The 576,716-nt window shown below is 45.2% G+C and overlaps 7 protein-coding genes and 4 long non-coding RNA genes across 27 annotated transcripts; 5 read left to right on the plus strand and 6 right to left on the minus strand.

Annotated features, from left to right (window-relative positions):
• Window positions 1-19,836: 19,836 nt before the first annotated feature.
• LOC309332542 lies at window positions 19,837-58,853 on the minus strand. 2 transcript variants are annotated; one of them, XR_014152142.1, is made up of 3 exons: window positions 58,770-58,853; window positions 24,644-24,836; window positions 19,837-20,181 (listed from the first exon to the last, which is right to left on the minus strand). It is a non-coding gene; the product is annotated as an uncharacterized lncRNA (long non-coding RNA). The 2 variants fall into 2 exon arrangements; XR_014152143.1 differs by lacking the exon at window positions 19,837-20,181 and having other exon boundaries at window positions 24,603-24,836.
• A 30,926-nt stretch (window positions 58,854-89,779) lies between these two features.
• Window positions 89,780-346,616, plus strand: NFIX (nuclear factor I X). 7 transcript variants are annotated; one of them, XM_081845283.1, is made up of 12 exons: window positions 89,780-89,921; window positions 140,514-140,730; window positions 204,317-204,848; window positions 303,490-303,552; window positions 304,000-304,074; window positions 306,725-306,845; window positions 307,183-307,319; window positions 314,947-315,069; window positions 320,679-320,854; window positions 324,423-324,570; window positions 327,820-327,914; window positions 336,963-346,616. In XM_081845283.1, the coding sequence occupies exons 2-12, from the start codon at window positions 140,704-140,706 to the stop codon at window positions 336,975-336,977; spliced, it is 1,512 nt and encodes a 503-aa protein (XP_081701409.1). In that variant the 5' UTR covers window positions 89,780-89,921; window positions 140,514-140,703; the 3' UTR covers window positions 336,978-346,616. The 7 variants fall into 7 exon arrangements, with proteins under 7 accessions (XP_081701409.1, XP_081701411.1, XP_081701408.1 ...); XM_081845282.1 differs by lacking the exon at window positions 89,780-89,921 and adding an exon at window positions 100,071-100,189; XM_081845285.1 differs by lacking the exons at window positions 89,780-89,921; window positions 314,947-315,069 and adding an exon at window positions 100,070-100,189.
• Window positions 166,234-168,343, minus strand: LOC309332641. Its single transcript, XR_014152275.1, has 2 exons — window positions 168,233-168,343; window positions 166,234-166,863 (listed from the first exon to the last, which is right to left on the minus strand). It is a non-coding gene; the product is annotated as an uncharacterized lncRNA (long non-coding RNA).
• LOC309332602 lies at window positions 185,719-193,139 on the minus strand. Its single transcript, XR_014152228.1, has 3 exons — window positions 192,257-193,139; window positions 188,330-188,406; window positions 185,719-186,022 (listed from the first exon to the last, which is right to left on the minus strand). It is a non-coding gene; the product is annotated as an uncharacterized lncRNA (long non-coding RNA).
• A 2,992-nt stretch (window positions 346,617-349,608) lies between the features above and the next one.
• Window positions 349,609-370,652, minus strand: LYL1 (LYL1 basic helix-loop-helix family member). Of its 2 annotated transcripts, none has more exons than XM_081845553.1 (4): window positions 370,108-370,652; window positions 357,402-357,847; window positions 353,884-353,975; window positions 349,609-353,669 (listed from the first exon to the last, which is right to left on the minus strand). In XM_081845553.1, the coding sequence occupies exons 2-4, from the start codon at window positions 357,845-357,847 to the stop codon at window positions 353,323-353,325; spliced, it is 885 nt and encodes a 294-aa protein (XP_081701679.1). In that variant the 5' UTR covers window positions 370,108-370,652; the 3' UTR covers window positions 349,609-353,322. The 2 variants fall into 2 exon arrangements, with proteins under 2 accessions (XP_081701679.1, XP_081701680.1); XM_081845554.1 differs by lacking the exon at window positions 370,108-370,652 and adding an exon at window positions 366,380-366,683.
• Window positions 370,653-420,707: 50,055 nt separating this feature from the next.
• Window positions 420,708-431,972, plus strand: ACP5 (acid phosphatase 5, tartrate resistant). Its single transcript, XM_081845510.1, has 5 exons — window positions 420,708-421,027; window positions 423,655-423,909; window positions 425,413-425,540; window positions 427,920-428,265; window positions 430,120-431,972. The coding sequence occupies exons 2-5, from the start codon at window positions 423,655-423,657 to the stop codon at window positions 430,360-430,362; spliced, it is 972 nt and encodes a 323-aa protein (XP_081701636.1). The 5' UTR covers window positions 420,708-421,027; the 3' UTR covers window positions 430,363-431,972.
• A 6,547-nt stretch (window positions 431,973-438,519) lies between these two features.
• Window positions 438,520-447,275, plus strand: ELOF1 (elongation factor 1). Of its 2 annotated transcripts, none has more exons than XM_081845735.1 (4): window positions 438,520-438,635; window positions 443,633-443,754; window positions 445,115-445,185; window positions 445,602-447,275. In XM_081845735.1, the coding sequence occupies exons 2-4, from the start codon at window positions 443,639-443,641 to the stop codon at window positions 445,664-445,666; spliced, it is 252 nt and encodes an 83-aa protein (XP_081701861.1). In that variant the 5' UTR covers window positions 438,520-438,635; window positions 443,633-443,638; the 3' UTR covers window positions 445,667-447,275. The 2 variants fall into 2 exon arrangements, with proteins under 2 accessions (XP_081701861.1, XP_081701862.1); XM_081845736.1 differs by lacking the exon at window positions 438,520-438,635 and adding an exon at window positions 439,307-439,444.
• A 3,126-nt stretch (window positions 447,276-450,401) lies between these two features.
• CNN1 (calponin 1) lies at window positions 450,402-484,939 on the minus strand. Its single transcript, XM_081845548.1, has 7 exons — window positions 484,783-484,939; window positions 464,197-464,318; window positions 461,639-461,705; window positions 460,979-461,116; window positions 459,090-459,200; window positions 456,179-456,325; window positions 450,402-453,874 (listed from the first exon to the last, which is right to left on the minus strand). The coding sequence occupies exons 1-7, from the start codon at window positions 484,843-484,845 to the stop codon at window positions 453,623-453,625; spliced, it is 900 nt and encodes a 299-aa protein (XP_081701674.1). The 5' UTR covers window positions 484,846-484,939; the 3' UTR covers window positions 450,402-453,622.
• A 21,851-nt stretch (window positions 484,940-506,790) lies between these two features.
• On the minus strand, window positions 506,791-531,877 carry LOC309332407 (TLC domain-containing protein 4-like). 2 transcript variants are annotated; one of them, XM_081845591.1, is made up of 7 exons: window positions 531,711-531,877; window positions 518,296-518,466; window positions 516,978-517,067; window positions 514,659-514,717; window positions 512,236-512,330; window positions 509,286-509,359; window positions 506,791-508,330 (listed from the first exon to the last, which is right to left on the minus strand). In XM_081845591.1, the coding sequence occupies exons 2-7, from the start codon at window positions 518,448-518,450 to the stop codon at window positions 508,039-508,041; spliced, it is 765 nt and encodes a 254-aa protein (XP_081701717.1). In that variant the 5' UTR covers window positions 518,451-518,466; window positions 531,711-531,877; the 3' UTR covers window positions 506,791-508,038. The 2 variants fall into 2 exon arrangements, with proteins under 2 accessions (XP_081701717.1, XP_081701718.1); XM_081845592.1 differs by lacking the exon at window positions 531,711-531,877 and adding an exon at window positions 520,134-520,214.
• Window positions 531,878-537,214: 5,337 nt separating this feature from the next.
• ECSIT (ECSIT signaling integrator) lies at window positions 537,215-554,024 on the plus strand. 4 transcript variants are annotated; one of them, XM_081845332.1, is made up of 8 exons: window positions 537,215-537,284; window positions 538,927-539,145; window positions 541,287-541,696; window positions 544,938-545,161; window positions 546,619-546,676; window positions 550,043-550,191; window positions 551,382-551,484; window positions 553,127-554,024. In XM_081845332.1, the coding sequence occupies exons 2-8, from the start codon at window positions 538,940-538,942 to the stop codon at window positions 553,348-553,350; spliced, it is 1,374 nt and encodes a 457-aa protein (XP_081701458.1). In that variant the 5' UTR covers window positions 537,215-537,284; window positions 538,927-538,939; the 3' UTR covers window positions 553,351-554,024. The 4 variants fall into 4 exon arrangements, with proteins under 4 accessions (XP_081701458.1, XP_081701459.1, XP_081701460.1 ...); XM_081845333.1 differs by having other exon boundaries at window positions 537,251-537,275; XM_081845334.1 differs by having other exon boundaries at window positions 537,267-537,284; window positions 538,889-539,137; window positions 541,282-541,696.
• A 4,188-nt stretch (window positions 554,025-558,212) lies between these two features.
• LOC309332607 lies at window positions 558,213-567,792 on the plus strand. Of its 4 annotated transcripts, none has more exons than XR_014152233.1 (4): window positions 558,213-558,257; window positions 559,495-559,561; window positions 563,138-563,355; window positions 567,559-567,792. It is a non-coding gene; the product is annotated as an uncharacterized lncRNA (long non-coding RNA). The 4 variants fall into 4 exon arrangements; XR_014152234.1 differs by having other exon boundaries at window positions 563,142-563,355; XR_014152235.1 differs by lacking the exon at window positions 563,138-563,355.
• The last annotated feature ends 8,924 nt before the right edge of the window (window positions 567,793-576,716 follow it).

Raw genomic sequence — 576,716 nt, forward strand, 5'->3', positions numbered from 1 at the left:
CAGCTATGGCGTGCTCCCTGGAGGCTGAATCTGCCTCTTCCTCCGGAGACCCCCAGTGCCACCTCTACCTTAGCCTCTTGGCAAATAGGAAGTGAAGAAGAAGAAGAAGAAGAAGAGTTTGGATTTAATATCCTGCTTTATCACTATCCTAAAGAGTCTCAAAGCGGCTAACAATCTCCTTTTCCCTTCCTCCCCCACAACAAACACTCTGTGAGGTGAGTGAGGCTGAGAGAAGTGTGACTAGCCCAAGGTCACCCAGCAGCTGCATGTGGAGGAGCGGGGAAGCGAACCCGGTTCACCAGGTTGTGAGTCCACCGCTCTTAACCACTACATTACCCTGGAGGAAATGGCGGGGGCTGCCCTCTGGGGTCTCCTGGGCCCATTTCCCCACCCCCTGACTTGACAGCCTTTGATTCCCACTTCAGCCATCAGCTAAGACTAATTTGATTCCCCGTTTGTTCCTGAGATAGGTCTTTATTTCCCCTTGTTCCTGATATACATCTTCACTCAACTCTTCTTCCCTGGCACGAGGAGACGCCATTTTGTGCCAAAATGTTTTGCACTGACCCTGCACCTGGATGAGGTGGTACTCTCTGTGCTTCTCAAACTGCCCCAAATCCACAGTTGGCCAAGAATTCACCCAGTGCATGTCCCCAGCTTAGTCAAGTAGTGCAAGAAAACCAGCACATTTAAAATAACAAAAGAAATGCAACTTTCAGCTGTTGCCCCCCTGCTTCTTGTCAATGGGTTGAAATGGGCCTTACACTGTGATAGGTGTTTTAGTTTGGGGACCAAAGGAGGCAAAGAGAACTCACCTAACAAGCACACACAGAGAGAGTAATTGAGGGTGTCTCCAGGTGACCTGTTTATTGAGCATTCATCTTGATTTATTTCCAGGGATATTAGATGGCATTGGCTATTTAATGAGTGTTCACTCATATGTTTGTGAGGAGGTTAAGAGGCATTGCATCAAAGCAAGGGTTATCTCACACTTTCTAGTGCATTTCTCCTCACTTTCCTTACTGCAAAAAGTCCAATTGTGCAAGACCTGAATTTGTTGAAATAGCGGCAGTCTGGAAGCACTCCTATTATTACTGAAACAGAAGGTATAGTACTATAATATGACAATGCTATAAACATTATTATAATATAGTGCTGTAGCATTATAGGTCCATAATAAATTAACACTACGGTCATACCTTGGGTTAAATGTGCTTCAGGTTAAGTGTTTTCAGGTTATTCTCCGCAGTGACCCGGAAGTAACGGAGCATGTTACTTCCGGGTTTCGCCGCTCGCGCATGTGCAGATGCTCAAAATGACGGCACACGCATGCACGGAAGCGGCGAATCACAACCTCTGCAGACGCACAGACTTGGGTTGCATTCGCTTCAGGATGTGAACGGGGCTCCGGAACAATCCCATTCACATCCAGAGGTACCACTGTATAGCAGAATGACGTTATAGAACTATACATCTCTTTGAATTAAAAAAAAAAATAGCCAAAAAAGAGTATTAGCCAGAGCTCACCATGAACTCATCCCCTGTTCCCTTGTTCTCTTAGAATGGCAATGGTGCTTACTTGAGAGGTGCTGGAGCCGAGCTCTGGTGAGCTCCAACTGGAAAATAAAAGGCCCTGGTGTTAGCAATAATTAAATGATTGATTAAAATAAATATAAAAACAGGGTTATAGAACAGCACCCACCACCAGAGTGATTGTGAAAGTCTGCTGAGCTTTAAATAGATCCAGTCACAGCAGCTATGTCATACCCACTGTTGTGGGCAAACCATAGCAGGATAGATGCATAGAAAAAACCACAATACCCCTGATAGTGTGGAAAGTTAATTGCAATACTGCTTGTAGTTTACAACAGAGAAGATTGGGTAGCAGTACGAGCTACTCACCTGGAAGCAGCCCCAATGTTATTTATGTCCAAGGCGGTTTTGTAGTGCACCACAAGAACTTGCTATCTAGAGACAATAGTGGGATGAATGCGCTGCAGGCAAAAATGTCTCTTTCATACTCCTTTCATCACTTCGAATTATCTGTCATTTGTCTTCAGTCACGAATGTCAGTGCCCAGAGTTCGAGATGCAGGCAGCCTGATTAATGACACAGAATGAAGGACTGCTCTAGTCCTGCAGAGACCATATACCAGAACGACATCTATCTGAACACTTTGGTGAAGAAGAAAATTCTGGTGGGTGGGTGTACCAGATCACTGCCCTCAACATCACGTGTCATTGGTTGTGGCATGGAGGGAGTTAGGCTACGCATGCCTTCGGCCACTGCTGCACACACAATGGGTTTTGTTTTCCGTTGTGTAAACTGAACAAAAGACCTCAGTGAAATCTCCAAACACGAATCACCAGAAGTGGCAGCTGCAAGGCCAACAACTACATTGCAGACTTGGGATACTTTTTGTTGTGTTGTTGTTGCTAAAGGAAGAATATGGAACTTATTAAAGTTTAATTTGGAACTTACGGGGAGGCTGGTTTCACCTGAACAGCAAGCTCTGTAGAGGTTGCTTGAAATTCGGTCTGTGCAACAGCTGCTCTTTCTGCGCAACAGGCCTCCCGAGTGCAGCAACGCACCACGTAGATCTGCTGCCACCATGCCATTTTTCTCTCCAGGCTGCCACAAAACATTCTTGTCGGCAATCTGTGGCACTCTGCAGAAAGCCACGTGGTAGCAGCTGATCCACACTGCAAGCCAGCATTGGGATACGTTAGCATATTCTTGCACTAAGACTTGGGAGACCAACCTTCAGATCCATGAAGTTCCTTGCTGGGTGGCCTGGGAAGAAGGGAGAACTACGTATACACTGCCTTGTGCTCCTTGAGAAAGACATGCATGTAATAATATGTGCAGTGTTGGCAAATTTGGCTTCAGGTAACTTCTATGCAGGGACGCGGGTGGCGCTGTGGGTTAAACCACAGAGCCTAGGACTTGCCGATCAGAAGGTCGGCAGTTCGAATCCCTGCGATGGGGTGAGCTCCCGTTGCTTGGTCCCTGCTCTTGCCAACCTAGCAGTTCGAAAGCACGTCAAAATGCAAGTAGATAAATACTGTAGGTACCGCTCTGGTGGGAAGGTAAAAGGCGTTTCCGTGAGCAGCTCTGGTTTGCCAGAAGTGGCTTAGTCATGCTGGCCACATGACCCAGAAGCTGTACGCTGGCTCCCTCGGCCAATAAAGTGAGATGAGCGCTGCAACCCCAGAGCCGGTCACGACTGGACCTAATGGTCAGGGGTCCCTTTACCTTTTACCTAACTTCTATGCCTCTTGTTGTTTGTGTGGAAGGGCAGTTGTGCTCCCAGGTTTGAAGGGGACCTGGGGTAGGATACCCTCTGGGCCCCCTCCCCAGTATTGCACCCCCCCACCCACTTCCATGCTCCTCGCACACTCTCCCCTTGCCTATCAGGTGGCAGAAAGAAAACAGAAACAAACCAGCTAGACTGGTAAAGAAAAAGCGATTTATATGTGTTGTACATGCAATATAACGTTGTGCCACCAGAAGGCAACGTGGAGTCCCGTTTTTCTCTACCTGTTTTCCCTGTTTAAATTTACAACACTTTAAACTGAAACGCTTCTCTGATGTGTCTAGATCCAGCCCCTTTTCTTCTGTTTGCAGGGTTGGGGTGGAAAAAAAAGGGGCCTGTTTGTTCCCTTCCCTGCCAGGTAAGCAGCAGCAGCAGGCGGGAACAAACAGGACCGTTTTTATTTCTTTCAATAAATAAAACGAGAAAGGGCATTGTCAGGCAGTGGGAAACGAAGAAGTTCCCTTTTTCATTCTTCAGACCTTTTGACAGAGGTTGCCTCAGGTACACTTTCTAGGAAGGGAGGGAGGGAGGGAGGGAGGGAGGGAGTGCTCTATCCCTGGCTGGCCTCACCTGTCCTGGCCCCTGACCAGATGGTGGTTTGCTTTCCTCTTTTACAAAGCTTTCACAGAGGAGATGTGCTGCCACAGGGTAAAACACCTGAAAGTTGTGTCTGCCATTTTCATTGGGGCCCAGGGAGGCAGAGCACTCTGGGAAAATTAAGATGGTGGGCATGTCTGCCTGGGGCTTTGCGCCACAGCAGCACACCTGCTTTGTAAAGAGAAAGAAAAAGGTGGGGTGAGGGGAGATGTTGCAGTACGTGTTACCGATGTGGTGCTGGGATGACCAGTGACCCGTCTCAGACAGAGGTTGTATCCAGGCCTGTACTATTAAGATATTTTGATTGGAGACACCAGGGGCCTATCTTGGAACCTTCTGCAGACAACGTGTATTTTCTACCCCAGGGAAACACCTTCCTTGAAGGGTTGTCTGCTTCTGCTACTTTGCAACTTTAACACCTAGCCTCTAGATCAGTGTTTCCCAAACTTGGGCCTCCAGCTGTTTTTGGACGACATCATGGATGATGGGAATTGTAGTCTGAAAGCAGCTGGAGACCAAATGTTGGGAAACACTGCAGATGTTTCAGCCTACAACTCCCATTAGCTCCAGCCAGCATGGCTAATGGTCAGGGATAGAGTAGAAGACGCCTGGAGGGCAAAAGCGTAGGGACAGTGAAATATACTCGGAGTCGAGAGTGGATTTCATGCTCTTTATTCAGCTCATAGTGGTGAGGAGGAATAGAAATACCCCCAGAATGTCTGCTTTATATACATTATTTACACAGTGGGCCCCACGTGATTGGCTATTTCCGGGATTCACCTGTAGGCCAATCAGGTTGTGAATTCACTTCCACCTAGAGCTGGATTGGGTGGCTCCTGTGGACCAATCAGACTGCTGCATTCGGGACCCTATTGTTCTAGGACCAGTCAGACTACTGCATTCTGAATCCTATTGTTCTAGGACCAATCAGACTGCTGCCTTTTGGATCCTGTTCAACTCAGTACATAACAGACAGCCTGTGTGGAACACACCCTGCTGACTAGCTCAGTTGGTTAGTGTGTGGAGCTGATAACAGCAAGGCTGCAGGTTCGATCCCCATAAGAGACAGCTGCATGTTTCTGCATTGCAGGAGTTGGACTCGATGTTCCTCAAGGTCCCTTCAAATTCTATGACTCTATGACTATGCACTGTCTCTCCCAACAGTGTTCTGAACAAAGGAAGCAAGTGCACATGAATGCACATCTACCACCCACCACAGCCATGTTCAAATATATAAAAGGATGTCACATAGAGGAGGGAGAAAGGTTGTTTTCTGCTGCTCCAGAGAAGCGGACACGGAGCAATGGATCCAAACTACAAGAAAGAAGATTCCACCTAAACACTAGGAAGAACTTCCTGACAGTGAGAGCTGTTCGACAGTGGAATTTGCTGCCAAGGAGTGTGGTGGAGTCTCCTTCTTTGGAAGTCTTTAAGCAGAGGCTTGACAACCATATGTCAGGAGTGCTCTGATGGTGTTTCCTGCTTGGCAGGGGGTTGGACTCGATGGCCCTTGTGGTCTCTTCCAACTCTACAATTCTATGACATAAATAGTCAATCACGGTGGCACAGGCCAGGTGCAAGGGAAAAAAGGTGTCTGGTGCCTTTGTTGTAAAGCAGAGAGGTTTTCAGCAACTACAGCTTTTTTCTTTTTTATATATTTTTATTTGATTTTCAAAAATAAAGAAAAAGAACAAATAAGAGAAGAAATAAAGTTACAGCAAAATATCATTAAAAATTCCACATGTCAAGATTACTCTGAATCTCCTGTCTTTCCCCATCCCATCCATGGGTCCTATTGATTCTATTTTCAACTGCATGTCAATACTTCTCTAATTTTTCATATTCCTAAATTATCTATACTTTCTGTTACATTACAAGTGTATTTAGAATCCTGCTAATGTTTTGACCTATTTACAATGATTTTGTAAAGGTAAAGGTAAAGGGACCCCTGACCATTAGGTCCAGTCTCGACCGACTCTGGGGTTGCGGCGCTCATCTCGCTTTATTGGCCGAGGGAGCCGGCGTTTGTCCACAGAAAGCTTCTGGGTCATGTGGCCAGCATGACTAAGCTGCTTCTGGCAAACCAGAGCAGTGCACGGAAACGCCGTTTACCCTCCTGCTGGAGCGGTACCTATTTATCTACTTGCACTTTGACATGCTTTCTTTTTAAAAAATTTTTAATTCAAAATTATAACAAAACATATTTTCCAAAAACATATCCCTATTCCCCCCATTTTTCCTCCCCCACCCCCCACCCCCCACAACCCACCCCACCCCACCACCCCGACTTCCCTCAGTTCCAGTCTTTGGTTTCTCCAATAATGCTATTTTCTGCATGTTACAGAGTTGTATAGATCCTCCAACTGTTTAGCTAATTATTATCAGTAAAAAATTGTGGATGTTTATTCAAAACCTGCCAAGGAGTTCAGTTCACTTTGTTGCATCTTCAAATACTTTGTGAAAGGTTCCCATTCATCCTTAAAGTCACAGTTATCCTTGTCCTGTAGCTTATGTGTCAATTTTGCCAGTTCTGCATAATCCATCAATTTTTCTTGCCATGATTCTTTAGTTGGGATTTCTTCAGTCTTCCATCCTTCAGCCACTACAGCTTTTCTGATCCCTACATGACAAGTGGCACGAGCCCAAATTTCCCCTTATGTACAAATATTAAAGTTACAGGAGCCCTGCCGAGTCCTCCTTTGCATCTGGTCACGACAGCCCAGGAGCATGTCTGCTTATCAGAACTATAAATGTATTTAATAGCTAATTTTATTTGCTATGCATGTTTAATTCTTAAAATCTTCTGTAACTGGGGGCTCCCTGGGGTTTGCGGATAAGAGCCAAGATGTACTGTTCAGTCTCTTGAATATCATTCACATACATTGACATTTACATGCTATTGCTGTAAGTGATAATTCATAACCATTGTTTAGAATTTTGTGTCACTTTTTCACATAATAGTTATCTGTCGTGAGGTTGTTTTGTAGGCTCTTCATTCTCTGTTAACAGTTCTAATAATGTTTCAGATATTTGGCGAATATCGGGTCATATTTGTGCCAAACGACAAAATTGCATGATTTACTTTAGTTTGAAAAAAGTAAATAGCAGCCATAAATAATCAAATCATAGAATTGTAGAGTTGGAAGGGATTCCAAGGGTTAAGTAGTCCAAACTCCTGCAAAACAGAAATCTCAGCTAAAGCTTCCAAGACCGATGGCCATCCAACCGCTGCTTAAAAACCTCCAAGGAAAGAGAGTCCACAACGTCCTGATGGATGGAGACACTTCCACTCTCCAACAGCTTGTACCATCAGAAAGTTCTTCCTGATGTTTAGTCAAAATCTCCTTTCTTGTAACTTGAATCCATTGTTTCAAGTCCTAGCCGGCGCAGGAGAAAACAAGCTTGCTGCATCTCCCAGGTGACAGCCCTTTATATATTAAAAGATGGCTCTGATGTTTTTGATCTGTTTTATATTTGTTTTTTGGTTCTCTTTTGTAGGCTATCTTGGAAATCACTACACCAGCCAATGTGGTGTAGTGGTTAAGAGCGGTAGTCACGTAATCTGGGGAACCAGGTTCGTGTCTCCACTCCTCCACTTGCAGCTGCTGGGTGACCTTGGGCCAGTCACACTTCTTTGAAGTCTCTCAGCCCCACTCACCTCACCTTGTTGTGGGGGAGGAAGGGAAAGAAGAATGTTAGCCGCTTTGAGACTCCTTAAAGGGAGTGAAAGGCGGGATATCAAATCTTTTAGGGACGCGGGTGGCGCTGTGGGTAAAAGCCTCAGTGCCTAGGACTTGCCGATCGAAAGGTCGGCGGTTCGAATCCCCGCGGCGGGGTGCGCTCCCGTCGTTCGGTCCCAGCGCCTGCCAACCTAGCAGTTCGAAAGCACCTCTGGGTGCAAGTAGATAAATAGGGACCACTTACCAGCGGGAAGGTAAACGGTGTTCCGTGTGCTGCGCTGGCTCGCCAGATGCAGCTTGTCACGCTGGCCACGTGACCCGGAAGTGTCTGTGGACAGCGCTGGCTCCCGGCCTATAGAGTGAGATGAGCGCACAACCCTAGAGTCTGGCAAGACTGGCCGGTACGGGCAGGGGTACCTTTACCTTTACCTTTACCTTGGAAATCTAGATTAATAAAACTGTGTTGTTGTTTTTTAAAAAGATGGTTCTCATATCTCCTCTCAAGTATCCTCTTTTCTAGGCTAAACAAACATGGGGTCCCCACTTTGGATCAGGACCATGGCAAAAGAGGAAGGACTTTAACCCTTTGTCTCCACTCCAATCATGAGTGGAGCTGAGCAGCCAATTTACAGTTGATCAAGGGCTTTTTTTCTGATTAAATACTTTAAAGCTGAGGTGGAAAACCTGTAGCCTTCCAGGTGTTATCATACTCCAACTTCCATCAGCCCCAACCAACATTATCAGCAGTAAAACATGATGGGAATTGTGGTCCAACAGTAGCTGGAGACAGGGCCAGCCCATTTATGAGGCAAGGTAAGGCAATCGCCTCAGGCAGCAGGAACCACAGGAGCATTAGATCCTGATGAAGATCCTTAATCCCCACTTGTTCCTGATGTAGATCTTCATTTCGTGGTTCGCCTCAGGTGCCAAAATATCTTGGGCCAGCCCTAGCTGGGGGGGGGGCACAGGCCCCTCACCCCTGATTTAAAGGTTAATCCTTGTGCATTGAAATGCGCTCAGAAACAAATTGGCAGCACAGCAGAGATCCATTCCATTGCTTTGTCCCCCTGTGATTCCTCCACAGTCCTGTTGCCCAGTCTCCCGCTGCAGCCAGTTTAACAAGTTTAACACCACAGCAGTAAGGTTGGCGGGTCTCAAGATTTTAACACTCTTGTCAGAGCCTCTGTCAGAAGACTCATAATCTCAGGGTGTGGAGCCAGAATAAATAGAGATGGGCAGGCTATTTATTGCTTGGCTTTAGGGCAGCCTCCCCCAACATGGTGCCCCCAAAAGCCTTTGCTGGCTGTGGCCGATGGAAGTTATCCAAGGTCCCTGGAGAGCACCAGGCCAGGGAGGCAGCTTTATAGTTCTCCCTCTGCCATCTGCCTCAGGCTGCACCCTGAGGCACCACACATAGGCAAGCGTGGCCCCTTAACCCAGCAGGTCTCAATGTACCACACAAACCTTTAGGCTCCATTGCTAAGAGAAATGTACACAGAAGGAACTGCTTAGTAGAGGAAAGGCCTGAGTGGTATAACAACTACTTCTCTTGTACCAAGGGTGCAGGTGGCACAGTGGTCTAAACCACTGAATCCCTTGGGCTTGCCGATCGGAAGGTTGGCAGTTGAAGTCCATGTGACGGGGTGAGCTCACAGCTCCTGCCAAGCTAGCAGTTCGAAAGCACACCAGCGCAAGTAGATAAATAGGTACCACTGCGGTGGGGAGGTAAATGGAGTTTCCATGCGCTCTGGCACTCGTCCCGGTGTCCCGTTACACCAGAAGCAGTTTAGTCATGTTGGCCACGTGACCCGGAAAGCTGTCTGCAGGCAAATGCCGGCTCCCTCAGCCTGAAAGCGAGATGAGTGCCGCGTCCCGCTGTCAAGTTTGACTGGACTTAACCATCTGGGGGTCCTTTACATTTACCTTACCATTACTTTTCTTGTTGCTTCAGAGCTTTCAAAGCTAGTTTATTCACATGACCAGTAAGACATTACTGAGCTTGCATCAAGAAGCTGAGCTGAGTAGCCTACAATACAGGGCCTACAATACAGGATGCTAAAAAAAAAAAAAGGACTTCAAGGGATACATGTGAGAGAAGAAAGCAAAGGGGCACATATCAGGGCCAGCTCAAGACATTTTGCTGCCCGAGGCAAGGATACGATGGCACCCTCCCCCAAGAGAGATACAGAAACCAATAGGGCTGCAATCTTAAGTCCAATAGTGGTGAAAGGGCCATGTCCTTCATTACACTTGAGGGCAGCAGACTAGCATAGTGGGTTCTGAGCAGATCATGTGGCACTCACAGCTCCGTCCTCTCCCTGTACTTCAGCATCTGCTGCCTGAGGCAGCTGCCTCACTCTGCCTCATTGTAGGGCCAGCCCTGGCACATATGCAGTAGGTAAGTCCACCTTGTTACAAATCCCCATTGAGGAGTCTAGACCATCTGCTTTTCAAACCAAACCAGAAAAATGTGGTGAAATGTGAGTGGTAGAATGAGAGCAGAGGGAACATGTATCTAAAATTGGTCTACTACCTCTATTTTAATCAAGTAGGATGAAATATTTGGATAAAGAAGTGGGCTGCACATTTAGTAAATTTACAGGAGAAACGGAATTGTGAAGAGCTGCATAAACTTTAGAACATGTGTCCTTCAGGTGTTATTGGACCCCAACTCCCATAATCCCCAGCTAGCATGGCCAAAGATCAGGGATGGTGGGAGGTAAAATCTAGGAATTTCTGGAGGACTACAGGCTAGCCATCCCTGCTCTACAAGATAGCTGAATTTTTTTATTTAAAAAATCTTAATTAAACTGGGCAGTAAACAATAGAATGGACTTTCACAAGCAAAATATGAAATGTTTTGCCTAGCAATGAAAAACCAAATGCAAAAGTGCCATGCAGTTAACAATTTGTAGCTTGTTATTTCTTAACGTATTTTCATACTCAGATGGGAGTGACTCATCAGCCTGCATTCTTAAACTGTAATGCGAGAAAAGTCTGTTCTGCCTGCCACAGAAGTATAGATCAGAGGCCAAGACCTGCTTTTCTGCCAGGTTGGGTATGATCTCAGGAATGCCAGCCATTGTGTTTGCTTTTTTGGTGACCCTGTTCATAGAAAACTGCCCTGGGCATGGGATATGATAGGAGACCATCTTATCTCTGCACAAAGAATGGTTGAAACTGGTTCTGTGTTCCAAGGATGCAATTGCCACATGCAGTTGGTGCTGCCACAGTCACTGACCCCGTTCTCAGACAGAAGTAGAAGGCAATGTGTCCTGCCCAAGGCAACATTGGAAGTCCGTGGCAGAGCCAGGAATTGCATCCAGATTTCCCAGTTCAGCAGTACAATCTTACAGTGAGGGGGGGGGGAGTATTTGATCCCCTGCTAAATTTGCCCTTTTGCCCTCTGACGAAGAAACGACTTTTCTGTCAGACAATCACTGACTTTTGTCTTCTGGGTTTCTGGAGCTTTTCCTGTTGTTATTCTGTCTCTCACGGCTACAATAAACCTACCATTAAAATTATAGACTGGTCATTTCTTCGTCTGGGGGCAAACGGGCAAATTTAGCAGAAGATCAAATACTTCCCCGCCCCCCTCACTGTACTATTCTCCCATGTAAACAATGGAAATCCACTGAATCGTTTGATTGGCCTTCTCTGTGCGGACCGAGTTGGACACAAATGCCTGGATCAGTCCCTACCGAGTGTTTATCCTTCATTAGCTAGTTCTTCAGAAGCAAGAATGAGGAGGAGCACTACTGCTTACATGCTGCAGAAAAAAACTCTTAATGCTTTTAATTGCCTCTGCAAATCCTGAGCGGATGGCATCCAAAATGCCCTGAAATGCTTTTCTATTCAGCGGTGGGGGGATCGAGGGCGGATGCAAAAGGGAATATTTCCCCAACCTGCGCAGACGCTGCAGATTTCTTGCCTCGGAGCCCAGTGTGGTTGGAATGATATTTTCGCTCATGAGTGTGTGTGTGTGTGTGTGTGTGTGTGTGTGTGTTAATTCATTTCCCAAAGAAGATGTAATGTCTTCACAGAGCACTTGACTCCTACATCTGTGTCTGCAATATGGCGTCCTGGCACATCTGTTGGAGCTGAGGCTTGTACTACAAATACAGCCGGCTCTGGCCATCTGGAGTGTGGTTTCCTCCCCCCTCACACACACACACACCTCCTCTTCTTGCCCGGTGGGTCTCAGGGAGAAGAGATAGATCCATCCCAGGGATAACTGGAGGCATATGGATGTTACTTAAGATGAGCGCCTGGCGCCAGCAGCCACGGCTCTCGCAAGAAGCTTTCGGCAGGTTGGTTGCGTCTATGCCCAGCAGAGCCCTTGCACAAAACACAGCAAACACATGTGCCTGCATGAAAGCACATGGACTTAGATGGCAGGCTTACAGCCATATGCATGTGAGCCATCTGAAATTGTGAGTGCACCTGCGTGCAGGGACAGACGTTGCATCAGTAAGCCAATTCACTTTTTAAGTTGTCTGCCACAGTATACTGGGTCGTCTCTCTGCCCCAGATTCACATTGCTGCTCTCCTGGAGCACCCTTAATTGTACATGCAATTAAAACTAACGCATCATGTAGCAGAATGCATGGTGATGTTAAGGAAGGTAGGAGAGGCTATCTTGTTTGGATATTATCCCTCCTCACTCAAGCTAGTGAGTAAACAGCAGAGCACATTCCCTTTGCTACTTATTGGAAGCAAGTTGGTGATTCATTAGAATCCTTTAATTAAGCAATCCAGTCTGGCTTTTCCAGTCTGGATTGTTCCTGGTAAGTTTTCCCTTTATTTCCCTCTTAAAATAATAATAAGACAACACGGTCTTATTTAAAAGTAAGTATCAAGTTTTACTTACATTCAGTTCACAGCGATAATCTGAAGGCAGGCTTTATCTTGTGTTTACAGTGAAGCGAAGTCTGAGCTACATCCCAGACGTTCTGCTTGTGGTCTCCACCCTATGTGAAGGTTGACCCATGTGCTAGCTAAGAGCCAGGAGAGCGAGAGTCCAAGAGTGAGAGCAAGTAAGAGAGTAAGAGTCCAAGAGAGAGGTGGTTGCGTGGCCAACCCTTTTATCTGGTCAGTTAGGGTCATGGACATCTACCTGGTCACACACTCAGGGGGAGGAAGCTCCGGAGCAGGTATGACAGGAAGTCCTCCCTGTCTGGAGCCACATTCCCCTGTGTGTCCATTCTAGGCAACAGGAAAATGTTGTACAGTCATACCTTGGGTTACAGACACTTCAGGTTATGCATTTTTGGGTTGCGCACCGCGCCGACCCTGGAGGTACCAGAACGGGTTACTTCCAGGTTTCAGCGCTCGCACATGCTCAGAAGCACTAAATCGTGCTTGGCACATGCACAGAAGCGCCAGATCGTGACCTGCGCATGCACAGACGTGGCGCTGCAGGTTGCGAACATTGTGGGTTGCGAACGTGCCTCCCGCATGGATCACGTTCACAACCCAAGCATTCACTGTACTAGTAATAATACATCCCACAGAATGCAGATTTGCATAAATGAGGGGCTGCATACACATAGTTAAAAGGGCTCACATATATACACATAGGCAAATGTGTAGATCCCACCTGCTGGGATAGTTCAGTCGGTAGAGCACGAAACTCTTAATCTCATAGTTGTGGGTTTGAGCCCCATGTTGGGCAAAAGATTCCTGCATGGCAGGGGGTTGGACTAGATGACCCTCAGGGTCCCCTTCAAACTCTACAAGTCTTTGAATACATTCACATCTCTACAGGTCTCACATTGGGGCTGCAGGCAGCATAGGAGGACTCAAGTACCTTAGTCACTGCACGAACATGGTGCCTTGTCAGATGGGCCCTGCTGCCTTAGTCTCCACAGTACTTCCACTTCACTCTCTGCTGAGGGTGCTATATAGCAGCTACCTGCTCAGCAAGGGTCACATGACACAAGGAGGCCAGTTGGACCTGGACTTTCAAAAGCTTCTGACTCTGGCCTAACTTCTTTGAGTGAATTGTCTGTCAGATCTTCCTTGTAACTGATGCCAGGTGGGTGGGGACTGTTTAATGGGCTCCCCAACATCGTTGCCCTGCCTCCCCAAGCAGGCTTACCATCAGTTGGCAGCAGCAGCTTGTCACCGTCTGGAGGGCCAAAAACACCCTATAACTGTTTTTGCGTTTTGCTTTTTTAGCCTGGGGTTATTGCCTATCTACTCATCATAGGCTAAACCTAAGAAGCAGTGCTAAGCCATGAAGGTGATTAAACGTTTGGCACCATGGCAGGTGATGCTATGGAAGAAGCCATGTGTGTGTTTTAGTGCAGATCAAGGAAGAATGTGAGGCAAGACATTTGCCTTGCCTTAGGTAGGACTTGTTTGAACTCCCTTTGACCAGAGATGGAACATATTGTTCTCTCATATTGTTCACAGGTCGTCCTGTTCTCTCAGAGAGAGGTTTTGCCCCATTGCAACAGATGTTGCAACAGATCCCTTCCAGGTTACATGCAGCTTTGAAACTTGTTGCCATCCTAAGCAATTGCCTAGGTTGCTCTTCCACTCAGGCTGGATCCCACAGCTGACGCAACGGGGTTGGCGCACGTTTCCGAGCACAATTCAAAGTGTTGGTGCTGAACTTTAAAGCCCTAAACAGCCTCGGTCCAGTATACCTGAAGGAGTGTCTCCACCTCCATCATTCAGCCTGGACACTGAGGTCCAGTGCTGAGGGCCTTCTGGCAGTTCCCTCGCTGCAAGAAGCCAAGTTACAAGGAACCAGGCAGAGGGCCTTCTTGGTAGTGGCGCCCTCCCTGTGGAACGCCCTCCCACCAGTTGTCAAAGAGAAAAATCATTACCAAACTTTTAGAAGACATCTAAAGGCAGCCCTGTTTAGCTTTTAATGTTTAATAGGTTATTGTATTTTAGTATTTTGTTGGAAGCCGCTCAGAGTGGCTGGGGGGACCCAGCCAGATGGGCGGGATAAAAATAAATAATAATAATAATAATAATAATAATAATAATAATAATAATAATAATAATTGCAAAGGATAACTTCCCAAATGATCATTCCACTTGGGTGAAGAAGAAGAGGAGGAGGAGGAGGAGTTTGGATTTGATATCCTGCTTTATCACTACCCTAAGGAGTCTCAAGGGGACGCGGGTGGAGCTGTGGGTTAAACCACTGAGCCTAGGACTTGCCAATCAGAAGGTCGGCGGTTCAAATCCCTGTGACAGGTGAGCTCCCGTTGCTCGGTCCCTGCTCCTGCCAACCTAGCAGTTCGAAAGCACGTCAAAGTGCAAGTAGATAAATACGTACCGCTCTGGTGGGAAGGTAAACGGCGTTTCCGTGCGCTGCTCTGGTTCGCCAGAAGCAGCTTAGCCATGTTGGCCACATGACCCGGAAGCTGTACGCCGGCTACCTTGGCCAATAAAGCGAGATGAGCATTGCAACCCCAGAGTCGGTCACGTCTGGACCTAATGGTCAGGGGTCCCTTTACCTTTTCCTTTAAGGAGTCTCAAAGCGGCTAACAATCTCCTTTCCTTTCCTCCCCCACAACAAACAATCTGTGAAGTGAGTGAGACTGAGAGACTTCAGAGAACTGTGACCAGCCCAAGGTCACCCAGCAGCATAGCTGTCAACGTTTCCCTTTTTTAAAGGGAAATTCCCTTATTCCGAATAGGATTCCTTGCAAGAAAAGGGAAAAGTTGACAGCTATGGCCAGCAGCTGCATGTGGAGGAGCGGGGACGCGAACCTGGTTCACTGGATTACGAGTCCACCGCTCTTAACCACTATGCCACACTGGTGAGATTTGTCTGTCTTTTATTCTGCCACCTTTAAAGGCCCCCAAATCCATATTACCTTGCTTTGTGATATTGTTGTCTTTGTGATGCAGAAATGGCACCTCTAACATAACTATTGCCTCCACAACTGTACTTATGGTGTTTTCACTGCTCCTTGTGCACAGAGATCAGGCAGAGCGTCTGGAATATGTAACTTGCAACTCGTAATTCAAGGAAGCTCACACAAAGAGCTGAGCAGATGAGATATGGGAGATCCATTATTAGATTTCCTGACACCTTTTTCTAAGCTTAAAAGCAGCTTGATGGGAATGGAACCACAGTGCAGGGTTTTCCCAATATAAACCCCTCCACCTGACATATAGTTGCCTGTGGTTATATAATCCAGTTCCTGTACCTGCTGTAGTGTCTAATGGTGTAAGAAACCATTAAGTTCTGCTCTGTCACTCTTGGCTCTTCCAAGAGTGATGGAAGCATGAACATTGTACTTTGTGTGTCTACACACACACACACACACACACGATGGATAGATCAATATCATACATGTATGTAGTGGCATTAATGTGTATCAGGAACAGCTAATCTGGTGTCATCCAGACATTATTAGGCTACATCTCCCATCATTCCTAACCATTGGTCATGCTGGTCATTGCTGATGTGTGTCCAGCAACATTTGGGGGTCACCATTTTGGCTACCCCTGATGTGACTTGGTAAAAAAAATCTAAGCCATTCAAACAAATACTGACTCTTGCCCGACGAGGGGCTTAAAAACTTATTCTGAACAATGAGAGAAACAACTCAAGAATAAAGTGGGAGAGGCAAGGTTTAGCAAAGGATAAATTTGAGCAAATGCAGTTGTAAGATTTTAAGAAGTTAGGCTTTGTTTCAGCCAGGGGGGTGAGGACTAAGGCTGTAATTAGATATTACAGCACATGTGAGCCTTCCACCAAGAGCAACAGCACCACTTCTCCTCTTTCTTTCCTAATGTGTAGTAATAAAATAATAAAAAAGGGACATGATGAAATTATATTATGAGTTCCACTGCTCCCTTCCAGCTCACTGGCCCATTAGAGGGGCACTGAACAGGGAAATGTGCAGTGTGATGACATCACATCACATCTTTTGTACTACTAAACATTGGGGAGGGGATGCAATGCTACTGGTTATAGAGGCACACATGTGCGTGTGCCATAATGTCTGCTTTTGGACTCTGGATTAAGCCAGACAGGATCATCTGGGATAGCTCTGTCAGTAGAACATGAGACTCTTAAACTCAGGGTTTCGGGGTTGTGGGTTCAAGCCCCACGATGGGCAAAAGATTCCTGCGTTGCAGAAAGTTGTACTAGATGACCCCCACGGTCCCTTACAAGTCTACAGTTCTATGATTCTGTGCTGCAAATAGGTTTTGACACAGGACCCCACAGAGGTGAGATATAGCAGTGGAACTTGAAGCAAGATCCGCAAAGCAGTTGTGTTCTAGGAATGAAATAGCCAGCATTTGCTTCTGCTGTAAAAAAAATGTGGGAATGTTCAGGGTGGCAGGAGAGGATATATTGTTTATTAATATCCTTTTAAACTTGCGCTAGCAAGTTCCTTTACTTAGCAGAGTGCATTCCCCTTTACACAGCAGAAAACTTGTTGCAAACTCGTGTGAGTTTCTTAAAACAATACGCAATTCAATCTGGCTTTTCCAGATTGAAATTTGTTCTAATATTTTCCTGGTAAGACCCCTTGAATCCCTCCTAAAAGATTAAAGACGCCACAGTCTTATTCGTAAGCAATAAAAAGAAAGTTTACTCACGATCAGGCAGAGCATAGTTTGATTCCCTGAAGGCAGGCTTAAAGTTACAAACATGTACAAACAGGTTTACCCCATATGTGGGTTGATCTAATGACTGCAGTTAGCAGTCTGGGAAGTTCTCAGGATGAAGGGAAGATGGAAAAGAGAGAGAGTGGCCAGTGGCGCAGTTAGCTGCATGGGTGCCCAGAGTGGCAGCCATGATGTGCACCCCCGTGGTGTGCCTTTTTGTCACACACCCACACCCACACACCCCAGGATGACACCCGGGGAGGCCCACCACCACCGCCCCCCCTTCCTACGCCCCTGAGAGTGGCAGCATGCCATGGCCTTTTACCAGGTCTGGAAAGGTCCTGCCCACCCACTAGTCACATGCAAGGAAGGATGCTCCAAGCCAGGAGGAACAGGAAGTTTGACTGGCTGGACCAAACATTCCCCTGCATGTCCACTCTAGCAAAATAAGGAATGTTGTACTTGACTGCTCCCAGTGGATTACATCCCACAAAAATTAACAAATGCTCTAGATGAATGAGTGCACGGGTGCAACTCGCCATTGAAAAGTAAGAGAGAAACTAAAGTAAAGGGCTTCAGTAATGAAGGCGTTAAAGCTGGTTGGTTCTTTCCAGGCTGTTGCAGGCGAGTTTCTGCCTCTTGTATTAGGGATGAGCTTTTGCATGAGAAAACCAGGAAGGTGGAGGGCAAATGCAGATCATGGATCGCAGTGCAGACTGCATCTTTTCCTTCTTTTCCTCCCGGTTCAGCAGAGAGGGGAGAGCGATTCTACTTGGTTGGGCATTTAACGTAGTATTAGCCTTATGTGCCTCAGCATCACACTGTTGGCTCATACTCAATTTCTTACTCTCCATAGCTCCTATATCTTTTATGGAAGCAATGTAGCCGCTTCTGACAGTATATTTGCTTCATTTTCCCTGCATATGCCTTTTACATTTGTCCTCGTTGATTCATTCTGCTGCTGCCTACCCAACTAACCCATTTGTTACGACCATTCTGAATGCTTCAGGTTTTAATCCTTTCCAATTCTGAATCTACTGCAGATCTGAGAGGTGTCCTTTCTCATCCAAATCCATTATGGGGATATTAAATTACAATTGCAAAGTTACACCCAAACTGTGCATGTAGCTGTTTTGGTGGTGGTGTGCTTTGCTGCTGAGGCTGTTATGGGGAAATGGAAGTAGAGCAATGGGAGAAATGTAGAAAAAGTTAAAAGGGGAAATTGCAATTCCACTTTTGATGGATCAGTCAGGGCTAAACATCAATTCATGTTTTCTTTTGCTCTGTTATTGGCAGGGGAGCAACGTGGGGAGGAAAAACAAACCAGTAAAACAGGTATTTTGGGGGAGGCAATAGTCAAATTCCTATTCGGTTGTTTCAAAAATTCTTTACCACCGATTAAGGCACCTGTCCTATCCACTAACAATTCAGTTTTTGGGGATTAAATGGCACATCCTGATATGCTGAAGAGAATCATCATAACAAGAAATGGGTGGGTCAGTCAAGATCAGCCTCCCAGTCCCTGACCTGTTCTGGATGAGACTGGCTTATAAATCAGCACTCACCCCAGTACCGATTCAGGGCAAGGCTGTACGCCACAATCCAGCATGTCATTCTGGATCCCAGTGAAATAAACTCTGGGCTTGGTTGTAGCCATGATGTACAGAAACACTTGGACAGTACAGTGGTGCCCCGCAAGACGAACGCCTCGCAAGACGGAAAACTCGCTAGACGAAAGGGTTTTCCGTTTTGGAGGCGCTTCGCAAAACGAATTTCCTATGGGCTTGCTTTGCAAGACAAAAATGTCTTGCGAGTTCTTGCGGGTTTTTCCCCCTCCCCCCCCTTTTTCTAAGCCGCTAAGCCGCTTATCTGCTAAGCCGCTAAGCCGCTAAAAGCCGCTAAACCGCTAATAGCGCTAATCCGCTAAGCCGCCAATGGGCTTGTTTCGCAAGACGAAAAAACCGCTAGACGAAGAGACTCGCGGAACGGATTCTTTTCGTCTTGCGAGGCACCACTGTAGCTGAATCTGAAGCTGGTTTGAAGGGCAGAAGATAGGCCTGGTGAGTATAGGCAGTGAAGACAGCTTCACTAAATAGGAGCTGGGAGGGGTTGAAGTTATATGGCTTTAGTAGAAATGTTATAAGGAATTAAGGATAAATAGATTAAATAGAGTATTAAAGGAAAAATAAGGTTAGAATGTGATAAGATAATTATAGAATTAGAAACAGAGGAAGATGGAAAGGAATTGCTGGAAAAATTAATAGAAGTGGAATGCAAAAAGGGAGGTGTGAGGAGGTCGCGGAAATAAGTGAATGAAAGATAAGATATGGAAATTATTTGATGTGTTTTGAAATTGTGTTTGGTTTGGTTTGTTAGTTTAATGTTAGTGTTTTGTTAGTGTAATGTAGTGTTTTTTGTATTGTATTGTATTGTATTGTATTGTATTGTATTGTATTGTATTGTATTGTATTGTATTGTATTGTATGGTTTTTCTTTTTTGTTGTGTTTAAATTGTTGAAAAAGGTAATAAATATTATTTAAAAAAATAAAAAAATAAATAGGAGCTGGGAGGGGAAGGGTTGCGGACACGGGGGAAGCAAATCAGGTAAGACACCCCCTTATTCCCTCTGGTGTGTACAGCAACGAGGGGGGGAGCAACTTGAAATACAGCAAGGGGAAATGACCTCTCTGCATTTTAAGCCACTAATGTGTATGTACATACTCAAAATTCAGCATTAGAGAGCATTCTTTGCATCCATGTCTTGCATCCATTCTCTCTCTCTCTCTCTCTCTCTCTCTCACACACACACACACACACACACACACACACCTCAAACGAGGCCACCAGGGGTTATTTGTTTTGGAGGGCCAACCACAAAAGTAAGAATTCTGATGTACAAATATCCCTGTGTGTCTTCTGAACCAGTGGATCAATTCCTGGAAACTCCGGATGGTGTGCTGGTGATGTAGATTTTGGAAAGAATCTAGGATCTGCATCTGGATGCATAAATTTACACAGAGAAAATTAATAACGTTGTACTGGAGCAAAACCAACACTTTTCTCTTTTCATTAATGCAACAGAGCATAAGGTTTGCCAGTGATCCCTTAAGTCATAGAAGAACCCATTATATTAACATTAGGATTCACTAAGCAAGCCATGGACCATAATCTTGAGCCACAAGTAGGTCCATTGTTTTAAAGGTGACACCCCTGTAGGTCCTAGGAAGCATCTCATACTCTGCAGCCCTTCAAAAGCCTATGCAGATCAGATGTCTGTAAGGTAAAGGTAAATGTAAAGGTAACCCCTGACCATTAGGTCCAGTCGTGGCTGACTCTGGGGTTGCGGTGCTCATCTCGCGTTATTGGTCAAGGGAGCTTCCAGGCCAGCATGACTAAGCTGCTTCTAGTGAACCAGAGCAGCACACAGAAACACCTTTTACCTTCCCGCCGGAGCGGTACCTATTTATCAACTTGCACTTTGACGTGCTTTCGAACTGCTAGGTTGGCAGGAGCAGGGACCGAGCAACGGGAGCTCACCCTGTCGTGGGGATTCGAACCGCTGACCTTCTGATAAGCAAGCCCTAGGCTCTGTGGTTTAACCCACAGCGCCACCCGCGTCCCAGATATCTGTAAGTGGTAATAATAACCCCTTTTCTCACTTTCCCCCAGTTCTTTCTCCACCATAGGAAGACGACATTAATATTTGCTTTGCGAGACTTCCCACTGCTTCAGAGCTCAGCAATTCTGGAGGCACCTATGAAGGCACCTTCATTCATTGTCTGAAGATGCAAAAGATTCCTGGAGAACAGGCAGAAATGGGAAGAAGGTGGAATTGGGGAAGGAGATTTTGCCCATCTACTTTGACTAAGGGCTTGTCCACATTTCTGCTTGTCCTGTGCCTAGAACGCACAGATCGGAGCAGTTTTCCCCTTGCTCTGCTCCTTTGTGCTAAATCGGAGCAAACATCAATCCAGAGAAAAACCCAAATTGCCATTTTTTCCCAGTTAAGTGTGATTTTTCCTGGATTTAAGTAGCAGGACATGAAGAAATGTAGATAAGCCCTAATAAGTCACTCCCTGGCTCGAAGCTCTGATAACCCGTAAGCGACGTTTTCACTGATCATTTTGTTTCTAGATTCATAGACTTGGAAGGGTTCTTGACAACCATCTCTAGTCTGACCCTCTGCTTGATACAGGGGGAAGGAATTCAATATTAAGTGGACACAGTACTACAGATGCAGTCCAGACAGCGCAGAACAACGTGAAACTATTACTTCTCGTGACCTGGACACTATGCATTTGCATGCATTGGCTAGGACTGATGGGAGTTGTAGTCCAATTCACCAGGAGCACATCAGATTGGTGAAAGCTGCCCTGGTGCAAAAAATAAATAAATCCATTTTAACAAAGCCTAACATTTTGCAGTTAGGAAAGTGATTGGGAAATGCATTGAAAAGGACAGAGTGGATGAGTGGTTAATGGGAACACCCCACAAGCAAATCAAGATGACTCCTCGGTGAATGTTCATTGTTGTATAACCGCTCCATAAAGAAATCAGAATTAAGAAAGACTGGGTTTAATCTAACCTCTGCCTTAGCATTCTGCAAGCAAATCAGGATAAATAGGTCACCTGCAGGAGCCTCAGGTTGGAACTTCTCATAAAACCAGATGGTGCTCCAGAACTTCTAAGGTCTTAGGGAACAGGGGCCAGTGGGCTAGCAAGGAAAATGGATACTCTGTCTGCTCTCACACTCCTTAAAGTAAAGGTAAAGGGACCCCTGACCATTAGGTCCAGTCGTGACTGACTCTGGGCTTGCAGCGCTCATCTCGCTTTATTGGCCGAGGGAGCTGGCGTACAGCTTCCGGCTCATGTGGCCAGCATGACTAAGCCACTTCTGGCGAACCAGAGCAGCACACGAAAACGCCGTTTACCTTCCCGCCGGAGCGGTACCTATTTATCTACTTGCACTTTGACGTGCTTTCGAACTGCTAGGTTGGCAGGAGCAGGGACCAAGCAACGGGAGCTCACACCGTCGCAGGGATTCGAACCGCCGACCTTCTAATCAACAAGTCCTAGGCTCTGTGGTTTAACCCACAGCGCCACCTGCGTCCTTACCATTGTTCATAGCAGTGTCATTCTTTCGAGATTCCATATATATTAACCAGAAAAGAAACGGGTTCCATGCTGCAGTCTTTACACCAATGGCTTACACCATTCTGCGATGAGAATCTGTCCCCGTTGGAAGCACTTAATAATAAATTTCGCGCCAAACATATGGCCCATCACGATTGTTCAGTCATTAACTGCCCTCGTAGCTGGACACAATTTCTGCTAATGAAGCACTAATAAATGAGTGTGCTGATTGTTTTACCTGTTACTGCCACTATTATGAAAATGAAAAGGCCCTAGTGATTTTGAGAGCGAATTTGTACATCAGGTAAAAGTTGTTGCGATAGAAAGAGCTCAAGCTTAGGCAAAGCTGAAGGGTGTTTTGCACCACTGAGCCGCAGAATGGGGTGCGTTTTCTTCACCATGTGGTCACTATCCATTCCAGAGTGCAACTAGAAGTACTCAGCATTTCTGCAAAGCAAAGACATCTCTAATTTTCTTCTCATTTGGCAGATGACCATTTACACGAGGAATGTGGAAATAAAAGATTGCTATCCGGTTCAGTGCAGTGCAGGCAAAAATTCAAAGATAAAATTGCTTGCATGTATGGGGATAATAGGGACATGGGTGGCGCTGTGGGTTAAACCACAGAGCCTAGGACTTGCCGATCAGAAGGTTGGCGGTTCGAATCTCCGTGATGGGGTGAGCTCCCGTTGCTCGGTCCCTGCTCCTGCCAACCTAGCAGTTCGAAAGCACGTCAAAGTGCAAGTAGATAAATAGATACCGCTCCGGCAGGAAGGTAAACGGCGTTTCCGTGCGCTGCTCTGGTTCACCAGAAGCGGCTTAGTCATGCTGGCCACATGACCCGGAAGCTGTACGGCGGCTCCCTCAGCCAGTAAAGCGAGATGAGCGCCGCAACCCCAGAGTCGTCCACAACTGGACCTAATGGTCAGGGGTACCTTTACCTTTATGGGGATAATAGATGGGCAGCAGTAGCTTGACCCTAACAACAAAAACAACAACAAAATGGCAAACTGGAGCAGAGCTGGCCAAAGATCTTTTTGGTGCAAGAGGCAGAAACCTCAAATTTCTCCTATTAATGAACCTGGGTTCACAATCTGCTGGAGAGTTCTCCTGTGCCAGCCCTACTGAAATGAAGAGGGCCTGTGCAATAATGTGCTCTTATTTCTTTCCATGGGGTTTGCTGAGTGAAAAACAACAACTCCGTGGGTCAGAACTGCCTGGCTCTCACACAGCTGTCTTTACTGTCATTCAAGTTAGTGATGCCCTTGATTTGCAATGTTATGGAAAGGGGATCCATGTTCTTCCTGGATCCCTGGTCCCATGGGACTCCCGTGGTCCCATAAGAGAGGAGAAGCTATGTGAAGAGAGTTGTGGGGCGCGGTATTTGTTACAGCAGCTGTTTGGGGTGGTGGCCGCAATGGTGGTGGCATCTGCAGTGCTGCTGCGAGGCGAGATTCTCGTTTCGCATAGCCAGCTCCGGGAAGGACTTGATGTGGCCTTCTCTATTTACAGATGTTTAGAAGCCTCAGACTGAAGCAACGCAAAGGCTGTTTGCAGACCAGCAGATGTTTTTTTGAGGAATGAAAAGGGACAGATTCTTATCTCGGCCACGTTTTGGATCAATGCAGGTCAGGCATCCCCTCGACATCCTGCCTTGTTTCTGGCCGGGTCTTGATGCACGACCTGGGGGTGGGTGCAGGAATGAAGCAGGCCTTTACGCGCGCGTGTGTGTATACACACACACACACACACACTTCAGTGAACAGCCACAGATTGGGGGGGAGCAAGGGGGGTTAGAACTGGAAGCAGATGGTCACTTTGGCAGGGCGCCGAAAAAAAGGATCTGTTCCATACATCGCACACAGCAGTCTCGGCAGAGGCCTCTGCCAGGAAAAACAGAATTACCTCTCTGATTACAGCAAGCGGGCGCAAGCGCTCTTCCTGTAACACTGGGCTTTGTGAGCCAGCCAGGCCAAATATGGGCTGCTTTGGTGTGTTTTTTTTAAAGTGCAAAATAAAGCAATAGTGCTGCACAGCTCAGGCATGGCCTGTAGAAGAGAGATGGATTTTTCTTGTCCTCAGCTTCAGTACAGACCCCTTTTTTAAAAGAAAAAGAGAAAGTTTCAGTACAAAGGGGTGAGCGTGATCCGTCGTCACCCCTCTTCCCTTTGCTTCAGTATTACCCTCCCCCCTCCCCCCACATACTTTTGTCCTTGGAGCAACAAGTTCCAATTTTCAGAAATAAAAATCTCTCTCAATCAAAGAACACTTGATGTTACAAAAATACATTCAAGAGATTATTTATTATTAAATCCAGCTAACCACCATTTATGTGGGGCTTTGGGTCTGGCTTTGGAATGGAAAGTTCCTTTGTTGATCTGATGGATGACCTATTCCAAGAGCGAGTCACGGAGAGTGTGCTTCTGTTGGTTCTTTTGCACTTCTCAGCACATGGTATCCTTCTGGATAGTCTCTCTGGGTTGGGTTCTAGAGCCACAGTATTGCAGTGGTTCGGCTCCTGCAAAGAAGGCCAATTTTAGAAGGTGGTGCAGAGTTACCTCCCTGCAGTTAGGCTATGCAGTTTCTCAGGGAACTGCAGGTTTTATCCCCTACTATTTAATACCGTTTAATACCGTGTTTTTCTGTGTATAGGACAAGGGGTTTTCATTATTAAAAAATGTTAAAAATCTGGGGTCATCTTATACACGGATAGTGCAGAGGGGGGACGGGCGATTGGCGGCGGCTGGGGGCAAGCAGGCAGACGATTGGTGGCTTCGTCGATGCGTGCAATTGTCATTGGCAGTGGCGGTCAGCTCAACAACTCTGCACATCCCCCCCCAAAAAAGCTTAACAGCTTTGGGCACTCTCCCCCCATTTCCTTAATTTGGAGTCCCCAAAAATAGGTGTCTTATACACTGAAAAATACGGTATCTATAGGAAAAGACTGAGAGAGATTAACCAGAGATGTAGACTTTACTGTCACCAATATGCAGATGGTACCCAACTCCATCCCTCAATTAAATACAATCGTGTAATGACTGTATATGCAATGTATTTGTACAGTCGTACCTTGGAAGCTGAACACCTTGGGAGTCTAACATTTTGGCTCCTGAACGCCGCAAACCTGGAAGTGAGTGTTCCGGTTTGCGAACGCCTTTGGAAGCTGAACGTCTGACGCTGCTTACGCGGCTTCCGATTGTGTGCAGGAAGCTCCTGCAGCCTATCAAAAGCCGTGCCTTGGTTGTTGAACGTTTTTGGAAGTCAAACGGACTTCCAGAACAGATTCCGTTCAACAACCAAGGTACGACTGTATTGCTAAAGGGGTTTGGGAAATTGCATGGACACTAAGAAGAGCTCTCTGAGTACCTGCTGGGTTGATAATTAACTGTGCATGTGTCTCTGCTATCTGTCACGTGGTATCTAACCTAGATCACATGACATTCAGTTGCAAATCTCCATATTGGGTGTGTGAGTTGCTCTTTGTCTCTCAAGCCACTGAAGGTGCACATACATGTGTCCCCTGGAGACATGTATTTGGGCATTCCACTTTGGGCTGGAATGCAGGCTAATGAACTTAGTGGGAGATACAGCTCTGATTATAAATAATACTTTACATTGGTAATAAGATGTACAACTGGGAGACGCCATGGATTCCCCATTTCTACAAAAAGGCCTTATGTGTCTTCCATCAGGAAAAAAGATATTGAGTGAGGCCAGAGGTGCCAGCTTCTCCAGACGATTGAGGGGGCCTGGCCCTCTTAAAAAAAAAAGATTGGGAGCCATTGTGCCTCAGCCACCAGGAGCCGGCATCTTTGAGTGAGGCTCAGCCCTTGCTTAATACAATTGAGAAGCTTCGCTAGTGGAGGGTGGCTCTGCTGGAGAGGAGACCCAAGTAGGCTCTATGCTATCATACCCTCCAAGTGTCCCTATTTTCCAGGGACAGTCCCGGAATTATGGGGAAAAAACAACCCTCCCCTCAACTTCTGATTTTGTCCTGGAATGTCCCCATTTTCCCTGCCACTGCTGAGCTCAGGGACAATGATGAGCCGGCACTTGTCCCAGGCAGCAACTGTGAAGGAGCATCCTATTGCCTCTCTGTAGCCTCTCCATGGCCGCTGCTGCAGGCCTGCTCCCTTGGGCAGCTCATAGCACTTGCTGGAGAGCAGGTGATGAGGGAAAAGAGGTTGCCACCACCCAGGGGCAGTCAGAAGGCAGGGCTGCCCTGGGCAGGATGAAAGGAGGAGCAGAGCGGAGTGCAAGGAGTCTTTGATTTATTTATTTGTAAAACTGTGTGTCTTGCCCCTTTATAAAATTTATGGGTGTGTGTTTTTCTTTTTGTAAATCAGAATTAAGGGATACTCTCAGGACAGTGGAAGTTATATGTATTGTGTCCCATTGGTGTATAGTGTTTAGTGGCAATCACCCTTCTTCTGATAGGAAATGCTTGGGGTGGGGGCAAGAAATGGGGGTTGAGGAGGGTCAGTTGTTTGGGAGTGAGAAATGGCCCTTTTTTCATCAGAGGGATGTTGGCGGGGGGGTTATGCGCTATCACAAGTGGTCCTCCCTGGAGTTCCAGCCAGTTTGCGATATGTTTGTCTGGCAGGACATTAGGATTTACTTTTCTGGAACGCTTTGCTTACAGACATTTTGGAGGGCAATATAATCAGAGACCCTTTTGTATTCTCTGGATCGTGTGTTGATGTTTAGGGAGTTTGTCCTGAGCAGGACCCAGCAGCTGAGGAGGAGGAGGAAATATGCTAAGGATGTGAACAGGGCCGTCTTACCCATAGGCACTAGGGGTGAGGGGCACCCTGGCGCCGGACTCTCAGGGGCACCAGGCCAAGAGTCCAGGGCCTGAGAGTTGAGTCCGGGGAAGAACCTGCCCATTGGCTCTGCGCCGTGAGTTCGGGGGTGACCGAGCCAGCGAGATGCTGAGGCGGCTGGCTTGCTCCTCCCTCCTGCGCGCCTGGGACTGCTCCCTGGTGCTGCATATGTTTAAGACAGCCCTGGATGTGAATGAATTTTATGAATAAAGGTCTCCTTAAGCATTATTTGAATCCATTCTTCACGAACAAAGGGGAAATACAGAACACACTTTGGAGTATCTTCCTTCAAGGGACTAACAAAGCTACTACAAAACAGGTAGCATTATATCTGAGTGTTGCAAAACCACTTAGACCTGCTGCGATTGTTAGCTACTAACTTGTCAGCTTTGTTCTCCTGAGGCTGTAGGTTTCTATTTGTTTTTTAATACTACTTTTTTTAATGGCTGGTTGGCCATAATAAATATTTGGTTTATATTGATGGGTCTGAAATGGGACTATATTCAAACAAGCCATCTGGAAATTACCTTCGTTTATTAAGTTGCAAGCAACTTGCATCATACAACGAAATTTCGGTTCCAAGGGTTACATGTATACACGGAAATTGCATAGAACCAAAATTACCTTTGGAGCAACCCTGCAGCTAGCTAGCCCGCTATCTATATGGCAGCCCATAATGGGGAGAATCCAGTGGCGTAGCGTGGGGGGTGCAGGGGGGGCCGGCCGCACTGGGCGCAACATCTGGGGGTTAGGGTTAGGGGGCACAAATCCACGGGTTAGGGGGCGCAAATCCATGGGTTAGGGGGCGCAAATTACTTGCCTTGCCCCGGGTGCTGACAACCCACGCTACGCCACTGGGAGAATCAGAGATGGGAGGAAGCTGGAAGGCCCAAGTTGACCTGGCATGAAAACAGCTTTAAATATCTTGGCCTTTCTTTCTAGACCAGTCCTACTTCAGTGTCTGTGCAGAGTGCAATGGCTCTGGGAATGGTGGGGTGGTTCTTGTGAGATCTTGCGGGAAGTTGGATTTCCCGGTGGGATCTCATAAGAGCACCCACACCATTCCCAGATCCACTACGCCACTGGCTAAAGGTGCCCTGCACTCAAGGTGCTCCACGTGGGATTTGCCCAGGGAAATAGGCTGAGAGTGTAAGCTCTTTTTTGTGCCAGGTTTACTTGGGGTTTCCACCTTGCACCCACCCCTAATCCTTGCCCTCACTAGCCTGCCTTCAGCCGCTGTGGCTGAAATCACAACATCAGACTCTCCAAGTGTCCCTATTTTCCAAGGGCAGTCCCAGATTTACAGAAGCCATCCTAGTTTCTGATTTGATCCCGGAATGTCCCGCTTTTCCTTAGGGTGTCCCTATTTTCATATGGGGGATATGGAGTTCTGTGACCCCTGAGCCAAGGAGATAAGTAACTAGACAACCTTTAGAAGAGACCTGAAGGCAGTCCTGTATAGGGAAGTTTTTAAATGTTTAATGTTTTATTATGTTTTTCTATTTGTTGAAAGGTGCCCAGAGTCAGATGGGCGGGGTATTATTTTTATTTATTTATTTATTTATTTATTTATTTATTTATTTATTTACATCCCTGTTTTCATCAGAGAAATGTTGGTGGGTATGTCACATACAGTCAATGCACATAAAATGCAAGTTTGCTGTACGTGATATTTGTAACTACTTTCCTTCTTATTTGTTCATTTAGCTTAGTTTATGGCTAAGGTTCTATTTTATTTTTCTTTGGTCTATTTGATCTTTGTTAATACACGATTGTTTACATCAATTAGAACAGGAAGGGCAATATAAGTCTGCATCCCACAAAGCTGCAATACGTGAATGTGAAGTTGTTCTCGCCACGTTTGCGAAGACCCCATTAGAATAACACAAAGGGGTTTTGTTATATTTCTCTTTGTTCTTTTATAGCTTTGCACTTTGTAATCTGTGACTTTGCCGTTTTAACCTGTTACTCTGACATTTAAATTGAAAAGCTGTCAGCCTTTATAGCAGGCATAGCTGTGTGGAAGTTTCAAAATAACACATTGCTAAGTCACACATTACAAACTGCAGAGTCATGAATAATGAACTGAGAAATCTTGACTAATCAACCTCAAAAATGAACCGAACTGCCAAATAAAGAAGAAAGATGTTCTGTGAAAAGGAAACTCCCAAATACTTTTAAGGTTAATACAACTAAAAATGGTGCATTATTATTGCTGCTTCTGTTGTTGTTATTGTTGTTATTTAATAATAACGTTATTAAAGGATATATTGGCTGTGAGCCCCGGAAGACCTGTTCCCTGCTTTGCAGCCTTTTCCACCTGGCTTGGGAGTGTGGGGCCCAGACTGACTCCAGCTACAAAAGCTGAGGCTGTTGAACAGACACTTGGGCTGGGGTATCATTTGGGGGGTTTTGTCGGGGGTGGGGGATGTTGCTGTCGGCTTTTTGTATATTTTAGATCTTGTGATTTATGCAGAAATCGTTCCATTTGCCTGTGTATATTCTGATGTTTTATTTATTGCTTACGACTACTTTTGTAACTTGCAGTTATGCTTTTTTGCACGTTGTAAGCAGCCTTGAGCAAGTTTTGAACTGTGGAAAGGCAGCATAGAAATAAAATTATGTATGTATGTATATTTATTTATATACCACTTAATTGCCAATATGGTTTCTGTGTACACAATGAACCAATTTCATCAAAACATTAAATTTAACATTCACAAATAAAATGTACCATAAAACTAGCCATTAAAAAACAATTTAAAGGTTTAAAATAGCAGATTAAAGCATTTTAAAACAGTAGGTTCAAGTCAAGAGATCAGGGGAACCCTTGTGTAAGCAGAAACGTCTTCAAGAGATGGTGCGATGCCAATAAGGTTAGCCTTGCATGGGCTTCCGCTCGTGGGAACAGTTAATTGAATAAAAACACCAACAATGTTATTCATTTATTTTAAAATATGTGTATGCCACCTGTCATGTGATCATATCTAGGCATCTACAAATAAATTATTATTAAGCATTATTATTATTTGTTCTATCCCAGTATTCTTCTGGGATATTCATTTTTAGAATTACTTTGATATTAAAGTTCCTAAGGACTACTTCCACTTGGTCAAAATGAACCTTGATTCGCTATAATGCCTACGGGGGGGGGGGGGCAAAGGGATTCTGATTCCCCTTTATAATGGCCCCTTTACTTACCACTGTTTACAGTACTGGGTTTGGCTAGAACAGAGCAATTGGGGTGGCTTTCATTAAAGAGCCCCCCCCCCTACTCCCCCAACTCCCATGATTCACATGCTGACTCAGTTGTTTCACGAATATAAATGGACCTTGATAGATGGAAGCCATGGGTGTTCAGGCTCTTCAGGGAAGTAAATATAATTAAAATTAATATTCACCCCCTCACACTTCATCTGCACCCTCAGGGATGTACGGCATCGCATACTGCATTCAAACTAAATACCATCCTTCCCAGCTTCTCATTGAGTGGGACCAATAATATTCCCTGAAGAAACTGCACCTTTCGCATGAAGGAGGTTTTTAATTTTCTTTGCCTTGCCTCATACTATATTGTTTCCCTAGTATCCCATGTCCTAAAGGGGAAACTTCACCCTACTGAGCAACTGCTACAAGGGCAGCAAGGCTGGCTCTGCCTGAGGTTAGGCAAGGCTAGCTCTGCCAGAAGCTGACAGATCCGTGTGGAGCTCCTCGTGAGGTGGGGCATGCAACTTATGGGTGGAAGCTTCACAGTAAAACACCTTCAGGCCCTGGACTAACTCTGCCCACACAGAGTGAGATCCTTGGATCTTTCTGTGTAGGAAAGAGCATAAAGGGTTTCTTGTTCCAGCTGAGCCTTGCTTAAGTAAAGCCACTTCCACCCTACGGAGGAGGTGGGGTTGTGGGCGTCACGGCCGACACGCACGCAGGGGCTGGAACCAGCCCCTGCGTGATTGGCCGCACCATCCCCTGGCCAGCCAATCGGCTGGCTCAGGGAGCATGGCCTGCCCTATTTAAGGCAGCATGCAGCCGGGAATCTCCTTCTTTTGCCACCTGCCAGCTATTCGCATGGCATCAATTCACGTGTGTTATATGAAGGGCGATTGCTGCCTGTGGTCTCCCCTCAGCTGAATTCGCGGTTCACTCCTTTCGTATTGGGGCCGCCAGCACGCAGTGCATTTGGGACTCTCAGCTGAAAGGATAAAGGACTTGGGACGGTGGAAGTCTGATGCATTTAAGGGGTATATTCACAAGACCTTATGACTGATCACGTCATCACCTGTAACCAATAAAGTTGTGGCCTTATTTATCCCATTAACCTTAATAATTGTGTCATTATTTCCACTGGTGGGGGCGGGAACTCGCCACGCAACAAGGTTTTCCTGAGCTTCAGTGCATTCTTTGGCCCTAACTTCTGGCTTGCTCTTTTACTCAGCCTCCTTGCTCTGGCTTCTTCTTCCGTCTCGACTACAGGCTGCTCTTAGCTCCCACCTCACCAATGACTGCTACTCACTGCCACCCAGTCATAACTTTGTCTCGTGCAGCTGATCTTGGGTGTCATGAAAGGGCAAAAGATATATATTATTGCTATTATTATTGCTATTACTGCCAGAGAAAGGCACCTGTGGGGTTTTCTCCCCTGGGTACCAAAACTGTCAATTAAAGTCTACTCAATACTGATCCAGAGTAGATTCCAATGTATAGTTAGCAGAGTAAAAACTTTTACATGTTGCAGGATTCCCAAAAATAGACCAGAGGCAATATTTCATCCAGTAGAGCTTTGCTGCTACTGAAGGCAAATGAGCATAATGGTCATAAATCCAATACATTCAAGATTGGCACTGTGCATAAGAAATCCAGTTGCAGCAGACTTAACAAACTTACAACTTAACTAAAACTTAACACTATATACCATGGGTAGGCAAACTAAGGCCCAGGAGCCGGATCTGGCCCAATTGCCTTCTAAATCCAGCTCGCGGACAGTCTGGGAATCAGCGTGTTTTTACATGAGTAGAATGTGTGCTTTTATTTAAAATGCATCTCTGGGTTATTTGTGGGCATAGGAATTTGTTCTTTTCTCTCTCCAAAATACAGTCCAGCCCCCCACAAGGTCTGAGGGACAGTGGACCAGCCACCTGCTGAAAACGTTTGTTGACCCCTGCTATATACAGTACACCAGGACGAAAGAGAGACAGAAAGAGAAAGTGAGTGAACCTCGAGTGAACTTGAGCAACCTCTTGGGTATTATGCACCTTTACTGGGGAATGAGATACTGACATTTGCTGCTCCATCTTAGGCAACAATACATTGTAGGCTGACCCTGATGCGTGCTGCTGGAGACTCATTAACAATACTTGCATTGTGGGTGGATAGCTCTTTGTTCCACTCATATAACATTCACCGAAAACAGGGCCAGCCCTATCATTAGGCAGTTGCTTCAGGTGACAGACACCGCAGGGAGATACTGGAGAACAGAGCTGTATTGTGCCACACGACCTCTCCTGCACCTCCGAAGATAACCTGTTACCTGTAGGAGGTGTTCTCTTGCCAGCATAAGTCCATTTCAGCTCCCAGTCCAGTTGGCTTCTGTGGAGCCATATGTGGAATATGAGTGTGGAGGCACAACCTGGTCTTTCACCTCAGGCAATGAAATAGGTCAGCCCTGTCAACTAATAATCTGATCACAATTGTGGGAGCCAGAGAGGCCCCCCTCCAATTTCCTTCCACTTTTTCTTATCATGTTATTGCTACTCGGTTGCTGAAGACTTCACTCTTTATGTTAAAAATTACTTTATGTTAAAATTACTGGATTCTTCCTATATTAATCTGTTTAAGGGTGGGGTGAGGAATAAATAAAGAAGTTCCTTTTTAAAGTGTCAGCCAGCATGTTTCCAGTAAAAGTGCCATGTTGGCATAGCTGTCAACTGTTCCCTTTTTTAAAGGGAAATTCCCTTATTCTGAATAGGATTCCTCGCAAGAAAAGGGAAAAGTTGACAGCTATGCATGTTGGCCAGTTTGATACTTCTCTTCCTGCTTCTATTATGAGGGTGTCACATCTTTACTAGATAGGCTGTGCGTTTTGGGATAGGAACACTTTGATCTGGTGCTCCTGTGACTGCTAGTCATAGCCATGTTGCCGTCATTATACAACTCAATGTCGCAGCATATTTCTTTTAAATAAAAAATTGTACAGTTAACATCCTAGGTGGCTATCTACCTCCTTGCTTTTCATCTCGATTGTGAGATGATGAGGACGATTATTTTCTGTACAAAAAGCAGCAGCACTCCCTCCCACTCTCTAACCTGCCCTCCTGTCATTTTAGGAGCCTTTACATTTTTATTTTTAAACATCCTTCTTGGCTATGTGCTTCCCATTTTTAAAAATAACCGTTAAAGGAAAGAAGTAAAGAAGTAAAGAAAACTGGGAGCTAGAGGACATAAAAACAGTGAACAGACAAGCTGGAGACAGTCACTGTACTTCCTATTTTTAAACAAGAACATTTGTGAATAGCCGCGTGGTTTAGCGGTGGTTGGGGCAACCCTTTCTCTCCCCCCCCCCCCGAAAACACAGAGAGAGGCTCTCAAATCTCTTATTTCGGGACAGACCTCACTATGACCTCACCATTCATCAGTGCATTCTGGCTATATATGAAACATCTTTTCCGACTTCCGGTCGGCGCCAGCGTTTGATGGCGGTCCTAGCCTCAAGCTCCGAGGCAGGACTGCTCCGTAAGTTCGGGTCTTACCCGCTACGGCAAGCGGGGGACCCCTAAAATCACAGGCGCTGAAGCCTGTGAGCAAGGAGATTCGGTGGGCACCTTTGCGCCCCCCCGGCATCGTGAAAGAGCCTTTTTAAAGGCTCCGGAGCGGCATCGGGGTGAGCGCGGTGCTGAGGATCGCTACCCAGCTTGCGGAGTGAAGCCGCGTCGCCATTAACGGAGAGCGCCGATTCCTTTCTGAAATCAACGATTGGCAACAACAATACCCGTGAGTAAGACTGCAAAAGTAAGACGGGACTTAAAAAATTTAGAAGATTTGGCTGAAAACGGGAAGGCAAAATTAAGGAAGTCAGCCTCCCGGAACTGCATGATTAGTGGAGCAATGAAAAGACTAAGCTGTGTTTAAATGGACTTTCCTTTTAACTCTTATTAAACCAGACATCGAAAGGATCTCCCCCCTGTTGTGCAGGAGAAGGGGGGGAGGAAACAGAATTAATTTAACCTGCAAAAGAAAGGGATAAGGAATAAAAAACCTCTGCTGCTGATACTTCTGGCCAGGCTGCCGGAGCAGCGATCGCCTGAAAAAAGGAACTGTCAAGTGAGCTGTCAAAGGACAGCGGCTACAAAATAAGACTTATTTTGAAACATACTCGGGACTTTGGTGGATTACAATTTTAACAGTAAAGTGCTACAAACTAAAGACTTTTAATGGGACTTTTGCCTTTGGACTTTCTGTTTCTTTGTTCTGGGTGCCTTTGGACGGTTACAATTTCCTCCTCTAGAGGGCTTTAGTTACATTACGGAGTATCCAGTGGGATTTTCCACTTGCAACTTTCCTGTGTGAATGACCTTGAGTTATGAGCAACCCGCCAGAAGAGATTTCAACAAGAAGTAAAACAAAGCAGGCTCAAAAACAAGCACAAAAAAGAGGCTCCTTATCAGGAGCAGCAGCTGCACAAGAAAAAATAACAGCAGCATCAATGGAGTCAATGACACAGGCCCTGCTTAAAATAAATCAGTCACTAGAAGTACTTACCAAGCAATCTGCAGAACTCACTAAACAGTCTACAGAGAACTCAAAGAAATTGACGGAGTTGACAACAAGACTAGACCTGAATACAACAACAATTTCATCTAATACAGATTCTATAAACCGTTTGGTTCAAGAATCTACGGAAACAAGGAGAATAGCTGAGAGTGCTAGGTCCACTGCTGAAGAAACCAAAGGAAAGTTTGCGCCTATTGTAAAAAAAGTACATGAACATGATTCAGCATTAGCCCTACTAGAACTGGAAAGGAAAAGTAAGAATCTGAAATTAAGATTGGTTCCAGAAGAGGAAGAGGACAAGCTCGGGGAATTCCTTACAGACAAATTTCAAGACTTCTGGAATGATGAGCTAGATGGAGAGGAAGATGAATTTATGATAACCTCAGCCTTTCGGATTGGCAGGAAGCAAGGGAAGAAGCCAAGAGATTGTTTAATTACCTTAGGATCAAAGGAACAAAGAGACAAAATATTGAACCTACATTTCCAGAAGGCCTTGGTCATTAAAAATTCTCAGATTCAAATCTTCAAGGATATTCCTAAATACTTTTTGGAGGTTAGATCTCAATTTAAAGAACTAGTTGATCTACTTAAGAATTCAGGTGGGAATTTCCACAAGGGCTGTCCTTCAGCTACAAAGGGAAGAAAATTAAAATAAAAACAAACCAGGATAAAGAGTTCTTTTTGGAAAGAAATCAAGAGGATCTTCAGAAAGGAACTGTCAACGAGGAGGAAGTACCGGACATCTCAAATCTATCATTTGGACTGAACCGAGCACCGACCGAGGAGGAACAACAACTTGGTGCAGTCGGTGGAAGGTCTACCCAGTAACCAAAATGTCTCTGCAACTCTTCAGTTGGAACTGCAATGGTTTGAACCACCCTCGAAAAAGGGGCCAAGTATTTCATTTATTAAAGAAGGAACATCTAGACGTAATCTGTTTACAAGAAACTCACATTGCCAGGATACATAGAAAACTTTTAACAAACAAGAGACTAGGACAAGAATTTATATCATCAGATAGAGTCAAGAAAAGAGGAGTTGTGATTTATGTCAAGGAAAAATTTGAACCAAAATTGATCTTTAAGGATGACCAAGGAAGATACCTGGCAGTGGAAATCCAAATTTATGGAGAAAAAATATTGATTGTTGGAGTTTATGCACCAAATGAGGGGAAGGCTGAATTCTTCAAGAAGTTGCATGAGACTTTAATGGACTTTTTGGACTTTAAAATTATAATGATGGGTGACATGAATGGAGTCGTCTCTACAAACATGGATAAGGCCCAAAGACAAACAATATCTAATGACGGAAGACTACCAAAGACTTTTTTTGACCTGACTGACACTATGGATCTGATCGATATTTGGAGAACTAGGAACCCTCTGGAAAGGGAGGGGACTTTCTTCTCTGAAGCAAAAATGACATGGACTAGAATTGATCAAATATGGATTTCTAGTAATCTGGCATTAAAGGTTAAAAAAACAGAAATCTGCCCAAAGACCTGCTCTGACCACAATGCTGTCAAGATGGAAATGAAACTGACAACAGCTGGAACCTTTAGATGGAGAATGAATGACACTCTCTTTGGAGATGGGGAAATTTGCAAAAAGGCCCAAGAAACACTTAAAGACTACTTTGAGATCAATTTGAGATCAGACACAGAAAAAAGAATCATTTGGGACGCAAGTAAAGCCGTGATGCGTGGCTTCCTAATACAACAGAATTCAATAAAGAGGAAAAAGCAGAATGAGAAGAAAGAGAAAATTTGGAATCTAATAAAAGAAGGGGAGAAGAAATTGAGATCTAAGCCTAAATCCCAGGAGATATTAAGAGAAATAAAATTCTATCAAACACAATATATGGAATTGACGAACCAGGAAATAGAATGGAAAATTAAACAAATGAGACAAAAGACTTTTGAATCTGCAGATAAATGTGGGAAGCTACTGTCTTGGCAACTGAAAAAGAGACAAAAATTGAATACAGTGACATCACTCGAAGTAGATGGGAAGTCTATTAATAAACCAAATGAGATAAGTAATTGTTTTCAAAGTTTCTTTAAGAAATTATATAAACAAGGGCCAAAAAATGAACAGGAGATAGAAGAATTTATTGGAAAATACGGACTATCAAAAATCTCTGAAAACAACAGAAGGAGTTTAAATGAGAAAATTACAGATCAAGAAATAGAGAGTGCCATCCAGGATATGAAGCTGGGAAAATCACCAGGACCAGATGGATTAACTGCGAGATATTATAAAGTATTGAAGGATTGGTTAATACAACCATTGAAAGAAGTCTGCAATCAAATTTTGGAGGGGAAAAAGGCTCCCGAATCGTGGAAGGAAGCATTCATCTCACTTATACCAAAGACAGAAACTGAGAAACATCAAGTCAAGAATTACCGCCCTATATCACTTTTGAACGTGGATTATAAAATTTTTGCAGACATTCTAGCAAAAAGATTCAAAAAAGTGCTGTTAGAGGAGATTCACAGGGACCAAACAGGCTTTCTACCAGGCAGGCATTTGTCAGACAATGTGAGGAATATTATAGATATTCTAGAACTTTTGGAAACTGACATAAATAGAAAAGCTGTTTTGATTTTTGTGGATGCAGAGAAAGCCTTTGACAATATTTGTTGGAGCTTTATGAAGAGGAATCTCCAAGGAATGGGGGTAGGCAAGAACTTTGAAAATGGTATAAGTGCAATTTATTCTGAGCAAAAGGCCAAACTTATTGTAAATGGTATGGTTATGGATGAAATTCCAATAGAGAAAGGGACACGACAGGGATGCCCAATTTCCCCTCTATTGTTTATATCGGTACTGGAGGTTTTCCTTAACATGATTAGAAGAGACCAGCTGGTTAAAGGTATACAGGTCGGAACTAAACATTATAAGTTAAGAGCATTTGCAGATGACCTAGTTTTGACACTACAACAGCCAGAAACTAGTACAAAAAGAGTTTTGGAACTTATTGAAATATTTGGTCAGGTAGCAGGTTTTAAATTGAATAAACACAAGACAAAGGTGTTGGAAAAAAATCTCACGGTGGGGGAAAAAGATAGTTTTCAAAGAGAAACTGGTTTGGAAATTACTAAAAAGGTAAAATATCTGGGGGTGAACTTAACATCTAAGAATGTGAATTTATTTAAAGATAATTATGAGAAATGCTGGGCTGAAGTGAAGAAAGATTTCGATATATGGTCAAGACTGAGACTTTCCTTGTTAGGCCGAATTGCTGTAATTAAGATGAATGTATTGCCGAGATTGTTGTTTTTGTTCCAGACATTGCAAATTTTAGATAAGATGGACTGTTTCAAGAAGTGGCAGAAAGATATATCTAAATTTGTCTGGCAGGGCAAAAAACCCAGAATTAAATTTAAGATTTTGACTGATGCAAAGGATAGAGGGGGCTTTGCCCTGCCGGACTTAAAACTTTATTATGAAGCAGCAGCTTTTTGCTGGCTGAAACCATGGCTACTTCTTGAGAATACAGACATTCTGGACTTGGAAGGTTATGATAATAGTTTTGGTTGGCATGCATATTTATGGTATGACAAGGTAAAGGTACATAGAAATTTTAAAAATCATATTATTAGGAAAGCATTGTATAATGTATGGAATCGATATAAAGATTTGTTTGAAAGTAAAACCCCCAGGTGGCTGTCACCAATGGAAGCTAAGGCGGTAAAAAGATTGAACATGGATACAGACTGGCCAAAATATTGTGAAATTGTAGAATATGATGGTGAAAAGCTGAAACTACAGAGTTTTGAGAAATTGAAACCTAAAGTCCGAGACTGGTTACATTATTACCAGATTAATGAAACTTTTAAGCAGGACAGAAAACTAGGATTTCAGAAGGAGAGGTCAAAGTTAGAAACAGAATTGCTAGAACCCAATACTAAGAATTTGTCTAGAATGTATAATCTGCTGCTAAAATGGAATACACAAGATGAAACGGTTAAATCAGCCATGATTAAGTGGGCACAAGATATTGGTCATGATATCATGTTTGCTGACTGGGAGCAGTTATGGACCACAGGTATTAAATTTACGGCATGTAGTGCCCTGAAAGAGAACATAATGAAAATGATCTATAGGTGGTACATGACCCCAGTCAAGCTTGCAAAGATATATCATTTGCCCAATAACAATTGCTGGAAGTGTAATGAATGTGAAGGAACTTTTTATCACCTTTGGTGGACCTGCCCAAAGATTAAGGCCTACTGGGAAATGATCTATAATGAAATTAAGAAAATCCTTAAGTGGACATTTGTAAAGAAACCGGAGGCTTTTCTCTTGGGCATGGTCGGCCAATTGGTACCAAAGAAAGATAGGACCTTTTTTATGTACGCAACAACAGCAGCAAGAATCCTTTTGGCGAAGTATTGGAAGACTAAAGAACTACCTACTCTGGAAGAATGGCAGACCAAGGTGACTGAATTTATGGGACTGGCAGAGATGACCGGCAGAATCCGTGACCAGAAGAAAGAGACAGTGGAGGAGGACTGGAAAAAATTTAAAATCTATCTTAAAAATTGTTGTAAAATTTCGGAATGTTAAGATGTCAGGGGATTGGACACTAAGAATTACAGCTATAAATCGAAATTTATAAAGCAGAAACTCTTTTTAAAGAGAATTAAATATAAAAATGGGATGAAGAATTGCTAAAAATTTTGAAATTTGGATGCAGTGAAGGGGAGGTTTGGGGAAGTCGCATTATGTTTGTTTTGTTTTTTCTTTATGTTGTAAAATCAATAAAAATTATTATAAAAAAAAAATGAAACATCTTTTCCGTATTGTGAACGCAATGTCACACTTTGCTTTACGAACAGAGTGGTTTCCTTTCACCTACAGCCCTGTTCACCCTGTTCCCCACTCTCCTTTTAATAATATTTTTTAAAGCATTATATACAGGAAGACTGGGACACACTGTCAAACGGAGTGCCAAGGATACCCCCGTCACCCACGATTTTAATTTGCCCAGGTGTAGGCAGATTGATGCCATGGGCCTGTGCCCCTGAGTCCTTTAAGCAGCTCGCAATGTGTCTGCTTTATTTCACACCAGCACTGTGCCCCACAGAACCTAATATTGACTAACAAACAAGCAAAAGGGAAGATTCCCTGCTCCCACAAGCTTACAGTCTACTGTATTTTTCGCTCTATAAGACGCACCAGACCACCAGACGCACCTAGTTTTCAGAGGAGGAAAACAAGAAAAAAAAAATTCTGAATCTCAGAAGCCAGAACAGCAAGAGGGATCGCTGTGCAGTGAAAGCAGCAATCCCTCTTGCTGTTCTGGCTTCTGGGATAGCTGCACAGCCTGAATTCGCTCCATAAGACGCACACACATTTCCCCTTACTTTTTAGGAGGGAAAAAGTGAGTCTTATAGAGCAAAAAATACGGTAACCTTTGCCATGGGGGAGACAAAGGGAACCAAGGAGAGACAAGGAAGAGGCTTCTGTAGGTAACTATGGATAAATACAGGCATTAAAGGCTGAGCTGTCCGCTCTCAGTTCTAGCACAGCTCTTGCTAGCCCACTAAGTATTGCACGCCAAAGTGTGTAACTGAACAGCCACAGCTCCCCTTTCCCCGCCGCACTGATAAAGCTGCTTTCGGAGAAGCCAGTGTGAAATGGAGAAGCAGCAGGTGGAAAGGGTTAAGCATCCCCTCCTAATGTGGTTTTCCATGAATGGGGGGTGGGAGTGCTGAAGGCCACAAGGCTTTGGTCACATATGTTTACATGTAGGCATCGCCTCGGGGGCCAAAGTAGTGTAACCTAAGCCTTATCTTTGGCTCCTGCAATGGAGGTTCTCTCCTATTTAGATGAACAATATGTGGGTGCACCTAATGAGGACTAGGACCATGCGGCGTCCGGATTAATTAAAAAACATTTCTCCTCTGCCATTTTCCTGCTGAAAATCACCTCCCTCGCAACCTGCACCCACACACACCTTAAAACAGCTAATTGCTCCTGAAGCTCAGACCAGGGGGACAGTCATGGAGGACCCAAGAAAGGAAGGGAAACATTGCAGGCAACATTTTATATCCTCAGACCTTCCCTGGTAGCAGAAGCAGCTTCAAGGTGCTATAACCAGTGCTTTTTTTTCCTTAAAAAAATGTTTAGGGGTACTCTCATTTTCCTACTTATATTGAAATACTGCCCCTCAATGAGGCCCAACTTAGTTTCACAAAATGTTTAGGGGTATGCGTCCCCCAGAAAAAGGCACTGGCTATAATAATCTGCACCCCTTAACTCTGTAGACAGCTGTTCCTCAAAGAATGGATATGATTATTGCAGAAGCAAGAATATCAGCATTTTTTCCTCAAAAGTGTCAAAAGGGTATATTTAGATTCAAATATTGCTTTCCATCTTTGCTCGCATGTGAATTGCCAGTATTCTTCTAATTTTTTTTTCTAATTTACTCATTTTTTAAAAAATAATAATTAGTATACCACTGATTGGTTTAACACATGTAATTTTATATTCCTCATTAATTTTCCACTCTGTATATGATACATTGTAAATGTTGATATTTTAAATTCAACAATTGTGTAGCTTTTGAATTGATAGCCTAAATTTTTCTACAGAGCATAATTTTTGACTGGGTGAATGCCTTTTAATTACGGCGACATTCCAATTAGCTTAGTGTATTTAAAATAATTTCACAAAACCTGTTTTTTCTTTTAAAACAATCAAATGACAGAAGATAAGCATCTTTATATATATGTAAAGCTAAAGCAGCTTCAAGCCTCATTTTCTATTGTAAAAGAATAATATATAATTGAATATGTTTACAAGGAAACTTGTCTCTTGTTTTTATATATACAGATATTTAGAAAGATAATAACAGTGATAAAAAACCACTATGATTTGAGGGGGGGAAGCAATGGCTAAGCTATGGGAAAACTAAAGGCTAATTTAATTTTCCTTCAGGAAACCTCATATAAAAATAAGATAATGAAAATTATCTACAATTGTGAGACATGTTTCTAGCATTGGGGCTGAACTTTTCCGAGGGTGTAGCCTCTACTGTGAAATAAATACTACTATTATTTTTCTACTTAAGATCTGTGATGATAAGATGATGATAAATCCTTAGGGAATAAAATTTTGAATAAAAATGTTTTCGTTGTATCTGTGCTCTTCTAAAGGACAAAATACCTTCTGTATAAAAAACTTTAAAGTCATGGGTGAGTTCACACTAGAAATACTCAGTAGGGACCTTAAAAGGGCCATTGATATGAGCTATTTTTATTAAATTAAATTAAATTTATATACACCCTTCATCTGAGGATCACAGGGCAGTTTATAATATAAAGTTGGAGAACTTTCAAACCCCGTCTTTTAAAATATTGATAAATACTGACATATGGCTATTTGGAGATACTGTAGTCCAAAGGACTCGGATTCATATTCATGAAAAATTGTTTAGCAACACCAGTCTTTGCTCAATAGGCTCTACAGGTAAAATGTACTCTTATGATTATTGTTGATCACAGAGTACTGCTGATAGTAATTGCATATGGACAACTATTCCAAAGTACTCAAGTTACACACGTTTGGCCGTTTCAAATGTAGCACTATGCCATAGTTCGACATTATGAGAGCTTGTACTCTCCCCTTTTTCTTCTGGTGTAGCTGCAAAGAGGCTTTGGAAGGTTTCACTCCCATTTTAGATTAACCACAGCTTTTCATACCATCTAAACCCAGACAAACCAAGGTTAATCTTAACTAGGTATTGCTGGAATCAAGCTCTTTTTCAAACCATAGTTTATGAAGCGGGCTTGTTTTTGTTATCCATAGTTAAGATTAGCCACTGTTTAGAGTCCAGAGAACACACAAAAGCAAAGAACACAAAAAACCACGGGACGACACCACCACAACCCTGTATTTGTACTTGAGAAACTAATGGTGAGTCTAGACCTTTCGTTACAAATCGGAAAGCGGTAGCCTACACAAATCATGAATTAGGCTCCTATTTTGAAAGCAGAGAAAGAAAATATGAGAGGGGTTTTTGTTAACAAAGCATCATTTTGCTGGCTGCTGATAAACAGGTAATGTTGAGTGTGGGGAAGGGGTTGTTTTAGGAAATTGTGAGTGGGTGAGGGATCTTGATGGGAGTTATTTCTCTGTATTAAAAAAACTAAATCTTTACATTTAAAAAGTATGTCTCACATGGCCCTTTCCCTACACAGAACTAACCTTAATGTAAAGAAAAATGCACGTGCTTGTACGCAGCAACGTATCTGATGCTGCCATGAATATCTCTTTTGCTATATATAGATATTTTTTTTAATGTCCAGTAGCACCTTAGAGACCGACTAAGTTTGGAGGATTGGGAAAGACTTTGGAAAGATGGTTTAAGATTCACTGAATGCACAGTTATAAAAGAAAATGTTATGAAAATGATGTACCGATGGTATGTAACACCTGTGAAGTTAGCAAAAATGTATAAGATAAGTAACAAATGTTGGAAATGTAAGAAAAAGAAGGTAGCTTTTTTCATATGTGGTGGGAATGTAAGAAGGTAAAATGCTTTTGGGAAATGATTTATAATGAATTGAAGAAAATGTTGAAATATACATTTGTTAAGAAACCAGAAGCATTTTTACTAGGCATTACAGGTAGTGAGATAAATAAGAAAGAAAAGAAGTTGTTTTCATATACAGTGACAGCAGCAAGAATATTGATGGCCCAGAAATGGAAACAGGAGGAATTACCTACGATAGAAGAATGGAGAACTAAAATGATGGATTATGCAGAACTGGACAGAATGACAGAAAGGATCCGGAATCGACGAGATCAAAGATTTACAGAAGATTGGGAAAAGCTTATCCAATATATGCAAAAACTGAGTGATAATAAAATTACGTTTGTAAGCTTTAAGGAAGCTCTGTGAGGGGAAAGGGTTAAAAGGGCAGAAATGTGTAAAAAGTAACAATAGGAAGGAATGGCAGACAAATTGAGGGAAGTCAAAAAAGAGAAGTAAGATGCAATTAAGATGTATGGAATGTATAAATTTGTTTTGTGTTTGAAAACTAATAAAAATATAATATATGTAAAAAATAGAGACCGACTAAGTTTGTTCTTGGTATAAGCTTTTGTGCGCATGCACACGAAAGTTTATGCCAAGAACAAACTTAGTCGGTCTCTGAGGTGCTACTGGACAATTTTTTAATTTTTTTTAATATACTTTGACTGCGTCAGACCAACACGCCTACCTACCTTAATCTCTTTGGCTGCAATTGCAGAGGCCAAAAGCTGAGGCAGCATAATCGTAGCCAAAGAGATACTTGTATGATTTTCATACCTGATGACGAACGTGGTTATATACTACTTTTCATTCCTAGCAGTTGTCTTCATGAAGAATTTTTTTTTATACATGAAGCAGTCCGAAAAACCACTCCTTGTCGGACACCATGGAGCTCCTTTGTTGATTAAGGAAAGTAAAACTTGACTTTACTTCAGTGCAAAGGGAGGTTGGTGAGCAGATTGCTTTATGTTTGGTCTGGGCTGGAAGGGGCTACAATAACCTTACAGCTCTTTTATTCATTATCCTGTGGAGATAATGTGGGGGGAACCTCGTGCTTCAAGCAGGCACCTCTATCTAGCCCCTGGGCAATGGCGCCGGCTTGCACCCCACAACTGCAGGTGCCTGGGGCTGCCCGCTGTCTCCAGGGTGCACATGCATGCTGCGAGGCGCACGTACTATGTCATTACACCCTTTGTGGTGTGCGCACTACTACGTCAATCAAGCCCCCAGCGAGATGACGTCACTTGCTCACATAGCAGGGCACAGTGACATAGCGTTGCGCGCTCCAGGGGGTGGGTGGGTGTGATGATGTCGTCTCACTGCACTTTATGGGTGCCCTGCACCCTCGTTCAACATTTTGTGGGAGCCATGGCACCCAGGGCCCCTGGGACCTGGAACCTACGCCCCCAGGCCTACCTCTTGTCCACACTCTGCATAAGCCAGCCTTTGTGTCTTTCCCAAGGGCTTTTGCCTGGCTGAAATGTGCCTTCGATCTGCAATAAAGCATCTTGCTGGCCTGGATGTAGTATGGAGACATATGTGTGTGTAGAAACCACTGGGGGGGGGTGTGGCTGGAATTCAGCCTATTGTGCAAAAATAAGAGCCACGTCCTTTACCCTCCCCAGTTTTGCCTGTGGCCCCACCCACTATTGGCATATGGCAGGGGTCAGCAAACTTTTTCAGCAGGGGGCCGGTCCACTGTCCCTCAGACCTTGTGGGGGGCCGGACTAAATTTTTTTTGGGGGGGGGCGCACGGATGAATGAATTCCTATGCCCCACAAATAACCCAGAGATGCACTTTAAATAAAAGCACACATTCTACTCACGTAAAAACACCAGGCAGGCCCCCAAAATAATCCAGGGATGCCTTTTAAATAAAAGGACACATTCTACTCATGTAAAAACACACAGATTCCCGGACCATCCACAGGCTGGATTTAGAAGGCGACTGGGCCGGATCCGGCCCCTGGGCCTTGGTTTGCCTACCCATGGCATATGGCCCCCAGAATGTTGCTCCCTAGACAATGTGGCTCTCCAGACTCAAAAAGCGCTTCCCCACCCCTGCTAAACAGAGTTGGGTTTTCGAGATGCTTCTGTGGCCTCTGCTCCAGCAGGCAGCCATTTATACCTCTGGACTCTTCTGCGATGTGCCAAGAGGCACCCTCTTTTCTCAGATTAGTAGGCCTCCCTTTCCTCTCTCTGCACTGGGGTTGCCTGTTCTGTTCTGAGGCAGCCACAGGTGAAAGAGAGGACAAGGCTCCTCTGTCACCATGAATAATTGTGGAGAAGAGGGGAAGTTCAGCAGACCTGGCTTGTCCTATAAGCGTACCCTCCTTCCCCTCTCTGAAAAATGGTCACTCTTCCTATGCAATACCCCATCCTGATACCACAACCACCAACATTTCTCAAATAAATATAGGGACATTCTCTTCTACATCAGGAAGCTTCTCCCGTGTTTAATCTTGCCCCACACATCTGTCACCTTGAGCCAATTACAACCTCTCAGTCTAACCTACCTCACAGGAATGTTGTAAAGAAAAAATGTACAAGCAAATGTACAACGCTTTCAACAGAGAAATCCAACAGGAATGAAATAAAATGCTAGCTGTAAGCTGCTTTGAGTCCTTGTCAGAGAAAAAGGTGGGTAATCAAAGGTGGGTTTTATATCTTGATTTTATTCTGTGAACTGCCCTGAGAGCCCCAGGTATAGGGCGGTATATAAATTAAACAAACAAACAAACAACCCAAATAGATAAAACAATAAATACATACCAGAGAGTAAATCCTATTGAATTCAGCGAGAGTTAGTTCTGAGTAAAAATGCTTAGGATTGCAGTCTAAGGCCGCCCAGTCTTTACCCAGATACCTGGGAGTAAGTTCCATTGAATACAATAGGACTTACTTCTGAGTAGACAGGGTCAGGCTCCATTTTCCAATAAAGGAATAAACACTCTACATGTTTCCTTAAAAAAAAATGGCTGGCTCAGGAAGCATTGCAATTGAAGAATTTAAAGTGGATAAGTTACCTTTGCCTTCAAAATTATAGGAAGGACTTTGTATGCCAGCTTCGCTGTTTCCTTCATTTGGTGCAGGTATTTTATTTTCAGTATAAACAGGACTCCATTTTTCACACACACACCCCACACCACTTTTAATTGTTCTCAAAAGTTGTGGACGGGGCAATCGGGCATCAGAGCAGAAATGGGGATGGCTTCTGCAATTCTGGGACTGTCCCTGGAAAACTGGGATCCGTAAGCAACACCTGCACACTATTCAAGGTGCAAGCACCTGCCCCACTGTAACCCAGGCCCCTTACTGCTTTGGCACAAACACAGACACTGCCAGTGAATGATGCCTCTGTGGTCCCTGTGGCAATGGGAAATTTGAGGGAGAAATCTTCAGGAAAGGGCTGAGCGGCAAGTCTCGTTGCAGTTAGACCGTGGCTCCATTCAGCAGCAGATTTTGGGGTGCCATTAAAGTGCAGGGAATTGTGGGTTAGATTTTATTATTATTATTAATTTTTGCCATTGCTGGGAAGGGGTAGAGGAGGCACATTGTTCTGCCCAAATGTCTCTGAGTGTCTCTTTGCTGAGGAGGCTATTGAGCGGGGACAGAGCTAGGCCTTTGGAGCAGAAAGAGTGTCTGACAGACTGGAGATATTGGCAGGCGGGCAGGCGGGGGGGTTGGATGTCTGGAGTCCTGGTAGGGGTGGGGGCTATATTGGGCTCAGGGATCTCCCCTCAGCCGCCTCTCATGTCCTGAAATTCCAGTTTCAAGGGGTAGAACTTTGAACAAAGCCTCGATTGACGAGGTGCCCGCTGGTGCCATGGCAACGCCGGCTCTGTCTTGCATGGGCAGAGTGTGCCAAGAAGGTGCCATGGTGACGCCCGAGAGGCGCGCGTAAACCTGTGAAATCCCCGCAGCCGAGGAGGAGGGCAATTGTCTGCCCTGGGCACTCTCCTTAAAGAAGGCACATCCCCTTCCCCACCCCATGCCCCTGGGTAGGGATGGCTTGGCAGCGGTTTCCTCTCCTAAGCCGTCTCTGTGCAGCTGTTATTTGGGGAGAGGCAAGCTCAATAGGGTGCCCCCCTCAGTTGGCACAGGCTGTGTGCTGGGCCATTGTTGTGCTCTATACCAGCCTGCTGAATAGGAGGTGGCATCTGTTTTCTTCCAGCGATGGGAACTTCATCTCCAAAGCCCTGGCATCAGATTAGGGGGCGATTGGGTTGGGGGAGAGAACACTTTTATTGTCCGAAGGGGGCATTGCGTTTCTATCACTAATGCAGCTCACACAGAGAAGGCAGAGACTCGGTGCCAACAGCCATGACCCAGTCTGCCCCTGGCTGGCAGCTTTGCCAGTCTCCTTGTGCCACCCCCTTCCCTTCTACCCATGCCAACATGCCCACCCCCACCCCCTCCTGGATAGGCTTTCTGTGGGGAACGGGGCGAGTGCTAGCAGGCAGCAGAGCAGACGAAACAAGAAAAGCCGATCTTCAGAGTGAAAGCAAGTGATAGAGAAAGGGCAGGTGGGGGGGGGGGAGTGCAGTGGAATGAGGCGAAGCTGACACCAGGACTCCTGGGTTCTCTCCCATATTCTGGAAAAGCAGAGAAGGGGGTCTAAGTGGGCTGTCCAAAGTCTATTTCTGGGGCCTAATCTGGCCCGCCGGTCGGTTTAATCTCTGGCCTCTGTGGCAGTTTTATTTCCTGGGGTAAAATCCTTTAAAAAAAACCTCAACAACTTAAATCTTAAAAAAAAAGCTCAATAACTTCGACCATTAAAAAAAGCTCCTAAAAAAAGGTCAACAGCTTTGGTCGGCCCTCACGGGCCCCCACTTCATCAAATCTGGCCCTCTTAGAAAAAAGTTTGGACACCACTTTAAGCAGTGGGGCAGGAGCTGGTGTCCCCATTCCATTATTAAGGAAAACACTATCCCTGATTTCTGCACCCATTTCTGTTTCTCTGTATATTAACAGGACAATCAGTGCCACAATTACAAGGTTTTAAATAAGCGAAATATATAGCTCAGGTACTACTGCGTCCATGGTTTGTTCACAATATATCATATAATGGTGTCACCTTATGCTAGATTGTAAAATGACATAATATACCAAATCCTGCCACACAATCTTTCTGCTACACAATCACCTATTTCATTTTGGAAACTAGTGTTAACAGGCGATTAATAAATGTAAGTTATAATCAAATTAATAAGCAGCCTAGTCCTGAAGTTTCTCTAATACTGGTTGGGGACAACTTTTGCTTGGCAGGCTCTACATTTGGTGTTCGGCTCCGCAGTGGTCAAGGAAATTTTTGGATTTCCCCCAAAATTAAAGAAATAACTCCTTTTCCAAATTTGAGGAGGACGTTTTAGTTATTATTATTAGGGGCACTGTTGTAGTTATTGTTATTATTGTTGTTATTAGCCTTTATTGGCATAAGTTTAAACAACAAAATCATAAAATCACACAAAGTCATCCAAATACATTAATAAACCAAACATATACAATATGTAAAAGACTAGATAGCTACCACTGAGAAAAGCTGGCAACTTTAAATTTTGCTTTAAAAATCTTAGCACTGGATATGCATCAACAAGATGTCTGATTTATCAAAAATGGTGGGATAGCATCATCAGCAAAGCCCCAAACATAGGAGGCTTGTCTCTGGAAGACAGAAAGAAGATTACTGTACCAGTATCAGACAAATAAAGGTGATATGTATGGATTATAATCTAAACAATTGAGCAGGATAGAACTTTCCATGTTATTCATCCTTTTCAGGTAGCAAAAGGGAACTGGAAATCTCTATGCCTTGCTATATGACATATCAAGCATGATTCCACATCCATCGCCTGCTCTGGGATCCTTTAGAAATGGCATTAACTCGAGCGCACCCCCAGTGTCCCTCCCTAACAAGTGGGAAGGCTTTTGTGATAAAGCCGTACAGAAGTGGGAACTGTCTTTGTAACGTGAAATTTCCTTCCAAATGTTGTTATTATTAATGCCTTATAAAACCACCGCTAGTTTTATTTGGTCAGCCCTTTTTTGGGTATTAAGAAAATAGATTAAAATCATTACACGGATCCTATTTATGACTTTTTAATTGGATATTGTACGGTGTACTTTTATGTGTTAACACTGTGCTTCGGGAAAGGAGTCAGCATGGAATATGAGTAAGTTAAACTATTTAGATCAGTGAGTGAAACGCTGGCTCCATCCCCTCCCAAACCACCTACACAAGAGCAAACAGTTGTGTGTGTGTGTGTGCATGTGCGTGTGTGAGAGGGTTTTCTCCATCTTTCACCTCCCTTCTTTTCTGCCCACCCCATGCCCACTTAGCTCCTTGACCCTCCATCTCCATTCAGACTTCCCTTCCCACCTCTTCTTGCCCCCCAAATTTGTCTTTTCCTGCTGCCCCTTGCAGCACATGTCTTCTCCTGCCCCTCTTTGTGTTCTGCCTCCCCAACCTTTCAAGTGAAGAAGGATTGAACTCTTATTCCTGACAACCAGTTTTCTATGTACAGTGCTATATCTACACGGATAGTTCATTTATGTGACACACACCCCATGAGACAGCCCAAACAGAGGTTCACTACCTCATCTGCTTGTGAGAGCAGATCTATGTACACACCAAACATTGAAAGCGTGTTATTTCCCTCTAGAAACTCTGGAAACTGTAGTTTACCATGCAAAGAGCTATAATTCCCAGCATCCTTAACTATTTGATGGTGCAACCGTGCTTGTTCACATGTCTGCCTCCAGCTGTATGTTTAAAAGTGGAAGATTGTGAACTGACATACATATAATGGCTGTTAAAGGGTGGGAAGTGTGTAATGTTAACTTCAAAAGAGGCCATAAATTGGGGGGGGGATCCCACCCCTCCAATTGCTTGGGGTATTTTTCCTCCCTTGGCTGGTGGTTCGCTTCCAATTTTGGAGGTGGGGAGAGTAGTGCCTGAGGCAACTGAAGCCTCCCACACCACTTTCTGCATTATCAGGGAAGATACATTAACAGCCAATGCACGCCCTCTAACATTTCTCTGATGAAAATAGGGACGTCCCATTCCATAGTAATAATTTTACTATTTTTACCCCACACATCTTACTGGGTTGCTCCAGCCACTCTGGAGCACTTCCAACATATATTAAAACATAATAAAACATAAAACTTTTTTAAAAAAAAAAAAAACTATAAAGGATTGCTTTCAGACAGTTCGGGGGTCGGATAACATACCCTCCAACTTTTCTCCAATGAAAATAGGGACATCCTAAGGAAAAGTGGGACATTCCTAGATGAAATCAGGACTCAGCTATACTGCTGCAAATAAAATGATTTAAATGTGTTGTAAAGTGCAATATACAAATGTGACACTAGATGGCAATGGTGAGCTATGGCAAATTCAGTATATATTTTTCAGATTTTTTTTTTTTTAAAGCATTTTCACAGCGTTTTTTATATGTGTGTAGATGCCACCTCAGAAACTGGGACGGCTTCTCCAAATCAGGGATGACCCTAGAAAATAGGGACACTTGGAGGATCTGCTAATGAAGATTCTCCTCAATCCTGAGGAGGCCTGTACTTCTATATCTCTTTGATATACTTGCCATACAGTATTTGCCATACATATTCAGAAAAGTGAAAATGCTACCTATTTACCCATGTGCACATACACACAGACGTGAATTGTGAGAGTGAGAAAAATCTCTCTTCCTCCAAGCACCGTCATTTGAGTCACATTTGTAAGGAGCATAACTGCACCTGAACATCTGCAAATTCTGACACCCCTTCCAGACAGCTGCTTCCTCTAGCAATGTTTTATCAGTGACAGGTTGCTGAATTAATATACCTGACATACTTTAGCCACATTTGGACTGTGCCAATCTTTATGTGCATCACTGTTAGTCAAAAATGACTTGCGGGATAATTGCGGGTGGCACAGAATAGATAGCAGCACCAAACAAGCAGACCATCGCCCTTGGAGTTTGGTTGTCAGCTTTTGAAAGCTGCTACCTCAGCGCTGTTTTGATCTCCGTGCCACACATTTGCAGGTGAACATGCTTATCTCCATGCCATGAAATGTTTTATGGGCTGATCTCTGCAGATAAATCCCTGTTAAAGGCGCAAGAGAAGGCTGGGCCAGCTTTCTTCAAAGCGCTCCCTGTCAAACTCCTTGTGCCGGCAACTACATTTGCAAATAGCATTGCGTGCTAAAGCAATACCTTGCTTAGAGTGCAATCTCAAACAGAAAGGAAGGAAATTCATGTTCTGAAAGTTGCTCAGTTTAGAATTAATTTATCAAGAATTTAAAATACTTATTAAATAAAGGGACCTGCAAATGTTCAAATTCTCTGAAAACAGCATGAAAACATTCTATTTTAAAAGCATTTTTATTTTATCTATCTGCAAACAGTTAATATTTACTCTGGCATCTCTGTAATTTTTTTAAATTGTGTGTACACAGCGGTGCTTTATATGTGTATGCGGATAATGGTTCGGTGTGGTGCTACAAGTAATACCTACTTGGTTTTTTTGCACCGAACGATGATCACGTCATATTTTTCATCTCCAGTTCCCATTGCTAACTATTTCAATACTTTGGGCCTTTTCACCCAACAGGTGGCTTCTCTTCCTTTTGGTGCAGCTGGCTCCAATTGTTTACAATTTACTTGATCATCTATATTTTGTCTGCTCCCTAATACACTCCATGTGGGTTTACATACATCCACAGTGTCCACGTACCTTTGAATTAAACTGGAGAAACTGGGCTGCCCTGTGAATGCACCGACAAGTTATGCACACCTGCCACCCTAGGGTTTCAGAGGGTCTTTTGCTGCATATGGGGGGGGGATTTTTTTTAAAAATGATTTAAGAGAATAGCAATGGTGCAATGTCACCACACTTGCGGTGAAATTATGCTGCAGTTTTGCACAGATGCACAAGAGATTGTTATGAAGTAAAAGGAGGTAAATGGCACTATCTATGTCACCTTTTGTGCCAGAGAGTGTATAGCCACAGGAAGAACAAACAGGTACACAGTCAGCCCCTAGGTTTTCAGCATGGATGTAGATCAGCTGTCCAAACTACCTGTTAGAGGTACGCCTGGCATTTCCACTGTACAGTTTTTGGCGAATGCTGAAGGCTCGCTTCTCTACCCAGGCTTTGACATCTGAGATGTATGCTTTCAAGACCCACCCTATTCCTGTGACTGTAATTTGTTTTATCCTTCTTAATACTGAATTTTAAATGGTTGTAAACAGGGTCGTCTTTAGCATATGCGCCGCTGGGGTGCAAAGATCTGCCCAGCGTCCCCAAATTTGGTTTAGCCAACCCCCAAATTAACTTTAATTGAGGGTTTTTTTTAGGGAGGCAAACTCAAAGTTGTTGAGGAGGGGGGGCAAGGACTTTCGATCCATTGCTTTTCACTGCCGCCAATCAAGAGGGACCAGTATACAGTAGGTATACATTTGGCCTCCCCCCAAATTTGGCGCCCGGGTGTCCCGCACCCCTTGCACGCCTGGGTAAAGATGGCCCTGGCTGTAAACCACCCTCAATTCTGCTGGTGAAGGGCTGGTAATTTATTGTTAAAATTACTACTACTACTACTGTTACTCTTAATTTACTGAGCATATTGTTTAATATTTCATGTATCTATTTCTCACTGCAAACAGCAGCTGCTGGGCTCCCTGTTCAGGACTGGGGCTGCAGCATGTGGGGAGAGAAGGGTTTGACATTTTCCATCGGGGCACCGATCCTAATGGAGCCCCACCCCCACAGCAGCAAACTGCTATTTGGCATGGGAGCTGACGCTCTGTTTCGGTTTGGCACTGGCTCAAAGAAAGTCCAACGTTTGACAACAAGCGTAAGTTTCACAATGAGTCCTGTAGCGGGGAGAACTTTCACAGACTGTACGTTCGCACCAGCCTAAGACAATTTGATGCCTGAGGCTGTGTACACATTACCATTTTCTCTAGCTCCAGTGCACACCCAGCACTGGCTTTTGAATCTGTGTGCACACAACACTGCCCACGATGCATAGCTATCTTGTAGCTTCTTGGGAAATACCTTAAGAAATACCGCATTGCGCATGCGCAGGTGGCGGCTTCACGAATAGGAGCCTGGGTGCGGGGAGACCAAGCAGGTAATGTGCATCAGGTAAAGGCATCTCTGCTCCCTTTCTGGTGTGTACATCAATGTGCAACTGCACTGACCTTGTTGTGTTTTATGCAGCTAATACGTACGTAACGTCAGACTGGGAATCCAAATGGTATTCCTGCTAACTCGCCCCGACTTGGTGGAACGCTCTGTCACAAGAAACTAGGGCCCTGTGGGACTTGACATCTTTCCACAGAGCCTGCAAGACAGAGCTGTTCCGCCTGGCCTTTGGTTTGGACTCAGTCTGACCCTTATGTTTTCCCTCACCTTACAGTTTTGATCCATGGGCTACTTTTAAAATGAGGCTGCATTTTAAATTGCATGTTAACCTGTATTTTAAATTGTTTTTATTCCCCCTTATTATGTTTTTATTGTAATTTTACTGGTGTTAGCCGCCCTGAGCCTGGCTCTGGCCGGGGAGGGCGGGGTATAAATAAAAATTATTATTATTATTATTATTATTATTATTATTATTATTATTATTATCTAACATAGGGCACAATCCCTCTGAGAAGCCACCCTGTGCTAGCCTCATCACATAGAAGAAGAAGAAGAAGAAGAAGAAGAAGAAGAAGAAGAAGAAGAGGAGTAGGAGTAGGAGTAGGAGTAGGAGTAGGAGTAGTTTGGATTTGATATCCCACTTTATCACTACCCTAAGGAATCTCAAAGCGGCTAACATTCTCCTTTCCCTTCCTCCCCCACAACAAACACTCTGTGAGGTGAGTGGGGCTGAGAGACTTCAAAGAAGTGTGACTAGCCCAAGATCACCCAGCAGCTGCATGTGGAGGAGCGGAGACACGAACCCGGTTCACCAGATTACGAGTCCACCGCTCTTAACCACTACACCACACTGGCAATAGGAATTTCCAGGACCAGTTCCAGGTCCAAGCTCCCACTCAGCCTGGCAGTTTCCATTCGTTCCAATGCAGCTTAGCCAGAAGTGGGTGACTCCCCTTATCTCATGGTCAAGGCACCTCTGAATCTAGAATATAAACTGCCCATGTCATCCCATATTAGGTTAAACCAGTGGTTTTCAACCAGTGTGCCATGGCACCCTGGGTTGCCTTGAATGATGGTCAGGGGTGCCAGGGGCAACACTGGCCTCTGTCCCTCTTTCCTTCCCTCCCTCCTCTGATGCCCTCTCGTGTCTCTGCCTCCCAAAGGCTTGCACAGGTGTTTGTTGGCCCTGGCTACAAGCCGTGCAGGTGGATGGTGCCCCTGGGGCTGGTCAGGGGGCAGCTCAGAGACCAGGGGCAGCAGTAGCGGCTGCCCAGAGGACTCCCAAGGAGAGGGGAGAGGGGAGGAGGCCGAGGGAACACTCCACAAGGGAGGGTGTTCAGAGAAGTGTGAGAGGTTTGCCAGTTCTGCAGGCTCCTGAGCCCCAAAGGTGCAACCTAGGAAGAAGGTAGTTGGTCAAGGGAGCCGTGGAGATAAAAAGGTTGAAAACATCTGCGTTAAACTATTGTGAGATGGTACTCAAGAATTCTGAAGTGCTATGGGCTACTTTAAAATGAGGGAGACACACACTGAAATTTGACATTCGTGGGTTTCTGAAGCAGAGGTACTTATGTGGCCATGAACAGAAATCAGTTGCCGTTCAGCCTTTAGTTTTGTCTGTCCCTAGCACCTGTCTGGGCAACTTGTATCGGTGGTAAAGGCAACCTATGGCAAGAACACAGCTGGCAATGTATGCGGTAGGTTATCTCACCTGGGTTGCCGCATGGCAATGTGTGTGGAAGATATGGCAGCATTTGTGTTGATGCCACATGGTTTCCTAGATTATGTTAGGGAAGTCACTGTCTCTGGTTACTGACTTACAAAATGTGGGAGAGTGGAAGTGTCCTACTGCACCGGGTGGTGAACGAAGACAGAATGCAAAGCACTTTACTGTAGAAAAACACACACACCCAATAATCATCGTATTTTTTGTTTGACTTGAAATTATCTCATGGACAAACCAGAGTGACAAAGTAGGAGTTGTCAAATTGATGTGCGACTCAAATGCTATGGGAGTAGTGCTCAAGAACAGCGATGAGTTAGTAGCTGGAAGAATGGTGATGTAGATTATCATCATGATAAAGGCATCAAACACCAGCTATTACTTCCCCTACTTCTAATATTTTTATATTATTGTTATTATTGTTATTATTAATCATTTTTCTGAAAAAATATAAGGCAGTGTACAAAATTTAAAACACAAAAATGAAGAATCAATATAGTTACTTTTCAATAGATTTGCTGTAATTGATAGCAAGTCTAATAAAAGTCTAATAAAATAACAGAATCTCAATCAGAAAATACAAAACCTATAAAAAATAGCAGATTTAAAATCACAGTAGCCAACCAAGCCTGCTGAAACCAAAATGTCCTTATAAGATACCTGAAGACCTACAGCAGATTACTAGTGAGCGCAGAAAATGACGTCAAGATACTGAATCAATAAAATATATTTCTGTACCAGATATATATATATATATATATATATATATATATAATACTAAAAATGACTTTACAAGGATAAACTTGTTGGCCACACGAGACATACAAAAATAAGCCATAATATTAACATTATGGTTTATATTTGTACATCTCATTGGCCAATTAGATTATCCTTGTAAAGTCATTTTTAAACACACACACACACAGAGTAAAGGAATATATTTTAATTACTGAGTATCTTGGCTTCATTTTGAGTACCTCTTCTATGGTCAGGAAATATGTCCTCTAGGTTTGTTAGAATTCTAATGAGAACACTTCATAAATTGGTACCCACTACCATGGAGAATACACACACCAATGTGATTTCACATATCTACAAGATTTCCATCCTTGACCTTAATTGCTAGGCAGGTTCATAAGGAAGTAGATAGACAGTCCCTAATGTAGATGAGTTCTGGTCCATTTAGGACTCTTAATACTAACATCAACACTATAAAGTTGGTATAAACGAGGTCCAGAAACAAATAGGAAACCAACGACGGTAGAAGTAATATGTCACCAATGCAAAATACCACCAAAAATTTCCTTCCTTGATGTAGAGAAACAAGGTTTAGAACAGTGGGGGGTGGGATTTCCTTTAACCCACTGACTTATAGAACTGTTGTAGGCAGCGTACAGCCTAACTAGCAGCTGGCAAGTTCCTAATAGTTATTTTAAAAAACAAAACAAACCTCAGCACAGCCACATACTCACTGGTTGGATTTAAGTGAGCCAGTACTATTCAACCTGAGCCCCACATCTGCAATAATAATAATAATAATACTGGCCTACTTTACATGGTTGTTGCAATGATTATTGAGAGTATGTATGCAGAGCACTGAGAACACATAAAATTACTTGTGCAAATTCTACCTATTTTAGTGGTATTATTGATATTAAAGCTCACACAACGTTCAGCATCTGAGGTCCTGCTCTGTGTGCCCCTGCTGACTGAAGGTGCATAATAGGAGCAGGGCCTTTTCAGTGGTGATACCAAATTTATGGAATGCCCTCCCCATAGAGTCTAGCTTGGCCCAACACCAAGCACTTTCAGCATCAGGCAAAAGAACCAGTTTTTCAAGAAGTCCTTCAGAAGCAGCTTTAATATTAATATATATATATATATATATTGCAGGGTTGGGGAAGGAAAATTTTGCATGCAAAAGTTCCAAAGTTCAATCAGTCTCTGAACACAATTGTCTGACTCAGTATGACAGCTTCCTGTGTTCCTGTGGTGGATTAAGCAGCATTTACTGTTGTTTTGCTGCTGGAATGAGGTTTGTTTCCCTGTTTTAATGATGGTTTCTGTTTTTTTATTGTTCTGGGACTTTTTATTTTCATTCGATTTTTCTCTTTTGCTGTTGTTTGTCTTTTAGTTTATCGGTTTGCAGTTTGATGTTTACTATTTAAATAGCTGGTTGTAAGTCACATTGACTTCGCTTTTTTAAAAAACAAAACCCTGAATGAGTCAATGAATGGATGGATTTTCTGACCAGGTTTTGAGCCTTAAAGCCCCACAATGCATCTGATGGGGCTGGTGTTAGGAATTCTTCATTTGAACAGCAGAAAGCAGGAGAAAGGAGGACTTTGGGATCATTATGCACACCATTAGGAAGAGTAGGTAGAAAATTTGGGAGTACCACTTAAAGGCAACAACTTTTCAATGATTCTTATGATGGGGAGTTTGGATTTTAAGCCACCAGCACCAACACTTTTTGCTGATTGCCTCTGCTATCATTATTTCTACAAAGGAATTGGCATGCTCAACATCACTTGAGATGAAAATACATGCAGCCTTTTCACCACATGTGCACACTGTTCAGCATGGCAAACATGTACATGGGAGTACATGCAGATTTCCTATATTTCTGTCATATGTGAGGGAGCCCTCACACCACCCAAATACATTTCAGGGTGGACCAGAATGTGTCAGGGATGACCCATTGCGGCTGACACTATTGGGCTTGGAGTCATTGTTCCCAAATTTATAAAAAGAGAAAGACAGAGAGAGAGAGAGTTGGGAGAGGGGAGTTATGACTCTCTCAAGCTAGCATGTCACCTAAAAAAAATATTTCTGTTCAATGATTTTCATAGTTAACAAGGGTACCTACAACATCTTTGTTTTCAATTCATAGAGTCCTTTCTACAAGTCAGTTGCATTCAGTGTGAGGCACTGCTGTCATAGACCTTGTGAGGTTGTAGGGGAGCAAATTGGGGAGGGGGGAAGAGAAAGAAGGCGGGTAATGATCTTTCATTCTTTTGCTTAGTAGGATGTGACTTTTTGGACAGCCTTCTCACAGAGACCACTTTTTCGTGCTCTCTCTGCATGCTGTGGGAGAGTCAAACTTCAAAGCACCAGCCATTTCCCCTCCCCTCCTTCTCAGAGGTATGTCACTGGAGTAAATAAACAGTAGGGCTAGGCTTGAGCATCTCAAGCAATCCCTTCCCAGGCATGACAACGCCCACCTGTGCCCCGCATTGCCTGTGTTGTGCTGACACCAGCAAAGTGGTGCCTTTAACATTACAGAATTGTTTTAATTTTTGTGTGTGACAGTGAATTGCCTTTGGTCATTCAGAAGTGAGACAGAAAGTTGGGAATGAAATATATATCTATATATTTAAAACACAAATAAAATACCCGTCCCAAACCACCCCGTCCCCCTGGCACTGCCCCTTCTACCTACCTAGCTACAGCGTTGGCACAGGTGGTCCCCTCCTGCCCTTGCAAACGTCTGCAGCAGTCAGGAGCCAGACAATTCTGCCTGCAGGAGGACTGCCAACAAGCCAACACCAGTTATAGCAGCCCTCCCCTTGTCCCACCCTGCTGCTGCCAGTGCCAGCCCCCTCTCCTCCCTTGACAGGGCAGCACAGTGGAATTCTTCTTCGCTGGACAAAAAAAACAACACCCCTTGTAGTGCTCCATAATCCCTATTCCCCCTCCTGGTGCCCCTCTCTTCCCAAAGCTGCTGTTGTTTCTCAGAGGCTGCTGGGGACCAGGGACCGCACTCTTTCCCCTCACTTTGCAAACTAGTGTCGTCTCTTAAGTGGCTGTTTGTCCTGAAGCCATCGCATCTGCCACACCAGGGAGGCCTCTCTCTCTTGCCAGTTGCTTTCGCTCTCCCAAGCTGTGCTGGGCTCGCCTTTCCCTCTGCCACAACTGTCCTGGAATCCACAGGTGCCCTTCCACACCACCCTTGTTCTTTAAACCAGGACAGATTTCCGGGCTCGTCATCCTTCACGCTCACTGCTCGGCGGCAGTAAAGCACTTGTTTTGCACTCCCAAGGAGGGCCATACGCTCAACACCCCACCCTGCCCGCCTGTGCCTGTAGTTTAAAGGGGATGTCAGAAAGTATGGCAGTCTAGAAAATATCCTTTCTTGCCTGAGGCCTTGGAGAGCCACTTCTGGCCAAGGCTGACACAAGCGGGCTAGGTGGACCCGTGGTATAAGGTAGGACTATACCTCCATCAATAGTCATCAAGGAAAGCCAAATGGCACCTCCAAAACAGATGGTGCAACCTTTTGCTGGTTTACTTGGTTTTTTTGTTTTTTTGTGTGTTGTTTTTTTTTGTAAATGCTGCCCTTACTTACCTGAGCAATCTTGCAGGGCTCTAAGGAAGGACCTGTGCCTCTTGCCTCTTAACTCACACTGGTATCTGAAGAAGTGTGCATGCACACGAAAGCTCATACCAATAACAAACTTAGTTGGTCTCTAAGGCGCTACTGGAAGAATTTTTTTTTTTCTCTCGACTGGATGAAGAGTTGGGGTTGCTCAGCCCCAACATTTGAAACACAGCAGACCCCCTACCACTTGAGGCAAGCTGGTGGCTCCTTGCTAGGGTTGCTATATTTCAAAAAGTAAAAACCAGGACACCCCGGTTGAGCTTTTTTTAAATAATTTGTTTACGATAATGCAATTTTTCACCCGCCTTTCGGAACCCCCCCCCCCAGACATCACTTCTGCCTTTGAAATCCCAGGTGTATGGCAGTCCTTTCCTTGACTCACGCAACAAGTTCTGAGTCCTATTGCAGGGCAGCAAACCATCAGTTACCTACTTTATTTCGTTATTTGTTCTGTTATCAAGTGTGTCATTTGGAGAGAGGGCCACGTTACATGTGATGTGATGGATCTACAATCAGATCCTCTGGTGCCATTATTATTATTATTATTATTATTATTATTATTATTATTATTATGTTTGTTTGTTTGTTTAAAAAGAGCTGTCAAGAGGCAACTGGCTCAAAGAAGCTGTACTGGCCTGGGAGCATTTGCCCCCTCCTTTCCGTCCCACTTTCCAGATCAACTTGGGCCTTCCTCCAAGCAGACAATAACCACTTTGGAAAGGTGGGGGGAGCACAATGGGGGCACCTGTCTTTTTCCCTCAGTGGGGCTGATATCTGCTGGTGAAGACCATCAAAGGAGCCGACTCCTAGGAGCCGAGGTCCCTTTGCCCTCCTCCCCCCAATAAAATATTTGAGGGGGCAGGGGGGCCCCCTAAGTTGATGAACATTGCCATTCATATGCTGTGTGCATATGCGCATATCCGCCATGTCATGTGATGGATTATGCTGGGCGGGGCTTATCTGCTATCCCAATAATTTATTCAAGTTGGCAGCCCTGAAGACCATTAAGCAGGTAAATGGTGCTTTGAGAAGGAGGTGGAATCAGCAGAAGGAGGAGTGGAAAAAACACCAGAACCAAAAGTGGGCTGGCACCCCTTCTCCCTCCCTCCCTCTGTCACCCCCCCCCTGCTGTTTCCCCCCTTCTTGCTACCTGCATGAAATCGGGCTGAGCCTAAGATCTCAGGCTGATCACCTCTGGGTTAGGTACAGCTGCTGTCTGGGCCAATTCATCCAACCCCCACAGCTACTTTTGAATTTCTCTGAACAGGGACCTCCTATGACAGGCTTCCTCAACCTCGGCCCTCCAGATGTCTTGAGACTACAATTCCCACCATCCCTGACCACTGCTCCTGCTAGCTAGGGATCATGGGAGTTGTAGGCCAAAAACATCTGGAGGGCCAAGGTTGAGGAAGCCTGTCCTATGACATCTGCAGGGCAAATTGCCTTGGTTGTTGTACCTTCTCTGCCCCAAACATAATGCATGAATCACGCAGCTTCCACAGCAGCTGCCCTGCCACCACCGTCACCACACGCACATGAGGCTCCAAATCTGTTCTAGGGAGGGCCCCTTTATCAGCTGTGTTATGCCCACCACCAACAAGAGACTTGTTTTCTGTCTCCGAGCGCAGCAAGGGAACCCAAGAGGAAATAGCCACTCCTCCTCCTGCCCCGCCTTTGCCCCATGCCTGGGGAAGGGGGGGTTGTCTTCCAATGCTGGGCGAAGTAATTTCGCTTCCTTAACCTCATTGAACAAAAGGTTCTTGAGGAAAGGAAGCTATTTTGGTCTCTCTGAGGTTTATTTATAGGCCCTTTCAATGCCTGAAAGGGAAAGTGATTCATCCCCCAACACAGTGTATTTGCTGAGCTGCTCCCCTCCCCCCACTTCCACCAAATCCCTCCTGACCTGGCCTTTACGCTCTGTGGATAATAACATGGTTTCTAACCTCGGTGCTGTGTGATCATCACAGCACCTTTTTGCCTCATTATCAGGGAGTGGGTCCCATTGGAGAGTTAGTCCCCCTGCCAACTGCCAGCTTGTTAGTACATTACGCCCTACCCTCCTCACAGTGACATCCATTGAGGCAGATGTGGGAGATGGAGGGAATAACACAAACTCACACCCAGTCGGCTGGCGCCCTGAGGCAGATACTTTGAGGGGGGCCAAGTCGACTCCAGCATGAGGCAAGTTGAGGAAGATGCTTCAAGAGGCAGATAGACTTTGCAGAATACAAAAGGATAGATCCTTTCCATCAAGTAAAAAAAATTAAAAAAAGGTAAAGGACCCCGAACAGTTAAATCCAGTCACAAACAACTCTGGGGTTGCAGCGCTCATCTCGCTTTACTGGCCAAGGGAGCCGGCATTTGTCCGCAGACAGTTTTTCCGGGTCATGTGGCCATCATGACTAAGCCGCTTCTGACGAAACCAGAGCAGCACAAGGAAACGCTGTTTACCTTCCCGCCGGAGCAGTACCTATTTATCTACTTGCACTGGTGTGCTTACAAACTGCTAGGTTGGCAGGAGCTGGGATTGAGCAATGGGAGCTCACCTCATTGCGGGGATTCGAACCACTGACCTTCCGATTGGCAAGCCCAAGGCTCAGTGGTTTACACCACAGAGCCACCTGCGTCCCCTTCCATCAAGTAACCTCCATCTAAAATTCAGTGTGAGAAAGTCACAAAAACAGGGGGCGGAGTGCAGAGAGTGGCCAACCCGCTCCCCTGCCAACCCCCTGCTGCCAAGCAGGGCCATGCCATGCTGTGTCCCTGCCTGCCCACAGCCCTTGGTGGGCACAACAGGTATTCACCTGAAGGGCACATTCACGCTGCCTTCCAGCCCCGAGTTACATTGTGGTGTTGCAAGGCTGCATGAGGAGGATGCAGCAGGCATGGGCCCTGAACAAGATGGGTGCATGTCTGTTGTGTCCTCCTTACTCAGCCCTGCATGGGGCTGGCAGGGTGACAAAGAGTAAAATGTGTCTCCCCAATGCACTTGGGGCCACCACCCCTGGCTCTCCCCACACAATGCCACTGACAGAAGCAGAGGAGGAAGCTGCTGGCAAGAGTAAACAGGGAAGGAATGTGGAAGGCAAACCATCAGGAAGTTCTCCTGCACAAGGAGGCGTTGTGCGAGAGCACGGCAGTGAACTTTGCAGTTGGTGCCGGAACTCAGCATAAACCCTCGTTCTCTTAGGGTGGCAATGGCATCCACCTAAGAAGGGCTGGAACTGATTTCTAGTGGGGGGGGAAACCCTGGTTGCACCCCATTTTAAGAAGTGGGAAAGGTGTCATTTGTTTTTTCCATTTGAAGGCCAGCTGTTCCAGCACTTGCCATTTCTGTTCCCCCTTCACACAAGAGTTGCTCCCAGGGCTGTTGCATGGACTTTCTCACACTGAGAACAGCTCTTTGGATATCTTCATGGGGTGTGGGGAGCGGGTGGAGCAGGGGTGCTAATATATGAGTAAAATTGAATCATGTTCAGTTTGTCCCTGACTTTTCTGTTTGACAACGTTCAACTTTGGAGGCTCAGACTGTGAGATATTCTGCAGCATGGCTGTGCAATTTTTCTTTGTATTTGTATTTGTTTTTGTTTTGACAAGCTAATGCTGTTCTTGGCTGCATCAGCCGAAGTATAATGTCCAGATCAAGGGAAGTAATTGTTGTTGTTGTTTAGTCGTTTAGTCGTGTCCGACTCTTCGTGACCCCATGGACCAGAGCATGCCTGGTACTCCTGTCTTCCACTGCCTCCCGCAGTTTGGTCAAACTCATGCTGGTAGCTTCAAGAACACCATCCAACCATCTCGTCCTCTGTCGTCCCCTTCTCCTTGTGCCCTCCATCTTTCCCAGCATCAGGGTCTTTTCCAGGGAGTCTTCTCTTCTCATGAGGTGGCCAAAGTATTGGAGCCTCAGCTTCAGGATCTGTCCTTCCAGTGAGCACTCAGGGCTTATTTCCTTCAGAATGGAGAGGTCTGATCTTCTTGCAGTCCATGGGACTCTCAAGAGTCTCTTTCAGCACCATAATTCAAAAGGGAAGTAACAGTCCCACTCTATTCTGCCACATCTCAAGTACTGTGTCCAGTTCTGGGTACCACAATTTAAGAAGGATGTTGACTAGCTGGGAGATGTGCAGAGGAGACCGACTGAGGGCTTCTAGCTTTAGCTTTCCTGTGGATTCAGCTTCCTTGATGGCTGGTGGCTGTCCCCAAGTTCTGCTCCATGGCTGAGGTTACGGAGCCTTGGAAGTCCCTCCTGCTTCAGGTGCCTGGTGGTGACAGATCCAACATCCAAAAAACCAAAGTACTGCACCAACAAGTACAAAATAACCTCTCTGCAGCACCACAAATCCAACTCAATGGTGTAATGTTGGAAAATGACAATCACTTCTCCTACCTAGGCAGTTATCTTTCCACAAGGATCAACATTGATGCCAAAATCCAGCATCACCTGAGCTCTCCGAGTGTGGCTTTCTCCTGAATGAAGTACAGAGTGTTTGAGGACTGGGGCATTCGCAGGGAACCCAAAATGCTTGTTTACAAAGCTATTGTACTACCAACCATACTGTATGCTTGTGAAACATGGACCACTTACAAACACCATCTCCAACTTCTCGAAAGATTCCATCAGTGGTGTCTCTGAAAAATCTTACACATCACTTGGGAAGACAGGTGAACTAATATCAGTGTACTGGATGAAGCAAAGCTCAGCAATGATTCTTCGACATCAATTTCGTTGGACTGGTCATGTTGTGCAGATGTCTGATGATCGTCTTCAAAAGCAACTACTCTATTCTGAACTTAAAAATGGAAAACATAATGTTGGTGGTCAACAAAAGAGGTTTAAAGACTGTCTTGACAAATCTTAAAAAAATGTAGTATAAACACCGACAACTGGGAAACACTGGCCTGTGAGTGCTCCAGTTGGAGAACAGCCTTTACCAAAGGTGTCATGGACTTTGAAGACACTCAAACTCAGAACGCAAGGGAGAAATGTGCTAAGAGGAAGGCATGCTTGGCAAATCTACACTGTGCTCCCACCCAGGACTCCCACCCGGGAACCAACATCCCCACTGTGGAAGGACGTGTGGGTCCAGAATTGGCCTCCACACTCACTTATGTTAAAACCGTGTTTATGGAAGACAATCTTACTCGGCTACGAGTGATCGCCAAAGAATAAAGAGGTGACAGATCCCAACACAACTTGGCGAGACCCCTCAAAATGGTGAGACCCTCCTTCCACTGGTGAGGGAACCTGCTGGGAAGTGGGACCCACAAGGATCCCCAGTGAGATCTTCTCAGTTTCTGGCACCAGAAATCCTGCTTCACTTTCAGGCAGATGCCTGACTGCACCTGGTAGCTCTAAGGCAAAGGCAGGAATGGTTTTTTCTTTAGGAGAACCCTGTTCAAGATTCTCCTGCCTTATAGAAGTGCCTTGGTGTAGCTCAGGCAGGGCCAGCGCCAGACTTGGGAGCCTTGGCATGGTGCCACTGATTGTCCTCCACCTCACAAAGTATAGTTCCTTGCTCTAACTATAGACCAAGGCATTGCAATATGAGCTGGCTGGAAGCCGCAGGTGAGAACTGAGCTTTGCTCTTGTTCAAAAGCAGTGTTGCTGCCAGCCCACTACTGAAATGGCCATCAAGGGGAGACCAGTGAGTGGCGGCATGGCCAGATCAGGCTGATAAGAGGCTCTTCTGTCTGCTGGCACTGGGCTTGTGTGGCTGCCATTCATGGAATTCCTCTGCCCACATGAGGTGGTGATGGCTAATGAATTGATCATTGCCACAGAATATCATTCCTGTCCTTTGGATTCGCATGAGAGCCATTAGAGCCTAAGGCAGTGGTTCTCAACCTGTGGGTCCCCAGATATTGTTGGACTACAACTCCCATCATCCCTAAGCCGAAGCTGGCTAAGAATGATGGGAGTTGTAGTCCAACAACATCTAGGGACCCACAGGTTGAGAACCACTGGCCTAAGGCTTAGACAATGAGTGGAGCCGTACCTCTCTGCTGGAGCCTACACCTTGCATGCAGAAAGATTGAAGTTCAGTCCTTGGCACCTCCTCTTGGGATGATCTGGGTAGTAGCAGGTGATAGGAGAGACCCTTCTCTTCCTGAAAACTTGGAGAGCTCCTCCCAGCCAGAGAATATGATATTGGATTAAAATAGATAACTAAGGCCGTTTCCTATGTTCCTGCAGTCTCCACTGAAATGAGTGAGGCAGATGAACAAACCAGTCAATTCAGTCATCTGTTGTGCATTTTGCAGCGTTGACAACTTTTCTGACGTAGCCAAGATAGTTTTAATAGATGAAGAGATGCATTTTGAAGCAAAAAAAGGTTTGTCATGAAATCTCAAAAGCCTTGTTTTCCATCAGGAGGATGGGTGCTCTTTCGTTCCAGCTCGAATGGGTGCAAATACGATTGGAGACCAGATCCAACGTAGGCTCAGAACAAGAGGGAAGCAAATGGGTCCGTTGGCTCTTTTCAGAGTCTCTCATGACTGTCGGACGGTCTCACACTGCTCGATTTGCCGACACTTGGGACTGGCCGCTCAGTCCTTTTGTGGAAGAATCAGTAGAGGGCAGCACAGGTACAGCAGTGGGGCTGGCCTGGTGCCTTGAAATGCAGTCAGCACAGCTGCAGGGAACTTGGCCCTGGAGGTGGGACACTGCGGGGCTGAGGAAAGGAGAAGGCAGGCGTGGCCTGCAGCTGCCCTAGGGCTTGCCAGAAAAGAGCTGGCTAGCCCAGCCCAGGCCCAGATCTTCTGAATTGCTTTCCAGTCATCTGGTGGTTGGTTGGTGGGCATTCCTGAAAGCAACAAGAGGTGCTCCCTTTGCCCCCTTCACCCCAGAGTAGCAGAGCCATGCAAGGTGTTCGTTGCATGTCAAGATCCAGGAGACATTTTGGCGTGAACTCTCTTTCTCTTAATTCATTGGAACTTCCTCTATCACCAGAGTTAGGAGCAGGGTAGTGGGTGCAGGGAAGAGGAGAATCTAACCATTCTCTCCATCTGTAAGCTCCCCGAGACTGTAAAAAATGCAGCCAGAATGTCCCAACTGTTAAGCTTCCACAGACACATCTCTTCCACTTGCTCCCAGCCATGCCCCAGCTCCAGCTAATCACTTTGCGATCGGGGAATTTATTTTTAAAATGGATTTAACCATTATCCTGAGATTGTCTTGGGGTTTGAAATATACTCGGAGTCGAGAGTGGATTTCATGCTCTTTATTCAGCTCATAGTGGTGAGGAGGAATGAAAGTTCCCCCAAAATATCTGCTTTATATACATTATTTACACAATGGGCTGCACGTGATTGGCTAATTCCGGGATTCTTCTGTAGGCCAATCATGCTATGGATTCACTTCCACCTGGAGCTGGATTGGGTGGCTCCTGCGGACCAATCATACTGCTGCATTATTCTAGGACCAATCAGACTGCTGCATTCTGAATCCTATTGTTCTAGGACCAATCAGACTGCTGCATTTTGGATCCTATTGTTCTAGGACCAATCAGACTGCTGCATTTTGGATCCTATTCAACTCAGTACATAACACCGTTGTATATGTTGCGACCTGACTTGTGCTGCAGCTGTAAGAATGCAAGAGCCTCGGAAGAGCCTGTTGGATTGGGTGGACAGGGGCCCATCTGGTCCTGCATACAGATTTCACAGTGGCCATCCAGATGCCTCTGGAACTCCCTGCAACTGTTATTCAGAGATATATTGCCTCCAACACTGGAGGTTGTACACAGGGATCACGGCTAGAGGCCACTGATAGCCTTATCCTCCACACACACACACACACACACACACCCCAGGTTGGTGGCCCAGTATACCCGAAGGAGCGTTTCCACCCCCATTGTTCAGCCCGGACACTGAGGTCCAGCTCTGAGGGCCTTCTGTGGAACAGATCAGATGTCCCATCAGATGTCAAGTAAATAAACAACTACCTGATTTTTAGAATACATCTGAAGGCAGCCCTGTTTAGGGAAGTTTTTAATGTTTGATGTTTTATCGTGTTTTAAATATTCTGTTGGGAGCTGGGGAAACCTAGCTAGATGGGCGGAGTATAAATAAATTTTTATCATCATCATCATCATCATTACTACAGCTTGTGGTAATGAACTCCATGCTGCACTGTTTGAAGAAGTGTTTGCTTTTGTCTGCCTTGAATATTCCAGTTGGGTGGCCCCAGATTCCATGAAAGGATAGTAAGGCACAATGGAGACCCAGAGAAGTGAATAAAAGCCATGTTTCCTCCAAGAATGGAATCCATCCCTTTCTATTTCCTGCCCCTTTGAACTGTGTGTCCAGGAAGTCCTGGGCCAGCTGGAGTGACAGTGCAAGCAGCCCTTGGATTCAGGTGAATCCGGGAAGAATAACAGCCATCCATGGTGCATCCCCACTTATTGTTCTGAATTATTAGGAGATAAGGTCAGTTGTGAGAAGTGAGAGCTGGACCATAAAGAAGGCAGATCCCCGAAGAATTTATGCTTTTGAATTATGGTGCTGGAGGAGACTCTTGAGAGTCCCATGGACTGCAAGAAGATCAAACGTATCCATTCTTAAGGAAATCAGCCCTGAGTGCTCACTGGAAGGACCTCATGAGAAGAGAAGACTTCCTAGAAAAGACCCTGATGTTGGGAAAGATGGAGGGCACAATGAGAAGGGGACGACAGAGGACGAGATGGTTGGACAGTGTTCTCGAAGCTACAAACATGAGTCTGACCAAACTGCGGGAGGCAGTGGAAGACAGGAGTGCCTGGCGTGCTCTGGTCCATGGAGTCACGAAGAGTCGGACACGACTAAACGACTAAACAACAACAACAACAAGGTCAGTTGTAGCTGGGGCAACTTTGAGCAGCTGTGTCCACATGTATAGAGGCAAGGGTACCCAGGTAACCTAAAAAAGAGCTATAGTCAGTTGCACATGGGGGACATCTTGGCAAGGATTTAATGTGAGGGGGATGTGGGTACAGCTAGGCACATAAGGGTTGTAGGGGAGGATGTAATTGTTGGACATTTGAGTGCAACTCAGCATGCAAAAGAAGGATTAGAATGGAGTTCAGACAGAGTTAGGAACCTCCAGATCCCAAGCTATGCCTGTACTTTTATCTCTAGGCTGACTTCTCTCTCTTTGTTCTTTAGACTGATACATCTTAGGTTACATTCTATTTACAATTTCTTCCTCCTCCTCATTGTCTCTTGGACCTCAAGATGAGAAGTCACCTTTCAGCTATCCTTTGAGAGAGTAAAGGATTGAGCACGGCTGCCATGTCCTTCTCGTTAGACTAGAACTATAAGCCTTTTCTGTCCAAGTTATATATTTCCTACAATATACAACTTTGTTATTTCTTACCTACAAGCATCTCTCTCTGTGTGTAATTGCAACAGGTCAAGTCTGCTCTCTAACCAAAGTTCACAAGCCAGGCACTGCTTACTGTGCAGACTAATGGACTTCAGTAGATAATTGGCCCAGTTAGCCCAATAGTGACAACGTGATAATTAAAGATGCAAAGCACCTCTTAATTGCCGGAGTGCTAGATGTATGTGGCATATCCAGGCTCTGATGCCTAAAACCCAAGTCAATCAAAATTTTATATTTAGAACTTCTAACCAAGCCCAACCAGACTCCACAAGCGACCAAAGCAGTTGCTTCAGTTGGCTATATTTTAAAGGGTATAAACAAACAATGTGCAGTTTGAGAGGTGTGTCCCAATCAGGATCTTGTTTGCATTTAAGAGGATGCTTGCATGTGGATTGTTGGATAATGTGCAGCTTGTGGAGCTGTAGAGTAGACTTAAGAGTCATATCCAAGCAGTCTGAAGTGTTACAAAGGATCATGGGACTACATTTGTGCAACCATGCTTGAGAGTCTTGCGGCACTGGATTTCTCAGCCTCTAAACAATTTTTAAGGAACCCTATAAACATTGCAACATGGCACATGCATTGATGCAATGGGTTGAGCTGCTATTGCCTGCTGATTTTATAGCCATTATCCAAGGATAGTTGTGCAACTGCATTCCACTGTGCAATGACAATTAGAATTACATGGCTCGAGGAAGAAGACATTTCCCCAGAAACTTTCTAAAACTTAGTCATTTCATGCCATGAAGATCCAACCATCTGCTCTCGAGGATGAACTTCTGTTATGGGAAGCCTGAATTTTTAAAGCACTCAGACTGCAATATTTTGTCACTGGGATGAATACTATTGCCCCCGCCCCCAATCTCAGCCTCGAGGATTCCCCACAGCAAATGAGTAACAAACTGCTCATTTATTACACTATAAATGGATCATCTGACAAAGTAAAGAGGGGGTATTGGGCTGGGACAGGACTCTGCAGGCTGCTACCTGTCAGGGGTGTGAGAGTTGTGGAGTGGGGTGGAGTTATGGGGAGCCATAGGCTGAAATCATTCAGAAGCTGTGCATGGCTCTCTCTGCATCCTGCACTCCCTTGTCTGCAGAAGGTTAATCTTCTGCATTTTCTGAGTAAATAAGGCTGTTGGTGGTCCAGCACTGAAATCAGTACAGTGGTACCTTGGGTTACACTGATTACAGACGCTTCAGGTTACAGACTCCGCTAACCCAGAAATAGTACCTCGGGTTAAGAACTTTGCTTCAGGATGAGAACAGAAATCATGCAGTGGTGGCACAGTGGCAGCGGGAGGCCCCACTAGCTAAAGTGGTGCTTCAGGTTAAGAACAGTTTCAGGTTAAGAACGGACCTCCAGAACAAATTAAGTTCTTATCCCGAGGTACCACTGTACCTGCAAAACAACATGTCAGTGTTCTTTGGGGTTTTGTGGACAAACAGCTGCCTGAAGCTTCTCTTTGTTGAATCCTGGAAGCCAAGACCCAATTTGGGGCAAGTACTCTGGCGCTGTGGGTTAAACCACAGAGCCTAGGACTTGCTGATCAGAAGGTCGGCGGTTCGAATCCCTGAGATGGGGTGAGCTCCCGTTGCTCGGTCCCTGCTCCTGCCAACCTAGCAGTTCAAAAGTATGTCAAAGTGCAAGTAGATAAATAGGTACCGCTCCGGCGGGAAGGTAAACAGCGTTTCTGTGTGCTGCTCTGCTTCACCAGAAGCGGCTTAGTCATGCTGGCCACATGACCTGGAAGCTGTCTGCGGACAAACACAAGCTCCCTCGGCCTATAGAGCGAGATGAGCGCGCAACCCCAGAGTCGGTCACGACTGGACCTAATGGTCAGGGGTCCTTTACCTTTACTCTTCAACAAGAGCCTCAATACACCCTTCTGCCCAGTCCAAATGGATCAGAAATTGTTTCCTGTTGGATAGTGCAAAGGGGAGGAAACCACCTGCAGGCTGCAGGCTGACAACCTTGGAAACAGGCCACCTTGACCGTGCTTTCCCAAGTGCCTCCATTGTGAAAGAAATAAAGGGCATATATTTTTTAAATTGCATTCATTCAAATAATATACTGCAAGATGTGCTGCAATCAGTGACATCAAGATGCTTCCGACTGCTGGCTTGAAAGCACAAGCATCAGTTCTACTCTTTGTTATTTATTTAGGCATCTAAGAACCTTGCATCTAAGCTAATTGGCAGCTTAGGTTTAGCAACATTCATTTAAATTAACTGATAGAGGACATAGTTATGAAGACTGATGCTTTGATCTAGCTCATGAATCAAAAATTGTCTCAACGGCCAATAACAATGTTTGGGAAACCTCAGTGATGGTGGATCTGGTGCAGAACATCTGCAAAGCTGAGAAGCAACCTGACGAGGTCACACTGGATCCAGGTTTAAATTCCTGCTCTGTCATGAAGCTTCTTGGTTAACCTGTCGGGTCAGTTAGGTTCCAACAGTTGATGTGAGGATAAAATGGGAGCTTCCTGGATGAAGAATGGATAGGCAACTCATGTGATAAAACTAAAGATCAGATTGCCACTCTTGTTGGCGTGAGAAGTGAAGGTAAGCTTCAACTTAACAAGGAGATATAGGCCAGATAATATTGTTATGAGTTGCGGGGGAGGAAGTAGTCTGCATATGAGGTCATTCTAACTCCTAGATCCAGTAAGTTTTGATGCTGTGAATCCTTCCATCATAGGCTCCAGTTGTGTAGATATGTGTAAATAAACGATGTATCAGAAACACCACAGTCTCTGCTGTGCCTCATTCCCAAAAGGAAACGCAAACCCCTGGAATCTCATACCACTTGGAGTGGCATGCAACAATATTAATATATTTATAGTAATGAATCGGGGCCTCTCTTTTTTTAATCAGGAGAGGAATAGAACACTCACTTGCTATCTCGTGCTGTGGCTGAGGGTTGCAGCAGTCTCTAGGGCATGCGGCTTGCAGTAACACATTGGTTGCCACAGCAGAGTAACATGGAAGCCCTGGAAATTGGCCCAGGACTCTTTCCTCAAGAGTTTATCTGATGCCAAGGAGGGAGAGGAGAGCCATTAACAGTAAATGACTGTTCTTGATGAAAGCAGAGCCCTCGCACGGTGTGTTCTTTCTCGGGGCCCCAGGCCTCTTCCCCCACAGTCCTCCTGTATAATCCACAAAACAGGGACTTGGCAAGCGTTTGCTACTTGCAAAGGTTACATGATTTCTTGAGTCATCCCCATACCTTTTTCCTGAGCCACCAGAAATCTCCCTGCAGCTGCTTTTCTGCACACCCGGCTCTGCCTCATTCTCTGTTTTTTTTTATATATATATAATATTTATTAACACTTTTTTTTTAATACAATACACAAAATTAAACAATATAGCATATATCTCAACATAGTTTCACAGCTTCTTTGGACTCCCTCACACCTCCCGCTCCTACCTTCATCACAATAAAATTTTTCCAGCAATTTATCACCTTGTTTCCATTCTTGTTCTCTATCTTTCCCATGTTGCTTCTCTAATTTCAGATACCCTATGTTCAAATCCTAAAAATTTCAATATAATCTGGTAATTATCCAAAAATTTATATTTTCCTAAGTCTTACTTATCTTCATAACTCCGTCTAATTTAATGGTGCCAAATTATTTATGATCTAGCATCCTTCTTAACATTCAACCAAATTACAATGTTTTTGTAAATAAGTCTTGAATTTCTTCCAGTCTTCTTCCACCCTCTCCTCTCCCAGGTCTCGGATTCTGCCAGTCATCTCGGCCAGTTCCATATAGTCTATCAGTTGCGTCTGCCATTCTTCCAGTGTGGGTAAATCTTGGGTTTTCCAGTGCTTTGCGACGAGTATCCTTGCTGCTGTTGTTGCATACAGAAAAAAAGTTCGGTCCTTCTTTACCACCCTCTGACCGACAATACCCAGGAGGAAGGCCTCTGGTTTCTTAGGGAAGGTATACTTAAATACCTTTTTCAGCTCATTATATATCATTTCCCAAAAGGCCTTCACTTTAGGGCAGGTCCACCAGAGGTGAAAGAATGTTCCTTCATTTTCTTTGCATTTCCAACATTTATTATCAGACAAATGGTATATTTTTGCAAGTTTGACTGGGGTCATGTACCATCTATATATCATTTTCATAACATTTTCTTTCAAAGCATTACATGCAGTAAAGTTCAGCCCAGTAGTCCACAACCTTTCCCAGTCCTCAAACATAATATTATGCCCAATATCCTGTGCCCATTTTATCATAGCTGATTTGACCGTTTCATCTTGTGTGTTCCATTTTAACAGCAACTTTTTGTCATTTTTAAAAACTTCTTTAATCTGAGCGTAGTGTAACCAGTCTCGCACTTTATCTTTCATTTTCTCCAAACTCTGCAATTTCCAATTGTCTCCATCTTTTTCTAGTATTTCCCAATACTTTGGCCATTTGGCCTCCATATTGAGTCTTTTTCGGGCCTTGGCTTCCAATGGTGAAAGGCACCTTGGAGTTTTATTTTCCAATAAGTCTTTGTATTTTGTCCAGACATTAAATACCGCTTTCCTGACAATATGGTTCTTGAAAACCTTATTAATCTTTACCTTGTCATACCATAGATATGCATGCCAACCAAAAGCATTGTCAAAACCTTCCAAATCCAATACATCAGTGTCTTCGAGAAGTAGCCACTCTTTTAACCAGCAGAAAGCTGCTGATTCATAATACAGCCTTAAGTCTGGCAGGGCAAAGCCCCCTCTTTCTTTCGCATCAGTTAGTATCTTGAACTTAATTCTGGGCTTTTTGCCCTGCCAGACAAATTTTGAAATGTCTCTCTGCCACTTCCGGAAGCACTCTGTTTTATCCACAATCTGTAATGTTTGAAACAAAAACAGCATTTTTGGCAATACATTCATCTTAATAGCAGTGATTCGGCCTAACAAGGAAAGTTTCAATCTTGTCCAACTATCCAAATCTCTCTTAATTTCTGACCAGCATTTCTCATAGTTGTCCTTAGGCTCTGCCTCATTCTGTGGAAGCAGCCCGGCATCCCTCTGTGACGACGGCAAGTGTGCTGAGGACCAGCAAAACCATCTTTTGGTTTCTGGGAAATGGTGTGTGACTGGTTTTTACAACACAAAGTGAGAAGCAGGCCTGTGTGGAATTCATTGCTACGTTGTGCAAGTTCAGAAACTGGCATTGAGCACAGAGAGTGCTATTGTAAGAACCTCAGCAATTTTGTTTCTAGCCCTTTTGAAAGTGGAGGTGGAGTGGAAATGACATGGGTCATGCCTGATGACTTCTCAGCTTCCAGAGAGTGGTGAGCTGATCAGAGAGTGTAGGGTTACGATCAGTGTCAGATTTACGTATAAGCTAAACAAGCTATAGCTTAGGGCCCCACTCTCTTGGGTCCCCCAAAAAAATTTAAAGGGAAAAAAACCTGGATGTACATTTCCAAAATATAAGATAAAAAACAAATAAAATAAAACCTGCATACAGTTAGAGCTTAATAATTATTTCACTATTAATATACTTCTTCTTAATTGTATTTCACTATTAAAATACTTCTTCTTAATTGTATTTCAGTTCAACAATTACTTTGATAAAATACATATTTATTATGTGCAAATGGCTTTAGATATCTATTAGGTCCATCACTGACCATATAGCATATATTCAACACAAAAAACAGCAACAATTTGTTGTTGACAAAGGAGAACTGGACATATAAAGGGCCCCATTACCTTGAGTAGCTTAGGGCCTCATCAGACCTAAATCTGGCCCTAGTTTCAATACCGTAACATTACTCTTTGCCCTTTACCAATACTAGAAGAAGCAGAAAAAAATGTGGAAAATAAGCAGAAGTACACACATTTGCTGTTTTATATAACACAGCATTCTGTTTTTCTTGGTGCAGAATTTGTTTTACCTTGGCATGAAGTTACAATGGTTTCATTATAGTTCCATGGCATTTACAGTATTAACTTTTGTGTGTGGACAAAGTACCTTACAGTTTTATCTTCACAACAGCTCCGTGAAGTAAGCCAACAATGATTGATTGATTGATTGATTGATTGATTGATTGATTTTGCCATATTTGATGATGATGATCAGCAGCTGCTATTGTTCACGATGTGTGAGGTGGCCTGAACATTTTTCAGTTGCATTATTTCCATGAAGGCTCATTTGCACAAGCAACTTGTCACTTGATATTGCAGTCATCAGTGAGAAGCATGCATCTCTGTATATCAGCCAAAGGTTTAGTGTGAATCGGAAGCTTACATGTGGGGAGAGGCCTGGCTGTAGCCATTTCCATGACTGCAAAGAGCAAAATAATTGCAGTTTGTGCACACCAGTCCCATTTCTGCTGCAGATGTTAGATTCCACATTCACACTTACATAGTGAATCTGTGGCTAAATGAAATTTCCTCTGCTCTGGCTGTACCTTTTTTTTGCCATATTGATTTTAGATTATGAGAGATACAAATAGCTACAGTGCAAAATTGAAATGTATGGCCCCAACAAAAGCCAAAAGTCATGACTGGAATAGAGATTTCAGCATCTTCTTTTTGGACCAGAAAAACATTTCCAAGCAACTCTTTGATGTCCCAATGTTTTTGTGATTAAGGCACTGCTTTTCTCCATTTCAGGAATTCTCCAGAACTGTAAATCATGAGATTCCTGGTGAAATAATAGTTAACTTTTGAAATATTTAATAACTTCTAGTCTTTGTGGTTGCTCAATAACAACCATCTCCCAATGTGCTAAAGGAAACTCACTCTCTCATTTAAATAGGTTATTTCTTAAGTCTTACCATATTGCAGATTTAGGGGCATAACTTGCATCATTTAGACATTAAAGCATAATCTTATGACTTGCCATTCTAACAAATAAGTGCTTGGAAGCAGGATGTCTCTCTGAGCAAATATTACAGGGCGAATGTTTAAGATCAAGTGCCCAAATATTTGTGGAACCAAATAAATGGGCCACATTCTTATGCCTCGTGCATATTCTTCATGACCAGAATTTGCTCTGTTTCGCCTTCTCTCTTCTAAAAGTACCCTTACCTCATTTTCTATTTTACAGATATCAGGAGCAAAACTGATCCTCATGACTGAGGCTGAAATCAATTGCCCACCAGAGGTAGTGGTATCACCGAATCGCATCCCTAAAACTCCACCTAAGCCCAACCCACCTACCCCAGGTGCCCTCCTCCATTGATCATTCACTGAGACAATGCAGTCCATTCCAGAGCATCATGAGTGGAGAGCAATTCACTTCTCAGCGCTTGAGTTGTTCTCTTGAAGTAAGCCCAGTCACACACACTACAAGGGAGACTGGAGGAGGACTTGGGGTCACAAGATAATATGGCTTGAAATAAATTTTCTTCCCAGTCCCAGATACGGTGTACAGTTGAGACATGGATATGAAGGAATGCCACAAACCAAGTCATCAAAGGGAAAGTTAATCAGGCCCACTCTGATCTCAGCAAATGTCTTTCTTGTGGCATTTATTGAGGTGTACCCCCTGCTCCCTGGAAGTGGGACAAAGTCCAGAATATGAGGGCAGAGGGGAGAACTCCTTCCTGTCCCTGCTGAGTGAGTTCACCCAGCCTTCCAAACCTGGTGTCTTCCAGATGTTGTTGGACTCCAATTCTCATCACCCCAGCCAGCCTGGCCAATGATCAGAGCTGATGGGAGTTGTAAGATATCAGGTTGGGGAAGGCTGTGCAACACAATTGAAACCCAGTGAGACCCCTCTTCCTGGAACAGGTCAGACACAGCCCTGGAAAGACTGCTTCTGTCAGGCTACTAACGGAAGTGGGGTCTCTGAAGACTCCCAATGGGCAGTCAAGTAGTGCATGTAACAGGAGTTCATTCTTGAAATTCAGGTAGCTTGAGTAGCCTGCAATGATAGCCTTTTGTTCAAGCAAAGGGGAAAATCCCTGCAACTCACATACTTGTCTATTGGGACACCTGCTGGGAGCCCAGAGATGGCCACCAGAATTTATATAAAGAATGTCTCCTTTGACAATGGTTTCCAGTTCTGAAGCTTCCCCAAAGGAAGACTGCCCCTTCAATCCATCTGATAAAGGAAGGAAGGAAGGAAGGAAGGAAGGAAGGAGAAAGAAAGAAAGAAAGAAAGAAAGAAAGAAAGAAAGAAAGAAGAGTTAAATTTATTATACACACTCAGGACTGATCACACAGTCAGAATCTGTTGCATATCACTTCAGATCAGTCACACAAAAATAGATTTCATCTCACAAATTTTTGTTCAAACCCACACGTTTTCTTTCCAAGGAAACAAATGATCTTTGTGAAGTTTGATTTGGCTAAATGCCCAGCTACCTGATTGCAATTTTTAATTACAAAATTTATGTAGAAGAACTCCTGGTCCAGAAATGCCAACATGCAATTAAAAATGAACTATGGGATGCCCATGAGCACAGCCTACACAGGCAGCTCCAGCAAATTCCAGAAATTGCATCATGGTTTTGGATTTCTCAATAGCTTGCCTGGTTCAAATGTTATTAAACGCTTCCCCCTTCCTCTATCTGGTATGCCTATCTTCAGATTTAATTGTAGTAATGCTCATGTGAGACTTGGAATACTTAGACTTGTGTCTGGTATTGGATATCGTACAGAGTCCTGACTGAAAATTTAGCATGATACAGTATCTGCAAAACACTTCAGGGGGAGGATTAAAGATGGCATAACTTATAAATCTCAACAAGTAGCTGTAAATGCCAAATTATAACTCAGATTATCATGTACAGGGAAAAACCTCCAGAGGTCAAGGAGCTGGAGTTCCTTTTCTAGGAGGAAAGGCTAAAACATTGATGACATTTTAGTTTATATAAAGGACGGCTGCGTAGGTGTATTGGAGAGACCTGGCAGAGCTTACACCATTACAATTGATGTGGAAAGAGGAGACTCTCTCCCTGTCTCTAATACTGGCATTCAGGATCACCCAGTGAAATTGATTGATAGTAGATTCAGGACAAACCAAACCATTGTGAGAACAAAATGTTGAAACAGATACTCCTTTGGTCTGACCGCATATCCTCTTCTGCATATCTTCACACAACCATCTTTTATAGGATTTGCTGCCACAAAGTACTGTGATTAGTTTAGGGGAATAAGGTCATGGGAAGGTATCTACAGCTGTGATGGAGCCTCCATATTCAAGGGTAGTGTACCTCTTCATCCTTGGTGCTGGGGACAAACAACAGAGGAGGGCTTCACACCCTTCTTGCACCTGGCTGGTCACTGCCAGGAACTGGAAATAGGACACCAGAAGAGAGAAGGAAATAATTAAATGGTTTTGTTTGTTGAACCCACCGACTCCATGCTCTGTAGCCTCGACCAGCTGCTTTTTTGAAAAATGATTGCACTGAAACAGAGTATACTGGAAAAACGCATCACATGCAGTTGTGGTTTGAAGTAAATGTAGCTCAAGGTGTTATGCTGCCTGAGGCCAAGAGAAAGATGGTGCCCTCGCCTCATTCCATATACAGACACCAACTGGACAGGTTAGCTTAGGGGGCACAGGGTGGGCTACATGGAACACAGCTCTGTCTTCCAATCCCTTCCTATCATTCGCTCACCACTCTGCCTGGCTCCTGTTTAATAATAATAATAATAATAATAATAATAATAATAATAATAATAATAATAATAATTTTATTATTTATACCCCACCCATCTGGCTGGGTTTCCCCAGCTATTCTGGGCAGCTTACAGCACATAAAAATTTGTAAAACATTAGACATTAAAGACTTCCCTAAACAAGGCTGCCTTCAGATGTCTTCTAAAAGTTAGATAATTGTTTATTTCCTTGACATCTTATGGGAGGGTGTTCCACAGGGCGGGCACCACCACCAAGAAGGCCCTCTGCCTGGTTCCCTGTAACCTCGCAGTGAGGGAACCACCAGAAGGCCCTCGGAGCTGGACCTCAGTGTCAGGGCTGAATGATAGCGGTGGAGACGCTCCTTCAGGTATACTGGGCGGAGGCCATATAGGGCTTTAAAGGTCAGCACCAACACTTTGAATTGTACTCGGAAACGTACTGAGAGCCAATGTAGGTTTTACAGGACTAGTGTTATATGATCTCAGCGGCAGCTCCAGTCACCAGTCTAGCTGCTGCATTCTGGATTAGTTGTAAATTCCGAGTCACCTTCAAAGGTAGCCCCATGTAGAGCGCATTGCAGTAGTCCAAGCGGGAGATAACCACTCTGGCAAGACAGTCCGTGGGGAGGTAGGGTCTCAGCCTGCATACCAGATAGAGCTGGTAGACAGCTGCCCTGGACATAGAATTGACCTGAATGGACAGCTGTGGGTCCATTCAGACAAAGGCTTCAGTGCAGCATCAACAGAACCACCAGGGTTAGTGTCAGACAGACAGACAGCCAAGACTAGCAACAAGCCGGGTGTTGTGAGCTGCTTTTGGGGGGGTTAGGCTGTATGCCTGCATCCCTTCTAATTCCTGGATCCAGCAAGAGTTAAAACCAACGGAGGACCCCATTAGGAGGCTTGCAAGGTTGGTGTCAGCAGCAGCATTCACTATCAATAATTTGGCAAAGGTTGCCACTTAGGCAACCTAAGCCATATGAAGCAGGGTTTTTTGGTTTTTTTTGCCTTTTGAATAAACTAGAATCCAAAGAACCCTAGTGGTGATGGTCTCATCCCATCATAGCTGTCAGCTTTTCCCTTTTCTTGCGAGGAATCCTATTCAGAATAAGGGAATTTCCCTTTAAAAAAGGGAAAACGTTGACAGCTATGCATCCCATGTGCCAAGGCAACACTGGCAATGATGGGTTACTACTCTCTTTTTACTTTTTTAAAAAATAATATTTATTAACATTTTAAAGACTACAAAAGAAAGAAAAAGAATTAAACAATACAAAAACAAAAACACCACACAACACGAACCCCAAAACATTAAATTAACAAAACCAAACAAACACAATTCAAAACACATCTAATAAGTTCAGTATCTTAACTTTCATTTACTTGTTTCAACGACCTCCTCACACCTCCCTTTTTGTATTCCACTTTAATTAACTGTTTCAGCAATTCCTTTCCATCTTCCTCTGTTTTCTGTCCTGTAATTTATCTTAACATATTGTACCCTTATTTTTCCCTTTAATATATAATTATCTTAACATATTTTAACCTTATTTTCCCTTTAATACTCTAATAATCTATTTGTACTTAATTCCTTGTAACATTTCTACTAAAGCCATATAACTCCTTTCCAACATTTTTCTAACACTCATTAATTTTACAATATTTTTATAAATTGTCTTTAAACTTTTTCCAATCTTCTTCCACCGACTCTTCTCCCTGGTCCCGGATTCTGCCAGTCAAATCCGCCAATTCCCTATAGTCCATCAACCTGTTGATCTTCTGTCCGATGCTCTTAACTCTTTTCCAAGTCCCTTCTGCGAGTCTTCTTCATATTTATACATGAACTTTACTTTGTCTTCCACTGATCTTATTTTCATTTTCCTTCAATGGGTTACTACTCTCTTGACCACCAGTCAAATCTTTGTAAGAGCTGACAATTCAGAGGCTTCAGACTGCCTGCAGCAGCATTTGGCCTGAAGGCCCCTGACGAAACACAGTCCCATGTAACTCAGCAGGTGAGGCCCCTCCTCCAGGCCAAAAGCTTCATGGATTGAGCTCAAACGTCCCTAATACCATGGGAGTCTTTGTGGTGTTTCAGAACTCTGAATGCTGCCCGCTTTTGACTTTGGCCATGCTCGTTATTGACTTCTACTAGCTGTTTTACACAACAGAGACAAACATGGTGGTAGAATTTTGGGCTGTGCCTCTTCAGACTGCAGTAGTGTCGCTCACTGGAAGGACAGATCGTGAAACTGAGGCTCCAATACTTTGACCACCTCATGAGAAGAGAAGACTCCCTGGAAAAGGCCCTGATGTTGGGAAAGATGGAGGGCACAAGGAGAAGGTGACGACAGAGGACGAGATGGCGGGACAGTGTTCTCGAAGCTATGAACATGAGTTTGACCAAACTATGGGAGGCAGTGGAAGCCAGGAGTGCCTGGCGTGCTCTGGTCCATGGGGTCATGAAGAGTCGGACACGACTAAATGACTAAACAACAAGAAGTCCCATGTTTGTCTGTTTTCAAAAGGCTACATGTAGCCTTTAAAACCAAAACATGAGAGAGATTTACAATGGCCACCTCCCGCTACAGTCTAAAATGGTACCGTCCAGAATTTCCCCACCTCATTTGGCATGATAGAATGACATCAATACACTGGATTTTTGGGGGTTGGGGGAAGAGAGTGTGGAATTAGAATAATAGAATCTTAGAACTGTAGAATTTGAAAGGGACCTCAAGGTTCATCTAGAATTCCGGACTGTACTGTTTTAGACTGCAACGGGAGGTAGCCATTCTAAGTCTAGAATAATGTCTTAAGGAAGAGGTCCTACTAATTAGTATAGGGTGGTGGCAGTTATGCTGATTTTTGTCATGATTTGGAACTATGCTGTCCACAATAATCATGGTAACCATCACTGGCGCCAGGTTCTGCCCAACTTTGTGGGGGCCTATCATGCGAGTGTGACATCACGCGTCGGGAGGAGACCTGGAGGGGTCTGGTGTGGACCCTCAGCCCCGCCCCCATGGCACCCCTGGTAGCCATGAAAAATATTAGGGACCAACACAGTCTGTTTTCAGCAGCACAGAGGCACCCGTAGCACAGAGGCACTGTACAAGGGGCAATAATTGCACCAATCCTTGCACATGCTTAAAAGAAGCAAATTAAATATCAAGGAAATAGTTTCAGCCATATGGTTAGGATTGACGGGGGACTGAGACACACACAGAGAAACTGACCTGACCCTGTGTCTTGCACAAGACCTTGATCCACAGAGATAAAAGGTGAAGTTTGTTTTGCATTCTGGAGGTAAATGTCATTGTTTTTAATTCCTGAATTTCAAGAGCCATGGCCCAGCTGGAAAATTGCCACTATATATGGGAATAACAAATATTTTGGCAATTGGCATTCCGCAATCCAGCTGACCGTGGGGGAAAGAAGATCAAGGGAGAGAACGCAGGGCAAGGCCCACAGTGTGCTTGGAATTCCCTGAGGACAAACACCCCAGAGAAGCATGAAAGTTGGGAGTGGTACCACACCCTCATTGCTCATGCAAGCTGTGCCCTCTTCACTTATTGTAGGGTTGGAAGGGAGAATTCCCTGCCCAACCAACAGCCACAACCATAAGTGGGAAGGGGACAGAGGGTGATTTGGGCCTTTGCCAGCAACTGTGCCTCCTTAGAGGCACTGCAGACTGAGGATTTGTGGCTTCAGAGGAAGGATGCAAAGATCTCCCCACCTCACATTGCCCCACAGAGAGCCTTAATCATGCCGCAACTAGTAATTTCTACTCAGTCTAGTGTCACTGAGGATAACTACCTATGGTGATGAGTTTCCAGTTGCCTGGATGGACACAGTCTCTTATGTTTAGTGTGCCTTACTGCTTTCCAATATGCCTCATGGCGGGCAGACCCACCAGGTGACTTCTTCCTTGTCATTGTGTCCTGGGCCAACAATGAAGACACTTGTAGACCTAGAATGCTTCTAAGGACTGGACAGGATGTTGGGCTGGGGCTGGAGAGAATTGGGTTCTAGCCCTTCCTTTCCCCCAAACTCACAAAATAGCTTTGGACCAGTCACACTCAGCTTAATGCAGTCCGCCTCACAAGAGTGTTGTGATGTTATTATAAAGGTAACTGGAACTCATTGGAGAGTGGACAGGACACACATTTGACTGATAATTTTGTTTCTACTCAGAGACTTCTCTGTGTGTGCATCTCTTATTAAAATGTTGACAAGGTTTTAAGAAGTAATTATGTGACCTCCCCCCCCCACTCATTCAAGGGTGCTTCTCAGCCAAAAGAACACACCTGGCAGATATTTAACTATTTATTGTTAAAAATAGCACAGTTGCTTCTATAGCTCTGGATATCTATGCAAAACAATCTAATGGCTAGGCAGCTATTCCCACGTCCACATTTCATGGAACAGTTGCAGGAACGGGGGGGGGCATTCCCCCTCCACTACTTTTGGTACCTTCCCCTGCTGGGCTGTGCACAAACAGCCAGAGACTGGGCCTGTGTGGAAACTTCCTTTGCTCATCCCTTTTCAATCCCCTCCTGGTTCTGGGAGGCAGGAGAGGGTGAAGATATACACTCACCTGGCCTTCCTCTTTCTTTTCTTCTTACCCATCTTGCGCTCCACCTTCTAGCTCTGAAGCTTGGCCTGCCTCTGATTCTTACCTCCTGGCCAGAACAGTTCCTCACAAATCACGGACCCCCTCTCCCAAGTCAGACTCCAGTCCCTCATCAGCATCCTGCCAGTCCCTGGCACCCTCTTCATCTCTCCCTGTCCCTCACCAGTGCAATAAACCCCGCGCAGCAGCAGCAGCATCCTTGATCCTGAATGGCCTCCTCTCATGGGTGCTGTAAAAAGCGGCTTTCGTTCATCAGCAGGGGGGTTGGACTAGAGGACCTTTTGAGCTTCCTTTCCAACCCTATGGTTTTATATTTTAGCTCTGCAGTTGGGGGCTCGGAGCCCAAAGGAGACCTCCTGACTCACAGCTCTCCGCACATTCCCTGTTATACGCATTCCGTTTCCAAACCACAACTAGAGGCCCGGGGAGCGACTGACTCGTGGCTGGCAAAGACCTGTACCAGACTGAGGCTATCTGCAAGGGTGGGCGGCGTGTTCCCATGATATGCAGAAAGGAAGCGGCAAGCTCAGCCGGGCCTGTGGGGAATATTCTCTCCCCCCCCCCCCGTCCCTTAGAGGAGAGGCCCTTTGGCCGCTGGGCAGAGCTGCGAACAACATTGCGCGTGTGTTTTTAACAAAACAACAAAATTAGGAGACATCATTGCATGGCGTTCAGCATCTGCTGAACGGGGGCACTGCCAGCTTTGGCCGTGGTGGGGGAAGACTCCCTTGGTAGTCCAGAGAGAGAGAGAGGGACCAGCTGGCTAAAGTACTGCTGAGAGTGACCCAGCTGGGTCCGTCCTCTTGGCCTCCAGCCCCTCAGGGAGATCATCTTGCTGCCTTGCCCTATATAAGCAGCCACAGAATGCGCGCAGGGCGGGGAGTCGGGTTGCGCTGCGGAGCCGCTGCGCGCGCGCTGGGGTGGGGGAGACGCGCTTCCATTGACTCCCCTGCCTCAGTATTCCCATCCAACAGCGGCAATGGGTCACTTGGCAATCGCTGTGCAAAATACGCGCAGGACTCCGTTGTTTCCTTAGGCAATGGCGGAGAGACAGGCGGACAGACACTGCCACTCAAAAGACAGTATCGGTTCAAACAGGCTGATAGCAAGGAGGCTTAGCTGGATGAGTCACTTTCTCCACTTTCCACGCGCATTATGCATTTCACAATTTGTTTTTCTAGCCGTGGCTCTATGGCTTTTTCTTCTCTCCTCTTTCCCCTCTTTTTGCTATTCAAATGGCAAATGCGGATCAGATATTTCTTCTGGGACGACTCCTTTCCCTGGCACTTTCGAAAATCAACCAGGCACAGCAAATCCAAGCCCACAACAGGTCTCTGCGCAAACGGGCTGCCGTCCCTGCATTGTGACCCTGCTGAGATTTGGAGGGTGGTTGTTTTTCGCCCCCTCAGAAGTGGGGGACACACACACACGAAAGTCACACATCCAAAGTGTTATTTCGCTGCGTTTATTGGTGCAGAGAGGCGCACCTTCCGAAATAAATAAAATCTGCTTTCCTGCGTGCAAGTCCCGCTGAGATCACTGGGACTTACTCCCAGGTAGGCGTCCCGAAGACGGCCCCCACCCCCTGTCCCACCACGCCGCCCTCGCATCCGAAATGTTTAGATTTACCCTGGAAAGCAGGAAAATGTCTATTTCGTTGTAGAAAGAAATGGGAATGCTCAAGTGAAAAGTGTGACGCGCTGCTTTAAAACAAACACCTGGACAAAAAGCAAAGGCCGTGATGAAACTGGCCAGCAAAGATACTGTTTTAAATTAAAACTTACTTTGATTTCAATTTAATACTTCCGTGTGTGTGTAAATCTATGCACTGTTTAGTTTTTGCTTTGGTAGGGGTCGGGGGAAGGAAATTTCCGTGATTTGACTTAGTTTCGATGGTTTGAGGATTCCTAAATTCTAACTAGTGCTGGAAGATCTGTTTCCTTTAATAATTTTTATTTTTTTAGAAATTGGTTTTTCACCCTCAGGGAAAGGGGGGAAATGTAATTAAAGCACACCAGCCAACAAAACCACGTTAAGTCTTGTCTTAGGAAGTTGCGAATACTTGGGAAACAAACAAACAAACAGATAAAAATGTCATAGATTTATGGGGGACCGCCGGCTTTTTAATTAGGGAGGTTTGGAGGAAACAAACGCAGCATCTAAAGGCTCACTTTCCCCAATTCGTACAAAACGTTGAACTCTTCCTTATATGAAAGAAAGGCTGGAGCTAATTGCCCAGCGCCTTTTTCTTGTGCAACGTTAAAATCGTGAAGAATAAGAATGTAATTATTGTTGGCTCTGATTCACTATTATTTTTTGAATTCCCGACTGCCAGATCTCCGTTTAAATGCTGCAACTGACCAACTTCGAGTGGAAGTTCTTTTCGGCTAAATATATCATGGAAACAGAACACGGGTCTCAGTCCAGCAAGGTCTGCTGCGCAAGCCCCACTGAAATGAACGCGAACTCTGCGAGAGCCGCCTCTCTCCCAGGCTGCAAGTTGCATCGCGTTAGAAACGGATCCCTGCTGCGCTCCTTACCAAAGTTACTTTTGGGGAAACGTTTCTTTTCCGAACCGCTTTCAGTCTTATTTTTGCTCTTCCTGAAAAGTGTGGGGCATGGAGAATAAAGAGCAGGATGCAGACAGACAAACCGAAATCCCTTCAAGTCTCAGGGATTTCAGTGAGATGGGTAAAGAGTGGCAACTACTCGGCTCTCCCCTTTGAAAGGGCTTCACTCAGAGTGGGCCGCTCCCAGGGCATTTTCGTGCTCCCCACAGCCCTGTCCCTGCCTGAATCACCCAGGGAAATTGCGCGGAAGCTCCCAGGAAATGAAACGGGACCCAAGCGGCTGCTTTGCAAATTCTGCGGAGGCTGAACTGGTCAGTGGGGTGGGCGCCCAAAGAGGCAAAGGTAAAGAAGGCAACTCTTGGCCCAGCAGCGCCCTTCTCTGCTGGGTGCGCAGTGCCTCCAGCGTAAGGTGTTGGTGTTGTTAATACAGTATTATTATTATTATTATTATTATTATTATGCGCATCAAATACGTTAGCGTTCCCCACAACTCGCTTAAACCAAGGAAAGAAAGGCGAGAGGTTGGAGATGGGGACGCGGGGGGCGCTTGCTCTCCTTAGAGACTGAAAGAGAGAGCGATCCCCCAAAACGCGCTTCCTTGAAACGGGTGGGACTTGCGCGCAGAGTGATCCTAGGCGGGATGGCGACTAAGCCAGCCATCCCCACTTAATGCCAGGAGGCGTAACTTCCCCAGTAAGGCTGCTTAGGAGGAGGGTGTGCAACGTGGCTAGGATCGGGGCCTAAGAGGCAACTCGGGCTGCCGGAGCTCCGAAGGGAGATGCGGGTTGCCAAGCGCAAAGGTGGTTCCTCGCGGCCTTGCGCGGCCCTCCCAGCAGCAGCGGCCCCGGACGGAAAGGCTGAAAGGCCAGGGACTAACCGGGAATCGCCGCCCGCCGTCCCTCCTTCTCCAAGCTAGGCGCACCGCTTTGCAGCCGGGCGGTCTGCACGGACTGGTTCCTTCGGAGCTATTTCAGCTGGAAATCCCAACCAAGTAGAGGGGGAAACAAAAGAGCCACTTGGAACCTGTTGCCGAAAGTAACTCCGGATCGAGCCGCGTCTTCAGAGCAGCTGGCCAATAGCACCGCATAAAACCCAAAGGTCTAGAACCAGATTAACCAGGTTGATTAATCTAAGGTTGGGGGCGCGAAGATTAGATTAGATTAGATTAATCTAAAGTTGGATGGGCCCGAAGAAAATACGGATTTAGCAGCCTGTGGAATTCATCCTATTCACCTGGGACTTGACGACGACGACGTTAAGAATTGTAATAACAACAACAATAAATTGGGTTTCTGATTTTTATTTAATCGACTATTTTATTTTAGGGTAAGGAGAATGAAAGGGGGCCGCGTGTGTGCGACGCGCGCAGGGAGCAAAACACAGAAACAACCACCCCCAAAAGCTTTTTCCAAAAAAGACGCTTGGAAGTTTCTCTTTTATTTCTCTTTTTCTCTCCACCCGCGCGGGGGTACGAAAACGGACTCGAGCCGAAGCCCTCCCCGCTCCTCCTCTCTCTAAAGCTGACGCCGTGGTCCATATTATTCGGGAAGCAAATTCGCGCTGGGTTCAACAGGCTCCCAAGATGACCGCCTCTCTCGGACAGCGAAGGGCGCGGAACTTCCCGGCGACCCGCACTTGAGCGGCCATTCCCACGAGACGGGGCATTTCCCGGGTTGGGGAAGCTCGCGGCGAGCCCCGCAGGGAGCCCCTCTGTCCCTCCCCCCTCCCCCTCCTATGAGTCACCTGCCTTGATTAGCATATTAGTCCCCACGTGACGGCGTTCGGCGCAGAGGCCGAAAGGCAAGCTTGGCGGCGCAGCGCCGCTCACAACGCCCCTGCGCTGGCGGCGGCGAGAGGCCAGGCGCGAAGGAGGACGCCGGAGCGCGGGACGCCAGTGGAGCCGCCGCTCGGAGCAACCGCGCCTCAGCCAGTTCCACGGCGAGCGGGGAGGCGGCCACAAGGCAGCACGTACACACGCCACACACAAGGGTCCAGCTCCGTCCCTCTCCGCCTGAGGCGCGCAAGCCGCGTCGGCAACCCCCACCCCGCAGCCCGGTCCCGCTGAAGGGGGAGGCTGGAGCTGGGCCCCAGCCAGCTGCCCGCGCCCCCGGCCCTGGGAGAAGAGCCAGGCCGGCGAAAGGCTCCCCCGCCCGCTTGACCCCGCCAGGCTCGCGCCTGAACTTTTCCCTCAGCGCTTGCTCGCTCGCTCGCTGGCCGGCGGGCGGGCGGGCGAGCCGAGGCGGAAGGGGCGCGGGCGCGGACTTGGCGCGGAGAGGTTCGGCGCGTTTGGTTCTGCCGCTTCCCTCCCGCCAAAAGAAAAGGGGGGAAAAAATCCCGAAAGCTTGGCTCTTCTCTGGCTTCTGAAGGGAGGGGAGGTCTAAGCTATTGTTTCTGAAGAGAGGGAAATGGGGGCAGGACGTCTTTGTCCAGGCGCCCCCCACCTCCGGAAGAGAGGGGTCCGTGCGAAAGGAGCTGCGGGGTCGGGGCCGCCGCTCGTTAAAACAAGACTCGCGCACGTTACGGAGGATCCCCGGAGCCATGCCTGTCTTGGGGGCGGGGGAAGTGCCAAACGGGAGTCAGGCGGCGGCGGCGGCGGCGTCAAAGCAGGGCCGGCCTAGATTTCCAGGGCAGCAAACGTGGCGGGTGGGGCGTTTCTCTCCTCCCCCCCCCCTTCCTCGGCCGCATCCGTTACCTAGTTTTGCTTTGGCTCAAACTCTTTTTCGATATAAAGGATGAAATCCCACCCTCCCTCCCACGGGGGCGGGAGGAAACACAAGAAACCAGAGCGAAGTTTTTGTGCGTGCGCGCGCAGTGCTCGTCGCACAAGGCAAGGCCGGGAATCGGGGGGGGGGGTGTCCTCCTCCTTCCCCCTCCTCTCTTGAGATTTTCAGATCCCGGCGGGTCTCCCCGGGATCGATCCTTTGCTGCAGCAGCAGCAGCAGCAGCCGAACTCCTCGGGCAATTTCCTCTCCACGTCCCCCGATTTCTGGCCACTCGGGGAAGACGCCCCTCTTCCACTCCAATTCCACCCCCCCCCGCCCCAGATCATTGGTTTCCTTCTCCCCCCGGCGCACACTCCCTAGGGGCCACCTTTGCTCCACGATGTTTGATCTCTTTCTAGCTTTCCATCCGCTTCTCGGAACCCCCAGATTTCGTTGCCTGTTTTCCTCTCCCCCCCCCCCGCGCGCCTCCTTTCATTTGGCTCAGGAGCGGCCTCGACTGAACTCCGAAGGCGGCGGCGGCGGCGGGCGCGATTTCGCCCAGTCACTCGGGAGCGCGCGGTTCCTTCGCGCTCTCTAACTCACACGCCCTCTCTCCCCACACCCAGAAATAGAGCAGTGGTGGGGCTGTAGGTCGGGGCAGAAAAAGGGAGGGAGGGAAGGAGCGGGGAGCCGAGCCCCCGAAAGAGTGGAAAGCCCACGGGAGCTCCTAACACACGGCGCGGCTCCGCTTGCTCGATCTCTATCTCTCTCTCTCCCCCCCCCCCACTTCTGCCTCCCCCCCCCGCCCGGTTTCTCTCCCTCGCTCTGCCACCCTCCCTTCCGCTAAAGTGCACCGCTCCAGCTTGGAAGTGTTGCAAATCGGGCGGCACAGAAAGTGGCATTTCTCCAGTCTTTGGGAGGCCAATTTCCTTCCGACTCAAGCAGCCGCGCGAGTAAAACACGATCCAAGCGGGGTTGGGAAGATCGGCGAGCCCAGGCGCGGCCAGCGCGGTTTCCTCGCTTGCCCGGGGCCGGGCGAACGCTCGTCCCCTTCGGGCGGGTCGCGCCCCGCCTGCGCCGCGCCGGACTTTGCAGCCGCCGCTCGTCCCCTTCGGGCCTTCGCCGAAGAGCCACACTTTGCGCCTCCTCCTCCTCCTCCGCCTGCTCCACTGCAGCAGCAGCAGCAGCAGCAAGAAGTCGAAGGGTTTGTGGAGAGAGATTGCGCTGTCCTCCTGCCTGCTCTTGGTGGTGCTTGGCTTTTTCCTTTTTTTAATTTTTGTCTGAGGATAAAAAATAGATATGGGATTCTGATGTTGGGCCAAATTCTCTCCACCGTCATGGTACGTGCCGTGGAAATCAATAATTTCCTCTCTGATTAATACTTTCCCTCCGAAGCAGCGGCGGACAATCCCGCCTTTGTGCTCGGCCTGCCAGAGCCCGGCCGCCGCCGCCGCCGCCGCCCCTACCCGGGGGCTTCGACTTTGCAAAGTAACCGGCGAAATCCAAGCCTCCTTCGGGTCGGGGTGTGGCTAGTCCTGGAGGCGCGCGAAGAGGGAGGTGGCGGCCGGGTAGTCAGGATGGGCGAAGGTCACGACCGGGTCGAAGGCGCTGCTGCTTTCTATGCGAACAAAGAACAAAGTGGGGTGGGGTGGGGGGTCCCGGAGGGTCCCCCTTCCTCTCCCTGGACTCATGTTCCCCAATGGCGACAGAAAAGACGCAGAGAGAACCAAACCTAGAGGTCCCCCTCCCCAAATACCCGCGCCTTTTCATTTGAAGCGGTGTCCGGTCAAGCAAGTCCACAGGTGCCCCTCGGGCTTTTCCTTTCCTCTCCTCCCCCCGTTCTGTACAAATCGTGTCTTTAACAATGGTCCGCTTTGCGCAAGGGATCCGCGCCGGTTATCTTGCCCCCAGAGCGAGAGAGGCCAAAAGCCCTCTCCTTCACTGGTAGGAAGATCTCGGAGAAAAGCCGCTCGGAGAAAAGTCCTTGCGGGAGCTTACTTAGGTTGGCGTTGTCGTCGCCGTTCTATTTATTTCTTGCTATTATTTCTTGCTATTATTGCGCGGGGCTTTTGCGAGCGGCATAAAGAGGTCGCTGCCCGGAGGAGCTTACAGTCGATACTTCGGCCGTCGGGGAAAGAGAGGGTGAGGGAGAGACGGGAGAGGAGAGGAGCAGCAGCAGCGGGGCACCGGGGGATGAGCGTGAGCGCAGGTACCACCGCCAACCCGCCAGGGCTCCCTTCGGTGTGCGCGCACGTGTGAACGAGGCTCCAGCGCAGACCGTGTTCCCTCAACTTGTTGGTGGAACTGCTTAGCCATCTTAAATGCCCCCAGCCCATTTAAACTAGGCAGTGACGTGCTTGTAGCCACCAAGACTCCGCGAACTTCGGTACTGGCCCTTGCTTCCGAACTTGGTGCTGTGGCGGGACAAAGCGATCTTTGGGGATCTTCTTCGAAGCCGATCGCGCGCTCTCTCTCTCTCGTCCCCACCTCCCCTCCCCCCGCGCGACCTGTCCTCTGTGCCAAAACAGAAAAGCTCCAAGCAGCGCAAGAGGCCTCACGAAGCGGTGAGGAGATAAAGTCCAGAACCGTCTCTTGGGGCGATTCCAGGGTTTTATTTCAGACTTTTTGCGCCTGTCTCTACCCCGAGAGAAAAAGTAACGGCGCCTTGAAAATGGAAGCGGGGGAGGAGAGGGACCCCCGCGGCGTTGTGTGGGGGCGCTGCGCGGGCAGCCCTTCGGAGTGCGCCCGTCGGCAGGCCCCGGGTAGCGGGGAGGACCGCCCAGGACCCGGTCTGCTGGGAAGTTTTCCTGCGCAAGGAAGAGGAGCCATCGCAAAAGCTGGCGCAGGAGAACTTCCCGGCGCGGCAAGTCCCGCGCAAAGGTCCGGAGAGCGCCGCGCTTTCCCTTTCTTTGCGCAACCGCAAGAAGTTTGGCTTTGTTCTGCTGGTTGAATGCCAGCGCCTTCGGATCTGCAGAAATGAATTTTATTTTTATTGCACAAGGTGTTTTAAAAAACTATTGGGGGGGCTGTATTTGAGTGGAGGAAGAAGGAATCTGGCTCTAAAAACAGCTGCTTGAGGTTCTTTTTAGACTCTCTTTAAAGCAACTTTTTGGGGTAACTTTTTGGCTGCACCTCCTTTTTTTATTTCCCTTCTGCTTTAACGTTTTTTATTCCGGTACGGCAGTCAGGACTACGGAGGAGATGCAGCCGAAAGCGTTTGATCATCGCAGCAGCTGAATATTGCTCTTTCCTTCCTGGGAAGGGGAGATTTCCACGAGACAGTGTAGGCCGGGGCAGCTTTTGCACGGGAGGCTCTGCAGTGTTTGCGTGTGAAGGGGATTGTACCAACAAGGCCTGACAGCTGAACTGCAGTTATTTCAGTTTTACTTTATTTTTAAAAGGTGATTAATAATAATAATAATAATAATAATTCCAAGAGGTTTGCTAAATTATTGAGAGATCAAAGTCAGTGATACCTCCAGGACAGGGCTTTGCGGGTGGGCAAGTCCAGGATTCTCACACAGCAGAAAGAGCAGGAGGGCTCTTTTTTTCTGAAGTAAGGCAAGTTATACACTGAATAGCCTTCCCCCCCATACTATTATATCGAAAATATAATATCTACCAAACTGCACTGCTGGAGGATTCCTCTCCCCTCCCCATTACACAGTAACAATTGGGCCAGCTTTGGAGATGGCTGACTTTGTGGCAGTGACTTTCTGTGCCATCTTGCAAGTGTGCACTTCTGTCACATTAACAAATGTAGGACCAATGCATTCTTTAGTTTTTGGGTAGTGCTTTGTTAGGTTGTAGGACAAACTGAAGGGGAAATGTACCTTACGATGGTGATTTTTACAGTGCAATTGTCTACATGTCTACTCAGAAGGAAGCCCCTTTGAGCTTATTCCTAGGTAAGTAGGGTTGCAGCCTTCATCATGCTTGGTTGGGAGTATAAACCCTACTGAAACTCCTTGGGTTTTTGTTCTTAGGGAGCAGGTCTGCAGGATTGTTGCTTGTCAGGGATGATGGCTGATGTGTCCATCCATCCCACAAAAATCGGCCTCCATTTTGCAAACGAGAGAAATGTTGTGGCAAAATGTCCAGTTTCACCCAAAGGAGAAGGATTGTAAGGCTGTGGACACTTTCTTCATTCTAAGCAATTAATATTTTAGGAAGGGGGTTTAAAGGCACTTCACAGAAACCAAGCAGTCCGGGAGTAGAGAGATGGTCATCTGAATGACAAAGAAAACATGGCACCTCTAATTCTACCTGTGGAACAAAGCTTGTGGCTTCCTGCTGGGAACATTTTGTTTGTACTTGGGCAAGAGACTCATTAGGCCACCTTTCTCTCCCAGCCTCCTAGGAATCTTAGCTACCCGAGGAACCAGTTGGTGTGTGGGCGTCACTCTAGGTGTGGACATAATGATTATTATTAATAACAACCACATTGCAATGACCTGACCTTTTGCATGTATCTGCTTGGGACAGCAGAATCCTCGTCATTATCACCATCACCATTTATTAATTAGTGTTTGTTGGTGGAAGTAGATAGATAGTTAAGTCACACAGGCCTATCTGCTAGCAAATGCGTTGCCACATCTGCTGTTGACTTTGGTGGTAGAAAGCCAGCAAAACACAGTACAACTGGCCTACAATGTGTGAATTGCAGAAGGGCTTGTTTGAAGCTCCACACCAGTTGGTGCAAAAATGGTAGACACTGAGTCATCTTGATTGGTGTCAGTGAATGCGAAACGACAGCAGACTCACAGTTTGGTTGGATTTCTAATTTTGGAATAAACTACTTATATGAAATCTGCAATGTGTCCTACAACCCTTTAACCTCAAGGAAACAGCTCTTTGGTTTAACAGAATGTCAGAAAAAAAATCAGATGTCACTCCGGCTAATCAGTTTTTATTATGCATGTGTGTCCTGTCCCATCATCATCTCTAAGCCAATGCCAAAGGGGGGGGGGGAGAGAGAAGAGCAACCCTCATGTCCTTAAGTTTCCCATCTGTGCTCCAAATTCATTCACCAAAGGCATGAATAAGGTTTGGATGCAACTCTCAAAGAATTCTAGGGTGGCATTCACATTACCACCTTAGAGCTCAGTGAAGCTCTCACCCTCATGTTTCACAACCCTCTCTCCCCAGATGTTCACATCAGCACAGCTTCATTTGTGTCAGAGGATGCTGACAGAGTGGGGATGTCTTTACCTCATGCAAAGGTGTTCATACCTTGGTTAGAAATGAATTAGGCATGGTGTGAGGACTACAATCGATGTGAAGCTGGTTTGAGAAACAATGCCTCAAACAGTAGCATTTGATAGCAAATTATAGGATACATATGCATTGTGGCTAATGTTGTGTGGATGCAGATTTGAAAGCCAGCACTGGAAAGTAAAATTCGAGCAGCAGTTGTAGCATACAAAAATAATTTAACATCTTTCTTGGGCAATTCCAAGCCTGTTATTCCAAGAAGAAAGGCCTCTGGTTTCTTTATAAATGTATACTTCAACATTCCCCCCCCCCAATTCATTATAAATCCTTTCCCAGAAGTCTTTCACCTTGGGACAGGTCCACCACATATGATAAAAGGTTCCTTCCTTTTCTTTACATTTCCAACATAGATTGTCACAGTTATGATATATCTTTGCTAATTTTACAGGGGTCAAATACCATCTGTACATCATTTTCATTATATTTTCCTATAACACAGTACATGCAGTGAACTTGATCCCTTTCTTCCACAATCTTTCCCAATCCTCCAACATTATATTATGTCCTACATCTCTTGCCCAGTCTATCATCACAGATGCAGCGAGTTCTCAGTAAACACAGCCCTAGAAGGAATTTCAGCTGACTTCCATCTCACTCAGAATTGGGGGAGTGGTGGGGGTAAGATATAATGATTGTTTAGATGTATGTATGTTACAAGGGCTGTTAGCTTTATGAGCCCTTAGAAAGTTTCGGAGAGGCTAGCCATACACACGCACAAAACCCCAAACCCTTCTGTGCCATTGAAGAGGATCCTGGAGGGCACTTTTTGGTATTATGCAGTGCCACTCCTTAGGAGACAAATGTCTTGGGCTGACACATGTGTGCTACGCTATAGGTTGCATGTTTGTTCTCTACAGGATGAAATATATGAGGAGATGACTCTGTGGCACTGCTAAGTTGACACCAAGCTTAGGTTTGCATAGCCATTCTGTTCATTTGTCAATTGCATGCCACTGTAGGCCAAGGCATACTTGGGTTGGAAAGTAAGTTGCACTGAAATCAGTGGAGTGTGCTTTCTAGGAAGGGCCAAAATGGACACTATGCAGCAGTCACAGACATATTCTCCCGATCGTTTCTTAAACTGGAAAACAGCTCTGGAGGCTGCTGTCATGAGCAGAAGAGCAGCAGCCGCTTAACGCTACCCCTTTCTGCAAGTTCCCCCTGGTGTTTGCTTCCTCCAGCTGCTTTTCCACCCACAGGGAAAAGATTTGGGACCCCCATATCCTTTTCTCTGCTGGAATAAAGCATCTTAGGGAGGGCAATTCTGAGCAGAAGAATGACAGAAGGGGAAGAGAGTTAAGTTCCTCCATTTGAACTGATAGACTCCAGTAGTTGCCTTTTAGTTAAAGAAAACAACACCCCTTTCCCTCAGAAATGGAGGCAGTTCACACCTCTCCAGCATAGTATCTACTGTGGCCCTGTGTATGATTAGGACTGAGATACCAAGGTCCTATTTCAGGCTGTGTCCTGATTCCTGAAACCCTCAAATGAGCATTCTTTCACTGAGGTCCTGACTAGCTTCTCTGTTAGAAGTAGCCCCTATATATGCTCTCCAGTGGAACCTACTTGTAGTGAAACAGAAGCGGAACAGCAGAGGCTGGTCTGAGTTGTTGACAGTTTTCTGATCTTTATCCTGCACCTGGTTACTTTTCTCTGTAGGGTACTTGTTTCAGCCTGATGCCATGTTTGTTTGTTGGTTTGGTCCCCGTGGTGCTGAGGGCAAGCAAATGGGTGAACGTTGCTCAGGGCTCAGAGTTGTGGCTAAGGATCATTTTCCCTAGGAGTGGCCCACAAGGTCCTGTCCGCAGCCCTGACTCCTCCTGAGTAAGTGTGCAGTCAGCTACAGCTGTTCAACATCACTCTTCTGCATGCATACTCAGAACTAAATCCTATGATATTTCATGGGGCTTTCTCTTGAGTCAAGGTGCCTAGGATTGCAGCCCGAATGACACATGTGTGCTGAGAATGGGTGTGCAGAGTTTGACTTGGAAAGGAGTAAATTGCATGGCGAGTTCCGGGAAAAGGTGGGCCTGAGTCAGTGGATAATCTCTCTTAAGCCAAAATTTTTCATTCTAAAATTGGAAACTTTGAATTCAGTTCTGCCTTGAACAAATCTCGCTCCACTTCAGATACATGCATGCGTGTGTGTGTTTGTGTGTATCCATGTGGATCTGGGCTGTTTGACAAAATGGGAGTGGAATCCAAATCTAAAGAAAGGACAGGCCAAATATTTTGCTCCCCCCCTTCCTCAGCTTTCCCTTACCCATTTCCAGGGACCCCCAATTAATTTTGACAGGAGCCTTCTCAGCGAGGCGCCTAAAGCCAAACAAGCAAAACATGACACCTTTCTCCCCCCTTCACCCTTGGGCAAGAATTAGTGCTTTTGAATAGAGCAAAGTTTAAGAGTGTTGCCATAGTCTGAATTGAACTACAAAAAGTGTGCAGCTAAGAGGACATTTCAAAGTAGATCAGGGGCTTTAAATGAAATTCCAAAGACGAAAAAGAAAAGCTACTGGTTTGATTTTATTTCATTTTTTAAAAGTGGTGGGACTGCGGGAGAATTCAAGCCTTGCCCTTGGAAACTCAGTTGAGCATTGGCAGTCCAGGATATGCAGGGAAAGAGAGACAGGCTAACTTTACCTGATCCAGCCAAGCCATCTGATCCAATATACTGTATTTTTTGCTCTATAAGATGCACCAGACCACAAGACGCACCTAGTTTTGGGAGGAGGAAAACAAGAAAAAAAAATATTCTGAATCTCAGAAGCCAGAACAGCAAGAGGGATTGCTGCGCAGTGAAAGCAGCAATCCCTCTCGCTGTTCTGGCTTCTGGGATAGCTGCGCAGCCTGCATTCACTCCATAAGATGCACACACACACTTCCCCTTACTTTTTAGGAGGGAAAAAGTGAGTCTTATAGAGCAAAAAATACGGTACTCACAACTTGCAATAAGTGGGCCTGCAATAAGGGGACCTAAGTTTATGGCCCTGGCAAATGATCACCTCTTCACATAAAGTGTTTAGGGCAACAGTCTGTATGTGTGTGTATTCGCGCGCACACACGCACACCCACACACCCACAGAGAGCTTTGAATCATATTAGTTCAAATAAGAAAGTTGAGAACAAAAGATTTGCATTATGACAAGTGAGAAGGCAAGAGCTTGGGTTTAATGAAGAGTCAGAAGAATATAGCATCATTGTTGTGGAGTTTAATGCTATGAAATGAAATGACACAGACTCTCCTGTTAATCAAACCATTAATCTACCTGTAGTTTAAAGTTTGAGTGCAGGCACTCCTCTGTGCCCCCCCCACCAAATCACAATGAGATAAGCAGTATTTTATGATTTCCCCCAAGAAAAATTTGTCCAGGGTGGTTGGGGCAGGAACCATAATATTTCCTGTGTCTGGTGAAATTCTAAGGGATTTTTTCAAAAAAATGTTTTCCCGCAAATTAAGACGTTGAGGGCTAATTGTTTGTGTCCTGCATCTAATGAAGCAGACCATTGCCCATGAAAGTTCATGCTGCAATAATCAAGTAACCAAACAGATGCAAAATCACAGTCTTGTACACAGAACTGAATGTTTATAGGCTGTGACCCACATGAACATGAACAAGACTAGGACAGAGGTCCAGTGTCCCACTCAGCAGAATGAGCAGGAGGGAACCCCTAAATGCAGCAGGGCTTGCTTAGCACATTTCGTAGGAGGAAAAGAAGTGATAAACAGGACCTTCTAAAGAAGAGGGGCACTATGACCATTAAATCCAGTCTTAAAAATGACAAAGTCCCTACCAGAGAAGAATGTCAAACCAAGCTGATGAACTATGCCGAAATGGCAAAACTGACTGGAAAACTCAGACACCAACAGGACAAAAACTTAATTAAAGAATGTGTGTGTGTGGGGGGGGGGAATTATAAGTTATTTAGGTGACCACTGTAAGCAGATGGAAACAAGAGCAGGATTTTGATTCACTTGTAGTGTAAAAATTATTATGGATGGTAAGGTTCAATATAAAATTTGGAGTACGGATGAATATGCAGTTGTAGATGTTTAAACTGAGACTCCATGGGGGGGGGGACGTCCCAAGATTTGGAGAATCGTTTGTTCACACTTTGTAAAAGCAATAAAAAGTATTTCATTAAAAATATATATCCAGTCTTACAATTACCCCCCCCCCCACAACTGTTTTGGTCACTGATCACCACTGGTGTTGCTAGGAAAACCCAGGGCCCATAATCTGCCCATTATGTCAGTGTGTGAGGAACAGGAGCTTTTTCCTTGTGGGGTCCCTGTAGACGCTTCAAAGAGGAGTAGCTGGCACACAGTACTTTTTCTGGACATCAGTGCCCACCCCCCCTTTTAAAGGCCCCATGTTTCTTGAATTCTGCCTTGGAGACCTGGTGTCTGCCAGAAAGATAAGGTATAAATATTTTAAATGGCATAGATTTTTTTTTAAAAAAACACCTAAATGTTATGAAAAATAAAGTAAAGGGGAAGCCATCCAGAAAACTGTACTCTCGGTCACTGAAGTGAATTTGAATCTCCACGTTACCCGTATGGTTGCCTTGAAAGGGAGAGGGAGAAAGAGCAATGCCTTATACTATTCATTTATTTATCTTTTGCTATTATGCATTTGGATTTTTATCCCTCTCAGCCTTAAATAACAATAAAACATGACATATACAGCAGCAGCAACAACAACAGCAACTTCCCAAAAATAAAGGTCGGCATTTGTTAAAACCTTTACGCCGTCTACTTCCACCTATTCGTTTGAGTCCTCCTTTCCTTTATTCCAATTCGGATATAGTATAGCCGACTCTCCCAGTAGCGTTCCTGCCAAATTCCAACCACAAAAGCCCTCCTATCATTTTGGCTTTTGAGCGTCCACACTCCAAATCACGTTTCCCCACTTAGATGGCATAATATAGCACCCTTTTCCATGCCTTCCTTAATACCTAGCATTCCAGCCGCCAAACACCATATCAAATTTTGCCCGTTTGAAGGACTGGATAGTTCCTGCAAGTTGAGGGGGCAACGAATTGATGCAAGTGAATCCACATTTGCTTTTTTTGCCCTTCTGCTGTTTGAGGCCAGCACGGTTATTTTCCCAGTTCTTCTGCTCCCCATTTTCCCCTTTGTATGATCACTGCCTTCCTGCCTGCAGTTTTATCTGCTCCTAATCTGAGGCCTGGATATGTGGGAATGGGGAGGAGGAAACCAAGAGCAGAGAAAAGACAAATTGGTCAACAAGCAAATTGATTAGTAAGGCTTATTACATGGGTAGGCAAACTAAGGCCTGAGGGCCGAATCTGGCCCAATCGCCTTCTAAATCCGGCCCATGGACGCTTCGGGAATCAGCGTGATTTTACATGAGTAGAATGTGTCCTTTTATTTAAAATGCATCTCTGGGTTATTTGTGGGGCATAGGAATTCATTAACCCCCCCCCCAAAATATAGTCCGCCCCCCCCACAAGGTCTAAGGGACAGTGGACTGGCCCCCTGCTGAAAAAGTTTGCTGACCCCTGGCTTATTAGGTCTACAAAATATTATTTTCGCTGATATGAAGTTACATGTCATTGTACATCACCAGCTTTCTGAGAATTCTTGCTATCTCTTTGAATAACCCCATGAATGGTTTTTAATCAGACTAGTAGAAGGGGTTTTTTTGTGGGGGAGGTGGGAATTGTTCCCTGGCAATATCCTTACTTACTGCCCCTATTTGTTACGTGTTTTATTTTTGAGCCCTAAGCGCTATTTTCGACTTTTATATTTGCAGATTTGAATTAACTAACAAGTGGAAATAAAAATAAAATGATGCACTTTTTTTTTTTTTTTTTTTTGATGAGAGAAATCAAGCTAACCTCCAATTCCAAACCTAGTATGGAGGATTGATATTTAGTTAGATTCAACAAAAGGGCTGTACCAGGATGCTAGGGTTGGGGGGTGGGAGGAAGGTTGCACAAGAAGGAAACCAGTTGTTCTGGAGTGAAAATTATGTCTGAAATATTTGTTTGGCTCCTATAAAACTATCCAGCTTGTGTGTTTGCCTATGCATTTTCAGAGCAGAATTTCATGAGGTTTCTGCTTTTGCTTGCTGCATATAAGACACCTCAAAGGACTTTTCAGAGACTGGGACATTTAGCATTGTGAAAAATTACCCCCCCTCCCCACCACTTGGCAATATTTTAGCAACCAGCAGTTTGGAGAATACCAGCGACTTTTTGCGTAGCAGCTTCTGGGTAGAAACAGCTTCCAGCAGATCCAGTCTTTGTTTTTGAACCAGAACAGTGTGTTGTTGGAGTCTGCCCGGGAAAGAGGACTCTCTTGTCTCTGGTAAGAAAAGGTGGTAGATTTTGTATTTCCTTTTTTAACTAAATCCAAGTTATGAATCATAGGGTCTGATTCATGGGCAGGTGCAAGTTTGTAGATCTGCTTTGCAGGAGAGAAAATGCCAGTATCTGAGACAAGTCTTACCTGGCTAATAATTTTTTGTGAATGTGAATAAAGTGCAGGATTTAGCCTTTTCATAGATGCCAGATATACAACTGAAACATGCATGTGTAAAATATTTTAATGCTTGACAACTGTATTTTTAATCATAGTTGGCTTATAAAGTTGTACTTGATTACCTGTAACAATTTCTCCACCTTTTTAATTTTCGCATTTAAAATGATGCAAATGGATTTCCCTTGTTTTCAGTAACTGGTTCCCCATCCCCCCCCCCAGTAGAATTTCAAGTTTTATGCAGAGGTTTTTTGTTTGCTTTTACAGCTAATACCATAGCTTTGACACCCTCGGTTCTCACCCTTTCATTTCCATCTTATACGGATTATTATCAGTTGCCAAGCATTTTCTGTTTGGAATTATCATGTCCAAAAAACAAAAGAAAAGTTTTGCAGTCACAGAGAAAATAAGTGCCTGTGCTCAGGGCTTCTAAAAGACCCAAGGACCAGAAAAAGATGACAAAGACTCTAAGAGTGCCGTCCACCAGGAAGTTCTCTTGCGCCAGCCTTGTGCAAATGATTGGGAGCTTGGCAAGAGCATATTATGCTCTTTCCACAGTTTGCATTCATTTCAAGCGGGAACGGGGGAACATCCCAGGGAATGGTATGGTAAGATTTTTATTGTTTAAAACACTTTACACCTTTTTCCCCTTAAGAAAACTCATTTAATAATTTTGGAAGTGAAGGCAAGCGGAAAGCCAACAAATCACAACCAGGAAATTAACCACAAGGTTGAAATGCTGAAAAGCCCATAATAAAAGAAATATCTCAGCCGAATTCTGTAGTAGTGGCAGGAGGCTTTCTTGATAAAGAATTTGAAGAGGACAAAATGTTTGCATTTTATTTTTGTGGCAGAAGACGGGTAAAGCAATCCTGCTGCAATGAGAGCAGCAAAGTCCCAAATAGCCAGAGAAACAAGCTAGTTAGCAGTTGTGCATAGCAGAGTATTGTCTGAGATGGGCAACTATTGTGCAAACTCCAGAGAAAAGCGCTGTTTATTTTGTGTGAACTTCTAGTAAGATGGGGGGGGGGGTTTCCTAAGTAGGGTCTTGAGTTCCCCTGTCTGTAAGGCTTGTGCTGGGGCTAAAAATATGTAACCACCATAATATGAGTGAAAAGCCCTTAACCTGTCCCACGGACCTGGCATTGTTCGAACTCTCCTCCCCCCGTCTTGCTTGTTGAGAATGGAATTTAATGTCCAGTGCAAAAGCGCTGAGCTATTTCCAAACCCTGCTTGTAAATATCAGCTCGAAGATGAAGCCCTTGGTTGTTCCTTTTAAAATATTTTTGGAACTAGGAAATAGGAACTGCTGGTTGTGAGCTGGGACTGAGGTAGAGCGGAGGAAAGAGAGCCGTTTCAACAGACCAGTTCTTTCAAAGACAATTGGCAAGTATTGTTCGGAAAGTTGTGTGGATGAGAAGGGCCTTAAAGAGGTCAATTGCCACATAGCGAATGAAACTCAGTAATAGCTGAATTTCTCACTTTTGAGAGCGCTGTAGTTTTGCTGGTTGTGGATGGGCTGTTGCTTCTGTTGTGTCTTGCAAGTCAGAAGCAGGTGAATGGGAGATGCTGGCCTGAGGTGCAAGGAGAGGAAAGGAATTGGATTTCCACAGGGTTCAGCCACGAGGGCCCCTTAGCAATGGGAGGTCATGCTTGCAAATCTAGGCCATAAATAAAGAAGGTACAATGTTGGGTCAGGGCTGAAGTTTTCACATGCAAGTGGCTTTACAAAATCTGATTTTCTGATCCTCAGAAAACTAGCAGACACTAGGGGGGGGGGAGGTGTTTCAGAAGCTAGTATGCTAACTAATTATCATTTAATTAGAAATATGCAGTTTAATTATACAACCAAAGTAACACCACTTCCAAACCACCTGAGACCTTATTAGCATTTTTTAAAAAAAATAAATAAATCAGTGTTTCATAAAATAAAACTAAATGTTTCTTTTAAAAATTGGGTTTTATCACTTATTAGGCTGAAAACAAAAAAGAAAAATATATTGGGCACAATTCAGTCAAACTTCACTGCTTTTAGGTCTCATGGGCTTCTATAGGGGGTTTAATTAAGTGCTGATAACTTTCCTATTGAAACTGGCAAGTCTTAAAAATGTTCAACTGGCTGGATCATGACTGCTCAACATCTTAAAAATCAGAATCCAAATACCTGGCTTTAACTCTTCTAGAAAGTGAATTATACAAATTGTAACTTTAGCGCCTTTTAAAATTAATTTAATTAATTCACAGCAAGTAAGCAGCTTTGCAAATCATGTGCATGAATTTATAGTCATATAAAGTTTACTTAACCTGTATGTTATTATTTAGAAGTAAGTGTTCCAGGGTCACTTCTCGGGAAACCCAGTTATTTATGATTGCATTGAAATGGGGTTCTGCTTTGCACAGAGCTCCATATAACCACAACCCTAAACAGTTCAAAAATATTCAAACCAAGGCAATCCAAATCTTACCCTCCAGAAAAAAATCTGAATCAATATATTATCTCCTGTCTTGCTTGGGATAGCAGCGAGTGGGAATGTCTCTAGGAATTAATTTGCAGGTCTCGGCTTTAAGGCCAGTGATATTTGTCCCACAAATAAAATAATTAAGCTTGTATAAATATACTCATTTTTGCATAAGCATTTCTAATTTGCATGCCTGACTTTCTGCCTAGTATTTGAAGTTTGTGCCCTTGCTAGGTTTCCCCCAAGAAGAAATAGTACAATGGCAGAAGTAACATCCAGGCAGGCAGTTTTAGAGGGAGAGGGTACCCTGACTGGCATGGAAGATCCACCCACCAGGTCCTGTTGAATTCAGCAGGCATGGCCTGCATGTTTTTTGCCGTATATCCATAGCCACAGGGACTAGAAACTTTTTTTAAAAACGACCAGGCAAACACAGATCAAGGAATCAAAATTTTGTACCAGACCTATGCAAAATTTTGCATATGTGGAATCACAGAAGACTAACCAGCAGAGTCAAAGATGCCATTAGAGGTAAGAAAGCTTCCTTCAAAAAAATAGAAGTGGAGTCCAGTGGCATAGTGGGGGGGGGAGGGCCAGAGGGGCAGTGGCCTCGGGTGCAAAATTCTGAAAGGGGCACAACCAGGAGCAACAGCCACCTGCCCCGCCCCTGGGCTTGCTGAGCTGGGAGGTGATAGAGCTGCCAAGCTGGGAAGGCACACGGCTACCAGCAGCAGCAGCGCTGGCAGCCATGTGCCTTGTGGACTCCGCATGCCCCCCCCCCCAGCACTCATTTCCACCCCATCTGCCCAATCCGCCAGGGGGGGCTTGCCCTGCCCCGGGTACCAGCAACCCACGCTATGCCACTGGCTGTGTCCAAAGGAGGAGAACAAAAAGGAACACAAACTGTGGCAAAAGAAGAGCAAGCAGGTAATAAGAGATACAAAAAAATAATTTGAGGAGCACATTACTAAAACATAAAGACCACCACCACCAACAAAAAATCCTTAAATATATTAGTAGCAGGAGGTGGTGTGTGGAGGTGGTTGGACCCTTAGATGACAAGGAAGTCAAAGTTATGCTAAAGGAGGGTAAGGGGGTTGCAGGGAGCCTGAATGAATTATTTGCATCTGTCTTCACAGATACCTGTGCCTGAACTAACTTTTGAAGGAAGGGAGTCTGAGGAACTAAGGCGGAGAGTGGTGACTCTAAACCTACTAGAGTAAACAGACAAAATAAAAACTGAGAAGTCGCCAGGTCTGGATGGCACCCATCCAAGAGTTCTCAAATAATTCAAAGGCGAAATTGCTGATTGTCTAACAAAAACATGTAATTTGTCCCTCAGATCAGCCTCTGTACCTGAGGACTGGAAAGTAGCCCGTGTAGCACCAATTTATAAAAAGGAAGCCAAGAGGTATCCTGGAAATTACAGGCGGGTTAGCTTAAAGTCTGTCCCAGGAAACCCTGTGGAAAGTATGATGAAAGATAAACTAAGTATAGCATATAGAAGAACAAGCCTTGGTGAAGCTGAGCCAGCACGGCTTCTGTACGGGAAAGTCTTGTCTCACTAACTTATTAGAGTTCTTTGAGACTGTCAACAAGCATATAGATAGAGGAGATCCAGTTGACATAGTAGTCGGACTTTCAAAAAGCTTTTGACACGATACCTCACCAAACCCCTCGTAAGGTTAGCAGTCATGGAATAAGAGGAGAGGTCTTCTTGTGGATCAGGAACTGGTTAAGTAGCAGGAAGTAATGGACAGGTTTCTGAATGGAGGGATGTAGAAAGCAGAGTTGCCCTGCGATAGGTATTGGGACTTGTGCTTTAAAACTTCTACATCAACAATCTAGAGTTATGGGTGAGAAGTGAGGTGGACCATATTTGCTGATGATACTCAATTTTTCAGGGTTGTTAAAACAAAAATAGATTGTGAAGAGCTCCAAAAATACCAGAGTGAATGAATAGGGCAGTAAAATGGCAAACACCCCAAAGGGCAGTAAAAATGAGAAACGCAATTCAATATAAACAAGTGTAAAATGATACATGTGGGGGTGGGGATTGTTTTCATATATACGATGAACTGGCAGTGAATGACTAGGAATGAGACATTGGGATTGTAGTGGATAGCTTGATGATGATGTTGACCCAGTGTGTGGCTGCCGTGAAAAAGGCAAATTCTATGTAGAGACCATTAGGAAAGCAATTGAAAAGAAAACTGCCGACATAATAATGTCATTATACAAATCTATCATTTGACTGCATTTGGAATACTGTGTACAGTTCTGGTTGCCATACTCAGAAAGGATATTGTAGAGCAGGAAAAGGTTCATAAAAGGCCAACCAAGATGATCAAGGGGATGGAGAAAGTTTGCAGCATTTTGGGTACTTTTTAGCTATGAGAAAAGGAGTGTAAGAGGTGACACTACGGAAATCTATAAAGTTATGCATGTCTGGAAAAAGTGGAAAAGTCCCACCTTCCTTAATCCTATAACTTGTTGATATGATGAGCTTCAGGGCAGATAAAAGCTTTTTCCTCCATGAATTCATCTAACCCTCTTTTAAAACCATCCAAGTTGGTGGCGATCACGACCTCCTCTGGGACTGAGTTCCATAGCTCACTGTTTTTTCTGACAGTTTGTCTCATCCTTCGTCTCAGATCAGGGATCCTGGCAGTCAGAACCTAGTCCTTGGTGCATGTGGCTTTGGGATAGTTGGCCAAACAAAGTAGCATGTCTTAAGCCTGGTATCCATTGCTCTCGGGCACTGCTGCAGAGTCAGAAAGAGGGATTGAGTCCTGCTGTCTGACAGCCTCAGGAGTGTGTTGGGTGACACAAAGAACCAACGATGTTTTCCTCTTGCCCTATGAATATTCAGAGTCCACCTTTGCTCTTTAGTCTGAACGACACACAATACCATAGGGACGTCCAATTCCCAAGAGACTGTGATCTACTCCCAGAAAAAAAATATGGCAGTGATCTACCCATTTTCGGGGGAGGGGAGAATTATAAGTTGTTGACCTTTTTTTAGGGGGCCAGGTCAAAGCTTTTTTGGGGGGCAACACCAAGGCTATAAAGCTTTGGGGGGGGGATTTGGATGGGCACGCCAAAAATTGCTCACCAAATATAAAGCCGGACCGTGCCAACTCCGTCTTCCATTTTAGCAATCCTGCACAAATCAAGAAAACAGCGAGGGCAAGCGATAGACCACTATCACCCGGGGATTAACCTGTCGATCGTGGTTGGCCGGTTGGACAGCCCACACCTATCCATGGTTCTTTTTGCCTGACAGCTCTTCAGCTCTCTTTGGACCAGCCTTCGACAACTTGGTTCCCCCTCCCTGATGGTTTGGACTGCAACTCTCATCAGACCCAACCAGCACTGCTGATGGGAGCTGTAATCCTAAATATCAGGAGGGCACTAGATTGGCGAGGGCTGCCCTGGACCGTCTACTTCATTTTGATGGTACCACCCTTGCAGTTTGCACTCTAGTAGCAGTAGCAATGGATAAAAAAATAATTATGAAAAGTTGTGGATGCTTTTAGAAATTTGCATTTCTAAATTTTGAAAGCAAAAGCAAAACAGGCACCGAGCAGCAGGATGCTTGAAAAATAACAATCTGGAGGTCCTTTAGAAATAACTCATGGCTGTCCAGTGAGGACACACAGCTAACCTGCGACCATAAGCCAGGAACTCATCACAATGTAACCAAAACTGTGCACCCCACTACCTGCCCCTGATCTCCTCCACCTTCTGGAGTATATAGTGTTTATGACAAATGGCACAACACAAGGGAGCTCCCTAGCCCACTCCCCACCCATGGACCACCTGCTTGCTTATCTTTCGCTTATACTCAGGGATAGTATTGAATGGTCACTTCCAGATGATCTGTTTATTGAGGATTCATTCTTTTTTTTTAACAAAAAAATTTTTTTTGACTAGTATCCTCTTTATTACCTCCATTACCATTCAGACTTCTTTGCTTTCATTATAGTGTGTCATGCAAACCAGATTAATATCTAAGACAGAACAGTAATTTTGTGTTGGCACACCAATTCATACTCTTCCGAGCTAAGATCTGCATGGCATTTGTTTTGTTTGTTTGTTTTTAATATATTTTTTAATTAAAAAGAATTTTTAATACACATATATTACAAATATATAAACATACATTTCATACAATCCTTAAAAGTGTTCAAACATACCTACACTCAATCCCACGAATAATTCCTTTTCCCATCACCATCCACCACACCTCACCCCACCTTTGTGTTTGACTTCCAATCTACTCAATTGAGGATTAATTCGAATTTGTTTGCACAGGGTTTTGGGGGTGGTTGTTTGATGTCCACCATTTATTGGTTAGGAGATGACATGATGGTGAGGAAGTTATATGACGTAACATCAAGAAGTTGTCACGCCACACTTTCTAGTGCATCAATTCCCCATCACTTTCCCACAAAGTCCCTTTTTTGGGTGGGGGGTGTGTGTTTGCTGTTTTGAGATGGCTTGTTGTGCGAGAGTCCCAAATGCGAATTTGCTGACACGGGGCTGAATCCCATCCACAAAAATAGTCTGGAGGTGCCCCATCTCTTCGCACTCCGACACAGAGGTGTCCCAATACATTTTGCTGTACCTATTGCCTGTCCTTTGCAATCTGAAACACCAGCCATTAGACAGAGGATGCAACTTTCTAGAACAACAAGCCTCATAAATCTCTCACATTCCCCTGGATGCATCTCTCTCACATTCTGTACCACCAGGTCTGCTTGTGTGGTTCAGTTGGTTACCACCCGTTGCAGACCCTCCAAGTGTCCCTGTTTTCCAGGGACGTCCCTGATTTAGAGAAGCCGTCCCGGTTTCTGATTTGATCCCGGAATGTCCCGCTTGTCCTTAGGACATCTCTAATTTCATTGGAGAAATGTTGGAGGGTATGGAGTAATCCAGCCCCCAAGCCAATTGAAGGCAATCCTATACTGTATAGGGAAGGTTTTTTTGATGTTTAATGTTTTCCTATGTTTTTATATATGTTGGAAGCTGCCCAGAGTGGCTGGGGCAACCCAGTAAGATGTGTTGGGTATAAATAGTAAAATTATCATTATGGAATGGGACGTCCCTGTTTTCATTGGAGAAATGTTGGAGGGTATGCTTTTGGGCTGGCTTCTTAGTGTGGTTTCACTCAAACTTTTGCCCTTAGCCTGAGAGCAGTAGGCCTCAACCTTCCGTTAAGCCACTGGAGGAGGCCCATTTGCAAAATCTGGTTTGGCTTTCTTTGTCTGGCCATTCCACACCATATCCTGGGATTATTCCCCCACATCCCCTGTCTTGCACGTAAAAGCCTTCTTTCTTTTTCTTTTTAAACATATATATTTGGAAAGGGGTGCAGAGGGAGAGAGGAGGGCTGAAATATTTTCCATATGTTGGCCGTGGGATGAGTCTGATTTCAGGTTCCCTTTTCACTCCCGTATAGAATCTGGCAGGCACACAATCCTCTCTCGGTGCCAAGTGATATACTATAAACTTGTGAATTGATGCCGTCTTTTAACATTTGAAACAGCAGTGATGTGTTCCATAATGCAGGAGGCGTCCACGTATGCGTATGTGGGAGATGGAGCTTTTCTCCCCCTCTCTTCAGCAGAATATCACCAGCCCTGTGGTGTTCGCTTTTTGCGTCACACAGAGGGATCTGTTGCATCACCCCATCACTATCTTCCTGACAGGTGATGTCAAAGTGTGTGGGGTGTGTGTGTGTGTGTGCTCAGGATGTGGCACAATTGAGTTTCAGACTGTGGAGGAAGACATAACTGCTCACATACACAGTGGCGTAGCGTGGGTTGTCAGCACCCGGGGCAGGGCAAGTAATTTGCGCCCCTTAACCCATGGATTTTAGCACTCGAGTGCGAGCGCACCCCCCCCAGATGTTGCGCCCGGTGCGGCCGGCCCCCCCTGCACCCCCCACGCTACGCCACTGCACATACATCAAAGCTCAAGCCTATCTTCAGCCCTTTGGCTACATCAGGAGTAGTAGTAGCAGCAGCAGTGTTAGAAATTCAGATATATAAGCTAGGCACCAAATTGCTCCTTAAACCAGGGTTACAATTGCCCAAAATGCAATGCCTCCTTGCCATTTTGGGGCCAGACAAAAATACAGTCGTAGTTTTCAATACATTCCTGTATTCAATACATTCCCGAAATTCATTCCGATTGTGCAAATAAAATATAATGGATGGAATTCTATGGGATGTGTTGCTAATGTGTGAAAACAGTCAAGATCCAGGGATCTTCAAGCATGCACCTCCAGATGGTGGAGACATCAGGCACCGTCCTGGTGCCTGGGCATCTTCACTTGGTCACAAGTGGGCAAATTTCAAACGCTGAGTAGTAGATGTGGGCTTTATGAGCCACCCCCCACCACCCCGCTTTATGGGGCGGGGAATCTAGTTTTAATGTGACTCCACGGCTGTCTTGAGATTTTGGACAAAATGCAAACTTTTATCATGTTCAGTGTCAGAGTTGCACCTTCAGATACTTTGTGGGATGCCACAATGTCCAAAGAATAGAAAGTTTGCTGCAGGGAGGCGACAAATATGTAACTCTTTTTCTCTCTAGACTCATAATGTCTCATCCTAAACATTTTCCAGAATGAAACATTTATGTATGATCTTTCTTTTTGGTGGCAACAACCAAGATAAGCTAGTGCAGAGATGCTGTGTTCCATCACTATCATGTTTCAATCAGATTGGGTCAGTCAGTTTGGTTTTTTCTGGATTATTATGTGTCTAAGAGTCTTTGGAACCAGTCAAGCAAAGAAGAAGAAGAAGAAAGATAAATCTCAAATGTTCCTATTAGCATTTGGACCAGTTTCTAGTTTTGCACTGAAAATAGGATTTATTATTACTATTTCTTTATTAAATTTGTACACCATCCTACAGCCAAAGATCACAGTTCACAGTTCACAACCTAAAACTACCAAATGTGAGCACAAAACAAAACCAATAACCCTTCTCCCACAAAAACATTTTAAAGGCCGTTGAATAACCAGGCTAAAAGCCTGGTTATAGAGAAAAATTTTTGCCTTGTGTCTAAGACATGTAATGAAGAGGCCCTGGGGAAAGCATTCCACAAACGGGGCCACTGCAGAGAAGGCCCTGTTCTCATGTTGCCACCCTTCGGACGTCTCGAGGAGGAAGCACAAGAAGAAGGGCCTCAGAAGATGATCTCAGAGTTCGGGTAGGTTCATATGGAAAGAGACAGTCCTTGAGATATTGCAGTCCTGAGCCATTTAAGGCTTTATAGTTCAAAACCAGCATTTTTAATTGGGCCCAGAAACGAATTGGCAGTCGGGCCAGGTTTGGTGTAATATGCTCAAACTGTCTTTGCCCTTGGGAGCAACCTGGCTGCCGAATTCTGCACCAGCTGAAGTTGACGAACCGCCTTCAGAGGCAGCCCTGCATATGACGCGTTGCAGATTGGCACAGTGGTGAAGAGGCCTATGCTATGGGTGGCTGCTATCCAGAATAGCCAAAAAGTGTGAGCCCTGTATTATGATAATATAGAGCTGAAACACATTTGCTTCTCGAAATTCTCCGTTGCAACTTTTTCTGTCAAGCGCTTACTAGCTATTCTCTGGCTGTTATTATAATATTTGCTGAATATTCCTTCAGTCTTTGAGCTATATCAGACATCCATCCAAGTGGGGAAGGGAAACGAGACAAGACAAATGCAAGAGCAAGGGATATTTCATCACAGTAGCGTAAGAATGTAGGAAGCGCCCTTGAGAAGAAACCTGGAGACCCCTGGAATTAGTAAAATTAACTGCTTTAATGGGGAAGCCCTATAAGAATGGGGCTGTGGAAAGTAGGGATCAGGTTGAGAAGGATATAGTGGAAAAGAATTGATGATGATGTAAAGTCAGGAAGTAGATACAGCTTAAAGTCTATTCTTCCTTTGTTTCATTGAGTAGTAAATTTGGGTATAACATTGTGTGGAACATTGTAAATATATCTCGTAATATCTTTTAAATTGCACAATTTCCCCTTTTGTAAACACGAACATTTTCAGTTTTCCAAATTCACAATATACTGACAATGGTGTTTGCAAATATGGGAACTGGTTGTACTCTATATACTCATCATGACTTTGGACTTTGATGGGAGGTAGAAACAGGTGAGGTGGATTATCTCCCGCAATGCATTAGCATTAAGCTTCAGAAGGGACTGTACTGTACTGGATATAAGAAGGTGAAATGTACTCGGAGTCCTGTAGTGATTTCATGCTCGTTATTGCAGCTTGTAAAACAGTGATTGAATTGCTCCCCAAACCTCAGGCTTTTATATACATTATTTACACAATGAGTCCCGTCTGATTGGCTGATTCTGCTTCCCTCCTGGAGCCTGATTGGTCTTTTCCTGCAAGCCAATCAGTTGCTGCATTCTAGGATCCTACTTGCCTATTGTTCTAGGTTCCAAGCTTAGTACACAACACCCCTCCCCTCTAAGTTCGCGTTGTGCCCAGAAGGTTAGCATTTGTAGTGTTGAGGTATGCTGGTCGCCTACGGATGTGTTGTGGTCTCGGGTGTCTCTCAGTAGGGGTTCCTGGTTCTGGTTCTTGTTCCAGGGCTGCTGGATTGGGCGCTGCTGGTCCACTCAGTCATTGTTCTGGTTCCTGTGGCTGCTCAGCCTCGGGGGTCACTTCTGGACTTCCTAGTTCTGCCTCCCTTACCCGCTCCTCCTGCTCTATGGGCCTCACCCTTCTGCTATTAGTTTGGCCTAGATAGGTAAAGGTAAAGGGACCCCTGACCATTAGAGTTGCCTTTATTACTATAGCAAGTTTGTAAATCTTTTTCTCCTTAATGGAAGTGGCAAAGGCAGTGGATATTTTGGAGCAGTGGAATCTCTTCTATCTATACAGTAGAACTCGCTGGATGTGACCTGAAATAATAATAAAAATAGTCGTCAAAAGGACTGACCTGTGACACAATCCCTGCACCAGAATTTGCATTTCATTGTTTCTTTCCCTTTATTTGGTTGCTTTGCTGCTACTTCAGCTGCTCAGTTTGGTTTATTCATTTGTTGCTTTCAGCTTATGCCCATTAAGGCATTGCCTGGAAAGCCCACAGAATCAATGAGAACATTGTCTCCAGATTCTGACTGTTCAAATTTAGCACATTTGATGGTTATTTGAATTCCGTTGTGGTTATGCTTGCATTGTGCTTTGAATATTTTTACCAGTGTAGGAAGCTACCTAAGATAGGGTTGCCATATGTCTGAAATTTCCTGAAATCACTGAAATGTCCAGGAAAATCTGGACATAGATAGGTCACTGCACACAGCCATGTTGAAGGGTTTCTTTTCCCAGATTGGTGTGCTGTGTGTGTGTGTGAATTTCATACGTTCCTCTTTTGCACACTGTCACTTCTGCACTAGGCTGTGCAACAGTCCTCTGCCACAAAGCCATGCCATAAGGATTCGGACTGGGTTACCACATAAAACGAACACAAAGTGTTATTTGTTTCTGAATGGTGGAAGTTGGGGTTCTGTGGAACACCGCCCAAGAGCAGTATCCTTTCAAGGATAATGGATTACTCTAACCAGTTTGAGAAGCAAGATTAGGAAGAGAAGCCAGTTTTGCTTTGCTTTCTGAGACGGTGGGGAGACTGAGCGAGAAGATGCTGGGTGGCAGTAGAGCCTAAGAGGCAGAGCACACAGAGGCACCATAGAGAACTAACAGAATGGGCAGAGAGGAGGCAGTGGACTGGGAAGCAGAGAGGGATTGGGGGGAGGCCAGGACATGGAGCTAGGAAAGAAGAAGCAAAGGCAAAAGGCTCACACAGCGATCTCGGGAAAACAGGTAGGCCTCTGCGCTGCTGAGGGGAATGAAGTAGGCAGGGATGTGAAATGTGGAGGATGTTTGTGGGGAGGGGGAAGAACTGAACTCTGAACTTCATGTATCAATTTGAACTAACCAGGCAAATCTTTGGTAGCAGCAGGCTTTCTTCTTTTTCAGGAATTAATTATATTTTGGGCAAAGAAATATTTCCTTTTGTCTGTTTCTAATTTACTACTAATCAGTTGCATTGGATGATCCCAAGTTCTAACATTAAGAGGAGGAGGAGGAGAAATTCTTTCTACGAGTGGCAGCCCAGGGCATTTTGCTGCCTGAAGCAAGGCCCTGTGTCCCACCTGCTCCAAGCACATATAAATGAATAAAGCTTGCAGCAGCATTCCCGCCCCCCCATCTATTTGCCACCTGAAGCAGGTCACTTCATTCTACTACATGGTCAGCTCTCTTTCCACTTTCTCTTCAACAAGCCTAAGTTTGTACATTTTTAATTTAATTTAATTTTTTATTTTGTACATTTCTATTGTATTTCTCCCTTTCTCACCCTACCCCCCCCCCAACTAAAAAGCCCCAAATGCTGCAGCCAGGTGTGAAAGTGCCCTTTCCATTACCCACCCACCCCAATCAAATTGGTTTCTCTTTTCTGCACCTTTTCCCATTCTACAGTATCAGTTTTGAGATGTGGCACCTAGAACTGTGCATGGTATTGCAAGTGTGATTGCACCATAGATTGGTATATGAAAGGCTGCACAACGCTGGCAGTTTTGTTTTCGGTCCTTTCCCTAATTATTCCTAACATGGAGTTGTCTTTTCAGCCTGTAACTGCTGCACACTGAATTGATGCTTTTATTGAACTCTCTAACATGCGCCCAAGAGCTGTTTCCAAGTTAGTCACTTCGATTTCAGACTTTATCAGTGTATATCTGGTGTGTGCAAGGCAGTGGCGTAGCGTGGGTTGTCAGCACCCGGGGCAAGGCAAGTAATTTGCAACCCCTAACCCGTGGATTTGCGCCCCCTAACCCGTGGATTTGCGCCCCCTAACCCTAACCCCCAGATGTTGCGCCCAGTGCGGCCGGCCCCCCCTGCACCCCCCACGCTATGCCACTGGTGCAAGGCGTCTGATCCCGTCGCCTGTACTGTGCAAAATATAAATGAAGCTGCGGGGAGATTTTATATTGGGTGATACTCAGTTACACCTTTCTCTCCAAATTCTGGTGAGGCAACCTAGTCTTTCTATGGCTTTCTACATATGGGCTGTTGATAAGGCCCAGATAAAACTGAGGTAATGATGATTGGCAGGTTGATGTACCTGGATATGGGTGCTTATCCTACTTTGAACAGGGGTCCACTCCCCCTGAAGGAAAAGATTCACCAGCTATGTGTAGGGGGCTCCTAGAACTGCTAAATGTTTCTGGTTGGGGAAATGGCCCGGTGCACAGTTGTGCTTTTTCCTAGGGGACAGAGACCTGGCTGCTGTGATCGACACCTTGGTAACCTCAGTTGCAGATAGTCTTTGAAGGCTGATTGTCTTTGAAGAGTGTTCAGAAACTGCAACAGGTGCGGGATACAGTGTCTAGCTGTTGAGCAGGGTTGGTTTCAAAGGCCATCCACGTTACAATTATCCTTAAAGAATGGCATTGGTTACCGGTACCTTTGCCAGCACGATTCAGTGTCCTGGTTTAATTTCCCAAATGATCCGGGCCTTGAATGTCTTAGGTAACACTTTCTCATCTATGCCTCCAAAGGCTGGGCAATCATCCTATTTCTGATATGTGTCATTATCACATGTGTCTCTTCATAAGCCTTTTTCTTTCCATTTCCTCATTGATCTGCAAAACTTTTTTTTTAAGCTGCCCAGAATTTGTATTTAAATTGTGCATACACACACACACACACACGCACACCATATTTTTTGCTCTACAAGTCTCATCTTTTCCCTCCTAAAAAGTAAGGGGAAATGTGTGTGCGTCTTATGGAGCGAATGCAGGCTGCGCAGCTATCCCAGAAGCCAGAACAGCAAGAGGGATTGCTGCTTTCACTGCGCAGCAATTCCTCTTGCTGTTCTGGCTTCTGAGATTCAGATTTTTTTTTTCTTGTTTTCCTCCTCCAAAAACTAGGTGCGTCTTATGGTCTGGTGTGTCTTATAGAGCGAAAAATATGATATATGTGTGTGTGTGTGTGTATATATATATATATATATATATATATATATATATATATAACAAAACATATGCATTTTTCTAATGCATGCTTTCTAAATGTGTTTTATCATAAAATACACATTTTCAAAGTAACTGAGAACCGCATTTCAAAGCTTGATGTGAAGTGCAAAATCTGAAGGATAATTCTCTTCTGATCCATACATCAGTTCAGGAGGTGCAGATCATGTCCGTTCACATCAGAAGTCACAAAGATCAAATTTCTTAAGCATCCCAGGTGCATTTCAAAACTACTGGTGAAGCCTTACTCTGAGTGTTCCCACCTAGCGACAGGGAGTCAATTTAATTAAGTTAAAACCAAACCTGCCAAATCCACAATTTCCAAAACAACATGAGAACCAAAATACAGCTGTGCTTCGAAATTTGCACTTCTTTGAATGCAGTTCTCCAACCCACCAGGGCTTACAAAATTGTACATATTAGGAGAAAATGTGTATAAAAAGGAACATATTAATGAAAACAATGTACAAAGATGCATCATCTTAGAGGAAATTGCTTGCTTAAGTGTGTACATTAGTCAAAACGGCATGCAAAAATAAGCTTATTAGGAGAAATTCCCACTAAAAAGCTGATTAACTTTCATGAGGATTTTTTTTAATTAAAAAAAAGATTGCAAATTGCAGAAATGTGGAGATGATCATGATGATAATAATAATAGTTGTTGTTGTTGTTGTTGTTGTTGTTATTACTATTACTACTACTACTACTATTAATACCCTGCCCATCTGGCTGGGTTTCCCCAGACACTTTGGGCAGCTTCCAACAGAATGTTAAAAACATGATAAAACATCAAACATCAAAAGCTTCCCTAAATAGGGCTGCCTTCAGATGTCTTCTAAAAGTCAGATAGTGGTTTATTTCCTTGACATCTGATGGGAGGGTGATCCACAGGGCAGGCGCCACTACTTAGAAGGCCCTCTGCCTGGTTCCCGGTAACCTCACTTCTCACAGTGATGGAACCGCCAGAAGGCCCTCGGAGCTGGACCTCAGTGTCTGGGCCAAACGATGGGGGTGGAGACGCTTCTTCAGGTATACTGGGCTGAGGCCGTTTAGGGCTTTAAAGGTCGGAACGAACACTTTGAAATGTGCTCGGAAATGTACTGGGAGCCAATGCAGGTCTTTCAGGACCAGTGTTATATGGTCTCGGCAGCCACTCTCAGTCACCAGTCTAGCTGCCGCATTCTGGAGAACTGAATTTAAGATTGAAAAAAGTACCGAAAAACTGGAAATGGGAAACAGGAAATGGACAGAACATTCCACCCCTGTCCCCACCTACAGAAGTGAATATAGGAAGCTGTATTACTCCAAGTCAGACCACTGGTGCATCTTGCTGACACTGACTTGAAAGTTTTCAGGCATCAGGTCTTTCTCTGCCCCACCTAGAGATGCTGGCGATTCAACCCCAGTCCTTTAATATCCAAATCATATGTTTTTAGCACTGAGTAATGGCCTTTCCCCAAAATGCAGTTAAGTCAAGGACCTTCTTGGTAGTGGCACCCTTACTGTGGAATCGCATACTGTGGAGTAACTTCACCAGGCCAGTTCATTTTTTTGGCACTTAAAATAATAGTAAAGACCTTTTTTAATTTAGGAGAAGGCTTTGCTGGTCTGACAGATTCGTAGTTTTCATTGGGCGTGGGTGCCAGTTTTAGTTATGTTTGCTAGAACGTTACTGTTTGTTAGGCTGTGTGCACATTACCAGTTTAAAACTCTGCAGGGTCGTTTTGTTCCATTGCACTTCAAGCTGCATTGGCATGCTGTTGTATGCATTGACGTGGCTTGATGTGCACATCTAAGTCGCCAGTGGGTGGAAGAGGGATGTCTTCACCCCATGAGAAGCTCTCGATTTGGAAGCTGGTTTGAGGGGGGAAATACATCAAACCACAGAATTCATCAGAACCTGCAAAACAGATGTGGATGGCGGCTAACTTCTTGTGCACATGGCTTCTGAAAGCAGCATTAAGAGTGCACTGGGTGCAGAGTACATGGGAATGTGTCTGCAGCCTTAGAGTTTATGTGTGAAGTATTAATTTCCTCATCTTATTAACTTTGAATTGTTGGTGCACAGTAGGGTTGCCATATTTTGACAAGCCAAAAAGGAGGACGCATTTGCTGATTTCTACTTCCCTCTTTAGTTTGTTTTATTCATTTTCACTTTTGCCAATTAACATCATACATAAATCATAATCATTTTTCAGATAGGGTTCTCATCCCTCCACCCCTCCACGGTTTCCCCTAGATATTCTTTTCAAACTGCATCATATAATATTCTCCATATTTTCTTAAAACTCAACTTTTATCATAATTCTCACTTCATTGCAAGTTTGTTTTTAAATCCTGCCAATGTTTTCAATTGTTTACAGTGTTCTTTCAAGTACCTTAAAAAATTTCCTCATTCTTTATTAAATTTATTGTCCTCTTGATCTCTGATTTTCCCAGACATTTTCACTAATTCGGCATAGTCTGTCATCTTAACCAGCCATTCTTCTTTTGTAGGTAGATTTTTATCCTTCCATCTTTGGGCAAGTAGCATCCGTGCAGCTGTTGTGGCATACATAAATAGTCTCTTCTGATCCTTAGGTATTTCTGGACTTAAAATTCCTAGTAAGAAAGCCTCAGGTTTTTTTTACAAAAGTTATTTTAAACATTTTCTTCAACTCATTATAAATCATTTCCCAATATACTTTTGTTTTTTTTGCACGTCCACCACATGTGGTAAAAAGTGCCTTCCTTCTCTTTACACATCCAACATGTATCTGTAGCAGTTCTATACATTTTTGATAGTTTCGTAGGAGTTAGGTACCAGTGATACATCATTTTCTTGTGATTCTCTTTCAACATACAACATGCTGTAAATTTTACAGCTGACTTCTGCTTTCAGTTGTGGATCTCTGTGACAACTCTAATCATGAAAAAGAGGACGTGTCCTGGGGGGGTGGGATGACATATGGTTTATATTTTATTGTTTTATATTTTTCATAGTAAGTTGGGTTTGGGCATTTTGGTTGGGAAATATGGTGGAAATTTAAGAAATAATAATATAATGGTAAGCAGGAACTTTGACGGACATGCTTGTGCCCTCCATCTTTCCCAACATCAGGGTCTTTTCCAGGGAGTCGTCTCTTCTCATGAGGTGGCCAAAGTATTGGAGCCTCAGCTTCACGATCTGTCCTTCCAGTGAGCACTCAGGGCTGATTTCCTTCAGAATGGAGAGGTTTGATCTTCTTGCAGTCCATGGGACTCTCAAGAGTCTCCTCCAGCACCGTAATTCAAAAGCATCAATTCTTCAGCGATCAGCCTTCTTTATGGTCCAGCTCTCACTTCCATACATCACTACTGGGAAAACCATAGCTTTAACTATACGGACCTTTGTTGGCAAGGTGTTGTCTCTGCTTTTTTAAGCAGAGACTGCTTAAAAAGGGGGACTGGCTGCACTGCCCTAAATCCAGCTCTGTCGTAAACACTACTGATCTTAATGGGCCAATGGTGTCTCACTCAGTTTGAGGCAGATTGCTCTGTTCCTTAGCTGCCTGTAGAGTTGGACCATCCCTGCCTTGCCACTGGGATCGTTTGTCTAAGGTTTTGATCAGGGACTCTGCACATACTGGGAGACTGCAAGATAAAACCGAGGCTGCGATAAAAGTTACATGAAGGAAAATGAACAGAGCTCCAGGGTGCCTCATTATCACCGTGAATTTACTTTCATTTGGCTGTTGGCTAGATCCTGTAAGTGTTTGCATCACAGAAGGGCTCCTGGGTGCGTTAGCCCTGTGTGTTGAAACCATTTGAAGCTATTGTGGGGCTAGAAGCATGGTGGGTGGGTGTATCCGCAGTATCCCAAGCATCCAGGATAGTCCTTGTTCAATTTGTGTTTTGCATAATCATAGTACTGAAAGCCGACCTCTGACCAGTGAACACTTTTGCTCAGATATCCCCCCAGCTTCTGAGACTTCAGGAGGTCCACATTTTTGAGCACATCTTCCCAATGCTAAAGGCTAGGATCTTGCCCTTTAACCAGAAAAGGCTGAGGTTTTCAGGGACCTGAGCTCTGCACCCAGCACTGCATTCAGCTCTTTCTTCCTGTGCTCCCACAGAATCAAAGCATCCATTTGGCTTTGACCATCTTTGGCCAAAGGTTGTGCTTGCACCAGAGCAGGGATTGGGAGAACCTCTTGCTGCTCCGTTTCCTCCTGGGTGCCTCTGTGCTATTCCCTATGTTACAAAATAGATAGATACTTAGGTGGAATTGGCTTGGGATATTAACATTCTGGATTTATAAGCTTCAGATGTGGCACCGTTTAGATTCTCTGAGCACTTGTGTTCTGTGAAAGGCATGGTGAGGTAGTGTGCATAGATGTGACAGAAGCCAATGGAGCTGAACCAGAAGTAGTTACTCCAGAAATAAAGTGCTTTGTACCATGGCCTGATTTGATAAACACAGGGCCAAGCCCCAACAAGTAAGAGAGAGGAAGGGCAGGAAAAGATGACGTGGGAGTTGGCAGGAAACCACGCATGAACATGGGGCAGTTAAGAGCTTCGCCAGGGGCTTCAGTGGTTTTGGTTTCATTCTAATAATTATAAGATATAAATCTTATTGCAAGCATTTTGCTGCCAGAAAAGAAATGAAGGAAAGGGACATGAAATTCGCATACCTATACCAGTTCTTCAGCGGATTGACTGCATGAATGTTTACTTTGACTATTGGTTAAACCTGGTTGGAAGATGTGGGGAGAAGCAGAGGAGGTATTTATCATTCCCCAGAGAGGGATGCTGCAAATTTGGATACCCCTCTGAAAACTGGTGGCAGGTAAGTGGAAGTGTTTGGATGAATCTTGTAACTGAATTTTGGAATTTCCTTTATATGAAAATTTTACTTTGTCTTTGGGGGGCTTAAAGATATTATGGGATGTTTCATTTGTATGGTTTTGGGGTGGTTGTTTTATATCAAGACCTGTTGCATCTCTTGGCAGGATAAAAATACTGAATATTATTATTGCTTGTACTAGTCACAGCAAAGGATGTCAGATCCCTCCTTTGAACAAGCACGGGAAAGAATAATAAAAATAATTTCTATTTTTATTTGTTAATTGTGCCACAAGCTAGATGTTTGTGAAAAGCACAATAAAAGTTTTTTAAAAGTCTAAAAGACGACAAAAATGCAGACTGCAATAAAAGTCCAAAACAGGCGCAAACTGAAAAGTCTAATGACTATTGAAGTCAGAGTCACCTGTTCACATGGAGAGCTGGCATCGTTTCATAAGAGATAAAAATGTAAGAGCAACACCACCATGATAAAACAGAGACAAAATATTAATATCAGTCTTACGTCATGCTAATTAAGAATGAGAAGATGGGAAAAGAATGTTAAAACACCCTGAAAAGTCTGTGCCTGTTGCCGAAAAGCCTTCAAAGTGTGAGGTGAACCTTTCTAGCATGAGCATTCTGTAGCTGGGGTGGGACCAGTGAGGAGAAGGCCCTCACCCTCCATGCTTCAGAATGAGGTGGCACTTGATCTTAGGGGAAAGTCCCTTTAGATGCTGAAGTCCCAGGCTGCATGGTCAATTTCAGCACTTTAATTATTTTTATTTATTTATTTATTTATTTGTTTATTTATTTATTTATTCCCTGCCCATCTGGCTGAGTTTCCCCAGCCACTCTGGGCGGCTCCCAATCAAGTGTTAAAAACAATACAGCATTAAATATTAAAAACTTCCCTAAACAGGGCTGCCTTCAGATGTCTTTTAAAGATAAGATAGCTGCTTATTTCCTTCACATCTGAAGGGAGGGCGTTCCACAGGGCGGGCACCACTACCGAGAAGGCCCTCTGTCGGGTACCCTGTAACCTCAATTCTCTCAATGAGGGAACCGCCAGAAGGCCCTTGGAGCCGGACCTCAGTGTCCGGGCTGAATGATGGGGGTGGAGACGCTCCTTCAGGTATACTGGGCTGAGGCCATATAGGGCTTTAAAAGTCAGCACCAACAATTTGAATTGTGCTTGGAAATGTACTGGGAGTCAATGCAGATCTCTCAGGACCGGTGTTATGTTGTCCCTGTGGCCACTCCCAGTCACCAATCTAGCGGTTGCATTCTGGATTAATTGCAGTTTCTGGGTCACCTTCAAAGGTAGCCCCAAATAGAGCGCATTGCAGTAGTCCAAGTGGGAGATAACTAGAGCATGCCCCACTCTGGCGAGACAGTCTGCAGGTAGAGTCTTAGCCTGCGTACCAGGTGGAGCTGGTAGGCAGCTGCCCTGGACACAGAATTAATCTGTGCCTCCATGGACATCTGTGAGTCCAAAATGACTCACAGGCTGCGCACCTGGTCCTTCAGGGGCACAGTTACCTCATTCAGGACCAGGGAGTCCCCCACACCCGCCTGCCCCCTGTCCCCCCAAAACAGTACTTCTGTCTTGAATTGGGCTCAGATATTAATCAGAAACCAGTGAAGACAAGAAAGAACCAGTGATACATGTTTATATAGCCTGGTCTCATACTGCCATGTTTTATACTATCCAAAGTTTCCAGACCGTCTTCAAAAGCAGACCCAAATATGATGCATTACAGTAATCCAGATGAGAATTTATGGATAAGTGAAGCCAGATTATCCACATCCAGGTAGGGTCATAGCTGGGATATCAGCCTCAGGTGTGCCAAAAAAGCCACTTGCATCACTCGACAGTAATGGTCCCAAGAGATGCTCCACACAACAAGCTATGGACCTGACCCTTTAGAGTACAACAGGACACTCCTCTATGGTGAACAGCAATAATGGAAACAATATGGGGGGGGGGAGCTAAAAAGTTAGACTCTTGCAACAGTTATCGTTCATTGTTGGCAAAGGGAAACATTTTATCCCCTCTTTTAAGAAAATCAATAATACTGTAATAATGTGAGAGTGAGGATGAAACACAATGTGTCAAGTTTGCCCTCCTTCCTCACCTCCCCAAAGAATCTTCAGAATTTTTCATCAGACATCAGTGAATGCAAATCTGAGAGAAGATTCTGGATTTCCCAGATATTGGCAATTACATTTCCAATTCAGGCATACTGGTGTGCGCAAGGAGAGGCAGGCTGCCAAGATATCTCAGGGGTGCTCCCCAGGAGTCCTTTGCAGTGCTCTAGAGAGGACACCCAGGTGTCATTCTCAATCTGCACTGAAGGGACCCTCGGCACACAGGATGCGTCACGGTTGTCCCTGAAAGTCATCAGAGCCACAAGCTGCCTTTGATGTTGGTGTCACGAGTCCCATGGAGACATTGTGGCGGGATCACAAAGAGAAATGGGAGTTGCTCAGAGAACTAGCAGAGGCCAACCCAGGGGAAGGTCTTAGCAGGTTGTGGGTGAGAACATGGGACCCCAAGATGCATCTGGCCCAGGGAAGAGTTCCAGCAAATTGGGAGGTAGAGATCTGGATTCAGGGCAAAGGGCCTAGTGGCTGTCAGAGGTGCACCCCTGTGATGGCCTGGGATTCCGATTCAGAGGCTGAACCAGAGGAATCCCAGCCTGCACAGGAGTCCCTGCCTCCAGGGCCGGCTGATCTGGGACAGGGCCTTGATTCTGAAGCACCTGCACCTGTGCCGGATCCTCAGGAGCAGGCACCAGGTGATTCCACTCTGGCTCCAGAGGTGGTTGAGGACTCAGTGCCTGCAGGTGAGTCTCCCCCTGGGCCCAGTAACCCTTCAGCCTCTCCTGAACTGCAGAGGCTCAGGGCAGAGAGGCGAAGGGAACTGGTTTCTCTCAGGAGGAGTGCTCTCCTTAAGGCCAGGAGAGGCGGGTCTCCTGGGGGCCGGGACCGCCCCTGGCCTCAGAGCAGATAAAGGCCAGTCGGCCCGGCCCCAGGTTGTGGGAGCAACGTCGTTGTTGAGTGCCTGTTCCTGCCCGGACCCAGACCTGACTCTCCAGTGTTCCTGTTCCCGCCTGGCTTCCTGCTTCGGACCTCGCCCCGCTCCTTGTGGACTGTTTCCAGGCTAGTGACCCAGGACCGGACTTTGACTACGCCAACGGTAACCCTTTCCCCGGGACCAGCACAACCCCGCTTCTGCGATGCCAGACACCCCAGCACTATGTCACCAACTGTGAAGGTGGCTCTGGGGCATTCCCCTGCCACCTGACTGTGACATGCCAACTCTGTTGCCTCTTCTTCCATCTCCAAGGACATGGAGGCCACAGTGATGATGTCAGCAGACCACACATGTCCAACCTCTAGGGAGGAGCTCTCATTTACTTGCCCACTCCAGAGGCTCAGGACATTGAAGGTGTGAACAAGCTGCACCCACCTCACTCTTCAAAAGGAGAGCACAAGGGAGCATGTCAAGATTTTGCTCAATGTCTTAGCTAAGCCTAGCCATGTGTTTTAGTCCTCTGCCACACTTCACCTGCTTATAACGTGTAGACCTCATGTTGGGACACTGCACTGATTTTATCAATAAAACTCTGAAAGCCTCCAGTCGTGGCAACGTTTTGACTGCTGAGGCCAAGGCGGAGAGCCGGAACAGTTGGGACACAATCACCCTGGTGCAAATGACAAAGAACTGAAACCGGTTGAACACTGTTCTGAGCCCTGTCCTCATCCCGTCTGCCTGGCCCCTAAGCCCCCTGCCCCCTGCCTGGTTGCACCCAAAAAGGCACAAGGACAGGAAACAGCATTTCTCTGTCACGAAATCTTCCATGGCACGACAGGCGCAGCCATTCCGCTCTCAGCCTGGGCAGGCTGCCTCGGCGTGGTTTTAAATTTCCCCGTAAGTGGGATCATGGCGGCTGGCTTCTTCTTTCTCCTGCCGTCTGGTGTGGGAACAGCGGCCATGTTCTGCGCTGTGGGGAATGTCGAGAGGAGCCCAGCACCGGAGCAGAATGAGCTGTCTCTCTCCACACCCTCTGCTGCTTGCCAGCAATTCTGCTGTGGCAGGGCCCCCAATTTGGCTCAGGCCCTCTCTGGTTTCTAACATGTGGCCAGCCTTTGCTAAAATGGCTTCCCTTTTCATGAGGCTCACTTTGTGCTGTGAGTGGTGGAGACGGGGGGGGGGGAAGGGTCAAGGACTGGAACAGCGCAGGAAGGGGTGTGCGTATGGGTGGGCAGGCGGGGGTGTTATGGCTCAGGATTGAGGAGAGTTGGCAAAGACGTGTGTGCGTCTGACTACACCGACTCCAGCCCTTGCCAGATTTGCTTTCACGTGAGCTTTCGATTCATCCACCAAACCGAAAAAAGATTAAATAAATAAAAGGCCCCAGGCCCCTCCTGCTGCAGTGAAGCTGTGCTCAGGGAGCGGGGCGGAGATATGGCTCCGGCAATGTCTGAGAGTACAGCTTGGAGCTGGCAGGTCCAGGGACAATGAAGCAGACCTTGGCATCAGAGGTTTGGCAGAGAAGTGAGATCGGGTGGGGAAGGGGGGGCGGCTTGCACAGATGGTCTTGCCTTTATTTCACCCCAAAGGGAAAGAGGATGTGGAAGGGGGGATTTGGAAAGGGGTTCTCAGACTCCAGATGCACCCCATGTTATATGGGGGAGGCTGCTCCTTAGTGACCCTTCTGTTTGCAAGCCAGGGTGTCAGTGGAGAGAAAGGGTGGCTGCGTAGCCTAGGAGAGGCTGGGGGGAGGCAGCAGGCACCCACCTTGGCATTTGGGAGTGCTGGCTTCAGAAGCTTCCTGGCATCACTGGGTGCGAGGGTCCCAGGGGCTCTGGGACAGCTGCCCTGTTTAGGGGAGCCAGGCAGCTGTGACAACCAGGGACTTTGGTTAGGAAGGTCTGTGCAAGGGAAAACATCAGAAGCAACACCCCCCCCCCATTTCTTTCTCTTTTTCTTTGGCTGGCTGATTTGGTGTTTTTTTGGAGGGGGAGTCCCAGACAGAGGGGAGTGTGTGTCTGTGTGTGTGTTGCAGACCTATTGTAGCCAGGAACGAGGAGAGCAGCATTTTCTGGAAACACCCCTATTTCTCAACCCACAGATCTTTTGCAAAGGATTTTTGCCCAGTCGAGAATCTGTGATGCTTGCAGATACATGGTATGATTCCTCGCCAAAAATATCTTTTATTAGACATACTTGTGTACAAAAATGCATATATTAGGGGAAATGCACCCAAAAGAACATGCCATTTTGTGCTGACTTGAATAAACGCAAACAAAAAGGAAGTGAACTGAACTGAAGATTGGAAACTAAGAAACAGACACTTGACCATCCCAAGTCTCAATATGTTGTTGGTTTGACGGACATGGCAGGTCTTGCTTTGGATCTGGTGTTCTCCGCTGCACCAGAAGTTGGTGATCTGGAGAGTGGGGCTTTTATGCTGGCTCTCCTGTCATGGCAGGTCACTTCCTCATCACTTCTGTCACTTCTCTGCCAGGATGATGGGTCTGTTAGAATGGTTGTCCCTGGCTGCTGCTGTTGCCACCGCCATAGATTGTGCTCCTGTTGAAGCCCAGCTTGCTTTGTGATCATGTGCCCCCTCCTACTGAATGGACCCTGCTCAGCTCCTTGGTTTACCAGTGATCTGGGATGCAATGAAGCAGTTAGGGAGAACTCAGGTGGCAGAAAACCTGCCGTGAATCCAACCCGTGTCTTGTGAACACAAGACCAAGTGCAACAGAGTTTCAAGGGCTCTCTAACCTTTTGCCTGCACTTGGGAGGAAGGGAGAGCTGTGACACAACAGGGGGTAGGAGCAAAGAAGAAGAGTTTGGATTTGATATCCCGCTTTATCACTACTCTAAGGAGTCTGAAAGCGGCTAACATTCTCCTTTCCCTTCCTCCCCCACAACAAACACTCTGTGGGGTGAGTGAGGCTGAGAGACTTCAGAGAAGTGTGACTGGCCCAAGGTCACCCAGCAGCTGCATGTGGAGGAGCGGGGAATCGAACCCGGTTCACCAGATTACAAGTCCACTGCTCTTAACCACTGCACCACACTGGCTCCTTACTGTAGGCAAGTCCTTCCTAACCTGATTCCCCCCAGATGTGTTTGGACTCCAACTTATCTCAGCCAGTGGTGTAGGAAGGGGGGTGCAGGCCACCCCAGGTGTCATCACTGAGGGGGGTGACAAAATGGCAAAAATATGTGTTGTTTTTTAAAAAAATAAAAAATAAATATTGGGCTCATGACCCTTTTTTTGAAAAAATAACTCCTGCACCCACCACACCCAGCTTCCTACGCCACTGGCAGCTAGGTGAGGTGGGGAGCACTGGGTGCCACACTGTGCGGCCTGCAGTGTGCCTGAGCCATGCGTCTCTCCTGAGGGGAGGCAGCGGGCGGACCGCCTGCAAGCTCTGCGCTGCTTTTTTGAGCAGCGTGGGGCTTGTGTCTGCCCACCGCCTCAGCCGCCCTACAGCTGAGGGGGAGGCTGCAGAGAGGCTCCACGCAGCGCACCCAGCCTTGTCTTGCCCTGCCCCCATGGGCAGCTCACCCCGCCCCCAGCTGCAGGACACACACGCCGCACCGGGCATCCGAGCGGCTACCTACGCCACTGCTCTCAGCCCTGGCCAACATGGCCACAAATGGTCACATACAATGGGAGGTGTCACCCGGCAACTTTAGGAGGGTACCAGCTTGGGCTCTAGGGCTTTTACACCCTTAACAGGTGTTAAGACACAGGGAGGTAAAGAACAGAAGGCAAAGCACAAGTACTTAAATTCTCAGATTGGGGCTGGGCGACTTCTTTTCAAACAAGTCTCCTTAGCGCTAGTTAGGACTGACACTTACAGATCACCACTGTAGGCATGACTGAAAACTTCATCATACTAAAAATAAAAATTCTTGCACACACAAATTGTTCTTTCAGGAAGAAGGTTAGTCTACAATCCTTTTCTCTGATGTCTCATTTCCTAGGTATGGGGCATTTTTAATTTTTAAATTTTGGTTATGGGGGAGCTTTCAATCATGTCAGCCCCAACCTGAAGTGGCTTTACCGTCCCACTGAGAAATAGGCCTTAGCTTCCTGTTTGGAAGGATAATAAGAATATACGAGGCGTTGGGATGCTTGGGTGTGCTCGTCTTCTTCCTTTTCCCTTTTCTCTCTTCTTGTGGGAGGCAAGAAGCTTTTGTAGCCTAAGAGTGCCTACTTTTAAAAAAGAAAAGAAAAAGAAAGAAACTGCTTTGATTGTGAAGGGGCGTCTCCACCCCCATCATTCAGCCCGGGCACCGAGGTCCAGCACCGAGGGCCTTCTGGCAGTTCCCTCACTGTGAGGTTGCAGGGAACAAGGCAGAGGGCCTTCTCAGTAGTGGCACCCTCCCTGTGGAACACCCTCTCATCAGATGTTAAGGAAATAAACAACTATCTGACTTTTGGAAGACATCTGAAGGCAGCCCTGTTTAGGGAAGTTTGTAATGTTTGATGTTTTATCACGTTTTTCATATTCTGTTGGGAGCCACCCAGAGTGTCTGTGGAAACCCAGTCAGATGGGCAGGGTATAAATCATCATCATCATCATCATCATCATCATCATCATCATCAGGCTGATGCAACCTGAGGTGATCTCAGCCTTTTGCATGTGACATTTGCACCTGTGGGTGAGTGGGAGCAGGGAGCAGGGAGGAACGCTGTCCATAGGAGCTCAAGCTGGTGGCTGCTCTTGTTCAGGGAACTGTCTCTTGGAGTTAAGTGCTGAAAACACCTGAGTGACAGTGATGTGTGTTAACCATGCATGAGCAATTGCAGTTTTTGGGTTAGTCAGCCTCCAACTGTGGAGCCCTGGGCTTGTATCTCACCTTTTTCCTGGACAGGACATCTGTAGTGGCTACCCATTTTCTACCAAGCCAGGTTCAAGGTTATGTTAATTGACAAAGCCATGGACAACTTAAGTCCTGGGCAGGTTAGGGACCACCTGAATCCTTATTTCCCAGTTTGATCACTGAGATCTTTTGTAGGATTGTCTGCTGGTCCTCCCCTATTTGACATCACCAACCGTAAGTGTGGACTGCTCTTCCAGTAGAGATCCAGCAGACATCTTCTATAATAACCTTTAAAGCTTTGCTGTAAATTCTTCTGTGCTGCAAGGCTTATGCAGACAAGCATTTTCTGGAATCGTTAACTGGTTATCTGTTTTAATTTTGGTGTGGCTTTTAGTCGTATTACATGGTTGTAAACTACTTTGATGTTTTTCGTAAAATTGCAGTGCTGAAGTATTCAAATGAATAAATACTGTTTGGGGCTCCAGTGCAGGAAAATTGAAATCTGAGAGGTGCATCTCAGGATCTCTTGCAATTTTCTGGAGGGAGTCAGGCAGCAACATTTGAATTGCTCAGCATCCCCTGTGACCACAGTGCAGTAAGGCCAGATTCCACTTCTCAGAATCCAGATTGCAGTGCTGGACAGAGGAGTGAAAAATGAGCCGAGCTGCTCTAAGGCGCTCTGCTTTGATCAGACATCTCTGTTCTTATGAAAGCTTCATTTGCTTATATTTGATTAATAGTAATGTTAGAATTTTAGGGATGCGGGTGGTGGGCGCGGTGGGTTAAACCACAGAGCCTAGGGCTTGCTGATCAGAAAGTCTGCCAATAAAGCGAAATGAGCACCGCAACCCCAGAGTTGGTCACGACTGGACCTAATGGTCAGGGGTCCCTTTACCTTTACCTAATTTTAGAATACAATAGCAAGCCAAATACTGTACATAGAACTCTGTGTGTGTGTGTGTGTGTGTGTGTGTGTGTGTGTGTGTGGTGTTCCCTCTTTCACTGATGTTCAGGCTGTGCCATAGTTTTCGTAACCATCCATCCATGCAAAAACGGGAGGGATTGGAAGGGAAGCCTGAATGTTTACAGAGGTACAATTAAACCAAAACCCTAAGTTGGGGTGGGGGGGGGAGGGGAAAACTCAAGGACAGCCCAATGAGGATTAAGCGTGCTGAGTAGCAACAGATTGTCACAGGGAAAGTGAATAAAAAAACCAGTTAGGAGAGGGATTAGAATGATGTGTCTAGAAGCCTGTATGGCAGCACTGCAACATCGTGTGGCAGGTCCCACTTGTATATACAGGCAATGACCAATTTATGCACGTCCAATTGACGTGTGACCATGACCGCATGCATTGCGGCAACGATCGCAAGCAATGACTTGGAACACAACCCCCATGCAAATTGAGGCTTGCCTGTATTTAAAACCCTGCCTGAGACAGAAATCATCACTGGTGACTTGGTGCAGGTAGCAGGCCCCTTATGCCAATGGATACCATGGAGCTCCCCTACTGTTGACATAGGTGGGACAAAAGTCATTATTATTATATCTATATCCCACTTCCTCCCCCGGAACCAGGAGTCAAGACAACTCACAAAATTAGAACAAACATGAATAAAACACAGAAAGTTGAAAACACATAAAAGACAATAGTTAATAAGTTATTAAACCATAATGATATTAAAACGATAGAAAAGAAATCTATAAAACCTGATAAAGAAACTTAGTAAAAAAAAAAAAAAAAAGGCACAGCATATTTTTAAATGACCCTTTCCTTAGAAACAATGAGTTCTCAAAAGAATAAAGCAGACAAGAAGACAAAAGAACAGCAAGGAGGGATCTACTCTATCATCTCTAGGAAGGAATTTCCAAAGTTGACTGCTATACTTTACAAGTGTGCATCTTGCCCTGTTTAGGGAAGTTTTTAATGTTTGATATTTTACTGTGTTTTTAATAACCTGTTGGAAGCTGCCCAGAGTGGTTGGGGGTGGGGGGCAGCCAGATGGGCAAGGTATAAGTAATAAATTATTAATATTATTTCTCACTTTTGCTCTTCCTGGGAATTAGGTAACCATTAGGATGGCAGGAAGGGCAGGCAGAGTATGAGAGAAATTAGCTTTTGCCCAAAGCCAGAGAGCAAATTCATGACAATAAAGAGATTCAGGCCCAGGTCTCCCTGTCTACTCACACAGTTAACAAAGCGTATCACTAAATGCTCTGACGCTTGCCACAAATTGCCACTCACACGTGAGACACTGGAAGTCCAGAGCAAAAGCAAATTGCTGGGTGGCTGATAAGGCCCCTGAGTGGTGGTGGGGGAAGGACTGGCCCTCATTGTGGCAGTCTATAGCTCAGAGAGGCAGAATTGGCCCACCTGCCCTCTTTCTGGCAGCAGGTCCTTGAGTAGTTATTATTCACTGGATCATCTCATTGTGAGGTGAGGGAGGGAAGGATTGTTCGCAGCCCATTCTTTGGTGAGTGGGGAAGAGATATCAGTGGAGCCTTGAATAGGAAGCTGTGCATTTCATAGACCAGCTTGGAGCTGAGCCCTGGCGTGGGTCTGCTACATCCCATTTGGTGGTGATTGATGGCTCCCGGTAATGGAGTGGTTGATGCTTAGAGGTTGTGTGGGGCTGGAGCTAAGGCTGCCATCCACCTGGCAAGAGGAGAATTCAGAGCACTCTGTGGCCCCCTGTGTCTTCCTAGGGTCTTTGGAAGTTACTGAGAATGCATACTGGTGCGAATGAGATCTCCCAGCCCTTGCCTGCTTGATGGCTTTTTGAGAGACTGGACGGTCCAACATTTTGCTGCCTGAAGCTTTATTCTCCTAGCTTGGATCCTGAGGCTTTCAAGGGCTAATTGAGGAGGGTGGAGAGGGGCAGAGGGCATGTCTCTCCCTGTGATATCCATCATTGCACACTACAGCCAGTACAAAATTTTAAGGGAAGGTGCAAGAGACATTGGATTTGCCTTACTGATCACAGTGGATGCTCATAGCTGACTTTTCTGCACCATTGGGGTGTGGAGAGTCCCATGGATTATTGCCTTGTGAATTATTTAATTTATCTGCAAATCTTAGGCTGACACAAGTTTGTTTAAGAAAAAAAAAAAGAGGAAGCTCTGCCCACTTACCCATTTTTTCATTTATTTATTAATTACTTTTATACCGCCCCTTTTCCATAAAATATGCCCAAGGCAGCTAAAAACTATCCAATGGACAAAAGAAAATAATTAATGCACATACCAAATAAGCATTATCACAATAAAACAATATGAATCAGACCAGAGCAGATAAATGGCTAAAAAGGCATCCGTGTCAAGCCATTCACAAGACAATCAGCATCTGTGAGATCTACACTATGAGATGGCTGCAGAAAACCACTTTGTGCAGGTGGAACTGGCCCCACTGTTCCGCCCTAAAGGTTTACCTGAGCCACTCAGTGCTGCTGATTCATTGCTGTTGAAGAATGAGAGACCAACTAATTCATCCCTTGCTGGCATGTAGCCTTGCCAACCCAGTTCTAATCATGTGGGGTCACTTCTCTTTTGGTCTGCAGGTGGAGTATCACATAATTGATTCCCCCCCACACACCCAAAAATTATTCTGCATATAGTTGAGAAACCCTCCCCTCCCCATGAGATACATTGGCTGCCAGTTTTTGACCAAAAAGCAGGCTAAAAAAATTCACAAATGAGCATCGCATCATGTGATTTCCCACCTGCGGTTTGAAGTGGTACAGCCCAGGCATAGATTTGCCACTTCAGTAAGAGCTGGCTTATTGCTTCTTGAATATATTTTGTTTTGTTTTGTTTTCTGTTATTATCTGAAGTGTGAGTGTGACAAACATGTGTTTGCTTGCATGTGTTTCATACAGGTGCTCTAATCAGAGCACCAGGGTTGGCTACAGCTCCCTGTGGACTCTGCATTCTATTGCAAATCTGGGTTTGCTGCTGCCAAGTCTGTGAACTGACCACGAGTGGAAATTTGTTGAGGGATCCTGTTGTTCTCCTTTGATCTGGATTCCTCACATTGACCGGCATGGCCTCCAATGCATGATTCTGTGGTGCTCTGATATGGGCTTTTCCTGGAAAGCTGAGCCATGAAATTGATGTATAGCTTCAATTTCTGTAAAGTTGAAAAGTTATGTATCTCTGTGAGAGAACCAATTGTATTTAACAGAGTGTTTACTATGACTTCCATAACCAGCTGTTTCAAACCACATATATCTAGGGTACTTTGAGCACTGCAGGGTTCAGATTCCAGATCCCAATCTTGTTTGGGCTTTCGGTTCCACCATTCTATTTCCTCCTTTAATGGGCAGCATTCCCCACCCTCAATATTAATGAAGTACGCTAGAAGTGCCATGCAATCCAATCAATTGCCTGTGTGGGAAATAAGAGCATGAAGCTGTGTGCACTGGGATGAGAGCCCAGCCAGTCCAGTCTCCACCTTCAGCCCTAGGAGAAGCTGCTTCGAAAGCAGAGGTGGCAGTCATAGCCCTTCTGGGCAGGACTGGGATCAGGGCTTGTTTGGACACCCTGTGAGTGATACTTGTTTGTTACCTGTTTCTCCCATCCTCATCTGCTGGTATGGCTTTGTTGAATCCAGAGAAGAGAGTAGTTTGCCCACTCTTCCATGGCAAAGTCTAGATAAGTAACTGGGAGCATGAGGGCCAAATCCAGCCCCTAGCGTAGCCTCTGACTGACCCTGTGGATTCAGTCCTAGAATCCTAGAAGAGAATAATAGAACTGTCGCGTTGGAAGGGACCCCAAGATCTGTTCATCTAGTCCAATGCAAGAATCACAACTAAAGCACCCATGACAGATGCCCATTAACCTCTGCTTAATAACCTCCAAGGAAGGAGAGTCTACAACCTCCCAGGGGAGACCATTCCACTGTCAAGCAGCTCTTACTGTCAGAAAGTTCTTCCTGATGTTTAGTCGGAATCTCCATTCTTGTAACTAGAAGCCGTTGGTTCGAGTCCTACCCTCCAGAGCAGGAGAAAACAAGCTTCTTCCCTCTTCCATGTGACAGCAGTAGAGATATTTGAAGATGGCTATCATATCTCCTCTCAGTCTCCTCTTTTCCAGGCTAAACATAAATCAGTCCTCAAAGGCTTGGCTTCCAGACCCTTGATCATCTTGGTCACCCTCTTCTGCATACATTCCAGCTTGTCAACACTCTACTTAAATTGTGGTGCCCAGAATTGGACACAGTATTCTGAGTGTGGTCTAAGGCAGAATAGTGGTACTATTATTTCCCTCAATCTGGACACTATACTTCTGTTGATGCAGCCCAGAATACCATTAGATTTTTCTGCTGCTGCATCACACTGTTGACTCATGTTAAGCTTGTGGTCCACCAAGATCCCCTAGATCCTTTTCACATGTATTGCTAGTAAACCAGGTGTCCCCATCTTGTATTTGTGCATCTGATTCTTCCTGCCTAAGTGCAGAACCTTACATTTGTCCCCATTGGAATTAATTTTGTTAGCTTGGGCCCAGTTCTCCAATCTGTTGAAGTCATTTTGAATTCTGATTCTGTCTTCTGCGGCATTAGTGGCACATCCCAATTTGATGCTAGATGCAAATTTGACCCTGTTCCCACTGTTACTGCTCTTCAGTCGCTTTCACCCAAGACACTGTCAAAAGGGTTTCTTAAGCCTATTTCCTGCAGAGCAAAAGAGGCTATGGCAAAGCCCGCCCCCCGCCTTTGATGCACCTAATACCTCAGTCCCATGCACAAGCTAAGACACATGGAGAGATGGTAGTGATCAGCTGAAGTGACCAAAGGAAAGATTCCTGTTCACACAGGGGGAGAAGCGGCAAAAGAGCAGGCTGCCCCTGTCCTCTTGGCTTGTATAGAAGTGGGTGGGGCTTATGCTACTCTTCCCCGAGGAAGTTTCTTCATGGGAAACAAAGTTACCCATCTCCTGCTCCACAATATTTGTAGATCTCCTTGTTAAGCTACTGGAGCAAAACTGAAGTTAATAAATAGCACTCCAGAGAAATAACCACCTATGTTAAGCCTGAGGAGAGAGCCAGTGTGGTGTAGTGGTTAAGAGCGGTGGACTCGTAATCTGGTGAACCGGGTTTGATTCCCCGCTCCTCCACATGCAGCTGCTGGGTGACCTTTTGCCAGTCACACTTCTCTGAAGTCTCACAGCCCCTCTCACCTCACAGAGTGTTTGTTGTGCGGGAGGAAGGGAAAAGGAGATTGTGAGCTGCTTTGAGACTCCTTAGGGTAGTGATAAAGCGGGATGTAAAATCTAAACTCTTCTTCTTCTTCCCTTTCTTCCTCTTCTTTTTCTTCTTCTTGCACTTTGACGTGCTTTCACGATCATCTCAGTTTTAGAGGTGGTTCATAAAATAGCAAAAGCAACTAACAGATGTATGGCATCTTAAAGACGAACTGCTTTATTGTGGTAGGACTCGAACCAACGGCTTTATTGTGGCACACGCTAGTCCACAAAATCTGATGCCATAATAAAGCAGTTTGCCTTTAAAGTGCCAGCGGGCTGCTTTTTTTGCGGCAACGGACAAATGTAATGGTTACTCTCTGCAAAGGTTTATTCTCATAGGCAACCCCCTAATACATATCTGTGGCTAGCTCGCTTTGCCCCACCCTGCCTCTTATTGTAAGGTAATTGGACCCAGCTTCTATAAAGAGTGTGTGGCAGTCTCCCAAGGGTATTTAGTCAGGCCAGATGACTCACACAGCCACTGGCATTCACACTTCATGAGTGTCTAAAGGTCACTTGGGCAACTTAGGTAAGAGGTAGATCAGAAGTCTGACCTACTTCAAACTCAGTTTGTTCTGCAATGTATGCTCAAACTATATGAGATATGCAACTCTATGCACCCTCCAAAAAACACCCCCTGCCCCACATTTAAAATGAAAAGTGGTTTGGGGAGGTTGAGTGGAAGAGCAGCCAGTGGGAAGGAGGTGCTTAAGCCTTTTCTCATGGGATTTTGTTGTTGTTCCTATTTGATTATGGTGGTTATATAATGTCTTTGGGGTGTATGCCCCGCCAAAGTGAGTTACAACAAATCAAGAAAAGACAACATTCAGATAGTTAACAGTAAAACAATTCTTTTAAAAAACACATAAAACAACTGGAATACGGCTTGCAATATAAAAATCTATAGGCTTTTCATAGAGTACAACCCAGAGAGAGACATATGAAGGCACTCTAGAAGTATGGGGCCACCACAGGGAAGGCCCTGTCCCTGGTACTACCCAGCCTGGTACTCGAGCCAGAGAGCAGAACCTTGGGTGCTGGTCTTCAAGCTTGGGCAGATACATAAGGATGGAGGCTGTCCTTCAAAAGCACCATTCAACTTTTCTCTCTATGAGGGAAAAGTTTTAGGGACTGAGGGAGAAAAGGGTTAAGCACCTCCTTCCCATTGGCAAATATTTTACTCAAGACTGCAGTCTCCTGCTGTGGCTTTCATTAAAACAAATATCAGTGAAAAGTTAAAAAAAACACACAACAAAACAAAACCCCTGCATGTCATGTATGGTTTGTCCTTTGTCCTAGAAATTGACTTAGCTTTTGACCATCCTCAGGGCTCCTTGATATGTGACCTCTGGCATACAGCAGCAGAGTATTGTTTAGCATGGGGGCCTCATGTGATTGGTGGCTTCGTCGGAGTATAGATCTCCACACTGGATTCTGAGGTGGCGTATGTGACTTTGGGGGGGCGGGGGGGGGTGTCAGGGGAGCCTGGCCATTGCTGACTCAAGTGGAATTATGAGCTCCTGTTTCTTGGATACAAAGCTTCTGTTCCAGCATCCAAAATTTTACTTGCCTTTTTGGTTTATTTCCCTTTATTTTATTGTGGAAGAGCATCAGACTTCTGGCTCGTATTTAGCTTTATGGTGGATTTTTCCCCACTCTCGGATCCTTCTAATAGTGAGATCACTTAACTGCCTTTTACCCACCGCTTTCTATTTTTACCGTGTTCCGGCCAAGTTCCCCGTGTTTACCACGGCCACTTTGAATTCTAATCCCTTCCTCAAAAGAGCATGCAATTCTTCTCGATTTTGTTTATCTACACTGCCTGTGTATCATGATGGAATGGTAATAAGCATTTCCACAGGTAAGCCGTCTATATTGGAGTGGGGAATCTGGGACCTTCCCGACGTTGCTGCACTACCGTCATAGGCTATGATAGCTGGGACTGATGGGAGTTTGAATCCAGCAACATCTGAAGGGCTACTGCCTCCCCATCCACAATCAATGAATGCATCACTGGTCGAGATGCTTATTAGCATGAACATTAGAATAGTGAGAGTGCTTACCTGTTACTTCTGCCCACTCTAACATCAAACCATAACAGATGTTATCTGAATATCTGTCAAACTGTGTACCCATCAACTGGTCATTTACTCTGCCATTTTAAGGTTTAGAGAAGCCACGCTTTTGCTGTGGTTAATATTTCAGCTTTACGATAACCAGAAATAGAGGTGATCTGGAGACAGAATAGCAAGGAGTCCGTAAAGGGCACCCCTTCCCTGTTGGAAATGTCAATTACCTTTCTAGTTGCGGTTTTTAGTCAATCCTGAATAGAAGTGGATTGGAAACAGTGCCCCCTAGAGGTAGATGGGAAACCATGTATCTCATTCCCTTGTCCAAATCACCAGCAGCTCCTAGGGATGCTGTGGAACTGGCACTATTTAGCAGAGGCCCTGTCACTTCCACATGACCTGTTGATTGAGCGTTCATCTAGATTTGTCTGCACAAAGTTTGCAGGGAGGTGATACAATGCTCATTATTTATTGAGCAATCCCTCCAATTTGTTGGTGGGGAGGTAAGACGATGTTGTGCCAAGCAATTGCCATCCCATTCTCTTTGCACTGTCTTTACTGCAAAAAGTCCTCTAGACTTTTTTTTGTGGGAAGCCCATTTATTGTGTGAGAAGCCCAGATCCACTTTGTGCAACCTGAATTTGCTGATGTGTGGTTAAACCCACCTGCAAAGACAGCAATGGCACAGAAGGGCCCTGTCTCTTCACTCTCCTGCCCAGAGGTGTCCCAAGACATTTTGCTGTGTCAGCTGTCAGCCGTTAAGTCCCTTACAGTAGAGGATGCCGAGGTTCAATGTGCTCTCACAACAAACCTCATAAACCTCACACATTGTACAGTGGTACCTCAGGTTGCATACGCTTCAGGTTACAGACTCCGCTAACCCAGAAATAGTGCTTCAGGTTAAGAACTTTGCTTCAGGATGAGAACAGAAATCGTGCTCTGGCAGCGCGGTGGCAGCAGGAGGCCCCATTAGCTAAAGTGGTGCCTCAGGTTAAGAACAGTTTCAGGTTAAGTACGGACCTCCGGAACAAATTAAGTACTTAACCTGAGGAACCACTGTATTTGGAAGTGACTTCTTGTCCCTTGTTAACTGCACAATCAGAATCTGCTGGTATATGACTGGATCTATCCCACTTGCAAATTATAAGTTATCTGGCATTACCTTCTTGACCATCTATAGTCCAAAGGCTAGTTACAGATAGGTAGCCGTGTTGGTCTGCCATGGTCAAAACAAAATAAAAAAAATATCCTTCCAGTAGCACCTTAAAGACCAACTGAGTTAGTTCTAGGTATGAGCTTTCGTGTGCATGCACACTTCCAAAGGCTAGTTCACAAGCCAAGTCAGCCAGGGATCTAGAGTACACATAACCAATGGTCTGGACCAATTATAACCCTAGCTGCTCTCCAGCTGCCTTGCTTAGGCAGAAATGGTGGAAGAGGCACAATAATGTCAGACAAGGCTGAGCATTTCGCTGCTGCTGCTGCTGCTGCCGCAGCTGCTGCAGCACCATCAGAAATAAGAGCTACATTGAAGGTGGCAATTGAATGCAATGTGTGTGTGTGTATGTGTGTGTGAGAGAGGGGGGGGGGAGGAATGACAGGGGGGAATTTTATAATTTGCCCCTCCCTTACACTGTGGGAAAGTTTTTTCTGTTTTGTTTTTAATTATTTACTTGTTTTTATCCTGTCTTTTATTCTGTGAACTGCCCTGTGATCTCATGATGAAGGGTGGTATAATAATAATAATAATAATAATAATAATAATAATAATAATAATAATAATAATAATTATTATTATTATTATTATTATTATTATTGCACTCCCACCAGAAGAGAGACTTGGGGAGAATCCCCATTAAGATTATGATAACTTTATGCTATAATGAATTCATTTTATGAAACTTTATGCTATAATGAATTCATCAGCTTTTAAGGGTTTTGTTGAAATAAGAGGGTTAATTCCTCCCCGTTTCCACCACTGCAGGAAACTCGATCATCCGCGCAAAGCAGCCCGTTGCTAATGCCTTTTGGACTGCCGCATGCTCTTGCGACAGCCTCAGTTTAGGAGCTCACACTTGTTATTTGGGGCCCTGGGCCCTTCCATTTGCACCCACGTTGGGCTGCAAGCTGGGCAGACCTGGATTCGGTTCAAATCCTGCCTCTGCCGTGGATACAGGGGCACATCTACACTGCAGACCCACACGCGATTAGGCGTCATACCTCCTTTCCCCATGAAAGCTTAGGCTGTGTGTGTTGGGGGGGGGGGTAGGTGAGTTAGGCAACTCTGGAAGAATTATTAGCCTTTCTGGAAAACACAATTCCCAGTTATTACTTGGGGGAAGTCGTGGCCCTGACAGTGCAGTCCTCAGAAATCAGTCACATTGACTTCAATGGGGTTTACTTCCAGGTAATGGGGTCCAGAATGGCAGCCGGCACTGGGGATAAAAGGCAGGGTTCCCCTGTCCCTCAGACTTGCCATGTGTACAGTGGTACCTCGGGTTACAGACGCTTCAGGTTACAGTCTCCGCTAACCCAGAAATAGTACCTCGGGTTAAGAAATCGTGTGGCAGCAGCAGCGGGAGGCCCCATTAGCTAAAGTGGTGCTTCAGGTTAAGAACAGTTTCAGGTTAAGAACGGACCTCCGGAAGGAATTAAGTACTTAACCGGAGGTACCACTGTATATGCATTCCTTGTGTCTCAGTTTCCTAAAGTGAAATGCTGAATGTGGGAATATGTAAAATTACGCGTGCGTGTAACTTTTTTTTTACTTTTCTTTTTTTTCTGGAGAAAACTCTTGGTTATTTTCCTCTTGTGCGTCCCTTCGGAGGCCAAATAGCTCGTGTAAAAGCAGGCCGGTTTGCTCCTGGCAGTCCGAAAGACCAAAGGGAAGGCATTCTTTGCCTGGCCTGGGACTACCGGAGGCGCCCGGTCATCACCCCCCCCCCCCGAAAGCAGCAGCAGACTCGGGCGGGAAAGGATGCGCGAGAAGCGGGGAAGGGCGCAGGGCTTGAGGATGGCACCGAAAACCACCGACGGCGCGGGACGGGGATGTTGCTCTCCTGGAGCGCTTTCGACAGCGGAGCGTCGCCTCCCTCATCTTCTTCCCTACGCATAGAAAGAGGGGACCCCCCCGAACCCCCCCCCCCACCGATCCAGGTCCTGGCCTTTTGAACCTGGATCGGCGGCGCACGCCCCTGGCCTTGGCAGCCTGGCCGGCGGACAAAGGAGGTCTTTCACGGCGGCTTTGCTCAGGTGAAACTTCCCTCCGTCTTCGCAGGGACTTGAACCGCCCTCCTTCCCTCGGCCGGCAGCGGCCTGCGCCTGCAACTGGAGCAGCGGGGCTCGGGGTCCCGCCGGCCGGAGAAGGCGGCCTTGCTCGACGGGAGCTCGACGGCCGCAGCAGGCCAAGTCAGGCCTGCTCGGCTTCCTTCCTGCCGCACCCAGAAAGTATTCTGCGGCCCCCTCCTCTTTCCACAAGCCGGGTGCACATCATTTTTTGGTGGGGGGTTTAGTGGCAGAAGATCCCCATTAACCAAACGGCTCCCCGTCGGGGCCACACTTCAGTTTCAAGTGCAATTCCTCCCGCCCTGGGATCTAGGGTCCCGCCGTGGCCCCCCGCCTTCTTTTCTCTCAGGAGGCTACATGTGTATGAAGGCCCTGAACCCCCCACCCCCTCCAGGCCCACGGGCACCCCCCCAAACCCCGAGCCCCTGTTCAATCCATCGCGGGGCCGTGTGCTTGTGCGTGTGCGCGCGCGACGGTTCAGCCGTCGGAAGAGCAGATCTTTCTCTCTCTGCTCGGGGGCTCCCTGCGACGCTCGGCTCCGCTTCTGCCCCAAGTGGGTCTCTGGCAGCGCTGGCAGCTTGTGGTTCCCAACTAGCAAGGATGAGGGCAACTGGAGGGCACCCCACGGCGAAGCAGAAACCTCGCAGGCAGACCTCCCTGAAACTGCAGAAAACCGATTTCCCTCAGCCAGGCTGCGGGGTGGGCTGAGGGGGTTCACTCTCCGACTGCCCGTCCCTTCGGATGTCGCCGAGGGGAGAGGGAGACCCAAGCCCCAACAACGGGCATCACCCACCCGCCTCGCCCCCACTTTAATTTCTTGCTTGGTACCAACGGGAGACCCGCACCTTAGAGAAGGTCTCTCTCTTTCTCTCTTTTTTAAATCTTGTGCCCACGATCTTCCTCCTGCCTGCCTCCTCCTTCTTCTTTTAAAAAAGCCTCTCTTTCTGCGTCCGTTAGCCATTCCCGCTCCCCCGCACACCTCTGTACCAAAAGCAAAAAATCTCCCCAAACGGACGAGGGGGGGGGGTTAGAGACGAGACGAGAGAGACCCTGACTAAGATGGCATTCATCTTTCTGTGGTTTGGAGATCACCATTAATATCTGCTCTTCAAAGGAATCCGAAACTTCCTAACGAGCCAGGGAGTGTTTCTGAGTGCAAAGTGTGCGTGTGGTTCTCCCCCCCCCCCCCGCGCGCGCGCGCCTCCGGTGTGCGGTGTGTGTGTGTGTGTGTTGTGTATGGGCGGGTGGGGGGGGGCGGCGAGTGGGAGGGAGGGAGCTCTCAAAGGCTGGACTCGTTTTTTTTTCCCTTCCTCCCTCCTCGCGCTCTCTCTCTCTCTCCCAAGGCAAAAGTGTTCTCCGTTCCAAACTTTGTCTAAACTTTCACTTTCAGAGCTCCGAGGCGGGGTTACAGACCAGCATGGAGTAGAGCGAGAGGCAGCGCCAGAAGCCGCCGCCGCCGCCGCCACAGCTACAGAGAGCGAGAGACGCGAGAGCACCCAGCGCCGCCGCCGCCGCCCGAGCTATGCCGCTGCTCGCCTTGTGAACACCCAGTCCCGCAAAAGCAAAGCCCCCAAGTAACCATGTACTCCCCATACTGCCTGACCCAGGTAACCAGACAGCCCAGCTCGCGGTGGAGGGAGGGGGGAGAGGGGGGCGGGTGGGGAGGGGGGGAAAGAAGAGAGCGCCCCTTTCTCGCTCCCTTGCTGGGACAGGCGAGCCAGAGGAGCCGGGGGTTGCTTCTGTCCGCGGTTTGCGCCTTGTGTTGTTGTTGTTGTTGTTGTCTGCCCTCCTCCCCTCCCCCCTTTCCTCCCCCTTTCCCCTCTCCCCCCCCCTCGCAGCCTCGGCTTCCCGGCTGCCTCGCTCGCTCGCTCGCTCTGCCGCGGCGTTTGTTGTCGCTGGCGCCGCCGGTGCGAGGCTTGATTTCTGCCTCCTTTTGCGCGCTTTCGCTGCGGAAGAAAGGGACCCTCGCGCCTTCCCTCCCTCTCCCCCTCCCTCCCTCTCTAAGTCCTCCTTGCAAAAGGAGAAGGGGGGGGAGAGGGGGTTGGAGAGAGCCGAGAGGGGAGCGGTGGCATCTTTCCAAGCTCTTTGTTATATTCGCTGCACATGGAGTTTAGGAGTTCAGAAAATGGCGCTTCTCCCAAATTTATTTCAAGAAATGTAAAGAGAGAGAGGGGGGGAGACCATGGGGTGCGGGTGGGGGGGGCAGGGAGGAGGAGACCTGGAAACCGGGCTGGGTGGCCAAGTGGCGGCTTGAGACCCTGGTTGCATTAGGGGTGGGGGCGTCGGAAAAAGAATGTGCGGGAGAAATGCGAGGTTGTCGCTCGAAACGGGGGGGGGGTGCAGGAGAAAAAGAAGTTTCTAAAGTTGAGGAGCGATTTTGAAGATATGCCCGTGCTCTCCGCCCGCGGAGAAGTGCCGTCGCACGTCGGAGGTTGCCCTGGGTGGGCAACGGAGGAGTTGCTGGGGAGAGGGAGGGGAGAGAGAGGGGGGCGCTGGGAGGGGATTCCAGGCAAAGGCGGCGCGCGCGGGGGAGGGGGGGGGAGAGAATCTTTATTATTTCGGCGGCGGCTGCGTTTAGTCCCAACCTTGACTTGGGTCTCTCCTTCCTCTCCCCCCCATCCCCCCGCCTCCCTCTCTCTCCCGCCGCTTGGAGAAAAGGAGCTTAGGCGAAAATCAGAAACTCCTTATTTTATAGCGGGGTGTGTGTGTGTGTGGGGGGGTACTTTTAATATTTCATTTCCCAAGCTACGCTTGCCTCCCGCTCCTTTCTTGAACGGGGACAGGTAGATGACCCGGTTCCCCCACCCCCCGTCCATTTCGGCCCCCTCCGTCGCTTTCCTTAAATCAATAAGCCAACGCTCCAACGGCCCTTCCGGGAAGGCAGGTCGGGCGCGCTTGGGCTGCGGGAGAGAGAAGAGGACTTTTGCGCTCATATTTTTCCGCGAGCGAGAAAATTGGCGCCATTGGGGGGGGGAATGCGGTTCCGTAGCGGGAGCGGCCAAACACCCTTCCCCCCCCCATACCCGAGGAAGCGCTCTTGGCACATTTCTGCTTTGCTCCGTCTTGGGGGGGGGGAGAAGAGAGGGGAAGAGAAATGTTCCCCCCCCCACTTTTTTAATGAAGCTCCAAGCAAGGCGCCCAACCCGACCCCGCTTGACTTGCTTGGCTCGCCCGCTCAAGTTCTCTCCCCTCGTCCCGGGGGGAGGAAGGAGAGGCGCGCAGAGAGGAGCCCAGGCAAGCGCGGAGACTGGCGCGCGCGCGCAGGGGCAGAGGGAGAAATTGCTTCGGCAATATATGTAGCGAGGAGCCGAGAAGAGCCGGAGACTTACCCAAACACCCCCCAACCCCACCCCGCTTAGGCCGAATCAGGCATCTGGAGGGGGGGGGAGAGAGTTTTGTCTCTTGCCATCGCGTGATAAGTGGTGTGTGGACGTCAAGAAGCGCCATAAGTGGACGGGGAGGGCAAAGCGCAGCCTGGAGAGAAAGGGGTGGGGTGGGGGGCAGAGAGGAGAGTCCAGCAGAATAGGAGTGATGATGATGAATGATGATAATAATAATAATAATAATAATAATAATAATAATAATAGTAATTACGACGAAGGGCTGAAGGAGCAGCCTGGACGTGGCCGCCTTTCGCCTGCCAGACCCGGGTGCCAGCCTGTTGAGTCTCGCTCTGCGCCCCCCCCCCCCGTTTCCAATCACTGGCCCGCCTGAGTTGCGTCGAGTCCGATTGCACAGGTTGCTGGCGAAGCAGCAGCAGCTCGCTCTCCCCGCGCAGCCCGCGGCGCCTTCTTCCCCGCCGGCCGGCGGGGCTCTCCTTCTCCCCGCCGGCCGCCCCAGCTCCTTTTCGCCGTCCAGCAAGGGCAAGAATAGTGTGCGCGGGAGCCGAGGATCGGGGCTGGAGAGCGAGGGCTCCGGGGTCTCTCTCCGCGCGATTCCTCCAGCTCGAAGCGGGAAAAGGCGAGCCGAGCCGGAGCGAGCGCGGCCTCCCTTCGCTTCCAGAGCCGGAGGGAAGTCGAAAGTTGAGAGAAGCCAGTTGCAGCTCCTGGCGTTTACACGAACGCGCGCACACCCCCCGAATTCCCTCCGCTGCCCCTCTTAACGCGGGAATCCAAAGTAAAAAGAGAAAAAAGCCCCGCCACTTACTTTTGCGGCTCCCCAAATTATATTTATCTGGAAACCCCCAGACTTATTTGAAAGGTCGCCTCGGGTAGACACACAGACGCCCATACTTAGGGGAAGGGTAGAACTGCCGTGCGCCCCTTCCGCGCGCTGGGCTTGTTTTGAGCAAAAGCAGCTCGAGGTGCGTGGAACTCGGAAGCCCCGTCCGGGTTTTCCTGCCCGTCGGGCGTCCGGATGCCCCCGAAGCGGCTCGGCCGGCCTCCCCAGGTCGCGTCCCGCGCGGAGATGCGTGGCAAACTTTCTGCCGCCTCCTCGGGGGTCCAAGTGGGAGACGCCGTCGCGGCGAAGCCCATCTTCCTACACTATTCTCTGAAATATTGGTGACTAGGAGATAGTTTTCATGGTTGGATTTGGGGCGCAGAGCAGGGAAAGGAAAGCTATATTCGCGTGCGAGGAGAAGTGTTATTTTTTAACTCTTACAGACGAGTGGCAAGCAGAGTATCTATTCTGAAATACATTTTTTCTTACCCCAACCAAGTTACAATTTTAGCAGCGCGTTGCTTCTCGCTGTTCTGAAAAGATCTTTTCCATGTGTAGCAAATATATATATTATCATCTATGATGATGAATATAGTTTGAGGGATTGAGCTAGGCTCTGGAAGCGCGTTCCTGTGCTTATATGCTTGTCAGAATTGGTGGCTCTAAAACGTTGTGCACAGAATATGTTTACAATTAAATATATTTATATATTACCTCTCTTTTTTTAGCTTAGTGCACATATGCATATGTTGTTGTATGAAATGCAGAACAGCTCAGGCATATTCCATTTTATAAATGTTTACACTCTCTGCAATATATTCCATATTATAAACAATTCCTCCTTTATTTTGCTTTACCCAAACATTCTTCCAGTGGTCCCTCTAAGGGTGTCATGCCCATTCCCACTTGCAAACTCCTCCAAAAGTAGTGCATGGAAAATCCAAATAGAAATATTAATAAAACATAGCAATAATCACATTTGAAACATACACAAAAGCAAAGTTGATACCTAAAAATCTTACCAGCAGAGAATTCAATTTAAAATGCCTTTATTGGCATATAGTTATTTCTCTGCCTTTTGGAGGCTAAAAATAAATATTTATTGAGGTAACTAAGAGAACAATGCTAAACATATGATTTGAGGTTTATGGACTACATCCTAAGGTTGGTTCCTCAACAACTACCTGCTTTTTATCTCAGTTTGTAAAAACAACCCAGGGCCATATTTATTTGTTCAGTTAGTTAATGTAAATACCCCCCCCAACTAATTATAAAGACAGATTACAAAACATTGAAACTTATAAAACAGCCCCAAACCTATAAAATAGCTGGGGGGGGGGGGGAAGAACCTGAAGATCAATCAAAAGAGAGAAGTCCATTAATTGTTAGTATAAGGAGATGTGCACATATTTCTGTAGCATATGCATCATTCAAGCTGTGCTATCCTAGTAATGCAATATAAGGCCCCTTTTTCGTATTTTGTTTGCTATCTGTTTTAGTGTAGATGAGTATCTAACTTGCAAGGCCTATGGGCAAAGCGAATTTAAGGTGGTGGTTTTGAAAAGAGGAATCCTTGTGTTCAGTTCTTTGCTTTTTGTCTTGCCCCTGGGTCAATGCCAAGGCAGAGAGTCCAGTTTCGTTTCTGCCTCTGGGAAGGAAAACCTTGTGCTCCTTTAAAGAGTTGCCCTTTATTTGTGCCCGATGAATTAAACAAACCTGGCTTGATCCATAGCAAATGCCCTCAGTAGATAAGAGAGGCTCCCCCCCCCCCCCGCCACCCCTTTGAACTGGATTTCTTTTGTTATGATTTTGTAGGCCTGGTATTTTGTTTCCCTTGTGGATATTCATGCTGCTAGTGACTACCCTCCAAATCACCCACCCCATTCTGAACCCTGTAGGGCACCCACTTTTCCCAGGTGACGTTCCATTCGCTCAACTGATGCATCTCATACCATAAAGAGGCTATCTTGGAGCCCAATCCTGTCCAGCTTGGATTGACCCCAACTGCCTCTTGTACTATAACCGGGCTTGATCCATTCAGTTAGCTTGGAGTTTTGCTTGCACAGCTTTTGACTTGCGTTAGTGTTTTCGGCAGCCGATGTTTGCCCAAGTTCCCGGGGTATTGTACACAGACCTGAAATTATCGTTGTGCCCTTGCAGTCACATTTTTCCTGAAGTGGCCACCACCACAGAAGTGTTTCATTTATTATGTGGTAGAATGTTGGACTCTTTTGCACTTCCATTGTGGTTCCCATGTTAGATCTGTTCTCCTTTCTAGAAGTTTGTTATCTGAGACTTTAGTTTTGCAGGGAGCTCAAAAGCATACGCAACGTAAAATCAGGCTGCTAATGTTGAATCGACACACAGCACGCAGAATGCCATTTTATTTGAAGGGTGTCTGTGATGCAGCTGAAGATGTGTATGTGTAGGGGCGAGGGTTACAAATTTTGTATAATTTTGTATAACTTCCTAACATTATTTGCAATTCAGAATAACTGGGCAGGTTTTCACAAAGGGCCTAATAATTATTATTATTATTATTATTATTATTATTATTATTATTAATATCCTGCCCTCCCCAGCCAAAGCTGGGCTCAGAGCGGCTAACAACAAATTTTCTTTTTGAAAATCTGAATCAGGAGTAGTTGCAGAGTTGGTTTGGATCATGGTTATAATCTATATTGCAGTATTGTGTTGGCGTTATATTTTTTATGTACAGGTAGCCTCTAGGGGTAGGGCCGTATATAGCATTAGTATATAACATGGAATACCCTAACGTGTAATAGATGGTGAGTATCATAATGACAGAGTATGTGTAGCGCAACAGAACATTTCTTGTCTGCCCTCAAACATTTTGCTGATCTAGATGACTGCAGAAGCCGATCTGAGAGATGCAGCCTATAACCTCGTGCAGCATTGTCCAGAATGCAGGTGTGAATCTGTCCGAGTGTGCACAGATGCCCCGATATGCTCTGCAAAATTACAAGGGATTTGGGGACACACTCTTCAGGTGTGACTGGTGCCAATGTTCTGGTTTTGTGCTTAAATGTAGAAACTCCTCTCATTCAGATGTACGCATTAGCAGCACTTTCTATCCTCACATTTAGAATGGCTCAGAAACTACACTAAGAAACTGGTGGTTAATAGGCAAATGTAGGCCTCTGCGTGCAAATATTGAAGAAATTGGGACTATAATATATTTATGATGTAGTCTTAAGACAATATCTTAATGAGAGCAGTTGTTTATGTGCAGATACCAAGACATTAAGAACAAGATATGTGTGATATCAGTTGTGTACAGTCAGAGCAATAATTGGCTGCAGGGATGATTGAGGCCCTTCTGTGGAATTGGTTTGAAATATGGAATAGAGCTGCCGAACTGTATACATCAGTCACTATTACATTCCTATATTTAGTGGATTTTTAAAGTTAGGGTGAGTAGCTTATTTTCTTTTATTTGTTTAGGCTGCATTCTTATATCTGCAGTTGGGAGCAAGTCTTGTTGAACTCAGTGGGAGTTACTTCTGAGTAGACTTTAGGATTGCACATTTCTAACCTGCCTCGTCCCAAAGATTAGGGCTGTATAAATGTACAATTAAACATACATATAATTACATAGAAAACTGATGCAAACCAAACAGTTAATGACAGTATTTGCTAGAGTTTCACTACCCCTGTCCCTGACGCTCGGACACTAAAAGTTGGCTGGAATACTATAAAGTATTAGCATTTCTTTCTTTCTTTCTTTCTTTCTTTCTTTCTTTCTTTCTTTCTTTCTGTCTGTCTTTCTGTCTTTCTGTCTTTCTGTCTTTCTGTCTTTCTGTCTTTCTGTCTTTCTGTCTTTCTTCCTGCCTTAAAACTAACAGACAAATCTTTGGAAAATGACATTGTTTGCCAAGAGGGGACTTGAACGGTGAAAACAAATGAACTAATGCTGTCCAGCCTATCACTTCCCCTGGCTGTGTTTCAAGAGATTGTTTGCAATACAAAAATATAAGAGTGTCTGGCAGTGCAGAAGACTATTCTTTCTATCTGTTTATCAGTGTGATATTGGAGTGCCTTGCACACGAGTCCTGTAGCAAATTTGGATGTGTTCTCATGACGTCTATAGCTTGTTGTTTTTCCACTGTAGCTTCAGGACTGATTCTGCGGGTGCTTTTATTCGCTTTGCATTGCATTCTTCTGTGAACCTCGCCGGAAGAATCTCCACATGTGGAAGCAACATGTGATCAAAAGTGCTTTATAAAGCTTTGCCTCTGTGTAAAGTCCTGGAGCAGCCTGATCAAATCGATCAGATGTTCCACAAAGCCTGGGAGATGTGACTGCTCTCTTCTATTCAGCTCTTTCAGTTTTAAGGAAAATATTTATCAGCTGAATTTTACATGTCCCTACACCTTTCAAAGGGAATTTGGCCATAGATTAATTTCTGGGGTGGGTGGGAATGTGGCTGGAATATTTCTATTAAAATGTGAAATATCAATAACAGATTTCATGTGTTTGTGTTGTGGGCTGTGAGGATTGGATGGAGAATTCTTTATGGTGAGTTATGGTGAGGAAAATGGAAAGTATCAAGATATATGCAAACACAAAGCAAAACTGAACAATGCACCAGGCAATAAAGGAGTCTGGAATTAGTGAGGCTATAAATAAACATTTATGCAGTGTTGAAACGAGCATTCAGGTGAGTTTACAAACAATTCATTAAGATATTTATAAACTTTCACAGTTTGGGACTATCAATAGAAACTTAATTGCAAACTGTAAACAACTTTTCTTTTCATGTGAATGATGAACGGAGGCTCCATAAATGGGGTGTTTTGTGTCTTTATTTTATTTTTTTTGCTTGGGCTTTTTTTGGTGTGTACAATGCATACCAAAAACTTAGGACGGCTAATTCTACTGAATGGATTCTTTCCCCTCTTCTACTACTAGCTTTTGAAAGCTCCTGAGATTTTGTTTGAAAGTTGCTTTCAGTATTAGGATGCAGTTTCTAAATGCTGCAGGAAGAAAGGTGAGCCGCTGAGCATGGCCCCTGCATTTGATTGCATAGCTTATGTAGAAAGAGCCTATAAATCAATGTGCAATTGATACTGGAAGAACAATGCGCTTAATTGTGCGATTAGTTGAGAACACATGGCACGTACTGTATATATATGTTCGCGGATGAACTTTGTGTATGGTGCAATCCTGACCGTGTTCCGAAGGTGGGATAAAGGCCTGTGTGGGAACTTCAGGGATCTTGCTTTCACTGACTGTGTGGCTGCAACCACAGCAGAATGGTGTTTGCATGCATTTGTTTGTGTTTGGTGTAATGCTCACTGTATATTTATCATGGGTTCCTGCCATTTAGAATAATCTGAATAGGAACCGTCATAACCCACCGCCCACAAGATTTGGAAATGGCCCATTGTTTTTAATAGGGCAACTCTGGAGTAGACTGCAACTGTATGCAAGAAACATTGCACATATACCCACATGCATATACACTTGATAATGTGCCCATAAAATATAAACATATGCTGGCATACCTGCCTTTGTCTTACTACAGCACCTCGTTCCCCTTGCAACACACATGCATTTTAATGTGCAGCTAGATATGTCCTTGTATGGCATATGTAGATAGCAAACATTCATGAAGCAAATTGTTATCTACATAGACACAAACCTATGTATGTTCTTTCTAGCCTATGGATCGCACACGATTATATAAATCGAAAAATCCCACTTCATTTAACAATATTCCCCCTTGAATATGTGACTGTTTGCATATATATGTTCCTCTTTACATGGAGGATGTTGCCTGCCTTTATTATTATTATTTTTTTAACCAAGGCTGGTTGCAGGCCTGGCACATGCAGCGCTTCACACACATTTCAACGTATGGATCCTGATTTTTGGGGCAGCTTCCACAGACTTCTGTTGGATCTGGCAGACAGAATGCCAGCCCATATGCCTAAAATCTATGCATGGAGACTTGTTTATTCGAGCTCTGATTCTCCAAATAACTCATTTATCCAGAATGAGGTCATGTTCCCAAGCGTACAGCAAATATGGCAAGAAGCACTCAGCTTATCCCAGCCCCTGCTAATCTTCATTAAATCCACGTCCCCTAATTTTGTTTAGCTAACCGTTGCCTAGCCTTGCAGTGACTGTCTGTGGGGCACAGAGGTGCTCCTCCACTCGGCTATTCTTTCAAACTTCTCTCGTGCACTCTCCCTCCCTTTCCCAAACTTGATTTATAAAATGCAGAGTTCAGTGATATCCAGCCCTAGGCAGACAGCATTTTCCCGATTGCCTCTGGGTTTCAGGGGCTCAAGGTGGTGGTGGGAGATGGATGGGGAGTTTTTCTGTTTCCATCCCTCCATCTAGATTGTGCAGATGTTTGCCAAGTGATGATGTTCCTCTATACGTTGGGGAAGGAGGCAGCCATCCTCAAGTCTGCGGCCTTCATGCATTATGCACTGCTTTTCCATATGCCAAGTAAGTAAGGTCCTTGTCATCAGTGGGACGGCGAGCAGCTCACCCCTTTCAGGGCCTGCGTCTAAATGCCACTACAAGGTATAAATCAGGCCCCTAAAAGGGCTTGGAAATTCTTAATCATGGCTTCTGACTGTTGCCCCTCATTAGGGACCTTTTGAGAAAGCGGAGTGCTGTCTCTTCAATCCCCCATCAAGTGAGTTAGGGGCATAGAATTAACTGTATGGCATTACTTCATTCAACGCTGCCGTCTGGGTAAATGGAGGAACGGCTTGTATTGGATTACCATTTGATTTCAGCTCGCTAGGTGTTTTGGATAACCGAGGCCTGGGGATAATAGGGGGGCCTGCTTGGTTGCCCCACCCCAACCACAGAATCCTTTGTGGTATTAATATGGCGGTTATGACTCTTGTAGTGGTTGCAGTGGATTCTTAAAGTGTGTGTGGAGAGAGCGAGAGAGAGTCATGCATCTTTGCTGGGAGAGTTAGGCAATGCCAGGAGAAAGATAATGGGGAAAGACAGTGCAGGAGCCAAATGGCATTCATAATAAAACCACAATCCAGTTTTGGAGGACAGGGAGAAATATACTTTTAAAACCAGCAGCACCCATCAGCTTGAAAAGCCATATCCATGATTTCTGAAAGGTGGCTTCTTTAGCCAAAGCCTGCTTACTTTGACTCATATTCGTCTGGAAAATCTGCTGCCTGCCTCCCTTTTCTGTGTAATTCGTATAAAGAAGAGGTGCTGCGATGCCCCTTTCATGTGTTGGCAGCTCTTGGAAAAGTTCAGGTGGATTTTTCATGACTCTAGGAAACTGCTGACAGGAGCCCAGAAAGCTGCCTTGTACAGAATCAGACCATTGCTCCATCTAGCTCAGTACGTTCTCTGCAGACTGCTAGCATTTCAGATGGGGTTTCCCCCTCCCAGACCTATTGGGAGCTTGGAGTTGGAACCTTCTATATTCAAAAGCATATCGTGTTCTCCCACAGAGGTGTTGCCCTTCCCCATATGATACTGGCTTTTCAAACAGGGAGATTTCCCAGACCTCCTTGGCCTATGAGAATGCTCTCAAAGGGGCACTTTAGCATCCATTTGCTCTGCAGACATGAATTTCCTTCTCTACTGGCTGCAGGCCGTACAAAGTGGTGAACATGACCATGCCTCAGATGAGCAGGATCTGTGCAGTTCAGCCACACTGGCGGAACAAGACCTTTTTGCAAAAATCACAGAGGCCCGCTGGAGTTCGGTCACATTTAAGTTTTTCGCTTTCTTCTGCAATAAATCTAAGAACTCATTTGCTGCAAAGTGGGCATCTTCCTGTCAAAGACCTATTGATTCACATATGTATAAAAACAGCTGTGGAGGGTGTGGGGTTTTTTTTTAACCTGAAAAGAAACAAGTCAAGGGCAGTTAAATAATTGAAAAGGACTGAAATTTCAGAGAGAATACCAAAAGAGAAAATGAATGAGGGGGGAGGGCTGATGGGGGTGGGAAGAGCAAGCATTGTTTCATAATTGATTTTTTGGGGGGGCAAAAAGCACTTTCTTGGGGGGGGGGAAACTCTGGCCCAATAATGTTCCTCCTGGAGAGGGGGGAATTTTGTCTGGCTTGTTAGCCCCCCTCCCTCCCCACACTGTTGCTTGACAAGTGTTTAAAAATGCATGGTGCACTAAATGAAATAAATTCTGAAAGTGTAAAGCAGCGGATTGCTATAAATTTATAATCTGCACCTACTGGAATTTGTATCCAGTGAGGCTGATTTACTGCACAGATTAGAGCAACTTTACTTGACGTGTATATATCTCTCTGTGGCAGGCGATGGCAGCTTGAGATGGCTCCGTAGCCCTGCCTGTCTCTTTGGAGGGGAGTGGCAGATGAACCCCAACAGGAGAGAATGGATTTGAGAACAAAAGAAGTAAATGGAGGCTGCATCTAGCAAGGGAGAATAATTTTCTGCCGGCCGTTGCATCATCCGGTTTTAGCAAATCCATTCGTATCACACAAACTGAAGCGCCTCAAGTTCTTCAGGGTGCTCAGGTTCAACTTAGCGTGTGGCGAAACAAAGCAAGCCATTTACTTAGGTATCAGGCCCCCAATGGCATCCTGCAACATCATGCATTTGTTAAGTGCGATTGTACTATAGGGCATACGTACTTCGGGGCACAAAGTAGCAAGAAAGTTTCCTTCTAGCAAGAGACCATGCGTGTGTCTGCCCTTGGGTAACATCAGATAAAACACTTTTTAGGTCTGATGTGGCCATTGTCAACCAAAAACATTTATTATACCCACTCCTTTGAATGGAAGGGACAATTTAGAGATATATATATATATATATATATATATATATATATATATATATAAAAAAGTGGATTCTATGCGTTAAATTATGTCCCAAGCATCATTTCTGTAATAGTAGTTATTAATAGTGTGAACCGTTGCCTCTCTTTTTTGCAGACGTGTCACAAGCACAGGTGTGCAATATTATAGTGTAATATTATATATGTCTAATACATTTATGAAACAGAACCACATGCCTTTTCACCTCCCGACTCCCATTTTTTTTTAAAAAAAGCCATATCATCATCATCATAATTAAAACTATTCCTATGCCTGGAACGGCTTGCTTGGCAAGAAGAAATTCAACAGGTACAGCGCATGGTGGAGCCCCCATTATCTGACTTCCTGAGGAAAGCCTCACCTGTTGGATTTCAGCCTTCTTAAAAGAGCAGGAGCATTGCCAGGAAAGGAGAGGAGAGTGTTATTTTTATGTTTGAAATATAAACTTAATATCTGGATGGGGGGCATCGTTTTACTTTGTTAGTATGTTATGCCTTTTCATGTTTTTATATTGTAAATAGCCTTTTGTGATTTAGAAATTTAATTAACAACAACAACTTAATATACAGGAATATCTTAAGGAATAAAATATTCATGGAAGAGTGGGGTTTTAAATATTTTTTGCATAGAGGCAATTTTGCCAAAGGGTGCTAAAATGTTGCTGGATGTAAAAGGGGAAGGATATTTTGAAAGAGAGCTGAGATGGGGTAGCATTTCATGTCTTTTTGTGCTAACATTTCCCCCTCACTAGTCCTGACTTGTGTGATATTCTGGCTTTTCAAATTGAAATATCCTACTATATTGCACCAAGTGGGGCATTTAGGACCACAGCGTCTTTCTGTCCCACCTTTATTCTACATATTCGCAAGGTGTACGGTCCAGCCGGAAGCTCTTCTGAACAAGCCCCAAAGAAATGAACGGGAAGCATGGAAGGGCATTGTAGTGATCTGAGCATCTGTCAGGATTTCTTGTGGCTGTTGTCTGTTCCTTGTAGGAGAAGAAACACATTTCTCCAAACGCTGGCGGGAGACTAGAGTCATGTATATGTGCTTAAGCCATGTATATATGTCTAAGTGTGTCTGGAGCTGGTAGATTTGGCCACTCGGAGAAAGTGAATCCACGGTTGCTTTTAGGGAGTTTATGTTATCTGACCACTTTCACCCACTCCTGTGGTGTTTCCCTGGCAAGGCAAGGACAAGCCGTGCATCTGTGTGGGAGGGGAAGCATTGTGTGGAACTAATTTACAGCAGTAGCTAAGACTGTGGGGTGATAATTAAGACAGTGTGGCACATGGGTTTCCTTGAGGGAATGGCCCCCTCTTCTCTCATTTAGATGGGCAAGGAAAGGGGATAGCTAGATTTGCTCGTTAAGAGCCTTTCCATTCCAAAGACTGTGCCTGGAAGGAATTGCTCCTGCACTTCATCCGCCACTATGAAGCGGGCCACGGTTATTCCCATTTTACAGCTTGGAAAGTAAAGCTGAAACAAAAGGCCCCGCTCAAGACCATCCAACCGGTTGATTTTGAATCCAGATTTCCAAAACTCAGCTCTACTTAAGTTGTAGCATGCTGTTGAATCGAGAGCCACTATTCCCAATTCAGTTTCTCTGTCACTGCTGAATGGGTTTGTGAGCAGGTAACTGCATCACTGCTGCCCCCAATCTGATGCCCTTCAAATGTTTTGCACTACAATTCCCATCATTCCTGACCACTGGCTATGCTGGCTGGGACTGAGGGAGGACACTAGACAGAGGAGGCGGCTGTATCACAATCTCCAGCTCTTGGGTTGCGACTGAAGCCTCTTGCCTTCAGATCCAAAAGTCACCGAATGCAAAGAAGGATTAATTATGGGTGCCTAATATGAGGTACTTGGTGTGGAATAACTTCATTCACTTGCTTGTTTGTTTTTATCAGGCATCCAGACAGCACTGTCCTTCAATCCTTGTCATCCTATATTTTTGTGGTGGTTCTTATTGTTTCGTCGTTTTGGTTTCAATTATTCACTTGTGTTTTTATCTTGCATTTTAATCTGTGAACTGCCCTGAGATCTTGCGATGAAAGCAGTATATAAATTTAACCAGTAAATAAAATTCTCCAGCCTTTTCTTATACTTCGGAAAGTCTGATTCCATCCCCCCACCCCCAAAAAATAGAGGAGTGGCGCAATTTCAACAGGTATAGATGTATTTGTCACTACTCTCCCATCTTTTGAGAAGGGCAGGGTTTTGACACGGGCAGTGATATATCAACAACGCGAACCCATCGCAGCTCAGCACGCATTCATTACAGCATTTGTGGTGGGCACCATGTTTTGTTTTTTTAATTGATCTTTTAATTGTTGCTAAAACACTTTCCTGACTCTCTCTCTATCTCTCTCTATATATTACTGAAAGAGAGATATAGTGCTGTAACAACATAATGTTAAGAAAATTATTATAGTATAGTGTTATAGCACCATAATAAATTAACACTATAGCAGTATGGTGTTACAGCACTGTACCTCTCTTTTAGACGGAAAAATTAAGGGAATGTGTTTTAGCGATAATTATGTTTGATTTTTAAAAATAAATGGGGAACAATGCTTATACTTAACAGGCGATGAGCACACATTCATGGCCCCACCCACAGCTGCTGTGTCACGCCTAATGGTGTGGATAGAACATAGCAAGAATGCACACATAGTAAAAGCACACTGCAACCTATAGTGTGGAAAGTGAATTGCAGTTCTGCTTGTAGCTTATAGCAGAAGAGCAATGATTGGTGAAGCATTGGGAGTCACCCACCCATTTTATCCCGTTCTTCACCTGAAAAGTCTCATAGAGCAATAAACACAAAAACAGTACCTGCCCTCATGTTTGAGATCTAAAAGACACAACACAAAAAGAGGGGGGAAAGAAGTATGGGGAGGGAGGAGGTAAAAAGCAGACTTGGTCACCAGGACTTGAAATGAATGATTGTAAATAAATAATATATTAAAATTGTAAATATTTAATTTATAAATTTATTTACAGTGGTACCTCGGGTTAAGTACTTAATTCGTTCCAGAGGTCCGTACTTAACCTGAAACTCTTCTTAACCTGAAGCACACTTTAGCTAATGGGGCCTCCTGCTGCTGCCGTGCCGCCGGAGCACGATTTCTGTTCTCATCCTGAAGCAAAGTTATTAACCTGAAGCACTATATCTGGGTTAGCGGAGTCTGTAACCTGAAGCGTATGTAACCTGAAGCGTATGTAACCTGAGGTACCACTGTAATTAGTTTATATACCACCCTTCATCCAAGGAGCACAGAGCAGTTTGGTGCAACCCAACCACCTCTTTGTTTTTCATTCTGACTTCTGCCCCCCCAAGAAGAAAAAGTCACCAAATTCTGTCCTCTTTGAGACCAGTGGTCACTTCTACATTCTCTCCATCTATTATTCCTGTTGACCTCTCTGTTCCAAATAGAGTGGCACTCCCATGGCCATACTCCTGTGATCATCCTGGTGCGGGGATGTGCGTGTATGGGGGGGGGAATTTGCGTACAAATGTGTTTGCAAGAGCCTTTGAATGAGAGTGGAGAGCCAGAATGGGCTGGTTGGGCAGCATGGCTCATTCCCCAGTTTCGCCTAGTCCAGTGGCACCAGGCCTAGAAGCATACATTGGATCTTTGGCCAGATGGCTACAGACCCAGCTTTGCTTTGCTGGCACTAAGATGATCCAAAACACCCTGGGGAAAGGGGAGAACCCGTCCTTCGCAACCCCTTGGCACCAGATCACGGTCAGTCAGTCAGATTAGTTCATACTGCATCATGGCTTTGCGGCAGTGGCTGACCACACACCTAACCGTGTGTGATTGTGTGCAAACGCTTGGGAAAAGAGGGTGTAGCCTGTTGTCGGAAAGAGTGTTGTGTGTGTGTTGTGCATTGTGAAATTGGGGTGGGAACAACAGGGAACTTGAATAGGGAGAGGAAGGTTTCTGAAAACAGAGTACTAGCTGCAACCATTGGATCTGACGACTGAACGGCAAGCCTTTAGGGGCAGGCCATTATTAATGCCGCCGGAAAAGGTTGCATGGAGAGATGCTCACCTGTATGTTTAGACACGCATTTGGAAATAATGGCTGCAATTTAGCTAGAAACACAGTGCATTTTTCACCATAGTGGGGCAGACTGTGACCGGGTGGCCCTTTGTGACCTCTCAGTCCGCTGTCCAGCTACTGGCCGCTGTCTCCCTTCTGGCCAGACTTGGGCTGGACAGCCCTTCAAACGGAGGGCTGCTTCAAAAATGGGACACTTTCCTTTCTCCTCCCACATAATTTCCCTGACCCTCAAACCACACACCCTTAACCTAAGGTTTGGGGGTTTTTTTGTGGGGGAGAGCATATCCTGCTATTTAAGAACCAGGACTTTGGTAGCGTCCCACTCTTCACGATCAACAGGGAAAGCTTTGTTTTGGGTGCCTTGTCCTCTGGAAGGTTGAATGACGACAGCCTTCTCAGCGGTTACACTGACTCTCCCAAACACTCCACCACATGAAATCTACCAATTGATATCTACATGTTTTTTTGGCTGCTACTGTTATTTTAATAATATTCTTAGGTGTTACTGGGTTGCTTTGTTTTTTTATAATTCTGACCATTGTGATTTCTAAATTGTTCATCACCAACTTGGGGGTACTGTTAATAGCACAACAGTGGCACAGAAAAGTGTAAACATCAACAAATGAATTGTTAGAGCATCATCCGTTCTTGTGGATCAGACAAAAGGGTCTGAATTGCTGCATTTTAATTTCCGTTCTGTCTGAATGTGGCCAATGAGCAACTCCTTTAATTGACTTGCGCCACTGCCACTCGGAGAAACAGGTTAGACTGCAATCCTCTGCCTCTTAACACGGAGTAAGCCCCCTTGTGCTATTTCCTTATTCATTTAAACTGATCAGCTGTTTTTCTAGAGAAAAAACAAGCACCTAATACATTTAAATAGTCAAAGCTAAAGCATTTTTTTTAAAGCTTAGAATCAGTCAAATATTGGAGATGCACATTTGTGTATTTCTCCCCCCCTCAAAAAAAAATGTTCCTAAGTAAAAATAACATTTTAAAGTTGGTCAAAGAGTTGCTGTTGTTTTGTTGTAATTTTAGGAATTTTTATCCTGAATTTAATGAAGCAAAAATTGAGCACTGCCAATTTTTAATTATTTTTTTAAAAATAATATCTTACTTTAGTTTCTCTGGAAAAGATCAACAACAATATTTTTTTTTCCAACTTCCAGCCATATTTCTATTAATTTCTTAAATTAAAAAAAACTTTCCAAATATTCTTTTCTTTTTTTGCTACCCTTTCCCTGAATACTTTCCATTAAAAAGCACTGGTTTGGGTTAAATGTATGTCTTAATGGGAAAACTGTTATTATGCTACGTTATATCTAGTCCATTGGACACCCCATCATGTATATCATGAGCGTACATGACAGTATTTTGGAGACTCATCCTGCTTGTTAATGTGCTGTCCTGAGGTGCTGCCTTCCACAGCCATGGGCTGAGATCACACAGAGCGTCAGAGGAAGCGGGTTGGATTTCTTGACCCTGCTCTGCCCTGCAGATCTCCTGCTGTGATGTTCAGGAGGTATCATTTCACTTGCGTCTGGGATTGGGGCCTTTCTGGGGGCAGAGCCATAGCCATAAGTCAGCTTATTTATAGGTCTCCTTTTCCACAAATACACTGGTGTCAACGCGATGACAGTTTGAATACAGTACAACGGTACAATAGCCAGCGCATGTTAACATAGACTATGCCTTCTCATTTGGAAAGCAAAACACAACAGCCCCTCCCCATTGTTTTTACTCGGAGCTAAATGCTGGTGTCTTGTATGGTTCCCCACCTCCTCTTTTCGCAACGCCGAGCATCCCACATTGACTGAACAGGACATATTTTTAAAATGGATCTCAACGCCCACCAAGACACACAAGGTTAAATCTGAGCAAGTTGCTCCTGGGCAGCAGTCGTATTCTTTTGCTGGGGCACTTATGAAGGGGGGGAAAAGACACACACGTACGCACCATAATGAAGGCAGCTAAGCCCCAAGCAGGAAAGTTGCAATTCTGAGACGAGCTATGACTAAGGGTATTGCAACCCCTCAGGATTGCATTCAGTAGCAGCAAACTACCCCTAACCCCTATTGACCTGATTTAAGCTACAGGCAGAAAGCTTAAAAGCAGGACTGTGAAGTGTAGTGAGGAAGCAGAGCAGTGAGACCGAGCAAAATGGGGGCCGAATACAGTGCGATGTGCCAGGTAGCTGGCCTTCGCAATTTGCCCCGTGTAGCAGTGGCTCAAGGAGGAGGAAGATGGGCAGAGCGGCTCATGGCAGGCCTCTGCCGACACCTTGCTTCTCTCTGTGGTTTTCCTCTTGTTCCGAGTCTCCTGTCCCCCTTCCCCTCTCTCTCACACACTGTGTGCTCTCTAGAAGTGGCAGTTGCACCCGCACAGAGAAAGCTGCCGCCTTTTCTCCTCTTTCTTTCTCTCTCCTCTGTTCTGCTGCCGACCACTTTTTGGCTCCCGATGAATATCTCCCTCTCCACTCCCACCCTTGTATTTTGGCTCCAAGCTTTGGCTGTGTTTGCTCAGAGCCAATCTCCTGACCTCCAGGGGCAACCACTTTGCAGCAAACTTTGTCATTCTCCCTCTTTTTTTTTTTTTTGGGGTGGTGGGCGGGGGAGGGAGGTGAAATTAAGCGCCTATTCTTTGTGGAAATGAGGAGATATTGGGGAGGGTGCTGGCAAAAGTGTGGGTTTGGAGAGGGGCTGCTCTGAGTTTCCAATCTGCAGTCAAAACTGTTCTAGCTGGCTCAACAAGAGAGGGTGGCGGGGAAGATGGGGAGGAGTGAGGGAGCCGTAAATGTACGTGTGTGTGTGTGTGTGTGTGTGTGCGCGCAAGATGAGATGGGCATCATCTCAGTAGGTGTAGGAGGCTACAGTGGGGGGCTTCAGCATCTGGGAGTGGCAGAACATCCTTCTTTCGTTTGCAGTCAGGGTTCTGGCTTCTTGCCGGACGGCTACAGCTGTGGATTCGGCGATGTGGCTCTGGCTAATGCTGCAGTGTGAGGCAGCAATGCGGTCTGCAGGAGCCAATCAGGAAGCAGGGTTTAGCCGGGAACCTCGCCCGTATGGAGATGGTTGTGGATGGAGGCCTCCTTCTTCTAGCCATGCATTTGCTCTGTAAGGGGTAGCAGGGAGACAGGCTGCTCCAACTCCTATACGAGAACAATGCAGGCTTCTAGTTTTGTGGGGACCAAGCTGCCTTTGCAAGTTGGATGCAGCCCATGTCCGCCCCACGTTCATCGTGGCAGGCCCATTTCTGTTGTGTTCATGCACTGCTTTGTTCATTATTACTCTGCCTGCCAGGCCCCTCTGCCCTTTCGCTAACCTCTGAATAGGCACAGGGGAGGAAGGAATTACTTCTCCAAGCTCCTTCAGCTCCCAAGTCCACCCAACCCCAAACAGATTTGGGGCACAGGACCCCCCATTTCTCCATGGCTGGCGTGTGCACACTCCTTGCCCTCCCCCTACCGCAGTACTTCAAGCTGGGCATGGTTGAGGATGGAGATGTGGAGATGGTAGCAGCTGAATAGATGGGAGAAATGCTTTGTGTTGAGAAGAAAGAGGACTGTGTAGGACACCAAAGAGGGCCTGGGGTTGTTTTCTTAAGCCAAATGTATTAGGAGCCATTTAGTAGAGTATTTCTGTTTGGCCTCGACACTCTTGCTATGCATTTCTGGCAGCAGGAAAGAAGCAGAAGATGGAGCGGAACGGTGCTGGGTTTTGATATAAAATGTCACTCATGAAAGCTGAGACTTCTATATCCTCTTCCTTCTCTTCCTTCTCTCTCTCTTTCGTTCTTCTTTCCTCCATTGCCCTATGGACAGCTTTTCATTATCTTTTCCCTTTCATATTGGATTGCAATGACGCATTGCTACCCTCCCTCCTATTTTTAAGCAGGGTGCTTATTCTAAATAATTTTTAAAATGATAAATAATAAAACCCTCAGATTCTTCAAGGAAAATGTGGCATTTAACAAGTCTCCCTACATTAAGATATTGCCCTCTCACTGAGGACAGTCTGCTACAATACATGTTTAGCTTTGGTTTCAGTTTTGTTCACAGCAAAAATATTTGCAACTGGCTTGGTCTTTTACGGACAGCGTTGATGTTGACTGAGCTGAAAATTTTCATGCTGGAAGGGTTTTTTTTTTTTGCAAAGAAATTCAGTTACACCAAAACCAGTGCTTCCACAGGAAATAATTTATTCCGAGGAACACATTTCAATTTTCTGGCAAGTTGTGTCCAAATAAAACCTTCTGTTTTGAATCCACATTTCACAGCAAATGACCTTGTGTTTTGGTTTGGTTTTGATTATCAAATGCCATTTGGTTTAAAACAAACAGCAATTCTCTTGAAATGCTGATTTGAACTGAGGATGATTTCAATAGAAAGACAGAAAAAAAGAAAGAAAGAAAGAAAGACCTTTTCTTTTTTGACGTTTCTGAGGTTGAAACTTTTAAGGTCTCGTCTTTATGCAGCTGGCTGCTGGCTTTGCTCATCAGCCGAGCTGTTCGCTGTTCCTGCACTCAGCCTGGCTGGCTGGCTGATGACCATGGCGGCTAAAGTACGGGTTGTCCCGTTGTCCTTACTGTTTTGTTTCCCAGATGTCCAGGAAATTTTCTTTCGAGTATGCTGGATTCCATGTTTGAAAACTGTGTGCAATAGAAACCTCTGCTTTCCTCCACCCAGCATCTGTCTTTTGGTCTCTGCTTTGCGTTTCCTCTGAGATTTGCCAAGTACACTGTAAAGGTGAGCTCCATTTTAGGGGGGGAGAAACCTAGGCAGAAAGAAAATGGAGTGCCTTGGCCCATCTCCCACCGTGAGCAACTGCCAGAGCTGGAAACGCAGCCTGACGAACTGAATGCAGGAGCCTCTTACTCGAAAGACGTGGGCCTTGGCTATTGCCCTTTCACCAGCCCTTTCCCTGGCTGCCTTTGCAGACTGCCTTGACCTGAATGACGGCTGTGGGGCACTTGGAGTCATGGGTGGAAAAGGCAACCCGCCAGAGCAGTCGTGCTATCTCTGCTGGAGCACTCTTGCAGCTGACCACAAGTCAGAGCCGACCATTCCTTAACAAGTTGCAGGCAGCTTTCCTTTAATCTAATTACTTGTCTGTTACTTCACCCCTTGCCTGCTCCTGAGCTGCCTTTCCTACCCTTTCTCATGCCATTTTATCCATTCATAAAGTCGCAGCCACTGGAAACCTCCTTATAGAGTGGAACACTTACATACTCGAAAATACAGTCTTGCACAAATACTTTCAATTTTGCCAGTGCTCCGTCAGTAATGCTGAACCGTCCTTCCTTGCTATGTCTCTTGGTGCGTTTAATGATGCCACTAAATTTAGCAACCCTTGAGCGTACTTACTTGAGAGTAAGTCCCATTGAACTCTAAACAGACGTGTATATGATTGCACTGTTCTGGGGTGTGCGTGGAAGAGGAACGATGAGCCCGTGAACCTATGCCCATGTGGCGGGAGCAGACACGGCCGAACCATGTTGACTCGTAGCCACATGGCAAGCTAACCATGCATAGCCCTTGCTACATGCAGGATCCGGCTCTTGGCCTGGTGCTGCCAGCCAGGTGCCCTGAAAGCTGGATTTTGTGTATGGCAGTGGGTGCACATGAGTCATAACTAGCAGCTCTCCTTGGGCTGGGAATCAATAGAGGCAGCCTTTGTCTGCAGCTACCACATGCTGAATGGCTGTGAGAAATTTCAGAATTCAGCATGAGCATCCTGTCTGGCCCTTAACTATTCAGCCGCTGCTGCCACTGAATCTTATATGAGCGTGAATCAAAAGAGTGCTGGATTTAGACATCTATGCTGGAAATTCTGCTGAGGCATGAATTCACTTGATGACCATGGACAAGTAAATTAATCTCTCACCCGCATTTCCCCGCCCGTAAACTGAGAATAGTGACTGTGGCATGGATAAATAAAACAAGGAGGTGTTAATGGTTCTGAGCCTTTTGGCTCCAAACCAAAATTAATAATAACAAATAGGCCCCACACTTTTTGTTTCCTTTTTGAGCTGGAGGTTGAATCTGCCGTCCTCCTTTTAACGAAGGTTGTTCCCAGACGGGGAGTTTATTGTGGCATCAGTACTGCTCATGGTCATAATTCCTCTGTAGTGTCTACACAACGTTGTCATCGTCAAAATGCCAGCCTATACTTTGTTTTACCGTGGAAAATCCAATACGTAAAAATAACCAATTATAAATTTACAGACATCACTGATGTGGAAGCTCAATAACACATTACTCCTATTATTAACCACTGCTTTTTTGCTGGATGGTTTGTCACCTGTGTGGTGACATTCTGATGTCAGGTCTCTATTACCATAGCCATACTTCCAATTGCTTCTCACATAAGTACAACATAAATGTTATGTTGCTGGTGGCCCAGTACTAAACAATATGCACCCATTTCCACTAATTGCCATAAAGTAAAGGTTCATCTGGTTTGGTAGAGCTATACTCTCAATATTGCCACACCAAGCACACTGAGGTTCTGCATGAGTCCTCTTTTATCTTAATTTCAGTATTTAGTTGCCGCTGCATTTTTCAGGAGGAAGGGGAAACGTGTGATAGTGCTGCTGACAGTTTCAAAGGCCTACGGGACATTCCTAATATTTTTGGATATTGTTACGCATTCTGCCCCCACCAAATAAAAAATAATTGCATACAACCTCCAAATTTTATTTATTTTTTTAATGGAAAAGGACACCCCCTGCAAAATCACTAGCCTCCATTTTGCCTATTGTTAAACGTGATAACTAAGGGCTGGCAGCATTTGCTCTTCCGCTCTGACTTCCAGTGATGTGAGCAGGTACAGAAACATATGTGTGCATGTCCAGAACAGAGGGGAAAAAGGAGGGAAGGAGAGCAGTGATTGAGGGACAAAAAACACAGCCCAGATACATTCCGTCAAGCTGCAAGGTAGGCTGCAAGCAGTGGAATTGTGAATATCCACTCCTGGAAAAAAATATATATGCATGGAAGCTAATGTACTCAATGCTCATTCAGAAAGATAAGATCTGAACTACACCCATTTGTAATACAAAGCCCCTGTATGGAAGCACCTTAATTTATACCCCTCTTCTAGAGCCAGAAACAGACTGCAGTCATTCCACATTTTGCCATATTTGGAATTGACACCCCACCATCACCCACAATTCTTTCAAGGGCCTTTTGCATCTTCTATTGGCTAGGCACAGGACAAAGTATATTCATGCTAACATAAGCTTGAGGTTGGTGTCGATAATCTGCTCTGCCTAGACAGCCCCGGTGCCTGTGGGCTTTGGTTTTCACCTAACAACACATTCCTTGTGGGCCTTTGAATTCTTAGCGTGGTTCTTAAGGCCTTCCAATATCTCTGCCTTTTGGGATATGGAGGACTGGGAACCAACCCACGTGCTGTCAAGTGACAGCTCGGACTACACCTAATGGGATTAGTGCCCCAAATCCATGTCCAGTTTACTAGCACAATGAAGAGTTAAGAACTCATTAGAGATTTTCAGATCCCCCAAGCCACAGTCACAGGGACAGCATGAAAAAGAATGACATAACTCAAGGCAGGAGGGGAAGAGGAACAGCTGCAGAAAGCGCTTCTAAGGCCTTAAAAGCGACGCTGCATTTCAGGAGACAGTGCCTGGGGTGTGTGGGATTGCTGTTACACAATTTTATTCCAGGGACACACCTAATTCCTTCTTCCCGCCTTTGTCTTCTGCCATGGCCCTCGAGGTCCTAAACAGAACTCAGCAGTTTTCACTCGACATTCACTATCAACAGCTGCCACACAGGAGGTTAAATTTTCCAATTTTTTGATGCTTGGTTTCCTCTGGGAACATCTATCCTGGTGTTGTTGTTTTTTTACTCACTTTTGTGATGTACCTGAGGATAATGAGTGTGTATCTTCATGTGATTCTCATGTGCCAGAGTAATGTTATGACAGGACTTTGCTGAGACATACATGGGCGGCCAGCTGCCGCAGGTGGGGTGGGGGAGGGATAACGTGAATGAGTTTTATTTAGTATGTATTATGCACTTTTAATTGTACACCATCATATTTACTTTGTTTAAAACTCATCTGTTTCCCCCTCAGCTTTCCCTTTAAGGGATTTAGAATGACTGAATCATAGAATTGTACAGTTGGAAGGTACCCTGAGGCTCATCTATGCCCTTTTAATGCAGGAATCACAACTGATAGGGAATGGTCGGGAAGGCAGAGGTAGAATGAAATTGACTTGAGTTTATAGCTGAGGAACCTTAGCAAAAGAATCCCTGGTCCAAGTCCAGTTCTGTAAGCAGAACTGCTTCAGAAGTATTTTTTGTAGGTTGGAAGTCTAGTCTAACAAAATGAATGTCCCAACTTTTTTTAAACATTGGAATGGCTCATGGAAATACTGTAGCTTTTCATAAGAGGGGCAGCCTCTCAGGGGTGGTATGGGATGACCCAGTCACCTAGGGATAGCAAAACAGTTCCCTCCAAATTGCAGCGACTGGTGATTTTGGAGGTGTTTGTACTTCTCAGGTAATAGTGCTCTGATTTGCCCTTCTGGGTGTATTCTGTTTCTATATTCTTGTTTTTAGTGATGCATTTTATTGATGATTTTATGTTGTTCCCATTTATATTTTTTAAGGTTTGTTTGCATATTGCAAATAAATAAATACTGGGTTTTAAAATATATTGGCTTTATTTTTAATATTGCTTGTATGTCACTATGTACATTTTGAGAAACAAAAAAACAGTGGGAATGCATTTAGAAATAAGAGGGCTTACTTAGTAGCCTTTACCAAACCATTAGCCTTAGTTTCCTACATCTGTAAAATGGGCACAACAGAGACCTATAGTTTACGCAGAATTTTCTGTTGTAAGGAGTTGGTGCCAGTTGGAAAAGAAGCCTCAGAGAGTCTGCTGGATAACACAGCTGAGATCTGTCAAGGCTCTCATCTCTTGCTTATAGCTGTATCAGAAACCTCACTCTCAGAATAGAGACTATAAATGCTGAGATACATACTGAATCCACAGACAAGCATCTCAAGTTATTCATAAACAAAAGGACAACACCACTGTAGGCCAGCAACCGCCATGACTCTCAGGGCTTATCTGTGCCTCTGTTTGCCCAGCCGCTTTCCCCTGGGGAAACCCACAGTTTAGCGCTGAATTGGAACAAATGGCAATTGGGTTTTCCACGGATTGATGTTTGTTCCAATGCAGCACTAAAGAGCAGGTTTGCTGGGGGAATGTGGCAGGGCAAAGGCAAAACCGCTTGGACCCATGCCTAGAAACCATGGGACAAGTGGAAAACTGCTTGGACCCGTGCTTTCTAGGCACGGGAGAAGCAGAAATATGGACGAGCAGAAGTAAGCCCTCAGTTATCACTATTTCCACCTCTGTTTTCCCCCTTCTCCGCCACCACAAGTCTGGTGGTAGTGTGAAGCAGGGATAAGTGGGGACGAAACACCGGCATGGTGCTGATGTCACCTCCTGGGGCTGTTGGCCAATCCTCTGCACACCAAATAATTTAGCTTTTCTCAGCGAGAAACCCATCAAATCAGCTAAGGCAGAGGAAGAGGTAGGTTACATGAGCCAAGGGGGTTAAACTGCCACAATTTTTTGTGAAATATTCCAACGTTGTTTTTTCATGATTAACCAAAATGTCACAATATAGTGAGCAAGGTTTTTTTGAGTCTACCAGAAAAGCTGCCCAGATACTGAAGTCATAATGTCTGCATTGGTCAAAGGTTCATTTTGTTATTCAGAAGCGGTTTGGCTGTGGAGGCCTCCTGTACTTTTCCAATACATGGGTCTCTCTGCACCTCTATTTCCTCATTTCTTCTTTCAATCCCTCTTTTAAATACTTTCTCCTCTTCCCCTTATCGTTACTCCTCATGGGCATAGCCAGGGGGTGCAAGGAGGGGTAGCTGCCCCCCATAAATAAATAAAAATCAATAAAAACACATAGTTAACCGAGGTTCTGGCCCCCCTAACAAAAGGCCCACCCCTCCTAACAAAAATCCCGGCTACGCCCATGTTATCCCTCCTATGTTCTCCGCCCCCCCTTTTCTTTACATTAAAAAGAAATTCACATCTTGCAAAAGGAATATTTGTCCGATTTTGAAAGGAGCAAATAAATACAGTACAAGACGATGTGTAACAAAGAAATATATTAAATTCAATGAACCCTAAACCTTTTTGGTGAGGAATTTGAAGTTTGATCTGTTTCAACATTCCACTTTTATTTGTTCAAAAACAATTAAGGCAACACAATTTTTAAAAATAGCTCTTACACAACATTTTCAAGAAAATTATTAATAGGCGTGTCCAGATAATGTGCAGGTATGAATTTATAAGGATCTCATAAATGGATCCAGTCTTCCAACCCAATTAAAACCAGAAGCAATATACTATTGCAAGAGTAATTAATTAGTCAACACTGCAGTGATGTGCAATTGACAAATGAATTAAAAATACACCTATATTGATTAATTATGTGATAAATCTCTACCCCTCCTATGTTCAGTGGCAACGGTACACAAGGCTTTCAGTCTTCCAGCGGTTCACACAGTGAGGGAATTATAGACACAGGCCATGTGCCCTGGCTGACTGCAATGAGCTGGAAAAACTAGTGCCAACTTCACCAAGCTAGCTCCAAAATATCCAGGGAGATAGGGAGTATACCCTCAAGCCACCTATACATTAATAGTAATAAATAAAAATATTATTATTATTATTATTATTATTATTATTATTATTATTATTATTGTCATCCCCCCACACCACCACCCATGGAACTCACCCTACCCTCTTCCCCTCCCAATCTAACCAGTTTCCTGAGATGAAAGCTGCACTTAATCCTCCCACCTACTGGTGGCGCTGTGGATTTTTTGGGGGGAGAAGGCAGGATGAGAGAGACTGGTTGAAAATGGTAGAGAGGAAGTTGGAGGGTTGTGGGAGGAAGTCAATGGCTGCCTTTCAGAGAAGCCATGGCTGGTGAGGTGAGGTTGGGGGGGCCTTCTGTGTGAGGGCATGAGTTACTGAGTGGGCAGCTGAAGGCCCAAGTATTTGCGTTGCGGAAGCAGCCCTGGCACAAGCAAAGGTAAAAGGATTCTGTGCTCCCATGGCTGTTTATTTACCTCAGTTGCTCCTCTTGAAAAACAACAAAACCCCCCTCAAAGTTACAGCTACTGCCAGTGCTTTTCCCCCCTTCTTCTTCCTAAAAAAAATGTTTAGGGGTACTCTCATATTGAAATACTGCCCCTCAAATCAAAAATTAAGATTAGAATGGCAATGCTTCGAGGAGTATATGGAAAAACACTGCTCTCAAAAGAATATGTTGCTACGCTTGGATTAAGTATGTAATGTATAAGCAAGAACAAAAGTTAGAAATGGTTATAAGATGTATTATCCAAAGAATGCAATGGCAATAAATTCGAACTAAAGGAAGTCGAGTCATGGTGGAGGGAAGTTTATGTTTGTAGCGTAGGGTGTATATGTCTTTTCTTTTGGTTGATTTTGTATCAGTTTGTTTATTTTATTTTTCTGTACCATATATTAATTTTTTAAAAAATAAATAAATAAATACAGTGGTACCTTGGGTTATAAACGCTTTGGGTTACAAACACTTCAGGTTACAAACTCCACTAATCCGGAAGTAGTACCTTGGGTTGAGAACTTTTCCCCAGGATGAGAATGGAAATCGCGCAGTGGTGGCAGCAGGAGGCCCCATTTGCGAAAGAATGGTTAAGAATGGTTTCGGGTTCAGAACGGACCTCCAGAACGAATTAAGTTTGTAACCCAAGGTACTACTGTACTGCCCCTCAATGAGGCCAAACTTAGATTCACCAAATGTTTTGGGGTATCCATACCCCTGTGACCCTCCCAGAAAAACGCACTGGCTACTGCTAAACATTTAGTCAGTTCCGGCGCTGTAGGCAGAAACGAGAACATTGCTGCTTTGTGTGGCTCCATCCCAAGCTCCAAGAAGAGATTTCAAACTTGGTGTGTGTGTGTGTGTGTGTGTGTGTGTGTTTGCGTGTTTGCCCTTTAACCAAATTTTACCTAGGAATGCAGAACCAGCCATTTTGCCTCTGGAGTGCCATTCCAGAGCCGAGTGTTTCTGGAACTCTCCAGAGCGTTTCCAGAGTGCGTCTGGAAACTGGACAAGGATGGCAGCGGTGACCTGGTGTTCGGCATCCTTATCTTCTTCCCACTTGCATTTTAGCTGTTGCTCCCCACATTTGGGCCCACCACAATAACCACAAAAATTCTTATTAGGCCTGATGCCATCCACAGACACCCTTTCAGCCCTCTTAGTCTACACTAACTGTTGATTTATTACTCATTAATGACAATTCAGAGTGGTGGTGTTGTGGCACAAGTGGTGGTAGCAGGGACATTGGAATTGCCCATTCATTTTCCTTTCCCAGGTTATTTATGTGCTGAGAATCTGTTGGCTGGATTGGTTCAGGGGGAGGTTCAGATAGCAGTACCTACTTAGAATTTGACAGATGCTCTGGTCTATTTATATCTTAAATTAACAAAAACTCTCCAAATTATCTATCAAAACTCAGCCCACAAAAGCACAGAAATGCAAGCAAATCCAGCAAATGTTATTGGCAGTTCTGAAAATGTTTTTTTTTTTTAATAATAATAAAAAAAGCTAGGGGCTGATTTCATTTTTTAGGAGCCAGCATCAAATTTATAGATGCCAGCTCTGTGTTAGCTAAATAAGTATTTTAGATTGCTGCATGCCAGCATCACTTTTTTTTTTAACATGCCCTGTGAACCAAATGTTGCCCCCTTAGGCTTGGTTATTGGTGCATATAATGTATGGTTTTTGTATGTTTTTGTGGCTGAGTGCACAGCCATAATTTTACATGGTGTTGTTGCCTTGACAGCCTGCATGGTGTCAGAATAATTCTGACTTCCCATTTAAGCAAATATTTTCTTGATTTCAGTGCTCTGTCAGGTAATATTGAAAATAAGTGGGGCAGTGTCCAAATGATAGTACTTGTGATGAAGTTGGCTGTGCCAGATTAAGGCTGTGTCCACACATGTAAGAATACCTGCACATGCAATGTGCTTCAAAGTTGGATAATACGTTGTTTCATATTGAATTTTTCTCTCTTATTGGATTAGCCATGGATTGGGAAATCAACTTTTAGTGGGGGGAAAGTGCAGATTGCCTGTTTGATTAGGAGGACATTGTGTGGATACGGTGAAAAAGAAAAAAAGAGAGCCACAAACAGCCTCAAATCCACATTAAACTCACTGGTGGATCAACCTGAAGTAAAGTGAAGCTTGCACAATAAGCATTATAAATCACACGTGCCTTTGATTCCCAAAGGTTATTATGTGGTATTTCCTCACTTATCTTGCTTTGCCTTGAGTTCAGGGGTGAAGGGAAAACTGTACAGAAACATTAATATATAACAATCATTTTGTTTTTAAAAAATTAAGCTTCCCTTTTGTGTGTGTGATTTTTAAAAATAAATATATATCTCTTGTGGTAGGAGTTGGTCGTCATCTAATAAAAATTGACATTTAATATAGTCTGTGAAATAAATAATTACATACACTCTCACACACATTCTTACAGAATTGGACCTAAGCCATGGCTAAAAAACCACGAGGCTTGGTTGGGCTGTAATGCTAAACTAAACCATGACTTCGCTTCTGGTAGCATGGCAGGAGCGGAAGAGGAGCAAAGCACCTAATATTTTAGCCTCATGCACTAGCACATCACACATTTACCTTTAAACTATAATTAAGCACAGTTAGAATTAAAGAACAGGGTCTCTTTAAGCACATTCTGAACCTAGAAATTAGTTGCCCGTACTAGAACTGAACTGAGCTCACAATCCTTTCACACAAACATCCACCCCTGGTTAGCTTTCTTTGATTTCAGCAGTCTATTTCAGGTGGAAAAGGTCATTTTGTTGTTGCTATTATTAAACGACTGGGAGTCAGAAATCCTTGCCAAGCTATTGCAGATCACCCAGAGACCCACCATTAGACCCCCATCTACCTCCTGCCCACCCCTGCCCTAATAATCTCCTGGGTAGTTTAGCCTTGGCTCTCTTCTCCCCATAGCGGAGGCAGAAAATTGTTAATGTCAAAATGTTTTGTTTTTGTTTTGCATGCCTGTATGTGTGCATTCTGTGAGCAATGTGCTGGTAAGGAAGAGGACCAGGGAAAGTGACTATGGAAAAAAACATATTCTTGTGAGCCACAAGAGTAGGGCTGGCCAGCTGTAGTCGGTTGTGTGGCTTTTTCAGGTCTTTTCCTTACTGATTTTACTGTGTATACCTTCTGATTCTGTGTTGTTGGTTCTGAGAGACAGCTGGGGATTGGCATGGATGGCATTACCACACTGAGAATTGAAGACAGGCAAATGTCCCCGTTTCAGATGGCTGCGCAGCAAGATTATATGTGGATGAAAATCCTACAAATTGAAGCCAGTTGTATTCTCCGGCACTTTCTTTTCTGATTAGCATTTATTTTCCTTGTTTGCTTTTTGTCTGACTGCATGTTCCTAGTATTGTACAATCGTGCAGTAAAGGAGCAAAATCCACTTAAATGAAGGTGAAGGGCAGCCCGGGAATCCTGGCATAACCAGCAAGTGCTGCATAAGATAGAAAACTTGTCCTTCGATATAAGATGTGCTAGATAGGAATTTTTTGGGAATGACCACGGTAATAAGCAAATGCAAATGTAAGCAGCCTAAAATGTGATGGTTTAGAACAGGGGTCAGCAAACGTTTTCATCAGGGGGCCGGTCCACTGTCCCTCAGACCTTGTGAGGGGCCACACTATATATATTTTTGGGGGGGAATGATGCAAGAGCACCAGGAGCCCTGGTGGCTGCTTACCTGTGTCTTGCGAGTGGCAGGGGCAGGTGGCGGCAGTGGAGGGACGATGAATGGCGCGTGAAAGGGCTCCGGAGAGGGGCTGCTTAAAATGGCAGCTGCTCGAGTGCTGCTGCTGCTGGCACCAACAAAGCCCAGCTCCCTTCCTCCTCTAGGCAGGGCGAGGAGAAGCCAGGAGGAGGCACCGCCGTTGCCGTGTGAGGGAGAGGGAAAGAGCGTGAGCGCTGGTGATCCATGAGGCAATTCCTGGACTGACTGCGGGCTGGATCCAGAAGGCAATTGGGCCTGATCCGGCTCGCGGGACTTAGTTTGCTTACCCATGGTTTAGAAGCACTTCAAATCTCACTCCCTTATGTTCAGGCACTGTATGGAAAAACTTCCTGCATTTTTATTATTAGATTGATTTTTAGTGTACAGTATTGGAGTGGTTTGGGTTATCATACTGTTCTCACACTGGAGGCTTTTGAGTTGGAGATCATATGGGTATTTTCTGTTTACTGCAGCTGCTAAACATCTCTGCTGCTCCACAGACTCTGAATAGTCGAAAATGAAAATGTTGCATTTCCCCCTTTAGTAGGGTTGAGACTTTCCAGTTAAGGTCATTGGACATACAAAGTTTCTGTCTTGATGATTCATTTCCATTTTCTGAAGTTGATTCCAACTTACAGGTAGCCATTGAGGGACGTAGGCCCCATGAATTGATCAAATCTGTTTTTTAATAAAATAAAATTCAGTTATAATAATTCTATTCACAACTTCTTGTTTCACTGAGTTCTGCAGGATAATTGTGTGTGTGTGGGGGGGGGGGGAAATAGAATGCCCTTTACTCCTAGGTATTTTTAAAAGAGTGGTGAGTCCTACTTTATTGCTCATATTATTACTGTTCATTATCTTTTTTATTCATGTCTTACGTATTGCCTCTCTTAGTTCTATTCATACTTATGATGAGGTATAGACAGAATTATTTAGTTAGTGGCAGGATTAGTATGCACATGTACATGTGAGCATGTAAGGTGGAAAAGGATAAAACATCCAAAAAAACTGACCTAGACTACACTATATTCATTTGTGCACCATTCTTGTGTGTTACTTTTCAACAAAGCAAAGTTTGAGTGCCTTAAAATGTTAGTTAGGCTGGTCTGGTATCTATCCAGGCCTGGCCAGTGGAAATTTATTTTTGTGGCTGAAATATACACACACAATCTCCAATTATTCTCTGAACATGAATTCTCTGAACATGAATATTAACAAAAATGCTTACGTAGAGATCTAATCAGGGAAAGTCAATGGTAAAGGGAAAGGTAGTAGCACGTGTGCTGAAAGTTTGTTTCATGGCAGCCCAGATGCCTTTAGCACCCTGGCCTATGTGATGTTAGACAGGCTTTTTGTTGGATGCTAAAACTTTCATATCTCTACAAGCTTTCCCAGAAGTATAATCTGGATTCCTTTTTGGAAAACTTTTGTGGTTTTTTAAAATTTTGTGTGTGTTTTATTGTGGTTGTACACCATTGTGATACTTGGTTATGTTTAGTAGTCTATGAATATTTTTAATAAAGAAGAGTGACTGGACTACAGGTTTAGGCTGTGATCCCATCTTCATATTAAACCATATTAACCATACCAGTTTGCTGCTCCTGCACTAGCTTCCATTCGCCGGGCAGGATTCCTCATTGAAACCCTCACCTACCCTCCTCTCATTTTTTGTAGCTATTGGATAACCCTTGTAAAAACTGTTCCATTGAAAATAAAGCAATAGCTCCATCTCTGTTCATTTTAAAACATAAACGAGCAATGCTCTTCACTGAGTTTTAATGTTGTTCTGTTAATGCTGATGGACTCTGAGTGAAGCTGATTGTTTGGGGGTGTGCTTGCTATTGCAATCCTATTGTCTCTCTAAAAGGCTGCTAAAGGGACATTAGCCAGGTGATGTTATGATGTTACAGTTATGCAAAAAGAGGTGAATATAAGGTGTGTCTCTCTCTACCAGCCTTTTTCATGTAATCTGCTGCTGATATTCATGCAAGGAGGGTCACAATCTCCACAACATCCTGCTTCCTGTCACTTTCTTGGTCAATTACCTCTTTAAGTTGTGCTGCAGCTGGTGATGGTGACCAAGGTTTTGCATTCTCCCTTCCTGGCCACTGTCCTGGCCCACTTTCCACATTACCTCTTACCCTGCTGCTTACACATTTTTGTATGTGTGAATTAGCACCATTTTACCTGTTATGCCCATCCATCTTCGTCACCTTGCTGTTTTTGTCCACAGCCAGAAGCTAAAAGTCTTGCTATTTCATGATCTCCCACCAGAGCTTTTTCATGGTCCCCAGAAACTGATTATGATCTTGCACAGTGTGGCCTTCTCTTCCCTTCACCCTTACTTCAACATTTTGGGACGTGCATAGGTGAATGGATGCAATTACTCATGATCAGACTTTATTAAGGAAATAAATAGGCTCTGCCTTGAATATTGCTCTACAAATAGGAGGTTAATATGTGTGGCAAATGTGTGAAGACAATTTCCAGGACAGTGGTGAACAAAATTAAATGTGATAAGAGAATTTGAGCTTAGCATGGTGTCTTAGTTTTTTTTACTATGTATTTATACTAATGTAATGTTTATTAAAGTTTCTAGGTGCTTTAATATCTATAGTAATATCAATATCAATATCTATAATGTGAATAGTCAGGTGAAACGCAACCAGCTAAAGCAGACTGACTTATTTTTCACTTGCTCAATTTTTAAATTGCTCTTCATCAGTTAAGATCCACTTTTTATTTCTTTTTCTGTGGTGTGTAATTTGGGTGTCTTCCTTTTTCCTTCTTTTTTTCTCTTCCTTGCCCAAATAGAAATATTTATACTTTGACATTTGGCTTCATTGTTGTTAAAAGGCAATACAATGTGCTAGGAGGCTACAAATATACTTCTTTGTGTCCTTATCATAGTGTGCGGTTCTGTTTAACCTCCTCAGATTTCCATGTCCCAGTGAAGGTGAAAGACATATATTTGCAAGTTATAAATGTTGCATCTGTATATATTTTTCAGCCACTTCTCCAGCCTGGGCTTTAGGGGAGCTATCCTGAGTGCTGTAGTATGTATGTATGTTTGTACTGTGTTATGTGGTGTGTGTGTATGTGAGGACAGGAAAGTGATTGTACGGAAAGCCTTTCATAATTATTATTGCCCTCTCCCCACCCCAAAATCTGGCCCTGTTCATGTTAGTTACTTCCCTTTATTGTGTGCATGACCTTCTTAGCAACATATTTTTTTCTGCTCATCCCTTTATTTCCTCCAGCTGCCCTTCTGGTAGGGGGGAAAGTATAGCTCTTCCATGATCCCTCACAATAATTTTTTTGAGGCTGGGCAGGTTAGTGACCGTGGTTCCATTCTGGTCAACTATTTCTGTAGCATAGACTGGAAAGATTCATCTGTCCATTTTAAACTAATTTAAAACAGGGAGATAAAAACAAATGCAGTTGTTTATTATTGTCATGGTATAATCTCAGCACTACTAGGGCTATGTAACATGCAAAAGTGGATATAAAATACTAATGCAAATGTTGGATCATTTTATTTCTCTCTTACACTGTTAAAGCAGCTGTGAAAGATATATCTTGGTGACCCGCTTCTGCCAAAGGTGGGAAAGGAATGCTTCTACTTTTTTCAAAGTAAATAAAGTATTTTTTAAAAGAGAGAGAGAGAGAGAGAGAGAGAGAGAGAGAGAGAGAGAAGGAATCCAGTGCATAACATGCTATAGGTTTGTGACAGGCCCAGAGAAATAATGCTTGGGCATTGTTTGGCCATGCCCTAATCCCGATTAATCTCCTGCATTGAAAGGAAAAATCGTTCTGGTGCTGCTTTTCCAACCTTGGTGGTGCAGTGATGGGACAAACTGCACCAGGAGGCATTTCCCTTTTGTGTAAATCTTAAAAATGAAAATGAGCTCTGTCAGGATCTGTATGTGGCAACCACATCTCTGCATCTGGAATTCTCAGCTCTTGGTCCCTGATCAGCCAGTTCATATCTGTGAGGTGTAGGGGTGCAGGGGGGGGGGGAAAGGATTTTTGGGTCAATAAAGAGAAGAAGAACAAAACTTGACTATGATCCAACCAGCTATTTATTTTCTTCCACGCCGGTTATCTTAGTACTTCTGCCTTTTACGGAATAAGCTCCTTTTAGAGGTGTTAGATAAGATAAAACTCCAGTTGGTGCGTGTTCTTCAACCGGATAGGATACCTAGTGTATCCTGGGGGACACTTCAGCACATATATATTGTTAAGTTGTGTTTTGCACTCTTTTTTATTAACCCCCCCCCCAGATTGTTTGCTCTGAGTGCAGAAAAAAGCAGCTTGTAAATGCCTAGAAGTAAAAATATAAATAAAATCAAATAAATAATGCACAGTTTTTGGTAGGAATAAATTTTCCCACACAACACCCTTTGCTATAGAAAAGAAGCCCCCTAATGGTTTCACCGACAAATGCCTTCCCTCAAAGTTGAGAGCTATTTATAATACTTTTTTGTAATGTAGCAAAAACATGCAATTATTAATCTCTCAAACCACCTCCATTTAATGTGCATATTAAGTGGGCTTAGTAAAAGTAGGAACATTCCATTTCTCAGTGTAATACAATATTGCTTCCTATCTGAACTCTGGGGTAACTATTCTAAAAAAGAGAGCACTCCATATCATATGACAAACACTTATGATGTATATAGTGCTTTTAAAGTGTTTAAAGCACCTCCTGTATATTATCCTTCTATAACCCATAAAATAGCCCTGCAAGGGAGGTGGCACTTACTGTGTGGGGGGTCTGAGGCCAAGAGAAAGGCCTTCTAGTATCAGACCATGGCAGAGGCAGGATTCAAACTGGGGACATTTTGAATTTTGTTTGTAGGTCAAAATATACTTATTTAAGAAAGAAGTCCCATTGTACATCCTGGGACTTCACACATGCACAGGATTGTACTGTTAGCCACTATGCAACATCAATTCTCATTCATGTACACATTTCAGTCATATTGGTCTTTCCATATTGGAAAAAGAAGAAGTGATCAGTGAATATTCTGCAAACACACGCTTCATTGCAATGGAAGTTGCTGGATTCAGAAGGGCTTTGAGTACGACAAAGGCAAATAATGATGCAGTGACCATCATTTCATGATGTCTGGCTCCGTGCTGTTGTTAGATGCCAACCCAGGGTTGGTATGCAGAGGTATACTGCCTCTAAGCCTGAAGATTTCTCTATGGTAGTCTATCTTAAAGTTTTTATGTGATTATATGCCTACCGCATTTTAAAATTTAAAACCCATTGTTGTATATTGTTTTAAATGTTTGTTTTGCTTTTGGGATTATAGTTCCATTTGTGTTTCACAAGCTGGTCTATGACCGTAATAATAAATATCTATCTATTAACTACTATTCCTAATTGTCATTAAAACTCATTCATTTGCCTAATTTTAAAAGTAAATCTAAGTGCCCACATATCTCGCAGTGACAGTATGGCAATTCACCACTGGCTGTCAAAAAGGATGCTTCTGTCACATCCACATTCTATCCCAGAAACACACCAGTGGGCCTTTGCAAAGAGGCATATCTGTAGCATCAAGGCACCGGTAACTTGCATGCGTGGCAATAATGGTGCTTTGAGGATAAAAAAAGATATTACAGGTTAATAATTGCAAAAATATTTTTTTGTGTTATGGCGTTTCCTGCTTTGCCTCTTTCTGGAAGATCTCTTCCTATGCTAGAATCTTTCTAGAGACAGAGAGGTGAGTGCCTTATTTTTCTTCCTCTCATGCACGCAAGATTCCCATAGCAACTTCTCCTTCCTAGCTCCCTTTGACTTGGAGGAGGAAGTTGCAAACTGGCCCCTGACCCCATACTAACATGTTGAGTTTCCTACCTGATCCCTGTTCTTATCTGACATTGTCTCCCAGTAGGAGGAAGCAGAAGCATCCTATTCACAGAGCCTGGTAAACAGGATATTTCCTTCCCCTTTTGCCAGACATTCCTATTATTTTTGTTCACTTCTACAGGGAGAAAGAGAAAGAGAGAGATATGAAGGGGGGAGGAATTAAGGCAATTTACTCCACTGAGTTTATTTGTGGATTACTGGCTCACTGAAGGACCTACTTTTAAAACAAGAAGACAGATATTTATAATTTGGTAGAAACAGATATTGGCTTCATCTGTATACAGTCTATATAACAACCAGTGCAGGTTATTATTATTATTACCAGAGCTTTTTTTTCAGCTGGAGCTCACTGGAGCTCAGCTCTGGAACCTCTTAGATGGGTGCCATTGCCATTCTAAGAGAACAAGGGAGAAGATCATGGTGAGCTCCGGCACCTCTTTTTCTGGAAAAATAGCAATAATGATGATGATTAAAATTTCTATACTACCCTTCGTCCAGGGATCACAGGGCATTTTAAAATATAAAAACACAAAAATACATAACATAGTAACAAACAAAAACAATACCCCTCTCCCCAGCTTGAAATGTCATAAAAGGTAAAGGTAAAGGGACCCCTGACCATTAGGTCCAGTCGTGGCCGACTCTGGGGTTGCGACGCTCATCTCGCTTTATTGGCCGAGGGAGCCGGCGTACAGCTTCCAGGTCATGTGGCCAGCATGACTAAGCTGCTTCTGGCGAACCAGAGCAGTGCATGGAAATGCCATTTATCTTCCTGCTGGAGCAGTACCTATTTATTTACTTGCACTTTGACGTGCTTTCGAACTGCTAGGTTGGCAGGAGCAGGGACCAAGCAATGGGAGCTCACCCCGTTGTGGGGATTCGAACCGCGACCTTCTCATCGGCAAGTCTTAGGCTCTGTGGTTTAACCCACAGTGCCACCCACGTCCCATTTGAAAGGTCATAGATTGTTTAATTAGCCAAAGGCCTTGGAGAAGAGGTTACTGCCAAAATCAACCCTGTCCTGTCCTTCTGAATCTCATTGAGAAATCTGTACTATATAATGCCTTTTGTATCAGCCTGTTAAAGAGCCAAGACTTTGGATCTTAGCTAGATCTAACTAATTGAGGTTCTATGTGACCTATGGAGCATCTTTGAAAAGCACTCCCTGTACTGGGTACTTAAGACATCTGACTATGGAATTTTAATAAATTTGGGCGTTTTAGTGCTTCTGAAGGAGAAAATATAGGTTTTGTGGGAAGGGAAGGTGTTGCTTTTCTTAACCTTTACAGGTTAGCAACATTTCAGAGGCACTTTAAAATGTTATTCTTTTCACCTCTTATTCTCTAACGGAGAACAAACGAAGTGACCTGTAGGAGACACTTAGCGCCGGAGACTGAAAATCCAAACTGCTTTAATGGAAGTCCCAGGGACGTTTTTGTCTACCACAATTTCTCCACAACCCTTCACCTTTAAAGTCCCGGATGTCAGCAGAGCTTTTGCTATTGTGTTAACTAATTTATGCAGGATTTCAATGACAGTGTTAATGGGGCTTTAGTTAGGCAGTTCCTTGTTTCTGTGGGAACAGAAGGTGTTTACAGATATTGTTTTACTTTCCATCTGGAGATATTAGTGAGAGACCGGGTGTGGAGAAAGTGGACAGCAAGGCTCCCCCCCCCCATAATATTAGAAAGGGGTGTATGTGGAGGTGTCATCCAATGAAGCTGAATGGTGGGAGATTTAGGACTGACAAAAGGAAGTACTTTCCACCACTATAGAAGATGTGTTTGATGGCCACCAATTGAGATGGCTTTAAAATGGGGTTAGATTTGGAAGAAAAGAAGACTGGACTGCTAGCAAGACTGGAATCATAAAAAAAAAATTGAAGAAGTGATGTGAAAGTTACCCACTTTTTCTAGTTCCTCCAAATTACACATAAGATCATGAAAAGTTGTGCATCAGAAAGGGAATAGAAAATATTTTGAAAACATGTTAAAGAAACACAAGAAAAAAACATACTCTAAATAAAAGCAGATATCAAGAAAAATTCAAGTATAGAGAACAGAAGTGTGTATAAGAGGGCAATGCAATGGCATTGGGCTCTCTGGAAAAGTAATAGTGGGGGACAAGCATTTATGATTCTGTAGAGAGAGAAAAGGTGATTGCACATGTAGTGGTGAGTATTTTTTGGTGTACATGAAACTTTCCAAACTGGAGTAACAATGGGTCTACTGAAATTTGTGAAGTATAGTATGCCTAAAGAGTACTACACACAAGTGTTATATATTCTTACCTTACCATATGCTGGAAGGACAGTATAAAACCAACTAAAACAGAGTTGATTACATCTTGGATTAATAAGACTGAGAATGATGAGGAAAAACAGGAAGAAAATAAAAAAGTGCAAAGCAGTTGGGATCCTGTAGTGGAAGATATCTAAGTTAGGAATGTCAGGAACTAGGATTTTTATTTTTATATTTTGGTGTTACTGTTTTTATTCAAGACAAAACAACACAATACAAACAGGTCAACAGGTACAGATCAGTTTTAGTATTACAGATATAATCACAAGATAGCACCATCATTTTAAGTCAGGTAACCCACCTTAAAAGAATTATAAGGACAGAAAATCGGGACTCCTTTGGATGAGAGTTAACAAATGAAATAAATATAAACCAATCATCACCAAAGGTGTCCTTGTATGTTTCTCCAGACATCACCTTTCAGCATTAAATGAATTTATCAGTCAAGGCTAAATACCATACTTTATTTTTATTATTATTTATTAAATTTATATATTATACCCTTGTGCATATTACATTCATCAGTGTTCTTCCCATGTAATGCTATCTCCGTACATGCCACTGCTTAAGGATGATTTTACAAGTTCTTAAGGACACTAAAGCTCATCCCTACTCCATGTCAGCATTATTATGAAGGAGGTTAGTTATCATACTAAACACTTCTGTCCAAAAGGGCTTTGGACCTTTGGATTTGATATCCTGCTTTATCACTACCCTAAGGAGTCTCAAAGCGGCTAACAATCTCCTTTTCCCTTCCTCCCCCACAACAAACACTCTGTGAGGTGAGTGGGGCTGAGAGACTTCACAGAAGTGTGACTAGGTCACCCAGCAGCTGCATGTGGAGGAGCAGGGAAACGAACCCGGTTCACCAGATTATGAGTCCACTGCTCTTAACCACTACACCACACTGGCTCTTTTATTTTATTTTAGCAATCCTGCAACATAAAGGTGAAAAAACATTGTTAAGATAGTGTAGTCATAAGCCTCATTATAGACCTTGATTTTAGCAGAAATTGTCTTAATAGGAGGTGTGTGCCATAAGGTCATCCATTCACCCTCAGTAATGACACCACCTACATTAATTTCCCATAAGTTTAAGTCCCCCTTCAGCTTTAAACTGGTAGTCTATTAGCGTCGTGCAGAAATCTGTTGCAACCCCGTTAACACGTATAGAGCTAGTCACACAGAGTTTCTCAAACACTGGTCAGAGATCATGGTAATCCATATCAGTGATGCCACTGCGAAGGGAAAAAAAGTGTTTACAACTTCAGTTTTAGCTTTTCTAATTGGATCTCAAGTTGGTGCATCATCAAAGGATTGCCTTGTTTGGAATAAATCTTGGATGGTTTGTAGTCCTTCCTTTCCCAACCCTGGTATTACCTATAATTGAATGGATCAACAAATTTTGGGTAGTGAAGGGAGAAGGGAGCACTAGCCAATCATTTTGCCTATTTCAACCAAACTTTAAGTGTGACTCATAGAAAGGGATTGACAATATTTTTTATATTCTAGCGTACGGAAGGGGGGAATGGCTGGGCATTAATCAAATTCCAGTTTACCCATGTGTTTCCTAATAATGCAGATAAACGGCCAATTCTGGAATGCCTTGTAATATGTCTGTAGATGGGGCATTCTAAATCTGTTATCTCTAGTTCTCCTATACATTACTCACTTGCGCCTCTGTGGGTTGTGCCCCACTTTACTAAAAGTGTGAAGCTTTTTGAAATCACACAAATGGAACTCAATGGGGAGGGTCTGAAACAAGAAGAAGAACCTAGGGAGTAGTGTCATCTTAAGGGCAGCAATCTTTCCCAGCCTGGAAAGAATGAGTTGTTTCAACTTGGCAATGTCTGCTTTTGCCCTCTGTAGTAGGGGATCAAAGTTCTTATTGTGCAACTAAATAATAGCATTGGGTATAAAGCTTCCAAGGTATTTAAGGCAGCCAAATTGCAATTTCAAACTAGACAATTGCTGCAGTCATTTTTGTGTATCTAGCAGAATGATGCACATAAGTTCCAATTTATCATTGATATCCACCACCTCCCCAGATCTCTCTAGCTGGATCCGAAGGGCTGGGATTACATCCTTAAGAGAAGTAAGAAGCAACAAAATACCATCAGCAAATAGATTAATAGAGTGGGCGGTACTGTTAATCCTGGGACCAATAATAAGTGGACCATCCCATATATTTGATGCCAGAGAGTCAATGACCAGTGCAAAGATAAGAGGGGATAAGGAACACTCCTGTCTTGTTCCAAATGAGAGCATAAAAGGTCTTGAGTCTCTGTATTAACTCTTACCACTGCTTCTGTCCGAGAGTATAATTGGTGAATGATCTGTATAAGTTGAGGACCAAAGTTTCTTCAGGATACGCATTAAAAATGGCCATTCAACCTAATCAAAGACCTTAAAGGCACCTGATGACAGCAGGATCAAGCACCCTCTGAATTGAATCGGCCAGTAGTTGGCCAGAAATAAAACCTGTTTGGTCCTCTTCAATATTCAATAAATAAACGGTTCATCCCATAAATGATTCATCCAAAATGTAAGTGAAGGTATCAATTTTGCATCTTGGTTTAGCAAGGTGATGGGACGGCTTCAGAATCCACACTGTGTGTATTTCCAAGACTCTGGGGTCACACCACCCTCTAAGATACTGTTGAACAGGTGCTGGGAAGTAAGTAAGAATAGCAAATTTAAAGGTCTTATAAAACTCTCCCCCCAGACCACCAGCTTTAGGCGTCTTGCCATGCTTCAGTTTCTTAACTGCCTGATCAGTTTTGTTTGTTGAGACATAGTGGTTCAGAAAAAGTATGTATTCTGAGGTAAGAGGACCGAAATGAACATTATTCAAGTATTCAAGTATTCATTTATCTTTCTTAACTCTGGTGAACCTGTGGTGTTTAATTCAGAGTAAAAATCATCAAAGGCTGCCAATATCTGCTCTGAATGGAAATGTGTTTGACCCCTCAAGGCTCTTATCTGGGTAACTCCATTGCTAGTCATTTTCAATTTTAAGGATCTTTGTAAGGGATAGAAACAATAAGATAATGGCAGTGTTATAGTAAAAATAAGGTGTTTGTAGTAGCTTAAATAAGTAGTATTGTGGCTCAGGACCACAATACCTCACAGACCGCCTCTTTCCATATGTACCCACCTTGACCCATCATCTTCTGATGCCCGTCTTTGTGTACCTCCTCCTTGAGAGGTCCGGAAGGTGGCAACATGAGTACGGGCCTTCTCTGCAGTGGCTCCCCGTCTGTGAAATGCTCTCCCCAGGGAAGATCGCCTGGCGCCTTCATTATTCACCTTTAGGCGCCAGGCAAAAACATTCCTTTTTAAAAAGGCCTTTGGCTGATTTTATTAACGTCCTATGCCCTTTTAAAACATGTTTTTTGGGGGGGTGGGGGTGGTTATTAGGTTGTTCTTTTTATTTTGGTTACATATTTTGTGGTTTTCTATTTTGATTTTGTTCTGTGAACCACCCTAAGACCTCCGGGTATAGGGCGGTATCTAAATTCAATAAATCATCATCATCATCATAGTAAAAGTAATCTTTTTATTGTGTTGTTTGAACTTCTTTATGGTTAGTCTAATCTGGTAAAATAGTAAAAGCAGATTAAATAAATGGAGGATAAGACTATCTATGATTTTGATGTCTACCCACTACCTCAAGGATTAGTGGCACCATGCCTCTGAATCACAGGTTACTGCGGAACAGCAGCAGGAAAGGACAGTTGCTTTGAGTCCCCATAAGCATCTGGTTGGCCACGGTAGGAAACAGATTAGTGGAGTAGATAGGCCTTTGGTCTGATCCTGCGGGGAAGAGTCTGGTTCATGAGGAACAGAGATCGGGTAGTCTCATAGAGTCCTTTCTCACAGCTAGACATTGTGGGCAAGGTGGCCTTGGAGAGTGCCAGCATTGCTGCCCTTTGGGTTGACAAATAATTAAAAAAGTCTTAGTTGGTCATTATGTAACATTATGTGAGAGTCGCTGCCTGAATTCATTTATGTTCCTCTTCCCAATTTTCCAATTATATTGCATCATTTTGTTATATAATCATTTTCCAGCTGTATTCTGTAATTGTGAGCTGCCTTGAGTTCATTGATAGAAAGGTGGTTTATAAGTGTATCAAGTGATTATTTTTCCTTTTAAATGACCAGCAATGTTCATCTGTGGGGCCTGAAAAAGTTTTTTAGAGTGTCTCTTCTTCATAGCTCATTTTAAAAATAATTTTATTTATAGTTTTCATTTATATACATTTCAATAGTTTAACAAAAGTTCTAACATTTCAAACCTTGACTTCCTTCCTCCTCTTTCTGCAGTTCCTTAAATTTATTTTATCATTTCCTGCATATTGTAAATTAACTTATTTTTTATTCATCTATTTTGATTATGTATTCTTTTAAAACTGCAGGTTATTACAGTAATCCTGCCAATGTCTTTATCTGTTTACACTTTGTAGATATTCAATAAACCCTTTCCATTCTTTTATAAAAAGGTTGTTATCTTGATTTCTTACTCTTCCAGTAAGTTTTGCCATTTCTGCATAGTCCATAAGTTTTTGTATCCATTCATCTCTCATTGGGACTTCTTCTTTCCATTTTTGGGCAAGTAACATCCTTGGAGTTGTAGTTGCATAAATAAATGAATTTCTATACTGTTTGAGTAGTTCCACACCTATAATTCCCAAGAGAAAAGTTTCTGTCCCCCCAAAAAATATTATCTTAAATATATATTTTAATTAATTATATATCATTTCCCAGTAAACTTTAACCTTACCTCAAGACCACCACATATGATAAAAAGTATCTTCTTTTCCTTTGCATTTCCAATACTTATTCATTTTTTATTTTTACATTTTTGCCAATCTACTAGGTGTTAGGTACCATGTAATTTTCTCTTAAACCATAACATGCTATAAATTTTATATTCTTATTCCACAAGTTGAATATTTTACTTGCTCATCTTTAGTCTGCCATTCCAATAATGTCTTATACATTTTAGGCAGCACTTTAGCATTACATTCCAACAGGTCTCTCTCCAATTGTAATATTAATTCACCAAAGCCTCATTTCCTAACTTTCTTAAATACTACATTCAAATGACGATATTGTATCCATCTTGTTAATATTGCTGATAAGTCCTTAAATTCTTTTAATTTAAACTCTCCTCCTTTCTCTCTTAATAAATTTGTATAAGTTGCCCAACCTTCCATCATATTCTTTTTCTTTACCACTATGGCTTCCAGTGGTGAAAGCCAAAGTGGTGTTTTTGTCTCCAATAATTTTTTATATTTATCCCATACTCTATACAATTTTTTCCTAATTATATGGTTTGTAAATCTGTTGTGTACTTTCACCTTTTCATACCATAAATAAGTATGCCAACCAAAAATATTATCATGACCTTCTAAGTCTAAAATATGTGGATTCTTCAATGTCAGCCATTCCTTCAACCAGCATAGACAAGATGCTTCATAATATAATCTCATATCTGACAGGGTATCATGGCTCATATTTTAATACAGTGTAATAGGGCCATTCATATAATCAGTGCCATATCTGCCTATGCTACTGTGTCTGAATACAGAATCTGCAAAAGTAACTTTCCACTATATTTTGAGGCATATATGCTAATTATACAGTGAGATCAAGGCACAGAAATGTGTATTTTGTTTCAGTTAATAGGCAATGGTGTGGTTGAATGACAGTAGGCTAAGGTATTTTTAAAAGTGGGTAATTTGAAGTTCATTTTTCACATTTCTTAATTGCTGTGCTCTGTGAAAGATTTGGGCCTTAAGAGCAATATTTAAGCTCAAAGACTTGAATTACTTGCATATAAAAAGGCATTACAACAACAGTTTCGTTTTGCAAGTTGACACAGAGTTGAGCTCTCTGAGTTCAATGGGATTTGCTCCTTAGTGTGCATAGAATCACAGTCTTACCCATTGTTCAGTGCCCTGATTCTAAACATTGGTGTTACATTATTGCTTTGATCCAAGTTGCTTTGCTGTTCATGTAAGAGCCAATTTCTGTCAACCTCCCTTTGCACCTGCAGTCCCCCTCCCCATTTCCAAGGGTCCCCCATCTTCCAGGAGCAGATTTTCAGGGGGTGCAGGGGGCTGTAGAAGGGAGGGAAGCTCCATTCTGTGAATGAACTTCCTTCTGCCCATGGAAGGAAAATTAGGATCCAAGCCAATAGCGTTATCTGACAGCAATAGGAGTGTGACATTTGTGCAATTATACTGCTTTACACTAATTTTATAATCACGTCATTCTAACCCTAAATGGCTTTCATACCAGTAAAGTTATTGGGTCGCCCCTTTCTTAAGGATATATATGTACTGGGTTCCGGCACAGCAAATTTATGGGATCAAACTGTTAATGACTACCCTTTGCTCTATGCATCTCTGATCCTTTTGGCCACACAGAAATATGTGAAGAAGACTTGGAATGCAGGATGGAAAAATTGGTCAAAGTATCCATTTTAAGTATAATAAATTGGCGTAATTAATGATGTGTAAATTGATGCCAGGGCAGGAGGCATATTTCCCCTTTATTTTCTCAGTGTTACAGTTATGGGACAATGCAGTGCAGCCCTATACATGAAATATGATTAAAGAGATCAGTATTTATTTCCCCCCGTGAAATCTTCCTTCTCGCAAGCTGCACATTGCTTTCCTTTCTCTCACCACCTAGGAATCTGGCATCTGTTTGAGGGATTCCATTTTCCTCTCTCTTTCTCTGATTCCTCGTCTTTTTTTCTTCATGTGGGAAAAGTAAGAAAACCTTTTTAAAATAAGAAACAAAGATCTTGTAGCATTTTCGTATAAAATTTTGGTTTATTGCCTTCATTTGCCCACAAATACTTGAATATTTGGCTGCATTTGAAGGGGAACTGGGGTGGGGGTGGGGGGACAGAACGTTAAAGGCTTTTCAGGCAGAAACCTGCAGGTCTTGGTTCCAGAAGCTGAACTGTGCCCTAAAGCAAAAGGATATGAGGATTAAATTAAATGGGAATAATTAATTTTGTTGTTGCTGTTGCCGCCACTTAGGCAGGATTTGAATCTATCCAAGAAGCCTTGCCACAGGCAAATGAGCGAATCTCTCTTTAACATGAGGCACAGTAGCCTGGATTTTTTAGTTTAGTTTAGTTTTTGTTTTGGTAGGTGAGAGGTAGATTTAAAAGGGAAGGTTGGCAAGCAGGAGAATAAGCATTGAAAGCAGACTAGCAAGCTACTTTGGGCTGTGAGCTCTGATCCTTCTTCAGCTTTACTCTAAGGAGGGCAGGGAGGAATCTTGACTTTTTTTGAGACCCTTGTTGCTTGCATTCCGGGAAGAGAGAATTATTTTTGAAGTCTTAACGACGGGATGCAGGACTTATCTTCATTAATGGGGAGACATGTAGGAGGAACAAACCTGCCTCTGTTCAGGCAGGGTTAGCACCCGCAAATCATTACCTAGGGGAGAAGTATCTGCTGCAAATATCTGTGTACCAGGGAGAAACCCAACCTGGATTCCCGTCCTCCCCTATCTAACTCATAGCCCTCCTGCAAAAGCTTTCAGATATGCTTTGATGAGTGAACACTCCTCTGCTTGCATACCATTTCCTAGGATACTAATGCTAACTAGTTAGGCAGCTTTGCTTCTTTCAACTTCTTCCGAATTCTTTCAGCTTTCTTTTGCTTTCCTCTATTGCTTTCTTAGTGTGTCTTAGACCCTGTCCAAATATTTTCACCTTAAGTTGTTGACTTTTTTTTTACCCTTCGTTCTCTGCAGGCTAGGGTTTATTCTCCATATCTCAATAGAACCCCATTTGCATTGAGAGGTCTTTCCCAGTACAGTATTTACACCGGATTCAAGAACTGAAATGGGTCATTTAGGAAACATGACTTGCTTCTTATTTTGTAGAAAGGGTCGTTTCTTTTTTCTTCTTTAAATGAAAATGCTATAATGCACCCAACAGATTTGTTTCCAGAGAAGAATAATTGTATTATGCAGTTGAAAAAATACTGGCGTTGGATGTGAAATTCCATTGTTGAAATCACCATTTGGCAATGAAGCTAAAAAGTGCCCCGGGAGATTAATGAACTAAGTCTTCTACTTTGAAGCCAAAAGTGAGGTGGGGTGAGAGGGGTAGAATTCGGATTGGGACCATGATGATGGGGAAAGTTGACATTTAAGGCTTTCCCCCATGCCATTTCCACAGTTCTCCCATGCCATTGAAATCACACACATGCACACTGTAGTTTACAAAATGGTGGCCGTGTCCTGGGGCTACATACTCCTCCCTTGCTTCTTCCTTCACCACTCACCAGCTTCAGCATGGAAGTCCTGGCTTGCACTAAGCCAGAGATTTCCTATTACATCTGAACTAGACAAAGCTGATTTAATGTAGATTAACAAACTGAGATAATAATCCAAGGCACTCACCCACAGTTTCTTAAACCATGGTCCATGGTGCCGGTGAACAACTGCACCCAGCCATTGTTTAGCTACATGCTATTTTGTTGTTGTTGCATATCAAACATCTGTTAAAGGCGCACAGAAGTAGGGCACATTATTCCATGCTGTGTCCCCCCTTTTGGCTACTTGGCAACTATGCTAACAGAGCCAAGACACTTTTCAAAGTCACTCATGGGGTGACATTTAATGCAGAAACGTGGTGCACTTTGGCAAGCTTTCACACAGGCTTCCAAACTCTGAATACCTGCCAAAGGTTTACCACACTTACTGGAGTAATAACTTTATATACCCTCTTTCTAAACTTAAGGCAGGAGCCTTCCAACTTCTTTTACTCTTAAAGAATATTATATGAAGTAACATAGAACCAAGCAGTAGGAGGCTTATGTACACCTGAGTTGCTTGATTTCTGAGGCAGAACTCAGAATATTTCTTAGGAGACATTTATTTAGATAGGACAGGAGAAAACATCTGGCATATAAGAAAATAAACAAACAGAAATGCTGACCAACCTTAGATGTTAAAAGCTTCTGAATAGTCTACAGTTCTTAACCAACTCCAAGAAGTTAGCAATCAGTTTCCATTAGATACAGGTTTTTTTTTCTTACCGAATAAGGCCTCATTTCTGTGTTGCTTCGTTGAAAATGCCAAGAAGATGGAAGTAGGCCTGTGATAGGGTTGTCACCTTTGGTTGGGCAAAATAAAGAACAGTGGAGTAAATTGGGGGGCTAAAAATTACTTTACCAGGTGCAGAAATGACTTCAAAGCAACCCATTACATTGGCACATGTGATTTGCAGTGGTTTATTCAGTTGAAAATAAACTCCTCTCTCATTCTCTGCCCCCCCCCCCAGCCACACAAAAACACTATTTTTCCATCCCCCCGCTCTCCACCGGATGGATGGACCAGGCCCATTGCAAGTCCTCCATCTCTGACTCACCTGCTTCTGCCTGCGCAAAAACTTTATTTCCCCCCACTCTCCACCAGGCTCATTCAAACCTGCTTTCTTGCTCTCTGAGTCCGCCCCATCCCTGCCCCCTTTGCCTGCTCAAAAAGGATTTCTCCTGCAGTGGACCAGGCCCGTCCAACCCATAATATGTGGTTAGTATGCTGCATTTGGCATGATGACTAGTGCAAGTTGTGCAGGCCTCCTGCATTCCTGTTTTTGGTATAATTTCTCCTTGTGGATGGTTTGCACATCACATAAAACCATAGTTTAATGGTTTAATGCAGACAAGCAGCATTTATTCTTGGCTTAACACTTGTGTTTGGTTTAGAGGGAACAAACCACGAGACCAGGTTTGGGTAACGTGACAAGTCGAGGCTTGTGGTTTGTTGCTTCCAGTGCAACCAAGAGAGAAGGGAAGGATCAAAGTGGAAACTTGAGAATAGGTACACAAGTACACTGCTCATTCATGCTAAGCCAAAGTGAATGTAACATGTGAAAACAACTAATGTGTAGTTACGTAGATGCTCCAAGTTCAGGAAACTTTATTTGTAGATTTTTATTTTTTTAATTTTATTCTGGCTCTTTATTCTTCCACTGTGCAAAACTCATCCAGTCCCAATTTCCCTTCCCTAAAGAGTGAACAGCAGTGTGGCCATGTTGGAATGCGCTCTTATTTGAATTGGCGTTCACGGGGCACAATAAGCTTTTGAGGGTGTGGGATTTTTGGATGTTTTTACAGATGTGTCCTAGGGAAGAGGCTGACTATAGAGTACATTTAAAATTTATATCTGCAATGATGAGGGCTAGAAACAGCCCTTTGCATCTCCTGTTCTAGAGGAAAATTTATTACATCCTTGTTCATTCACTCTTGTCTTTAGACAGTGATTGATTTAAATACCTCTTGAGCATGAGACTGTCTTCCTAGTACATTTTACTGTTGGATCATTGATGGACGACAGTAACAAAATAGAATTTTCCACCCAGTACATTGTGATAAATCTTGCCAATGTAAATATTTTCTATAGCATCCATAGCTCCTGTGAAAATTACCTTACAACCCAATCTTGTTAAAGCAATTTATTATTGGGTGTTTTTTTAAATGGTTTATCTAAGTATCTGCTTTTCCTTTGTAGGTGTAGCATCTCTAAAATAAACACGTGCTTCTTTGCACGCAAAAGCAGTGATGCTGGCATTAGGGCATGGAAAATATGCTCCTTTTTAATAACACTGTTCCTGTGTCCTTGTGGACTCATCAGTAACAGACAAATGGCATATAATCAATAACTGAAATATGACATTTGCTGAACCCCCTTACTAAAATTAGGCAGGTTTTCCACTAATATGAGATCCTTTATGATAGCCATTCCCATAATTTCATTTTTGTGACTCTTCTTCCCCACCCATGCCTGTATTAGTTTATAAACTTTATTTTGCTTCCTTGCAAGATAATTGAACTTTTACTGGTCCATTTAACAATGAATACTCCTCCTCCTCCTCCTCCTCCTCCTCCTCCTCCTCCTCCTCCTCCTCCTCCTCCTCCTCCTGTAGTACTGATTGCTGAATATTCAATAGTGTTGAATACCCTCAAAACTATGTCCCAGGGGTGGGGAACCTGTGGCATTCTAGATGTTACTGGATTACAGCTCCCACAGTCTTCAGCTACTGGCCATTTGGGATGTGGCTGATGGAAGCGGAAAGTTCAGCCATCTCTGGAGGACCACTGGTTCCCTACCCCTGCCTGTTTATTGGTCTTTGCCTAATCAAACAATCTCTGTTCTTTTAAACTGTGTGTGGAGGGGAGAGTTATTGTTTGTTATGATGGTATGTGTTTTTCTGTGTTTACATTGTAAACCTGTAATCCTTGGATGAAGGGTGATACAGATTTTTTTTTTTTAAAAAAACCCAATTCATTTTAGTGGGCATAAGCATGTGCTGGATGTACATCTAGACGCCTCTCTATTCCCCATCCCCAGTGCAGTGATGCCTTGCCACTAGAGGAAGCTTTTACTTTTTATTCAGCCTTTCGTTTATTCGAGTTTTGTGCATCCCTGCTCCAGCTGTAGTCAGCTGTCTCCTGTGTGTGTGTTTTAAAAAAGTAACCAATAGAATATGGCTATCTCCCTGCAGCAAGACTTCCTGCCCTTGCATCCTTATCCCATTTCTGAGGGAGCCACGAAGGGCTTATAAACAGTTGATCTGAAAGGATAAATGTATGATAATTTTAAAAACAATATCAGAAGAGAAGAAGAAGAAGAAGAAGAAGAAGAAAGAGCAAATACATATTTGTGAAACTTGGGGTCCTTGTGGTCCCCACCCCCTTAGTAGTAGGTCTGTTGCTGAAAACAACGCAAACCTAATGAATAATGGAGAGCCCAAATGATTAAAAAATAGTTGTTCTGTGGCACAGATTCTCATATGGGCAGAATTCCCAATGGCTGAATATCCCTCTGATGAATTTCTGTAGACTCCTTTCTTCTTGTCCCAGCTATTTTGCTACACGTGGAATTGTCCTTGACTCTCCATACTTCCAAGTGTCTGCGTGTGCATACTTATAACCTACTAAGTTCTGTCCAGAATAGTGAGCATATTATAACCATGTAGATAGCATAGAGATAATTCCTTTTAAGCATGTTATCTGTGTGTGTGTGTGTGTGTGTGTGTGTGCGCGTGCGCGTGTGTGTGTATTTTACGAGGTATTTTATCACTCATTAAAAGATCATGAAGGGAAACAAGGTGTTCAAATGACACTGACCTGAAATTAAAATTAATTTTAACATTTGCATTAAAGGTCATTTTTATTTAAGCACTATCACACAAATATTGTAATAGGGTATTTTTTGTTTTTTTTAAAGGCAACAAAGACATTTGTATAAATCAAAATATAATTAAAAACACACTGATAAAATGACTTCTTGTAAAGTAATAGTGGCACGGTGCAGTAGTACAGATGTGTGACCATAGACTCACCCTACTTGGCATGTCTCTGCAAAAATAAAAAAACATCAAATATAAAAAAGGTGGGGAATTACTGTTCCATTAAAAAAAAAAAAAAAGATGTTAGATTTTCTGCAATCTGAAAAGCAAAATAAAAACAGAAGCAGTGCAGGACAACAGCAATTTGATGATGATGTCATTTAGATGCCCTATAAAAAGTAAGTTAACAAAGCATGGCAATTGCAAAGCAAACACTCATTGATATCTAAGGGTTGATTCACACTTTGACACCTCACAACTGAACATGTGGACTGTCTCCTTTGAAAATGCTGTATGGTTTTCAAGCTGAAACTGAATGCCGCAAACATTTTCTCTGTGTTGAGCAATCTATGATAGCTCATTCATTGAAACATGCGAGTCAACATTTAATGTCAAGACCAGTAGGTGACACCAATGTATGTGCATGTGTAGGAACCAACAACCTACCGCCATTAAATATCCACCCCCCTCTACTATTAGGTGAGCTAGAGAATAAATAAGAGGCTAAGTGTGGGCCATTTCTTTTACCAGATTCATAAAAATCTTCATTTTTGAAAAACAACAGTCCCAAGATTTTTTTGCTGTAGAGTTTGATTTTTGGGAGACGTCTTACCTTTTTCATTTCCAGTAACACTGTTGCAAGTAATTTCATTGTCACAAAACAACAAAACACCCTCACTGTTTCGTTCAGATTAATCTGATGTGTCCAAATCAGCATCTTAATAAGTAAAACATTTAAATAGATAAGCAATGGGTTTTTGATTTTTTTTCTTCAAAGCTGGACACCGCCAGACTTTATTCTGGCTGAAGCAGAATCCTGATCTTTGTCTTGTTGGGTTGGGAAATAAATTGGGCAACCACGTTTACTTGGGAGTGTATCCCACTGATTTCGACAGGAGCTACTTGTGTTCAGGATGCAGCCTTTGGCCTGGTTCTCACAGAGGTGGTTAATCTGTACCTGCCCTGAAGTGCAGGCTGAAGTGCACACAAATGCCCCTCTATAAAAACACATTTCCTGCACATTGAAAAATGTTGGAGAGAAATGTCCTTACCTGTTTTCTAGCCAGATGCAGGTTTATCCCCTCAGTGAAAACTTGGCCGGTGTGTCAAAATGAACTTTATTTAAATCTTAAAGTAGAATAATTACTGTGCATTACTTTATCCTGTCCCGGGAACTTAGGAAGAAATATATTTTAAAATATTATTTTATTTGCAAACCTGACATGAAAATCCAGTGCGAGTGACAAAACTCAGCACCTCTCTCTACAATTGCTTTGGTCCTCAGTCTTTTAAGGTGATGTTAATATCACTACATCATCTCAGACAAAAATACTCAGAAATTCACCAGGGTGTCTAGTCAGAGCTTGAGCTGTATTTATTGCTTGCTCCGTGCAATGCTTTTTAAATGCCTTTTTAGGGGGGAGTTTAAAACTGCAACAAAGACTTCCTTTAGTCTGCAAACCTGATTGAGTTGCCAACCTTTGCCTTGTCCAAGATCCTGATCTGCCATCTCCACTGCAATTAAACCAGAATTTTCTCAGTTACTTAAATTGGTTTTATCATCCACCAGTCTGAATTATTTGTTCTTATAATGCATAGGCAAATAATCTTTCTACCAATGGCTTTCCTATAGTGTTCTGAGTTCTGGAGAACAAGAAAGAGGTAGAGATGAAAGTAAAAACATATGAGTGGGGATGGAGGTTGTTTAAATGAAGATGATTCTACTGTTGTTGTAGATGATTTTTAAAATATTATTTTTATTTAAAAATGTATTTTCTTTTAAATCTGTATTTCACAAACTGGACAGGAATCTTAGGTAGCTGAAGTTGTGGGAACACAAAATCATTTCATTCATTCTGGTTTTTAAATTGACAGACACTTTACTGCTGAGTCCTGTTGTGTAGTGCATTGGATTACAAAAGCAAGATTTTATGTTGTGGGGTAGGGGAAAGCTGGGTAACTCTTGGAGGATTGAAATAATAAACCTGTGTGGAATAGCTGGACTTCTGAGCTTATATACCAATGAAGGAAAAAAATATATTTTAGTGTTTCAGGTGTGAGAGGCGGTTGGTGAGGGTTCCTTTTCGTGTTTGCACAAGGATGTTGAAAGCTGGAAGGATAGTCATGTTACTCTGTTGCAGCAAAATCAGCAAAGAGTCTCGTGTTACCTTAAAGACGAACAGAATTCATGTAGCCTTGGCTTTTGTAGATTAGAACCCTGTTAATCAGGATCATAATACAGGTGCACAACTCACTCACCACTGTACAGTTCCCTTCCCTGTGAATGTTGTGCTATTGCTGCCGTTGTTTTAATTTTGAGACATTTCATGTTTCATTATATTTATGTATCTTTTCTGTTTGTGCTTGGTGTGGGGTTTTAGTTATCAAAATGCTTCTTGTAGGTTTTTTTAATCTTGCAAATTTCTTTTTATTTTATTTTGTAACACCTAGAGGATATTTGCTGCAGAAGAGCATTGTAGCAATGGGGTACCATGTCTCTTTTAATGCAGTTGATTATTGGAATAAAGGACAGATGTGACGCGTGCTTCTCCCAATTACCATTTTTACACAGAGTCTGTCTATGGAGAGACGCATTCAGAGATTTGGATGTGGTTTTGTAGAAGTGACATTGCCCTTCATAGCCATGGTTTGTATTTATTCATTTTGGACTGCCTCTGCTCAAATATATTTGCTGGTGGTTTCCATAGCTGTACCCTAGGAAAAGTTGAAACTGGCTCCCAGAAGTGTTCTCAGCACTATAGTGATTGTGTGTGTACATTTGGTGTGACCGTGACATATATCAATTCAATAGTGATATGATGAGCAACACACTTCCTCTCTTGATCAATGCCTGCATGACTTCTGCAACTCTCTATAAAATGGATTTTGAAAATTTATCATTTTCTTACTTTTGTTTGTGAAAGGATAGGATGTGACTCTTGGAAACAGTTTTCTTTAAGCAGGAAATGGATAAGACTGAAGTGGATTTTATCTTGTCTTGTCAATTGATAATTACTGTATGTATTTAGACCCAATGCTTTATCACTATATGAGTGATATACCCACCTCTTCGCCATTCTTCCTTTGGGAAGGCCACAGGGAGGAGATCCGAAGCTTTCGTTTCCATTTTCAGTTAACCACAGTTTAGAGTTGTGTCCAAAACCTAAAGTGTGATTAATCTTAACGATGATTTATTGAAACAAGGCAGCTTCATAAGCCATAGTTTGAAGCTGGCTTATTTCAGTAAACCATAGTTAAGAATAACTCCACAGTTTGTCTTGATTTAGACGTAATGCTGAACTGTGACTAGTTTAAAATCACAGTGAAAGCTTCTGTTCTTGCAGCTGCACCTGAGTGGGAGGAGAGGAATGGGGCTGACAAACCTGATGCTCATTCTTATATGGGCTCATTCTTATATTGATAAAGTGATTAGAAATTAAGTGTGATTAAAAATTAGGAAGTCTGTGTGAAAGGCTTCTTCCTTGTAGGGATGCAAGACTTGAGTGCATTCAGCTGGGACAGTTCTTTCTCTACCTTTCTAGGCACTGCTTAAAAACTAGCTACCACTGTTTGGAGATTACTTGGGCAATGCTTGGTGAGAGATCCAAAGTTGGCTGGGAGGGTGGTATGCCATTTTTGTAAACAGAGAAACATGACAAGGAGAGGGTGAAGTGAAAGAAGAAAATAGATTGTGGAATTGGTGCTATTCTGCTTAATTTTAATTTGGTTTCTGTTTTGTATGTTTATACTGTATATACAGTAGCTTGAATATGCTCAGAGTCTGTAGTAGGGTTAGTTAAAAATCCAAATCCATCAGTAAATGATATTTGATCCAACTATCAACTATATAACTAAGATTATTCTAGTATGAAATAAAGGCTCACTCACTGATAACAGTTAGAGGGAAATGGTTCCTGTTGTTCCAGAGGAATAACTAACTATCTGTCCACCGTCAGAGTGTAAGTCATCACAGATGTTTGTAAAATGTTATGTGTAAATCATATGCATTGGTTTTTTTCCTGATTCATATATCTAGAGCATCAAAGACGGGTGCAGCCATCTACTTCATTTTATGCGCTTGTCTGATAAAAATCTTAATTCCCGTGGTGAAACAAGTAAGATGGATGTTCCATTAGATACGCCTTTAGGAGATGGAGTTAATTCTCTAGTATCTTCTTTCTATCCAATAAAAGCTATGGTTCCCTGCCTTCCACGATCGCTCAGTGCTGGCATACCTGCCATGCCTGGGCCAGTAGCTTTCAATCCACCCCAAGCCAGAGTTTCTTAGTGTGACCAGTGCTCCCCCGCCCCCTGCTCATATTGAAATACTGCCCCTCAATGAGGCCAAAATTAGATTCACAAAATGTTTAGGGGTATCTGTCCCCCTGTATCCCCCTAGAAAAAAAGCACTAAGCATGACTATAATAATATTCTGTCCTAACTGGCCAGATCTTGGGCTGCTTGTAAAATTTACATCAAGGATAATATCAATAAAAAGCCCTAGGTTTCCAAATGAGTTTTTGGTTGTACAACTAAAGACATATAGTGAGGCCCATCTACTTCTTCAGCTTTATTTGCAACTCTAGGTTGTGGTCTTTGAAAAAGTAGCTGTATCCAAGCCAAATTGTGCCACAAAAGCAAAACAAACTCTTTAATTTTGCATGGCATATATTTACACACTGAGATGTCTTAGGCAGCCACTTTCTTCTTCAACAGTGGAAGTGAATTTGGATCAGCTGTATTTGAATTACCAATAAATAGGGAGGAAATTGGTAAACATCCTATTGTTTCGTTAGGATAATTGCTACCATAAAATAAATGACAAAAATAAAGCTGAGAAAATGTACTAATGCATGCTATCTCTGGTTTGTGCTACAAGATGTATTCTCCTTTCATACTGCGCCTGACCCGATTTGGTGGAATGTTATGTCAGCCTAGGCTGGTTATTGACAGCTATGGTAGCACAGTGTAGTTCAGTCATATTTTAACTAAATGTCTTGAGTATCTTTCACCAGCAGAAGCATTTAGAATTGAAGGTGTCTTCACTGAATTTGGAGTAGCGTCCTTGAAGTGCTGGCATCATGTAATGATTTGTAACTTTCAGCTGGTTTAAAACCAGTCTCAGATCTGGTTCTTTATTCTGTAGGAATTGCCGTGGCTATATATAGGTGTGCTCAAGAGCTGCACCCTAAGTACGTCTTTACAAAATGTACTTCTGATGAATAGAGAGCCTAGTCCTTCTAGCTAAAGGGCACCAGTTCTGCTAGAAGGCTGAGCAGTTTTATTCAGTAAGTTTGTAATCAAAGAGGCTCTCAATCTTGCAGTCTAAATCCAGGTGTTGAATAGAGGTCTGGTTACATACAGAAGGCAGGACTGGATTAATTACCTGAGAGTCACAATTCCAGCTATTCTTTGTCCCTGTTACTTAGAATGGTAGAAATGTGAAAAGAACCACAAACACATTTTCTCGGCTCCCGACTATTTCTGCCCTTAACTCCAAGTGCTTAGTTGAATGTGAAATTACGGAGTCATTTTGTAACTTTAGTTAAAAACCTTTGACTCATTTATTCCTGCCCTCTCCATCACTTAGGCTGCTGCCAACTCACATTACTGTAGAAGATTGAAATATTAAAATAAACTTAGCATTTTTTAAAAATAGTGTGTTCCTGCACAAATTTATCCGGTGCTGCTCTAATTCTGCCCCCACTCCCCAATTCTGTGTATTGTTTATTTTCCCTGCTCAGACGGGAAAAATATTTGAATGCAACCTCCCCCCACCTTTTTTTTGGGAAATAGAAAATTGAAAAGGCTAGTGAACCATGATTCAAGAGGCTGAGAGGGAGCTTCTTTCTTTCCTAGCATTAATTAACTCAAGTTCGTTAGGACGTTGAGTCTGCCGCACAGTTTTCTCTTGTTTGTGCTAAATCAGGTCAGAGAGGGAAAAACTTTTCAGGCAGACGCTGTGTGTTAACTCTGAAGAATGAAGAGGAGAATCAAAGTGATATAACTATTACATAGACTTATAGTCATCTGTAGGTTTTTATTGTGTACAGTAATATGCAAAATGAGGATCTGAGTGAACAAATATTTCATCTGGTTGTGAAAATGAATTTTATCTAATTTTGGGGGTGGTTTAAATAGGGTATATTTGATGCATCATTTGGATTGGTTTGGGCTGGCATTCTGATTATGGAAATCTGTGTCAGAGGCAAGAGCGCAACATGAAAATCTTTTTTTAAAAAGTCTATAATCGGGAGTCTATTTCTGTCTATTTGTGGCAATGATGAGGAGGAGTCTAATTGCCCTAACCCACGGCTGAAGCTGTTGTTTGCCTCTAGTGGATTTTGTTTCCTTGAAATCTCAGTTGTGGTTGGGCATGTTTTTATAGAACTCTACTTAAATCACAGTTTGTGTTGCGAAATCTTGTATTTCATAACTCTTTATAATAATGGAAAGGCAAGATGCATCCCCCTCAAATTCTGTACCCCATATTACAGTCTCTGGAGCTGGGCCAAGCTGGACACAAAATCCTACTGACTCATTATTGGCCAAAGCATTATTATTTTGGCACTCAGGGATGGGGGTTCAGCAGGGGCAAGCCACAGGCTAATATGTTGCAGGTCTCACTAGCCCTGTGGAGAGTAGAAATTTATGTGCTATTCATTCACTAGGGATGTAGTTTGCCAGGGTGCTACTGACTGTTTCTATGACAACCCCAAGAAAGCTTTACACGGTGCTCCTATTGCTGAGAAGAGTGAAAGTGAGAAGGAGAGAGACTCCCAAAAACGAGCAGACCATTAAAAAAAAGGGGGGGAGGCCCAGAGTTAGAAAGTTTTGACTTGAAGTAATTAAAACTCATAAGCTCTCTACAAGACTTGGGAGTCTCTACCCACCCCCCAAAAATTCCTTGCTTCGAGATGAAGAGAGCAAAAAGCTCTTTCTCAGACAACCTTCTTAAGAACTTCTCCACTTTAGCATCATACTTTGTTAATGAATCTGGAACTGATGAAGAGAGAAAAGTTGCCTTATATTGTGAGAACAAAGAGATGGTGGTATTTTTGTGAGAGGGTATATGCAACCCACATCTAAACTCTGAGTTGGAGAGACTCATACTTGGCCGTGAAATTTTCTTCTTCATTTGAATCTCTTAAATCTTTACTTCCCCTTCATTCTCACTTCCTTCCTTTAACCTGTCTTTCCATCAGCATATTTTCTTCCCTTCTTTGCCCCACTGCCCCTTTCCCCCCTCTACTAATGGCAGATGTTTCCATATCTTTCTTACTTGCCTCTACTTCTCCCTCCCCTGTTTATTTATTGATTTGCCTTAGAGACAAGAGATGTTTTCCTAAAATACTATTCATTCCAGGTTATTTGTGCAGAGTTTTAACCTACAAAACGCTAAAAATAAATATTAAAATAATGTTTGCTCATTAAGTCGCAACAGGGTAAACCTTCCTAGGTTCATAATTTTCTGCATTGAAAACTGAACCCAGATGACCACACGTCTCACGGAAAGGAATCAAGCTTGCATCGTAATTGCGAGCGGTGGTTTGATCCCATTATAAGCCGAATCCCAGAAAGCTCAGACTCAGGCTTTAAAGTTCCGTAAAGCTGCTGTGCTTTTTTGGAATGGAGTGAATTTGCCTAGTACAGCTGTCCTAAAGTGTGCATTCTCAAAGGTGCCTATAATAAATGCTCCTAAATGAATTGCTGGTTTTCAGTGTTGGGTATTCAGCACTCCCATTGCAATCGCTAGGGATGGGTGGTGATGCTCGACAACCTTTCCATTGTTTCTGTTGTCATCCCTCTGTCTTACTTTTCTTAAATAGCAAGTACCTACACCGGTATTTCAACAAACCTCTATGTACTATAGCAGAACCAGCACGGCTGTAGCATTTATGAGGTTGTGTTTTTTTAAAAAGGAATTAAAACCTGTTCCATATAACAGCGGCTTTCCTGTCTTTTGTGGAATTCCATTTACAACTTACTTCAGATAATTCCATAGATGCCCAATTCTGCCATAATACACTGATTTTCTTATATGCTAGTTCAATGCATGTGTCAAGAATGTTGAGCTTTTCTGCTGTGACAATCGTCGTATTGTAAACGGACGCTGTCTATGCCGCCCAAGTGCACAAACAGCCCAAGTGGTCGCTTGGGGTGACAATATTTTCAAGGGTATCAGTAAATCCATGTGCAGTCCAAGAGGTGTGCCCTAGGAGTCCATTTCTTGTCTTGGAGGTGCTAGGTGAAAATTGGATTGTACTGTTCAGCTTCCTAGCCAGCCCTGAAAGTGTGTAAAAATATTGCTGTTCTGTGAAAAAGGCCTATCAAGGCTAGAAAACTCTTAAGGCAATTAGAGTAATGTTGTTGTTGTTGTTGTTGTTGTTGTTGTTGTTGTTGTTGTTGTTTGTTATTGCTGCTGCTTCTGCTTTTAAATATAGCATCTTGTTACAAGTCCTGAGTTTTGTATTTGTTGAGTGCCACCTGACCTTGACAAAGCAGCTGTACTTTCGTACCTCTGTCTTGTACACTGAGCACTTCTGATCACAAGAAAAGGAATGCTACGGGTAGTAGTGACAGAAGTGGGTGATTTTTCTTTGTTTTGCTCTTCATTCTGTTTTCTTCATTCTTAATGTTCTTCATAGTCTAGTCTTCATAGCACCTCATGTACATGTCTATAAAGTTAGTGTGAATTGAATTAATTTTAATTTGCTACAATGTTCACCCCCCCAAAGCTTTCCAAGATTGTAAAGACTCTGATTATACTGTAGTTTCGTTCCACACCAAAGCTTGCTTGTTGTTTTAAAAACGTACATTAGATTTAGTTGTTTAAAAGTTTTGAAGGTCATGCAGTCCTTTGTAAAGGATGGATCCCGGGCCTAAGAAAACAACCTGGGAACCTGTATATTCCCAGGTAACAAGGAAGTGAGAATTTCAAATGAGTTTTGAATTTCAATGGCAGACTTCGAAAATGTTTTTTGGGGGGGAGTGGAGTGGGGGGAGCAGGGCACAAGTTCGTTTTCCCTTTTATCTCTTTTATTCTACTTTCTTGAGCTTCGACTTGCACCCTCCCCCCTCTTGACACAGATATAGAAAAATAATCTCTGAGCTTTTGTGTCGGGATGGAACTCTTCCACCTCAACTGCCTGCCTGCGCACCCACCTTTAATCTGCCTGATGGAGGGGAAGGGGGCAGGCTCAGGTATTACCTAACACAGCTGCGGACAGATCACCTTTGTCTACAGTCCTCTGGGGGTTTGTCGCCAAGGTCATGGAGAGGTGTGGGGAGGCCTGTGTTTTTCTCAAGCAGACAACATATTTATGAGCGGCAAGAGGTTTGGAGGGCCCCGTATCCTGCTTTTAATGTATCTCAGGCTGACCTGTGCCAGATTTGTGAAGTGGCGGGAGAGGGGTGGGGGAGAGAAAAACAGTAATATCCCCCCCCCCATCTCCAGCCAAACGAGTTATGGCGGGGGAAAGCCTCCACCCTGCGATTTGCGAGCACAAATCCGAGAGCTCTGATTTAGCTGCCTGCTTAGTTGCTGGAAAGCTGGCAGCAAGGCCTAGAGCTGGCAGTGGGCAGTAGGCAAATGCTCGGCGTAGGTCTGTCTTTTGTGCCATCTCCGCGCACCCCACCGGAGCATTCGGCTTGTCGAGGGTGCTGCAGGAATAAGGGTGGCAGCCCTGCGAGAGAAGTCGGGGTTAGAGGTGCTCAGAGTATCTGATGGTGCTGCAGGGAGGCATATATGGCCTCTTTTTCTCTGGTGGGACTAGAGCCCTGATTTGTCTGTGAATTCACCCTCTTTGATGCAAACCTCTCTGTCTCTGCTCTGTGATATTGGGAGGTTGCGGGTGCTAAGGCGCTTTGTGCATGGATGGGCTGAATTAGAGGGAGCAAGCAAAGCTGTCTTCTAATAAAGCAACTGTGAGTTCAGCTATTGTTGCCTCACAGCCTTCTCTGTGCCCAATTCCTTGAGGACGGCACTCAGAAAAGTCCAGCAAAAGCACCCCAAGGCCACACCTTTTTCTTTACTCCCTAATACAAGCCTTTTATTTTTTCTCGCGTCTCTTCATTCCTTTTCTTTTTAAAATCTTACCATTTTTACAATTTAGCTTTTCTCACGTTTGCCTTTTTTAATTACCTGTTTGCTTTCCTGTTTTATGTACCACTGTTCTTTTTCTCTGGTCCTCGTACTTTTCTTACTTTTTTATGTACTTATTCTTTCCCCTCAAAATTAATTATTTTAGTCCCCCCCCACCCCCATCATGTTTTCTGATGCCCTTTTAGTTGCGCATGTGGCATGAAGCAATAATAAGCAACAAAAAAGTGAATGTTGGAATGAAATAGATTAAATTAGCTATTTAAACTTTCAAAACAATGCATTTTAAGCATTGCCATTTTTCAATAAAATTTTAATAGAGGGAATAAGGATTTGGTTTAGGTGAATAACTTCATATTGTGATGCCGGTCCGTTTGCTCTAATCTGCATGTATTATTAATTTTTTGGCAAATATCAGGGTGAAAATTGCAGAAAATAAGGAAGTGGCACAAAGCTTCATAGGGCTGACTGAAACCCTAGTTTTGGAAAGCAAAGATGTTTGCTGAGGCCTGGAGTAGCAATACCAGGAACTTGCAAAGAAATAATATCTGTATGCATTTTAAATTAATGCTACCTGAATTGAGAAAAAAGTAGGGCGGCAATATCTTAACCACATGCATATTGAAAGAGAGAGTTGTAATTGGAAGGAAATATTTTTCAGGATTTTCTTCTCTTTTTTTGTACAAATAGTTGGAAAGGCAGCGAGGACGGAAAGAGAATGAGATTGAGAGAGAAAGATGGAACAGCTGCTTTTTCTGAGGCCTTGTGGGACTGTCTTTTTTTGGAGGTTGTGGGGGGGGGAGAAGAGGTGGGTGGATGCTATGATATTTATTTATTTAAAATATTTTGCCAGTCACCTCCTTGCCAAAATCTGCTGGCCAATAAAAATTTCATTGCGGCTGGACTTTGCTTATTCATTAGATATGAACTTGTCGATTTGGCAAATTGTTTTCCATCTCTTAACTGCACAGTCTCTCTCTCTCTCTCTCTCTGCCACCCCCTCCCTGATTCCTTCTCCGCCAACCTCCCCCCCCTCCACCTCCCTTTCTCTTTGATGCAGCCATTGGCTGCTCCACGATGTGTCTCCTTGCCAAATAGGTGGATCCCTTCTCCTCTCTCTCTCTCTCTTTTTTTTCTGCTGGCATTGGCACAGGCAAATGGTTGGGGACTGAGCATGAAAGGAGAAAGCAAGCGAGCAAGAGAGTTTAAGAGGAAAAAGGGAAAGGAAAAAAGGGGGGAAACAACAACAACAACAAAATCCCTCATACCCCAGCAGTTGGGTTTTGCCAGCAGCCGATCACAGCTGATTCCAGAGCGGAGTCTGTCCCTTTTCCCCTAGACCTGCGATCGCCCCTGTTCTCAGGCGGAGGGAGCCACATCTAAGTTGCATCTTTGCATTTTTGCCAACGCTGAGAGAGATTCTTTCCCCCCTCTCAACTCCCCCTCCTGATCACTTGCTGTTATTCTGCCTGTTTTTATTTTTTCCCTTCATCCTTCCAATTATTATTATTATTATTATTATTATTATTATTATTATTATCCTTATTTGGCTTTTTTAAAAAAGAAAACATATTTTGTGTGTGTATGTGTGTGGTGATGTTGATTTATTTTTGTCCTTCGCTGATGTTTCCATTCCTAACCTGCTTTCTTCAATTTTTAATCCTCCTTTTTTGCTATCCCACTGTTTTTATTAAATAAGACTTTTTTTAAAAAAAATTGGCTAACAGTTTGCAGTGGAGAATGCAGCCAACAATTGTTTTCCACCCAATTTAAGAAATATCCTGCACTCTTCTGTGCACTTCCTTTTTATATTTTTTACTTTCCTCCTTGTTCTCCCCTCCTCCCTCTTCCACCTCACAGCCCCAATAGCACCCCCCTTCCACACTCTGCAATTCTGAGCCCAGAATTTCTGAATCGGGGGCTTAGCTTCGCCGGGATGAGCCAGAGCAATGGTAATTATTTCCATTTTTGACTTTCCCCCTCTCTCTTGGATGTTTTTAGCTTTAGGGAAATCTTTACTTAAAAAATAAAGTCAGAAAGCCTCCTGAAATAATTGATCGAGTATATATAAATTATCCTGAGCATTGTATCATGCAAGGGAGATCATAGCCAATTTTGTCTTTAATTGCAACATTTCCAAACAAACTTTATTACTTTTATTTTTAAAGGTAGTCAAATTTTAATTCAATTAACTTATCTTGATTTTTTTTTTTTTTAAATCTCCAAATTTATCTTCTGGTGGTATTCTGGAAACAGTGTTAATCCTCCACACTCCCAACATACCTGCTTGGCATCCCTGTTCTGCTGTTGTGTTTTATCTTGTCGCTGGGTTGGATCGTATTCTGGGCTTGCATATTTTTTCCCTTAATTTTTGTTGGTGTGTGTGTGTGTGTGTGTGTGTGTGTGTGTGTGTATATATATATATATATATATATATATATATATATATATATAATTTAACATACAAATTTCAGCTTTAAGGGTGATTCTTCTCCCTTCCCTATTTTCTTATTCTAATGTTTTCCCCCCTTCTTTTGTTTTGCACCCTTTATTCTCGCCCTTTCTCCCCAGGATGAATTCCACCCCTTCATTGAAGCTCTTCTTCCTCATGTCCGTGCGTTTTCTTACACATGGTTCAACCTGCAAGCTCGGAAACGAAAGTACTTTAAGAAGCATGAGAAGCGGATGTCGAAGGATGAGGAGCGCGCTGTGAAGGACGAATTACTTGGTGAAAAGCCTGAGATCAAGCAGAAATGGGCATCCCGGCTGCTGGCCAAGCTACGCAAGGACATCCGCCCGGAATTTCGCGAGGACTTCGTCTTGACCATCACGGGCAAGAAAGCACCGTGTTGTGTCCTCTCCAACCCAGATCAGAAGGGCAAAATCCGCAGGATTGACTGCCTGAGGCAGGCTGACAAGGTTTGGAGGCTGGACCTAGTTATGGTCATCTTGTTCAAAGGGATCCCTCTTGAAAGTACTGACGGGGAGCGGCTATACAAGTCGCCGCAGTGCTCAAACCCGGGCCTTTGCGTCCAGCCACACCACATTGGAGTCACAATTAAAGAACTGGATCTTTACTTGGCGTATTTTGTTCACACTCCTGGTAGGTCATGCAAACAACACCACTCACTGTTTTTATATTTTGTGTTTTAATTTTTAAAATGGTTGCTTCCCTCCCAAAGTGTGTGTTTTCCTATGTATGTGTTTCCTTTCATCCATAATTAACAAATTGCTAACTTCGGAAATGCACTGGGATGACCCCACTGTACTTAGTAGTTCGAAAAAAGTTACTGTGGGTTTTCTTGACTTCCTGTTTCTCTCCTACCTGCGATGTCTGTAACTTTCCCAGGGTGAAGAAAACCCCTTTTCCCGCAGGCTGGGTGGTACAGAATAAGAATATTTATGTAAATGACATATTATTTGAGAGAACAGGACTTCAATTTTATTAGAATTTGGAATTAAGAAATGTGCTTATCTTGAGGTGAGGCTTTTGTTTCCTTTGCTTGATTCCCCTCCCCCCACCCCAATTTCTTTTGTTGGCTTGATTTAGCATATCGATGTGCCCACGGCATGCAAACTACAAACATACAAACAGACACTCCTGGACATTTTTATGCTTTGTACAGCAGCATTAGAGCAATAAAACTGAATTTTCCACATCTGCTGTCCCACATAGGAACAAGGTTGTCAGGGGAAAGGGATTATGGAAGAGAATTTTAGAACCCTTTTTCTTTTGTTTCTGTGGCCTCTTTTTCTTCTTCTTCAACACCCCCCCTCGCTGCCTGCACGTTTGTGCACACATGTTCTTATTTAATTTTGTTTTCTTATATATATTTTTTGGCTCTCTTTTTATTTTGTTTTCTTTCCAGCTTAAAAAAATACTGGTTAATTTTTATCCTCTGCCCCAGGTACACTCTATTTGCTACAGACTTTGAAATCTGAATGGGCTGGCAGCCGGGTGATGGTGCGTTAACCTTTTGCTGCACCAAGTTCTAAGGAAAATGAATTTAGCCAAAAACATTTCTCCTTCCTTCTCCTATTGTTATTCCCTTATTTCTCGCTTCTTTTTTCTTTTATTTTCATCTGAGTTGTAAGAGGCCCCATAACAGGCTTGTTTTCTTCTTTGCCAGTTCTTTGCCAGTTGCACATTTCCTTCCCTATATAGAATAACTGCAAATCTCGGCTATGTTAAATTCAGAAGTCTTATCTTTGCCACCTCATGTATCCCAGCACAGTTTGTGTTTCTTTAATTTCAGTCTAATAACATTGTCAGGAGTCTTTTCTCCTTTTTTAGAATGTGCCCACCCAGTATGTGTACAGCAGCCTCTGGACAATGTCAGGAGGTTCACCACAGCGCCTGCGGATGGCATTTCTGGCACACTTTTATCATCTATTCTGCACAGCTCAGGGCACATCCAGGCTGGGCAAGTAGCAAACAGTGTTCCCCTATTCCTTTTTCTACAAATTCTCTTCCTTTCCCTTTCTCCTATTTTTAAAGTAAAGACGCCCCCCACCCCCCGCTGACCTTCCTAGACAATTTTACATACAGCACATTCTTATCACAGAGATATTCCCCTTCCTTCCTTCTGCCTGCCACATAATCTTATCACATGCACAAACATGCAGAATCTGAGCATGGGCATGCAAAATCCCACCTCATGTTCATACCACTATCTAGCACATATTCCACTTACAAACACAGGTCCGTATGTGTCAAAGAAAGTATGCACCTTTCTGTCTGTTTATTGCTTCACTTACTAGATTTTTAACCTGTCTTTCATCCCATAATGATACCCACAAGACAGCAAACTCAATCATGCTAAAACAAGTTAAAGAAACCAAATGTTTTAAAAAGTTATCCAGATTATTTACATTATTAATATAGACCTGAGACATAATGTCCCAAAGACTTATCACCACTTAAATACTGAATTGAGCATGCAACTGCTAGGCAAACTTTGTGAGATGAGCCAGCTGGATCATCTCTGGCATTTATATTATAGTGACTAAGGCAGTTTTCCCTTGCTGCTGGCAAACCAACCAACTGGGCAGTTAAAAAATGTAACTTGATCTCTGAACTGTCCATTGTGTTCATTTTATGCTTCTGTTCTTGAGCATGTGGATGCACATGCACGTGGTGGGGCGGTACAGGCTGTTGCAACGGTGAAACCTTCAGGAAAGTGATCCAGCCCCAAGGCTATTTTTCGGGTTAGGGTTATCTGTGTAGGATTCCTTTTCATCTGAAATGCTGCAGGGTCATATTTTGAACATTCAGGAATTTGGCAATATATTTTCTGTCGCTGTAGAAGATAGTAAGGAAGAAGGACAGGGCAAACGACAGAGTCTCATATGAGAGTGAAGAACCAAATTCACACTTATAAGATAGAAAAAGATATCAGAAGAGCTCTTCATACAAGTGATTTTTGTTGTTGTTCTTACACTGTAATAGATAACAAATAATCAGCAGTGTCCTAGTGGTGGTGACGGCGATGATCTGTCACAAAAGGTTAATCCCATTTTTAAATTTTATTAACAGAAGTACCCTATGCAAGAAACGTAAGTTCATTTATAAGGCCTCCTTTTAATTTATGTACTTGGATGTGAAAAACAATGGGTTGGAGTCGTAGTTAAGCGTGCGCAACGGTGCTGGCAGAATCTCATACCCCTGCCCCTTCTTCCCCAGCCCCCTGAAAATGCTGCTTCCTGGAAGATGCCTTTGCCCCCTGCACCACAGGCTACCCCATGGAGCAGGGTGCCCAAACCTCACAAAGGGACTGCCATGATGACTAGCTGCCGAAGCTTATTTTGGCAGGCCACGATTCTGCATGCTAGGTCACACAGTTACAGCTTTGCCTCTGTTCAATTTCAGATCCAGGAGTAATAGTAATGAAGGCAAAGTGGAGGTGTGGTGGTTAGACAGGAAGTAGAATTCATCCACAGGTTCTTGCGGGGTGAGAAGTGCCTGCCAAAACCCAACTGCCTGGGCTAGTGGAGGAGCGCTCTGCAGTTTTAAAACTTACCTGAGTTTCAAAGCTCATCCTGCACTGGTGCCTAGAAATTAAAGCCCAGGTGAAATAAATCCTGAACGGGACTTCCTCCACTATACTGCTTTGTTTATCCTGGCTTTTGTCCTTCTGCCATCACTCTTAGGAGAGGACAGCAATGAATGCGCTAGGCCACAAATCTAGATTTTTGCTGGTTTTAAGAGCAGGACTACCATTTTATGAGGAAAACAGTATTCCTAGTCCAATGGCTTCCTCATAATTTTATTTAGTAATCTAAAAGTTTAATATCCCCCTTTCTGTATTAAAAGGATACCCCAATGGGCAGACAATTGTTGTGAGTCTATCCTTGATACTCCCCAGCTGCCACCTGTTTTTAAATTTTATTTTTAAATAGTGATTTTTCAGCAGCCAGGCTGCAAAACCAGTATCCAGTATCCAGAAATAAATCCCAGTTGGGGAGTGGGCTTGGGGCATGTTCAATGGATACTGGATTGGTAAAGCATACTCTCCCCCCCCCCCCCCCGCCGCCCCAAATACTCATCTGTGAGCAATCCACACTTGCATTATCTTGCCAAATGTGGATTTGGGAACACGTGTTTGCTAAGATGGCAAGAAGTTCAACCCTAAAAAGGTGGCAGTATTATCTATGTAGCTATTGCTATAAACATCAAAAATGACAATTTCTGCCTTAATAGGCTCCCAATCTAAGCAAAAGCTTCAGTCCTATTAAGAAATGTAGTGAGAAATTTTAGAAAAATAATGTGTAGATAACAGCCTGACAGAAATGCCAACTGTCATAACTTCATCACAAGTCTTTAACATGTCTCATTTCAGCTGTAAAAATGATGCAAGCTTCTAGCTTTTGCGGGGGTTGGAGAAAAACCTCTATGCAAATCTCTTCATTTCTCTATGTTTCACCCCACAGAACAAAAAGCAGTGGGGACAGGGAGGAGGTATTTTAATTGGGGGAACCAAAAGGGGAAAGTGGTCCCGATCCAACTCAGGGCCCTCCCACAGCTGCTGTTACATTTTAAAGAAGCCACAGGAGATCCTGATCGCACATCTTCTGTGCCACATCTAGTTGAGCACCCCCTTACTATTACTTGTGCACTAGTCCTGATCCTGCATTGGAAGCCTGATAAATGTGCAAACAGAATGGACAGGGCAAGGGGGTATCATTCCCATAAAGGGGTTTGTGGAATCCTGTTCAATCCGTTTTCTGATTCTTGATACGAACTGCACAAGTCAGTGAAATAATGCATTTTACTATAACTGATTGCACTTCCTTTTTGATTAAGGTAATTTTACTTCTGTGGGAAACTTTGCACTTCTTAAAGAGCTAAATGGAAGATACAATTGAGTATGTTTTATTTCACTTGCTAAAATATTTTTTTTAATTAAAAAAAACCCTTTAAAACTGTTCCAAAGGTATGAGTCGCCACAGGGTTGATCTTATAGGTGCTTATAACAATCACAGCAGTATGTTCACTCATCCATAGGTTGAGTTAAACAGCGGAACGGTCTCCCTCTCTAGAACCTGTGCAGAAGAGGGTGACCAAGATGATCAAGGGTCTGGAAACAGCCTTATGAGAACGGTTGAGGGAATTGGGTATGTTTAGTCTGGAGACAAGGAGACCGAGAGGAGTCATGATAGCCATCTTCAAATATCTACAAGGCTGTTCCATGGAAGATGGAGCAAGCTTCTTCTCCTGCTCCGGAGGGTAGGACCTGAACCAATGGCTTCAAGTTACACAAAAGGAGATTCCAACTAAACATTAGGAAGAGCTGTTTGACAGTGGAGCAGACTTTCTTGGAAGGTGGTGGATTCTCCTTCCTTGGAGATTTTTTTCAGCAGAGGTTGGATGGCCACCTGTCACAATACCTCAGCTGAGATTCCTGCATTGCAGGGGCTTGGGCTCGATAACCCTTGGGGTCCCTTCTAATTTTACAATTCTATGATTCTCTTCCAACTTTGTCAGTCTGACTTCTGGGAGCTTGAAGCTTTCCCGGGGTACAGGTCAAAGCCCTTGAAAACCTGCAAAACCCGTTTGATCAAATACTATCCACTGGGATGGACTCATACAAACATATGCATGGCAGTAAATGACAGCTCTGCAAAGCTGAATAGAAAACTTCTGTATTTTTTATTTTATTTTATTTTATTGTACTGTGTTGCATTGCATTGCATTGCATTGCATTTAAGGAGCTCAAATCTCCACAACAACCCTGTGAGGGAGGTTAGGCTGAGAGGCAATGATTGGCCCAAAGTCACCCAGTGAGCTTCATTGCTGAGTGGGGATTCGAACCCTGATAGATCTCTAGATTCAGAATACTTAAAAAGAAGAACTGTTTCTTCTTAGGGGTGTATATTTGTGTGAGGTTTTTTTGTTTGGTTATATTATTATTTCCTTTCGTGAAGGTAGGCAAAGAGCTATGGCTTGTGATTATTTACTTGCTAAAGGCCTCTTCTATATTGCCACATTAGGAGCATTTGTTATTAGCTGTCTAGTAAATGACACTGACTATGCAACAGCTAACTCAGCCTCCATTGGTAGAAGCATGCTTTGCAAACAGGAAGGTGCTTTTACTAGATCCAAAGTCTGGCAACCCTCCCTGTTTGCAACTTCTACCATGTATCCCCTTGCTCCTGCCATTTGGCACTTTCATTTATTCTCTGCTCTTGTCATCTGATCAAGGGCTGTCCATCAATATGGCCAGATTTCTCCCTGGATTTCTCCTTTGATATCAAACACTTTCAGGTTATGGAGTGGTTTTGGGGTGCAAAAGGCGAAGTGACCTCTTTCCAATGTCCAGTATTGGCGACGTATGAAGAGTGCACAGCATAAACTGCCTATCCTTTCCTCTTTTGCTTTTCTCCCTCGGGTTGCATTATTGATGAATTTATTATTCATTTAAGTCCCACCTGTCATGGAGCCAAAGTGGGTCACATATTGTCAGAGCCACCCTGGGTCCCAGCTCACAAGAGACCAAAGTCCAGTCCAAGCTATATACAAAAGGTTTTATTGAAGATCATTGTCGTCATTACATCCAAACTCCGTGGCTCCGCATCTGTTACCCTTAGATGTTAGAAGTCCCCTCTGAGTCCGTCCCTCCCCTGCACCAATTTAAGAGGCTTGTACTGCTCCACCTTTTCCTCTCTTTCCTTTTCCGCAGGGTCTTCCTGCCCCCCTGTCTTCCCTCTTTCCGGGACTCCCCAGAGGCTGAGTCTTCTCCCGCCTGCTCCCCCCTCCTTCGTGCTTTGGCACCAGGCTCCTCCTCAGAGCTCTCCTCATTTCCGCGCGCCTCTATATTTGAACTTGGCGCGCGTACGTTGCCTCTGACCTTCCTTTCTACAGTTACGCTGCTCTCGGTACTACACTCCTCCCTTTCAGGCAGGACGTCTTGCTCCGAACTCCTCCCCCTTCCTCCTTCCTGTCCTGCTCTTTCTGACACACTGGCAACTCCCCCCCCTCTACTCCGTTCCGACGGGGGAGCTGGTCCCGCTTTGCCACTCCCACTGGGGATTCCCTCTTCGTTCCCCTCTCTCTGACTGATTCCCTCTCTATTGCCCCTTGGCCTGACCAGGGGGGCTCCCTTCTGGGAATCCTCTGATTCGCTAGACGGACTTTGGGACAACCTCGGCTCGTTGTCGTCCTCTTCCTCCTCGCCCTCGCTCTCTGTCTCCTCTCTCCCTAAAACCCTGACATCCATCCCCCCCTCGAAGCCCCCCCTTCCCCCCTTCCGCTCATCGGGTGCAGGTTGTGGAAGCTGCCGCTCTTCGGAGGCGGACGCAGGATACAGATTCTGCACCTCCATCTCCTCTGTTTGCAGTTCGTTGTACGAGTGTTCGAATTCGGGTTCTTGACCCAAGGTGTTCTCTTCTCCCTCCTCCATTGGTACCTGGTCCGGTGCTGCCTGCCAAGGTCCCGTCAGCCATTTCCTGCGCCAGTCCTCCTCTGGTTGCTCGTCCCACCAATAAGAGGGTTCTGTGTCCACCCCCGAACACGATCCCCTGGGCGAGTTGGAGTCCGGCGACCTTTCTTCAGCTGAAGAAAAGCCGTGGAAAGTGCTGCCTGAACATGTGGGCGTAAAGAGCCAGTCATCAAAGTACTCGGCTGGCATGGGTCTATGAGGGAAAAGGGCATGGAACTCGTCTTTTAAAAGAGGTTCGTCTAAGGCGTAGCCCGGCACCCAACCATTGGCACTGACTGGGGCACCCTCTCTGACTAGAAAATATTCTACTCCCTCTTGCCCCCATCTCGAGTCCAGGATCTCTGTGACCTCGTTGAGTGGTTCGGCCCTAGGCACCCTCTCCCTCTCCTGTGACTTAGTGTGTTGTTGCGTGACTGTGTCAGACTCCTGAAACCTGTGCGGTGCCTTGTAGGGAGTGAGCACCGATCTATGAAAGACCGGGTGCACTCTGGAACCTTCGGGGAGGGCTAGTCGAAAGGCTACAGGGTTGATTTTAGCCTCCACCTGGTACGGCCCTAACTGCCTGTGCCCCAGCTTCTTCTTGGCCAACGACTTGGCTGGCATCGCTTGGGCCGCTAACCACACCCAGTCCCCCACCTGGATCTCCTCTCCCTCTCTCCTGTTTTTGTCAGCCTGCACCTTATATGCTTGCTTGGCCAGCTCTAAATGTCTCCGCAACTCTTCGTGCACCTCCTGCAGCTCCGCTGCAAACTGGTCGGCTCCTTGCGGCACCCCCTCTCCCGGTGCCACGAACCCCGGGAAGGTTCTGGGGTGACGACCATTGTTCGCGAAAAACGGCGTCACCCCCGTGGACGCGTGCTTCGTGTTGTTATAGGCAAACTCTGCCATCGGCAGGTAGTCCACCCAAACTGCTGGTCGCTGGTTGGCGTAACATCTCAGGTACTGCTGCATGATCGCGTTGACCCTCTCAGCTTGGCCGTTGGTTTGTGGGTGTCTCGCCGACGTGAGGTTGATCTTGACGTTCAGGATACCTAAAAGCTTCTGCCAAAAATTGGAAACAAACTGGCGCCCCCTGTCGGACAGGATGGACTGCGGCAGCCCATGCACCTTGAACACGTGATCGATGAAGAGTTTGGCAGTCTGTTCCGCCGTCGCCACCTTTGCGCATGGAATGAAGTGCGCCATCTTGGTGAACAGGTCCACAACCACCAGTACCGCCGTCTTCCCCCTGGAGCTGGGCAGGTCAGTAACGAAGTCCAGAGCTACCCTCTCCCACGGTTGCTGTGGCGTTTCCAGCGGTTCCAACAGCCCCGCTGGCTTCTGGTGTACTGGCTTGAACCTCTGACAAGTGTCACACCTGGCGACGTAATCCGCTACCTCTCCACGCATCCGGGGCCACCAAAAGTCTCTTGCCACCAGTTCTATTGTCTTCTCCTTACCGAAGTGGCCCGCACTGGGGGCATCGTGCAACTGCTGCAGAACCTTTGCGCGAAGCTCGTCGCTTGGCACGTAGAGGGCACCTTTGCGAGTTAGCAGCCCGTCGCGTAGTTGGAACTCTTCGCCACTCTGCACACCTCTGCGCAATTCCTCCATCTTGGACTGTGCGAACTGATCCACTTGCAACGCGCGTCGCACCGCGTCCAGATCTACTGTGGCGGCAGCGCACGACCACGCCTGCGGTGCGAAAATGTGCTTGGCTGCTACCGGCGCCGCTTCATCGAGATATTGCGGTTTCCTGGATAGCGCATCGGCTATAACGTTGGAATCTCCTGGGACGTACTCTATCCGAAAGTCGAAATCCGCGAAGAATTCCGCCCAGCGCATGTGCCTCTGGCTTTGGAGCTTCGCCGTGCGCCAATACTCTAGGTTCTTGTGATCCGTGCGGACCTGTACTGTGTGCTTGGCTCCTATGAGGAAGTGTCGCCACGCTTTGAAAGCTGCGTGAATGGCTAACAGCTCCCTGTCCCATATGGTGTAGTTTTGCTCCGCTTTGCTGAGCTTTCTGGAGTAAAAGGCACCGGGTCTCCAGTTTCCATGTGGATCTTCTTGCAGGAGTACGGCTCCAACCGCTCTGTCTGACGCGTCGGTCTCTAGTCGTATGGGCTTGCCTGGATTCACGTGCAGCAGCTGCTCCTCGGAGGCGAAAAGGCTTTTAAGCTTCTGAAAAGAGCGCTCCGCCTGTTCCGTCCACACGAACCTCTTTGTCTTGGAACTGAGAGTGTCCGTGATCGCTGCCGTCTCCTTTGCAAAACCTCTGATGAATTTGCGGTAGAAGTTGGCGAAGCCGATGAATCTTTGGACTTCCTTCCGATTGCGAGGGCTCTTCCAGTCCAACACCGCGCGGACCTTGGCGCTGTCCATGGCCAGCCCCTTGTCGGACAGCTTGTAGCCTAGGAAATCCACGTCCGTCACATCAAACTGGCACTTCTCTAACTTGGCGTAGAGCTTGTTCTCCCGTAGTCTCTGCAGGACTTCCTTTACGTCCTTCTCATGGGCCTCCTCCGTTTCCGAAAAGATCAGGATGTCGTCGAGGAAACACACGCATTTCTTGTAGAGAAGTCCCGCTAGCACGTGATGCATAAATGCTTGGAAGACGTGAGATCCATTTTGGAGACCAAATGGCATAACTCTGTATTCGTACGTGCCCAGAGGCGTGAACATGGCCGTCTTCCACTCATCGCCCTCCCGGATGCGTATGAGGTTATACGCTCCACGCAGATCCAATTTGGTGAAGATCTTCCCCTTCCTTACGGTTGCCAGGAGATCATCTATCTTGGGCATGGGGAAGGCCTTGGGTTTGGTCTTACTGTTTATGAATCGATAGTCCACAATGAGTCTTTTCTGGGGCGTGTCTTTCTTCTTTACAAAGAAAACAGGACTGCCCCCCACCGCTTTCGATTCTCGGATGAATCCGCGCTTCAAATTGTGCTCTATGAACTCCCTGAGTTCTTGCATCTCGTCCTCAGACATGGAATACAGCTTTGCAGTCGGCAACTGCGCCCCTGGCACCAGGTCGATGGCACAATCATAAGGCCTGTGGGGCGGCAACTGGTCAGCTTCCTTCTCGCAGAAAACCTCCAGGAACCCCTCGTACTTGCGGGGTACTGCCTGCACCATGCCAAGTTGCAACTGCTGCTCAGCTCCCTCCTCCTGGCTGGACTGGATGCAATGTTGAGCACAGTACGATGAGCAAAAGGTGATCTGCCGTTGGTACCACGCTACAGCAGGACTGTGTCTCTCCAGCCAACTCATGCCTAATACTATAGGCGTGTCTGAAAGGCGGGTGACATTGAAGCTGATGACTTCTCGATGATTTCCAATCCTCATCACCATGGGAGGCGTCTGTTGCACAACTTGTCCTCCTAGCAATTTCCTGCCATCCACCGTGACTACGTTCAGAGGTGTTGTCGCTGGCAGAAGCGCTATGCGATGCTGCTTGACAAAGTGCGTCCCCACAAAATCTGCGTTGCTCCCAGAATCAATCGTGATGGGGACTTCCAGGGTGGTTCCATTCGGCAACTGAAGTGTTGCAGTGAGCTGCACCGCTGGCTTGGGTGGTAAAGGGTCTGTGCGTTGCAAAAGCGCTGGGGACTGCTCTACAGATTCGCCTGGCTGAGCCCCAGCAGCTCTGCTTCCAGCCAGGCACTGTCGTTTCCCTGAGGTTGCTCTGCTTGCATCATTTCTGCTGCAACAGTTGCTAAAGCTGCAGTGTGTTTCTGCAGCCTCTGGGGACACTCTTTCGCCATGTGCTGTGCACTGTCGCAAATGTAACACTTCCTGGTCCCTCTAGGAGGCTTTGCCTTCACTGCACCGGAAGCTGGGGCTCTGGCTGTTGCTTGAGCCTTAGCACCACCAAGTTCCATGGGCTCCTCCCCCTGCCTTCCCAGTGGCGAAGGATGTGACTGACTGAACTCCCTGGGGATGAAAGAAGACGTCCCCGCTGGTGGACGCACCTGACGTTCTTCCTCAGTGTGCCAAGGACGTCCCTCGTGCCGTATCCCAATCGCCAAAGCCCTCTGCACAAGCTCCTCCAGGGTCTGGGGTCTGTCTCCCCTGGCAAGTTCATCCTTAATGGGACCGCTGAGCCCCTCCCAGAACAAATCCCTCACAGGTGCACAATCCTTCTCCCAGCTTAGCGCAGTCAGTAAAGCAAAAAATCTAGAATGGTACTGACGCACAGTGGCTTTGCCTTGCCGCAATCCAAAAATTTCCCTGCGTGCAAGATCCACATCTACAGTAGACTGGAAGCAGGCATCCATCGCTTTAATGAATTCATCTGCATCGCGGCGGGCAGGGCCATCTTCACGCCACAAATTGCGCAACCAGTCTCTGGCCGGCCCATGCAAGTGAGAAACAATAAACCCCACTTTCTCCTCCTCATCTTTAAAGTCATGACGAAGCAAGTGCAATGCATACAAAACGTCTGCTCTGAAACTGGGGTAGTGCTTCAGGTTCCCATCGAAGTGGGTGACTAGGCTGCCCCCCCTCCGTCCAAGTCCAATCCCCTCTGATCTGGACCCTGGGAACCCTTCCCTGCTTGCACGTTCCCACCTTGTTTGCAGGTCCTGGCAGCGCTTCTCCATTTCGTCATGCTTCTTCTGAGACGCAAGGACTGCAGCAGTGAGTTCGGAAACTGTAGTTCGCAGCGCTGTCAACTGCTCCTCCGCAGTCATGGCTGTCACCGTTCGTGAGCTTTGCAAAAAAAAAATTTTGCGTTCTTTGGAGGGGACTTTCTGTCAGAGCCACCCTGGGTCCCAGCTCACAAGAGACCAAAGTCCAGTCCAAGCTATATACAAAAGGTTTTATTGAAGATCATTGTCGTCATTACATCCAAACTCCGTGGCTCCGCATCTGTTACCCTTAGATGTTAGAAGTCCCCTCTGAGTCCGTCCCTCCCCTGCACCAATTTAAGAGGCTTGTACTGCTCCACCTTTTCCTCTCTTTCCTTTTCCGCAGGGTCTTCCTGCCCCCCTGTCTTCCCTCTTTCCGGGACTCCCCAGAGGCTGAGTCTTCTCCCGCCTGCTCCCCCCTCCTTCGTGCTTTGGCACCAGGCTCCTCCTCAGAGCTCTCCTCATTTCCGCGCGCCTCTATATTTGAACTTGGCGCGCGTACGTTGCCTCTGACCTTCCTTTCTACAGTTACGCTGCTCTCGGTACTACACTCCTCCCTTTCAGGCAGGACGTCTTGCTCCGAACTCCTCCCCCTTCCTCCTTCCTGTCCTGCTCTTTCTGACACACTGGCAACTCCCCCCCCTCTACTCCGTTCCGACGGGGGAGCTGGTCCCGCTTTGCCACTCCCACTGGGGATTCCCTCTTCGTTCCCCTCTCTCTGACTGATTCCCTCTCTATTGCCCCTTGGCCTGACCAGGGGGGCTCCCTTCTGGGAATCCTCTGATTCGCTAGACGGACTTTGGGACAACCTCGGCTCGTTGTCGTCCTCTTCCTCCTCGCCCTCGCTCTCTGTCTCCTCTCTCCCTAAAACCCTGACACATATGCAATAGAACAATGTGTCATCGTATAGGAAGGATTTGCATGTGTCTGCTTGCTTGACTGAGATTCTAGAAAGGACACACTAAGCACATTTTTCAACTTTTGCCAGCCTGTGAGCCTTAGCCATTCCATTTGATATACGGTAGGAGGTATATCACAGCACTGAGGAGCTATATTGGTTAGGCATGTCCTCTTGAAGTGCTTTCGGAAGAGTTCTGGGTATCCTTGGATCCCTCACCCCTTTACCCATATTGCAAAAGGAGGTGGGTAATGACTTTCACATGCCAGATAGTAATAGAACTTCTTACTGTACATAAACACTGTTTGCAGCGCTTCACATACCCCCTTTACAGAGGACTGAGGCTGAGATAGGCTAAGCCTTCAGGTGAGATTACACTTGGACCAGCAGCCTCTCAGATGCGGCTCTTTCTCAGCCACAACACTGCAGCAGTTATCTGTTGTTTGCCCACAGTAACCAGCTTCTTAAGATAGGCAGCCTGCCCACGGTCTTCTCTGTTCAAAGGGAGCTACCCCAGCATTTCAGACTTTGCAAGATAGTCTGGCATATTTTGAGCCAAGGCAATAATGCATTGGGGGAATGGTAGCAAGGCTACATTATGCACTGAGCATTCCGTCTGTCCTTTAAATTAGGATGAAATGCTGTGTTCTTCTTTTAATAATGGAGTCCTACGTGAGAAGGGCATTTTAAAAGAGTCCAGCGCATGGAACAAGATATGCAGTAAAACTATCAGATATAATTTGGGCATGCCAGAGCCCACATTTTGGCCCATGTACTTGTCCTGTACTGTTCAATATGATTATTGCCTGCTTTCTTGTTTAACCAAGGGACTGGATCTCCTGAAGGTATGATGGAAAGTGCAATTTACTCTCTTGCTACTTGTATGAGATTCATAGAATTATACAGTTGGAAGGGATCCAGAGGGTCATCTAGTCCAACCCCATTCAATGTAGGAATCTGAACTAAAGCATCAATGACAGATGGCCATCCAAGCTCTGCTTAAAAACCTCCAGTGTAGGCAAGTCCATCATCTTCCAAGGGAATCAGTTCCATTGTCAAACATCTCTTACTGTCAGAAAGTTCTTCCTGATGATTAGTTGGAATCTCCTTTCATGTAACTTGAAGCCATTGGTTCAGTTGCCAATATCAGAAGCACATATCATCACGTGCAATTTACATTCACCTATGATAGTCATGCCAAAAGGTACCTATGCCACTTGCAGTAGTACAGTTTGTTAAGCAGGGAATTGTTTTGAATTTAATCTGGTATTGCTCTGAAGCTTGCAGACTAGTTTTTCTGCAGACCATTGTGAAGTGGAAAGCTCCACAATACCACCCCCTAAGCTCCTGACTGTACACAAGCAAAGAGGTGCATAAAGCAGTAGCCAGACAAGGGATAAAAGGTGCTCTTAGATTTGGTTCTGAGAAAGAAAGGGGGTTACTGAACCAGAGGAGAAATATGAGTGTATACTGAAGTGCATGGTGCTTAGCTGAGAAAGTGAGGTTAAGACGAATATTTTTTTAAATTATTTTTTTTACCAGCATCACTTGAGAAAGTCTGCGCTAGAATGTTGGCATGTATGATTTCCATGCATAATGCTGGCTCTCTTCCCAACTCAGCAAGGCTATTGGCTCACCGTGAATCTCCTTGCTCACCTTTGAGATCCTTGGATAATATGTTAAACAGTATTAGATTAAAAAGAATTCTCACTCCTAGTTCAGTTATCTGTTTTGAAAAACTCCACCCATGATGAACTAATTCAGAGTCCCCCAGGTGCAATAAGTTGCTTTCTACTTTGGCAGTAGGCAGAGGAAGAAGATTCAGCTAGGTTATCTGGGCATCTTTCCCATCCCCCACGCTCTGGACAGATTTTTCTCTGCCCCACCTCCTCTCCCCAGTGCCAGTGCCTGGAGATGCTGCAGCTGCCTTGTATGCCTCCTTCCAGGAATCATGCATGACATCAGGTTGAGGCTTGTGAACTTCCACCCTGTTAGCCGTGGCTGGCATCAGGCACAAGATGCCACCTGTGATAAACAGGGGTAGGGTATTGCAGATCAGGAACTTTCCTGGTTCTTAGGCCACATTTACCTCCTATATGATGCCAGTTTAAATGGTCATGGCTTCCCCCAAGGAATTCTAGGAGGTTCAGTTTCTTGAGGGTGCTGAGAGCTGTTAAGAGACCCCTATTTCCCTCTCTGAGCTGCATTTCCCAGAGTTCCCTGTGATTAATTGATTATTAAACCTCTCTGAGAATTGTAGCTCTGTGAGGGGAATAGGGGTTTTCTAGCACACTTAAGCATCCTTAACAAACTGCAGCCCAGAACTCCTTTCAGGGAGCCCTGACTGTTTATAGTGGTTTTATGGTGCTTTAAATGCATGGTGTAAATGTGGACTTAATGTCATTTTCCACCTTGCTCTGAAGGTTGCTTTTCTCTCCAGGAATTAAAGTGTGAACCTCTTTGCAGAGTGGTTGAGGGGAGGGAGTTGAAATATGATGGCAAATCTCTATTCCTTCATAACTATCAATTGATTTAAAAGCTGAATGCAAGCGTCTTTAAAATTTCATTTCTGTCTTTTACTCATATTCATGCCAATTGTGTTATTGTTAGTCCTTAAAAATGAATATCTCATTTCTTAGGAATTTCCAAGGAATTCAGGGTGGCTAACAAGTGACCATACAAAACCAGTATTTCAAAATATAAAAGTCATCAGCTAAAGTGCTACAAATGGCATATGTGAATTGAGTGTTTCCCTGGAGTTAAACATATCACACTCTTTTCCCACACTTTCTACATCAAAGGAACTGTAGTTCCACCTGTAGAGTGGGCTTTTCTTTTGCCCCACACACTGTGTTACCTGATCATCGTGCACCTCCTTTATGTATTCCAAACCTCCAAAGGTTTCAGCAAACTGGACCATGGGGGTGGGGGTGCAGGGAAGTAGCCTCTTTCACTCACAAAAAATCCTCAATTTAATGTGTGCTGAGTGTCTTAACTTGGCTCATATTACAATTTGCTCCTGAAGTGGTAATTCTTCACCAAAAAAAGAGGACAAAAGAGGACCCAGGTTTGTATAAAATTTGCACATGCTAATTTATATGCACAGATGCGCATTTAGAAATAATTACTATAATTTAAATAGAAATACAAGGCATTTCACCTTAGTGGGTGACCTGTTTGCCCTCTCAATCTGTTGTCTAGGTGCTGACTGTTGACGGGCCAGCTCAAGGCCCCTCCTCTCCCTTCTTGGGGTTCTCTATCTTTAAATACGACTTGGAACCAGATGCACCTTCAAATATTGAATCATTGGGTTAGAAGGTACCCCAAGAGGGCTGTCCTCTGACAACCCTTCAAAAGGAAGATTATTCTCTGTAAAGTAAGGCACACACAGATACCTTACTCACATGTGGTTTATATTCCTGCATAAACTTAATTTCACAAGTAACCATTATATGGAGAGGCATCTAGACCAGTATCAGCTTTGTTAAAAAGCAGAGCACATGGCGGCCATGGAGTCATTTAAACCTTTGGCACATGGGAGGAGTAGCTTGTCTCTTCCAAATTTATACTGCACTGTTCTAGGATAGCCATAGTCCTCTGGGTTCTCACCATCACTGGCCATTGGCCATACTGGCTGGGGCTGAAGGGAGTTTGCAGTTCAGCAGCATCAGGAGGGTCAAATCTTCCCCGCACCTGTGCTAGGAATTGGAAGTTATTTGGGATTTTCTGCACTGGGCAGGGTCAAATCTAAAAAAAAATCTGGTGTGAAAACTCTCAAAGCCTGATGCCCAGTGATTTTTCACTTTGTTTCTCTGCGTAGGAATCTGATTTGAAAGGTCCTTTCACTGGATCCAATCATGTCAACAGAATGCCACAAAAGCCTTATTTTAGTTCTTGTTTGCTTCATTTTCCAAGGGAGGAGGAAGATTGGCTATGTGTGAGCTGATCTCAGTAGAGCCACTGTACCAAGACATGATGGGGCCTCTCATTTAGGGACATTATTCCATCCTCACAGGGTGGAATTTGGCTCTTTGGCGATGGGGGAGGGTGGGGGAGAGGGGATATGGGGTCAGGGAGTGACTATGTCTCTTCCTTCCTGCTTCCTCTCTGCTTCACCAGTTCCATCCAGGGTCAGGACAGGATAACTTACAAACATCCATGCACAGGCTCTGTCTCATGGCCTCCCCATTTCAGTGATTTGGCAGGCGGGTCAAGGGGAAGAGGAGAATGCTTTTAGGAAAGAGAGCAGTTGCTGCCTTTGTCTGTGGGTTGTATGGTTTGGAGGAAGGAGGGTGATAGCAGCTGTGTTGTTGCTCCACCCTCCAATATCCTCCTAGAATACATCTGTCTGAAATCTGGGATTTAGGGCTTAGGGAGGAAGGGTGGGGTCTCGAACATTTCACAACTAAGGCAACAATACAAATCCTGCAAAAGCAGCTAATTGATTAGTCAGTTTATCACCGTTTTGCTTGTCTTAAAACAGCAATTGTTAACATTTATTTTTCTAATTTATTTGACTGTCTAGCTCACCTTATCTTATGGGACCAAGGTAGTCAACAGTTTAACCCCCTGGAAGATCTGAAATCTTAGAACAGGGGTGCCTAACTTGTGGCCTTGCAGGTTTTGTGGGAGCACAACTCCCATCATCAGCTGCAGCTAATGGGAGTTGATATCCAACAACATCAGGAGAGCTACAGGTTAGCTACATATTCTCAGAATGTGAAGTCAGACTTGCAGAAGTCCTTTTGAAATCAGTGGGCATTGGGGACATGCCATGGAACTGTGTTCCAACTTCATGAAAGATTCTGTGATTTAAGAATTAACATAGGTAAAGGTAAAGGGACCCCTGACCATTAGGTCCAGTTGTGGCCGACTCTGGGGTTGCGGCGCTCATCTCGCTTTATTGGCCGAGGGAGCCGGCGTACAGCTTCCGAGTCATGTATCCAGCATGACTAAGCCGCTTCTGGCGAACCAGAGCAGCACATGGAAACGCCGTTTACCTTCCCGCTGGAGTGGTACCTATTTATCTACTTGCACTTTGACGTGCTTTCGAACTGCTAGGCAGGAGCAGGGACAGAGTAACGGGAGCTCACCCCGTTGTGGGGATTCGAACCACTGACCTTCTGATCAGCAAGCCCTAGGCTCAGTGATTTAACCCACAGTGCCACCCACGTCCCTTCTAAGGATTAACATGCTGGATTATTATTCAAGATCACTTACTCATCCCAGACATTACCTGCTATGCCATAGTGTCAGGAGGGTATTTATTTTTGTATTAACCCAGGATAACAGGGAAAAACAATTTCTGAATCAGTTACGAGAAAGGGTGTGCAGCACAGCAATTTTCACAAATTTCAAGTACAAAAAAAATGTGTTGCCAACTGCTAGGGATTGTTGGGTAGCTGTGGCATGACAACGTTTTCATCTTGGAGAGTGGGGGTCAGGTCATGGGGCTAGATACACAGCTGCTTGGAGATGCTGGGATGTAATTGATGTTTATTGTGCTAAACTGAAAGCAATCCTGGTTTATTATCATTTGCCATTATAGTCCTTAATTTCTACTAACTGTGCCTCTCACTTATTCTTGGTTAGGGAGACGGTGTTTCTGATGGAGGAACTTGTTGGGATATTTGTGATATGAAGTACATTGACATAATGACACAAGCATCTACCTTGGCTCATGATGGCAGATTAGCTAAGGTTTAAGATTGAGGTTCAAAGTAGATGTGGCTGAGGCAGATATGTGCCTTTTTTATGTGTCATTCATTCACAAATAAAGCTGAGGTGTGCACCTTACTTTAACTTTAAAAGGGGTGTGTGTGTAAGAAAGGCATTGAACCTTGCCCCAAACATTTTGCAGGTGAGTTACAGGTAGGTAGCTGTGTTGGTCTGCCGTAGTCGAAACAAACAAACAAAAAAAAGCCTTCTAGTAGCACCTTAGAGACCAGCTAAGTTTGTTATTGGTTTGAGCTTTCATGTGCATGCACACTTCTTCAGATATCTCAGGTATTTTTTTTTGCATTCTTGTGGGACGTGGGTGGCGCTGTGGGTAAAACATCAGCGCCTAGGACTTGCCGATCGCATGGTCGGCGGTTCGAATCCCCGCGGTGGAGTGAGCTCCCGTCTTTCGGTCCCAGCTCCCGCCCACCTAGCAGTTCGAAAGCACCCTTAAGTGCAAGTAGATAAATAGGTACCGCTTTATAGCGGGAAGGTAAACAGCGTTTCTGTGTGCTGCGCTGGTGCTGGCTCCCGCGCCAGAGCAGCTTCGTCACGCTGGCCATGTGACCCGGAAGTGTCTCCGGACAGCGCTGGCCCCCGGCCTCTTAAGTGAGATGGGCGCACAACCCTAGAGTCGGACACGACTGGCCCATACGGGCAGGGGTGCCTTTACCTTTACCTTTAAGGTGCTACTGGAAGGATTTTTTATTTTATTTTGCAGGTGAGATAGTATTGAAAGCAGGATTGCACATTATTGCTCCAATGGCATGATAAGCACAAAGCTTTATGAATGTGCAATAAAAAGGACATCTGGGGAGGCCCTTAAGTGGTAAGACCTCTGACCAAGGCTTTAAGAGAACCACTGCTGGCCATAGTTAGATAGTAGCTGCATTCAGACATCAAGCTAAATTATGGAGTTGCAGAACATGAATGAGCCTAGCATCCTCCTGGGCTTGTGTGCTCCCATCTCCTCCTGCAGCTGGAGGAAGTGGAATTTTAAAACTTTCACTTTTGCCTAACCACAGCTTGCCCAGCATATAGAACCTAGAACTGTGACTAATCTAGTTTAAACAAGCCAGCTTCAGAAACCACGGATTGAAATTGGTTTATTTGACATTAACCCTAGTTAAGGTTAAGATAAATCACAATTTGTTGCTTCTGGGTGAAATGGCAAATCACAGTTAAGAAAAAGTGAACTCTTTGGCATGTGGGAAGAGGAGGAGGGTAGTCAACAAGCTAGAAGGAGACCAGGGCTGTTCACACTTTGCTAAACTATTGTTTAGCGCAGTGTCTGACTGCAGCCAAGGTTAGGCTAGAATGGTTTGATTCAAAAACAGACCTTAACTTGCAAATGGATTGTTCAGATGCATTTTTTTCTGTGTGCTCAGTTGGCACACAAGCATGCACACACTCTTGTGTTTTTCAGCCACCATAGTCATTGCTATTCCATAGCTTGCTGCTCACACTAGTGGGCATAGCTTTCTGGAATGTATCTGGGGTGGTGATTTTTATTTTATCCCTTCCCTAAATCACTACTCCCCAACTTCCCTTTTATCTTTCTTGGCATGTGCACAGGTATTTCTGTATCTCTGTGTGCATACCTTTTTAATTAATAAATAAATAAATCCCAGAATGTGGGGAAGAGCGGAAAAGCAAACATTACCAGCCTTAGTTAATTGTGTTTCACAGAATGGAGGCTTGTACCCTTTTTTGTGGTGGTGGTAGGGACAATGTTACCATTAGGTAAAACCAACAACAATACTGTGGTTTTGCTCAGGACTGATACTTGCCTGACTTAAGATTTGCACAAGCATGGTACAGAGGTCTTTCACAAGTCCTGCGTATTTTTTTTTAAAGCCTGTGTATGTACTGCAGTTACAGTCTCCAAGGAGTAAACCTGCACATGTACTGTGTGGAGATCTTGCAAGAGCAGCTGTCATGGAGTGGCTGGATGTAGAGGAGAGTTAGGAGGCACCAGCTGGGGAAACCTCAAGGAAAGAAGACTCAGAGCCAGGGAATTGGTGGTTGGAAGATAATGCATAGAGGGAGAAGAGGGAGCAGACTGGGAGGAGGAGATGGCAGAAGCTGAAGAGGTAACAGTGTTTAGTGAGCAGGAAGAGGTTGTGGTGGAAAGCAGTCCAAAATTGGAGGCAGAAGCAGACAGGGGTGGGGTGGGCTGGGGGTGTCAAGAGGCAGAGGGGAGGTAGACTGCTGAAGAAGCCAGGGAGTCTCCCCCTCCTGCTTTGAGCAGCTCCCCTCCCCTCTGAGGAGGTATAAAGAGGGCAGAGAAAAGACAGACAAGATATATAGTCTCAGGTTGCTTGGGAAGGACCTGGAGGAGGAAGAGACACGGGGAGCTATGGGAAGGTGGGGACCTTCAATCCTCACAACTGCATCATTGGGGCAAGACCTACTGGGAAGGGTTGTTGTGCTCACTAGGCCTGAGCTGTTTTGTTTCTTTGAATAAAGAGTTAACTTAACTGACACCTTGGGAGTTACTGCTGACTGACTCCCTGCTCCCAGCTTGACAACAGCTCATCAAAATCTGGCTGCTGATATTCAAACATGTCTTCTGCAGGTGGTAATTGGCAGAAATAGGCACACTCATATTGTTTGGGCCAACATCAGTAGCTAGGTTGTACCCAGATGAGGAGCAAATGGAAGGAGGGGTGCAGCATTTTAGGTCACCGAGTGAAACATCAACCCATTAAAAAAATGCTCTCATGATCTTCCATACTAGCAGTGATTGCAGATGTACAACTGATTATTTTTACTTACTGGATTTCTAAATGGAATGGGTAAATCTGGATTGAATGAGGGAAAGCTATAGGCTGGCATTTTGTTGATGATGACACCACGTGGATGATGCAAAAAAAAATTGGGCACCACCCATTCTACAATAAACTCTCACAGGATGCAGGGAGCCCTATCTGGCCTTTGCTACATTAGGATGGACTTGCTCCTGAGCTGAAAAATGAGGTGTGCCTATTTGGTATTTTGTAGAATATTTCTGGACTCTGATAATTTCCCAGACAAGTTTTCACATTGTAAAGCAAATGCTTCCACAATGCCTTCATAACATTTATTTGGACTTCAGGTAGGGAAATTTCCCCCAGAATTGTTTGCTTAATTCTTTTTTTGAGTTTTCAGTTATGGGAAGATCTTTATTGGGAACTGGAGGTTACCCTTCACAGAGCTACAATTTCCAGCACCCTTAACAATCTACAGTTCCCAGGATTGTCGTGTGTGTGTGTGTGTGTGTGTGTGTGCGCACACACACACACATTTTACATATATGATGTGTATGCAATCTAAGATTGGGGAAACTGATTCATATCCCCACTCGGGGCTCCTCCACACCTCCACTTTCCCCTGGGGAAGCCTGCTCTTTACTACAGAATTGGACGTTTGCTCTGATTCAGCAGTAAAGAGCCGGTTTTTTTGGAGACAGTGGCTGGGCAAGCATAAAACCCCTCGGATTCGTGTTATTTAGGCATGGGAGAAGCTTGGCTTATCTCACAGGGCATTGTGCAGAGAAAATTGTGTGTGTGGCGAGGGGAGGGGGAGCAGTGACAGTATATACCATGTATGCTGCCTCAAGCTCATAGATATGCTATATAGCGAAAATTCATAAAAATACTTGTGACTCCCATCTAAAACTAGCATGTGGTTGCTGAAAGACAGAGAGATTTTTTATGTACTGTGTCTTTAAAAGGGGCTCCAATTATTTGCACTCTCCGAACCTGAGTGGGGCTTATGTTAGTCTTCTGCTTTGGTACTGTTGAAGTTAATAGATGCTGTGAGGCAACAGAGCTTGGTGGATTAAATTTAAAATAGGCAGATTCAGTGCAAGAATTATATGAAATTTCCTCTTTTTTATCCTTATTGAGGATGATTGAAGTGGAACAGAATCTTGGGATTTGATATTTGGGTGGACAGAATGAGGAGGAGGCTTTCAAATTTAAATACTCGCATTTTTATTTTGGCTTTTTTTATGGCATCAGACATCTTGAATGAAAAACCAGCAGCCGTTTGAAAATCCAGTGCCACCATTTTGTGATTCCTGCGGAAAAACAACTGCCGTGGAATTACCGCTTCAACAAACTCGTCTTTGGAATCCAAATTCCAAAAAGACTTCCCAAATACATGAGTTCTCTCTCTGCTTCAAACCCCCCCCCCCCGGGTTCTTATATCTTGGCACTGTTACAGGGGAAAAATAAGTTTTGACTTGGCTTCTCACTTTTAGACAGCTGTTTTGCATAGAGCCCTGGAAAAAAATATGAAATCCTCTTATGCTTGTGTTAAAATAATGCCATTAGAAAGGGGGGAGGGGGAAGCCACCCTCCCCTACACCCAGCTTCTTCTGAAGGAAAAGGGGATTTCCTAGGATTGAAATCAGTGCTGCTTGCTGCTATGATGATAATGACAATGGCACCACTCATTACTATTTGATGGGGTGTTTTTTATGAATAATGCCTGATAGGTGCAACAGTGTTGTACTGTCAGTTCATAACATAATAACGCATTGAAGGTTTGGTTTCTGTTTGAACGGAAAATAAAGCATGGTAATGTGGGAGAGGGACCCTTTTTTAGTACTTGGAGGAAATTTGTTTTGGTAGGATGGAATAAGGGGGATTTTGGCTTTAAAAGAAAGCAATTGGATCAGTAGATTAAGCCAAATAGAATAGGGTGTTGAGGACTTGTAGATTGTATTCTAGCTTTAGGCAGGAATGCAGCGGGGAGCAGAAAAGCAGGGTTTTCTTTTATCACATTTACCTGTTTCACATACCTGGCCATTGCTGGAGATATTGCGAACCATGAGAGCGGCACCAGGAGTAATGCTGCGGTGGCCTTGAAGCCAGCCGGCGGGGAGATGTGATCCAGGCATGAGACTATGTTTCTTTGTTATCAGGGATGCTATTTCACATCTCCCTCTGGACAAGACAAGTTTGAGGCTTACAAAATTGTGTTGAGACTACTGTGGAAAAGAGGCTTTGGCAAGTGGTTGTGTCCCAAGAAAATAACTTGTTCGTTAACACTTTACAGACTGGCCCATAGATACACCACAAGTTTGCCCTGGGTATCTGATGTGCTGAACATTTGTACTCTGAAGGTGACAAGAGGGCTGAATGATATACTGTTTGCACACCTGTGTAAGATTTACCCAGTTTCCCTTTCTAAACAGGGAAAGCTGTTTCTGGAGTAGTAATCAGGATTGGAGAAGCTGGGGTGTGTGTTTGAGGGCCTTTTGAAACTGACATTTGGAACACTATTGGGGTGTGGGGTCACACGGAGGACTTTGGAGAAGAGAAATAAACTCTAGGTGGGGAGTTAAGCACTCCAAAACACTGCTTGTTCAATCCTGATCATCTCTCCAAAAAAGGGTCTGTTGACAAAAAGTCCTCAGGGTAGTATTGTGGATTTTTATCTGTAAATTCTAGTATGAACTTGAGGACTGGAAACATAGAGCAGACCTGAAATGAGAGCCAGAACCAACTGGAGCTCCCAGATGTGTGCTTGCTATACCCCAGAGGTCCCTCTGCAAAGTAGGGCACATGGACACCCTAAGACTGCCATGTGAACTGTTATCTGTTGTTAAGTTTTGCTTCATAAACAGGATTTATCTGATCTATATTTTTGAGCTCATGAAGGACTTTCTGTCCAGGTGACACAGACTGCTGATGGAGTGAACTCTCTTCATTCTAGCTCTCTATTGTAAGACACTGTGGTCTGGATTAAGTGAGAGGAATGAAGAGTGGATGATCCAGGCTTGGGGTTCAGATTTGATGACTTTGTCATTCTTTCATTTCTATGATTCTGTGATTGTTTTGTTCAGTTAGGCATACACATATCTTGTTGTTCACTAGAGAAAGCTCTGTGTTCCATAAAACAGCTGGCAGTAATCTACAGAGACCCCTTCTCTCTGACCCACCCAGCAAAATACCATATCTAGTGTGATACTTTTTTGAGAGGGGGGGATTCATTACTACAAAAAGTGGATTAGAATTCATAATGGCTTTATTTTTGTGTATTTATATGTATTTCTAAGCTGCTTAATATTCTACAAAAATTCTAAGAAATTGCTAAGAAAAAACATACTTTTTTAAATAAAAAAAAAATCCAGGTCCAAAATACATGTATTTGCAGAACATCTGAAGCAAATAATTGATGGTGCTTCACATTTGTTCTACAGTTGATCCAAACACATCAAATGCATGAGCGGTTTTTCTCCACTTTAAATAGTGAAAATATGAAGCTTGCTTTTTTTTTTTGCTATTTTAATACTGTTTTGGATCTCCAAGAGAAATGAATCGGTATCTCTCAGAAATAATGCAGCCTCTTAAAACCAAGGTCAGCTTTACTTTCTAATGAATTAAATTTATTTTAGCTCAGCCTGAAATTTTGAATGCAAATATTTCCTTCCAGTTTAAAATCTGTGCTGTTTCCCCTCCTCAGTCTTATCCAAATCACAATTGATGAATGCACGATCTGGCTTGGCTAGATTTTACCTTTCCTTCAATAGCATAGAAGGCCCCTTTCAATGAAATAGACTATCCAAATGTAATGTTCTGGGGATGTATATGTAGGGTGATAGCCAGATTGCTGTATACCTCTGTTTCACCAAGGAAAAATTAGAATAGATTTATGTCCCTGTGCTGGAGAGAGGAAGCACATAATCTTTCAATGTAAAATGCTGTAAAAGGAAAAGATTCTCAGAATGGTGTTCCATGTTGTCAGGGATGAGTTTTCTTTCTCTCGTAAAAGACTTGGGATTACAGTGGTACCTCGGGTTACAGACGCTTCAGGTTACAGACTCTGCTAACCCAGAAATAGTACCTCGGGTTAAGAACTTTGCTTCAGGATGAGAACAGAAATCGCACGGCAGCAGTGGGAGGCCCCACTAGCTAAAGTGGTACTTCAGGTTAAGAATGGTTTCAGGTTAAGAACGGACCTCCAGAATGAATTAAGTTCTTAACCCGAGGTACCACTGTATATTTTTCACTGGAGAGATATAAGAGAGTGCCCTGCCTCCAAAAGGATTTAAAAATGGCCTTAAAAGTTTCACAAAATCGTTGCAGGTGAAAGCAGGAATGTTGCTTTCTTCACAGACATCTAAGAATGGCAAAGGATGCAATGCCTAGAAAACTGACATTTTCCAGGGTACAAAATATGATGCATCCATCATAAAATGCATTGGGCAGAATTCACCTAGGAGCTCATCAGTAGACCCTGGTGCCTTTCACTCCTCTCCTCCTCCTCCTCCTAGGTCCTTACTCCCCCCAAAAATTGGCTCTGGGGGAATCAGAAGATTCCCCAGAACAATGAACTGGGGGAGGAGAGAGGGATTTTATTTTGTTTGGCAAGTTGCAATGCTCGCGCAGAAGAAATGATTGGAGGAGTGCAACATTGAATTCCATCTATTATCTTCACAACAAAAGTGCAACCTTGAAGAGAAATGTCTAGATTGTGCACAACAGATTGGCAGCCAACAACTGCATCCATTGTGCTAAAAAAAGATTTCTGGAAAGGCCTTTAAACTAGCTTGGAAGGCAGAATCAGACTCCATGTACAATCCCCACTAAAATGCCTGGGGGCTGTGAAGCATTTATGATTTGGTTTTGCATAATAAGAAGACTTACTACATTCTTATCTTGCATTTCCACCAAGGAGCTCAGGATATCATATATACCGTCTCCACACCCTTTTAAAAATCATTGCAACAACTGTGCAAGGGCTAATCTGATAGATCATATCTGATTTGGTATTGCCCAGTGAGCTTCAAAGTTGAGTGAGGTTTTGAGGATGAGTCCTTCCAATCTTAGCGCTCATCTACACTTTCGCTTGACCTTCTTTGGATCCTACGATGTACAGATTAATTCCCTTGGGTCCAAGAGATTTTCTCATTGTCTCTTGGCTGTGCCTTGTGGAAATCTGATCTTAAATGCCTGGATAGCTCAGTTGGTTACAGCGTGGTGCTGATAACACCAAGGTTGCAGGTTCGTTCCCCCATGGGACAGCTTTCATATTCCTGCATTTCAGGGGGTTGAACTAGATAATTGTCAGGGTACTTTCCAACTTTCCAACTCTATGATTCTATGTACCGGTACCTGCTGAATTGAAGTTCATTTAAGCAAAATCTCACTTTGGATTCTCTGTGCATCTGATAAGATCTGATTCAGAAGGTAAGATCGCATTTTCGCAAGCCACAATCGCGGAACAACAAAAGTTTTTGGACCCGGGGAATAAATTGGTACGCAGTACAATCAAAATACGAATCAAGCAAGAGTGTGGATAAGCCCTTTGCTCAGCACTCCATTCACTGCCCAATACTGGCTCTCATTTTGGGATTTCATTTTGAGATTTTTCTTCCTTCTGCCTTTCATCAAGGCTTTCACAAAATTACATCCTTGCAAAATTACTGTCAGGTTACTATATTCTCACAAAAATGGGCTCAGTGAGCAGATGTTTTACAACTTTAATCTGGCCTTATATTGTAAACATTTTTTCTCAGGTGGTGGCTGGGAATGCACAGAATCTAATGAGAGTTTTCATATGTATTTCCAATTAGGCATATGTGGCAATACTGTACTGAGTGTTCCAGATTTTTCAGGTCACAACCAGACCATTGGCAACAGCTTTCCCTCTGATGCAATTAAAAGTTGTGAGGGGCCCCAGTCCAGATCAAGGCCACTCCAGGGAGCAAAGGCTTAATGACCCACTCCCCCTCTTTATGGTCCCAATCTGGATCAGGACCGCCCCCCCCCCGCCTCTAGCTCCTAATTACTTAACAAACACTTTTCCTTCCAGTAAGGCTCATCAGCATCCTGCCAAATAGAGAAAGGCCTCCTAAGCTATATTAAGATAGTAGTCTAAGGTTTAGCCACAACTGATAAAAAGCTGTGCCTACGTATAATAATGGTTTTCCTAAATGACACTAAGAATGTCTGGAATGTTCCACTTGTGAGCCATTTTCAAATTGGAGAGTTAGCTTTAAATCAGACATGCATCCTAGATAACATAGGTGATGCATTCCTCTGTGGGAAAGGCAAAAACAACAAGGACAACAACTCACAACTGAAGCATTTCTTGTGAAAACTGCCATGGTAATATGGCTGTATTGAAGCTGCTGTGATAAAGATCTTGTTGTCTTTCTATCCATAAATTTTCGTGTAGCTGTTCATGAACATGTACCTTTGTTTCCTTTAGAAAACTGTAGCTGTGGTGAACTGGTGAAACTAGGGGTAGGGAGAGCTCAGGACATGAATGAAAAGAACATTTAAATATGTAGGGAGAGAAAGAGAGGGGGTTTCTTACTCCTGTTTCTACTGAGGTGTGTTGAATAATGAATATGCAAAGTATATTCTTAGTGCACAGAAAGCAAGCACAAATATGTCTAGGAGGGGATTATTTTAATGCAATTTTTGTTTTTATTTGTTATTTATGTATTTATTTATTTATTGAATGAAGAGATGTGTTCTAAACATCCAGTGGCAATACCAGATAATTTGGAACAGGGAGGGCACAGAAGGGGTAAGGAAGGTGAGTTGTGTCCCATATGTTCAGATCTCTGAAAGAAAAGTAGTAGTATACATTGTCAATGGACTCCAACAATGGAGCTCCCCACCTACCCCAGCACTGCCCATGGAAATAAATTGTCTCCTAAGGGGCAGGGGAACTGTTTTCAAACCATGTTCCTTGGTAAGACAGGATGCAAATAGAAGGGCATAGTGAATTAAAAGACAATATTGTGGGTTTCCCCCTCTTTCTAGGCCTGACACAATAATATTTGAAGAATTAGAGGAAATATTATTGCCTCTTGAATTTTGCAGACAACGAAGGAGCCATTTAACATGGAGCACTTCCAGACGACCTGTTTATTGAGCATTCATCCTGATTGTTTCCAGGGAGATTAGACAGTGTTGGCTATTTAATGATTCACTCCGATTTGTTTGTGGGGAGGCTAGACGACGGCTGTGCACACATTACCAGCTTAAAACACATCTAGCTTGTCTATTTTTGTCAATTCAGTTTGAAATTGGCTTGGGGGGAAATGTATCAAAACACAGCATTTCCAAGATACGCCAGGATATATAAAGGATAGATATGGATTATAGCTAATGTTGTGTTCCCACCACTTCCAAAACCCAGCAGTGGGAGAGCATTGGATACAAAGTATGTACATAGAACGTGCCAAAGCAACTGTGATCCCACACTTTCCATTATCTTTCCCCTTCACTTTCCTTATCCATAGTCTTTTGGAAAGCTAGTTTGTTGTGCAAGAGTTCAAAATCAGCTTTAATTGCACGATCACCATTTTTATTTTGTTTTGTTTTGTTTATTTGACTTATATACCACCCTTCATCATAAGATCTCAGGGCAGTTCCCAAGATAAAATTAGTTGGTATGTGGTTGAATCCCATTTGAAAATGGAAACAGTATGGAAGTGCCCATGGGAATTAAGCAAATAAGGCACACATGCCCTAGGGAGCCGGAGTATGCCCAATCTGTCATATAATCATAGAGTTGGAAGGGACCAGGGGTTATCTAGCCTACTTCTTGCCATGCAAGAATCACAGCCCAAGCATCCATGAAAGATGGCCATCCAACCTTGGTTTAGAAACCTCCAGTGAAGGAGAATCCACAACCTTCTAAGGTCCACTCCACTGTTGAACAGCTTTTGCCGCCAGGAGGTTATTCCTAATGTTTAGTCAGAATCTCCTATCCTATCTTTTTAAATTCATTGGTTTGGGTCCCATCCCAGCTTTCTCCATCTTCCATGTGACATCCCTTCAGATATTTGAAGATTATTATCCCATCACCTCTCAATCTTCTCTTCTCCAGGCTAAACACACCCAAATTCCTCAACTGTTCCTTACAACCATCATTTTTCTTTGCAAGTCGGTATGATTCTGAATGAACCAACAGAGAGACAGAACCTCTTCAAAGGGCCTCTTCAAAGAGGGCATTTCCTGACCTGCGGCTCCCATTCAGGGCATAAAGATTCTGTCCTAAAAAGGAAAGCTCCCAAACTGCACAACTCTCCTCCTCTGGCAGGGGCAGTAGAAGTTTTGCATTCAGAAGAGTCTCAGGTTTAATTTCTGGCATCACCAGTTTAAAGATCTGGTAGCAAGCGAGGGGAAAGACCACCTATATTTGAGACTCTGGAGAGCTGCTGCCTAGATGTCCCAAATAGACTGATTTAATATATACGCTAGCTTTATATGTTATGAGAAAGGTTGGATGCTGTCCTGTAGCTCAGCTTTGGGTGGGGAGCAAGTCTGATGAACAAGTTGCTTTCAAGTGAAGCCAAATTTGGATTTGAAATTTTCTGCATTTCTGCCGTGTACCTGGGGTGAGGAAATGGAGGTGTGTCGAGCACTACTATTTAGTTGCTTATGGTCACTGAAGATTGCTTCCATGTTCCCACTCTGGAAGTTTTGTTGATCACAAATCACTTGCATGGGGATGCACTGGCTAGTCCAAAAAATCTGGTCTAGTAGTAACTTTGGAAGACTTATTTGCAAAGCTAAGGACATTAAATTTAATGACATGAAATAACTGGTGGGGGGAGGGGGAAAGGCAATGCTATCCTCCCTGTTGTTTTGGGGTACTGGGGAGCAGGATGGTCATGTAGCCCTTTGAAGTGTTGCATTTAAAGGCTGGGTTGTGTCTGTGTTTTCCACCTCATCCTTTTCTCTGGCACCAGGACTGAAAATACAGGGCTTCTATTCTTCCACTAAAGCAAGCCTGCGGCCTAATATTTCCTTCATCAGTCTGAAGGCTCAGTTCAGCCATGGGGATGATGACGTGTCAGGGGGTGGCACTGAACAATGTGCCAGCTTTCAACTGTGTTGAGATGCTGCTTTTGCTGCTGGCATTGAGGCGTGTGCCGTTTTGCTGGGGTTTTTTTGGTTTGTGTTTTCCTCTTCTTAGAAGTAAAAATAATAGCCTCTGTGCCAACTGTGTGACAACGCTGCACATTAACTCTTTTTGTTCTGCTCCTTCTCTGCTGGGAGGAGGATTTTACCATTTGTCTCCTTCTGAAACAGGCAAAAGGGTGTTTTTTAAAAAAGAGGAATTCATAGCAACAACTTCAGAAATTGGCTCCCACAAAAACAAAAAGGACTGCTGCTGATTTTTGTACCAGTCAGGGCTGCCTCCAGGTTTGAGGGGGCTGTGGCAAAATCTCCAATTGGGATGCCTCCCAATATGGTAAGGCCACTTTAGGGTTTACAGGTGGAGTGCGGGTTGGGGTCAGAAGTAATGGGAGCTAATTCTGCAAAGAGCCTTCTTCCTGTTTAACGGTGGCAAGCTCCTGAGAGGTAACCTTCCTCCTCCAACCGCCATTTTGTTTTCGCTATGAGGCTGATGCAATAACTAGTGCTTTGTGGATGAAACAAAATGTAGCCTACCACCCAAATTGCAGCAGCTAAAGCACCGTCCTTGATGGGGAGGGCAGATGGGCTGTGCTGGGGTGCAGGGACTGCAACAACTACCCAAGGCTGACAAGTGCTGATGCGAGGCCTGCTAGCAGAGTGTGTCTGTCAGTGTGTCTATTGCAGCCCCACATGGTTAGTGTGTATGTCTTTTTTGTCAATCTAGTACTCCAATATATTTCACTGCACACTGATAGCACTGTTGGACTTATTTAAGTTAGTATTCTTCCTTCTTCACGCCCTCCCAAAAAGGAAAGAAACTCATGTTAGCACTTGGTGACATTAAATATAATCCCTCAATGTGCTAAGAACAGGGGACAACTGGACTGATAACTGCAATTTCTTCCCTTTAAGTTGTGGCCAAAGTAGAACCATTATCATTGAAAAGTGGTACACAAATATTGTAAATAAATGAAATGTGTATGAAAATGGCATCCTTGTGCACGTGTCTGCCCCATTCATATTTAAAATGAGAGTGAGTGGGTTCCAATTTTTGCATTAAAGCAGGTATGTGGATAAGAAGAAGTTGGCCCTAAGGAAGTGCCCATAATTTGGACATATTTGTAATGAATAAGTGTAGCAGCTAAATCATGGTTTGGCCCTTGTGGCTAGGCTCCACACCTGAGCTGGTTCCACAGATGGTGGGCTTGTGCAATTATTATCGCACAACACCATAGCATGTCATTGTTGCAATTCATAGGGCTGAAAAAGATCTCAAGTTTAAGATGACCCAGTTTATCCAGACTTTGCTAAAAGCTTGACAAAGTTTGGCCAGAATAAAGAATTTATGGTCTGTGGAGGCAAACCTAATAGGGCACTTGTATGCAATAGCTGCCACCACTACTCATCTAAGGGATAATATGGGCCACAACTGGTTGAGATTGGTATGGGGTCCCCCCCCCCAGATTAACACTTGCTATCTATGTGGGCAGAATTTTTTTTTAAAAAAAATCAGCTGAAGTGATAATTAAAATGAGAAGTACAGAAGATTTGGATTCCATGTTTGCCAGGCATTACTAAGATACTTAATTTCTATGTATTGTAATGTTGTTTCTAATTGCCCATAAAGGTTTAAAACTGTATTGGCGGATTTTATGTGAGTCACACAGAGAGGCCAGTCAGAAAGAAAGGCAGGATATGCATTTAAAATAAGTATAAAAGTTAGAAGCTAAGGCTTCCTTGGGGTATTCCCAAGCACTTCTGCTAATGCAAAGCCTTATTCCCATGAGGCGGCAAAAGTTCTTGCAGGATTGTGTCTTTGTTGGTGGTGCCTTCAGGCAGGAATGGATGAATCTGTCAATTTTTGTTCTCTCAGTTTCTCATTCCCCCCCCCAAACTTAAAATAAGTTCTCCACATTTTTGCAACCATTTGCAAATTTTTGTTAAAATAGTCCTCATGAAAGCTCACCAGCATTTTAGTGTGAATTTCTCTGTACACATTTTTGCAAACAATTTTCCCTGTCAGAATGCCTTTTTATATGTTATATATTATTTTCACTAAGATATGCATCATATACACACACTATACACTGGCATAGACGTATTTGTACACATTACTTGGCTGGAGAACTGTGTTGCAAAATTCAGAGAAGGGTGCATTTTGAAGGATGACTGTGTTTTGGTTCACATCTTGGTTCAGAAAGTGTGAATGAGGTAAGATTACCTTAAAATGTGAACTGAATTGAATTCCCCCTCCATCTCTATTGTCAGGGCAGGACTTTGGGGCATGAGAGGAGGACAGGCACCAAGACTATGGAGCCCAGTTACAAGGGCTAAACCATGATTTGGCTGTTACTCTGTAGAATTTAACACAGAAATATAGACTAACCTTGTGGGCTTGTGCTTTATGAACCCACAGGCACACTGTAGCCTGGTACCAGGCCTAATATCAGCACGTGGTATCCTGGCATATTTGTTGCAGTCCTCGCACCCCAGCGTGACCCACCACAAGGATGCCCACCTACCCTCACCCTCGACTGTGCTTCAGTGCGTTTACCCTTGCAAACAAATCTGGAGTGATTGGGGGTATGTTTTGAAATGAGGAAGGGTGGCAGTGAAAACAGCACCCACTTTCCATCCCCGCTAGTCCTGCAGTCCTGATCACCCCTCTGGAAGTATCTTTTCCTGCTCTAAAAAGCCCATCAGGGTACTGTTGAACATATCTACATGCAACGTCTTGTTTGACCCCCACCTTTTGCCTTAGGCTTTCCTTCTCTGCGCCTGAAGGGCTTTTCTGTGCTTGCTGAGGTGACAGCTTCCCTCCCAAGGATCGTTCTGGCTGTTAGCAGGTGTTCATTGCAGCTCTTTAATGGCAGTTCCCTTTCTCGGGGTTTGTTGGCTGCCAGCGGAGGTGCGAGGCGAGAAGGGAGCCTTGGGAGAGTTTTAGACGAGCAGCTGCCCTCCCCCAGCCCCCCCCCCCCATGCACACCTGAGGCCCTGTCTGTCGTCTGTGACTCTATAATGTGATGGGCATTGCTCCACCTGAACTCCTCTGGGGAAGCCAGAGGCCCCACGTCACCACACCACAGACTCCCTGCTGTGGGAAGTGTGCATAGGGGGCAGCACTCACACTTTCCCCCACCGTCACTCTTGCAAAAATCCACAGGTATTGGAAGCAGCAGGCAGGGAGGAGATCATGAGCGTCTCTCAACACATACCCCTAGCACAGAGATTGACGATTCAAATGATGCTTTGGTACTTGAGTTTTCATGCTTTTCTTTGTTTTTCTTACCTGCCCCAAGCCTTGGAGACTGAGAAAGCTATAAATAGGGAACAATTCCCAGGTAGATTAAAACTCTGTAGGGAGATACTTGGGAGGCAGGCCTCTGCGCCTGGTACTCCGTGTTACTCTCTGTGTGTTAAGGGGTGGGGTTTTTAAAGAGTGATCGTTTGCAACTGTGGATGATCCAATAAAGCTCCCCAGAGCTACAGTACACAGGGAATAATGTTATTCACATGTCTGTGTGGAATTACCTCCCACACATTCCTGCTTATGAGGAGGGGTGCTGTTGCCAGTTCCTAACATGCAGGCAGGCAGGGATACATGATGAGAGGCAGCAGAGCCATCCCGTTTTCTGTATTGTTACTGGTTCACCAATAGCTCCTGAGCACATTTCACTTGCTTTTCTTGCCCATGCACTAGGCAGCTGCTTTAGAAGTGTGTGGAATGACTAACCAGGAGCAACTTCATAGAACCTGGGCAGTAAGCCATCCCAGGAATTGTCTGGTCTGGCCCCTTCTCCAAAGAGGGATGCCTAAGCCTTGTTTGACACAAGTCTCCCCAGCACTAAGGACCATGTCATACATTTCAAAACTTGAGAAGTGTTCTAAAAATGTAAATATGAATATGACAGATACATGTCAGGTTGCTATGACAGTTGTGTTGAAAGTGCCCTTGGGGACAAATTCAGGGATTGCCTCTGTATAATGTGTTGTAAGGCTTTAAAGAGTGGATTTTAATGTTTTAATGTCACTGAGCTGTCTCATCGACTGGGTGCATCAGAGGACCAGCTGAAATGGCAATGCCCAAAGGTTGGTGTACTGCAGGCGCGTCCAACTTCCAAGTGACTGCAATCTACTCCCAGTATAAAAAAACTGGCAGTGATCTACCCATTGTATAGACCTGCAAGGTATTGTGCTTTTCTTTCTAAAGTGTTAATAAAACTTTTAGGTGCTCTAGTAGATAAGCACTAGAAATAAAAACCAACTGTTAACCATCATAGATTTTCAAAGAAGCTGAACAAGCAGCAAGCAATAAATAGTCCTCTAGCCCATTTCTCCTGACCATATGGTTGCAAGTATTTGTTCCTTAGAAAACTGAAGGGGTCACCCTTGCTTCCCCATTTCCTGATTTAAAACAAACAGGAAATAACATATGTGGTATGTTATTGCATTAATGAAACTGGATTTTAACATGGGAACTCCCAAAGGTATGCCTGACATCTGCAGTAATAGGACATTGCTATGTAATAATCCTCAATATGAAATCCAGAGTTAGCATAGTACAGAGCCTCAGTTACACAGAAATTGGGTGTGTAAATAATGTGGTTTGTGTACATTTGCAGGAACAGTACATGACACTATGAAAATATGTTATGACTATGGGCTGGCACCCCAGCTCGTTCCCTTGCCAACCCTGCAAATCACCCTCCCCCCACGCCAGACCTACTCACTTTGCACCTCGCCTATTCCTCTATTGATCACCCCAAGACCCTGCCTCACAGCTTGTCCCAACACCTTTAAAGGAGTGGGAGGAGCTTCGCAGAGCAGCTTGCTTAACCACTGTGTGAAGCCCCTCCCTGTCAATTAAGCAGCTCCCTGAGGCCACCTGCCACCCTTACCCGCCAGCGGGCCATTACTCATTCTGGAGTTAGAGTGGATGCCTATTGGCAACCATGCAGACTGCAGCATGATGACAGCCATACATTTTTATGTACTAAGATAGTCACTAGCAAACAGCATACTCTGTATCTCATTTTGACATTGCCCAACAAGGGTTTCTTTTGCAGTGGTTTGGTTTAATGGACCATTTTGGCCTTGAATCATGTTTCTCTCACAAGTCCTACATTCACATTTCCAGAAGCAATTCTATGTGATAGTATGATATACTTGGTGGGGGGTGGGCCAGAAGACACCTCAGAACTAGATTATGGAGCACCTACAGGTCATTTGGTGCAATGGAGGAGCCACTGTTCTGAACTCAGAATCCATGTTCTTTACATATCCCCACATGGATTAAAGGGGAGTATTAGAACGGGAAAAAATAGTTTCAGTGGCAACTCACTGTAAGGTTTCAAGTGTCAAGATCCAAAGGAATGCACATAACACATATACACATGTAATCAAACTTCAGTGGCCATTGGTGGATTTTTTGTTTGCTTACTTGCTTCCTTGCTTCAGGAAAAACTGCTTCAAGAGGGAGATCAGGAGCAGAGAAGCTAAATACTTTGCCTCCCTCCTGCTTTCCCATTTCATCTCACCTGTGTTCTCCCCCATCCTTTTGCACGCATATAAACACGTACACAGCATCCCAGTTTCAAATGAATTGAGTTATATACTAAAGTTGGGCCAGCCTAGCTATTTCCTTATGTATAATGGAAATGTACATACACCTAGGTGTGTCTTTTGTCATTCCTCCTTTTTGAAAAAACAATTTTTTTTTTTACTAACCCTCCGGGACTGTAATCTACCTGTTAGGAGTAGAATGCTGTGGTGAAGTAATTACAAGGCACTGCTATTGTGAAGGCCTCTGAGGCTGGCTGCATGAAAAGGAGTGAGGTGCAGAAAGGAACCACCAGTCAGACTGAAAGTGGTTATTATGAGTCTTGTGTTTCGATGTGGCAGAGGGACGATGCTCCGCTCCAGAATAAATGTGGCGATTAGGCACTTAAAATGCACAGCCAGGCAGAGCTCAGCCAAAACCAAATTTCTCCTTGTGCTGCCTCTCTAAATTTCCTTTTTAAATATGTTTCTCCCTTACTTTCAGTAAATCATTTATAAGAGCACCTTATAGGCATCAGCATTTAAAGATGGGCACCAGCAGTCCACAGAACATCACGGTCACTGTGCTAACTGGTGCTAAATTTCCTCCTGTTTCTACTTCATTGGTTAACTCCTGGTTTCCTTTATTTGGGTTTTCAGCTAAATGTATACCTGGAGCAACGGTGTCTCTCCCTAGCAGAGCAAGTCCATTTTTTAAAGCAGGCTTTTTGCAGTTTGGAAAGTGACAGGGAAATGCACTGAAAAATGTGGACAGAATGAACGATTAATGGGAAGGTGTGTAAATATCCCACAGACAAATCAAGGAGAATGCGGAATGAATTTTCACCCCCTAAACAAATCAGAATGAACGTTTAAGAAAGTCTGGATATAATCTGACCACTGTGCCAGCTTAGTGCATGCAAATCTGGTTGAATGCTGAATAAATAGGTCTACTTTTTAAAGCAGGCTTTTTGCAGTTTGGAAAGTGATAGGGAAATGCACTGAAAAATGTGGACAGAATGAACGATTAATGGGAAGGTGTGTAAATATCCCACAGACAAATCAAGGAGATTGTGGAATGAATTTTCACCCCCTAAACAAATCAGAATGAACGTTTAACAAAGTCTGGATATAATCTGACCACTGTGCAAGTTTAGTGCATGCAAATCAGGTTGAATGCTGAATAAATAGGTCCTCTGGATGAACAGGTATGGGGCGAATCTTCTTGACTAGGAAAACACTTTTAGCCTTTCACAACACTCCCTGAAAGGTCAGCTTTGCTGAAAATTTTCAGCTCAGCACTATAATGTATTCCTAGGTGGGACTGCCTATTCAGAAGGTTTGGGTTGGAAGAAATTGATCCACCCAATTGCACCAAAATTTGCTCTTTGTACATTGTTCTTTTCCTTAGAAACCAATACGAAACTGCAGCTGCATTGCCAAAGCTCCACAGCCAGCTGCCACTTTAAGCTAAGCATTGTGGACACTTGCAGCAAGTGAAGCGGGTGTGGGCGAGCAGGGTTGTTGTTGCTGCAGGCTGGGGCTTGGTGGGTTTGAAAGGAAGTTGTCATTGGCTGCCCAGCCCTTCTTTGCAGCTTGCAGAAGAAAATTTCCCCTTGTTAGCAGGTTGTCTCCTGCCAAAATGCCAGCAGGGTCTTATGCCATGTCATCCTGCTTGGGAATAGGCCAAGATCAAGGGGACTGCCAGCCATCTACAACCAGCCTTATCCACAGAGGCTTGTGTGCAGGCAAGTGCACACCACAGAGGTGCGTTTGATTTAGATTGGGAAAGTGGTATCAGATGAGAGGGTTAACCCCTTCTCCTCTGTTACCATTGCTTTGATCCAGTTTGGAGCCTCATCGTGGCGACTGTTTCAGAATTAAAAGGGATTCAGAATTAGAATTAAATCTAGTAACAGCTCTCCCATGTCACTTGCAGTTCTGCCCTTGTTAGCAACAAATCCAGTAAATTTATTGGCTGAGGTTAGTGCCTGTGTGGCTTTTTGGAGCAGGTATTCCTGTTCTCCCACCCTTAAATATATTATTTTTCAGGACTGGCATGTTTTCATTTTAATACTAGGCATCACATTGACATCAGAAGACTATATTAATCTGAAATGAGTGGGAGAATACAATCTGCTTCAGTTCTGGGGTGCCCCACATTCTGGTTGTATTCTACCCAATGTTTTGGACTCTGCGGCATATTACTGCCCTCTGCCTCCTCCGCGTAGCAGCGCGGGGGTTACCTCAGGCCTTACACATTTTATTGCGCAGACTTTCTCTCCTCACTCCTTCCCACATGCCCACTCCTGCTTCCCTGATCTCCACATGCTCCTCTGCTTTGCCAAACCTCCAAGCAGCAGCTGTTGGGCTCAGCCAAGGGCCATCTGTGAGCCTGGTGACTCCAAAGAGGATGACAGCAGCAAAGGCTGCATATGCAGGGAGGGGCAGTACCGCATCCTTGGCACTGGTCTCTGTGCAGATGGAGGTGGCGAAGGATCCCAGATGCATCACCCTGTGGAGATGGAGCAGCTTTGAGATGACCGGCAGGTGCCACTGCCTCCAAGTACAGCATTGTAGTCTGTCACCACCGAGAACCAAACACAATGGGAAAGTGTGTGTGTGTGTGTGTGTGTGTGTGTGTGTGTGTGTTTCGGGGGGGGGGCAGTGCCAAAAGCTTTTAAAGGGTGGAACAAGGTGACGTGTAAGGAAGGCTTTTTGTGTGTAATTGCCTTGCCAATAACAAATAGCAAGGAGTTGTCTATTCCTCTTCCCCTTCGAGCCTGTGTGCACCCCCAGTATCTCAATCGGGTTCAGCAATGTTCACAGAGAGGCATAGGCAGTTGCTACGTTAGGGTGTGTCTTCCTTCATCACCAGTCCCCAGTACAATTTTGATGCATGCTGCAAAAAATTAGGAGGTAGTGTTGTTATGCTGCTTTCATTGTAAGTGCCCTTGTGAGCTCTTCTGATGACACCTTAGCGCTCCAACTCTCTGCTTAACAATGTCTGTCCTGACCATGAGCTGGTTCATTTATCTATCTTTTCCTAACTACATTAAAAACCTGGGGATAGAAGGCCTGTGCTGTGAAAAGGTCTGAAGATAATCTCTATGACAGGCACGGGGGACCCAAGGGTCCACCAGATGTTGCTGGACTACAACTCCCAGCATCCCTGGCCATTGACCATGCTGGCAGGGGCTGGAGTCCAACAAACATAAGGAAAACCACCTGGTTTACAAGGAGAAAGCAGTGAGCAGAGTGGCTGGTTATTCATGCTCCAGTTATTTTGGGACATCATCTGCTAATGCATCTCTCCTATCCTCCTTATAGGTGTTTGCGAATTTTGTATCATCCCAATAATGTTGAATCAAAAGGTTGCTTGGCACACTCACCTGTTCTGTGGGAAGATGTAGCTGAGGAAATGTCATTCTTTTTTGTGGGAAGTCACCGGGTGAACAAACTAGGCTGTGAAACTATCTACAGCTTTGAGCTTCCCACCAACACCACAGCTGCCTGCCTGGTGCTTGGGTTGTTCTGCAGCGCATGCAGAAGGACATGAGCAGTGAGTGCTACTCAGTATGCTAAGAAATTGGAAGCCTGAATCAGGGCAACAAGCGACTGCTCCAAGGGCCCTTGATGGGAGGGTGGCGGCAGCTACAATTGTTACGCAGCCTTGACATGGAAAACAGGTTGGGAATGATAGTGGGCAGAGAGAAAAGAGCAGAAACCAGCACAGCTGCTCTTCCAGCATGCAAGGGCGAACTTGGGAACGGAGTGATATAGTCTCCAGAGGTTTCACCAAATGATGGGAAAAAAACAAACCCAGCAAACAATGAATCTACTCATGGTATGAGGTCTCATCCATAAGGGACATGAGATATGGGACAGATGAGGCAATGGGCTGAGGAAAGGAGGCCAGAGAAAGGAGGGAACGTTTATGGGAATAGAGCCATCTAAGAGAGGGAAAGGAAGCCCATTCAGCTATAGGCCATCTTTATGGTGCATTTCCTTATACATTTCTACCATTTGGAACAACTTGTGAATATTTCAATAATAAGGCCGAACAGTGCTGCTATGTAGAAAACGGGTGGGGGTCAACTGTTTTTGTTTCATGTTAGCATTGCAAAGTGTCCATTTCTGCCTCCAGGTTTGGCAAAAAGCAAGACTGCCAGCTGAGCCACCAGCTTACGTATTGTTATGAGTTTGGCTGCTTTAATTAGCATTAAAACCTATGCTGTGGTTTTGCCTGACACAGTTGATGGATGATCAGGGATCTAACAATAAGGGTTGGATGTTCCTTGATGACTCTGTAGCCTTGGGATGTCATACACATCAGAGTTTGGAGGAGGGACAGCAAACCTGTTAGAAAGAGGTTTTGCACTTTAATAAACACATGCACATCTATGGTGCAGTTTCTCTTTTTGGGCATCTGATATAGGACTGGCAGTTGAGACGTCTATGTGCTCCCAAAGTGCTCTGCTTGTATATTTGTAGAGAAAGCAAACATTACAAAGACATGATAGGTCTCCAGGGTTCTCTTATCTAAAGGAGACAACACTTGTCTATGACGTTGCTCCTGGAACTTCTCACTCCTCAGGGAAGAAAAGTGTGTGTGTGTAAGTAACATCATTGACTTGAAAATATTTTCCCTCAAACCAAGGAGATGATTTCTCAGTATGTTGATAAAATGCAGATTTTAGTTTTAATATGAAAAAGGACACAATTAACAGAGATCTCTACAGGCTGCTTTTTATTTTGACCCCTTGGGGAGGCCTTTAGTAACAACAGACAGATTTTATTTAAAAACTAAAGTCCTCATTTTGTCAGCCCCTTGGGATATCATCTCCTTGGTATTTGGGCTCATTTTGGATGCTCCCCAATTTTTATTTTTATTTTAAAAAGTTCCCCCCTCTTTTCTGTATGTGTTTGAAGTGTTCCAGACTCTGTTTTTCTTTCTTTTCATATTTTTTACTAAACTTTTCAGTCACCAGCTGTATAACCCAGCTTCATAACACTGCTACAATCTCAACTGAAGCTATGTTTTTCCAAAACTTGCTCCAGCAAAAGAACAGGTAGTTCAAGTTCTAAAAGTAGCATTCCTTGCAGACTCTTCATACCCTAGTGGAGTCATCTGAAAGAGTGATCCATTTGAAAGGTATAAGCGACCCCCAGCAAGAGTAGGGTGGGATTCTGCCTCAGATGGTAGAGCTTTTGATGAGATGGATCATGCCCAGAAGAGGAAATTGTTTAGAAACACATTCCCCCTTCCCTCCTTCAAATGTATTTCTTTCTCAATTTGACCACATTTCCTCTTGTCCCACTGCTTTCCTCACAGGGAAAACAGTTCTGCAGCGCTCAGCCAGAGCAAACGGCAATCCGTGGGTTGCTGTTCGTTCTGATTTAGAGCTAAAGAGCAGATTTCCCCTGGGAATGGAGTTCGCAAGGGAAAACTGCTCAGACACATACCTAGAAAGTGTGGGTCAAGCGGAAAACCGCTCACACCTGTGGTTTTTAGGCACAGGACAAGTGGGAGTGTGGATGAACCCACAGTCAAAGCCTACAAGGCAATGTGATTAATAGTGCATCTTGTGGGTGGCACATTTGTGCAAGTTAAATAGCAGGCATGTCCATGGAAGGCAGTGTCTGTGGCTGAAAGAGCAGAAAAGGTTATGAGAGTGTGAGAGGCTTATGTACAAGTAGCAGAACTTGGGGGGAGAGGGGAGGAACCTGTTTTCTGACACAGAACCAGGCAGCCCATGGACAGTGGTGATTTCTGCATAGAAAATCTGTGTAGAAAATCAGAGGCAAGAGAACAGACAGTAGAGAAGAGTGGGTCCTAGTATACAATGGGAACTTAGTCATCCGAAAGCTCCATTGACCATATAACGTTTGACCTGAGCTTTTAAGTAATATGTGGAGGCCAGGGTTTGGGTTTGCTGCTTAAGCAAAATGCACGGTAGTTCTGTTAAGGTTATATATATATTCAGGAAAGTCCCTGGGAGATGTCAAGTCAACACCTGTGGAGCCCCCAGAGGGAGTGGTGACGTGTTCCTGGCTGACAGCATTCCCTGGGCTTTAATGAAGTGTAGGCAGATGAGAGGGCAAGGCCTGCTGGTCCTAGAAAGAAGGTGATGGACAAAGGTCCTGAACTCACTGGGTACCAGATTGCTAGTGCAGGATTGAGGGCCTAGGAAGGATTTCTTCAAATATTAGTGTGGCATAGTTGCTCAGTTCATGCTTATTTGTAAAACTTAAGTGGACTAAATACCTCTTTCAAATGCAAACTGAACACTCAAGCAACTGAAGGGAAATTTGCAACAAGCTGGACCTGGACGGCTACAGATCTTTTACACAGTACTGTTTGTAAATGTGCAGAACTAAGGCAGACTCTTGCTTAACACAGAAACACTTGTCAGAAACTAGGAATAGGTTGTTTGCACTATAGAACCCTTTAACACTTCTGAGGCATTGCTTTTCTGTGGTGGAATTAAATTGGAGGAGCCACGCAGCACTTGATAGAACACTATTCCCCCCCATGGCTAAGATCTTTTTATAGTATGCACTCACAAGAAAGTCCACTTCAGTAAAGGTCCTTTATAATGGTATTAAGTAAAAGTTTCCTGTTTGCAGGTCCTGCATATTTTATTGCTTCTTAGGGGCAGTTCCGTCAGGAAGAGAGAAAAATGCTTGGAGCAATGGACCAAGGTGTGGTATGAAGGAAGTGTGTGAGAGAGGTGGGAAGTTTCAGCATGTACTTTCTACATGCTCATTTAACTGTTCAAGTAAGACCCTCTAGCCACACATGCTTTTTATGTGAACCAATAGGGGAGGCACTGTTGCAACATCTAGCTTGGTTCTTAGACAGAAATGAATCCAAGGGATGCAGAGCCAATCTCTTGTGTAGGCTATGTAGACAAAATGAAAACTGACAAATTGCCTGGTCCAGATGGCATCCTCCTGAGATTCCTCAGCTCAGATGTGAAATTGCTGATCATCTTCTTTTTTAAAAAAGCAAGTTGTTTTTAAAAAAAGAGATCCAGAGGGGTTCCTGGACGTGACATGTTGGTTAGTTTAACATGTGTCCTGAGAAAACTTGTAGAAAGTACCGTATTTTTAAAGATAAACCAACCAAACATATAGAAGAACAAGCCTTGCTGAAGTAGAATTAGCATGGCTTTTGCAACGGTAAGTCCTATTTCACTAACTTGTTAGTGAGAGTTTGTCAACAAATGTAGAGATTGAAGTGATTTGAATGACATTGTATACTTTGCCTTTGAAAAAGCTTTCAAGAGAGTACCTCACCAAAGACTCTTGAGAAAGCTAAGCAGTCGTGGAATGAAGTCCTCTTGTGGACCAGGAACTGGTCAACTAACAGGAAGCAGAGAGCAGGAATAAATAGGAAGGCAGAAAGTGGAGTCCCCCAAGGATTGTTATTGGGACCCATGGTTTTTAACTTATTCATAAACAGTCTAGAGTTAGGAGTGAGCAGTGAGGTTATTAAGTTTGCTGATGATATTAAGTTGTTTAGGGTTGTTAAAACAAACAAACAAACAAACAAACAAACAAACAAACAAACAATTCTAAGAACTTCAAAAGGACCTCACCAAATGGAGTGAATGGGTAGTAAAATGGCAAATGTAGTTCAGTATAAAAAAGGGTAAAGTGATGTACGTCGGGCAAACAAATCTTGATTTCACATATATGCTCATAGAGGAGAGGGCTATCATTGGTCCCTAGCCATGTTGGTGGTGCTTTGCCTCCACAGTTGGAGGCAGCAATGCTTCTGAATACCAGTTGCTGCAAACCACAGGAGGAGGGAGTGTTCTTGCGCTAGAATCCTACTTGCGTGTTTCCCCGAGGCATTCCACCTGGCCACTTATGAACATTCATTATGAACATTCACTCTAATGGGAGGCAGTGATGGCCACCAACTCGGATGGCTTTAAAAACGGATTAGACAAATTCAGTGACTGTTAGTGGCTACTTGCCATGATGGCTGTGTTTCACCTTCACTGTTGGAGGCAGTATGTTTCTGAATTCCAACTGCTGGAAACTGCAGGAGAAGGGTATGCTCTTATTCTCAGATCCTGCGTCTGTGTTTCCCACAGGGTTCTGGTTGGCCGCTGTAAGAACAGGATGCTAGACTACAGTGGTGCCCCGCAAAACGAATGCCTCGCAAGATGAAAAACCCGCTAGACGAAAGGGTTTTCCGTTTTTCGAGGCGCTTCGCAAGACGAATTTCCCTATGGGCTTGCTTCGCAAGACGAAAACATCTTGCGAGTCTTGCGATTTTTTTTGCTTTTTTCTCCCTTTTTCTAAGCCGCTAATAGCCGCTAATAGCGCTAAGCCGCTAAGCCGCTAATAGGGTTGCTTCGCAAGATGAAAAAACCGCTAGACGAAGAGAATCGTGGAAAGGATTCTTTTCGTCTTGCGAGGCACCACTGTAGATGGGTCACTGGTCAGATCCAGCAGGTGGCTCTTACATATTATGCCTCCAGGAAGACTTTGCCTTTGCCTTTGCCTTGCAATATGATGCCTGCTAACACCTTATTATCCTTTCAGGCCAATAATGTAGCTTTCTGGACTGAGAGGATTTATATGGATTAAAATAGGGTGTGGGGAGTGTGAGAAATTCACCAATGCTTGGAGCTATGGACACGCTACCCAAGGTTCCAACATCAATGAGTCTTTCCTTCACACCACCTCCCCATTATTATTATTTTTTTATTTTGCCTGATTAAGAGTTCTGGAGAACTGAAAAGCTTACACATTACAGTGGACGCTCGGGTTGTGTACATGATCCGGTGCTTCCGGTACTTCCGGGTTTCGGTTGTCCGCAACCCAAAAAAACGTAACCTGAAGTGTCTGTAACCCGAGGTATAACTGTACAGTGGTACCTCGGGTTACATACGCTTTAGGTTACATATGCTTCAGGTTACAGACTCTGCTAACCCAGAAATAGTACCTCGGGTTAAGAACTTGGCTTCAGGATGAGAACAGAAATCGGGCTCTGGCGGCGCGGCGGCAGCAGGAGGCCTCATTAGCTAAAGTGGTGCTTCAGGTTAACAACAGTTTCAGGTTAAGAATGGACCTCCAGAACGAATTAAGTATTTAACCCGAGGTACCACTGTATTTTGAAACGTTTTGGTTGCCCTGATAAGCGTGTTGCCCCAATGTGAATCACCAGAGTTTTTAATGGGTCAGTACTGACACCTTTGCTGTTTTTCCACACACACCCTCTCTCTCTCGTTGTCCTTTTGGTGCCTATTTTCAGCAGCAAAGGGTCTGTTCTCTGAATGTGAGGGGGACATATCTTTCTCTGCCTTTATCCAGAAGTTGTGCTGAAGAGGATGCCTCACCAGAGCTAAGTATGGAAATGCAACATGTGGAAGCATTTAAGAAGGGAGCTCAGAGGAAACTGCGCTGGGGTGGCAGGAAGGCGGGAGGAGAGAGGGATTTGTTTTTTTTTTCTTTCCTTCTCCTGGTATATAAGGAAGCTGCCAACTTCATATTTTCATTGAAAAATGAATGGTGCAGACTTGAGTTCCCCCCTCCCCTCCCCCCATCTCACTGCCGCTCAGAATAATACCCACCATTGTGCCTGAGGTTACGAGCTGAAGCGGAAAAGGAATTGTGATGGAGGAAAAGCTGGGGCCTGAATTCTTTACGATAAGTAAGATACATTTTAAAGGCAAGGAGTGAATGGAGTTGGCACAGCAATGCATAAATACAGCTGAAGAAGAAGTAGCAGGGAGAGGGCCTTGGCCTGCTCATTTGCAGAGAACCTACGATGGGTTGGGCCAGAGATGGTGTGTGTGTGTACTGGAATAAGTGGGGCTGCATTTGGGGGGGACTGAGGGACCCTGGGGACTGCAGGAGGGCAAGATGAATGGACGTGTATGGAATCTGGAAAACATTGTTCTACATAATGTAGCTCAGGAAAAAGGGAATTAGGAGTGCCTTTTAAAAAATAATTAAATTTATCAGTCATTTGTTACCTAGGAGGTCTTCAGATGACTTACATCTTCAGGTTAGCCTGAAGTGGAGCAGGAAGCTGCAGCGGAGCAGGAAGAGGTCATAGCCTGGCGGCTTATTCTGCATCCAGTTCTACCCCACAGCCATGTTTTGTAGCAACATTCACAAAATGTTAGCCACAGTCCATGCTGTTACATGCCACTCCAATTTCTGAGCAGTGCAGGTTTCCAGGGGTCCAGGCACTTACCCAGGGTTCATGTTTCCTTTGGAAATGAGGCAGAATAGAGACTGTTGTGTCTTTATGATACATGTTTTATTTACACATATATACAGCCTGAGCCTACGATGGAGGGACTTACAGCATTGGCACTCTAAGATGATCTTGCTCAGGGGTTGGCAAGGCTTACCTTGCCTGGTCCGGTTCACTGCCGTGGAGCCCCCTCCGTGGGCTGGATTGCGGGTGCGCATGAGTGCATGCGTCTGCAATTTTCTGTGTTTGCGCATATGCGATTTGCAGTGTCTGCGCATGCTCAGACATGATTTGCGGTGCTGTGAAAGCGAGTCCCCGTGCCGCGCTGTGCTAAACCAGCACGGGGACTCGCCAAGTGGGCATCTCGACCCCCATGGGCCGCTAGTAGCCCAAGGGCCTTAGGTTGCCGACCCCTGATCTTGCTTCTCCCATAGCCACAGCAGCCTTGGATTCAAAAATATGCCAGCCATAGCATAGCCTTCCTCCACCTTTTCAGACTGCAACTATTTTCCTCCAGCCTACATCATCCCCAACTACTTGAGCTGCATTCCCTTTGTACTTAAGTCAGTTGTGTACATTTGAGACAGCTGCCATACATGCACAAATGAGTGTGCATGCGCAACTGATAGTTTCATGAATAAGTGTTCTGGGGTAGGAATACATCCCTGCCCCATCTCTAATGTGTATAACACCATGCAAATGTGGCTCAAAATGCAGCAAGGGAAAACAGCCTCACTACATTTCAAACCTCTAATGTGACATACAAAGAGTGCTTCTTAATAGGCAGGACCTTTGACTGGGGTCCCCAATTTGGGGCCAAGGGGTGGTGTGAAGTCCCCATCTTCAGCTTTGAGCTGGGTAGTCAGATCCTACAAATCCTTTCTCTCTAGATAAGGCAGCAATGACAGCATTGCAGCATACATTCCACAACACATGCAGCCACATGAGTGAATTCTCTAGTGCCATATATATAAACATATGAAGTTGCCCAGAATATTGGTCCATCTAGTCCACTATTGTCTACCCAACTGGTGACAACTCTCCAAGTTCTGATGCAGATATCCTGCTCTTTGAGATCTTTTAACTGGAGTTGCTAGGCATTGAATCTGCCACTTAGCTATGCCTACCTGCAAAATGCACACTCCATGGGCTTACGGCAATTGCTCAACACCTACTTGCATTGTTTCTACACCAGGTGCCTTGCTGATAAGTATGGTTTCATTGACCAAAATCTGAGTTTACCAGAAACTGTATAGGGAGTCATCCATCTTTTTAGTTGCATGCCAAGGCTCGGAGCGCCCCACTTCCCTGACTGCATAGGAATAATAGACACAAAACAACTTAACTTGGTTCAAATAAGACCGCAGCTTTATTGAATACAGATGGAAGAGGTTTGGCAGAGGTATTGGGCAACCATTGACTTCTGGCCTGCCTGCCATAAGTGGCACCCAGTGTCAATCCGGAAGTGGAGCATTCCTAAGACTTACATCAAATAGGGGGATGCCCGCATGGATTGCTGGGTTGAGCAGTGCTATAGGCCCCCTCCTGGGCATCTGGAGATAAACAACTCCTCCCATATCCCTTTAACGGGATATCTTACCACTGTAGGGGCAGGCAGAGACCACCTCTCCAAGCCCGCCTGCCATTGGCCAATCATGCAGGCAGGCCTGGATCTAATTCCTGGTTGGCATGGGGACTGTTCAGCCAGGCAGACCCCAGCAACCTGAACCACATCGGATCCAGTGGGGAGTCAGTCTGCATTGCCAGTGGGCAGGGTAAGCAGACTTGTGCCTGCATTGCCACAATTTTGGAAACAGGGGCCCCATTCCATATTTTATTGAACTGTGAGGATACTTTTAATAGGTGGCCAGTGTAACATTCACAGATTTGTTTAAGAAATTTCCGTCACTAGCTACCAAGATTCACAGAACCTGTTAACAAGTTAAGTGAGTGCAGAATACCAAGATAATCCATTATCTCAGATGTGGGGAACCTTTGGCTCTCCCGATATTGCCAAACTACAATTCCCATCTCTGCCAGCAAGCATGGCCAATGCCAGGAATGAAAGGGGTGTAGTTCAGCAACACCTGGAGGCCAAAAGGTTCCCTATACCTGCACTATTTCAGCCCAGGCAAAGATACCTGCTTAGATGGAGTTCATTGAGTCATTACATCAGGGGTCAGCAAACGTTTTCAGCAGGGGGCGGTCCAATGTCCCTCAGACCTAGTGGGGGGCAGGACTATATTTTTAAAAAAAATAATAATGAATTCCTGTGCCCCACAAATAACCCAGAGATGCATTTTAAATAAAAGCACACATTCTACTCATGTAAAAACACGCCGATTCCGGGACTGTCCGTGGGCCGGGTTTAGAAGGCTATTGGGCCGGATCCGGCCCCCGGGCCTTAGTTTGCCTACACATGCATTACATTATATTTGGGCATCATCATAATAAACTTCAAGATAACGTGTGAAAAGTGGATACTGCACAAAACAACCAGCAGCAATGTGATCCTTGTTACCTAAAGCTAGTTAAAAAAGTTTGTTGGCTGTCCTTTCCTCAGTAGTAACAAGTTCCTGTATACACTTGAGGAGCTGTGTTACTGTCAGTCAGACCATTAGTCTATCTGCCTGACTGCCACCAGGGCCAGTCTCAAGCAGAGATTCCTTCCAGCTCTGTTCCTTAAGAACCTTCTATTTGCAAAGGATGCCCCCTTTTATTGAGACACAGCATTTCAGCAGAACATTAGGTAACCCATGATGTGTGGGGCTGCACAGGATGATGGGTAGTGGTGGTTTGTCTAGGTTCAAACAAGGCTGTACTTAACTCAAATTTGCCATCCTCCCTATTTGCTTCTTTAGCAAACTGGTTGTTATGCTTTGTGTGGTCACTAACCACAGAATCATCATTCACGATATCATTTTCTCTTCTGCAACATAGCATGACTGTTTGTTTAGGGATATTACAAACCAATCTTGGTGTTGTTGTTTTTAAAAGTGATTTTGCAAATAGGCTACAATGAGAATATTGAAATATAATCAGAATGGGATATACAGATAAACAGATATTCTGACTCAAGGATTTAGTTTTAGAAGTTTTAACAGTTTCAGAATACAGTTAAAGGGTGCTAGGCCCTCGGATATTATTATAAAATCTTGACTTTCTCCAGTCGTTTTTAGAAAGTTAACTTTTTCATTTTCATGATGAAACAGGATTTAGTGAGCCAAGCACTAACTGAGGGTGGGGTTGCATTCTTCCCCAGTGCTTAGCCAAAACAGGCCTGGCTGCCAATAGCAAATTCCCATCAAAATCTCAATGTTTGGGCTCTACATCTCTTAAGCTATTCTAATAACAGGATTAATAAGGTAGGAGTGATTTTATGAACCAATTATTCTATTTATGGTTTTATAGAAAGATCTAATTTTCTGGTATTTCTGCCAATTACATATAAAATCTGCACTTCAGATTAAAACACCAGCGCTAAAATCACCCTCCCCGCAGTTTTCTCAGAATTAGATAGGAGAGTGACATAATTGCATTGTAATTGTTGTTTAGTCTAATGCAAATTGAATATCTCACTGAACATCAGACAAATTTGCGTTTATTTATTTCCGTCAGTTCCTCTTCAGAAACCTGAGGGCATGTAGTTTATAGCTAAAACTATAAAATCCTCTCCAATTTTATTTATTTATTTATTTTCTATACTGCCCTTCATCCGAAGATCACAGGATGGTTTTCAATATCAATTATGATATAAATGTTACCTTCATCCTACCCTGTCCCAGGACCTGATCAGTAAAAGCCATCACAAAAAGAGAAGTGTTACACTCTTGTCCCAGATATGATTTATACCAGGGGTTCCCAAATTGTGGCCCATGGACCACCAATGGTCTGTGAGCTTCATTCATGTGGTCCACGGCATGCCCACATTTGATTTTTAATTGTGTTTTATTGCTTCTTCTTTTTCTTGTATTGTATTGTATTACTGTTTGGATTCTGTGGAATGCAAATTGTAAAGCAATCAAATACAATATGAGGAATAAAAGAAGCAATAAAAAATGCCAGGCAGAAAAATCATGAAGTGGTCCGCCAAGACCACCAGCAGTTCTCAGGTTGTTCATGGGGAGGGAAAGTTTGGGAACCAATCAGTGCCAGACCTTAGGGTCTCAAATTTCAGTGGTGTCATGTGCAATGTCAACATTCAGTGCCCCTCCCCTCCCCTTTCATTCTCTACCTCATAGTTGTGGTGATCCTTTCAGCAACCCCAAGGCTCTGCGCCCAGTGTGACCAAACCCGTGACACTTCCCTAAATCGTCTCTGAATTACTGATCTGTCCAATGACCTGGTTCACAGGTAACACTAAACCAAACCTGCTGCACTCCTCCTCTGGTCTTGCCATCATCCACGTAGTTTGGCAGCATATTTTATTAACATGGAAGGGGAGGGGCACACAAAATTAGAAGGCAAGTGCTTTGCAGGCCCCATCCAATTGAATGAGAGACTTCTAAACTTCATTGGTTTTAATGTGATAGAGCTAGTCGTGTGCTGAACTCCTCCTTTTTAAATTAACAGGATATTTAACTTTTAAATATCGAACTATTATTTATTTTCTGCTGTGTCATTCCACGGGACTGAGTCATCAGAAGAGAGAATAAATTATCCAGTTTCTTTGCTTGAGCCATGGAATTCTGACTAACTCAAAGAATTATCTATAGTACTTCATCATTCTGCTTGAATTAGTTCTTTATTTAATCTGCCAAGAACATCTTGAGCTTCCTGACTAAGAATGCCTATTTAGTTATCATTAATGGTCATCTTAAAGGAGTTCCCCACCTGTAGCTCTTAACTTTTTATCCAGCTCACTCTTAGCAGTATTCTACTAATTATCATTTATTGATTCTTTCCTGGGAGGAGTTTCCTTGATGTTCCTTGCTCTGAGCTTCCACTCCTGCTTTACCACATCAAACAGATCATTCATATATTTTCAGAGTGAAAACTCAAGCTTCTTCATGTCAAAATGTTTTCTTTTAAACTTGTGATGTTTTAGAATATTTTTTCAGCTTTCAGTTTTGCATACATTCAAGGTTAATTTCAAAAGCTTCATTGGCATACTGGTTTTGGATTTTCTTAATGCGGTTGTCCGCATTAAGATTCTTCCTTTACAGTGGTTCCTCAGGTTAAGTACTTAATTTGTTCCGGAGGTCCATTTTTAACCTGAAACTGTTCTTAACCTGAAGCACCACTTTAGCTAATGGGGCCTCCTGCTGCCGCCGCGCCGCCGGAGCCCGATTTCTGTTCTTATCCTGAAGCAAAGTTCTTAACCTGAAGCACTATTTCTGGGTAAGCGGAGTGTGTAATCTGAAGCGTATTTAACCTGAAGCGTATGTAACCCGAGGTACCACTGTACTTTCTTGTAGCTCAGCTCAGTAAGACTAAAGGTTATCTAATGCCCCCCCCCCATAGCTGAACACTCCTGGCCTGTGAGATGAGAGAGCCCCTTTAAAAGGGCAGCATTTGTGCTTCTAGGGTGCGAAAGTGAGTCCTCATTTTTGCCCATACATACATGGGAAGCAATTTCATGAGTGGGAGAAGGGGCCAAAGGTTCTGTTCAACACCTGTCACATCTCTGCTGACCAGCTACTGATTTGACCCTCTTGTACCTCCTCTGTGTGATAAAAGGGAAGACTATTTCAGTGTGTAAATACAAACTGTGTCTCCTCTTAGACACCTCTTCCCCCCTTTTTCTTCCTAATGTAACCCTAATGTCTCAGCAAATGAAATTGACCTATGGAAAATGTAATTTGAAAAAAAGAGACATTGTGCATACCTTTGTAAACCAAGAAATCTTAAATAAAAGAGGGGCAATAGGGTATTCCTGACATGTATTCTTCCATTAATCCAAAGAATAATTTTGCAGCATGCCACAGTGCAATCAATAGATTAATTGCTCTTCTTACATGGACTGCATTTAAGTGCTGTGTTTCAGATAAGGATATCAGTTTAGTGCTCCCAATCTTATTTCAACCAAATCGACTCACAGTCCATTACCATGTTTGCTTATTTGCCAGTGGACAAATGATAACCTGATTTTCATTAATTGTTTACCTCCAACCAGATGCAACAGAGGAATAGGTTTTTGTACTTTTTGTTTTTGTACTTCCCCAGCACAGAGGCTGGAACAAGTCCCCCAAATATTTTTTGGGGGGACCCCCCCATGATCCTACTCATAGTGGTAACAAAAAATTGATACTGATGCAAATTGCCCCTCCCTGATAATTAGATGAAATATTTAATGATCAGGGAGGAGGCAATAGCCTTCCTCTTCTGTTCTGCATGGATCATCTGAAGTGAGTGGGGGGGGGCGGTACTGAGTGCCTGTGTTTGCCCTCTCTGTGTGAGTGTCTTGTGTGCATGCATATCAGAGCATGGGGTGTTCATGTGAGCTGTCGACATATCCGCCCCCCCCCGAGAAGTCACCAAGGGTGGGCCCCAAAAGGTTACCCCTCCCTGTTTGAAAGAGTAACTTTTAATCCTGATCCTATGTAACAACAGGGACGTGGGTGGTGCTGTGGCTTAAACCACAGAGCCTAGGACTTACCAATCAGAAGGTCAGCGGTTCGAATCCCCACGACGGGGTGAGCTCCTGTTGCTCGATCCCTGCTCCTGTCAACCTAGCAGTTCGAAAGCACATCAAGTAGATAAATAGGTACCGCTCCAGCGGGAAGGTAAATGGCGTTTCCGTGCACTGCTCTGGTTCACCAGAAGCAGCTTAGTCGGCCAATAAAGCGAGATGAGCGCCGCAACCCCTGAGTCGGTCACGACTGGACCTAATGGTCAGGGGTCCCTTTATCTTTTTATGTAACAACAGCTCTAGTGTTGTGTGATGGAGGAAAACAGCAGGAAGAACAGCAAGCTAAATGTGTCTGTTGTGTTCAATATCTGCTCTGTGAAGAAGTATAAATTATAGGGGAAGACGCTTTTGGTATCTCCCAGCCAGCCACCCTCCAGCTGTGCGATGATGGTGGTGGCAAAGGCTGCTTGGGTGGACCAATAATTGTGCCTTGCTCTCAAGCCAGAGATCTGGTCTGGCCAGGCATACAGCCCCCTAGGAAACCAGATCCCTGAATAACTCAGCTCAGACTCCAGCCTCCTGCTCCCTGGTCTTGCCCGTCCCCCTCTGTCTCCACACCCCCCTTGCCGCTTTGCCACGTGCCTCATTATTACTAGAGCTGTTGAGGTCGTGACCCCTGGCTCGTTCTCTATTGACCCCTGACCTCCTGAGACTAATCTGTGTCAACAGGCCCCCAGGGATGAAGAAACAGCCGCGCTGCAGGTGGAGAGGAAAGGAGAGAGAGGAGGCTTGGGGGGGTTACCCCCTCCAGCTCCAGGAATTTGGTGGAGGAGGCAATGAGACAGGATGATAAAGGGCAATCCAAGACAAGTGGATGCATTGAAATCAGGCTGATTTAATCCCTTCTCCCAGCAACCTGCTGCTCCCTGCTCTTTGCTTTTGTCTCTCTCCCGACCTGTCTCTTCACAGCCATTTGCCCCGGTCCTTTTGTCCTTCCCTCCCCATTGGACTTGTTGCTGCATCCTTTTCCCTGTTCTAGTTCCTTCCCCCTTTCCTGTCACTGCCTTTGCCCCACCTCTCCCCAGTGAGAGGGCAGAGAGGGCCCCCTCGTGGCAGGATAATTTTGCTGGTTTCTCCCTGAGATGTTGCAATAGTTCTTCAGGGCAGCACGTGGCAGGGAAATCCCCCGCTGTGTCCTCGTTTCATATCCTGAATGCCACCCATTAATATTTTTCTGTAAAAAAATAAACAGACCAGGGGATTGTCCATGCCTTGATAACAAAAACAATTAAAGATGTTGCTTCTCATTGGGCCAGCTTGCAAGCTGCATATAATTCACAGCTGGGTGAAAGATTTTGGAGTAGTGTATTGGACTAATTCAAGTTGGCCCCAAAAGGATCTTGTTTTTGTTGAAGTAAGTGGCAAAATTTCCATCACTCTGAATAGGGCAGCACTGTGAGATGAGGAGTCTTTTAAACAAATGGCTGGAGAAAATTGATTATTGAGCCTCCTTGGGTCTCACGATGGATTGCCATACTGCCTCTGTCTCTCTCAGTTCATGAACTATGGAGGGGCCACCCCTTTTAACAGTTTTGGAAGGGTGTTGGAACAAGAATCTGTTAAAATTAAGGAAAGTCAGGAGCAGCGCTTGTGGATTTCATTAACATCCCTTTACCTTTCCCCCCATAATTGGATCTCTGCCCGCGTGCGCGCGCGCGCTCTCTCTCTCTCTCTCTCTCTCTGTGTCTGTCTGTGTTTGTATGACTTTTTATTCCCATCCTTTTCAGCTTTCATTGCTCTTTAATAGAATGAAGGCATGGGTTAATTTGTTTTATTTTGAATAAGCTGGACGTGCTAAGAGTTCCATTCTTGCATTCTTTCTCTTTATATAGCAGGGATTGAATAATAGAACCATAGAATTGTAGAGTAGGAAGAGACCCCAAGGGTCATCAAGTCCAACCCCCCGCAATTTCAGGAATCTCAATTAAAACATCCATGATAGATGGTCCTGTAACCTCTTCCTTCCATGGGATTCTGTTCTACTGTTGAACTGCTCTTACAGTCAGATAGTTCTTCCTGATGTTTAAACTTCACTTTGGTTCTCAGTGGTTCTGCTTTATCCAATACATCTTTCTCCTCTGTTTGCAATAGTATCCTCCAAAATGTTTTTCCTTTGCGAGTGAGTATCTGAAATACTGTGAGTAATCTTCAAGTAATGATAAGTATTGTTTTAAAAGGAGCGGGAAGATTTAGGGAAATTCATTCACAAAGACTGCGCTGGACTTGAGTTAAGGTCCCTCCACAAACCACAGCTTTTCAAGCCAAACCACAGCATACCATTAATGTTTCCGCAATCTCTGCCAGTAACCTATCCTAGAACTTTTCCCTGCTCACTTCTACCATAGATCATCAGTTAGGACAGGTTCTGCCTCTGGGCCTATCCACACCAGGCATTCTTCTGCCCGCCGGTTCAGCGCCTTAAAATTAAGCCAGAATTTTGCAAAACGGTCTGTTTTAGCTATCTAGATAATGGCACCAGGGTGGCCTCAGTTTCACATCTAGTCCCTAACAAGACATTGCCTTCACTGGAAAATGGAGACACACTGGGTTCTTTATCCATTGCCTTTGTGGTTTTGTTGGCTTCCATGCCACATTGTTTATACATGAATGATCCACATCATATGATGAACATGAATCAGGTGGGTACTACTCATATCACTGTGAGCCTCACTGATCCAACAAAGCCACATGAAGCAAACTCCAGAAATTACCAAACTCCAGAAGCCAACCACTTGGCTAGTCATTCCACAAAGGGCTTTCTTGAGTTGGGTGGATGACATAAGTATAGCAGTAAGTGAACACTTGGACAGAGAAGTCACTGCATGGGACTAGCAGGGGTGGCTAGCAGAAGCTTTATCTATTCTATACTTCCACTTTTGCTGGATTTTGCACTTTGACTCATACTATGTACAACCTTGGTGAAATAATTGTCGTTTTTCTTGGCTGGAATACTTGGCACCAGCTGAGAGACTGTTTCTGCTTGGAACACTCAGAAGTCCCCCCCCCCCTCACCAAGACTGGATTCACACAACTGAAGTTTCCTTCTTGTCTCCTTGTCATTCTTTTTTCATGAGTCGGAAACATCAGTTTCTGTGGCAGGCAGGCATGTCCCTGAAGAGGCTTTGGCAAAAAGCATTAACCACATATATGGGGTGGAGTGGGAGTTACTGAGATGATATTATTAGAGGGAGCTTGTACTGTGTGAAAGGCAACGAGCCCTGTGCAGAGCTAAAAGCTTCCCCTTTGACACGTGCTTGTGTTTTGCAGGCCAGCTGGAAACTTTTCGCTGCTTGCACTGTCTTCCCTACCTTTTTTTTATTTTAAGGCCAGGTTTATCTGGTGTCTGCCTGCTTGCCACTCCCTGCTGGGATTTCTTCTGCAGGAGTCTGAGGAGGTGGGATCTGTCTTTCTTGGGGGAATCAATAAGTTGAGGCTCCTCTTTTATTGGCTAATTAGTAATGGCAGAGCAGGTTGCCCCAGGTCAGAAGTCAGGGATGGCTTCCTTCAGCGCTCCATTACTCCTGCCCTGCAGTTACACGCCTGTCAGTTACTGACCCTGTCATTAGCACAGTGGAAGAATGAAGCAGAGCTGGCTGTCTCAGCAGGCTGCCTTCTCCTCCTGCTGTATTAGTAGCCTCTCAGCACTGTAACCCCCTCCTGCCTTTTCTTTACATCCTTTAGCAGAATTAAGTAAAAATGGCTTCTCCTTGTGGACTCTGACTTAGCATTGGGGAAAGGGACTTGTGTAAAATTATACAGCAACTTCATGGCAGATTGAGATTGCCCACAGTTCCAGAACTTTAGAATCTGGGGACCTCGTCATAAGACTTTCTAGCCCTTCACTCTACAGGTGATTTTGAATATATATATATATATATATATATATATATATATATATATATATCTCAGATACCTTTAATGTTTTCTGGCAAACTTGATGTGGGTCAGAACTTTTGACTGGAGGATGCCACTGGGTGATAGGAGGTCACTCAGAAGATCATGAGCTTTTTTAACCTCAGCTTGTTTTCTCATTAGGAACAGAGCTGAAAAGCCTTTAAATTTTTTGCAGGCAAGTGACAAGTGGTTCATTGACCGCCCTGATCCCCATCAGAACTTGTAGCTTCCAGGAGATTATTTGTATCCTGTTTCTCAATCCTCAGAGAAATTCACTCCCCCTACCCTGCTGACCATTTAATTATATACTTATTACCATATAATTACAGGGTAAATATACGTGATTATGTCCTTTAAATCAGAGGGCAGGTTACATGATAATTAGCACTGGATGTGATGAAGGTGCTAATTGTACCTCCCAAAACTCTGTTTCTCTGGATGGCCAGTGTAAAGCCCTGCAAGAATTGCTCGCAGTTGTTCAGAGTGAGCTATACTTTCATCCCTCTAGGACTGGCATCCTAACAGCCACTTGAGGTTGCTCAGAAAAGCAAGCAGAGAGAGACTCCTAAGGTCTCAGCAAAGCCTACCTGCTTTCTGCAGGATTCAGAGCTTTGTAATAGGGGCTGTTTGATTCTTTGCTATTAGTAAGCACAATCGTGCTTATTGGTTTTAGAACTAAAATCACATTGTGTCAACAAAAAGGCAAAAGAATAGCCATGAAAACAATACAAATTTGCCACAAGAACTGCTGTTAAAATAATGTCATTTCCCCTCCTCCCACCGCTGCAATTTTATTTCATTTATTTATGTAATAAATTTCTCTCTTGCCCTCATAGTGACCATTTGGGGCTGCTTATAGCACTTTTAGATTACTGTACCATACAGAATAATACATTCATTAAAATATACAACAGAAGCAGCCTCCACACCAAGAAGTCTGTCAAAATAAAAATGCCTTTGCCAATTAACCAAGAACAGGCAAAAGGGGGTCCACCTGCACTTCACAGGCAAAGTGTTCCACACTGTTGATGCAGTTCTGTCTCTTGCCACCTTCATCCTCGGTTGGCAGTGGGAGAGGCCCTCTGCTTCTGATGTTAGAGAGCAGGTAGCTTGTTGGACATCCCTCATTGTGTTCTCCTCACATCAAATGTAAGAATGTAAAAAGAGCCTGCTGCATCAGACCAGTGGCCCATCCAGTCCAGCATTTTGTTCTCACAAATACTGCTGTTTGATGAGTTTCCCCCTCAAATGAGCTTTAATCTGACTACAAAACTTGAGCTGCATCTGCTTCGTACTTAAGAATGGCGTGAACGTTTGCGACAGCCATGAGTGTGCATGTGTAGATGACAGCTTCATGAATTGGAGTCCCGGGGGGTGTTGCGGGGCTGGGTGGGACCAAAAGAGCATACATGCCTGATGAAGATAACCCTGTACCCTCTGATATGAACAATACTCTGCAGGTGTAATTTGAAATGCATTGGGCAGGGGATGACCTTTGCTGTGTTTGAAGCCACAATGGTGAATGTACCCTCTGCCTCTCCCCATAAATATATGCTTTGCACCCTTCATGTTTCACTTCCATGTAAGGTCTAGGGGAAACTAAGGAACTGTGGTAGCAATTACCTGAAAACCCTCTTGCACAGCTGGCCTGCCCAGAATGCCAGTGGTGAAAGGGGAGGCTGGGCTTGGGCTGCTAGCAGTGGTGATGAAAACCTGTTTAAATTTCCCATGATCTTGCAATGTGCTGACTGTTTCAGGATGGGGTATAGTGAGAACATCACTGCTCCCACTGTATGGGTAGACCTCACAACTAATCAGAACCCCAATACTCCCAATACTGAGAAGAGGGTGCAGGAGGTTGGCTTCCTAGATCATGTGTCATAACAGACTATATTGACTTGCCAATCCTCCATTTAATTTAAGCTGACCCTACCTTTAAAGTCTGGGGCTCAAAATGTGCTTCTAGATGTCATACTTCTAACTTTGACTCATCTGTCAAAGCCAGGGCCAGCCCACCCATTAGGCAAGGTGAAGTGACCACCTAAGGCGGCAGGGTCCACCCAGACCAGCAGATCCCAGTGTTGACCTTTCTTCCCCTCCCCTCTTGTTCTTGATGTAGATCTTCTCTAACCCTCTTCTTCCTTGGCCAGGGACCCTGGGTGGGTGGGGGGGTGTCTTATGCCATTTGGGGTTCCACCTCAGGTTCTGAAACATTTTGGGCTGACTTGGGAACACTTATCTCCAGAACTTACAGAGGTCCTTCCTTGCCTTGGTCATGCTTTGTCAGTTGCAGCTTGGATCTCATGCTGCTTATATTAGGCTCTTACAGATAGCAAGATAGAGGTGCGTTCAGACAAGGAGGGGCAGCGGATGTGCCCTGGAGGATCCTCCAGGCAGGTGGGGTTGTGGCGCTATATATGTGAAGCGTGGGTCTTTGTGAAAAGTGTAAGTATAAGTATACATGTAAATATATGTTCAGAATATGCTTTGCAGTCCCCCCCCCCTTGTTGCGCTCAGTTTCCCCTAACTTCAAGTGGAGGGTAAGGGCATGAGTTGCCATGCGGGGAGCGGGATGCCCCGACACCTTCACCGTCAGTGTAGCAAATGTGGCCATGGTGCCTTTAAAAGTTCTGCAGCTCCTTGGCTGGGCCTCCCCTGCTCCAGCCTGGGGCCCCCAGATGTCTTGCATTGCACACATCTGTTTGACAGCTTATTTTCTGTGGTGGAAGAAAGCGGCTGTGGCTATGGGTTTGGGGAGGGAATCTGTCTGCTCGGAGAGGGAGAGAGAAAATAATTGTGGGGAAGAGGGTGGGAGAGCCAGCTCATGGAATGGGTTTGTGGTTGGGAGGAGAAAAGTGTGGGGTAAGATGCAGAGGTGTCTGGGGTTTGGGTCAGGCCTTCAGGGGAGGAAAACGTTACGGAGAAGTGTCTTTCTTAGAGATGGGCAGGCGCGGCAGTTTTCATCTGATACAAACATGGCTTAAGATGATCCCAGAGTGTATGTGGAAGGGGTGCAGGAAAGGATCCTGTTTTTTGGGGGGAGTGAGTGGGGGGGGGAGGTTCATTTACTCCTCCTCTCTGAAGGAGTTTGTGTTGTTGGGCTTGGGAAGCTGCCCTGTGCTGTATGCACCTCATGGTACCTCCTGGGATCCAATATAAACAATAAAGTCTTTGTTACTTTGACCTGCTGGCGTGGAGCCAAGCAAATTCTTTGCGTATTTCCTCCGCTCAATTCCCTCCCCGCCCCCCCCCCCGCTTCTTCCAAATCTGCTCCTGAGCACATAAGGAAAGGCAATGTGCTTCTGCAGCCGGAGATTCAGCCCAAGCCACACCACCCAGTGCCTTGGCTGTCCACCAGTTCTCGCTTCCAAAGCAGGCGTATTCCAACCTTTAGGTGAGGGAGGGAGGCAGGAAGCTCTGAGCCGAAAGCCTGGTCTTGAAGTGTTTGAGGTGGGAGAGGTTTAGCAATGCCCCCTGCATGGGGGGCTGGAGTGGCAACAAGTGGCTTAGGGCCGAGGCTGTGCAAGGGGTGGGCACTGGCAAAGCTGAGCTTGTGTGACAGGAATGCATATGCAGGATGAGGGCAGGTAGACAAGCCTCGGTTTCTGCCAGATCTCTCCTCATCTCTGCAGTTTAGCCTTGTCATTTGCTTTCAGTGCTAGTGCTCTGTCCTAGAGCATGTACAGAGTGCCTTTTCCTCCTCACTGAATAACGATTAGCACTCCCCGCGCAGTGATTAAAGCACCAGGGGATGTCAGATGCATTTACCTTAAAAGCCCCCAGACCTCCTTATTATGAAGGGATTGGGAGACAGCAGGAATTCCTGAGATCATTCCATTCACACTGTTCTCAGCCATCGAAGCAGTGGTTCTTATATACTGCTTGCAATGGTTTTATTAAATTATATAATTGCAATGGTTTTATTAAAACATCAAAGTGGTCTAATTGTCACAAAGAGCCGTGTTCACCAGTCCAGGGTTAATTAATGCAACCCGGTAAAAGAGCTAGGAAACAAGCTAAGGATTCAGTGCTGGACATAGTCTGTGTCCCATACCTTAGGGAAGGTAGTTCTCATAACAAGAGCAGGAAGGCAGAGCTAAGGTAGAGTTTGGGCCCCAGCTTTACTGAGGAAACTGGGCTCCAAAGGTGGCATTGGAATAGATGGTTTGAAAGTCATGGGATGGTTTTATTGTTATTTTGGAATTCAGTTAATAAAAGACTAACAGGAAAATGAAAAATTATTCTGTCAGTCAATTGCAAGATTTCCAAATCTTATCACAATGATGTTATTATAGACACGTGCTGTGTCTGTAATAAGATCCTTCTGTTTAAAACAGTTTTCCAAACTTGTGTCTCCAGTTGTTTCCAGACTACAGTTCCCATCATCTCTGACCACTAGTCTTGCTAGCTAGGGATGGTGGGAGTTGTAGTCCAAAAACAGCTGGAGACCCAGGTTTGGGAAAAGGAAAAGAAAAGAAAAAAAAACGACCTATTTCCATTGTGATGTGAAGTTTTGCTCCCCTGGTAAACTTTCAGCACAGCTAAAAGTGCTCAGTGAGTGAAATTTGCACTTGGGTGAAATTGTAGCAACAGCCGTTTCCTTCATTAGCTGGGAACTTGGCCTGGGGATGGCCACAGCCAGAATGGTGGCTGGGACGGCAGCAACACTAGCAACCACCTCGCCTACCTCTCCTTTGGAGTGGCTGCAGAGGCTGCCAGTAAGGGCAGGTTAGTCTTTGAGTTGCCTCTAAGCAAATAGGGAAGAGTCAGGCCTGGCTCCCGGGGGCAGGATTCAAGTGCAAACTCCCCTGTGCAGGGCATTCCAGAAAGCGCGTTAGGGTGCAGCTGCCTGCGGTGGAGAGGAGGGTGAGGGTGAAAGGAAAGTGTTTCTGAATACCCTGCTGGTGCCCTTGTGCTGAATTCAATTGCAGGGAGGGGGGAGGGGGACACAGCAGGGAAATGGGGAGAAGGGAAGTGGGAGATGAAAAATGATGGGTGAGCCTAGGGATTCTAATAAGAAAATTGCTTCCAGTCCCGAAGTCTGCAATTGTGGGTTAAAATTACAACCATTCGCCAAACTACATCTCATCGTAAATCTCCACCTCTCGTCCCATTCACCCCGACAACAGGAAAAACAAAGCCACTGTCTGGGGAGAGATGTTATTTATTTATGTGACTAGAAATATAGGGAGGGGGTTATGTGGGGTTTTAAAAAAAATTAAAAAAATAGCAGGGATTGGATCATCAGGCTAGAAAGACAATCAATCTGTTAGCAAGAGGTAGAAACTCTGTACGGTCTTCTAGACTGGTTCCACTCTCCAGATCTGGTTGCCTTCCCTTCATTCTCTCATGATTAGAGTGGCCACAAAAAGTGAAGTCCGAAAATTGTGAAGTAAATACACAAGCACAAAGTGAGAAATAAATAATGAATAGCCTTTTTTGCTACCAAATTACATTGCGTAAACATAAGCTCACCAGGAAGAGATGTAAGTTGTTAACCCCTTTCATTTTTGAAGTCACTCTCTCCTGTCCAGGTCTTCTCCCCTTTAAATTGCTCCCAGCACAAATCCTCACCTTACAAAAATTCAGCAGGACCCGTACTCAACACTCTGCCTTGAATAGCTACACAATTTACACATGTAGAACGAAATGGCAGAGCTTTTTTGGGCTGTACCACTCCAGGCTGTAGAGGAAGGAGAATATGTTTCAGTGCTCCTTCCCAAGGAAAAACTTGATATGCACTGAAAGATAACGCATCTCAGAGAAGCTTAGCCTTCTCCCCACCATGTTCTCCACTGCATGTTGCTTTCCATGTGGAGAAGCATTCAGGCATGCCTTGTTCCACTTGCAGCCTGAAGAATAGCTTTAAGTAGAGCCTCTCTTGCTCTGAAGGCTTAGGGTGAGTAAGAAGAGCAAAGAACAAAAAGAAAAATTAGCAGGTCATGCCTTCAATGAAAATCCATTTAAAATTCCCGCGTCCTTTCCTTAATTAAATCTTGAGCCCCCTAAGGCCAGCCCAAACAGGAAATTATTTCAACACTCAGGATTGGACTTTGGGATGGGGGTCTGTAGCTGAAGTCTTCATGCTCATTACAGCCTGAACTTGTCGCATCGATAGTGTCCTTCAAGTGGTAATTTCATTGCATCTCACAGGTGATAATAGGACATGAGGGATACCAGACCTGCAGACAAAACACAGACTAGCTTGGAATACAGATCCCTAGTACTGTACTCATCTCCGGGTATCTGTGCCCACCTATGCACTCATTTCCTCAGGCTCATGGCTCTATACTAGTCCGTATTTTCCATTTCTGATTGGTTTAATGTGGCACCTCCATTCACAGCTTTGTCTTACTGTTCTTTCACTCAATTTTGTTTGCCTCTGCCCTTTAAAGAATTCTGGTTTTGCTACATATTTCCTCCGGATTCAGATCTGCCGATGGTATGGTTACAAGGAGCTGATCTGAATGGCTCCTCATTTCCTGTTCTAGGATTGATCAGTGATGGGACTCAGTGTGGAGAAAACCATTTAGAATAAGGCTTCTGTATACTGTCCCAGCTCTGGGTTCAAGGGTACAACTCTGCTAAGAAACTAAGCCTAAGTTTGCAGAAGTCAAGAGAAAAAGGAGGGAGAACACTGTGCCCCTGAAATTATTGCCTGCGATGTCAGGGGAGGTGGAAGAGCCATTCTTGCTTACTTAATTAAGAGCAAACAACAATTTGAGTCTGCCACCCTCCTATTAGCTACGCCAAGGACTGTTATCTGGGAGCTCCCAACTCACACGCCTGCCATGGGCTTCCAAGGGCTGGGGGTTCTTTGCCTCCTTTCTTTGTGCTTTCATTCATTGCTGAATTTAAAGAGAGCTACAGCAGAGGCAGCCTTGTTCTTTCTAATGCCAGCTTACTCACATGCAGCAGTGCAGCACCCCACTCTGCCCCCCCAAACTTGTTTTAAATTCAAGTGGAATTTAGGAGCAGCCTGCAACTTGATAGGAAGAAAATGCGAAATAGTGGACAGGAATTACTAACACCAATTTTTTTGAGGGATGGGGAGGAGGGGAATGCTGGTTAATTTGAAGGGAAGCAAGGAATCTGCTCATTTAAGTGGCAGAAAAATAGCTCTCTTTGGAGTGATGCTGGGATGAAGGAAGTTATGAAAGAGTGACTTTTGGGTGTAGTCGGAAGACAACAACGACAACAACCAGGTTACTTTTTCAAGACCCTCTGGGAAACTTGGTTTACAGCAAGCAGCCCCACCCCTATTCCCGAGCCTTGTCCCCACGTTCCCCCCAATGTATTCCATGCATCTGCTGCCTGTACGCAGGGCCCCATTCACCTGAATCCCAAGTGCTTTACAGGCTTATAAAAATAATCCTATCTTCTTGGCTGATTTCCCAGAATATCAGAGCCAGCAATTCCTCCAGGACGTAGCTGGGGAGACAAACTCCCCCAGAGATGTCAGGTACTTGAGTCGGTTTGAAGTGCTTATAGGTGGTTGTTCCCCACCCCCACCCCTGCCTTTCCTTCTCTCCCCTAAACTGGAGAGAGCAGTGTTGCTGTGCAGGTTTAACTCCTGGGTCATCTTCTAGCTCTGAAACAATCCTCCAAAAAGGCTATAGTGATCAGAGTGTCAAGGTATGCCCCTGCTGCCACCTTTTGCCCCATTTATGCATTCATCTCATTTCAGTGTGTGTGTGTTTTAAATGCATAATCAGAGAGAAGCTTTTCTCTATGCACACACTGATAAATTTGATGTGGTGGTGAAAAGAAAGACTTTGTGGAATTTTGAAGCAGCCAAGAGTGCTGTGCAAGGTCAGAAGTAGCCCCCCTTTCCCTTTATCCAACCTGTAGTCAAGAACGGAAACTAGCGCGCTTCAGTGGAGAATGAATGAGTGCCTTGATTTGGCTCAAACCAACTTAGGAGGAGGAGAAGGGTCCAGAAATCAAGGAGGAGGGGTAGAACAATAACCAGGATGTGGAGCATCATGATACATTGCCCAGTCTAACTGCATTGCTAACTGTTCTTGAATGAGGAAATGACTTTGATAAAAAGAAACCAGGCGAGTCCTAATCAGGGGCCACCTGGATCAGGACATGGAATTGAGTATGTATTCCAAGTCCCTTTCCCCCAATAGCCAATAATGGAAAATTGAACTGGTGCAACTTGCCCTTTGTGATGTGATCTATCTCCTGGAGCTTTTGTAGAACCCCGCTTTGCTTACATCCAGTTACAAGCAGCTTTTACATACAATATCTAAATGGGATATTCAGAGACAATACCAGATGCTGAGAACAAATGGCAGGAGAAAGGTGTCTGTTTGTGGGCTTCCTGGAAGCACCTGACTAGCCATGGTTGAAATTGGCATTCTGGACTAGATGAACCTTTGGTCTGTTGCAGGAGAATTGCTGTTAACCTTGAACATGGCTGCTGCTGGTGTGGTGGTTAAACACTCAATTTCTGCTATATTCTTCTGAATGATGAAAAAAGGATGGAAGATCTTGCTTGTAGGCATTAGAAAACCTTGTTGGAAGACCTTCACATGTGCAAACCAATATTATTCCGCACATGCATTGTTTAGGTCTGGTGACCACAGAGGTATCTAGACCTGGAGAGCATCTCTTCATCATGGATGAAGCCAATTGCCAGGAGGTTGTGAAAACCTGCGCCCCCCCATCCACTCCCCCCCTCCTTTATTGAATTCCCCGAAAGGTAGAGCCATTCCCTTGCTGGGCACCAGCTGTAGCCCAATCAGCAAAGGAACCTTCCTTTATGTCTGCCTTTCCAGATCCTGTATGTTGAAGGATCTGCTGCTAATGGCTGCTCCATCTCTCCTTGGCCAAATCCCTTTCAGCCTCCTTTCCCTATCTGTGTGTGGTAGTAACACTGAACTACATCTTGGGGATCTTGGGAATGTTGTGAGAGCAGAGATTTCTTAGCTGTTTCATTTTTTCTCTTTACTTCTTGGGAATTGAAAGTAAGAACAGGGAACTTGACTAGAATTTCTGGAAATGCCATATACTGTTAGATCATAGACTTGCTTAGATGTGACATTCAGAATTTGGGTTTCTCCAGACCTTGCTAATTTACATAAGCCTGCATTTGCTAATGGGGGGGGGGAGTTGTACAAGGTACTGAAGTCCTGTCTTTTGACACAGGAGATCTCATGTAGCAACCCCATTAGTTCCTAAGATTCCACCAGGTATTTATTGCTGGCGCACTTTAAGGGATATTGATGCAACCATAAAGGCTGGAGACGTGCGTGTGTGCGTGCACACCCACACACCCACACACACACACACACACACACACACACATATAGCTGAGGTTCTTTGGGAGCTGGATTCTGAAGCTAGTTCCATATTCTGCAGTTTTCCTGTGTTTCTGCAGTATTGCAGCATACATATACAGTCCTAGTCACTTCTTTTAGTAATTTCACTCAGCTATAATTAGCTATACTTTCCTACTGACGTTTTGTCAGCAGTTTGGGCACTCACTCTGGAGGGTCCAGTTAGGGTGGGTGTAAGCTTTGTTTGTTTTCTGTATCTGCTACTATTATTCACCTGACAATGGGGTGCAATCCACATCATATGCCAGGATCTGTTATTGTTTGTGTTCCAGTTCCTGGCTTTCTCCACTCAGAATCTGGTATGTTTCCCCTGCCCACCCCCACTTGCCCCCACTTTAAAAAGACGAGTTTTTGCGTGGTTGACTTCTTTTCCTACCCTTGGTCCATTGTTGAATGTCTATCAAGTAAGCTGCTCATTGCCTTCTGTGCCAGCAAATGGGGTTGGCTGGTAGGAGAAAGGGCTTGCCTGTCATTCTCAAGAACTGTGTCATCTTGGCACCTGGAAAAGGAGCTTCAGCATATCTCACACTTTGTCCTCCTAGCTGTGTCACAGTTACAACCACCATTCAAGCGCAAGGCTGTGTCCAGCCTGCAAGCTCCTCCAGGGTGTCGCGATGCTGTGTTATTGCAGCCATTCATTCCCTTTTGGTCTGTCCTAAGAGCAATATTTAAGACTGCTACGTCATAGAAGGAGTGCATATTGAACACTGCATGGGCCGTTTGATACTGATGGCACCATATTTGAACGCTGATGGTTCTTGGCAGCTGAGTGAACCTAATATCAACAATCAAATTTCCTCCTTTCCCCTTTTCACATACCCTTCCCCAGCATGGTGCCCTCCAAACCTGGACTACAACTCCCATCAGCCACAATAGTCTAAAATTTCTGGAGAGCACCAGGAAGGGAAAGGTTGGGCCTGGCACCATCATTACATGTCTTTAGGCACCAGGCAAAAACATTCCTCTTTGCCCAGGCCTATGGCTGTTAAATAATCTATGGCCTGTATGGGGGAGAGGACTATTATTATGATGACTATTTTAATGTACATCACCCTGGGATCTTTTGATAAAGCGTAGTATATAAATTGTAGTAGTAGTAGTAGTAGTAGTAGTAGTAATAATAATAATAATAATAATAATAATAATAATAATAATGGCCTGCATTATGAACCAATGAATTCTTGTTCATTTTTAATTTAGGCGCTGGAGCTCCCCCACCCCAGTATACTGACATGGCTACTCTTGATTATCACAACCAGTCTGGAATCCTATGCCAAATATTCTCAACACTTTAAAAGCAGGAAGTTCAGATATTGTGATAGCAATTCATATATTTTCTGCTTTTTTGGTCGCACAATTTTTTACGTTGCAGAATTGGATATGTATTTGTTCAGGGGTTTGGGGGAGGCGGGCTAAGAAAGAATGGTTGGGGGAAATACTAACATTTGGCTGATGTATTGTGAAGCCAGGAGGACTGTGCAGAGATTTGTCTCTGATTCAGTAACCTTGCTAGCATGCTACCTAGACTCTAGTTAAAATAACCACAACTTTCAAAGTGCTTTCCCATAATAGTGAGGACTATGAACTTGCTATTTCTTTCCCAGAAAATGAAACAAAACATGCCAATTCTCTGTGATCTGCAGCAGCTGTGCATTAGAGGTCATATTCTGTGCCTCACAGCATGGCTATGGCCTCAACAGTTTCTAGACTTTCTGCACATGCCTAGCTGTCTGTGTGCATTTTCAGCTCTGAGCTCTCATGAAGCTCTCCCAGTTACTTGCTTTCCACCCTATAGCCGTACCCACTGCAGGTTTTACAATCCCAGTCACTGCTCAGTCACTGCCCCATGTCCACTTGTTCTAAGTAAGAGGAGAATAAACAATGCTGAAAACAACACAAGTTCCATAAGTAAAACAAGTCCTGGTGATGTCACTTAGGATATGAGGGGAGGAAAAGGAATCTGGGAAGTTTCTTCCCGCATAATTGAATTAGTAGGGAAATGTTTTGGCAGAACATTGTGTATCCACAGTGCTTTGTCACCCGGACAACATCTTGGTGGGGAATTTCAGGCAGCTGCCTATGCTGGGTGTGGGAATGGGAGCCCATCTCACACTTTAACTCCTTCACATGGAGCTGAACAAACAGTTCTGGCTACACTGTACCAGGAGTACAAGGCAGCCTAAATGAAATGAATGCATGACAGGCTGAAGCCAAAATGAAAGCATCACAGAGATGACCCGTGGGACTTTCTCTCATACACCATAAATATTAAGGGCTGTAGGTACTAACGGAGTTCAAAAAAGAAGCAGACAAATTCACGGGAGCCAGAAAGGTCTACTCCTACTAGGTAGGATTCTCAAAATCTTAATCAAGCTTAAGAGAGTAGCAGGGCCTGATTTCAAAATAAAACATGTTATATAAGCACTTCATTGTTTTCTCCATAAGAATCATTTTGTTTGGTCTCAGGATGAAAATGATGTTCTGAAACATCCATGAGTGGTTTCTGGCAACATTTTATTTGATCTTGAGCAAAAGGCCCTAAACCTTCTGACTTGCTCCTAAGAAGCCCGAACCCTCCTCTGATCATTTGGTTTAGACTACTGCAAGCTCCATTGTTCTAATATTTAGGTAAAGGTAAAGGGACCCCTGACCATTAGGTCCAGTTGTGACCGACCCTGGGGTTGCGGTGCTCATCTTGCTTTATTGGCCGAGGAAGCCGGCGTACAGCTTCCGGGTCATGTGGCCAGCATGACGAAGCTGCTTCTGGCAAACCAGAGCAGCACACGGAAACGCCATTTACCTTCCCGCCAGAGCGGTACCTATTTATCTACTTGCACTTTGACGTGCTTTCGAACTGCTAGGTTGGCAGGAGCTGGGACCGGGCAATGGGAGCTCACCCCGTCACGGGGATTCGACCTGCCGACATTCCGATCGGCAAGTCCTAGGCTCTGTGGTTTAACCCACAGCGCCACCCGCGTTCTAATCTTTACTCCTTTGCAAATTCAAAAGGCTTCTTCTCTGATTTCTGTGCCCATGCCTTAGTATCTGCATTGGCTGACTTCCCAGTGCTTTCCAAGTGGGCTGGCACCAGACCCAAAGAAGACCCCTGGCATGGTGCTGATGATGGGCCCCCATCTTCCCAACCAAGGAAGAGCCTAGCTCTGTTGGTATTGACAGCCGCTACATACCGGTACTTTCTCTGGTGCTGCTATGGTGGCGGCAGTGGTGTCGTTCACCATCCTCCACCAGGCCCCCAGACATGCTTCAGCAGTGGATGGGTGTCAGTACCTTTGAATGGGAGGTAAACCTGGCTCCGATGTATAGTGGCTGCTCACTATCTTGTTACCCAAAATGCAATTCTCCAGCCTATAGATCTATGAGATCTATTGATTTCATAACTCTATGGACCTTCCTGGTTTTATACTGAAACTTTAGAGTTTGTGCATGCAAAGTGGATTAAAGTGCTATACTGCTCTAGCAAAACAAACTCAGTGGTGTGTGTGTGTGTGTGTGTGTGTGTGTGTGTGTTGAAAAACATACTTTTTGCAGTTTGGAAAGTAATGGGGAAGTGGATTGACAAATGTGGGAAGAATGAATGACTAACAGGAAGATGTGTAAACCACCAAGCAAGCAAATTGCGATGCATGCAGGATGAACGCTCATTGTCTTATAACCGTTCCATAAAGAAGATCAGAACAAATGTTCAATAAATGTTAAATAAAGCTGCCATAAGCTTTCTGGAAACAATTCAGGATGAATGCTGAATAAACAGGTCATCTGGGGGAGACCTGTTCCAGTTCCATCCCTGCTCAGGCCACTGATCCCCAGAGGCAGGCATTTTATACTGTAGTCCTTGATCTTCCTGTGGGTTTCTCAGGTATTTCTTTCTCCTTGAATCCTAATTATGAGCTCCCAACCAGTTCTCAACATTTGTGTGTCCGTTACCCTGTGAACATCCCACCAAGGCTGCTCACAGCTGTTTATTTTGCTATTCATAAAAAATCCTGCTTTTCTCTTTTGGCAGCCATCTAAAGTTGTCTCCCAACCTTATTCTATGGACTCCCACCCTGGCTGTGTGTCTCTTCCAAGAACCTGGAACTCTCGTTAACTTTAGGGAAACACAAACCCTGAACTAATGAGGATTCACTAAAAGTTCTGCAGGTAGAGGGGCCAAACCCCAGTGGGTTGAGAAGGGGAAGCTAAGTGTATTTTGGAGTCTTTTCTCCCCTAATCATCTGCTGAAACTCTTATGACATGTGCTTCCACACGGTCGTTCTTTTGGAGTGAGATTCATACACGTATTGGCAAATTCACATTGATTTGGCACTCTTCTACAACAACACCCCCCCAAAAAAAATATTCTTGACAATAAAGTAAGATGGGAAATACAATGGAAATTGTGGGATAACTATTGCTTGCTGCAACAACATATACTCTCCCCACAAACAAATAATGAATGTTAAACAAACAGGTCGCCTGGCAGCAACAGGAGAGTCTTAGTTTAGTGTTAGTTCTTTCTTTACCCTACTTATGGCCAAACTAAATATTGTACCAAAATGGGTGAAAGAGACAGCTCCCTTTTTAACAAGGAAAAAATGCTTTGGGAGTGGGCACTTAAGACTGGAGATGGGGCAATTGTAGTTTGTTTGTTTTTTAAATTACTTACCCTTCCCTGCATTGCTCCCTTCCAAATAACTCTCAAATGCCCTTCCCTTTGATGCGGGCAAACACATATTTGGAAACTCTGTTGGAGGTGGGGGCGTGGGCAGTGTGCCTGAAGGACAGTTTGGACCCAAAGAATAGAAGGCAGAGAAAGTTAAGCATCCTTCTTTCTCAACCACTTTTGGTCTATAAATTGCCCCTTTCTAAAGCAGTGTTTCCTGAAAAAAAGAAAAGAAAAGAAAAGAAAAGAAAAGAAAAGAAAAGAAAAGAAAAGAAAAGAAAAGAAAAGGCAGTGGTCTACCCATCCCTTTGTAATATACCCATGTAGCCTGATTTTATGTGCTGTTGCTCAAAAGTTAGCCCCACTAAAGGAATTGGGACCTGTTGTGCATTTCTGATAGTGGAGCTGTCAAAAGCAAATAAATTGGTAGTGTTAGAAAGGTACCAATCAGCCATCAGAAGAAGAAAATGCTTTCCATTTATTTTACCTGATGCTGGGTCCTGATTGTAGCCAAACCAACCGGAGGGCACCAGGTTGGGGAAGGCTTCCAGAGAGGAAGCTCTCAATCCTCCCAAACATTTTGATCAGTATTTTTGAGTTCTCAGTCCAAAGGGGAGCGAAAGCATGACCAGGCAAGGTTTTAGTGCCTTCTGCCTGGTAGGCAAGCCCAAGGTTTCATGACTGAAGTGCCAGAACTTGACAGGATCTGGACCTTTTTATTTCTGTTACAAGTCCTCAAAGTAAAGGGAAAGCGTGTTCTGTGAGTATTGAAGGGGGATGGCGGGAAGTGCTCAGAATCCCATGATTCAATTTCCAGATTTGGGAGGGTGCAATGGGGGAGGGGTGGCCAGGTCGTCCAGGGTCTCAACACCCCCCCCCCCATTTGGGATGCCCGGGTACTTGCCTCAGTGCTGCCACATGCCCTTTTTGTAAGGAATTCCCATGCCTGGGCTTCCCTGACCCCAAAATGGATAGAAATGCTTTGGCTAAAGGAGCCAGCTGCATTTGGGCAGCCGTGGCTACCGCCTCCTGCAGCGCATGTGCCGTGCGCTTGCGGGAATCATAGGCGGCCACTGCCTGGCCAGCATGCAATATGTTGCCGATTACGGCCCCCGTTGTGTCAGGAGCAGCCAGGGCCCTGTTTGTGGCTTCCTGCTCTGTTACTAAGGCAGAAAGTAGGTCACTGCTGGGAAAGTAAATGGGAAAAAGCTGTAAGGGTGGCATGGGGCAGGCGTCAGGGCTGGGCTGGGCTTGGCTTGACTTGGGCTGCTTCTCTCTTTCTCTCTCTCTCCCCCCCCCACCTCCTCTCTCTCTGAGCTAACTCTTAATAATGACTCTAATGTGGAACAGAAGGTCAGGCGTGATTTTGAGGTTACCTCGGATAACCTCCCCAAGACAGACAAAGAGCCTTTCAGCCTGCACACTCCGCCTGGGCCTTCGCACTGAGCCTCCCTTGCTCTCTCGTCTCTCCTCCCCTTCACTTCTTCCTCTCCTCTGCCAATCATCAGCTGGGACAGTTGTAGAACTGGAATATGGTGTGTGTGTGTGTGTGTGTGTGTGTGTGTGTGTGTGTGTGTAAAACAGCTATCTCTGGGCTCCTTCTTGAGTAAGTAAACGCAAAGGAGAACAAGACTCCTGAAAACATTTTTGGTTTCTGCAGAAGAGGAGATTTGAGCATAAAGATGAGAGGAAAACCCAGGGCTCTTGAAAACTCCTTCTTCTGCACCCTTAAAGGCATAAGAGTTCTCCCTTCGCCAGGACTGGCCCAAGGCATGGCCTGAAGCAAAGGACAAGATGCCCTCCTCTCCCCAATTCCACATACTGGACTGGTCTTTGAAATTTACTTCAACAGTGGCAATGGAAGGTATCCTGACGGACAATGGAGGGCCGCTAGCTAGCTTAGGAGCCACAGGGCAGGGTGTGTGTGGCACATCCTTACCACTGCTGCCCATCTCCACCCCCCAATGGCTGTCCTACTGACCTTTCCTGAGAGACACTCCACATATTACACCATTCCCTGCTTCCGCATTTTGAAGATGTGTTGCGGAAACAGGAAGCGGCCAAAAAGTTACAATTTTTGCACTGTCAAGAAAATAAGTGGCATTTAGTGCCTTGCACATCCCTTAAGACCCACTCTGAAGTTTGTGCCATACATACTCACACCTGAGCATTTCAGATCTAACAAAGGTCTGCAATACTGGGCTCTCTTCAATGTAATGTCGGTGAAAGGGTTGCTTCTTCTCCCCCTCCTCGCATGGCATGTACTCACTGCTTGATTCTCATTGGAAATTTGTCCAGGTAGTGGAAGACGCTAAGGAGGAGGAAATCTAGCTGGCATTTACAAAGAAGAGAGCCAGAGAGAAGCATGGAGTCCAAAAGCGGGAGGGTGGGGGGGGGAGGAGGAGGAGGGGATGACAAAGCCACCTCTTATTCCTGGTTCTTGCCTCTCCCCTCCTTGTGTCTCAGCACAGAGTAAATTGTACACCCCAGCAGTGTTTGGTGTGGGGGTAGCGCTCCCTCTCCTCTCCCCTCCAAGAGCAAGTTTTCAGAGCTCTCTACAGGAATAGGCCCCTCCTGTGCTCAGAGTAACCTTAGCCCCTCTGGGCTCCTGCCAAACAGATGCAGGGGACTGGAACGGGCCCAAGCAGAGCTCAGCGCTTGTGAGTATTTTAGGAAAGCTCCGCTCTGTGTGTGCGTGTGTGTCTGCATTAAAGGGATACTACTACTCTCTTTCCTTTATGTTAATTCCTTCTCTTTCTTTGTGCTTTCCTTCTTTCCTCTTTCTCTTTCTCTCCAGCCTTTAACCTACCTCTTTCTTTCTTTCTTTCTTTCTTTCTTTCTTTCTTTCTTTCTTTCTTTGCACTGACAACACTTTCAAGTCGCCGTGGAGTACACAGCAGGCGTCGGAGAAACGAAATCTCTAGGTTTTTGAAACCTTTCCTCAGCACCCTTCCTTGATTTGTCCCTCTCCTTCCTCCCACCTCCTCTCCAAAGCCCAGAGCTCATATTTCTGTTTATTGATTGATTCATTTTCTGAGAGAAACCACATTTTAAAATAACTTTTATTAAAGCTGAGAGACAAAGAAGGAGATGCTGTCCAAAGCCCAGCACAATTGGCAGCCTCTGTGCTTTAAGAGGCCCAGCTGGGGTAGGGGAGGGTCTGCAGCTTCATCCATACAGTGCAGAAAATTTCTGCACCATGTATGATGTGTGAGGCCTGGTTGCAGTAAGTAGCAGGATACTGAAGAGCTGCTTGCAGATACTAAGACGTTGTGTTGTGTTGCAGCCCCATGGTGTGTCAGCTCTGGGGCAGGCTTTATAGAGCACACCTTGCAACAGCTGCCAAAATTGCAGCTTCAGTCCTCCTGTCTCCAGGAGGAGAGAACAAAACTTGGGAGTGGGGGCACGTATAGCCAAGGGCACTCAGTTTTATTTACCTACAACAGAGGAAAAGTCAAAAGGTTCAAGACTTTTCTGATGATAGGCGACAGTCGAATGGTGCTGAGACAGTCGAATGGTGCTGGGTCAGCGGGGAGATTGTGTGAAGAGCATGAATGGAAACTAGTTACTCACTCTTGTGAAGTGAGAACTTGGGGACATTTGACAATAATAGCAGGCAGCAGGTGTTACCCAGAAGGGAGCAATGTTTTACACAGTGCATACTTAAACCACAGTCACACAACTTGTGTGACTCATTAGCAAGGGATGTTGTGATAGCCTGGCAGATAAAGGTGTTTGGGGGAGTGGGAGTGTGTGTCAATTAATTTGTGGAAGATCAGCCCACCTTCGGCTATTAGCCAAGATATTCACAGCAAGCAGCCTCAGTCTGAGGTATCACGACATGTCTATGAGTGATTGGGATGAATGGAACAAGCAGCTGACTCTGAAACTACACGTATATAAATCCCACTGCTGGAGGTAGAGCTCTGTGCCAGGTGGGTCACTGGCTTGGGGTGACCCATCGTTTTGACAGCTCTTCTGATTTTCACATGTTTCCTCTTGCCTACCACAGGATGCCAATAAAAAGCCCGTGGCCAGAATGTGAAGGCATGTCAAAAGCAGCCTGCCATGGTTTTGGGGCTTTGCCCAGGGTGCTAATTGCTTGTGCATTTCATGAGTGACCCATAATAGGACCCAGGCCCACGAACAGAGGATTCTCTCCAGGCCTGTTGCTGTTCTTCTTGGTCATTTCTCGTTTCCTGCAAAGCATAGTTTGCACAATGGCCAGACAGACTGTTGGTGGATCGCAGAAGGGGCACCCAGGAAGCAGTGACATTTGAGGTGGTTCAAGACGGATGTATTTGAAAATGAAAATTTGCAGAACTCTTGTAGTTTTGAGATGAAGCTGTAATAGATCTGCATTGTGTCTATTGGAATTGAGTTGCACTTAGGGACAAATGTTCCTGAGATCCATTCTGTATTGGGAAGAGAACTCGAGAATGATTGTGTTTTGATTGTGTGGTTTCAGGCATCTGTTTTGCTACAGATCCTGCAGCTGATATTATATACACCCTTCTTGTTGCTCAAAGTCTCCCCTCTAAAACCAGTTGCTTGTTTATTGGTGGCTTTCGACTTCACCAAGTATCCTGGCTTGCAAATGTATGACAGGTGTGAGTCTAGTCCCTGCAAAACAACCGAATTCCACTGCAGCCCCAGTGTGGTCAAATCCTGTATATCTCCTGCCCTAGCCTGCTGAACAGCTAATTGTGGCAGCCTCCCTCTTTAGCAGATAAGTATTCTGGATACATGAGCATCCCAAGGTTTGACATCCCCCTCACCCAAAGGTCAAGCTTTTGGGAGTGGCTGATTTGAGAGCTTGCAGAAGGCTCAAATGTGCTCACAGGATGCCTGCCTCCACAATCTCCTTCCTGTGCCACTCAAGGTCTCAACAACTTTGGTAGTGGAGAGCAATACCCAGAGCTCATTTTGATTGTTTTCTCCCATGGCCCCAAACTGTTGAACTCTGTGGCTGTGATCTCCTGGGTGATGCAGATTCCATTAGGCAGTTGAATTCCTATGCGTCCTCTGTCTGTTTCCCACCCTCCGATCCCACCCGTTCTTCACGGCCCTGGGCACTGGCAACCCATGCTACGCCACTACCTTAGGGTCCCTCCCAAATCTACAAATCCATGACTCTATGGTTCTAAGCATAGTCCCAGTGAGTTCAGTAGGGCTTACTCTCAAGTACGTGTACATAGTAATTCTCTGAATGTCGTTACTGCAATGGAACATTGGTTTTATGCTCTGGGGACAGTGGACTGCCTTTGGGAGCTCTTCAGATGTTCTTCAGTAAGAACAAGATAGAAATAGCATGCAAGCTTCCATGAATGACAGCTCACCTGCCACTTCTGATAATGCCACTTTCCTGGTAATGTGCAGTTATATGACAGGGTGGGGCATGTTGTATGTTCATGTGTAACAAAAGTGAAGCCAAACAGCCCTTGCCAGCACTCTGTGTGAATACAGAGTGTGCGCCCTGCATGTTCTAGACTATTCTGCAATGTGCCAGGGTTCATAGGTAGATGGAATTGCTACCTTACAAGTAATAAGTTTGAAAACCGCTGCCAAGCCAGAAAGAAGTCATGGTCCTTTAAAACCAATTGCATTTTTTTCTCGATAGAGCTGCTTGATCCAGTTTATTAATACAGGGAATGTCAGTTTTAGATGCGTGAATGCATCTCTGAATATGCCAACCATCACTAGGCTTTTCAGTGCCAGTGTTCTCCAGGCTGATGTTCCCACTAGAAGAAAGCCAGATCTCTGGGAAAGGCAGAATGCAGATTCTGTATCCTCACTGCTCAAAGGTAAAGGGCAGGGTTGAGAGGTTGCATGTTCCTGGCCTGTTTACCTGTCCTCTTAGCCTTTCTTTTAAGGAGATATTTGACTATCGCCTTGTAGAGCAGTCGGTTCTGTCCTTTTATCTGATCATCCATTGAAAATATTTCATCTTTTATATCTGTCAGTCTGTATGCCCATTGAGAGGGCACCTCCGATTTCCCGTACGAAGTGGAAGAAAATGGTCTTTAGGCTGCTTGGGGCTTTGCCACCCTGTTGCTATGCCGCCATTTTAGGGGAGCGCAGGGTTGGCGATGTGCTCCCATCTCACTCCTGTTTCCGTCTCTTTCGCCTTCATCAAATGGCTGCAGCAAGCACAGGCTGCTCGTAAAACCTGGCTGCCAACGGGTACCAGGGCAGTGCCAAGTCTCCTCTTAAAGAGACAAAACACCTTTTTTCTTCATGTGGGATTAGCAGTCCAGCTGCAATTAGACAACAGAGGAGGCTGGAATATAGCTTAAAGAGGTACCTTTTCAACCATCCATGCAAACAACCCCATTCTATGTTTCTTCTCCTCTCCTTCCTCGTGGCATAGTTAGATCCCGAGGGGAACATGTAAGGGAGGCTCTGAATCCTGATTCTTATTGTGTCTTCTGTTCTCCCCATTCAGTCCTATTCCCTTAAACATCACTATTCCTACTATTATTCCTATTTTATCATCTGCTTATTTATTATTCTAAATGTGGAAATAACAACAGCAACAATAAATAACATCACAGCTGAGCGCAGACCCAGGAGCTGCTGCTTCCGACACTTTCCCCTTCTGCTGCTTTCCCTAATTCCTGAAGACCAGAGACCTCCGCCCTTCTCCTGGTCCATTTGTTTTGCCAATGCACACTTGCCTGGAGCTAGATCTGTTGTTGTTGAGCCTCAGCTTAGGCTCTGCCGCAGTACCGTCTCAGACCATAATGCTTGATTTAGAAATATGGAGCAAAGAAGGTATATCTTTGGTTTAACTATAGTCCATATAATATTTTAATTGGGCCAATCAACCAATTAGCTACCTATTAAAGGCTTTTGGCAGCAGAATTTTGAATAATGGTTGGCTCAATAAAAGCTATTTCCTCGCTTGTTCTGTGTCATAGGGTCCTCCTTCATTTCCTGATGGGGCCAACACAGCAACCAAGGCTTTGATCTAGTGTTTTATTAAGTCAAGGGTGTTGTTTGAAGCCTCACTTGGAACTGAGATTTGGTGGCTCTTCACTTGAGCTGTGGCTCCTCTATCAGCTCCTACTGCCATGAAGTGGTGCCATCTAGTGGCAGGAGTGTGCATGACTCTTTCCCTAACACAGTGGCACTTTGCAACAATGGCCCCAGATCTATGGTACTTCTTGCTTTCCAAAAATCTCAGTTATCCTAAATGCCAAGATTACACACACACTTCAATGATTTGTGCTGTATTTGAAAAAGAAATGGCAATCATCTGCAAAGGGCTGCGACCCTTGCCCTTATCACTCATTGTGTCTCTGTTGTCTCCTGCCTTTTAAGGGTTTTATGCATTCTGAATGTCTGCATTATTGCGGTACAAATACAAAAGCTGAATTTCTATGGGTGGGCCCATAGGTTAGTGTTCATACTTTGCACGCTGATGGGCCTGTGTTCAATTCCTAGTGTTTTCAGTTTTGTAAAGACTTGTATAGCTCCCCCTTAGACCCAGGACAACCACTGCTAGCCTGCGTAGACTGTATTGGATTATATAAACCAGTAATATAAGCAAACTCTATACATTAAATAAAAAAAATTCCTTCCAGTAGCACCTTAAAGACCAACTAAGTTAGTTCTAGGTATGAGCTTTCGTGTGCATGCACACTTCTTCAGATACATCTGATGTATCTGAAGAAGTGTGCATGCACACGAAAGCTCATACCTAGAACTAACTTAGTTGGTCTTTAAGGTGCTGTGTATTTGAAGAAGTGTGCATGCACACGAAAGCTCATACCTAGAACTAACTTAGTTGGTCTTTAAGGTGCTACTGGAAGGATTTTTTTTATTTTGTTTTGACTATGGCAGACCAACACGGCTACCTATCTGTAACTGGATCTATACATTAACATAGAGATAGAGATAAGCTCACAGCTGGGTTGGAATTTGAATGGAAGAGAATCCCTCTTTCTATTTGTACCTACATCCCTAATTGTGGAGAAAAGTCTATACACATTTAAGACTGTGGTTTGATTTGAAGGTTCAGAAACACAAGGATCTGGGCAGGACTTCTAGCAGTGAGAATTCAATGTTCCGTATGCCCACTGCTCCATAACATCTTCCAGTAGCTTTTATTTGATTACTCCATGTCTTTCCTTTCTTCTCTGTCTCGCCTTGTCACCATTTGAACTTGCCCAAGCATTTGAAATTATATGGGAAAGTATTCTGATATGCCAGTTTTGGTTTCTTTGGTGCAGAAATACACCCAGCGCTGCTTCCCCACTCCCTGCTCCCGCTTTATCTGCCTAACCACCTTTCTCAGAATCTCTTTCCAACTACTGCCTCTGTGTTGCATGTTGTTGCTGCCGCCGCCGCCACCCCTTTCTTACTAGAGGCTGCCATCCTCTGACCCAGACAATTGCTAGACCCAGAAAGCCTGATGGGCCTCTGCAGTGGGGATCAGGAGCTGCCCCTCTTGCTTTGGAGAGGCTGCTGAGCAGGAAATGGTGCCAGCATTGTTTGGAGAGCCTGTATATCCACCCCTCCCACCTCCTCCTCCTCTGTGCCCTTGCCAATCAGAGGCCTCCAAATCATCACTGCCCCAACCAGGAGGGCTAGGCAGATGCAAAGTACCAGCAGCTTCCCTTAGTTATGGGCTGTAGAGGAGCAGGCTCTGGGCCAATGCAGGCGTTGCTGTCTTTTCTTGTTCTTTATGTGCCCTGAGAAAGATGAGGAGAGGGATTTCATCAACAAAGGCGAGGGCATGGGTTTTCTTTAGTAGAGGGTCTTTTTCATCCTGCCAGATCCAAACAGTTTGCTTTAAGAAAGGGCAGGTCTGGAGAGATGAGCATGAAATGTGTGTGTGTGTGTGTTTAGGAGGGCATTCCCTGATTCTATAGGATCAGAATCCAAATAAAGAATTGAAGTACTGATAGTATTCCCCAATTCCAACAGATAAGACCCTGATGGGGACCGTTTTGCTGAAAGGACTGAGACAGTTACAGGCATTTGGAGAAGGGGAGATTATTATTGGGGAAGATTTCAATGTGGTTCAGAATCCCCAAATGGATAGAAGAAATGAACATGATAAAATCACTCAAGCCCTTTCACAAAAAGCTCAAGCAGTTTTGAACTTTTCAGATGGGTTGATGTTTGTAAATACTATAATATATAGAGGGGGGAAATTGTACTGTCTCTTCTTCACCTTCTCATAAGTCTTCATTTTTATATGTGTCCTCCCCCCCGAAAAGACACGAGCTAGTTTCTTTCTCACCAAGTGGAGGGGGGGGGGACCTAACATAATTTCAGATCATGCACTTATTCAAGGACTTCAGCGGGTTGAACAGTTTTGCCATCAGTATTGATGTTGGAACTGTTTTGCAGTCCCCTGCATTTAATCAGATCTTACCAAGCTTGAACTTCATGCTTTTATGGACACCACTGAGAAATATGGATAATTAAGCAGTATATAAATGCTAAATAATATATCTGTATATATATTTAAAAAGCACACCCGTACCTGCTTGCTAGTGAGCTACTCTCTATTCACTGTGGAGTAAAACTTTGCTGGAACATTCAATGTGCTTGTGAAACTTGTCGAGCCATATGTACTGATACACTTACCAAAGGCATTAGAATATCACACTGCCCTGCCATAGTCAGGTTATGGTATTGAAGCCATAGTGTTGACATTGGTCCACATTGGTCAAACATTTATCTTTGTTGCATAGTCTTAGAAGCTTCTGCACTTCACCATTCACAACTGCACCACTACTTAGAAATAAGCCCCATCACAGGAGCCAACTCCTAGGGGCCATGGGGTCTATGCCCCCCAATAAAATACTTGAGGGGGCTGCCCCCCAAAAGTTGATGGTGATCGCCATTCAAATGGTGTGCATGCACCGCATTATGTGATCAGTTATGTGGTGCGGGGCTCACCTGGCCCCCCAATGTTTTATTCAAATTGGCACCCCTGAGCCCCATGGATTCCAGTGGGGCTCACTCACAGGTAAGTGTGTACCACTACTACATTAAGAGTTACTGTAGAGGTGCTGGGGCTATTTAATTGTTGTTGTTGTTGTTGTTGTTGTTAATATTTTTCTGTAGATAGGCTTACAAGAGAGAGGAAGGGAATTGGGTGGGATGTGGTTGAGTGACTCATTGGTGAAGATGGATGAAACTTGGCATGGCTTAGAAGAGTTCAGTGGCTCCCAAGGATCATGATCAACCACCACCACCTCCACCATACTTTTACTAGGACTGATAAAATTGGGTGGTATTGAATGCTAGTCCTACTCAGTTAATAGACATGGCTGACTTGGCTTTGTTAATTTGATTGGTTGCACTCTGAGTAATACCTAGTTGAACACAACTCAGTATCATGGAGCAAGCTTTTGAGTTCTCCAGCATGCTTCATCAGGCTGGATGCTAGCAAAACAGAGAGAGGGAGAAAAATGTGTAGAGTTGTCGCTCCAGAATCTGCAGCCTTAAAATGGAATGCAGGCCAGTTGATGCTGACATAACTGGATTGGCTCACTAGGTACAAGACAGATGGCAGGGTGCACCCAGCGACCTAGGGTGCTTCTGGGAAAAAGAAAGCAATAATACCTGTCACCCAGTTTTTGAAATATAAAATCTATCAGTTACTCGGTTCTGTTTCCACTCTATCCAGCCCTAATCAAAACACACAAGTTTCTTTTGAGGCAGAAGTGAAGACAAACATGGTAGTTTTAAAGCTGGAGTTTTTACAATGTACATACTTATCACATCCGGGTGTTAACAGGCTGACCTTCCTCTTGAGACCATGACCTTTCCTGCTTGTTTTCATCCCCTTTCCCGTAGGCTATGGCACAGGAAGAGTTTTCCTGAAAGGCTGTCGTCATAGGTCCTCCTCTAGATGGAGCAGAAGATCTGTGTTGTGGAGCTTCACGAGTAAAGTGACATGAGATTGTGAAGGGAGCGTCTTCTGTGTCAGGCCTAAGAGAGCAAGCTGAGCTTCCAGGAGAGCTGCTTGTGTGCTAGTTCAGAGAGCTTTTTCTGTGGCCTGTACACTTACTGAGGTCTCTCAGATGACACAGATAATCCTCTTGGAAGCTCAGCTCACCTTTAGGCCAGGCACAGAGGATGATTCCTTCTCAGTCCACTGCCATTTAACTGAGGAAGCTCCATATAAAGGGTATCTGTGAGCTAGACTTGGACCAGGGAAGTCCAGGTTTGAGTTCCCATTCATCCATGAAGCTCACATGACACTGGGCCAGGCATCATTTCTCAGTCTGATCTACCTCACAGTCTCGTGGTTGTTTTTGTGAGGATAAAATAGTGTTACTTAGAGGAAAGATGAGTTGCTTGGAGTAAGGAGGGGTTACAATAAAATAAACTGCATATGTGACTATTGGGTAAGCTGTCAAATGACTTAATGGGGAGATATATGAGTGAATAGGTAAATATGGGATGGTGATGGATTGGCTAGACAGCTCACCAAGCGCACACAGGGTTGCAGGTGGAAGATATATTGATCCATGGCTAAGTCTGCACATGAAGGATGGACCTCACAAATTATGAGCTTCTCAGTGAAGTCAGCTGGTTACTCGGAGGAGACGGGACATAAAACCTCTTGAGGAGAGGAGCTGTGCATGGGTGTCAAGATGCAACTCCTCCCTAGTCAGTCATCTCGTAAAATGTGCCGGGCAGGACAAGGTTAGCTTACTGAGCCCTTGCAGAAGCAGGATAAGCAAGCAGCATTATAAAGATGTGTGATAGTGAGGGACACACACACACCCCTCCTGAAAACATGGCAGAGCCTGTAGCATAGATGAGTGGTGGCAGCTGAGCTTACTAGACAGTGACAGGGAGGGTTTGGGGCCAGGCCATGCCTGGGTGGGTTGTAGGGCCTGGCCTGGCGCAGTCCATCTGTTGCATTGACATTCATGCCCTTTGTGTGTGTTTTGGTGAGAGAAGGGGCGGGCAGGCGCTCAGTAGCTAGCCAGAGTGTGTGGCTGGGCTGGCTTCCAATCTGCCTTCCATCCGTGACCTTTAAGGAGCAGAGCAGTGCAAGGAGCTCTTTCAGGCAGGGCCATCCTAACCCGCAGCTTATCCAATGGCTGCTTGTAGGTTCCTTTGCCAATAATGCAGTGGGAGGAGCTTGAATGATTTTGAATAATGCTTGAAGAGAGGAGCTTCAAAAAAAAAAATACATTGCATCATGAGGCACCTTGGACCTGTGCCCTATCCATTTAGTTACCCCTTGCCCCTGTGCTGCTGCTTCCAGTCCAGAAGCTGGTTAGATGTTAGGATATTTGAAAACACACACACACACACACACACACACACACACACACACACACGGCTGTCTTTGGCTGATTTCCGGAGAGGCGTAATTAACAGCAGCTTGATATGCAGGAACTGTTAGGTGACAGTTCTACTCTCCATGCTGTGAAGAGCTTCACACTGTTGATTTCTGCACATGATCTGAAAGGCATAAGAGCAGAATAGATTTCAAGTGTCCTGCAGCTTTCAGCCCAGCAAGGATCAGGCCAGTGGGATCCTATGAGGAGCCAGTAGGATCCTATCAGGACCAGCCCACACATGAGGAAAGGGGAAGCAGCCGCCTCGGGAAGTAGAAGCCCACACAGGCACCCAGCTGCCTCAGGTTGACACTAATTTCCAGCAAGATGTCGCTGGAACCTGCTACAACTGCTGCCCAACCCAGGTAAGGGATGCTTCAGCAGTGGTGGCAGGAATGGCGGCACTTCCTGTTTCACCTCAAGTGACAAAACAGGACATGGCTTCCCTGGATCCTGTTTGGCCTTATATAGCAGCTGGTTCAGGCCTGTCTCCTTAGCATGAGCAACTTGCCTGCACAATGTAGTCTAGAGTCTCAACGAAGGATGACAATTCCAGATGGAAGCGTATGAGCTCATCCGCTCATCCACACCACAGACTTGAACTAGTATAGCAGTCAATCCCTCTTCCTTGAATTTTAATTCTGTGAGAGAATTAAGAGTATCTTAACAATTGCCAGCAACCTTTATTAACTACAGTTCCCAGGATTTTGGGCTGAGGGGGGCGAGAAATAGTATTAAATCAATATAAATATGGGTGTGGGTGAGGCCTATGGTTGTCTCTCAAGAAGTCCCAGATTCAGTCTACATCATCTTCAGCCTGTGTATACTAAAAGGTTTAAAAGGCAGAGTTTTTTCTTTGTTTGGGGGTGGGGGCAAGTTTGTCTCTTCTGTCCCATTCAGCTCTTTTCCATGCCAACCAGAGGACAAATTTCTGTGAAGCAGGGATAAAAGCTGACTTGCTTTGACAGGTATTTGGAAATGGGCAAACAGGCTGAAGGGAGAAAGAAGAAGCTAGCAGAGATCTAAAAGACACCAATCCCAGGGGAAGTATTAGGCAGGTCTAAAGATGAAGGGAAGCAGAGAGAGCTTAGAAGAAGGAGCCTGAGATGGGAAGGCAAGCTTGAGAAAATGATGGGCCTAGAGGAGAGGTGCACACAACCAGAAACTGCTCATTTGGAAGGAGATTCTCTTGCAGGTATGATGCATCAAGACTATTTAGTCCAGGGGAGGGGGACTTGCCGATGGTGCTAGACTACAGCTCCCATTGTTCCCGACTGCTGGCCATGTTGGCTGGGGCTGATGGGAATTGGGGAGCAACAAAGTCTGCAGGGCCTCATGTTCACCATCCCTCATTTAGTCTTCATAGTTAATGTTCAGCACCTTGACTTTGCCCAGAAGCATACAAGAAACTAGTGTCATAGTTCGATATATTTCTTGTGAAACAGCCCCTATTAGGTGACAGGCTTCAGAATTCTGCACTGAGATGGAGTCCTCCAAGCTGTTTTAAAGGACAGCACCACAGAAATTAGTTTGAAGTACAGTGGTATCTCGGGTTAAGTACTTAATTCATTCCAGAGGTCCGTTCTTAACCTGAAATTGTTCTTAACCTGAAGCACCACTTTAGCTAATGGGGCCTCCTGCTGCTGCCGTGCCGCCGGAGCACGATTTCTGTTCTCATCCTGAAGCAAAGTTCTTAACCCAAGGTACTATTTCTGGGTTAGCGGAGTCTGTAACCTGAAGCGTATGTAACCTGAAGCGTATGTAACCCAAGGTACCACTGTATAAACACAGAATGGATAGCAGTAGCCTGGTACACTGTGTTAAGGGAAATGTGCAAATCCTGGCCCGGGAGCAAGCTGTTAAACTGGAAGCCTCCCTCACCACCCCCCTACCCCACCCCCAATGTATTACAAGGACCACCAACCACCATCATTTCTGTCTCGTTGGTATTCGGCTTAAGTTTGTACATTTTGCAAACACCATGCTTGTTGGCATGGACATACTGTATCTGATGCCATGTATTTCCTCCCCACTCTCCCCCCCCTTCTGCCCTTTGCCTAGGCACTGGTGTTGGGTGTGTGCCACTCCTCAGTTCTGATTTATTGACTGCCCAGCTCACAGAGTGGAGTTTGTTATGAACAGGGAGTTAGGAAGCTGCAGACCCAGCAAGCAGGACGGGACATTCCTACATATCCCAGTGGGAACTGTAAATTCAGCACTACAAGTATCTGTGAGAGAAAATATACCCACCCCAAACATGCCATCAATCTTGCCTTTATGGGCAACAGAGCCCCTCCTGGAAGCACAGGAACCTCTCTTGTGCACCATGCAGGTTTATATGGGAATTTGTCTATGTGTGTATCGTGTGCTGCATCCCTGTGAAGAGAATGTCAATGCACTTCAGTGATGCACATCTATATATGTGCATAGAATCCATATTTGCTGGTAAAGATAATGGGGGGGGGAGGGAAACCTTTAAAAATGAAAGATAGCCTTTTAAAAAGACGTTTCGGACATGTAGCAATTGTTCATTTCATTTCTCCTTGTGTGTAAAGTGCATTTATTTTAAGTTTCACTTTAATTTTGAAAATGACATGGGGCTGTTTCTTCAATCAGTTGGCACAGTGGTCCTATGGAGGGTGTTTAGTCCTGTTCCCTAGTGCTGTTCTCCCAAATTTAAATTGCGCCTCTTCCCCAAGTGCTCTGGTTGCCAACTGCCCGGGGTCTGCAGAGCTGTGAAGGAGGACTGACTCCTAGGAAGAGTGCTATGACCATGAGAGAGGAAGAGAGAAGCTGTTCCCACTTTCTGCCAGAAAAAAAATTCTGCCCCAAATGTCAGTTGCCCCTGGGACCTTTGCAATGAATTGAGAAGGGTGCTCTGGCCCCTGCCACCAACCAAAGGAACAAGTGCTTGCTGGGCAGTCTTCTGTATTTTTAATCTTTCATAAGTTGCCTTGGAGATTGTTTGATCGAAAGACGGATGGATAAACACCACATCATTATAATAAATAAAGCTGCTATTACCTCCACAGCAGAAAAATATATAGGTTCTTGAATTTTTCTGCCGTGGGGCTAATAGCAGCTTCAGGTGGAAATGTTTTGAACTAATATTTGGTTTTATTTTGTATCAGTATAATGGAAACAACCATAGCAACAAATAGGGAAACTAAAGAAGAATGAAGTCTTGCAGGGAGGGGAAAGGATGGTGATCAGTTTTCAGAAATTCTGATCATTCCCCTAATTCTCCATCTGTGAGAATTTTGTACATAAAATATGCTTGAAGCCAACTAAGCATGAAGTTCAGTACAGTGGTACCTCGGGTTAAGGACTTAATTCGTTCCGGAGGTCCGTTCTTAACCTGAAATTGTTCTTAACCTGAAGCACCACTTTAGCTAATGGGGCCTCCTCCTGCTGCTGCCGTGTCGCCAGAGCACGATTTCTGTTCTCATCCTGAAGCAAAGTTCTTAACCCGAGGTAATATTTCTGGGTTAGCAGAGTCTGTAACCTGAAGCGTATGTAACCTGAGGTACCACTGTATATGCTTCTTAAGAATCTAATTCAAATTTCTTTGACACATGTATTGGGTAGTATTGGTTTTTAGTAGTTTTCAACATTCCCGACCTCAGCTAGGACTTGGCTTGACTATCATGTTTCACATGCTAGAGTATAGATATGAAAGTGTGAATGACGATGATGATGATAAGCATTTATATAGTGTTTTAGAGTAAACAAAGCATTTCACAAACATTGTCTCAGTAAGTCATGCAACAAACGTGTAAGGTAGGCCAGTTTTATTATCATTGTTTTATGGTTGGGATATGCTGAGACTGAAAGAATAGTAGCTTGATTAAAGCCACTTTGTGAGTTCATAGCACACGCATTGGAACCAGGGTCTTCCTTGTTTTCAACTCAATTTCTCTGACCCAGCCTACATGTTATGGGGACGTGCATGAGTGATGTAGGTGAGTACGGACTTGTGCCTGTCTGGAAATGGATAGTTGAAAAATTGTGTGTGATACGGCATTGTTGTGCCAGCATTTCCATGTTTCCTGCATGCAGCAGCCTGTGAAATACAGGAGGGGCAAGAGATGCCAACACAATGATTTCACCTCACAATATTTTTTAGCTACACATTGGTGGGGAGCTGCAGATTGAAATGTCTGTAACTGTCTGCAACTGCAGAACCAAATAACTGGTTTGAAGGAACCTGCTGATATATTTTGATATTCTCAAAAAAGATTAAGGGGCAAATCAACTTAATCTGGCCCCCCTTTTTGCCAGAGCATGCTAGCATGTGTGGGCCTGCAGTCCATTTGCAGTGGTGCAGGGACAAAACGCTTTTGCTTGTTTTTCTGAGTGTGAGGCAAGCTTATTTGTGTGTGCCTGTGTCACCCACTTGCCTTTATCCAGTCCAGAAACTGTGGTCAGTCTCTCTTTCCTTCATGTGCCCCATCCCCCTTTGACAGGTCACAGTTCTGGCTTTTCCATTCTGCTGAATGACAAGAAAGAGCAGCTCTGTACTGGAAAAGGAAAGCGATTTTGTTTGCTCCTGCAGCTCCTCTAAAAGAGGGTTGCCAGGTTGCAACCCAGAGATTTCTCCTTTATCATCAAATCTGTTGCTGATCAGGGAAGATTCACTGACCATAGATTCTTCTGCCCATTTCCCTCCATTACAGCTAAAACAAGCTGGCTTCCAGGTGTGCACCACACAGCAGGTGGGACAAGTGGACAGCATCTGCGGAGAAATAGCTGGGAGAAGCTACAGCTGTTGAGTCTCCCAATTCAGCAATAGATTTAAACAGGGGGAAGGAAATATCCAGGCTTAACATAACAGTCCAGTTTTAGGGAAGAGATGTTTTCCCCAGCAGCTACTATTTTTCTACCACAAAGAGATATCAGATGATGAGTCAAGGGCCATGAGTCAACAAAGTCCAAACACTACCGAGTATAGCTATAGAGTAATTTCTCCTTGACCTGGTGTGTTGATCTCTCCCTGTCAGCTCCCTCAGCCTGACTTTTGAGAAAGCACCTTGTTGGAACAGGAGAACATCTAATAGTATGCGATCTGTACTGTTTCAATGCAAAAAGAGGATTTCTGGACTGCAACCTGGCATCCTTTTCTCAAAATAGCTGCCACCCATCTCTTCCCCACATCTCATTTTTGGAAGAGGTTTTTAAGGAAGGGGCCATTGCCTGTGGACTGGGCAAGATTGTCCCCTCTCCCACTCCCAGGCTGTAGATTGGGCAGAGAGGAGGCTTGCCAGGCCTGTGAGGGACAGATAAAGAGTTCAGCAAAGTGTTTCGTCTGCTCAGGCAATGGATCTGTTTGTTTGTTCAGCTGCTGCCTCCAGATAAGGATTTGTTCTGCCAGATAAAAGCACCTTTGAGGTTTGGAGATCACAGCCCTTGGGGAAAAGACTAGTACACCAGTTTGGGGGAGTCGCGACACACCAGATTGGCAGACAGACAAACCAGCCTATGCACCCGAGAATTGTCTTCTTCCATGTACATGCAAGATTGGGGGCAAAGGGCAGTTCAGTAATAGGGCAGCTAGAAGACTTTGAGTTGCAGCAACTAATACAGGAACATGGAGAAGCTAGGTGGTGAGGAGGACAAGGAAGTGTGAAGCGCTTAAGAAGGAAGAGCCCCCACTGCAGCCATTTTTACCACTTCTGACCTACAATTAAATCTTTCCCACATTATAGAAGGTTTTCACCATAGATAAATTATAAATTATAGGTGGTTATATCTGGTCTGTGACCATAATAAATCCATTCATTATAGATGGTTTTCACGAACTGACGTTCAGACTCTGTGTTACATGAGTCCCTTTCTATGTCCATCAGAGGCTCCTGATTTGAGATGCAATATTGTTAATATCCCTCAAACAGCTTCCCTTTTCCAGTTTGCCCTGCGTAATGTGCACACCAGTCCACATAGTACACTGGATAAGAAAAAAAATGGTTCTTCTCCATGGTAGGCAGCATGGCCTTGTCACTAAGAAAGTGGGCTACTGGCTTAGAATTGTATGTCTGTATAAGACACAGTGGCGTAGCGTGGGTTGTCAGCACCCGGGGCAAGGCAAGTAATTTGCGCCCCCTAACCTGTGGATTTGCGCCCCCTAACCCGTGGATTTGCGCCCCCTAACCTGTGGATTTGCCCTAACCCCAGATGTTGCGCCCGGTGCGGCCGGCCCCCCCTGCACCCCCCACGCTACGCCACTGATAAGACATACTCCAACTCTGCCTTAAAACAATCATTTGCTCTCCAGAACTGTACTCAGGTATAGTCCTATATTCCTGCCCCACCTCGCAAGGTATATTGCCTGAGTTTAATATTTTGCTTATAACCTTGGTTTGTTTTACTTACGGATTGGCATTATGGGCAAACCATATATTTGGCCACCTCACCCTAGTTGCTCACCAAACCAAAAAGGCACAAGGCAAAAGCACCTGGGAAACAAATCAATTTTGGAGAAACAAGCTATGGTTTATTTGCTATCCTGGGCTCCTTTGAAGGAAGCTGTGATATATTAATTTAATAAATATAAATAGTATTTGATTGTCTATCGGATAACTCATGCATAGCTAGAGTTTGTTAAGCAAAGCATAGGTTAGCATTATGTGCAAATCAGGCCGTTATGAACATGACAGGGAAGGTGTCAAAGCCTTAATTAAATCTTCTGAGAACTGTGTCCCATGATATATTTAAAAGATATGTCTGTGGATGGCAGCTGTATCATGTCTAAAGAACTGTCAAAATATACCTGGGTCAGAAAGATCAATACACAATTTGCAGAGTTAGTATCAGAATTTCCCTTAGCATGCATTAAACACCTTTCCTCTTTGTTGAATAAACAGTGATGTAAAAAACCATGTTGTGCTATCACTCTGAAGTGGAACAAGTAGAAACCTATGATTAAGCTGGCCACAAGATCTTAGTCATTCTTTGCATTTTGATATATGGAAGCATATAAGGAAATTATGCACTATACTGCATTATTGAAATGGTGTTTTAGAGTTTTTTTGCTTTTGTGTGAGCTGCCTTGGGAGAGGGGCAATGGTTCTTGCTCTGAAAGCCCTAAACATATTTCAAATAAATATTTGAATAAGTTTCATTCCAAGATGGATGCACGATTGCATTTAGCAGTGAGTGATTCTGAGACTGTATCGTTGTTCTTTAAAATTTGGTGTGAAAAGCTGTCCTCAAGTAAGAATGCCTTCTCACTTTTCTTTTCTCTATATGTCTCATATATAGAAACAGGCAGACATTTATATTTATAAAAGTCCAATATTGTGGCAAAGTACTGCAAATTACTTTGGCCAACAAGTATCTAAGATTCATCATGGACTATTCTCACAATTCAAAGGCAAATATTTTTAGCCATTTTCCACCTGATGTCTTGTATGTTTTATAGGAAACAAAAGTACTGAAATAATAATAATAATAATAATAATAATAATAATAATAATAATAATAATAATTCCCCAGCCACTCTGGGCGGCTTCCAACAAAGATTAAAAATACATTAAAATGTCACACATTAAAAACTTCCCTAAACAGGGCTGCCTTCAGATGTCTTCTAAATGTCAGATAGTTGTTCTTCTCTTTGACATCTAATGGGAGGGCATTCCACAGGGTGGGCACCACTATCAAGAAGGCCCTCTGCCTGGTTCCCTGTAACTTGGCTTCTCGCAGCGAGGGAACCACCAGAAGGCCCTCGACACTGGACCTCAGTGTCTGGGCAGAACGATGGGAGTGGAGACGCTCCTTCAGGTATACTGGGCTGAGGCCGTATACGCTGGAAGTGGTGCTTAGAGATCAGTAGCCAATATTTTCCCTACAAAACTAAGGGCTTGCTTTAAAGCAACATGAAACAGTCCAAAGATTGCATGTCTCTACTTCCATCCTCCATCTCTGTGAGGCACTAATTCAGAGTGAGCTGTAGTCCAGATAGGTTATCCACGTGTGCCATTTTGGCTATCAGATATGAAAATGTTTTAAGGTCCTCATTACTTCAGAAGGGGCTAGGAGTGCTCAGTGTGCCAGAACACTCAGTGCCTGGTATTATGAAGCAGCCCTGAGGAGATGGGCAAGCTATGATCTGTAGGATTGTTAATGACGGAAACTTTTTAGTTTTGAGTGGTTGGTGGGGAAGCAAACAATTTGTAGCGTGTTTATCCTTACCAATAAGGGAAGATGCATATGGGTGATGGTTTGGAATGCGTGAGCAGTTCTTTGATACTTGGATTTTAGCTAAATTTCATCTCCCCAAAGTGAAGGTGCGCTTATGGCACTTTCTGCCACAGGCGTGCATTTGCTGCCTTTATATGTTGGGGGAAATGTGGAACTGGAGAAGAAGAAATGCAGACATTTGAGAGGGAATTGTCAGTATAGTCTGGAGCTTGTGTGGGCGTGAGGAAGATAATACTTGTGATAGCTCTTCCTTGTGCACCTCTTACTCATGAGCTAAGAGTTCTTCCAGGGTGTTGCAATGAAACTTTGCAACTTTGCCAAGACAGCTAGTCAGTTTAAGGAGAAACTGAGATAGGGCGTTAGGTTTGCAATATATCAAAGGCCAAACAGATAGGCACCTTGCAACAAGGACACACAACTGCCAATCCCTCTGGCTCTAATGCTGTGGTTCTCTAAAGGCTGTGACAGGAGACGATGGCAAGTGTGCCAGGATGATTCAATGACAATCAAAGAAACATTTAAACATTTCAGTGTAGTAGGATATACTAGAGTATACCGTATTTTTTAATTTTTATTTTTTTTAATTTGCAGAATATGTAGCTGCACTGTTTTTTCCTTTCTGGATGTCCCATGATCATATTATAAAGTAGTTGTGTTCTGTGTTATAAATCGAGCACTGCTAGGAGTTGTTTCTTTTTTGTTTTCCAATGTATTTCTTATCAATTTAAAAAAATGGTGTGGCACAAGCAAATTTTTATGCTGAAAATGTGGCCCAGAGAATACAGTTTGAGAACCACTGTTCCATTGGCTCCTTAAGCGTTAAGCAAAAACTTTCTCTATAACCAGGTATTTGGCCTTTAACTATCTGTTGCCTTTTAGAAGTTGGTGAGATGTTTTTAATGTATTTCTCTTTCCTTCTGGTTTTAATGCATCCGTGTGGGGTTTATCGTCCATTTGCTTGTAAGTGTCTTTGAGTTGCCCTGCGCAAGATAAAGCGACCGACAAATTAATAATTAATAATTATTTTTAAAATGCACAAACCCCCCCAGCTAATATCTAACTGAAGACTTATGTGAGAAACATGTCTGGTTCCTAGAACCTGCTGCTTTCATTCGCTATCTGACTGAAGCAATTAGCGATCATTTTCTAATCTTCTTTATCTGGACAAGGCTAACCTCTTCCAGGAGTTTAGGGTGAAACTGAATCTCTCTCTCTCTCTGCCCCCCTAAGGTCAGCTTTTAAGATCATTTTAGAAGGTGGCACTGTAGTGCCACTCCTGGCGAAGTAGAAAACAGGTGATGATGACCAGGCAAGATCTCCATGGCAGCATGGCATTCCTTGCCTAGATCAACTCGCCTTGCCCAGCTCATTGGGCAACTTTTAGGAAACTCATAATAATGACAGTTTTCCCGAGGGTAGGAGGGGTCTTACCCAACCATGTTTGGAATATCCTACAGCCACATAAATGATGGCACCATATATTGGTGAGAGCTGTGATTTTTGTCACTGCCATTTGTTGAAGTTGTTTTTAGCATATTTTTCTGATGTTATTATTGTTAGCTGCTTCAAGAGCTATGCTGGGAAGCAGGGTTTTTTTCTTTTTCTTTTTTCAATCAACCTTCCCAAAATAAATAAACAATACATTCTCTCAATCCTATTTTTCTCCTTGTTTCAGAAATAGAACTTCTGATTCCTGATTTCTTCCCTTGTCCTGCTCTCATCATCGTCATCATCATCATTATTAACATTTATATACCATCCTTTATCCAAAGATGACCACAACATTAAAATACAAAATGAAAACACAAATTACATAATAACTTTAATCACTTGGGTTTTTTGCAAATACCTTGAACATTATCTGTCACCTGTTGCACGCAGACCACATTTCTTATTTGCTCAGAGTAGAGGTTTTTCTTGTGTTTGCTGCTGGCTCCGCCTCCTTATTTATGCAACTGGCCCCGCCTCCCAAAGGTGTTGATAGGTTAACTGGGGTTTGGCGGGACTAGCACAGGGAGGTGGGCCACTCCAACCAGCTGGTGAGTCCCACGTGGCCAGAGGTGCTGTGCGTGGTCCTTGCAAAGAGCGCCCACAAAGGAAGGTGTGAGCGCTCATTCTTGTGTAGATATCACAGTTTATGAGACTACCATGCATTGCAGTGCAGGATTGAACACCTAGCCATATTTTAAGGGGGGGGGGACAATAGCAGTGCTTTCCTCTACTGCCCCCACAGCAAGACTCTTCTCCCATCTCTTGTGGAGATGATATCTTGCCATTCTCGCTGAGTGAAAAGTCACTTGTGTGAATATTGAACAATGGCCAAAACGGTGCTTGTGATGGATTTTTTGTGCGATCCCAAGGGAAGGCTGTTCAATCTGTGTTATTGAGGCAACAAACTATGTTGCAATATGCACAGTACATTTCGTTAGATGAAGATGACACCCCACCTAAGAAATTACGATGTCTGAAGCTTGATTTAAAGCAGCATGGGTATCTGAAGTGCGTTTTGCCTGTTTCCTTCTTCAAGTTCTCTGCTCTGCTGCTGCAACATTTCTTCAAACTGGAAAGAAAAACAAAATCATGATTTATTAATTCTGAAGCAAACCCCCGGTGCCTCTCTTGCACGTAGTGTTTAAGAATTTATCTTCTATCTGTCCCTGGGCTAAGCAAAGCCACGCTCCTCCGTCCGATTGCCGGTTGCCTGCTGCCGGCGTTGGGGGAGCAGTCCTAGCCGCCAGCACTAAAATGGCTGCCAAGTTTTAAAATGGCTGCCAGCAGTCGCAAGGCCGAAAGGGAACAGTGTGCCTCGGCCAACTTTGAAAGGGAAGGGAGAAGAGGTGGGGGGAAGAGAGAGAACCAACTGTGAAATATTTCCTTAGTGCTTCCCCAGCTGTTGCAGAGTATGAGGCACATTTCCTGGCTTCTTTTTGCTTTGCTTTGGCTCCGATAGAGGTAAACTTGCAGTGTTGTTGACATAGGTAACCTGAGTTCTGCAGCTAGCCTTGCTGCGCCAAGTCTGGACAGGAAAGGGATGGGCTGGTTAACTCTTTGGAGGTCTTAGGCCTCGTTTGCATGGTGAGCGCAGGTGGTCTTCCAGCACAGGGTTGAGGGGCTCAAAAATTAAGGACAGCAAAGCTATTTGAGGTCCCATAAACATTTCCTCTTGTATTTCACCTGCCCAGATACTTCTCTTTTTCTGTTACTTGTTGAATTGTCAATAAACCAAGATAAACTTTTCTTTCAAGATGCCTAGAAATCTGCTAGGTAGGCCATGCCCACACCACTGTCTGTGGGTGCTTGACAAGACACAAGATGCAAATCGGAGCCTCCATTTAGAGGAAAAAAGGGTGGCGCTGTGGTCTAAACCACAGAGCCTAGGGCTTGCCAATCAGAAGGTCGGCGGTTCAAATCCCCGCGACGGGGTGAGCTCCCGTTGCTCGGTGCCTGCTCCTGCCAACCTAACAGTTCGAAAGCACGTCAGGTGCAAGTAGATAAATAGGTACCACTCTGGTGGGAAGGTAAACGGTGTTTCCGTGCACTGCTCTGGTTCGCCAGAAGCGGCTTAGTCATGCTGGCCACATGACCCCGACAAACACCAGCTCCCTCGGCCTATAAAGTGAGATGAGTGCTGCAACCCCAGAGATGTCCATGACTGGACTTAACGGTCAGGGGTCCCTTTACCTTTAGGGCATGTTTCTAACCCCCATGGTTAAAGAAAAAAGGGGTTTTCTCCTAACCAAGAGGGATATTTTTTCAATCAGAAGAGGAATGGGTTGGGTATGGATTTTCTATCTTGGACACTGGGAAGAAATGAGTCTTTAGCCAACTAGGTCTAGGATTCCTAGATGCCATTTAGCATGGAGTTTCTTTGAGTAGAGTAGAAGAAAAAGAATGCAGGCATGGTCTGCTTCTGCCACCATAGCAAGTTGAAGACAGGATGACTTCCATCTGCGACAATATTCCTTTCAAAGCAGGTGTGACAGGCCCAGGAACTCTATGCTAGATGGCATCTGGAAACTAGGTAGTATTGAAAAAACGACAGGAACAAACCCATACACTTCAACTTTGGATTCATTCTGGTTTACATGGATTTGAATCCCCACTCAAACACTAGAGATGGGTTGAGGGAGTGGAAATAACTTTGGAATACTTTGATAGTTGCTGTGAAACCTGTTTAAAGCTCGTTAAAGTATGGGATCTTGATACTTAGCCATACTTAAAATGTCCACCCCCACCCTCATGTATCTGTGCATCATTTGTACTGTATCTTCTTTCTTAGGTTCATATCTTTACAAGACGATTTCAAAATTTCTCCATTTCTGTGCACCTAGTAAATCATGTAACTCCTTTTCACTTCACATGCATTATAGTTCTATAATTCTTACAGTAGTCCTGTAAGGAAGGTCAGTATTATTATCCTCATATTGCAAAAAGGGGTGCTGAATTAGAGATAGTGGCTTACCTAATGGAATATACACATTACTTTTGCTCCAGTGCACTCGTACTGCTGCCGCTTGAAGTCAGGTACACATGATGTTAGCCACAATCCATATCTATTAGTTTCTTGAGAAATACTCTGGCTTGATACGTTTTCCTTCAAACCAGCTTTCATCTAACTTGAAAATGCAAGCTGCAGATAAGGTGAGATGTGTACAGTTCAGGCAGGCATTGTGCATGGGCAGCTGGCAGCTTCCTTGAACAGGATTTTCAGGGGGTTGCGGGTGAGGGGAAACAAAATCAGGCAATGCACATTAGGTGAAGATGTTGCCACCCCCCTCCCTGGTGTGTACAGCAATGTTCAAATGTGAATTAAACTGCAGCTGGGGTAGGGGGAGCAACCTCACTGCATTTTAAGCCACTAATGTACGAATACTTAGTGAGCTCATGGTAGAAAGAGAGTCAAACCAGGCACTTGCTGAGTTATAGTGCAGTCTTTTAGCTGCTGTAGATTCCAGCTCACCTGGCTGATTAAAAACCACTGATTTGAAGGGCTTTTCTTTTCTTTTCAAGTGCTCTCTCTAGAATTTGGCATTTCAATGTGCTCGTGCAATACCTCTGGCACCTAATGACCAGGGTAGACAAACTCTTTTGCTTCCATCCTTGGGGTTCTTTGAGGCTTGAGAGGCATTAGCTGGTAAATGAAACCTTCAGGGAAAGTCGTTCTTAAGTGGTAGTGAGGCCTTGAGGAAAAGTGTGTGTGTGTCTAAAAGGACAAGCCAGTAAATAGCACAGCGACTTGTGGGGACAGAACAATGGAAGCCCTTGAAGCTCTGCAAAGGGAGCAGAAGCTAAAGATCTGCATGCTCCAGAGGAAGCCCATCACATTCTCTCTGTGTATATATACCCCCATGCCAGCTTCTGATATAATAAGGAGGTGGCTTCCATGTTTGCATGGATGTGATGGGGTGGTCCCACTTATTAAACAGAGTCAGAGTAAACCCAACAGACAGTTTAGGGCTCACCCAGACTTTACAGCTCAGTCGGAGCAAACGTCAATCGCGCAACACTGCTCAGCCCCAGCTTTCTGAGCACAGGCCAAGCAGAAGTGTGGACAAGCCCTAAGCCCTCAACTCTTATATCCTGAACCTAAATAATCCCTGCCCTGAAACAAGCAAACTCTTAAGACCTCGTTGCACATTATAACAGTGGGTCTTTAAATGTGATCCAGTCACATGGGAAGTGAGGCTTCATGGGCTGCAATTAAATGTGAAAAAATGATTTGCGAATGAGGGTCCTGAACCTTTCCCGCTCCTGCTTATCACCCCCTAATTTGTCCCTCAAGGTGATTTTCTCCATGCCTAAGTCAGTTTTGATAGAGGAGCCCAGCTGGAGGGAATCACATCAGGTGACAAACTGCAGGGAGGTAACTAGGAACAGTGGAGAATTTGCAATCTGTTTGCTTTTTAATTTGGATTCTCCCTCTCTTCTGTATGAATGGGGCAGACCCACATTTAGTCTGCCACTATTGCATGTGGTTTTGACCTTCGTGCATCATATTCCATCACTTAAGTGCTTCTAGGTCTGTTGATCTATTGACAGTTTAAACCTGGGTTTCCCAAACTTCGGTCTCCAGCTGTTCTTGGACTACAATTCCTATCATCCCTGACCACTGGTCCTGCTTCTTAGGGATGATACCTATGTGGGGAATAAGAACAGAGCCATCCAGGATCATATGTGTGTGTATATTTTAAAAAATTAATAGCAGTCATAGGTAAAAGGTAAAGGGACCCCTGACCATTAGGTCCAGTCATGGACGACTGGGGTAGCGGCGCTCATCTTGCTTTACTGGCCGAGGGAGCTGGCATTTGTCCGCAGACAGCTTCCGGATCATGTGGCCAGCATGACTAAGCCGCTTCTGGCAAACCAGAGCAGCACTCGGAAATGCCGTTTACCTTCCCACCAGAGTGGTACCTATTTACCTACTTGCACTGATGTGCTTTCGAACTACTAGGTTGGCAGGAGGGACCGAACAATGGGAGCTCATGCCGTCGCGGGGATTCGAACCGCCGACCTTCTGATCGGCAAGCCCTAGGCTCTGTGGTTTAGATCACAGCGCCACCCTTGTCCCTTAATTGCAGCCATAGGGGGACCAAATTGGATTGGGACTGCAGCACTGGTATGGTATTTGCATGTTTTTCCCCAAGGGGCAAATAGCAGCTTCAGGAAAGGAGAGGGAGAATTTAATTAGGATAATAGAACTGGTGTTTAGGTGTGTGGAATTAAACACATGGCAGGAAATGCCATGTACGTTTCCAAGCACAATTCAAAGTGTTGGTGCTGACCTTTAAAGCCCTAAATGGCCTCGGCCCAGTATACCTGAAGGAGCGCCTCCACCCCCATTGTTCAGCCCGCACACTGAGGTCCAGCACTGAGGGCCTTCTGGCAGTTCCCTCACTGCAAGAAGTGAGGTTACAGGGAAACAGGCAGAGGGCCTTCTCAGTAGTGGCGCCTGCCCTGACATCCTTCAGATGTCAAGGAGATAAAGAATTACACAACTTTTAGAAGACATCTGAAAGTTGGTGTTTTATGTTTTAACATATGCTATAAGCCATCCAGAGTGGCTGGGGAAACCCAGACAGATAGGCAGCGTTACTACTACTACTACTAGTAGTAGTAGTAGTAGTAGTAGGCTGTCCCTGCCTAGGCACAGCCACCAACTGTGCTACCAAATTAACCTTCATCCTTCAGATTTTGTAGTGTGTCTGTAGACAAGGAAGAAGAAACAATCTCATAGGTTGTGTCAGGCCAGAGATGCCTGCAGAACAAGAAAAAATGCTTGGCAGAATAGACTCCAGTATTAGGCAGGTGAGGTGGCCTGCCTCAGGAAGCAGGTTTGGCAGTGCTATTAAAAGACAAGCAAAATGTCAATTATTTAGTTTGTTATATTTTTAGAACCATGACAGGGGTTCAGGGGTGCCATTTGAAATTTTCTGCCTCAGTCACAAAAATACATTCAGCATTTCTGAAACCTAGTAACGAACAAATCCAGATGGCTCCTTTGAGTGAGCAGTGCCATACTCTTCAGCAGTGGGTGAAAATAATCCCGGGTAATCTGGTGGAGGAAGGAGCACAGGCTTCATTCTTGGTAATCTTGTAGGGTTGGAGCATGGAAACAAGAACCCTCTACTTCATCCTCCTGTCCTGTAGCATCATATCAAAGGGCCTCTCTGATTACAGCAATCAGTTGTTTAAAAACAGCCAGGTCTCCTGGCCATTTCCAGTGAAACATTATTTGTTGCTTAGCTTTTTGGAGCAGCCTTTCTATTGGCCACAAAAAGGAGTGAAGTGGTGCAAGATGCCCACACAGCGGGCCTCAGCTATTGCCCGTCATCTTCTGTTCTCTGTTCCAACCATCTCCTGATGTCAGTTTGTGCTTCTGTGTTTCAGAATCCGGACAATCAGACAATTCAAACCAGCAAGGAGATGCGGACATCAAACCACTGCCCAATGGTGAGTGAACTCCTGCCCAGGTATCAGATTCCCCGGTCACTTCTCCTGACTATTTGTCTCCTCACACAGAAGCCTTTTATTTCTCCCCTCCCCTCAGATCCCCATTTCTGAGGCCAGGTTGGGGTGGGTGGCAGGTGCTGCTGCGAATCAGAGGTCTTCACCATCTGGTTTGGAATCATTCCCTTCATATTTGAGAAATAAATGTAGCAGATTGTGAGACCTAAAAGGGGTGCTGAGATTTGATTAATGGATATGGCCAGATCTGAGAGCGGGAGCCTTGGACTCAGATGTGAAGCACTGGAGAAATGGAATTCAGAGTTGACCTAGAAGGGAGATTGCAAACTAGACTCACTTTCTGTCCAACAATGCTATAGCAAGCCACCTCTTGTTGCTGACCCCTGTTCTCATTCCATTTTGTCCTCATGACCTCTCTTCTTCTCTTTGCAGGGCATTTGACTTTCCAGGACTGTTTTGTGACATCGGGTGTCTGGAATGTTACGGAGCTGGTGAGAGTGTCACAGAGTAAGTCAGAGCAACTGAAACTTCTGGGTTGCTGTGCTGTTCCTAAAGGGATTAGGATTCAGAGAGACCTGTGCATGTGACCTCTGCGGCTGTAGCCTCATCCTTTCCTCACTTTCTTAGCTTTCCTCGGAAACTACAACTAATCCAGAATGCGGCAGCTAGACTGGTGACTGGGGGCAGCCGCCGAGACCACATAACACCGGTCTTGAAAGACCTACATTGGCTCCCAGTACGTTTCCGAGCACAATTCAAAGTGCTGGTGTTGACCTTTAAAGCCCTAAACGGCCTCGGCCCAGTATACCTGAAGGAGCGTCTCCACCCCCATCGTTCTGCCCGGACACTGAGGTCCAGCGCCGAGGGCCTTCTGGCGGTTCCCTCATTACGAGAAGCAAAGCTACAGGGAACCAGGCAGAGGGCCTTCTCGGTAGTGGCACCCGCCTTGTGGAACGCCCTCCCATCAGATGTCAAAGCGATAAATAACTACCTGACATTCAGAAGACATCTTAAGGCAGCCCTGTTCAGGGAAGTTTTTAATCTGTGATATTTTAGTGTATTTCTGGTTTTTATGGAAGCCGCCCAGAGTGGCTGGGGAAACCCAGCCAGATGGGCGGGGTACAAATAATAAATTATTATTATTATTATTATTATTATTATTATTAGCTTTCAGACTTGTTGCACAGTGTACTGTGACATCTCTATGACTGGGCAGCCTTTTCAAATGGCTCTGTGGTCTTGTTGCTAAGCTAAGCCCATGGAAGCTGGATTTGATGAAGTGAAAGCTTGTGGAGTCAGATTTGAGAAATTGCTAAAATGGACATCCTCCATATTCATGCTCTTTTTAAGGAGTTATGAATGCAAGACTCTTTCTCCTAATCACGGTCTTGCCCTCAGCAGCATCACAGCCTCATCCCTTCTTCTACTTAGTGCATTTACATTAGATGCACATTAAAGGAGCAGGGAAGGGGAAGCATCCCAATTACATGTTGAACGTGGTGTAAAAATAGGGGCTTTTTTCCTTCTCAGGTTTCAACACCTGGAAAGGTTGACATTGTCGCAAAAAGATTTTGTCTCACTTGCTCCGGGCATCTTGTTCTGTGGGTCCAACATGGATTCTAAGAGTACTTCCCAGCCAAAAGGTTTATTAGTCTCAGGGAAGAGAGTGCCAATCGTCACAAGGATAGCAGCTAGTCCAAATGGACAGAGCCAGCCCTACCATTTAGCAGAGTAATGATTTTGTTTTTTTACCATTATTAAGGTTGCCATTTCAACTTTCTATGTCAGGCACTGGAATGTGTCTGCAAATAGGCTAGCAGGATCAGTACAGGAGGCACAAAATGACAAGAACCAGCGACGGCAGTGCCCAATCCTAGCAAGGAATTATTTGAGGTTCTTCTCATTCCTATTATTGCTACCATTTCTAGGAAGGCTGAAGTGTATGTAGGACCATCATAGGACCTCCTTCGCATCTTTAAGTCCAGTTGAGGTAGTTGATCCCAAATATTGCCAGAATTAACATGAGCATTTTGTGACTCTCCTGGTTATTATTATTTTAGGCTATTTTCATTGGTTGCATTAGAAGTTTTTGGTTTGTTCATCGTTTTACAGATGAAATTGGAAAGTTTTAGAAAGCAGGCTTTCAAGTTCTCCCCTTAGCTAGAAGGGAAACAGACACTCAGTTTCCAAGTTACCTAACCAAGTGTTGACTTATTTAGCACCATATAGTGCCAAACCAGTACTGCTCTCTTTGGGCAACAAATTTAGTAACCCAAACCTGCTTACACTTTTATCTTTTCCCTTTCCTTGTGTGCCATTATATTTCAATCTGCTGCCTTTCTCTTTGGCAGTTTCTTGCACTCAGTAGCTTCAGCTACTGGTCATGCTACTACAGTCAGGGCTGTAATGTGCGTATCTATCAGCAGTGATATTTTTCTAGAAAAGGAGGCACCAGAACTCACTATGAACGCCTCCCTTGTTCTCTTAGAATGACCGGAACTGAGTTCCAGCAAGTTCTGGCTGAAAAAAACAAAAAACCCTGTCTAGCAAGCCATTTGCTGATTTGACTGCTGAATCTCCTGTTTCCTGGGGAAAGCAACCAATGAAATCCATGCTGTCTGGCTTCCTTGCACTATGACCCCTGGCTGAAAGCTGCCATACCATGACAGTGTCAGGACTTTTACTGGGTGCACATTGCAATAGTTGGTTTGCCTTTCAAGGGTGGAATCAGTTCTAGAGTACAGATGTTGGCATCTTGAAGTTAGCAAACTGCCTGAGCAACACCTCAGCAGAGCGCCCTGGCCTGGTTTCCATGTAACAGTTCTGTTAGAGGAAATAGACTGTTTTTGTAATTCCTGATGCTGGAGTCAGCAAATGTCTCTGGTTGTCAAAAACTAATGACTAAGATAACAGCACGGAGAGGTGGAGCTTCTTCAAGCCTGGTGACATCTGCCTTCATTCTGCAGAGCACATGGTGGGAATGTGCTGGTAGCCAGGATTGTCCCGAACTGGCCTTGCCAATATTAGACCAAACCAAACCACCTTTAATACCTTCATTCAAGAAGATGGCAGCTACTGATTTAGGAAGTCAGTTTGACATTTTGTTTCTCTTTTGATGCCGATCCTCCAGTCTCTGAGTTTTTCTTTCATTCTCCAGCTCCTGTTGCCACAGCGTCTGGTCCAAATTTCTCACTGGCTGACCTCGAGAGTCCCAGTTACTACAACATCAATCAAGTGGCTCTTGGTAGACGGTCAATAACATCTCCACCTTCTAGCAGGTATGTCTCCCCGCAACTGTTGCATAATGCAGAAGTCCTGCTGGAGGGCAAATGATGCCTCTTTTACCAGTGTCCTCTCTCAGTCAGTCCCATTGTGAAGGATGCCTGGGCAGTAGGAGGACTATCTACTGTTGTAAACCAATACTTTCCAAAACCACAGGCCACTGGTGGAATAAAAGAAAACAGCTGCTTGCCCTTCCTAGTCTTGATGTCAACTAACCCCTCCAAACAGGAAAGCCCAGGCTCTGGAGGAGGAAGGCCTTCCTCAGCTGGTACCCTATTTCATCACTCAATGGTTGCTTATGGTCTGCCCTTCTGTGGTCTCTTCCCATTGCAGTTCCACCAAGCGGCCCAAGTCGATAGATGACAGCGAGATGGAGAGCCCTGTAGACGACGTGTTCTACCCTGGGACAGGGCGGTCCCCAGCAGCTGGCAGCAGCCAGTCCAGTGGGTGGCCCAATGATGTGGATGCAGGTAGGGGGCACCAACTTTGCACCCCCAGTTCACCTAGATCTTGATGGGAAACTAAAGCAGAAGAGACTGGGCTGCCCTCTGGCCTTCATGTACTTAACACTCTTCTTGTACTGTATAGGCTGCACAAATTCCTTTTACAGAAGCAAGGACCTCCTGTTGTAAATTTTGTTCCTCCAACACAGTGGTCACCTTTCTAGATAATGCCTTAGGTTTGTGAGGCAGGATTTAAAAGGAACATAGGCAGATTCTAGTCTCTTCTGACACATATTCCTTGAGGTATTGTAGGCTGCTGTAATTTCTGGTCCTGATACTCAGAGTTTTCTTTTGCATCCCCTGAGACATTTTGCAGAAAGTGCAGGCCAAGTGGTAGCTGTGTTAAGGATCTGAAGGAACTGTGTTTGGACAGCTACCTACAGATTCCACAGGCTGGATAGAACATTTCAGAGGAGCAGAGATATAGTTATTTACGACAGGCTTGGGGTGTAACTCTTTAATAGACAAATCCTCAATGCAGGATTAGAGGGGAGCCCAGACCTAAAATAAGAGAAATGGGGTGAAATGGGGTGGGGATGAGACACAAGGATAGAATGACAAAAAGAGAACCCAGGACCAGCAAAGTTGTGGCCTGAGACCAAGTGGTACGGATCCAAGCACAGTAGTTGGATGCTAAGACAATGTAAGCCCTGAAACAAGCCTAGGATTCTGGAGCATGGAAAGAAGGGAACAGTGGGACGCTATTCAGTAAAGCATTCTAGCGTGTAGGCACAATAGAGAAAAGAGGTAAATTGCACACATTGAACACAGAGATCTTCACATTTACATGACGTTTGCAATAGAGCATAATACAATGTAGTATAGATCTGCAATACAGAGGATATGATTTCTAAATGTTCCCTGTGTCATGTGTTGTTGGGAGTAAAATGTTTAAGCACTGATGCCAGAGAAGATGCTAGCTTGTAGATGCCAAGTGGAGGTTGTGAGTGACAGCATGTATTTGTTGGTTGTGTGCATGAGGGGGTCTCTGTGAATAAAGAGGAAGGGGATTAATAAGGAGGGAGGCAGCTTGGGTGCAGGTTTGTGAGAATGGAGAGGATGCTACATGGAGTCTGTTGGGAAGAGGCTTTGCTGAGATGCAGCAGCCTCTGAGGTGAGGCACAGCAACTGTTTGTACTGGGATTGCTTACTCAGTGCTGGGAATCAGCTGCCCTTAGGCTGGAGCATAACAGCAATCTGTTTATCCAGGGATTCCTTGTTGCAGGCAGGCTTGGGATTCAGATACTTCTGGGATAGGATGCTGTTGCTGTTGAATTGTTATGTGGAAGCAGAGTTCTCTATTTGGAGACCAAAAGACAAGAAGCAGAATATAATTAAAAACCAAAACGCTAAATGGATGTGATAGAATGGATGGAAAAAAGGGATGGGGGGATGAGATCAACATCCATAGCCCAGCAGGGGAGCATAGTTCAACTCATTTGAGAGCCCTTTGTCAATTCCTAGTCTTTCTAACTAAGGGACTTCAGATGCCAGAGCTTGACACGGTCTGCACCTGAGACTTGAGTGAGCTGAATTCAGTTCATGCTAATCAGGAGGTGGTTGCAATGCTTTGTCTGTATCCTGTTTTCTTGACTGACACACAAACCCTTTGCTATCATTTTGAAATAGCAGTTTTCTGACATGACTCGTGTCATTCTCTAGTTAGGGCATTTGTGTGCTTGCTTGGTGATATTCTTCTCTGCATTCCCAATGAGATCATTTGCCCATTTTGAAACGTGGAAATAAAAAATGATTGACAAATTCAGACTTCTTTGCAAAGTTGAAATGCGCTTTGGAAGTATCGCCAATGTTCATGACTGTCTGTGGTGAGAGTGACTAGTGTGAGCAGGTTATACCCGCTTCAGTTAGCTAACAAAATTCCTTCCCACGCCAATCATCTCTTCAAATTCCTGTCCAGCATTTGCAGGGATGATTGTGAATCTGTGATATCCTGGGAGAAAAGAAGGAAATTGGTTTCAGAATAAAACGCCTCTTACACTGGCTTTTTCCATTGATCTTTCTTTCATCCCTTTTATATGTTAGCAATAAAAAATTATCCGACCCCATTAGGCATCTGCTTATCAGCATTCTTAGCTAATGACAAAGAGACATATATTTTTATGGTACCTGCTACCCACACCTTGCTAACAAGTCAGATGTCTTAGCAGAAAGGGGGCCTCCTTGCTGTGTATATTTGAGGAAATGCTCTTGCCTGAAAATTTTATAGGGTATACACTAGATAGCTATGAAGTAGGTAGTTTGTGGACATTGCACAATTGCTGCAGGAACTAAGCAACTCTGCATCTTTGGAGAGCTAACTGAAATTACCATAGAGGCTTCCAAGAACAAGAAAGAACACTATCTGGTAAAATCTATCTACCCCTGCCCCAACCAGCACATTCACACTTGTAGAATTCCTAGCATTTGACATTGCGAAAAGCATAACTCAGGTCCAAAATTGGCCAGCAAATGGTCTATGGAGGGCCCAGGCGAGGTCGGAGCTGCAGGTCCACTCCTGCCTAGTAATAGAAAGTGAATGACAGGAGATGCACGTCTTCTTTTGAGAGGGAGCCTTGAAGAAGATGGCCTTTGCTTGGAAACACAAAAACAACAACTGCAAAGACTTAGTGAAATGGGTTGCTAATTCTCAGTGTTTGGCTGCCAGATTTGGAGTCAAGAAGCAATTTACCCTCTGGTCCGGGTAGGAAGTGTATGGAGCGCTTTTTCCATTTGCCTTCCCAGGCAGCATGTGGCACATGTCTTCTTGAGCCAGTTGCTCTCCAAGCACCTTCTGCACTACACCTGCTCTCTGTTTGCAGCGCATTCGATAGGATAGGGTTGTGCAGCGGAACTGTGGGGAGTGAATGTACTTTGCACCTGGGGGCTGCTCTAGATTAGGCTTTTAGTTATGCATTTGTAATCCTGTCACATCATCCTGTGCTGCGCTTAGATGATATGATCCCAAAGGTGTCTCCTCCCCCTTAGAAGCCTCAAGGCTGTGGAACAGGTTGTATTCATATGCATTCCCCCTCTTTCTCTCTCTCCTCTCCCCCCTCCTCCTTTGTCTTGTTGAGTTTTGTTCCCAGCCATCTCAACAAATCGCCAATTAAGCAGCGCAGCTGCAGGGCTTGTGTGAACAGCTGGAGAGACCATCCAGCCGTCTGACAGGGACAGGTGTTCACAGCTGGCTGGCAGCCCCCCTCCCCATCCCTGTGCTCAGGTATCAGGTGTTAGGCAGCTGGCATGAGATAACAGGCTGGGGGCTTTTCTCTCCCAGGCCCCCTTGCCTGCTGCTGAAGTGCCAGATTGTGCTGGATTACAGAAGCAGCAGCAAACATGAAAACCATGGCCCATCTCCCTTAGCGGCAGTATAGCAGCTCCCACCATTCAAAGGGTGTGTCGCCAGTTTGCTTGTTGTACACACATTGGGATGTTTTTTGTAATTGACAGCCCTGTTTACTGGATGGCTGTAGGCTTCTGGACAGCAAATTCAGGGTCAGCCCACAGCACTACAAGAATAGGCACACACTCCAAGGAAATTAATTAGTGGGTAATTAGTAGGAGATTTGAGGTAAAGTTCTAAGTGCTGAACCTCAACTCTGACACTGCATAGTACTCCGCACCCAAATTTATTTCTCGGTGTTCTAGTCAAAGATGGCTGCAGACACAACAGCTTGTGGTGGTTATTAAGGAGCCACTGGATCAATTGTGGTCTCAGGGCAGAAGCATCAAAGACCAAGCAACAGCCTTTTTTTGGTCTGGGCAATATTCTTTTCCAGTAGGACTTGCAACAAAATGATGCAGCATAGAGTGCTCCAGTTCAGAAATCTAGTCAGATGGCCATGCTGTTTTCCAGGATACTGCATTTCCACATACACACTTCTGGTATGTGCCTCCCGCCCCAAACAGTCCTGTAGTCCTTTGTTCAGTCCTCATTGGAGTATTCCCCCTTCCTCTGTTTTTCAATGGGTTGTTTGTTTGTATGTTTGTTTGTATGTTGTTTCTACTGCCACAGTCTTTGAGATTTCCAGGAGCGTGCTAATATCTGGAGCTCCAGTGGCTGATGCTGTTTTGACTACATAAGGATACACATTCAGAAAACTGGTTCATTATTAGCAAACAACAATCATTCTCAACTCCAATCCCACAGACAACTGGATAATTGCTGGGGTCTCCACAGAACAGTTAACATATGTTTTGTTTAAGAAAGAATGCACATGCAGAACTTGCATTTTACTAAACTTCTCTGCCCCCGTTGACATTGTTATCAAAAACTGCCAGCAGCATATTATGAAATAAACTGGCCCAGGCCAGGCATCTAAGAAATCCCCTTTAACTAGTAATTTTTTTACTGGGGGAACAGTATGCTGCACCAGTGTTCTATTGTGAAAATTATGAGCCCTAGGTCAAATCAGCCTCAGTCTCTGTTGTCTGAAAAAGATAAAACAAGTCATGGGCCACATACAGATACTGACCATTTCACCACCTTTCCACAGGGCACCGGTGGTCTGCATACCATCATTTGAGAAACTCTGGTATGTAGGATGTAATTCTGCTAAAGCAGTTCCAAAAAGAAAGAAAGCATGAAGCGACTCTATTCTTTGACTATTATTTGTCTGACTGAAAAAATCACATAATTCCCACGGCTTGGGGTGGGTGGGTGGGGGAATCAGAGACATAATAATAGTTACTAAGAAAATTGAACAAGGAGTATTATGGCACCTTAAAGACCAACCAACATATTATGGCAAGCTTTCATGGACTGCAGTTCACTTCATCATATGCAACTGTTGAAGTGGACTGTGGTCCATGAAATCTGATAGCACAATAAATTTGTTAGCTTAAGACACCTAGTCCTCTAGGAAAGATAAGCACAAGCTAACATGCCAACCTGTTGGACAAGGAATTTGATTCACCGGGAGACTTGTGCTGGTGACAGTGGTATATATTGAAGTAAGACATACTTAAGCTAAAAATAAGACAGTGAGAGGATTCTATTCACTGAACAGCTGCCCTTGAGAGGACAGGTAATATATGGAACCTTAAGAGCAGGAGCATCGTGCATGAATGGCCAGTGGAAACATTGTGGATTTTATTGCCCAAACTGCTCAGCATTTTTGCTATTGAAATGGCACGTCTCACCCTTTAAATCCAGACATTTGTGAACCCCAAGTATTTATTTATTTTTAATTGCCTTCTACTCACATGGCTTTCTTAAAACAAGTTTTTAAATAAAAAAAATAGATACTAGGGGTTGTCTTTGTCTATTTACATTCTAGTCGCTGAAGTCTTTTCTGAATAGTGTCACCTGCTCATTTGTTTCTTTGTATGCTTGTTTCTGTTGCGTTTCTGTCACTGGCAAACACATTTTTATAGCGGTACCCAGCTATTTAAACAGAGCTACTTAGATTGAGATGTGCATGTGTGTTTGTGGCTGCCACAAGTTCTTACTGGATTTTACTACATGAGCTTTAACTGCTCAGCACTTGTGTGTTCCTGGAAAATATAGAGCCTTTCTTCTCCAACAGTGCCCTACCATTTCAACAATCTCTTCCTATTTTGCTGCTGTTGTTAAGTCACAGGGGACCAGTTTGTACATCCTTATCAGAATCTGCTCTGTGAGTCAAGTTTGACAGCCAGGTGGGGTTGCCCACTTGTCAATCTCATGCCGTCACATGATTGACAGAGCACCCACCTGTTAAAACCCCTTGCACTTTGCAAATCCACTTTTAAGCCCCCAGTCGTCCCTATTTTCCCATTGCAGAGCTAGTACCAGTTTCAGCTTTAGATCTGGAAAACGGGGCAAAGATTAAAAATCTCATTGCACAGCACCACTCACAACTGGAGCTCCCGGCAGCAGCTTTCAGGTTTCAAAAATTAAGATACTGGGAAATCTGACATGGAGCTCTTGCATCTCATGTAGTTTGGCCCTTAACTCTTATTAAAAACAAGGGGTACATACTCATTATTTTTTTAAAAAAATTACTAAGCTTGATTCCGGACTAGCCCAAAGTACTCTGTGGTTCTCTGAATGTAACCTGCAGTCTGCATATACTTGAGTCCCAGAGGAAGTAGCCTTATTTCAAGATACAGCCCACAGCCTGTATGTTCTCCTTGTACTGATTTCATGACATGAAATCATTTCACTTCCCTTGCCCAGAATGGTATATCATATTTCTGTGGTAAGCATGTACAAGTGCTGAAAGATCACTTTGAGCTGGGAAGATTCAGGATGTGCCTTCCGGCTCTCTTCCTTTCCAGACTAGGAGGTCTGCTATGTGGAATGGCAGAGTGGGGAACCTTGGGCTTCCGTGGCCTCTTTTTGCTTTGTTTCTAAGGGCCTGCACAGCCACACACGTATCTCCCGAGAGGGAGACAGCCTGTGAGTCTGGGGGTTGAGGACATCAAGGATGGCACTTTGCTCTCTGGCTTCCCACCTGTAGCATCCTGTTTCTCCCTAAGAGTGGTACAGAGGAGGGCAGCTTGAGTCTGCACATTCCTTGAAAAAACGGCTGATTTAGAAGCAGTGTGCATATCAATCAGACTATGCAATTGGTTCTGTGGTGTTTTGGAAGGGGGAAATGGTTTGAGAGCTCCTGAAATATACATCAGGATAAGATCGCAACATGTGCAACCAGTGGGGAAACAGCAGGAGTCATTTCTGAAAATTGATCCATTTGGAAAAGATAGATCCCTTGTGAGTTACTAAAACATCCTTGTATTTCTGGGTTTGCAGGCAATTCTCAAACAAATTCTAATAACACCCAAGTGGCAGGTCTGTGGGCATTACTCTCACAGAACTGCAGGGCGAGAGTGAGGCTTCAATTACCTCTGAGCATACCTTCAGAGGAGGAGGGGCAATTGTCATGCAAATGAGAATTCTGGCAAATTTCATTCCCATTATAAATCTAACTTTAAACCTGCATGGAAATACCCTGAAACAAGGTCTTTCAAAGCACTAATAAACACTCTTCACAGATTAGTTCACATTGCTCAGATCACAGAGTGACACAAGCGAGGTGCACAACCATCTCAGCTGTGCCTGTAGGACAAGGGATAGTTTTGCAGCAATTGGGGGGGGGGGCAAAGAAGGAAACCAACCCTCTTCAAGAGGAAGGAAAATTGTGGTGATCTAGTGGGATCAGCAAGCAAGCAATTCATATGCTCCCTGGGCTGTCATTCCAGGCTCTCTACAGATAATTAAAGTTTAGCTCTTAGTACATGTTAAGTGCTGTAGAAATAATATATGATGACTATGTCTTTGCATATACCACTTCTGCAACACATAGTGGAATCTGACTGTTTCAGCGGAGTTATTGTACAGTGAGCGGGTAGCTTTTATGAAGGATAGATGTACCATACACGCCAACTGCTTCATAGACCTGTTCACTGGCAGGCAGAGAGAGACACAAGAAATTCAAAGCAGCCATTGCCCACACACTCTTTCCCATAGACCTGCAACAGCTGAATCCTGGCAAAGGGGGCCTATTCAGACTGTGAGCTGGTCCACCAGAGTGAACGAAAGAGCACGGCTAAATACTAATCCATCTTTCCATCTGTTAAACCATGCACTTTCTCCCTGATTCCTTGCCAGGACCGGCTTCTTTAAAGAAGTCAGGGAAGCTGGATTTCTGCAGTGCCCTGTCCTCCCACACCACCTCCCCGAGAATGGCTTTCACCCATCACCCGCTGCCTGTCCTAGCAGGAGTCAGACCAGGTGAGAACAAAGCCATTTTCTTAGGGGGGCGAATGGGTGGATTGTGGGCAAGGGTGGGGAGGCAAGGGACAGAGCTGTCTCCCTGAAAGGGCATGTCAGAGTTCTCAGTCATGTCGGTTCTGGCAATGGTCTTCTGCTCTCTCTCTCTCTTTCTCTCTCTCTTTCTTTTGTTCTTTCATTTTCTTGCTTTCTCTTTCTGCTGCTGAGGCAGCTTAACACGAGGATTGTATAATGCATCCTGGAAGACCGATCATTTTGGTGGGATGGGGTTTTCACCAAGTTTTCCTGCTCCATTAATCCGGATCGACTTGGGCAACATCGAGTCAAAGATGACCGTAGTGGACTAGATGTTCTGGTTTGACATACGGCAGTTTCGTATGCTTCTATGAGAACCCTATGGAAAAAGAGTGTCCAGAATTAATTGGGTTTAGATTTAAATATCTGGAAAAACACATGTAGAACATCCATTGGGGTGTTAAATATGAAATTCTAACAGACACCAAAGTAGCACATCAAGATACACTCAGGTTTGTATGTTGCGTTTCCTCCACCCCACCCCACCCCACCCCGCAAATTAGCTTTCTACCCCCAGATTAAAACAACAACTGCTGTGGAGTTGTAAGCCCCACTGAAGGGAAGGTGACTTAGGCAAGTTTTCAGTACCTTTCTTAGAAATCTATATTTTCAAAGCAAAAATTACTTGCAGTGTATTCTAAGTGTTTGCTTAGAGACTGATTTGCCGCACTAATTTCTCGTCCAAAATTTATTTATTTACTTACTTTAGTTATTTATACACCACCCTTCAGCGAAACTTTCCCAGGCTGCCTTTACAATTAAAAATAGAAATACAGTAACGCAACAAAAATTATAAAATGTATGCAGTAAAAATGACAGCAATAACATGCAAAACAGCAGATGGCAGAGTAGCATAAAGACTGTTCATTGCTAGCATGTGAATGGTCATATATGTAGGAATAACTTTTTTGAATTGTCAAGATTGGAAACGACCAATTCAGGTAGAAGCTCTTGTATGTTTTATGCATTTTAGGAGGGTGCTGTGATTTGTGTTTGAATGGTGGGTTTATGTAATGTAATGTTTAGTTGTGCCGTAGTGTATGTTGCACAGGACTGTAGTGTGTGTATGTGTGTAGAGAGAGGAAGGTATATTCGGAATAGGATGACAGCACCTCTTAGTGTGGAGTGGTCAGGCAAGGAACAGAGTAAGCAGGTTTAAGTAGACTACCCTGAAGCTGCACACCCAGCCCTAAGGCATTTTTAAATTGCCTGCCTTTTTACACCTTGGATCTTGCCTTGGATTTCGGGGATGTTTTGCACAAGGCTTAGTCTTACTGCAAACATACCATCAGTTGTGTGTGAACTCATAAAATGATATGGTGGTAGAACATTACTGTGGTGATGGTCTGACTGCAGCAGTGATATAACCAGATTGATTTCTCTCTTTCCCTCCTTCTCTCAGACCCCAGAGGCGCATCTTACTTAATAGGGCAAGATTAGATAAATTGAGATTAAATTCAATCCCGACATGGAAGCAGTTGCTGTACCAGCACTTCAGAACAAGGGGAGCGGGAACTTGCCTTTGACCTGGTTGCTGCTGGACAGCACATTTCCTCCTCCTTCTGAACATGCAGGAGTGACTCGAAGGAATGCAGCAGTGTGTGAAGTTGTCAGTACAGTGGTGCCCCGCAAGACGAATGCCTCGCAAGACGAAAAACCGCTAGAAGAAAGGGTTTTCCGTTTTGGAGGTGCTTCGCAAAACGAATTTCCTATGGGCTTGCTTCGCAAGACGAAAATGTCTTGCGAGTTTTTCCGACTTTTTTTTCCTCCCCCCCCTTTTTTCTAAGCCGCTAAGCCGCTTATCTGCTTATCCGCTAAGCCGATAAGACGCTAAAAGCCGCTAAAAGCCGCTAAGCCGCTAATAGCGCTAATCCGCTAATCCGTCAATGGGCTTGCTTCGCAAGACGAAAAAACCGCTAGACGAAGAGAATCGCGGAATGGATTCTTTTCGTCTTGCGAGGCACCACTGTATAGCTTTTAAAAAGCTTCCGGGCAGCAGAAAGTCACTGATTCTATTTACAGAAATACTCAAACACAACACACACAAAATATTTATAAAAAAACCCCCATTATTTTAAGGCCATAAAAATAATTTATGAAATAGTACAAAACATACATTTTTTAAAAAGCAAACAAACCAAAGAATGCATTAAACATTGGTCCATGGAATTTTTTTGGGAAAGACTCAGGGAATGAGTTGTCAACAGAAACTAAGGGCCAGACTTCCTTTTATGCAGAGGATCCAGTACGGAACTGAATTTCCAAGTTGTTCTCTTTTAATGAAATGCAGCTGTGGGGGGCTACCAGTTTAGCTGAGCAACAATGTCCTGCCCATCCCATTTTCCAAATAAAAAATGTCCCCCAGCTACTGTATGAGAGGAGAATGAGTTAAAACACCTTCCCCCAGCATTTCATTGAAAAAGAAAAGGTTGGGTGAAACAGTCACATAATTTTTGCATAACAATGAAGATTGAAGTGAAGCACATATGTAGTTTGGTGAATCTCCCTGTGCAGAGAACTGGCCAATAAGCACACCCTGCCTTGTTCTCTAGCAGTTATCACCCTCTGAGATGATGGAACATTCCCCCCCCCCCAATCCCTCCCACCACTGTTTGCTGAACCACATTGCACAGGACTGGCAAGTTTGAAATTGGCTTGTAATTGCCTAACAATTACAATCCTATACATGCCTACTCAGAAGTAAATCTGGTGTGGAATCTGCTTCCAGGTAAGTGTGTATAGGATTGCAGCTTAAATTGTATATGATCCCCAGAAGTATTTTTAAAAGATTGCAGGGGACAATCCAGCTGTAATGATACTCTCAGTATTGTGGCAGGACAAATCTTTTCCATAGTCCTATTCAGTCAACCCTTTGAAGCTGTTTTGTCTGCTGATCAGGAACTGCAAAATGCTCAGTAGAGGATAAATTTGTTTTAAACAGATTTAGACACTGAATTTGGCATTTCTTATCTGATGGAGCCATGCTCCTCTTGGACTGGCTCTTGCATCAAGCACCCACTGGCAACTGAGCTGCTTGTGCATTTTCGGTAGTTTTGCTTTTTAACATCTGAATAATTATATGCACAATTATACACAAAAATATGTAGATTATGCATACAATATGTATAAAAGAGTCGGACTTCATTTCTGCAGGATAATTTTGTGTGTGTGCATACATATACACACATATATGTATGCAATATATACAACATATATATATATATATATATATATGCGCGCAACATGTATATACAACATATACATACAATAATGTGTATAATAATGCATTATTATTAATGCATTACCTTTCCCGCCCTGACCCGCCACAGTGATCCATGTGATGGTCATCTCCAGGCTTGACTACTGTAATTCGCTCTACGCGGGGCTGCCCTTGAAGCTGTCCCAGAAACTCCAGCGGGTGCAGAATGCTGCAGTGAGGCTCCTCACGGGGTCCCTGCCATGGGAGCATATTCACCCAGTGCTTTTCAAGCTGCACTGGCTCCCGGTGGAGTACAGGGTCAGATTTAAGGTGCTGCTTTTGACCTTTAAAGCCCTTCACGGCCTAGGACCCTCGTACCTACGGGACCACCTCTCCTGGTATGCCCCACGGAGAGCCTCAAGGTCCATAAATAACAACACCCTAGTGGTCCCAGGCCCTAAGGAAGTTAGATTGGCTTCAACCAGAGCCAGGGCCTTTTCAACTCTGGCTCTGGCCTGGTGGAACGCTCTGCCTCATGAGACCAGGGCCCTGCAGGATCTGATTTCTTTCTGCAGGGCCTGTAAGACAGAGTTGTTCCGCCTGGCCTTTGGCTTGGAGCCAATTTGATTCCCTCTCTTTCTTTTTTCTTTTCCTTCTCCTCCTGCGATGAGGCTACATTTTAATATTTTAATGTTCCATTATTTTAATGTTGTATTTTATTTTTGTTTTTAAGTTGTAATCATTCATCTTGTTTTTATTATTGCTTGTAAGCTGCTCTGAGCCCGGCCTTGGCTGGGGAGGGCAGGGTATAAATAAAAAATTATTATTATTATTATTATTATTATTATTATTATTATTATTATTATATAATATGCAGTATTATATAATATGCAGTTTGTATTTCTAGCAGAACTGATAAAGAATTAACTCACTTTTCATTGTGATCAAGGAGCGACACGAGAATTAGAAAAGATTCATGCAGATAAGCTCAACATCAAGATTTTCAAAAATTGCATCCCTAAGCTGAGATTTCTCATGAACAGATCCTTAGTTTTATGCTGCTGCTTTTTCCATTGATGTTGCTCCCTAATCACCTTTGAGAGCAGCCTTCATTGGCTGAGTTTTGTTGCAATTTCTTTGCTCAACTTAAAATAATATTAATCCTGCCACCTTTCATTTTAGCCCATTCCATCTTCCTTTGCATTTAGCTGCCACAGAGAACAAGTTTCCTGCCATGATTCTACCTGCCCAATGCAGCCAGCAGCCAGTTATTCTGTGTAACTGCCTTGCTATCATCCGTATTCCCTGTTCCACCATCTGTCTAGTTGTGTATCAGTGTGTAGGAGGAACTTCAGCCACACAGGAGAGTCAGTCCCCAGTCCACAACAGCTGGTTACTTTGCTGACTCCCCTTCCCCATTTCCCTGTTAGTTACTAATGTCCCAGTTATTCCCAAGGAGAGGAATATGTCTTGCCCTTTTGCCCTCGTGTGCTTGGGGGAAAGTTAGGTGTTATTGTCATTATATTTATTTGTAAAGTGCCTCCAATGTACAATGCAATGCAAGTGGAATAAGACAAGTCCTTGTCCTAATGAGCTAATAATCTTAAATTAGATGCGGGGAGGAGGAGGGGAAACAATAAAGGGCATAAAAGGATGGGAGAGGGCATGGTAATTGTAGATGAATATTTTAGAAATGTAGCTCCCTGTGCTTGTACTTTATTTTGATGACGGGTGGCGGTGGCATTGATTAAAACAATTGTGTAAAAAAATATAGATTTAAGGCAGAGGACTTCAACATCTTGTCACAAAATATGATGGGGGATACATGCACATAAGCAAAGGTACCCCCCCCTCGATGGCTGCTGTGTGTGTGTATGTGTGTATGTGTGTATGGTATATATATGGAGAGAGAGAAACAGACACACACACTTATTGCATGCTTATAGGTAAACATGCATGGATGTGGAAGACACGCAAGATGCGTAACACACACAGGTGTGTGGCATGCCCTGCTCAGATCCCTCTGCATCTGCTTTCACATCTTTGCAAATTCTCACCCACCTGTGCTCTTGTGAAAAAAGAGCAGTTTCCTCACCCTGCCAGGGTTGAGGGAATCCTCGATTCCAACAAATGAGACAAAATGGCGCCCCTTCCCCTTATAGCAAGGATGTCGGGGTGGGTGTTTCTGTTGAGGTATAAGCATCAGTTGGGCTGTGTAGAATGGAAGCAGCATGGCATGGGGTTGTTACTGACATCTCTTTCTGTCCCCCCTTCCCCCCCCCCTCTCTCTCTCTCTCTCTCTCTGCTTCTGTCCATCTGTCCTTACACTCTCCAGGAAGCCCCCGTGCCACAGCCTCGGCCCTGCACTTCCCATCAACCTCCATCATCCAGCAGTCCAGCCCCTACTTCACACACCCGACCATCCGCTACCACCACCACCACGGCCAGGACTCGCTGAAGGAATTTGTGCAGTTTGTATGCTCGGACGGCTCAGGCCAGGGCTCCGGGCAGGTAAGAGCCATGCACCTCAGCCCAGGGATGCCGGCCTGTCCAACCAGAAACCCCCACCCTACAACCCTTCTCCACCTCCTACCCCTCTCTGTCTCCCTCCCTCCCTCCCTCTGCCTGTCTGCCTGTCTGCCTGCTTGCCTAGGGCACATGGAAGTCAGTAGCACAGGAGGCAGGATTACCAAGGCCCCTGGGTCTGGAAGAAACGGGGTCTTTTTCTCTCGAAGGAACGGTCTGACTGACACTGGCTTGCTCTTGGCAGCTGACATTGGCCTCTGAAAATAGACAGGGTTCCAAGTTACAACGTTCAGGCTAGGGAGAACTGCCCTGAGGGCACCAAGGATATTGGAGCTTGCTTTGGAGGGTGGATAAGAGGAATATAATTTATTCAGAAGACGGGCTTCTTTTCTGCTTGTCATTCCGCCTTGTGTGGGACATGACCTCCAAAGGGAGGGTGCATGTCTGTATGGCCCAGACAGGCTTTTCCCCCTGTTGCCCCATTTTCTTGCCCCTCTCCTATCTGCCACCCTCTTTTCATAGGATATATTTCTGAAGGGCTTTGAGTGTTCTAAAACCTGGAGTATTCTGGATTCTGTGGTACAGGAGGAGATCCCAGAGGGCTGTACCGAGCACATGCTAGAATGTGGAACCTCTGTGGAATTGGTGAAGGTTACAGAGTGGCAGGATTCAGAGATGTCAGGTTTTGCAGAATTGCTAGATGGCAGAAGAATTCATGTACCTAGAAGATGGAACTTTTCCGTGCACCATGGGCTTCAGAAAGTGGGACCTTCTGAGACGAAGGTTTGAAATGTACCTCAAGTACTTGGTTCGTACTAGAGAATATGCTTTAGGTGATAAGTTTCACCTCAGAGGTAGTCAAAGGGAGCCCTTCTGAGCTAGCATGTGAGGAAGGATTGCGATGAAATGCAGTATTGCCTCCCACATCCTGTAATGCATCAGCCCAGTACAAGTTTTGCAGGCTAAGAAGAATATTGGAAGAGAAATGTTCTTCATCTTTAAACCTCCTTTTAATGAAGATATTGGACCAAAGTTGCTTCCATACTAGACCTCTGCTTTACCATCATTTCCTAGAAGTGAAATTGAAACTGAACTGCCAAATGGTATACTATAATGTTAACCAGCAATGCCCTATCCTATGATCAAGATTCTTCTATAATGCTATTTATGCACAAGTCAGTCACATTGAGCAGATGTTCCCCTATAATGCTAATTAAAAGTATCATCCTTGTATATTTTGCCCATTTTATCACTTCTTGTTTGGTGGTGAATTGCCCCATAATTAATCAGCTTCTATTTCCTGCAGAGTAAGTGTGCTTTAAAATACTGGTTTCCTTCTATTTCCCCCATCTCCTTTTCTTCGCTTTATAGCAGAATAACAATATTTTGCCCTCAGAAAGAAAAGAAAAAATAATGCAAGTAAATCAGTAGTGTAACACACACACACACACACACACACACACACACTACATCACAGGAAACAAGCTGAGTAAAGGGATAGTTCCTTACTATCCCACAGCTGCACTGAAAACAAAGCAATGACTGAATCTACAAACAAGAAGCTTTTGATTAAAAGCACAGTAACACTTAAACACATCAGTAACACCTTGCCTGTCAAGAGTGGTGCTACAATTACCTTTTACATCTTAAAAATGGTTTGAAAAACTCAGGATGGCTTCACAGACGGTGCTGGGAAGCAAGGATTTGGCAACAATATTAAGTGGACTCCTTGTTTTTAAAAGGTGAACAGAGAATGGCAATTTCAGAATAAAGGGCTAGTGTGGAAGCAACCCAGCTGGCACAAGCTCCAAAGAGCCTTTAGCCTACCAAGAAATATTTTGGAAGAGTAGCCATGTTGCCACAAGGCAGCAAAAACACCAAGCCAAGTTGCTAAGTTTCTAAGGTTCCCCAGCACCCTTTGTCTTTGGTCAAACCTAGCATAGTTTCCAAGTTAGTTTTAACTGTTCTGGTTTAGCCAAGAGTCTCCACCATTCACCAGAGCATCTGGAGTAGCAGTGAAACTGCCACAGAGATCACGCAATAGAAACACTGGCAAAACTGAAAGCCAAGGCATCGCCATGAAAAAGCTTGTGATGGCTCATCCTCATGGTCTACATAATCCTTGTATCCCATGTTGGCTCCTACTTCACTGAGAGCACATAGCATTGGACACCCATGCAGAATGAAGATAGTCATCCCTTGAATCCTGCTAGGACCTCAGTCAGATTAGAGAATCTGATGGTGTAGGAAGATCAAGAAATCCAAGGAAATAAAGTTGGTGGGTTGCAGAAGAGATTCAGGGGTGTCCATTCACCATGGTTGCTGAAGAAGGGAGCAATGGCCGCTGTTTCTTTTCAGGGTTAACAAAAGTAAGGTGTCAATAAAATCACTTCAGATGCCACACCTTCAAAACATAAAGCCCTTTTTTCTTTTATTTAAGTCCTACCCAGGAATTCCATGCTCTTTCCATGGACTTGTCATAAATCTTGACATATGGGGTCCTATAACCACCATTCCTTCACTTCTTGATACATGCACATGGCAGGCAAAAACTGAGCTGGGAAAACAGTTTTTCCAAAGCTGCTGAAATTAGATTTGTGATACATGAGGTGTTTTCTTGTATCCCCAGCTCACCATCTCTGTGACGTAACTGAATTTCAGGGTTTCTTTATTATTTAAAAGGCGTCTAAGATTTCTCTTTCTGTGGCTTAGTGCTAAAATTTAGATGATTCGGGTTCCAAATCTAGAAGGTGGACCTAGGTGGCTGCTACAAAATCTCACGACATTTTCTAAGGACCAGATACTTGATTTTTGGAGACGTTTTTAGCATTTGCTGAGATGGAGAAGAGAAATCTTGTATGTACACGAAGGCATTTTATCAGCTCGTGGTTCTTTGGGAGCAAAATGTACATACGGTTCTTTAAGCCTACATAGTTAGAATCCAAAGCCTACAGACGGAAAGCTAAAGAGAGTCAAAAAGTATCCTCTCAGTACTAAGTCACATATTACCACAGTTGTTCTCTTTGGGCAGCCATATTGAGTCACAAGCTGCCCTAGTTGATGGGCTGTCTTAGGGCTACAATGCCATTCCAGCCAGGCCTCAGGGTGCCCAACGGAGAGCACATTCAATTGCTAATTACTGAGCTGTAGCCTTTGACAACGCAGCTTGCAGTGATATGCGGTAAGACATAATTCCAGTCAAAACTGTGGTTTTAATGCCTTGCCATCAGAGTGGAAGAATCCTTGTTCAGACTGCCAGTCAAGCAGGAACACAGGGAGCCCCTGGATGAAGATTAAGGCTGCCTGAGTCTCTTGTGGCAAGCAAGGAGAATGTATGTGCTTGAAAGTTAGGAGATAGGGAGAGCTTGAGGGAGGCAAGGGGAAGATTTAAGTTCACAATATGATTTTTAAAAAAGAAGACGAGGGAGAAAAAGACCTTCCCTCTTGAAAAACAAAACAAACAAAAACACCCTAAGAGCCGCCAGCAGCAGATACTGCATCTTTAACGTTGCCTTGTCTCGTTCACGCATCACTGTATTTATGTTGTTCGCAGCCTAACGGTAGCGGCCAGGGCAAAGTCACGGGGTCATTTTTGCTGCCGCCGCCACCACCTGTGGCCAGACCAGTGCCCCTTCCAATGCCTGATACAAAATCCACCAGCACTAACCCAGAGGGCGGAGCGCCGACACCAACGTCACCCTGTAAGTGGACCCAAGCGTAACCCAAACCACCGAGCGAAGCAAAATAAAAATCCACCTCTTCCCCACCCACTCACACACCACCAACCCCTTCGCTAGGGGTTGAGCAGGGCAGAAAGGACGTAGTGAGCAGGAGGAAAGAGGAGCCGAGGAAGGGCCAAGAAGGAGAAACAGAGAAGAATGCACACAGGTGTGGCAGAGGCGGAAGGAAGAGGCACCTCAGAGAAGAAAGGGATGCAGAGCGTTAGAGAGAGACGAGTGGAGGGGTGAGAGGGGGACAAGCAGCAGAGAGAGTGAAAGGGTGGGCTTGGGGGCACCATGTCGTCATCATCAAGTCTTGTGCTTTATACTTGTTTTAAAGGTTGAAACACCCCATCTGATCCCTCCCCCAGCTGCCATCAATCCCTCCCACCTTCCATCCCATCCCCCAGCGTTTAAAGATGCAGTAGGCTGCCAAGCTCCGACACCTTTAATTTTTTTATTATTATTCTTCATTAAGTTGTTGGTTGTCATGGTGGCTCCTGGGTAGGGTTGGGTTTTGGGGTTTTTTGTTGGTTCCTCTTTTTTTTAAGGAACGGAAAATCAACTGTACATATTAAATTCTGAGAAGAAGAAGAATTACTGCTAGGTGTTTTGCTTTTCATAATACGAGGGAGGGTTGTGTTTACAGGTGTTCATCTGGTGCCTGAAAAATCAACTTCCATTGAGATCCATAGCAAGCTTCCTGTCATGCCCTAAGTTGTGGTCTGTGCTTTTTTTCCTGGAGAGCGTCTGCCTGCAGGGGTGCGGAGGCAAAGTTGGGAACTAGGATTCCCTGAGAATGTCCCCAGTGTTGTGAGAAATGAGAGCCCAGACATTTGACTGTCCCACCTTCAGGAGGGCGGCTGTGTTATATGACTCAGGGTGGTGGCGATGGTTGTGAGCCAGGATGCCTGGTTCTGTTCTCATCTTCGGGGGACGTGGTGGGCCCACCAGACCTATTTGAGGAAGGGTGGGGGGCCAGGATCCCCGGCTTCTCCCATTATGAAGTAGTTGACTCGCGAACTTTCTTGGCTTAGGTGAGGCCCCTTGGGAGAAAGGATCGGCTACCACTTCCATTTTCCTTTTGTTTTCTCTCCTTCCCTTTCTTTTCCTTTTTCCTTTTTTTTCTCCTTTTCTACATCTGTGCTCATGGCATTGCTCACTCCCACGCTGTTCATATTCTCCATTAAACTGATGGTGGTGCTGCAGGGGGTGGGGGACGTGAGTGACGAAGGGATGGGAAACAGGTTTTAGGCATGGCAGGAGATGCTCTAGTCTCGTATGTCTGGGTTGCTGCCTTTCCCATTGTTTAGGAGGGCTAACAAAAAAACCAAACAAACAAAAAAGCCAGGAAGTATGTGAGGCACTGTGGTTCTCTGTGAGGTTGAGACCAGGCACCTCCGGGTACTAAGAGCTAGTCCACATGATCATCAGTAGACTCAGCGTAAAGTGCTGGTGCTGGCCTGAACCCTGTCAGACTGCAAGCGTGGGAACTGAATTTATTTATTCGATTAATTGTTCATTACACTTATATCCTTCCTTTCCTCCAATGAGCTCAAGGTGACCCACAAATCCCTCTCCATTTTATCCTCACAACAATCCTGTGAGGTAGGTGAATGCTGAGCGGGGAGTGACTAGTCCAAGGTCAACTAGGGAGCTTCATGACTGGAGTAGTGATTTGAACCCAGGTCACACAGGTCAAAGTCCAACACCCTAACCAGTAGGCTAAACAGTCTCTTGTTGTTCCTGCTGCTGTTGTTATGAGCCTTAAATTGAATGACTGCTTGAATACTCCCTTATGTGAAAAACAACAACCACCACCAATCACCTCCCTCCCTTATGTTCAAAATCAGCATGTCAGCAAGAAGACTGGCCCAGAACCATTATCTTTCTTTTTTTCACTTTCTCATTTTGTGTGTGTGTGTGTGTTTATTTATTTATTTGAAGAGGAGGAACATTAAAATATCCAGCCCTCTACCCACAGCCTGAAGCACTACAGTCCAGCAACAGATATCCCACATGAGTCTGCTGATGGTGCAGCTCAGCTCTATGTGGTAGCTGGAGGTTGACACACGGTGCTTCTTCCAGTGTTACATTGTGGGCAAGGGAGCACAGGGGAAACCTTTTTCTTCTTGCTACCAATTCCTGCAATCACCGCTGGAAGCCAGGCCTTAAACTCACCAAGGAAGAGCTGCTGGCTCCCTGCTAAGCTCCTACAAAGATGAGCAACAGAGAAAACCCTCTTAGGGAAACCAGGAGTATTGGCTGTTAGAGGCTGGGTATGAAGACGAATGCCACACTGGGTTCTCGTATGCATGCGCATGCATGTTAGCATGTAATTGCAGAACCTCTCGCAATCTCATAAGCAAGGTTTGGCCCAGACTGGTTTCCATACTGGAGTTGTACTTTAGGGTGGGGGAATCTCCCATGCCTGTTCCCTGCCCCTCACTCAGCCTCCCTGAGAGCTTTGCCCTCCTCTGCCACCACACTAAATACCAAAGGACTGAGCTCAGTTATTTCTGGCACACAGCATTATGCCCAGGGGAGGCACGCAGACCACGGGACTCCATCTCCTGGCAGACCCATACAAGGGCATGTTTGGGGATGCCATCCACCCTGCCATTGGGCAGGAGGCTTGTCTCAGGCTGCTAATAGGACTCTTGAGCTCAGAAGCCCTGGCAACCTCTAGGGTCAAAGGGAAAACTAGGCCAGGAGATTTAGATGTTGGGCCATGAGAGAGAGGGGGAGAGCGAGCATGCTCAAGCGAAACAAAGGCTGTGGAACGATGGCCAGAGTCTCCCTTACTTCCATCTCAATCCAGGCCAAGCTCACACAAGGCTGCACCGCCTGATCGAAGAGGAGCATCCAAGGATCCCTTGAAATGCCACAGAGGTTGCTGGGACGTGTGGCTTCACTGAGGCCTCTCTAGAAACAGTTGCTCCCTCAGGGAGCTGCTGGGTAGTGTGTGCAGTCAAGCTGGCCAAATCTGTCAGTGCCCATAACCCCCATCTCTCAAGCAGCGAGCTTTGTCCCTCTTCACAGCAGGTCGCACTCACAACCTGTAGGTGGCTATCTTGTTCTGGGGAGGGTGGGAGGAGTTGTGCCCAGTCTCTCTCTAGATTTTTTTCTGTCTTGAACCTCATCTGGCAGGCCTCCATCTGACATGACCACCATCAATGCCATCAGCCTCTCCCAGTGGCCCTAACGGCCTCACATCTCTTTCCCCTCCAGCATTCTCAGCGCCAGGCTCCTCCTCCTCTGCCAACCGGTTTGTCGGCATCGGACCCCGGGACGGCAACTTTCTAAACATCCCCCAGCAATCTCAGGTAGGGGGGCCAGTTTCACAGGGGTTGTATGTGGCTGTAGCTCAAATGTAGCTTGCAATGTGTGGGGGAGGTTGGGCGGGTTGATGGACGTGGTTCTGCTAAAGGGATGGATGGGATGAGGGTCAGGGCCAGACACCTACATGTCTGCTGAGACCCTTCTGCTCCAACATGCATTGCACCCACTACCAAAGTCTCCCTGTAAATAGAGCAAAAGCACAAATGAGAAGGAAAGGCAGCTAGCACGTGGGTCTTCTCAGCTTTCGTTTGAACGGTGGGGATAACACAGAGTTTAGTAGGCAGAATACAAAATGAAATTGAACACCAGGACTCCAGGGTTCAGTTGGTAGGTATGTCATCAAGCCCCTTTCCAATGCCAGAATTACCTTTGGCATTATCTAGATCTGATGCTCTTGCAGCCAACTCTGTAACATCAGTTACAGGCCTACGTTTTCCAAACAGGAAACTGAGGATCAGGACTCATCCACACTTACCTTTGCTTTGCGCTTTCTAGGCACAAGTCGGTGCTTTCCAGGTCCGTGGCTGAGTGTTTTTTGTTTTTGTCCTAGCACTTTCCCTGAGAAAACTTGCGCTTTATTGCTCAATTGGAGCAAACAGCAACCCACAGAAAACTTAATAGCTGTTTTTTCCGATTCCCCGGTAAAACACGGGTTTTCCCAGCGAAAGTGCCAGGACAAAAAAACAACCCACTGAGACACAGACTTGCAAAGCCCAGACTTGTGCCTAGAAACACAACACAAAAGGAGGTGTGGATGAGCCCTCAAATAGAGTGTGTTTTTGGCTTATAAGTCTGCAACTGAGACAGAATCTGAAAGCAGGACTCCCAAGTTTGATTGTAGTTCAGTGGAAAGGGTGTTGGATTTGGGTGGAGAAGACACATATCACTTTGCTCAACCAGGAAGTTCATAAGGTGGCCTTGGGCCTCCATCCAGGTCTCTCAAGGCTTCCCACATAATAGTCCTTGCCTACACATTTGTTCTCTCACCACCCCGTGAGATGGAGCTCTGGGCCGCTTCACATTGCATTTTCACTTGGAAAAGGTTTCCATGCAGGAAAAAATGCAAGACCCACATCTAGGTTGTCACATAGATGTCACTACACAGGTTGGGAAACAGCAAATTACTGGCATGTACACTTAGTGAAATAGACACACGTGCACTCCTCATGATGATCTATACTTTTTCTCTACTTGGAAGTGTTTCAGTAAAGGTGTAGGTCATCAATTGTGGTGAGTGCATACCTGAGTGAGCAAGCCATGTACATGTGCCAGCAAGTTGTCATTTCCTCATCCTCATAAACATTCAAATGAATGTGATGATGGAGATACAGGCTTTATTTGTGTTGCTTCCTGCATGGAAATATTTTCTATGCAGAAGTGTACAGTGGTACCTCTACTTACGATCACCTCTGGTTACATATCCTTCAGGATACGTACGTGGCAAACCTGGAAGTGTTTTTCCAGGTTTCACCGTGCGCACATGCGCAGAAGTGCTCTACCATGCCTCACACATGCGCAGAATGGGCACCTCCAGTTGCGGAAACTTTGGGATCCAACCAGAGCTCCGGAATGGATCCCGTCTGCAACCGGAGGTACCACTGTAATGTGAAACAGCAGTGAGCCCAGTCTTACATGATTGGGAAGTAAGAACAATCTATAAGAGATATTTTTTTGCGGGGGGCGGGCGAGGATTGCATAGTGAAAAGAGTAAAATAAAGAATTCATGAGGAGCCCAGTTATTGTGACACTGGCCCACACTGACCTTCTTTGCCCCATTATCATGTCCCTACTTTAAAAAGGCCACCTCCTTTTAGGCCACAAAGCCCTTCTCTTGCCCTTTTGGTTGCTGCTGCTTCTCCCTCCTTGCACGGTGGGGGAACTGCTCAGCAACCTTGCAGGATTCCAAGGCAGGGAGGAAAATCTGACTGGTTCCTTGATGCCTCCCATGGAAGTGATAAAGGCATAGGAGCCTGGAGTCAGCTAGGAGGTGGCATTGCCATCTGAGCAACTTAATTACTTTACTGACCAGCCAATCAGTTATTGTGGAAAGTATTGAAGTGGAGAAGGGAGCAGTGGCAGACCTTGGGGTTTCAAATTGCAGCAGCACCCTGGGCGACGCCAAAATTCAGAGCCCCCCCCCTTGCCCACCTCTAGTCCTCATTCTACATCCTAGTTGCGGTGCCCCCAAGGCTCTTCATCCAGTGCAACCAAGCCCGTCACGCTCCCCTAAATAAATCCGCCTCTCGAGGGAGGGCGCCTACGGAGGAGACAACAGTGAAAGGATATGTCCAGCATTTCAGAGGAATCAGTGAGGTGTTGAAGATTCCATGTCTGGACCAGTTGTGTAGCACTCATGGACAGACTACACCATTGTGCAGAGAGCATCTATGCTGCACTTTGGAGGCTCTGCTGCCCATTCCTGTTCTTGGGCTGGAGTTTGGTTCCCAATAGTGATTCGTGTAGCTGCTCTCTACAGCAGGGCAGAAGGCTCTTGGGGGGAAGATGTGGAGGGGCTGATGAGTCTATGTTCCTCACACGGGGCTTTAAATGTATCTCTGAGCCTGTCTTGCCCTATTTGTGCCACGGTAATAGGTGTTATACAAGCAAAATAGGATTCACAGACTAGGCATTATTGCTAGTGTTGGATTTAAGCCGAAGCCAATCAAAGCCCCATGTGTGAAAATGTGCTCCCCTTGTTATTAAAGTAGCCACCACTTGGATCCAACGCTAGTGGCACAATATGTTCCCTGGTAGGTGTGTGGGAGAGCTGGGAGTGCCCATCATGGAAAGAACTAATAGGGGGAAACGGACTTTTCCCCTCCACAATGGGGGGTTGCTAACCAGGCTAGGGGAAAGAGTTTCAGCAGTTTTCCTACCAAATTTTGAAAGGCTACAAAATCAGGATGCTGATCATCAGGGTGGAAAAGTAAAGCCTTTTGAAAAGTTCTCAAAGTGGGCATGTTGCAGGTGGGGAGTACGAATGAGTTTATTGCTCGACCTAATAATATCCTGCCCATTGCACTCATGTAGCCACAGTACCACCAGCCACTCTGAATTGAAATATGGGAGATAGCTGGAGAAGGGAGGGGAACCACCTTTTTCTATCAACAGTTTTATTGCTGGGAGGTTGTGGTTTCCCTGCAGCAGAGATGCTATCTGCGAGGATACCCCATAACAACTAGGTAACAAACGAGCCCTGGTTCTGCAGCAAAAAAATGATCAAGCTGGTGTGTCATATTATTTAGGAATGTTTCAACCCTGCCAGTACCATGATCAGAAAGCAAAGGAGGGGAATGTGCCGGAGACATGGAGGGTAGAGAGCAGCAGAGAACGGCTGTGTGAAGCAGAATTGGAGCAAACCTGCTTTAGCGCGCGCGCACACACACACTGATCCAGCCTGCCCTCTCTCACAAGATTGCTCTGAGGTTTGGTCTGCCTTTCCTTCCTCCCAGCCTTCGTTGCTCCCTGGCGGTGAGCAAAAGAGCTGGAGCAGAGCAGGAATGGGATCTGTTCCCCTTCCCATCCCATAACCAATGTCACGTCTGGCCCGTCTGGTTTCCCCGAGCAACGAGACATGATGTCACACCCAGATGAACTTGGACTTGGGGGGCCGGGCAGGGAAACAATGGTCCAGAGCGAGGCTGGACCAGGGCCCAGCACGGCCTCAGGAATAGCAGGGCCACTTCCGCCAGCAACTTCCCTGCTTCTTGCTTTCTCCTTATTTTCTGCTTTGCCTCTCTGGATTTATTTCATTTTCCATTTCCCCACCCCCCCTGCTTTCTCCCCACTCCCTTTCTCACTTCTCTTTCTTTTAATGCACTTCTATCACTTTCTTTATAGCTGCTGTACTCCCCCACTCCATCCACCTACCCTTTGATTCATTTTGATTTCCCCCCTCACTCCTCCTGGGATTTTAGGGGGGCTGGGGAGGGGTTGCTCTGCCCTATCATGCATAAGATGGATGGGAAACATCGAAGTATTTTTCAACCCAGGCTCTGCCAGGTGGGCTCCTAGATTTGCCAAGGGCCCTTTAATGTGCCCATGTGTGTTTTGTGTTTTCTGTTTGTGTGTGGGAGGGGGGCGGGAGATAGTCCTTGCTCTATTGGCTAAGCTACAGTATATTTTGGGGGGGAGGGCAGGTGTTACCACAGTAACCAGTGACTTTTTCTGAACTCTGGATTCAGGCAGATGGAGGAGGACAAAAGAGGGGAAGAGAAAGACAGATAGCACTGGGCAAGCGAGAGATGGAGGAGAGTGCCAGTTCCCCCTCTCTCAGCTGTGGCTTCTGGCTGTTGCCCATAGGAACAGCTGCAGGTCCCGTGAGGTGTGACGGACCTTTGCTTGTGGTCATACTGCTTTCATTGTTATTAAACATTCACTTAGTGCCAACAGTGCGCGCTGAACCTTGCACTGACCCGGCTGCTGCCTCCTTGGCTTAAAGTCTAAGGCTATGCCAGCGCCACAGGTGAACTAGCTCACATTGCCGTTGGTGTGGCTGGTGAGCTCAGTGCCATTCTAGCTGGTTGCCTGCTCCTTTCGTGGGCTCTGGCTGGGCCCAAATCAGAGATTACAGCAATGCGGCTGATGCCAATCCAAATCTCCCAGGTACTGCCTAGCAAAAGGCATTATGTGGCCTGGCATCATCGCAGCACTCTTCCCTGGTACCCCCTCGCCCAGCAGCTGCCAAAACACCCATGGCAGCCAGATGCCCTCAGAGGCTGGCAGGAGCTGCAAAATCACACCTGCTTCTTTGTGGTGTAAGGGTCCTTTTTCATTATGGCGGCAAATGGCTACTTCTGTAACGTATCTTCAAGAAAGAAGACAAAAGGACCACCAAGTCACACTAGACCTGGTGGGTCAGCCATGTCTCTTTATGCATGTGTCTGCCCCATTGACATGTTAAATGTGGGAGGGGAATCTATTTGTTCCATGGGGGTGAGAGAAGCAAAATCATCCCTCCCCCATCATACCTCCGTGTGCTCTGTTGCTTGAAACACTTTTGTCCCAACCCAGACCCAACTCTGGAAATAAGCCAGGCTGGAGAGAAAAGGGCTTGAAGCAATGAAGTAGAGCAAGGCGAGGAAAGAGTTAACTCCTCTCACCCATGTGCTCTTTTCCATTTAGAACAATAGACCCCACCGGCTTGCACTTGGCTGCCTGCATCAGGGCTATATGGACCCTATTTGTATTGGGGAGAGATGGGCAAGGCATTGCTCCAAATTTAGATGCATCCATACACCTTTTCACATAGGGATACATGAAAGCCCACTCCCAAATTTTGCTGGTCTTCTTTGAAACTCTCTTGACTTGAAATTCCTCCAGAGTCTCTGTCTGAGGTGAGGCTTCCAAATTTGCTTTGAATTTTGCTCTAGGCAAAATTAGGTGGCTGTTGAAAGGTGAGTGGAGCCAACTTTCTCCTGCGCCGCCACCACCCAAGGAAATTTCTGTGATGTAGGACAGGATGACGCAGGGCCGTTCCTTCTCCTGACTCAGGGCATACCTTGCCACAGCAGCCCACTCATTGCCAGGGCAGACAATATTTATGAGTGGCACATAAGCGCTCCCCTAAGGTTTGCAGGTTTGCCCTGTTGCTGGTGTAGTCAGATGCCGCTGCAGGATGGTCAGGTGCAGCTCAAATACGCCGTCAGAAATGGAGTTTCGAGAGAGCAGTCGTGTGACTACAGAGGGCTTGCTCAAGGCATCTGGAAGCAGAGATGCTCTGACATGAAGGGACAGATGGAGACAGATCCATCCCTCAGTGCCAAGTGGACGTTGTCATGGTGGAGTGACAACTCCTGACTGGCTTGTTACTGAGGCACAGCACTCTGATTGGCTTTTTAGGCACATCATTTTTAAACCTAGCCAGTCACAAAGCAGGAGCGGGCAAAATGATGTGCTGTTGTTTTTGTTTTTGTTTGATTGATTGTTTCCAAATCTCTAATTTGTATTGGTTCTCCACCACCACCAGAGGATGTCAGGTTTTGCTTCTGATGCTGTAATTTGCCTAGTCCCTTATGATTGGCTTAGAAAATTTAGCATCATAGCACGCCTCACCCAGTTGGAGTATTTAGACTGGGGGTGCATCTGCACCTGATTGGCTGGAATCTGTGACAATGAGTAATGGCAAGCAATGCAGTTGGCTGGCATGAATTCACTTGGGTGTAAGAGCTGGCATCTTATTTTATGAAAGGAACATGGACTGGCCAAACGGAGAGAGGATGTGTGAAGCAAAAAGAGCTGGAGAGAACAAAAAATATTAAAAAGCACCTTGGTAAAGAGCAGGAAGTGACCTGTAGAAATAAATAAACTTTGGAAGTCAGGAAACCCAAGTTTGGTACCCAATGGGCAGTGGGGGTTGGTGGGTTGACATAGTGCTGTGTTTTGGAGCCGGACAATTTTGCTTTGCTGCATGTTACAATTATAGGCCTTTCAGCATACGTCCTAAGCTTCCTTCTGTTAAGCAGACATATTTTCCTCTCTATCCCAAAGTGATCCAGGTAGGGTATATTGAAATCCCAATAACATGGTGAAACACATTGACCAAGGACCTCAATTCCAGAAATGAAGCGAAGTCTGGAGAGTGGAGACAAAGCAGTGCTGCAGGAAGGTGGATTGCCTGCTTGGCTCTTGCAGCGATAGGGGGAGGCGGACCACTGGCTGGGAAAGTTGGGAGGAGGCTGAGTTCCTGCTTCTGCTAGTGCTATGAAAACTGCAGGAAATGGAAGTTTGCTCTTTCTGTCCTACACATTCTCATAAACGGAGCGAGGCCTCCTTTTCCAAGCGGTTTTAAGAACAGATGCATAAAGGTGAGCTTTGCCCAATGAAGTAGGCAAGCTCCACAGTTCCAGAATAGGCAGGGAAAGCATTTGGCAGTGGCCCAAGAGAGGCAGAGAGAAGCTGGGGGCTAGAAAAAGGGAGAACTCCCTGGGCTTCCCAATAGCGGTAGCAGAGCCCCTCCTGGTGGCCATTCGCAAAGCTTGCGTTTTCCTCCAGAGAATCCAGTTATTTGGAGCTGCCTTCCTTTCCTCCTCTCCCTTCCTCCACAGCGCTTTCAGTATTCTCTCAGTGCCGCAGATGGCGATTCTATCTACAGTGTGTCACCTTCCCCCACCCTACTTGGCACTGTCAGGGAGCAGATTGTGCCTTCATGCAGAGCTTGCATCTCTGCCCCTCACCTTTCAGCTTGGAGGGAACTGTGAACTTCCAGGCACTGTTCAGTCTGTGGCAGATAGATCAGGAGCCAGGCATGGAGGTTCCACCCACTGCTAAACTAATAATAATAATAATAATAATAATAATAATAATAATAATAATATAGAACACGCATCAAATTCTTCTTTAGCAACCAGAAGAAGAAAGCATGTGTGGCTTTGGGATTTACAGGAGGGTGAAGTTGAAAGAAGAACTTCCCACTTGAACCTCCTCACCTTCCCATCCATCGAAGAGGCTGTTGCTGTGGGCAGCAGTTAGCAGCAGCAGGGAACCTGTGTCCCTTCAGGTGTAGCTGGACCACAGCTGCTGTCATCCTTGACCATCAGTCATACTGGCTGGGGCTGATGGGAGTTGGAGTCCAACAACACATACCAAGGGGCACTACGTCCCCTATCCTTGAGTAAGAGCAAAGGGCAGGGATCAAGCAGCATTTGTCAGGAGAAAGTTAGCAGGTGGGAGTAGGGTGCGTGAGGTTGGGTAAAGGACTGGAACTCACCTTCTCTCAAGGGAAGGTTCAAAACAGCACTATATAAAACGCTACAGCTGGAAAACGCTCTTAGTGCAGCACTTGGAAACATCCCATGGCATTGGTGGCCAATGCTAAGCTTTTTGTCTTTCCAAACAGCAGGAGAAGCAAAAGCTGTTTCACTGAATTCTGGCTCACAATTTCTTGCTGATAAAGGAACAGCTTCAGGCAGGGCTGTAAATTTGCGTTGAGCTGCACGTTTTCCACGAAAGTAGGCAGCACCTTGGGAGTAGCAGCAAGAAAGGCAAGATAAACAGAAAGAGAGGGAGAAGTTACATCAGGTGTCATATTAGATACTAAAGAAAATAATCCTTGTCTAGTTTCAGCACAAATGCAAACAGTGGCAAGAAGCCCAAACCCTGTGTAGTCTAGCAGATATGCTGTCAGACATTGACCAGGGAGACCTGGGTTCAAATCCCCACTGAGCTCTGATGTACTAGCCCAGTCACACACTCCTTCAGCTTGACTTGCCTTGTAGGATTGTTGTGAAGATAACATGGGAGGGGACAATCACATGTGCCACCCTGAGCTCCTTGGAGAAAGGAGTGTGTTCAAAAGTATATACTGAGGGACAACGTTAGATGTTTTGGTGAACATCAAAAATGGTATCCTGCTGTCGACTTTGCCCCTTTCCCCTCTGGCACACAGAGTTAAGCTTGCCCCCCGAGCCTTCTTGACACCGACACTGTGTGTTTCCCCACCCATGTCATTAACATTGGTGATGTAGTACTGGGGCAAGGAAGCACACTGCCGATAACCTTAGGATATGGGCAAGTTTTCCTAAACTGGATGGAAAGAGGAGGGAGGAAACTCGATGTGCGATTGCCATTTTTGGCAAGTGACCTTGTTCCGACCCTAACACGTTTAAGGGTATGCCAAGAAATGCACAGTGCAATTGTGACAAAAGCCCTGAAATGCATGTGTCATCCGTATAGTTGCCTTCACCGGAGAGCCAATATTAGTCGTTCTCCTTGTTAAACGTACACAAAAGTAGCCATGAGTGGCCTTAGCAAAGGAGTCTTTCAGCAAAGGGGGATGAAGGGGCACCAGTATTTCAGAGCAATGTGAGGGTAAATCATGGCTTGGAACACTAGCGAGGAACAAGTCAGGAACAAAAAACGAGACTAGATGACTGGAGCTTGCCAGAAGAAGGCAAAGGCATCAAACTCAGTGACTGGGTTAGCACTGTGGGTTTCACTTGATGGGTATCAATGTTAGCCTGCCAAACAAAGGAAAAAGAAAGTTTGCAACTCTCTGTTTTAATTCTCCCTTTTTGTGTTTTCTTCTGCTCCAGTCTTGGTTCCTCTGACGGGATCTTCAAGCGAAGAAAAATAATAATGATGATGGTGGTGATGATGATGATAATAATAAGTTTTTGCTCACGTCCTGAGAATCAGAATCTTCAGTCCTTAACCCATATCTTCACTGAGCTGCTCCTCTTCAAGGAAAAGTAAGAGACGTTTGGTAACACTACAGATGAGAAGCTTAAAAGAATTACGTTGGACCTCCCCGATCCAAAGCAGATTTTTGCATTTGCGTAGAAGAGGCTTGTCTTCTGCAAGGAATCCCATCAACACCTACAGAAGTCACGTAATCCTGTTTCAATGATATGATAGTTCTGGACAGGCTATTCAAGCAATGGTTAAAAAAAGAAAGGGGTTTCTCTTATTCATCATGGGGGAAGGAATAGCATTCACATTAACCAGCCTCAAACCCCCAAAATTTGCACCAAGGTTTGCTAGGGGTTATGTTTGTTGCGAAATGAAAGAGGAGACACTTTCTTAGTGTCTCAACTGCCTACTAGCCTAATTCCTATGAGCCCATTTGTGACTTGAGGAGAGTTGTGTTTCTAGGTCACTCAATTTGCTTTTTGAAACTTCGCAATGTACAGGGGCTGCAGGAGAATGAAGTTTGTCCTAAATTCAAATATCCTCCTAAATATGTTTTTAAAAGCATGTCCAGTGTGGTGCACTGGTTCACAATTGGAACTGGCTATGATTAGAGCAGTACTAGGGTCATAATGCTTGGTTGGCATTCACAGCACAAACAGCTCCTACCAAACATAAATTCCCCCCTTGCAGTAAATTCCCTTGTTAATGAAATTTAACATAGCACCCTCATTACTTAAAAAAGCAGAAACAGAAACGCTCCTGACTACCAGATGCCGAGACAATATTCCATTCCTGAGCAAGAGGGGAGGCTCTCCCTAGTGTCCTCTCCCTGTCTCTCTGAGACAAAACCACACACACCTGACACATCCTGGTGTCTGGTGACTCCTGGTGTCCTTTGCCATTGATGAACCTTTCCTGCATCTCAGATATATATAATAACACGTTAGGGCTTATGTGGAAGGTACTCCCAGTCATATTCTCCATGAACTGGGATCCCTTCACATACAAGAAAGGCAGGCACTCTTGGGTTCATGAGTCCAAGACAGATTGGGCTGGAAAGTGTTTCTAAGTATTTCTCTTAGCAAAGAGAGCATCTGCTACCACTGGCATAGGGCAAATGACACTTGGAGACCCATTGGATGCTTACTAAAAACATTGTAAAAAGAATCCATTGACAAGAGAGCAAAGAGGCCACATTCAAGTTGTACCCCAGACAAATCACTGGAGCGAAGGCAGCTGGCTCAGTCAGGCACGTTTCTGCAGAGCTTGTAGCCTGTTCTGGACAGGTTGGGCTGTGTCCCTTTCCTCTGAGTTCCAGTATTTTCCTTTTGAGGTTTTGGGTGTCTGTTGTTACTATGGTTTGATGCTCTTCCTGATCCCTTTTCTCCACTTTGTTCTTTTCCTCCTTTAGTTGTAGCATTTCCTTTGGCTTCCTCTACATACAGGTGACAACAGCAAAGAAATTAAACGCTAGGGTTTTGTGGTCGTCGTTGAGACAAACAAAAAGACAAACCCTTTAAGCTTAGAACATATGAACACTCTCAGCAAAACTTCAGCGCAACAAAATTAATTGTATAGAGTTAGAGGTAGTGGAAGCTGCCTGACTGGTAGATGTGAAGGTTTGACATTGCCGGCTGTACACTACGCATGCACACATACGCACCAGAATCGACCACACAGCTCCGCACACTTTCCTCTTCCCTTTCTCAGACTACGAAAGAATAATAATAATTAATAATAATAATAATAAGTGAGGAGAGCAAGCGCCCCCCTCTGTTTTGCACCAATGAGATCTTCATTATTTATTTTCCAAAGGTCTGTGGAAGAGGCCCCTCTCTTTCTCCTTATTTACCCCCATGCTAAGCTTTGGGGGCAGGAGCTTTGCCAAATTCTTTGGGGTTCATCCCCTTCCCCATCCCATCTTCCCTGTTAAATGTGTCCATCTCTGCATGAGGGGTCACTGGTTGTTACAGGGCAACTCCACATGGTATACTTAGGATAGGTTAGGGATTGTCTGATTTGGAGTGGATCTGGAGAGTGCTGCAGGGAATGGGCTCCCATGCCATCTGCCCAGGGCAATTGCATTTGGGTTTCTGGCTTGCAGTGCCTGGAGTTGCCCCCAAATGACCGTGCAAGAAAACAAGTTGATCTGGAGAACCTCCTGAAGCCCCTCTCCTCTCTGCCACAGTGATCCCCAGCTGATGCATCAGCAAGTTCTGGAGCAGACATAGTCAGGAGCTGCTGGCGGGACCAGGTATCTGCATCCCTGTCTAAGTGCAATGATTTTCCAGTTCCAAATGGAGAAACAGGGTCAAGGAAGGGAATTCTGAGGGCTGCAGATCTGCCCCTCCCCTCCACCAGCAGTTGGCTTCCCTGCTTATCCCCATTCACACCCACCGGTTCCCAGATGTCAGAGGAACACACACACACACACACACACACACACACTTTCTCTATTACACACACACACACACACACACACACACCTTTAACAGTGGCCACCCTTATCAGAGGCCTGCTTTCATGGAGGAGTCATGAAGCCTGACCCTGCACAGCTGCAGGACAGCTGCTGCATGAAGGGAGGGAGTTCTTCTCCATGAGGAATGTGGTAAGGGAGCAAGTAGCCTGCCGAAAATACATGTACACGTTTCAGTTGGCTGACATAATTGGCTGCTGCATGTGGAGCCGCCTGCCTGAGGCTTCCATCTTTGGCATGAGTCAGGTCTGCTCTTGCCCAGTCAGACTGCAGACCTGGATTGCATGGAGTCTAGGAGTGGTGCTTTGCTGCTTCCCCCATACCAGGGCCCTCACCCAATACCTTCAGTAAAATGCAACTCAGAGGTGAAATACAACCTTTCAGAGATTAAGCAGCTGGGGATGTAGAAAGACAATGATTTTGAAGAGAGTATGTTGAGAGAGGGGTCACTTTGCATGTTGTACACACATGCATTTCGCGTCGCCTCTCAGGAAGCAGATATTTCAGGGTTTTGAAACAATTCTGAAAAGCTGTTTACCAGAGGCAACAATGGGATAAGTGTATACAACACAAATAGGTCATTCCTCTTTCAGACTGCTCTCAGATCTTTGAGAACAAATGACTAGTAGTCTCTAGCCAAATATCCATAAAGTAATTTAGGCAAGCACTGAGGGTTGAGCTTACATCTGTGACATGGGCAGAGATCAGAAACAGTAACTGGAATTGGGACGCAGCTTCGTTCCTCGTGGTGAGGTTGGAAGGCTCCCAGGTTTTAAGCCCAAGGTCCGTGTCTATGTCCTTAAGAGCACAAAGCCATGGAGAAGTTCTGCAAATGTCAGAATGGAAACCATTCCCACCTTGGTGGTCTTAAGAAAACAGACGTCTCCCCTCCTCCAGTGCAGTCTGCCCCCTCCCCTCCTCAGCATCCTTTCTCCTGCAAAGTACCAATCGCCCTTCTTTCCCCTGGTTGCGTGAGACATGGTCCCATTGTGATCTAAATCACGAGACTTTGAGGTGAGATGAAGTCGAAGATAACTCAAGCATTGCAGTCCAGGGCAAGAAGGCACCTACTACAGCATCTGGAGTGCTGTGCATATTTCATTTTATTTTGACATAAGAATCATTTGGAGCATTCCCCCAATTGAGAAAGACAGTGCCCCTCCCCAATTCTTAAAAAGTGCATCCAAGCTCCTGTTGACCATTTCTGAATGCAGAGCGATGCGCAAATAGGGGGTGGCCCAAACCAGGGAATAAATACCGACGGCCACCATAGTTGGTGCTGCTACAGCATCTTTTCAGTTGCTAAATTCATTCAGTCAATGTATTCAGTTATTTAAAAGAAAACCATTCAATCAAGTAATTCAGATCTGATTTCGGCAAGCTTCTAAATATAATGGCCAGGATTGCTAGGAATAGGTTCCTTACTTGAGAAACCATGGGGAGGGGGGGCTGTCTGTTTGGATGGTCTAAAAAAGTGGTAGGGCCAGAGATTTGCAGGAGTCCAAAGGCAAGCGACCACAAATAATCAGCACTTAAAAACTAGAGGTGGGAACAAGTAGAGGTTTACTGTATTTCATTCTGAAAAGGAGGCTCTGAGTCCTCGCAGTGCTTAAGCACACACTTAACTCTTGGCATCTCCTAGAGTGCGACCGTTGGGTGACAGCAGCATGTGGGTGGACAGAGTGACAATGTCATCTGCTTACATGTTAAACTCTACCTGGTTTGGGTCCTTTAAAAGGGCGAATGTAAACACTGAGGAGGAACCTGGAAGGGGTGGCACACAGGACTTTAAATTATGGTGGCTGGAAGGTATGGGCAGGAGAAAGAAAGATACACAGGAATGTGTGTTTAAAAATGGGGAGGGGATTTTTAAAAAAGCAAAATATATATTAGGGGTTTTAAAAGAACCAATTTTGTTTGCATTGAGCCAAGTGCAATGGAGTGCATAGTTTTAATATCTTTGTATGTTAAAGATTGTTAAGAAGAAGAGAGAAAATCTATTTTTGTTGCAAAGTCCTCTGTTCCCAGGGACTCTAAATAAATAGGGACAAAAGAAAAACCCAACCTTTGTAAGTATGGGGAAAAAACTTTTTCTGTTTATTTTTTCATTTGTTTACTTTTCCTTTTTCTTGTTTGTTTTTTAAATCCTTTTTTTAAAAAAATTGATAATGATCGGGGTTTGGTTTTTGTTTTTTCCTTTTCCTCATTAGTTTTGTCGTTTTATGGGAGGGCTGAAGGCAAAAGTGTTTCACACGCAAAAATAAAATTGTAAACAAAACAAAACACTGTATCAGGTTAAAAACATAGAAGAAAACTGCAAAATTAAAATTAAAGAAAAGGACAACAAAAAAAACCCTAAAAATCATAAAAGAAGAAAAAAGATTAAAAATACAAAACCTGGTGCTTCTTACAATATAAAATACATTAAAATCTCTATTATACATAGTTTATGAACCAATTAATTGTTATCATAAAGCACATTTTAGGAAACATGCATTATCCCTTCTTTATGTTTAGCTGAAAGGGGCAGCGGGCCTTGCAGTCAAACGCACCAGCAAGTCTCTGGCAGCTTCTCATGGATCCTCCCAGGTTGCCGAGTGAGATGGGTGACGGTGAGATTGCCACGGCAAAGGTTCCTGCACAGGCCGTGGTTCTCTGCCTCCTTTCACCCCTTTCTCCCCTCTCCCCTTCGCATCACTTGCCACCGCACCCCCTTCTATCTTGGTTCTCCTGGCCTTTCTCTCCAACCCCCGCATAGAGCTAAGCAAAACCAATTGACTTTGGGAATGCCTTTGATTTCTTCTCCCCTAGTGAGCCAAATCTGCAGCGTGCGCTCTCTCTTCCCCTCTCCCTCTTTCATCTTTCAGGGGCTCCTCTTTGGGAAGAGGAGCCGCCTTGTGATCTCACCAGCATCCCGTCCATTGAACTCCTTCCATCCTCCCCCAAGTTGGTTCTTTTCAGCCCTCGCTTGCCCTCTTTCTCACAGCCTCCCCACCGTGGTTCCTCTCTACTCCCTCCCTTCCCTTGCTGGCTTTCGGGGCGGTGGGTGGGGCGGGGCGGGGAGCAAAGCAGCAGTGCATACCCCCCCCAACCCCAACCCCCTTGCCCCACAGCTTCTCAGAGCATGGAAGGTTGACTTGGAGAAACGTCTCGCTTCAGGGAAGGACCAAGATGGATGGTATTGCCTTACTCCCACCCCGCTTAACTGGCCAGCTGACATAGTGCCTTTTGTAAACCCATCTTCCGCTGGAACAGATGGACCACATGCTCTGCCGGGGTGGGTGGGTTACTGGAACTCCCGCCCCTTCCCCCCTTTGACCCATGTGCTCAATACAGGGGAAAGCAATAAACAGCCAAGCCTCGACCAGCAAGAGGGAATTGTGGCCATGGCTAAGCTCAGTGGTGCCTAGTTCTCTTTGGCCGGCTTCTGCTGCCCCATGCATAAGAGAGGGCCAGCACCACCCAGGAGAGAGGGAAGGATGCATGTCACCCAAGCAGCAGTGCTGAAGGCTGCATGGATTTCTCTCGGCAGCCTTTCTGCGCAGGGCCGCTTCTGCCATCTTGCATGGGGCCCTCAGCCCCTCTCGAGTGATGCTTAGTTGGGGCCCTTGATGCACCCAGCGACTGCTGGTGGCTCCTCTGGGAGCCCTGAGGGGTGTTAGGTTCACAAATCCCAAGATGATTTCAGTTTGGACTGGACTGCCCTACCAGGGCTTTGTCCAACAAACCTATTGAGACCCTCCTTGCCCTCCCTTGGGCAGCTTATCTGTGGCAGGAGGGAAAGGGAGGGTGTCCCTTGGCTTGAACTTAACCCACGTGGCCAAGAACAGTCACCCTGTGCTCCGAAAAGGATCCTCAGGCCCTCACTTTATTCGGATCTCTCACCTTCTGTCTCTCACTTTAGGAATAACCGTGGAGCGTTCCTGTCCTTGAGCATTCCTGTCCTTCCTGGCCAGATCCCTTCCGCAGCCCCCTTTCTCTCCCTTTTTTGCTGACCCCCCCACCTTCCGCATGCAACCCCCTCCCCACCCACCGCGAACCCCCAAACCCACTTCTCTCGCTCGGCAGTAAAACCTTGAGATCCATGAAACTGCAGCTTCCCTGACTGCAACCCACCCCTGCCCCTTTGAACAAGTTTCTTCCTTGGTTAAGAAACGCAGTATATATATGAGTACAGTACAGTATATATATAGTACTAATGGAATTTGGTGTGCTTTTTCTCCTCATCCGCCCCCCCCCCCCGTCCCGGACCGTACCCCTTTGCCTCTCCTGCGCCTCCCCAATGCCCCCTTCGTGTCTTTGAGTCTGTTCTTCCGAACCCCCTCCTTCCCTCCCACCCACCCCCCGCACTTGAAAATAAAAGGTAGTTCTTCGTCTGTTTTTGTTCTTTCTGAAGTTTCTTCCGTGTCTAGCAGAATGCAGGTAGCCATATGTTATAACTGTCAATATTGCTTCACGACAAAAAAAAAGAAAAGAAGAAAAAAAAAAAGAAAAATCCGAACTGTTTTATCATTTTTGCCTGAGCTTTCTTCGGCTTTCTCCATTGGAATGGCTTATTGTGTTATGTGAATTTAAAAAAAAAAGAGGGGGAAAAAGAAAAAAAAAATTCAAAATATGTTTAAAAAAGAGAAAAAAAACTACATATACTTCAAAAAAGAAAAAAAAAATCATCGGCTTCCCTCTTTCCTTGTCCCACCAATTCCTTCCTCAGAGCAGAGATGGGAAGCCCAGTGGAGGGGAGTGCCGAGGGCTCCACAACGATGTGTGTATGTCTGTGTTGGTGGGTGGTTTTTTTCGGGGGGGGGGGTCTGTGTCCCTTCTTTCCCCATTCCCATTCCTTTCTGGAGGAGCTGCTCAGAAACATCAAGAATAGACCCATTCCCTCCATACACCCACCCGCCCGCCCGCCATCCCTTTGGTCAAATTGTAAAGTGCCTAATTAAGAGGTCATTTTTTCAGCGGCAAAGACAATACTTCAGTTCCTCCTCACGTATCCTTTAGGATTGGGCATCCCGGAGTGATGCCTCCTGGCACGACACCTGCTGACATGTGGAGGGAGGGCAGCTGCTGTGCATCCGGCAGCTGGAGCAGCACCGCTCACCTCCCACAACCCTTCCCCTCCCCAAAGCACTTCTCTCCCCTCCGGGCTCCCTTGCAGCTGGAGAGGGAGAAACGCTTGTGGGCGCAGGCAGGAGAGGAAGGCAAGCCATGGGGGGAGGGGGGCTCAGCACCCCTTTTGCTCTGAAACTCCCTTTATTGGGGCAGACCCACACGGAAAAGATGGCTCCGCTGAGGTCAATTCTAGTTAGGCCCAGAGCTTCACAGCCCGGGGTCAGCTTTTGACTTGGGAGTCCAGCCCTGAAGTCATAAGGTACAAAGGTCCAGTTTTCAGAAGCGGCTCAGCCCCCTGTTGGGTTTCCACAGGCCCACAGCTTTTCCACAGCATCCCCCTAGGCTGAGCTAACATGGTGGTCGTCTGTCGAAAGACACCAGTGGTTTCACGGGTCGCTCCAGCCAGGGCTGTCTTAAGCATATCCGGCGCCGTGGTGCAAAGCTCCCTCTGCCCGCCCCCGTTTCCCAGTTTTTTAGGGAGGACGGGGCTGGAGGAGGCGGGCAGCGGCTGGAGGGCGGGGAAGAGGCAGAGGCTGGGTGCAGCCCCTCCCAGCTCAGCTGGATGCTTTGTGCTGCGGTGGCCACGGCAGACGGAGGCTCTGGGCGTGGCGCAGCATGGTGGAGGCGGGCGAGGGCGGCAAGCTGATGCCAGGAGGCGCTTCGTCCAGCCTCTGCCTCTTCCCTGGCGCTCTCCAGAGCTTGGCGCCCCGCGCCACTAGCCTCTATGGGTAAGACGCCCTTCACTCCAGCTTCACTCCAGCTTTGCTGAGAAAAGGTTCAGAGAGACCCAGTGAGAAAGCCAAAGGGGAGCCAGCATATGTTTGCATAGGATAAGGGAGAAGCCCGAATGGTTGCAGAAATAAAAACCAGCTCCCGTTTCCTGGGTGCTCTTGATGAAGCACAGCAACCAATGGAGATGCTTCTTCCCCATCACCATGGGGGATGCTTAGTAACGTCTTCCATTACTGTTGCTTCCTTGTGCAGATCTTCCCCAACAATTCCATTCCACAGCCTCCAGCCTTGAATCCTTTTGTGGGACATACCTTGGCACCCAGGAGCTGTTTTCGGGAAGAACTCTTCCCCCTGCCACCCACTGAGGCACCCTCCATTTGGGCTGAGGCCCACTGTAGATGCTAGGACAGTACCTACCCATTCCAATGCAGGGAGAGTGAGGCTCTCTCTCTTTTTTTTTGCGATTGTGAGGTTTTTGCCAGAGGGGTGCCAGTCTCAGGTGTGCCACCTGCAGTCTTACCTAGCTCAGGCCCCAAAGGTGTGTGCCCGTTTCCACCGATGCCAGCCTGATGCTCCAGAGGAGCCGTCTCCCAGCTCCACCCCCCACCCTTTCAGCGCCCTCCCGCTCTTTTACGAAGCTGTTCATTGCTACTGGTTTGGTTTTTGAAAACAAAAAGAACTCATAACCCTGCAGCCGAATTAAGGGAAGTGCCTTAAACTGATGCCTTTGCTGCCACCAGCGAACAAACCGAGACAGGAAGAGAAATCGATCAAACTTTTATGCATCCAGCTTCAGAAATGTGAACAAAAAGATGTTTACAGAGATTGCAATCAAACCGCCTCCAGGTGGGGCTCATGGGAGCCCCTCCCACCATTGCTTATCATCCCCACCTGCTTTCTCCACTCTCCCCCTCCCCCGCCTGCACTTTTCACACACCAGAGGGAAGCTGAGGCCTACAAAATGGCTCCCTCTGCTAAACCAGCCTTCATTTCATGTAGCTCGACCCTCATCCTTGCCCCCAAAGAAGGGAACCAGCTGCTGCGATGTGGTGGGCCAGCTTCTCCAGCCCCTTCCCCTGTCCCAGTCAGCCCTCGGCACTTCCCCTCCCTCCCCAAGTGCCACTCTCCGAGCGGGGTGTAATACGCATGTGTTAATTACAAATTTTTTCCATAATAAAAGTTTATAGATGCAGCACCTTCTTTAACTGATTGAATTAAAGAATGTTATTGACTGTAATTGTCTCTCTTTGGCTTCCTTGATGGATGAATGGCCACGGAGCCCTAATACTCCCCTGAATGTATTTGTTGCATGAGTTCAGGGCTGCAGGGGCGACTGATCGGGGGCCCCAACACACCACACAGACATGTTCACAGGGAGATGGTGCAGTCATACCTCGTGTTGTGTTAGGTTCACCTTGCATCTTTTCGGCTTGCGAACCTTCCGGGTTTCCCCGCGTGCGCAGAAGCGTTCTGCACGCTTCGCGCATGTGCAGAAGCGTTCTTCGCACTTGCGCAGAAGTGCTCTATTGCTCTCCGCGCTTGCGCAGAAGCGCTACTCTAGTTGCGGACTTTTTGGGGTGCAAACGGCACCCCGGAACGGATCATGTCCACAATTAGAGGTACCACTGTAGTTGTCTTCTACTGAGGCTCAACTCAGCAACCCTGACCAGCTCCATTAACTTCAGGAAGTACATGTGCAAGGTATGCTCATCCCTAAAGTGATGGAGTGTGAGAGCTGCTGGTGGGTGTTGATGTCTGATAAAGCACCAGGTTTTCCCAAAGCTCAGCAAGCGCTGCTAGCAAACCAACACTCCCCTGGCTTCCATCATGCATGCAACAGCTCTTCAGATATTTCAAGATAGCTATCATATCACCTCTTGGTCTTCTCCAAGCTAAGCATACCTGGACAATGTTGATAAGGATGCTTTGCCCACACATGCCAAATAAAGAAATAAACAGAGCTCATGAACTTGTGAAGGAAAAGGGTAAAGTACCATTCATAGCTAAAAGAAGTTGTTCATACCGCAGAAAACATAGTTCATGCACCAGGGCTGTTGTAGCTTCCTGGTAATGAACTAATAACTTCAGAAGTCAACAGGTGAAGTCACACAGACCCTAACCCTATTTTACAGGGTTGTGATGTGGATGGAATAGGTGAGGCCAACGCATGGGCTGTCTTGGGTTCCTTGGCAGGATATAATTGTAGCAAATAGAGCACTGATGGGTTAAATGGATTAAGTAGATCTTTATTCCCCGCTTGTTCCCGGTGATGATCTTCCCTGGTGTGTTTGTGCCATTTTGTGGATCACCTCAGGCACCAAAATGTCTTGGGCCAGTCTTGGTCTTCAACATCTGTTAAAAACTACTACACACACACATAGAGAAGCTGTGTCCAGGCACAAACTCAGAACAGGTCTTTCGGATCCAAATTTTCTCTGCGTGTGTGATTGGCACATGAGGCTCTGCACATCTGTTTTTTCACTCACAATATTAATGGTGTTTCTGCTGTTTGCTGTCCACACCACTGGGCAGAGCTTGGCAGGAATTATCCAGGGTATACAGTTTGTTGGTTAATTGGATTTTTTCCTCAACCTCAATCACTCCTTTCACAATTAAAGGTTTCAGCTGTAGTTTGCCTGTTTTGTTTTGTTTTTACAATTCTGACTTATTAGATCTGTAATAATAAAAATAGGTGGTTAGAGCTGGGCTCCTTAGTGCTCTTGACCAGGTAAGGGTCTGTAGTTGTATGTGCCAAGCTTTCTGCAAATTAATTCCTTTCTCCCAGCCTTCTGCAGCTTCTACTTAAAGCACTGCAGGCTTTGGCCATGTTGTTCAGAGGAGCAGGTGGTCAGATCAGACCTAAATCTCTTTTCAGTTTTTGCAAGCCTTTCCAGGAGTCTCCCCTCTTGGGAGGGAAAGCAAGTGGCAAAGGATGTGTGTGCATTCCTGTTGCTGCTGTGTTTTTTTAAGGGCCCTTCCAGACTGGTGTTTTGTTGCAGGTGCATTCTGCAACATATTCCTAATGCAGCAAAAGTGCATTAGCTGTGGATCCAGTATTTTTTTTTCTGGGGGGGACATGAATATTTGTACTTTTGTCCATTTACTTGTCTTTATTTCCCCCCAATTTTAACTATAAAATGGTGATTTTCTTGAGTCAAAATGAGAGTACCCCTAAACATTTTTTTTACGAAAAAAAGCACTGCATGGATCCCTTCTGCTTTATTAGTTGTTCTTTGGTGCTTCCCCAATGGCACCACATTATTGCCGTCTGGGGGAGATATAGCGCAACAAAAGCAGGACAAAAACGGGCAAACCCAGGACATTTGTGCTATGAAAAGTTACAGGATTTCAGCAGGAAGTTACAGGATATGTGCTGCCTGGAAATGAGACAGGATGACCACCCCAAAACCTTTGCAGCCACAAACAGAATTGAAATCGGGATCTTGTGTGACTCCCCCATGAACAGAAATCACCATGAATGCACAATAAGAAGGATGTCTAAAAAGGTAAAGGTACCCCTGCCCGTACGGGCCAGTCTTGACAGACTCTAGGGTTGTGCACTCATCTCACTCTAGATGCCGGGAGCCAGCGCTGTCCGCAGACACTTCCGGGTCACGTAGCCAGCGTGACAAGCTGCATCTGGCGAGCCAGCGCAGCACACGGAACACCGTTTACCTTCCCGCTAGTAAGCGGTCCCTATTTATCTACTTACCCTTAAAAAAAAAGAAAGCACCCTTAAGTGCAAGTAGATAAAGAGGTACCGCTTTATAGCGGGAAGGTAAACGGCGTTCCGTGTGCTGCGCTGGTGCTGGCTCGCCAGAGCAGCTTCGTCACGCTGGCCACGTGACCCGGAAGTGTCTTCAGACAGCACTGGCTCCCGGCCTCTAGAGTGAGATGAGCGCACAAGCCTGGAGTCTGACAAGACTGGCCCGTACGGGCAGGGGTACCTTTACCTTTTATTTATCTACTTGCACCCGGGGGTGCTTTCGAACTGCTAGGTTGGCAGGTGCTGGGACCGAGCGATGGGAGCGCACCGCACCGCGGGGATTCGAACCGCCGACCATGCAATTGGCAAGTCCTAGGCGCTGAGGTTTTACCAACAGCGCCACCCGCATCCCCCAAGAAGGATGTCTAGAAGGGCCCAAAATCTCTCTCCATGCCCAGAGGTCCCCTTCCTGCCTCAAGAAACCCTTGGAGAAATTCGAAAAAAGATCTAGAAGAGGCAACACGATTCTGGGGAGCTTTAAGTTGAAGTTGAAGGTCAGCTGGAGAAGGCTGGGACAGGAAGACTGGCACACACAGACACACCCTTCCCCCATTTGGGGTGGCAAGCAGCCCCCAAGCATTTTTAAAATTATTGTCGCAGGTCTTTCACAGATCTGTTCATGCAAGGAGTGCACAGAAGTAGGCTGTGTGGAAACAGAGGCCACTCATTGAAATGTTGAATTCACCTAACAATACCCGGCAGCAAATGGAGGTTTTCCTCCTCTCTTTCTCTTGTTCTTCCTCATAGCAGCCCCCAAACTGGCTCACAAGGGTCGGGAGAATCCCTAGAACAAGTTGCGGGGGAGAAGAGGAGGGATCTTTCCATCTGGCACGTTGAAAAGCTTGCACTGATGGAATGATCAACTTAGCGCAATGTTGAATTCCTCATAATAATAATTCTCATATATTGTTCAATACCACTTTAACACTCTTGTGAAAAAAGGTAAAGGACCCCTGGACAGTTAAGTCCAGTCAAAGGCAACTATGGGGTTGCGGCGCTCATCTCGCTTTCAGGCTGAGGGAGTCTGTGTTTGTCCACAGACAGCTTTCCGGGTCATGTGGCCAGTAGGACTAAACCGCTTCTGGCGCAACTGAACACCATGATGGAAACCAGAGCACACGGAAACGCCGTTTACCTTCCCGCCACAGTGGTACCTATTTATCTACTTGCACTAACATGCAGGAGCTGGGACAGAGCGACAGGAGCTCACCCCTTCACATGAATTTGAACTGCCAACCTTCCAATCAGCAAGCCCAAGAGGCTCAGTGGTTTAGACCACAGTGTCACAGTAGACATATCCATTTTGCCCGTTGTTGAAAGGTAAAGTCTGGTAACATTTGCTCTTGCACTCTTCCTGGGATTTTTTTTTCTTTAGAACTGCTCACACACAGAGAGAGAAAATACCAGTGTGCCTAGCCAGAATAGAAGTAGTCAGTGGAGTTCAGCAGCAGAATGACTATAGTGAGGGACCGAAAACAAAAAAACCCCACCTCAGGCTACATTCTATCATGCTCTGCCCATTTCATGTGAACCACAAGCTGCAGAATAGCAATTAATATCCATGACTGAAATTATAAGCATGTGTAGAAGCTGACGTGCCAAACACGCAGAAGAACCTGAACTGAATTGCAACATAAAGCTCACATTAGGAAGCATCCCGATTCTCCAAACCTAGAGGAAGGTGCTACAGAAGAAACTCCTTAGCCATGGGAATGAGGCTGAAAATACAGCTAAGCAGAAAACAGTGACGTCTGCCAGGGCTGTTCATCTCTCTGCATCTGGAATGATTCCTAGCACATAACAGGGATTGCCTGTGGAAACTTGCACCACCACAAAAGTAGGTAGTCTCTTTGCTGCCATGGATGTTGTTGTTTACTGCTGCAGGCTAAGAGAACTGCTCCCCTGGAAGAATTCAGCAGGCCTCTAGTCTTCATGATTTCAAATATACAGTTATGGCAGTGTAGACTCGGAAGGCAAAACTCTGGTGCATTGAATGGTTTTCTGTTCTCCCACCCCAGCCCCCACTTCTGGGCTGCCAAGGACACGTTCCTTCCCTATTGCCTCTCACTTGCCCGAACCTCTTCCATCCTCGATTCCTAGGAGTAATAAAAATAATCTCAACGCGCGCACACACACACACACACAAGCTCCAATTTAGGGGGTGGGAGGAAAATAAGGTTCAGAACGCAGCAGGCACACTGAGCAAGATTTTGCAGTACTGGTTAAATTGCATTAAAAAGGATCGGTCTGTATTTTGTCTAATTGTGGACTGATTTCAGCTTTAACATTTCTCTCTTCTGGGGACAGAGCATGAACACTCCAGGTCATAAATATCTCCTGGCCTTAGCGTGGATAGCTCTCCTAGACCAGGGCAGCCCCGCTGCACTGGCCATTTGAAACATCTGATGGGGGCAAGAGCTCACCCTGCAGGGATGGCTGTGATAAACAGCCGTCCCCTTGGCCCATTACTCTGGCGATCCACTGGGTGCTGGTGCATTCAGATAAGCAGTAGCTGTCGCCATACTTCTCTGTCCTTCCTTCTTTCACTCGCTCCCTCCCCCATCCAGAAGGCTGCTGCTCCTCCTCCTCCTCCTCCTCCTCCTCCTCTTCTTCTTCTTCTTCTTCTTCTTCACCACCAACCTCCTTTACGCAATAAAAACCAGCAGCCTAGGAGGACCTTCCACCCTCCTGGATCTGCCACTGTCACGTTTGGTTTTGGCAGGAGGCCCAGAAAACGTTGGGCAGGTTTGGACACTGACTCAGCACAAACCGCCCTTCCATTTCCAGGAAGGGGAGCAGTTCCTGAAGCCGTGGGGCTCCCATCAACAGCCCAACCACCGCAAGCTAGGCACCGGCCCACCAGCGGTGACACAGCAGTCGCTGCGGCAATGCCCGTCTGTCCCAACACACCCACCCAAAGCCCCTCAAACCCCAGACTTGGGTAATTCCTCTTGCAGCCCACTGAGGCCGCTAAAATTATGGCTGTGAGCTGAAGAAAGAAGCATCAATAGGCCTGGTTCTGACGGTGAGGTGTATCACGTGCGGACAGCAGGTAACGCAGTAACAAGGAAAAGATCCCTACAAAAGATCCCTATAAGGATGTCAGGGAGGAGAGTGCTAGCCCAGCCTTTTCCTTGTTTTCTTTCTGAAGGATTTTGCCTCCCCATTCCAGTGCGTTGAACCCCTGCCCACAGTCCAGAGGGTGGCAGTCAGCGAAGATTTACTCCGAGTTAAATTTTGTTGAATTCCACCCAGCGTGAGCTAGTAAGGGTCAAATCAGATGTGACATATCAGATGCATATAATAGTCTTCCAGCTTTCTTTCTTTTTTTTAATGAAAAGCCACAAGGGGCTGCAGTTGTGAGCAGACGATTGGCAGGGAAAGAGGGACTGCCTAACCCGTTCTCTTCCACCCATTTATTTACTCAATACCTTCCCCCCTGCCACTTCCCCCCCATCTCTTGTTGGCTTTTACAGAGGGAGTTGAGCCTGTGCCCTGTGATGAAGGGTTTTCCCAACAGAAAGGCGGAGCCTGTGAGCTGAGGGCTGTTCGCCCCCCCACGTTCCAATGCCAAGAGCAACCCCTTAACCCTGATTTTATTCCCGTTCCTTTGTCCGTGCTCATATTTCGATTTAAAGACCCTGCACAAAATAGATGCTTGGGTTTGAGGATTTGGAAGTGATGCACATTGAGCAGAGGTAAAACACAGAAGACAGTCCCCCTTGCCCACCCAGGGGACCCACTTCACAGGAGGGGACCCACTTCACACAGGAGAGAGGTGTGTCTCATACAAACTAGGCTCCCTGCTGCTCCCACACCCCACACCTTCTCGTGGGTCATTCTGGAAACAAGCCAAGCTGGATACATGAACATAAAAAGCCCCGCTCCTAATTCCCCCTCAGAAAGAAGTCTCTGCTTTTTATGCCACCAGGTGGGCATGGCGGGATGTCCTGCTCAAAGGGGACTGTTTCATGGACCCTGAAATCTAAGCATTCATCCTTAGAAGGTCATAGCAGCCTCCACATCACAAGTCCTCCATGCAGTGCGCAGAAGGGAGATTCATTCGGTCCAGGTGCTTCAATGCTGCTTCAGTCTACACATATGGCTGTGTGGCACTGTTTGAGCGTGTGGAGGGAGAGAAGCAACGGCCGCACACATTTGGGCAGAGAGCTCTTCATCACCGCGGCTCTCCTGCCCCCAGTACAGTCACTGGCTCCACGGTCCCTTGCTCCATTTTTATGGGTGCTGTGGGTGGCGAGGGAGTCCTCGGGGTGCCATTGCAAGGCGCTTCTGATTCAGGAGGCTCCCCGCCAGCTGACCTGGCCTGGTCGCTCAGTAACTTGACCAGGAAGTTGATATATCGCATGGCCAGGCGTAGGATCTCGTTCTTGCTCAGCTTCTTGTCGGGCGGGTGGGTGGGGATGAGCTTCCGCAGCTCAGCAAAGGCGCCGTTGACATTCTGCTGCCGCCAGCGCTCCCTGCTGTTGGTGAAGACCCGGCGTGCCACCTTCTGGGGCTGATGACCTGGGCAAATAAGCAGAGAAGGGTAAGTAGGTGGATAAAATGCATTCACGAAAGGGGCATCAACTTGGGGGCACATTCCTCTTCCGCTGAGCATGCCAACCTTCCTGATAAAGACACTTCTGCTCAGCCTCAGTCCCCAATCCTGTAAAATGGGCGGTTCTGCCTACGCTCTCTAATCCATCCTGCATAGAAGGTTTACCCCACAGCCACTCACCCTCCGTGATGTCCTGTTCATAATGGCTCGGCCTCCGCTTGAGGCGGTTGTTGGGGAAGAGGCCAAAAGTCCCAGAGCTGCCAATGTAGATGCTAAAGGGAAAAGAGAAGAGGTCAGGATGGTTCTTCCACAGGCAGCCTTGTTTTAAACATACAGTCGTACCCTGGATCCTGAACGCCTTGGGAGTCGAACGTTTTGGCTCCCGAACGCTGCAAACCCAGAAGTGAGTGTTCTGGTTTGCAAACGTTCTTTGGAACCCAAACATCTGATGGGGCTTCCGCGGCTTCCGATTGGCTGCAGGAGCTTCCTGCAGCCAATCAGAAGCCGTGCTTTGGTTTCCAAAAGTTTAGGAAGTTGAACGAACTTCCAGAACAGATTCCGTCGACTTCCAAGGTACGACTGTATGTCTTATTCACTGGTCACTGGCATTTACCGTATTTTTCGCCCTATAGGACGCACCGACCCATAGGACGCACCTAGTTTTCAGGGGGGGAATCAAGTAAAAATATATTATCCCCCCCCCCCCGCAGCTCTGGGAGCAGTGGACAGGCTGCATGCAGCCTGTGCGCTACTCCAAGACCTTCTCCCTGCTTTTGTGGGAGGTGGCGGAATTCCCCCACCTCCCGAAAAAGCCCACAGGAGCCCAGCGTGACCTTCTCCTGCGAGCTTTTCGACCAGGAGGGAGAAGGGACTGAAACGGCCAGTCAGTCCCTTCTCCCTCCTCGGGGAAAAGCCCCCAAGAGTGGCGCGCTCTTTAAAGGGTGCGTGACTCCTGCGGGCTTTTCTAGGAGGTGGAGGAATTCCCCCCCCCCTCGTAGAAAAGCCAGCAGAAGCCGCGGAGCCCCTTTAAAGAGCGTGCGGCTTTTGCCTGCTTTTGCGGGAGGTGGGGGAATTCCCCCATCTCCTGCAAAAGCCCACAGGAGGGTTGGAGAGTAGCGGGAAGGTGTCGCGCGCCTCCCCGCTGCTCCGCATCCTCTGGGGTGGGCGATGGGGGAAGCGCTGCTTTCCCCACTGGCAGCCTCAAAGAGCAGACTCTCCTGGCTTCAGCGGAAGCAACGCGTTGCTATCGCTGAAGCCAAGGAGCCTGCATTCGCCCCATAAGACGCACACACATTTCCCCTTCATTTTTGGAGGGGGAAAAGTGCGTCTTATAGGGCGAAAATACGGTATTTTAGATCACCCTTCCTTTTCCCTTAACAACCAGGATGCATCTTTCTTGCAGTGGGTTTTTCTGAGCTTAGGTGGCCCCTAGATGTTATTTTCTGCAAATAAGAGGGCCCAAAAGGCAAACGATCAGAGGCTTAGGCATGTCTCCTGCTGTGCATGAGATAAATATCAGGCAGATTAACAATTCACTTCGGGTACAATGGTATACATGTCTATTCACAAGTAAGTTTCCTTTTAGTTAATGGGGTTTACTCCCAGGTAAAGTGGGTAAAGGATGGCAGCCTAGGCTTTGGTTAGGGTTGGCATCATGGGAAAACAGGCTTCTTCTCTCAATCAATCTCCTTCATTGGCAAGCACAAAATGCAAAGGATATAAGTCAAAGTGTAAAATTGGCATCTGTTCATAAAAGGACTTACTTTAAGGTAAAACTAATACAAACATAATAAGGTTAAAAAGTGCCTCCCAAGTCTCAAAGTGGCGTAGTTTCACGGCATCTCTCATAATCCCAAACCTACAACTTTTCAGTAGAAAGGAAACCCTGGAGAGGTCGGGGCAATTTAACCTTTCTTTCAGCATGGGATTTAAATATTCATCGTGGGTTTTTGTGTAAAATAAAAATAAATATTTTTGTGTAAAATAAAAATAAATATATGTAAAATAAAATATTCATCGTGGGTTTTGCAGTAAAATAAAACACATGCAATGGTTTCGACCAAACATGGTTCTTGTACCTTGAACAGCTGTGGGGCAGAGAGAAATTCAACAGGTTAAGCCTTTTCTAGTATGGAAATACAATTATGGGGAAAGCTTCACTATGACTGTGCTCTCCCTAACTGTGTGCCATGCAGTGCCACCATGGTAGCCATTTTGTGGCTGGCACCCACAGTCCTCTCCAGGGGGCTGGGGTATCTTTGGACCCCTTAAACCCTCTGGGCTAGCTAGGAGCTGGCCCCCCTCAATGTTGAGGGGGTGGAGGAGTCTTTTGACGGTCAGCCTTCCCAACCGTTGACCTCCTCTCTGAGCCTGGAGTGCCAGTGCTGGACCTTCATCAGCAGGGTTGCGCCAGCATGATGAAGGTCCAGCACTCTGGTTGGACGCTTTGAGGAGCCCAGCGTGCTGGTGCCACATGTGTGCAATATCAATGTTGGCGCAACTCAGTGCCTCTGGTACTCTCTAAAAATTTGAAATGCACCCACTGGTCCAAAAAGTTTGGCAACCCCTGGTCTATGCTGGGACTGATTTCGGTTTCTGTCCATTTATAATTTTTGCAGTCTTCAGTTCTCTACATTTCCACGTCAGCTTGCAATTTTACAAAGACTAATAATAATAATAATAATAATAATAATAATACCATATTGGCACTTTTTTTCCAAATTCCAACCGTGAAAAGTTAAATTCGTGACTTTACAAAAATTGGCTTTTACGATATCGCTGCTGAAACAGACATACGGTAAAACGGAACAATTTGCGAGCTTGAGACTGTTGTGCAATTAATTCTAATGTCATTCATTGCTTTCCCCGTATTTTACAGTGCAGTATTGATTTTTTTTATTTGCATTTATGGTGCTACAAACAGGTGTTTAACCCACTTGTGGGTCCTCTCTAGTACCCATAGGATTTTCTTCTACATTTGCTATTTATGGGTGTGAGTGCCTGCAGAATTTTAAGGGAGCGGCTTATATTCAGGTATTGTCTCTCTCTCTCTCTCTCTCTCTCTCTCTCTCTCTCTCTCTCTCTCTCTCTCCCCCCCCCCTTGAATTTTAAAGGTACGGCTTATATTCGGGCCAAGACGGTAACAATAATTTCTCATGAAAATTCGTCAGCATTTTGCTCTGAATTTCTTGTAACACGTACATTTTCCTAGGCAATTTCGCCCAATATAATGTATTTTCATACGTTATTCTCACAAAATCTGCCCATTCGCATGCACACTTTGCCTTGATATGTGCTGGAGAATTTTGCATTGCAAAATCTAGAGCAGTAACGAATTCTGAAGATTCACGTTTCAGTGTGCTTCCGGAAAGCGCAAACCAAGTAGCTTCGCCTTTTAATGTGAACGGAATCAAACTTCAACCCCATTCCATAGCTGTCAACCTTCCTTTTTTGTGTGGGAAATTCCCTTATTCCAGTGCCGTTTCCAGCTGCTTCACGCTGCTACCCCGGATTGTTAGATATCCCGTAGACTGTCCTCAGGACAGGTGAGGCTGCTGATCCTTTATTTTCAAAGCTGCTGATCCCTTATTTTCAAATCTGAAAGTTGACAGCTATGCCCCATTCCGATTGCTGGCTTGTTTCCATTGCCAGGATGTCTTCCCACCCCGCAAACCTGATTATTTCCACTCAGGACTTACCTGTTGAGAAAGGGCTGGTATTGAGGCTGATATTGTGGGGCCAAAAGGGGGCTCCTCACTCCGGCTAGATTCGCCATAGGGGGCGGAGGAGGGCCAGCCGGAAGAGCTGAGAGCTGTAAGAGGCTGGGAATGGGGTGCAGGGCAGTGAGCTGAGTGGTGGGGACCTCAACATGGGCGGGGGGCTTGCTGCTGTAGCTCAGGCTGATGACCGGGACATTGTGAGGCAATGGGGCTAGGGGTGGGTCAGGAGGAGAAGGGCTCCCCTTGGCTGGAGGGGAGGAAGAGGTGGGGCTTGTGGGCGATGGGGTGGCCTCCACCTCATCCCCCCCAGTAGCTGGGGAGGGGATATCAATTGGGGAGACTGGTGGCTGCGGGTTTTGCTGTTCTGGGGCAACCGGTGGCTGAGGGGTCTTCAGCTTCTCCATCATTTTTTCTTCGCTTCTCATCTGTGGGGAGAAGAGAAAGAGACTGAGGAAGACCACATCAAATCACACCAACCAACCAGCTACTCCCACAAGTCATGAAATGTGGGCATCGCAGAAGCCGGTGGGTGGTGGGCCCCCTAAACTAAGCCACATATCAAACCCAATTGAATTTTGAAGACGAGGCAAACCAGATTATTTGCAATCCTAGTTGCCTGGTTTTCAGAAATTTAGTCACAAACGCCGTGGCGAGGGATGCCAGTTCTTTTGGCAAAGACTAGTTTGTTAGCAGGAGGAGAAATGTATTTATGTAAATGTTGTTAGCAGATTCTCCTCGTTTTCAGACTTTTAGTTTTTCAGTGTTTAATATTTGGATTTTAGGCACTAATGGAGCGTTAACATTTACTTCTAGAAATGTGTTTCAGATGGAGGGAGCATAATGCGTTCTCAAGTTTCAACCAAAACAGTTCCCACCCCCCAAATGAGAAGCTATAACCGCTCTTCTTAGAGACGTCCCATAATCTTTACGAGTTCACTTTTGTAAAGGGAAGAAGAGAACTTTGTTAATCCTGACTAGAGGGCAAGGGACCTGGGTGACTTGTCTCAGCTACAACAAAATTGGACCTTTCTCACTCGCCTTGTCACACACAGTGGAAGGGGAAAGATGCAAAATTTCAGCTTGGCAAATCACCAGATTGCAACAGTATGCTGATTTGGTTCAGCATTACCAGAATCACCATCCAGTGGAACCTCAGTTAAAGAACAGCCCTGTTTATGAACTATTTGGTTTACGAACTCCGCAAAACTGGAAGTAGTGTCCAGGTTTGCAAACTTTACCTCGGTCTAAAATGGAAGCCGAATGGTGTAAGGGCACCGGCAGCGGGAGGCCTCATTAGGGAAAGCGCGCCTCAGTTTAAGAACAGTTTCAGTTTAAGAACGGACCTCCAGAACGGATTAAGTTCATAAGCCGAGATACCACTGTATATGATAAAAGTCTCAAGTACAGTGGTACTTCAGGTTACATACGCTTCAGGTTACAGACTCCGCTAACCCTGAAATAGTACCTCGGGTTAAGAACTTTGCTTCAGGATGAGAACAGAAATCGTGCGGCAGCAGCAGGAGGCCCCATTGGCTAAAGTGGTGCTTCAGGTTAAGAACAGTTTCAGGTTAAGAACGGACCTCCGGAACAAATTAAGTACTTAACCCGAGGTACCACTGTATACATATTCCAGGTTCTAGAGTCCACATGGAGGCTTGGACAGGAGAAGCAAAAACCTGTGGCGAGCTGCGACAGGGATTGACATCAGACTTTTCTCAAACTAGCCAACAAATTGGTGGGTGGGGGGAAGGTTGAAAAAGCCAAATTATTTACCACAGAATAGATCCAGATAAGAAAGTGACAAAACACATTTTTGTGACAAAACACTCCGCTTTTTTGCAGAGAAGGTCCTGTTGCTCCACCATGACCTCCCTGCCAATTTGGATACAATAAAGGAACTGGAGGCCCCTCGACTGTCCTCGGGTCCAGTATCGTTCTCGAGGTCTGTTCTTAACCTGAAACTGTTCTTAACCTGAGGTACCACTTTAGCTAATGAGGCCCCCCACTGCCGCTGTGCCGCAGCCGTGCGATTTCTGTTCTCATCCTGAAGCAAAGTTCTTAACCCGAGGTACTATTTCTGGGTTAGCAGAGTCTGTAACCTGAAGCGTCTGTAACCTGAGGTACCACTGTACACTAAAATTCAATAAATAAAAGCAGCAATAAAAACACAGTTAAAACTCAATGAATGTTTTTTTTATGTGATGGATGTGCCATCTCACATAGGGATGCGGGTGGCACTGTGGTCTAAACCACTGAGCCTCTTGGGCTTGCTGATCGTAAGGTTGGCGGTTCAAATCCCCGTGACAGGGTGAGCTCCCGTTGCTCTGTCCCATCTCCTGCCAACCTAGCAGTTCAAAAGCACACCAGTGCAAGTACAGTGGTACCTCGGGTTACATACGCTTCAGGTTACAGACTCCGCTAACCCAGAAATAGTACCTCAGGTTAAGAACTTTGCTTCAGGATGAGAACAGAAATCATGCTCTGGCGGCGCGGCGGCAGCGGGAGGCCCCATTAGCTAAAGTGGTGCTTCAGGTTAAGAACAGCTTCAGGTTAAGAACGGACCTCCAGAACGAATTAAGTACTTAAACCGAGGTACCACTGTAGATAAATAGGTACCACGGCAGCGGAAAGGTAAATGCCATTTCCGTGTGCTCTGGCACTCGTCACGGTGTCCCGTTGTGCCAGAAGTGGTTTAGTCATGCTGGCCACATGCAGGGCCATAGCTAGGGGGTGGTGAAGTGGGCCCCCGCCAGGGGCACAGGCAAGGGCGCACGCAATACCATTTTAAAATATGTCCATAAATATGTCTATAAATGAAAATATTGATTATTTCCTCATAAGAAAAGGTTTTAAATAGAGGGTGAGTTGAATGGGAGGGTCGGGAGGAGAGGCGGAAAGAAGAGCTAATTTGTCAGTGGCTAGGGGGCACAATTTGGACAGTTCTGGCAGGGTCGCAAGATCACCTAGCTACGGCTTTGGCCACATGACCCGGAAAACTATCTGTGGACAAACACCGGCTCCCTCAGCCAGAAGCAAGATGAGCGCCGCACCCCATAGTCGCCTTTGACTGGACTCAACCATCCAGGGGTCCCTTACATCTCGCATCTTCAACCATCAATCCACAGAGATGCCATGAACCCCTCAAATGATGCTCACAGGGCATTGGTTGGATTACCGGATTTAGGGTAATGCGGGAGATTCCCCCCCAAAGGGACTGAGCTGTGGGGGCACAAAATGGAGAAGATCCATAATGGAGAAGTTCCGTTTGGGGGCACCAAATGTTTGCCTCACACAAGCTGCTATATTATCAAAGATTTCCAAAGTCCGCCCCTGAATCCATGGAACACAGTTTGGGAACTAAACCTGATCTAAAACGTCTGCCTCGCTGCCACCTGCAGGCCACACAAGAGACTCAAACATAGAGACTGGATCTTGCCCTAAATCCAGAGGCCAACTCTGACCACATGTCTACTCAGGCATCACTATTACATAGATCTAATAATAGGAATCATTCAATTTATCACCTCACAGCAGTGTATCTCTGCATGCTATACAATACAAACTGGCTGAAGAAGAGCTACAAGCATATAGATAGAGGGGATTTGGTTGATATTCTGATTTTTAATTTTTTTAAAAATAAAGTACCTTGCCAAAGCTTTCTGAGCAAGCTTAGCAATCACAGAGTAAGAGGAAAGAGACTCTTGTGGATCAGTAACTGGTTAAGAAACAGGAAGTGGGAAAACATGTATTTTCCCAGTGGAGACATGTAGAAAGTGGAGTCCCTCAATAATCTGTATTGAAACTTCTGGTTTTAAATGTGTCCATAAATGAGGAGCTATCAGTGAGGTAGCCAAGTTTCCTGATAATACCCAATTGTCCAAAAAGAGATTGTGGAGAGCTCCAATAGGGCCTCTCTGAATGGATGGGATGGTTAAAATGGCAAGTGCAATTCATTGTAGACGCGTGTCCGCACAAAAGAATAAAATCTTAATTTCGCGTATGCACTCATGGGGTCAGAACTGGCAGGGACGGACCAGGAACAAGACCCTGGGGTCAGCTGTAAAAATGGCAAAATCCATGCAAAGGGTCGTTAGTAAACTTATTGAAAATGAAACTGCCTTTCTCATAATGCCATTCATTACAGTCATACCATGGAAGTCAAACGGAATCCGTTCCGGAAATCCGTTCAACTTCCAAAACATTCGGAAACCAACCCGCGGCTTCTGATTGGCAGCAGGAAGCTCCAGCAGCCAACTGGAAGACGTGGAAGCCCCATCGGACATTCGGATTCCAAAGAAAGTTTGCAAACCAGAACACTCACTTCCGGGTTCGCGGCGTTTGGGAGCCAAAACGTCCGAGTACCAAGGTGTTCGGGATCCAAGGTACGACTGTATAGGAATCTATGGTACAATCACATTTGGGTAACATTGCAGCCAGTGCTCAGATGAGCAGTCCTGTGATCTCATCCACTCCAGCATTTCTCTGATGAAAATAGGGATATCCCATTCCATAGTGAACATGTTACTATTTATACCCCACACATCTTACTGAGTTGCCCCAGCCACTTTGAGCTGCTTCCAACATATATACCCTCCAACATTTATCCAATGAAAATAGGGACATCCTAAGCAAAAGCGCTGTGGCGCTGTGGGTTAAACCACAGAGCCTAGGACTTGCCGATCAGAAGGTCTGCGGTTTGAATCCCTGCGACGGGGTGAGCTCCTGTTGCTTGGTCCCAGCTCCTGCCAACCAAGCAGTTCGAAAGCACGTCAAAGTGCAAGTAGATAAATAGGTACCGCTCCGGCAGGAAGGTAAACGGTGTTTCCGTGTGCTGCTCTGGTTTCTCCAGAAGTGGCTTCGTCATGCTGGCCACATGACCCGGAAGCTGTACGCTGGCTCCCTGGGCCAATAAAGCGAGATGAGTGCCGCAACCCCAGAGTTGGACATGACTGGACCTAATGGTCAGGGGTCCCTTTACCTTTAAGGAAAAGCAAGACATTTCAGGATCAAATTGGAAACCAGGATGGCTTTTCTAAATTAGGGACGTCCCTGGAAAATAGGGACACTTGGAGGGCCTCTGATGGGGGGGGGGCAGCAAAAGCTGCTGGATCTTGCTGTTCGCTATGGCTGTGATTCTCTGAGGGCTTTTATCACAGGTGTCTATGAAAATCTGATGTGTGGGGAATCCCCAGCTGTCACGGAGAGATGGTGTGGTTCGATTGAGGTAGACGTTCTCAGCAGATAATCGTAAATGCGGTCATGCTGTGAGCCACAGGCAGTGGGTGGGAGGTTCGCCACAGCCTCGTGTGAGTTTCTTTAATGTTCTGTGTTGGGGGAGGGAGCTATTCCTGTACTTCCATGCTCAGCCAAGAAGCAAGGGGAGCAGGTCTGGGTTTCTGGAAAACAGTTTTCTCCCCAATGCATTTATATATTTAAGGCAGGCATGGGCAAACTCGGCCCTCCAGATGTTTTGGGACTACAACTCCCATCATCCCTGATCACTGGTCCTGTTAGCTAGGGATGATGGGAGTTGTAGTCCCAAAACATCTGGAGGGCTGAGTTTGCCTATGCCTGATTTAAGGCCCCTGAACCTTAGTCAGGCAATGGCTGGCTGGCCTGGATCAGTTCAACAGGCCAGTGGAAAAAGATCAAGTTACAAAAATGGTGACATGAATTACGAACATTTTTTTTCATATTGCTCACCTGCTTGCTTGCTGAATGGGGGTGCAGAGTGCTGTGTTTTTCCTTCACTTAGGAATAAATCAGAATTCCAAGGCTCTCACAGGTTTGTCAGAAACCCTGCTGGTTAATTTATTGGGGAGGGGGCCGAGGGTGCAAGTCTGCCTGGGAATGAGAGCCTGTCTACTGAAAGAACTTAACTCATCCCCACTCCCCAGTCCCTGAGGTTCAGTGGCAAAGAAATTTCCCTCTGCCTCTCATTCTTGTAACGTGCACTTAGGGATTCCCTCCAGTTTCCCAAGAAAGACATTTGACCATGTTTGGATGGCCATCTTATAGCTGCACTTCCTGCACTGCAGGGGTCAGTGACGTAGCGTGGGATGCCAGCACCCAGGGCAAGGAAAATATTGCACCCCCTAAGGCAAGTATTGTGCCTACAAACGAGCACCTACATGCAGTGCTGCTGCTGCTGCCAGACAGAGTTGCAGTGTAGCAGCGGGACATGTGTGTGACCTCCTTGGGCCAGGGCACCGCCACTGCCATGGCCACGAGTCTCGCCGTGTGGCTGGGGGAATGCAAGGGCCCGTCCTCTCCCAGCTTGTGCTGCTCAGGTGAGGTTGGTGGGTGGGAGGGATGGGGCGCGCCTCCAGTTGGGGCGGCAACTGCAGAGACGCACCCTGAAATATTTTTGCACCCAGGGCAATCACTCCAGCAGCCTCCCCCCACAGTACGCCATTGCAGGGGGGTGGAATAGATGACTAACTATTTGCGGCTTTGCTCTGTCTCCAGACCATTCATGGAAATCCCATTTCTTGTGCAATAGCTGCAGAGGTTGAGGGAACTGTCTTGGGACAATAATGCAAGTACGGGAACATTCCTAGTCTACTTTAATTCCTGAAAATCTTGACCTTAATTATTTATTTTTAAATTATATGTGAACTGAACTTGGACCTAAACCCAGAACTCGATCAGAGAGTCTTTCCCCCTGCCCTCCTGCTCACTGAAATCGAAACTCAGCCTGAAGGCTATTCCCTTTTTACCCTAGATATTATTTTAAAAATTTCCAAAAATAAAATACAATTGGTCAAACATTTTTCATGAAGGTTATTCCCGAAGGGATAATAGTATTGTGAACAGGCCACTCAGCTATTGCAACTAGGTTGATGGCAATGTGTTTACACACACACACAAACACAAACACACACACACCCCTAGGATTTTTCCTTGAAAGGGTAAAAATCAGGTTAAATTGAGATGGAGTGGGGGAATATGAGCTGATATTTCAATGCCAAAGATGCTGTGTGGATGCTGCAAATGAATTGCATGTGTGACGAGCACCTGTCGGCAACAAACGCCCCTCTGGAAGGACCCAGAATCAAGAAACGAACCCCTAAACAGAAAAACACAGTAGCTGGTTCAGAATAAGCGATTCAGTCATCAGTAGCACTGGGGAGGGGGTGTCTCTGGAGGTTGGTAAGAAACTGCCTCTCTCCTCCAACCCTCGAGAGAGCATGCAAAAAAATAAAGGCTTAGTCCAGGAAACCGTCAGAAAAGGGAGGGTCCAGAGAAGCCGTCTTAGCACTAATAATCCTCCTAGAATCATAGAATCCTAGAGTTGGAAGAGACCACAAGGGCCGTCGAGTCCAACCCCCTGCCAAGCAGGAAACACCATCAGAGCACTCCTGACATATGGTTGTCAAGCCTCTGCTTAAAGACCTCCAAAGAAGGAGACTCCACCACACTCCTTGGCAGCAAATTCCACTGTTGAACAGCTCTTACTGTCAGGAAGTTCTTCCTAATGTTTAGGTGGAATCTTCTTTCTTGTAGTTTGGATCCATTGCTCTGTGTCCGCTTCTCTGGAGCAGCAGAAAACAACCTTTCTCCCTCCTCTATGTGACATCCTTTTATATATTTGAACATGGCTATCATATCACCCCTTAACCTCCTCTTCTCCAGGCTAAACATGCCCAGCTCCCTTAGCCGTTCCTCATAAGGCATCGTTTCCAGGCCTTTGACCATTTTGGTTGCCCTCCTCTGGACACGTTCCAGTTTGTCAGTGTCCTTCTTGAACTGTGGTGCCCAGAACTGGACACAGTACTCCAGGTGAGGTCTGACCAGAGCAGAATACAGTGGCACTATTACTTCCCTTGATCTAGATGCTATACTCCTATTGATGCAGCCCAGAATTGGGTTGCCTGCCTGCCTCCTGCCTGCCTCCTACATTTATCTTGCTCTCCAGCACAAGGAGATTCTCCCCAGTTCAGGCTATGCATGGGGGTAGCAAAACCATTTGCTTGAACCCGTCGGCTGCCCTACGAGGCACATGTGAAATGTGAGTCAGAGCCTGCTGTTCACTGCGGAAAGGGGGCACGTGGCTATTCTCTCCTGGGGCTTGCCTTCCGGGAACTGCTTTCCCCCAGAGACGCAGCTCCCATTTCAAATTGGAAAGGTCTGTGTGGTTCAAACGACAGCCTTGAATTACTGCTCTAAGAAATGAGGGGTGCTTGGCCACAGCAAGCCCACAAATGCCACAGCCCTGCCTGGACTGGTTTATCAATGAAGCTCAACACAGAATAAAAAGGAGAACACACCAGAGACCCTGGGCAGATAAGACCTGGTATCTCTGGAAACTTACCGGTGAGGCATGGAAGTGAAAACAAGGCACCCATTAGCCTGCTCTTCTGTAGCCAGAGGTCTACTCTTCCTTTCGCTGAATGTGATGTTTTCAATGGCTGCTAATAATGCCAAAGAGGGCAACCCACATTTCTGCCTAGCTGTGTTCAAATAAGTGGTATCGCCATAAGTCTGATACACAATGTGCGTGAAAAAGGACCAGCCTTCCATCAGTTCTGAACCCTCTGCCTATCAACGTCGCCAGAAGGGTCAAGGCTATTTTGGAGCTGAGAGGAAGAATGAAACAGTGCCTCTCCACACACACACACCCCTCACCTCACATACCAGACTGTCAGTGTCATCTTAGAGGTAAAGGTAAAGGGACCCCTGACCATTAGGTCCAGTCGCAGATGACTCTGGGGTTGAGGCCCTCATCTTGCTTTATTGGCCAAGGGAGCCGGCGTACAGCTTCTGGGTCATGTGGCCAGCATGACTAAGCCACTTCTGGCGAACCAGAGCAGCGCACGGAAACACCGTTTACCTTTCCACCGAAGCAGTACCTATTTATCTACTTGCACTTTGACGTGCTTTCGAACTGCTAGGTTGGCAGGAGCTTGGACCTAGCAACGGGAGCTCACCCCATTGTGGGGATTCGAACCGCCGACCTTCTGATCTTAAGAACATAAGAGGAGCCTGCAGGATCAGGCCAATGGCACATCTAGTCCAGCATCCTGATCTCACAGTGGCCAACCAGATGCCTTTGGGAATTTTCCACCAGACCTACAAGCAATTTTTAAAAAATTATTTTTATTGAATTGATATAGCGCTCTGTACCCGGAGGTCTCATGGCAGCAGGGTAGCAGGAAAGGGCAGGGCATTTGACAACTCACAAAACTCTGCCCTCAAAGTCTTTGCCTTTGCTCCCCCTGACCCAAGCATGTGCTGCCTGTAGCATCCAGTTCACTTTGTCTAATGACAGGGCTGGCTCCACTGACCCTCTGTCTTCTGTTATGAAAGAGGAAGAGAAGTTCTCTCAAGCTCTGCCTACCAGCGAGGACAGGAAGCAACGGAATGCTGCTGAAATGCTCGTTCTATCTGCTAATGGCCAAATATGCCAGATAAGAAGTTGTAGAATCGTAGAATTGTGTGGTTGGAAGGGATTGCTAATCTATAGGTAGATCGGAACCAAAACAGAGAGTTGGAAATATGCTGATGTACCTGCACAAGAAGTAAGCCCATTTCATAATGCTTTGACTCCCTGGTTGTTAAGACCAACTGCAAATGTGTAGTCAGAATTTGCCCAGTGCATTGAGAGGAGGAATTCTTCTCTAAGGGCCCAAATGACTACTTGATTCTCCATTATGTTTTCTCGCCTCACAGAACCTCCCTCATGTCGCCCTTTCGGCTAGAAACACTGCGCGGTGGTCAAAATTCTGCAGAGAGCCGAGTCCAAATTTAAACATGCAAATATGAACCGGGTGGTGCACAACTGTGAATAAGGAAATTTGCAAATGCTTTGATTGATAATAGTAATTGACTTGGGAACAGGTTTCTTTTATTATTATTATTGTCCTTTTTCTGAAACTGCTCTGATTACAAAGTAAATTCCTGCTCAGGAAAATGCCATCAGGCTTTAAAAACATATCCGTCCACAAGGCTCGGCTCCCCTCAGATGCCTGGCTCACTTGGACTCCCCATACAAAATGTTGGATTAAGAATCATGACTGAGATGGGATGCGATGATATTTTGCAACGCAGGTAACTGAGCTAAGGGAGATAAAATGGCAACAATGCTTATTCTGAGTGGCTGCCACAGTCCTTTGTTTGAGTGTCAGGCGATAAAAATGTTTGAGAAATAGAGGAAATGGTTTTGCAAATGTCATCAGGAGGGTTTGGCGTCCCAATCAGCAACATCTGAGGCCTTTTCAAAGCCATTCTTATGCATGCACACAAACAAAAATTACGAGCTACTTTCAACTCGTACGCACCAGACTTTTAAAACACAGGCTGCTTAAAAAACAAAAAAACAAACCACAGTTCTGTGATTTACAAGTCGGGGACGTCGACTGTCACATGTTTTCATTTTGCCTTCAATATTTCCCCCTAAAACTGGAGGACAGCACAAGAAAGAAGGACAACAAAGTATACAGTGTCTAAAATTGAGAAGCAGAGCTCATTGAATAGCCACAAGTTCAGGGCATTTATTCATCTTTTTATTCCCTCCGTTGAAGGAAAAAATCCACTTTAAATGAGTATACTGTATACTGTACTGGTTAAACCTAATACAGCCAATCCATGACTTACTTTAATCAATTGTTTCTTCGTTTGCCCCAAATTAGTTACATTGACTTTCAATTGAACAGAAACTAACTTAAATCCAAATATTTCAGGTTAACGGGATTCTGGATTATTGCTTTATCATAAAAATGTTATATTACCACACTAACTTCCTGCCTTCGGTTTTCTTAACACATGCATTGGCATATTCATACATCTTATAAATAAATACACTGCGACCGCAAAATAGCACAGAGTTAGGAGGACTTAAAGCCAATTTAAATTGGTGTCCTTAACAAAACCCTACTGTGGCCCCAATGTTTGTCACAAGTACCGTAATTAAAAGATAGATACTATATGTTGTTTTTGTATATGATATTATGTGGATGTGTATAATTTTTTAATAATGAATGCATATATACATAATAAATATTGTTATTGCTCTTGACTGCTGCAGCAGGGTTTTGCTTTTGGTTGGTAGTTATATTTAAATGTATTTTTAATAGAGGTTAGAAACTGCCCTAGGACTGCTGATGTAATGAAGGGGAGATTATATATACTTATATTGTATATAAAATTATAAGTAAATTATATTTTTCCTGAAGAGAGGAATGTTTGTAAAGATAAAGCTCGCTGACTCTTTGCATCGTTTCCAGGATCAATGCATTTCCAGCATTTGGGGGGTATGTGTGTGTGGAAAGCACAAAATATTTGTCATGCATGTGGCAGTTCAGTATGAGACCATTTCACATGCAGTGGGAAATACATGCATTGGGAGCCAAGACCTCCCGCATGTGTGCTCACTGTGAGACAGACACGTGTGCAATTGTCACACACAACAATCTAAACACAATTTTCACACACGCGCACAATTTTCCTACACGGAAGTGTTTGCCGTTGAGGAAGTGTGTAATGTCTGAAGAGGCCCATACTGCAACAACTGTTAATCCAGGGGAGAAAATGCATCTCTTATTTTTAAAATGCCGATGCCATTTCAGTGTTGTATCATATCAAGAAAAATAAAAATTGAAAAAAATCTGTGCATGTCATTAACAATATATCACACACTTTTCTTTTTACATAGATGACTATTTTACATGTTTACAGAGATGACTGTATGGCATGTGAGTTCATCTTCTGTATGAGGAGGAGCAGGGAATTGTAGATAAAAAAGCGCTGTGTCAATCTGGTAGAAAACACGAATGAGCCACAGCATTGAATTTCGTCTTTGTGAAGCAAGAAGTCATAATCGCTCAATTTTGTTACAAATTGCACTCCGGTAGGAAACCATGTGGGTGATGAGGCACGATAAGAGATGCAATTGCTGAGCAAACGAATGATATCACAGCAGCTTAAATAACAACAGCGATAATTTCCAAGATAAGCACAGAGATCACAGGAATCTTTGAAATTCAAATGGGAGTGCAGGTGGAAGTTTTAAACCTATTGATTAGCGGTGATTATTTAACTGTAATTGCCATATAGAAAAATGAAGGAGGACCCTGTGACAGATCAGCGCTGCTCGACGGATGCCACTCACACAGAACTGGATTTGGATTTCAATGCAAAATCTATTTGGCTTGTAAATGTATTTTCGGATTGCTGTGAAAATTCCATTCTGCAGTTATGTTTTCTGGGCCTTACAGATGTCATTTCTTTTCTTAAATTAGATTTTAGCAGTGGGATCAGCAGTCAGGCAGTAAGGGAGGGGTGAGGAGAGACGAAGAATTCATCAGGAACAAAAAGTTCCCCACACAAAAAGGGCAATTGGAGGGAGAATAGTCTTAAGATTAATTGAGCTCCTAGACATCCTTATTCTGGACTGATGATACAGTAAAAAAATTACCATAAAAACATACAAGCTATTCAGTCTAAGAGAAAAAAATACGGCGCTGTGTACCACAAGAGTAAGAATGGGTTTTTGTTTAACAACAACAACAACAAATTGCAAGAGAAGGAACCACCGGTCCTTTCTGGGCAAACTATGAATCAAAAGACCTTAACAACCGTGTTTGCTAAAATAAAATCATTGAAACTCAGTCCCCTCTGCCTTTTCTTTCCAAGGGAGATGCCAACCATCCTTTTCCCGCCACTCCCCAAAAGCCCCTTTCCTCACCTGCCAGATGTCACCCGGCCAAAGCCATCTTTCCTCTTCCAAAGGTCAACCAAGGCGGTCATTTTTAATCCCCTGTGGCAGAAGGGCCGGCAGGAAGGCCGCGAAACCCCGTCCGATGGCCGGAGGATCCCGAGGTGAAATGGGGTGTCACCTGATTGCTGGCTGTAAAGAGGCCTGGGTGGCAAGGTGCGGGGGCATGTAGAAGCCGTGGCACAGGGGTCCCCTCAAAGACGAAACCGGAGGTGCCAGGCTCTGATTCTAGAGCCTTGGAAGAAGGTGAGCGGCCCGCATTGTCCAGGCACTCTACCCCCGAAGCCGGCCACATGGCTGCTGCAGGCTACCATGCTCGGGGGCCATGATTCGCGGCCGCTTCCTCTCTCCTCCTCTGCTTCCCTCCGCCAGAGCGCACATATAATTATTATTGTTATTTGCTTCTGGTATGGGGACTTCAAATCAATTAGGCTCCCGCTTTTCCTGCCACCTCGTTCCTTACAAATTCCCCCTGCGGCCACCTCTCTTTATTGACAGGCGCTATTTGGCCACTGGAAGGAGCTGCTTTGATGAAGGAGCCTGGGCCAAGCCCCCTCCCCACTCCCTCCCTCTCCCCTCCCCTGCATGAGAGAGATTTCCTGCCCTCTTTGGACGGGGGATGTTCTGCAGTTCGGAGATAAGCCGCACAGGAGCTGCCTGCAAAGGGCTGATAAGGAAACTCCCAAGTCAGACCCAGCCTAAGCAAAGGGACTTGGAAAGCAAACAAGAGGAAGCCCAGTGTCTACACACTGGAATAACATAGACCAGTGAACACATAATAGAGGTGGCTTAGGAGAGCTCACAGCACTTTCATTAGCGACTAGAAACATGGATTGGATGTGAGCTCAGGAGAGCCTTGCCCAGGGAGGGAAGGAAGGAGGTTATTCCCCGACTCTCCATCAGCCAGTCGGCCGGCCAGCCTGCTTTTGGGGTTCCTGGCAGGCACAGGGCCCATGTGCCTCCTGTTGGGCATCACGCTCAATTGGTCAGCAGCTGGCATTTCTTACAACCGTTGGATGGCATGGGAACCAGGCGAACCAGGCTGTCAGTCACTGGCCTCGGGATCCACGGTCAGTAAAGACACCTGCAATTCCTGCAAAGGAAGGATGTTTGCAGGCACTCATGCAAAGCCATCGGCCTCGCGTGCACCCATTCTGTGCAAGTCTGGGCATACCTGGATATCACAATTGCTGCCATGAAATTTCAGCCTTGGAGCACTTGTAAGGAAAGACTCAGACAACAAACAGAAATGCACACCTCTGGGCTATGCTTGGGATTTTAAAGGAAGTATTTTCATTCGATTTATTTGAGTTTGATTTATTGTATTTCGACGCCGCTTTTCATTCAAGTGAATCTCAAAGCGGCTTACAAACCGATAAATAACCATAACATAATAAAACATAATAGCATTTCGCGAATACAGCATGCATCATATAAAATAATTAACAAATTATCAATAAAAAAACTTAACTAAACAGCGACTAAAAATTAGGCTAAACCTCACAATTATGGCAAGTCATGTGATTAACAAATCAACGCAGCATTTAGAATCTATAAAACAATATTTAAAACATTAACAAAATAGCAATTAAAAGATAAGCTAAGCACTAAGTTCGTTCACACGATCTCTGCACCCCCATGACTCATAACCTTTCACTCTGTTCAGTTCATTAAAATACACACATGCAAATCATGCCTATTGTTAAGCCAGCTCAGCCAGATGCTGCGCTGGCTGGGGTCCTTGAGTAGCGGGCCATGGTGGAGATGGTGGCGCTCTCAGGCCTCCCGCCAGTGGTAAGGTGGATGTTGACTCTGGGTAGCCTGACTCAGCACTGTTGAGGAGGAACTTATCCACACCGCTTTCAATAATCTGGATGTCTATTCCCACTTGAGGAAGTCCAAGACCAGCCTGTCCCTCTGGAGCAGCGAGTGGCAACTGCACTTGGTGTAGAGGCCGACCAGGAGGTTCAGCAGTGGCCCTGTGGCCTGTCCAACAGGAGCTGCTCCAGCCTGTCAGGCCTCACCCTAAGCCAGATGGAAAGAGGCAGGGCAGGGCCCTCAGCGGGTCAGTATTCCCTAGGCAGCTGCAACAGCAGCAGTCCATTGGAAAATGTTCTTTGCAAATCTTGGACAGGATAGAAAATGGAAGAAAAAATGCCAAAAATGCTATTCTTGTTTCAAACATTACAGATTGTGGACAAAACAGAGTGCTTTCGGAAGTGGCAGAGAGATATTTCCAAATTTGTCTGGCGGGGCAAAAAGCCCAGAATTAAGTTTAAGATATTAACTGATGCGAAAGAAAGAGGGGGCTTTGCCCTGCCAGACTTAAGGTTGTATTATGAATCAGCAGCTTTTTGCTGGTTAAAAGACTGGCTACTTCTCGAAGACACTGATGTACTGGATTTGGAAGGTTTTAACAATGCTTTTGGTTGGCATGCATATCTATGGTATGACAAGGTTAAGATTAACAAGGTTTTCAAGAACCATATTGTCAGAAAAGCAGAGTTTAATGTCTGGACAAAATACAAAGACTTACTGGAAAATAAAACTCCAAGGTGGCTTTCACCACTGGAAGCGAAGGCCCGAAAAAGACTCAATATGGAAGCCAATTGGCCAAAGTATTGGGAAATATTAGAAAAAGATGGAGATAATTGGAAATTGCAGAGTATGGATAAAATGAAAGATAAAGTGCGAGATTGGTTACACTACGCTCAGATTAAGGAAGTTTTCAAACTTGACAAAAAGTTAGGATTCCAGGTGGAAAAATCGAAGCTGGAAACGGAATTGTTAGAGCCTAAGACTAAGGTACTTTCAAGAATGTATAACTTGCTGTTAAAATGGAACACACAAGATGAAACGGTAAAATCGGCCATGATAAAGTGGGCACAGGACATTGGGTATAATATCATGTTTGAGGACTGGGAAAGGTTGTGGACCATTGGGCTGAACTTCACTGCATGTAATGCTTTGAAAGAAAATGTTATGAAAATGATATATAGATGGTACATGACCCCAGTCAAACTTGCAAAAATATACCATTTGTCCGATAACAAATGTTGGAAATGTAAAGTAAGTGAAGGAACATTCTTTCACCTCTGGTGGACCTGCCCTAGAGTGAAGGCTTTCTGGGAAATGATATATAATGAGCTGAAAAAGGTATTTAAGTATACCTTCCCTAAGAAACCAGAGGCCTTCCTTCTGGGTATTGTCGGCCAGAGGGTGTTAAAGAAGGACCGAACATTTTTTATGTATGCAACAACGGCAGCAAGGATACTCGTCGCCAAGCACTGGAAAACCCAAGATTTACCCACCCTGGAAGAATGGCAGATGCAACTGATAGACTATATGGAACTGGCCGAGATGACCGACAGAATCCGAGACCTGGGAGAGGAGACCGTAGAAGAAGACTGGAAGAATTTCAAGATTTATTTGCAAAAATATTGTAAATTGTATGAAGGTTAAGAAGGATGCTAGATTATCAATAACTTGGCACCATTAAAATAGTCGAAATGAATTATGAAGATAAGTTAAACTTAGGAAAAGACAAATTTTGGATAACTATTAGGCTAAGCATAATTTTTTTAAGGTATGAAATAAACGTATCTAAAATTTGAGATACAACATTGGAAAATTAGATAATAAGAATGGAAACAAGGTGATAAATTGCTGGTTTAAGTTTTATAATTTGGAACGCTGGAGCGGGAGATGTGAGGAAGTCCAAAGAAGATAAGAAAATATGTTATGATATGTACTATTGTGTTTATTTATTTGTATTGTAATCAAAAAACCATATATATATATATATATATATATATATATATATATATATGCTTTCGTAGATTTTCACGGGTACAGGAATGCAGGTTTTGGTGTCCTCGGGTGTCTTCCCGTGTAAAAGTTGGGGTGTCTAGGCGACGTTTCGACGAGGTCTCACTCGTCATCTTCAGGCTGGTGCTTTCGGCTTCTTGTTACTGGAACAGAGCAGGATCTCAGTGTTTGAGTTCCTATAAATACTGTAGAGGGGGTGTGGTGTATAGCCTCCAATGTTCTGGGCAGAGAGGAAGTTCCCAGGCTAGTGTGCCTTTTCTTCTTTTGTTCCTTAATTACTTGAGAGATATCTTGAGTGATTTCTTGAGTGATATCCTGAGTACCACTTAGGTGGGTCATTAGGTGTGGATTAGTTGTTAAAGTCTTTGTGTCTTGACCTCTTGAACTTTGTGAAGAGTTTTCCTGAGAAGATGGCTGTACTGTACTTAGTTGTGCTCTGGCTTGGCTTCGTGTATAGGGGCGAGCTGTGGTTTTGTGGCTTGTGTCAGCCAGATCTGTGTAGGGATTGCAGGGGGGTGCAGCATCCGGAGGTGCCACCATGGATTGGCTACTGGATGGTGTCTGTAATTCATCTGTGGAGAGGGTCTGGGTTTGGGTCTGGTGTGGTTGATTGGTGTTGGCGTTCTGTGTGCCTCTGGATCTGGTGTCAGTTTTTGTGGGGAGGGCTAATTTCCAGATGTCTGGCAAGCGGGATGTGTCGTCACGCTTGTTCATGTTGTGAGGGTGTTTCTCTATCTCGATGGCTTCCATGATTATTCTCTTGTGGTGATGTTCCGTGTTAAAGAGCAATTTGGAATCTGCAAAATTAATTTCGTGTCCTGTTTCTTTCATGTGTTGGAAAAGAGAGGAAGTTTTTTCTTCTTTTTTGACGGCATTCTTGTGTTCTGCGATACGTGCATTTATTCGTCTGTTTGTTTGTCCAATGTACGTGGCTGGGCAGACTTTGCAGGGTATTTCATAGTACACCACTTGACAACTGAGTTACAGAATCTCTCAAACGTGTTAATTGCCAATGGATACCAGCAAAACAGGATTACGAAGCTAATCCAAAAGGAAACACCCCCCAAAAACCAAGACACAGAAGAAAACAATGGCATGGCCCTCCTCCCTTATATCAAGGGCACTACAGATAAAATTAGCAAAATCCTCCATAAACACAATATCAAAACAGCCTTTTGCACCAACCAAAAAATAGCCAATATCCTCAGAAACCCCAAGGATAAAATCCAGTTGGAAAACCAAGGGATCTATGAAATACCCTGCAAAGTCTGCCCAGCCACGTACATTGGACAAACAAACAGACGAATAAATGCACGTATCGCAGAACACAAGAATGCCGTCAAAAAAGAAGAAAAAACTTCCTCTCTTTTCCAACACATGAAAGAAACAGGACACGAAATTAATTTTGCAGATTCCAAATTGCTCTTTAACACGGAACATCACCACAAGAGAATAATCATGGAAGCCATCGAGATAGAGAAACACCCTCACAACATGAACAAGCGTGACGACACATCCCGCTTGCCAGACATCTGGAAATTAGCCCTCCCCACAAAAACTGACACCAGATCCAGAGGCACACAGAACGCCAACACCAATCAACCACACCAGACCCAAACCCAGACCCTCTCCACAGATGAATTACAGACACCATCCAGTAGCCAATCCATGGTGGCACCTCCGGATGCTGCACCCCCCTGCAATCCCTACACAGATCTGGCTGACACAAGCCACAAAACCACAGCTCGCCCCTATACACGAAGCCAAGCCAGAGCACAACTAAGTACAGTACAGCCATCTTCTCAGGAAAACTCTTCACAAAGTTCAAGAGGTCAAGACACAAAGACTTTAACAACTAATCCACACCTAATGACCCACCTAAGTGGTACTCAGGATATCACTCAAGAAATCACTCAAGATATCTCTCAAGTAATTAAGGAACAAAAGAAGAAAAGGCACACTAGCCTGGGAACTTCCTCTCTGCCCAGAACATTGGAGGCTATACACCACACCCCCTCTACAGTATTTATAGGAACTCAAACACTGAGATCCTGCTCTGTTCCAGTAACAAGAAGCCGAAAGCACCAGCCTGAAGATGACGAGTGAGACCTCGTCGAAACGTCGCCTAGACACCCCAACTTTTACACGGGAAGACACCCGAGGACACCAAAACCTGCATTCCTGTACCCGTGAACATCTACGAAAGCAAATATCTTACCTCTACGGGGAGGAAACCTTCCAGCTGACAAGAACCTACGAGAAACTAGAAGTCCGAAGAGCCACCATCTTATGTGATCTCTTGTTCCTACGCAACTGCCGAGACAACAACTTAATTCCCACATGCTTCCAACTTAAATTCCATTCTAAAACCCCAGCCACCGAAAGGATCCTGAAACGAACTGAACTATCCCTAATCAGAAACGAACTACACAAGAAAAGATACCTACTAGACCAAACCAACAAAGATCTACTCACTCTTCACCTCAAACTCTGTAACAAAATCCACCCTGCACTCTGGGACAAATGCAAACAACTAGCCGTCTGGAGAGCTGAAACGGAGACCTCACATAAGACAGACACACACACCAACAAACTCCACAAACTAGAGAAACGCCAGAAGCCCAGCCACCCTCCACAGCAACCCATGAAACAAACAGTACATAACATATCAGACAGGATCCTCACCACAACTGAAACCAAAGTACTCTCCAAAGGTTTCAACTTTGCAGTCGCCCCGAGACGCATCCCCACGGAAAACATCATATGCGGAGTCGAAGCTAGCCTAACCAAAATCAACCCAGATGAAGCCAATAAAATCAGACTTGAAGTCACCAACATCCTCTGCTCCAGCAAACCACCCAGAAGCAATTTACACAAAGAAGAACAGAAAGCACTCACCAACCTGAGGAAAGACAACAACATAATCATTCTCCCAGCAGACAAAGGTAATGCCACAGTGGTGATGAACACATCGGACTACCAAGCAAAACTATCAAATCTACTCCAAGATCCTGCCTACAAACCTATAAAAACAGATCCCACCACCTACCTGGAAAAAACCACCAAATCCAAAATAAAAGCCTCTCCTATCAGTGAAGAAATCCAGCTAAGAATCATCCCCAGAGAAAAATCATCCAGATGCCCCAAACTCTACGGCCTCCCCAAGATACACAAAGAAGGAACACCACTCAGACCAATAGTCAGCTCCATAGGCTCACCTCTACAAAATCTCGCTAAATTTCTCGCCAAGCAACTTCAGCCCTATGCAGAATCCATCTCTTCACACGTACCAAACTCCTTCCAGTTCATAGAAACAATAAAGAAGCAAAACCTACATCCTAATGACCTACTTGTGAGCTTCGATGTTGTATCTCTCTTCACACAAGTGCCCATTAATGAAGCCTTGACAGCTATTCAAAACAAATACAATCCCCCCGAATACATCTTGGACCTGACCAACCACTGCCTAACCAACACGTACTTCATCCACAATGGACAAAGATACAAACAGATAGAAGGAGCACCTATGGGATCACCCCTCTCACCGGTCATCGCAAACCTGTACATGGAACACTTTGAAACCAATGCTTTAGACAAGTCAGAACACAAACCCAAACTTTGGCTCAGATATGTTGACGACACCTTTGTAATTTGGCCACACGGGAAAGAAAAACTGGATAGCTTCCTCACACATCTCAACAACTTACACCCCAAAATACAATTCACTATGGAAATAGAAGCCAACAACCAACTTCCCTTCCTTGACGTCCTAATCTACAAAAAACCTGATGGCTCCCTAGGACACACTATCTACCGGAAAAAAACACACACCAACCGCTACTTACATGCACAATCACACCACCACCCTGCACAAATAAACTCCGTAGCCAAGACTCTCATCTCCAGAACCAAACGCCTGGCTGACAAAGACCACTTGACAACTGAGTTACAGAATCTCTCAAACGTGTTAATTGCCAATGGATACCAGCAAAACAGGATTACGAAGCTAATCCAAAAGGAAACACCCCCCAAAAACCAAGACACAGAAGAAAACAATGGCATGGCCCTCCTCCCTTATATCAAGGGCACTACAGATAAAATTAGCAAAATCCTCCATAAACACAATATCAAAACAGCCTTTTGCACCAACCAAAAAATAGCCAATATCCTCAGAAACCCCAAGGATAAAATCCAGTTGGAAAACCAAGGGATCTATGAAATACCCTGCAAAGTCTGCCCAGCCACGTACATTGGACAAACAAACAGACGAATAAATGCACGTATCGCAGAACACAAGAATGCCGTCAAAAAAGAAGAAAAAACTTCCTCTCTTTTCCAACACATGAAAGAAACAGGACACGAAATTAATTTTGCAGATTCCAAATTGCTCTTTAACACGGAACATCACCACAAGAGAATAATCATGGAAGCCATCGAGATAGAGAAACACCCTCACAACATGAACAAGCGTGACGACACATCCCGCTTGCCAGACATCTGGAAATTAGCCCTCCCCACAAAAACTGACACCAGATCCAGAGGCACACAGAACGCCAACACCAATCAACCACACCAGACCCAAACCCAGACCCTCTCCACAGATGAATTACAGACACCATCCAGTAGCCAATCCATGGTGGCACCTCCGGATGCTGCACCCCCCTGCAATCCCTACACAGATCTGGCTGACACAAGCCACAAAACCACAGCTCGCCCCTATACACGAAGCCAAGCCAGAGCACAACTAAGTACAGTACAGCCATCTTCTCAGGAAAACTCTTCACAAAGTTCAAGAGGTCAAGACACAAAGACTTTAACAACTAATCCACACCTAATGACCCACCTAAGTGGTACTCAGGATATCACTCAAGAAATCACTCAAGATATCTCTCAAGTAATTAAGGAACAAAAGAAGAAAAGGCACACTAGCCTGGGAACTTCCTCTCTGCCCAGAACATTGGAGGCTATACACCACACCCCCTCTACAGTATTTATAGGAACTCAAACACTGAGATCCTGCTCTGTTCCAGTAACAAGAAGCCGAAAGCACCAGCCTGAAGATGACGAGTGAGACCTCGTCGAAACGTCGCCTAGACACCCCAACTTTTACACGGGAAGACACCCGAGGACACCAAAACCTGCATTCCTGTACCCGTGAAAATCTACGAAAGCAAATATCTTACCTCTACGGGGAGGAAACCTTCCAGCTGACAAGAACCTACGAGAAACTAGAAGTCCGAAGAGCCACCATCTTATGTGATCTCTTGTTCCTACGCAACTGCCGAGACAACAACTTAATTCCCACATGCTTCCAACTTAAATTCCATTCTAAAACCCCAGCCACCGAAAGGATCCTGAAACGAACTGAACTATCCCTAATCAGAAACGAACTACACAAGAAAAGATACCTACTAGACCAAACCAACAAAGATCTACTCACTCTTCACCTCAAACTCTGTAACAAAATCCACCCTGCACTCTGGGACAAATGCAAACAACTAGCCGTCTGGAGAGCTGAAACGGAGACCTCACATAAGACAGACACACACACCAACAAACTCCACAAACTAGAGAAACGCCAGAAGCCCAGCCACCCTCCACAGCAACCCATGAAACAAACAGTACATAACATATCAGACAGGATCCTCACCACAACTGAAACCAAAGTACTCTCCAAAGGTTTCAACTTTGCAGTCGCCCCGAGACGCATCCCCACGGAAAACATCATATGCGGAGTCGAAGCTAGCCTAACCAAAATCAACCCAGATGAAGCCAATAAAATCAGACTTGAAGTCACCAACATCCTCTGCTCCAGCAAACCACCCAGAAGCAATTTACACAAAGAAGAACAGAAAGCACTCACCAACCTGAGGAAAGACAACAACATAATCATTCTCCCAGCAGACAAAGGTAATGCCACAGTGGTGATGAACACATCGGACTACCAAGCAAAACTATCAAATCTACTCCAAGATCCTGCCTACAAACCTATAAAAACAGATCCCACCACCTACCTGGAAAAAACCACCAAATCCAAAATAAAAGCCTCTCCTATCAGTGAAGAAATCCAGCTAAGAATCATCCCCAGAGAAAAATCATCCAGATGCCCCAAACTCTACGGCCTCCCCAAGATACACAAAGAAGGAACACCACTCAGACCAATAGTCAGCTCCATAGGCTCACCTCTACAAAATCTCGCTAAATTTCTCGCCAAGCAACTTCAGCCCTATGCAGAATCCATCTCTTCACACGTACCAAACTCCTTCCAGTTCATAGAAACAATAAAGAAGCAAAACCTACATCCTAATGACCTACTTGTGAGCTTCGATGTTGTATCTCTCTTCACACAAGTGCCCATTAATGAAGCCTTGACAGCTATTCAAAACAAATACAATCCCCCCGAATACATCTTGGACCTGACCAACCACTGCCTAACCAACACGTACTTCATCCACAATGGACAAAGATACAAACAGATAGAAGGAGCACCTATGGGATCACCCCTCTCACCGGTCATCGCAAACCTGTACATGGAACACTTTGAAACCAATGCTTTAGACAAGTCAGAACACAAACCCAAACTTTGGCTCAGATATGTTGACGACACCTTTGTAATTTGGCCACACGGGAAAGAAAAACTGGATAGCTTCCTCACACATCTCAACAACTTACACCCCAAAATACAATTCACTATGGAAATAGAAGCCAACAACCAACTTCCCTTCCTTGACGTCCTAATCTACAAAAAACCTGATGGCTCCCTAGGACACACTATCTACCGGAAAAAAACACACACCAACCGCTACTTACATGCACAATCACACCACCACCCTGCACAAATAAACTCCGTAGCCAAGACTCTCATCTCCAGAACCAAACGCCTGGCTGACAAAGACCACTTGACAACTGAGTTACAGAATCTCTCAAACGTGTTAATTGCCAATGGATACCAGCAAAACAGGATTACGAAGCTAATCCAAAAGGAAACACCCCCCAAAAACCAAGACACAGAAGAAAACAATGGCATGGCCCTCCTCCCTTATATCAAGGGCACTACAGATAAAATTAGCAAAATCCTCCATAAACACAATATCAAAACAGCCTTTTGCACCAACCAAAAAATAGCCAATATCCTCAGAAACCCCAAGGATAAAATCCAGTTGGAAAACCAAGGGATCTATGAAATACCCTGCAAAGTCTGCCCAGCCACGTACATTGGACAAACAAACAGACGAATAAATGCACGTATCGCAGAACACAAGAATGCCGTCAAAAAAGAAGAAAAAACTTCCTCTCTTTTCCAACACATGAAAGAAACAGGACACGAAATTAATTTTGCAGATTCCAAATTGCTCTTTAACACGGAACATCACCACAAGAGAATAATCATGGAAGCCATCGAGATAGAGAAACACCCTCACAACATGAACAAGCGTGACGACACATCCCGCTTGCCAGACATCTGGAAATTAGCCCTCCCCACAAAAACTGACACCAGATCCAGAGGCACACAGAACGCCAACACCAATCAACCACACCAGACCCAAACCCAGACCCTCTCCACAGATGAATTACAGACACCATCCAGTAGCCAATCCATGGTGGCACCTCCGGATGCTGCACCCCCCTGCAATCCCTACACAGATCTGGCTGACACAAGCCACAAAACCACAGCTCGCCCCTATACACGAAGCCAAGCCAGAGCACAACTAAGTACAGTACAGCCATCTTCTCAGGAAAACTCTTCACAAAGTTCAAGAGGTCAAGACACAAAGACTTTAACAACTAATCCACACCTAATGACCCACCTAAGTGGTACTCAGGATATCACTCAAGAAATCACTCAAGATATCTCTCAAGTAATTAAGGAACAAAAGAAGAAAAGGCACACTAGCCTGGGAACTTCCTCTCTGCCCAGAACATTGGAGGCTATACACCACACCCCCTCTACAGTATTTATAGGAACTCAAACACTGAGATCCTGCTCTGTTCCAGTAACAAGAAGCCGAAAGCACCAGCCTGAAGATGACGAGTGAGACCTCGTCGAAACGTCGCCTAGACACCCCAACTTTTACACGGGAAGACACCCGAGGACACCAAAACCTGCATATATATATATATATATATATATATATATATGAAAATGGAAGAAAATGCATACTCTAGCCAATCTAGAGTCCAATTCATTTTTTTTAAAAAAATATTTTATTAAGTTTGCTTGACAACATTAGATTGTCATATATGGTATTATGAAAAAAGAAAAAGAATACAAATCAAAGACAGTTCTATACAATACAATTCACCATAAGTTCTTTCGTATGCACATAAGACTTCCCGCCTCCCCCAATTTACCTTTTCTGTTTTCCACTTGTGTACATGGCTGTAACTTTATACTAATTATGTGATCTTAAAATTTATTACTTCTTATGAAACTTTTTGCTTTAGTTTTATCTATCATATATACAGAAATCATTCAAACGCTGTCATAGACGCCACATAGACGCCGCTATTGTATTTCATTAAGTATTTCTTAAACATATCCCATTTTTGAGTAAAGTTTTGATTTATATTGCCTCATAATCCAGTTCATAAGTGATGGCTCCCACCTGTATTGGAAGTGTGGGGATGGGGTGAGGTGAAGTGAGGGTGCGACTTGCCGCTGAGCCAAGGTCTCACAGAAGAAGTGCCATTCATATGGGTGTGCACCACCACCTTTATACATTACTTAGCCACATCAAAGTGCTGGTTCACACAACGTCCCTGAGATCATCTGATAAAGGGCAGCATAAAAATCATCTTCATAAATGAAGCCAAGGACCAGCAGCAAGCCTGCCCAGCTGCCAAACTCCTAAACTGTTTGTGGGAACTGGGGTTGCCTCAGCTTTCCATTCAGATTACAAAGATGGACAATGTTTGTGTCATTTGTGGGAGAAACCTTAGAAAGATCACGCGGGACATGCAAGTGGAATCTAAAGCCACCCCAAGAAGCTTTGCTTGTGCATGACTCTTCCAACATTACAAAGGTGCACCATCTTCTGCTATTTTCTAGCTTCTGTACTGAATACTTTAAAAAACTCTCATGCGCCCCCCAAATAATAATCTATCTATAGGTGAGGGCCTGGCCCTAGAATGTACCATGTGCCTCGCTTCGTCATCATGTCTGTGCAAGGAGTCAAATCTGGGGAGCAGCACACCACATTGGTCATATTTTAAAAGGAACAAACTCAGCCCGAGAATTTCACAGGACTGGGCTGCCATCTTCTGGGTATGCAACTCCAGCCCTTCCCCAAAGGTTAGTTTACAGCACACACCACAAGTGGCCAGGTGTTGTTACTCATTCCACAGAGGCCTTTCCTAAGGTGGCACACTATGAGTGCAATGCTACCATCTCTTTCTAGCTCTCAAAATTCAATATTTCACGGTAGGAGCCATGCAATTCTCCTCCACCAGTGTGTCAATTGTGGTGGAGCATAGCATGGAATATGGCTGGGTGACTGTCTGTTTTAGGCACCTTATTGGGAGACATTTTTAGGAAAAAGTGAGACCTGACTCTTAGGAGGCTGCCAGTGTGAATTTTACACAGCAGTCAAGCTGAACAAGGCATCGATTTAATCCCAATGTCAGAAGTTTAGTTGAGCATCTCGGTCAATTTTGGCTTCTCTCGGTTTCTCATTTCTCAAATTTTAAGTTCAGTTCACCAAATTTCCATATCGCCACAGTTCTAATATAGGCGCATGCATCTGTGTCTATTGTTATTTGAGAACTGCATTGCAAAATTCAGAGATGCACAAATTTAAAAAGGATGTCCCCGTCTCAGTTTGCATATTGTTTCAGCAAGAACAAATCAGGTAGTTTCACATTAAAATGCAAACCGAATCAATTTTTTTTTTCTCCATCCCGAAACAAGATGGAGCTATGGCCCAGCAAGAATAACTCAACGACAGTGCAAACTTAGGTTTGCCAGGATCAATTAGAGCTTAAACCCCAGAGTTTCCTGGTCTGCACCCTCCCTTGAATGATGAGATACTTGAGACTGCAGTAGAGGAAGAAGAGGCAATATTATCTTGCTAGGTCTAAAGAGCTCCACCCCTTGGGCAGCCCCATTGCCTTCTTCTAACCTGGAAAGCTAGAAATGCTTCCAGGTCAGGAAAAGATCTTTGTTGGGATTGTAGACCATTTTTTGCATTGTTTGTGACTGGCTCTCCCAGTGGCTTTTTATTTTTATTTTAAAGCAAGCCAAAGGAGGACCCTCTATAATTCGCACTGGGGCAGAGGCACACAGAATACTTTGCCCTCTGGGCCTGATTCCTTGATCTAAATCCACTCCTCATCCGCAGCTGCTTTTTGACCTTACTGGTGGTGGTGAAACACCAGTTGTACCTGTCTTCATGCCCCCCCCCAGCAAAGCAAAGGGCAACAGGGAAGGATTTCAATCAGGAAAATGGAGAGGGTGTTAGAAGCTTTCTTTCCCAGCATTCCTCATCATATTTTTTTTTTTAAATGATTTTTATTTAAAATTGATTTAGGAAATTTTAAAAAAGAAAAAGACAACCAGAGAAAGGAAACTGGGGTGGGAAGCATGAAGAAAATCATAAGAAACCTGTCAGCTTATATGGACAATACAATAAGCATCAATACAATAAACAAGGCAGCCCTGTTTAGGGAAGTTTTTAATGTTTGATGTTTTATCGTGTTTTTAATATTCTGTTGGGAGCCGCCCATAGTGGCAGGGGAAACCCAGCCAGATGGGTGGGGTATAAATAATATATTACTACAGTCATAAAGGACCCCTGAGCGTTAGGTCCAGTCGTGGCCGATTCTGGGGTTGCGGCGCTCATCTCGCTTTATTTTATTTTATTTTTTATTTTTTTTAAATAATTTTTATTAATTTTCATGAACAAAAAACACACAAATAAAAACATTCATAAACAACACATGACTTCCCCATGCCTCCCCTTCACTGCACCCTTGTTTCAAATTTTTTTTAGCAATCCTTCATTCCATTTCTATATTTAATTTCCCTCAAGATTCTCTTGACTTAAATATTTACAGCTATAATTCTCTGTTTCTTACCCCTTGACATTTTATCAGTCTGAGATTTTGCAACAGTTCTTAAGATATATTTTAAAAATTTTCCAGTCCTCTTCCACTGTCTCTCTCCTCTGATCACGGATTCTGCCGGTCATCTCTGCCAGTCCCATAAATTCAGTCACCTTCGTCTGCCATTCTTCCAGAGTAGGTAATTCTTGCATCTTCCAATACTTTGCCAGGAGAATTCTTGCTGCTGTAGTTGCATACATGAAAAAAGTCCTATCTTTCTTTGGTACCAATTGGCTGACCATGCCCAAGAGAAAAGCCTCCGGTTTCTTTGCAAATGTCCACTTAAGGATTTTCTTAATTTCATTATAGATCATTTCCCAGTAGGCTTTAACCTTTGGGCAGGTCCACCAAAGATGATAGAAAGTTCCTTCACATTCGTTACATTTCCAGCATTTATTATTGGGCAAATGGTATATCTTTGCAAGCTTGACTGGAGTCATGTACCACCTATAGATCATTTTCATTATGTTTTCTTTCAAGGCACTACATGCCGTAAATTTAAGGCCTGTGGTCCATAACTGTTCCCAGTCAGCGAACATAATATCATGACCTAAGTCTTGTGCCCATTTGATCATAGCTGATTTAACCGTTTCATCCTGTGTATTCCATTTCAGCAACAAATTATACATTTTAGACAAATTCTTAGTATTGGTCTCTAACAATTCTGTTTCCAATTTTGACCTCTCCTTCTGAAATCCTAGTTTCCTGTCCTGTTTAAAAGTCTCATTTATCTGATAATAATGTAACCAGTCTCGAACTTTGGATTTTAGTTTCTCAAAGCTCTGTAATTTAACTTTTTCACCGTCATATTCTATAATTTCACAATATTTTGGCCAATTAGAATCCATGTTAAGTTTTTTCACCGCTCTAGCTTCCATTGGTGACAACCATCTGGGTGTTTTATTTTCCAACAAATCCTTATATCGATTCCAAACATTATACAAAGCTTTCCTGACAATATGATTTTTAAAGCCCTTATAAACCTTTGCCTTGTCATACCATAAATATGCATGCCAGCCAAAATTATTATCATACCCTTCCAAGTCTAAAATGTCTGTGTCTTCAAGAAGTAGCCATTGCTTCAACCAGCAGAAAGCTGCTGCTTCGTAGTAAAGTCTTAAGTCCGGCAGAGCAAACCCCCCCCTATCTTTTGCATCAGTTAAAATCTTAAATTTTATTCTGGGCTTTTTGCCCTGCCAGACAAATTTGGATATATCTTTCTGCCACTTCTTGAAACAGTCCATCCTATCTAGAACTTGCAATGTCTGAAACAAAAACAACAATCTCGGCAATACATTCATCTTAATAACGGCAATTCGGCCTAACAAGGATAGTCTCAACCTAGACCATATGTCAAAATCTTTCTTAACTTCCAGCCAACATTTCTCATAATTGTCTTTAAACAAATTCACATTTTTAGATGTTAAATTCACCCCCAGATATTTCACTTTTTTTGTTATTTCCAAACCAGTTTCCCTTTGAAAACTATCTTTTTCCCCCCATCGTTAGATTTTTTTCCAGCACCTTTGTCTTCTGTTTATTTAATTTAAAACCAGCCACTTGACCAAATATTTCAATTAGTTCTAAAACTCTTTTTGTGCTGGCTTCTGGCTGCTGCAATGTCAAAACTAGGTCATCTGCAAATGCTCTTAGCTTATAGTGTTTAGCTCCGAGGTGTATTCCTTCAACCAGCTGGTCCCTTCTAATCATATTCAACAACACCTCCAGGACCGATATAAACAATAGAGGGGATATTGGGCAACCCTGTCGTGTCCCTTTTTCTATTGGGATCTCGTCCATAACCACACCATTCACAATTAATTTAGCTTTTTGCTCAGAGTATATTGCACCTATACCGTTTTCACAATTTTGGCCTACCCCCATCCCATGGAGATTCCTCTTCATAAAGCTCCAAGAAATATTGTCAAAGGCTTTCTCCGCGTCCACAAAAATCAAAACTGCTTTTCTATTTATATCAGTCTCCAATAGTTCCAAAATATCTATAATGTTCCTTACATTATCTGACATATGTCTCCCTGGGAGAAAGCCTGTTTGGTCCTTATGAATCTCCTCTAACAACACTTTTTTAAATCTTTTTGCTAAAATGTCTGCAAAAATTTTATAATCCACATTTAAGAGTGATATAGGGCGGTAGTTCTTAACTTGATGTTTCTCAGTTTCTGTCTTCGGTATAAGTGAGATAAATGCTTCTTTCCACGATTCGGGAGCCTTTTTCCCCTCCAGAATTTGGTTGCAAACTTCTTTCAATGGTTGTATTAGCCATTCCTTCATTGCTTTATAGTATCTCGCCGTCAGCCCGTCTGATCCTGGTGATTTTCCCAATTGCATATTCTGGATGGCACCCTCTATTTCCTGGTTCGTAATTTTCTCATTTAAAATCCTTTTATTTTTTTCCGAGATCTTTGACAGTCCATATTTTTTAATAAATTCTTCTATCTCTTGTTCATCTTTTGGCCCTTGTCATCTCGCTTTATTGGCTGAGGAGGCCGGCGTACAGCTTCCAAGTCATGTGGCCAGCATGACTAAAACGTTTCTGGCTAACCAGAGCAGCGCATGGAAACACCGTTTACCTTCACGCCGGAGCGGTACCTATTTTTCTACTTGCACTTTGACGTACTTTCGAACTGCTAGGTTGGCAGGAGCAGGGACCAAGCAACGGGTGCTCACCCATTGTGGGGATTCGAACCCCCGACCTTCTGATCGGCAAGTCCTAGGCTGTGTGGTTTAGACCACAGCGCCATCGCGTCCCTACTACAGTCATACCTCAGGTTAAATATGCTTCAGGTTGAGCATTTTCAGGTTACACTCTGCAGCGACCCGAAAGTAACGGAATGTGTTACTTCCGGGTTTTGCCGCTCGTGCATGCGCAGATGCTCAAAATGACGTCACGTGCATGTGCGGAAGCAACGAAACGCATCCTGCGGATGCGTTATATTTTATGTTTAAAACATATGTTTTATGTTTATGTTTATGTTTAACGCGTTATGTGTTATGGTTTATTCAGGATGCGAACGGGGCTCCGGAATGGATCCCATTCGCATCCAGAGGTACCACGGTACTACTACTACTACACTTATCTCAATTCACACATTCAGGTCAATATGTGCCATCCAAATTTCTGAAAAGTGTTAAGGGCCTTTGCCCAGGGCGAGGGCAGTGTGGACGCTCTGCCTCACAGATGGTGGTGGGTCTGTCTGCACCTGCACCCCCCCCCATGAATAACTCTGCCTTCCCTGTTGCTTGACAGATTAGTGCCAGGCAGGCTGTCCCTGTGCCAACAGCTGTGCTACTGCTGAGACAAATGGCAGCCACGCAGGCAGGTGAGCGGGCTTGATTCAAATTAGGGGCAAAGTGGTAGCGCAAAGTGTTGCCTTCCTCTCCTCCAGCCCCAACCCCCTGCCCCCATCTCCCTGGGTGCTGATTAGCAAAGAAAAAGCAGTTAAACACCATGGAAAGTCTCATACCAGTGATTGTGATGATAAGACAAAAGGTTAAGATCAGAGTTATGATATTTGGAAAAAAATAGAGAGAAAAAGTAGGAACAATAATAATAATAAAATCCTCCTGATCAGCCAGAACATGAGATGTCCCCCTAAATTATTATATATTTTTTTAATTTGGAATGTATAATTGGCTTTATTATTTGTATTATGATGCGGCAAGATTTGATATGTTGTCAATTGGAATGTTATTAATGAACAATTAATAAAAAATATTTTTAGAAAAAGCAAAGAAAAAGCAAATGTGCGCTTTCTCCTTGTAGGCTTAATGTAAGTTGCAGTTTAGCCACACATCAGACGTTGGAAGAACCAGGCTGTGGAGATCAAAAGAATGACCAGGGGACTGATTGTTTGTGAACGAGGGCAAGGAAGTTCTCTCAGAGACATGCGCTCTTTAGACCCTCCTAGCCTGCTGTGTCCTTTCATGAAGGGAAGGAGGCAAGAGCCATAAAACAACAGAAGCAGCAGTCAACACAAAGCAGCAGCAAATCTGTCAGCGCACATACATGCAATCACCTTAGCAGCTTTTGGGAACAGCTGAGAAATACACACAACTTGCACTGCACCACTTGGATATGAGTGCAGTGGCGTAGCGTGGGGGGTGCAGGGGGGGCGGCCGCACAGGGTGCAACATCTGGGGGTTAGGGTTAGGGGGCACAAATCCACACATTAGGGGGCGCAAATCCATGGGTTAGGGGGCACAAATTACTTGCCTTGCCCCGGGTGCTGACAACCCACGCTACGCCACTGTATGAGTGCACAACCTGTAAGCACAAGCGGAGCTGCCAGTCCTTCCGATGACTGGTTCCTGTGCAAAGACTATTTGGGAGGAACGTTTCCTAGCAATCTTGGATTCCAATTCCATGAGAAATGGGAGGATGTGGAACGGAGAGTCACAAGGCAAGGGCTACATGATGAGCCAATATCTGGCTGCTGGCACTTCTTCCCTTTCTATGTTTTTAAAGCAGGGGTCAGAAACTTTTTCAGCAGGGGGCCGGTCCACTGTCCCTCAGACCTTGTGGGGGGTGGTGGTGGTGGTCTGTATTGGGGGGGGGATGAACGAATTCCTATGCCCCACAAATAACCCAAAGATGCATTTTAAATAAAAGGACACATTCTACTCATGTAAAAACATGCTGATTCCCAGACCGTCCGCGGGCCAGATTTAGAAGACGGTTGGGCCAGATCCGGCCCCCGGGCCTTAGGTTCCCTGTCCATGTTTTAAAAGAAGAGGGCAAGGTCTCTCCCGCCATGCTCCTAGATCGGGTATCTTCTATTTTGCTACCATGATCTTCCGGTAGTATATTTTCTGTGGCTACTGCTGGAATGGGTAGGACAGGCAGAGAAGCCTCTTGCTTAATGCTCTTATACTAGGGAACTCTCACAAATAACTCATCCAAACTTAAGCATAAGAATGTGCTACTCCAATCATGGGAACAGTGCAACAATAATTCAGATCAGAGAGGTGCCAGGATCAAAAGACAAAGAAAAATTACTTCCTTACAATTGTACTCATGTATTCTCAGAAACAATTCCTACTGCATTCAGTGGCACTTAACTCCCGTCCCAGGTAAGTGCATTTAGGCTGCAACATTGCTATATGCAATCCCTGCTCTTACATGATGGCTGGATTTATTTATTTATTTTGCGGGGGGAGCTTTAATACTTATATCAATACTAGCGGGAAGTACCTGGTGCTGTCTGGGAATTTCAGAAACCAAAAATAATTGATTTTTAAATGGATGGTGTAATTTGTGAGTTTGGATCCATCATGCCAAAAACCAAGTAAAGTACAGTGGTACCTCAGGTTAAGAACTTAATTCGTTCCGGAGGTCCGTACTTAACCTGAAACTGTTCTTAACCTGAAGCACCACTTCAGCTAATGGGGCCTCCCGCTGCCACTGCACCACCGCCACGCGATTTTTGTTCTCATCCTGAAGCAAAGTTCTTAACCTGAGGTACTATTTCTGGGTTAGTGGAGTCTGTAACCTGAAGCGTCTGTAATCTTTTTACAATGGGACTTGCTCCCAGTTCAGTACAGCATTGCAGCATTCGTGTTTTTTTTTTATTCTATATTTTCTTGAAAGTATGCTCTTCATCCTGAAAGAGCTACATTGGCTCCCAGTACGTTTCCAAGCAAAATTCAAAGTGTTGGTGCTGACCTTTAAAGCCCTAAACGGCCTTGGCCCAGAATACCTGAAGGAGCATCTCCACCCCCATTGTTCTGCCTGGACGCTGAGGTCCAGCGCCGAGGGCCTTCTGGTGGTTCGTTCATTGCGAGAAGCAAAGCTACAGGGAACCAGGCAGAGGGCCTTCTCGGTAGTGGCACCCGCCTTGTGGAACGCCCCCCCATCAGATGTCAAAGCGATAAATAACTACCTGACATTCAGAAGACATCTGAAGGCAGCCCTGTTTAGGGACGTTTTTAATGTATGACATCTTAGCGTATTTTTGGTCTTTGTTGGAAGCCGCCCAGAGTGGCTGGGGAAACTCAGCCAGATGGGCCGGGTACAAATAATAAATTATTATTATTATTATTAGTCGAAACAAATACATTTCGGTACTCCCCTGCCCATCTCTCTTGCACAGGCAAGCAAACCCACCCTGTCAGGGAGATCTTTTCACTCCCAAGCACAAGGTGATCCAGAATGTTCCCTGCGCTCCTCAAGCTGAGGTGAGGTGAGGCGCGGCATATTCCCCTGGTGGGGTCTTAGTTGCAAAATCTTGGTTCTAAACTGCTTATACCCCACATCGTTCAGCCCAGAAACTGAGGTCCAGCTCCAAGGGCCTTCTGGCGGTTCCCTCACTACAAGAAGTGAAGTTACAGGGAACCAGGCAGAGGGCCTTCTCGGTAGTGGCACCCGCCCTGTCAAAGAGATGAAAAACTACACAACTTTTAGAAGACATCTGAAGGCAGCCCTGTATCGGGAAGTTTTTAATGTTAGACATTTTATTATGCTTTGATATGTGCTGGAAGCCACCCAGAGTGGCTGGGAAAACTCAGTCAGATGGGCGGGGCACTATTATTATTATTATTATACAAGAAACAGGATGTGACAGGTGCCCATCCTAAAAATTGCCTACCTCCATGCCTTATCTGAATTAGAAATTGTTGTTCCTAAATTCAGTTGCCTGCTTTTTGCAACAATTCACAATATATTTTTAAATTCCTGATAGAAATTCATCAGCATTTTAGTGTGAATTTCTACCAAGTAGATTTTTGTATTAGTCAATGTACACATTTTTGCAAGCAATTTTCCCCAATAACCTGCAATTTTTTGCTACTTTTACTAATGTATACATTCATAGGCACACTTCCCCCTAACATACACAACTTTGTAACCATTGTTCAGCTGGAGAATGGCATCGCAAAATTCTGATGAGTGCAAAAGTCAAATAATAGCAGTACGCAGTAAGTTTCCCATAAGATATCAGTGCTCGGTATGCGGAAAGAGCTGTCAAGGGGGGTGGTCATGTGCGAATGCGGATCCATACAGATTCCCTCAGAATGGATATCCATCACTTAGTGGGGTATTCAGCTAAGTTTTACTCGAGAGTAGACCTATTGAAATGAATGAACCATGACTGAATTAGCTCCTCAGATTTCCAAGTAAAACTCAGCTGGGTGCCGCCTTTATTTATTTAACTTATTAATCTCCTCTTTATGTCTTTTATTTTTCAAAAAGTAATTCAAAGCAACTTTACAACAAAAGCACATGCATTCTGTGCTATGTGTGCGCTGCCTTCCACAGAGCTCCAACAATGTGTGTGTGCCTGTTCTCTGATGTTCCAGCAGAGGATGACTCATTGTCCAAACTTCCTGGCAAAGGCTCCCCTTCAACTGCGCTGCTGAGCGCTGCATTTCTCCTGCATCCCTGCCTTGGAGAATTGAACCCTTCCATCACCCCCCCCCCTTGGCATTCCCTTGCTTTTGACCAGCTCCCATGAATCAGCAGGCTCTTCTTGTGTCCTAAGGGCGTAGACCCTCTGACAATGGTCTACAGGGTGAAATAGGGAAGGGAGGGCACCATCCCTGTTTCAAAGCATTCAAAATAAAGGAACTCTGCTAAGGACAATCTTGCCACTGCCATACCCAGGGGCGCCGACTTATAAAAAATATTGGGGGGGGCCCATACCGGGGTCCTGCCCCGGGAAGTTTTCTAAATTTTAGATGAAAATTAGTGAGTTTTAAAGTTTTTTAAAAGTATTTTAGAGTCATATGATCAACATTAGAACCCCGAAAACTCGACTCTCTATAACTCCACACTCCGGGAAACTCGACAAGCCTGAAACACTTTTTGGCTTTGAAAAAAGAAACAAAACATAAACACGCACGGTATTTTCATAAAAAGCTAATTTAATTTACAGTAACAATTATGCTTATAGACTATTACAGAGCAGTGAATATATAGCTCTGAAAAGACTGAAATGATATTTAAATAAATCCTAAACTATCATTAAAAGAATAAAACATAAAATATTGCTGTCGCACAGTAATAGCACTTTGATTAATAAGTGAAATAGCTAATTTAAGCTTACTTTGAATAAGGCTGAGTGTTCATTAAATAAAAATAATATCTCAAAGTTAATGCTTTAATACAGTTAATAAAGTTAATACAGTATGCCTAATACTGTATGTAAATACTGTAATACTGTATGTAAATAACGGGCATTAATTGGGTCTTACACCCTAAAAATATTTAAGTATTTGAAAATAACTAATACAGTACTATAGTAATATAGAAATACAATCCTGAGGATCCATGTGGATCCATGCTTTGTAACCACGTTTTTGCACCACTGTGACCCTAGGCAACAGTGGGTGCGTGATTTTTTTTGGTGCAAGATGTAGCCATGGACATGCTATGTGATCTGATGGTGAATTTGGGGTGACCCAATGCAAAAATCCTGACGATCCATGTGGATTCGTGCTTTGTCACCACGTTTTAAATGGGGAGGGAAGGAAAAACACAGAAGGGACAAGAAGCACAAGAGGGGTGTGCGGAGAAGCAGCTGGCTAAGAATGCAGGGGAGGAGTTTAACAGGGTGGGGGGGGGAGGAAAGGAAGGCAAAAGTCCCCCCCCCCAAGCCAGCCCTCTCTCTCTCTCTCCCACCTACAGATAGGTAGCCGTGTTGGTCTGCCATAGTCAAAACATTTTTTTTTCCCTTCCAGTAGCACCTGCATGTTTTTCGGCTGCCTGCGAGTCCCTAGAGCACAGAGAGGAGGAGGAGGTGGGCTGGAGCCTGCACACAGTGTGACTAGGAAAGAATTAGAAGGAAGGACTCGATCCTTTCCTTAACCCTCTGCTTGCCAGGAGGGCAGGGGATTCCCTGCTCTTTGTTGAGTTTGAGCAAACGCAGCAACAGAAGCGGGTGGGCAGTAAGACCCTGAGGCAGAACGCAGGAAAGCAGCAGCTTCTGCCTTCCCTCCGCCCGACCGCCCGATCTGATTTTTGCCTTATTTTTGCCTATTTTTGCCTCTGCGCTCCGGCGAGTCAGCTCCAGGGACCACACATTCGCTCAATAATACGCACAGACATTTCCCCTTACTTTTTAGGAGAAAAAATCTGCGTGTTATAGAGCGAAATTTACGGTAATAATTTTCTTAAATTATTGGGGGGGCGGAGCCCCCCCAAACGAATTTTTGAGGGGGCTCGGGCCCCCTCAGGCCCCATGGAGTCGGCGCCTATGGCCATACCCTTTGTGGAGAACAGTTCAATTGGTCCTGTCCCATACCATCTGATCAGTTGCCTTCTTATGCATGGTCAGGAAGATAAGACTAGACTCAGCTGATAGCAGATCTTTTACGAGAGGCTCTGAAATAGGTTGCCACTGCGTGTGGGGTCAAAATCAGTGCCTTTGAACACTGCCAACGTTTTCAAGTGTACACAATTTCCCCCCATATATTCAATAAACATTTCCCAATCTTTTTTAAACGAATGTTCTTCTTGTTCTCTTATTCTATAAGTTAGATCCACAAACTGTGCATATTCCATCACTTTCAGCTGCCATTCTTCTTTGGTTGGGACCTTGCTCATTTTCCATTTTGGGGCTAACAAAACACAGGCCACAGTAGCGGCATACATAAATAACCTTTTTTGACACCTGGGAATTTCCATCTGAATTATCCCCAACAAAAAGGACTCTGGTTGTTGGGGGTTTTTTTTGGGGGGGGGAGTGCTTTTAAACATTTTTTTTCAATTCATTATAAATTATTTCCCAATACTCTTTTACCCTTTACAGGTCCACCACATATGAAAGAACGTACCTTCAACCTCACTGCATCTCCAGCACTTATCTGAGTCAGTCTTATACATCTTAGCAAGGCTACTTGGAATTAATATACTGTCAGAATATTCAGTATGATTCAACCACATGCAGGAACAGTTGTTAGAACAACTGAAGTGTGTTAAAGCCCTTTGTCATCTGAGCACAACAAATCCACATGAAATAAGAAACAGACTTTTTGCATTTGGGAAATTGATGGGGAACTGAGAAATATGGGAAGAACAAATGATTAACAGGAAGACATATAAATAACTTGCAAGCCAATCAGGTTAAATGCAGGATGAATGCTCATTGCCCTATAACTGCCTAGCAAACAAATCACAAAGAATGTTCAGTAACAACTGGATATAATCTAACATCTGTATAAGCTTTGTGCAGGCAAATCGGGGACTAATCTATACTGGTGAGTTATAACGTTATAAATGTGTTATAAAAATGTGACCCCAGGGGGCGCTGTACAGCAGTCGATGGAAAATTGCATTGAGGGCTATATAACCTTTTTTTTCTTAGCATTTTTGCTTTTTTTAAGGTCAGTGTAGATCCAGCTCAGGAAGAAAGCTGAATAAATAAGGCAACAAGAGGAGTCCCAAGTATCTTCCTAAATAATAATAATAATAATAATTTTTATTTATACCCCACCCTCCCCAGCCAAGGCTGGGATCAGGGCGACTAACAAGCAATAATAAAAACTAGTTGAATGAATACAACTTAAAAACAAGATTAAAATACAACATTAAAATATTGAAACAGTAAAAATATTAAAATGCAGCCTCATCACAGGAGGAGAAAAGAAAAAGAAAGAGGGGGGAGGGAATCAAATTGGCTCCAAGCCAAAGGCCAGGCGGAACAACTCTGTCTTACAGGCCCTGCAGAAAGAAATCAGATCCTGCAGGGCCCTGGTCTCATGAGGCAGAGCGTTCCACCAGGCCGGAGCCAGTGTTGAAAAGGCCCTGGCTTTGGTTGAAGCTAATCTAACTTCCTTAGGGCCCAGGACTACTAGGGTGTTGCTGTTTATGGACCTTAAGGTCCTCCGTGGGGCATACCAGGAGAGGTGGTCCCGTAGGTACGAGGGTCCTAGGCCGTGAAGGGCTTTAAAGGTCAAAAGCAGCACCTTAAATCTGACCCTGTACTCCACCGGGAGCCAGTGCAGCTTGAAAAGCACTGGGTGAATATGCTCCTATGGCAGAGACCCCGTGAGGAGCCTCGCTGCAGCATTCTGCACCCGCTGGAGTTTCTGGGACAGCTTCAAGGGCAGCCCCGCATGGAGTGAATTACAGTAGTCAAGCCTGGAGGTGACAGTCGCATGGATCACTGTGGCCAGGTCGGGGCGGGAAAGGTAAGGTACAATGAGAAAAATGTTAAGAAATGTTTGCATGTGTGCCCAATATTAAGAATTTGAAATTCCACACATATTAGCAAAGTTCTGAGCAGGGCAGATGCAATGTGACAACCAAATCAGTTCACCTGGTGAGTGAGACCCTCCGTTTGTGACCAACCCAGTATATGTGTATCTGAAGAAGTGTGCATGCACACGAAAGCTCATACCTAGAACTAACTCAGTTGGTCTTTAAGGTGCTACTGGAAGGAATTTTTTTATTTTGCTTTGACCATGGCAGACCAACACAGCTACCTATCTGTAACCAGTATATCCCAGTGTGTATGATTGCATATTGTGCAGTGCCCACTGGGGATGCAAATGGAACCAGCCGGCACGTGTGTGACTTTTTAGTGTTGGCATATTGTTGAAAGTAACATGTCTAAGTGGACTCTGGGGTCACAACAGAATTCTTAAAATGGCTACCAGTGCTAAATCTGATTGTTGTTGTTTAGTCGTTTAGTCGTGTCCGACTCTTTGTGACCCCATGGACCAGAGCACACCAGGCACTCCTGTCTTCCACTGCCTTCCGCAGTTTGGTCAAACTCATGCTGGTAGCTTTGAGAACACTATCCAACCATCTCGTCCTCTGTCGTCCCCTTCTCCTTGTTCCCTCCATCTTCCCCAACACCAGGGTCTTTTCCAGGGAGTCTTCTCTTCTCATGAGGTGGTCAAAATATTGGAGCCTCAGCTTCACGATCTGTCCTTCCAGTGAGCACTCAGGGCTGATTTCCTTAAGAATGGAGAGGTTTGATCTTCTTGCAGTCCATGGGACTCTCAAGAGTCTCCTCCAGCACCATAATTCTGATAGTACTAGGCAAACTTGTTGCAGTTCCAAATACCCTGCGCAGTTTCAAGATTTCGAGTTACTACTTCCGTTCTCACATGCAGGAAACGGTTTGCTAGAACACTGTCTCTTAGCTCCCTGCATTTCTTTGAAGACATGGTCCTTGAGAAGGAAATATGATTCTGCAAAACATGCAGAGGAGGACATACATGCAAATCTGGTCACTTCGCATGATCTGCTCTGGATTCCGGGCGGCTGATGTGCAGAGCAGAAACCCTGGCAGACATCTCAGGCTGTCTGAAGAGGACACCTGGCTTCAGATGAATCGAGCGTTGGGTGCATTTCAAGAGAGTTGATGTTAATGAGGAATGCCGATGGCTGGACCTGCGGGGAGGGAGAGGCAGCCTTGAATGGCAGGAAATGTGTTCACTTCCTGCTTCTCCTGGAGCCACTGCTCAGGAAAATATTACTCAGAGCCATTGGGCCACTTCACACAGAGCAATAGAGTTGTTTCGCGCTCATTGCTTCCTGCGCTGTCCTGGAATTGACTCCCCTGGAGCAAGGACGCTGCCAGGGCCTTTGGCAACCAGGCAGGCCCAGCCTTGACTGATCTGCCCCTTAGCTGGGGAGGGGAGGGGTGGACAGACCTTGCTGATCCAGGAATGGCAAGCAGTTGTGCTGGCTGCCGGCTGTAAATCCTATTGCTAAAGAATAGGAAGCGCCCAGAGCAGATAGGGTATGGGTAGTCCTAACCTTTAGGAAGACAAATGCTAAAGGGTGGAGGATGTTCAGAAATTGCAAGATGGTTATGTGGGGGATGGACGCGGGTGGTGCTGTGGGTTAAACCGCAGAGCCTAGGACTTGCCGATCAGAAGGTCGGTGGTTCAAATCCCCTCGACGGGGTGAGCTCCCATTGCTCAGTCCCTGCTCCTGCCAACCCAGCAGTTCAAAAGCATGTCAAAGTGCAAGTAGATAAATAGGTACCACTCCGGCGGGAAGGTAAACGGCGTTTCTGTGCGCTGCTCTGGTTCGCCAGAAGTGGCTTAGTCATGCTGACCACATGACCCGGAAGCTGTAAGCCGGCTCCCTTGGCCAATGAAGCGAGATGAGCGCTGCAACCCCAGAGTCGGTCACGACTGGATCTAATGGTCAGGGGTCCCTTTACCTTTACCTATGTGGAGGATAACAGTCCCATGGAAAACTGTCCATGTGCTTACCGTATATATCCTCTGGGCCCCATCCCACTCTCAAAACCAAGTTTCCCTTTTAGACCTACAGTCTGCAAGAGGCCAGGGAACCAGAGCAGCCAGCGAAACCCTTTCCAACCCAACCCCTTTAGCAGCTCTGGTGAAATCCAAATGGCAGCCCTCCCTAATAATGAACTGGGGTGGATGAGATCCATTGGGAGGGGAATGTTAGAAGGATGTTGGAATGGAGTTATGTGGTTTTAGCAGTAATGTTATAAAGGAGTATTTAAAGATGGATTATTAACAGGTGAGAATGTAAAGTTATAATATATTAAGATAAATTATTAAGATAAAAGCAAAAATGGAAAGGATTTGCTGAAATAACTAATTGAACTAGAATACAAAAAAGGGAGGTGTGAGGAGGTCAGGGAAACAAGTAAATGAAAGTCAAGATATGGAAAGGTTGACTTGTTTTTAATTGTTTTTACTTTTTTGTACTTTGTATTTTTTGTCCCCCCCCCTTTTTTTTTTCATTCTTGTAACTTTTTTGAAACTTTAATAATTTTTTTTTTTTTTAAGAGATCCATTGGGAGGTTCTCCAGTGTATTGGAGATGGGCCTGAGAGCTTCCCACTGGACTGGGACTGGAAGTTCCTTCCCCTGTTGTGCTGTCACAAATGAAATCCGAAATCCACTGCCTGTGCTAGCTGTGCCATCCTGAGATTTGGCAGGGCCACTTCTGCATTCACACAACGCAAGTAGTACTCTGAGCTGTACAAACCTATCCATGACTTCACACATGGGAACATTCATTTGACTCATTTTATTAGCAGCAATACTCTCTGATGCACACATTCAGTGCACCCCCCCCCCCAGTCCACTGTGCACGGGGTGGTGCTGCAGTCTAAACCACTGAGCCTCTTGGGCTTGCCAAGGAGGTCGGTAGTTTGAATCCGCATGACGGGGTGAGCTCCCATTGCTCTGTCCCAGCTCCTGCCAACCTAGCAGTTCAAAAGCACGCCAGTGCAAGTAGATAAATAGGTACCACTGCGGTGGGAAGGTAAAAGTCATTTCCATGCACTCTGGTTTCTGTCACGGTGTCCCATTGCAGCAGAAGCAGTTTAGTCCTGCTGGCCACATGACCCAGAAAGCTGTCTGTGGACAAACACTGGCTCCCTCAGCCTGAAAGCGAGATGAGCGCCGCAACCCCATAGTGGCCTTTGACTAGACTTAACCGTCCAGGGGTACACCCACATGGCTCTACTATGGATATTAGTGATACAGATCACTACAAAGCAGTGCAGAAGGGAGTGCACAAATATACTGGGTCTGGCATGTGAATTGCCCAGGAATTAACATGGTAATATCTTTGCACCTGCAGGCTGACAGGAGTAGCTAGCGCTCTGAGTTATCTAACCAGATTCTGCTCCTGAGGCTAAAGCAAAGAGCTTCCCATACACAGTCCTGCATAGTTTGCTACCAACTGAGCAAGGGGTGTGGGTTTCAAGCAAGGGATCGCAGCACTTGTGTGAGTGGATCTGGCTGCTGGAAACTGAGGCATAATGCAGCATAAGGAGATTCATTCCCAGACTGCTTTTGCAAGATCAAGCCGGTCTCTTAGAAAGAGAGAGGGGAATCTCCTCTGCTTCCTAGGTTCTCAAGCTTTTATACTGCAAGTTCCTTGGGAGAGTGACCTGTCTTTTTTTGGCTTATGCAAACCTGTAACATGCCATTTACACTGATAACTCTCTTAACAGAAAGCCGTCCACACTGCAGCAAATAGTTATGGATACACAGCCCAACATCTTCATCCATTCCTGCTCATCTTGGAATCCTGCATGCTGTCTGCTCACAACCATCCAACACGGCTCAAACATCCTAATCCCAGCTCCAGGGACACCACAGAGTGTCAGGGGCTGTTAAGGACAGTGGCGTAGCGTGGGGGGTGCAGGGGGGGCCGGCCGCACCGGGCGCAACATCTGGGGTTAGGGCAAATCCACGGGTTAGGGGGCGCAAATCCACGGGTTGGGGGCGCAAATCCATGGGTTAGGGGGCGCAAATTACTTGCCTTGCCCCGGGTGCTGACAACCCACGCTACGCCACTGGTTAAGGATTACCTACTCTCTCGCACAACTGTAAACATACCTTCCTGATGCATTTCCTAATTGCAAATGGGTATGGTTATTCCTGTGCACATTTACCCACACCAACGTGTGCATACGTGTACACACACACATACATGCACACACAAATGTGCACACATGTGCATATGTACAGAGCCCGGCAGAATCCGGGGGCCTGCGTCGGCTGCCTTGTTCCTTCTGGCTGGGCCCAGTGGCAGGAAGCACCTGGTTAGTTTACCGGAAGCAGCCGGCTCCATCTGTTTCCTGCTCTTCCTGCCTGCGCTGGGGGATGTGGCGAGTGCTTGGTGGCGGCAGCAGGACAGGGAGGGGGGAGAAAGACAGTTTAGGCACTCCATCCAAACAGGATATATGCAAAAGTGACCACTCTGCAGGTGGCTGGAGGTCCCTGTCTCCCCTGTCCGGTACTTCGTTTAAAAATGACAATCCCTGCCAGGGGACTTTGTGTCCCCCTGCATCACTGCCTTGCCAGCAACTGATCCGTTCACAATAGTTTTTAGAGACGGGGGTTTGAGGGAGGCTTCACAGATGCTTTGTCAATTCCACGGCCATTCCTCCTTCACAGAAGGTTTTGGATACTTTTTTTTTTTTTAACACTGGACAACCCATAGACATCATGTTTAGATTTTTTATTTTTTGCATCAGACAAAACCCAACACAACATTCTGCCTCCTTGCAGTGGAGGCTCAGGACCGCAGTACCTCAAGGACCGCCTCTTTACAGATGAACCTACCCGGACCCTGAGATCATCTTCTGAGGCCCTTCTTCATGTGCTTCCTCCTCAAGAGGTGCGGAGGGTGGCAACATGAGAACAGGGCCTTCTCTGCAGTGGCTCCCCGTCTGTGGGATGCACTCTCGCCAGGGAAGTTCACTTGGCTCCTTCATTATACACCTTTGTTGTTGTTGTTTAGTCGTGTCCGTCTCTTCATGACCCCATGGACCAGAGCACGCCAGGCACTCCTGTCTTCCACTGCCTCCCGCAGTTTGGTCAAACTCATGCTGGTAGCTTCAAGAACACCATCCAACCATCTCGTGCTCTGTCGTCCCCTTCTCCTTGTGCCCTCCATCTTTCCCAACATCAGGGTCTTTTCCAGGGAGTCTTCTCTTCTCATGAGGTGGCCAAAGTATTGGAGCCTCAGCTTCAGGATCTGCCCTTCCAGTGAGCACTCAGGGCTGATTTCCTTCAGAATGGAGAGGTCTGATCTTCTTGCAGTCCATGGGACTCTCAAGAGTCTCCTCCAGCACCATAATTCAAAAACATAAATTCTTCGGTGATCAGCCTTGTTGCTTTTTAACCAGGCCTTTGGTTGACTGGATTGACATCCTATAACCTTTTAAAATGTGGTTTTCTTGGGGCGGGGGTTGGGTTATTGTTTTTATTTTTATTGTGTATTTTGTGGTTTTATATCTTGATTTTATTCTGTGAGCCACCCTGACACCCCTGGACATAGGGTGATAAATAAATTCAAGAAATAATAATAATAGATAGTTTTGCTGTAGTGGGGAGAGTAGCCTTTTGGATAGTCTCTGCCTGTGTGTGTGTGTGTGTGTGTGTGTGTGTTTCCTGTTCACCACTTTCTCCTTGTCCTTCTTCAACAGGGCAGGTGTGCAGTCCTGAAATGAAGGACTACAGCACAAAAGACTTGCAGTAAAGAAAGAAAAAGAGATTATTCGTGAAATGAAATGGTGGGAGGTTAGATATGAGGAAGGGGGTTTTGTATTCCTGCTGGGCTTTTCCAGTCTTGATCGGTTTTATGAGTTTTCAAAGGATATACTAATGGCGGAGTTTGGAGAGCCTCACTTGCACACCATGCTAAGCCAAACAAAGGCTTTGTATGAATAAGCTACGATGCTGGTGCACCCAGTTAGAAAACAGTGGCAACCTCTCTCCTCCATGCTGGTGCACCACCAAAAGCTAAGCCAGTGGTGGGACATCTCTTGGGCCAATGGGCCTAATTAGGCCAGGCGGGGGTCCTAATCTGGCCCTCAAGCCACACCCACCTGCCCCGGACCTGACATCTTGCATCTTGTGGCTTCCTGCTAAAAGTGGAGTTTGTTGGCATGGCCCACCAGTGGATTGGCAGCACCTGCAAAACTCTGTTTTGCACAGACCCTCCAAGTGTCCCTATTTTCAGGGACGTCCCTGATTTAGAGAAGCCGTCCCAGTTTCTGATTTGATCCTGGAATGTCCCACTTTTCCTTAGGATGTCCCTATTTTCATTAGAGAAAAGTTGGAGTTATCTAACCCCCAGGCTGTCTGAAGGCAATCCTGTACAGCAAAGTTTTTTTTAATGTTTAATGTTTTATTATGTTATTATAGGATGATGCCCAGAGTGGCTTGGGCAACCCAGTAAGATGTGTGGGATATAAATAGTAAAATTATCGTTATGGAACGGGATGTGCATGTTTTCATTGGAGAAATGTTGGAGGGTTTGCAAGCATCCCCGGCCAGCTGATCAGTGATGCTCGCACAGCCCTGTTCCTGGGCCACTCAGTTTGAATTCAAAACATGCAGGCAAACAAAAAAGATTCGCCTAATGCTCTGGTTTAGCATTACGTCAATACCCAGCCTTGTGGTTTTGTTTGCCCCCACCCACCAAGGACAAACCATAAGCAGTAAAGCCAAGAACAAACTTTGGCTATGCTCCTGGTTTCTTTCGAGTGAGACAAACCATGAACACCCAAATACAGTGGTACCTGGGGTTACATACGCTTCAGGTTACAGACTCCGCTAACCCAGAAATAGTACCTCGGGTGAAGAACTTTGCTTCAGGGTGAGAACAGAAATCGTGCTCTGGCGGCGTGGCAGCAGGGGGAGGCCCCATTAGCTAAAGTGGTGCTTCAGGTTAAGAACAGTTTCAGGTTAAGAACGGACCTCCGGAACGAATTAAGTACTTAACCCGAGGTACCGCTGTAAAACTAAGCCAAACCATGGCTTCACTCCCAGTAGCGTAGCAGCAGTAGGAATGGAGAAGTGAGGCAGCTGCAATTTTCTAACTACACACCTCTGAGCTTAGACATCATTTGGCTTAGTGTTATGTGCAAGCTGGGTCAATATGTTTGAAAATGAAAATGAAAATCTGAAAGTACATCACATCAGAGGCAGAGCTAGCTGCTCTGGCACCCGGAGCGGCACAAATGCCGGGCTATGGGGGGGGGGGCGAAGCATCCTAGGGGGGCAGGGTGAGCACCCCAGGGGGCGAGATGCCCAGGGGAGGTGGAGCAAGCTGTCCATGGCTGGCTGCTTCCTGGGGGGAGGGGAAGTAAAGCGAGATGAGTGCGCAACCCCAGAGTCATCCATGACTGGACCTAATGATCAGGGGTCCCTTTACCTTTACATAAACCCACTTACAGTGGTACCTCGGGTTACAGAAGCTTCAGGTTACAGACGCTTCAGGTTAAAGACTCCGCTAGACCAGAAATAGTATCTCGGGTTAAGAACTTTGCTTCAGGATGAGAACAGAAATCGTGCTCCGGTGGCGCGGCGGCAGCAGGAGGCCCCATTAGCTAAAGTGGTGCTTCAGGTTATGAACAGTTTCAGGTTAAGAACAGACCTCCGGAACCAATTAAGTACTTAACCCGAGGTACCACTGTACAAGCATTAGCCAGAAGGTTCTTGTGCAACCACAGTGTACACAAACACTAAACAGAAAGGAATGCCCTAGGCATTTCCCCAGGGTTATGTTCCCATTAGCAGCTTAAAACACAATGAGGTCGTTTCCCCCCCACACACACACACTGTGTTTCAAGCTGCATTTGCAGAGTATTGTTTACATCAGAGGGGGCGGGTTGTCTTCACACAACGCGTATGATCCGTTTGGTCCCATCCCCACCAAAACACCCCTGGGATCTGAGTGCGAAGAATTACCAGCTCTGAAGTAAACAGTATTTATTCTCTTTAATCTGTGTCCAGGAATAGCAGTAGAATGTGAGACTCTTAAACTTAAGGTTGTGGGTTTGAGCCCCACATTGCGCAGAAGATTCCTGCACTGCAGGGGGGTTGGACTAGATGACTCTCAGGGTCCCTTGTAATTCTATGTTGTTGTTGTTGTTGTTGTTGTTGTTGTTTAGTCATTTAGTCGTGTCCGCCTCTTCGTGACCCCCTGGACCAGAGCACGCCAGGCACTCCTGTCTTCCACTGCCTCCCGCAGTTTGGTCAAACTCATGCTGGTAGCTTCAAGAACACTGTCCAACCATCTCGTCCTCTGTCGTCCGCTTCTCCTTGTGCCCTCCATCTTTCCCAACATCAGGGTCTTTTCCAGGGAGTCTTCTCTTCTCATGAGGTGGCCAAAGTCTTGGAGCCTCAGCTTCAGGATCTGTCCTTCCAGTGAGCACTCAGGGCTGATTTCCTTAAGAATGGATACGTTTGATCTTCTTGCAGTCCATGGGACTCTCAAGAGTCTCCTCCAGCACCATAATTCAAAAGCATCAATTCTTCGGCGATCAGCCTTCTTTACGGTCCAGCTCTCACTTCCATACATCATCTAGCTTAGATGGTAGTTCAGATAAATAACCGGTAGTTCATGGTAGATGGTAGTTCAGATAAATAACCGGGGAAGAGTACAGAGTTCTTGAGTTGGCCTAGGGTTGGCCTAGGAAAATGTTGGAATGAATTTTTATGGCCTTAGTAGAAATGCTATAAGGAGTTAAGCTTAAATAAGTATATTAATTTTAATGGAAATAAGATTAAAAATATGTTAAGACATGCTAATGGATGAAAGGAGGAAAGGTAAAGTTACATTATATTAAGATAAATTATAGGATAAAAATTGGGAAGGATGGAAAGGATTTGCTGAAATAGATAACTGAACTAGAATACAAAAAAGGGAGGTGTGAGGAGGTCGCTGAAACACGTAAAAGAAAGTTAATAACATTGAAAGTATTGGATGTGTTTTTGTTTTCTTCTTTTTAAATTGTTTTTGTTTTATTTTTGTTATGTATATGTAGTATTTTTGTCTTTGTATTGTATTGTATGGTTTTGTTATGCTTAATTCTTTTTCTTTTTTTTCTTCTGTAACTTTCAAAACTTAAATAAATATTATTATTTTTTTAAAAAAACAATTCTTCGGCGATCAGCCTTCTTTATGGTCCAGCTCTCACTTCCATACATCACTGCTGGGAAAACCATAGTTTTAACTATACGGGCCTTTGTTGGCAAGGTGATGTCTCCGCTTTTTAAGATGCTGTCTAGGTTTGTCATTGCTTTTCTCCCAAGAAGCAGGCATCTATTAATTTCGTGTCTGTGGCACCATCTGCAGTGATCATGGAGCCCAAGAAAGTAAAATCTCTCACTGCCTCAGTTTCTTCCCCTTCTATTTGCCAGGAGGTGATGGGACCAGTGGACATGATCTTCGTTTTTTTTATGTTGAGCTTCAGACCATATTTTGCGCTCTCCTCTTTCACCCTCATCAAAAGCTTCTTTAATTCCTCCTCACTTTCTGCTGTCAAGGTTGTGTCATCTGCATATCTGAGGTTGTTGATATTTCTTCCGGCAATCTTAATTCCGGCTAGGGATTCATCCAGCCCAGCCTTTCGCATGATGAATTCTGCATATAAGTTAAATAAGCAGGGAGACAATATACAGCCTTGCCGTACTCCTTTCCCAATTTTGAACCAATCAGTTGTTCCATATCCAGTTCTAACTGTAGCTTCTTAGTTATCATCTAATATGGAACCTTCGTTTGCATACAGGGAATAAACCAGAATTGTATTCCATAGACAATCCACCAGAGGGCAGTAGTGCTTCTCCATCAGTAACTTCACAGCTAATTACAATTCCTATTAGTTAGGAACGAGAGACAAACTTCGGTTAGCAGCTGCTTTCTGTATTTCCAGGAAAGTGGACATTCTGTGATTCTCCTTCCTGCATAGCACCTATAGAGCTTTATTTGCACGCTTGCTACCTCCTCTGACAATGACTTCAGCATCAGCCAACATATTTCTGCCTCACCCACCCCCCCCCCCGCTCTGATTGCCATCAGGCTTGATGAAGAGTTCTGAAGGACCTGGAAGCTTGCACACTATTATGTGGATCTGATAAAGGCATTGCCCTAAGGGCGATTTTGGAACTTTCTTATTAGAGTTGGGTTGGCTGACCACATTTTGAAGTCCGTGAAGCATTGTTACACATCACCATCTCAAGAGAAGGGCCCGTTTATAGACCACGTAGCCCAGAAATTTGAGAGTGTGCAACTTTCCTCACCACTGAGTGATAAGCCATCTCTGCCAAAAAAGGTCCCCTCTTCTACACAACTGTTGAAGGCAGAGAGGCACTACTGGTCCCATCCAAGCACAGTCCTGACCAAAAACATCAAGTGAACAGTATAATGAAACCATAAAGCAAGGAGCAGCTGTTGTTTTTTTAAACTCCCCCCCCCCCCAATGTTTTTGCCATGTTGAGATACTAAGTGAAACTTTACCCATTGAATTTCTGCCTGAGAAAATGCCATCTCAGCTCCCAACCTTGGTAAAATTCCCGTGTGTTTAAATACTGTAATTCTGAATTTGCTCATCGATTGCTCCAGCTTGTTACACATAAGAACAATCTTGTGAGCTTGAAACACCCCACCATGCAATTCTAAACTCATTTACTCAGCAAGTGAGTCCAGCTGAGTTCAATGCAACTTTCCTTCCTCCTGCTTAGTCCCAGAGACAGAAATGTTGTGGTGGCAAAACCCAATGAAGGGAACACCAGAAGTGAATCAAAACAGGTGGAATCTAAACACTGGTAGCCTGGTTTGCTTAAACATATTAACTGTAATATGCCCAAACAACTGGTCTTATATATAGGGTTTTTTTGGGGGGGGGTAAATGCGTTGCGCAGCAGTGAGAAAACTAAAGCCAGTCTTCCCCATTTGGCCTGCAAGGCCATTTTGGCCAAGCTGCACCCACCTGCTCTACACCTGCAGACCCTCCAAGTGTCCCTATTTTCCAGGGACATCCTGAATTTACAGAAGCCGTCCCAGTTTTCTATTTGGTCCCAGAAGGTCCCGCTTTCCCTTAAAGGTAAAGAGACCCCTGACCATTAGGTCCAGTCGTGACCGGCTCTGGGGTTGCGGCTCTCATCTCGCTTTGTTGGCTGAGGGAGCCAGCGTACAGCTTCCGGGTCATGTGGCCAGCATGGCTAAGCCGCTTCTGGCGAACCAGAGCAGCACACGGAAATGCCGTTTACCTTCCCGCTGGAGCAGTGCCTATTTATCTACTTGCACTTTGACGTGCTTTCGAACTGCTAGGTTGGCAGGAGCAGGGACCAAGCAACGGGAGCTCACCCCATCGCGGGGATTCGAACCGCCGACCTTCTGATCGGCAAATCCTAGGCTCTGTGGTTTAACCCACAGTGCCACCCGTGTCCTTAGGATGTCCCTATTTTGTTCGGAGAAATGTTGGAGGGTATGGAGTTAATGTGACCCCAGAGCCAAAGAGATAAGTAACTATACAACCTTTAGATATCTGAAGACATCTGAAGGCAGCCCTATATAGTTTTATTATGTTTTTATTGTCAGTTTGCATTTCTTAGTACAGAAAGTATTGATCTGATGTGTAGAGATCTTTCCTGTTCTACTTAATTCAAGAGGGCTCTGGAAGGTTTTTTTTTCTCTGTATGAAAGAAGCAAGCAGAAGGTTCCTGATGTTTGGGTTATTCCTTCTGGGAAGCTGAGTACAGGTGGTTTAAACTGGTTCTGTTATCTTTTCTGGCAGGGTCATGCTGACTATAATAGTCAGGCCAGAAGGTGCCTGGGCTTCACTCATTCTCTCTTTCTATCTCTTTGTTCTGGTGTGGTGTTCTGTTCTGCTATAGTGTTGAGGTTTAGACTTATTATAAGTTACTGTAAGTGTAAGTCTGCTGCAACTGATTTCTTATGGACAGTGCCAACCCTGAATGTATTGGATTTGTGACCATTATGCTCATTTGCCTTCAGTAGCAGTAGAGCTCTGCTGGATGAAGTACAATTACCTCCGGTCTATTTTTTTGGGAACTCTGCAACGTGTTTTTCCTCCACACGAGATTTATATGTGTTGGAAGCTGCCCAGAGTATTATTATTATTATCATTATTATCATCATTATTATGGAATAGGACGTCCCTATTTTCATCAGAAAAACCTTGGGAGGGTAGGCAGCTGATGTCTTGCACGAGGCAGGTAACAATGCAACTCCCTTCTGTCTCTTTTTTTTTCATGCATAATTTTTATTGGTTTACATAAATCAAAATACAAAACAAACTATAATATTCCACTTAATGTTTCACAATTTTTTTTTTTAAGTGACTTCCTTCAACCTTTCCACAAATCATCCGTACTAATAAAAACAAATAATTCCGCATTTCTTGTTTTGTAGTGCCATTAATCATTCTAGTTCACCTGTTTTTCTTTAGACAGTACCCTTTGCTTCTTACAGAGCTCCCTTAAAGCCCACTAACGTTATCTGTCCATCGCTTAAGTTTTCCAGATATTTCGTAAAACTTTCCCAATCTTTTACAAACCTCTGGTCTTTTATATATCTAATTTTCCCTGTCATCTTATCCATCTCCACATAGTCTAGTAATTTTGATCTCCAATCCTCAATTGTCGGCAGACCCTCTAATTTCCAGTTTTTAGCTAATAAAACCCTTGCTGCCGTTGTTGCGTACTGAAACAGCAACTCCCTTCTGTCTCAGTCCACCCTGTGGATGTGAGCTTAATTTGTAAAGTACAAGATTTTCCAAGTCTGTTATGAGGCCATGTGGATGGCTGCAAAAAAGAACTCAGCGTATGTTCTGGAAGACAACACTTTATGCTTTGTAATTGTTTTACAATTTCCCAATGAGGTGCTTTAAAAAAATAACTGCAACTGCTCCAAAAGGATGTTTGAAGGAATCTCTAATCAGCTGGTCAGTAATGGCTGCAAAGCCTTGTGTAAGGCTCAGTGGATCACTGGGTATTGCAGAGTTCTGCACACCGGAGAGAGAAAGCTGAAAATTCAGTGAAAAGACCTGACATCTCCCCAAGGTTTCTGCACCTCATGGGCATTCTTGAAGTTACAGTCCTTCTCCTGCTCCTTTCCTAGGGCAGGCCACTAGGCTGTGATGGCAACACATGAGAGAGAGAGAGAGAGAGAGAGAGAGAGAGAGAGAGAGAGAGAGAGATGCCACACATTTAAATGTTGACCCACTATTTGAAACTGATCAGCCAACTCCTAGTTTGCACATCACTAGAATCAGCCCTGGAAGCTGGAACACGTGAAGCAATAATAGAGAGAGACTAACTAAGCAGCAGATTAGGTTGCTTTCATCAGTGGCTATCCATACCTATCAAGGATTAGTGTTCCAGGTCAAAGCTGCAACTTGAGTCCCGAGAGCTCTCAAATGAAGCATTGGGTTAACTTCAGATGCTGGCAGTCCTGTGCTTGTAGACATATTGCAGTGACAGGACTTGAGTTTATAGCCAGCAAACTGTTGCTGTTTTCGGAAAGCAAGCAAAAATGATCGCTTGAGTTTCTAACATCCAGGAAATATGGATGTGCCATATCTGAAACCTCTTTTCCTGCTGCAATGAATAAATGGTTTTGAAGTAACATGCTACGTGTTCTAATATGCTAGCAAGTGCAGAAACGAGTTTTTGAAGGAAGTCTGCCGGTTGCTGAATTGCACTGAGGTCTTTGCGCAACGATCACGATGTAAACCAACGGAGACCTGTGCTACAGCAGCACAACACATAAGGACTGGTTGCTTGTGCTGAAAACCTTTTTCTCAAGATTGGGGGTGGGTGGGACCATCCTTTCCCTCCCACCATCCTTATAGGACAGAGCATGTAAGGTCCACCCACTCCCCCATCTTGTTTCTGTTGCCACTACTCATTCCAGCCAGCCTAAGCTGGGGCAAACAAGGCCCCCCACAAACTTGCTATTTATTTAACCAAAATAGGGAAACGGCCAGCTAAACTTCCAGTCTCTGGTGATCCAAACAACCAGGCCGTTTTCCCTTCCTTATCTCCCATTTGATTTAAACCATCTTCAAATATCTACATGGCTGTCACATGCAAGACAGTGTAAGTTTGTTTTCTCCTGCTCTGGAGGGTGGGACCCAAACCAATGGATTCAAGTTACCAGAAGGGAGAATCCAACTAAACAGTAAGAGCTGTGGAATGGACTCCCTTGGAAGATGGTGGAGGTTTTTAAGCGGAGGTTGGGTGCCTGTCATGGATTCCTGAATCGTAGGGGGTTGGTCTAGATGACTCTCGGTGTCCCGTCCAATTCTATGATTCTATAACCCAGATGCCGCAGGTAGCATGGAAGAAGCTCTGTCCTTTGAGTAGTACAGGAATCCACTCCACCTGAGAGGCAAGTTAATTAAGCTTTATTGAGAAAGAATATGTTGTTTAGTCGTGTCCAACTCTTCGTGACCCCATGGACCAGAGCACGCCAGGCACTCCTGCCTTCCACTGCCTCCCACAGTTTGGTCAAACTCACATTGGTAGCTTCGAGAACACTGTCCAACCATCTCATCCTCTGTTGTCCCCTTCTCCTTGTGCCCTCCATCTTTCCCAACATCAGGGTCTTTTCCAGGGAGTCTTCTCTTCTCATGAGGTGGCCAAAGTCTTGGAGCCTCAGCTTCAGGATCTGTCCTTCCAGTGAGCACTCAGGGCTGATTTCCTTAAGAATGGATAGCTTTGATCTTCTTGCAGTCCATGGGATTCTCAAGAGTCTCCTCCAGCACCATAATTCAAAAGCATCAATTCTTCGGCGATCAGCCTTCTTTATGGTCCAGCTCTCACTTCCATACATCACTACTGGGAAAACCATAGCTTTAACTATACAGACCTTTGTCGGCAAGGTGATGTCTCTGCTTTTTAAGATGCTGTCTAGGTTTGTCATTGCTTTTCTCCCAAGAAGCAGGCGTCTTTTAATTTCGTGACTGCTGTCACCATCTGCAGTGATCATGGAGCCCAAGAAAGTATAAGGAGGGGAAATAGGTGAATAATAGTGAATAAAATAAAATAAAACAGCTTGCTGGTATACCTAATTCCATATTGATCAGTCCTAACATGGGAAGTACACAGAAGCTCCGAGGAGAAGGGGATCACTCCAGTATTCCTTGGAGCCTCTTAAGGCAGTCAGGAAGAAGCAGAAAGGAACATATTCCATGTTTTCATGGTATCTGATAAAGAGGGCTATGAATGACAGCTAAGAGGCTGTTCATCAATGGGTGTGTGTGAGAGTATGTGCATCTGCTTGAGAAAGGCGCAGCTTCACGTCCAAGGAAAAAGGCTGACGGATGCTGGGAATCATCCCAAGAAGCTGAGCAATTGGGCGTTTTTTGGAAAGAAGCAGAAGTCCCAGCAAAGGAAGAATGGATACAAAAACTTATGGAATATGCAGAAATGGTGGAACCTACCGGAAGAATAATAAATCAAGATAACAATCATTTTTATAAAATAATGGAAATGGTTTGTTGAATATTTACAGATAAACAAATAAGAACATTGTCAGGATTATCGTAATAAACTGCAGTTTCATAAGAGTGTATATTTAAAGAAGATGAATAAATGAGCAAATTCAGTTAATTTGGATATGCAGAAGATAGTAAAAATAAATTTAAGGAACTGCAGAAAGAGGGGGAAGGAAGTCAAGTTTTGAAATGTCAAAAATGAGTATAAAATTAGTGAAATGTATAAGCCTGAAAAGTATAAATTAGAAAATTAAAAAGCAGTAGCAGCAACTGAGCAATGGGAAGGATATACAAGCTAATTCTTGACAGTCCTGTAGATTTAAAGAGGCTTGTTAGTAATCAACATGGAGGGATTCATGAAATAGTATCTAGTTATTCCAGCTAAGGGCACAGGAGCCGTCAACAGTGGGGTTTCTGAGTACATCTGTGCTTCACACCTTGTATACCCTGCAGGGTTCCCAACAACCCAGGAAAAACACGTCAGCCTGGCCTGTTATTGTGCATTTGGCAGTAATTCACAGAAATCAGAAGGAGACACTGTTCCCTATTTGGAGATAGCTACCACTTTTTAACTCCTGTTAAAGGCATAGGAGCAGAGGCCAATAAAAGAAGTTGGCAACCTTAGAGCAATGGAAGGTGTTGGTGCGATGACAGCTGAATTTTGCAGTACCCATAGTAGCTAAAAGAGGGCCAGGTTATTGCTTGCTTGATCTGCATCCTAGGCTTCCATCAATGAGCTCAACATTTACAGTTTTGGTTTTCAGATGCTGCAACACTTACCTGGAAGTAAACCCTGTTGCACAGACACAGCCGGATTTCCTTCCAAGTAAACATGGATAGGATATAATACTAAGTCATGTGGCTAAGATACATATTGCTTTCATTCATCAGGGTCCCTTCCAACTCTACAGTTCTATGATTCTATGATTCTATGACTGCATAAAACAGTACTTTAGGTAAAGGTAAAGGGACCCCTGACCATTAGGTCCAGTCACAGACGACTCTGAGGTTGCAGTGCTCATCTCGCTTTATTGGCTGAGGGAGCCGGCGTACAGCTTCCGGGTCATCTGGCCAGCATGACTAAGCCACTTCTGGCGAACCAGAGCAGTGCACGGAAACGCCGTTTACCTTCCCTCCGGAGTGGTACCTATTTATCTACTTGTACTTTGACATACTTTCGAACTGCTAGGTTGGCAGGAGCAGGGATCGAGCAATGGGAGCTCACCCCGTTGCGGGGATTCGAACCGCCGACCTTCTGATCGGCAAGTCCTAGGCTCTGTGGTTTAGACTACAGCGCCACCCGCATCCCTATACCGCACTTTACATCCCTTTTATTAGATTTTCAGCCAATATCTTCCTTTCACCAGTCTTTTTATGGCACAGGATTGACCCCTTTTAAAGTTTTGGTGTGGCACAGAATCAGTTTTGCTTCTCCTGATGCTGCGCTCTAAAGGCAAGGGAGAAAGATAGTGATCTAATCACATAACACAGATTAGGCACAAGCGCATAATGATTTTACCACAATGACTTGCCCCAAGGCCATTCAATGAGCTTGATGCCTGTCTTGGGATTTTAAGCTGCAGAACAAATCAACACTTCTTTCCACTTTCATCCCAGACATTTATGAAACACTGGCCTCTTATTATCTTGGTTTTTGTTATTATGTTTTCTGGAAAATCTACATAGATTGACATCTCCAAAGCAGTTACATTTTCTATCTTTTTTTTTTTTTTAACAGTAATTCTTATAGAAGGAAGAATTAGTGTTTCATAACTGGTTTTAAGGCTTCAATCCCAGTCATGCTTCCTTGAAAATTAGTCCCAAGTGAATAGAACTTACTTCTGAGTCTTGTTCATAGAACTTCAATAGGATTTGCTGCACAACTCTAACCCAGTCCACTCAGAAGTAAGTCCTGTTTAATTCAGTGGTACTTACTCCCAGGTGGGGGGGTGCAGGTGGTGCTGTGGTCTAAACCACTGAGCCTCTTGGGCTTGCCGATCAGAAGGTCGGCAATGAGGTGAGCTCCTATTGCTCTGTCCCAGTTCCTGCCAACCTAGCAGTTTGAAAGCATACCATTGCAAGTAGATAAATAGGTACCACTGTGGCGGAAAGGTAAATGGTGTTTCCATGCGCTGTGGTTTCTCTCACGGTGTTCCGTTGTGCCAGAAGTGGTTTAGTCATGCTGGCCACATGACCCAGAAAGCTGTCTGTGGAAAAACACCAGCTCCCTCGGCCTGAAAGTGAGATGAGCACTGTAAGCCCATAGTCACCTTTGACTGGACTTAACCATCCAGGGGTTCTTTACCTTTTACCATACTCCCAGTTGGTTGGGGTTAGGACTGCAGCAATGGATCAGGCTGCATACAGCCTGAGTTTGCATGTTGATTCAGAAAACAATAAAATCACAATACCCCTCTCATCCACATCCTCTGTTATGTGGTGAAGACATTAAATCGAGGTACAGTCGTACCTTGGTTGTCGAACGCCTTGGTACTCATCTGTTTTGACTCGCAAAGAAAAGTGAGTGCTGCGGTTTATGAACGTTATTTGGAAGCTGAATGTCCGACGCAGCTTCTGATCAAGTGCAGGAAGCTCCTCCAGCCAATTGGAAGCCGCGCCTTGGTTTTAGAACATTTTTGAAAGTCGAAGGGAATTCTGGAACAGATTCCATTTGACAACCAAGGTACAACTGTACTTGTGCCTCGTGACATGACAGATGGCCATCTGTCCCGCGGTCAAACAGCTCTTGCCGTCAGAAAGTTATTCCTGATGTTTAGTCGTAATCTTTATTGTAACTTGTATCCGTTGGCTTCCAGACCCTTGATCATCTTGATCGCCCTCTTTTGAACACATTCCAGCTTGTCAATATCCTTCTTAAATTGTGGTGCCCAGAACTGGACACAGTACAGTGGTACCTCGGGTTAAGTACTTAATTCGTTCCAGAGGTCCGTTCTTAACCTGAAACTGTTCTTAACCTGAAGCACCACTTTAGCTAATGGGGCCTCCTGCTGCCGCTGTGCCGCCACCGCACGATTTCTGTTCTTATCCTGAAGCAATGTTCTTAACCTGAAGCACTATTTCTGGGTTAGCGGAGTCTGTAACCTGAAGCGTATGTAACCTGAAGTGTATGTAACCTGAGGTACCACTGTATTCTAGGTGTGGTCTGACCAAGGCAGAATAGAATGGTACTATTACTTTCCTTGAACTTGACACAATACATCTTTTGATGTATTGCTTTTTTTGCCTCTGCATCGCACTGTTGACTCATATTAAGTATGTGGTCTACTAAGACCCCCAGGCGGGACGCGGGTGGCGCTGTGGGTTAAACCACAGAGCCTAGGACTTGCTGATCAGAAAGTCGGCAGTTCGAATCCCCGCGACGGGGTGAGCTCCCGTTGCTTGGTCCCTGCTCCTGCCAACCGAGCAGTTTGAAAGCACGTCAAAGTGCAAGTAGATAAATAGGTACTGCTCTGGTGGGAAGGTAAACGGCATTTCCGTGCGCTGCTCTGGTTCACCAGAAGCGGCTTAGTCATGCTGGCTACATGACCCGGAAGCTGTACGCCGGCTCCCTCAGTCAATAAAGCGAGATGAGCGCCGCAACCCCAGAGTCGGTCATGACTGGACCTAATGGTCAGGGGTCCCTTTACCTTTAAGACCCCCAGATCCTTTTCACATGTACTGTTTGCAAGCCAGATGTCCTCCATCTTATACTTGTGCAGCTGGTTTTGAGGCACTGTATGCTGATTGTGTCCCTCCTTTCTGTACACCCACAGCAGTCTTGAGAAGCAGCAGATTATGTGAAGACTCTTCCACCAGAATTCTTATTTTGCTGTTCCTGTTCCTTTAACAGCAAAATGAAAGTAGCTGAATTGGTTAAGCGACTACACTTTGAAGAGATTGGCCTGATGGTTCTTGCATATCAGTCTCCTGATAAAAACACAGAAGCAGGCTGAGACTTTTCTAGGCTGCCTTTTCTTCCCTGCCACCCTTTCTTGCTTCTATCATGCTTCAAAGGATTCAGAGAGCATGATTTCACCACTACCATGTGTGTGTCTGTGTGCTTTAAGTGCAGAGTTGCAGTTCTGCTCTAAGTCACAGATTCTGCATGTGGCAGCAGAAAGTCATATTTATTCTGGATTAACTTGTCAGGAATAAAAGGGTGACCTTGTACCAGATGCACGCCACGTCTTCAGGAGGCCTCGTTTCGCTGGAAAGGTTCTTGCTCCGTGATTCAGTACTTCCAAGTCACAGAGTCAGTTCCACAAGATTCTGTTAGGAATGGAAATTCATGAGGTGGCCGGGGTGGGGGGTGGGGATGGGCATTGGGCCCTTAAAAGGGGAAGAGCATTGAATGCAATAAACGGAGAAAAGAAAAACTGGAAATGAAATATCAGTGGCAAACTATGTAGTATATACCCAACCTTCACCAACCTAGGGCCCTCTAGACAGCTGTGCTTGCTGGGGCTGATGGGAGTTCTGGTATCTGGAGGGCACCAGGTTGGAAAAGGCTGGCATACACTGTCCTTTACACATGTCTGCATGCACATATCCTCCAACATTTCTCTGATTAAAATAGGGACATCCCATTCCATAATGATAATTTTACTATCTATACCTCACAAATCTTACCCGGTTGCCCCAGCCACTCTAGGCAGCTTCCAACATATATAAAAACGTTAAACATTTTTTAAAAATCACTTCCCTATACAGGATTGCCTTCAGATGGCTCGGGGGTCGGATAACTATTTTAAATGCTATTTTGTCTAAGGGAAGTGCATGGCTTTCAAACTGAAATAAAAATTTAAGGTCTTATATATATAAAATAAATGTTCATAAATGTACCAAGCAAACACGTACATAAATATATAAACCAGATGTCTGAAGCAGCACAGGAAAACATTTTGACTCCCAAACTGACCAAATGATTTCTCTGCAAGGTTGAAGGAAAATGGAAAAGCCTCCCTATTGTCTTTTCGTTCACATATCCTGTTTTAAGAGCATGTCCGTGTATGAATAGGGTGAGCCTGTGACCTGGCTCAGGAACTAAGTACCGTATTTTTCGCTCCATAAGACGCACTTTTTCCCTCCTAAAAAGTAAGGGGAAATGTGTGTGCGTCTTATGGAGCAAATGCAAGGGGGAGGCAGGCAGGAAAAGCCCCCAAGAGCCACACACAAGCTCCGCGCAGCTCTTGTGGGCTTTTCCTTAGGAGGGAGAAGGGACTGATGCGGCCAGTCATGAACCATGGGAAGACAAGAAGAGAAATCACTGGATATTTTAAAGTTTGTAAAATGTTTATTTGAAATTGCAAAATTGAAAATTTAATAAAAATTATTATATATGAAAAAGAAAATGAATGACTTGTCATAAAGGACAAACTGTCCAGCTATTCTGACAGGCATTTGGGCAGCAGAAACACAGCACAGCAACTTGGAGGAAGACTTTGGGAGACAAGTACCCCTCAAACACTTCCATAAAGTGCACGATCAGAATTTGTGCCATTTGAAGAAAAAAAAAGAAAAGAAACTGGTATTTATTTATACATTTCCAACGTTTTCATACTGCCAATCAACAAAGACCTCTGAGTGATTTACAAAAGTTATAAACCTATTATACTATTGGGTTGAGGCTTTGCATTTTATTAACTTGCGCAATTTTGCACAGAAGTAGGTCTTGGCACCCGCGCATGTGCAGAAATATATAATGTGACATGATCTGAAAGAGCATAATACTCATCAGATGCCAAACTACTTTCTCTCCCCCTCCCCCCCCCCCCCCGGTATTCTTAATTTACGATATACAGCACATGGCTAAAGCCAACAACCTTTTTCTTTTACATCTGTTGCTATGGTTGAAAATCTTGTACCTTATGAATTTGGGGGGTCCTTTCATGCATGGGATTGCCTCTACATTCACAGACTGCAGCAGCAGACACATCTATGGCTGGATTATGGGTGTTGTCAGCCAGAGAGCTATGTTCGGTCATTGACTCTCTATAATGGCAAGAAGAACTAAACTGGCCACCTTCCTACTAGTACATTCATCTTCTGGCTAATTCCATCCGAACAGGGTGATTCACCCTCCATAAGGTTATTTAGCTTCCTCCTATGCTGCCCCACTTTTATATTATTTTTATCCACTAGGCCAGCTCACAGAATATCAGCCTTTCCAAATATAGCCTGGTCTTTATTTAAGCAGCTTTCAGGGTTTCTCCAGACAAATACAGTACAACAGAACCCAGCAGCATAGGGTGGGACACAGTTCCCAACCCTCATGGCAATATAATGGACCTGCAAGCTGGAGAGGGTGCAGAGAACACACTAAAGCAGGGGTAGGAAATCTCAGGCTCTAACTAGGATATTATCAAAGGCCACTCTGTTTTACAGACAGGATGCCTGCAGCAGACAGAAGTTTATTTTGCCATGCAAACTGGGACCCGTTCCCAACAGTGGTTATGTAAGAAAGAGCTTCACGATCGTGGAGTGCATATACTTCATTTGGGGATGATGGGAATTGTAGTCCAAAACAAAAACAAAAAACCCCTAGCTGGTGGCCCAAGTTGGGAAACCGTTTCTAGGTGACAACAAATGGTGTTCTGTCCCTTTCTTTTCAAGACCTGGAAATTTCAGCTATCAATCTGGGCTTCTCCATCTGCCTCCTCACTTTTTGGGGTAGTTACCATAAAGCAACAAATACGGTTGTTTGGGCTGCAGACAGTGGGGCTTATGGTAGAAGCCTGTTTAGTACTTGTGGTGGTTCTAAGATGCTCTCTCTCTGTGTGTGTGTGTCCTTGGTTCCTGAAAGGGTGAAAGCTTCTCTTAAAGAATGGGTAGGCAAACTAAGGCCCGGGGGCCGGATCCAGCCCAATCGCCTTCTAAATCTGACCCACAGACTGTACAGGAATCAGTGTGCTTTTATTTCAAATGCATCTCTGGGTTATTTGTGGGGCATAGAAATTCATTTGGGTTCCCCCCCCAATATAGTCTGGCCCCCCACAAGGTCTGAGGGACAGTGGACCGGCCCCCTGATGAAAAAGTTTGCTGACCCCTGTCTTAAAGTGACCAACACACTGGTACCTCGGGTTAAGAACTTAATTCGTTCTGGAGGTCTGTACTTAACCTGAAACTGTTCTTAACTTGAGGTACCACTTTAGCTAATGGGGCCTCCCACCGCCGCACAATTTCTGTTCTCATCCTGAAGCAAAGTTCTTAACCCGAGGTACTATTTCTGGGTTAGCGGAGTCTGTAACCTGAAGCGTCTGTAACTTGTAACTTGTAGCGTCTGTAACCCGAGGTACCACTGTAGACATGTGAGCTCAGCTACTCAGCAGCCCCTCTGCCTGAGTGATAATTCCTGGCATCCTGATATATGAGTGCCAGACAGGTAGCCATTCCAGAAATAACAAACCCAGATGAAGACAAAAGGGTGTGATTAACTTGGCTGGGAAACAGGGAAATATAAATATCTCTTTTGTTACACTTGATGGGTGTTTGGTGGAGGGCAAGGGGAACCATGGAGCAGGGTCCAGGAAGCTCAGATTACTGCCACCAGACCTCCCCTTTCATGATGTAACCATGATGTTCTAGTGATGTAGTTTGGGTGGGGTATAACATGGAGATTAGCAGCTAATAAAAGTTTGGGTTCTCTTTTGTTCGGGGCTTCCATCTTGTTTCACCTGGTGGCAGGTGGGAGTCCTGTCGTGACAGTCTTCAATAAAGACCAAGCCTACTGGCTGCTGTTTTGCTCTGGTATTCCTGGCTGGTGTCCTTGTTTTGTTTTTTGTCCAAGGGAGCCCTCAGATTTCTCTGTTAACAAAGGTCAACAACCCTAAACAAAGGTCAACTTCGGGGGGGGGGGAATCCTAAAAAAAAAGGTCAATAACTTTGGTTGGCCCTCATGCATGTTCACTTCATGAAACCCGCCCTCTTGGAAAAAAGTTTGGACACCCCTGGCTTATAGGCCATGGCAGCCTCTTCATTTGCCTTCCCTTTCATATGGAAAAACCAGCTTTTCATTTCTCCCAGGTTTAGCCTCGCTGGCTTTTGGCTCACCACTTCATTGTGCTTTGTATTGTTGTAAACAAAAATTGCCCTTTTCCCTTATGGGGTATCCAAGAGCCCATATAGAGTCCTTACATAGGTTCCCTATTGGTAGGAGAAAATAACAGAGGCCAAACAGAGAATATAGAGAAGCAAAGCAGCTAGTAAGCTTGATCTTTATTGATCTGTTGCAACAGGGTGCCCCCTTCACACGCAGGAGAGGAGGAGGAACCCAGAAAAATGGCGCACTAGGCCTTATATGGACTTTTGAAATTGCCACCCTGTAGATCAAGACCACCCCCAGAAACATCATACATACATCACAGAAAAGGTGGTCTAAAACAGAAATTTGAATGTTGTTTTTCTCCTGTCTTGCAGGTTACTTGACTGGATACCCTGGGGAGCCTGACCAGTCTTTTGTAATGATAAATACTTCGTTTCTGGGCCAGGTCACAGGCTCACACCCTATTCATATCTTAAATGTGCCCTTAAGACAGGATTTGTGAGGAAAGAGACAATGGGTAGGTTTCCCACTTTGACCTTGCAGAGAAAACATTTGCTCAGTTTAGGAATCAAAATGGTTCCAGGTTGGTCTTCCTGTGCTGATCTATGTACGTGCTTGGTTGGTACACTTATGAACATTGCCATACATCTAAGACCTCAAAATTCCTATCACAGTATCTTATCAGAAGGTCCCACAGCTAGTCTGCCGCTCTCGTTCAAACGCTGCATTTCCTGAGTCCTTCTTCAAAAAAGTTAGCAAGCCTTTGTGGCATCCAACGTGAGGAGCTGCGAAAGGGTTAAGGGGCTGAGCCGCAGTTTCCTTATCAGCTCTGATGCGAAGGCAGGTTAAAGAATCTTTAACCTCTGTCTGCTAGGAGGAGGAAGTGTCACATGGCTTGGGGGGGGGGAGAGATAGAAGTTAGTGTGGGTCATCACTTTAGCATCTGTTTCTCCATCTCACTCAGTTTTTCTGCTTCAATACTCCCCTGACTGGTGCTGGAGGGAACTCCCCCCCCCCCCCAATCTGCCCCAATTTCCCGTTTCCAGTTTCTGATAAAATGTCCTATGTTGCAGCGGAGGTACTTCAGTTGTTTTCAGATGACAGAGACTCCCCGGAGAGAGAGGTGCTGAGTTAACACCCAGGACGATCGGATCCGAGCACATAAGTTTTGACAAGACGGATCTTAACAGAAACAGCAAGTAAGTTCCTCTTGTTACAAGTAGTTTCTCTTTCTGGCGCTTTCTCTACTTGCTTTCCTACCTCGCTCACAGGTCGCCCCTGATCTGTCCGTCGTCCGTCCCCCCTCCCTTTCCTTTTCCTTTTGTCCCCTCTCGGAGAAGAGCGCAATCGATGGATCCGTTTCAACGGTTTGTCTCTGTTTAGACGCCCATGTTAATACAACCTAAAAACACGGGCTACCCATTAGGGAAGGCGCAAACAAGAACAAATGTAAGGGATGCCAGCGTGGTTAAACTGAAAAGTCAGGAAAGCTATACAATGCAACAAGGCTTTCTTTAAGAAGTGAGTGTTTTGGGTGATGACAAAGAGAGAGCACAAGCTCTGGCAAGCCAAGTGTAAACCTAGACTGAGGAGGTCTCCAAAGAACAAAGAATTAAAGCTGTGAAACTGAATAATAAGGGATGTTTAAAGTTCAGCAGAAGGAAAATCAGCCAGAACAGCACTGGGATTGTTACAGCCCTAATCCTAAACCAGGAGATGTCGACCCAGGGTGCAGCAGCTGGAAAAAAGAAAAAAAGAGAGAGGCAAATTCCATGCTAGGGAACATTAGGAAAGGAATTGAAAGCAAAACTGGCAATATCATAATGCTATTATTCAAATCTATGGTGTGATCACATTTGGAGTACAGTCATACCTTGCGTTGCGAATGCTGCGGGTTGTGTGTTTTCGGGTTATGGACTGTGCCAAACCCAGAAGTACCGGAATAGGTTACTTCCGGGTTTTGGCGCTTGCACATGTGCAGAAGCACTAAATCGCACTTTTCGCATGCACAGAAGCACTGAATCACATCACAGCATGCGCAGATGCAGCACTGTGGGTTGCGAACGCTGCGGGTTGCGAATGTGCCTCCCGCCACGGATCACGTTTGCAAACTGAGGTTCCACTGTACCGTGGACAGTTCTGGTTGTTTCAGCTCCTTGTGACATCAGGGTGTTGGACAAGATGGGCCATTGCGGGTTATTCTTACGTTCTTTTGTTAATTGCACTGCGAAAAAGGAACGCCTGTCTTTTTTACTCTCTTTAACCACCAAATCTCGGTTTGATGTTGACATAATACTGCAAAATAGGAAAGGTGGTGGCTTTTTAATAAATCCCATTATCTAGGAGATTAGCAAATGGTTTGTATATCTCTCCATACCACAGCATGGCTGTGCGCTACCATGTTTTAAGGCTGCAATCTTGTGTGCCCAGTTGCTGAGAGTAAGGGCGCTACCAGACTTCTATATTCTTTGTTATTCATTCACATCCTGACAAATTTAGGCTGTGCAGTTAAAGCGGATTTGAAGCTCTTGTGAATCACACCCTCTTCCCCTAAATATCAGATTTTCCGGATAAGGAAAGTGTGATAACTCTTGATTTGATGCAACATCCTCTAGCGTCTCCCCAAACTCTATCAGAGTGAATGCCCAATGGTGTCTAATCTGTAAGCAAAGGAATTGAGATGAGTGCCCCTCAGGCAGGTCCACAGATTCGCCGTAGACATGCACAGGAATGCACTATGAATGTCAACAGCTTTCTAATGTAATCTTGGAGTGAGCAATGATTGTTTTTTCAGGGCAAAGTGTGATTAGATAAATATGGGTGGAGTTCAACATGCTATACTGCATTAATGTTCTATCTGCACAACCACATCCACTTGCCAGACAGAATGTCTCTCCCCCCGCCCCCGCTCCCATTCACCCCTCAGAAACAGTTTTGTGGGAAAGTCCTGTTACACAAACAGAAGTCCCTGTGCAGGCCTTTCACTGAAGGGTTTGTTAAGTGAATTCTGCCCTATGTATCAATAGAAAGGCATTTTCACAAGGGACATTTAAAAGGTCACTGGGTTTTTGTATGTGTGTTTGTAAATATGAAGAACACACACACACACACTCCACGAGTATTGGATCAATTGAAAAACAACACACTGGGTAAGGTATCAATTAGATTTTTTTTAATGGGTAATTGGCTGGTTAGGTACATTAGCTAGCTGGCAGGACAAAAATCTTGGGTTGGTGGAGAAATAGTTCCATTTTCTATGGGTGCTTCCAAGTGGCTGTTTATTGTTGCTCAAACATGCAAGTTTTTCACAGCATCCACACAATATTGTCACATTATATTGTCATCCATATCTTGCCCCCCACCATTTAATCATTATGTACCCCATGCATGGAAAATCCAGTGTTGGGGGGAGGGGAACTGCTGCCAGTGTCCCATGATCTGCAATATCCAAGTGACCCATTTGTAATATTAAACCCTCACCTGGAAGCATTATATGCCTCATTAGCAATATCTAGAAATAATTTGTTGGGGGTCTTCACTGTTATTGACATCATTTCAAAGAACACAAAAAAAGAAGCACAGAAGAAGTCAAAATGTTCCATCCTATTGGACTCTGATTGTTTTTAATAAGCACTGCAATTTTTCAGGAATGTGTGTTTGGAACGAACATGGAATAAAACTCTTTAGTAGTGAGACCAGAAAGGAGAGCAGTGCTCAGAGTCGAGGGGAAGGGGATTCCTGGAAAAGATAGTAGGAAGACAAGCCGATCTATGGTTGACCTTTTCCAGGTTGTTCCCATGTTGTCATCCCATTTCCTCGCTTTCAGATGATGAACTTCCTTTACCTTCTGGGGCTCTTCCTGGCTGCCCCGCCAAGCCTTCATGCGCGCTCCTCCTTGCGCTTCATCGCTGTGGGAGATTGGGGCGGGGTGCCCAATGCTCCTTTCTACACAGCCCGCGAGGCAGCTGTGGCCAATGAGATGGGACGTACGGCAGCTTCGCTGGGAGCAGACTTCATCTTGTCCCTCGGAGACAACTTCTACTACAGTGGTGTGCAGGACGCCTATGACAAGCGCTTTCAGGTCAGGAGGTGGGGTGTGTGTGTGGAGAGAGGCTGGGGACTCCATCAGGACTCCAGGGAGTGCTGGAATAAGATAAAGCTCAGAGTGCTGCTGAGTTAACTTGGACACAGCACACAGCCTACACAGTCCCAAGTTGGGGGCCCTGGGGTTGAGTGCCAAAGGTAAAGGTAAAGGGACCCCTGACCATTAGGTCAAGTCACGGACGACTCTGGGGTTGCAGCGCTCATCTCGCTTTACTGGCTGAGGGAGCCAACGTCTGTCCACAGACAGTTTTTCCAGGTCATGTGGCCAGCATGCCTAAGCCGCTTCTGGCGAAACCAGAGCAGCGCACGGAAACGCCATTTACCTTCCCGCTGGAGCGGTACCTATTTATCTACTTGCACCGGTGTGCTTTCGAACTGCTAGGTTGGCAGGAGCTGGGACAGAGCAATGGGAGTTCATCCCGTCGCAGGGATTCAAACCGCCGACCTTCTGATTGGCAAGCCCTAGGCTCTGTGGACTCCCCCCCAAATCCTGAATTACCTACGTGAATTTATTTTAAAGTGTATCCAAGGCACCACCAGCACACCTAGCAATCCTCACTTTTTAGCAGAGGTTGGATGGCCATCTGTCTTGGATTCTTTAGTTGAGATTCTTGCTTTGCAGAGGGTTGGTCTCGATAACCCTCAGGGTCCCTTCCAATTCTACAGTTCTGTGATTCTATGATTTAGAACACGCTCTTCAGGCAAACAGGCTCCTGGAGTGCCTGATCAGATCAGTGGTGTAGCGTGGGGGGTGCAGGGGGGGCTGGCCGCACCGGGCACAACATCTGGGGGTTAGGGTTAGGGGGCGCAAATCCACGGGTTAGGGGGCGCAAATTACTTGCCTTGCCCCGGGTGCTGACAACCCACGCTATGCCACTGGATCAGATCAATATAAGCTCCTGCTTCTGCCCTTAGGCTTACAATCTAAAAGACACAGCACAAAAGGAGAAAATGGAGGGGGGGGGAGGGAAAGCAAATTTCAGGCACCACTTTTATTTTAATTTTTACTTCTTTTATTAAAAGTGTCAGTATGAAGTGTTGCTGTGGAAATGGTTACATGTTAGATAAGGAACAACTGAAAACCACGCCATATAAATCTTCTCTTCCTTGAATGCACACACATATTTGGGCACTATTCAAAATATCAGTATTTTACTGGAGTTTTTCAGGCGCATGCCATAAATTTAGGCTCGTACAAAGAGCGGATTATAGCTTTCTGTTGCCTTAACGCAACAAATCTGCATTTTTTTAAAAAAAGACTTTGTGTGGTTAAGGAAAGCAACAGGGAGATTGCACTGAAAAGTGTGGGGTGGGCAAATTATAAATGGGGAGGTGCATAACCTCTGCACAAGCAAAGGAAAGAAGAGAGGCATAGTCTGACCTTCAGCGTAAGCTCTCTGCAAGCAAATCCGGATGAATGCGCAATAAACAGATTGTCTGGAGGAATCCATAAACAAAGGCGCTCCTTTTTCTATTGCAGGAGACATTTGAGTCAGTTTTCCAGGCGCCCTCATTGCGCAACTTGCCCTGGTATGTGCTGGCTGGGAACCACGACCACTCAGGGAATGTCACTGCACAGATTGCCTATAGCAAGATCTCCAAACGTTGGTAAGACTCCACTGCTGTAAGGCCTGTGATTTGTTCTTGTTGTTAGTTAAGCTGCAGAGAGTTACCAGGTGTGGAAAAGTTAGGGGACAGATTTTGCGGGAGGAGGGGAATGTCTTCCAGTGTCCTTGTCTGTGCTGTGGGCCCCCTAGTATGTTCACAGCAGAGGTAGGATTTGATCTGTAGGCTTTGCAGCCGACACCCTTGGCCACTAGAATACACCAGCTCCTCTCTTTTTTGTATATTCTTATTTATTTTCAAGACTAAAATCTAGGTGGAGAATAATAAGAAATGCCTTGAGCACTACAGATATCTGTCATTTTTGAGTCAGTAACAGCTACTGCAAAGGTTGACGAATGCAATACATCAAGTAACAATAGAACAAATAACTATTCCTCTCCCTTCAAAAAAAAATTTTTTTTGTTAGCAGACCATACACAGTGCATCCTCCATAATGACACTTCAGCAAAACTCTACTATAAGTGGAAGGCAAAGATAAGGTCAGGGCAATTGTTTACATGACAAGATATAAAAGGATAAGACCATTGCCAGTAATGTGGTGAACATGATGGAAATACCATACCAAAACATAAATACAGATGTTAAGCATTCCAAATTTGTATACAGTATGAGGAAGGATGCTGTGTATTGTCTTACCTATTAACATAATTAATAAAAGAGCTCCAAGTTGAAGTAACTTTGTCTGTCTTGTCGGTTTTGGAGTTAGTTTCCCCCTAAATGCAATATACCACACTTTGTGGTACACCAGCTCTTACAAAGCATCTTTAATATTTGTTTTTAATTCTCTGTTACAGTAACAAAACAACCAAGCAAAGCCGCCCTCACACCGCAGCTTCATTGATTTGAAATTTGCGCCACAGATTAAGCAATTAAAAACCTTACTTATGTGGCTATCAAACCTCTTGAGGGAAAATCTCTCTCAGCATCAAACACCTGGACGTTGCAGAGAATTCTGTGATATTGCTTACTTTAATTATTCTATCGTTTCAGAGCCAATGTTTCTATAAAATGCATTCAAAGGGCAAGGTAGGGTGCTGGTTACAGGCCTTTGGGGCCTCAGTACTGAAATGGACTTATTCTGGAGTAGACAAGTGTACGATTGCTCTGTTAGTTGACTGCATAGTCCTTTAAAAAACAGGTCACACAACTTAGCTGAATTGTATATTGTGTTCTCATCAGAGCAACTGAGGCATTGAATTTGTAGATTATTCTCCAGTGATGTACAGAAGAGCTGAGAAAGGGAAGTACTTAAACGTTTCCCGATGGTGTCCCCCCCCCCAAAAAAAAAAATTCACACCCACACACCAGACAGCTGCTTTCATACCCACAGGGGGAAAAGATACCTAGGCCCACATATCTCTTCCTCTCAGAGGAGAAAAACAGTTTGAGGATATTTAATGCACAAACAGCCGGGGAGGGAGTTAGTTATTTCTTCTCCTGCCTCTATTCCAATGAAATTTGGAGCCCTGCCAGCTGCATTGCATAATTTTTAAAAAGCCGACCAAGAGACACTTCATAGACCTCCCAGATCGCATCTACCGTATTTTTCGCTCCATAAGGCACACTTTTCCCCTCTTAAAATCTAAGGGGAAATGTCTGTGCATCTTATGGAGCGAATGTGTGGTCCCTGGGGCTGGGTGGGGGACCTGGGCTTCCCTCACCACCAGGCCCGGGGAGCATTGGGAAGGGTGCACACAGCCTTTCCGCTGCTCCCCGACCTGCTCTTTGGGGCTGGTGGTGGGGGAAAGCTGGGCTTCCCTCGCCAGCCCCAACAAGCTCCTGAGCAGCTCTGGGGTAGCCCACGAAGCCTCCGCAGGGTAGCGGGTAGCCTTCATCCCGCTGCCCTGCGGAGGCTTCGCGCGGCTATCCCTGGCTTTTGCGGGAGGTGGGGGAAGGGACAGAGCAAGGCTCTCTCACTTCCCCCATCTACCGCAAAAGCCCCCAAGAGCCACATTTTTTTTTCTTGAATCCCCCCCCCCCAAAAAAGTAGGTGCACTTTATGGTCAGGTGCGCCTTATGGAGTGAAAAATACGGTAGTTTGGCCCAGAGTGCCTGATAAGGTGCTGCTTCTCCTTGCAGCTGTGAGGTGATCCTTGCAGATCTGCAGGGACAAGTCCTGGCTCAAAGTAATCCCCCTTCTGTTTTGATGTCTGGTTAGGCCAGCCCTTGCGTGGGTCCCCCATCCCATCTCATCCACAGAGCTTTTGTGGCTGTGGAAGCATCCCACCAAAGGCCTTGCAATATAGAAGTACCTTCTTCTTCTTCTTCTTCTTCTTCTTCTTCTTCTTCTTCTTCCTCTTCCTCTTCCTCTTCCTCTTCTTCCTTTCTAACTGTTTTGCCTCCCGCTCTTTTCACCACCAGGCACTTCCCAAAAAACTACTACAGGCTGAGGTTCAAGGTGCCCAGCACCAACGCCACTGTTTCCATTGTCATGATCGACACGGTGACTATCTGCGGCAACTCGGATGACTTCCAAAATGAGCAGCCCCTTCACCCACAGGAACTGGGCGCGGCTCGCTCCCAGATGTCCTGGCTCCGCAAACAGCTGGCCAACTCTCAGGATGACTACTTGTTGGTGGCTGGGCACTACCCAGTGTGGTCGGTGGGGAAGCACGGCCCAACCACATGCTTGGTGAAGCACCTGCAGCCGCTGCTGCTGAAATACAAGGCCACAGCCTACTTGTGCGGCCATGATCACAACCTGCAGGTGAGCCACGGAAGAGAGAGCCCCATCATCCTTGCTTAGAACTTTGCTCTTGCACACTTCCTATAAAGACGATGCCCCTTGTGGTAGACAGTGGTAGATTTGGGCCTGGGTCTTGGGCTTCCTTTGTTGTTGTTGTTGTTTAGTCGTGTCCGACTCTTTGTGACCCCATGGACCAGAGCACACCAGGCACTCCTGTCTTCCATTGCCTCCCGCAGTGTGGTCAACTTATGTTCGTAGCTTTGAGAACACTATCCAACCATCTCATCCTCTGTCGTCCCCTTCTCCTTGTGCGCTCCATCTTTCTCAACATCAGGGTCTTTTCAGGGAGTCTTCTCTTCTCATGAGGTGGCCAAAGTATTGGAGCCTCAGCTTCACGATCTGTCCTTCCAGTGAGCACTCAGGGCTGATTTCCTTAAGAATGGATAGGTTTGATCTTCTTGCAGTCCATGGGACTCTCAAGAGTCTCCTCCAGCACCATAATTCAAAAGCATCAATTCTTTGGCGATCAGCCTTCTTTATGGTCCAGCTCTGTTTTACCATCTGTAAAATGGGGAAGAATAATGATCTTGCTGCAGGAATAAGTGAGAAAATACATGCTAAATGAGCACAAGTGCTATTGAAGAGTGAGAAGGAAGTTCTTACTTCATGACCTGTGACTGTTGGGGTGTTGCTCCTGGTTTACGGCCTCTTTCCCCCTTCCTCCAGTTTCTGCCTCATAATGCTATCCCAACACCTGCCTTTTGCTTTTCATTGCACACTGGGAGAGCTGGTAGAAGTGGGGAAGCAGATGGGCTCCTTCACTAACTTCCCATCCCATGTCTTGTTTTTCTTCTCTTCACCAGCACTTCCCTTTGACCACTGACCCTTGCGCCATGTGCGCATCTCCTGCTGCCGCCTGACGTACCCTTTCCTCAACCTCTCTCGTCTTTTCCATTCCTTTCCTTCTCCCAACTTGGTATATCTGGCACAGGTAGCAAGTCCCTCTGGAGAGGAACTGTGCCATTTGATGGTCTGTGTAGAACTTGAGCACTAAACATAAAAATGTGCCCCTACAGCCCTGTCTCTTCCTATCTGGCAGCCTATCTTGAACATACTTTGTCATCATTATTGTTGATTGATTGATTGAAATCTTATGCTGCTTTTCATTCAAATGAATCCCAAAGCAGCTTACAAACAATAAATAACAATAACAAAATAGAGCATAATACAGGCATAGGCAAACTCTGGCCCTCCAGATGTTTGGGACTACAATTCCCATCATCCCTGACCACTGGTCCTGTTAGCTAGGGATGATGGGAATTGTAGTCCCAAACATCTGGAGGGCCAGAGTTTGCCTATGCCTGGCATAATAGAACATCACAAGTACAATATAAATCATATAAGATCATGACAACTCTTGCACCCCACTGCCTTTCCTCCTTGGAGCAACACTGAGCTTCAGTAATAGTGAGCTTCTCACAATCATTCCATGGGCTGGAAGTTGTACCCCTGTCTCTTAAATAAAGGTCTGTCACATATACAGTGGTACCTTGGTTCTCAGACTTAATCTGTTCTGGGAGTCCATTGGACTCCCGAAACCGTTCGAAAGCCAAGGCACGACTTCCGATTGGCTGCAGGAGCTTCCTGCACCCAAACGGAAGCCATGTCTGACGTTCAACTTCTGAAAAACGTTTGTAAACAGGAGCTGATTTCTTCGACAACTAAGTCGTTCGAGAACCAAGGTACCACTGTAATGTTTTACCCACATGCATGGGCGGGGGGGGGGTAGCTAGGCAACAACATGATGGCTTGAGACACCCAAAAGTTATGCGGCGGTGATACTGGTTTGAGCCTGTTCCTCCCTTTCTCCAACAGTACCTCCAGGACAAAACTGGCTTGGGCTATGTCCTAAGTGGAGCGGGGAACTTCATGGATGACAACAAGCACCACCTTCATGAGGTCCCTGCTGGATACCTGCGCTTCTTCTATGGCCACGCCTCTTCTCAAGGGGGCTTTGCCTACATTGAGATTAATGCCAAAGAGATGAGCATTACCTACATTGAGGGCAAAGGCAAGTCTCTCTACAAGACCTCGCTGCCCAGGCGGAGACGTTTCTGAAGATGAGACAACAGTCAGCATTGGCCTTGTAGGGGCACAGTTGGCCTCTCTGACACACACAAACACAGCATGCCTTCCTCCTAGGGCTGAGAACTGGCATTTGTGGGGAGTGTAGCCATTGAGAGAGCTCTAAGATCTCCTGTTTGTGAGGCACTCCTACTCTTCTGCACACCTCAAAAGACCCACCTGTACATAACCGGTCGTGGTTATGTAGTTCTACCTTCCTCCCAGTAGAACCTCATCTCTTCTGCATCCAAAGCATTCCTTTCTGAATGCTGCCTCTGAATCCTCCTATGTGGCTCCTGCCCAGATATTGATAACATACCAGATCCAGAGTCATCACTGGTCCAGCTTAATCGCCACCTGGCTGGTGGCTACTATGAGCCTTTGTCATAGGTGTTAAATTTTCGGCATTTCAAAATTTGCAAGAATGGAGGAACAAGCCATGGTGGGCAAGGGTCAGAGATCTGCTCAGCTTAAATGAAATCCTTACCCTTGCTCCTGGCCATTGCTCCAACCATAGGATGAGGCCTCCATGCAGTCTTGCTATGCCCATTGCTGCTTCCAGGGGGGCAAAATGAGAAAGGAAGAATGTAGAATTGCCACTTAACCACCCCCAGAGCCCTTACAAGCTGCCTATCACACAAACACATGAGAGGTAGAAGAACAAGACAACACTGAGTAGTCCTAATTCATTCCTCTCCTAGTACAAAAGAAGAAGAAGAAAAAGCAGGGACTGTTCCCTCACTTACTATATAGTCTATTCCTGCAGCATGGTGTCTGTAGCTGCTGTGAACTTTCAGAATTATCTCAAAGAAGAATGAACTTTTGCCTACTTAAGATCACCGTTCTGAAACACTCTGCTGGCTCATCTGTTTCAGGTGTAAACAGTGGGACTCAGCTAGCTGTTTAGGGTTGGGGCTGAAAAATAACTTTGCTCTGTCTGAGCAGCACCCAGTGAAGCCGGGAAGTGTTTGGATGCAGATGACATTTGGATCTTTCCCCTTTAACTTTTCAAGTACATGACCCTCCTCTTCGCTCCTCTTGTGTAGAAATTCTCTACCACACAGGCGAGGCTTTGCTGCAGGAGTTTTTCTCCTGTTGACAAACAGCTCCTGTAGATCGGGAGATGGTGGCGATTAGGAAAGTGGGGGGTATGCAGAATACCCAGATTTAAGGTCCTCACTTTAGTAATTTTATTGCTCAGCCCCATGTCCTTTCAAGACAGTGGACTTAATGATTCAGTTGTTCATCCTATCCTGGTGAAACAACACTCTTCAAATGAAGAATGCAAGTTTTTCTGTGTGCCAAAGGAAGAGGAGCTCCGTCTGCCTTCTAAACAGCCGCTATTGGATGAATAGGTCTCTTCCTTTCTGGATTTTTCTTCTGACTCTTCTGTTTTGTATTTGATTCTGCTCCAGACGTTAGTTGATGTTATGCATTTTGAAGTCATTCACTTGCCAAGATGTTTATCTGAAAGATCAACGATTCTATGCAACCGGGATCCAGTTTTATTCTGTATATGGGCTCCTTAGGTTTGGTTGAAGAAAACATAGAATCTTCTAATGTTTTCTCCTGACTAGCTTTTCAATAAATTACTTTTAATACTTTTGGCTTTCCCCCCACCAAACTGAATTTCAGTAGGGCCTTTGTGAAGAACAGTTTGCGTGCCTAAGTTGCTGTTTTTTAAAAAAGCTCAGAGTTGTTAATTCCAGATTCCCCACCCCCACCCCAGTATCCTTTCAAAGAGAAACCAGGACTCTCAGGGCCAGCCCCACCATTAGGCAAAGTGAGGCAACTGCCTCAGGCAGCAGATGCTTTGGGGGGCAGCAGTAGCAGGGGAGGGTTATTTCAGTTTTAAAATATGGCAGTATATACAAGATGAATGGAGTATGTGAATGGAATACAAAACATGCATGGGGTGAGGTAAAGGTAAAGGGACCCCTGACCATTAGGTCCAGTTGTGGCCGACTCTGGGGTTGCGGCGCTCATCTCGCTTTACTGGCCGAGGGAGCCAGCGTACAGCTTCCGGGTCATGTGGCCAGCATGACTAAGCCGCTTCTGGCGAACCAGAGCAGTGCACAGAAATGCCGTTTACCTTTACTTTGCGAACGCAACATCTTTCTGCTGGAGCGGTACCTATTTATCTACTTGCACTTTGACGTGCTTTCGAACTGCTAGGTGGGCAGGAGCTGGGACCGAGCAACGGGAGCTCACCCTGTCCCAGGGATTCGAACCGCCGACCTGATCGGCAAGTCCTAGGCTCTGTAGTTTAACCCACAGTGCCACCCGCGTCCCTTCATGGGGTGAGGTACCATGACCTAATATTTCACTGCTAACATATAATAAAAGAAATGTGGTGCCACATCATCACATTTCTTTTACTAGACATAACCAGGGAAACGTCAACGGGTGGCAGACATTTTCCCTCACAACAGGGAGTTAGGCCTTTCCCCCTCATTCCTTTATCTCTGCTTTTATACAAACCATGTCTACCTTTTCTGTTTCCAAGGACATAAACCAAAAGGAAAACTGTTATTTTACATTTAAGCCGAATACTGCTGCCAAGAGACAATGGCTGCAGTGCAGGTGGGGGAATGAACAGGTCATAATTTGGCCTTTTAAATATTGAGTTTAAACAGACTAAAAAACACTGAAGGTTTTCATTTCTGGCACACACTAGGCTAATAGCTTCATTTCTTCTTCTTCATGAGCAGGATATATTTTTCTCCAGTCATGAACATTCAGCTTTCATATTTATCAAGACATTCCAGACAGAACCAGGCTTGTTAGACACAGGACCTAATTCACAAATTAACATAAACAAATTCCAAAAGGGGGAGACACATTATTTTGCTACAGCAACCCCCTCCCCTGTTCTGTGGCACCTTAGAATATGAATATTACGTATGTGTGACATAAACACAATACAGTGGCATAGCGTGGGGGGTGCAGGGGGGGCCGGCCGCACCGGGCGCAACATCTGGGGGGGGGCGCTCGCACTCGCAGCTCTCTGCCCCTACCTGGCTCACTCTCTCTCTCTCACTGCTGTGTGAATCCGATCCGAGCCGCCGGGTCGCTGCCCACTGTGGAGGGGGGGTGCCAGGCATGCGGGTTAGGGGGCGCAAATTACTTGCCTTGCCCCGGGTGCTGACAACCCACGCTACGCCACTGACACAATAAAACTGTCAATCTTTAAGAGCCACATGACTGTTGTTTTTCAGGTTCAAAAAGAGTCAGAGAGATTAAGCACATAGCTATCATTGCAGAAGGAGGAGTGATGAATTTTGCAGTTTAAAAAGATAGGTGAGGGCAGGGGAGGACTTAAAAGAATCCAAACAGATCCTGGTGCCTCCATAAGCTAATGGTGAGATTGCCCCCAGTCACACTGGCCCAAACGTCGTATCTGCATTGCAAAGGCTGTTCCACAAGGTCAGCTGCTCATCTGCTAAAAGGTGGTTGCATTTCTTCTGAAGCAAGCATGTCCTAAATAAAGGTAAAGGGACCCCTGACCGTTAAGTCCAGTCGCGGACAACTCTGGGGTTGCAGTGCTCATCTTGCTTTACTGGCCGAGGGAGCCAGCGTTTGTCCGCAGACAGCTTCCGGATCATGTGGCCAGCATGACTAAGCCGCTTCTGGCGAAACCAGAGCAGCACACGGAAACGCCGTTTACCTTCCCGCTGGAGCGGTACCTATTTATCTACTTGCACTTTTTGGCGTGCTTTCGAACTGCTAGATTGGCAGGAGCTGGGACTGAACAACAGGAGCTCACCCCGTCGCAGGGATTCGAACCACAGATCGGCAAGCCCAAGGCTCAGTGGTTTAGACCAAAGCACCACGCGCGTCCCTCTAAGCATGTCATAAGAGGCAATAAATATTTCCCCTTCAGAGTTGCAAGTTATTGACCATTAAATCTGAAGAGCTGAAGATGTGCAGGGACATATGAAGCTGCTTTATACTGAGTCAGACCATTGCTCCATGTCTACACCACTTGACATCGACTCTCCAGGGTATCAGATGGGGGACATTCCCACCCGTACTTGGAAACACCAGGTCTTGAACAGGGAGCCTTCTGCATTCAAAGCTCTACCACAACCCATAAAGTCCTTTGTAAAGGTTGGGTGACAACTGCTGCCTTTTAGGAGAGGACATAACACCATGGCTTTATATTCTGCCTGACCTAAAATTTATTTACAGCACTTTTATCCCACCTCTGAATGAAGAGCTCAGTTTCTCTCCTCCCCATTTTCTCCCCACAACAACCTTGTAGAATTGACCCAGAGAGACCAAGGGTCACCTAGTCAGCTTCATGGGGATTTGAATCTGGGACTCTTCAGTCCTCGTCTGATACTCTTAACAACTACACCACATTGCTTCTATGACTTCAATTCTGCAGCACTTGTAAACTTGTTTTTCAGTTTCTGGCTACTCTCAAGAGATACCAAAAAGGAAGAAGTAAGATGTTATCTCCCAGGAGCTGGCTTCTCTTCACTAGAGAAGTGCAAACGTTGAGTCATAAGGTTCTTCACTCCCCGTCTCAAATTGCCGTGTCATTGGGAAATTTGTTTTAAGCTTGCATACGAAAGATGACACAATAAGGGTATAAGCTTAAGTTTGGGGCCAGTACAGTTCCCATTTTGGTTTTGCCAGCAGAGCTGGGAGCCTTCCTCAAAAACTTGTAAGCGGTATGATGTTTTTGGGGGTGGTGTGGAGTTTGAGGGTGGGCAATTCCAAAAGTCTATATAAGGGCGGGCACACCTTTGTTCTGGGTCCTCCTCCTCTCTCCTGCGTGTGAGGGGAGCACCCTGTTGCAACAGTTCAATAAACATCATGCTTACTAGCTGCTTTGCTTCTCAATATTCTCTGGTTGGCCTCTGTTACTTTCTCCTACCGATGGAGAACCTACAAAGGACTCTATAAGGGCTCTTGTGTCCCCCATAAGGGAATAAGGGCAGATTTTGTTTATAACACTGGTATAGCACAGAGGCGAAGTGTGTGTGAGAAAAACCAGAAATTCCTCAGGTGAAAACTCCACATCTTAGTCATTAGTGCAGGAGATTAGCACCATGTGGCCCAAGTATTTTACTTGAAGTTACCAGCTATAAATTGCTAGTGGGTGCCATATGCATGTGAAAGTTTGCAAGTCATCCGGGAGCCCAGATGGAGCATGTGGGACACTTTCCAAAATGGCTGCAAGATGTGACAGTAAAAAATTCCCCCAGGAGGCCAAAAACCCTAACTATTGCTTTGCAGGATAGAACACCCCATTTCCAAGTGCCCCCCAATAACCTCTGATGCAGATTTTTTAAATTTGTCCTATTACATATCATGTAATGGTTAAAAATGCCACCCATATCTCCTAAATTATGGATTGTAGAGCAAAATAACCCCTTTCTTCAACACCACCTGCAAACAACAACAACCATTAAATAACCCCCAAACCAGCTTCACATCTGAATATAAGATGAGCCCTGCTGGATCCCATTCAACTAGGTTGGCCATATGTGCTAAATGTGCTTCTAAATTATGGGATGTAGAGTAAAATCACAGCAGAAGCAAAGTAAATGTGATGTGAACACAGACTTGAGTGACAAAATAGGAAAAGCCTTCTGCACCCAGAAACATCAAGTTCTATCAGAAAAAGACAATATCAACGCACGATATCTGGGAGAATGAAAATGTCTTTGCCTGGAGCTGAAAAGATGGAAATGTTGGCACCAGGCAATCCTCTCTGGGGAGAGCGTTCCACAGATGGAGCAGGGGGAAGGCTGCTGCTAAAGAGGTTTGTTCACTCGTCATCCTCCAAACATCTCCCGAAAGTGCCCCCCAGAGAAGGGTCTTCAGATGATGAAGAAGAAGACTTGCTAGTTGCTTCTTACACAAAAACGGTCTCCAAGGGACTTACAACATATTTATAAGCATAGGCACAGGTAAAAGTATTGTTAAGAAGTTTGCAGGCAAGCCTTCAGTTTTCACATGCAGCCCTGAAACAACCCCTTTTAAAAAAATATTTCCATACTTGAGACCCGAACGCACTCCAGAATCTGGCACCTGAGGGTTAACAAGGACAACAGATAAATCAAAAGTTACTGCACCAAAGAGGAAATTAGCTTATTCAGGAAAACATCACCAGTAAACAGCACACTAACAATAGACTTAGTTCAAAAAAGTTCAGATTTATCTGAAGGGGGAGCTAGTACGGACTGTAACTAGAGCCACTTGCCTTAGAAAAAGGTTTCTCAGGGGACAGTGGTAGCTTGAATGGTAAATTTTGAGTGCTTTGGGGGAGTTTTCAGTTAAGAAGAAGAAGAAGAAGAAGAAGAAGAAGAAGAAGAAGAAGAAGAGTTTGGATTTGATATCCCGCCTTTCACTCCCTTTAAGGAGTCTCAAAGCGGCTCACAATCTCCTTTCCCTTCCTCCCCCACAACAGACACTCTGTGAGGTGAGTGGGGCTGAGAGACTTCAGAGAAGTGTGACTGGCCCAAGGTCACCCAGCAGCTGCATGTGGAGGAGCGGAGACACGAACCCGGTTCCCCAGATTACGTGACTACCGCTCTTAACCACTACACCACACTGGCTCTCCATGAGGGTGGCAGGAGTGAGAGAAGGGCCAGAAGAATGCAGGTGGGTCATTTTGAGGCAATGGCAGGTGGGTCATTTTGAGGCAATGGCTGAGAGTAAAAGTTTATTTTTGTAATGGGTAGCTACAGGTAATGATGAGAAAATGAGATTTTGGGCTGAAGCAGCCAGGGAAGAATAAGAGAGCATGCCAAGGAGAAGTTGATCCAAGATCCAACTTGGAATCATAAGATACGGGATTCCCTCATATGAGCCTGCCTGGGTTCTGAGACCGTCAGGAGAGGCCCTTCTCTCACTCCTGCCACCCTCATAGGTATGCTTGGTGAGGACACAGGACAGGGCCTTCTTGGTGGTGGCTGCTCCCAGACTCTGGTACTCCCTCCCCAGAGAAGCCAGACTGACACCCTCCTTATTGTGCTTCCACCAGTAAATGACAATCTTATTCCTCCAACAGTCTTTTTTTGGGAACCAGCTGCTTTTAATAAAAGGGCTGGTGCCCTGCTGGTTTTATTGTAATTATTTGTATGCTTTAAACAGATTTTATATATGTATATGATTTTAATTCTACTAACGTTTGTTTTTAATTACTATTATTATTTTCCTGTTTTTAGCTGTTCTTAGCTGTAAAATGCCTTGAGTCCTTCCCAGGGAAAAGGGTGGAAAATAAATAAATAAATAAATAAATAAATAAATAAATAAATAAATAAATAAATAAATAAATTTCGAGTTCTCGCTAAGGGTGTGCATAGGGTTGCAGACTTGTTGCTTAAGAATTGCTGCGTCGCGCCTGCCTGCGCGATTGTTCAGGCACCCAGCTGGTCGCCAGTAGAACGAGGCGCTGGAGACGGCCCTTTGTCGGGTTGAATGAACAGAAGCAGTTTCTGACGTTTCATTCATAATACATCCGGGTCCTTTTGTCGGTCGGCTTGGCGAATGGGTGGTTAGGAATAAATACAGAGATATACAAGCGGGTGCAGACTGACAGATAATGCGGTGAAATGGCGGGCTCTGTTTTGTTTTAATAAAAATCTTCTCCTCTAGGGCGGGTCAGATATGTCCACAGAAATCACCTGGTGGAGGGGGGGGGATCTTGGGTTTTAGCATAGCTGTGGGATTGCGGAGCATAGACCCCCTCCCCCCCAAAAAAAATAATAGCTAAGGCAGGAGTTCCTGTGCTTTCTAACTCTGCTCTTATTTTGTGTGGGAAATGTGTTTTGGGGGTTTTTTCCAGTTTATAATTTTAAAAACAAAACATAACACCGCAACCTGCGTTGCCTGGAACGGAGCAGAAGGCTGCTGTCTCCTGTTATGCCCTATGATCTTTTGCTGCAACCAGATATACGGTGCCCGTTTTCTGTTTCTGTTTTCCTCTTTCTTCCCCGCTCGCCTCCTCAATCAAACAGGGCTAAAATCACTGAATCTTCCTTTCCTCCCTCCCTCCCTCCCTCCCTCGCTCCTTTCCTTTCCCCCCGCAGGCTTTCCCGAAAGGCGCGACCTCCCGCCTTCCGAATCATTAAGCCGCGTCGGGCGACTCTACCCTTTTCACTATCTCTATGCCTTCCCTGCACCCGGCGGGTGGGGGAGGCGGGAAGTGTCGCGTTTCCCTTCCGGGTGGCGCGCCGGAAGTGCTGGTCTCCGTTAGAAACGAGGCCTTGTGGAACCTCGTTAGAAACCAGGCCTTGAACCGACCCCAGGTAAGCGGGGGAAGGGAAGCTTTCGGGCGGGCCTCCGGTGTGGCGCCCGGAGCGAGCTTCGAGTCGGCGTTGGCTCCAGAAGCGGAGCTGCTTCTGGGCCTTCGAAGGGAGCGCGGGAGGGAAGAGGAGCACCACGCCGCACCCCGCCGCTTATCTCGGCCCTCGCCTGGAACTCCTCTGCGGAGCTCCATGACGAGAGTCGCCCGCCCCACCAAGCGGGCAAAACCAGCCGGGCCCTTGGCCTGCTCTGGCTCACTTCTGAGAGATGCTCAGGAAGCAGACCAGCTTTCGAAACTGGGGTGTATAAACTAGGCGCCAAAGAGCACCTTAGACCAGTGTTTCCCAACCTTGGGCCTCCAGCTGTTTTTGAACTACAATTCCCATCATCCCTGACCACCGGTCTTGCTAGCTAGGGATGATGGGAGTTGTAGGCCAAAAACATCTGGAGGCCCAAGGTTGGGAAACACTGCCTTAGACCAGTGGTTTCTGTAATAAACGGAAATCTGCCCTTATTCCCTTATGGGTGACACAAGAGCCCTTATAGAGTCCTTTGCAGGTTCTCCATCCGTCGGAGAAAAGAACAGAGGCCAACCAGAGAATATTGAGAAGCAAAGCAGCTCTTGGCCTGATCTTTATTGAACTGTTGCAACAGGGTGCTCCCCTCACACGCAGGAGGAGGAGGAGGACCCAGAACAAAAGTGTGTCCACCCATATATAGACATTTTAAATTGCCTGCCTTGGAGTCCAAGACCACCCCCAGAAACATCATACTTACATCACAGAAGGGGTGTAGCTCAAGAGAAATCTGAGTACATTGTTTACCTCCTGTCATTGTTTATCTCATGTGTGGCAGGTTACCTGTTAATGCTTACCGTATTTTTCGCACCATAGGGCGCGCCAGACCATAGGGCGCACCTAGTTTTTAGACGAGGAAATCAATAAAAAAAAATCTCCCCCTCCCCAGCCCCAAAGAGCAGCGTACAGGCTGCGCACAACCTCTCCCTGCTGAAGAGGTTGTGCGCGGCTATGGCACAAGCCAAAGCAGTGAGCGGGATGGATCGCGCTGGCTGTTTTGGCTTCCTCTTTAGCCCCGCGCAATCCCTCCCTGCTGGAAGAGGCTGCCCAGGGCTAAAGAAGCCATAGCCCTGTGCAGCCTCTCACTGCTGGAGGGGTTGCGCGCGGCTATGGAACAAGCCAAGGCAGCGAGCGGGATGGATCCCGCTGGCTGCTTTGGCTTCCTCTTTAGCCCCGCGCAATCTCTCCCTGCCGGGAGAGGCTGCGCAGGGTTAAAGAAGCCATAGCCCCGTGCAGCCTCTCCCTGCCGGAGGGGTTGTGTGCGGCTATGGAACAAGCCAAGGCAGCGAGCGGGATGGATCCCGCTGGCTGCTTTGGCTTCCTCTTTAGCCCCGCACAATCCCTCCCTGCTGGAAGAGGCTGCGCAGGGTTAAAGAAGCCATAGCCCCGTGCAGCCTCTCCCTGCCGAAGGGGTTGCACGCGGCTATGGCACAAACCTGCATTTGCTCCATAGGACGCACACACATTTCCCCTCAGTTTTTGGAGGGGTACGGTACTTGTTGGATACCCTGGGGAGCCTGGCCAGTCTTTTGTAATGATAAATACTTAGTTCCTGAGCCAGGTCACAGGCTCACCCTATTCATACTCAGATATACCCTTAAGATAGGTTTTGTGAATGTAAAGACAATGGGGAATCTTTTTCATTTTCCTTTGACCTTGCAGAGAAAACATTTGGTCAGTCTGGGAGCCAAAATGGTTCCAGGGCTGTTTTCCTGTGCTACTTCAGACATGTGGTTTATATACAGTGGTGCCTCGCAAGACGAAATTAATTAGTTCCGTGAGTTGCTTCGTCTTGCGATTTTTTCGTCTTGCGGAGCGCGGATTCCCCGGGTATTAACAGTTTTACGAAAAAGGAAGCAAACTCGCAAGACGTGTTCGTATTGCGAAGCAAGCCCATAAGGAAATTCGTCTTGCGAAGCACCTCGAAAAACGGAAAACCCTTTCGTCTAGTGAGTTTTTCATCCTGCGAGGGATTCGTCTTGCGGGGCACCACTGTATTTATGTACGTGTTTGCTTGGTACATTTATGGGCATTTATTATACATATAAAACCTTAATTTTATTATATCATTCCCAACCTTTTCTTGACATTGCCTCACCAAACATCTCTCAAATCCTGATTCTTCCCCTGCTTGTGACATATAATTCTTATTATTCAAAAAGTAAACTCATATTCACATGGAAGAAGCCTAAAAGGCTATTCACTATTAATAACACATTCTCAAATTTCCCTCCTTAAGAATCAGATTGCCCCTCTTAAAAATCAAATTGCCCCACATTGGGAATCACGGCCTTAAACCAAGGTTGTGGGGCTGCCCTTGAGACTGACCCAGAGACTCCAGCGGGTGCAGAATGCTGCAGCGAGACTCCTTACGGGGTCTTCGCTTAGAGATCACATTCATCCGGTGCTACACCAGCTGCACTGGCTCCCGGTGGAGTACAGGATCAGGTTTAAGGTGCTGGTTTTAACCTTCAAAGCCCTATACGGCCTAGGGCCCTCGTACCTACGGGACCGCCTCTCCTGGTATGCCCCACAGAGGAACTTACGGTCTTCAAATAAAAACAACTTGAAGGTCCCAGGCCACAGAGAGGTTAGGCTGGCCTCAACTAGAGCCAGGGCTTTTTCGGCTGCGGCTCCAACCTGGTGGAACGCTCTGTCACAAGAGACAAGGGCCCTGCAGGACTTGACATCTTTCCGCAGGGCCTGCAAGACAGAGCTGTTCCACCTGGCCTTTGGTCAGGGCGCAGCCTGACTCCCTCCTTTGGCAATCTTTACAAAACTTTAGTTTATGGTTGCCATCAATTTTGATTTTAATTAATTTTTATAATGTTTTTATAATGTTGTACTGTTTTAGTGTTGTTAGCCGCCCTGAGCCCGGCTTCGGCTGGGGAGGGCGGGATATAAATAAAATTTATTATTATTATTATTATTATTATTAGTCGCTAGAACGGAATGTCTAGTTGCCACTTGGGGACAAGGCTGAAGTCTTTATTTTATGTGATAGTTCAGAGGACCACCTTGAGCTAGATTGAGAGCTCTGAGAACTTAAAAGAAGAGAAGCCGCTCGATCCAGGGACAGTCCACATACTTATTGGCTTACACCAACCTTCCCCGCCCTCCCCAGCAGTGGTGACTGCCCCTGCTCAGGCTGCGCAGAAAAAAGAAAAGCATTTGGGTTCCAGAACTTCATTCCCGTAGTGCAGATAAAATAAGCTTTTCCCCAGGACAGGGTACCAGTGTGTTAAAACAGTCCAGATCCAAGGATCCCCAGGCATGCACCTCCCGATGGTGGAGATGTTCAGGCGCCATCCTGGGCAACTTCACTTGGTTGCAAGTGGTCAAAAGCCAGGTGCAAAATGTGCCTGGCACCGTGCTGATTTCAAACATTGTAAGCAGCCCTTCGCATTTTATAACAGCCCTTTGCTGAGGTGGCTGTTCAAAGGAGGTTGGGGGGGGGGAAGGTTATAGGTGCCTTTTCAGAGTGGTGTTATAGTTATTTATACCCCAGTTTTATATGTATTTATACCCCGCGTTTTCCCCCTGACCAGGAACTCAAGGGGACTTACAGGAAAAAAGCAATCATTAAAAAACAATTAAACAGTAATAGAATTAAAACTATATATACACGCAGACATATATACAGTATGTGTGCGCACATGCACATATGCACGTGCATGCAGTTCATTGCTGGGCACCCTTCTGTAGTCAGTCCTGTTTTTGCTCCCTTGGTTATGGGGTGAGATGAATTGGGGGGCAGTCAAGGAAAGCCCCTCATGCGGTCAATGTTTCTGGGTCACCCAATATGGTTGGCAGGAGAAGAGTGAAATCTCATAGAATTGTAGAGTTGGGAGGGTTCACAAGAGTCATCTAGTCCAACCCCTTGCAATGCAGGAATCTTTTGTCCAGTGTTGGTATTGAACCCATGACCTTGAGATTAAGTGTCTCACGCTCTAGTTACTGAGCATGCTGATATAACCAAACTGTAGTGGGGTATGGGGTTGCTTGTGCGTAAAGCGCAAACTGCTCCGAGCTGAGTAGTTTGGACAAAACCTTCCCCCCAGGCTGGACAGTCAGTACACCATGACGGTCTCAATCACTGGAAGAATCCGTCAGTGGGCGTTTCCTGAATTTCTTCCAACATAAGAGTTCTTTCACACCCAATCGTCGTCGCCCTTCTCTGCGCGAAAGCTGTCTGCGCAGAGTGGGCGTCCCCAGAGGAGGTCCTGTGCTCTCCCTGCTGGTTTCACTGGAAGAGTCCTGGAGCCTTCTCTCTGCAGCTCCCTTGGACTCCCCTTTCTCCCTGGTGTCACCTCTATCTCCTTCCCCAGCGGAAGTGTCCTCTCTCCCTCTGCTGGTTCCCTCTCCAGCATCATCATTACGGAGCCTCAGCGCCACCCTTGGCTCCGATGGCAGTTCCCTGACACAAATCATAGGGGCTTTTTGTTTTGCATGATTCTTGGATTACTCCTGTTACTGGCTCTGCTCTGCCCCTGAGTCACCATACGCAGTCAGGTTCCTGCATCCTGGCCACCACGTTCTCTTCCCTGCTAGGCTGCATCTTCTAGTCAGTGGAACTGCCAGTCATTGGCTCTGCTTCCTCGGCTGCAGTTTTCTGAATCTGGGCAACCCTAATCCTCCGAAGTGATCATTGATCTTGTTCTGAATACTTTAGTCACTCCTTAATGTTCTACAACCGCCTTCACCTTCCTCAACCTGTTGCCCTCCAGAGGTTGTTGTTCTGCAACTCCCGTCAGTCCTGGCTAGAATGACTGATGATTGGGGGTGGTGGGTGTTGCAGTTGAAGCATCTGGAGGGCACCACGTTGGGGAAGACCCTTTGACATGAAAATGACTTTTGCTGAAGCTTCTTCTCCTGCCCCCACCCCCCTTCACATTTGTTTCTCCTTGCTTTGCATGCTATAGGCAAAAATGGGCCGTAGGAAGTCAAAGCGGAAGCCTCCACCCAAGAAGAAGATGACTGGGACACTTGAGACCCAATTTACTTGCCCCTTCTGTAACCATGAGAAATCGTGTGATGTTAAAATGTAAGTTATGTAAAAAAAAAAAAAAGGAGTGTGGATTAATATTGTGCAGCAAACTGAAGCTTAATAGGGTGCAGATATGTGCATCCTGACCCTCACAAGGGAAGGTTCAGAAAATAGACATGCAGGAGGACATTTCTTTTTAGCTGGGAACAGAGACGTTATTAGAACTGGGAAGGGAATAAAGGAAAAATAGCGGGTAGGCCAGCACTTTGCTGGTAGTTCAATCTTCTCACCTTCCATGTATTACATTGTACGCAGTGCCACAAACAATGTCTCTAGAGCCAAACTACAACGAGATGACTCAGGCTCCTTTGCCACCCCTCCTCTATATTCAAGGGGTGTATGAAGAAAGTGTTTGTGGCAGAATTCAAAGGTTTTAAGAGAGAGTGACAAAAACTAAAGGATTTTAAAAAAGAAATCTAACAGAACAAGACTGAAGCATTCAGAAGAACAAGTAAATGATATATTTCAAGGAGATGGAGAATTCTCAAGTGCACATAAAAAATATCCATTATTCCTTGGTTGTATCTGTATCCTGTATTTCCATGAAAAGGTGATCAAGGCAGCTAACTAATAAATACAACAACACAGGAAAAGGAAAAAAACAAAAAGCAGGTAAAAAAACCCAGAGGTGAGGCTAACTGGGCCTCCTATTAGCAAGGAGTTCAAAATTGTGGGAGCAGCTACCAAGAAAGTCCTTTCTCAATTTTCAGATGTTGGCTGAACAAGGCCTTCAGATGTTGGGGGGGAGAAATGATTAAATAAAAAGAGAAATGTATGAAGAATGCATTATTTTATTCCCCACTAAGCATATCAGATTTTAAGTGCAGAGGCCAACATTTCTTCATTTCGAAGTACCTCTTCCAAATTCGTCCTTGTTTGCTTTCCTTCATTGTTGGCATTGAAATGATTTTAGTACTAATGCAGGGTGGTGAAAATGGAATATTTATGCTTCTTGTGCTGCCCTTGATCTGGCCTTATGTTTTCCCAAGTCCCCAAGCATTGGCTGTGTGTCCTACTTCCCCAGGCAAAGCAGGATTGGAAAGCCCTTTCCATCAGAATGATTCACAAGTGGGCATGGTTTGTGAGCCAGATTGGAGCCCTGTGTGGCATAAGTTTGGCTCTTGGGCAAGAGGTTCCCCATCCATTCTATAGGGAAAGATTTGTGAAGGGTACTTCTTATTTTGCTATTCCTCTAACTGAGATGGCTGTAGGAATGTTTGTGCCTACTGTTCACTGCATGCTAAAACAATATTCCATACCCAAAGTCATATGAATGTACCATCTTTTTCCTCTTTTCTGGCTTACACTTTCTCACATATGGGTATTTTTCAGCTATAATATGTTTTTTGTATTTCAGGGACAGGGCTCGAAATACGGGTGTGATATCCTGTACCGTGTGTCTGGAAGAATTTCAGACTCCTATAACATGTATCCTTTGAACTTCAATTCAGTTTTATAATATTTTATTCTCTTCCCCCATGTAGACTTGGCTCCTACATTTTCATGTCAGTAATTCGTAACCTAGGGTGTAATACTATCTGCTTGGTCTCGGCCTTTACATGTTTTATCTTACCCTGCATAAAGACCTGGAAAAAGAGAGTTAGCATCAAAATTGATCAGACATAGCCTTGCCAGAGTGGTTAATCAACTGAAACACCCCACCACCACAGATATTTAAAATCAGCTAAAGTTCCACTCTTGTACCAGCTTAACTGTGGTTCATAGAAGAAATCACTTGCAAGATTTAGCAGTGTTTTTGAAAAATATACACATCCAAAACCAATAGTATTTTTTTATTTGGGGGGCACTTATGGTAGATTCTTCCTTGACATTTCACCCTAAAGATCTTTCAGAACCAGTGGATGTTTACAGTGACTGGATAGATGCTTGTGAGGCAGCCAATCAATAGCAACTGGAGAGGAACTTGCCAGGAATTCAACAACACTTCTTAATTTGGGAGGGTGGATGTTATCTGTTACATAATGCATTGGAAGATCCAACAAGTGGCTGGGAAATGTGACTCTTGTGCTGTTTGTTTCTATCCAGTAATCCTGCCCTACATGAATATTATGGGATTGTGCCCCTGGAATTAAGGGACTAAAGACTGTAAGTAGGGTCTGCAAAACTTTGGAAAGGCCCGCGGTTTTGTAAACATACTGATCATTGGGATCATTGTTGCATTGGGTGCATTCTTATCAAGGGCCGCTATTCAATCTCTGTTCATTTCAGTGGGGCTTGTATGGAAGGAGCATCCATGCAAGCTCCTTTGTTGCTGGATATTCAGAGGTAGTCCTTGGGAAATTGCACACCTTGTTGCCATGGTTGAACAGCAATGCTGAGCAAGCAAGAGTATACAGGAACAGAACATGAAATAATCCCCCACGTATAATTGCTTTAGTGGCTCACTGAGTAGACCTGGTCACTAAGGAAACATTTCTTTGAGTAGGTTGGTGCCAATTATGTAGGGGTGGCAGTATGTCATCCTTGGGTTCCTGAAACTGCCAGAAGAATTTCTTATAATTCTTTCCCTACCATAATTTCTTTTTTTCTGGGTGTTTTTGTGCACAGGACTCTTCTTTCCTTTCACAGGAAACAAAGCAAGCTTAGCTCCTGCCCAGCAGTTGAATAGGCAGGGATCTGACCTTACTTCTGACCTTAAGACTATGGGACCATCAACATGATGGAGGGGGGAAATCATGACTCTTCCTTGATGCTGCTGTTTTAAATGGGGACTCTTTATCCCATGAAAGAAGTGTTGCTTTATTTTAAAAGACTTATTTAAAAGCCAATTTAGTAGCCAGTGATGTTAACTGTGCTTCTGGATGCTCCATAGGAGTAGCTGTGGGATTTTAATTGTACTTTACTGAGGAGAATTCTGCCTACATCACAGAGATTGTGCCATCATCGGATTAATAGGTACTGGTGCAAAGTACATAGGTGATAATTGAACACTGCATCCTTCCAGTGTGTATGTTTTTTTGTTTTGCTTTGCTTTTTATCCTTCTCACTGTGGTGAGCATGAACTCTGCTTTCCAGAAATAGATCACTTAATTGCCAGTTTGGCTTCCCTTTTCTTATTAGCCTCCCTAATAACAGAGTGCTCACAAAATACAGGGGTCACAGCAACCACCACATATGATTTACTTTGGAGTGAATGGCGATACGGACAGAGGTTTAATTCTGAATTTGGCAGTCAATGACAGAGGATTTTGGCCCCTTCTCACCTTACCTCCCTCACTGTCATGTGGCCTTGAATCGGGAGGCCTTTTTGGGCTGCCTTTGATGGTAAAAGCAGCCTCCAGCTGTACATTCCCAAACAACCACTGCTGCTCTATCAAGTCCTTTGTCTTTTTAGATCTAAGCAGGAATTAATTCCTATTGGACAGCAAATTCTTGTGCCCTTGTATGTAAATAATGTCCAAGAAAGCAGGAACCCACTTGTTTTAAATGTATTAGAGGAGCCTCTGCCAGTAACTGAGTAATTATCATCCCCTTTAAATAAATTCTATAATGGAAAAGCATCTGTTCAGTGTTTTCTGTTACTGCTGGTGTTGTGTTGGGTCCCACGTTAATCTTTTTGCATTGTATGAAGTCAGTACAGCTTTTTGTGTTAGCTGCTTCTGTGATAGCAACTTTGTGTTTGTCTTCGGTTTTGTAATTGCTGCCCATTTTGAAGAAGACAAGAGTGCCTTAAGCTGTGTGCTTGGATACTCTTGGCTGTTGCATCTTCAGTTCCCTGTAAGTTTTCATGATGCTTTGGGTAAATTACCCTCTTTCATCCCAGCTCCATTTTACATGGATGCTGTGGGGCTAAAATACCATTCTGAGCTCCGTAGAAGAAGGAAATCAAAGAACCACAAGGCTGAACTACCATTAAGGAAACTGCGCTTTCTGTTGGAGTCGTCATTCCACTAATAGTAATGGTGCAAGGTCACACTGAACTTCCTAGAAGTCTATTTTAATGCAGAACTCTCAATTATATACCTGTCTTGGTTAGGGAGGCAAGTTTTTTTTGGGGGGGGGTGGAGTTCCTTAAGAGCTCCACAGGCAGTGATGAAAGAAAAGACAAGCAGGGATGGTGGAGCCTAAAAAAATATTCTTGGGTTCTCTCCTGTTTGCCTTGGGGAGACCAGCTACTACTCACGTCCTACTTCTCAGCCAAAGGAAGAGTCAACTGGAGGGCCATTGAAACAAGTTTTAAGGTGGCACTGTGGCCTTCCACCTGGCCTTGAAAGGAATGATGCTCTGTCCACATTTTGACAAGTGGCTAAACACCACATTTAGTAGCTGACCCAAGCTGAAAGAAAAGCCTTTTCCCATTCTCTGCAGCCCTGCATCACTTTGAGAGAGAGCACAATTCTTGCCACAGCCCATCCTGGCTGTCTTTTTCCTGCACAATACCCAATTCTCCTCAAAAGAGAATGATAGGTCCTGTTGTGGAGAATTGAACCTCTACCTATCTACTGAAGCGGGCCATCACACTTAACTTGTCTGGTAAAGATTATTATGAAATTATTACTTATATCCTGTTCTTTGTAAAGTAGCATGATTTCTTGAAGTAATCTATTTTTTTCCTATTGACCTTGGCAAAAACAGAGCAAATGGCTGCATTCCAGGCCAAGGTGAGAACATCAAGAGTACCAGAATGGAGTGTTTGTGACAAATCAGCTGACTGGGCTTGTTTGCTGTGAGAGATTAGACTGAGTAAATAAAACCTGTTGGGACTTTGCACAGTGTTCTAGGGTAATCAGGGCCCCCAGACAACTAACCCTGTTTTCTGTGTAACCTTTGTACTTTGGCAGGGTCACCTTGCTTTTTGAATAAAGGTTGTAGGACATGTGGCATGGAACAGTATGACCAGAGGTCTCAACCACCTTTTTATTTTACGTTTGTCAATTTTTGTGTTTGACTTGTTCTGTTGGAAGCTGTCTTGTCTTAAAGGCGAGGTAGAAACGTGTCAACTAAGTATTGGCTATTCACCTATTTGGAGGTCGGCTTGGGGAATACAATCCGTTTTGGATCCAACGACTATATAATAGAAACTGCTGTAAAATTAACCAAGTACCCTGTAGGTTTCTTTGACATGGAGAAAAGTATTTGGATTTGTTCATGCAAATACAGGTGTTTATGTGCTTAGTTCCGGTAACTCCCAACTTGCACATTCAGCTTTATGCAATTTAAAATAAAGGGGGGCAGGTGTCCAGAAGAAAAAGACTTTGACAATCCCACCCATCACTGAACCCAATGTGTTTTGACTATACACACTATCCCCGGAATGTAATCTCCTAAGTTGAGAGTCGCCTGTATACTGTATTACCTTTTTATCCTTGTTGTAAAGGGTTGCCATGTTTGGTCACTTCCAGCCAGTGGAATGGAGATGCTTGTCTAATGGTCACCAAAGGATCCTGAATAAGCTTAGAAGACATGGAATAAGAGAGGTCCTCTTGTAGATCAGTAACTGGTTGAGAAATAGGAATCAGAGCAGAAATAAATAGACAATTCTCCCGATGGAGGGAGTCAGAAAGTAGAGTTCCCCAAGGGTTCTTATTGGCACCTGTGCTTTTTAATTTGTTCATACATGGTGTAGAGTGAGCAGTGAGGTGGCCACATTTGCTGATGATACCAAATTGCTAAAAGCAGTTAAAACTAAAAGATTGTGAAGAGCTCCAAAAGGATCTCTCCAAACTGGGTGAATGGGCAGTAAAATGGGCAGTAAAATGGTAAATGCAATTCAGTGTAAACGAACTGATGGTGACTGACCAGGAAGAAGACACAGCTCAAAGAAGATTTTGATCCAGTGTGAAAAAGCTGAATTCCATGCTAGGGGTCCATTAGGAAAGGGATTGAAAATAACACTGCAAATAACATAATGCCATTAAACACATCTATGGTGTGGCCACACTTGGAATGCTGTACAGTTTTGGTAGCCTCACCTAAAAAATAATATTGTAGAGCTGAAAATCATTTCAAAGAACCTAGGGAACAGAGCAACTGGTCTATGATGAAGGCTTACAACATTTGGGGCTTTTCAGTTTAGACAAAAGTTGAATAAGAGCTGTAAAAAGTTGTGGACCGTTTGAAGAAAGTGAGTAGAAGTTTATCTCCTTCTGCAATACCGGAACTTGGAACCATCTAATGAAGATTGGATGGAAGATTCAGGACACGCCATGGAAAGTACTGATGCATAGTTAAACTATGGAACTCCTACTGGGAGGCAGTGATGGCCAGCAACTTGGATAGCTTTAAGAGAGGATTAGAAAAATTCATGGAAGAAAAGCCTATCAAATGGCTACTAGCCACAATGGCTACACTCTGCCTCCACTGTCTGAGATAGTGTGACTCTCTAGGGCAGTCGCTCGGAATCACAGGTGTGGGAAGAGCTTTTGTGTTCAGGTTCAGGTTGCAGGCTTCCCATAGGCACCTGGCTGACCACTGGAAACAGGTTACTGCACTAAGTGGGCTATTGGCCTGATTCAGGAGGCTCTTATGTTCTTGCACCAACCCATGGACAGTAAATGAAACATAACTTCCCTTATTTTGTACAGTACTTATTTTCTGAGACCTGCCAAGCAAGAGACTTGTTTTGAGTTTATCTGTTCCCAGAAGAAGATTCTGAACTGCTCTAGATCTGCACACAGTATAGCTTGAGCTTACATGCTTTATTATTTTTTTGCAGCATAGTAATAACCCTTTTTGTAGAAATCTGAATTTTCTACTTAAAGCAGAGGCTGCCCATTATTTTCAGGTTTTCTCTGTAACTACAAAGGCTAGAAACTTTGCTCATTTTAAAATGACAGCCCATTTGTCCCATGGATTTTTATGCCGTTGAATGCGGTACAAATCACTGAATACATTCATAACCAGGCAGGCTTATTCTCTCCCATTCTGCATCGTCGGCTGACTGCTTCCCACTTGACAGTAGACACTTGCAAAGAAACACAAGCTTTAAATTGAGTTGGAAGAGAGCAGAGTCAAATCTAGTATAGCACTTTAAAAATTGCCCTTTTTTGCATGAATTTGCTCGTAGAAGGTCCCCCAGGCTCAATCCTTGGTATACACTTGGGTTCCAGAGTTTGAAAAGTCCTTTCTTCCTGGAGGTCTTAGAGATTCCCTGTAAGCCAAAGTAGATTGTTCTGGACTACATAGACCAAGAGCAGTGGTTTTCAACCAGGGTGCCATGGCACCCTGGGGTGCCTTGAATGATGGTCGGGGATGCTGTGGGCAACACTGGCCTCTGTCTCTCTTTCCTTCCCTCCCTCCTCTGATGCCCTCTTGCATCTCTGCCTCCCGTAGGCTTGTGTGGCTGTTTGTTGCAGTAGCTCTGGCTACAAGCTGCCCAAGGGATGCTGCCCTGGCCCCTGTGGGGCAGTGTGAGAAGGCACCTCTCTTTGGTGCAGGGGGTGCAGCTCAGAGACCAGGGGTGGCAGCTTCCCAGAGGACCCCCAATGAGAAGGGAAAAGAGGAGGCTGAAGGAACCCTCCACAAGGCTGTTCGAAAAAGGGTGAGAGGCTGCCAGCTCTGCAGGCAAGGGGTGGCATAACTGGGCTCCTGAGCCCCACAGGGGTGCCACAGAAAGAATGGTGCTGGTCAAGGGAGCTGTGGACTCAGAAAGGTTGAAAACCTCTGACCAAGGGATAAGGAAGACCTCCAATCATATTAGAAAAGTGTTTTTTTTTCTTTTTTATTGTGCTGCAGTGAAATTAAAAAGTGGTCATTAGCAGAACATAACAAAAAATGTTTTAGAGTGGGGTTTTTGGGTGTGTCTTAGCTGCTCAATATGTAGAGCACCTCTAACCCCAGTGAGAGAAGCGAGGGGCAGGGGCAGGATTTAATGACAGCAGCTGCTTTCATTGGCAATATAGACTTTGGCATTTCCCCCCAATGTTGGTTTGTAACAATATCTGGTACCACATACTAACTACAGTGTGAATCAGTGAGCAAGTGCCCCCCCACCGGCTAAACACTAGATTTGCCACCAGACATGGTGATGCAGTTAGTGAAGCCAGCAAACTTTTTCCTGTTCTAACTTGGATGCCATGCAGGTAGATAAGCACCCCAATCCTTAACTGAGACTGTCATGTTTGGACAACTAATCTAATTGATTAATCAAATGCTTTGGTCAGTTAGAGGAGACTTGTTGGAAAATTGCTTTTAAATGTAAGTGATTATAAATCCATAGGTGGTGGCAGGGGGCTTCTTATAAGAGCATTCCTCCTTGGTCCTCACACAGGTGGAAATAACAGTACTGTAAATGCTTCCCCTCCCCTTCAGGGCTATTGTGATATATGGAAATTTAAAATCCATGCAGTTAATCGATTACAGAGCGCGTATTGAACTGGATGATAGCCAAATTTACTCGTGTAAGTAAATTCAGTGGGATTTATTTTGGTCTTCTGTGGTTAGGCTTATCTCAAAACTGGTTTTGGCTTTATAGCAGGTGATTCATTTGTCTTCATTTGAAGCATGTGAATCTTAGTTAATAGAAGCATTTTAGTTTCAAACATGAATTAGTCCCATGGCACTTCTGCCAGCCTTATTGAAGGCTGTTCATGTTCTGTACCTCTGGAATTTTAAATTTCTTTTCCAGAATGTGTGTAAATGCGCTTGCAGTGCATGGAGTTGCTTTGATTTCTGTTATTTACTATGAAATTGGGCGTGTGTGCTGGAAATAAATGAGATTGATGGCAAGGAAGTGGCTTACTTGATAGGAGAACCATTGGTAAACAAGAGGCATTCAGGAGGAGGAATGGATAAGTTGCCATGCATTTCTGGGAAGTTCCAATTTCTAAGTGATAGATTGTTTTTGTAGAAGTTGCCTGCATAATGGAGCTCAGTCAAGAACCATTAGGACTATAAATTCTCTGTCTCTCCTTTTTAGTGAAGAATAGATTACTGATAACCTGGTAAGTTATTTTCCAGATTCTCCCTGAAGATGTAGAAGATGAACGGCTTTGGTTTACAATTGTGTGTAATTCTCACCAAATGACCTCTCACATGAATCTTGGGATAACTTCAGACACTGTGAACATACCCCTTTACTGGTTAGATGCGTCCAACCTCCTTCTACAGTCTCCCTCCGCAGTATCACATACTCTACCTAAATACGTTCCGTTTCCAGGAAGCCAATGGCTGACTTAGTTCACCGGTGCTTTTCTACAAACTATTAGTATTTAGGAAGCAAAAATGACTGGAACCCCTGGCAAAGTAGGCGGGGGGGGGGGGGCTTGCCAATTTGCCCCTAACCTGATTGTAGACAGAGCAAGGCAGATGATAGGGCTTGTACCAGAACGGCTTCTGTTACGCTACAAAACAGAGTGCAGTAGGCAATATGTTCACCAACAGAAGCTGTGCCTTTGATTGCCTGCTTCTGCCTTGACCCAAAACAGCAGCAGCAGGAGCTGCCACAAGCCACAGGGAAGAGATGACTGATGGCTCTTGTTCAGGAAAGAGAAAGAGGGAGAAATCAAGAGTGGTCATTGCCTCGTATTTGCTTCTCCCAACCCATTAGATTATTATTATTATTTTTACTGTAACATTCCATCCTAGTGGCTTTGAGCCACATCAGTGCATGCTTAAAAGTAGTGGCAGTACGTCATACATTAAATAAAGCGTGAAAGGGATCAAAGTGAAGCTTTTAAGGCTCAGTGGTGGAGACTTGGAGGGGAGACTTGGCTTTGGCATGGTTTGAAGAGTCTCTAGTGAGCTGGTTAGCAGTTGAGGGAACTGTCTGGATCTTCTTATATTCCCAGGTGAAAATAGCCACCTGATGGTGGATCTTCTGTTTGGGAAGTTCCCCTTTTTTTTCTTTTTCTTTTTTTTAAGTGCTGGTGTCTCTGTTCTATGTCCGTCCCATGATTCCTGCTGGCTATTCTGAGTTGTAGAAGTTATGATGGCTGTGGTTGTACTGGCCTTCATCTTCTCCGATCATGGCATAGTTGGGTGTGAGGCAGTACTTGGAGTCGTAGACCTGCCGTGGCAGCCCATACACAGTCATGCCCTGCTGTGATGCCCCTTTGTTGCTGCCCATCTGCAGGGAGATGTTCTGGGTGTCGCAGTGCTCCATGCCCAGGGCGGGCTCAAAAATCTGCCGCTTGGTTCCAGGGGCCGTCATGCCCGCCTAGGGATGGATATGGGTGGAGGAGGAAGAAGAAGAAGAGAGGAAATGGTGAATCTGGGAGTGTAAAATGACTTAAGGAGAAGAATGGAAAGCAGAGCAGGTTTCACATGAGGCCCCCTTCATACCCTCTCTGCTGGTACAGTGGTACCTTCGTTCTCGTACAGCTTAGTTCATGAACAACTTGGAACCCGGAAGTGAGTGTTCCGGTTCTTGAAATTTTTTGGAAGTTGAACCTGTCCTGAGCTTCTGTTTTTAGTGTTGCGCTTCCGCTTTTAGAGAGATCGCTCTGATTGGGGCTGTGAGGAGAAGCGTCCAGACAGCGCTCTGAAGCCCAGCTGCTTTGACGGGAGAGGGAGGGAGAGGGAGAGGGGGAGAGGGAGAGAGAGAGAGAGAGAGAGAGAGAGAGAGAGAGAGAGAGAGATCTGAAAAGATCACTCTGATTGGGGCGGTGGGGAGAAGCATTTTAGGGGTAGTTTTTCAACAGCCTGGAACGTATTAATCCGTTCTGCATTACTTTCTATGAGAAAGCACACCTTGGTTTTGGAATGTTTTGGTTTTGTAATGGACTTCCGGAACAGATTAAGTTCGAGAACCAAGGTACCACTGTATTTAGTTCAACTTTATTAGTGCCAATGGAATGCCAAGCAAAAGTTTGGTTTTCCTTGTTTTAACATCCCTCATCTTCCTCTCCTTGCATTAAGGCTGAGCTTATTTGCTTTCTAGGACAACAAATACCTCAAATAGCTCTTCTGAGTTTACCTTGATCTTCTTGGGGACCTAAAAGTACTCGTGGAACACTTTTGAGATTAGCAGTACCTGCTTTCTGGATTATGAGGAAAGAACAAGCTAGGACTTGTTTACTGGCAATGGTATCTTCTTGAGATAATTGCCCCCGCCTGGCCTGAAGTTGCTTCAACTTCAGCTCACATGTTTCCAAGGCTGCTATAAGATAACATTTCAAAGCAAGGCCATTGGCTCAAAAAGAATCATGGACTCTTTTGGAATGGTTTATCCCGGGTTAAATAATCCGGTACCCAAAACAGCAGCAGCATTGTCTCTTCTTGGTAGAGTACCCTTTTTTTTTTGCATTATGCCTAAAAACCTAGTTGTGTAAAAGTGCTTAATGCACAGTAATCTATGAATGGTCCACAAGGGGGTGTTGCTTAGAACCCACAAGGGATTCCCCTTGCTCTTGTAGACAGGCAGTTATATATAAATAGATCCCCAAGTAGTAACACACATTCCCAGCTATTCCCAGAAATTGACTGACTGAGATTTGTTGGTGGTTTTGAGAATCTCTTACAGATCCATGAGGATATGTGCCTTGTATCCATGTGAACCATGGAAGCACTGGGAGGTACTGGATCTGTGATTTTTACAGTGCAGCCAATAGAGACAGATGTGATCTGTGATTTGGTGGTGGACAGGCTGGGTGAACTCTTGGGGAAAGTATGTCATTTCAAGAGAATACATCTTACTGGATCCAACTTTTGTGCATGTACCTTCTGGTTGTCTGGCACTACATTCTTCTGATTCCTGCAGCACACACTCTTTTGTCCCCTGACCAGTTCACCCACTGCACCCTTGGTGGTTCCCCTTTTCTCTTAAAAAGGTAAACGTAAAGGACCCCTGACAGTTAAGTCCAGTTGTGAACTACTCTGGGGTTGCGGCGCTCATCTCGCTTTACTGTCCAAGGGAGCCAACGTTTGTACCCAGACAGTTTTTCTGGGTCATGTGGCCAGCATGACAAAGCCGCTTCTGGACAACCAGAGCAGGACCATTTACCTTCCCGCTGGAGTGGTACCTATTTATCTACTTGCACTTTGACGTACTTTTGAACTGCTAGGTTGGCAGGAGCTGGGACCGAGCAACGGGAGCTCACCCTGTCACGGGGATTCGAACCGCCGACCTTCCAATCGGCAAGCCCAAGAGGCTCAGAGGTTTAGACCACAGTGCCACCCGCGTCCCTACCTTTCTCTTAGTAGCTCCAATTCCTATGGTTCAACTGCCCAGATGCCCTCTGAGCCTTGAGAAGCACATAGAGCTAAAAGAGGGAATGGGAGAGAGTGGCACTCTTTCAGAGAGTCCTTCGGCTCTGAGCTTTTCAAGGAGGAAAAAACAAGGACCCCCCTTGCCACTTCATGATGAAGGGGGCAGGGGGCAAAGAATGTGGCACAGATACTTCGTGGGCACCAGGAGAAGTCCTTCAAGGCACCATTGCACTCATGGGGAAGCCCCAGCTAGAGCTGGAATACTAAATAGTCAACACACATATTTATTCTTGTTCCCCCCTCCATTTCTTACCTGGCTAGCCCCCTTGTTGGTTCCCATCTGTAGACTGATGGTGGCTTGATCTAAAGGTTGGTCTGTGCCCAACTTAGGGTCATAGAGGTGCCGACGTGTGCCATATGCTGTCATGCCCTGCTGGCTGGCAAACTTGTTGGTGCCCATCTAGGAAACAAAAACAGTGTTGACAGTTAGACTGGTCGTTCTGTCTCCTCCAAGTCTCCCTGGAAGAGTGGTCCCCATTCAGCTACCCACAGGATGGAAAGCCCCAACCCTACCCTGCCACTTAGACAGTGTAGAATTCCATTTATTTCTGGTTCTGTCTCGGATTTCATCCAGATTTCAGGAAGATCTTACAGCTGGGGGGTTCCTGTAATTTGTTCCCATCACATTCCTGTAGATTATGTCTGGAATAGCCTGGCCATATTGCATCTGTAGGCAGTGTAAGGCTTCTTTTTTTAAAAAAAAATATGATTTTTATTAAATTTTCTTTTTTACAATTTCAGAGAAACATTTTACATACTTAAGATATCAATGACTTCCCTTCATCTCTTTCCATGGTTCATTTTGAATATTTTATATCCCTGCATATTTTACAAAAACTATACCAATTTTTTACACTGTTGCATTTGTCTTAATGCTGCCAGCGTTTGCAGCTCTACACAATTATTTTCCATATAAACTAGGGTAGCCATATTTCAAAAAGTGAAAACCTGGGGGAGGGGGTAAAATGTTGTTTTTAGTTTTGCCCACCCAAAATTTTTTATCCTTTTTTTTGTTTGTTTTACTTTTTGCAAAATTAATGAAGTTTTGGAGCTATTTTTAAGGAAATTCCAGACATTTAAGCGATTCCACCCAGGCGCTGTTTCCAATGGCTGAATGCCGGCTACGTTCTGGAAATTCCAGACATATTGCAACCCTACCTAAAAGGTAAAGGTAAAGGTACCCCTGACCATTAGGTCCAGTCATGGATGGACTCTGGGGTTGCAGCGCTCATCCCGCTCTATAGGCTGAGGGAGCTGGCATTGGTCCACAGACAGCTTCTGGATCATGTGGCCAACATGACTAAGCCGTTTCTAGCGAACCAGAGCAGCGCACGCTGGAGCGGTACCTATTTATCTACTTGCACTTGACGTGCTTTTGAACTGCTAGGGGGATTCGCCGACCTTCTGATCAGCAAGCCCTAGGCTCTATGGTTTAGACCACAGCGCCACTCGCTTCCCTTATGGCAACCTGTAATGGGGTATGGGGTTGCTTGTGCATAAAGCGCAAATTGCTCCGAGCTGAGTAGTTTGGACAAAACTTTCCCCCCAGGCTGGACAGTCAGTACACCATGACTGTCTCAATCACTGGAAGAATCCATCAGTGGGCGTTTCCTGAATTTCTTCCAACATAGAAGTTCTTTCACACCCAATCGTCGCCTCCCTTCTCTGCGCGAAAGCTGTCTGCGCAGAGTGGGCGTCCCCAGAGGAGGTCCCGTGCTCTCCCCGCTGGTTTCACTGGAAGAGTCCTGGAGCCTTCTCTCCGCAGCTCCCTCGGACTCCCCTTTCTCCCTGGTGTCACCTCTATCTCATTCCCCAGCGGAAGCGTCCTCTCTCCCTTTGCTGGTTCCCTCTCCAGCATCATCATTAGGGAGCCTCAGCGCCACCCTTGGCTCCGATTGCAGTTCCCTGACACAACCCTACCTAAACCACTATTAAAAAACATCTTTAGTATCACCTTCTGCCTCTAGGTGGCAATGCAGTGCTCATAAGACAGCTTCCCATACATTTGTGCTATCAGCTGTGTCTTTGAAATGCTCAAGCGAAATGCAGAGCTGGCCCATCCATAAGGCAGGGTTAAGCAGCTGCCTCAGGTGGCAGAAGTGCAAGAGGCAGCACCTTGCCCCACACACCCCTGTCACTGTTTCTGCTGCCACTGGAATATGGTGGTACCTTGGGTTAAGAACTTAATTCGTTCCAGAGGTCCGTTCTTAACCTGAAACTGCTCTTAACCTGAAGCACCACTTTAGCTAATGGGGCCTCCTGCTGCTGCCGCATGATTTCTGTTCTCATCCTGAAGCAAAGTTCTTAACCCGAGGTACTATTTCTGGGTTAGTGGAGTCTGTAACCTGAAGCGTCTGTAACCTGAAGCACCTGTAACCTTAGGTACCACTGTACCTCTCTCTGTCTGAGTTTCAGAGAGAGGGAGGTGTTCCAGGGTGGGGTGGGGTAGCTGCAGCAGGAAGTGGCACAATTCCATTTCGCCTCCAGTGGTGAAATGGAACAGGCTATCCCTGGTTGGATGCATTGAATCTGGGAGCCTCCACCTCCCCAAACTCCTGCTACTTCCTGTGACTTGTGGCAGCATCAGATTTTCAGCCAGGGTTGGCACAACCAGTGCCGGATTTACATATAAGCTAAACAAGCTATAGCTTAGGGCCCCAGTCTTTTGGGGGCCCCCAAAAAGTTAAAAGGGGGAAAAGTGGATGTACATTTCCAAAATATAAGATAAGAAACAAATAAAATAAAACCTACATACAGCAACAATGTATTGTGCTGTGTGGGCTCCTATGATGTAAGTAATGGGCCCCGCCTGCTAGCCTGCTCCCTAAAATATCACTGGTTTGCTCATTTCTATATATAGGCTGCCTACATTCTGCAAGGACTGGTTGTGTGGCAACATGTGCAAATGGCTTTAGATAATTTAGATAAATTACCATATAGCATATATTAAAGACAAAAAAAAGCAACAATTTGTTGTTGGCAAAGGACAGCTGGACATATAAAGGGCCCATTGTCTTCAGTAGCTTAGGGCCTCATCAAACCTAAATCCGGCCCTGGGCATGACTACACTAATGGTCCTTTGGGACATCCTTGCAGTCCGTTTATCTCCTGCTGGGAAGAATTCCCTACTGAATAAATCAGCAGGAAGTTCTGGAGTCACATACCTGCAACCCGATGATGTTCCGTCCTTCCTTCAGCTTTTCAGGCAGGAATTTGCGCTGATGTTTCTCAGCGTATTTCACGCCCATGTTCACCTTGATGCCTTTCGTCTTGGCCTGTCGGAAAGTGAGAGGCAGAAATCCCTTCAAGTTTTGCCCTTGCCCTGTGCTAATGCCTAAAGGGTAATGTTAAGTTGTGGGCGAACATATCAGACGACACAGCGATTCTTCAAACAGCTCTTGTTTATTCACAGGCCAGGACAGAACTGAACTGAAGGGTTCAGTCAGCCTGCTTATATAGAGCTCCAGTACAACGTAACTGTAACAATTTTCTAAAACTATCCAATCACTGAACGTCACTTTCGATCCCTTATTTGCATAACTATCTACAGTATCCCCCTGCTGGCCCAGGGTGAGAACTTCAGTACATAACAGGTAAGATGCAAGTTTGTCCTCTCAGGTATATAGCAGAAGCTTCTGCTTTTCCAAGAGTGAGGAGGGCCCTGCTTTGAACTCTTGCTGAGACCAGAAGGCTTTCCTTGCTCAGACCTGAATCAGATGGGCCAGGCCTCAGCACTTAATTTTGAAGAGGCTTTTCTTAAAATGAGAGGTGGTTGCCTGTCCTAGAATCTCTGTGCCTTAAGTTCTAAGAGGGTGGGAATAGGTTGTGGGAGGAAAAGCTCACTTTATATTCCAGGGCTTAGGATCTTAAATTGCAGACACATTCTGGGGCTGAGCCTTGCTGACAAAACATGTCGTATTTTTCCATGTATGAGACAAAGTTTTTTGACTCAGAAATCATGTCAAAAAACTGGGGTCGTCCTTTACATGGATAGTTGCGCGGGGGAGGGGGGAGCTGCGTGCTGGTTGGCAGGTGCACAATCCCCCCCCCATGCCGCTGCGGGAGGTGTGTGCTTTAGGGAGTGTTTCCCACAGCGTCGTGGAGGGGAAGCTGTGTACCGCCAGCCAACTGGTTGGCGGCCCGCGCTCTAGGGAGCTTCCCGCCCGCAGTGGCGTGGGGGGAGCGGCTGCCCATTTTGGCAGCCCCCCAGCAATGGCCCTCCTGGGGTGATGGCGTGCATGCAATTCCCCCTAAAAAAACGCTCAACAACTTTGGGCCACCTCCCCTCATTTTCTTTAAATTTAGTCCCCCAAAATAGGGGGGAGTCTTATACACGGAAAAGTATGGTAAGCTCTAGATATGGAGATGAGAGTTCCCATTGCCCACCAGTGTCAGAGAGGAAAATAAGCATTGCCCTTTAAGGGAAAGTGACAAAGGCTGAGCAAACGTAACAAGCGCAGATTAGTGCACAGCACACAGGTGACATTGCTAATGCATGTTGCTGCCATCTAGAACTGGGCGATATATTGATATATTTTCCGAAACCGGTTTGAAGTCCATATCATGATATCCGTTTCATAGTTTTTGACGTGGCAATATATTGCGAATCCTGGGGAGTGGGTGTGTGCAAAAATCAAAATGTGGGGGAAGCAGTGAAGCCAGCCAATGCCTCTACATAGCTCCATCCTCATTACAGACATTGTGATATATCAGTATATCGTAATGTTTAGCTGGTGATATATCGCAATGCTGAAAACCAGATATCGCCCGTCTCTGCTGCCATCCCATACTGAATCAGAGCCAGTGGCATTGAGAGCCACAAAGTAAGGGTCTCCTATTTGAATCTTATCTTAAGCCATGAACTCTCCAGGTGGCCTCAGTCAAGCGACTGTTCTCTTGACTTCATATGCAATAGGGGGATGATGTTGGCTGAAAAAAATTACTGAGGACGTGTTTGTGAAACACTTTTATCACTCTTATTAATTGCTGTTCCATCACCGCTACTTGCATTTTTACCAGGGAAAATGGGCAGCTGGGATCCCAGGCCACTTACCATGCTAGCCAGAGCAATCAGAGTAGACTGGACTTGGGTGTGGTTTGTGTTCTCAAAGAGGTCGTTGGCTTCGAAGATGTCGTGGGGCCTCACTCCATATTTTGTGATTGCCTTAAGGAAGTTGCCAATGTTCTCCAGCTGCAAAAGAGGAGAGGCCAATGAATAATCTGCCGGGTCTTTTCTTACCCCAGCGTGCTTGTCCAGGCGATGACTGCCTCCCACAAATACCCCATTGGCCATGGACAGTGGCATTTGAGCAGATAGATCTGTAGCCATGCAGATGTTGCCGGATTCTCACTATTCCCCTTCTCTGGAGAGAGCACACTCTTTTTAGCTCAAGCCCTCTCTTTCCTCCACACATGCACATATGTTGCTAAATCAAGGCTCGCAGGAATAATGGACAAAAGTCAAAGAGCAAAATGCGATTGGGGCACGTTATTTTGTGTGATCGTGCAGAAGCCTTTTGTGGGAGATAAAGCTGATGGCCATAGAGAAAAAGCTTGGACAAGGAACTCTTAATGCAGAATTTGATGCCTGGTGCATCATTAAAGTTTTTTTAATCAGTTCATCCTTTTCCACTCCACTTTCCAAAGCAGGATTTGGAGAGGCAAACTTAATGAGGGATACATGGATTAGCAGTGAATTAGAGGGAATGTTTACCTGGTGCCAGTTCTGTGTGGATTCGTTCACCTTCCTCACAGATCCAGGTTGGAGTTTGTTAATGAGGCTGAAAGACAGAAATGGGAAAAGGAAGTTTATTTCTTAAGTGTCGTGTGTGCTGCTCACTGTAAGGATTACTTCATGTGCCGTGTGTTTCTCCTTCAAGACTTCCCAATCTGCAACTCTTTTGATGCAAGAACACACCGTACTGAAGAAGTGTGCATGCACATGAAAGCTTATACCCAGAACAAAGTTAGTTAGTCTCTAAGGTGCTATTGGACAATTTTTAATTTTTAAAATTTATTTCGACACCATACTTTGTAAGAAGAAGAGGAGTTTGGATTTGATATCCCACTTTATCACTACCCTAAGGAGTCTCAAAGCAGCTAACACTCTCCTTTTCCTTCCTCCCCGACAACAAACACTCTGTGAGGTGAGTGGGGCTGAGAGACTTCAAAGAAGTGTGACTCGCCCAAGGTCACCCAGCAGCTGCATGTGGAGGAGCGAGGAATCGAACCCGGTTCACCAGATTCCGAGACCATTGCTCTTAACCACTACACCACACTTTTTCTATACACAGGGAACCTCCGTATAGAAAACAGCTTGTATATGCTGCAGCCCTAAAATGTACTTATAATACAATCGGCAGAAAGAATGCTCCTTGTTATATAGAAACATTGGGATCATTCCTTATTGTAGAATTGGGTAAAGAATACTGCTGCTTTTCAGTTTACAACTAGATCCTCTGGATCAGATAAAGGTCTGCATGATCCATTGCTCAAGCTGCAAGATGATGGTTACAAAAAAACAAACATAGAAAATATAATAAAACAAAATAAAAAGATGAACAGCAATCCTATTCAATTGCTATATTATCTTCTGATATGTTCTTGTTTAAAACAAGGCAATTAAAATCTCTTACTACTCACAACAAAAACCAGTTGATGATTATCGCTGAATTTTCCCAGTTTTGTTGTTTTTTCCTTTCCAACTATCAAACTATCTTTAGGAGGAAGACAAGTTTTTAAAAATCTAGCTTGATGCTAGAGGGAAATAAGAGAATGGCAGGTGTTGCTTTCTAAGTTTGAGTGGTGTTGAGCTCATTTGTCAGAGGGATAATTTTTTTTAATATTCAAAATGATAAATAGGTAAAGCAGTCTCAAGGAAGGCAGGAATGAGTCCACCTCTCTGCCAATTGGCTGGGGTGGTGAGTCGGATTGCCAAACGACCAGGGAAAAACACCAACCATCAGCTAGGTTGTTTGACCTCTGGGCTGGTTGCCAGAACATTTTATGTAAAACCTAGCATTGTGGCTGGCCTGAAAGTTCTTATGACAGCTGGACTTTTTCTGTAAAATCCATCAACATAATTTCTGTTAGTTAGGGTTGCCACACATCCAGTTTTCCCCGAGATTCCAATAGTGATATTTGCGTCGGGGGGGGGGGGGGATTTTGAAAAATCGACAAAATCTTTGGGTTTCTGCCAGCAGAACTAGGAAGTGTGTGGTGTGTGTGTATCACTCTTTGTCTTTTTCGGTCGATTTCCCATAAAAGGCTCAACTTCCTTTTAAAATGTGGCTCTTTATGGAAGGAGGGGTGTTCTTGGGTTATTGTTCTTAATTTGATATATGATTTTATATATTGTGATCTTTTCTGCGAAACGCCCTGAGACCTCCGAGTATAGGGCAGTATATAAGTTAAACAAACAAACAAACAAACTTTTGTGTCTGGATTTTTACTTCTTGAAACATGGCACCCCTGCATTAATGTTCATGCTTCAGCTGTGTAGCTTATTTGCAGAGTCAGGCCAATGACCTCAGAGCAGCGTATCATCTCATGTGCTGCAAGGTTTGTGTGTCTTTTGTCCTTAGGTAAAAGTAAAGGGACCCCTGACCATTAGGTCCAGTCATGACCGACTCTGGGGTTGCGACGCTCATCTCGCTTTATTGGCTGAGGGAGCCGGCGTACAGCTTCCGGGTCATGTGGCCAGCATGACTAAGCCGCTTCTGGCGAACCAGAGCAGCGCAGGGAAATGCCGTTTACCTTCCCGCCGGAGCGGTACCTATTTATCTACTTGCACTGGCATGCTTTCGAACTGCTAGGTTGGCAGGAGCTGGGATAGAGCAATGGGAGCTCACCCCGTGGCGGGGATTTGAACTACCAACCTTCCAGCAAGCCCAAGAGGCTCAGTGGTTTAGACCACAGCGCCACCTGTGTCCCAAGAAGCGTAGGGTGTGCTTCACAGAGGCAGGATCTGCTGTCCCTTCCAGTTACCTGAAGTGTGATGTCCTGAGGCAACTGCCCCACCTTGCCTCATGGGTCTGCATTATTCAAACCCACTATTAACTCTATTAAACTGTTGTCTCTTGCCAGCGTTGGGCACCATTTTCCCATAGGTTATGTACTGCTTGGTCCTGTCATACAATTTGTCTTATCATAACAGCTGCAGGTTCTGGATGCCAGGGTGTGGGTGGTGATATTCTTTGGTGTCCACCCTTCAAAAAAGCACCCGAGACTCTTGGAGGTTACCAAACACGTCCCCCACCCCTACTTCCTTACTCGCAAAGGATGACTCCATCTTTCAGACTTTCCATAAAGTTTTCTCCGATGCGCTTCCCGGTCAGCTCCTCAATCCATTGTCGCAGTTCGTGCTCCTTCTGGGGATCGTATTTTTGTGCTAGCTGTAGAGGAACAGAGTATTTTGGAATTAGGTCCAATATCTGGCGAAGCTCCGGCCACTAAAGTGATACTAATGTCCAGCCTTTTGATCACATCTGCAAATGACAGCAGACCTGGAAAGCCTTTTTTAGCAGAAGGCTGCAACCTCCATTTCAGGGAAGGGCCTGTTAAGGCTTGCAAGGGATTAGGAGAATTAATTGAGGATAAGACAGTCAATGGCTACTAGTGATGATAGCTACATATTCCGTTCAGTATCGAAAGCAGCATAGCGCTGAATGCAATAGGGAGTAAACAGCAGCAAGAGAGGACTATCGCCCTCAAGATTCCTTCTTGTGGGGCTTCTCACAGCCAATTTCGCAGGTGGTCACTGTGGGGTGGAGCAGGGGAGGACCTTGGTAATATGGCACCCAGCGTGAGGCCAAAATTTGACACACAAACACTCAACCCTTATGCTGCCTTCCCAAAGCTGGCTAAGCAAGGTGCTGGGCTTTGGAAAGGAGGTGCAAGGCTCTGGCAGGGTCCTAGAGCCCTCTCAGCTCCTTCCCAAAGCTGGACATGGACTAACTAGGCTTTGGGAGGGAGGTGGGAAGGTGCCTTTTTTGGCTCAGCACCCTATAAAAGGTAAAGGTAAAGGGACCCCTGACCATTAGGTCCAGTCGTGGCCGACTCTGGGGTTGCGGTGCTCATCTCGCTTTATTGGCCGAGGGAGCCAGCGTACAGCTTCCAGGTCATGTGGCCAGCATGACTAAGCCGCTTCTGGCGAACCAGAGCAGCGCACAGAAATGCCATTTACCTTCCTGCCGGAGCGGTACCTATTTATCTACTTGCACTTTGACGTGCTTTCAAACTGCTAGGTTGGCAGGAGCAGGGACCGAGCAACAGGAGCTCACCCTGTCACGGGGATTCGACCCGCCAACCTTCTGATCAGCAAGTCCTAGGCTCTGTGGTTTAACCCACAGCACCACCCGCGTCCCAGCACCCTGTGCACTGCCCCTAAATCCACCTCTGAAAACAGAATGCTGGACTAGATTGGTCCCTTTGGTCTGATCCAGCAGGGCCTTTTATGTTCTTAACTGGCCAGAGGTGGCCTCATTGTTTACTCTGAGAATTAAGGTTCATGTACAGCTAAGGAGTACAGCAATTCGGATCACGATGAAGCATTACGGTCAAAATCTGCTGATTTTCATCACCAAGGAAAGGCAAAATATTTGCACAACATTAACAACTCAATATTGCATACAATATTGTATCCAAATGCACTCATTTCTGCCTTAAATTGTGCTATCTGCACACTTTAATTCTGAAATTCTTAAGTATGTTCAAGCTAGTTTCTATGTGGCAACAAGAAGTTGTCAAACTGAAGCTGGCTTTCATTTCTTTGTTAATTTTCTACATACAGGGGAATTCCTGCTAATGGGGGTTCCATTCATGACCACTGCGCGTCAATCCATTCTGACCCGGTTCACCCCATTCTGCCCCTGCCACACACCCCTTTCAGTGCCCAAAACAGTGTGCACATCAGCGGTCATGTGCTTGTGATCATGCACAAGTGGGAAGGTACCTGTAGGTGCACGCGCACACACACACTTTTCAACGATGGGGTGCAAATTGTTTGGTATGTTAGTTGCACTTCTGTTCTTTGGAATGCGTGTACCTTGGATTGCGAACGCTGCAAGTTGCGCATTTTCGGGTTATGGACGCACGAAACCCGGAAGTACCATAATGGGTTACTTCCAGGTTTTGGCGGTCGCGCATGTGCAGACACGCCAAATTGCATCACGCGCGTGCGCAGATGCGGCACTGCGAGTTGCGAACATACCTCCCGCACGGATCACGTTCGCAACCCAAGGTTCCACTGTAATTTTCAGGGGTGTTTAATGGCGACATATGTGGAACCAGGACAAGGCCAATGGCGGAAGTCCAAAAACGTGGTACCCTTACAGGCCCACACCGCGAACAGAGAAGTGGCACTGGCAAGATGTCACGAGATCTTGCTCAAATCTCGTGATATCTCGAGAGGGCTCCACAAGTTGTCACTGGAACCTACCACTGCTGCTTCACAGGTGCCAGCATGCAACTCAGGTAAGAGAGGCTTCAGCGGGTTTAGCACAGCAGCACCTTTTAATTTCACTGCAGGTGGTTGAATAGGGCAACTCCCCCCAGACCAAGATGTGGAACTGGAATTAAGAAAGGGCTCTTCTAATTTTCTTATTAGTTTTGATTGCAAGCTGTCAAAGACCAGATCTGGACATAACAAGTCAAAATTTGTCTTAAACCATGGTTTGATAGGAATGGATTTGCTCCTCTCTGCTGCTCTCCTACCACATAGGTCTCTATCCTGCCCCTTGTGAGCTTAATTCTCTCCAGTTGGAGTGTTTGTTTCAAAGAAAACCAAGGTTTAATTCTGGCTTGCTGGTCCTAGTGGGTTGAAACAAGGCAAGGCATAATATAGCTTCTTGCAGATGTGCCAGGATGGGAGACGGGGAGCATGTTCATGAGCAAAGCACATTTTAAGACAAACCTGACTTCTTGCAATGTACAAACCTGGCCAATATCCTGATTTTCTGCTACCCACCCCTGGTAAAATATTGTCCCAACAATGTGTGCGTAAGATTGCAACCATGGTTATCTTATCATGGAATGCGAGGAGGGTGACAATGCCTATTCCACCAAAGGCTTTGGTTCTGTGCACACCTCAAAGCAAGCGTGTACAGATAAGGCTGCAAATTCCATCAAACTTTTTTTAAAAAGTTAATGGTAAGTTTGTCAACATATTCTGTTTCTGAAGACAACACAGAACAAACTGTTGCAGACCTAATGAATATAGTGTTCAGCAAGCCAAGCAGAGCTTGCAGCAACATGGAGTGGTGTCCGACAGGGGGATGCTCTGAGAGTGATCATTGATAGTGGATATCACCTGACCTGAATGTCTCTATTTTCAACTCTGTTGGACTGTATGTTAATGCTGTGGAAACTTATACTGACCACAGAGAGCAACGAGTCACCAGTATTTGGGTTTTTATGTACCTCTGGGAAAAGCAACCTTGGCGCCAGCTTGCCTCTTTATTTGGAAATGTGCTTGCAATCCAGGTCCCGGCATTCCTTCTAAGGGCTTTTTCAGCCCCCCAAGCAACTAGGGTCTTGGGTTCTACTGGCCCCATGGGAGTGTGCTGCCTGAGTGACAGGAGAAAGCTTCGAGGAGTTTATGATCTGCTGGTTTGTGAAAAAATCCATGACGATATTTCAGCCACTCTCTGCCAGCCCTAGAAGCCAGATGATTAAGCCATTAAAACCAAAACCGCTGCAGCGACAGTCATCTGTGCTGCCCTTGTAGGTTTTTTTATTTAAAAAACGAATCTCCCAGAGCAGGCAGGATCACAGGTCTCATCCCTGCTTCAGTCTGGCAACCAGCACATGGAGAAATCTCATGCAGTTTCTCTAAGGTAAAGGTAAAGAGACCCCTGACCATTAGGTCCAGTCGTGACCGACTCTGGGGTTGCGGTGCTCATCTCACTTTAATGGCTGAGGGAGCCGGCGTACAGCTTCCAGGTCATGTGGCCAGCATGACTAAGCTGCTTCTGGCAAACCAGAGCAGTGCACGGAAACGCCGTTTACCTTCCCGCCAGAGCGGTACCTATTTATCTACTTGCACTTTGACATGCTTTCGAACTGCTAGGTTGGCAGGAGCAGGGACCGAGCAACGGGAGCTCACCCCGTTGCGGGGATTCGAACCGCCGACCTTCTGATCGGCAAGTCCTAGGCTCTGTGGTTTAACCCACAGCGCCACCCGCGTCCCACACAGTTTCTCTACCTGGCCCCAAAAGGGATTCCAAAGGATGGTCCAAGGGAAGGGAATCCTCCCTCTGCGAAAAAAACACGAAATCAGGAATTTGTGGAAGCTAATATACCAAATAAGGGATGCAGGTGGCGCTGTGGTCTAAACCACTGAGCCTAGGGCTTGCCGATCAGGAGGTTGGCGGTTCAAATCCCTGTGATGGGTGAGCTCCCGTTGTTCGGTCCCAGCTCCTGTCAACCTAGCAGTTCGAAAGCACACCAGTGCAAGTAGATAAATAGGTACCGTTCCGGCAGGAAAGTAAACGGCATTTCCGTGCGCTGCTCTGGTTCACCAGAAGCGACTTAGTCATGCTAGCCACATGACCTGGAAGCTGTACGCTGGCTCCCTCGGCCAGTAAAGCGAGATGAGCGTCGCAACCCAATAATTGTCCGCAACTGGACCTAACGGTCAGGGGTCCCTTTACCTTTACCTAATGTAGCAAATGTGCACGCGGAAAAATAAGGTCTTTATGACCTATTTGTGATATAAGGCCCCCATTAGGAAGCCCCCTCAATCTATTGTGCTTACTCTGCATCCTTCTTTTAGTTACGCTAGATAGGGTGCTTCTGGCCCTCAGCTCCTCTTGTCTTTTGGGGTCTCTTCCCACACAGTTTTCAAGTCCTCCACCAAACCCACACAGTTCCTTCTTTGGAGGCTGGGTGAGCTTTAAGTCCCTTCCCCTTAGAATATGAACCCTATTTCATGGTTATCATGGAATCATCTTTCAATCATCACACCAAGGGCTCATCACTTGTACTGTGCCTAGAAAACATGGTTCTGAGCAGTTTTGCGCTTGACCCAAGCTTTATCGGCAGGGTTAGTCTGGGGAAAACCAAATTGTTGTTTGTTCCGATTGAGTGATAAAGAGTGATTTTCCCCTGGGGTGGGTGGGTGGGGGAGGGAGGGAGGGAGGGAGGGAAAGAGAGAGAGAGAGAGAGAGAGAGAGAGAGAGAGAGAGAGAGAGAGAACAGTGAGAGGAGAACTAAGTGTGGATAAGCCCCAAATTGTCCAAACAGTGGCAAAGGCTTCACCTGTCACAATATAGATTGTATCGGTTTGGTTTGGTCCATCTTAAACCCCAAGAAACTGAGGAAGAGCAACCTGAGTTATATATCCAGATGTAACAAGCGAGTGCTTCTCTCTTTCACGCCAGGCTTTCCCACTGCTCAAAATCTTCTCTGAGCATCTTTTTGGCACATAGTGGGGTGAAGTTTCAAATGCCTGTATTTACCTTCCCACTGGGTTTAATTCAGTGGGGAGAAAGGGGCAAGATTTTTATTAGAAAAGTCTTCTCGTTCCCTTTGTGAATTTTTGATCCAGATTGCAGCTTCCTGCAGCTGCTGTAGGTTACTTTAAAACAACAACAAAACCCACAATGACTTCAGGGTAAGCATTCCTATGACGTAATCTGACCGAAGCCAGCCAACGCAGCAGCCATCCACAATGCGTTCCACTAAGATTTTGATTTGGGGAACAGTTCATTCTAATACAGCAATCCAATGAGGAAAATCTAATACAGTATTTCCTAAGCCCTTCTAAAGCTGGCAGGACTCTGAGCCTCTGACAACATTCTGTTCTGATGGCTCTCATCCCATGCTCCTGGCCGGTTGTTGCAAAGGCTGAAGAGATTTGCTTTGAATTTTGGGGGGATTTTTGCAGGCTATAGGACTCTCCCAACCTGCTGCTGTTTCACTGCCTCTAGATTTTCCCTCATAAGCTGGCTGTATGGCTGAGTGCAGGATGCAATGCTTGACAGAAATAGGAACAAGGGTTGGTGCTGACCTTTAAAGCCCTAAATGGCCTCGGTCCACTATACCTGAAGGAGCGTTTCCACACCCATCATTCTGCCCGGACACTGAGGTCCAGTGCCGAGGGCCTTCTGGTGGTTCCCTCGCTGTGAGAAGCCAAGTTACAGGGAACCAAGCAGAGGGCCTTCTCGGTAGTGGCACCTGCCCTGTGGAATGCCCTCCCACCAGATGTCAAAGAGAAGAACAACTACCAGACTTTTAGAAGACATCCGAAGGCAGCCCTCTTTAGGGAAGCTTTTAATGTTTAACAGACCATTGTATTTTAATACTTTGTTGGAAGCCGCCCAGGGTGGCTGGGGAGACCCAGCCAGATGGGCAGGGTATAAATAATAAATTATTATTATTACTATTATTATTATTATTATTATTATTATTATTATTATTATTATTACAGTGGTACCTCGGGTTACATACGCTTCAGGTTACAGACTCCGCTAACCCAGAAATAGTGCTTCAGGTTAAGAACTTTGCTTCAGGGTGAGAACAGAAATCGTGCTCCGGAGGCGCAGCAGGAGGCCCCATTAGCTAAAGTGGTGCTTCAGGTTAAGAACCTCCGGTACGAATTAAGTACTCAACCCGATGTACCACTGTATTATTATTATTATGTGGGATTTTGTGTAAGAATCCTGTGGCAATGCAGGAATATCAATGAAAGCATCCATAGCAGATGGCCATCCAGCCATTAAATATCTAATACATATAGTATAGCTGTTAAAAGATACATGCAAATGCAGCCTGAGAATCTTATACGTAATTTGCTGTTTTTTTAAAAAAATATTTTTCTATTTCTCATTCTACAATTGAATCACAAATCTAAATTTGCACATCCAATTTAAAACATCCAGTCCTTATATCTGACTTTTGTTGTTGTAGAAATACTGATGGAAAACATAGGTCTCCTGCATCGTTAGCAGCCTCAACTGCCTGTCACTGATTGACTCTCCTTCTCCCATGTGTTCTTCCTCTGGTTTTGTTAATTTGTATGTTTTGTTGTAAAATGGAAAATGATAAATCAAATTATATTTACAAAGAGTGGATGGATGAAGGAACCATTCAAAGCAAGGCTGATCTTCCTTTTCCTGTTTGAAAAGGACCCCCCCCCCTTGCAAGGAGGTGAGGAGGACCCACAACAAAAGCGTGTAGCAGTTTTTAAAGACTTTAGAAATTGCCTGACCTCTTAGCCAAAGCCCAAATGCCACCCAAAAGCATCACAGAAAGAGATTGTCTACAACAGGGGTCAGCAGCCTTTTCCAGCCATGGGCCGGTCCACCGTCCCTCAGACCATGTGGTGGGCCAGACTATATTTTGGGGGAAAACCCCGAGTGAATTTCTATGCCCCACAAATAACCCAGAGATGCATTTTAAATAAAAGTACACATTCTACTCATGTAGAAACACGCTGATTCCTGGACCGTCTGCGGGCTGGATTGAGAAGGCGATTGGGCCGGATCCAGCCCTGGGCGTAAGGTTGCCTACCCCTGGTCTACAACAGAAATTTGAGAGTGTGGACAATAATGTGTGCTGATTGCCTTGTTCTGGCCTGTCTGGGCCATTTTTTTGAAAAGGCAAATAATATAATTCCTCAAACCATTGTCCGAGACCTCCCCTATTCATACACAAAATATGCTCTTTTGACTGAACTTCAAGTCTTTTGAAGGACTTGTAATTGAAAAGAACTATTGGAAAGGGTTTTTCCAAGATATGTCCTTCAACTGCAGAGACAATATTTGGGATCATTTAAGAGAGTGGTTTCGGGATTTCTCTCTTGTACTGTTTCAGACATGTGGTTTATATACTTAAGTATGTGTGTTTACCTTGTGCACTTATGAACAGGGCTTTTTTTCAGCTGGAACTCACCGGAACTCATTTCTGGCGCCTCTCAGGTGGGCGCCATTGCCATTCTAAGAGAATGAGGGAGGCATTCTAAGGACTCAGCTAAAATAGGTAAAGGACCCCTGAGAGTTAAGTCCAGTCGCGAACGACTCTGGGGTTGTGGCGCTCATCTCGCTTTACTGGCCAAGGGAGCCAACATTTGTCCGCAGACAGTTTTTCCGGGTCATGTGGCCAGCATGACTAAGCCTCTTCTGGTGAACAAGAGCAGTGCATGGAAACACTGTTTACCTTCCCGCCGGAGCGGTACCTATTTACCACTTTTGGCATGCTTTCGAACTGCTAGGTTGGCAGGAGCTGGGACTGAGTAGCAGGAGCTCACCCCATTGTGGGGATTTGAACCGCCGACCTTTTCGATCAGCAAGCCCAAGGTTCAGTGGTTTAGTTAGACCACAGCTGCAATTAAATGTTTTAAATGTGTTGTAAAGTGCAGTATCCAAATGTGACACTAGATGGCAACTATGAGCTATGACAAATTCAATGCATTTTTCAAAATGTTTTTTTTTAAGTATTTTCACAGCATTTTTAAAATATGTGTGTAGATTCCACCATGGTGAGTTCCAGCACCCCTTTTTCTAAAAAGATAGCAATGCTTATGAACATTCATTTTATTTATGACCTTAGAATTCTTATTAACACCATGAACAGAACTAATTCATTAGGGAGCAAATGAAAACGATTAAAGTCCAGATCAGATCAGATGTAAAGTAGCTCCTTTGGTGGTAGAATCCAATGTGATTAGTTAAAACGTGAACAAGAATGCGCTCTGAGAGAGAGAAGAGAAAGACTTTTGAGGACATGCAGTGAGTCAGAGGAAGAATTTAACAGAGAGATCAGGGCTGGAATGTCAGCCTAATCTCCTGGCAATGTATCCAGAAAGGAATTTATAAACCAGAGGTACTACTGATTCCATGCCCTCATCCTTGGTCCCAGAACCATGCCTTTGCCATTAGGAGTCTGAGCAGCTAGACCAGGGGTGACAAAGGAAAGTGGACCTTCAGATGTTTCCAGCTCCCACCAGCCCCAGACAGCATGGCCAATGGTCAAGGATTATGGGAGCTGTAGTTCCGTAGTGACGTAGCGTGGGCCACAGGAACAGCTTCTGCATTCATGGCAAGCAGGCTGCTCAGTTTTGTAAACGGACTGCCTGCGTTGGATCTCAGAGGTGCTCTGATAGCATTGCTCCTCTCCATTCTTGGTACTTGGCAGCCCAGGCTGCAGCTGAGAGAGAGAGCATTCCTTGGGCCCTCTCTCTGGACGTGAGGCAGCCTCATACCTTCAGCTAGTGCCAGGGAGCTCTGCCAACCCAAACAGGCTGTGTCCCCTCTAGGAGGAATTCACCAAACTTGGGAGAAAAATGGGGGATGTGTCCATCCCAGATCCACAAGGATTTATCCCTCTGCTGGGATGTTTCAAAGACATAGTGGGCTGAGCAGGACTTTTGTGTGGACATAACACTATGTGTTAGAAGTGATGTTAAGATTCCCTATTTATTTGTTTTATCTTCTTGGGGGCTAAGCCTTACTGAAACATAACTCAAAAGCCGCAAGCTGATTGTTATGTTTGCAACCAGTGCCTAAAATAATGCAAGTGAGGTGTGTGTGTGTGTGTGTGTGTGTGTGTGTGTGTGTGGTTTTTTCCTTTGGGGGGGACATTTCCCAATATTGATAAGCCCCTTCACTGAGCTCTTCTGAACACTGTTTTCATATTTAGTTTGGAACTCTAAAGCATCATGTCTGACCATTTTGGTTAACGCTTCCCCCCGCTGTACGCAGCTTAAAACCCTACAGCTAGCTGTTTGCAAAACAAATAAGAAAAAAGGTTAAAAAGCATTGCCAAGCATTCTGATTTTTCCACCCGTGAGAAGCGGCTTAACTGACTCACTTGTGTGAGTCAGCAGGAGTTCTTTGTTCTGTAGGCACAGATGAGAGTGTAGTGTTCTTCAAGCTATATCACATAGGTAGCGTTCTGATGTAATGACAGGTAACCCAGGTAGCTGCCAGGGTGCACTCAACGAGCTACTTAATAGCCGGAACAAGGAGTACCAACAATGTATTGTCATTTGTAAAGTTGTCCGTACTGAACTGCATGACCAGCATTGTGTGGACACTGGCTTTTCTTAAATTACAATTTGTGGGGAAACTTAAAGCCTCCATGTCCATTCAACAGACTGATGTGTGCATGAGTAATTGTGATATCGATACCATAAAAATAAGTGAACACCATGAGCAGGGGTGCCAACTGGAATAAAATATTGGGGGGCCCTGGTAAGCTCTGCCTCACGTGATTGATCACATGACACAGGGCACACACACCATTTGAATGGCAATGCCCATCCACTTAGGAGTTGGCTCCTACTATAGGGTTGCCATATATTCAGAATTTCCTGGACATACCTGGAATACTGCAGTTGGAAGCAGTGTCTGGACAGAAATCGGAAAAATGTCTGGGGAAAAACAGTACATATGGCAACCCATGTCGGCAGCGTCATTTTTGCCAAATTTTGCTCAAAAACTTTTCACATTTTGAAATATGTCAACCCTATCCTATGATCATGAGATTAGTGAATGCGCAGCCCACATTAGAACAGCTAGTGGTGGTCCATTGGGCCTGGTGCCCAATAGTAGGCAGAGCCAACTAATTCTAGTCTTGCTCCCATCCTCCTCTCTTGATACCTGGAAAACACTTGAGACTAAGGAGGAGAAGCCGACAGGTAGCTGTCATCCCTTGGACCAGTTCCAAGTGAGAACGGAGGCAGATGGGAGCTGGCAGAGAGCAGGCTAAAGTTGGTGGGGCACTGCCCATCATAAAACCTACAGATATTGAAGTTAACCCTTTATTCAAAGAAACACCCCTTCCTAGTAGGTTTTGCCCCAATGAAGCAGTTGCAAGGACCAAAGGTCCCCGTCTTCCCACTGCTCCCTAAAACCCATCCTTCCCAAGCAACCTGAGATTTATCCACCTTGTCTGTCTTTGGGAAGGACCTCTGGGAGACCAGCGGGGAGGCAAGCTTATCACAGCAGGGGGTGGGGACTCCCTGGCTTCTTCAGCCACTTGCCTCATCTCTGCCTCTTGGCCCCCTTCCTCTCCAGCCTCTGCATCTGCCTCTGATTCTGGACTGCTCTCTGCCACAGAGTCTTCCTGCTCACCATAGCCTGTTACTTCTTCAGCTTCCGACACCTCCTTCACCCAGTCTGCTCCCTCTTCTCCCTAAGGATCTGTTGCCTTATCTCTCTTTGCTCCTCCCTCTTCATTCCTCTCCATGTTCTGGGAGACCATGCAGGAGGGGAGCTAGTCATAGCAGAAGGGGGAGATTCCTTGTCTTCTTCAGCAGCCTGCCTCCCCTCTGACTCTTGACACTCCTCCCTCCCACTCTGCTTCTGCCTCCAATTCTGGAATGCCTTCTGCCACAGCCTCTTCCTGCTCACTAAACCCTGTTATCTCTTCAGCTTCTGACACCTCCTCCTCCCATTCTGCTCCCTCTGACCACTCATTGTCGTCCCACCACTACTCCCCTGGCACTGAGCCTTCTACCACTGGGGGCTCCCCTGAGGGTACCCTAGTTGGTGTCTCCCACTGCTCCTCTGCATCCAGCCACTCCATGACAGCTCATTTATCTAACCATAGTTTATGGCCAGCATTACGTGTGAACAAGGTTAACTTGTTCCAAAGCTGAACAAATGCCAGGGGTGTCAAAAACTTTCCATGCCAGAGACTGTTTGGTCTATCCCTGCACATAGATTGATCAGTGGTGTGTGTTAGTGTACTTCATCCATGTTCTCCCTCTGCATTATCTGGCCTATTTAGTCCCTTGAAATCTATGGTTTTATGATGTGCTGTAGTTGCAAGAGGTTAGAGGTGAAGGAGAATAGAATATTGTTAATGAACCAAAAATCTCTTCTGGTATTTGAAGGTACTAAGGTAAAAGGTAAAGGACCCCTGGACGGTTAAGTCCAGTCAAAGGCGACTATGGGGTTGTGGCACTCATCTTGCTTTCAGGCCGAGGGAGCCGGCGTTTGTCCACAGACAGATTTCTGGGTCATATGACCAGCATGACTAAACCGCTTCTGGTGCATGGAGGACCGTGACAAGTGTCAGAGTGCACGGAAATGCTGTTTACCTTCCCGCCACAGTGGTACCTATTTATCTACTTGCACTGGCATGCTTTCGAACTGCTAGGTTGGCAGGAGCTAGGACAGAGCAACAGGAGCTCACTCCGTCGTGGGGATTCGAACTGCCAACATTCCGATCGGCAAGCCCAAGAGGCTCAGTGGTTTAGACCACAGCACCACCCGTGTCCTTGAAGGTACTAGCAACCTTCAAGAGGCTGAGGGTGCTTGCACGTGACCTGTTTACTGAGCATTGACTCAGACATGTTTGCAGGGAGGTTAGGCAATGTTGACCATTTAGTGAGCATTCAGGCTGATATGTTAGCAAAGAGGCTAGACCGTGTCACATCAAAGCAAGTGTTACTCACACTTTCCTGTCACTTTCCTTATTGCAAACAGTCCAATCTTTTAGAGAAGCACATTTGTTGGGTAAAAGCGCCAACCTGAATTTTCCAGTGGGTGATTGAATCCCACCCCAAAATAGTGAAAATTATAATAGTCTGGAACACTTTCCTGTCACTTTCCTTATTGCAAACAGTCCAATTTTTTAGAGAAGCACATTTGTTGGGTAAAAGCGCCAACCTGAATTTTCCAGTGGGTGATTGAATCCCACCCCAAAATAGTGAAAATTATAATAGTCTGGAACTGCTGCCAATCAGTTTGGGCACTAACTGAAAGCTAATGGGACAAAGCACATTATGTCCTTTGTTTAGAGAGGCGATCAGATTTTTTTGTCATAGGAACTTAGGAGCATCACAGCAGCGCCATCGCCACAGGAGGGGGAAGCTGAGGTTTTTGCCCTGGGTAAAGCCTCCAGAGGGGCGTCATTGAGGCTCACAACCTGTGTGTGTACACAAATGCATGTGCAGAGGGGCAAACTGGGTCTCTATTTCAGTGCAAGCTGAAATAAACCCTAGTTTCACCCCTACACCCATGGGCATAGCCAAGGTTGGCCAGGGAGAGACAGCGGCCCCCCTTCAATAAAAATCAATAAAAATCAGTAGCTAACTGAGATTCTGCCCCCACCCCAAAAAAGGCCTGCTCTCCCCCCCCCCCCAACAAAAATACTGGCTACGCCCATGCCGACATCCCAGAGCTAAGAGAAGAAAAGAGGAAAAATTACACTGAGCAGCCAGTCTTGTATGGTTAGCGTGGCTTACTTGAGCTGCACATGTAATAGATGCTTAGAACTTGGGTAGGCAAACTAAGGCCCGGGGGCCGGATCCGGCCCAATCGCCTTCTAAATCCAGCCTGCAGACGGTCCAGGAATCAGCATGTTTTTACATGAGTAGAATGTGTGATTTTATTTAAAATACATCTCTGGGTTATTTGCGGGGCATAGGAACTCGTTCATCCCCCCCCCAATATATATAGTCTGGCCCCCCAGAAGGTCTGAGGAACAGTGGACCACCCCCCTGCTGAAAAAGTTTGCTGACCCCTGGCTTAGAAGGTTCTTTTCTCAAGTTTCTGCTTCTTTTCAATCTGATTAATTTGAGCTGGTTTGCTGAATGCTTATCGGTTCTGATGAGAATGGGCTAGGATTCTAACAGGAACTCTTTGGAAATATTTTGATTGCTAGGCTCTGTACTATATCTGCTAGCCAGGCCCACGTCTGTCCAGGAAACTTTGAAGCAAGTGCTTGGACTACATAACTTGGATGCAACCATCAGACCTGGTACTGACAACACAGCAGAAGCAGGAATGCACATGAGTGAAGGGAAGTACTTGCATTAATTTGCAATCAGAATTTGCCTTGACCAGCCTTCATTATAGCAGTTGCTGGATTTTTACCACTTCACTGAGAGCTAAGCATAAGATGCAAGAGTACGGGGCCTTTTGTGTCGTCTCCTCATTAGTCCTTTTTTCCGCTTGTCTTTTCATCCCTTTCTCCCCACATTCCCTTGTGGATGTGTTGTTGCTTATTATCCATTGTTATGGATTTCAGAGGGAACACTGAGAATTTTTTTATTTGGGACCACAGAAAGCTCACCAGAAAGGTTGCCTAAATATGAGCTGACAGCTGCAGTACATATCACCCAGAACAGTATATATATATAGCATAACACAGAACAGTAATTTGCATGTTTAATTCTATATGGCAGTTAAGAATCTCTTTGCAAGATGCAAGCGTGCTATTCTAGTTTCCCGTTTTCTTATGACTAAAACTCTAGCAAAAAAATACCCTTTTTAAAAAGTTGCATTCGAAGGAATTTGTAATATCTGTATCTGGAAAATTACTGCATGTGGTTTCCCTATTTTATCCCTATTCCCTATTTTATCTTTACAACAACCCTGTGAGGTGGGTTAGGCTGAGAGAAACTGACTGACTGGTTCAAGGTCACTCAGTAATAAGCTTCATAGCAGAGCAAGGATTGGGACCTGAGGCACTTTGGGCCGAATCCAGTACCCTCCCTGCAAAAACCGTATTTGCTTTCTGTCAATGACACACACACACATTTAAAAGAATATGAAAAGTAATGGACTAGTTTGTAGCCTTTGTGCTTGTGGAGCTGCATTTGAAGAAGTGAAGACAAAAGCTTGTGCAACTTTCTGGCTCTTTTGTGCTTAAAAATCTGAAGCTATCATATGATGTTCATGGGATACTGTCTTTACAGGAATCCACTGTCATGGATTACTCTTTGTGTTAATCGCTGCTTCCAACACAAGAAGGCAAAGCAGGATGGGACAATCTCTGGGCACAGCTTCACAGAAACAAGCAAATAGCTGTAGTTTTGTCATGCCCAGAGCGATGTGAATTTTGCCTTGGAAAAAGTTTCTCCATGCTTCCCAGACAAGGTGCCATGGTAGCTCTCAAGCCTTGTGTTTCCCAGGGACACCATGTTCAGTTAAATGGGTGTATTGTGTTATGAGGACATGAGAGTATGACGGTATGAGAGCAGGCAATATGAGCTTGCAATATGGGCAAAGAAGGTAAGTTTTCTGCTTCTAGTGAATTGGGTCTGGTGGGACAGAAAACAGGGATTCCAATCTGTGGTTGTATTCTGAATTAACACCACTCCATACAATTTATGCCAGTAGCTCCCTGCCCCCTAACAAATTCCAGGCTACGCTTGGGGCTTCTTTCAGGAACTGGAAGTTTCTCAGTAAATATGTCCCATTTTAGGTTGCCAGTTTGGCCAGGGCAGAACCCCTAATTCTAACTTTCTTAGCATGTCATTAATCTAATGTTTATTCCAATGATACTGGGTTCTCACACTGGTTGTGAAGACATCTCCTTGTTCTGGCCCTCCGGTTTGCAGAAGCTTCCTATGATGTCTCTCTATGCAAAATGAAACATTATTCCCTATCTCCTTAAGGGAGGAATGTGGGTCCAACTCTTACCTCCCCGGCAGATAGAGGTCTCTTGCTTTCCACCTGAGCACCAGAACTACTCAGTACTCCCCAGCAATCCTATGCTCACATTCCAATACAGGTGCTCTCTGTGCATTACAATCCCCAAATGGACCCCCAAAATAAGAATCATGAGGCTCCCCTGTCTGATATCCTACTGGGAAGGCTACTCACTTTGTTCAGGTCCTAGCCTCTCCTCTCAGTCACTTCTTTTCTAGGCTAAACATACCCAACTCCCTCAACCATTCCTCATAAGGCTTGGCTTCCAGACCCTTGATCATCTTGGTCACCCTTCTCTGCACACATTCCAGCTTGTTAATATCCTTCTTAAACTGTGGTGCCCAGAACTGGACTCAGTACTCCAGATGTGGTCTGACAAAGGCAAAATAGAAACGTACTATTATTTCCCTCGCTCTGGACGCTATACGTCTGTTGATGCAGCCTAGAATAGAAATAGCTTTTTGTGCTGCTACATCACACTGTTGACTCATGCTAAGCTTTGTGGTCTACAAAGACCCCTAGATCCTTTTCACTTGTACTAGTGGTAAGCCAGGTGTCCCCCCCATCTTGTTTACAAAACTAGATTTACTCTCCCCGCATCTAGTTCCCACCCATACTGCAAGAGTTTCTATTTAAGTTGGAGGAAAACTAAAAATACTTGCTTTTGTAACCAAGTTTGCTCTCTGCACCATTCTGCTGGAAGAGTTCTGTGCAGCTCAAAGCTTTGTTTGCAGACTCCCCATATCACTTGGAAGATGCACAACGCATGCTTAGGATGCCAATTGTCTCCCTAGAGGGAGGTACTGTGCTGCAAATGCTTACTTCCCAACAGTCAAGAGCTTTGTTTTCTCATCCATGGCTTTCCAGCAAATGGTAACTGTGTTCCCTGCCTACTATTTGACGAACTGTGGCTCTTTCTGTTGTCCCTCTGCTAGGACAGAGGAACTGTAACTCTATCTTTTGTAGGAAACCGCTGATGGTTTGCAGGAGCTTGCCTGCCAAATCCTGGGCAGCCTGTCTCCCAACTTCTCCTTAACAGGTAACTCCCATCCTGCAGGGAAGTTTGTTCTTGTATCACAATCCTCACTGTTCCAAAAGAACTTTCGATTCTGGTGGCTGTGGAGGAGATCCCTCTACCTGAGGAATGTGTTCGTTGGGGTGCGTATTTACGGCAGTGGTGGTGGTCTCCCTCACCTGGGGTCTCAGGGCAGACATCCTGCCGCTCACCAGATGCACACCCTGCCAAACTATGCCTTATATAGAACCAGCCAACGAAGAAACCCCAAAACTGACCATATATGGTGAGTCTGTCGCTGCCCAGACTTCTGCGGCAGAGTGCAAAGTGCAGTCCAAAACGGTAGCTGAAGAATTTAGCTGTGGAGGGAAGGGGGGGGGGCGTAGAGACCGGCCTTTTGCTGGAGCCAGAGTGCTCTGGTGAGCCCAGGAAGATGGAGCGTGCAAGGAGAAAAAGCGAATCGGTAGGAAGGTCTGTATTCTCTAATCATTCGGGGCTTAGCCCCAGACATTTCAGGAAAATATCAAGCTCCCTTAAACGCATTGGTCCATCTAGCCTGGCACCGGCAGTGATCCTGCATTTTCAGACAGGAGTCTTTCACAGCCCTACCTGGAGACGCCAGGGTCTGAACCTGGAGATACCAGGGTCTGAACCTGGAGATACCAGGGTCTGAACCTGGAGATACCAGGGTCTGAACCTGGAGATACCAGGGTCTGAACCTGGAATCCTTTGCATGCAAACTAGGAGGGTGCTAGGAGGCAATTCTTGAGTCACAAAACAGCGCCTCAAACTTGCAAAGGCACCATCTGTATCTCACGGACGGGTGCCCCTTAAAAATTCCCTGTTGGAAATCTGGCCTGGCCCCAAGCCTAACGGTCTTTAACACAGCCAGAAACAAGAAACAAGCTAAGCTTATGGGAGTAAAAGGAAGATTCCATACATAAAGCACCACCCCTAAAGCTGTAGGATATTGAAAGGCCCGTGGTGAGCAGAGAGCCAATCCACTTCACTGATTAGCAGGTAGTGCAATCCTTGCCAAGCCATGACACAGCTGCCTCTGCTAGGGACAGAGATGTCCTATTTTTAAATGTATTTTATTGATTTTTTAAAAAAATAACATGGAATAACAACCTCCACATCCAACCCTACTCCCTTCCCACCCAAACCACCTTCCAAACAGAGGTTCCTTATGCCATGTGAATGTTGCATGTGTAAGAAAAGTATGCCATATCACAATACATTTATCGTCTTCTCCTTTTCCAGCCAATGCCTTGACTTCCCGAGTTAATATTTCAGTGTGCCAGCATCCATACTTTCTAACTTGTGGCAATGTGATGACTGAGATGTAAAATCTGAATGGCACCCCCCTCCCCACTGATTAACATGGGGCAGGGGCACAATCCAGTGGAAAGGGCTTCTGCATAAGCCTTCTTAAAGTGAACAGATGCTGTGTGTGTTCACTTTTGCTAACCTTGCACAGCAGAGCCTCCTACTGGATTTTGCCTCATGCAGAATTATGAAGAACAGGTGGGGGGCCCTCACAAAACCCACAAGCCCCATTCTCAGTTCCCCTCTTTTAATCGAACATGCCTCAATGACCTTCTTTAAAAAAACACAGTTAAAGCACCCAACGAAAGCAGCGGCCCAACATAGCCTATTCCCCATTCTGTCCCCCTTAGTGGTACCCTAGACCTGTCACCTGAAGTGAATGCCTCTTTGTGCCTCTAGAGAAGAGTCATCCTCTAGAGAAGAGTCAACACATCTCAAGTCTATACCCTGAGGAGCGTATCCGCTCCCATCTTTCAGCCTGGACACTGAGGTCCAGCTCCGTGGTCCTTCTGGCAGTTCCCTCACTGCAAGAAGTGAAGTTTCGGGGAACCAGGCAGAGGGCCTTCTTGGTAGTGGCGCCCACCCTGTGGAACGCCCTCCCAGTAGTTGTCAAGGAGATGAATAGCTGCACAACTTTTAGAAGACATCTAAAGACAGCTCTGTATAGGGAAGTTTCTAAGGATAGATGTTTTGTTGTGTTTTTAATATTTTGCTGGAAGCCGCCCAGAGTGGCTGGGGAAACCCCATCCGATGGATGGCTAATAATAATAATAATAATAATAATAATAATAATAATAGCTCTGTGACCACCTGCTGGTCAGCTCGCAGTATGGCAGAACCGCTTGTCTCAGGCTGAACCTCCTGGTCTCTGACAGGCCTAAAACACACAGGATGCCGTGGTTGGAAGAGAATCCCCTCCCCAAGCATTAACTGGTCTGATCCAGGCCCTCAGACAGAATATTTGTGGGGAAGGGGCCTTAAAGATACATTAAGGGTGAGGAGCAGCAGGCATCACAAGCCCAAAGTAAACCAGCCATAAAAACCTCTCTTTCGTCATATGAATTGGCACTACTGAAGGTGCCACATAATACCCATTTTCCGCATTTGTAAGGACTCGGGCATTTAGTGTGGCAGTTTGGAACTCCCTACCTATTGTGATCAAGCAGGGATCTTCACTGTACAGTGGTACCTCGGGTTACATACGCTTCAGGTTACAGACTCTGCTAACCCAGAAATAGTACCTCGGGTTAAGAACTTTGCTTCAGGATAAGAACAGAAATCGTGCTCCAGCGGCACGGCAGCAGCGGGAGGCCCCATTAGCTAAAGTGGTGCTTCAGGTTAAGAACAGTTTCAGGTTAAGAACGGACCTCCAGAACGAATTAAGTACTTAACCTGAGGTACCACTGTACAGTTTTCGGCACCTGCTAAAGACACTCTTGTTTAGACAAGCCTCCCCTGGTGCTTAGAAAGCTGAGGTGATTTTAATCTGCTTTAGTATTTTAACTTCAGTGTCTTTTACAATATGGTTGTTAATTTTTCACAATTTCATTTCTTTATTTTGGATTAAGTCCCACGATGTTTTGCTTCCACCCACCCAGCATGGAGAGAAAATGGAAAAAGTGTTTTGTCAAAGGCAGGTTCCAAAATCTATAAACTGTCATTGGTAAAGAGGGACCTCTGGAGAAGGTGTTCCTGTACGTTCTTCCCAGCATGGCTGCTGTGATAGGCTTTTGTCATGAGTGGCTTAGATGGTGCCAGACCAGGGGAGTGGAGTGGGCATTTTCAGATGTGAAATGTAGGCTACAATCCTATGCCCATTTACCTGGAAACAGACCTCATTTAATTCAATGGGACTTGTTTCCAAACAGACATGTAGCAGCAAAAACTCAGGTTCCAAGTGCTTCTCTTCTGTGTGAACAACAACCAGGCATGAGAAAGACTCAAAATCTTTCCGTGAAAAATTCCCGTTTGACTGAATGTCTTTATCTTACCAACACTTTCATATCTGTAAAATGGGTAGAACAGTGATCTTCCTCATAAGGAAAAAAACAACCATGATCTAAGGTTGTTAATTACCGGTATGCTGATCTTAGCTGTCCTAATCTCTTTCTTTCACACACACACTTTCTTTCTTTCACGCACTTTCACAGGTGTGTGAAAACTTTGGCCCTCTAGTTGTTTGCTGAACTACAACTCCCATCAGTCCCAACAAGCATGCCCAAAGGCCAGGGATGGTGGGAGTTGGAGTTCAGTAACATCTGGAGGACCAAAGGTTCCCCACAGCTAGCTAGCCCATCTGTTCTTTAAGAAGGCAGTGGAGCAGCTAAGAATGCGAGTAGGGCTGTGGCTGGTTCAAATCTCACTTCAGTCACAAACACAGTAGGCGACCATAGGCAAACAGTTGTTCTCCTTGCCTCAACACCTCCATCTTCATCGTGGGGAATATTGTACTGCCCTAGTAAGCGGGGCTGTTGCAAGGACTGCAGAGTCTGAGGGAGGGTGAAGAACTTCGAATGTTTGAAATGTGCTACACGAAAGAGAGGCTCTTTGATGCCTGAATTGTTCATCCTGGCAATGGATGGATCTCCATTGCCCATCATCTGTGGTACTTATCCCACCCTCTGCAGGTAACAGGATTGTCCCAGAGGTCATCATTTGAGTTTGCTCAGAGCCTGTAATTAATTACTTATTACCGTTGTTTCAGAGCGTTTGTTTCTCCCCCACACCCCATGTCCATTTGGGGGGATTAAAGAAAAGACAACAGACCTCATCAAACAAAAATCCCGAGAACAGAAACAAAACAGAGCTGCCATCTTAAAAGCAATTTAGGTTTGCTGCTAGTCCATTCCCAAACCTCGCACAGCCTGTTTCCTGAAGCCTTGCATGGTTTCCTCCTTGCCTTTCCCTTCCTACTTGGACATGTAGCTGCATCCTCCCTATTCCCTTCTCTGAGTGAGTAGGTGCCATGAAACAAAATGCCCTGCTGTTCTGCGCAGGGCTGATGTTATTAGATTTGTAATGCAACAGGCAGAAGTCCCACTCCATTAGATTAAGAAGAACCTCACAACTCTCAGTGCTAGGACACACACATACACACCGCTCCAAACCAGGCATTGTAGATGTCCTTACCTTATTCTTGACTTCAGCTGACATGCCATAGGCTGGGCCCCTGATGAAGTGTGTCGTAGACATGTTGCACACGTGCTGTCCTCTGCGCGGTTTGCTCTCTGTGTGTGTTTTGGTGCCTTCCTGGTGCACGGCGTGTCTGCCTCTGCGCTGCTTTCCCTGCAACTTTTAAAAACTCTTGGCTCTCCGGCACTCCCCCTCCTCCTGCCCAAGGGGGAGTCCTTCCATTGGCCAGACAGCATGGCCAATCGCCACCTGCCAGGGATGCTGATGTCAGCCTGTTGGTATTAAGAAATGATGGTGTCATTTTTTCCACCTTGGGGGGCTTGGGGGGCATCCAGTTCTTCTGCTGACTCAATTCCCTGATGGATGTTTTAAATATTTACAGAAGCCCTTGTCACTTCTGAGCATGTGAAAAGAGGGGAAGAGTCGATGGATCTGACTGGCAAAGCATCCCCTGCCCACAGCTCTCCCTCCCCGGTGGTAGTGCAGCCTCCTGCCTCTTTTACTCATTAGTTCTGTCCCCTTTTTCAACCTTATGCTTCTGTGTGGCTCCTTTGCATCTCCCTTCCACTCCCTCCCTTCTAGCATCTTTCCCAAGCAAAGCCTCTGCGCCACTCACTTTCCTTTTCATGCATCAAAACCCAGAAGGAACAAGCTAGAAAAACAGTCCAGTCATCCAGAGGGCAGCACTCCGCTGTTTGGCCAGGCCTCCCTGACCCTTTCTGCCCCAGTTCCCTTTGCTTTGTCATCTTCTTTGGCTTTCGAGTCTCACATGTTGCTCTGCTATCTGCTCTGCTCCTTTCCCTTTTCTTTTCGCAAAGAGCTTTTGCAAACTATCAGCACGAAACAAGAAAAGTTCAGCTCTGTACTTTTTTTCCCAGCAGCAGCAGCGGCTGCTAAACAGACCTGTCTCTATAAACTCGAAGAATCTAAATAGACAAGAAAGCTTTGCAGAATGAAACTACAGTGGTACCTCGGGTTACAGACACTTCAGTTTACAGACTTGCTAACCCAGAAATAGTACCTTGGGTTAAGAACTTTGCTTTACGATGAGAACAGAAATCGTGCAGTGGTGGTGCGGCAGCAGCAGCGGGAGGCCCCATTAGCTAAAGTGGTGCTTCAGGTTAAGAACAGTTTCAGGTTAAGAACGAACCTCCAGAACGAATTCAGTTCTTAACCCGAGGTACCACTGTACTGTTCAGAAATCAGGCATGGGAAGGGAACATTTGACTGAGCAACTTACGGATTTGCTGAAGCCACCAAACCGGTACAGACAATGGTGGCATTTCAAGGTTGAGCAGGTTTTGAGATGTATTCGAGAGACAAGAAAGAATATTTAGCAGTGTGCAGCAGGGGAGCAGGACTCTCCCCAAGTTTAATAAACCCTTCTTCATTAAACTATAATAAAGAAAGGATTTTTTTAAAAGAATATCTCGGTCACATCTTCCTACCAGTTCCCAGTCTCTTGACACAGATGTGAAAAAGCTAGCAGAGCAGAGCAGCGCTTCCGATTTCTTCCTGATATATGTGTGGCAGGACAGTGTTTGGCCTGAACAGTTCAGTTGGGCCTCAAGGTTGTCAGATTTGGCATAAACATCAGGTGGGGCAGCTGTTTCCAGCTGTGCTTTGGCTTTTAAAACTCACTGGTGGGCGCTGGGAGAAATCCTGTTGGGGCCTCCCCATCCGACTATGAATTCAAGGATAACCATCTGCCATAGCAGACTGGGTTGTGTCTGGACAATCATGGTTTCCCAAGCCCTTGCTGACTGCGAATCTGCCATGATGGCTTTTAACCTTCACACATCATCCATTCCTTGCTACCACACTATTCCTAAAGCTGGGTTCTACCTGTTAGCAAATCTTGTTAAAGAGTCCTAGAGCTTTTTGTCCCAGCTCTCACTTCCTTCGAAGTCCCCAATTCCCAGCTTGTGCTTCTGGAGTGGCCTCAAACTTTGATACGGCTGCAAGAGACATGAGGTCCTTTGCCAAACCAGCGCAAATAAAGCTGCCCAGTCGCAGCCGCAGCCGCAGCCGCAGCCGCAGCTTTCAAAGTTCTCATAATTTCTCCTCCTCCTCCTCCTTTGTGACCCTGGCACTGAAATCAAGGATTCTCCTGGTTTTGGAGAATGCATGACCCATGTTGTCTCTGTAGGTGGGCCAGAGACCAATCCATGGGTTGAAGGCGACCCTTTCCAATGTGGACCATGAAAGGGAGAGGGACCATTACTGCAGGAAGTGATGCTAGAGGGGTGTGAATGATGGGCAAAATGTTGTCTGAGGCTGCTAGCATTGCTCTCTAGCAGAAGGGACTTTTTGTGTTTCAGGGGATCATTGATCAGTGGCGTAGTGTGTGTGGGCGAGAAGGGCAATTACCACAGGCACATTTTTGGAGGGAGGGAGCGCATCAGTTTCTCTCTCCCTTCTGAGAAGACCCTTCCCAACCAACATTGCTGCCAACGCCACCCAGCCCTGATAGGAACTGTTTCCAGATGGGGCGGGCATGACTCTGCTTCCTTTTGGGGGACAGGAGAGGAGGTGGGTACTGCACCCTCTGCTAGTTCTCGTGCCTTTCCTCCTGGGCTGCACAACCTTCACTACCGGGCACTACGGAGCAGTGTTGCTTCTGCCAGGTGGGTGGCGTGCATATATCTGTGCTCCCCCACCCTCGGCTGCTGGTCCCAGGGCTAAGTTGGTGGTGGTTTGAGGGCATTGGGAGTTCTATGTCACCTTTCTTACCCCGATCACTGGCAACCCATGATACACCACCAAGGCCATCTTAAGTATATGCAGCGCCGGGGTGCAAAGATCCGCCCGGCACCCCTAGGTTGCCCAGAATTGTCTACCTTTTCTGGGGGAGATAACCCCCAAAGTTGTTTACCTTTGGCACTGTCAGCATGTGGCGGATCCCATCCAGAGATGTTTCCTCTGCTGCTGCTTGCATTCCCTATCGTTTTGCACTGGCACCCCACCTTGGGCAGCGCTGGGAGTGTGTGCTGACAGCGGAAAAGGCAGCAATGGAACCCGCAGCTCAGCACATACAACAGGATGCATCGCGCAGCACCCACAACGTTACACGGCGCTCCGGGCGCAGCGCCGAAACAGTTAGACACCATGCAGCTGGGGCAAGAGCCGACAACTGAGTGGAGCAGAGCAGAGCCCGTCGGAGCGCTGAGCTGCCCACAGCAGAAAAGCCCACGGTGCTCCAACAGGCTCTGCTCTGCTCTGCTCGACTGTCGGCAGCTCTTCCCCGGACTCCAACGCTCGGCCCCGGACTCTCGGCCTGGCGCCCCTGAGAGCCCGGTGCCCGGGTGCTGTGCACCCCTAGCGCCAACGGTTAAGATGGCCCTGTACACCACTGTTGTTGATTGTGTACTTGCTAAAGGAACAAGAAAGAAGAAAACCCTCAGCAAACCAATAGACAGCCTAGAATTCTTTTGCAAACTTTTGACTTGTCTTTCCTTGTAACGTTACCGTAGGATAAACTCTCACAGTAATTGATACAAGAATTAATAAACAATGAAATATAGTCTTGTTAAAATATTACGGTGCTTACTGCTGGGCTTACATATAAACTCCATGAGTTGCTGGGATTTCCTTTTACAAACTCAATAGCCTTCTGTGCATCTGTCAGATTCCATCACCCCTCCTCTTCTAACTGCTGTGAAAGTTTCTGGGATCAGAAACACCCAGAATGATTTACTGTTGCTTATTAATTCATAAAGCAATCTTAGCATGCAAAATACTTTGTGACTTTCTATAGTTTGCCACACTTTTAAAGTGGAACTTGATAGCCAATCTCTTGCCATACTCCCCCCCCATTTTAACCAATACCCAGTCTTTCACTTGTAAAAACTTAGCACCCTCCCCTTGAGACCTACTTTATGGAGGTTGATAAAGTGCTGTTTTATTTGTCCTCCTCAAACTGAGTCACAGTAATTTCCATTTTACAGACAGAGGAACTGAGGCCTAAGGCATTCACTGAGGGCATGCATAAAAATCATATACAGCTAAACACTTAATTTGAAATGAGATTGAAGTCCAGTAGTGTTGAGATTCTTACATTGTAGGGGGTTGGACAAGGTAACCATCCAACTCAGCAATTCTATGATTTGTCCCCCATGCAACATTGGTTCTGAGTTTCTCTGTGGTTTTAAAACTACAGGGTGTTAGGTCTCGCGCTATAACATGCAAATATCCCCCCAAGTCATTCAATGCTTTATTTCCCATCTGTTTGTGAACTGACTTTCATATTCACAAGCACAAGAGGCCCAACACCTGCCTTATGGAAAGTTTTCCTGCTTTGCAGGTTTCAGCAAAAGGAATGGGAGCTTTTTTGGTTTAGAAAAATGAATCAAAGAGGTGACATTATGGAGATTTATCAAGCAATGCATGGTTTGGAGAAGATGGAGAGTGAAAGGTCTCTCTGGGACATGAGTGGCGCTGTGGGTTAAACCACAGAGCCTAGGACTTGCCAATCAGAAGGTTGGCGGTTTGAATCTCCGCGACGGGGTGAGCTCCCATTGCTCGGTCCCTGCTCCTGCCAACCTAGCAGTTCAAAAGCACATTAAAGTGCAAGTAGATAAATAGGTACCACTCCGGCAGGAAGGTAAACGGTTTTCCGTGCGCTGCTCAGGTTCGCCAGAAGCAGCTTAGTCATGCTAGCCACATGACCTGGAAGCTGTACGCTGGCTCCCTCGGCCAATAAAGCGAGATGAGCACTGCAACACCAGAGTCGGTCACGACTGGACCTAATGGTCAGGGGTCCCTTTACCTTTACCTTTAATGAAATGTTGTAGCAGCAGATTTGGTACAGTCAAAAGAAAGTTCTTTACACAATGCATGTAATTCAGTGTCACAAGATGTGGCAACCAGTGGCTTTCAAAAGAGATTAAACAAAGTCATAGAAGATGGATCTATCACCAGCGGCATGATACCAAAATGGCGACTGCAGTACCAAACATCATACCCTCCAAGAGTCCTGATTTTCCAGGGACAGTCCCAGAACTAAGAAAGCCATTCCGGCTTCCGATTTGGTGTCGGACTGTCTCTATTTCCGCCGCCAGCGCCACAACTACCAAGTTCAGTGAGGAGGGTGAGCCAGCACTTGTCCTGTGTGATGGCAGTAGCAGTGATGGCTGCGAGGGAGAATCCTGTTGCCTCTTCATGGTCTCTCCATGGCCATTGCAGCTGGCCTCCTCCCTTGGGCAGCTCATAGCAGCTGCTGGAAAGGAAGAGGAGAAGCTGTGCCCACCAAGGCCCAGCCCTGACACCCCAGCTCTGAGGGGCAGGCAGAGGGCAGGGCTGCTCTGGATGGGAAGAAAGGGGGAGAAGAGTGGAGCACAAGGAGTTTTGATTTTTTTTTAAAAAAAAATAATCTTGCCGCTTTCTGTAATTTATTTATTGGTGTGCATTTTTCTTTCTGTAAATCTATCAAAGAATAGAATAAAATAAAATCTGGATTAAGGGGTTTTCTCAGGAGAGTGGAGGGTGTGTGTGATGTGTCCTATTGTTGTGCTGGTGGTAGCACTCGCCCTCCTTCTGATAGGAAATGGTCTGTGGGTGGGGGACAAAAATGTGGGGGTTGGGGAGGGGCAGTGAGAAATGCTCCTACAGTGGTACCTCGGGTTAAGAACTTAATTCGTTCTGGAGGTCCGTTCTTAACCTGAAACTGTTCTTAACCTGAGCTAATGGGGCCTCCTGCCGCCACCGCCACACAATTTCTGTTCTCACGCTGAAGCAAAGTTCTTAACCTGAGGTACTATTTCTGGGTTAGTGGAGTCTGTAACCTGAAGCGTCTGTAACCTGAAGCACCTGTAACCCGCGGTACCACTGTATTTTCATCTGTAAAATGTTGGAGGGTAAAAATATAAAGGTAAACATAAAGGATACCCGGACAGTTAAGTCCAGTCAAAGGTGACTATGGGGTTGTGGCGCTCATTTCACTTTCAGGCCGAGGGAGCCGGCATTTGTCCACAGACAGCTTTCCAGGTCATGTGGCCAGCATGCCTAACTGCTTCTGGCGCAATGAAACACCGGGACGGAAACCAGAGCATGTGGAAACGCCGTTTACCTTCCCACCGCAACAGTACCTATTTATCTGCTTGCACTTGTGTGCTTTCGAACTGCTAGGCTGGCAGGAGCTGGGACAGAGCAATGGGAGCTCACTCCATCGTGGGGATTTGAACTGCCGACCTTCCGAGGCTCCCAAGAGGCTCAGTGGTTTAGACCACAGCGCCACCCGCATCACATGTTGGAAGGTATGCAATATGGAGAATATATTGTTTTCTCGTGCTGCTTGTGGACCTCTGGGGAATCTCTGGGTGCCCTGCTCTTGGAAACAGAATGCTGGATTGGGTCGGTCTGACCCAACAAAGCTCTTACGACATTCCTATGTGCTTAAAAGTCTTCTCTTCTGGTTCAGCAGCATTGTGAGAATTAGGAAATCACATTAAACCAGTCGCAGAGCTGCAGCAGAAAGGCAGTAAGTGTGGACTACACTGTAGATCTGGAGAACCATGCTACGCCCAACTTTTCTTTAACAACAAAAATAAATCACACCTCAATGGCACCTTAAATTTAGCTATAGTTCTCTGCCTTGACTCAGAGATCCCCCTTTCCACCTGCTGATGCGGATGATACTGAATCAGAGATTGGAAAAAAACTACTTATTCAGTGTTTCCCAATGCTTTGCAGCCTTGTGACACACAGCATAGAGATTTGGCTTTTTGTCTCACAGGGCTTTGTCACCATACAAAGTCACCTTGAACTGCAGCTGCCAGGCAAATACCCCCCACTGCCTGTTGTCATCGCTGACTGACACGATCCACCGTTGTTTCTTCCTACTGAAGTAATTTCCCTTTTCTTGCTTCCTTTAAAGTGACTTAAAAATTAATTCTGATGTCACACTGCATTTTATCATTGTATATTTTTATGAAGACCAACTGCTGCTGGAAGTCTGAGTGGACACACTTTGCTCTGTCAGTAACATTATTCATTTATGTATTTTGTTAGTTGCCTAAAGCAAAGGACTGTAGAGTTTTGTTCCCTCATCAAGTTGCCAAAATTGAGAATACTTCATGCAAAGGCTTATATTCTGCGGAAAGGTGATGTTGTGGACTGAGGGTTCAAATCTATCCCGTGAAATCAGGGGTGTCTGCCAGCCTTGCTGCTATCTTTTCCTATTTGCCATCTCCCTGTGATTTCTTCACTTTCAGATTCAGAGAAAAGGGGACCGCTGGATAAGTCTTTCCACACACAAAAATTTATTCCTTGGCTGAAGGGGGAAAATGGCCCTCCCCAAGATGTTGTTTATTTGGAATTACAAAATTGAAAATTTAATTAAAATTATCAAAAACATTTTTTAAAAAAACTTCCCTATACAGGGCTGCCTTCAGATGTATTCTAAAAGCCAGATAGTTGCTTATTACCTTGACATCTGATGGGAGGGCGTTCCACAAGGCGGGCGCAACCACTGAGGGTTTATCTTTTGCTGTGTGTTTATCTTTCCTGGCTATTCCACAATTCAGCTTTATTGGATAACCCCTAGTTTTACAAGGGAGATCCAATTTCTTCAAGCCATATATAATTTTATACACCTGTATTGTGTCTCCCCCATTTACTCACCACTTTTCTAAGCTAAAAAGTCCCATAGGGAAGTTGATACACCCAATCATTTTGGTTGCCCCTTTCCAGGTCTACCTCACCTTTCTGAGGTGTGACCAGGACTGTACACAGTGTTTTAAGTATAGGTGGGCTGCACAGTAGATTTGTATAACGGCATTATGGCATTGCTATTTTTATTTTCAGTAGCTTTCCTGATGATCCTCAGCAGGGAATTTGCCTTTTTCACAGCAGCTGCACACTCACTCATTTGTCTTTTAGTACCAACTAGGGATGCAGCAAATGTTTTTTGGGGACATATCATTCACCCTCAATTTTCCCTCAGAAAATTGTGCTTAATGGTTACCCGTCCTTTGGGTGCTGTTGCAGGGCGCAATCCACCAGGAATATTTCTTGATCTCATTGAGATCCAGCTCTTGCTCAAGTCTGGTTCAATTCACTCCTGGAGGAGACTTTTGAGCAGGGGTAGGCAACCTAAGGCCCATGGGCCGGATACGGCCCAATCGCCTTTCCAATCTGGCTCGCAAACAGTCCAGGAATCAGCGTGTTTTTACATGAGTAGAATGTGTCCTTTTATTTAAAATGCATCTCTGGGTTATTTGTGGGGCCTGCCTGGTGTTTTTACATGCGTAAAATACATCTCTGGTTTATTTGTGGGGCATAGGAATTCGTTCATTCCCCCCCCCCAAAAAAAAATATAGTCCGGCCTACCACATGGTCTGAGGGACAGTGGACCGACCCACGGCTGAAAAAGGTTGCTGATTCCTGTTCTTGAGAGTCTCATGGACTGCAAGAAGATCAAACCTCTCCATTCTTAAGGAAATCAGCCCTGATCGCTCACTGGAAGGACAGATCGTGAAGCTGAGGCTCCAATACTTTGGCCACCTCATGAGAAGAGAAGACTCCCTGGAAAAGACCCTGATGTTGGGAAAGATGGAGGGCACAAGGAGAAGGGGACGACAGAGAGAAGATGGTTGGACAGTGTTCTCGAAGCTACGAACATTAGTTTGAACAAACTGTGGAAAGCAGTGGAAGACAGGAGTGCCTGGCGTGCTCTGGTCCATGGGGTCACGAAGAATCGGACACGACTAAACGACTGAACAACAACAGGGGTGTTTAACCTTTTTTGCAGTGCCATTTTCCCAATCGAAGCCACCCCTCCCTCTGAAGTCATTCCCTCCAACATTTCTCCGATGAAAATACGGACGTCCCATTCCATAATGATAATTTTACTATTTATACCCCACACATCTTAGTGGGTTGCCCCAGCCACTCTGGGCAGCCTCCAACATATATAAAAACATAATTAAACGTTAAATGTTAAAAAGCTTCCCTATACGGGGTTGCCTTCAGACTATGGTTACCAGATGCCCCGTTTCCCGGGCACAGTCCCCGGATTCACAAATCTGTCCCCGAATTTCATTTAATGTCCCTGGATTTATATTTTAAGTGTTGTAGATTTATTAGTAGGGAATGACTGTTGCATGATTGGTTCAATGGCACAAGACACATTGTATGGGGACTTCCAGCGAGGCAAAATGGCGGGCATCACAGCAGCGAGCAGCTCCTGAAGCCAGCCAGAGGAAACTGCTGAGACTGCCACTGCCAAGGGGAAACCGGGGACGCCTGGTGCATCAACTGGGGGAACCGCTGACACCCCCCCCCCCCACAACCCAAATTGAGCTGGGAGCAAAAGTGCCATGGGCTTTGAAGATGCTCAAAAAGTGTCACGTGCACCTACTGTCAGAGGGCAGCTCTTATTTCTCTACATATAAACAGGGAAACAGGCATGCAGTCTGGTATTTCTTAAATAAATCTGCAGCATTTAATGCATCATACACAGAACCCACAATCTTCTGCAGCAGTTTGGGTGCAAGAGACATAGAAATAAATTAAATCACCGGTGCAGCTCTGCTTCCTTGCATCCCAGTATTGTGTAGATCAGCTTCTTGATTACCCATCAACTTAGTAATCAACTAAGTTTTATTCAGAGTAGACCCCTTGAAGCGAATGAATTAACACTGAATACCACCCCATTTGTCTCAATGGTTTAATTGCTGCTTGTATATCACTGTGTGTGCATGTATATATATTTATATCTTCTTTCTTCTTCTTCTTTGGCGATCACTCGTAGCTGAGTAAGATGGTCTTCTATAAACACGGTTTTAACAGTGATTCTGTAAGTGACTGTGGAGGCCAATTCTGGATCCACATGTCCTTTCACAGTGGGGACCTAGGTTTCCGGATGGGAGTTGATCACAGTGAGGGTTTGCCAAACGTGCCTTCCTCTTAGCACATTTCTCCCTTTCGTCCTGAGTTCGAGCATCTTCAAAGCCCATGACACCTTTGGTAAAGGCTGTTCTCCAACTGGAGCGCTCGCAGGCCAGTGTTTCCCAATTGTCAGTGTTTATACTAAATTTTTAAAGAGTTGCCTTGAGAAAGTCTTTAAACCTCTTTTGTTGACCACCAGCATATCACTGTGTGTGCATGTATATACAGTGTTGCGGACGGGATCCATTCGGTTGGATACCGAGGTTTCTGCAACCTAAGCACGGCTTCTGCACATGCACAGACTGCTTCTGCCCATGCATGCACGGTGAAACCCGGTAAAATACTTCCAGGTTTGCCGCTCATGCACCCTGAAATTTACATAACCAGAGGTTTACATAAATGGAGGTACAACTGTATATCTATATCTATTCTATGTATAAGTACATATATGTTGCTCTGTGCATTGTAATGAGCACCGGTGATCAGCTGCTGTTTCTAGAGCTAGTAGAAGATGGCATTTGTTTATCAGTCATAATAGATGGCCAGGGAGATGCTAATGAGGACCCACACTGAGTTGCCAGGTGCAGCTAGTGGGAGATGAGAACCAACACAAATTGCATCAATGAATTATGGTGGTAAAGAGCTCAAAGCACAGGAGAGAACCAACATTCTTCACTTCCCAATTACTTGATAGGTTTAGAACAGGGGTCAGCAAACTTTTTCAGCAGGGGCCCGGTCTACTGTCCCTCAGACCTTGTGGGAGGCCGGACTATATTTTGAAAAAATAATAATACAGTGGTGCCCCGCAAAACGAATGCCTCGCAAGACGAAAAACTCGCTAAACGAAAGAGTTTTCCGTCTTTTGAGTCATTCCGCAAGACGAATTTCCCCATGGGCTTGCTTCGCAAGACGAAACGTCTTGCGAGTTCTTGCAAGTTTTTTTCCTTTTTCTTAAAGCCGCTAAGCCGCTAATAGCCGCTAAGCCGTTAATAGCCGCTAAGCCGCTAATAGCCGTGCTTCGCAAGACGAAAAAACCGCTAGACGAAGAGACTTGTGGAACGGATTAATTTCGTCTTGCGAGGCACCACTGTAAATGAATTCCTAGGCCCCACAAATAACCCAGAGATGCATTTTAAATAAAAACGCACATTCTACTCATGTAAAAACACCAGGCAGGCCCCACAAATAACCCAGAGATGCATTTTAAATAAAAGGACACATTCTAGTCATGTAAAAACATGCTGATTCCTGGACCGTCCGTGGGCCGGATTGAGAAGGCGATTGGGCCGGATCCGGCCCCCGAGCGTTAGTTGGCCTAGCCATGGTTTAGAAGCTCCTGGCAGGGAATTTCTGGCCTTCTCATGTTCTGAAGAAGCTGGTTTGCTGGTTTGCAGGTGTGGCAAGAAAGTGAGGCTGCTGGGTCCAGAAATTCGTCATCCTGATATGAAATGCACCTTTGGGTCGACAGGATCCATCTGTCCATAAGACAGATGGATTCTGGATAAGACTGTCCATCTTACCAGAACAATAAATATCTATCCTGTATACCACCCCCATCATTCAGCCCAGAAACTGAGATCCAGCGCCAAGGGCCTTCTGGCGGTTCCCTCATTGCGAGAAGTGAGGTTATAGGGAACCAGACAGAGGGCCTTTTTGGTGGTGGCGCCTGCCCTGTGGAACACCCTCCCATCAGATGTCAAGGAAATAAGTAGCTGTCCTATTTTTAAAAGACATCTGAAGGCAGCCCTGTTTAGGGAAGTTTTTAATATTTAATGCTGTATTGTTTTTAACACTCGACTGGGAGCCGCCCAGAGTGGCTGGGGAAACTCAGCCAGATGGGCGGGGTATAAATAAAAAAATATTATTATTAAGATTATTATAATAATAAATCAACAAACACTTATTCTCCTAAAAGTACCTGGAATGTCTACAAACCAGACATGCATACACAGACTGGCCTCAACTGGGTATAGCTAGGGCTGCCATACGAATTGGCAAAATGTCCAGGAAAACACGTATGGCAGCCAGGGTGAATCCCGCCCCCGCCCCCTGCCAAATGGGAACAGCATGTTAGGTACAGCATGCTGGAACCACAAGAGCTCCAGGTGGGAGGAGATGCTCAAACAGCACCTGCCGCTTCCAGCTGTGTGTCAATGTTGCAGAGGATGTTGGGTCATCCCAGAGCAACGTGACGATGGATGTTGAGCCCCAGCACCATTGCTGTATTGCAAGACATTGTGGGGTGCACCCCTTGGATTGCCTGATTCTTCTTCTTATTATTTGGCACCCCTAAACACATTCCTGCCCCAATGAACCATTGGAGTCGCTTGTGCAACCGTGCCATTCGCTGCTTGTATAGCTTTCAGAAAGCTGCAATGTTGGAGCAGCCATGGGTAAAGGTAAAGGGACCCCTGACCATTAGGTCCAATCGTGACCGACTCTGGGGTTGTGGCGCTCATCTTGCTTTATTGGCCGAGGGAGCTGGTGTACAGCTTCTGGCTCATGTGGCCAGCATGACTAAGCCGCTTCTGGCAAACCAGAGCAGCGCACGGAAACGCCGTTTACCTTCCCGCCAGAGCGGTACCTCTTTATCTACTTGCACTTTGACGTACTTTCGAACTGCTAGGTTGGCAGGAGCAGGGACCAAGCAACGGGAGCTCACCCCGTTGTGGGGATTCAAACCGCCGACCTTCTGATCGGCAAGCCCTAGGCTCTGTGATTTAACCCGCAGCGCTACCTGCGTCCCTTATCCATGGATGGAGATGGTTTTTCTCACAAGCTGTTTTTCCCCCTGCTTTAAAGGCTCTCAAGGACACCGGTCCTGTGTTGCCTACTGATGTGCCTGCATGTGGATAGTCGTCACCGCTCTCCCTAACAGAGCTGGGCTAGTAAAATCTAAGACCTCTGGTTCAAAGTCCCCTCCCTCACAACTTTTATAGAGCAAAGAACTGAGTGCAGGAATCCTGCCGCAACTCCACGCCCAGAGCAGGCAATGAAACAGAGCGTTGGCTCCCTGCCCCTTGCTCTAACTGCTAGCTCCCACACCCCTTATCAGTCCCACTGAAGGTTTTTTTAAACTATGCAAGTCTGAAAGTTACTGGCACACAGCAGAGGGAGGGTAGCGGCTTCCATTTATCTCCGCGCTGCTATAACTAATGAGCCAAACTTCTGGCTGTTGCAGATTGATTCCTGCTCTTTAACTTGCCTTATAAGTCCAGCCTCCTTCCTCTCCTGCTTTGCTTTTCGTTTCCCCCCCTCTCCCTTTCCCTCGGCTGTCCATAAATCTGGTAACAATCAGAAGCGAACAGCAGTGGGCCAGTGAGGCAGTGCAGGCCGGAATGAGAGAGAGGGGAGTGCGAGAGGCTGTGTGGGTGCCAGGTTCCACAGTGCTTTTATAAACATGTTTGCCTTAAGCCAAGCGGTGAACATTTTCAGACTTTATATGGGAAAGGAGCAGAGAAACGGGACCTTTCAGGATCCTTGGGGCTCCCGGTCTAAGGAGGGTCAGGGTATCCTATCCGAAGACCCCCCCCCCGCTTTGCTTTTCCTCCTCAGGTAGGAGTTGGCAGGTGCTGTGAGTGGCAGTGGACACACACACACACACACAGACACTTCAAGTGCCACCCCTGCTAATATTTTTGCTAATATTTTTCAGGCTGTTTACCTAACCATGAACTAGAGATATGAGAGGCTCTGTTGGTACAGTGGTACCTCAGGTTACATACGCCTCAGGTTACATACGCTTCAGGTTACAGACTCCGCTAACCCAGAAATAGTGCTTCAGGTTAAGAACTTTGCTTCAGGATGAGTACAGAAATCGTGCTCTGGTGGCGCGGCGGCAGCAGGAGGCCCCATTAGCTAAATTGGTGCTTCAGGTTAAGAACAGTTTCAGGTTAAGAACGGACCCCCGGAACGAATTAAGTACTTAACCCGAGGTACCACTGTATTTGTGCTGAGGCACAGGGGACCTTTTCCACAGTCTTCAGCAATGAGCCCTCAAAGAAGGCTCCTGAGAGTTGAGAAAAGACCCCTCACTCTTATGAACCCAAAAAGGTCCACGAGGTAGCCTTGGGCACACTGCTTGTCATCTCTCCTCAAGTGACCCGCTGCTACCACCTAAACCTCAGCCTCCAGTAAGAGCTGTTTGACTGTGGAATGGATTCCCTCAGGAGGTTGTGGGCTCTGCCATCGACATGCATGCTACTTCCAGCCCCGGAAGGGGGGCAGAACAGGCTTGCGCACACAAAGACCCGGAATGCAACCCCTGCACAAACAGGGAGTTGCCTGCATAACATAAAAAGTAGGCACCATATTTTTCGCTCCACAAGATGCACCTGACCATAAGATGCACCTAGTTTTTAGAGGAGGAAAACAAGAAAAAAAAAATATTCTGAACGAAACAGTGGATGTATGATTTTTGTGGTTCATGCTGTGGCCACAGACATGTGATTTGATGGTGAGTTTGGGGTAGCCCAATGCAAAAATCCTGAGGATCCATGTGGATCCATGCTTTGTAACCATATTTTTGCGCCATTGCAGCCCCACAAAACAGTGGATGCGTGATTTTTTGGTGCAGGCTATAGCCATGGATATGCTATGTGATCAGATGGTGAATTTGGGGTGACCCAATGCAAAAATCCTGAGGATCCATGGGCTTTTACCTCCCCCACCCCGGGCAGCCTCCTTTATCGATAGTGTCCCTTATCTCCCTCCCGATCACTTGCCGATCAGCTGCTCAGCAGCTTTGTTTCAACTTCCCCTTCCCTCTTTCTAAAAAGAAAAGGCACAACCTGCTTTTTGCCCCTGGGGAATTCGTCTCCAGGGACCACGCATTCGCTCCATAAGATGCACAGACATTTCCCCTTACATTTTAGGAGGAAAAAAGTGTGTCATATGGAGCAAAAAATACGGTAGTTTTCAGAATTCAGAAAGGCCCAGTCTGGCAAGGTCACTTTTCTCCTGCTGGAAACTGGGGGTGGGGAAAACCTGAAGGGCAACCAATCAAGGCCCTGAACCATTGGATTCAAGGTACAAGAAAGGAGATTCCGACTAAGCATCAGTATGAACTTTCTGAAAGTAGGAAAGTTTCTGTTTGACGGTGGAATGGACTCCCTTGGAAGGTGGTGGACTCTCCTTCCTTGGAGGTTTTTAAGCACAGGTTGGAGGGCCACCTGTTATTGATGTTTCACTTGAGACACCTGCATTGCAGGAGGCTAGACTAGATGACCATTGGGGTTCCTTCCAACTCTGTGATTCTATGATTCTTATTGCAGTCAATGAAAGGAGTGTTTATTAAAATTAAGGTGGGTGGGTTAAGCAGGTACAGAACAATTTCTTGGTAACAAAGGTGCCATGGGTATTGTTGCTACAGAAATTGTGTCACATACTTGCATCATATTTAGATGACTTTCTACCTAGACGCTTAACACATGCTGAGCTTCTTTTAAGGATGCGCTCCGTGAAAATGAATGGACACATTACATTCAAGGCCAGAGTGTGAAGATCAACAAGCATTGAGTAAATGGTTACTATGGGATGCAACGATATCCAGACCAGTGCAAAGTCAATACAGTGGTACCTCGGGTTAAGAACTTAATTCATTCTGGAGGTCCGTTCTTAACCTGAAACTGTTCTTAACCTGAGGTACTACTTTAGCTAACGGGGCCTCCCACTGCCACTGCGCCACCACCGCACAATTTCTGTTCTCATCCTGAAGCAAAGTTCTTAACCCGAGGTACTATTTCTGGGTTAGTGGAGTCTGTAACCTGAAGCGGCTGTAACCTGAAGCGGCTGTAACCCGAGGTACCACTGTACCTTCAGAATTAGCCAAAGCTATTTGAGTTGCACCCAAGTAGCAAGTGATCAAAGGCACATAAACTTAAAGTACACGTATCTATGTGTTTTTACTCCTTACAGAAGGAAGATAGAGACGACGTATAGATCTGACTGCACATCTGCAGGGTAAGGCTACAGCTTTATCCAAAATGTCCAGTGAATGGAGCTAGTGAACCACAAACTTGCATGCCTGTTGGAGAACACATTTTGTGTTCCACTTGCATGCCTAATGGCCTCCTTTATTACATTCGCCATGCAATGCTGCGTAGTACATGTTTATTCAAAAGTAAGTTCCAGTGTGTTCTGGATTGCAATCTATGCACAGGGAATTTGCTCTTCATTTATGCAATTCAAAATCTTTGCCTAGATATTCTATAGTGAAAGGTTGGAGAAACAAAAGTGCAACGTGTCTGAATTTAAGGGCAGCTTCTGGTTCTCTGGGGATCTTAAAGTAAAAAAAAAGAAAAAAGCTAATATAAGAGGGCCAAATGAAACAAAATGATAAGTACTAAGTAAAGCCTTAGTATACTAACTCGTCACAGTTAAGTCTGGAAGTAGGCATGTTTTGATAAACTCACCAATAAACTTAGAATGGCACAAGGTAGAAAATGAAAGGACTCCTTTATGATAGAATGGCACTGTTTTATTATATATACTTTGAATAATTATTATAAAGGACTTCATACTTCATATTAGCATTTTGCTCTGTTTTGACTATTTTTATGTTATCTTTTGCAGAGATATGTGACGTGAACTTGAATCGACTTCAGGTGTGGATGCACACTTTATCTCTCAGAGAGGGTGGCGGGGTAATTTTTTTGGTTTGTTTCCATTTTCAAATTCTGTATTCATATGGTTCTGTACTATAGTAACCAAATAAAATATAATTAAAAGCAGACAAGCAAGGTAAACAATAATGTTTTTGGGGAAAGTCAGGCGTGATCCAAGTCACATGGCCATTCTTAAGGAGGAAAATTCACCACAAGGTAATAATTTTCAGGCTGTGGGAGCTCACCCCATAGTGAGGTGTTCATAAGATCACTTTACCATGTGAAAACTGAGGAGAATAAGTCACAGCAGGGTGACATTTGTGTAATTCTCACACAATGAAATTGATAAGCACAGACAGCTTCTTGTTTAAGACCCAAGATTCTGTCCTAGTCATCTCCAGTTTAAGAAGTTGAGGTAGCCAGGCTGAAAGAACTGCTACCTGGCCAAAAAGGTCCAATCAGACCAAGAGCTTGATGAAGTACAAGACATGCTCTTACGACTTAACTGTGGCCGGATTGTGCACAACAATCCTTCAGACAAGCCCTTTGCTGAGCTTAATTTCAGGTGGCCTATGTGGCTTTGTACATGTGGTACAAAAAGTTCAAAATGTGTCAATATCTCAGGAACAGAGCACATATTTTATATATCCGTGGCAACCTCTGGTTCAGAAAGGCTAACAACATCAACAACACAATCTTTGCCGGAGATTTTGGCGAGGCACTGTCAGTAGACTGTAGTGTGGTAAATGCCATTGGTCCGTCCTGATGTCTCGGCAAGTTTAATAATAATAATAATAATAATAATAATAATAATAATAATAATAATAATTTTTTATTTATACCCCTCCCTCCCCAGCCAAGGCCGGGCTCAGAGCAGCTTACAAGCAAGATGAATGATTACAACTTAAAAACAAAAATAAAATACAACATTAAAATAATGGAACATTAAAATATTAAAATGTAGCCTCATCGCAGGAGGAGAAGGAAAAGAAAAAAGAAAGAGAGGGAGGGAATCAAATTGGCTCCAAGCCAAAGGCCAGGCGGAACAACTCTGTCTTGCAGGCCCTGCGGAAAGAAATCAGATCCTGCAGGGCCCTGGTCTCATGAGGCAGAGCGTTCCACCAGACCGGAGCCAGAGTTGAAAAGGCCCTGGCTCTGGTTGAGGCTAATTTATGGACCTTGAGGCTCTCCGTGGGGCATACCGGGAGAGGTGGTCCCGTAGGTACGAGGGTCCTAGGCCGTGAAGGGCTTTAAAGGTCAAAAGCAGCACCTTAAATCTGACCCTGTACTCCACCGGGAGCCAGCGCAGTTTGAAAAGCACTGGGTGAATATGCTCCCATGGCAGAGACCCCGTGAGGAGCCTCGCTGCAGCATTCTGCACCCACTGGAGTTTCTAGGACAGCTTCAAGGGCAGCCCCACATAGAACAAATTACAGTAGTCAAGCCTGGAGATGACCGTCGCATGGATCACTGTGGCCAGGTTGGGGCGGAAAAGGTAAGGGAATAACTGCTTGATGTGGCGAAGGTGGAAAAATGTTGCCTTGGCTGTTGCTGTAACCTGCGTCTCCATGGAAAGGGTGGCGTCAAGGATTACACCCAAACTCTTAACGGAAGGCAATTGTTCCACAATGCGGCATCCACATAGTTAACACCAGTAGCCTTCAAAGCTCATTGTGTCACTTGGCAAATGCAGCCTCACCAATTCCTGAGGGAGTCTCTGGGAGTTTAATTTTTCCTGATGATGTGAGGCTAGGATGCGTGGAGGCTGAATCAGAGCTCCCTCCTTTCTCCCCCGCCGAGTGCTGTATCTTAACTAAGAATGAGCATTTCCATTTATAGAACCCTAGTGGCTGGGTTGACGTCACTGCCCCACGAGCTTGGTGAACACAGTGTGTGTGTGTGTGTGTGTGTGTGTGTGTGTGTGTGTGTGTCTTGCTTCCTAGACCAGAGAACAAAACTGCTACTGGGTTGCTACTGCAGCATCCCACTTGGCAGGGCTGTGGCTGATGTTTAGTGCTCCAAAAGATGTGGCATCCATGGCTCATGGGTAGAGATGGATGAGGAGTGAGGTCATTGCTTAGAGATCTCCCATGCAAGGGAAGGGAACCCACAGGGCTGCCAGAAGTCCCAGCTGGTTCACAGCGCTGCCTGGGCAACTGTTCTGTTCTGTAGCACTTCTGTGAGTGGCAGCAGACTGGCCTGTGTGCAAGAGCAGTGCGTAGATTATAAAATTAGACAGGTTGCAGTGCTGATCTGAGTACAGTGGTACCTCTAGTTAAGTACTTAATTCGTTCCAGAGGTCCGTTCTTAACCTGAAGCACCACGTTAGCTAATGGGGCCTCCCACTGCTGCTGTGCCGCTGCTGCACGATTTCTGTTCTCATCCTGAAACAAAGTTCTTAACCTGAGGCACTATTTCTGGGTTAGCAGAGTCTGTAACCTGAAGCATATGTAACCCGACAGTGGTACCTTGGGTTACAGACGCTTCAGGTTACAGACTCTGCCAACCCAGAAATAGTACCTCGGGTTAAGAACTTTGCTTCAGGATGAGAACATGGCGCAGCAGCATGCGGGAGGCCCCATTAGCTAAAGTAGTGCTTCAGGTTAAGAACAGGTTTAGGTTAAAAACAGACCTCCAGAATGAATAAGTTCTTAACCCGAGGTACCACTGTAATCCAGGGATGTAGTTGAGAAGCGGCAAAAGTGCCATCTGGATTATAAGGTATGCAAAACACACTACCCACCCTGTGTCCAAGTGTTATTATTACGGTATTCTTTTTAACCTCAGGCTTTTCCTGCTCTTTAAAGCTGAATTGGAGAAAACATTAACTTGCAAGTCCATTGCCACGTTGCTTTTCAAGGGAAGATCCATGATTGGGCAGCACTAAGAATTGCTGGCTCAGCTCCCTGGCTGTATTTTTACAACCAGAGATAAACCAGTAAGAAAGGTTAGGTCTCTGACTGGTTCCAGGACAGCATTTCCTTAAGGACAATAAGACTGTGTGAAGCACTCTGAACACTCAGGTACCATATAAATCAGGGGTGCCAATTTGAATAAAATATTGGGGGGGGCATGTAAACACCACCCCGCATAATCAAACATGGGACACCTGAATGGCAATGCCCATCAACTTTGGGGCAGCAGTCCCCTCAAATATTTTATTGGGGGACCAAAGGGAACTCGACCCCAAGGAGTTGGCTCCTATGATATAAATGCAGTTGCTATTACTTACGCAGAACTTTTAGTTGAACGACTCCATCGCTCAAAAGCTTTGCCAGCTACTCAGACATAAAGCGCCGTTAGCAAAAGCTACCGCTTTTCTTCCTTTGTATATTATCCACTCTAGGAATCAACTTGGCCAGATACTGTGTCTTGTCTAGCTGTTCATTTTGGTTGAACAGAGCTATTCCTTTTGTTCCTTTTGTTCCTAGTTGCTTCTGTCCATATCCCCTGCTGCGACCCAGTTCCTAATCCATTTGTAGACACCTCTCTCAATGGAGAGGGACACGGATGGGGCTGTGGGTGAAACCAGAGCCTAGGACTTGCTGATCAGAAGGTCAACGGTTCAAATCCCCATGACGGGGTGAGCTCCCGTTGCTTGGTCCCTGCTCCTGCCAACCTAGCAGTTCGAAAGCATACCAGTGCAAGCAGATAAATAGGTACCGCTCTGGCGGGAAGGTAAACGGCGTTTCTGAGCGCTGCTCTGGTTCGCCAGAAGCGGCTTAGTCATGCTGGCCACATGACCCGGAAGCTGTACGCCGGCTCCCTCGGCCAATAAAGTGAGATGAGCATCGCAACCCCAGAGTCGGCCACGACTGGACCTAATGGTCAGGTGACCCTTTACCTTTACCTCTCAATGGAAGAAGTTGCATACATTTTTAAAGTCTGCAGTCTTCCAGCTGGGCAGGAGGCCAGGCTGGGCCTGTTGTTCTTGGGTCCTGGACACATTTGTTTTGGGGTCATCTCAGCTTCCCAGTTATTTTGATGTGAATGGTGTCTATCCATGGCTCACTGCATCAGGTGTAGTACTTGAGAAACGCAGAGGGGAAGACGTGCAAGGAGGCACAGTGGGAAGAAGGCTTCAGGGTTGAGATATCCATATGTGGTGCAGACTTCTCTGCCAATAACATGCCTAGGGTTGCCATATTTCAAAAAGTGAAAATCCAAACACATAAGTTGTTGAGTTTTGGGGTGCCATACTTCCTGATTTCCCCAGATATTTAAGTATTTTCCACCCGGGCACTGTTTCCAATAGCCAAATCCTGGCTATGTCTGGGAAATTTCAGATGTATTGCAGCCCTAACATCCACCAAATGCAACACATAAACACGCATACACACAGAGACAAGAATGAGTAGAGGAAACCAAAATTTAATAAATTAATCTTATTTATTATATTAATGTTCACTGATTCCAGTTAATAAATGGAGGTTAGAAAATTAAAAAATGCTGCATAGTTGAGGATTAAACCATCTGAACAACAGAGAAAATCAACAACAGAATTTCCACTGCTTGTATTTGTGGCATAAATTTGTTCGTAGTGAAATGATGTATGCCAGCAGCTGTACCCTTACCACAAACTGGAGGGTACTTTTCCAGGGTGATGCTGAGTGCTTGGAGAAGCATCTTAAGGCACAGATTTGGGAACAATGCTTTCACAAGCTTCTTAAAAATTAGCTTGCTCTCCTAGCAGCCAGGTAGAGGAATGGTAGAGGTTGACCCAGAGCATATAAATTCTTATTGAAGTCTACCCAAAGACGTTAAGCACCTGGTGTTGGTATATTTGGTCCAGCGCAACCTTAGAAGCAGAGTTCCCAAGAAAAGGCTCCTGTGCAAACCCACGGAAATTAATGGGGGCTCCATTTCAGCTGGTTTAGCACAGGTAAACTTCCTGGGTTCCCCCCTCAGCCTTAGAGATGGAATAACTCTGTTGTGATTAGTGCTGTGGGTGGGTGGGTGGGGACAGGGGAAGATTCAGCGTAAGAGAACAAGTAAGGAAGTAATAGCATCAGTGCAATCAACCTTGCAAACAGAATGCTAAACCCCAGACAACTTGTTGTAAGCACTGTATCATCAGAATGTGTGTGTGGAGGGGCGGGAGAGAAGCAACTGTTCTTCTACTGTTGGTCCTTAAGGCGAATCAAAGATACAAACTACACAGAAATCCACCTGGGCCATTTTCACAGTTGCATCTTAATTTCACTATGAGTAACCACAGAGGAATGGGACCAGTGGCGTAGCGTGGGTTGTCAGCACCCAGGGCAAGGCAAGTAATTTGCGCCCCCTAACCTGTAGATTTTAGCACTGATTTTAGCACTGCAAGTGCGAACGCGCCCCTCCCAGATGTTGCGCCCGGTGCAGCCGGGCCCCCCTGCACCCCCCACGCTACGCCACTGAATGGGACACATCTATTTCCCACGTTCAGCAGCAATGTGACGCTCACAACACCAGATCTCCACAGCTGGGGCCTTGCTGTCACAGTTTGTCATGCACACAATGCATGTGGGGGGGGGGGGTTTGGGGGGGGGCATGAGCCTGATCCAGCAAGCTCTTCTTACGTTCACATGTGACACATGATATTATCAGTGACTTTTAGGAAGCGATAATCCACACTGCTTCACTCAATATTACGACTGACGTACAACAGAATATTGCAGTATTGTGCTGGAATGATGCAATTTTCCTCTGAAGAAGGATGCTGTCTCAAGGAGAGATGCCTGGGTTCAGAATGGCAGCCAACACCTGTTGGGAGTAGTTCTCGTGAAAGGTAACTGGGTCGGCCCCGCCCGCCCCCAACAACCTCACAGTTTGCTTTGAACTAGTTCTGCTCAGGCCTCTTTGTGTCAACCTCTTTACTTTCAAGCTCTCAGAAGAAAAGCGAGCACAGCCAAGAGTAGTGTCATGGTTATGCCCAAGTGAAGAGAGTTATGAAGCCTTGTTTTGCTGAGGATGGCGTTCTGAGGACCCTGGTATGAAGGAATGTCAAGTTCCACACCAACCTGGTAGAGTGGAAACACCTTTTTCCAAACACTGTCTTCCAGTATTTACTACTGCCGTCCAAGCATGGACAATCCTCCATTTTCAGTGCCTCGCTTGACACAGTTTCCTCCTCTATGCATTCAGCCTATTTCATTCTCCCAACATACTTCTATAAAAGAACAAAGAGCCATTGGCCAAAGTGGCAGAACGGTTTCCATTCGTCCCTTCTCTCTTCCTCTAAAGTATCCCTCCAACAGAAAACCAGGCCCCTCTACCCTGGAGGCAATGGTGCATATTTTTCCTTCCAACTGATAGACATGTAGCTGAAACAAGGCAATGAGCTGTTTAGACACACTGTCACAGTCTAAGCCTGAAGCCACAAAGACCAGACAACTGTTGATCCAGCTGTATCTCTCTTTGCTCAACACCCACCCATGTGAGCCAAAGGATATTCCTGTGCTTGCTTCACACACAGAGAGAGTTCAAACTATACATTTCAAACCATGTTAGATGCCCAGAGAGTCCATCCCCAAAACTGAGATGGATGTTGTTCTCCAGTTGCTCATTCTGTTCAGGGTGGCCAAGATGATGGAAGAAAAAACAAACAAATGCTCCAGTTGTGTGGATCCAGGGTTGTCTGCCTGGGCCAAGGGGATGGTCAGAAGCAGTTCCTATGGCTACTGGCTTCTAAGGGTATTAGAAGGGGGAGTATCCAGCATGGTCCAGAAGTAGTTAAGAGTCTCTGTGTTCCTGACCAAGTACTGCCCCGTTCTCAACATCCTCATGCTGCCTTGCGAGACACGGACCGGCAGACAGCTCGGTAGAAGCCCCGGGTGATGCGATACATCCAGACCATATTGAGTACTTCCAAGGCTAGGCTGGGCCCGATCCAGGCCAGCTGTACACCCAGGCCCAGGCGCTCATACTCAGGAGTCCCATACCAGGAGTAGACTTGCATGTAATAGCTGGGGATGACGGCAATCCGAACCACAAAGAAGACCACCATCATGGCCAGGCCATTGGCCAAGACGACCCAGGAAGAGCGTGGCCAGCCAACTGCATCCAGGAACCATCTGAGGTAAGGCAAAAGTATTGTGTCAAATGTATATATATAAAAAACCACATGGGGGCTGCCCTGGAAGATGCCACCCCTTCCTTCCACCTCTTTGAAGAAAGCAAAACCACAAGTCATCCACAGGCTTATTCCAGACCTCTAGTGAGGTATGGGGAACCAAGAATTCAGCAGCATTAAATCAGCCATGGTTCTCCCAGATAGAATGATGTAGCAGTTTCTTGAGATGTAAGCTTTGAATGGGGTCAGTGCTATGAATTCAAGGGGGGTGCCCTCTGCATCCCCCGTTAAGCTTCACTTGTTGGTGGAACACAGGGCCACCTATGGTAATTCCTCTAGGATTAAGGGATCAGGAGTGAGCTGAGCTTCCTTAGTGGTGGCCACCCAAAGGACTTAAGATGTTGACTGTGGAATAATAATAATAATAATAATAATAATAATAATAATAATAATAATTATTATTTATCCCCCAGCCACTCTGGGCAGCTCCCAACAGAATATTAAAAACACAATAAAACATCAAGCATTAAAAACTTCTCTAAATAGGGCTGCCTTCAGATGTCTTCTAAAAGTCAGGTAGTTGTTTATTTCCTTGACATCTGATGGGAGGGTGTTCCACAGGGCGGGCACCACTACTGAGAAGGCCCTCGGCCTGTAACCTCACTTCTCTCATGGAGGAAATCGCCAGAAGGCCCTCAGAGCTGGACCTCAGCGTCCAGGCTGAACAATGGTGGTGGAGACGCTCCTTCAGGTATACTGGGCTGAGGCCATTTAGGAAGTGGGGGGCTTTACTGTGGCTCCTTGTGAGGGGCCTGGAGAACAGCTGCTTTCCACAAGCCTGTTTCTTTTGCTATGAAAAGGATATGCAGACCCATATTATCGAATGGATATCACAGGTATGTGAAGAAGCTCCTGAAACCATAAAAACCCTTGATTTACTCCATCAGAAAACTCACCGCAGATTCACGAAGGGTGTGGAGAGTTCCGAGAGGAGACGGAAATTGGCAAAGTAGGGCAGCACCCCACGGCTCTGTGGGGACAGAAAGAGAAACCTTGAGATGCTAGCCTCACTGTTCCCCAAGACAGTGCCAAAGGCCTCACTTTTTCCAGTGCCAGAAGATTCAGGCAGCTCTCGGGTACCTCCCTTTCTCTCAACAGCCAGGAAGCCAAGCAGAGAAAGTGTTAGAGAGCAGCAGAGCAGAATACCAGTACAGCCAGACTCCTTGGTGCCACCCATGCCTTGGTCGCTGGGCTTTTCCATCCTGAATGATGCAAAACAATTTTAATGTCTGTCCATCCAACAGGACCTTGCCTAATCTGTGTATATCTATACCAATAGAAGCTGGTCTGCAATACCCGCTTCTTTGTTTTGTGTTCCAAATACGTGAACTGAACCAGTTCAGCAACATGACTAGCATGCAATACGTAAGCAACTTTACTGGGCTGGGTTGCAAACCCATCCAAGCAAGTCCCTTAAAGGTAAAGGTAAAGGGACCCCTGACCATTAGGTCCTGTCGTGGCCGACTCTGGGGTTGCGGTGCTCATCTTGCTTTATTGGCCGAGGGAGCCAGCGTACAGCTTCCAGGTCATGTGGCCAGCATGACTAAGCCGCTTCTGGTGAACCAGAGCAGCGCACAGAAATGCCATTTACCTTCCCGCCGGAGTGGTATCTATTTATCTACTTGCACTTTGACGTGCTTTCAATCTGCTAGGTTGGCAGGAGCAGGGACTGAGCAACGGGAGCTCACCCCGTCGCGGGGATTCGAACTGCCGACCTTCTGATCGGCAAGTCCTAGGTTCTGTGGTTTAACCCACAGCGCCACCCACGTCCCTAGCAAGTCCCTTACAAATGCCTAATTGCATGTCAGAAGACAGGCACAATCGCATGGGTCATTTACCTGTTCAATTCCCCTTGAAATGAATTGAGAATTTTAGGGACATCTGCTGCAGCAGAAGTATTGCTCTAGCTGACTCCATTTGCTATGAAGAAGCAGGCTGGGCTGTTACAAGGAGAATGACCACAGGGGATTCAAGAGTTAATGCTTTCAGGAAAGAGAAAGAGCCAGAAAGGGCAAGGTAATCAGCAGTGGAGGCAGGAGTCCTCAGATGTAGGCTGAAGTTATATTAATCTGGGGTAAATGGTGTTGCGGCTTGACCACCCTCTAAACCCATTTACTAGTCACACAAACTCTGCTATTGATTGTGAAAAATCTCCATTTCATTTAGCAGGACTAGCTACCAAGTACGACAAGATTGCAGCATAACCTCATCCATGAGATGGTGGACTCTTCTTCCCACTGAATTCACAGGAGTTGCTTCCATGTAAGTGTGCAAAGGATTGCTGTTATGTTAACCTCAAGGCTCAATGTGATGCCAACATTTCCTTATCATTTTCTAGCCAGGTAAACATTCCCTTGAATCCAACATGGGATTGGTTTTTTTAAACTGCTTTTAACGGTTTTAATTTTATGCTTTCTAATTGTTTGTTCTACTGTATATTTAAAGTAAGTTTGTTTCCATGTTATTGTGCATTTAATTATGGACTGATTTTATAGTTGCAAAGTGCTTAGAAGCCATTTTGGCATATAAGCAGCATGTAAATAAATGCCTATGTAGAAGGCAGCCTATGTTATAATGGCTATTCTGCAGATGAGGTAAGGAGTCTTGAGGAAACACTACTTCCTCCAAGGTTGCTAAATCAATCAATGGCTGAGCAGGACAAACACAACTTAGAAGCACACATGGATTCCTCTTGAACAGGACTCTCCACCTCCTCATACGAGATATGACAGGCACCCGGTGTCTGCACTTTCCGGAAACAGTTGAAGATATTTCTGTTCTGGCTTTATCAGCTGAATTAACAGGTCTTCCCCATGAGTGTTAAGACTTCTAGTCTTGTTTTAAATGTGCTTGTTGTTTTTGAGTTTTTCATTATTTCATGTGTAAATCACCTTAAGACTGTGCTTAGGAAGCTGATTAATAAATTAACTTTGGTGGTGGTGGTTATTTCTGATGAGGGGAAAATAATTCCACCATTTCACAAAGAGCTTAGTGATGGAATAAAAAGTTAAACTGAGATAAAAAACTTTTACATTCCCCCTCCTCTTAATGTGACATACCAATGCTACTTCTCATTATGTTTCCAAAATGTCTGTCCTTCTCCCTTCCTAGCATATCTTGTTCTTCTCAACCAAGGATGAATAACTTGTAGTCCTCCAGATGTTGATGGGCTCCTGTTGCCCTTAGTCCCACCCAGCTTGTCTGAAGGTCAGGAGTTATGGGAGTTGTAGTTCAGCGACGTCTGGAGGGCCACAGGTTTGTCGTTCCTGTTCTAGACTGTGAACCCGGAGGCAGGGACTGTCTTTATACTTTATACTTCATTTCCATACAACACCTTTTTAGGCTGCAATCCTAAACACACAAATTAGCGGGTCAATCCCATTTAACTTCACGGGACTTATTTCTGAGTAATCATGCTTATGGTTGCTCCCCATGGCACACGCTCTCTGTCTCTCTCTCTTAAAAAACACCTTTTAAAAGTTCCTGGAGCATGGAAATGAAAAGTAAATCAGGAGTTCTCGGACATATGGAAGTTATATTTCTCAGCCAACCGATCGTTGGAAGCGGGGGGTGGGGGGAGAGATTTCAGCCTGTGCTATGCTAATTCTCTTTATTTTCCCTGGTCCAGATTTCAGACCATGTCCTTTTTTGCCCTGATGACAGCTGGTTTCTGTGGGTTGGGAAGGAACGATGCAGCACTGAAAGCTGTAGAAGAGCGGAGTGAAGCAAAGGGATTGATGAAGAATGGGTTTTTTTTTTCTTTTAGAAAAAGGAACAAGAATGAAGAATAAGAGGAAACCTCTCCCCCTCCCTCCTCCCCAATAGCTAAAGGACTCTGGAACTAACCAACACGTATCCATAAGCGTATAGCGCTGCCAAGTGGTGGCAAACGAAAAGCGAATCTCCCAATGTCCTCCAGTACCGCACTAGCAGCAACAGATCTAGAATTCAGAACACAACACAACATACGCACAAGGAAGGTTTACTGGGAGATGAGCAGGTGGGATACAAGGTTCAAGCATGTAACAGAGCAAGGCCGACATATTTCCACCCCTGACCCCGTGATTCTTCTTTTAACAGCCAATCTGCAGGCAGAGATTTAAAAGGGGAAGATTTAAATGGGGTAGGAAAAAAGGTTAAAAAGGTAAAGGACCCCTGGACGGTTCAGTCAAAGGTGACTATGGGGTTGTGGCGTTCATCTCACTTTTCAGGCTGAGGGAGTCAGTGTTTGTCCACAGACAGCTTTCCGGGTCATGTGGCCAGCATGACTAAACCACTTCTGGCACAACGGGACACCATGACAGAAGCCAGAGCGTACAGAAATGCCATTTACCTTCCCATCACAGTGGTACCTATTTATCTGCTTGCACTGGTGTGCTTTCGAACTGCTAGGTTGGCAGGAGCTGGGACAGAGCAACGGGAGCTCACCCCATCTCAGGGATTTGAACTGACCAGCTAGTAGCTTTATGTCCATCTGCCAGCAGTGGTACAGGAGAGTGTTGGCATTCTGGGCCCCAATGTCAGCTACTCAGTAGCATCCAGCAATACAACCATTTTTTTAAAAAAAACCATTACACTATCTTTATATTGAGACATTTACCTCTCTCCCTCCCCCCTCACATATTACCTACTGCTGAGGAAACCTAGAAACCTTATATAGTCCCATCACATCATAATAATCCTTTGAAATACAGAGGGTGTTTCAGCCTTCTTCCAGAACTAAGCGTGAATCCCAGTATTTGGGATGAGCTTTCTTCACCCAGAACTTTGCATCCTCCCCACTGTATTCTCCTCTGCCCTACGGGCCTGCTTCACCCTGGACCACAGTTTTCTAGCAGTTTCTTTAATGACCTTGACAAAAACCGGAACGTGAATTTCCGCAAATTAAGCCTCTCAGAACTCCATAAACAACATATTGGGGGTTTTTTCGTTTTTGTTTTCATTGGCTAACAAACCCATTCCCACTGCACCCACCAAATGTCTCTATTATTATTATTATTATTATTATTATTATTCCAGATTTGGATAATTTTGGTTATTTATAAAATTATAAAATATTTTATTATTTATACCCCACCCATCTGGCTGGGTTTCCCCAGCCACTCTGGACAGCTTCTAGCAGATTATAAAAACATAATAAAACGTCAGACATCAAAAACCTTCCCATTAAAGTGTTTGAAAATGTTATTGGGTTAAATACATATTTTATCTCAATATACACATCTCTAAATATATGTTATCCTAAAAGACACATTTTTAATATGCCGTGGCATGTTTCTAGGTAAGGACTGAATTGCAAAACTCAGAGAAGTGAAAATCAGAAAGATTGTTGCATTCTGATCTGGTCTGGGAAGTGTGGATTGGGTCTGCAATGGAATTCAGAGGAACTCTGTGCTATATGATCATTTTTGTGTGTTATTGGATTGACATAACTTGTGATTTCCAGAGTTTTGTCTGAAGGCACATGAGGCCATCATTCACTTCCTGGAGGAGAGATCACTTGGGAACTGCATGTTTGCCACCTTGGGAAGAAGGATATGGATGCAAGTAAGTAAGTAAATAAAAACTTTACCAATGGGTAACTGAGAAGAGTGAGAGTGAATTGATGGAGGCTGCAAGAGACTCCCTGGCAGAAGAAACAGGGCTTCAAATTCACTTCTCACAGAACTAAATTGCTGGATGAAATTCACCAACTGGCAGCAAAAAAGATGCTGTACATCACAAGTGATTGCGTACTTAAAAAAAATATTTAGACATCTTTTATTCCACTTTTGCACCTAAAAGCTGCTCAAAATGACTTACAGTGAAGCTATAGATAACCACAATAAATAAAAACAATAGATAAACGGCAAAAGAACAAAATAAGAAACATAAAACAAGCAAACAGGGCAGCAGATAACACACACCAGTATGTTTTTTTCCTACACAGCCTCAGCTGCAAAGCTTTTCTTCTTTCTGGGAAGTCCAAACTTCCCCTTCACTATGAGATGGGAAGTGGGGAAGCACAAGCTCCTATGTTTTGTTTTAGGGTGATTCTTTGGGGCCCAATCCACTGGGAATGCCTCAGTACAGAAGCACCTTTCCTCTTCACTTTAATGGGTCTTGGGTCAGGGCGAGATATCCCCAGTGGCATCTGATGGCAGCAGGCCAAGGAATAGAAAGGCAAACTGTGGCTGTGGTGAGGGGAATGGCAAGCTTCCCCAGAAAACTTCTGCTACCAGCCTTGGCCTTTCTAGCCTGCCCAATGAAATGGGGGCCATGATACTTACCATACAGCAAGTATCCACACGTGACAGCTATGTTCAGCTTGACGAGCCACGGGTCTCCCCTGCAAAGGATGGAAGAGTGGGAGAATGGTAAGTTCTGCTTCTGGGAGATGAATCTACCGTACTTCAATAGGTGCCAGTTTCCTTCTTTCTCACATGCAAGAAGCACCACATGGTGTTAGATGGAAAAGACCTCCCTGACTCAGTAAGAGAGGCTGGGCAAAAATGGACTGTCCGCTACAATGCACTATGGGTGTATCCAGATCAGCAGTCTGTGTGCAGAAAAAAGACACGAGGCCCTTGCTTTGCTCCATCACCATGAAATATCTTCAGGACTTTCTTTCTTTTTTGCCATGCTTTTGTATTTTACATGTTTGGTTTAGACTAAGTGATGACAAACAACTAGCTGGGATGGGTAACCTATGACCCTCGATACCAAGGGTTGCCAACTTGTGCCTAAAAAGGCTTCACTGGTGCCCCAGACTCTGAGCTTTCATTTTTTAAGAATCAAGTAAGTCTCCAATCCTATCCCGCCCCCCATGAAGAAAGTTATGAGGCAAAATGTGCAGGTACCACCTCAGAAATTTCATTCAAATAAAAATGAATGTTGTGTAGCTACCTTCAATATTTTTCCTGGTACTGAGGAATACTCCCTGTTCCATAAACAGCAACAGCATCTCTCTCTCTCTCTCTCTCTCTCTCTCTCTCTCTGTGTGTGTGTGTGTGTAACCAATATTGTGCGAAGTCCACAATCAAGACCAGCAGGACATAGGTGACTTCCCATGGAAAGTGTAAGATTGTTAGGGGTGACTTTATCTTCAACACTGAGGTCCTCCTCTGAGGGCCTTCTGCTGGTTCCTTCACTGTGAGAAGTGAAGTTACAGAGAACCAGGAAGAGGATCTTCTTGGTGGTGGCACCCACCCTGTAGAACACCCTCCCATCAGATGTCAAGGAAATAAACAACTATCTGACTTTTAGAAAACATCTGAAGGCAGCCCTGTTTAGGGAAGTTTTTAAGGCTTTATGTTTTTAGATATGCTGTTTATGTTTTTAGATATGTTGTTGAAACTGTATAAAACACACCCATGGGTCTTTAAGATTTTCCCTCACAGATTACAACTGACCGTAAGGATTGATGTGAACTAGACAATAGGAGCTAGCTGCTTCTGTGGGAGAAAGAACAAAAAAAGAGAGAAGTGGAGGAAATTTAATACTGTAATATAAAAAATTAGAAATTACTTGAAAGAAACAAATAGGCCTAGGATTAAACTAAGTTATAATTAAATAAATGGGATTTAGAATGTTAAGAAAAGTGAATAAGATGAACTATAATTGGAAATTGTTTTAGTTTAATAATGATATTGGAAAGCTGTTACTTTTAATTACAAGGAAACTCAGAAGGGAGGGATTTGAGGAAGTCAACCAAGATGTTTAAAAGGTTGGATTTGTGAAGAATTAAGTTTGTTGTTATTGTTTATCTGTTTATTGTTCCTTTTTTCTTTTTTCTTTTTCTGTTTTTGTGTATCATTTTGCTTTGTGGTTTGTGTTATCATTGTGGAAAATCTAATAAAAAATTTATTAAAAGAGAGAGAGAGAGAGAGAAGTTGTAACAAGGTGGGAGCAAAACCTGGTCTTTCCCCAATCACTGACAACCCTGATGCCGTGACTGTGGTCGCACAACCCTCAGGCTGAGGGCTGGTCTGAATACAGCCTTATATTACCACAAAGATGTACACAGCTAATATCCCACATGTAGCTGGTGAATCTAAGCCGGATTGAACATAAGCTGACAGTGGGCTGCGTGCTCCAAGAGGGTGAAGTCGACTAGTCAGGGTCACAGATGTGTTGGTAAGAAAGGAACAGAAATAGCAGGGTGCAGACCAAAATGCCTGCTGAGTTTTAGGGACTCACTTAGCCAGCTCCGCTCAGGAGCAATGTAAGGCTAACTGAAAGAAAGGCATGGATATGCGCATTGCAAGCAGAGTGGGAGGGAGGAAGGGAGCAGGGGGATATGGCTTGGGCAACAACATAAACACCTCTTTAGGCCCACTGCCAGCTCTGGCCCAGAAGCTGTGCCTGCCCCCTCCCGCAATCCTAAATCTCAAGAAACACAAGGGGCTATTCTTCCCCAACACAAAACAACCCTTCATGCCTTCCTAGCACAATGTGTCCCATCAAGCTCACATGCACCAGTTCTTCCTCCTCTCTCTCTCTCTCTCTCTCTGGGGAGGGCAGACTTGACGAATCTGCACATGCAAGCCTGGACAGCAAAGTGATCAGAGGAAGCGTGCGAGCAAGCCAGGAGGGCCTTTCCTTCTTACCAGATAGGGTTGGCATTTACAGCATCGTCAAACCAAAGGATGCAGAGGCAGAAGAGGCCGACTATCACAGCATGGAGGGTGGACACACATCTAGGGAGGAGGATAAGACAGGGTTACCCCATGACTGCAGTGCCTGTGTCATGCAGATATTCTCCCCCCTCCCTGCGCATGTGCACTCATGTACACATTCTCTTCTCTTTCCTGAAAAGCAAGCGATGCTCCAAGGCTTCTCACATGCTAAGCGGGGAGCGGTTCTTCCACTGAACTAGCTGAGAGTGTGAGAGAGAGCTGCAAGACTCTCCACGTCCCCCCTCCCTGACCACTTAAAGGTACAGTGGTGCCCCGCAAGACGAACGCCTCGCAAGACAGAAAACCCACTAGACAAAAGGGTTTTCCGTTTTGGAGGCGCTTCGCAAAACAAATTTCCCTATGGGCTTGCTTCGCAAGACGAAAATGTCTTGCGAGTTCCTGCGGGTTTTCCCCCCTCCCCCTCTTTTTCTAAGCGGCTAAGCCGCTTATCAGCTGATCCGCTAAGCTGATAAGCCGCTAAAAGCCGCTAAAAGCCGCTAAAAGCCGCTAAAAGCCGCTAAAAGCCGCTAAAAGCCGCTAATAGCGCTAATCCGCTAAGCTGCCAATGGGCTTGCTTCGCAAGACGAAAAAACCGCTATACGAAGAGACTCACAGAATGGATTAATTTCGTCTTGCGAGGCACCACTGTACTATACAGTGGTACCTCTGGTTACAAACGTAACATATTTTTCGCTCTATAAGACACACTTTTTCCCACCTAAAAAGTAAGGGGAAATGTGTGTGCATCTTATGGAGCGAATGCAGGCTGCACAGCTATCCCAGAAGCCAGAACAGCAAGAGGGATCACTGCGCAGCGCTCCCTCTTGCTATTCTAGCTTCTGGCTTAGCCGCACGAAGCCTCTTCAGGGCAGCGGGGAGCCTTCATCACGCTGCCCTGAAGAGGCTGCACAGCTATCCCAGAAGCCAGAACAGCGAGAGCACAGTGATCCCTCTTGCTGTTCTGGCTTCTGGGATTCAGAATCCCCCCCCCCCCTGTTTTCCTCCTCCAAAAACTAGGTGTGTCTTATGGTCTGGTGTGTCTTATAGAGCGAAAAATACAGTAATTCATTCTGGTGGTCCGTTCTTAACCTGAGGTACCACTTTAGCTAATGGGGCCTCCCGCTGCTGGTAAGCCGCCGGCGCACCATTTCTGTTCTCATCCTGAGGTAAAGTTCTTAACCTGGGGTACTACTTCCAGGTTAGCAGAGTCTGTAACCTGAGGTGTTTGTAACCCGAGCTACCACTGTACCTGGAATTCCATTCGTTCTGCTTGACTGATGGAAGGGTGGAATATCTGGAACTCAGCGACAAAGATAACTGTGGGCTGACAGCGGAGAAGAAGAATTGGAAAGCCACAAAGCTGCCAGCCACAATACAGTAGCCCAGGCGGGTGGAGTCCTCCATTGGGTCTCAGCAACACCTGCAAGAAGATGAACATGTATGGGTGTGTGTGGAGAGCGGGGGGGGGGGGGGGGGAGAGACAGAACAGAGTTGGGGGTGGGGAGCCCCCTACAAATTCACCAGAATCATGTGTTTGGAGGAAATAATATCTGCACTTGGCCCTGCACTTGATTTTTCTGAAGTGACACTAGCTTTGACCATGATCTTGACATTGAATAAAAGTTTATTAAATAATCATAGAATCATAGAATTGTAAAGAAAAGGTAAAGGACCCCTGGACAGTTAAATCCAGTCATAGGTGACTATGGGGTTGCGGCGCTCATCTCGCTTCAGGGCAAGGGAGCCGGCGTTTGTCCACAGACAGCTTTCCGGGTCATGTGGCCAGCAGGACTAAACTGCCTCTGGCGCAACAGGACACCGTGACAGAAGCCAGAGCGCACGGAAACACCGTTTACCTTCCTGCCACGGAATTAGAAGGGACCCTAAGGATCATCTAGTCCAACCCCCTGCAATGCAGGAATATGTAGCTGTCCCATAAGGGGATCAAACCTGCAACCTTGGCATTATCAGCACCACACCAACTGAGCTATCCAGGATTAACTCACCTATCCAGGAGTCAGTCAAAGCCCAGTAAATTGTCAAGTGGTTTGCCAAAAAAGAAAGAAAGGGGAAAAAAGGTTTGAGAACTGCTACACTAGGGGTAGCAGACGAAGTATTTTTGGTCTCAAAGCCATATAGCAAAGGGCACTGAACTGCTGCCTGGGTTGAGAGCATTATAGGGTCAATTACACACAGCCCAGTCTCTCCAGTTTACTCTGCCACAGGCAATACTGCAAATAACTCATAGTCTCAAGCTCTGAAGGACTGCAGCTTCTGTCCCACTCATTGATTGATGCAGCCACAGATATGGAGCCGGTCCTAGACAGTCCCGTGGATCTGCAATTTTTGTGAATTGCAAGGCAGGAACATTTGGTTATATGCTTTGCTATGTCACATATATTCCCATTTTAAGAACAGGGTGGGAGTGCCCACTACTGGGCTGACAATTCACTGCATGGACCAAGTGGCGATGGTGGGGAAGAAGTTCAGTCTCTGATATATGGGACAAAGTTAGGCTTGACCAGCGCGTCATAACACCATAAGGATTAAGCGGCTGCACATGGTGTAAAATGCACGATATAGGAAGCACAAGTAGCACAACTATGTGGCAGCTTAGGAGGGGATCAGCCGTGTTATCTAAAGGAATTGCAAGTATGCCAAAGGGATAAGTGTCACTAGATTTCCCTCAGGGGTTTATGTACCCAGAACAATCTAAGAAGCAAGTGACAGGCGAAACTTTCAAAGGTGGGAACATACACTGATGACCCCCACACAGAGAATATAGGTAAGATAGCTGGTGACATCCAATTGGACGACAGGTTCTAAACGCTGGCAGAAAGAAGTAAAAGGGGAATCAGGCAAGACAAGAGGAATCTGTAAGACTAATGAGATTAAGAAGACCAAGCAAGAAAAGAGCCTCTAAAATGTAAAGGAGGAAAATCTGGTGCAAAATGGGTGGAGAGAAGGAAAACAGGTTATTTCTTAATATCCAAAATGCGGAGTTTGGGTGGGAAGACCTAAAAATGGCGAAGAACAGTAATTTTGGTTAGCAAGAATCAGCTGCATTAAAATGTATAGAAAACAAACCTGCAGTGTCGAGAGCAGCTGGCAAGGGTCAGGAGACTTCCTGAGCTGCACACGAACAGGAGCAGATGAAGTGAAATACTGTATACTGTAGAAGTGAGCTTGGGCTTAGGATCAGTGGGATGAAGGGAGCTAAGAGAGGGAGGAGCAAAGGAGTGAAGGGCAGAGGAGGCTGCAAAACTGAAGGAAGGGGGAAAGGAAAGGAAGGAGAGAGGAAGGAGAGGATAAGAGGCAAAAGGTTCCAGAACTATCTTGGTGACTGAATAAGAGAGATGAGGAGGCTGATGGAGAGGTGGAAGGAAGTTGCCTCCAGACTGCTACTGTTTAAGCAGGAAAGAGTCAGACGTATACTGGAAATTTAGATTTGCATAACTGAAGTGGATTAAAGCACTGTCACAACAAATCCACTTGTAAAAAAGAACAGCAAACAAACAGGCTTCGTGCAGTTAGGAAATTGATGGCAAAATGGACTAAAAAGTGTGTGCTCATGACTGACGGATGGGAAGGCCTTTGTGCAAACAGATTTGGGTGAATGTTTGATAGAGCTGACATCATACAACACCAGTGTAAGTAAATCGGGTTGAATGCTCAATAAAAAGATTGTCTGAAGCAACCTTTCTTTCCACAAGATCAAGAGGGTCACAATGCGGAGAGAATTTGACCAAAGGTAGCTGCTGAAGGAAGTTGTGTGGAAAGAGAATCTGGGGGTACCAGGCTGGGTGGTCAACATGCATGTAGAAACTCCCAAGAAGAGACAGGAGTATTATCAGAGACAAAAAGGTGATTCTCTCAGAACTAGAGAGAAATGAGGAGGCAGGACTAAAGGGGTCAGCAGACAATAGCTACAAGAGGATGGGAGTAAATAATGAATTTTCACGGAAGGAAAATAATATGAGAAAATATATGTGTGTGTGTAGGAAGGAGACTGGGGCAATTGGGAGTCCAAGTAGGGGGGTAGGAGAGCTGAAAATAATGCAAATATATTTCTCATCCAGCAACCCATGTGCCCCTTTGGTAGTACAGTGGTACCTCAGGTTAAGTACTTAATTCATTCCGGAGGTCCGTTCTTAACCTGAAACTGTTCTTAACCTGAAGCACCACTTTAGCTAATGGGGCCTCCTGCTGCTGCCGAAGCACGATTTCTGTTCTCATCCTGAAGCAAAGTTCTTAACCCGAGGTACTATTTCTGGGTTAGCGCAGTCTGTAACCTGAAGCGTCCGTAACCTGAAGCGTATGTAACTCGAGGTACCACTGTACATGAAACCAAAGGGGTGCAATGGTTGGCAGGCATGATTTTTTTTCAGCTCTCCTACCCAAATATAGAGCTCTGTGAGTTGGAAGGAAAAGTTGTTGTTGATGAAAGTTTAGCCAGCTAGAGGCAGAGGAGCGGCCTGATGGCTATTAAGTGCCCTCCAGTAGCTGAAAGCAATAACTTGTTTTACCATCTCTGGCCAGGCTGTTAAATCAAGCTTGGTAGCAGAGAGACAAATCTTATCAGATAAGAGAACATGCTGCCCCACACCAGCTTGTCTGTCTCAGATCAGAACCCACATTCGTTCCAAAGGAATCTAGAGCACATGATCAGTCCATGCACAGCACAAGCCAGGTATCTGCAATCGCACCGCTATTTCGTATCAACCGTGAATGTAGCATGGAATACACCCAATATTCCCCTGCAGCTCCACACAGCAGAATTAAATCGGTAGTGTGGTAGTCATGTTGCCCTTCCAAAAAGCAGGTCCATCAAATAAGGGCAGGAGTGTTCCTCTCAATGGATTGCCCAGGTCTCCCTCTCTCCTATCTGGCTCCTACATTGGGCAGTTCTCTATAGCTTGGTGTCAGACTCTTAGCTTGCCTAGTCCAGTCCACTACTTTTCTGGATGGGGGTAGGCCAAGGTTTTGAAAATGGTATAGGTGCAATATATTCTGAACAAAAAGCAAAGTTAATTGTAAATAATGTGGTTATTGAAGAACTTCCTATAGAAAAAGGGACACGACAGGGGTGCCCAATATCCCCATTACTTTTTATATCTGTCTTGGAGGTTTTGTTAAATATGATTAGGGGGGACCAGCTGGTTAAAGGAATTCAGGTCGGAGCCAGTGGCGTAGTGTGGGGTGTCAGCACCCGGGGCAAGGCAAGTAATTTGCACCCCCTAACCCTGGATTTGCGCCCCCTAACCCTATCCCTAACCCTAACCCCCAGATGTTGCGCCCGGTGCGGCCGGCACCCCCTGCACCCCCCACGCTACGCCACTGGTCGGAGCTAAACAATATAAACTGAGGGCTTTCGCAGATGACTTAGTATTGACTTTACAAGAGCCAGACACTAGTACGAAAAGAGTTTTAGAACTAATTCAAATTTTTGGTCAGGTAGCAGGATTCAAGCTGAATAAGCAAAAAACTAAAGTCTTGGAGAAAAATTTAACAACTGCAGAAAAAGAGAGGTTTCAAAGTGAGACTGGATTAATGGTGGCAAAGAAAGTGAAATATTTAGGGATTAGCATGACATCTAAGAATGTGAATCTATTTAAAGACAATTATGATAAATGTTGGACAGAAGTAAAGAAAGGTCTAGAAATATGGTCAAATTTGAAACTTTCCTTGTTAGGCTGAATTGCTGTTATTAAGATGAATGTATTGCCTAGAATGCTATTTTTGTTTCAGACATTACAGGTTGTGGACAGAATGGACTGTTTCAAGAAGTGGCAGAAAGACATATCTAAATTTGTCTGGCAGGGCAAAAAGCCCAGAATAAAATTTAAGATATTAACTGATGCAAAAGACAGAGGGGTGTTTGCCCTGCCGGACTTAAGACTTTACTATGAATCGGCAGCTTTCTGCTGGTTGAAAGACTGGCTACTTCTTGAGAATACGGACATTTTGGATTTGGAAGGGTTTGACAATAGATTCGGTTGGCATGCATATATATGGTATGACAAGGTAAAAATTCACAAAGAATTAAAAAACCATATTGTCAGGAAAGCACTATATAATGTTTGGATTCGATATAAGGATTTGCTGGAAAATAAAACCCCTAGGTGGCTGTCACCAATGGAAGCTAAGGAGGTGAAAAAACTTAATATGGAATCTAAATGGCCAAGATATGGTGAAATTTTAGAGCAAGACAGTGGGAAAATTAAATTACAGAGTTTCGAGAAATTGAAGTCTAAAGTAAGAGATTGGCTTCACTACCATCAAATAATGGAGGTGTTTAAACAAGACAGGAAAATTGGCTTCCAGATGGAGAGATCAAAACTAGAAATAGAACTGTTAGAACCCAATACTAAGAACTTATCAAGAATGTATAACCTGCTGTTGAAGTGGAACACACTAGATGAGACAGTTAAATCAGCTATGATTAAGTGGGCACAAGACATTGGTCATGACATTATGTTTGCTGACTGGGAACAGTTATGGACCACCGGTATAAAATTTACGGCATGTAATGCCTTAAGAGAAAATATTATGAAAATGATTTACAGGTGGTACATGACCCTGGTCAAGCTTGCAAAAATTTATCATTTGCCCAATAACAAATGTTGGAAATGTAATGCGACTGAAGGTACCTTCTACCACCTTTGGTGGACTTGCCCGAGGATTAAGGCCTTCTGGGAAATGATTTATAATGAAATTAAGAAGGTACTTAAATGTACTTTTCATAAGAAACCAGAGGCATTTCTCCTGGGCATGGTCGGCCAATTGGTGCCAAGGAAGGATAGAACGTTTTTTATGTACGCTACCACAGCAGCAAGGATTCTCTTAGCAAAGTATTGGAAGACACAAGAACTACCTACGCTGGAAGAATGGCAGACGAAGGTGATTGACTATATGGGATTGGCGGAGATGACTGGCAGAATCCATGACCAAGAAAAAGAGACGGTGGAAGAAGACTGGAAGAAATTCAAAGTATATCTTAAGAACTGCTGTAAAATTAATGAGTGTTAAAATGTCAAGGGAAAGGAAAATATAGAATTACAGCTGTAACTGATTAAGTATGAGAATGAAACTAAAATAAGAAGATGTTATTAATTGATTGGCGTGAGGGGTTGTTGAAAAAAAGTTTAAAACAGGGATGCAGAAAAGGGGAGGTAAGGGGAAGTCTGGGAAGCAAGGTTTATGAAAAAGAGGTTTTGAAATTATACATGTTTATATGTTTTTTGTTTGTCTTTCCGTGTGTGTTGTTTTGTTTTTAATTTGTGTTGAAAAATCAATAAAAAATTATTATAAAAAAAAACAGTCCACTACTTTTCTGTCCAAGGTACTGGGGTCTTCCCCAAGTCTGCTACTGGAGCTCCTTTAAGCGGAGATGTACAAGGCACTATGGAACGTATAATGCAGAGAGGCACTCCAAATCATACGGAAGCTACAGCCTATAGGAAGAACGTTTCGTGTGAATGAATTATGAGTGTTGGAGTGAGCAGTTCTGAGCTAGTCAGAACTAATGGTCTAAGGCAGCTCCCTATGTTCATATGGCAAGTGTATTTGAGAACAACAAAATACTTGCCAGGTGTTCAAAAACACATGTTCATGTTGGAAACCAGAGGAACATGAAACTGCCTTGAAACCAACATGTGTGTTGCAGAATGAGGAAATGGGCATCTGCTCTTGGTTCAGACTTCCAATGGCTGCAGGATTTCTAAACACTCCCCCCACATATGCAGAGGTCACACAACTGCACCTGGTCTCTGCACAGTTCTCAAGGGCATCTCCCACAGAGATCTGGATGCAGAGCAGAAATGTGTTTGGCTGGCTTTATTTCTATGTTTGCTGGTCTGGACTGAATTGTTTGATCAAGGTGCATCCTGTTCAAAGCCCAGATTCCAGGAAGGAGTTGTAAAGGCCTGCCACAGGACAGGGCAGCTGGAAATTAAGCCTGCAACCTTGTGCACATTTAAAGAGTGACTACTCCGAAGTCCCATTGATTTCACTGGCGTTTACTCCCATACTAGAGGATTGTACCCTTACTTGTTAGCAACTCTCATTTAATTCAGTGGCTTCTGAATAAACAGACCCAGGATTAGCTCATACAGTTAGGTAAAGGTAAAGGGACCCCTGACCATTAGGTCCAGTCGTGACTGACTCTGGGGTTGCGGCGCTCATCTCGCTTTATTGACTGAGGGAGCCGGTGTACAGCTTCCGGGTCATGTGACCAGCATGACTATGCCGCTTCTGGCGAACCAGAGCAGCGCACTGAAACGCCGTTTACCTTCCCACCGGAGCGGTACCTATTTATCTACTTGCACTTTTTGGCCTGCTTTCGAACTGCTAGGTTGGCAGGAGCTGGGACCGAGCAACGAGAGCTCACCCTGTTGTGGGGATTTGAACCACCGACCTTCTGATTGTCAAGACCTAGGCTCTGTGGTTTAACCCACAGCGCCACCCGCGTCCCGCTCGTACAGTTACTATACGACAAATTTGTGAGCGTGATCACAATAAAAAACAACCTTGAACTGGTTCTAAAACAGTACAACAAGGTGTGCTGTTGACTACCCAACACATGTCTGTTCAACCTTTCTCTGACTGCCCCCTCCTTGAAAAAAAGGCCAAGCAAGACAACAGTTCCTCTAGGAAATCTGTTCTGAACTGAACTCAAACCAACCTCCTTGGGATTCATGGCCATTGCTGCTGTTCACATAGGGAATGGCTGTTCCCTCTCTTCTTTCTGAAATCCTTTAAAATATTTCTGAATGAAACAGTCTAATCTTGCCCTCCTAATCTTCTTTCCTCCAGGCTAAACATTCAGAGTGCCTTTGGTCCTTCTTTCACAGCAGGGCAGGCAGCAAGGGTTGGAACTGCTGGACTTCCTCAGAGGCTCATGCCTGAGCCAAGGCTTCACTGCCATTCCCAAGGTATTCCATCCTGCTGCTGTTGCTCCTTCTTGCTGCCCGTTCCCCTGCCCTCATTGTTTGAATAGGCAGTGACAGACAGACAGAAGAAGTAGTAACAGCAGCAGCAGCAACCACCTCCACTCAGCGGCGTAGCGTGGGTTGTCAGCACCCGGGGCAAGGCAAGTAATTTGCGCCCCTAACCTGCCGCCGCTGCCAGCTTCTTCTTGCTGCTGCCTGGGCTGGGGTATTTACGGTAAGGTAGCCACGGCGGCGGCGGGTCCATGTCAGGTGATCTGAGGCGAGTTGCCGCTGGCGCTGGCACCCAAACGACGCCGCTTGCCCGGAGGAGGAGGAGGGCAGAGAGGCGAGGAAAATGCAACATGGCCCAGCAGCTGCAGCAGCAGTGGCGGCGGCGGGGCTGTGAGGAGGGGCTGCCTGGTGCGCCCTCCGCGGCCCTGATGCGCGGGGACCGCGGCGAGCGCTGAGAGCCGCTGCCTGCTGGACGCCTTCAGCCTGGACGCGCGCACAGCTCGTCGGTTCCGCGAGACATGGGGCTCTGCTACAGCCTGCGCCCGAGGCTCTTCGGCGACTCTGGAGGCGGCGAGCGCGCCTCCCCAGATGTTGCGCCCGGTGCGGCTGGCCCCCCCTGCACCCCCCACGCTACGCCACTGCCTCCACTCAGCTTGCCCTCTTCCTCTGGCTTGCTGTGTTGAATTGACACAAAGGAAAAGGACAAATGAATGGGTACTGGCAGCAACTACCAGGTGGCTCCACTCAGGAACAACTTGCTCAAGGGCCCCTCAAAACCTGAAGCTACCACTCTTCTATAGGATTTGTCTTCTGGCTCAATTATTCTAAAAATACTCTCTTGCAAGATGTACATTTTCCATCTATGGTTCTCTGAACTGAAGACCCCTCCCAGTCAGTTTATGGGTCATACCAGAAGTTCCCTGGAGGGCCAGGGTTAGAATGCTCATAGTTTTCTTCAATAAAAAGCAACTGGGGGGTGCTAATCCAGAGTAGGGACCACAGGGGAAAGGGGTGCAACCTTCTGAACATGTCATTCGACCCAACTGGATAAGTGTACAGGCACACAGGAGAACTGCTCTGCAGCGTGGACTTCCGGGTTAGCGCGAACGGCTAATGGCGGATTCCCTCCGAGCTCCGGAGGGAATCGGCTCTGCTGAAGACGGGTCTTGCCGTGCCGGCGACACGGGGACCCTCAGAAACCGCAGGCGCGGAAGCCTGCGGACTTGGTGACTCGGTGGGCACCTTAAGCGCCCTCCCCGACCCACGAAGAGCCTTTTTAAAGGCTACGGAGAGGGTACGGAGAGTGGCGTGGTGCTGAGAGTAGACCGCTACTTCAGTGGAGCGAAGCCGCAAGCCATGGCCGGAGAGCGCTGACTTTCTTCCCAAAATTTGGACTGGATAACAAAGGACCCGTGAGTAGTGGAATTTGGACTTTAAAAATTTTTTATCTTGTGAATTCGGCACGATCGGGGGATGTGTTAAAGGGAAGTCCGCACCCCTCTACTTATAGACGATTTAAAGCAAGGAACGGAGAATTAAGGCGGAATGAATACTGTTTTGATGATTTAAAAGTTTTTCACAAATTTGATAGAAGAAGATTTTGTGCTGGAGAGAAAGGGAGGAACTTTGGAACTCTGTGTGTAATCCCCCCAAAAACCCGGGAGTGTCCTATTTGGGTGCCGGAGGAAGAAGTGAAAGGAGTTTGACAGCTGTCAAAGAAGCTGTCAAACGGGCGGACAAAGTAAAGAATTTTGTTATTTAACAACTCTTTGAATTAAAGGTGATACATTTGAACTGAGGCGATTGGAAACAAAGTACTGATAATAACAAAGTAACAGATTATTGGAAAAGGACTACTAAATAACTGAAAGCCCCCTAGGGGGAATTAGTGACATTACAATGGCTGCAGAGGGAAAATTACTGGCGGAGATAGAAAAAATGTTCTTTCTCGTGGGAATCCTGCAAGAGCAGAGTATGGCTCTGAGTAAAGTTTTTATGACCTTGAATTCTGAAACAAACAACTCTGCTGAATGCACAAAGGAGACGTATGACAAAAACTCTGCAGCTGAGCAGGAAGAGATGCCTTTGGAATTGACAGAGAAGAAAGAAGGAGTTCAGACACTACAAGTGGAAAATATCAACCAGGAATCTACATTGTTAGAGTATGAGCAAGAAGACCTTTGGATTACAAACCTGCGAAAGATGAGAAAGAAGAAGAGGGAAGTCCCTGGAGTACTTGGAATATTAAAACTAAAAAGAATAAAGCAACATGATTGGGACTTTCCTCTTGAGTATGGAAAACTAGATGGTCCTTCGCAGCAAACACTTTTTAACATTCTGGATGAAAGAAAATATGATGTGACTCTGACTGAACTCCTTCGGGGTCTTAGGACCAACAAAGAGGACTACCAATATAGTTGGCAGAGAGGGACTGACAGAGAATCAGACGCCTCGGACGTGAGGAATCCGGGCTAAGAACTATTTTTTGTTTGTTTTTTGGACATTTGTCTGGGAAGGGACAGAAACCGGGGCAGGGGGGGGGAGAGAGAATAGAATTATAAAATGTTATGATTTGTTTTATTTGGTCAATGTGACCTATAATTAATATAATAAAGGGAAAATTTGTGGAAGGGAAGTTAGATCGACCTTAAAAAAAAAGAAATTAATGATTATAAGAGAATTGGATAAGTTGAATATAGATAAACAAAAAGAATTAAATTTTTAAAAGCAATATGAATATGTTTAAGAGGTTAGGTAAGAACTTGCTGAATTAATTATTGGAACTGGGATGTAAGAGGAGGGGGTGGGGGGAAGTCAATGAAAGTGGGTAAAGAAAATTAGGGTATGTAATTGTATTTGTGTGTTTTTGTCTTTGTGTGTGTGTTTGTTGTTATAAAATGTAAAAACCCAATAAAAATTATTTAAAAAAAAAAAGAGAGAACTGCTCTGCAGCAAAGAGCACACACTTGGTGTGCAAAAGGTCCTTGCTTTAATCCCTGGCATCTGAAAGTACAGCTGAAGTGATGGTATGGCTTCATATAAGGCAGTTTCTTGACTACTAATTTGTCAGCATCCTGCTTTGAGTTGTGTTGCTAGCACTGAATTTTGCAAAAGATTTGTTCTGCTTCCCAAATGATTGCAACGAGGCTCCTGTTCATACAAGCTGACCACCACCACCTATGCATCTCCCAAAAGCTTTTGCAGTTTTCTCTCTTTACCCAACACCTTCTGTGTGCAAAACACGTCTTCTACCACTAAGCCATGTCCCCTTCCAGTAGGAGGTATCTATACCCTTGAATTTGAGCGGAGGAAATTGGTGTAGTGCTATGGCAATCATTCCATCAACAGAAGCTTTTTCATCTTGCCGTACGAAATTATCCTCACTCTTAGCTCTGTGTGTTGTTTTGGGGGGCGTCTCCCAACACACACACCCCAAGCCAATTTAGAGGAGCACAGGGGGAGAAGAGGAGAGAAAGGCCCACTGTGCCAGCAGAAGTTCTTGCATGAGCTTCCACTAGTTAACAGTGTTTCTCAATTTTGGGCCTCCAGCTGTTGTTGAACTACAACTCCCATCATGCCTAGCTAGCAGGACCAGTGGTCAGGGATGATGGGAGCTGTAGTCCAACAACCATTTAAGCACGTGTGACACTAGTCAAGCCCAAGGGATATGACAGGGCCATTCTTATGCATATTACACCACATATGCAGGTCCCTATATCCTGGTGTGGTTTTGCTGTGATCTATTGAGATGCGGAGCCATGCAGTTCCAAGAGACAGGCGGGATTGCAATCATGGTTCTATGCCATATTCAAACCCACATGCCTTCCAGCTGCAGTTCAGGTGTGCCATAAACCCCTGCATGAAGATTTTTACAGGTGAGGGCCGGCACTGCATGCCACCTTCCCATGAAATAAAATCTAGTTTTAACTGAAGTACTGGTCTAACTACTTAATTGAGTAAACTGCTGCTGGTTTTTTGTTTTGATCTACTGTATTTTATCTGAATTGCTCAGCTCAGCCATGTACTGTTCTTAGGTTGCCGTTTTGTTTTATTAATGGTTTGCTTTCAGTTATATTTTATGGTTTTGAATGTTTATGTAAGCCACTGTGGGAGAGCTATCAAAGGCGGCGGTATATTGATATTGCAACAGAAATAAATAAATAAAAGCAAAGAGCACCTATTTTGGCTATGGCACTTCAACTGAGGAATTTCCTCCTTCAGTACCATAGCACATGCCAAGCCTGCGGCTCTCTAGTCAAAGAATCTCAGGAAGCAGGGTTGGGGAAAATGAATGTGCAAGGTTTCAGAGAGCTGCTGCCAATCAAGGTAGAATTCCTAGCATTATAGACAACAGCCTGACTCAGCAGAAGGTAATTTTTTTTTATGTTCTTAGACACATCACAGTACCTGTCACCTAATAACCTTTGGAATTTCTTCCAGTCTTGCACGTCTCAGATGGAAGTTTTAACCTGTGCAATGAGCCTTCATATGTACACTTCAACAGGTCGGCTTAAACTTGCTCAATCGTTGACATACAGTCCAATTCTGTGCATGCCAGCCTAGAAGTAAATCCCACTGAATTAAAAGGCTCTTACTCCCAGGAAAGTGTGTCTAGGACCACAGCTTAAAGCAGCATGTTCAAAGTCTGTTCTGGGGGTCTAATCCGGACCACCGGCCCTAAAAACCTCAATCCTTAAAAAACGTCAACAACTTTGGTTGGCCCTTTGGATTTGGCCGTCTTTGAAAAAAGTTTGGACACCACTGGTTAAAGCTAAATATGTAGGCTTAAAACCACCTACACATGCTGCTGGCTGTGACAAAGCAAGTGATCTCAGACTTATTTACATTTCCAAAGGATTCCACATACATAGTGGAAAGCATGTTCAACCATACAACTACAGCAGTTAAGTTATTTTGTCTAGAAAATATACTCCCTGTGCCTCTATAGGACTTTACTTGCTGGATTGCTCTGTTAATGATGCTCTGAATCACACATGCAGGCAAAACATACTCTGGGCTTCTCCACCCTTTTGCCCTTTGCCACGGGGCGCGTCTCCCTCTTGCCACGTATTTGCCATAGTAATTCACCCCCAAGGTCCCAGTTTACCAGAAAGGTCGAGGAGCCAGTTCTCCGGCTTCTCTTCATTCAAACGGGATGGGGAGGTAGTAGGAGATATTATCGCGGAACCAGAGAAATATGTCCCCGGGCCGGTGAAAGATCGTTAACTGGACCCCCTAAGAAGAGTGTCCAGGATCAGGCCAATGGCCCACCTAACCCACTGTTCTCACCGTGGCCAACCAGATGCCCATTATGGGAAACCAGCGAACAGGATCCGAACCCGAGAGACCCTTCCGGCGGTTTCCAGCAACTGGTATTCAGACGCACAGCTGCCCGTGCGCCTCCAGCTGTGGAGGAGGCGGAGCGCACAGCCCTCCCAACCAGCCACCGTGGCCACCGGTAGCCCTCGACAGCCACGGAAACGCACAGCATGTCGCAGCAACGCTTTGACTTCCTTGCGCAATAACGAGAAAACAAAATGTCCTTCGCTTTGGGGGAAAGGGGACTCCGCTTCAGCCTGGATTCCCCACTAAACGCTGCCCATTCCAAGAGGGACCTTGGAGACGCTTCGTTCCCAAAGCAGGACGGTTGGCGACGGACAGAGCCTCTCCAAAAGCCGGTTCTGCTCGCGCCCCGCCGGGGCGAACAGCTCGCGGGACCCACCTGACACCCAGCCGAGCCCCTCCAGCTCCCGCTTGCCCGACGTCCGAGCTTCAGTCCGGCCGCTTGGAGGTCCCCGCCTGCCCGGGGTCTCGCGCCTGAGCCTCGGGCGCCGCCGCCGCCGCCACGCGCAAAGGCGCACGCACCTCCCTCCGGCCGCGCCTGTTGCTTTGCGCAGGGACACCGAGACGCCCGCGACGCGGCGGGGGCCCCAGGCAGGCGACACTCCCCCCCTCCCGGGCTCCTCCTCCTCCTCCAGCCGGACCACAGGAGGCCAGCGCCGCCCGCTCCCCCGGCCTCCTCCAACCGGCGGCCTCCGCGCCGCCCTCGCTCCCGCCCAGATCCGCCCTGCGGACGCCGCGAAGGGGCGTGGGAAGCGGGCAGACCAAAGCGAGCGGGGGCGCGAGGTCTTGCCCCCGGCCGGGCGCGCGGTGCCACGAACCCGGAGAGAAAGCAGCTCCGAGGCCAGCCTAGTCAATCAGCTGAGGCTGGCAGTGTTTTATTTTACTTTACCAGCAAATAAGCCTCCCCACGCAGTTTGTTAGTAGTAAATCCACAGCATGAGTACCAATTATTATTATTATTATTATTATTATTATTAATAAATTTTATTTATACTTTTCAGATTTATACATTTCACTAATTTTACAGTCGTTTGAACATTTCAGAACTTGACTTCCTTCCCCCTCTCTCTGCGGTTCCTTAAATTTATTTTTGATATCTTTTACATATCCAAGTTAACTTAATTTGCTCACTTATTCATCTACTTTCAAACTGCCGATAATCCTGCCCATGTTGTTATCTGCTTACAATTTATCTGTAAATATTTAATAAACCATTTCCATTCTTTTATATAAAAAGTTTGTTATCTTGATTTCTTATTCTTCTAGTAAGTTTCGCCATTTCTGCATATTCTGTAAGTTTTTGTATCCATTCTTCCTTTGCTGGGACTTCTGCTTCTGTCCATTTTTGGGCAAGTAACATTCTTGCCACTGTACATGAATAAGTTTCTATACAGTTTCAGTAGTTCTGTCCCTATAATTCCCAAAAGAAAGGCTTTTGGTTTGTTTTTCAAATGATAAAATGATATACAGTGGTACCTCGGGTTACATACGCTTCAGGTTACATACGCTTCAGGTTACAGACTGTGCTAACCCAGAAATAGTGCTTCAGGTTAAGAACTTTGCTTCAGGATGAGAACAGAAATCGTGCTCCGGCGGCATGGCGCCGGCGGCAGGAGGCCCCATTAGCTAAAGTGGTGCTTCAGGTTAAGAACAGTTTCAGGTTAAGAACGGACCTCCGGTACGAATTAAGTACTTAACCTGAGGTACCACTGTATAATGAATTGAAATGATAGATAATGAATGGGAAAGGATCTTTAAAATAGCATAAGTAGCAATTACAAGGAACGGGCTTAAGAAGTAAGGCAAACTGCTTAGTTCCCAAGGAATCATCTCCATTTGCTTTCATTGGCCTCTGATCTCATACGTAGACAATCTCCCTCAGGTATTTCTCTATTTATTTCGTTACATACTGTACTAAATTACCTTTCCACCAAGAAACTCAAGGCGGCAGACATAGTCCTTCTCCTGCTCCTCCCCATTTTATCATCACGGCAACCTTGTGAGGCAGTTTGGGCTGGGAAGTGAGTGACAGGCCCAAGTTCACCCAGGAAGCTTCCCTGGGGCTGAGCAGATTTGAACCCGGGTCTCTCTCTCCCAGGTCCTAGTCCAACACTACACTGGCTCACCACACTGGCTGTTGTGGGGAATTTTATTATATATGCAGAGATTTATCAACTGTCAGAACATGCTGACAAAGTGGGCCCCTGCTCCATGGAAGCTTGTGTCATTAAAACGTGCTTCTATTTCAAGGTGAAAGTTTAAGAAGTAGATGAGCAAGCCCCTTCGCATGCCAATTGCGCCCTCAGGCTCTCCCAAGCACCCCTGCTGCCTCAGCCCACGGGGCATAGGTGCTAAGTCCCTGGGGACTTGGGTGCCTGAACACCCACAAAATTTCCCATGAAGGAGCTAAAGGTAAAGGGACCCCTGACCATTAGGTCCAGTCATGGCTAACTCTGGGGTTGTGGCGCTCATCTCGCTTTATTGGCCGGGTCATGTGGCCAGCATGACTAAGCTGCTTCTGGCGAACCAGAGCAGCGTACGAAAACACCGTTTACCTTCCCACCGGAGTGGTACCTATTTATCTACTTGCACTTTGATGTGTTTTCGAATTGCTAGGTTGGCAGGAGATGAAGGGGCTAGGCATCCACAAATTTTGGTGCAAGGGCCATGCACACTGCATGGCACCCACGGCCCTGGACACCCACGGTCGCAGGGCCTAGTTGGCACTCTTGTCATGGGGGAATGAAGGCACCGATGCCCGGCCATATAAGCAGCTCAGCTATTGCTGCTCACTTCCTCCAAGGGCATCTGGCTTGCTGGGGTGGTGGGGAAGGAGATCATGTGCCCTGCATTACCCCTCCCTTCCTCTCTCCTTGGCATGGGCATAGCCAAGGGGGGGGGGCAAAGAGGGGCAGCTGCCCCCCATCAAGTGAAACAATAGAAATACTTAACTGACCAATCACAGCGGTTTTGCTCCCCCCCCCAAAGTCCTGATGATCCCCCCCCCAACAAAAATCCTGGTGACACCCCTACTCCCTGGGTGTCCTCACGGTGCCTTTGCAGCCTGGGAGCTGGTGGACACTGTGGAGGGGATCCCATTAACAGTGCACCCCTTTTTGAAGCATGACATTTAGACCAGGAATACACATGCAAAATAGATTTACACAAGCCATGTTTAATCATCATAATTTTTAATTTGTATACCGTCTTTCTAACTTACAATACTCAAGGCGGTTTACAAGCTGAAGAAACAAAAAATGTACATCTCGTAACAATCTAATGCAATACAAAAATGTGATAATAAAACATAACTTTAAAATAGGCAACCTACATAAAAAAGTAACAATCATTAGAATAGTATAAAATAATATCAACATATAAAAGTTAAACAGAAATCCACTCAACAGTTACAATAAATAATATCTAAACCATAATCAATAAAACAACGACAAGCCACAGTATATAAAACAATACAATACAATAGCTGGAGGACTAAAGCAGGAGTACTATTCCTAACAAAAACACATTTCGAAAGCTTTCATTCTTCCTAAGAGCTAATGATAGCAAAACACTGGAGACAGGTAAACTGTAATTTAAGGGAAGAGTGGTGCGGACAACTTTGAGCGGTTGCCTTAATTGCAGGGTCAGCAAAGCGAGGCCTTGGGCAGCTGGATCCACAGAGACAACAGATCTGGGCTGTAAGGAAATTATCGCCAACTGCTGGCAGTTACTGCCACAACCATAGAGACATCCACACAGTCTGTGGCACATTCAATGGAGGCTAGATCCAACTCCTCTTTGGAAGCTCTCTCCACCCCCACCCCCACCCCCACCCCCACCCCCACCCCCACATGCACCATTGGCCTTTTGGCCAAGAGGAGCTGCTGCTGGTCTTTTCCCACCCTTATTCCCAATGTAGTAGTAGTAGTAGTAGTAGTAGTAGTAGTAATAATAATAATAATAATAATAATAATAATAATAATAATAATATAATTTATACGCCACCCATCTGGCCCAGCCACTCTGGGCGGCTTCCAACAAAACACTAAAATACAATAACTTATTAAACATTAAAAGCTTCCCTAAACAGGTCTGCCTTCAGATGTCTTCTAAAAGTTTGGTAGTTATTTTTCTCGTTGACATCTGGTGGAAGGGCGTTCCACAGGGCGGGTGCCACAACCGAGAAGGCCCTCTGCCTGGTTCCCTGTAACTTGGCTTCTCACAGCAAGGGAACCGCCAGAAGGCCCTCAGAGCTGGACCTCAGTGTCCGGGCAGAACAATGGAGGTGGAGACGCTCCTTCAGGTATACTGGACCGAGGCCGAGTATAACTGTACTGCCCTTTATTCCTGGTGTAGATCTTCAGTCACCCCTTCTTCCCTGGTGGTGGTGGTGGTAGGGCCAGCCTCAAGTGCCAAAATGCATTGGGTCAGCCCTGCCTCAATGGCCAAAATAACTTAACAACTAAAGAAAGGAAAGGTCCATTTTTTTTTAAAAAAAAGACCCTTTTCTGGAGAAGTGTTTTATATCATACAAAGTTGGATTTTGGGGTGTCAGCTTGTATTCCCAGTTTGAGTTATCCATTTCTCAGTCGGGGGTTATAAAACTTACAACAATGTTGCCACAGACACCAGCTGGCTTGAAGAACTTGGAACATACCCTGGGAAGGAAGGAACACACCTGAAGGAATCAGTGACAAAATTTGCAAAGGGAAATGCCTGAAATCAGAACTTTTCAGAAACTTTACATTTTAAAACTAACATTCGCAAGATTGTTCGAAATGTTTGCGCGCGAAAACGCTTTCTTTTGTAGTATTTCAGAAAGGTAATCAAATATCATTGCATTACTTGTGATGGCAATTTAAAGTAAGTGGAGAGCTTTCCAGTCTCATGACTGTCTGCCCCTCCCCACCCTTCAAGATACCTGTTTTTAGAAATTGAAGTTAGCCATTTTTGGGGGGTGAAGTTCGTGTGCATGCAAATAGTTAGTCTGGACTAGGGCGCAGTCATGAAATTAAAAGACGCCTGCTTCTTGGGAGAAAAGCAATGACAAACCTAGACAGCATCTTAAAAAGCAGAGACATCACCTTGCCCATATAGTTAAAGCTATGGTTTTCCCAGTAGTGATGTATGGAAGTGAGAGCTGGACCATAAAGAAGGCTGATCGCCGAAGAATTGATGCTTTTGAATTCTGGTGCTGGAGGAGACTCTTGAGAGTCCCATGGACCGCAAGAAGATCAAACCTATCCATTCTTAAGGAAATTAGCCCTGAGTGCTCACTGGAAGGACAGATCCTGAAGCTGAGGCTCCAATACTTTGGCCACCTCATGAGAAGAGAAGACTCCCTGGAAAAGACCCTGATGTTGGGAAAGATGGAGGGCACAAGGAGAAGCGGACGACAGAGGACGAGATGGTTGGACAGTGTTCTTGAAGCTACCAGCATGAGTTTGACCAAACTGCGGGAGGCAGTGGAAGACAGGAGTGCCTGGCGTGCTCTGGTCCAGGGGGTCACGAAGAGTCGGACATGACTAAAAGACTAAACAACAACCACAACAACCTGATTTTAGCCATTTTGGGGGGGGAGAAGTTCGTGTGCGTGGACTGGGGCGCAAAATAGCGTGGGACCAGCACTGGGAACACCTTCCCCCCATCGCTAACCCGGTATCAGCTGCTGGCTTCCCGCCTTGCATGCACCTTGCGGGAAAGGCGCAGGGGTATCTGGCCGCCGCTGAATTGGGACCCCTTCGGATGCGGCGCGCGGGGCAGCACCGCCGACCGCGCAGGTCCTAAGGAACCCCAGATTTCGCCGCTCGCTCGCCTCTGATGCGCCGCGAACCAGCCGCTTCGTTCGGGGAGGAGCTTGAGAGCGAGGCCCCGCCCTCTCCCGCTGATTGGGCAGCTTGCGAAGCCTACGTCGCGCGGAGAGGTTTCAAGATGGCGCTGCCCGGTAAGGGAGGTCAGTTGTGGGTGAGGGACCGCTGGGTAGGGGGTTGGCTCCGGGGAAGAAGAAAGCAGGAAGCTCCGAATAGTTGACAGCCGTGGCGGTTATTCCCCATAGATTATGTCCTACCATGTCAAAACCGGGTTGTTGGGGTTTGTTTTTTTTAAAGTAATGTGTGAATGTCAAACACGTGTTTGTGATCACGTGTGTTGCAGCGGCTTCGAATCCCCCTCGTATGTGGCAGCCCTCCCGTAGAAACTGACCTCAAGTCTCAATAGCCCGATTTTTATAGTGAGAATAGTGGTCGATTGCCTTGCACAAGTGAAGACCAGCCTTTCTCAACTTTTGGGTCCTCCAAGTGGTTTGGGGCTACCAACTTTCATCACTCCCAGATAGCAGGATAGTCAGGGATGGTGGGAGTTGTCATTCAATGACACGTGGGGAACCCAAAGTTGTGGGAGGCTGAGTTTAGACTGACCTGTAAATGGAAGGGTATTGACAACAGTACAGTAGGAGCTATTTAACTGTCTTTGAATATTCCTAGTTACAGATAGGTAGCCGTGTTGGTCTGCCATAGTCAAAACAAAACAAATTCCTTCCAGTAGCACCTTAAAGACCAACTAAGTCAGTTCTTGGTATGAGCTTTCGTGTGCATGTATCTGAAGAAGTGTGCATGCACACGAAAGCTCATACCAAGAACTGACTTAGTTGGTCTTTAAGGTGCTACTGGAAGGAATTTGTTTTGTTTTGAATATTCCTGTCTGCTTGGTTGCTTTCTCATATTATCTAACTTGGCCTGTGAATGCCCTGTGGCTCCTCTCAGGAGGTAAGGGGAGGTAGGAAGGTAAATAAATAAATGTTTGCCCCAGTTAGCTTTGAATGTGTATAGTACACTAATGAATTCCAGCTGTCTTCTAGCAAGAAGAAAAACAATCTCTCAAAGGACCTGTTGATGGCATTTTCTCATTGTACTGTGCAGAGTGTATTAACTTACGGTCTGTGTGTGTGGTTTGGGAGCTGCACGGCCAGGGAAAAAACAGCGCTGTCCAGGGTTGTAAAGACTGCAGAGAGAATATTTGGGTGCACTCTTCCCACCTTAGATCAAATATATGCTACCAGGTGCCATAAGAAAGCTGCAGAGATAGCGCAGGATAGTGCACACCCCGGAAATTAACTTTTTCAGCTTCTGCCTTCTGGAAGAAGGTACAGGGTTATAAAGAGTAGGACTAGCCGCCTGAGAAACAGTTTCTACCCAAATGCAATTCTGGCTTTAAATGCAGTATAAGGAGTCTCTGTAGGAGTATATTGTATTTTAAAATGGGGTTTCAGAGTTTTTAGAGGTTTTTGAATGTCTTATGTAGATTTTCAATTTCATTGTTCTGTATGGGACAATGACAATAAAGATATCGTATCGTATCGTATCGTAAGGTGCCTAATGTATCAAGCTACCTACACTTGACATGTTTAAAAAGGGGTGCATATTAGATGGGAAAGTTCTGTACATGTTGGGGGCTGGCATGCTGTCCTAACAGAATGTAGTCTAGCTCTGTAACTGTGGTAAATGAGAGTAAAATAAAGTTCATATCCCAGTAACTTTCTTATTCTATGATCTCTGACAGTGAGCAGATTTCTGTCCTTCTCAAACTCTGTGTTTCAGGTGTAGCTGATGGATGTGGACTGTAGTCTTTTGTCAGAAGCAGCATTTTGCTGTATTTTGCTGTCCAGTTCAGGGAAAACAGGCTGCCGCCATGAACTGCTTGTGGACGTTATTGCTGGCCCAGAAGCTCTCTGCAGGAAGGGGCAATTTGCTGATGAAGGCTGCTTCTAAGAGGGATCTCCGACAGCTTCTGAGAAGCGACTGTCTCCAGGTAAAAGTGTATCTAAGCAGTTCCCTTTTGCCTTCTTGACGGTATACTTCAGATTCACAGAAATCTGTGCCGCTTCCTAGGTTCTGGGTTAATTTGTTTGGGGTCTGATGCCTGTCATGCTGTGAAGTTTGCCGACTCATAATTCTTTGGACTTATCCACACTTCCCTTTTGTCCTCGCTTTCTAGACACAGGTCTGCACTTTTAAGCTCAGTTTCTGAGTGCTCTTTTTTCTGCCCTGGAGGTTTCCCCACTAAAACCCGCTCTTTAAAGCTGAAGCACAACAAACAGCAATGCAGGTTTACTGCGGATTGCTGCTTGCTCTGATTCAGGGGTAAAGAGTGGGTTTTCACAGGGAAGGTTTCAGAGCAAAAAAACCGCCAAACAAAGCACTCAGACATTGAAATTTTAAAGTGTGAATTGTGCCGGGAAAGCAGGGTGGATAAAAATCAATGATTTTTATAAATAAATAAATAAATAAATCAGATTTTTTTTTTTAATTTAAATTGGATTTTTTAAATAAAATGCTTTTGGAGGGAAAATCTTTCTAAAGATAGTTTTTTATTTAAGTTACATTATAGTCCAAAGCAATTCATCAGGAAATAATAATTTTTAAAAAGTTTTTCATGTGTGCTAAAAGTCTTAAGGGTTTTTTTTAAAAAAATCATTTAACCACATCAGTTAACAAACATGGATACATATGCTATAATGTTATTGTTTTAGTTAAATAAATGGTTTAAATTATTATTAAGGAAATGATTATTTTTCTCCTTCCAATAAAATACAGCTGAGAAGTTGTCCAAATATAAACAGTTATTAAACCTCACAATAATTTCATAATTATCTGTCACTGGCTTTCTAATTGTATAACCAAATCAATAATTTTTGATATAACTGTAAAAACTACCGTATTTTTCGTCCCATAGGACGCTCCGTCCCATAGGACGCACCTAGTTTTTTGGGGGGGAAATAAAGGAAATTTTTTTCCCTTTATTTCCCCCCCCAAAAGCAGGTCGGGGAAACCGAACCAGGTCGAGGAACGGCGCTGCGCCTCCCTGCTGTCCCCTGAGCTTGTGGGGCTGGCCGATGTCTGCCTCAGGCGGCAGGCTGCTATCCGCAGCGTGGGGAGCCCTGCAGGGAACTCCCGCAGGGCTCCCCATGCTGTGGATGTCTGTCTGGCGCGCGGGGCGCTCTGCTTCAGGGCGCCCCACCCGCTGGGTGGCAGGCTGCTATCCACAGTGTGGGGAACCCTGCGGGGAACTCCTGCAGGGCTCCCCATGCTGCGGATGTCTGCCCGGTGCGCGGGGCGCTCTGCTCTAGGGCGCCCCGCCCGCCGGGTGGCAGGCTGCTATCCGCAGTGTGGGGAACCCTGCGGGGAACTCCTGCAGGGCTCCCCACGCTGCGGATGTCTGCCCGGCGCACGGGGCGCTCTGCTTCAGGGCGCCCCGCCTGCCAGGCGGCAGGCTGCTATCCGCAGCTTGGGGAGCCCTGCGGAGAACTCCCACAGGGCTGCCTAGGCTGCGGATGTGTTCCCGAAGCGCCGGGTGCTCTGCTTTCAGGGCGCCCGACGCTCCGGGAAGCAGGCTGCTATCCGCAGCCTAGACATCCCTGCCAGACCTCCTGCAGGGCTGCCCAGGCTGCGGATGAGCTCCCGAAGCGCCGGGCGCTCTGCTTTCAGGGTGCCCAACGCTCCGGGAAGCAGGCTGCTATCCGCAGCCTAGACAGCCCTGCCGGACCTCCTGCAGGGCTGCCTAGGCTGCGGATGTCTTCCTGAAGCCTGGAGAGCGAGAGGGGTTGGTGCGCACCGACCCCTCTCCCTCTCCAAGCTTCAGGGAAAGCCTGCATTCGCCCCATAGGACGCACCCAGATTTCCCCTTCATTTTTGGAGGGGGAAAAGTGCGTCGTATGGGGCGAAAAATACGGTACTCTGAAAATTTATTATTCCAAAAATGAAACCTTCATCATATTAAGATTATACCAGCAAGAATGAGTCTTCCTGTTAAAAAAGAAGATTTCAATCAAATCTTACTGACTAGTGATTTAAATCGTGATTTAAAACGATTTGGTTTAAATCAAATCCACTCTGCTAGAAAGCATGGAGGAAAGGTAAGTGTGGCTAAGCCCTTTGTTTGTTTCTCTTTCTTAGAACAGGTTGGGTACTGTGAGGAGCATCCAGGTAAGCACAGCACTTTGCACTACCACCCCTTCAAAGGGCGATGGAGACAATGACAAAGAATCCACCCAACAAGCCTTGGTGACTGTTGAAGATATCTTTGAGAGCACCACTGAAACTGCAAAGACTAAAGCCACGTTTCAGGAAGCTGTGGACATCTTCTGCAAGCGGGACATTCGCCACAGGGGGCACGTGGAATTCATCTATGCAGCGCTGAAGAAGATGCCAGAGTATGGGGTAGAGAAGGACATTAATGTCTACAACAAAATCTTGGATGTCTTCCCCAAGGAAGTATTTGTGCCTCGCAATTTCATCCAGAGGATGTTCAATCACTACCCTCAACAACAGGAGTGTGGTGTCCAGGTGCTTGAGCAGATGGAGACCTATGGTAGGCATGCAAGAGCGTCAGTAGTTTCCAAGGGGTGTGTTAGTAATAATAATGTTGTTGTTGTTTAGTCGTGTCCGACTCTTCGTGACCCCATGGACCAGAGCACGCCAGGCACTTCTGTCTTCCACTGCCTCCTGCAGTTTGGTCAAACGCATGCTGGTAGCTTCGAGAACACTGTCCAACCATCTCGTCCTCTGTCATCCCCTTCTCCTTGTGCCCTCCATCTTTCCCAGCATCAGGGTCTTTTCCAGGGAGTCTTCTCTTCTCATGAGGTAACCAAAGTATTGGAGCCTCAGCTTCAGGATCTGCCCTTCCAGTGAGCACCCAGGGCTAATTTCCTTAAGAATGGATAGGTTTGATCTTCTTGCAGTCCATGGGACTCTCAAGAGTCTCCTCCAGCACCATAATTCAAAAGCATCAATTCTTCGGCGATCAGCCTTCTTTATGGACCAGCTCTCACTTGCATACATCACTGCTGGGAAAACCATAGCGTTAACTATACGGACCAATAATAATAATAATAATAATAATAATAATAATAATAATAATAATTTTTAATTATTTATACCCCAGCCACTCTGGGCGGCTTCCAATCGAGTGTTAAAAACAATACAGCATTAAATATTAAAAACTTCCCTAAACAGGGCTGCCTTCAGATGTCTTTTCAAGATAGAATAGCTGTTTGTGCTGTGATCAGCGTTTGAGACTCCTAGGAGTTAGCTGAAGAACTCAGCAATAGTTTTGTGTTGCAGGAATCTCAAATATGGTCAACACATTGTGGGAAGGGAGCTATTAGTGAAGGGATATACATTTTAAGTTATGTATACATGTTGCTCCTTGGGAGAAAGGCAATGGCAAACCTAGACAGCATCTTAAAAAGCAGAGACATCACCTTGCCAACAAAGGTCCATATAGTTAAAGCCATGGTTTTCCCAGTAGTGGTGTATGGAAGTGAGAGCTGGACCATAAAGAAGGCTGATCGCCGAAGAATTGATGCTTTTGAATTCTGGTGCTGGAGAAGACTCTTGAGAGTCCCATGGACTGCAAGAAGATCAAACGCATCCATTCTGAAGGAAATCAGCCCTGAGTGCTCACTGGAAGGACAGATCGTGAAGCTGAGGCTCCAATACTTTGGCCACCTCATGAGAAGAGAAGACTCCCTGGAAAAGACCCTGAAGTTGGGAAAGATGGAGGGCATAAGGAGAAGGGGACGACAGAGGATGAGATGGTTGGACAGTGTTCTCGAAGCTACAAACATGAGTCTGACCAAACTGCGGGAGACAGTGGAAGACAGAAGTGCCTGGCGTGCTCTGGTCCAGGGGGTCACGAAGAGTCGGACACGACTAAACAACAACAACAATACATGTTGTATTTATGATGAATTATGCACATCTCAAAGCTACCTTTTACTGGTCCTGTAAAAGAAACTGTTATCTCCTCATCTAGTTTCTTCTTGTTACTCCTGACAATTATTGGTTAGCAAATCAGTATTATTTTTGGTAGTACTTGGATTTTATTTATTTCTGTTTGATACTCTGAATGACCTTGAGGGCTTAATAGTGGGGAAATGAGATACAAATGGAAAAGTTAGGGATAGTGAGGACATATAAGTCCCTTAAATAATGAAAGCATGGACCTTTCCATCAGCCTTGGGTGATCATAAATATTTTCAAAATGCCACATAGGTTTTCTAAATAATCAGCAGAGCCTGCTGAACTAGTGTCAAACACTGCCATCCGAACAAACATAGCTGGAGAACTTAGCAGAGAGATTTTCCTTCACTTGAAGGAGTCCCGTCTTTTTACTTTGGAGGGATTGTGGACAACATAGTGTGATGGTATGGGAACCACACATGGCCCAGTAGGTCTACTCTGAGTAGATAATTTATTACGGTCAAAGACCAGCTCACATAACATAACACAATAAAAACAGTGTTCATAAAGATAAAATATACAATCGGAGCAGATTGCAGCAATAGCTCATGAGTTAAAATTATACATACACCCGTACAACTGAGATTTGGGCTACCATAAAAAATTGATCCTGAGGCGCCCTGAAGGGCAACTTCAGCGTTTCCCTAGTAAACTATTTTATTCCAGAGGATGATCTGTGCCTACAAATCTGGGTGCAGAATCTGGCTACCAGCCAGGTCGTCTTATGATCTTGCCTAAGAGGAGAGAATTAAGTTTAGACATGTCTGAAAGATCGGCAAGCCTCTTCAGCAAAGGATCAATGGTGTCTCTAAGAATCTCAACATAAAAAGGACCACTGTCTCGCCAGAGTGGTGCATGCTCTGGTTATCTCCCGCTTGGACTACTGCAATGCACTCTACGTGGGGCTACCTTTGAAGGTGACTCGGAAACTACAACTAATCCAGAATGCGGCAGCTAGACTGGTGACTGGGGGCGGCCGCTGAGACCACATAACACCGGTCTTGAAAGACCTACATTGGCTGCCAGTACGTTTCCGAGCACAATTCAAAGTGCTGGTGTTGACCTTTAAAGCCCTAAACGGCCTCGGCCCAGTATACCTGAAGGAGCGTCTCCACCCCCATCGTTCTGCCCGGACGCTGAGGTCCAGCGCCGAGGGCCTTCTGGCAGTTCCCTCATTGCGAGAAGCAAAGCTACAGGGAACCAGGCAGAGGGCCTTCTCGGTAATGGCGCCTGCCCTGTGGAATGCCCTCCCATCAGATGTCAAAGTGATAAATAACTACCTGACATTCAGAAGACATCTTAAGGCAGCCCTGTTCAGGGAAGTTTTTAATCTGTGATATTTTAGTGTATTTTTGGTTTTTATGGAAGCCGCCCAGAGTGGCTGGGGAATCCCAGCCAGATGGGCGGGGTACAAATAAATTATTATTATTATTATTATTATTATTATTATTATTATTATTATTTTCTAAAAAAATATATGTTCGAGGCTTCCTTTTTCCCCTAATCGGCAGGCGCAAAGTCTCCATAGCCCAGTGTAATTCTTTATACTGTTAATGTGTGGAACTGGAACATTATGGGGCAAGAGTGGTGGGTAAGTGGCGCTTGTGTCTCATAGTGAGCTCTGAAGGACCAAGCAGTATAGAGCATGTGCCCTTAAGTTGCAGCTTCACCAATTAAAATGGTCCCCCACTGAATCGCTAAGTACAGCCTCCAGTCCGGGGTCCAGCCACTTGGAGTCATATTTAGTGGGTGGGGAAAGGAGATCCTGCCACACTCATCACAGGCTTGTCATTCCTCTTGCTCTGAAGGTATCATGCCGAACAAGGAGACAAAGCTTCTGCTCCTCCGGATCTTTGGGGACAAGAGCCACCCGGTGAGGAAATACCAGAGGATCATGTACTGGTTTCCTAAATTCAAGCACGTCAACCCTCACCCAGTTCCAGATCCTCTGCCAAAGGACCCTGTAGACCTGGCAAGGCTGGGCCTGCAGAGAATTGCAGCTGACTTGGATGGCAAGGTTACCGTATATCAGGTAGGTTGAGGCACTCTGAGATCCTGGCAGTGCAAGAGGCCCTCTGCTCTGCAGCCTGAAATGATGATAGCATTGCGAGGGAAGAACGGAAAGCTGTATCAGCTCATCTCATTCCAGCACTGGTTCCTTTGGATGAGGTGTCCCTATAATTGTGTGCCAGTGCTTCTGAATTTTGTAATAGGAAAACACAGAATATTGCGAGTAGGGATCTTGGCGTTTTTGTAATAACTACCGTATTTTTTGCTCTATAAGACGCACCAGACCACAAGACGCACCTAGTTTTTGGAGGAGGAAAACAAGAAAAAAAATATTCTGAATCTCAGAAGTCAGAACAGCAAGAGGGATCGCTGCGCAGTGAAAGCAGCAATCCCTCTTGCTGTTCTGGCTTCTGGGATAGCTGTGCAGCCTGAATTCGCTCCATAAGACGCACACACATTTCCCCTTACTTTTTAGGAGGGAAAAAGTGAGTCTTATAGAGCAAAAAATACGGTACATCCCCATCTCTTTCTGTGCAGCTGGATTCTTCAAACTTGGGCAGACCTTTGGCATTTGTGGTCTGCCAGGCTAATAGTGCAGGTCCAGCCCTTTGGGCACTAAATTTGAAAAAAAATATTCAGGAAGCATTTGCAAAAAGTATCTTGGCAAAGGAGTCTATGTCTTGTTTCTCCCTCCTGGGAAAAAAATATGCTGTATGTTTGCATCACATTGAAACCAGTGAGACTTGAACACGTTATTTCAAAAGGGTTGGTTAGGCTTTCTCTAGTTGACACCTTTTATTTGTAGCACGTTCCTCTTAATGTTTTGCACAGATTCCCAAAGGAGTTTTGTGAGAATGTTTGTGGTTTCATTTTTTAAAAAAAGTTTCTTGTCAGTCTGCTTACAAAGGGGTAAGGAAAGCCATGCAGCCAGTCTTCCCCTGGTTTCTTAGTAAGAAATAAACCTGCTCCATTCAATGAGTGTCAAGAAACTGAAGTCTTAGGCACTAATTTTTTTAAAAAAAATGTTAAATTTAATTATATATCTCTGTATTTTATTCTGTGAACCACCCTGGGATCTCTTGATGTATATAAATTAAATTAATATTTTATTTTAGTTTTAAAAACATTGGATGACTTGTGTTTTTAGGTTTTCCTGTTTCGTCCTGACTTTGAAGCCTCACTATAGTGTATGCTTAACCCCCTCTGCTGATATTTCCACATCCCTAACCACAAAATACCTGGCTGTATTTCTGCTGGATAGGTGGTGGAATTCCCCCCTCCTCTTGACTGCAGAATTGGAAGTTTTAAAAATGTCTCTGTTAATTTAGAGCTCGTAAACTTGGGGTTTGGCTGTTAAACACTTGATTTGTTAGAGCAGTGAGGGCAGACTGTTTGTATAATTCCTGCTTTCGGGGGGGGGGGTTCTTGGCTGGGGGAGGGAATGGCCAGTTAATAATAAAGCTATCTTGATGTTTTCAGCTGCCTCATTCGGAGATTTTGGACTCTGGAAAAACAATTGACCACCCGCATATTGTAGGTACTTATCCCCTTTGCATTATTCCTTTATGTTGAGTGGATAATCGCTGTGTTCTGGAGCTGAAGGGAGCAGGCAAGCTATAAAGGAGGCAGAAATGGATGCACTCATAGGGCTATGGTATGCTTTGGTTGAACAGGGTTGTGAAGAGCAGGTGTTTCTGGTGTGAATTATGCTACCTTAATATTTAACTCAGAATGGAACAAAGGGTGGACCAGCCCAAGTGTTGCCTGTTGTCTTCATACAGACCCTCACCTAGAATCATAGAATCATAGAGTTGGAAGAGACCACAAGGGCCATCGAGTCCAACCCCCTGCCAAGCAGGAAACACCATCAGAGCACTCCTGACATATGGTTGTCAAGCCTCTGCTTAAAGACCTCCAAAGAAGGAGACTCCACCACACTCCTGGGCAGCAAATTCCACTGTCGAACAGCTCTTACTGTCAGGAAGTTCTTCCTAATGTTTAGGTGGAATCTTCTTTCTTGTAGTTTGGAACCATTGCTCCGTGTTCGCTTCTCTGGAGCTGCAGAAAACAACCTTTCTCCCTCCTCTATGTGACATCCTTTTATATATTTGAACATGGCTATCATATCACCCCTTAACCTCCGCTTCTCCAGGCTAAACATGCCCAGCTCCCTTAGCCGTTCCTCATAAGGCATCGTTTCCAGGCCTTTGACCATTTTGGTTGCCCTCCTCTGGACACGTTCCAGTTTGTCAGTGTCCTTCTTGAACTGTGGTGCCCAGAACTGGACACAGTACTCCAGGTGAGGTCTGACCAGAGCAGAATACAGTGGCACTATTACTTCCCTTGATATAGATGCTATACTCCTATTGATGCAGCCCAGAATTGCATTGGCTTTTTTAGCTGCTGCTAAAGATTAAATAAAAAAATCCAGAACAAAACATTACCGAAGAAAGTCAAGTGCACATTCAAAGCAACATAATTTAACAGGAAACTAAAATATTATCTTAAAGATTTCAAAATAAAACATTACAAAATAGGTCAACTACAAAATGCACATTTAATGCTGCAAAGTTAACAATAAATGTTATCTTAAACATTTCAAAAGAAAACATTATCAAAAGAAATCAGATATAAAATGCACATTTAAAACAGCATAATTAGCAAGAGAATAAAGTATTATAAGCATAGAACATTGCTGCTGTTGTTGTTGCCATTCTTGCCAGTGGATGTCCATGGTTGATGGTGTCTGTGGAAGCTCAGGCTCCGTGACCTGAGAGACAGTCAAGAGGGTCTCTGGCTTCTTCAGCAATCTCAGCTTTTGTAGTTGGAGTCAGAGCCACATCCTCCCAGACCAGGTGGAAAAAGGCCAGCAAGGGAGGAAACAGGCATTCCAAGTCTCACAGCCAAGATGGTCGTCATAGAATATTATCATCATTTACATGTATTCCATGTCTCCACTTCTCACTGCTATGACATTGGACAACTTAACACGGGGAAATCCTTCTAAGCTTTCTGGCTATCTCAGTGACTTCTCTTCTCCCACTGAACTAGGAACAAAAACCCAAGTGAATACAACATTTTATGTGATGGCAAAAGTCCTGTGTGTTTTTTAAATTAGTTTTTATTGGGTTTTTTGTGTTACGAAGCAAACAGATAAACAGGGAACAGTGCCTCTGTTGTCTCCACTTTCAATTCATAGCTTTTTTCGCAGTTCGTTTACGTTTGGTGAGAGACATTTTTGTCATAGACATTTTACAGTTGGTGGGGAGAGAGGTGGGGGTATTATTCTTTCCTTCTATTGCAAAAGTGCTGTATTAAGGAGGAAAAAAATTAAGTTTACAAAATTTATTCAAACTATAATACTTGACCTGCCAGAATACTTTAGTAACAGTAAGCATGGTAAAGAACCACAAGGGGAGGGATGGGCCCAGTGTTTGGTTAATGGTGGAAATAGTTTTAAAAGTCCTGGGTCTAGAAATCGCACCCTTTGACCTGCAGGAGTCCTGCCTAAGTTCCTTGGCTTCTGCTTCCATCTCCCTGCTTTCCATTCTTCATCAGAAACATTCTTCATCAGCCTACCTTGATTTCAGCAAGGCATTTGACAAGGTGCCCCATGATATTCTTGTAAAGAAGCTGGTAAAATGCGGTCTTGACTATGCTACCACTCAGTGGATTTGTAACTGGCTGACTGACCAAACCCAAAGGGTGCTCATCAATGGTTCCTCTTCATCCTGGAGAAGAGTGACTAGTGGGGTGCCACAGGGTTCTGTCTGGGGCCCGGTCTTATTCAACATCTTTATCAACGACTTGGATGATGGACTCAAGGGCATCCTGATCAAATTTGCAGATGACACCAAACTGGGAGGGGTGGCTAACACCCCAGAGGACAGGATCACACTTCAAAACGACCTTGACAGATTAGAGAACTGGGCCAAAACAAACAAGATGAATTTTAACAGGGAGAAATGTAAAGTATTGCACTTGGGCAAAAAAAAATGAGAGGCACAAATACAAGATGGGTGACACCTGGCTTGAGAGCAGTACATGTGAAAAGGATCTAGGAGTCTTGGTTGACCACAAACTTGACATGAGCCAACAGTATGACGCGGCAGTTAAAAAAGCCAATGCAATTCTGGGCTGCATCAATAGGAGTATAGCATCTAGATCAAGGGAAGTAATAGTGCCACTGTATTCTGCTCTGGTCAGACCTCACCTGGAGTACTGTGTCCAGTTCTGGGCACCACAGTTCAAGAAGGACACTGACAAACTGGAACGTGTCCAGAGGAGGGCAACCAAAATGGTCAAAGGCCTGGAAACGATGCCTTATGAGGAACGGCTAAGGGAGCTGGGCATGTTTAGCCTGGAGAAGAGGAGGTTAAGGGGTGATATGATAGCCATGTTCAAATATATAAAAGGATGTCACATAGAGGAGGGAGAAAGGTTGTTTTCTGCTGCTCCAGAGAAGCGGACACGGAGCAATGGTTCCAAACTACAAGAAAGAAGATTCCACCTAAACATTAGGAAGAACTTCCTGACAGTAAGAGCTGTTTGACAGTGGAATTTGCTGCCAAGGAGTGTGGTGGAGTCTCCTTCTTTGGAGGTCTTTAAGCAGAGGCTTGACAACCATATGTCAGGAGTGCTCTGATGGCGTTTCCTGCTTGGCAGGGGGTTGGACTCGATGGCCCTTGTGGTCTCTTCCAACTCTATGATTCTATGATTCTAACACCCAAAAAAGCCATGCGGTGGCTCTTTGCTATTGTTTAGTTCATAACAGATGTGAATATCAGATCCACCTTTCCCTCCAGTGAAACCATGTCCTTTTCAAGCATTATTTTTGATATGGCTGTGATACCTAACCATTGGTTTATAACCTTTTCCTTTATCTATACTTTTCCCCTTTTAGGAATCCAGAGCCCTGACCAGCAATCGCTCCTGGCTCACCACAATACAGACAGGCCTGTTTTTGTTGAAGGCCCCTTCCGCTTGTGGCTGAAGGAGACATGTGTTTATTACTATGTGCTCAGGGCAGAGCTGTTGCCTCGAGAAGAAAGGGTAAAGTGCTTCAGCAGAAAAGGAACTTGCCTTGGGAAAACTGAGAGTTGGGATAGTACTGTTTGTATGTTGTTTCTTGGGGAGAGATGGTGATACATCTGTGGGTTGGGGAGGTTGGTGATTCAGAGCATTTAAAATGGATAATATATTCCTAGTGCTTTAGGCTTTCTGCAGCTTAGAAAGGATTTAAGAAATGGTTGTAATCTCACTTGAGGCACCTTTAAAGGAAATTGGGTATTGGGTGCTTTTGCTGAATTTAAGGAACCAGACAAGATCGTCAATGGGACTTTTCAGAAATTGAACACATTAAACAAATACTGTATTATTAAGTCTAGCCCTGTTTAATCAGCCATCTCTACATTTGTGTTCACTGCACGGTGGAATGTGCATTGAATATGCACTGGAGCAAGTGCAGCCAAAAGTGTTGGTGCATATGGCAGCAGGAAGGAACAGAAAGAGACAGAGAAATCTTGGCTGTGTGGGGAAAGGAGGGTTGCCACTTGCAGGAGCAGAAGAGGAACAAGGAGCCTGACTTTGCAAACTTAGTTTAACAAGGGAAAGTCTTGTGATCTAGAGAAAGCAAATGGGGAGTTGCTGGTTGCTTAATGCAGGAAGATTCCCTCCCCTCATAATACAGAATAAGGTGGTACCTCGGGTTAAGTACTTAATTTCTTCTGGAGGTCCGTTCTTAACGTGAAACTGTTCTTAACCTGAAGCACCACTTTAGCTAATGGGGCCTCCTGATGCCATGCAATTTCTGTTCTCATCCTGAAGCAAAGTTCTTAACCCGAGGTACTATTTCTGGGTTAGTGGAGTCTGTAACCTGAAGCCTGTGTAACCCAAGGTATCACTGTACTGAGAGAGCATATTTGAGGAGTTATACAGGCTTCAGCAAGGACAGTTCAAACACTGCCAGTCAGGTAAGGTTTGGGCTGGGCAAGTTCACCATTGGAAGTGAATGAGAAAGAAACATATCACTCTTAACTTCACTGTAGTATCCTCAGAAGCATCTGCTGTGCATAGATATGGTATGCACAAGTAGGCCTGATCCTGCTCTTCTATGGAAGATGTCTTGTTGGGGTGTGGGTGCTAATTCGAAACGCCAGGGCTAGTGTTCTTTGCAGCTAGGTCAATTTGTTGGCTATGAAAGTAATACAGTCTCTCTCTCCCCCTGCTTCTTTTCACAAAAGGAAGAAGTGATTGACCCAGAAAGGAATTTCTACTACCCTATGCACCTGGATATTGATCTGGAACGGGATCTTTGGGATGATTACGAATTTGACATAGATGAAGGTAGTTGCCGTTCCTGTTGTTTTTGTGGGTATTCTTTTTTTATCATTAATGTGGTAGAAGTGCTCCAGGGTAAGAGGAGACAATCTGGGCCATTCCATAAGAATTTGCCCTGCTGGATCAGACCAGAAGTGACTTAATGAGATGCTTACTGGAAGCCTCCAAGCAGGCATGAGTGCAACACCACTCTTCCTACTTGTGAGTCCTTGCAACTGGTATTCAGTGTCATACTACCTGCAACACCATCACAGCTAGCCGTGCTTTCCGTGAATTTGTCTAATGGGCACCTTTAGCTTATGTTGCTGACATTTTCTTTTTTCTTTTTTCCCCCAGTTTTTTAAATTGTTTTTCAGAATTTCAAAACAGACAAACAGACATACATGCATCCTGTTTAAATCTTGGTAACATTATTAAGTGACTTCCCCAAATCCCCTTGGTTGAATTTCATTTTATATCATCATAACAGTTTTCCAAAATCTATTTTCTCAAAAAATTAACTTGATCACTTAACATCTTTCATTCTTTCTAATTTAACTTTAAACATCTTAAAACTTATCCTTACATATTTGAATCCTAAGCCTATCTATTATTTGCAAGCTTTTCCAATTAAGTTATCTTAACATATTTAGCTAAATAGTCTTTAAATTTCATCTATTCTTCCTGATACTTCTCCTCCTTCTGGTCGCGGACTCTTCCAGTCAGGTCGGCCAGCTCCGAAAAGTCCATCATCTTCATCTGCCAATCCTCCATATGTTGCCGACATTTTCTGAGATTATCTTGGAACATGGTGTTGATTGGGAGGTGGTGGACTTGAAAACAGGAGCTATTGCCAGCCGTTCAAATTCCTCCCTTTTGTATTCTGCTGAAGTTGCTCAACTGCTCATCTTATGCTGGCTCTGATGAAAACATGGGGTCAAATTCTTCACAGACTCCCATGCATGTGGCACTGCAGGAGACTACAATCTTGTTACAGTCTTTGATTGGGCAGGGCTATAATTAATTTGGCAGTCAGTGACCAGCAAGTAGTCTATACAGTGGTACCTCGGGTTAAGTACTTAAATCGTTCCGGAGGTCCGTTCTTAACTTGAAACTGTTCTTAACCTGAAGCACCACTTTAGCTAATGGGGCCTCCTGCTGCGCCGCCAGAGCAAGATTTCTGTTCTTATCCTGGAGCAAAGTTCTTAACCTGAAGCACTGTTTCTGGGTTAGCGGAGTCTGTAACTTGAAGCGTATGTAACCCGAGGTACCACTGTATAAGGAATAAGAAAAATGCCAAAGAAATGTGGGACAGTCTTGCAGCAGTACATATTAGAAAAGAGTCGGCGTCTGCATTGACGTTTTTCAAGCAGCTGTACCAGATGAATTTTGCAGCCTGGTGGTGACCTGGCAGCACACTTGAGACATCTGGAGGCGATACGTGGCGAATTAATTTGAAGGGTAGGTGCTCAGATAGGAAAGTAACTAAGCCATTTGGGCTGGATAAAGAACAGAGCTAGGGATGTTTGGAGTCTCACGTCTGGTTGCTGAGCAGGGCTTCTTGTTCTACACAATGTATGCAAGATCACTGCTGAGATTCTTTGCTTTCACTTCTTATTTCTTTTCCTGTTTCAAAATAATGACGCTGTTCTTTGTGCTTTCCCCGTAGTTGAAGAGGGCCCTGTATTTGCCATGTGTATGGCAGGGGCAGGAGACCAGGCCACCTTGGCCAAGTGGATTGTGGGTCTTCAGAAAACAAACCCAGTTTTGCGTCAGACGCCGGTTGTCTTCCGTCTCACCCCTGGGCCCCGGGAACTACAGTCAGGCACCAACTTGGATGATGATAGTGAAGAGGAGATGGCAGAAGCTCAACGCCTCAACAGAGATCTTTGAGCACATGTTTTAGTTTTCAACAGAGGTCTTTAATTTATTAATTCATTTAACTTCATACTTGTGCTTTAAATCCCAGGATGCTAGTGCAATCATTCCTACAAATGATCAGAGGAATTTTGGGTTCAGTCTTGATTGCTTGGTGTATTGAGGGCACTTGTTCTTCAACAAAACACCTCTCCTCTCAGCTTCAACACTTAACATTGAACACCTGTGGACAGAGTTGGCACCTTTGCTATAACAGCAGCAGAGGAAGGTTGCATCTCCTTTTGGAAAAGTTTCAGATCAAGAGTTGATACCTTTAAAAATCGCTGCTGTTCTTTCAATTGTCTGAGAGGCTGCAGTGAGCTTCCCTGTGTTTTAGAAATCCACTTTCCTTGAGTTCTTCCTGATGGTTTCGTAACAGCGTTTTCAGTGACAGAGCTTCCATTCTTTGACTACAATTCTTCACTTCCTTATCACTGCAGCCCTGGCACTTAGATGAACTGAGCTTTTCTTCCTCTCATTGACCTGATGCTGGAATTAGAAGGTTTGGTACTCTATGAGTATTTGTCAGTGGTAAGGATAAAAAGTCTGTGGGTTGTTTTTCCTGATGTGATGCTGCTTTTGTACCTCCCTCCCAGCACCACTGTCTTTGTGTAATGTATGCTAGCATTAAAAAAGAAAGTCAAATGTCATGTGTGTGTAGAATTTAATGTAAAGCTTCAATACAAGCTGGTTATGTTTATTTTATTTTATTATTTCCTAGCACCTCGTGTACACGCGGTCGGGCGTGAGTGGAATGTGTATAAATGCCTGTACAGTTGTACCTTGGAAGTTGAACAGGATCCGTTCCGGAAGTCCGTTCGATTTCCAAAACATTTGGAAACCAAAGCGCAGCTTCTGATTGGCTGCAAGAAGCTCCTGCAACCAATCGGAAGCCACGCTGGATGTCTGGCTTCCGAAAATCGTTCGAAACCCGAAACACTCACTTCTAGTTTTCAATCGTTTGGGAGCCAAGGCATTCAAGATCCAAGGTACGACTGTAGTTGGTTGAGCAAGGCTTTTGACCACAAGCAAGTGACCCTAATACAGTGTCACTTCCATTTCAGTTTCAGTTTTCAGAAAACTCCCCCATATGGAGTAAGAATAGTGGAAGAGACCCTAGGGATCAATGAACAAAAAGCCACACAAGTTAAAGCCCTGTTGTAAAGCAACAGCTCCAGCCCCAGGAGAGGAAAGGACATTAATTAATATTCAACTGGATAAAAGTCAGGTGTAGATACTAAGTCACGGCTTTCATATGAGCATGGATGTGAATTGTGATTTATTACTTTTTTAAATAAAATGTATACATCACTTGATTGTAGAAAAACCTCCAAGATGTTTACAAAAAGAATAAAACAATAATATTTTCAGTAAAAACAGTCTAAAATAGCTATTTACAACATTCATAAATGGATAATTTGTGGATCCTGTGAACTGAGGCAGTTGTCTCACTTTACCCTATGGGTAGGCATCTCCTTCGCAGCCTCATCTCCCTCATGCCCCCTCTACATAGGTAAAGGTAAAGGGACCCCTGACCATTAGGTCCAGTCGTGACCAACTCTGGGGTTGCGGTGCTCATCTCACTTTATTGGCTGAGGGAGTTGGCGTACAGCTTCCGGGTCATGTGGCCAGCATGACTAAGCCGCTTCTGGCGAACCAGAGCAGCGCACGGAAACGCCATTTACCTTCCCGCCGGAGTGGTCCCTGTTTATCTACTTGCACTTTGACATGCTTTCGAACTGCTAGGTTGGCAGGAGCAGGGACTCAACGGGAGCTCACCTCGTCGCGGGGATTCGAACCGCCGACCTTCTGATCGGCAAGTCCTAGGCTCCACAGCGCCACCTGCATCCCGATTGCAAACATACTATAGTTTAATTGTTTGGAAATATCATTAAAAACACAAATTTCACAGGAAAATGAGACCCAGCAAAACTCCTCTTTTTGCAGGCACGGGGGGGGGGCAAGTAGAGGGGGGGGAGAATCACGCCTGTTGCATAATCACACCCTAAATGCAGTGGTTCTCCTAAAGATGTGGTGTTGCCACACTGGTGTGGCAGGAGAGGAGGAGGGCAATTATAAAGTAGCAGTGTTGATTTAAAACCCCAGATACAATTACAAGGAAATACTTGGATACAATTATAGAGATAGGGTGAATTCAGGAAATGGGGTAATGGGCATTGCAAGGAAGAAAGAAAAATGCTTTATTTGACAGAAAGCAAAGAAGGGATTCGAAGGAGGGGAATAACGGGAGAAACGAATTAAAAGGAGAGCAGACTAAAAGGCAAAATTGAGAAGGTTCGTATAACACGCCCCGATGTATAAGACGCCCCCTATTTTTAGGGACTCCAATTTAAGAAATCCTCACCATTCACTATATGGGTATAAGATGACTCACAGTTTTTCACATAATTTTAAAGTAAAAAAACAGTCTTATACACAGAAAAGTACGGCAATAATTTTTATTTATTTTCAATTGCAGTCCAATAATATCCTCATTATAACAATATCAAATTATAATACAGTTACTAATGCCAATCATTCAAATACCAAATTATATAATTTAGGTGCACCTCTCCCACGTGCTACATTTGATGGCTTGATGATTTTATTTATTTCTGCGTTCCAAAATCTTACTCATTTCAGCTACATTCTAATCAAAATAATAATCCCTTATACAACTGCTGCAATATTAATATATTCTATTCATGTGGACACATTAAATGATTTATAGAGGGAAAGTGGCCAGTCTCAGTCTGCTCCGAGGAGCTCATCCTTTCTCTCTCTTACACACATTCTTCCCGAGGGGAGGAATGTGGGTATTTATTTAGATATTTATTTCACCTCACATTCTACACAGGGGGAGGAATGTGAGCCTGCCTTTTCTTTCCTTGATGCGGGACTCGAGTCGGCATACAGGTTAAAATAAGAACAGGTAAAACATAGAAAAATAGCCACCTAACTTTTTTTAAAAAAAACACACACATTAATATATCCATGAGATCTATTAAATCATCAAATTGGGGTGTTTGGGGAGGGATAGTACACAGTGAGGGGGGAACACACACGTCATGCTCCTGCGGTAGTTTGTCCACCTTTGGTCCCCACCTTCTACTTGGCTCTCACCTGTGGCTGCCAGAAGCTGTCAGCATGTGACAGCAGCCACTTTGGGGGAAATGGCTTCAACTGGCCGGCTAAACCAGGTGAGGGTAGCCAACGGGCCTCAAACCCTGCGTTATGCAGTCCCATTGCATGTGAAGGCAGCTCCAGCAGATGGAGCGGATGAAACCAAGAGTGGGGCCCGTGCTCAAAAAGGTGGCTTCTGCACATGCTGTAGAGGGGCGTGAAGGAAAGATGGGACTCGTCAACCCAGGAAGGTAGCCCATCTGGGGAGAAAGAAAACTCTGATCCCAAGGCTCCACTGCCTTGCGAGATGTCTTCGAGAGAAGGAAAGGCTAAGGTGTGAACCCAGAGTGGAGTCCCTAAGACAGTTGGCTGGTGCCTTGTATGTCTACTTCCGGTAACTTCTGCCAACTGGTGCTAAGCATATTGCTCTGCTTTCCTTTGGACCACATCAGCAAGGCCAAGAGGGAGCCCAGGTCACTTTGGTGTCGCTAACGCCACAGTTTGACTCCCCCCACCCAGACGCACTCCATTGTCTCTTGAGACAGGTGGGTGCCAACAAGAGCAATTAAAACCTTGCAGATGATCACAACAAAAACAGGAGTAAGCCCCTTCAGAGATGGTATTTCCGAGTAAATGTGCATATACCGTAATCATGGTCTTGCACCTTTGAAGGGTCAGGCAAAGGAGATATAAGGAAGGGTTACTCTTCTTGCTACTCAAAACTAGGTCTATTGATATCAAACTTCCTTTTAACCATAGCTAGTGATTTCATATATACTGGACAGGTGGTGAGGATAAGATGAAACTCAGGAATGGTCTTAGAGTGAAGGGTGAGCATTTGTCCATCACAGTGTTCTGTGAACTTCTGAAGTAATGAGGGGCAGCTTTTTCAATATCCGCTTGGTCCCACAGTCAAGTTATCACAATAGCATAGTGAACACTATTAGAGAAAGTTTTAACAGAATCAACACAGGCAATTGCCTAATGTAAAACTTTTTTAAAAAATCTCAAGATTTTCGGAAATCTCAAACAGAAAGCTTGAGACAGCTGCTGTATTTCTCTGCATTAAGAGACCAGAAATCACATTTCATAGTACTGTATTCATCTGAGCTTAGATGTTAAGAGGTCATCATTATGATTAAGAAATCAATGCATTTGTTGGTGTTATTGATGAGATCCTCAGTTTCCCAGTGGTAGTGATTTCTGTGGCTGAGGAAACATGATTAAGATGATTGAATTTTGTTGCACTTTAGCTCTTGACTTCCTGAGAGGGACTGAAGAGCAAACTGACTCTTATGTGTTAGGGAGGGGTGTCACTGGTTTGTTTTTGGTTTGTTGTGTATTTTGTGTTCTCATTTTGTATTTTTATGTTGTAAACTGCCTTGTGGCCTTTGGATAAAGGGCAATATAGATGTATATAGATATAGATAGTTTATTAATTAAATTGGTAAATTTAATTAATAAATAAACTATATCTATAATCTATATCTATATTTATTTATCTATCATCTATCTATCTATCTATCTATCTATCTATCTATCTATCTATCTATCTATCTATCTGTCTAATCTTCAGAGACTCATTTATCTTGCTTGGGACCATTTGAAAATCATCTTCTTTGGATTAGGCTTTCTTTTAACAAACAAATACAGTAATGGTATCCACTTCTAAGATTGTGAGTGCATGTTGTGATAGGCTATTATCTTTTCTTCCAGGAAGCTTTGGGAGCAGATGCCTTATGAGCTGCAAAGGAAGAAAAGTATGTAAATATGTTTGTAGTGGTGTGTTTTGCTTGCTCTCTTACATTGGCTGAATTGTTTTCTGAGCAAAGAACTGAAACTTGAGGATTACAAAACTTGGAAGTCCTGAGCAAGGAAAATGCAACTTGTTGAACACAAGTGTGTGCCAGTGTCAGAAGCTAGTGAATTGCAATGAGTTCTTACTTTCAGTTACTTGTTACTGCAGTAAACTCTGCAAATGACAGATAAAGGTAAAGGGTAAAGGGACCCCTGACCATTAGGTCCAATCGTGACTGACTCTGGGGTTGTGGCGCTATTCTCGCATTATTGGCCAAGGAAGCCGGTGTACAGCTTCCAGGTCATGTGGCCAGCATGACTAAGCCGCTTCTGGCGAACCAGAGCAGCGCACGGAAACGCCATTTACCTTCCCACTGGAGCGGTACCTATTGATCTACTTGCACTTTTGGCATGCTTTCGAATTCCTAGGTTGGCAGGAGCTGGGACTGAGCAACGGGAGCTCACCCTGTTGCGGGGATTCGAACCGCCGACCTTCTGATTGGCAAGTCCTAGGCTCTGTGGTTTAACCCACAGCACCACCCACATCCCAAATGACAGATACAATATTCCAAAATGAAATCAAAGAAATGAATTGTGATGGTATTTCTTAACAGAGTAAATTTCACTGAACCAGCATAGAATCATGCTTTACATGAGCTTGCAGATTCCTCTATTGGCTTGCGCTCAATGAAGTTTTACTCGCCCATTGAAATTAATGAACATGAGTGAGTAGGTTCACTAATTTCAGTAGGTCTACATAGAATATTTCCCATTGATATATGGCTTCCAGTTTTCAAAAATAAAATGAAAATTCAGAATTTTCCTGCTTTGAACCAAATTGCATTTTTTAGTTTTGTTAAGCGATGCTGTTTTTATTTCCCATAGCGTTATGTTTTAGTTGGGATGTTAGTATTTCCCATAATCTCTGTTTTTGCTCACTGAACTCAAAACCCCAAACGTATCCTTCTTGGCTATAAGGTCCTTTACATGATCCAATAAAAGAAGCCAAGGAGTTGGATGGTATATTATAATCAATAATCAACCTTGCTCTATAACATTTGTCCACCTCTGTTTAATAGCATAAAGTTGACACTGAGATAGAAATACGGTAGCTACATTTTCAGGGTGTAATGCCCCCTTCTGTTTAACTGTTCCTGCTTGTAGGCTTATAATTTATTAATAAAATATATTTATATACAGTGGTACCTTGGTTCCTGAACAGTTTAGCTGATGAACAAATCGGCTCCTGGACGCTGCAAACCCGGAAGTAAGTGTTCCGGTTTGTGAACATTTTTCAGAAGCTGAACATCTATTTCGGCTGTTGGCATTGTTTCTGAGGCCACTCAGAAGCAGCCCCTTGGTTTTCGAATGTTTCGGAAATCGAACAGACTTCCAGAATGGATTGCGTTTGAGAACCAAGGTACCACTGTATTGCTATTCATAGAAGAAATCAGAGCAGCTCACAACAATTGTATGTAAAGTCATAGAATAAAAACCACATAAAAATGTTAAAATCAGAAATCAGCCAACTATTGCGGAAAGATAGATTTAACAGTAGGCCTACATTGGCCTGACAGATTAGAAAGGTTTTCTGCAGACATTTAAAAATTGAAACAGAATGTGCCTGCTTTGAGTCTTCTCTGATTATAGTAGATGATGGCTATATACAAATTTCAAAAATAATTTGAGGCGAGTATGCTTTACAAATACCTCTTCATATTTTACATTAATTATGATGCCTAATGTTAAAGAGGTAAACGCCAAGCTGAAATAGATAGAAAATGTGGCACATTAGCTGATGTTCTAATCCTAAAATTGTGTGGTTCTTCTTTCTTTAAAAACAAAAATTAAAAAAATTGTTCTAATGCCATGAATTGACCTTAGCAAATTGTGTGGTTTGAGAAATGCTGCATTAGACCTTTTATTTGCCCTAAAGATGGCTTGGCACATTGTTCTCATGCTTCAAAATTACCATGGAAACCAAAAGGAGTAGGCAATTCCTTTATTCCTTAACGAAAGCTTGAAATCTGTATTCTAGAGTTGCTTGCCAATAGTTGCTTGCCAATAGTTAACTGTGGGGTGGTAGATAGCATCTAGTTTTCTGTATAATATTTTGGGCCAAAGAAAGGCTTGACAGCAAAATGGGTTATTATTGGAAGAAGTGCTGATATACAGAGTTTGGCAGGATGATGAAATACAGTGGTACCTCGGGTTAAGTACTTAATTCGTTCCGGAGGTCCGTTCTTAACCTGAAACTGTTCTTAACCTGAAGCACCACTTTAGTTAATGGGGCCTCCTGCTCCCGCTGCGCTGCCGGAGCACGATTTCTGTTCTTATCCTGAAGCAAAGTTCTTAACCTGAAGCACTATTTCTGGGTTAGCGGAGTCTGTAACCTGAAGCGTCTGTAACCTGAAGCGTCTGTAACCTGAAGCATATGTAACCCAAGGTACGGGACCCGGAATGGATTCCAGTCGCAAAACAAGGTACGCTGTACCTTGGTTTTCGAACAGCTTAGTTCCTGAATGTTTTGTGGAGGTATTACTGTATGACCTAACCTGGGGAGAAAACAGTACAGACCTGATGAAGAGAGCACAGCAGAGGTTATATTTTCTGAGAACCCTCTGGAAAAATAATCTCTCAAAGGACCTGTTGATGGCATTTTACCATTGTACTGTTGAGAGTGCATTAACTTACGGTCTGTGTCTGTGATTTGGGAGCTGCACGGCCAGGGAAAAAACAACGCTGTCCAGGGTTGTAAAGACTGTGAAGAGAATAATTGGGTGCACTCTCCCTACCTTGGATCAAATCTATGCTTCCAGGTGCCATAAGAAAGCTGCAGAGATAGCGTAGGATAGTACGCACCCTGGAAATGATCTCTTTCAGCTTCTGCCTTCTGGAAGAAGGTACAGGGTTATAAAGACTAGGACTAGCCGCCTGATAAACAGTTTCTACCCAAATGCAATTCTGGCTTTAAACGCAGTATAAGGTAGTCTCTGTGGGAGTATATTGTATTTAATTATGGGGTATCAGAGTTTTTGGGGTTAACCAGGCTGGGATAGCTGGGATAGGAGGCTTGTTGGCTTTTGAATGTCTGATGTAGATGTTTTCAATTTCGTTGTTCTGTATGGGACAATGACAATAAAGATTATCGTATCATACCGTGTCATTTTGGCTCCTGAATGTCACAAACCCAGAAATGACCGTTCCTTCCGGTTTGCAACTATTTTTGGAAGCTGAACGTCCGACAGGGCTTCCACAGCTTCCTGCAGCCAATCAGAAGCTGCAGTTTGGTTTTCGAACGTTTTGGAAGTTGAACGGACTTCCGGAACGGATTCCATATGACTTCCAAGGTATAACTGTACTTGTTGCTCCAAGACTACCAATGTTGCAAGGGAGACCAAGGAGCATGGCTTGGCTTAGCTGCTACTGCTGCCTGTGATATGGAAATATTTCACAGAGGTGCCTGTAGGCACCCCACATTTTATTGTCATTAACAGTGCAGCCTGTGGTATGGTAATAAACTGGTATTTTGAAGTGGTGTTCAGTTATATTATTTTAAAAGCTTCATGTTCAAGAGGTGATGTCAGATGCTGGTGCTGGTCAGTGGCGTAGCGTGGGGGGGGGTGCAGGGGGGCCCGGCCGCACTGGGCGCAACATCTGGGGGGGGCACTCGCCGCCTCCGGAGTTGCCGTAGAGCCTCGGGCGCAAGCTGTAGCAGAGCCCCATGTCTCGCGGAACCAACAAGCTGTGCGCGCGTCTGGGCTGAAGGTGTCCAGCGCCTCCGGCAGGCAGCGGCTCTCAGGGCGTCAGGGCCGCGGAAGGCGCGCCAGGCAGCCCCTCCTCACAGCCCCACCACCGCCGCTGCTGCTGCAGCTGCTGGGCCATGTTGCATTTTCCTCGCCTCTCTGCCCTCCTCCTCCTCCGGGCAAGCGGCGTCGTTTGGGCGCCAGCGCCAGCGGCAACTCGCCTCAGATCACCTGACACGGACCCGCCGCCGCCGCCGTGGCTACCTTACCGTAAATACCCCAGCCCAGGCAGCAGCAAGAAGAAGCTGGCAGCGGCGGCAGGTTAGGGGTTAGGGGCGCAAATTACTTGCCTTGCCCCGGGTGCTAACAACCCATGCTACCCCGCTGGTGCTGGTTGCTCGTGAGTAACCAGACAGGACTCCGACCTGGCTTTTAAAGGTTTTATTGTGCAAACTATTTACAGTGAAGATCTACCAAGTTCAGGACTGTCTCAGTCACTTGCAGAATCCAGGAGTGGCCCCTTCCGGCTTCTCCCCCAACATAATCTTCGGCACCCCAAGCCTCCTCCTCCCCTCCTTGTGTTTCACGCCTCTGCGCAAGCTGGGCGATGGAAGTGGCATGCGTCTCTCCTGGCCAGCCTGGCAAGGTGAGGTGCTGGGGCTCTCAGCAGCATCTTCGAGCCCTCTCCTCGCTTGGCTGGCCCCTTCCCTCTCTTCTCCACTGGAGGTGTGGCTTTTTCCACCGCTGGAAGAGGAACTGCTCCTCAGGAGTTTTGGAGGCTCTTTGTATCCCAGCGGGCCCCCCTGCCTGCCTCCCCTGTTCCGATGGCAGTCCCCTGACAGGTGAACATGTAAGTCTCAGCATCTTTGAAGTTAATTTATTTGAATTAATATGACTTTCTCAGGGCTCCTTATAGCCTTCCTTGCATTTAAAATGAATGAGTATTTAACAAATATTACATGGGTGACTGCTGGAGTCTTTCTTCAGGGGTTGGTGCCGTATGCTTTTTATTTCAATTGTTTGAAGGGACCTTCTGTTCTCTGCTTCTCAAACTTATGTTCTTCTTCTCCTCCCTAACCCCCTTCCCGTGTCACAAGGAAGAAGGCGGAATGTGAACTGCTTGAACAACATAGTCATCTGGTACGGAGACCACAAAAACCGCTGTTCCTGTGAGCCCCATCTCTCAGAGCTGGACCCCACCTTTGAGATGTACACAACAGCTGTGTGGCAGTGTGAAGCAGGGCACCGCTGTTTCCAGGAACACTGCGCTTGCTTCTTAAGCCGCTCAGTGACTCTGAGAATGAGTGTGACAGTGGTGAGTGTTGGGAAATCTGACACCTCCATCTGTGACCTAAAGGCTACTAGCTGTACCCATGAAAAGAAATAAATTTCTACTAATCACTGCCACATGCAGCCAACTGTTTTTAATTGTGGAATTCCAAAAGTATTTCAAATGTGGCAGCACCCGGGGTTTTTTTTATTTCAGTGAATTTTCCATCAAGATTCCAAAAAGTGTTTTCTGACTGTATTGGCTGCTTTGTTAGCTATACAGTGTTACCTCGGGTTAAGTACTTAATTTGTTCCGGAGGTCCGTTCTTAAACTGAAACTGTTCTTAACCTGAAGCACCACTTTAGCTAATGGGGCCTTCTCGGTAGTGGCACCCGCCCTGTGGAATGCCCTCCCACCAGATGTCAAGGAAATAAACAATTATCTGACTTTTAGAAGACATCTGAAGGCAGCCCTGTTTAGGGAAGTTTTTAATGACTGATGCTTTAGTGTATTTTTAATCTTTGGTTGGAAGCTGCCCAGAGTGGCTGGGGAAACCCTGCCAGAGGGGTGGGGGTATAAATAAATTATTATTATTATTATTATTATTATTATTATTATTATTATTATGTGTGTCTTATCCCTGTAAGGTGATGGGGGCGAGTAGCAGCAGCTGTATAGTGGTCTCATAGCACCACAAGTGTGATTATGCCGCAGCACTGCATCTAGGGCTTGAAGGGCCGGAGTAAATCCCAACAAGGTGGAGAATGGGGCATTGTTGCAAGATGGGTTTGAGTTTCTGGTCCCTTGTCCTATTCATGAGATTTTTTATTAAAAAATATTACAGTTGTGCCTTGGTTCGTGAACGCCTTGCAACTTGAACATTTTGGCTCCTGAACACCGCAAACCCGGAAGTGAGTGTTCTGGTTTGCAAACGTCCTTTGAAACCCAAACATCCAATGCAGCTTCCGATTGAGTGCCGGAAGCTCCTGCATCCAATTGGAAGCCGTGGCTTGGTCTTTGAACATTTTGAAAAGTCAAACGGACTTCCAGAATGGATTCTGTTCGAGAACCAAGGTACAGGGGTGTAGGAAGGGAGGCAGGGATGTGTGCCCTGGGTGCCATCATAGAGGGGGTAACAAATTATCAAGGAACAATTACTGCCCTACTAGGGCAGTTCATAAAAAACTTTTTTTTGAAAATGCCTGCTCCAAAGGTCTTATCTTACTACACTAGGGATTATATAGCTGCACCTGAAATTTCATGCATATCAGTTAATATATTGACCCCTCCATGAAAATAACTGTTTACTTGGCCGTTTTCATATGTCGTGAAGGCTGAAATTTCAATTCAGTGGAGCCAAAACACAATCCATCCTGTAGATTTAAGTATCTGTCCACAGTCGCCTACTTGTTATCAGAGGCCCAGAATCCACATTCCTTTGTAAGAAAATATGAAATAACCTAAAACCATTTTTCCAGCATCTTAAAAAGTAGAGACATCACCTTGCCAACAAAGGTCCGTATAGTTAAAGCTATGGTTTTCCCAGTAGTGATGTATGGAAGTGAAAGCTGGACCATAAAGAAGGCTGATCGCTGAAGAATTGATGCTTTTGAATTATGGTGCTGGAGGAGACTCTTGAGAGTCCCATGGACTGCAAGAAGATCAAACCTCTCCATTCTTAAGGAAATCAGCCCTGAGTGCTCACTGGAAGGACAGATCGTGAAGCTGAGGTGCCAATACTTTGGCCACCTCATGAGAAGAGAAGACTCCCTGGAAAAGACCCTGAAGTTGGGAAAGATTGAGGGCATAAGGAGAAGGGGACGACAGAGGACGAGATGGTTGGACAGTGTTCTCGAAGCTACTAGCATGAGTTTGACCAAACTGCGGGAGGCAGTGGAAGACAGGAGTGCCTGGCGTGCTCTGATCCGTGGGGTCACGAAGAGTTGGACACGACTAAACAACAACAAAAACCATTTTTGCAGGCAAAATAAAAATAAAAAATCAATGTTTGTGGGGGGGTGACAAGAAATTTCCCACACTGCGTACCACCTGACCTTCCCACGTCTCTGCCAAGGTACGACTGTATTGCTAAATGAAACCTGAGCAAACCACATAATCATTATTACAGTGTTCTTTTGGTATTAATAATTTATTGAAAAAATTTCAATTATAAAGAAATAAAGTGATACAGAGAAAAGAAAAGAAGTGGGGGAGGGATGAACAAAAATGTGTAGAAAGAAGCAATATACAAAGATAAAATGTAATATAGTCCCATACATTCTTTTTTTTTATGGTGTGGCCACATTTGGAGTACTGTGTTCAGTTTTTTTCCAATAGATTTTTATTGAGATTTTAAAGGTTACAAAAAGAAAAAATAAAGAACATATTTAAACAGAAAAAAATAAAAAAATAAATAAATAAAAAACAGAACAATACAAGAACAAAGGGGGAAAAACACGAAAAAAAGATGCAGATAATTAAAAACACACAAATCAATCCTTTACATAACTTTCTTTCCTTTGCTTATTTCCTTGACCTCCTCACACCTCCCTTTTTTGTATTCTAATTCAATTAGATATTTCAGCAAATCCTTTCCATCTTTATTTTTATCCTAATAATTTATCTTAATATACTATAATTTTACATTCTGTTCTTTCACCAATTAACAATCCATTTTTACTTAATCCTTTATATCATTTCTGCTAAAACCACATTACTTCATTCCAACATCCTTCTAACATTCCTTAATTTTACAATGTTTCTGTAGATAAACTTTAAATTTCTTCCAATCTTCTTCCACCAACTATAGTCCCATACATTCTTATATAAATAGACATGATGTTATTATCCTAATACATATGTAGATATTAATAGCCTACTACATTTTTAAAAAAACATTTCAAATGTCATATTTACGCAAACGAAGTCTGCATCTATACGTAGTTTGTTCATAAGTTGTGAGTGTTGTCATATTGTCAATCCATTGACTGAAGGGGATCATATCTTTATTCTTCCAATTCATCAGTATCAGTCTCCTGGCCACCATTAGGGCACGTAGAATCTATTTTTGTTGTCCTGTTCTTAATTTCCATACAATAGGTGTATAGTTCAAACAAATATTCTACGCTGAAAGTTTTAGCTTTTTCTGCACAGTCATAGTTATACAGTTCAGTATTTTCTTAGTAAGTAAAGAACACGTTACAGTCGTACCTTGGTTGTCAAACAGAATCCGTTCCGGAAGTCCTTTCGACTTCTGAAAGCGTCCAACAACCAAGGCGTGGCTTCCGATTGACTGCAAGAGCTTCCTGTATGCAGTTGGAAGCCGCAATGGAGGTTTGGCTTCCAAAGAACGTTCGCAAACCGGAACATTCACTTCCAGGTTTGCGGCGTTCGGGAGCAAAAATGTTCGACTCCCAAGGTACGACTGCACAAGCATATATTTCATGGAGGCATTGTCCTTATCACATCTGTAGCAAAGACATATACAAGCCTAATGGAGTCCAATAAGGTAAAGGGACCCCTGACCATTAGGTCCAGTCGTGCCCGACTCTGGGGTTGCGGTGCTCATCTCGCTTTATTGGCCGAGGGAGCCGGTGTACAGCTTCTGGGTCATGTGGCCAGCATGACTAAGCCGCTTCTGGTGAACCAGAGCAGCGCACGGAAACGCCGTTTACCTTCCCGCCGGAGCGGTACCTATTTATCTACTTGCACTTTGACGTGCTTTCGAACTGCTAGGTTGGCAGAAGCAGGGACCGAACAATGGGAGCTCACCCCGTCACAGGGATTCGAACCGCCGACCTTCTGCTTGGCAAGTCCTAGGCTCTGTGGTTTAACCCACAGCGCCACCCGCATCCCTCTACAAAGGGCAGCGCCAGCTAAAATCTGGGGCTGGATTTAAGCAATGAATTAACCTGAATGGCTGTTTCCTTTCATCCTTGTTAAGAATGTAATGTTAAAAGGTGCCTTGGAGAGGTAGCACAGAACGGTCTCTGGGTATGATAACAGTCCCACCTCTTGATAGAAACTGCTGGCAAAAGCTCCCTCTTGTGGACACAGCTCCCTCTTTGGCTACACCTGAAGTCAGACACAGTAACTGGTTGACACCCAGTCTCTGATTTTCAAGGGTGCTGTGTGCATGCAGTGTGAAAGGTTGGCAGCAAGCAGTGATGGCATATTGCCTTGCCTGTGGGCTCTCTGCTGCTGCCATGTTCTTGAATGCAGCGAGGTGATGACGGCTTCTCTCTACAGGTGTGAGATCTGTGGATACCAATGCCGGCAGCGAGCTTCTCTCAACTGGCACATGAAGAAGCATACCTCAAAAGCCCAGTACAACTTCACTTGTGAGCACTGCGGAAAGCGCTTTGAGAAATTGGACAGTGTCAAGTTCCACAAGCTAAAGAGCCACCCGGATCACAAAGCTGCCTGATCCTGACTATGAACTTCTTTATTGAATGCCCCACTACAAGTTCCTTTTTTAAAAAAAAAAAATTATTAGGAATTTCAACAATTAACAATTTATCAAAAATACATCATCCTCATTCCCCCCCCCATTTTCCCCTCCCCTAAAAAGAACCCCACCCACCCATCCCCCAGACTTCCCTCAGCTCCTCTCTCTGGTTTTTCAACACATATTATTCTCTCCATGTTATAGAGTTGTAAAGATCCTCAATTTAACTATCGCTATATTACTGATAAAGAGTTTGTGAATGTTTATTCAAAACCTGCCAAGGAGTCCAGTTCATTTTGTTGTTTCTTTAAGTACTTCGTAAAAGGTTCCCATTCTTCTTTAAAGTCACAGTTATCCTTGTCACGTAGTTTATGTGTCAATTTTGCTAATTCCGCATAATCCATCAGTTTCTCTTGCCACAGTTCTTTAGTCGGGATTTCCTCATTCTTCCATCCTTGTGCTATTAAGACTCTTGCCGCCGTTGTTGCATACATGAAAATGTTTTTTAATTTCCTTGGCAGGTCTTTTCCTACAATCCCTAACAAGAAAGCTTCAGGCTTTTTTACAAATGTTAATTGGAACATTTTCTTCAACCCATTATATATCATTTCCCAAATTTTTAAAATTTTACTACAATCCCACCACATATGATAAAAAGTCGCCCCATTACAGGTTCCTAACCAACGAAGGGCACTACTTGCACATTCACAGCTGGAGATGTGATGTGTGCTGCCTGCAGCAGAGGATTGCAGCCCTTGATCAGTGTGTTGTGCACCAGCTTTTTAAGAGCAGATGGTGACAGACTTCAACAAGTTTTAGTTCTGTTGTGCAGGTGTTCTCAGGTATTGGGGCAGAGCGGTGGGGAATTGTTAAAAACAGCATCAGATCAGCTCATCTTGTAACTGGAGATTGTGGTGCTACAGCTGTCCATCTCTCCAAGGGACGGGGAATGATGCTGTATTAATAGACAAGAGTCTTAGCCAATTAAACTACCAGTACTTTGTTTACTGGTAAACAGCACCTTTGCTTGTCTGGCAATTTGATGCTTGGTTTGAGGGTCTATTCGCCTACCACTATTTACAGAGAGGCTAACTTCAGTGAGGAAACTATATTGGATTCACATGACTGGTTTGTATCTATTGACTACAATTCAAGATGACTCTTCGGCTGATCTGCATTTTTTGATCCATTCTCGTGAAAGGTCATATCTTGCCAAAAGTGGGTTGCTAAAAAGAGTCATAAATCTGCTGTTGGAGACTGCCTCTTCCTTATCCTTCAGGGCTCTTGCATTGGAAGGCAAGCCAGATTTGGCCTTCGTATCCCCCTTTTTCTGGAATTGCAGCACCCGCTAAAGCACAGGTTTTTCCTGATGTATATGCTCATGCTTCAGCTTTTCACAAGACAGACCCTTGACTTGTGGGCCTCTGTACCCATCCACTGTGGGTTGCTATATTCAGAGTCTCCTTTGTGAATAGGAGCTGTAGGAATTTGCATGTATTGAGAATCTCAGCCATCGTTTTTTTGAAAAATCCACTTTTAACCCTCAGTAAAAATATAAAAAAGTGGAAAGGTTGGTGATAGGTTTTTAAGCAATAAAGCTTGTTAGGGGTCTCTCTCAAGGTCTGGTATTCACATGGAGAAACTCTTTAGTAGTACCTATTTGTATGTACTCATGAGTATGGCAGAGTGTCTGGAAAAGTTGTTCCTGGTGTGTTGGACTACAACTCCCATCATTTGGCCATACTGGCCATACTGGCTGGGGTTGATGGGAGGTCCTCAATTCTTCCTTTACCAAAACACAGATTCCCACATGTCTGACTAAAAACCCCATATTTTGGATGCAGACTAAGTGCCATATAATATATTTCCATAGTGTCCCAGTTCTGGTCCTTGGCTGTAGATGGAAAAGCCTGTTTCTGGAGGAAACAAAACTGCCTGGCTTGTGGTCATTTTCACACCACCCTGTTCATGACAGTACTGCAACTCCACTTTGGTATCTGTGACTCAGGAATCATTTCTCCCTGTGTTTTCCTGCACATACAGCTGTGTTATTCCCTGTACTGGAGTGGGATAGAATCATAAGATTCATAGAACTGTAGAGTTGGAAGGGACCCCAATTGTTATCTAGTCCAGCCCCCTGCATGGGTGGCGCTGTGGGTTAAACCACAGAGCCTAGGACTTGCCGATCAGAAGGTCGGCAGGTTCAAATCCCCACGATGGGGTGAGCTCGGTCCCTGCTCCTGCCAACCTAGCAGTTCGAAAGCACATCAAAGTGCAAGTAGATAAACAGGGACCACTCCAGCAGGAAGGTAAACGGTGTTTCTGTGTGCTGCTCTGGTTCGCCAGAAGCGGCTTAGTCATGCTGGCCACATGACCCGGAAGCTGTACGCCGGCTCCCTTAGCCAGTAAAGCGAGATGAGCGCCGCAACCCCAGAGTCGGCCACGACTGGACCTAATGGTCAGGGGACCCTTTACCTTTTACCAGCCCCCTGCAATGCAGGAGTCTCAACTGAAACATTAATAACAGGTGGCCCTCCAACCTGTGCTTAAAAACCTCTGAGGAAGGAGAGTCCACCACCTTCCAAGGGAGTCCACTCCACTGTCAAACAGAAACTTTCTTGCTTTCAGAAAGTTCATCTTGATGTTTAGTTGGAATCTCCTTTCTTGTACCTTGAATCCAATGGTTCAGGTCCATGATTGGTTGCCCTTCAGGTTTTCCCCACCCCCAGTTTCCAGCAGGAGAAAAGTGACCTTGCCAGACTAGGCCTTTTTGCTCTGTTGAATTCTCAAAGCTACCGGTACTTTCTATGTTATACAGGCAACTCCCCATTTGTTCAGGGGCTGCATTCTGGGTCTTTGTGTGTGTAAGTCTGTTCTGCCCCCTTCGGGACTGCAAGTCAGCAGTTGTATGTCAATGGAACATGTGTGTCAGCGGCCACAGTCTGCATTTATATCCTGCCTCCTCCCCCCAATTCTGGAAGTCATGTTTGTATCCCCGTAGTTCTCAGCAGTCTCCATCCTATTTCAGTCAAGGAGGACAGCAAGCGGCTCTTCCTGTGTAATTCAAGTCTTGTCCAGCTGGGGGAGTCAGAGCAACAGCTGCTTTGCTAAGAAAAGATGCTAGCAAGAGAAGTGGAGGAAGGAATTCCACTATCCCCAGTTACCCACCCATCCGGCCTGGGCCTTGTGGATTGAGCACTGCTGTGCTCTTTAGGCATGGGTTCTGATTTTGTTTGCATAGCTTCCTCCTTTTCCTTTGGGGCAGAGCTTTTCTATGACGGAACCTTGACACCCAGGACAAGGAATCTGGGCCCTCCAGATATTGCAGGACTACACCTCCCATCATTGCCTGAGGCCAGGGGGAGCTGGAGTCCAAGCACAGGTTTGCCCATCCCTTGCCACAATTCTTTTTTGAAGTGTTCTTTGCATGTGTTTCCCACCTCTTTCTAAAGCCCATTCATCATGTAAGGCCCTCTGCCACCTTCCTTCCTTTTTGGTGTTGCAGTTGACCTTGGGGGTATTTAGAGAGCCAGTGTGGTGTAGTGGTTAAGAGCGGTGGACTCATAATCTGGTGAACCGGGTTCGATTCCCTGCTCCTCCACGTGCAGCTGCTGGGTGACCTTGGGCTAGTCACACTTCTCTGAAGTCTCTCAGCCCCACTCACCTCACAGAGTGTTTGTTGTGGGGAAGGAAGGGAAAGGAGAATGTTAGCCACTTTGAGACTCCTTTGGGTAGTGATAAAGTGGGGTATCAAATCCAAATTCCTCCTCCTCCTCCTCCTCCTCCTCCTCCTCCTCTTCTTCTTCTTCTTCAGTCTCCTCATTCTGCTCCCTTTGGGGTAAGGCTTCAAACTTTTGGAAGCCCTGAGCTGTAGCAAATGATTGTTCTTTGGTGAAACTCCTGCGTCTGGAAAGGAAAGCACCCCTGTCTTTAGACCCCAGTAACTTTCATATAGGGCAATAATACTTGGATATGGCCCGTTTTGCTGCCCTTCAAATCCCCTTTCTTGAGTGTTTGTCTAGACCAGCCTGGGTGATCATGGCGCTTCTCTACTCCAAACCTGGCCACAGCCCTGAGCCTGTTCTCAACGGGAATGGAGGAACAGAGTGGTTTCTATGAATAATAAACTTTACACAGCATTTCCCCCTAAGTGCTCTCAGCACTTTGTATTCATTATCTCAGCAACATTAACAACAGTCCCGAGGCAGGCTCGTATTATTAACCCTCATGTTACAAAGCAGAGGTCACCCCGCAACTCCATAGATGAGCTCTGGCATGTAGCGTGTGCCTGCTGGGCTGTACCAACTTCATTCCACTTCCAGGCTAAGAGGACATTTCTGCACCCTTAAGTGTCCTTTCAGCAAGCAACCTGTATAAATCCTTTCACCTGATGGGCTGGGCAAGAGAGGCTTCCTGGTATGCTGTTGATAAGTGAGCTCATGAGACGTATTTTGTCCCTTATAGCAGGCTTTATAAGGCCTGTTGTGGAGGCTAACCACTAGGTATTGCTCCTTCCCATGTGCCACTGTTCCAGGGCTGCTAGCAGTTTGCTTTCCGAGCTTCGTGCTTGCCAGCTATTCTCTCATCCTCTCTGCAGTGGTCCTGAAAGTTAACCAGTTCCATCCTTCTTCTCGCCTCCTGCGCAGTGTTTTCCTGCAGGGATGGGGTTAATAGCCCATGCCATCCCTTCTCTCTCCCCTCCCACCCACTTTCTGCTTTAAAAGCACCTTGGTGCCTCTCGCCACTCCCTGCAAATAGTGCTGAATAAATAATTCACTACCCGACAAGGCCACATGAATAATGCAGGCTCAGGGAACTGCTGCTCTCAGCACCAAGGGCACCTCAAAAGCTGCTCTCCTTTGGCCGCAACCTGGATTCTCTCCCTCTTGCAGAGTGTCAGGCTCTGCCTCCAGTTCACGGCACCTGCCCCCTTTTCCATGAACCAAGATGCAATTGCAGCTTTGATTCACGCTTGGGGAAGAAGTCCAGCTCTGGTGTTTGACACCGCAAGCATCACATCCACAAAATCTCTGCTAAAAAGCAACATGTGTCCTGCATGTTTTATGGTAGCAAGCTGAATGATGCAAAACAGAGTGGGAACATGTGGAAATGCCCCATCTCTAACCGCACTGGCTTATGGGTCCGTTGCCCCAATGCCTAAGCTGTTTCCTCCCTGGTAACACCAGCCTTCTTGCCAACAAAAGTCCTTATAGTAAAAGCTATGGTTTTCCCAGTAGTGATGTATGGAAGTGAAAGCTGGACCATAAAGAAGGCTGATCGCCGAAGAATTGATGCTTTTGAATTATGGTGCTGGAGGAGACTCTTGAAAGGCCCATGGACTGCAAGAAGATCAAACCTATCCATTCTGAAGGAAATCAGCCCTGAGTGCTCACTGGAAGGACAGATTGTGAAGCTGAGGCTCCAATACTTTGGCCACCTCATGAGAAGAGAAGACTCCCTGGAAAAGACCCTGATGTTGGGAAAGATGGAGGGCACAAGGAGAAGGGGACGACAGAGATGGTTGGACAGTGTTCTCGCAGCTACCAGCATGAGTTTGACCAAACTGTGGGAGGCAGTGGAAGTAGACAGAAGTGCCTGGCGTGCTCTGGTACACGGGGTCACTAAGAGTCGGACACGACTAAATGACTAAACAACAGCAACACCAGCTTTACCCTTGTGTCGATGGGTATCTTTGGAGTTTTTCAGCTGCAGTCTCTGAGCGGCTTGGCAGTAGTGACTGTTGGCATTCTGTAGCCAAATGGAGAAGGCACTTCAGCTCAGTTGAAACAGCGCCCAGATTTGCGTTGGTATTCATTATAGGAAGGTTTGGGGATGCAGTGATGAGCAGAATAGTGTGCAATTATTGCAGTTGGAGGGGCTGGTATGCTGCATCCTAGTTAAAGAGCTTTTTAGCAGCCACTTACTCTTCCAAAGCTATTAACACCTTGTTAGCAACTCAAAAGCAGTACTTTTCCTTGGAGACTTTAAATGGAAGGCCTAGTAAACACTTCCCTACTCCCCTTCTAGACTTCATGGCTTCCTTCATTCAATGTACATTAGAGTTAATTGCATGTGCTAGCCTACATATTTTGTTGCCAGCCAGCAGGTGGGGCTGTTGGTTTTATTCTTCCTGAAGGAAAGCTCTGGTTGAAGATGCAGCCACACCAACTCCCACAGCATTGTGGAATCCTGACTGCAAGGGCTCTGTGTTGCCCCTGGTCAGACTTTCCCAATGAGGGTGAAGTGAAACAAAGGAGTCAGTAGTTACAAAGGAAATGCCAAATACATTGTCAGCTCACTAGCAGGTACAATAGAGCAAGTGCCCACCATGCTTTGTAGTGCATATCTACCAGTAGGGGAACCTAGCACTGATTCTCTGTGATTGAGCCTTTGTAGCAACCAAAGGGGAAGCAGGCACCTGTTGCAAGCAAACACTCACCTCCCTGGTGTGAACAAAAAGAAATCTAAACTCGTAGCTTTCTCGTTTGAAAAAAGAGAGGAACCCAAGCTACACAAGCATCTCATACGTACATACACTAGTGTATGAACAACCAGTGCTGTATTGGAACTGTGTTTGGTGGACCACGTTGAATGGAAATCAGATCAGTATTTTGTAGCTTTTGAAGATGGCTCCCCCCCCTCAAGTTGGGGGCCAGCTAGTTTAGAAAGGTTATCCATTCCAAATAAGAGCTTGACTTTTTCTTCTGCTGGGGGCTGGAGACTTTGGAGCATGTCCAGAGTTTGTTTGTTCTTGCTGAGATAATGTTTTTTTTGGGGGGGGAGGGGGCAGAATTTTGCAGTGTGCAGAGAAAATTTATAGAATGCAGGGTCACCGCCCCCCATAATAGCTGGTAGTAAATTCTGGGCACTTAGAAGAAAGGTCTTTTTCAAATCAAACACAGTATGTGGAATGCACTACCATAGACTGTGTTGGCAGTTGGCTTGGACCGCTAAGTAGACACCTTCGTGGAGGGACAACCCTGTCAGTGGCTAGCTCCTATGGCAACCAAATGGAATCTCTTATGTTTGGATGCAGGATACGTCCAAATAATAATTGCTGGAGGTAAGCAGCAGATGAGAGCTGCTGTCTCCATGGCCTGCTTGTGGGATTCCCAGAAGTATATGACTGGCTGTTACTGGTCTCGCTGTGACCCACCAGGGCTCCTTTTACACTCTTGCAGTGCATCATCCCATAGTGTGGTACGGTAGCGTCACTTTGAAGCTGCCTTTCCCTCCCCACATCCACAGCCTCTCCTCCAAATTACTGGCCAGCCTCATCCTGTTCAGGCTTCTGTCAAGGAGAAAGTAAATCTGTTAAGGGAACAAAGAACAAGCAGGTGCTGCCCTCGCCTATTCATTCATAAACGCAGAACACAAATTCCAGCCGGCAATGGGCAAGGAACTCTCCTTTGTCTCCCTCTTTTATGAAGGGAGAACTGCACACTCCCCTCCCCTCGCTGGTTCCCCTCCCCTTTAGCTAATTAAGACGGATTGGGCCATTAGTGAATACCAGACGCTGCCTCTTCTGGGAGGAAATTGGATCAGAGAATGAGAAAATGGAGATGATTTCCACCTCCCAGCGGATGTTTCTGCTCCCCACCTTCCGATCTGCTGGATGCTTTCAAGAGGCTGAGAAGGGGAAATGGACCAGGCCGGAAGGTAGAGGCATCTGCTCCTCTGGCTTGTGGATGACCTCACTGTTGCTGCTCCATGTACAGAGCTGGGAGTTGAGGCTCCAGAGTCCCAACTGGAGGAGGACGTCTTCTGGGCTTGGGCTGGATCCTGCAGTTCTCTTTGACACACTGCATGCAGTGACCCAGAGCATTAATCTTCCCGGAGGCTTTGAAAGCATAGCTGATGAATGGGACACACATGTGGATAATGCAGGGTTCCTGTCCAGACACGCTGACCACACCAGCCCTATCTTTGACAGTCCGCACTAGAGAAGGGAATTAGCTGTGGTTGTGGGGCAGAGACACATATTTACTGAGGCACTCTTTCCATCCATGTGCTTTCCACGCTCCTGGCTGTGCAGAACGAACGGCTGAGCTCCATTGGGTTTGAGGCCTACAGGCAAAGATGTGGGTCTCGCTTTCCCATGTCCCATAGGGTGGAGAGGCTTCCGAGTTGTTGCTGCCGCTGCCGCCTAGCCAAGAGGCTCTCCTTGGTTATAAAACATTCCCCTGATTGAATTTACTCCCAGTGCTGCAGGCTCAGAGATTAGAGGCAGTGGGTGGGTGAGTTTGAATAAATCACAATTGTAATTTCCTTTGCAGGGAAGAGCGAGGAGGGAAGGGGAGGAGGCAGTGAGCAAGAGAGTAGAGACGTGGCAGCGGGCGAATGAAGGGCATTCGATCACCTCCTGATTCAGCCTGGCAGCTTTGTGGATGCTGAGCAATAGGATGGACCAGGGTAGGGAGATGCCTCATCGTCCCCAGAGGAGGAGCATCAGAATCGACTGGCTCTGAGTGCCAGGCTAGGAAATGGGATAAAGCAGGCCACCAGCCCCTTATAATCTTACCCGAGCAAGAGGCAACTGGAGGCAAGCTGAGTGAGTCTCTGGAGTGTTGCATACTAGGGAAGCCTCTTCAGATGGGAGCAGAATATTGCTTTGGGTTCATTGACAAAGAAACCTGCTGGGAGTGGCCATTGCAAAGTCTTCACCAAGTTGCCCCAGACCCCAGGCTAAGGTCTGCGTCTGCCCTAGTCAAAGACCCCGTTCATTGTAATTCATGCTGTTCTGTGCTAGTCGGGGTCCATTGGGCCAGAAGGAATAAACCTCCATGCATGAAGGAGTTTTTCTCTTTCCCCTGGAGCTATCGAGGCACAGCTCTGAGTGTGAAATAGATGCGTGCCCTCCAGACAGTTCTTCTTAAGAACCAGTTCCACAGCTTGGGAAATCTCCTGGATCCAGCACTGGTCTTTGGTGCTCGAGCTGTTGCTGTGTCCTGGAGTGCCT

The sequence above is a fragment of the Podarcis erhardii genome (genome assembly GCF_964252035.2).
Source record: "Podarcis erhardii genome assembly, chromosome: 17".
NCBI classification, from domain to species: domain Eukaryota; kingdom Metazoa; phylum Chordata; class Lepidosauria; order Squamata; family Lacertidae; genus Podarcis; species Podarcis erhardii.

Excerpts from the sequence above, each read along its gene's own strand:
- NFIX (XM_081845283.1), top strand. The coding sequence starts at position 140,704 with ATGTACTCCCCATACTGCCTGACCCAG. Across the intron at positions 140,731-204,316 it reads CCCCATACTGCCTGACCCAG|GATGAATTCCACCCCTTCAT; the intron begins GTAACCAGACAG and ends CTTTCTCCCCAG. Across the intron at positions 306,846-307,182 it reads ACATCTCCACCTTCTAGCAG|TTCCACCAAGCGGCCCAAGT; the intron begins GTATGTCTCCCC and ends TTCCCATTGCAG.
- LYL1 (XM_081845553.1), bottom strand. The coding sequence starts at position 357,847 with ATGAGAAGCGAAGAAAAAATGATGGAGAAGCTGAAGACCCCTCAGCCA. Across the intron at positions 353,976-357,401 it reads TACCAGCCCTTTCTCAACAG|CATCTACATTGGCAGCTCTG; the intron begins GTAAGTCCTGAG and ends TTTTCCCTTTAG. Across the intron at positions 353,670-353,883 it reads TGAACAGGACATCACGGAGG|GTCATCAGCCCCAGAAGGTG; the intron begins GTGAGTGGCTGT and ends TTATTTGCCCAG.
- ACP5 (XM_081845510.1), top strand. The coding sequence starts at position 423,655 with ATGATGAACTTCCTTTACCTTCTGGGGCTCTTCCTGGCTGCCCCGCCA. Across the intron at positions 423,910-425,412 it reads CCTATGACAAGCGCTTTCAG|GAGACATTTGAGTCAGTTTT; the intron begins GTCAGGAGGTGG and ends TTTCTATTGCAG. Across the intron at positions 428,266-430,119 it reads GCCATGATCACAACCTGCAG|TACCTCCAGGACAAAACTGG; the intron begins GTGAGCCACGGA and ends TTTCTCCAACAG.
- ELOF1 (XM_081845735.1), top strand. The coding sequence starts at position 443,639 with ATGGGCCGTAGGAAGTCAAAGCGGAAGCCTCCACCCAAGAAGAAGATG. Across the intron at positions 443,755-445,114 it reads AAATCGTGTGATGTTAAAAT|GGACAGGGCTCGAAATACGG; the intron begins GTAAGTTATGTA and ends TTTGTATTTCAG. Across the intron at positions 445,186-445,601 it reads ATTTCAGACTCCTATAACAT|ATCTTTCAGAACCAGTGGAT; the intron begins GTATCCTTTGAA and ends TTCACCCTAAAG.
- CNN1 (XM_081845548.1), bottom strand. The coding sequence starts at position 484,845 with ATGTCTACGACACACTTCATCAGGGGCCCAGCCTATGGCATGTCAGCT. Across the intron at positions 461,117-461,638 it reads CCACACAGAACTGGCACCAG|CTGGAGAACATTGGCAACTT; the intron begins GTAAACATTCCC and ends CCTCTTTTGCAG. Across the intron at positions 456,326-459,089 it reads GGAACATCATCGGGTTGCAG|ATGGGCACCAACAAGTTTGC; the intron begins GTATGTGACTCC and ends TTTGTTTCCTAG.
- LOC309332407 (XM_081845591.1), bottom strand. The coding sequence starts at position 518,450 with ATGGAGGACTCCACCCGCCTGGGCTACTGTATTGTGGCTGGCAGCTTT. Across the intron at positions 517,068-518,295 it reads CAGAACGAATGGAATTCCAG|ATGTGTGTCCACCCTCCATG; the intron begins GTACAGTGGTAG and ends CCTCCTCCCTAG. Across the intron at positions 509,360-512,235 it reads ACGCTTATGGATACGTGTTG|AGCCGTGGGGTGCTGCCCTA; the intron begins GTTAGTTCCAGA and ends CTGTCCCCACAG.
- ECSIT (XM_081845332.1), top strand. The coding sequence starts at position 538,940 with ATGTGGACTGTAGTCTTTTGTCAGAAGCAGCATTTTGCTGTATTTTGC. Across the intron at positions 541,697-544,937 it reads TGAGCAGATGGAGACCTATG|GTATCATGCCGAACAAGGAG; the intron begins GTAGGCATGCAA and ends CTTGCTCTGAAG. Across the intron at positions 551,485-553,126 it reads CGAATTTGACATAGATGAAG|TTGAAGAGGGCCCTGTATTT; the intron begins GTAGTTGCCGTT and ends CTTTCCCCGTAG.